The 576,716-nt window shown below is 37.1% G+C and overlaps 27 protein-coding genes, 3 long non-coding RNA genes and 2 other non-coding genes across 41 annotated transcripts; 11 read left to right on the top strand and 21 right to left on the bottom strand.

Annotated features, from left to right (window-relative positions):
- Nucleotides 1–24,751: 24,751 nt before the first annotated feature.
- Nucleotides 24,752–27,255, top strand: LOC123321749. Its single transcript, XM_044909485.1, has 2 exons — nt 24,752–24,843; nt 25,551–27,255. The coding sequence occupies exons 1-2, from the start codon at nt 24,752–24,754 to the stop codon at nt 27,253–27,255; spliced, it is 1,797 nt and encodes a 598-aa protein (XP_044765420.1).
- Nucleotides 27,256–29,486: 2,231 nt separating this feature from the next.
- On the top strand, nt 29,487–35,072 carry LOC123321748. Its single transcript, XM_044909484.1, has 3 exons — nt 29,487–30,344; nt 33,265–33,321; nt 34,993–35,072. Exons 1-3 carry the CDS (start codon nt 29,588–29,590, stop codon nt 35,070–35,072), a joined length of 894 nt encoding a protein of 297 aa, XP_044765419.1. The 5' UTR covers nt 29,487–29,587.
- Nucleotides 35,073–43,426: 8,354 nt separating this feature from the next.
- LOC123321747 lies at nt 43,427–45,386 on the bottom strand. The gene is made up of 2 exons (XM_044909483.1): nt 43,880–45,386; nt 43,427–43,452 (listed from the first exon to the last, which is right to left on the bottom strand). Exons 1-2 carry the CDS (start codon nt 45,384–45,386, stop codon nt 43,427–43,429), a joined length of 1,533 nt encoding a protein of 510 aa, XP_044765418.1.
- Nucleotides 45,387–45,528: 142 nt separating this feature from the next.
- LOC123321745 lies at nt 45,529–46,335 on the bottom strand. The gene has a single exon (XM_044909482.1). The coding sequence runs from the start codon at nt 46,333–46,335 to the stop codon at nt 45,529–45,531; it is 807 nt and encodes a 268-aa protein (XP_044765417.1).
- A 37,560-nt stretch (nt 46,336–83,895) lies between these two features.
- LOC123321742 (zinc finger MYM-type protein 1-like) lies at nt 83,896–88,059 on the top strand. Its single transcript, XM_044909478.1, has 2 exons — nt 83,896–84,020; nt 85,974–88,059. Exons 1-2 carry the CDS (start codon nt 83,896–83,898, stop codon nt 88,057–88,059), a joined length of 2,211 nt encoding a protein of 736 aa, XP_044765413.1.
- A 38,296-nt stretch (nt 88,060–126,355) lies between these two features.
- Nucleotides 126,356–131,857, top strand: LOC123321591. 2 transcript variants are annotated; one of them, XM_044909269.1, is made up of 10 exons: nt 126,356–126,387; nt 130,264–130,313; nt 130,369–130,458; nt 130,592–130,651; nt 130,712–130,771; nt 130,909–130,962; nt 131,017–131,097; nt 131,176–131,238; nt 131,299–131,355; nt 131,417–131,857. In XM_044909269.1, exons 2-10 carry the CDS (start codon nt 130,266–130,268, stop codon nt 131,855–131,857), a joined length of 954 nt encoding a protein of 317 aa, XP_044765204.1. In that variant the 5' UTR covers nt 126,356–126,387; nt 130,264–130,265. The 2 variants fall into 2 exon arrangements, with proteins under 2 accessions (XP_044765204.1, XP_044765205.1); XM_044909270.1 differs by lacking the exon at nt 130,369–130,458 and having other exon boundaries at nt 126,362–126,387; nt 130,595–130,651.
- Nucleotides 131,858–161,553: 29,696 nt separating this feature from the next.
- On the bottom strand, nt 161,554–167,730 carry LOC123321878. The gene is made up of 4 exons (XM_044909667.1): nt 167,690–167,730; nt 167,303–167,334; nt 163,933–163,998; nt 161,554–161,856 (listed from the first exon to the last, which is right to left on the bottom strand). Exons 2-4 carry the CDS (start codon nt 167,309–167,311, stop codon nt 161,569–161,571), a joined length of 363 nt encoding a protein of 120 aa, XP_044765602.1. The 5' UTR covers nt 167,312–167,334; nt 167,690–167,730; the 3' UTR covers nt 161,554–161,568.
- A 22,621-nt stretch (nt 167,731–190,351) lies between these two features.
- On the top strand, nt 190,352–433,397 carry LOC123321869. Of its 4 annotated transcripts, none has more exons than XM_044909655.1 (4): nt 190,352–190,386; nt 203,118–203,153; nt 431,656–431,805; nt 432,299–433,397. In XM_044909655.1, exon 4 carries the CDS (start codon nt 432,318–432,320, stop codon nt 433,125–433,127), a length of 810 nt encoding a protein of 269 aa, XP_044765590.1. In that variant the 5' UTR covers nt 190,352–190,386; nt 203,118–203,153; nt 431,656–431,805; nt 432,299–432,317; the 3' UTR covers nt 433,128–433,397. The 4 variants fall into 4 exon arrangements, 3 of the variants coding, with proteins under 3 accessions (XP_044765590.1, XP_044765589.1, XP_044765588.1); XM_044909654.1 differs by lacking the exon at nt 190,352–190,386 and adding an exon at nt 190,507–190,926; XM_044909653.1 differs by lacking the exons at nt 190,352–190,386; nt 203,118–203,153 and adding an exon at nt 190,509–190,926.
- LOC123321741 lies at nt 195,827–196,327 on the bottom strand. Its single transcript, XM_044909477.1, has one exon. The coding sequence runs from the start codon at nt 196,325–196,327 to the stop codon at nt 195,827–195,829; it is 501 nt and encodes a 166-aa protein (XP_044765412.1).
- LOC123321879 lies at nt 203,415–203,996 on the bottom strand. The gene is made up of 2 exons (XM_044909669.1): nt 203,865–203,996; nt 203,415–203,644 (listed from the first exon to the last, which is right to left on the bottom strand). Exons 1-2 carry the CDS (start codon nt 203,980–203,982, stop codon nt 203,415–203,417), a joined length of 348 nt encoding a protein of 115 aa, XP_044765604.1. The 5' UTR covers nt 203,983–203,996.
- LOC123321740 lies at nt 222,982–241,608 on the bottom strand. Its single transcript, XM_044909475.1, has 9 exons — nt 241,500–241,608; nt 226,696–226,890; nt 225,766–226,320; nt 225,309–225,484; nt 225,196–225,253; nt 224,252–225,063; nt 224,054–224,205; nt 223,780–223,975; nt 222,982–223,641 (listed from the first exon to the last, which is right to left on the bottom strand). The coding sequence occupies exons 1-9, from the start codon at nt 241,606–241,608 to the stop codon at nt 222,982–222,984; spliced, it is 2,913 nt and encodes a 970-aa protein (XP_044765410.1).
- LOC123321872 lies at nt 256,874–258,868 on the bottom strand. The gene is made up of 2 exons (XM_044909661.1): nt 257,351–258,868; nt 256,874–257,273 (listed from the first exon to the last, which is right to left on the bottom strand). Exons 1-2 carry the CDS (start codon nt 257,814–257,816, stop codon nt 257,119–257,121), a joined length of 621 nt encoding a protein of 206 aa, XP_044765596.1. The 5' UTR covers nt 257,817–258,868; the 3' UTR covers nt 256,874–257,118.
- On the bottom strand, nt 261,527–266,373 carry LOC123321866 (jerky protein homolog-like). The gene has a single exon (XM_044909651.1). The coding sequence runs from the start codon at nt 264,569–264,571 to the stop codon at nt 263,630–263,632; it is 942 nt and encodes a 313-aa protein (XP_044765586.1). The 5' UTR covers nt 264,572–266,373; the 3' UTR covers nt 261,527–263,629.
- LOC123321732 lies at nt 385,742–386,353 on the bottom strand. Its single transcript, XM_044909466.1, has one exon. It carries the CDS (start codon nt 386,351–386,353, stop codon nt 385,742–385,744), a length of 612 nt encoding a protein of 203 aa, XP_044765401.1.
- Nucleotides 400,045–402,127, bottom strand: LOC123321874. Its single transcript, XM_044909664.1, has 2 exons — nt 400,233–402,127; nt 400,045–400,170 (listed from the first exon to the last, which is right to left on the bottom strand). Exon 1 carries the CDS (start codon nt 401,299–401,301, stop codon nt 400,810–400,812), a length of 492 nt encoding a protein of 163 aa, XP_044765599.1. The 5' UTR covers nt 401,302–402,127; the 3' UTR covers nt 400,045–400,170; nt 400,233–400,809.
- Nucleotides 433,398–458,362: 24,965 nt separating the features above from the next.
- On the bottom strand, nt 458,363–459,562 carry LOC123321728 (jerky protein homolog-like). The gene has a single exon (XM_044909463.1). The coding sequence runs from the start codon at nt 459,560–459,562 to the stop codon at nt 458,363–458,365; it is 1,200 nt and encodes a 399-aa protein (XP_044765398.1).
- Nucleotides 459,563–490,929: 31,367 nt separating this feature from the next.
- Nucleotides 490,930–491,718, bottom strand: LOC123321726. Its single transcript, XM_044909461.1, has one exon. It carries the CDS (start codon nt 491,716–491,718, stop codon nt 490,930–490,932), a length of 789 nt encoding a protein of 262 aa, XP_044765396.1.
- Nucleotides 491,719–492,184: 466 nt separating this feature from the next.
- On the top strand, nt 492,185–492,684 carry LOC123321882. The gene is made up of 3 exons (XR_006538966.1): nt 492,185–492,219; nt 492,281–492,474; nt 492,565–492,684. It is a non-coding gene; the product is annotated as an uncharacterized LOC123321882 (long non-coding RNA).
- Nucleotides 492,685–495,306: 2,622 nt separating this feature from the next.
- Nucleotides 495,307–496,386, bottom strand: LOC123321725 (myb/SANT-like DNA-binding domain-containing protein 4). The gene is made up of 3 exons (XM_044909459.1): nt 496,132–496,386; nt 495,852–496,074; nt 495,307–495,798 (listed from the first exon to the last, which is right to left on the bottom strand). The coding sequence occupies exons 1-3, from the start codon at nt 496,143–496,145 to the stop codon at nt 495,307–495,309; spliced, it is 729 nt and encodes a 242-aa protein (XP_044765394.1). The 5' UTR covers nt 496,146–496,386.
- A 1,025-nt stretch (nt 496,387–497,411) lies between these two features.
- Trnat-ggu lies at nt 497,412–497,485 on the bottom strand. The gene has a single exon. It is a non-coding gene; the product is annotated as a tRNA-Thr (tRNA).
- Nucleotides 497,486–500,337: 2,852 nt separating this feature from the next.
- LOC123321881 lies at nt 500,338–504,595 on the top strand. 2 transcript variants are annotated; one of them, XR_006538964.1, is made up of 5 exons: nt 500,338–500,766; nt 502,712–503,220; nt 503,572–503,661; nt 503,761–503,966; nt 504,269–504,595. It is a non-coding gene; the product is annotated as an uncharacterized LOC123321881 (long non-coding RNA). The 2 variants fall into 2 exon arrangements; XR_006538965.1 differs by lacking the exon at nt 502,712–503,220 and having other exon boundaries at nt 500,360–500,766.
- Nucleotides 504,596–508,256: 3,661 nt separating this feature from the next.
- On the top strand, nt 508,257–511,339 carry LOC123321870 (putative nuclease HARBI1). 2 transcript variants are annotated; one of them, XM_044909658.1, is made up of 4 exons: nt 508,257–509,879; nt 509,975–510,169; nt 510,228–510,498; nt 510,741–511,339. In XM_044909658.1, the coding sequence occupies exons 3-4, from the start codon at nt 510,250–510,252 to the stop codon at nt 511,275–511,277; spliced, it is 786 nt and encodes a 261-aa protein (XP_044765593.1). In that variant the 5' UTR covers nt 508,257–509,879; nt 509,975–510,169; nt 510,228–510,249; the 3' UTR covers nt 511,278–511,339. The 2 variants fall into 2 exon arrangements, with proteins under 2 accessions (XP_044765593.1, XP_044765592.1); XM_044909657.1 differs by having other exon boundaries at nt 508,257–509,974; nt 510,037–510,169.
- A 6,262-nt stretch (nt 511,340–517,601) lies between these two features.
- LOC123321864 lies at nt 517,602–519,833 on the bottom strand. Of its 2 annotated transcripts, none has more exons than XM_044909648.1 (2): nt 517,866–519,833; nt 517,602–517,741 (listed from the first exon to the last, which is right to left on the bottom strand). In XM_044909648.1, the coding sequence occupies exons 1-2, from the start codon at nt 519,783–519,785 to the stop codon at nt 517,637–517,639; spliced, it is 2,025 nt and encodes a 674-aa protein (XP_044765583.1). In that variant the 5' UTR covers nt 519,786–519,833; the 3' UTR covers nt 517,602–517,636. The 2 variants fall into 2 exon arrangements, with proteins under 2 accessions (XP_044765583.1, XP_044765584.1); XM_044909649.1 differs by having other exon boundaries at nt 517,734–517,794.
- Nucleotides 519,834–524,707: 4,874 nt separating this feature from the next.
- On the bottom strand, nt 524,708–526,596 carry LOC123321865. Its single transcript, XM_044909650.1, has 3 exons — nt 525,883–526,596; nt 525,645–525,829; nt 524,708–525,579 (listed from the first exon to the last, which is right to left on the bottom strand). Exons 1-3 carry the CDS (start codon nt 526,560–526,562, stop codon nt 525,293–525,295), a joined length of 1,152 nt encoding a protein of 383 aa, XP_044765585.1. The 5' UTR covers nt 526,563–526,596; the 3' UTR covers nt 524,708–525,292.
- Nucleotides 526,597–526,753: 157 nt separating this feature from the next.
- On the bottom strand, nt 526,754–528,411 carry LOC123321867. The gene is made up of 5 exons (XM_044909652.1): nt 528,161–528,411; nt 528,006–528,100; nt 527,891–527,956; nt 527,569–527,838; nt 526,754–527,479 (listed from the first exon to the last, which is right to left on the bottom strand). Exons 1-5 carry the CDS (start codon nt 528,255–528,257, stop codon nt 527,147–527,149), a joined length of 861 nt encoding a protein of 286 aa, XP_044765587.1. The 5' UTR covers nt 528,258–528,411; the 3' UTR covers nt 526,754–527,146.
- Nucleotides 528,412–533,494: 5,083 nt separating this feature from the next.
- On the bottom strand, nt 533,495–536,366 carry LOC123321880. 2 transcript variants are annotated; one of them, XR_006538963.1, is made up of 3 exons: nt 535,895–535,971; nt 534,388–534,798; nt 533,495–534,230 (listed from the first exon to the last, which is right to left on the bottom strand). It is a non-coding gene; the product is annotated as an uncharacterized LOC123321880 (long non-coding RNA). The 2 variants fall into 2 exon arrangements; XR_006538962.1 differs by having other exon boundaries at nt 534,388–536,366.
- Nucleotides 536,367–544,042: 7,676 nt separating this feature from the next.
- LOC123321873 lies at nt 544,043–551,965 on the top strand. 2 transcript variants are annotated; one of them, XM_044909663.1, is made up of 7 exons: nt 544,043–544,137; nt 549,866–549,916; nt 549,972–550,061; nt 550,195–550,254; nt 550,315–550,374; nt 550,512–550,565; nt 550,620–550,733. In XM_044909663.1, exons 2-7 carry the CDS (start codon nt 549,896–549,898, stop codon nt 550,686–550,688), a joined length of 354 nt encoding a protein of 117 aa, XP_044765598.1. In that variant the 5' UTR covers nt 544,043–544,137; nt 549,866–549,895; the 3' UTR covers nt 550,689–550,733. The 2 variants fall into 2 exon arrangements, with proteins under 2 accessions (XP_044765598.1, XP_044765597.1); XM_044909662.1 differs by lacking the exons at nt 544,043–544,137; nt 549,866–549,916; nt 549,972–550,061; ... (2 more) ...; nt 550,512–550,565; nt 550,620–550,733 and adding exons at nt 550,794–550,840; nt 550,901–550,957; nt 551,019–551,965.
- LOC123321876 lies at nt 545,154–545,714 on the bottom strand. The gene is made up of 2 exons (XM_044909665.1): nt 545,559–545,714; nt 545,154–545,502 (listed from the first exon to the last, which is right to left on the bottom strand). Exons 1-2 carry the CDS (start codon nt 545,653–545,655, stop codon nt 545,207–545,209), a joined length of 393 nt encoding a protein of 130 aa, XP_044765600.1. The 5' UTR covers nt 545,656–545,714; the 3' UTR covers nt 545,154–545,206.
- On the bottom strand, nt 548,401–549,387 carry LOC123321724. The gene has a single exon (XM_044909458.1). The coding sequence runs from the start codon at nt 549,385–549,387 to the stop codon at nt 548,401–548,403; it is 987 nt and encodes a 328-aa protein (XP_044765393.1).
- LOC123321723 lies at nt 551,468–553,405 on the top strand. The gene has a single exon (XM_044909457.1). It carries the CDS (start codon nt 551,468–551,470, stop codon nt 553,403–553,405), a length of 1,938 nt encoding a protein of 645 aa, XP_044765392.1.
- Nucleotides 553,406–571,666: 18,261 nt separating this feature from the next.
- LOC123321722 lies at nt 571,667–572,608 on the bottom strand. The gene has a single exon (XM_044909456.1). It carries the CDS (start codon nt 572,606–572,608, stop codon nt 571,667–571,669), a length of 942 nt encoding a protein of 313 aa, XP_044765391.1.
- A 2,608-nt stretch (nt 572,609–575,216) lies between these two features.
- LOC123322452 lies at nt 575,217–575,335 on the top strand. Its single transcript, XR_006539117.1, has one exon. It is a non-coding gene; the product is annotated as a 5S ribosomal RNA (ribosomal RNA).
- The last annotated feature ends 1,381 nt before the right edge of the window (nt 575,336–576,716 follow it).

The following is a 576,716-nucleotide window of genomic DNA, read 5'->3' as shown; positions in this document are numbered from 1 at the left end:
CTATCTTTCATTACGCAGTGATGGGGTAGATAAAATATATTTTTCTTTGCGATAGGATTGTCACTATTCTCAACCTCAACTTCCTCCATGTAATCATGTTTGAGATATTCCTTCAAAAAATCTGAATATTGTTTGAATACTATTGGTTGTTTGTATAAGCGGCGTTCAAGCGAATAAAAACGGCGCAGAGCTATCGAGCGAATATCTTCCGAATCAAATGAAGGTTCGGAATTCTTGAACGGTAAATTGACAGAATAACGTCCAAAATTATCTCTTTCATGGGTCTCAGCGAAAATTTTTTCACATAACGCATTTTCAGGCGAACATATTGATTTGACTGAAGGAACTTCCTCAACCTCCCAGAATCGCCCAATCAAGTTATCGACCGATAAAGCATTATTACCCAGAGCTGCGAAAAATGTAGACACATTGGCCGTTATATGAGTATCATAAGCGTTATATTTACCCATAAGTATGTAACCGAAAATAGTGTTGATAGCTACTGGTTCATTTGCTTCTCCTATAACACGACCTTCTTTTAAAATATGTGGAAAAATATCGGCTCCTAATAGCATATCTACCGGAGCAGGTTTATGAAATGAATCGTCAGCTAGTTGGATATTATTCAGGTGAACCCAATGAGTATGATTTAATTTCGAGACCGGCATATTTGCACAAAGCTTGGGTAAAACAACCGCATCGATTGTAAAAATAGGAGATATTTTTCCAACAGGCTTTATTTTACATGTAACACCACCCTTGGATGTCATGTCAGTCATATTTCCAAGACCCTGTATCGAAAGTGAGTAACTGAAACGTGATAAACCCAACTTATTCGCACATTTTTCGGTGATATAACTTGTTTGTGAACCACTATCTAATATCACACGGACCTTTTGAAAGTTACTATAAGAATCAGAAACCTCGACTATTGCAGTTGAAAGTAAAACACCAACAGCTGAAGACATCATTCCAGAAAATGTGGAAATGTCTGGTGACTTGGAAGTACTAGGTAAAGGTTGAGTTGTTTGAGAACTGAGTTCTAGATTATCGGAAGAAGAGTAATTTTTAGTTAGATCCTTATTTACGTGTATGCTTGAATGATGTCTTTCATGACAAAAATGACAAGTTGATTTTGACCTGCATTTATGAATCGAATGCTGCGAACTTAAACAATTTGTACATAGTTTGTTTTGCTTGACAAAAAAATATCTGTCATTAGGTGTTCTGTTATGATATTCAGAGCATTTGTAAATTGTATGATCCTGTTTACAGAATGGACAGGTAATAGTTGAATTTTTTATACCCCTAGAAGCGTTTGCAAAGTATGTTGAAGACTGTTTTGGTCTCGAATGTGAGGAAAAATTTGGAACATTTTTCGAACTGGTTGATAGCGTGTTTGAGGATTTACCCACTGAGAGATCAATAGCATCAAGCGTATTACATCTTTGTTGAACAAAGGCAACCAATTTTTTGAAAGAAGGTAATTCATCGGATGCCACTGGATTCTCAAATTCAAAACGTGAAATGGTTTCTTGATCTAAATGTTTTGTGAAAAGATAGTATAACATGAAATCCCATTCCTTCACTGGAATACCCATATTTTCGAGCGCGGCGAGGTTCTCTGTGTAAGTGTCCAGTAAAATCCTCAAATTTTGAGTATTCTTTGAATTTTTTATGATAATAGCATTATCAATTTCTTGCAAATGAGCAAAGGCTATAAGTCTCTTGTTATTGTAGCGTTCTGAAAGTGATTTAAAGGCGATCGCATAATTGGCACTTGACATTGGCGTAGTCTGCACTAGAGTGAGAGGCGGACCTCGTAAAGACGAAATCAAATAATTGAATTTCTCTATGTTCGAAAGAGAGGTATTATTATGAATGAGATTTTCAAACATGTCCATGAAGGGTTTAAATGTTTTTATATCACCTGTGAACTTTGGTATTTCAATCTTGGGAAGTTTAACATTATGATTACTGGTTTGAAATATATCCCCAATCGTGCTAGCGGAAGTTGTAACACTATGTTTCACCTCGAAAAACTCCTGAAGTACTGTTTCAATATAGGAATAATTGAAATTAAATTCTTTTCTATTTGTTTCCTCTTTACTTATGTCTTCATCATTGATGGCCATAAGAGATATGAGAGTTTGATGATGAGACTTAAATTCTTCGCGGTATGTATCAAGATTCTGACACAAATTTTTGAACTGGGCGCGTTTATTTATATCAATTTTAGCCTCATCAGCAAATGCCTTGATTTCAATTATCTGATTCTCACTCATTGTTCTAAGAGCTCTAGCTTGTTTAATTTTATTTGTGTTTGCCATTTTCGAACTTATAAATTAACTCTGGAACCCCGAAACGGCACGGCACTGATCAAATCAGCTGTTTCAGGAATGAAATGCGATAAAACACAAACCTCACAAAAAATGACCAGATTTGTTGTTAGCAGATAAGGCGTGCGAATTTATGTCGCAGTTGAATGATAATGGAATCAATCAATTTGAAACGAAATTATATTGCAATGAAAACTGCAAAATTGAATTCTAATAAATATCGAATTTATGAAATAAAGAACAGGAAGAAATGCACCTCTAGTTATGCGGAGCGATCCTTGGCACGAATGGACCAATTAATGTCGCGGAAATAATGAAATTTTAGAATTATTTCGATTGTTGAGTGTGCACTTACCCTTTTTTGCGAGTGGACTGTATTTTCCAATGACGAAATAACATGCGGTGATAATCTACGTATATAGCTTTGCGGCGGTTGATTTCAAACTGTCTCCTGTCTCTCTTCTTAAACTCCACATGACACGGCGCACATGTGCAACCCTCAACAAAACCCGCGTGATTCAAAAATGAAAACAAATAAGAAAGAACAAAAGAAAAACTGAGGTGAACTTCTATCCCAGCAAAACAAGACAAAAATAAAAATGATCAAGTGGAAGAGAAAACACCGAACAATACCCCCTGGCGCCCATCTGACGCAAAAAAAAATAAAGAAACCCCTCTTTATACCGTTCATACTTCCCTCACTATAAGTTATTATTACCGGACCTCCTTGTTATTCTACTTATAATCTGTGGAATGGGAAAGGTCGATTATTCCTTTTTCAGGACTATCAGCCAAAATGTCCTGCCACTACCCAGGAAAAAGAAGAAGAAGAAGAAGAAGAAGACCCTTTTCAGGTTGTGACTCTCCGGGTCAGTGAGAGCCCCTGGAATCTGCGAAAGGGCAGGAGTCGATTCACTTCTCCTGACAGGTCAATCCTGCAGATTTTCCTGCCGCTACCCTGACTCCTATCTGATTAGGTTGGGCTCCATCTATCTGGGGGACGCCTAATCCTAGTAGACCTCCTTACCACCCTTTCTGCTTCCTCTTGATCGGTCTCCATTACATCCTCCTCATCATTGCTCTCTAATCCCTTGTCTGAATTCCGTGTATGTCTCCCATACCCCTGTGGAAACATTATCGGATGAAACCTCCGAGATTTCTCTATTTCCGAATCGGTCATACTAAAGTCCTCAAATCTTTCCTCCCTTCCTGACAAATGTTCGTCAGGGCGCTTTTTCCGAACCTTAGCGACATAAGGCTTCAGCCTGTTTACTCGAACAACTCTGCTCTCCCATCCCCCACATTTTCGTATCCTACAGGTTACCGAATCAAACACTTCCTTGATCCTGTATGGCCCTAACCATTTCTTTTCCAAGTTTTCAGATACCTCCTTGAAATATACCAAGTCTCCTACCCTAAATTCCATCATCTGATCATCCTCTGTATTGACGTCCCATGATACTCGTTCACTTGATTTCGACCCCCTGGGTCTATTTTCCTCTTGATATTCCACTTCGTTCCTATCCGCTACTATTTCAGTGAACTTCTCTTTGTACCTTTTTCCTTGTGCCCTGTTATCATCCTCATCTCTCTGTTTCTTCCTAGTATAACCGGTACTAATTTTTAAATTCTTCCGAATTGCCTTCCCAGTTCCTTCCATGCAGGCCCGGACTGGCCAGGTCCGCAGGTCCGCGATCGCGGAGGGCCCCCGGCCTGAGGGGCCCCCACTAACGTAGATAAAGGTAATAGATGAAGTAGCTTCAACAAGTGAGTTGCTCACAAAGAAGCTGTTACTTCAGGCCAAGGGGAGTAAAATGTTGAGGCATCTTAGTTAAGCCCCTTCTATTCCAGCATCACAGCATTGTAAACTGTTAAACACACAGATTTGTTTTTAATTTTAGTATTATCACTTAAATCTGTTTTTCATTATTTTTATTACAAAAATTATTTTCACCTAATTCATTCATACATTTGGTGTGGCTACAATACTGCATTTCAGAACTAGAAACAAATTACATATATGATTTTCACATAAAATGAGTGGTAAACCACGACATGTGTTTTGTGATCACAATAAGATCTTCAGGTTGTTGAGGGTAAACTGAGAAATTTGGTACCGAACGAGGAGATTTATAGACAAATACAGGTTGTTTTTACGGTAAGACTTTCACAAGCATTTTCAATGCGTTTCTTTTTAGTTCGTCAGCACTTTCCACTTCACCGTCACTGTACACTAATGTTTGCAAATGACCCCAAAGGAAGAAATCACAGGGGTTGAGATCTGGGGGAAGAAATGGATCCGACACGTTCTATCCACCTATTCGGGAACCCATTATTTAAATAATTTCGAACATTTCTTCGAAAGTGGGGTGGTGCTCCATCCAATAACAACCACATTCTCTGTCGAATATTGAGAGGAACATTTTCTAGTAATCCTGGTAGATTGTTCTGGAGAAAATGGAGAAAGTCCTCACCTGACATTCGTGGTGGTGGAAAAAATAGCCCAATAAGCATTCCACATTCCACGCAAGAGACCGATTCAGACATTCAAGGAAAACCTTTGCTGAAAATCTGTTCTTCTGATAGCGTGAGGGTTTTCTGTAGACCATACATGGGTATTGAAGAAATTGTTTACTCCATTTCTGGTGAAAGTGGCTTCGTCAGTAAATAGAATGAATGTTGTTAGATTTATTGTTAGATTTAAAAGCCACAGGCAGAATTCTTTTCTTGGAGTATGATCTTCTGGTTGGAGTGCTTGAACTTTCTGGAAATGGAATATAGGGGTACAGTTACTCTACTGTGGCTCACTCCGACGACCCTGGCTATGGATCTAGTACTTGTTGTCGGTTGTTCCTCAACTATGTCCAGAATTTGCTCCTCGATTTCTGCCATTTGCGATGTTACAGGCCTGCCAACATTTACTCCCCGGGATTAGTGCAAACTTCCAGTATCCCTACATATTTGCACCAAGTTTATGAACATCCGAGAAGTTGGGTGATTTCTTAACGGAAATCCTCTACTGTACAATCTGCACGCAGCACTGGCACTCTGTTTGGATTCACCATAAATTAAAATCATGTCAACAAGTTCATTGTTTGAGTAAACGTGAGGCATTTTTTAACTACTTTGCGACACTCCGAAAATTCACAAAAATCTTACGCTGACTCTGACGGTTTCCAGCATACTGACCTTTCGCCGGCACAAGCCAATGCATAAAGGTATGGTTTCGGTAGAGCGTCGGATGCATGCAGTGGCTGCAGAATATGACTACCCATATGCAATTACCAAGCTGCAGTCACATTCTGTAGCACTGTAGCATTGCATCCGAAGCACTACCGAAATCATACATTGAGTCCTGGTGAATATTTTATATAAATGATTTTTGGTACCATGACTTATTTTGAGGAGTTCTATTACCTTTCCAAAAAAAAGCCTCACCTTTGAGAACACCCTGTATTTAACTCTCTACTCTTAAAAATATAGGGGGGACGGGGGAAGTTTCCAGAACATCAGAACATTCAGAGCAATTTCAGGATTTTTTCGTCTGCTTAGTTGCTAATATGAAACAAACAAGCAAACCAAAAATCCTGTAAAAAAAAAAATTTCAAAAATTGTATGCGAAAGGAATAAAAAACAACTCGTTGAAATCTAGGGAAAGATGATAGTTTTCGATATCATTATGCATTTATAGAAGGTTTCCTTTGCTATATTATTTAATGACCGATCATCCGATTGGTACCTATTTTGTAATTGATCTGAACGTTCCGAAAATTACCATTAACCCTCTAGTCCGATTTTCACCAACTCTGAAATGAAATTGCTCAGAATGTTCTGGAAACTGTCACTGCCCCCTGTAGATTTTTAAAATAGAGTAAAACGCTTGTTTAAATATCTTCTCGTTCGATACCATATATTTCAGTTTACCTTTACCCACCTAGAGATGGTATTGTGATAGCGGAACGAGTGTCGTGATTTGACAACCCTTTTTTGTGTAAATCATATAATCTGTTTCAAGTTCAATTTTGGATGTATCGGCCACATCAATTCAATACTCCAATTTCATTTTTAACATCTTTGTAATTATTGACAGTTCTACAGAATGTGTTTTCTAGTGGTATCTTAAAAATAATGTGAATTTCTAATTTTAATAAAAAATAAAGTCAATAAAAGTCGAAAATCATAATATTCGCATAAATACCTAGGGTAAAAAAGCATTTTCATTGTTTTCAAGCAACTAATTCGTTTTCAAAAATTTTCCGGGTACAGCCCCGGACCCTCCGATATAGGGCCCCTTAATAGGTCTCAGCTGAGGGCCCCAAGTGGTCCCAGTCCGGGCCTGCTTCCATGTAACTCGTTTGTCCATGGCAAATATCAGTTTCCCAGTTACGCCCCTGATCTACGTCGATCATCTGCTCTACGTTATCGATTATTCCCATATTCGATTCTGCCAACTGGCATTCCTCCGTCGCGACCGTCCTTGGCACGCGTTCCCTAATCTTTGACCCCTTTTCACTTTGGTACCCAATGTTATTCCCAGCCATTTCCGTATTCCTCGTTCCATCTCCAAAATTCCTGATATTTTTATTTGGAAGTATTTTTTCCGAGTCCTGTTCCGGTCTCCTCTTGACTTTTTCATTACGAATTCCTAAGTTCTCTTGAATTCCTTCCGCAATTCCTACCGCGGAACTAGCTGGCAAGACCCAACCACCTGTTTCTGTACCGACTGTCCTATCAATTCCGTCAACGATTCCCTTGTTATTCTGTTCATTTTCCTTTTTACCCTTAGCTCCCACTTGGACACTAGCATCCTTAAATAATTTCACCTTTGGCTTTATACCCTCGAAATTTTCCGTCTGCGTACCGGACTCCTTAAACTGTGTCCTAATTTCCACATTTTTCTTTGGTTTCCTTAGCCGTTCCCCATTTGTGTCACTTTTGACACCATCTTCCGCGTACGACTTATCCTCCAGTACAGTTTTCCCTGCGTTCCTCTCAAATCCGGTTTTTCTACGAACAACTTCCCTGAAGTTTCCGTTGACTTGAATCGTTCCGGTAAATCCCTTACTATATTCATCTTCCGCACATAATTCGCTTTCTATATCCCTTTTATTCAAAAATTCGAATCTCCTACCCCACATCATGACGGACGGCTCCCCTTCGTAACTAATAAGTGCCTCATTTGCACTGAGAAAATCTCTCCCTAAAATAACTTGGACGTTCCCTAACATAGAGTCATCACACAAGATAGCCATCCAAGTTGTACCTAACTTTCCTCCCACAGGTCCCACCAAAATATTGGCCGTACCCCAGGTACGTAAACTATGACCTGTTACCTCCTCCTATTTATTCCATCTTCTGAAATTATACTCCTATTTACAAGAGTCACTGCGGCTCCCGTATCTACCAAACAACGCCTCGTCCTTCCATTTATGTTTAAGTTAATCATGTGAGGTGCATCAATTAACCCTCCGGAATTCACTTCCGGGATCACCATTACCGAACGATCCTTACTTTCCCCCTTACATACATGCCCCCCTGGCATCCCCGAATAAACCTGCCCTTTTAAAAATTTCCGGCCACTATCCCGGCAGTTGGATTTTGGCCCTCCCCGTTTAAATCTTCTTGTCTCCTCGACTGAGACCCCCTCGAAAATGGAGACGATCGCTTAGGAATAGCTCCCGTATTTCGCCCCCCTTCCCTATCTGCATTTCTTCCCATTTCCTTGTTTTCACGTTGACCCCATATTCGCTTCACCCCTTCCTCCTGGGGGTGTAGTTCTCTGTATTCTATTTTTCGTAAAATCCTCTCGTCCCTGACGATTTTGCCTTGGGCAATCCCTAGCCCAATGACCCTTTTGGCCACAACCATAACAACCTCCCTGCGTCCTTTTTCCTGATCGGTTGTTATTCCTGCACTCTCTAGCAAAATGGCCCGGTCTACCACACGAATAACATTCCGCTGTATTCTTCTTTGTTTCCGCGAATTTTTTAATATCTCCCCTTTCATCCTTCGAGTCGTGCCCCTTTTTCCCGCAATTTTGCATCCCTCCGTTGCATCTACCGCCGATACCCTCATATTTGATGTCCTTCCTTGTATCATCGTTGTTGCGGTCTCTTGTAATTTGACCAGTCCTTCCGCCTTTTCTAGATCTAAATTTTCTTCTCTTAATAAAGCTACCCCCATATCTTTCATCAAGTCTTTGCGCAATCCTGTTTTAAACTGATTTAATATCAACTCTTTATTTTTCTTTATGATTCCCGCTTGTTCGTCTAGCGATGCTCCGCCCAAATCTTCCCGGAGTAATTCCGCGCCTAAAATCCGCAGCCTAGTACAAAATGATGAAACATCTTCATCATGTCGCTGGAAACAACGACTTAAATTCCACTGATTCTCCCCTGGCAATTTTGATGGGGTAAATTTTAAAATTAGCCGCTGTTTCAATTCCGAGTATTTCAATTTATCATACGCCTCATCAGACTTAAAATATTCGTACGCCGCGCCTATCAGTTTTAATTTCAATAGAGTAAGGGTTTCTTCCTCACTCCATCCGTCCAATTTCGATCTCAACTCTAATTTGTCGAAGTACCGCTTCGCGTCTTTTCCCGAAAAACTATCAAGGGTTGTCGCAATCATCCCCAACGAATACATAAACGGAAATCTCATAACATCTTTCTCAGCCACCGCAGGGGTGGTAGCACTAGCACTAGCCGCCGGCAACATTTTTCAAAACCTTGTGAATAACCTCAATAACAATTAAATCCGAAAACTATCTTCGATCTCCGCAAAACAAGCAAAAGCAAACAATTATATCAGGTTTACGATATTTCAAAGTATGAATCAAGTATCCCTATTTCAAAAATCTCAAAATACGCTGCGCACACCCGATAGAATTAATCAAACTATAAACGCCAAATACTCTCTCTATTCAAAGTATATCAACCTTATATGGAAACGCCCTAAAAGAAAAATTATATCACCAAAAAAAAATATTATCCTGAACGCAACTGTGATCCCAAAAATAATTAACGCCCTGAAAAAAAGTTATATCACCAAAAAAAAAATATTATCCTGAACGCAACTGTGATCCCAAAAATAATTAACGCCCTGAAAAAAAAATTATATCTCAACAGCAAAAATAAAATTCAATAAACAATGTCCTGAAAAAAAAAAACCTGCAACCCTATCTTGTCCTAACCTTCCGAATTATTCTGTAAATCAAACCGATCCAAAAATTATATCCAACTGACTTAAAATTCCGAAATATTCTGACGTTTTCTTGATCAAAACATTCAACTTGAAATTACCAAAATTCAAAATTTCCCTTAATTGAAACACTTAAATTCAAATGACCGAAATTCAAAATTATTTTAGCCTCCAAATTGAAAAAAAAAACAAAAATAATTCAAATGATTTCACTCTTAAATCCGTGTTCAAATTCTAATAAAACAGCATTAAAACGTCTCAATTTTTTCTTATCTGCTTTTTCTAAATTGATTTTAAATTCGCGAGAAAAAAAAATTTGAATGAAACTAACTAATTCTCAAACCCACTTTTTGTAACAAAAATTACCGATCATTCGACTAGTCACCGATAACCACAAAAGGAATTATTATGCTCGCAAAAAAAACTTGATTGACGACTTTCCTTCTAAAATTCCGAAAACTACAAGTCCATAAATTCAATAAATCCGCGCACACAACTTTGCGTCCAAAATCCTACGTAATTGATACTCAACAACAAAAAAATTTCAAAAATTATTCACTTCAAAACCATCAAATTCCTGCAAAATCAAAAATTTCAAAACACACAGTAATATACACTTCAAAAAAAATAATTCACCTGAAAACAATAAAAGAAAAAAATTTATCTTTCACCATCAGCCAAGAATGCACCCTCAAAACAATAAAATTATCGCGATAAATTAAACTCAAATCTTCAATTCTGATCAACTACTTTATAACTTTTTCTTAACGTTTCCATCAATCAATTAATTAAATCTTCCACAAATTATTGAACACCAACGTTCTTCACGAATAAAATTTTCCAACTATCTCCCGATTAAAACTTGATAACTTATCCGAGTTTAAAATAAAATTCGAATCCACCACAACGAAGAGTAAATAACAAACTATTTCAACTCTACTCAACTTTCTCTAATATCAAGGCAGCTAGACTTGAACGAAAACAAAAATTTCTGTTCCCGACTTTACTTATCACTTTTCACAAAATAACGATTATTCTTTTGAAACAAACAAAATCGACGCCAAAATGAAACTATTCTTGGCAATAGAAATAACTCAGAGTTCCTTCATCCGAAAGTCCTCAAATTCATTGATATATAATCTCAACTAAATCCATGAATCATCCCTTAATCAACCACAAAATTCTTAACCACAATTCTATCAATACTTTTCACTTATACAATGATGCCTGTTAAATTATTGTATTTCTTTTTATCTCAACTCGCTCCAGAAACACTTAAACTTTAAAAATCAAACTTCTCAAATAAAACAATTTTGGTATTCTACCCCAGAAAAATCAACTTAAATCCCACCTAGCTGTCACCAGTGTAATAAAGCACCCCAGTATCTCGATCAGTAGAAGAGCGGCTTTCCACTGATCATGGGGTGATTATTTTTAGATGTTAAATACACAATAAGAAAGCCCTCGAAAGGGGAAAAATATGTGGATCCGGCCTGTCGCACGAAGGACAGGTCTTGAGGTTGAATATTATTTCTGGGGAGATGTTTAAATGAAACTCATGAAAAACTTCAACAAATAAATCTATTGGAAAATAAAATTAGAACTTCTCTTACAAATACGTACTCGGTCCAAAACGACCAACAAAAATCTTCAATTTCTTAAACACATGCAAATAAGCGCAAAACAATAAAACATAGTTTCATAACCAAAATCTTGGGTTAATTTTCAACTTCCCAACTTAGCGCTCAATAATAAATCAATACTTTATCAATGAATTTTAGAGGAGCTTTCAAGACTCTGGACGAATAAAAATTGGAACTTTCTACCTTTTTCTGCGACTGCTGTTTGGCTGACGCTGTCGATGAAAACTTTTCGACACCAGACTTTACCCGCACTTATCGGCGAATTCTTTACACTCAACCGAACTTCCCGCACTTTTCTGTCGCAAACGTTTTTCGCTTTAAGTTTCCCTATCTAAAAATTTCAACACAAGTTTATATCTGGTCTTACTACGAATCAAGAAAATTAACGATCACTCCTCGAATGTTACTTTACTGCCTTCCGATAAACTGACTTTAACTTCAAATTATTTCCAAATTTCTTCAACTACCTAATTCCCGATATTCCGTTTCTACTTGAACAAAATCAACAAAAACAAAGGACTGGACTTTTCTCTACAATGAACTTTTCCAAATATCTATGAGCCGACCGAGTCTCCGATTCTATTCCGTGATCTACCTAGACTTTTCTCCTACTTCGTGAAAACCTGATTATTCTAAGTCCCTATACTTTTTCCTTATTGACTGACTCTACAAAAGATTTATAACTTCTCTACTTATCCGTACCGACTCGAAGGGGGATATTTTCGATAATTTTCAGATCACGTCCCCGGACCGACTGACTAACTTTTTCCGATGTAATTTTTCCCCGGTCTTTCTCTCCCACCTATGGGTGGTACCAAAACGTCCCAAAATCGAAATCATTGGACGATCATTCTTGCTGAGTTGAAAAATCAGCGTTCCCAAGCTGGGCGGTTACAAGAAAATTTCGGCTACTTCGAATTCTGAGAACTGTTTTCCTCTCAGGGTCTCCAGACTAATAAATCTTTCTTAATCTACATGACTGACCGTTTTCACCCGTTCTGAAGTCCTTATCACCGGATATTGGAATCAATGACATAGGCCGGCGATCGCCGGTTGCTCTCCGAAAACGTACATTGTATCAATATCTGCAGAATTTCTGACTGAGTGACACTAACTCTTTCAACTCTTATCGAGTTGATTATTATTTAAATTCCCGCAACTTAATACCGTCTGATCTCAAGTGCCTCAAAGTATCGTATGTCCAACTAAAAATCGCCTCTGAAGCACGGCTGCAACAATGTATGAATGTTCCAGTGATACCTCGTTTCAATTATCCCAAATTAATTCGAGTTTCTTATTCCGATTTATTACACTGCATAATATGCTACTAGTTTGTCGAGCTCTCTTCCATACATTGGGAAAGTTCGAAGTAAGAAGGCTGATGGTTATTATGACATGGAGAGGCCTGGCAAGCGCCGAGCTACACTTTCGAAGGAGCAATGAGGGAATCTGATCATCTCCAGAAGTCAATTTATCAGGAAATTTATCCATAATCGTCTTAATTTATTCCTCACTGACAGACGGAATTATAATCGGCGGAAGTTGATCCACGCCGTAAGAATCGCTAGAAGCACTCACAGTCAAATGTCTCACATCAGAAAACTGCACCCCAAACGAATCTACAATCTCACCGGGGTCATCATACAGGCGCCCATTACTGTAAAAAACCCCAGGTAATCTAGTAGCACCTCTCCTTCGGTTCAAATATCTCCAACACGCAGAGGGGTCGGATCTTATTTGCTCCTGTACTTCATCCAGATAGCTGTCATATCCCGAGGATATCTCAGACTTGACTAAGGCTCTTAATCGCCTGAACTCATCTAAATGTTTTCTCTCACCTTCAGTACGCCATTTATGTCTGTAATAATTTTTTAGGCGGATATTACGCCTTAGGTTTTTGGAGAACCATCCTGAAAAGCTGCGTTGCGCTGATGAACTGGTCCTCTTAGGAACATGTTTATCCAAAAACTCGAACAGGTTGACATAAAAGTAATCCAAGGCTTCATTGACACATTTTAACTTTCCCATGAAACTCCAATCAAAGGAACTGATTGATGAACACAACGAAGAAAAATCAGCCCTCCTAAAATCATACCGTGTATTCCTATGCAGTGGAAAATTAATCTGGCGCTTGGGAGATTCATGTGTTAGAACTATGTGCAACGCAGGATGATATGCGTCCTCGGAAATGAAAGGGGAGTCAGAACGCATGACTGAAACCCCAACATCATCACTCGCGAGAACTAAGTCCAGCAATCTGCCATCCTTGTTGGAAATATTGCTGAACTGGCTCAGCCTCAAAATATCACAAAAGTTTCCCAGCAGAATTGACTTGGGACAACTATCAGGTCCAGAAAAGTTTGAACAATTGAAGTCGCCAACCGACAAGACGGACTCTCCGACAAATCTAATCTCCAGAAGTGTTTCAAGCTGGAAAACAGTTATATCGGGGGGGATGTAGAGTACACAACAATTAAAGGAATTGGCTCAGTACAACGGCACAAAACAACATCTATTAAGGGAACGCGATCCGTCAAAAATGATGTATCCAAAATACTGAATACCATGATGTCAGAAAATGCAACAAGTACACCGCCACCACAAGATCTACCAACTCTAGCAAATTTTCTATCACACCGTACCACCCTATAGCCGGTCGGGAACACTTCACCATCGTAAACCGAATCACTAAGCCATGACTCCGTTACACAAATGACATCATATGTAAATTCGCAAGCAGATTTGAAAAATGCCGGTAACTGCCGCAGTAATGCTGTACATGTCTCGTTCATGACATGTTCAATGTTTTATTCCTTACAGGTGTACCAGTATGTGAGACATCAGCAGCTGTCGGAAGATTGGCCCCATTTCCAAGATCAATCAGTGATGTTTCAGCCCTCTCCGGTTGGATCGGGGACATCCCAGGTGAATTGGGAACCTCCACATCCAAGAGGGACCGTTCCTGCCGACTGGATGGCTGTCCACGGGTGTTGCTACTACGCAGCTGCTCCAGTGTCTCCAAGGCCTTAGTTGTAGTCGCCTTCAGTTGTTCGATCAGTTGTAACTGTGCTTCATCGGAAGTGATAATAAAGTTCAGTCTACCCTGAATGTGTGTTAATAGTGTGAATATTCGCGAAAATTCGTTAGCTGCATTAGTGGAGTTGAAATTCTGAAGTGCTTCCACTAAATCGGTGAGTTTATTTTGGCATATATCGATATCCAGTGTGGGGTTCATTGATGTGCAAGGCTGTAGCGTTATGTCCGACTGTAACACTTGTCGTAGTAGACTCCGCTTTGTCATCACAGTGCTTGGTATTGACTGTCCTCTCAATTCTAGTTCATGAGTCAATTCATCACTGAGCAGCCTGTTCACATCCATGTTCAATGACATATACTTCAACTATTTTGCCACCCGACTCACGATCCAGTAACTCACACTCAATAAGTTCGATGCCCGGTATGAAATAATGTAAATTTAACTGGTTATAACGGTTCAGTATCACTGAGTCCGATTAAATATCACTGTCACTAAAGCCCGGATGAACAACAAACTCAATAAAATTCACTGAAGCCCGGATGAATAATGAATTCAAAAATTTACTAAAGTCCAGATGGATAATTAATTCAATAAAATCCACTGAGGCCCGGATGAATAATTAACTCAATAAAATTCACTGAAGCCCGGATGAACAATTCAATGTCTAATCGAGGAAGCACCTATTATTCTATCACTCAGTATTTATCGGTCACTTGACAGCTCACTTTTAACCTAACACTTGTTCGAAGAAATAGGTTACCTGTCAAGAAAATATTTCAGACCAAGTCCACTATCGGTTTTAACAGCCAAGAAAATTATTTCGGTTCAAGTTCACTTACAGTTTTACCTTTCTGAAGTTATTCTCGGTTCAAGCTCACCTAATCCAAAGGGAATAATTCACCAACAGTGTATCAACGGTTTCAAATAAAATAAAGTAATCAGAGAAACAACAAGTCCAATGCAGTTATAATCACAATAAAATATCAGAGTTAAGGGGGAAAGGGAAAAAAACCAAAATCAGTTTTATTATTCAAGTGAAAATCATAAGTCAATTCAATATTGTGCGGTTACCAGAAATAGCTGGTTAACTGTTCGGTTCTGTCGTAAAGGTTACCTGTGTGTGTTCTATTATAACTCAAAATAGGTTAACTCAATGCAATCAGCAAACCGGTCACCCAACTGATCAAAATTAATTATATTTCAGAAATGTAAGCCGGATAAAATATTTCTTGCAAGCCAACAACTGAATAAATTGAACCATGAAAAAAAAAAGAAGTTATTCCAAAACTGAACCCGGTTTCAAGACTCCCAACGCTCGGGCGTCAATTTTGTAACGGGTTTAGTTCGAAAAAGGGTTTAATCTCGAGCGCCAACTATTCTTTCAATAGGGAGGAATAGCAAACCCACTCAGGTACCTTTTAGTTCGGGGTTATCTAAGGTGGTAGAGATAACAAGAACTTTAAAACCGAATTTATTACAACAATCTAAACAAGAGTGAACCATACAATTATTTCCAAGTCAAGAAATATATACAGCTGATGACCCAGTTCAAAAATGAGGAAAACAGAAATGCAATAATCAACTTGTCACGGTGATCAGAAATTCAAACTCAACACCTTGAAATTAATGAATTGAACAATATTCAAATTAATCATATTCAGTCGAAATATCAGGTATTACAGAAAGAAAATAATCAATAGCGTTCACTTTGAATCCTTCTGAGACGGTAAAAGATGTACGGGGTTCATACAAAATTTACAGTTACCGGGTGTCTCAGAAAGATCCAAGTCTCTGTAATCGGTTAATTAAGCAATAGGCTTGATCCTGAGCACTTTCAGTGATTTTCAGTGTACAGGCCAATCAGAATTGAAACTATTAAATAAACGGGACGGGGTTGATGCAGGTGAAACACAATGCAACAATTTACAGAATAACGGGGCAGTTTATCGTGGTCTCTCCGTGGCAACCTTGGGTGTACACGCCAAGCATTACCAGCAGAAAAACTTCGAGACCTCTGCCGATTGGTTTCCGTCACCAGATAGCCAGGAAATCTAAACGGAACACAACAGGGTGTGACGAGGCAGATTTTGCCCCGCCACGAAAGGAAATTTCTTCACCTATACTGGTATAATAAGACCCATCAACCGAAATATTTTCGAAGAAAACCGTTTTCTGAGTCGAGAGAAGTCTTTCAACTTGTTCAGTTTTTCCTTCTCTTAAGTTGTTTCTGTCTCTTTTCTAGCCGGCTGATTGACCGGGCAATTTGAGTTCAGCCAATGGGGAAATGACTAACCGATAGTGGGGACAGTTTTCGTTTTCCCGAGGAGTGGTACTTCTTCGAGCCCTGCGCGGAAGGTCAAGAGCGAGGTCAGTGGAGATCGAGCTGCCGAGAAAAGTGCGTAAGGTGTTATTACCGTGAATTGGAAATTACGTCAAGAAGTTTGAAAGTTTAAGGCATGTCACTTGTAGCATTATTGTTCCTTTCGTAGTTCATACCTGAGGGCTATTTTCCGCTTTCTTGAGTCCGTTGGACTGGCTGAAAATAGTTACCTACCGTTTAAACTTGACCTAGTGATCGTAGACTTTGTAGAGTGCCAGTTTCCGCGTCCGTTATTCGACCGCCGTTGGGTCCCAGGAGGACTTGGTGTTCCTACCGCATTTATGGTGATTATTTGGTTAATATTGCAAATTACAGGTTGACAGCTTCTTCCGACCTGCTGTCTGACTGGCAGCCATTTTGAGGGTCACAGACAGAAAGAGAGAGAAGGAGAGAGAGGGACAGAGTGCACTGCAATTGGACTGAAACCAGCCATCGTACCACAGAAATCATAATATATATACTTACTCTAGAATGCTAATGCAGCGCTAGAAAATGCGGCGAAATAGCGAAATATTGACAGTTGTCGTTAATGCGAATGTGCACCATTAGTTTATTTCTGGACAGGATCGGCTTCAATGAAATAGTATGCAATTGTTGAAGATAAACGGGAGTTATCAATGTAAAATTTGCATTTTGGAGTCATTGATTAAAGTGCATTTAATTAATTGGTGATTTTCACTCAATCTTGGAATAGCACCTAATATGATTAGATTATCGTTGATTATAGTGGGGATCCTAGGCGACATAGAAAAAGGAAGTTTTTATGACAGGTGCTCCCATGCTGTATTTATGGAAAATGTAAAAGTACAATTGTTTGCATGCAGGAACTCGGGAGGAGGGGGGCCGGCAGCGAAACCAATAAATAATTCTGAAATTTGAGGTATTGTTTATTCTTATACAAAGACAAACAGTAAACCTACAGTACTAAATATAATTATTGGTTGTAAAATAATATCAGTTCACTCAATTTTTTTGTTTTTAATTCTCCTCGTTTTGCAATTTTGAAAAATCTTATTTTTGATTAAATTCTTACAATTAATCGAATCAACTTCATTGTGTGATTCAATTCATACGGGGAAGTATCGAATACATGGTCTTCCAAACATTTGATTATATTTCTTTGCTGAACCAAGAACAATGAAGCCTGCATAATAAAGGTCCCAGTCAACCAGAAATGTAACAGTAAGTCGCAGGGAGTACCCAAAAATATCGCATTGAAGCGCTTCTTTGAGAATTTTCATGGATGTACTCAAGATTTCACATTGTGGACATCAACGTCCGCATATTGTTAAGTTTGCGAATTCCTCAACTTTAGATCCCTAGTGGTTGCATGTAACATCATATCGAGATGTTCCGATGAAGTGAACATAGCTACTACTATGCGACTTCTCTCTGTTGATATTTTTGAAATATTGAATCTGTGATATTTTTAGAACATGAAATGATGTGTTGTGAATAAATTTCGATGAACTCTACCCAGCGCCTTCTCTAAGAAAAACTTTCAGTAACTGTCCGAAATGTTCTATTTATCAACACGTGGTCTCGAGGTTAACTCATAACCTAAATCCCGCTATGCAAAACGTGGTGTGACTATTCGTGTTTCGTGCTGTGACTGCGTGGTGTTGAGAGAATGAACAAACAAAATCTTTATGAATGAATTTTGAGAATGATTTTTTAACCGAGCTGTTCTATTATTAAATTGCGTTTTAGTTAAGTGTAACTTGACGATGATTGATTAATTAACGTGCAGTAAAAGGCGAGTATAGTTATATAACCTCTTGAAATAATGACTATATCATGATCACTTCTTGGCCCTCTTATCTTCCCCATTTTTGCACCTGCTTTGTAACGTTCAACGTTACCTGCTTTGTAACGTTCAACATACCTCATATGAATTTATGTGATTATTAAGTCATAAGTAACATTCACAACCTTCGAAATCAAACTTGGAATTTATTTGAATCATTGAGAGAACAAATTATTATTTTAGATACTGTGCTGGAAAAAATCACCTTTCACTGTTGTTAGATTTTTCATGACACACAATTTATTACTATCAATACAGCTCTGATTTTTTCTTCTTCAGCTGGACCATGCCGTTCCTGAAGTGGAATGAAGATTTATAACAGGATACCTATATGTTCTTCATTTTATATATTTGGATTTGTATGAAACATATTAATCTTGAATAAAAAGATATCAGTAATTCATATGGTTGTTCAATTTCCCTTTTGAGGATGAAAGCAGAATGCGAAATATATATGTAGGTAAGAGTAAACACAGGGTACAAATGAGACGTTCAGAGCTGAAGAGGCCCAAGCTACAATTTTTCTGAAATTGAGTTTACAAGTATATAAAATTTTGATTCATTTTTAGGCAGTTCTTACTGTTGATTCAATTCCAGAAAAATTGTAGCTTGGGTCACTTTTGCTTGAAACGCCTCGAATAAAGAGTGCAAATTGATTGCCACGATGGTAATTATCAAATTGAACATGAATATAACTTCAATAGAGGATACACTTTGGTAGTTTATTCTGTCAAAATAATCGTTCCAAAAACCTTCAAAATGAGAAGTCGCAATGTTGCTGTCTATGGTGCTTTTTTTTACACCTACTGTGTGATGTTCTGGGTAATTACCCGCGATATGCAATGTTGCGGACACTCTCCAGTAAGTACTGGTGGCCTTTTTTTAAATCAACATTGTGAAGTCGCATTTCCACAGTGGTAATTCCCAACAACTTCCCTGTGACTGAAACTGGTTGACTGGGGTGACCAAAAAATTCTTTTTAGTCGGCATTAGGTTATTGGTTATGTTCAGCAGTTGCCGAATTTTTTTTTCTGTGTACATACAAACCTGAATGACATCTTTGAATGGTTTTATAAGTCCACCTCTATCCTTCCTGTGCAATAACATGAATTGTTGGCGATCGATTGATTTATAATCCGACTCTTCCAAGAAATCGAGACATTCGGTGCATTTAATTTGTTTATAAATTGACCGTACAACATATCCGGCTATGTGAACTACTACATTTTCATTCAACAGTGACAGGGATGGTAGAATATCAACTATATACATAAATTCATCATCTTCTATGACCAGCTCATTATAATCGATTTCATATTTTTTAATAATTGCCATATCACACAGATCCAGCTCTGGGGACACATTTCGTTTCGTTTCGTTTCGTTTGAGGTAGAGGAAGTGAGCATTTTTGTATTATCTAATATATCGCAATTACCTTTTAATACCTTCAAATCAATGCTGAAGCAGAGTCTTCTGAAAGTGTAGTAGAATTGATATGCTGTAGGATTATTATTCTAACCATTCCGTCTCCTGAAAAATGGAGAGAAAAGAAGAGATAACATCAATTTCAGCACTTGGACATGAGTAAGCAAAAGGACATAAAATGTATATGGTATGAGACGTATGAAACTGAAAGAATCAAAACAACCAGAGAAAATGCATGAAATAAGACTATTCGGACATATTCAGCGAGTCAATAAACATTCTCACAGCCGGCTTGCTGGCGTTTGTCCTGCAGTAGTCCTGGAGTAGAATCCCAGATTTGCATGAAAATTTGTGAATTAGAATCATATTAAAGATTGATGTGTGTAAAATAAGAACTTTCTTACCGAACGCTACAGAAAAATAATTCTAGATGGTCTTGGCTGAACTTGTAGGTCAGCAAATATTTCAAGGGCGAATTTTCTTTCTTGACATATTCATCAAAAATTCCTGATATTGATTGTATTGTCCATCACAAGTAACCGATACTACTTTCACTCCAACTTCATGCAATTTTATCAATGCCTCTTTTGTAATGTTCGCTTTTTCAGTACCCGTCATTGAATTTATGAAAAAATATGCTATGGGTAATTTCCAGTTACCCTGTAAGGAGACCACCATTAGAACTAATGCTTCAGTGGCGCATTTGCGTGAATCATCTTTGATCCCGGTCCCATAATCTTCATACCCCCACGTTTTCATGTCTCTCAAATCGATCTGTTTTTTTATTACCATTTCATCGAGCATAAGGCTACATAAAGTGCCTTTCTTTTTCTCCTTATTTTCAGCGACAAGGACTTTCAGGGTAGAGAAGGAATTCTCGCAGAATCCAGGCTCGCAACTAACCTTGCTCAGCCATTTTCGGATGGTTGAGGGTGCTGGAAGAGCAAGATCAAAGGTATTTGTAACATATAAATAAGCGTTTGATGATAGAAATTGTAAAGTCATTGCGAATATTTTGATGTCTTCTCCGTATGAATGTTTAAATTGTTTTCCCTGCGATTTTTTCTTTTGAACATCTAAGGATCTTTTCAATAAAGAGAACGGTAGTCCAGTAGTGACCGATTTTGTCATCCACTGAAGTCCATTCTCGGAAAGTCAGTTTTTTTTCTTCACAGCCCATAACAATTGTTTTACGTTAGTAACTTTTCTTTTTTACCGTTGAACTTTCTCTTTCATTCTTTTCAATTTTTTTTTGTGCAACAGTTTTCCTAACATTAGCCTTTTCTACTTCATGAAGAAGTCCTGAAGTAATCACACTGAAAATTAATACTGTTTCAGAATTATTTAATATCGTTAAATATCAATGAAACAATCGGAACCAAATGAAACGTAATCTGATATTGGAGTTCTCCAGCTCGTCCTATAATGAACATAAACTTTTTCGCATCAAAATCATTCAGTAATATTTTAAAATTTCATCCAGATAGAATGCTATCAATACCAACCTATAGGTTTCTGGGATTCCGTTGTCCTGTCTAGCCATTTTCATTTTGCTCGTAGGACCATCGCTTATTGTTGAAATATCTTCGCGACTTCTTTCGCGACTTGCTGTTGAGGAAATGGTGCTACTAATAGGTGACCTGCAATAACATCAGTTGTATTCAATATTCCTATCAAGAAAACCACTGATTTAATCATAATTTTTTTTTGGGGTAAAAATCCAATATTACAGGTATTCTTTTTTGTGGCAAGTTATATTTGCACTCCAATTTTTATTCCACCACAACGCTTTTCAAATACTCTGATTTACACTTGAACAAATTACAATTACAACTACTAATGAATTACATGATTTTCACTGCCATGGGTTATTTTACCTAGACATGTTTTTTGCTATTACGGTAACATCCTCAGCTGGACAAAGGAAAGATAGTGGCATGTTAGTGAAATCCAGGAATTCAATTTGTAGTATGGATTTTCGTATGGCCCATATCAATGCAGTGTTAATAATTCATTGGGTCTTACCTTTCTGTAGTCTCCAAAGTGCAAAAACGGGCGTATCTAGAAGTATTACCTTTTTCTCCAATGAAATATAATTAATATATATTATATATAAATATTCAACAGGATGTTTATAATTGAATGCTTAACAATGTCACCCTCTATGCTGGGTTCATGCATATAAACTACGACCTGATACGGGAGTTCGTTCCATTGGCTGAAGGCGATAGGATGATCTGTATTAGGCCTGAACCCAACATTAGGAGCAGCATTCAATTATGAAACACCCTTTGTATTGTATTTGTATTTCTACAGTGCTTCTATCTCATCCATACCAACAATTTCCTGTGAGTAATCTTCGTTTGAATCATCTACGTTTTGCGGCATTTTTGGAAGGTACCTAGAACTATAAAAAAAACTTTGGACCTATAATATGTAGGTACACTGGAGAAGAACAATAAAATTAGGCCACATGAGAAAACGTAATGTAAGAACATCTTGCTCTGTTCAGAGAATTTCGTTCTCGTATTCAACATCCACAACCTTATAAGAAATACCTCTTTCGTAAGCGCCAAATACACCTTAGTTCTCCGAACTACTTAGTTCTTAGTCGAAAGTGGATCAAGTTTCTCGTTATAGTTCTTAGGGTCTCAGTTTTTCGGAATGCTGTATAAACTCCTCTATTCTTCAACTAGTTTTGGACTCTTCTGATACAATTTCTAATGGTAGGTTCATACAGGGTTCTTAAGAACTCATACCAAACCAAATTCATCGGCAGACGGCGATTTCGTGAACGCCAATGCGATTGTTTTTTTGTCTTAGTTCTTAGAAACTCTGTGTAACCAACCATTAGTGGAAGGTTTGGGGTTCTTATGGAGGCTACATAAATGTACCATCAATATTCATTGGGATTGTAGTAACAAACATGAATTGTTGCTAGTTAATGCTCGAGCAGCAGAAGTGGTTCACCAATACTCCTTACCTTCCTTGCTGAGTTTTATAATCCCCTTTTCGCAAATAGAGTTTGGGAACCGCATTCTTTCTCAATGTCACTCTTTTACCTTCAATACATATATCTTCTGGAGAAAAATGTTGGCTGCAAATTACATTTTTCTCACTCACAAATCCTTCGATGGGACTCCTTCCTAAAGCCCTCAACCAAGCATCACTTCTCTTTTTTGTGATGCTGAAAATGATAAGGCTTCTCGAGAGAGGTTCAACATAAGAAAATTGAAAGTAGAACTAACGGAACCGATGGTTGGTTTATAACAGAAATCATGTACCTACCAAAAATAATCAACTGCAGGAATCTTTCCTTTGTTCGTACACCACAACACTACACAGTTCATTGTCTATCAAAAGCACAACTATCCAAATCGAAAACGCCGAAAGCAGAACGTGAACACGGTAATGACAGTCGACACAAAACAAAAGATTTCTAATCTCCGCTCAAAGCCAAGACAACTCCGTCCCTGCCTGAACATCTTACAATGTCAGAAAGGAAATGCGCTGTTTCACGATCTATATTATTTTCCATGAAGCTTATTGAATCATTATTTGGATTTTCTGACAAATTACCCAAATATCACGATATCCATGTATTGTAGTCCTGAGAAATCTCGCATGAGTCTAAAAATACATTTGTTTATGGAATGAAATTTATTTATTGCTCAAGTTTATCCGACGAAAACTACGATTGACATATGAGTTAGGAGCATTCGGCAACGTTTGATTTCAAATAAACTAATGGTGCGCATTCGCATTAACGACAACTGTCAATATTTCGCCGCATTTTCTATCACTGCATTAGCATTCTAGAGTGAGTATATTGTTGCCACCCTGTACACAAGGGCCCCATTGTTAACATATTCTTGCTCAAGTCAGCATTTTCCAAAACAATATATAAGTAGCAGCATGACGCTCTCAGTTCAGTTCAGATCGTACCGTTGAGATTGATTCTTCATTCATATCGCATAGTTCAAATTAATTTTCGTATCTATTGATCTATTTCTGTATCTTGTGCCTTCCAAATAAATTAATTAAAAATAACAGTGCGTTATCCTTCGTAAAGTGACAATCTATCAATCTAATAGTGTTAACTAAAGGTTTTACGGAGCTTTACCTCAATAAAGCTGCCCTGGTGACAGCGACCCTGCTTTCTGTTAGTTTTTTTTAAAAACTAAGTTCGTTCCGAAAGGAATACAACAATATATATTACTAGCTGACCCGGCAAACGTTGTTTTGCCATATAAATAATTTCCTTTTGTATGTTGTATCATAAAAAAATAGAAATTAAAAATTTTGTCTAAAAAATAAAAAAAATTCAGGGGTGGACTACCCCTAACATTTTGGGGGATGAAAAATAGATGTTGGCCGATTCTCATAGATACCGGATAAGCACAAAAAATTTCATCAAAATCGGTCAAGCCGTTTCGGAGGAGTATGGCAACGAAAACTGTGAGACGAGAATTGTATATATTAGATGATTTCTATGATTATTCCCGGCCATAGTTCTGAGTCTTGAGATCTGCCCACTCTGGCGTTGAAGTCTCCAAGGAGAATAATTCGTTCCCGTTTTGGGATTTTACTTGATGTAGCAACGAGTGTTTCGTAGAAAGTGTCCTTTAAGTTGTCAGAGGAGTTCAAAGTGGATGCGTATACAGCAATGATGTTCACAAACGTGTTATTCGCTGCAGGAAAGCGTAGGGTCATTAAACGTTCTGGATTTTCGGTAAGTTTGGCGGCCAGGTCGTTTCTAATGGCAAAGCCTACGCCATGTTGTCTGATTTCGCCTTCCGGCAAGCCTTTCCAGAAAAAAGTATACGCTTGTTCTACCAAGCTACCTCTGGAGAGGGTACCTAACAGGCCACAGTGACTGCAAAATAGCACAGGCATCCCAGCACAGGCTGCTCTGGTATGTTTCCCTTGGCCACACCTCCAACACATACCAGGTCTTATCTCGAGATATACGTTATGGCCTATGATCTTTACAGTTCGCACCGACGGAGGTGAGTATTTGTTTTGAGTTGGTTCTAGTAGCTGTACGGACATGTTGTTCTCGGCTGGTAGGCACGGTTCTTTTTGGAATAAAACAAGGGTGAGTTCTTCAACTTTCGTACTGCATGGTTATTTGAATGTAGTATTTCAGTGTGTTAACGATTACCCTCAGTCTACCGGCACCCGGATTCGACAGACGGTACCGGTAGGGAACATGAAGCGCCAGCGGACCCTCCGGCCGCCTCTACCCTCTGGTAGCAGGGCTCACACTTTTTGTTTCAAAGTCTCTGTCCATCCTGGGGGGTTCTGAGTATGGAGCCAGTTACGTCGGGATATGGATTATCTGCCTGGCATCGGTTGCGAGTGGTGCGGTTTGTTCGGTGTTCGGTTCTAGACTCACTGCGGTGATGAACAGCCGGCCACTCCCATTGGTCGGCCGGGCGGCAGAGGGCCGGCTCGTCCACCAGTAGTCCTCTACGTACCACTTCACGGCCGGATGTAGAAAAGCCAACTCCTTGTGTCGTTCCTGGCCCGTGGCGTGGCCAGTGTTCTGTGGACTGGTCGCAGGCGCGGCATGGCCGGGCGGTGGCTACATCCATTGCCACAAGACCTAACGCCTAGAGGTCCACCGCGGCGTCATACGGTTCCCCTCCTTTTTCAGCAATGTAAGTTTCAACTTGTGTGTGTATCTTTTATCTACAACCTTAAAATCTATTAGACATAAAATCTCGTCTAACAACCTCACAGTCACTAGAGCAGACAAAAATGCAGGTCTGGTTATCCTTCCAACTTCTGTTTATAATGAAAAAACATTAAAATTCTTCGAAGACAATAACATTCACGCAAACGTAACTAACATCTTGACAAGGTACACCACTCGATTGAACAAGCTACTCAGGACGGCCTTGCCTACCCTTCAGAAGTTCACCCCTAGTTTAAACATTCATAACATTAAAGAAAAGAACCCACAGATCCCAAATCTATATAGTCTTATAAAACTTCATAAAGTAGACAAGAGCATCAGACCTATAACTTCAGCACACGGTTCACCAGCCCATAAGGTATCAAAGGTCATCAACCACATCTTGACCCATCAATTAGGCTATAAATCACCCATGTCTGTAAAAAATTCGATAGAATTAGTCAACATCATAGAATCCACCAAATTAGACTCGAACAATGAGTATATTTTAGTTTCCTTCGGCATAGTTAATCTTTACACAAACATTCCAGTCGCAGAATCCCTCTCTTTACTGAGGGAATTCCTGAATGCTTGTCAGACCCTAAGAGACTTCAATATTGATAACGAAGACATCCAAACGATAATGAACTTAATGGAACTTATTTCTAAGCAAAATTTCTTCAGCTTCAATGGCAATGTTTACACTATGACAGATGGTGTACCTATGGGTTCACCCATCAGTGGACTTCTTGCAGAGATCTTCGTAGCTTACTTGGAGTCTCTAATCATCAAACACCACTTATCACATAAAATAATTCTTTGGAGAAGGTACGTTGATGACATATTCTGTATATGGTCTGGAACCCTTGACGAATTAAACTCCTTTCTCACGTTCATCAACTCCCTATCCAGAATTAAATTCACACTAGAGATTTCCGATAACAACAATATTAACTTCTTGGACTTGAACATTACTCTGAACCCCGACAATTCGTTTAACTATAATATTTACAGAAAGCCCACACAAACTGACGTTGTGATCCCTAAGTTCTCCTACCACTCACCCCAGATCAAGAGGACAGCCTTCTACTTTCTTCTGAACCGCCTGCTTAACATTCCCCTTACTAAAACAGACTACAATAAAGAACTTGGTAACATCTACAAGATTGCCACCAACAATGGCTACCCTGTACAATTTGTGGACAACATCTTAGCCTCTATCAAAGAAAAACGCATTTACAAGAAAGTGTACCCTCATACTCCTATCAAGAAAACTTATGTGGTGGTTCCTTACTTCCATGGATTCAACTGCAAGTTAAAATCTCTACTTTCCAATCACGACCTAGCCCTCATTAACAGCTCACATAAAACTTTAGAGAGACTACTGGTTAACAATAAACCAAAGAAAAACAACGCCCAAAAAAGTGGAATTTATAAAATAAATTGCGACAACTGCCCTGCCTTCTATATTGGTATGACAACCAGAGCCGCAGGAATCAGATTTAATGAACATGTCAAGAATAGACCAGCTTCAGCGATGGGTAGCCACTTGCATGAAAATGAACATTCCGCTTCACTCGAGGGACTGACCATAATTCACGAAAGCGACGACTTCTGGAGACTAACTCTTCTAGAACAACTCGAGATTCTGAAGAACAAAAATAGTGAACACCTCCTCAACGAGATTAAAGATTTTCCTAACCCAAATTTGTTCAAACTAGTTCTCTTTCCCAACCAATGACTCTCATTTCTCGTTACCCCTGTATATCCACTCGACCATAGAACGTCAAAGTGCCATACTCAACCGTCAACTGTCAGTGAGCCTTGTAAGATCACGTTATGTACCCGTCTGTGCTGCACATTCCATTCTGAAAAATTGAGCTAACCTATACTTCTATAATATCTACATGTTTTGTCTGATTCTTGATTTCAAAGATAATCATTGTAAATTTGCATATTTCTCGACGGTGAGTGTATAAAAATGCTATATAGCATGAGACATGTTCAGATGGTTTTTTAAAATTCTTGTTCTTACTATTGTGTTCTTTCAGCTGACCTGATGATGGCCCCACGGCCGAAATCGATTGTCATAGATTATTAGTATCAATAAAACGTGTTTTACCGATCTACTTCTGATTTTGTTATTGATTTCACAACACGTTTATGGAGAATTTCATTCACAAAATTAGGAACCTATTTTTGCAATCATGAAAATTGTCATTTTTCAGTTGAGCTCATTTTTTATGTCATTCGGGCGAGAAATAAATATTTTAGTTTATATGACGTAGTTTCATTAGGGTAAAACCACATTTCCAGTGAAGAAAAAGAATCAAACATTAATTTTTCTGCCAAAAAATGGGAAATAAAAAAAAATATCCAAAATTAGGATACTTTCCTATATGTTAAAAGATACAGATACCCAGAAGTCCATAAAGAAGAAGTGAAACCCAAATTACAGACCTCTTAGATCAAAATATAATCAGACCAAGTATATTTCCCTGGTCATTTCCTATTGTTGTATCCGGAAAACAAAAATGGCGCATTGCTATAGACTATCGTACCTGGCCATTGGGGTGAAGTACCAACCAGGCGCGTCTCCAGGTGGCGGATAGGAGGGGTCCTTCTGCTAATGATTACAAATGAAGCTGAGGACTGTGGGACTATAAGTTGGCTCGTAGTCTCAAAAACACTACTGGTAGCCTTCCAAAATCCAACCGCGGACCAACTTCTCCTGCCCAGCTATAGTGTCGTGGCTAAGGGCCTGCACAGGATTAACGGCGCCAACTTTACCGGACAGTCAAGGACTGGCGGCAGTTGACAAACCATGCAAACTTGTTTGCGGGGGATCTTGCCTTAATTGGCCGGATCGAGAGGAGACAACCTCATCAAAAACCCCCTAGTTCAAGGTGGAACATCCTATGCCGAAGAACTTCCTCTTTGAGTAGCTCATTGGGTTAAGATGAGTTCCTAATAGGCGAACTCCGGACACCTGCCGCCCTCCGGTTTCAATATGGCTCACCAGGGTAAGGGAGCACTGCCCTGGCGGACATTTATTTCTTCCCTTCTCGTGGGACCGCTTATGGATACCAAAGAACAAACAAACTCACCAAAACCAGTCGAGACGGGGATCAATCCTATCTCGACGACCGAAACCTCGAAAGAGGAATGTGCAGGAATCGGGGTGAAACCTGATTCTGCCATTACAAACCCAACCCTAGGCGCGGAGGAGAAATCCGGAACCGCACAAGGGGAGGGTATCCCCGAGGCTGCAATCGCTGTAGTCGCTAAGGAGGTTGAGAAGATGAATCTTACCTCCAAACGCAGGCGAATGGCGGGAGCAGCCAAAAGGCACCTGAAACGGCTGCTGAAATCAGGTGCCGACTACAAGTCGGCACTTGCGACAGTACTCCGTGAGGGCGCCGAAAAGGCAGCAGCAAAGGAGAGGGAACCAAACCTCCCAACGCCTGCTGCCAAAACTCCGAAGAGGTTGCGCTCTGATGGCAGTACTCCTAGTGCCAGTGCGAAAAAGCACTGTCCTGGGGGAACGGTCAGCAAGGGGGTGACCTACAAGGAGATGGTGGAAGGGATCAAGGTCGGCATTGTCGACAGGGACCTTGAAGCCAATCTGTCAGCTGAGCAGCAGGACCTGCTCCAGGGCGCCATCTTGAGGCATACCCTCAGGAAGGAGGAAAAGGGAGCGGGAATCCGCTTCTTGAGCTGCACTCAAAAGCCGGGTTGGCTCATGATTAGATGCGCGGACGAGGCTACTGTCTCATGGCTTGAAAACTGCTTGTTGCAGATCAAGCCGTGGGATGGGGCCAACCTCCGCATCGTTCAGGGAACGGAGCTGCCAAAGCCCTACGTATGCGTAGCATACATCCCTGATCCTCCACTAGGAGATCGACCCTCACAGGATGAGGTGCTGACAGGTCTGAGTGTGATGAACCCAGACCTGGAAACAGAGAGCTGGGCGGTGTTACACCACCAGGTTTCAGGGCCGGGCCGGACATGGACCTTCTCTGTAGATGAGAGCTCCATGTCTAGGCTCAAAGCCCTGAACATGATGCCCTACTATGGTTTCGGGAGGGTTACCTTCCGGGCCAAAGAAAAGGGCATGGGTGCCGACAAAGAGTCGGACACCCAAACAAAGAAAGAGGAAGGAGGGGCCAATCCCTCCACCTCCGTTGGCACCTCCAAAGGTGAGCTCGCTGAGGGAGAGAGGTCAAACTCTGCTCCCTCGACGAGCAAAGCGCCGCAGGCGTCCCTTCCCACCGGGGCTCTTCCCAAGGCTGGTAAAACGGCCAGGAAGGGGCCGGCGGTGGGAAGAAAGAAGTAAGCCGCAACATCTAGTGATGGCGCGGCTCTTCAAATGCCTGCAGGCTAATGTGCAACATTCCAAGGCTGGATCCTACCTCCTTGGAAAACGAATCCTGGACGAGAGGATAGATATCGCCCTCATCCAGGAACCTTGGGTTACTTCCCGAGGCCGAATCAACGGCCTCAGTAACCTTCCTGGCAAGGTAATATCACTTGGATCTGGGGAATCACCCAGGTCCTGTATCTTTGTCAGGAACACTATTGACATTTTTGTACTTACAGGATTCTGTTCCAGAGATGTAACATCCATCCTGGTAAAACTTCCCATGGAAACGGGCACTAAAGAACTGGTCATCTGTTCTGCCTACTTCCCTGGTGATACCATGTTCCCCCCGCCAAATGAAGTGCGAAAATTAGTTGCCTTCTGCAGGGGGAAAAACCTTCAACTCCTCGTTGCTTGCGATGCCAACTCCCATCACACTACGTGGGGTAGCACGGACATCAACGAAAGAGGTGAGCATTGACTTCATTCTAGAAGAAGCGCTTTTTGTATTGAATCGGGGCTCTGTTCCAACCTTTGTTACGAAAAATCGGGCTGAGGTATTGGACATCACGCTCTGCTCGCAATACCTGAGCACTAAAATCACTGACTGGAGGGTTTCTGACACGCCCTCTGGCTCAGACCATAGAAATATTCAATTTAACATTGAATTAGGCGGTAAACCCATTCAGGAATATCGCAATCCCAGATTAACCGACTGGGATGGTTATAAACTATCCCTGCAACGGAATCTGAGATCCATCAACGTCAACGTTAACAATCATGAAGACCTAGAGAGGCTGGCCAACTCAATTGGCCAAGCTATAGTCTCGGCATATCATGAAAACTGTCCACTAAGAAAGAAATCCGACAATAGGAAAGTATCTTGGTGGAACTCGAAATTAGAGAAACTTCGTAAAGAGGTTCGGAAAAAATTTAACCGAGCAAAATCAGCAGGTGAGTGGGAAGTGTATCGTCAAATCCTCACCTTGTACAACAAGGAAGTAAGGAAGGCCAAAAGGGAGTCTTGGGAAAACTTCTGCAGCAGCATCGAAGATGCTGCAAGCGGGACAAGACTCCATAAAATTCTCTCCAGAGAGCCGTCTTTGACGCTGGGATCTGTTAAAAGATCAGATGGCACCTATACGGCCTCTGGGGCGGAGACCCTTAAGATCATGGCTGACACACACTTTCCGGATCACGTGCTGATTGATTCCGCATCTGCGGAAGAAGGTAACTTCACCAGTCGCCTCAAGCGACCCAGCAAGGAATGCTGGAAATTTGTCAACAAACTTGTCACTGCGAGCGCGGTGAGAAGGGCAGTTTTATCCTTTCTCCCATACAAAGCGCCAGGTGACGATGAAATATTTCCAGCTCTACTTCAGCACGGACTGGAATTCTTAATGTCTTACCTCATTAGGCTCTTCAGATCCAGCTTGGCATGGAATTTTATACCATCCAACTGGAGGAAGGTCAAAGTCGTTTATATTCCCAAGGCGGGAAAAACAGACTCACAGCCTAAATCATTCCGACCGATCAGTTTAATTTCGTTCGTGATGAAAACTCTTGAAAAGATACTAGACGAGAACGTCAGAGAGGTGATTCTACGGAATCATCCCCTGAGTGCTCATCAGTATGCCTACCAGAAAGGCAAATCCACAGATCTTGCCCTCAATAATCTTATCGGCAGGATCAATGAATCTCTCAACTCCAGGGAGATTGCAGTGGCTGCCTTTCTGGACATTGAGGGAGCCTTTAATGCTGCCCTTACTGAATCTCTAGTGAGGGCTGCCAAGGTTAGAGGTGTCCCTCCTACCATATCGAATTGGATCAGCACAATGCTGAGCTCCAGAAACATCATAACCACGCTTTGTGGCGAAGCACTTAGATTCAAAGCAGGCAGAGGTTGTCCGCAAGGAGGTGTACTATCACCCCTTCTCTGGTCACTTCTGGTTGATGATCTAATTGCAATTATCAGCTCGCTTGACGTATATGTTCAGGCTTACGCTGACGACATAGTTGTTTTACTGGAGGGCAATGACGATGCAACCATCTCAGATGCTCTTCAGGAAACACTAACAGTAATTCAGGGTTGGTGTGATGGGGAGCAGTTAGGGGTGAACCCCTCCAAGACCCTGATTGTCCCCTTTACCAGGAGAAGGAAATTTCAAATCTTTCCTCCAACTCTCTACGGTAAGACCATTCCACTCGTAGAGGAAGCCAAATATCTAGGCATTACCCTGGATAGGAGGCTTCTATGGAACTCCCATGTGGAAAAAGTCGTCCACAAAGCCAGGCACTCCCTATGGGCCTGCCAAAGGATCTGTGGAAGGACATGGGGGATAGCGCCGAAGCAGCTCCGCTGGCTATACGTCACGGTGATCAGACCATTGATCACCTATGGCTGTGTCGCCTGGTGGTCCTGCACTGAACGCGTTCTAACCCAAAATAAACTTACCAAACTCCAAAGAACGGCTTGCCTCATGATTTCGGGGGCATTCCGCTCTACTCCAACTTCGTCCATGGAGATGCTATTAGACCTCCCTCCCCTTCACATTTTTGTCCAGGGAGAGGCAAGACTAGCAACCCACAGGCTCCACCACCTCACCGTGAACGAGCCTGACAAACTCACTTTCGTGCCCAGTCGTCTGTCGGCCCAACTGGAGGCTGACGAGGTGATGGGCATGAGAACTGATCAAATAATCACAAGAACCAGCACCGAGGGAACATTCGTTTCTCTGATTCCAAGCAGAGACGAATGGCTCCATCACAAGGATTTCTATCTACAAGGACCTTGCTGGTTTACTGATGGCTCCAGAACCAGTCAGGGATCTGGAGCCGGAGTCTACAGCCGTAGACCGCTGACCAAACTCAGTGCTAGTCTGGGAAAGTCGGCGACAGCTTTTCAGGCAGAAATCTTCGCCATTGATCTGTGCGCAGGCCATTTACTTGACAGTGGCTGGGCGGGCAGATCGATAAAAATCCTTACGGATAGTCAAGCTGCGATCAAATCTCTCGCGGCTGACAAATGCAACTCGGCACAGGTATTTGAGTGCAGATCTAAACTCACCAAATTGGGAAGTTTAAACAGACTGCAACTGATTTGGATACCTGGACACTCTGGCTTCAGTGGCAACGATGTATCGGATGCTCTGGCCAGAGAAGGCGCGACATCAACGCTTATTGGCCCGGAACCCAGTATAGGAATTCCCAATTCCTTAATCAGGGACCGAAACAACAGCTGGATAAGGCAAAAGGTCCTGGAGCACTGGCGCAACCGTCCTGGATTGCGTCACTCGCATAGGGCTATTTCAGTGCCTCCCAGCCCATACACCAGTCGCTGGCTAGAATTTTCTAGAACTAATCTGAGATCCATAATAGCGGTTTTTACAGGACACTGCAGACTCAGAGCCCACCTCAAAAAACTCAAGATCGTCAACGACCCACTCTGCAGACTCTGCTTAGAGGAAGACGAAACAATTGAGCATATCCTCTGTGACTGCCCGGCGGCAGACAGGGTCAGACTCGGAGTTTTCGGCTCTCCGAAGATGATCCTAGAGGAACTCAAGAATCACTCCCCCTCCGACATCATCTCCTTTTTGGGTAGGATGGGACTAGAGGGAGAGATTTAGCTCCTTGAGCATGCTTGTGTGCTACAATAGACTGTTGGTCGCGGTGGCAGGTTTGGGTTAGTCCGTCCAACACACCCAGCAATCAGTAATCAGTAAATCAGTATAGACTATCGTAAACTTAACGAAAAAACAGTTGATGATAAATTTCCTATTCCAAATATTGACGAAATCTTAGATCATCTAGGCGCAAATTATTTCAGTACATTTGATCTAGCATCGGGATTCCATCAAATCGAGTTAGACGAGGAATCTATAGAAAAAACAGCTTTTGCCACAGATGAAGGACATTTCGAATTTTTAAGAATGCCCTTTGGATTGAAAAATGCCCCTTCAACTTTTCAGAGAGTAATGAATCGAATTCTGCAGCCTATTCTTGGAATAATTTGTGTTGTCTACATGGATGATATTTTGATATCTTCTAAAGATCCAGATAAACACTTAGCAGATATCCAAACAGTCTTACGATTACTTAAACAAGAAATTCTTAAAATACAGTTGGATAAGTCTCATTTTTTCAAAAGCGAAGAGATGTTTTTAGGCTTTAAGATCTCAAATAAAGGAGTGGAACCTAACCCAGAAAAAATTGATGTTATTAAAAATTTTCCAATACCAAAAACCCCAAAGGAAATCAAATCATACCTAGGCATGATAGGCTATTATCGAAAATTCATTCCAAATTTTTCTAAATTCACCAAACCATTGACTCAATGCTTGAAGAAAAATTCTAAGATCAATGTTGAAAATCAAGAATATCAAGAAGCATTCAATATCAGTAAAAATATGTTAATAAATCATCCTATACTTCAATTTCCAGATTTCAATCAACCCTTTGTTCTTACTACGGATGCATCAAAATACGCCGTTGATGCAATTTTATCACAAGGAAATCCACCTAATGATTTACCAATAGCCTTCGCGAGTAGAACTCTCAATACTGCCGAAATTGATTATTCAACTATCGAAAAAGAATTACTTTCTATAGTATGGGCAACGAAACATTTCCGACCATATTTTTTTGGTAGAAAATTCACCATCTATACATATCATCGACCTCTTACTTGGCTATTTTCACTAAAAGAAGCCTCTTCGAGATTAATGCGTTGGAGAATTAAAGTAGATGAATTCAATTTTGAGATCAAATATCGAAAAGGTGTCAATAATAACGCAGATGCTCTCTCCAGGATTAAAATCGATGAATTTAATATTACAGAAAAAGAACAACAATTGTTATCAGATTTAGAATTATTGTTGTTGCAATCAAAAATAATGTTAGGAAAACTGATGAGTATGTCATATGTCAGCGTTCTTGATTATGCGTAGAAGAGAGTTCAGTAGTACGTTAGAAAGTTAAGAGGTAGTACATAGTAGTAGAAGTAGAGAATAGAATCTAGCAGCCATTGTGAATTCAACCTGTCTGTAACTGATTCTTGTTTGAATAAAAAAAAAAACATTAAATTGTTTCCTGGCTTTATCATTGATACTTTCAAAGGCTTCCACTACAGGTTATGGGCCCAGCAACAAAGCTGTGAAAGTACGGTGATAATCGAAGTTAAAAGGAATCTTTTCTGATCGGCGTGCACGTGTTCTCTTTCGAAAGTGAAAATGGAAGTGATCACCAACAAATTGAACAATTCCAATTGGAATGTTTGGAGGTTCCAAGTCAAATTAAGGTTGATTTCGAAGGTATTATTCGAGATCACGTGTGGTGGAGAAACTCTTCCTACGGAAGATCAAGATAAAATTGCGAAATGGAAGGTGAAGGATGCCCGCGCCCAAGAAGCACTAGTTCTTCGGATGGAGGATGAAATCATCTCCCATGTTATGCAGTGTTCAACGGCCAAAGAAATGTGGGAGAAATTAGAAAACATTTTCGAAAGAAAGTCCGAGGTTAGTGTTCACCTGCTCAATGAGCAGTTCTATAACCTAAAATTCAACGATGAAACAGTGAACACATTCATCTCCAAAGTCACAAATCTGCAAGCCAAGTTGAAGCAGAATGGAGAAGACATTCCGGAAAAGATGGTTCTGACAAAAATCATCATGGCTCTTCCAGAAAAATTTCGTCATTTCCGGTCTGCATGGAAAAGTGTCAGTTTGGATTGTCAAACGTTGAACAATCTGACAGCGCGGTTGCTGATCGAGGAGGAGCGGCTGGCGAAAGAAGAAGAAAAATCCGTTGCAACTGGTGATAGTTCAACCAAAGAGGAACAAGAGTTTTCACTCTACTATTATGACGCTGCGTGTTACTTTGACCTTGAGCAGAAATGGGCGGAGTCCCTTACGTCAAATTCGAAATTTTCAAACATAACCTAGCAGACTACTACAGATTTATTATTTTCTGAATCTGAATTATCATGAACCATTCCGAGTCTTTCGCTTGACAAGAGAAGACGTGCTACAGTGCTCCTAGTGCTATAAAAGAGAAAGCGGACGAGAAAGTCGAAGTGTCACAGTGCCGTAAAAGTGAAAGCGGAGGTGAAAGTGCCCACTAACCAAGCTACGGAATATTTGATTCCGTCTGTGAAGTTTGTGTAGGTTCTATATTTGTTATCGGAATTTTAATTCGTTAAAATTCTCAAAGTTGGTGTTCATCCTAAGTGTCCAGAGGATTTTTTTTCTCGTTGGTACTGCAGAAAACATCAGGTGAGCTTATTTTTCGTATCTTTCTTTCTGATTTTTCTCATAGCGTAGAGAATTTTCGATGAGTCGTTTTGTTTTTATGCATGAGATACATTTTTCTTTTTTGTCTTGAAAAATTTTATTTCCAATTTCTTTTAGTAGCAAAGTAATTATTAATCAGATTTTAAAATGTCTGACCATTTGGACTGCGATTCCGTAATGGAAGAAGACGCGCCAGAAATCGCTAATGTCGTGTCCGAACACGATATTTTGAGAGAGGAGACGCAAGTTTGAAAGCGAGGGTGAATGAGCTAGATAGATGCGTATCTAGCTTAGTTGCTGAGATTAAAAATCTCAGGGAGAGGCTCGAGTTGCAGGAGGGAAATAAGGAAAGTCCTTACTCCAAGGCACTCAAAAAGAACATTATTTTGAAAAATGTCCAAGAAGTGAACTTACCGGTTCAAAAACAGAAGATGGAGATGGTCAAAACCCCTCAAAACAAAATTTCCCCACCCGCCAAAAGAGTGAGAAAGGATAGCTCCTCGTCCAATGAAGACTCAAACAAAAAAAGAGTCTTGGAAACCCCAGCCCAAGAGAAAACCACTCCAGTGGAGAGAAAAGAAAAAATCCCCCCAGTTACCCTGAGAGGTACGTCCGAATGGACGTCAATTTCAAACGCCTTGATGCGGAACGGTATTAAATACCAAAGAGCGACGACAGTAAAGGACGGTATAAGAATCGTCCCACAAACCGCCGATGATCATCGAAGGATGACTGAATTCCTCCACAAAATCAACAGAGAATTTTACACTCTCCAACGAGAGGAGGAAAAGAAAATTTACGCGGTAGTGAGATACCTACCGCTGGATGCAGATATCCCGACGATCCTTGACGACCTTAAGGATCAAGGGATCGTCGATGCTGAGGTCATAAGGATGACCTCAAATATAACAAAAAAGCCGATGCCCTTATTGCTGGTTAAAACCCAGAATAAGGATATCTTCGAGGTGAGAAGGCTCTACAACATGAACTGTGTTGTTGAACCTAAGAGACGGACGACCGGGCCTGGACAATGTTATCGCTGTCAGCGATATGGACATGCCCAAAGTAAGTGCACTTTTCCATGGAGGTGCGTGAAATGCTCCGGTAATCACAGCTCCAAGGAGTGTACGCTTACCAGGGAGAACGAGGAGCGAAATGCTTTTTGTGTTCTCTGTGGAGAGCAAGGACATCCAGCCAGCTACAAGGGATGTAGCGAATGGAAATTGGTCACTAAAAAGGCCAAGAGATCGCCAAGATCAAACCAAACCAGCTCGAGGCCAACACAAAATACTCCGAAGCCAGCCCAAAACTCTTCGGAAGTGAAGAAACCCCAGGAAACTGCAACCAAAGCAGTCAAAGAGACGAAGAAACCAGAGAAAAAGACGGAAAAGGCAAAAACCGTCAAAAAAGCTGAAACCAGAAAAGGAATTTCTGGAATCACTGAGGAACTGGATAAGTTCACGAAAAACCTCCTCAGCACGATGATGCAGAATCTGGAGAAAGAGATTGAGAAGAAGATGCAGCAAATTATCAAGAATATTTAATGGCTGATACGACGATAAAGAACAATCTCATAATCGTCTCTTGGAACGTCGAAGGATTGAGAGCCCGCAGACCAGAATTCGAAGAACTGATTGAAGAGAAGAGACCGGATGTCATAGCTCTATAAGAAACAAGACTTAACCCCAACGTTCGGATAGCATTTCCCAATTACGATATCTACAGAAATGATAGACCTAACAGCACAGGTGGCGTTGCTATACTGGCTAGAAGGAATATGGATCACCATTTCGACCAAATATTCAATGGTCAAGAAGTAGAAGCAATATCTATTATTGTGAATACCAATCGAGGACAAGTGAAGATTATTTCGACTTATAAATCAACGGATAAGGACATGCTGGAAGAGGATCTAAAAATGCTACTAGAAGGAAGACACCCGAAAATCATAATTGGTGATCTTAACTGCAAATCGCAGGAATGGAACAGTAGGGTGGAAAATACTAACGGGAGAAGACTGAAGATTTATGCTGAAAAACTTAATGCAGTTGTGATAGGACCTGATATACCGACCTACATACCAAGAGTAAATGGACTACCCGATGTACTGGACATTGTCGTAATGAAAGACATCACTGAAGAAATCAGCATTGATACAATAGAAGACGGAACTTCAGACCACAATCCCATAGAATTCATAGTGGGACATGGCCCAAGAAACGAAGAAGAGACACAAACCAAGGATCGCACAGACTGGGAGAAATATAAGAATTTACTTCAGGAGAAAATCACGGAAATTCCCCAAATAAACACCCGGGATGAATTAGATGAAGCAGTTGAAAAATTGGAAAATCAAATAAAAGAAGCCCATGAAGAAAGCACCAAGAGAATAAGGAAACCAATTCCGAAACATTCACATGGAGATACGCCAAGGGATATAAAGGAACTTATACGAAGAACTGATGATGGAACCACCGGAAACCGAAATCATTCCAAAACCGGCTTCACCAACAGAAATCAAAGAGATCATAATGAAACTGAAAAACCGGAAAGCACCGGGAGAAGATAGCATAACGAATTATATGTTGAAGAAATTGCCTAGAAAAGGAATAGCAGCCTTGACGAATATAACAAACGGAGTGATGAGGACCGAATACTACCCAAAGAGATGGAAAACTGCAGAAATGGTAGTTTTCAACAAGCCTGGAAAGGAACGGAAATTTCCTCAAAATTATAGACCAATCAGCCTACTATCAGCACTAGGAAAAGTCGTCGAGAGGGTTATCGCCAAAAGGCTGAATGAGGAAACAGAAATGTTGAAGATAATTCCACCCGAACAATTTGGATTTCGACGAGAACACTCGACTGAACTCCAATTACTACGGCTCATAGAATACGTCACCGAAGGAATGCAGACCAAACAGGCCACAGGATTAGTTCTGATGGATATCGAGAGAGCTTTTGATAGAGTATGGCACGAAGGCCTAATCTACAAGATGAAAAAAAGCAGGATATTCGACCAAGCTATGCAAGATTATAAGGAACTATCTGAGGAATAGAAACTTTTATGTGAAAATAGATGGAGCAACCTCTCAAACCAGACAATTGGAAGCGGGAGTGCCTCAAGGATCGGTACTTGGACCTCTGCTTTACGTAATATACGTCTATGATATCCCGAAGAATGCTAGAAATATGCTCACCTTGTACGCAGATGACGCAGGAATAGCGTTCAGACATCGACGCCCAGAGATCATACACCGGAGACTGCAGGAAGCCATAGATGAATTACTCAAATGGTGCATCAAATGGAAAATCCAAATCAATGGAAGAAAGACTCAAGCAATATTACTGCAAAAGAGAAGATTGAGGATGGAAGAAAACCTTGAAGTTGATGGAGAAGAGGTTGAATGGAAAAATGAAGCAACATACCTAGGAGTGACGCTTGACAGAGGACTTACATGGAGAAACCACATCAAATGTGCTGTTGATAAAACAAAAGCCGCAATGAGTAAACTTTATCCACTCATAGGCAGAAGAAGTCATATGAATAAGAACATCAAGTTGACGATGATTAAAACTATTGCGCGACCACAACTCACATATGGATCGGCGGCATGGGGCTTCGCAGCCAAGACCCACATCAAGAGAATACAGGGCACTGAGAATAAACTCCTTAGAATGGCGATGGACGTACCCTGGTTTGTTAGGAACAAACAAATCTACAAGGACTTGGAATGGGAACCAGTTACAGAATTTATGAAGAGAAAGGCGGAAAGGATATTCGACAAAGCCAAACAACATCCAAATGAGGAACTACGAAGATTAGTCGACTACGATCCAACGGAAGAAGCTAGAAGGTCAAGAACCTACCACCGGAGACCGAGAGATCAGTTAAGGATTTAAATGTAACCAAAGAAGAGCTATAGGCAGCATACAACTATCAACACGACTATGATCGTGTGAGAGTTCAGAAACCATAAGAGTCAACTGGTTAATAGGCATAATGCCCGGAACCTATGAAGAAGCAGTTAAGGGTTTTTAGTGGGTCTCGAGCTCAGAGAGTGAGAATCCCCACACTGTTCCCCCTCAGCAGAGGGTGTGTTCGTCTGTTTTGCAGATTTTCCCCCTGCTACACCACAAAAAAAAAATATCATGAACTATCCTCTAGAAACATTGATAATGTCAATATGATTGTCTGTTGAATTATGAAGAAAACGATAGAAACTCTTACGAATCGAAGCCATTCCAACCTTCTAATCTCACAAAAATTATGGACGCAAAAAACGCGTCATTACAAGTGAAATTTCTCACTCGAAGAATATTATATAATGCTTATTCAATGTACGTATATTAACTGAAAGTACAATAATATTCATAATTATATGATTTATATGTTTTATTTACGTACACAACACCTGTTAATCCTCCACAATTCTATTTTGATGTCTATCTGACAGCGGGTTGAAGTGGCCTATTTATCGATATTATTCATAAATGGATGACTTATTCTTTATTCTAATGAAAAAATCCTTTAACCAAAGATTATTTGCTTTCAATTTGACAATCAAAACACGAGACCAGCTGATTCTGTTCGACTGAATCTTCAATTTGATTCGCCATTCGAAATTCCTGCGATCTGATTGGCTCCCTCGCAACTAGAAGGCAAGTGGGAAATTGGAACGGGGCAAAGCATTGCGAAGGTCGCCCCACCATTGACGTAGATTCGGGAACTAAATTCGAGGAGTGAAATCTCTTGTTCCTCTTTGGTTCAACGTCGTAACGTAAACAAAGATAACCTAAAGTGTTTCGCGTGTGGAAAAGTGGGTCATTTCAAAAGTCAGTGCCGAAATGTTGAGTGTAATTACTGCAAAAAGAAGGGGCATTTAATAACAGATTGTTATTCGAGGAAGAAGAAGGAAGAACGAAGTAAAACCCGGGACAATGGGAGCAGTAAAGCAGCTGTAACACTCCTGACAGTTTCAGACGAGGTTAAATCGAAAATAAACATGGAATGGTTTATGGACAGTGGAGCATCTCAACATATGTGTAAAGATCGAAAAGTTTTCTGCAAATTTGAAGAAATTAAAGTTCCTAAGTTCGTAAAAATCGGTGATGGTTCGACTTTGCATGTAAAAGGTCAAGGTAACATATGTCTTTTGGCCTATAATGGCACAAATTTTCATTCTGTCACATTGCATGATGTTTTTTTTGTTCCTGAATTAAAAGTGAATTTGTTTTCACAAGGTAAAGCCTTAGATAAAGGTCTATCTTTAATTTCGGATGCTGAAAAGGCACGTTTTGTTGACAAGAAAGACATCACAGTAGCTATAGCAATTAGCTATAGCTACAAAAACTATTTAGAATGATGTTTAAATGGTCTACGTCTTCTGAGCATACATGCAGGTGTAAATTCAACAAACTTGAGAATAATGCATGCTATTTAGCAAAATCTAGAAACGATTTAGATTGGTGGCACAAAGCTCTAGGTCATCAAAATGGTCAAATACATAAGAAATAATAGAAATTGATTCCTCGCTAATCTCTTGGTGAAACATCGTTCTAACATAAATAAAACAATAAAAAACACTCGACTATACGTTTCACAATTTATTAAAATTATTTTCGTTGACATGCATGTTTCGTCTATATAGTTATGTCTAGGGCAAAGCTATTTTCAATTCAATGATAACGTCTATCAGCAATTAGACGGCCTACCAATGGGTTCCCCCTCATCTCCCTTATTCAGTGAAATATTCATGACAGCTCTAGAAAAGAAAATATTCTCCCCTGTGAATATTAGATCTAACATGTTTGTGTTATACTGGAGGCGATATGTGGATGATATTTTCTGTGTTTGGACTGGATCGATCTCAGAACTAAAATCATTTTTAGATTTATTAAACTCCTTTTATAGTACTGTCCAGTTCACTTTGGAAATGGAGGACGAGAATGGATGTTTGAACTTTTTAGATATTCAGGTTAAAAGAATAAATGAACATCTTGAATTCGATATATATAGAAAGCCCACCTTCTCTGATATTCTTATCCATAGCAGTAGTGCACATCCTTACAAGATCAAGATGTCTGCATTTCATACATTGGTACACAGGTTAATTTCTATTCCACTGTCTAAAGCCAACTTTGAAAAAGTGGTTCAAGTCCTGAGATTATTAGCAAAAAACAACGGCTATTCTACTGACATAATTTATTTATTTATTTATTTATTAATTCGGGACACAAACAGGACGAACCCAAAGCAGTGTCCACAATTCAGTGTTACAGAAAAAAAAAATTTTTTTATCCACATATGAACATCAAGCCCTAAATTGAACACATAAATCGATGATTAAACAGAAAATGATATTATTATACAAAAATTATACAAAACAGTGTGGTATACATAGGAATTCATCTGAGCGACCTCAACCAACCAGTACTACGACTGCAGTTGCAACGTCGAAAATAACCAACAAGAATGGACCGAAACCTAGAGGCAGAGTCAGAAAATATATCAATGTTAGTGACTTTAAACAGCTCATTAAATGTTTTCATTAATCTGTGAATTGGAGAGTTAAGAAAATAGTAAGTACTCGCAAAATCAGTAAAAAATGTATCCGTGTGTCGAGTGTTATAAGAGGGAACGACCAACCTTACATAGTTGGACAAATGAGTACAATCGATTTTGTTGTTCACCAGTTTGTAAGTGAACATTGCATCAGCTATCCTTCTGCGATGCTCAAGAGGAATAAAGTTTAATTTCCGATAAACTTCGGATGTATCATTCACAAGAGGGAAGAATCGTCTCTGGCAATGTCTCACGAACCTCCTCTGAACACCCTCCAGTCTATCTATATAAATCCCATAGCGCGGATTCCACACAACAGACCCAAAACATAAGATGCTGTTGACGTAGGCCAGGAAAAGGGTGCGAGCCACGTCGGCACTCCGGAATTCAAATGATGTTCGAAATATGAAACCAAGCATCCGATTGGCTCTTTTCGAAATATTAAAGATATGCTGATCGAAGAGCAATTTGGAGTCCAACGTGATACCCAGATCTTTCACGGAGTTGACGTTAGAAATAGGCTCACCGAAAATTCGGTATGTAACTGGCACAGAGACGGGTTTTCTGGAGAAGGTAATAGAGCAGCATTTAGATAGGTTTAGAAGAAGCTTGTTTTCCTTGCAAAAATCAGCAAATCGATTTAAATCTTCTTGAATACGCACTGTGTCGTTAGGACAGGAAATAGAATGAAACATCTTCAGATCATCGGCATAAAGAAGAACTCTGCAAAATTTAAAACATCTAATAACGTCATTAATAAAAAGCAAAAAAAGTAATGGGCCCAAGTGGGACCCCTGAGGTACACCAGATGTGATATGAACCGCTTCAGATCTGAAACCACCCAAACAAACACGCTGATGTCTATTAGTCAAGTAAGACCCAAACCACCGGAGAAGACTCCCACACACACCAAACCCAGCAAGCTTAGAAATCATTATGGAGTGGTCAATTCTATCGAAAGCCTTGCTAAAGTCGGTATAGACAGCCCCAACCGAAAGTCCAGAATCCATATTCTCCAAGATATATTCCACATATAGGGACATATTAGTCTCCACTGAGCGATTTTTCATGAAACCATGTTGTTCGGTGTTCAATATATTCTTGAAATCAAAATAAAGGAAATCCGTCACGATGCTCTCAAACAACGTACCAATCGCGCAGAGTTTAGAAATAGGTCTGTAGTTCTCTACAAGATTTTTATTCCCTGATTTGAATATAGGGGTGATACTGCTAACTTTCCATTTATAAGGGAAGCAACCATCCTTTAAAGACTTGTTGAATAAAATAAATAGAGGTTCAACAATCACATCGCAACAATTTTTCAGGAAAGAGGAAGGAATACCATCAGGGCCAGGACTCCCATTACGCATGGACGTGATCTTAGTGCGGATATCATCGCGCTCAATACTGAAATTAGATAAATGCAGAGGAACCCCTTCAGAAGGTTCATTATAGATTATAGCCGAGGAAGGAAGAAAAACTGAGGCAAAATAATCAGAGAACTTATTACAAATTTCCTGCGGGCTAGTCGAGACACCACTGGGTGTACTGACAGAATCAGGCAAACAAGGAGAACCCTTCTTATTCCCCACATATCGCCAGAAAAACTTCGGATCATCCACAATGCTACCCTCCACACTCGCCAAATACTTTTTGTAATCCTCTGAGATCAGATGCCCGGCTCTAGCCCTCAAAAGCCTGAATGTAGCGAAATCCAACGAGTTGGCATACATCTTCCACCGCTTATGAAATTTTTTCTTTTCCCTTATGGTTTTGATAGAAGCTAGGGAGTACCAAGTTGGATATTTTCTGCAGTATTTGGGATAGGAAGGGACTGAACTATCAAATATAGCATCCAAAATCTCATAGAATCTATCCACAGCAGTATCTAGATCTTGGCAAGACAACTCGCTGGTCCAATCTATGGCACCAAGAGCTTCATTTATCGCACCAAAGTCAGCACGGTTGAAATTTCGATTGCGTGAATTACCCAAACATTTCTTATGTTGAACAGGAACATTTATATTAAACTGTAAAGTATTATGACTTGGATCTTCAGGAACTAGAGGGAATTCAGAGAGTTGAAAATCGGTTATATTGAAATTGTTATTAAGAACTAAGTCAAGTGTATTGCCGGAAACATTGACAAAGCTGTTGAACTGATTCAAGCCCGAGAGGGAAATGGCGTCCACGAAGGAAGCCGAACAGGGATCTCTAGCATTACTTGGGGTACAGAAGGAATTTAGTGGGTTCATATTCCACTTTATTTCTGGCAAGTTGAAGTCGCCGCAGATAACAAAGGTATCGTTACAATTATTATTATTAACTATATCACATAGGCTACTTGTAAAGGAAGTTAACGCCACCATGTCTCTCGGTGGGATGTAGGCACATCCAATGTGAACTCTAGCTTTGCTACCCCGATCAGGAACTATAGTTACCCAAATGTCCTCAGCTTCTGAGCACCAGGAGCTCTCAGAAAAACTCGTGAGATTATTCGAGACTGCCACTAGAACACCACCCCCCCTACTCTTGGGCGACGAGCCAGACCTTCTATCTCGTCGGTAGACTTTATAGGAGTTATTTAGTACCTCAGAGTCTAAGATATTATCATCGAGCCAAGTTTCCGTTAGAAAAATTATATCATATTCACTCATAGATGAATTTCTGTTGAGTACTGACAATTTAGATTTTGTACCACGTACATTTTGATAATATACAGAAAGACCCATGAAAAGAAAACAAAAAACAGAAAGAAAATGAACTAACAAATACAAAACCGACTACAACTCAGAGGACTTATACGATCTTAGATAGATCCTCTTCACTAGAGACCCTAACGACCCTCGACCTATCATCCTTTCTAACGAAGATGAAACCATTGCGTGTCCAAGCAAACTTATAGTTTTTGCTGCGTGTGACCTCTTTGGTCTTTTTCAGAAGTTTCTTGTTTTCTGGAGTCAAGTGTTCATTAATATATAAATTATCAGAGATATTCTCAATCTTCAAGCCCTTGTTAGGTTGCAGTGACTGACGACGTTTGGTCTTAGATGCTCCGAGAAAATCATCCCGCTTCTGTTTCGATGTGAACTTAACCACGATAGGCTTTGGTCTAGAAATGTCAAATGTTGGGACTCTGTAAAAACTATCCACATCGGATGAGTTAATGGGACAACCAATAACCTCTGCAACCTTAGATATGATATGAGAAACGTTCTCATTGGCTTTCTCGGGAACACCACAGATCTCCAAGTTGTTGACTCTACTCTGTTGCTCCAATACCTCCATGCGCTCCTGTAAATCCTTCACGGTAGATTTCAGCTGCATATTTTCTCTGGTTATCCGCTCCATATCGACCATCATTCGATCAATCGCAGACATGCTGCGCTCAAACGAAGAGACGGAGTCACTACAGAAGTTGACGGATTCAAGAAGAGTTTCATATTTAGCAACAAGGGACTTCATTTCTGATTGAATATTCTGCAGCACGCTGAGCGAGTCTGGGGAGGCCTCCACAACATTATGCACAGGAAAGGCGAGCGATCGCCGCTTATGCACATCTCCCCCGCTCCAGCATCCACCGCAGTTCCAAGAAACCCCAGGCATTTGAAAGCGAGGAACGTCACCTTTAGAAAGGTTCACGCATTTGGCATGAAAAAATTTCCCGCAACCACTGCATTTTAATCCCGGGGATCTAGAAGAGATGCTTCCCGTACATGTATCGCAATCGGGCATGGCGGAAGAAGAAGAAGGGATTAAAGGATTGGGCTATATACAGGGACACAGTCTTCACTCCACAGTGGCCCGTCTGGGAGGCTTAAAAGAACGAACAAAAAGAGGCCGAGGAGAGAAAAGGGAAGACAAAAGGAAAACAGACGGATAGTGTATGTTCTCCTTTAGAATAGAATAGACAAAATACTTTATAAAAAACAACACAACAAATTATTAACTTTAGTCTATCCACCTCAATGTGATAGTGAAATCAAGAAGTATATGTACATCAACTATATTCCATCTCTCAGTAATAAACTTTGCAAAAGAATCAAACAGAATGAAATTGATGTGACTAATAAGAAAAATCTAAGATCAATGTTTTGTAGTGGTAAGGATCGTCTGAGATTTTCACAGTTATGTGGTGTATATAAGTTGTTCTGTGACGAATGTCCCGCATTTTATATAGGTCAAACCGGTCGTTCTCTGGGAATTAGAATTGATGAACACAAAAGATCAATTCTCCAAAATAAATCAACGACTGGCTTCTCCAACCATTGTATTACTTCCAACCACTTTATAGACTTTAATAAAACAAAAATTTTACACAAGGGCACTAAAGGTAAACGTATGGACCTTTTGGAATGTTTAGAAATATCTTCAGCCCTAAAACAAAACCTCCCAATCGTAAATGACCAACTTGATTTTCGCCTGTCTCCGGTTTTAACATCTGTTATCTGATAGTAATAATTTGAATAATGTGTATTTCGTGTTCCTATGTATTTCATGTTCAGTTTTGAGAATGGGATGAAACCCGAAACATGCATGTCAACGAAAATAATTTTAATAAATTGTGAAACGTATAGTCGAGTGTTTTTTATTGTTTTATTTATGACATAAGAAATATTTTAAATAAGAATCAAATTGAAATGGAACAAACCGAAACATTTTGTATTTCTTGCGTACAAGCAAAACATTGTAGAGAACCTTTTTATGCAAATGATAGTAGGGCAAAATAACTCGGGGGTATAGTACACATGGATTTGTGTGGCCCTATGAAGGAAAGGTCATTCAATGATTCTCGGTACATATTTTTGTTGAAGGACGATTTTAGTAATTGCAAGTTTGCTTATTCTTTGAAAAGTAAATATGATGTACCTGAGGTGTTGAAGAATTTTCTAGAGTTATTCAAAACCCAAACAAATAAAAGGGTAAAGATAATGCGAAGCGATACGGAACAGAATTTTTAAATTCGTCGGTAGATTCTTTGTTTAAAAGGGAGGGTATCAAACACGAATGTACTGTGCCCTATACTCCACAACAGAATAGTAGAGTTGAAAGGGAATTTAGGACAATAATTGAGTCAGTAAGGGATATGCTCGCAGACAGTAAATTACCAAAAGTTTTCTGGGCAGAAGCTGCAAACACTGCAGTCTTTTTATTAAACAGATCTGGTATGAGACCAGTTAAGGGGAAAACTCCATATGAGGTCTTTTTTAATAGATCATTCTCTTTAAAAATGATTAAGGGTTTATTTGGCCAAAAGGTATGGTCATATATTTCCCAAGAAAAGAGGAAGAAATTAGACATGAAAAGTAAATCTGGAATATTTGTAGGGTATTCTGAAAATGTTAAAGGATACAGAATCTACTATGAAGACAAAAATACAGTGGCCATTGAGAGGGAGATAGTTTTCGAGAAAATGGAAAAAGAGAAGGAAAGATCTATCTCGCTGGATATTGACAATCATGCAGATAGTATTGATAATCAAGATGGATTAGATGAGGAAACTCAAAACGTTCCACAGTCTTCAAGTCTTGAACCTGACGCTGATCATAGGTCAGAGGAAACTGATGAAGAATTACTGCAGGAAGGATCTACTAGGCAGAGAGATAAAAGGTTGCGACCTTTATCAAAACTGAAAGAGCCTCAGAACTTGGATAAAGACTTTGATATGAGTTATTTTAGTCTGGACACTGATGAGCCCACGACTTATGATCAAGCTATGAATAGCAAGTATGCAAGTTGAAAGATGAAATATGTTTTTTTAGCAAAAAGCAAAACATAACCTAAATTTTCACCCGCTTTTAGTTGTATTTAGAGAAATGGTAAGTCAAGTCGTTGTCATAGATTTCTAATTTTTCAATAATAAATAAATTCAACACTTTTCTTGGGTTTTTAATGCATTATACATGGGTTTGTTCCCAGCAGTGAACACATAATTTCTGCATCAATTTTATCAACGAGTTTTATTCATTTATTATCGGATTAAAAAGGCAAACATCTTTGAGTAGAAGCTCACATTCTCTTGTAATATTTTAATTTGAATATGAATTTTGTAGTGCAATCGTGGAGTCGAGAAGTACATCATCTACTACACTTCATGCTCTTATCTGTTAGGTTCCGTGAAAGGTAAGTATAGTTAAGGGTAATCATTAATTCTTAGCACCTATTTCTTATCACCTTGTGTCATAATCGATCAGTATGGCATCATTAAAATTTCAGTTTTCGTGTTGCATCCCAAATTGTGCTAACAAAAATTTCACGGGGTCTAAAACACACAACCACTTTTTTCGACCTCCTCCAAGTAGAATTTCAGAATGTGATAATGCAATTAAGTCAATTCATTCCAATTGTATTTTTAATAAAAATAGTAGGATATGTGAGGACCATTTCAGTATAAAAAATTTTTCTTACACATTCAAATCTAGACTTCTACCTTCAGCTCTACCGGATTTTAAAAATTTTACATTGCATTCAAATCAGGACAATTTAATTATTGAAAATGATTTTGAAGTTGGAGGTTCAAAATCATCTAGTGTTCAGAGATTAGATTTTCCAAATTTAGATAACAATAGTTTGCCGAGTACTAGTTCAACGGATTTAAATTCACCAAGTACAGTGACTGTTTCCTCTTTTGCAAAAAATAGGTCAGTCATTTAAAAAAAAATCAATATCAAGCGTAGAAATCAGTTGTCACATAGAGAAAAATATTTGTATGATATCAGTAAACGTCAAAAAGAGCAGCTGTCTTGATTGAGAAAAACAATATAAAAGTCCAAACATAAATTGAAATTAGCTGAGAAGATTAGTTATTCTAAATTTTTCTTACAACTTAAACAATCAATTGTACAGTAGTAATGGGGTTCAATTTATATCTTCTCAGTTCAGAAATGCAGGTTGAAAAAAACATGGGGAGCGTTGGACACCGGAATACAAAGTTTTTGCATCAGCTTTATATAAACGAGGTCCGCGTTCATACAGATTTTTGTCCAGATTTTTGCGATTGCCAAGTAAATCAACGTTGAATACCGTTTTAAGTTCCTCTTCTTTTGATACTGGCATCAATTAACAAATTTTTAATAAATTAGCAGTCAAATTTTCCTAATTAAAAACTCTTGATAAATTTTGTTGTTTAATGTTTGATGAAATGTCTTTATCTCACGACTTACATTATGACCATGCCTTGGGTAAAGTAGTAGGACATGTAGATTTAGGGTCAAATCTTGGACGATTCAAAGAAATCGCTAATCATGTTTTAGTTTTTATGATTTCCGGACTACATAAGTCTTGGCTTTGCAGGAAATCGGTCTTCGGGTGATTTGTACAATTTGTGATCAAGGCACTACCAACGCAGCTGCTATTAAACAGTTGATCGATGAATGCCATACTCATCTACCAGGACCTTACTTCAATGTGTTACATGATCCTCCACATTTATTGAAAAACACAAGTAATGCTTTAAAGTCTTACAATATCAAATTTGAGGAGAACAAAAGTGCTAAATGGGAGCATATTATTCAAGGTCATAAAGTAGACAGCACTAGAAGATTTAGAACAATGCACAAAATTGATTCGGAACATTTGACTCTGCAACACTCGCACTTGAAAATGAAAATCTCTGTGGCTGCTAAAACTATGTGCCGCACAGTTGCGTCAGCATTCGAGATGATGTCAACAAATCCTGATTTCCCTTCTTCGGCAGTTCATACAGCAGAATTCATAGGCGATATTGATCAACTCTTTGACTCTTTGAATTCTGTGTGTAACTCTCGATTTGGGTGTAAGGAGTTAAGGCGATGTGTCCAGTCCAGTTAGTAAATAAAATGGCAGTTTTTGCACCCTGTCACGGGATTAGAATCAAAGGCTCCCAGATGTAAGGAAGGGTGGATTACCACAATTGAAGGTATAATTATGGTGTGGGATGAATGTCGTAAGGCTGGTTTCAAATACCTGCGTACTAGAACGCTAAACCAGGATCCTGTTGAGAATCTCTTCAGTGTGATCCGACAACATGGCCGTGCAAATACGAATCCCACTCCATATCAATTTATATCAGCACTTGAAACCTGCATTTTGAATCGCCTTGTTACACCTAGGAGCCGTGGAAAAAATTGTGAAGACAAAACGTCTTACCTTTTGAGAAACAGGGTGGTAAAGTTTTCAAAAATCAATCATTTATTATCAATATCTACAATACCACTTCAAATATTTCAATGGAATTTGTCATACATGTATACTATGTATCAAGAGGTATTTTTTAATGTATCACTTTTTGCTTAATTTCCACCAGTGGCGTTCGTACGTAATTTGACCTACCTATTTTGGCAGACATTGATGGTACGCCACAGATTTTTCCTGAAACAAAAATTATTTTTGAAATTCGCAATCATTCCTTACCAAAGTTGATCACTTGACATTTTTCAATCCGATTCACGGTTAACGCTTAAAAAAATAAAAACCGTTTCTCTGCATGATCATAACAATATCCTTAATACATACATATGACAATATCACCATGCAGAGACATACGTAAATTTTATTTTTTCAGGTGGAACCCGTGAGTCGGGCTGAAAAAATTCAAGAGATGAAATTTGCTCATGTCAGTGGCGTGCCACTGACTGTCTAAATAATACCATCCTGTATCTCAATAGGTAAGACGTTTAGGACATATGTTCAAAGAAAGTTTTCTTCTTAAAATGGGCCCAAAAATCAACCCCATAAATATTGACATTCAATTAGAAAACACCCTGTATATGTTGCTCATATGCATGATGTAACTTTAGCAATATTACAAAGTCATGGTCACTTGTTTAATATATATGAGGAAATTCTTCGCTTCCTGACAGAAAATGTCTCATTTTCATTTTTCACATGTTCTGAGCATCATGAAAATGTTCAAAACATGTTGAACAAAATAATTTTAGACCTTATTTGTAATAAATATTTTAAAAATGTCAAGAAAAATTTGCGGAAAAAATATGTAACTGTAAGATCAGTTCCGAAGAAATTTCTTCATATATATATATATAGATTTTTTTTATTCATTGATGAATACATATTTATTCACAAATGTTATTTGTGATAGAAGCTTTATTTATTTTCAGCACTTGCAGTTGTACCAGTTTTTTTTATTTATTTTTGAATATATATTTATTTACAAACGTTCTGTGATAGAAATGCGATTTTTAGTTAGTATAGAATATTTTTGTTGAATGTATTTTTATTTATTTATTTGTCTTTACAACATTTTTATTTTATTCAGAAAATATTTTAATTTTGTACTATTTGAATTTTTTTTTAGGTCCGCATACATTCTAAGGCTTATAGCTAATTTTGGTGTGAAACAGAAAGAGCAATATTTTCACTTGAAATTGTTCTGTTATTCTGACCTTACATATTATATATTTCTCTCAATGAAAATATATCCAGTATTGATTCCGATTTTTCACTCTGTTTCAGGTTATGTGAATCAGATGGCTGTTGTGGAACAGCGAAGAAAACGACACAATAACGATATAAGTGGTTTATTTTTGTGTTTAACTTACAGTATTAGGGTAAGACTTGCCTACATCGATGATTTACAGTAGTAGACTTAACTCAATTGAAATTGGGTTCGAACTGACTTGATTTATAAAATCTAAAAGTTATATACTATTCTCAAATTTATTTAGGTTGAAATTACAAATAATGGAAAGGCACAGTAATTGATATTGATGATGGAGAGTAACGAGATTCGGGGATGAATCACGATAACAGGGAGTTACATATTTAATTTTGGTGATGAAAGCTTCCATAGTGTGTTGAGAGTATAAACAGGGATAATAAAACAAAAACAAAAAACACACTTCTTTCAAAGTTATACTCTTTGGCGATCGATTTCGGTTGTCAAACCATCATCAGGCCAGCTGAAAAGTATATACATGTTAGCAAATGTTAATTTGACCCCCCTTAAAATATACTGATAATGTCCGACGACGAATGTCGAAGGAAGAATAAGAGTATAGAACCTATGCTCTGTGAACTCTGTGCTCCAATGTTACCTGCTCTCTCTTCGCAGAGGCCGAACGGACTATTACTTGAACTATCTTGTCGGGCGATACGCTTTGTACCTGACCCTGTGTTAGAGCACCTCCACGTGCTAGATAACCGACCGCCATCTTACTTTGTGAATAAAAAGTATCAACCACGTGTTTTATTAATTCTAACATCAGAAGTGGGATTAAATTTCTTCTTTCGAGACAAGAAATTGAGGATCCTATTTTGTGAGTGAAAATTGTTTGTGTTTTGTGAGAATCTACAAGAATAAGAAAAAATGGACCAGCAAAATCTCAACAAAGCTCCCGAAGAAAGTGAAGCCATTTCGGTAATGCGGATAATGGAGAACCAGGCCCAACTTCAAATGAAGATGATGGAGTTGCTAGCCAACATGTTTAGTTTAAGGAACGACACCGACCACGTGGTGACCGCATAATTATCGTTAGCCCAGTTTGACCCCGACGATACATCCTTTTCAACCAAGGAGTGGATTGAGGAAGTTGATCAAATTAAATTCGTAAACAGGTACGTCTGATACTGTTGTGGGCAAGCTCTGAAAGGCCGTGCAGCCAAAATTTATCAAAATTGGAAACCGATAGTTAGAAATTGGTCAACATTTTCAAGGAACTTAGAGATAGCGTTCCCTGAGAAAGGAACTCCGGCCACGAGGCTTAAAGCTAGCATGTTGATAAGTAGTGCAAATTTTAGTTCGTTAGTAGAGTATGCTCATGCCAAGTTGAATTCGATCAGGAAAGTTTGTGAAAAGTTTCCGTGGGAAATTGTGTTGAGCTTGATAGCACATGATATCACAAATGTAGAAGTTTAGAATAGATTATTAGTGCAAGAATCTAAGAATGAAATGCAGCAGCTGAAATTGCCTTCTTCATAGGATTTCGACGCTCCATATTAGTGGATAATAGTAGAAAACTAGAAAAATGAAGCAGCTACTGAAAACAGAATCAGACAAAACCTTTCATGGGAATTGTAGGAACTGTGGAAAATTTAGGCATAGAAAGTTAGATTATTGTAAAGAAACGTTGTCTTAATTCTAATCCAGAAAATTCCAGTCTTGAATGTAATTTCTGTGATAGAAAAGAAAGATTTTATTTTGTTAAGAAAAAGAGAGAAACAAGTTCAGTTAAACTTGAGTTACCCAGTGTTCGTAACAATCAATTAGCACATTAGATTTGAATCTAGACTTGTCAGGATTGGACGAGCGATTAGTAAAGTAATGAATAAATCGAATATTGTCAAATAACAAAAATTTTCAAGCAAGTCGACTAACTTAGTCGGAACATACCTAGTGGAAATAAGATACTGGCGCTTTGTTATGTTTCAGGAAAATCAAAACCAATTGCAAAAGTTTGACAAGCGCTCTCAAGAATGTAAAATGTTCCCGTTGAGCAATCCAGGAGTATGGTATAACGCTGGCAGGTCTCGAACATCAGGTTAGGTTACCGATTGATGTTAATCAGAAAATTTCCATGAAGGTGACATCTATCGAATGAAGAAAAACTGAAGCCAACATTTATTGGACCTTTCGAAGTGCAAGCAGTCCTACCAAACGATCTATATGCCTTGAGAAGAGTAGGAGTCCAAAATAGAACCAATGAGATCTTGGCCTAAAAAAAGCAAATAGTGATGAGTGAGTGCTAGTTTCAATGATGCGCCATGATGAAGTGAAATATTCTCATGTCCATCAGATTTTATGTTCTATACTGTTCCTTATGAGATGCTTATTGTTATGTTATGATCCATTGTATTGTCTCATGATCATTTTATGTTGAATGTTTTCCAAAGCACTTGAAATTGGAAATTCCATGATAAGTTTTCGGTACTTTAAATACGAATATGTAAAATTGACAAGTAAGGCCCGGACGGGATGTCGCTAGTGCCCCTTACTCTGTGCAATTGAGAAGTAAGGTCCGGACGGGAGTCCCTAGTTGAGGCTAACCTCTGTTCAATTTCACAGTTGTGATATTGACAAGTAAGGCCTAGACGGGAGGTCGCTAGTGAGGCTAACTTCTGTGCAATTGACAAGTAAGGTCCGGACGGGAGTCCCTAGTAGAGGCTAACTTCTGTGTAATTTTACAGTATTGATATTGACAAGTAAGGCCCAGACGGGATGTCGCTAGTGAGGCTAACTCTGTGCAATTGAGAAGTAAGGTCCGGACGGGAGTCCCTAGTTGAGGCTAACCTCTGTGCAATTTCACAGTTGTGATATTGACAAGTAAGGCCTAGACGGGAGGTCGCTAGTGAGGCTAACTTCTGTGCAATTGACAAGTAAGGCCCGGACGGGAGTCCCTAGTAGAGGCTAACTTATGTGCAATGTCACAAACCTAATTTAACAGTTTATATGTTGTAAATGACAATTTTATCAACTTTTGAAATTCCAAGTGTTTTGTTGACTTGATCTGTAAACAGTAAGCGGTGGTGTTTTTTTTCTCGCTTGGCTCTTTTTTCCACCTATAATAATGCCGCAGCGCGAGCCAGCGCATCAAACAGAGCCATGTACACAAAGATTCAACTGTTTTATGTTTACAAGCACCCTTTAACAATGTTGTTTGATATTAAGATATTGTTTATGCCTAGTAAGTGAAACGAGGACGTTTCAGTGGTCAGTATGGCCGTGTTAGCAAATGTTAATTTGACCCCCCTTAAAATATACTGATAATGTCCGACGACGAATGTCGAAGGAAGAATAAGAGTATAGAACCTATGCTCTGTGAACTCTGTGCTCCAATGTTACCTGCTCTCTCTTCGCAGAGGCCGAACGGACTATTACTTGAACTATCTTGTCGGGCGATACGCTTTGTACCTGACCCTGTGTTAGAGCACCTCCACGTGCTAGATAACCGACCGCCATCTTACTTTGTGAATAAAAAGTATCAACCACGTGTTTTATTAATTCTAACATACATATGTGTTTTCTCAAAATTTCATCACATAAATTCATGTAGGCAGTGTAGTAAGAATAATGTGCAATTTTACCGTCAATGAGGTAGTCTCTTTCATAAATATCATTAGATTCTCGATAATAAACAATATGGAATAATTGATTTCACCACATACCGACCAGAAGAAATTCAACAAGAACATTTTTCCACATTGTTTATTATCGAGAATCTAATGATATTTGTGAAAGAGACTACCTCATTGACGGTAAAATTGCACATTCTTACTACAATGCCTACATGAATTTATGTGATGAAATTTTGAGAAAACACATATACTTTTCAGCTGGCCTGATGATGGTTTGACAACCGAAATCGATCGCCAAAGAGTATAACTTTGAAAGAAGTGTGTTTTTTGTTTTTGTTTTATTATCCCTGTTTACATATTTAAGTTTAATATTGGCAATCTCAGATTACAAGGTTATATCTCTAATTATTATATTGAACTATCTATTATGGGAATTGGGAACACAGGTAGTGAAGATTTGGTTAGGGCTGACTGTGAACAAGTTTTTTATGAAAAGACGCCATCCAAACACCGCTACGTGAAAGATGCGACCAGTTCAGCAGTTTCCGCAGCAAAGAGAGAGGCCACCAGGACCGACAAAAACAAGTGCTTTGATGTGATTTTACAAAATGTCCAATCGCTCGGATCATCAATGAACAGATTGCAGTTTATGGTTCAAGAAGAGGATCCTGACATTCTGGCGATTACCGAGCATTGGAAAAGTGAGGAGGAACTACAGGTTTGTAATCTAAGTGGATACAGACTAGTAACCAGTTTCTGCCGTGCAAAGGGGAAACATGGTGGTTCTGCGATTTTTAGTAAGGATGGAATTAGGGTCAATGAGAGGTCAGATTACAATTTGCTCAGTATATTGGGTGTAATTGAATGTTGTGCTGCTCAACTGTATCTTGATGGTTACAAATTATTGATCATTTGTATATATAGGCCTAACACCTGGCCACTAGCTGATGTAGAAAATTTTCTGGAGGTTTTCTCGAATATCCTCCAACAGTGCACAATGGAGAGATCATCTTTCATTATTATGGGTGACTTTAACTTGAATTTTCTCTCAGATTCATCTGATATTAGAAAATTTATGTCACTACTTAATAGTTTCAACTTAACACCATCTAATTATAAAGTGACACGTCCATGTTCAGGAACTTGCCTTGACAATGCTTTCACGTCTCTTGTTGGTCGAACCGAAGTGGTGGAGTATCATATATCTGACCACTCTGCCTTGAAGTTTTCGACTGACCTGTATATTGATAATAAACAAAAAGCCTCGACATTCACAGGGAGAACCATTAATGATCGAACTGTCAGAGCTTTCCGGAATGAGCTATCTGTGGTATCATGGGATGACATTTACCAAATGCCAGTCAATCCAAATATTCTTTGGAATACTTTTCACAGTCGATACTCTGGGGTGTTTGATCATTGTTTCCCTAAAGTGAGTATTCGTTCATGTTCCTCAAGCAAAAAATTCAAACTGTCAACTGAAAGCAGATTTCTCAAGAACCTATTGGATATACTTCATATAGTTAAATTCTCTAGACCTGAATTCTGTTCCTTGTACACAACTGTAAAAAAAAAATACGATAACTCACTTACCAAGGCTAAAAAAAAATATTATAGCGATCTCATCTCAAATTCTGACAATGTTTCCAAAACATCCTGGAATGTTATACAGTCCCTTACAAACTGTAAAAGACCTGAAAAAGTGTTTCCCAGTCATACTGATCCATCTCTCCTCTCAAATGTATTTAATAACTACTTTGCAGATATTCCATTTAATTTAACGGCTCAGATGACTCATTCCTCCTCATACAATGTCAGAAATCGACTTGATCAGTCTTTCTACATGTTTGATGTCTCACATGATGAGATTCTGTCAGTTGTCAGATCTCTTAAGGACAAGACTTCATTTGGTTATGATGAAATACCAATAAAAGTCATCAAGCTTTCTATTGACTTAATTGTTGAACCACTCTGTTTCATCATCAACAGATCCTTCAAGGAGGGTGTTTTTCCGGACCAACTGAAAGTCGCTATCGTTAAGCCAATTTTCAAGAAAGGCAATAAGGATGATCTTGGTAACTATCGACCTATCAGCATCTTGACATCCTTCTCTAAGATATTTGAAAAGATTTTGTGTAATAGGCTGGCAAAATTTTTCACTAAATTCAATGTGATATCACCCAGTCAACATGGTTTTCTAAAGAATAGAAATACTGAGACGGCTCTGTTTGAATTGATTAATGATATCACTATTTCCCTTGAGCAGGACGAAATTCCATTAGGCCTCTTTCTTGACCTCTCCAAGGCATTTGACTGTGTGAGTCATCGGAGGTTACTGGAAGTTCTTGAAGATTGTGGAATTCGAGACAATCAATTGAAACTCATGGCAAGCTTCCTATCCTCTAGAACCCAGAGAGTAGTTGTGCAGATCGATGGTCAAAGTTTTTATTCGGATCTGATACCTATCCTGCTTGGAGTGCTACAGGGGAGTATTGCGGGCCCACTACTCTTTTTGGTCTATATCAATTTCTTGCCGGGGGCGTTTCGGGGTGTGGCTGGTGTCACGGGATCCGTCAACAGTTTTCCAAGATTAGAGAACTGTCAAATATCATTAAGAAATTTTGCTGATGATATAAATTATCTGATAAAATCTCATATTATCACATCAACTATAAATGAGGCAGCTAATCTGCTCACCATTGTAAGGGAATGGTTGTGTGCTCATAATCTGGTTCTAAACATCAATAAGACACAATGTTTATTTTTCCATAGCGACAAATCCAGGCAGACTTATCCCAAGTCCATTGATATTTTGGATGGTCGAATCGAGGTACACGATCAGGTTCGATTCCTGGGAATCATTCTCGACAGGCACCTGAAATGGGGACCTCACACGGATAAGCTTGGTCAGAGACTTAACTTTGCATGCTATACTCTCTTCATGCTCAGAGGTATACTCGATTTAAGATATCTGAAATCGGTATACTATGCTAATTTCCATTCTCTTCTCTCCTATGGTATAATTTTCTGGGGTAGTTCATCATTTATGAATGAAATTTTTATTATACAGAAGAAGGCCTTGAGAACAATGTTATTCCTAGGATATAGAGACTCTTGCAGAGGCTTGTTTAGGTTAAACAATATTTTAACAGCCCATGGGTTGTATATTTTTAAATTACTAGTTTTTTTCTTTAAGCATTCTCATTATTTTGATAAGTTTAGGAATGTTAATAACACAAGGAAAATAGAAGCATTTCATGTACCTTTTCGTGCAACAACTTTGAGAGAAAGATCTGTAGAATGTATGGCAGTAAATCTATTTAATGTCCTTCCTCCCTCTTTCAGGTACATTTCTTGTATTAGAAAATTTAAGAAAACACTAAATGCTTTCATAATGAATTGTGAACCCTATAATCTTGCTGAGTTCAGGGACTACTGTAAACACAGACCTGTACTCACCTAATGTATTGTGTTGTTTTGACCGGTTCCTCTTTCATTGTAATTGTTTGGAATCAATAAAGTATCTATCTATCTATCTATCTATCTATCTATCCTGATGGATAGATTACAAGAATTAGGAATTCAACATGTAAGATAGAGTAGGTACATAACACCTCCCTCCATAAATTTAAAAGATCACCGATCTTTTAATTGAGCAATCCTGGGACTTCTTCTAAGCGGAACTTTCTCGGTTGCAATGTTTTCTTCATCATATTCAACTCTGACAGGAGATTTTGATCTACTTTTTATGTTGAATGTTAGGCAATTTGTTATCTTTTGGCAACAATTCCCTAGAGATTCCTCTTCAAAACTTTTATGGCATATGCCCAATGGTTTTTTATTTCATTGTGTTCCATATTTCTTATATAGATATTTTATCAGTTTATACACTAAGTAAACCAAAATACATTTGATGGCTGTACATACAAGGTAGCTTACAACAGTATTTTTCATAACAAAGGATAATAAAGGTTCTTCATCCAACTTTGTCGCCTCTACATTCATCTCGTCTAATTTCTGGCTTGCGATATTTAATTCGTTATAATCTAGACCGATCGATTGAATTGGTATTATGTGAAGGGTTTCATTTGGAATTTTCGGTTTATCGTTCAATTTTTCGCAACAATTTCTTAATAAATCGAAATTCGGAAAGATCGGTTCCTTGAAGATGGTTTGTTTAACTGTGATAGGATCTGATGCTATGGTTGTTGTACTAGTGTATAACTTACAACCTCCATCTAAAGTTATTATAGCAGTACCGTTGATAAACACAACAAAGGTGAGTTCGGCAAACAGTTCAGCGTTATTGAGGTTTGCTGCGGTAGCGCAAAAATCCAACTATTATTTGACGGGAGTTTATGCCATATTTCGTAGGAGGCTGGAAGTACTCGAGTGTCGCAAGAAAGATCTAACTTTCCACTTGCGCTATCGGCAGTAGGAAGCTGGGTTTCACAAATTTTCCTAGACTGAGTTAAGTAAATGGGTTCTTCAGGAATACACATAATTTCGTTTTCATCTAAGGATTTACAATGGTTTACATCGTTGAATTTAGTATATGTGTTACGAATTTCGGAAAGAGCTAGATATTTGATTGACGGTAAAATAAAAATGAAGCTTTCTTTTGAAGTATGTAGAATTGGCAGAGGAACGAGATTATATAGCGAATATCTCATGCTATTTACTAGGGGTATGGAAATTACGTAAACGATTCTATTATTTGACACATGGTATTTGATTTCGATTATGTCTAGAAATCTGTTATCGTTATCGTTGGACATAGAGTAGGGGTAGACATTAAAGTTTTTTATGTACGGGATTGTTTTTGACAATTCCGCTACTAACTGATATGGAGTCATTATTACAGGGTGTAGTACATTTGATTTAGCGAATAATATTGAATTGGTTAATGTTGAGAGCTCATGGTCTAGTTCTGTGGTTAGGAGCATAAGCAGTTCAAAATGCTCTTCAATTATTTGCTGAAGTTCGATTGAATATGATCGGTCCTGTAAGTTCTGCGTAAAATTCGTTATTTTCTCTAGATTGATATTGAAGAGATCCTTGTTAGTATTTAAATTATTGATGGTGTGATTGAAATTTGTTATAGTTGTTTTAACTATTTGTATTTGTTGTTTTAATAAATGAGCTATGTGATTCTCGTCAATATTTATATTATTTATCGCTTCATTATAAACCCTTGCATCGTCTTCGTTGAGTGGAATGTAGTTTTAAATGCTGACCCGATAATATTGAACCAAGCTCTTTTCACGCGATGTCAGCGATTTAACAATTCTTTTAAAATTTGATCTTTTCTATACAAGGATGGTATCATTTGGTTTAACAGAACTAACGAAGTTTTACAGGCGATGGATCTTAAAAATTCATTTTTTGAACATAGAGTTTGTGTTTCCCTTTGAGAGTTGCTTTTTAATTCCAATTTTTCTTCAAATGTTTTCAAGTCTATATACGTTACAAGATTCCATTTGGATTCGATGAAACGCAAATCCTTCACATGTTCATAATATATACCAGAGGACTTATGGATCTGTTGGATATGGTGCGTTTCCGTTTGGATTACGCAAAACCAAACTATTATCCAAAATGTTTGAGTCTATTAGTATGCACCTTTACCTTTCTTCTCCTTATTTGAACAGTGACATTTACTGGAGAATTTATTTCTATTATTTCATAAGGACCAGTGTATTGGTGACTTAATTTTTTAGACTTTCCTTTTTCACTTTTTTCATTTAATAATAGTACCTTTTCGCCTAGCTTGAATTCGGTATTTCTAGATTTTTTATCATAATATGTTTTACTAGTTTCTTTGGATTTGAGTATATTATTCTTTGCGATTTCTTGAGATTTCTGAAGGTTCAATTTTAATTCGTCTACATAATTTTCATAAGTGTATTTAAAGTCGACTGAATTTGTGAGACTAGTTGGAATTTGGGGTTGTTTACCGAATAGTAATTCGTGTGGTGAAAATTTTGTTGATGAATGTGTGGTTGTAATGTAGGAGAACATAGCGAAGTCAATCCAACAATCCCAGTCGGATTGATTCTCATTAATATAATGACGTAGATAATCTGCTAATGTTTGATGACTTCTTTCAAGAGCTCCGTTGCTTTGGGGGTGATAAGCTGTGCAATTTATTTGTTTTATTTTGAACAATTTTGAAACTTCGTTAAGGATGTTCGACATGAAATCTTGGCCTTGATCAGTAACAATATATTTTGGAATACCAAATTTACAAATGAAGTTTCTCACAAAGGTATCAGCGATCTTTTTCGCTTCATGATTGGCGATAGCATATGCTTGAGAATACTTTGACAGATCGTCTTGTAAGGTGAGTATGTATTTATTACCGTACTCTGTCAATGGGAGTGGACCAACAATATCTAAAAATATTTTTTCGATAGGATGAGAACTCGTTGTTGTTATTTCCATTGGCTTAATATTCTTTTTCCGCACTAATGATCTACCTCTTCAGCAAAGCATTCCCAAACACTGATGTTGTCTCCTGGGGCATGATTTATAAATCTTATATTCGGCCGATAATGGAGTATGCTGGCCCGGCTTGGTGGACTTCTTTGCGAGGCGAGGTGGATGGGTTGGAGTCTGTTCAGAGATGGTGCACCAGAATTCCCTACGGTGTTAGGAGACCTAACTACGCAACAAGGTTGAGAGTGCTCGATATGCCCACATTTGAACAACGACGTGCGAGAGGCGACTTAATATTCTCCTACAGAGCGGTCCATGGTCACTTTGGTCCGGATATTATGAATATGCTCGCGAAGGAAAAATTCAGGACTACCCAGAGGCAAATGTTTCTGTCAAACCGAGTGTTCAATGTTGATGAACTATTCTCGTTCCTTCCAGAAATTTCAAATGGAGACCAATCTCGGTTTAAGGAACTGAATAAAACAATGTGATTTCTGAGCGATTTTAAGGCCTGAGGAAGGCGAAATATAACGCCGAAACGTCGCTCTGAAATCACATTGTTTTATTCAGTTCCTTAAACCTCTCCATTCGAGTGTTCAATGTTTGGAACTCCTTGCCTGAAACCGTCGTAGAATCGTCTTCAGTAAATGGATTCAAGAACAGCTTTGACAGATAGGTGACCTCGTCGTGATGACGGTGTTTCTATAATTTTTTTTTTCGCTTTGTTTTCAAACATATGTATTAAGTTCATCTTCAGGAGTTCAATTTAAACTTAGTTTTTATGTGAGTTTATAGGTGTATTCCTCTACTCTTATTTAAATAAATAAGAATAATAATAATAATAATTTATTCCTTTGACAAGATTCACAAGTTTTTACAAAGTTTTTGATATCAGTCTTCATACCATTCCATTTAAATTTTTGTTTTATTCTATTGTACGACCTATGGAAACCTGAGTGTCCAGATGACGGGTTTGAATGATTTTCAATTAGAATTTGATCAATTCCTTATTTATTTGGTTCATATAAGATATCGTGATGGATTATGAGGTGAATGTTGGTATTTCGAAAAACGTATCTAAGCATGGATCTGAGTTTGTTCCAACTTAGTTTATCATATGCAAAAGAGTGTCATGGTAAGCTAATTTCTGTGATGTTATTTTCAACGAGATATGATTTCAAGATATTTAAAGTATTGAATATGGTTTCATATGATATTGTTTACCAATAGTTATCTTTGAAGAAGATATAAATTATTTTGTCAATTTGTACGATTTGATTGATTTAAGGTTCTTCGATTTTTAATTTATTTAAGTGAGAATATTTAGTTTCGATTTGAGATTAAAAATTTTCTTTAAATTGCAAATCCGTTGGAATGAATACACATATGGTGGATGATGAATTAGTGATTTTGTCATTTTTCTCTTCTATATTATTATTCGTTATTAAAGTTGTTTGAAATTTTAGAAGGAAACGATCTTTACCAAGGAAATGACCCTCGAGAAGACGTGGAAATTAGCAAGTTAGTTGGGAAATGTGCGGCATTGTTGATACTGATGTTGAAAGAAATGCCAGTGCGAAACTTACCCTATGTTTTTTATATTAATTACTTGTTTACTGGTATGAATTTGTTGGCTTTTCTTCGAACATTAGGCTACGGGGCAATTCGAGAAAACCGAATAGGAAAATCCTACCCTCTGATCAGAAAACAAGATCTTCAAAAAAAAAGGGGGTATAGCCAGTGTCGTAACTATAGGGTGGCAGGGATGGCGAAATGCCACGGGCTCCCAACCCAAAAGGGCCCCGGCTGCCTAAGAGGCCGCTATCTCATAAATAATTTTTCAACCACGTACTTGAGTATTGTATTTTACTTGAAAAGTATATTTTTTTCATAGTTCTGCTAAAGACCATAATACAAATTAACTCAATCGTTAAGCATTTCAACACACCCTAAACCAAAACCAATTTTAGAACGCATCCATTGGTTTTTACATTTTTTGTCGCGGTACGTTGGCAACGCGGATGGGCAACACTATGTTAGGGGAATCCCCCCTCTACTGATTGCGTATTCTTTGTGTGATTGTTTCGACAATTGGTCATTTGTATCTCTGATTTTTCGTATTTGTTGGTTGGTGGCAAAGTAAAGTTGATTTTGAAAGTTAGATATTGAAATGTCTAGTTCCAGAAAATATTTAAGTGGGAGTGATAAACGAAAGAGAAAGAGGGAGACTGAAGGAAAAATAAAAAGCTACCTAAAATTCCCCAGTACTTGAAGAATGATAACTTTAATAATGGAAACTCGAATGAACAGTGCTCCAAAAGTGAAGAATTGGACCTTACGTTACGATGCTGTTTTTGCTTTGAAAGTTCGGTTTGTTAAAGTCCAGAAAGCGCTAACGAAAACAATTCGTTAAAAAGGCAAATCAGATGAAGGCTATGAAGCTGTTTCAATCAAGAAGAAGATCGAAAACTACAATTTCATTATGTTATTGGTTTTCCATTGCAAAATTCTGCAAACTACCTATGCAGACTCTAAAGCACTTCAGTCTAAGGCCACCGATCTTTCTAATGCCTTCAAACGTTTGAAACTTTGTCTGAAAGAATTGGAAAGGTATCGACATGAATTGGTTAATTTAAAAATGGAAGCAAATAGTGTAGCAGAAAAATGGGCCATCACCACTGAATTTTCTAAAACTCGTCAGAGGAAGTTAAAGGTAAGCGCACATACAACGGCATCGGACGGACGGTAGGGATCGGAATAAATTACTTTCAATGGAACTGAATGGAGCAACGCACATATGTGCGGACGGCAGGCATCGCATCGCATCGCATCCGACGGAATTGAGGAACGAGAATTAAATTCCGACCGATGCGCGCTGTGCCGGCCGATCCCGACATATGTGCGATACCAATCGGAGATTGCCGCGGCATCTGCGTCATTTTACAAGTCTCCACATGCAGCGGCTTGTACGGGTAGTCATACGAAATACGAATTCACGGCAGAAGCATGAGTTTTCAGGAGAACTTAATACTGCGCGTACAAAATTATAATGAATTGTACAGGGTGGGCAAATTTCGATGTTTTAGCACTACAGTTTTTAAACCAGAGGAGATAGACAAAATCTGATACCCCATTCTCGTTCTCTTTTTCTAAGAAACTTACAATAGTAGTAGTGATTTTTTGCTACTTTCTTTTGTTTTCGAGTTATAAGCAAAAATTGGAAAAATGGCAATATCGAAATAAATTTATATCTCCGCTAATACTGATGGTAGAGCTCTGAAATTGAAACATTATTCAGGCACTTTTTTACGTAGAATCCAATGGCGTGCTCACCTTTTTAGCAGAATTTTTAATTACGAAGCTATGAACCAAAGTTATGTTTTTTTTAAATGTGAACACTAGTTTTCTGTGCAATTTTTTGAAAGCTTAATTTTTACTGATTTCAAAAATATATAACATCATATGGTTTGTAACAATATAAATAATAGAAAATGGTCAAAAACACTTTCTCCCGATATTTCTATGGTTTCAACTTTTGACGAGCACAGAAAAATAGAGTTTCCTATAAAAAAAGCAGTCTCCTTCCGGCAATGTCGTTCTTTCTATGCTTTTTACCAATTTTCACAAAATTTTAATCAAGATATATTTCATAAATTTTCATAATAATGAAAGAGACACTGGTAATCATACGATGCTACATTTTTCTATGCTCATCAAAAGTTGAAACCATAGAAATATTGAGAAAAAAGGTTTTCGACCATTTTCTATTATTTATATTGATACAAACCATATGATGTTATATATTTTTGAAATCAGTAAAAACTAAGCTTTCGAAAAATTGCACAGAAAACTAGTGTTCCCATTTAAAAAAACATAACTTTGGGTCATAGCTTCGTAATTAAAAATCCTGCTAAAAAAGCGAGCACGCCACTGGATTCTACGTAAAAAAGTGCCTGTATTATGTTTCAATTTCAGAGCACTATCATCAATATTTGCGGAGATATAAATTTATTTCGATATCACCATTTTTCCACTTTTTGCTTATAACTCGAAAACAAAAGAAAATGGCCAAAAATGACTACTACTATATTTAGTTTCTCAGAAAAAGAGAACGAGAATGGGGTATCAGATTTTGTGTATCTCCTCTGGTTTAAAAACTGTAGTGCTAAAACATCGAAATTTGCCCACAAGTGACAGAAATTATAGCAACCATTTTTTTGTCGTCCTTCATCAAGTGCGGAAATAAATGAACATATTCTCCAAAATCCTTCCTTTTTTACATATGTCATGTATCCACATTCGTCTACGATTCCTTCGCTTTTGAAACTCTTCTTCCTCCAGAACAAACGCTAGTTCCTCACCGCTTGAAGATATATTCGCAACTAATCTATTCCTCATTCCTCCGGCGATTCCGATGTTATATGTGCGATACCTTCATAAAAATTCCGCCGCTGCCGTGCCGTTCCTTCCATGCCGTCCGTCCGATGCCGTTGTATGTGCGCTTACCTTAAAACGCCATTTTGACGAGCTTTGTGGACATGAGCGTCTCCAAGATCCGGAATGTTTGTGCAGAGTGAGCATATTTCATCGAGTATTGGACATCAATCAACTGAAATCGCTTTTCCTTCCGATGAATGAAATAGTTACAAATTTCAGTATTTTGCAGCCTTCAACTTTACAAGTTTTAAATGACACTGATCTATTGAAAAAAGCTCTAGAATTTGTTGATATATATGAAAAAGACATATCTGATTCATTTGCCGATTCTCAGTTTTCGGTCCACTTTCAGAGACGAAATAGAAAAGTCTTCGTGTATTAGAGAACTTTCTCATTTATTAATAATAAAGAATCATTTTATGTCCTGCAGCTTTCCTGAAGTTTGCACTGCATTAATGTTGTTTCTTACAATTCCTGTGACTACATCAGCTAGTGCTAAACGTTCATTTTCAAAACTAAAATTAATAAAAACCGATTTAAGAAACTCTAGACAAGACAGGTTGCGTAGCTTGGCTATTCCGTCTATTGAAAATTCTATGGTCCGATCTTTAAACTTTGATGATGTTATTATAGACACTTTTGCGGAATAGAAAGCTCGAAGAAAAGATTTTTCTTAATAAATGTGTAATAAATATCACCTTAAAATTAAATTGTTGTTTTTATTTCCATCTAGCGAATGGAAGATGAATGTGAAGTCTCCAATCCGCATTGGTCTAGCGTGGGGACTATAGCCTATTTCCTCCCGCCTAATGGTGAGTTAATGCAAAGTTACGGAGAACTAATACCTAAGAAAGGACGAACCTAAATGGCCGATGACGTGCACGTGTTTGCCGTCTGCCATTAGATTGGTGCCTTTCTTAGGTATTAGTTCTTAGTACCTCTGCATAAACTCATCATAAGAGAGGAGGACTATGGCCAACAGTGGGACGTAGGCTGGTGATTGTGAATGAATATTAATGTATAAACCCTGGAAAATACAATTGCTATTAGTGTTGGATAATGACTTGAGTGGTGTATTTAAATTAAACTAGGTAAAACGTGACGATTTTACTCATAGGGTCCAACAAATGAATTTGCCACGGGCGACGGGCCCCAGATGGTATAGTTACGCCGCTGGGTACAGCGAACATATCATTGAAAAAAATGACGGCATTTTACTAGTACGATGGATGGACAATTCCGAGGGGTGAACCGGCCGTGAATTGTGGTGTACAAATTGTAGGAATTGTTTTGAATTGCCATGAATTGAATTGAATTGCTAGGAATTGTCATGAATTGCCGTGAATTGCCAGGAATTGTTGAGAATTGTCGTGAATAGTCAGGAATTGTTGTGAATTGTCATGAATTTTCGCCAATTGTTTGGAATTGTTATAAATTGCAAAGCATTTTTTTGAATTATTATGCATCCGCTGACATGTAATTTTTAGTTGTGCAACTTTCTAGTCTTAGAAATGAGTAGCATCTATTCATTTATATGGGCATACCTAGTATACAGGGTCATTCTCTCTTAATCCCACCCAAAATCATACGAAAAACTACAGAAGATATTTTCAGGCAGGTCATTTTTAGTGGGTTATCCGAGATGTCGTTGAAATCTGGAATATGTGAAATATACAGGTCGTTCCCGAATTGAAGCGAAAAAATTCAGGAGGTGATGGCTCGTAGAAATTAAGATCGGTCTTTCCTGTAACAAAGTTTCCTCAGCCCACCCCTTTGCGAGATATCACTCGTAAAAGTTGGTAACTAAAATTCAGTTTTTTTTTCTTTCTGAAATTCCAGAAAGAATTCTACAGGATATCCACAAAAACAGGCCAAATTTTAATTAAAAACGTCGTTAAAAACTTAAAATGGGAACCCGAATTGAATTATGATTTTTACAATAAATAAATATGTTCACGGCATGCTGACATTTATTGAATTCTGAAAAAGTACACCACCGGACAGGATTCGAACCTCTTACCAACCGAGCTACCAGAGTTCACGGCCTCCTTCTGCGTTGACGGACCTATACAGAATCCATTTGTTAGTGAGTGTCTCCTTGCGAACGTTTCAATGTTCGCAAGGGTGAGACATTGTTAGGTGGTAAGGAACAACATTCACTTTCAGTGATCATCAAGATCCTTTTTACCCATTACCCAAAGCATTGTCGACATTCAGCGACATCTGCAGGGAATCAAGAGGGCCGCTAGTTCGAATCCTGCCCGGAGGTGTACTTTTTCAGAATTCAATAATTGTCTGCATGCAGTTAACCTCTTTATTTATTATAACTCACAGTCATGAATTCCACTTCTTAATTTAAATTTCGTCTTATGATTTTTACTTCCGAAAACCATCAAAAAATTTGTCACATCAACTATATGCCTGTACCTGTAATTCATCATTTTTGAAATATTCAACCAATAATAGGTATTGTTATGGTTTCAAAATTATGATGTATGTTCAGATACATAATCCTTACCAGTTTTTTTCTGTGAGGAATTATAATTTCTGAGATTCAAAATTACATAGTTTCTATTTACTTTATTTCAATCAGGTATCTCAAGGGTAAAGAGCTGAAATGAAAGATTTAAAGAAAAATTGTTGTAATTATTCTGTGACTAATTTAAATTAGTGATATGAAAAATGATCAAGATAGGATAAAAAAAAAATTGAAGGAAAGAAACCGGGGAAACGAGAGAGTTTTTTGAGTTGATTGTTTTTGGAGAGTTGCAAGAAATGTTATGAGAAGTTATGAAAGAAAATTGTGAATTCTGAAGAAGTAAACCTGAAGCAAACTTGAAATAAAAGCACATTAAAAGTTGATTATAGGAAATTACCTTTATATAACAGAAAAACATTAAGATTTTCACCGAAGATACAACTTGTTATGGTCATCATACCGTTATTCAAGATCAAGATATCATAAACATTGAATTCAAGGAATCATCGTAAGTTTGGACATCAAGAGATAACCACATCGACGATTAACCAGGATTAACCGAAGAAACAATAACATAACCTTACTAATCAAGAGAGAATCTCGAATTGAAACAGAACCATAGATAGATGTTAGAGCATAGTGATCACAGAAATAAGGACTGCAGCATAGAATTGTGAGTTGAATGAAAATTATTTTTTAAACCCTATATAGAATATAATAAGAATTCTTTAGATAGGTTAGATAGGAATCATTGATTTAATTTTTATAATTTGTTATTTGGAGAATTAATTAATAAATTGTTAATTTTTTTTAAATCTTTCAAAATTACATACTCGGACCTACCCTGAGACAATTCAAAATTCAACAAAATTTATAATAATCAACGCGGCGCATCAATACAATTTGGCTCCGAACGTGGGCATCATTACAAAAATTGGCGACCAACGAGTTGGGCATTTTGAAAGATATTTTTTTTAATTGTTCTTAGGTTATCGTCCATTTAGTCCAAGATTCCCAATATTCTTTCATTTCATTTTTTTTAATTATCACTTTATCTGAAAATTCAACTTTCTAAATTTAAAATTCTTTAATTTATCAAAATGATGACTCGTAGTAAATCGATTATGTCTGAGAGTGAGGAAGAGGTATCTGAACAAGTACAACAAAAATCTATTGGGGATAACAATGATGAAGACCAAAATACAACTACATTGGAACAAATCATGAAATTTTTACAAGTACAAAAATCAGATTTGGCCAAAGATTTTAATTCAATTAAAACTGAAATTAGAGAATATAAGCAAGAAATACGAAATGATTTGGAACAATCGATAGAAAATGTTAAACAAAATCTAATTTTATACACCGATGAAGCAATACAGGAAGTTAGACAAGAATGTATGGATAAAATTGAGAAAGAAGCGGAAAATATCTCAATCAATTTTAGGCCTGCAATAGAAATTATGAATAAAACAGTTTGTAATAACAGAGAACAAATTAAAATACTTCATTCAGAATATCAAAATTTACAAAATTCAAGTAATACCAGTTCAATGTTGTTTCAAAATTTAGAGTTTAAGTTTGATGGTAATTACAAAAACTTGAATCCAAATTCATATTTAGAAAAATTGAAAAACATTTCTCAAAATTGGCAAGTGATTAAAAATGTAATAGATAAAACTATGATAGGAGAGGCAAATTTGTGGTGGTCCATTCAATCAGAAGAATTTGAAAATTTTGAAGAATTTGAAAAAAATTTCTTATCATTTTATTGGAGTGCTTCTATCCAATCAGAAATTAAAAAATTATTAGTAACTGGAAAATATCGTGAACATTTTAAAGATAGTTACGTTGAATATACTCTGAAAATATATCAAAATGCACGATACCTAAGTCCTAAATTAACAGAGTATGAGTTAATTCAAGCATTGGCAAATCATTACCCGGAACAAATTTGTCAACATATTATGATTACAGAGATACTTACTTTAAAGGAATTGATTAAATATCTGCAACGAGTACAAGGCATATTGAATAGTAATAATAGGACTAATCCAAATGAATATCAGAGAAATTATATATCTAATGATCCAAGCAAATACCGTCAGAATTACCAAAATGGACAATATAATCGATATAATAGACAGGAAAATCAATATAATAATAACCGTTGGAATAATAATCATAAAGCAAATCAGAATAGGTATAACAATAATGAAAGGACTAATCAAAATTCACATAATACCAATTACAATAACAATAAATTTCAGGATAGAGACAGACAATATCAGAACGATCAGACTTATAACCATACTAACAGACAAAATACATATAGACAAAATTCTAACCAATATAGAGAAAACGTAGACACGACAGAAAAACCAAAAACCGGAACATATAAAACAGATCCAGACAGAATAACACTTCAGGCTGGACAGGATTTTCAAATACATGCCTCGGACAATTAAAAACTACTTACGCTCATCCTAGAGAATTTATAACGTTAGATGATGAGACTGAACCGATAGAAAAAACCACACTTTTATATTTAAATTGTAACTGTAATAATGTAAAATTTCAAATGTTGAATGACACAGGAAGTGAGGTGAATCTGATTAATGAGACTATAATTAAAAAAATACCAAATTACCAACAATCAATAATGAAAATACCACAAATCAACATGATAGGATATACCAATAAAAAATTAGCTCAAAGTAATAGAATTATACATTTAAAAATTCAAATCGGTGACCAAAATTTCAATATAGAATTTGTGGTGGTTAAAGACATGATATACGAGGCTATTCTAGGCATTGAAACCATGCATAATTTAGAATTAGTATTTGATATATCAAACAAGAAGGTTTTCCGACATGGCAAATTATAAACAGAAATGATAGATTCAATAGATAATACAGTTGAAAATAATACCTATAATCATGATAAGAAAATAACTAATAATATTTCATTCAATGATCCTATTATGGAAGCTATTCAAGTAAAGCCCATAGAGGATACAATTATATATCAATCTCCTATAAAGAATCCACATAAAAGAATTGATTATTTTGAAGTCATAAACTTAAATGAAAATTATAATTGTGATAATTTTGCCAATGACGAAAGTAGTGATATACCAAATTATTTGAAAAATGAAGAGAGAATACCTCAGTATGATTTATCTTTAAAAGAAACCTTTACAAATTATAATAAAGAACAAGACATTAATGATTCAAATATTGAAAAGAAAGTTTCTACTTTTAATAATAGATTATGCCAAAATGAAGATAATAGATACCTTGAACGTGATAAAGAAGTGACATATATAGATAAACTGAAGATAATTATAAGACAAATGATATGCAAAGAGGAACATAAAAATTTATTATTTAATAATATATTAAAATTTCAAAATTTATTTAACAACGAAAACAGAATTGCTAAGAATTATGTGCATAAAATTGAGGTTTTTAATATACAAAATTTTAAAAGTAGAAACTATCCTATTCCATATTGCTACAGGGAGCAAGTTAAATTTGAGTTAGAAAAGCTTCAACAAAAGGGAATTATAGTTAAAAGCAAAACAAGTTATATAAATCCTATAGTTATTGTTAAAAAAAAATCAGGTGACATTAGAATTTGTTTAGACGCTAGAAATTTAAATCAATATACGAAACCCCAATATGAAACTCCCATAAATATAAATCATGTTTTTGGCAGAATAACACATGCAAAATATTTTACTAAATTAGATCTTTTACATAGTTTTTGGTTGATCCCTCTTCATAAGGAATCACAACAATATACCGGATTCATGATAGATGGACAAGTTTATCAATTCTTGGTTGTACCATTTGGACTCCAATCAGCTTGTTCTAGTTTAGTTAAAGCTCTAAATAGCATACTAGACAAATTTGATCAATTTTGTATACATTACATAGATGATATTCTTATTTTTTCTGAAACAGAAGAGGATCATGTTGAACATGTGTCTATTATTTTAGAGAATTTAGAAAGAGAGGGTTTGAAATTGAACATAGATAAAATAGAGCTCTTTGTAGATAAAATTAAATATTTAGGGTTTGAAATTAATAGAGAAGGGGTATGTATGGATGAGGATAGAATTGAAGCCATAAAAAATTTACCTAGACCCACTAATATTAAAAGTTTGAGAGGTTTTTTAGGAACCATAAATTATTACAAAAGACTAATACCAGATATATCACAACACGAAATCATGTTGTTAAATTTATTAAAGAAAAATTCACAATGGAAATGGACAGAAGAGCACGAGACTTCATTCAACGAAATTAAAAATATATTTTTCCAAAATTTGAAAATTTTTCATCCAGATTACAATTTGAAATTTATCATAAAAACTGATGCTTCAATAGACCGTTTGGCAGGAGTTTTAATACAGATACAAAACGGTGTAGAAGTTCCCATAAGTTTTATTTCTCGTATAACAAAAACATATGAAAGGGGTTATAGCATATCAGAACTTGAATTTTGTGCAATTATATTTGCAATATCAAAATTTAGATTTTATATATTAGGAAAAAAATTTACAGTTCAAACTGATCACTCAGCTTTAGTTCATATTATGAAGAATAGATTTGGTAATTCCAGAGTACATAGATGGATATTGTTATTGATGGAGTATGATTTTGATATAGAATATATTCCAGGAAAGAATAATATCATAGCTGATTTTCTAAGTAGGCAGACCCAAAATAAGAAAATAATTAAGAATTATCAGATTGGTTTAAACATTTTAATGAATGACAGGGGAATTTTTTCAAGTGAGTTAGTAAAGTTAGATCAACAAAATTTGGATTCAAAATTAAAACAAAAATCAAAATTGAAAAAGGGGTATTATGTTCAGCAATTAAAAGAAAAAGAATTATATATCATCACAAATGATTTGAGTTTTAAAATTCTAAAGGAATTACATGAAAAGTTTGGTCACATAGGTGCGAGGAAATTGTGGATTATATTCAGAGAAAACTATTTAAGTGAAAAAGATTATAAATTAGCTAAGCATGTCACAAGAATATGTCATATATGCCAACTTGCTAAAACAAAAAATTATTTCAATCAAAATGAACCAAAAAGTATAATTTCTCACCAACCTCTTCAGATAGTGTCTATGGATATTTTAAGTGACTTGGTAATTTCTAGATATGGTAATAAACATTTGTTGGTAATAGTAGACCATTTCACTAAATATGTAAAATGCTATTCGTGTAAACGTATTAATGTAAAAGTTCTTAAAAGCAAACTCATTAATTATTTTCAAATAGTGGGAAAACCTGGAAAATGCATATTAGATAATGCTACTTATTTTAGATCTAAGAAATTCATTAATTTTATGCAACACGAGAAAATTGAATTATCATTTACCAGTATAAGACATCCAAATAGTAATCCATGTGAACGATACATACAAGAGATAATTAAGTTCATGCGAATAGCATGTTACAATAAACAGAATTTATGGGAAGATGAATTAGAAAATATTGAATTTTATATCAATCATGTTCCTAACAATATTACAGAACAAAGCCCAATTAAATTAATGTATAATATAGAACCAGAAAGACCATGGAAAATTGCAGATATTATCAATTACAATAATATTCTTAGTAAGGTCAATAATCGAATATATATCAATGCCAGAAAATATATCAAAAAACAAAAATTCAAAATTAGAAAACAAATTACTTTTAAAAAAGGAGATTTAGTCATAGTAAAAGCATTAAGAAAAACTGATCGACGTAAACAACAAACAGCAAAATTGATGTTACCATTTCAAGGACCATTCGTTATTTTAAACGATAATGGTTTGAACAGTTATGAGTTGGGATATCCAGAATCTAAATTGAAGAGAGGAATTTTTCATATTTCTCAAATTTATGAGTATCAATCCTAGAAAATGATAAATCAATGTATTTGTATTTCATCTTCAAAATTATGTAGGTATGAAAGAAAACAAAAGACTGCAAATTTCCCAATTTACAATTAGGAGAATTTCCAGTATTTTGTTTTGGGGAATTTGTTATGGTTTCAAAATTATGATGTATGTTCAGATACATAATCCTTACCAGTTTTTTTCTGTGAGGAATTATAATTTCTGAGATTCAAAATTACATAGTTTCTATTTACTTTATTTCAATCAGGTATCTCAAGGGTAAAGAGCTGAAATGAAAGATTTAAAGAAAAATTGTTGTAATTATTCTGTGACTAATTTAAATTAGTGATATGAAAAATGATCAAGATAGGATAAAAAAAAAATTGAAGGAAAGAAACCGGGGAAACGAGAGAGTTTTTTGAGTTGATTGTTTTTGGAGAGTTGCAAGAAATGTTATGAGAAGTTATGAAAGAAAATTGTGAATTCTGAAGAAGTAAACCTGAAGCAAACTTGAAATAAAAGCACATTAAAAGTTGATTATAGGAAATTACCTTTATATAACAGAAAAACATTAAGATTTTCACCGAAGATACAACTTGTTATGGTCATCATACCGTTATTCAAGATCAAGATATCATAAACATTGAATTCAAGGAATCATCGTAAGTTTGGACATCAAGAGATAACCACATCGACGATTAACCAGGATTAACCGAAGAAACAATAACATAACCTTACTAATCAAGAGAGAATCTCGAATTGAAACAGAACCATAGATAGATGTTAGAGCATAGTGATCACAGAAATAAGGACTGTAGCATAGAATTGTGAGTTGAATGAAAATTATTTTTTAAACCCTATATAGAATATAATAAGAATTCTTTAGATAGGTTAGATAGGAATCATTGATTTAATTTTTATAATTTGTTATTTGGAGAATTAATTAATAAATTGTTAATTTTTTTTTAAATCTTTCAAAATTACATACTCGGACCTACCCTGAGACAATTCAAAATTCAACAAAATTTATAATAATCAACGCGGCGCATCAATACAATTTGGCTCCGAACGTGGGCATCATTACAGTATATCTAGTAGTAACTTTCAATTCTTAATTCATTCAATGAATGAATGAATGAATGAATTTATCTAATTTTCAAATAATTAAATACTGAATAATAGTAAAAGTCCTTAATTCTCATCTACAAATCTCATTTTTTTCCACTGCTTAGTAAAGTAAAAACAAAATTTCTGGTTCCACGGCCACCACGTCAACCCGATCTAATGCACTTAGATTACTATGTTTGGGGAAGGATAAAAATTATGCATACCTAATGGACATGCATCCAGTATATTGTTGTTCGTGAGTACTACTTATTTCTGCGACTAGAAAATTGCAGAACTAAAGCTTTCATGTCAGCGCATGGCCTAATAATCAAAAAAATCTTTGGAATTCATAACAATTCCACAGAACTCATAAGAATTTTCAAACAATTCGTGAATAGTTTGACAATTTATAGCAATTCACAGCAATCCACAAAATTTCCTGACAATTTACGACAATTAACAACATTTCCTGTCTATTCACGACCATTCTCAACAATTCCTGGCAGTTCACTTCTCCAGTTTCATAATGTTGTTGATTGCAAACAAGTCAATGTTTTTTCATTATATTCGCCAATCAAGCGTTGATTCTCCGATCTAGCTTCGTGAAACCGGACCTTAGTCTGAATTACTATAGTATGATGTGAAAAAACTTCGATATTGCATATTTGAGATTTACTCTGAAATATGAATTGCCATGAATTGTGTTGAATTGGTATGAATTGTTTTCAATTTTCATGAATTGTCCGTGAATTGTCAGGAATTGCCATGAATTTTCTTGAATTGTGTGAATTGTCTGAATTGTGGTGTACAACATTTTCATGACCAGTTCACCCCTCGGACAATTCCGTTGTAACAATGGCTTCAACAAATGCCGATATTCAGACAGAAGGAATAGTGAAAAGGTACTGCCAAAAAGAAAAGAAGCATGTTATGATTCCTCGTCCAGACTGCGCGGCTGCTTACAATTCGGGTTCCGCTTTCTGAGAGTCCGAGAATGGTTCTAGGACTGCGCAAAACTGTTGCGCCCTAGTATTAAATCCTCTGCGCAGTTTTAGAACCATTCTCGGACTGTCCGAAAGCCGAACCTGAATACAGCTTCTGTGAATTAGGTTAGGTTAGATAAGCTTTTAAGGTTAGAAGAACAACGTGATCGGAACGAGTTGTAGCTGTAGTCAGAGACAAGAGAAAAGAGAGACTGCCGAATAGATAGGCAACACGGTATTTTTGGAATCCCGTCGGAAATGGCGCTAGTGTTTGGTGGCCAGTTCGATGTGGATGAAAGAAATCTGTAATCTGTGACAGAAGTCAAGTCAGCTGATTTCCGTCATTCCGTCTTTGTTTTGGTTAATGCAAAAAGAAAGAGTATTCCGAGATTTTTGTTTATTCCCTGAAAAATAAATTGTTTGCTTTTGAACACATGGTAAGTTTTTGTATATATTTCTATTTCTATAATCAATTGAAATTATGTATTGCTTGATTTTACAAATTTGCGAAATGTTATTCATTTTTTGGATACCAAAATATAGAATATTTTTTCAGATCCCATGCCCAGAAGAAACAAGAAAGACTCAAATGCCTTTCAAGTCTGGATGGCTTTAAACAATAAATGCCACACAAAAGTTGTAGGGACCAGGGATTCAAGTTGATTCATGTTTTTGAGAACTAGAAGTCTCAATCTAGAGGATCCTCTGGGAAATATGTCTGCTGCTATTCGAACTGTTATTATTACATGTCATCATATAAAACTGCAATAATTTGATATTTGACCATTTCTAAATCTAACAAGAGTTATGAAAATGATGAAAATGGCATATTGTAAAACTTGCGTTCCTTTTTGTTTCATGATGACAAGCCTGTGTCCATTTCATGCCTCGATAATAATGAACTAGATACAATAGTTCCACCCTCAAATGAAAATAAAGAGGATATTTGTGTATCGCAGGCTGTGGCATATGTAGCAGGATTCCTTGTAAAAATTTGAAACAATACCATTCCTGCAGTAAATTTATGGAACTACTGTGTTCAGAAACAGTGGAAATAGAACATTTGTTTGTTGCATTCAAGAAAAATGATGATAAAAAGCCACCAACTTAAGTCTCCAGACATATGATTTTAAATCTGAGATGCATAATTTGATTGTGTTTGTTCTTCCGCCATTTGGACATATTGCATCATATAAATATAAGTGAGAATATATAAAACTCCGGTCTTCTATAGGAACTGATCTTGTAAAGGATTCAACGGATAGATTATATGGGCCAAACTATTCCAATACTACAATACTACATTTATTTTAACGTTTACGTTTCGATTCCGTTTGGTACCTTCCTCAGGACTCTACAATATAAAGAAAGGAGTGAAGATTGATGTGATAATTTTCTTTCCTTTCATTATAGTCCTGAGAAAGGCCTCAAATGGAATCGAAACGGTGTATGGAAATAGTTTGGACCATATTATTTATCCATTCAACCCTTTACAAGATCAGTTCCTTAATATAATGTATCCTGTACAATATTGTAATTACAGATGTTATTGTCAGATATTTATATTATTTATTCATTTCGGTTAATTTTCTGTATATTTTTTCTATACAAATGTAATTTTCTAATATTTGCATGAATATATATTTATTTCAGTTGATTTTCTGTTTTATTACACTATTTCATGATTCGTCTAAAAATCTATAATTACCAAGTTCGAAAAATACACTCCATCGACTCTCTCTACTCCTATCGTTCTTTTATTATTATTATTATTATTAATTCCCAAAAAGAGTAGGGGTTATACCCATAAACTCAAAAATACAAAATAAAATGGAATGCTCCAATACATAAATTAGATAACTCGCACTTATGTTCACAGTCACTTGAAAAGTCATTTGAAAAGTCAATTCTGGTTCTGAACGAGCAGATCGAGTCGATTTTTGAACGTATTCACCGAGTTGGCACCAACCACACTATGTGGAAGACGATTCCATCCATCGAAAACTCTATTGGAGAGAAACACTTGACGCTGTGTAGTCCTAAAATTCTCCTTGGCCAGTTTGAAGGCATGGCCGCGGAGTTGTGTGCTACTTCTTCTATACATGTGATCGAGATTCACGCCAAAAAGCCCATGCAATGCTCGATACGTAACAATAAGATCTCCTCTATCTCGTCGATCTCCAAAGGTTTGGAGATTCATCAGTCTCAAACGAGCGTGATAGTCTGGCCTTATCTTCCCAAAAGGAATCCTTGTGTTCCAACGCTGCACAGACTCGAGAAGAAGTTGATCGCTTTTAAGAAAAGGACACCACACTGGTCCAGCATACTCCATCAAAGGGCGCACATAGCTGCAATAAAGTGTCCTACAAGTTTCCAAGCTGCAGCCCCGAAAGGACCTCTGTATCATGTAGGTCATCTGTCTGGCTTTTGCTGTAACAGCCGCCACGTGGCGAGACCAGCTCAGATCATTAGAAACTATGACGCCCAGATCATTATAGTGGTCAACGGGGCTCAAGCGATGACCATCGACCACATACTGGTAACACGGATTATTTCTACCCAGATGTAAGACGTGGCATTTGCTGGGGTTCAGTTGCAGCAACCAACTTCGACACCACTCGTCCACAGCCCGCAGATCGTCCTGCAGAGCCCCCGCATTCGACGCATGGTTATAGATTTTGGTGTCGTCTGCAAAAAGTGCGCTTGGAGATTTCAGTAGTCGAGGTAAATCAGACGTATAAAACAAAAAGAGAATGGGACCCAGAACTGATCCCTGCGGGACACCACTGGACATGAAAATATCTTCCGATGAATAAACATCTCCCACTCTCACTCGAAATGATCTACCAGATAGGAAGGCTCTGATCCACGCAAGCAAATCGCCTCTTATGCCAAGGTGATGTAGTTTAGACAAAAGACGACGATGTGGGACCCTGTCAAAAGCCTTGGAGAAATCCAAATACAGGATATCCACAGGAATACTCCGATCCAAAGAGAGAGTCCAATCGTTCAGACAGCTCAGCAAGTTTGTCATGGTGGAACGACCAGGAACAAACCCATGTTGTTCGCGGGGTATGATATCATGTATCAACGCGAAGTGGAGAAGCTGATCAGTCACAATTCTCTCCAAGATCTTGCATACAGAGGAGGTAAGACTTATGGGTCGATAATTATTTGGCGAGAACTTATCTCCCCCCTTATAGATAGGGGTAACTGAGGCCTTCAACCAGTCCTTCGGGAGGGTGGAAGTACCCAGCGACCTCTCGAAAATGAGGGATAGGGGAAGAGCAATGGCGGAAGCACATCTTTTTAAAGTAAAAGGAGAAAGGCCATCGGGACCGGGAGAAGATGATTCCTTAAGATTCAATAGATGCTTGAGCACCAAGTCCTCATCGACGGATACAATCTCAAGTTTCGCATCTGGACCAGTCATACGGACCGTGGGCAATGGTCCGTCCGGCTCAGAACAGTAGACGCCAGCGAAAACCTCAGCTAGTGAATCCGCGGACTCCTTGGCATCTTCAGAAACTTGCTCCGCAGAATTCCTGACCAACGGGACAGAAACTTTCGAGTTCATCGTTGCTCTCATATATTTGAAAAATTTCTTTCTGTCACTGCTTGAAGCAAGTTGAGTCTCATAGGAGGCTTTAGCCTTATCAATCGCAGATGAAACGAAGTTGGAGTAAGATCTGTGGTTGCGGTAATCTGAATACGATCGACTACGGAGATATCTTTGCCACAAAGATTTTTTGCATCTGATCATTTTCAGAATATCTTGACTTATCCAAGGTTTTAGTGGGTTGAGTTTGATAGTTTTCTTTCTAGTGAACCTTGAGAGCGTAGACCTCATAATATCAATAAAGCTGTTCCACATATCATCGACATCATCACATTGGTTGAACAGTTCCCTCCAGCTGATTCCATGAAGCTCGGTGTTTTAATCGAATCTTTTCCACTAAACTCGATAAAAAGAACAATAGGAGTAGAGAGAGGCGACGGAGTGTATTTTTCGAACTTGGTAAATATTATTTCAAAAACGCGGCCTTTATTTGAATTTCCCGCGAAAATTTTTTCGGAGTAGTTTCTCCCGTAGCCAAGGGGGGAGCCACTAAACGTGTCGCCCATGAATAACACTGAATTGACTACTCTTCTCTTTCCCTTTCTCTATGGCTGTAGTCTGTAGTTATAACAGGCTAAAGAAGGTATTTTAGTAGGATTCTCGTCGATGTGTCTAGAAACAATTTAGATGAATTCGAAAATCAAATAGGTCTAAGAATTTTGAATTATATCATTGTGTAGTTGATATCCCAAAAAGTGTTGAGGAAGCTTTAGCTGATAAACAATGGAAAAGGGCCATGGGAAAGGAATACAGACATTTGACTGAAAATGAAACTTGGTTGGTTAGTCGAGATTCCAAAGAATAAGAATATAAGTGATAATAGAATAGAATAAGAATATAAGTGATAGGGCATAAATGGGTTTTCGTGAAGAAAACTGATGGTGCGTTTAAAGCAAGATTGGTTGCTTTGGGTTATCAGCAGCCAGCGTCATTTGAAGGAAATTGGTTTTCTCCATCTCTTCATAAACTTTTTAGGGTTTTCACTCCCAATCTCTGAAACAAATTCAATTAAAAATGAAATCAACGATTTGCTCCTGCGTAAATTCTTGCACTAATTTGTCAGGAGCAAATTAACTAGAAAAAATTGTTGCCTGACAATGAACTCAAAATAAATAACGTTGAAATTATAATTCTTTGTAATTAATTAGTGCAAGAATTTACGCAGGAGCAAATCGTTGATTTCATTTTTAATTGATTTTGTTTCAGAGATTGGGAGTGAAAACCCTAAAAAGTTTATGAAGAGATGCAAAATCCTCCCAAAATAAATTTCAATCGATATCTGGTTTTCTCCAGTTGTGAGTTACACTCTAATGAAAGTCTTTTTAGCAATATCATGCAAATTGAAACATTATATTCATCAGTTCGATGTAGTTACAGCGTTTTTACATGGGGAAGTTAAGAGTGAGGTCTATATGACTCGGCCTGAAGGTTTTGCGGATGGTTCCAACGAGGTGTGTCTTTTGAGGAAAGCACTCTATGGTTTGAGAGAGAGTCCGAGATGCTGGTTTTAGAGTTTTGCCAGGAAATTGTCTTTACGTATTGAGAAATGATTTAGGTAGAGTATTTTTGGCTTTGTATGTTGATGATTTGCTGGTTTCAGGAAGTTCATTAGAAATAATAGAAGAAATTAAAGATTTATTGTTTAGTCGTTTTCAAATGAAACATCCAGGTGAAGTCAAAACCTACTTAGGGATCAATATTCCTTATGATAGAGACAATCAAATGGTCAAACTAGATCAGAAACATTATATTGAACGATTGGCTACTAAGTTTGAAATTATTAATTCTAGATCTTTCAAGACACCAATGGAGCAAAATTTTAAATTGGAGTCCAAGAGTCAGGAAATACCTCGGGAAATACCTCGGGAAATACAGAGTACCGTAGTCTCACAGGGGCTTGAGTATGGGAACTGGGACTGATATTTCGTTTTCCATAAATTACTTAAGTCACTTTCAGGATTGTTCTAATGTGTCTCATTTTAAATATTCTGGCTGGCTTATGTTTTCCACACCAATAGTCTATGTTTGAACTTTTCCACAAGGAAGAAATTGTAGCATATAGTGATGATGATTGGGGTTGTGACCCAGTTGATAGGAAGTCTATGTCCGGTATCATTGTAAAACTATTTGTCTGTCCAGTTTTCTGGTCTTCTAGGAAACAGACAGTCGTAACCAGGTCTTCTTGTTTTGCAGAGTGTCATGCTCTGGCAGATACCATAGATGAAGTTAAATTTATTCGAAGCTTATTAATTGAGATGGGTCTAGGTAGTAAAAGTCCTGCAATCATTTATGAAGACAAAAGTAGTACACTCGCCCCGGGTTTCATAAAGCTTGATCTTGGAATCAACCCTTGATTGACGAAGAGACGTCAATTTGTTTTCAATCGATAATTCAGTCATGATCATTCAGAATATCATTCTCGTATCAAATTATGATGTTTATAAGTCCATTTACTAATTCTTAATTGCTACTTCTTCTATATATTCAGAAATGAAAAGGTTTCAGTGATTCCGTTTTAGGAATCGAGTGACTGTCAATCAAAGTTTTATGAAACCCGCTGTTTATTTGGCAAATAATTGCAATTTCACCAAACGTAGTAAACATTTAGATATTAGCATATGGCTGCCATACGTCCCGGTACACCGGGACATGTCCCAGTTTGAGGTATTGAGTCCCCGTGTCCCGGTTAGTTTTTCGGTTGTCCCGGTCATTAATTTGGTCGTTATCGTGATTCATATTTCCTTACATATGTTAGTTAAGAGGTAAGCACGTAATCAGCCGACGCCTCCCTGGCAGTTCAACGAAGGAGGGTCTACGCTACGTCTACACTCTACGCAATCGCACATCAATGGCATGTCGCCCACACTCCGCGTACGGCGTCGGCGCGGCGGACAATCAGTACATATCACCATTCAGTAGACAACGTACAGCGCTGCCCAGTTTTACGTAGGATTTGTGATAATCGTCAATATTTAAAAGACGTTATGCCGAAGAGAAAGTGTAGTTTTTCCGCCGAATACACTAAAGAGTAATTCATTAAAGAGTAGGTATTCATTAAGAAAGGAAGAAATATGAACAGGAAGCTTTGTGTTCAATTTTTGGACTTGATATATCCATAAGTCAAGGCGGTAAATCGAGTGTGAAAGATCATATTCAAAGCAAAAATCACAACTTCAGAATGTCAGTTGCATCAACGTCGAAAGATATATCGTTTTTTATGATCAAACAAAATTCGACAGAAGATAATCTGATATGCGCTGCTGATCTTACCCCTGCTCATAAAGTTGTGAAGCACCACCAATCGTAAGATTGTTCGACAAAATTGAATGCTATCATGTATCCGGATTCGAGCAGTGCAGTGCAACAATCAACTGCCAGAACGAAGGGTACGGCAATAGTTAAAAATATTTTAGCTCCACACTCCATTAAGCAAATCAAAACAGAAATGGAAAATATTCCGTTTTATGGACTTTCAACAGATTTCAGTTATCATGAAGCCGAAAAGATGTTTGAGGTTTGAAAACAAAATAATTAAAATTAGACACATGCCGAATGAATCGTCTGATACAACTTCACTCTTCATTAAATCTTTAGAGAATCTAAATATTCCAATACAAAATATTGCTGCTTTCAGCGCGGATAATACGAATGCTTATTTCGTAGGAAAAGATGTGCGTGGAGTGAATAATGCTTTTTTTTAATTAAAAGATATTTTGTCCAAAGACATGGAAGGCATCGGTTGTCCTGCGCACATACTTCACAATACTGCTTTCAGTGCCGCCGATATGATGTCCATTGATGTGGAGTCTATTGTTCTCAAAATTTTCAAATATTTTTCGATATTTACTGTAAGGCTAGAACGACTGAAGAATTTTTGTGAGTATGGTGAAATAACTTATAGCAATATACTCTTTCATTCTAGAAATCGATGGTTTTCACTACTTCCAGCTGTCGAACGAATTCTAAAGCTATGGGCAGTAGCGTACCGTAGGGGGGGGGGCGGTGGGGCGGTCCGCCCCATGCCCCGCACCAGCATAGACCCCCAAATGATGGGCAAAAAAAAACCAAACATATTTTTAAAAAAAATTTAAATAACTTATCAGGCCCCATGACGGCAAAGACCTCCACATTATACAAATGGTTAGTTAGTTATTGTTCCGTCAACATTCAAAATACAGTCCACTGGGCAGCTTTCACTCAAAGCTTGCGCAAGTACAATGCGCACGGACAAAAACGGTTAAGCGAGCTGAGGCGTCTGTTCATCCCGAGACAGAGGGTCCTTTTCGCTGCTAGCTCTCAAGCTGTAGACAAGTCTGAATAGTTAAATAAAGGTGCAAAAATCCTCAGTGTTCCACGTAAATTTACAGAAGCCTGTTGATCAATTCAACAAACAGTTATTTACCAAGCGTATGTGTCACGACTTCACTTTATCATCACGTTTAAGGTAGGTTTTGTTGTTATTCGACTCCGTCGTATTTATCGATTGTTTCGTTACTCTGAAAGTATATGATTGTCGGTAGTACCTATTTAAGTTAAAGATGGTGGATGAATGGAAATAAGTTGTATTTGTAGTTAACTATTAGGCCTAGTGTTTCTTTAATCTATCATTCTTGTTTGTTCTGCCTTTTAAGGCTTTTTTCCGGAAAGTCTTAAATGTAACTTAATTATTAGGCCTAGTGTTTTCTGCACCACTCTGATTTTGATTGTTCCACTTTCAAATATCTTTTTTTTAGTAAAAATCTTGTGAATTGTAAATTTCATCTTCAAATTGCCTGTTATCTGCTATTGAATTTTGAAATATTGTATGTTAAGTGTCAGTCTATTTCAATAACCATAAACAATTTTTGACGAATTTTTTCAAATAACAAAGTAGTAAAAGATAACAAAAATAGCTCGATTCTAAAAAATTATGGAATATAACCAAGGCAGAAAAATTATAAAACAAAAAGTACAATTATATCCTGTTACAAGCACTGCTATATTTCTGATTTTTAGGTTTCATTTTTTGGTATTCTTAAAATATATGCTAAAATATTATTATTTGCAGAGCCAAGCAAACTGACGATAAAATGAAACGAAACTATCCCAGTGGATGGGAAAAGAAGAAAAAACAAAATGTTAAAAAACAAGAAATTCAGCGTCTGTCAGGTTCAATTTTGAAATATACTCAAAGGACGAACAATGAAGCAGAGCTAGATGTGTCCAAATCTATAGAAAGTCCCAGTACAAGCTATGACCAACGAATTCAATACAAAGGCAATCAAGAACAAGAAGAGGAAGGAGAAGACAAAAAGAAGGAGGACTAGAAAAAGAAATTGAAGAAGAAAATGAAGACGGAGGGAATGGCGGAGACAAGGAAGAAGACACACACCCTTTGCTATGTTCCGACCCAGAGTCGGATACACCTGAAGAATCAGAGGATTTATTATTAAATTTTGATGTTGGAAATTGGCCTATTCCAGTGCCAGATGGTCTCAGGACCGAGATAATAAGACGAGGAAGTGAGAATTTCCAACACTTAGAGGGACCATTTGGAGCTGTGCAGAAGCCTGGGGAAAATCCCAAAGGTCATACACGACAGCTGAACAGTAATTGGTTTTACAAACAGCTCCCTAGTGGAGAGAAGATATTAAGAAAATGGATGGTTTATTCAACTGAAAAGAAATCATTGTTCTGCTTCTGTTGCAAGCTCTTTGATAACAATGATATACAGGCTACGACATCCAGTTTTATCACAGGGTTCAACAGTTGGTGGAAATTAAATCCTAAAGTGTCTGACCACGAAAGCTCTGAATTCCACGTAAACAATTTCGAAAAATGGAAAACTCTTGAAGCAGGACTTTTAAAAAAAAAAACTATCGATGCTGCTCACCAAGACGGTATGGAAAGAGAGAGAAAGAAATGGAGGGACATTTTACATAGGCTCTTAGACATAACACTTTTTTTGTCTAAACAGAATTTGCCGTTCAGAGGTCATAGAGAAGACATTGACTCTGATAACCGCGGCAATTTCTTAGAACTGGTGAATCTTCTGTCACATTATGACCCTGTTTTAAAGGAGCACAGCATACGGCTTCAGCAATCATTGGAAGCAGGAATGATTCCAGTATCTTACTTATCGCCTGCAGTACAAAATGAGTTTATTTCTCTCTTGGGCAACGCCGTAAAAAAAGAAATAATCTCTGAAATTAAGAAAGCAAAGTACTTTGGAATACTATTTGATAGCACGCCTGACATATCCCACACGGAACAGATGAGTCAAGTAATAAGATATGTGAAAATTGAAAACAGGAAAGTAGAGGTGAAAGAATCTTTTCTAGGTTTCATTCCACTTAGTGGTAAAAAGGCACACGATATTACAGAGGATATACTCCAATCACTTGCAAAGGATGGCTTGGATATAAAACTTTGTAGAAGCCAAGGCTATGATAATGCTACAACAATGTCAGGTGTTCATACAGGAGTACAAAAAAGGATTAAAGAACAAAATCCAAAAGCGATTGTCGTACCTTGTGCAAACCATTCCCTCAATCTATGTGGTGTTCATGCTTTTGGTAGTGTTCCTGTTTGTGTCACATTTTTTGGAACGTTGGAATGTGTGTACAATATGTTTTCTTGTTCAACACATAGATGGCAGGTACTCAAAGAAACCGTTGGAGTGACTGTTAAAAGACTTTGTGATACTAGGTGGAGTGCTCATCATGATGCAGTAAAACCCATCTTCAAAAATTTCAAAAAGTTGGTCGATGCTGTGGACAAATTGTGTGATGCTTCTGAAAATCTTGATACAAGAGGAGCAGCGGAGTTGCTGATGAAAAACATTTGCAACTTCAATTTCCTTTGCTTCTTGCACCTATGGTACCACATTTTACAAGAAGTCAACCACGCCCAAAAATACCTACAAATCCAAGGTATTAGTTTAGAAAAGTGTGTACTGGAGTTGAGAACCTTGAAATCATTTGTAGAAGAGAGTCGGGAAGAACTTGTGAATAAATCCTTAGAATATGCGACCACCACCTGTGGTGAAATGAACATTGACATCGAAAGTAGAAATCGCAAGCGAGTCAAAAAGATGATGCCAGGAGAAAATGCTCAGGATGCAGGTTTGACTCCACAGCAAGAATTGAAGCGATCTATGTTAGAGTGTATTGACAAGTTTCATGTAGAACTGGAAAAAAGACTAACATCGATGAACGATGTATATGAACAGTTTGCTGTTGTGCACTCAGAAAACTTGGTGAGATCAAATGATGAAACGATAATAACCCATATACATCAGTTCACAGCTACTCACAATGATTTAGAGGAAGACGAAATGTTGCCAGAAGTGAAGAGGCTCTGAAGGCTTCTGGCATAAAAATTGATGATGCAGCCACATGGACATCACTACAAATGCTGAAGTTCATTATTGAAATGGACTTTCGTGAATCACTGCCAAACATAACAGAGGCACTCAAACTGTTTCTTACGATTTGTGTGTCCGTGGCTTCTTGTGAGAGGAGTTTCTCAAAACTGAAATTGATCAAAAACTATCTCCGTTCCACAATGAGCCAGTCTCGTTTAGCAAGCTTGGCCATACTATCGATTGAAAATGACGTTGCAAAACATGTCAATTTTGACGAATTAATCCAACAATTTTCAGAAGTCAAGTCTCGCAAAAAAACATTTTAATATGTTCTTTGTTTTTACTATTCATTGAAATTTGTATGTCTTGTTTTCACTCGTTACTGTACAACATATAACTATGTAATTTCAGAGTAAAATATATTATGTAATTTTAAAATTAAAAATCATTATAAACATACCTATTTATGTCTGTTGTCTGCTACCTTCATTGTGCTTGATAGTAATTTATATTTGTTATCGAAACTGTTTGAGTGACAGTGAAAAGACTTATTAGTGTTACTATGTGGGGTGTTCATCACGATGCATTAAAACTAACCTTCAAAAAATTTTGAGGAAAAGTTTCATCTTTAAATATATTCTATAGGGCCCCCTCATCAAAAGCCGCCCCAGGCCCCGAACTATGTCGGTACGCCACTGGCTATGGGTGCCATTGAAAGAGTTTGTCCCAGATGATCAATAATACAGTGCATAATGAACAAATAATAAATTAATGTCATGTCGACAAACAAGACATCAAACATAAAAATAATAATAAAAAAAATCATAAACCTTTCAGAGGAGTGTTTAATGTTTGCATGGGATTTTAAACCTTCTTTGTCTTTGTCCCGGTCGATATTCCGACATTTATGGCAGCCCTATATTAGCATTCAGTATGTGTTCCAGAATATTTTTTTCCCTCTTAGTTGGCATTGAAAATAGTTCTTCAGCCACACACTAAAAATTTTGACACTAGGTGTTTTATAATAATATGCCATTTTTAATAATGTGTTCTACCAAGATATCGTAGACGTTTTTGTTCTCGGGGGCTGGAAGAGCCTGAATATTTACTGGAAGTTGTATGTTTGTCTCCAATAGTTCTTCAATCAGTTCGTGTTTTTCTCTAGTTTTGCCACAACTAAAGATCAAATGGTTTAGATCTGCGATTTCTTCGTCTTCTGCGCATAAAGGAGAGTTTGAGATTCCAATCTTATGCAAATGCTATATATATAGTCCGTGATTGATCCTCATTCTCGTAATTATGCTACTATACCTCTTATTCACATCGAACGCAAAAATGTGTGGTACTTTTTTGGGGAGGTCGGGGTGTATGAGGAAATATTTATTTTTACTATTTTAACCGATCTCTTTCCATCTGTGTTTCCATCTTTTTCGAATGCCGTGTTTGAATTCAGCTAAGATGTCCGGGTAGCAAGAAATATTTAAGATTTCTCCGCTTATGCGAGCATCTTTCGCAGAGGCATCGACTATTTCATTTCCGTCTATTCCACTATGACCCTTTACCCATACAAGAAAAATTTTCATGTTTTTATGTGACGCTTCCATGAGGTGGTTTCTAATTGGATAGATTAGTGGTCTTCTTTTGTTAATTGATCGTATATTGTTAATATTTTCGAGAACAGACTTCGAGTCAGAGAAGATAATTGCATCAATACCATTGCCATTCTCAATACACCATTTTAACGACTTTTCTAGTCAGGTTCAAGTTTGGAATGAAGAAGGCACAACCAACACCTAACGAATCCTTGCTTCCATCTGTGAAAATGATCGTTGTTATGTGGAGGTCTTGTATCAGTGATTGGACAATACCATGGTTATATACTGGAATGTCTAAATATTTGGGAAAAATTATCAACGGCTCAAAAAGAAGTAATTCGAACCGGAATGAAAATGATGGTGAGGTTTCCAACTGGTTAGGATCGTGGGAAAATTCCTGAGTATTCAAGAAGGCGGTCGTCAAGGGAGGTGAATTTTTTATACGCCAGAAAGGGTTTGCGAGGTTCTCCGTATTCAGGTGTGCAAGCCTAGTTATTAATGAAGAGTTGCATGCTCTGAGCCTGGCTATAAACTTTTCGGCGAGGTCTTAACCCCGTTTGCAACAGCCGAGAATTCTCTAGAAAAGTTACTCGAGAATTCATGCGCCGTGAATTATGTACCGTTACATACGCACTTTCGGTAGAATTCTCTGTTCAGTTGCGTACAAAATAATCTCTGCCGTTTTCTTGCGAGAATTTTGTAGAGAATTCTCGGCTGTTGCAAACGGGCTTTAGATCTAAGGGAGGTTAATTCGCTTCCGCCAATATTACATCGCATGGTGAGGATTTCATAGCTCCTATGCAGAGTCTTATGGCCTTTTATTGGACGAATCTAATAAAAGGCCATAAGACGAATCCAATAAAAGGCCATAAGACTCTGAAAATAGACCGAAGTCTATTTTCTTTAAATTTGTATTTGCTGACGACCCGTAAAATATACTCCCATAGTCTAAAATTGATCTCACATACGATTTATAAAAAAGTAGTGCTGTTTTTGGGGTCAGCGCCCCAAGATTTTTTTGTTACGCATCTCAATATATTCAGAGCCTTTTCGGTTCGTCGAATATTCAATATGACTTGTCTAGAGAATCTTAGGGTCGAGGATCATGCCAAGGTATTTGTATTGTGTGACGAAGGGAATTTGAATATCTGCTATGGTTAGGTGTGTTATCGTAGGCAGACGGTGTCTGGTAAAACACATGAACGCAGATTTTTCGTTTGACATTGAAAATCCCATTTTGAACAGCCACTCTTAGAGTATTCTCAGTACTCCCTGTAGCTCTCTCAAGCACTCTTCATAATCACTATGGGAGATATAAAAGCAAGTCGTCAGCAAATTGGAGTATTTTTATATTACTTTTGAATAAGCGATGCAAGATGGACGTGTAGATATCAAATAGTATTGGGCTGAGAAGAGACCCTTGAGGGAGTCCATTGTATACCACTCTCGGACCATGCAACTCATTTAAGTGATCTCTGATGAAAATTTCTCTGCCATTGAATATTTCTGTGATAACAAACGCAATCTTCTCCTCGATTCCCAATTCCACCATTGTTCCATACAATATCTCCAAATTAACGCTATCATATGCTCCCTTTAAAACTAAGAAGAAGCAAAGTCGTTTCTCGAGAAAGATAGCTGTATATCTGTTATGAGTTCGGATAAAGCGCTGTATGTTCTTAGACCGCGTCTGAAAGCGAATTGGTTTCTGGGCAACTTCGACTTGGATTCTAAAAAAAATTCTAGCCTCAGTTTTATCATTTTCTCGAAGGTTTTGAGGACACATGACATAAGCGAAATTGGCCTATATGAAGTTGACAATGATGGGTCTTTTCCTGCCTTTTGAATCAGGACGATAACTACTTTCTTCAAACTGTCCAGATTTGTACCTTTTGTACATTAAAAATGCCCAACAGGAGCTCTTTAGCGCAGTCTGGTAATTTGAACAGCATTTTGTAGGTGAAGCCATCGAGGCCTGGGGACGAATTATGAAAATTCTTCAATGACAAACTAAGCTCCGACATGGAGAACGGCCTATCAAGATCACATTATCTGTTCTGTGCAGTTGTACGGCAGTTACAGAAAGGTCTATTTTTTACTGAGGGCGGTGTATAATCATTCATGGTGTCAATGATCACTTTTTCAGGTATTTGAGGTTTCCGTAAAGCTTCTTTTCTGTTTATAGATTTAACGATTTTCCTGATTTCGGTTATTGGGTGATTTTTGTTCAGCTTTTCTAGGTACGTTTTCCAGTTTCGCGTTGTTTTATTTTGAAAAATCGCTTTGCCGAGGCCTCCGTATTTTTATAGGCTAAGTAGTTTGACCAATTTTAAACATTTTTATAGGTTGCCAGGGCCTCCTTCCTCTTCCGAACCATGTCTGCGCATTCTTCGTCCCACCAGATGGACTTGTTATTACCTCGTAACTTTCCCAGTCTACTCGTAAGTCATTCCACTTACACGCGTGTCTTATAGCATATTTATCAGCGCAGATAAAGTCTGAATAAGGATTGGAAAATGGTCTGAGCCCATTGTGTCTGGAAGTACTCTCCAACCTATTCCGTCAGCTATTCGTAGAGATAGAACAGTTAAGTCTATAGCGGAGGGATTTTGTCCTGGTAGGGTTATACGAGTTGGGCTTCCGTCATTGATTAATGAATAGTGGGAGGCTTATATATGGAGACAATGTTTAATTCACCGTTATTGACCTCAGCAGCACATAGTTCGATTTTAATGTTAGTGTCCGAAATTGTTAACTCCTTATATTTAAGTCCCTTCGATATGATGATGGCTACGCCCCCATATCCCTCCGGTCTGTTTTCCTTGATAACGTTGAAGCCCTTCAGGTTGTAATCAATATTATTGTTCAATCATGTTTCCGATAATATCATTATGTTAATCTCATATTTTTTTATTAAGTTTTTAATTTCCGGAGTTCTTGTGGTTAGTGATTTATTATTCCACTGAAGAATGTTCAGGTTTTTTAACGTATGTATTTTTGGTCTCATTTTTTCTGTCATTCGAATAGTATTAATGTGTTACTATCATAGTCAAAGGATCTAGCAGGAGAATTTTCATTATTCATTTGGGTATAACTTTCTGAAGAAATAATTGTTAAGAAAATTGATTCTCAAGTGAGAATTTAGCAGATGTATTTACTAAGGCATTAGGTAAAGAAAAGTTTTTCTACTTCAGACAAAGATTGTGTTTAAAATAAGATGTAACAAGTTCTTAGTTCAAAAACAAAATTGTTCAGTAAATTCTAAGAAAAATAAGAAATGGATCACGCCTTCAACAGTAAGGCAGGTAAATAATAAACGAATTAATTCAGATGCATAACATCCGCAGATAATTAAATCAACGAATGCTACGATCTAAATCGAACTAACAAACTACCATCGCTCGAAGTATTACCAGAATTTTCATTTCGTCGACAAGAGTAGATGCTGACCATGGTTTCGGTCTTATTTGACCTCGTCAGAGCAACAAAACTCAATTGTCAACGAAATGCTATGAATTGCCGGCTCCTTTTATTCCATATCAGTAGCGGGTATGGTGTATAAATACATCGTACCGACATCTGACAGAGAAACGGGAACCAACCCAATTCAAATTCCTAACTCTCAGAGCGAAGATAGCAGTATGCATCCATATGCTTTATTCCCATATTGCAGATATCGTATTTTACGATAATTAAGCAAGGGAAAAAGCGCGGAAAGGTTCGGATCATGGCAGTAACCGATCTGCCGCGGACATGGAAAAATAAGAAATGGATCACGCCTTTCAATTCTAAGTTCATTGTATCAAAACCCAGATATTGAGGGGGAGTGTTAAGATAATATTCTATGCTCTTCCAAGTTCTTACTCTGTGAATTAGGTTAGGTTAAATAAGCTTTTAAGGTTTAAAGAACAACGTGCTCGGAACGAGTTGTAGCTGTAGTCTGTAGTTATAATATTAAAATAAAGCAAGTTAAAAATCAAGAGTACAATTAATTCAAAACATGATTTCGAAATTTATAATGGTGACGAAAATTATGCAAAATTCCGTTTATCTGGTGGACCAGATTTGGGAAGCAGTGCAAATATTGTTGTGAGACTTTGCACAGTAAACACAAATGTCTCTTTGTCGGCATCGGTCTTACATAATCGGTCCAGAGTCGTTTCGTCCTCCTTATTTATGCAGTATGATATCGGTGGATTTGAAATGTAGATTCGACGCTGGGCCGACGCATGAATCTGTGCAATCCCCGACTCTCGGCGACAGTGCTACTATAATGCTCGGGTTTTTCCCTAAGCTCTTGTATCATACACCAAATTGTATGGTACCCCGTTACACTTACCTTTGCTAAAACTCATACATATGCTATATTGTTTGATAACTAAAAATGTATTGCTGACATTCAAAAGAATATATATATTATAGGAATTCCAAAACAGCTTGGATGACTGGATTCATATTTAAGGATTGGTTTTTCAAGATGTTTATTCCAGAGGTGAGTTGCCATCATTTGTTCGAAAATTGAGGATACATATGAGCTGAATTCAATTTTCTAGGTTCAAGAATTTTTGACCAAAAAAAAAACTCCCTTTCTTTGAAAGATGCTATTATAAATTTAATTATGGCATGGAATTCTTTGAAACCGGATATGATAGAGAAATGTTGGAGTAAAATCCTATCGCCATTGGAAGAAACAACAGACTTAGATGATGAGGATGACATTCCCTCATCTGTATTAAAATTGCGATGGTCTAATAAGGACATGGACCATGTGACGACCGAAATTCAAACTTTATTACGTCATGTGAATCCTGATGTTGAAATTGAAGCAGTTGATATTGATGAGTGCAAACAGTAGGTTTCGAAGGTGGTTCGATCATGGTGTGTGCTGGCATTGCTTACGACGCCCGTACAGAGTTGGTTGTCTTTGATAGAGGCAGCGTTGATGCTCACAGGTACGTTAAAGAAGTCCTTGAACAACATGTCATTCCTTTGTCGCCTATTAATAGGCGATAATTTTATTTTAATGCACGACAACGCTTTTGCACACACCTCCGCGTGGTCACCGAATACTTCGACGACGTCAATATTCGACGATTACCGAGGCCAGCTCGAAGTACAGATTCAAACCCTATAGAACATGTATGGGACAATCTAAAAAGACGAATCTGGAGTCGTGTGCCAGTTCCTACGACCATGAGTGAGCTAAAAGCTGCAGCATTTGAGGAGTGGGAAGATATTCCACAAAGAGATATTCAAAATATTATGGATGGGCTCCCGAATCAGTTACAGGAGGTTATTAGGGCTAGAGGAGGAAATACGCGATATTAATGGGATGATTCAGGGCGATTTTTTTTTAATTAATCATTTTTATTTTCTGTAAGTTGACTGAAAAACGTAATTTCTTTATTTTCTGTTTCAATTAAACTATTTTACATTTAACATAAGTCTTTTTGTTACTATAAAGGTTTACCCGATGTAATAGCATCACATAATTAATTGAATTACTATAGAATTTTGAATGAATTCGTTAAATGTAGGTGGCCGGTTAATTTTGCCCCTGAGTATATATCGTCATTTCTAGTATTGCATTTGGAGGAGCCATTATTTGAGGTATGCGTGGATGCAAAGGCCCTGAAATGTTTAAGGAACTGCCACATCCTGCTCATGAAAGTGAAAAGAAGAATAAAGAAGCTGAAGGAAACACGGTTGAGAAAAGTACACAAGGTATGTGTAAGAAACAATAGAATTTTTTTGCTTTGATAAAAATCAAGTTTAGCAAAATATTGATTCAACAAAGTTTTGCAAAATATTGATTCAAGAAAGTTTAATGGGAATTGTGAGATAATTTGTGTTTTAGGACCAGCAAGAAGAAGAAACAATAGAAGTTCTTCTCTAAGAAAACATGCTCTAGATTATTTGAATCATAAAGAAGACAAAGACAGAGCGATACGAGTTAGAGAGCTGGAGCTACAGGAGAGGCTGCTGCAACTATACGAGAGAAAACTTGCTCTGGATGAAAGGCGGTTCAAATTAGAGTCATTCGAGAGGAAGAATCTTATCGAAATGGCAAAAGAAAGAAACTCGCAAGATGTTTCAGATAGGAAGCATCACTTAAAAATTATAGAATCCCAGCAAAATTTTATAAAATCCTTAATGGAGAAACTCCAAAGGGATAAAGATGGAGACTAAATAATTGTTTGTTGATTGTACTTTCAATTAGAAGATTTAAAAGATTCAGTTGAAATAAATGAAGTGTTTAACGAATATTCACAATCCTATATATTCTTCAAGCACTAGTGGATTCACATTGAAATATTGAGCTGATACATACATGTATTGCAGTTAGTTAACAGAGTTGCCACCTCGGTTTAAGTTTTTCGAAAGATCAAAATCTTTCAGAAGGTTTTGTAGATGCTGATTAGGGAGGAAATATTAAGGATAGAAAATCATACACAGGATATATTTTTAAACTTTGTGGGGCTGGTATAGCCTGGGAAAGTAAAAAACAGAAAACAGTGGCTTTGTCACCGGTGTGAACTTAGCAGCCACTTTCCAGCAGCCACTTCAGATTTAGCGGCCGTTTGACCAGTGGCGTCGGGTACTTTTTTTTTCGCGTACTGTGCTTACTGAAATCGGTATTAGGTCTCGGAAATGAATGAATTCTTTCAAACCCAGTGTGTTTATTCATTAGAAGATGATAAATACTATTTGAAAGATTTTTTATTCCAAGAATGTTGAAGTGTCAGTACCAGCCTTGAAATGGATATTCGAAATAAAATCGAAAATAGGTCTAAAAAATGAATAAAGGGTTTGAAATTCGGTGTATGTATTTATAAACTCTCAAAGAACGATATTCCAAGAGCTTTTTCATTTGCAGGACTTGGAAGGGTGAATTTCACCCCCTCTTCTCAGAGTCCACAGAATAAATCGAAAATAGGTCTTAGAAATGAATAAAGGGTTTGAAATTCGGTGTATGTATTTATGAACCCTCAAGGAACCATATTCCAAGAGCTTTTTCATTTGCAGGACTTGGAAGGGTGAATTTCACCCCCTCTCCTCAGAGTCCACAGAATAAATCGAAAATAGGTCTTAAAAATGAATAAAGGGTTTGAAATTCGGTGTATGTATTTATAAACCCACAACGAACGATATTTCAAGAGCTTTTTCATTTGCAGGACTTGGAAGGGTGAATTTCACCCCTATTTCTAATAATAAAAAAAAAACATCGAAAATAGGTCTGAAAAATGAATAAAGGGTTTGAAATTCGGTGTATGTATTTATAAACCCTCAAGGTACCATATTCCAAGAGCTTTTTCATTTGCAGGACTTGGAAGGGTGAATTTCACCCCCTCTTCTCAGAGTCCACAGAATAAATCGAAAATAGGTCTTAAAAATGAATAAAGGGTTTGAAATTCGGTGTATGTATTTATAAACCCACAACGAACGATATTTCAAGAGCTTTTTCATTTGCAGGACTTGGAAGGGTGAATTTCACCCCCTCTCCTCAGAGTCCACAGAATAAATCGAAAATAGGTCTTAAAAATGAATAAAGGGTTTGAAATTCGGTGTATGTATTTATAAACCCTCAAGGTACCATATTCCAAGAGCTTTTTCATTTGCATTACTTGGAAGGGTGAATTTCACCCCCTCTTCTCAGAGTCCACAGAATAAATCGAAAATAGGTCTTAAAAATGAATAAAGGGTTTGAAATTCGGTGTATGTATTTATGAACCCTCAAGGAACCATATTCCAAGAGCTTTTTCATTTGCAGGACTTGGAAGGGTGAATTTCACCCCGTCTCCTCAGAGTCCACAGAATAAATCGAAAATAGGTCTTAAAAATGAATAAAGGGTTTGAAATTCGGTGTATGTATTTATAAACCCACAACGAACGATATTCCAAGAGCTTTTTCATTTGCAGGACTTGGAAGGGTGAATTTCACCCCCTCTTGTCAGAGTCCACAGAATAAATCGAAAATAGGTCTGAAAAATGAATAAAGGGTTTGAAATTCGGTGTATGTATTTATAAACCCACAACGAACGATATTCCAAGAGCTTTTTCATTTGCAGGACTTGGAAGGGTGAATTTCACCCCTATTTCTAATAATGAAAAAAACATCGAAAATAGGTCTTAAAAATGAATAAAGGGTTTGAAATTCGGTGTATGTATTTATAAACCCTCAAGGTAACATATTCCAAGAGCTTTTTCATTTGCATTACTTGGAAGGGTGAATTTCACCCCCTCTTCTCAGAGTCCACAGAATAAATCGAAAATAGGTCTTAAAAATGAATAAAGGGTTTGAAATTCGGTGTATGTATTTATGAACCCTCAAGGAACCATATTCCAAGAGCTTTTTCATTTGCAGGACTTGGAAGGGTGAATTTCACCCCCTCTCCTCAGAGTCCACACAATAAATCGAAAATAGGTCTGAAAAATGAATAAAGGGTTTGAAATTCGGTGTATGTATTTATAAACCCTCAAGGAACCATATTCCCAGAGCTTTTTTATTTGCAGGACTTGGAAGGGTGAATTTCACCCCTATTTCTAATAATGAAAAAAAACATGGAAAATAGGTCTCAAAAATGAATAAAGGCATTGAAGTTCGGTATATCTAATATTAATTATTCAGAATACTCGTTTTTTCATTATATTTCGTTGCATCGTAAAATAAATATGATTGTGTGGACGTTTCAATATCGAAAGTTTATTAAAAGAAATATACATATATTTATTTTAATGGTTTTAATGCGTTTCACAAATAAATACAAACTTATATACATAATATATAACATATTTCATATACGATCGATGATGCTCATCAATACAAAAAAAAAAGAGAGAAAAAGCTCTTGGAATATGGTACCTTGAGGGTTTATAAATACATACACCGAATTTCAAACCCTTTATTCATTTTTAAGACCTATTTTCGATGTTTTTTTCATTATTAGAAATAGGGGTGAAATTCACCCTTCCAAGTCCTGCAAATGAAAAAGCTCTTGGAATATGGTTCCTTGAGGGTTTATAAATACATACACCGAATTTCAAACCCTTTATTCATTTTTGAGACCTATTTTCAATGTTTTTTTTTATTATTAGAAATAGGGGTGAAATTCATCCTTCCAAGTCCTGCAAATGAAAAAGCTCTTGGAATATGGTTCCTTGAGGGTTCATAAATACATACACCGAATTTCAAACCCTTTATTCATTTTTCAGACCTATTTTCGATTTATTCTGTGGACTCTGACAAGAGGGGGTGAAATTCACCCTTCCAAGTCCTGCAAATGAAAAAGCTCTTGGAATATGGTACCTTGAGGGTTTAAAAATACATACACCGAATTTCAAACCCTTTATTCATTTTTGAGACCCATTTTCGATGTTTTTTTCATTATTAGAAATATTGGTGAAATTCACCCTTCCAAGTCCTGCAAATGAAAAAGCTCTTGGAATATGGTTCGTTGTGGGTTTATAAATACATACACCGAATTTCAAACCCTTTATTCATTTTTAAGACCTATTTTCGATTTATTCTGTGGACTCTGAGGAGAGGGGGTGAAATTCACCCTTCCAAGTCCTGCAAATGAAAAAGCTCTCGGAATATGGTTCCTTGAGGGTTCATAAATACATACACCGAATTTCAAACCCTTTATTCATTTTTCAGACCTATTTTCGATTTATTCTGTGGACTCTGACAAGAGGGGGTGAAATTCACCCTTCCAAGTCCTGCAAATGAAAAAGCTCTTGGAATATGGTACCTTGAGGGTTTATAAATACATACACCGAATTTCAAACCCTTTATTCATTTTTCAGACCTATTTTCGATGTTTTTTTTTATTATTAGAAATAGGGGTGAAATTCACCCTTCCAAGTCCTGCAAATGAAAAAGCTCTTGAAATATCGTTCGTTGTGGGTTTATAAATACATACACCGAATTTCAAACCCTTTATTCATTTTTAAGACCTATTTTCGATTTATTCTGTGGACTCTGAGGAGAGGGGGTGAAATTCACCCTTCCAAGTCCTGCAAATGAAAAAGCTCTCGGAATATGGTTCCTTGAGGGTTCATAAATACATACACCGAATTTCAAACCCTTTATTCATTTTTAAGACCTATTTTCGATTTATTCTGTGGACTCTGAGAAGAGGGGGTGAAATTCACCCTTCCAAGTAATGCAAATGAAAAAGCTCTTGGAATATGGTACCTTGAGGGTTTATAAATACATACACCGAATTTCAAACCCTTTATTCATTTTTAAGACCTATTTTCGATGTTTTTTTCATTATTAGAAATAGGGGTGAAATTCACCCTTCCAAGTCCTGCAAATGAAAAAGCTCTTGGAATATCGTTCGTTGTGGGTTTATAAATACATACACCGAATTTCAAACCCTTTATTCATTTTTAAGACCTATTTTCGATTTATTCTGTGGACTCTGACAAGAGGGGGTGAAATTCACCCTTCCAAGTCCTGCAAATGAAAAAGCTCTTGGAATATCGTTCGTTGTGGGTTTATAAATACATACACCGACTTTCAAACCCTTTATTCATTTTTAAGACCTATTTTCGATTTATTCTGTGGACTCTGACAAGAGGGGGTGAAATTCACCCTTCCAAGTCCTGCAAATGAAAAAGCTTTCGGAATATCGTTCGTTGTGGGTTTATAAATACATACACCGAATTTCAAACCCTTTATTCATTTTTAAGACCTATTTTCGATTTATTCTGTGGACTCTGACAAGAGGGGGTGAAATTCACCCTTCCAAGTCCTGCAAATGAAAAAGCTCTTGGAATATCGTTCGTTGTGGGTTTAGAAATACATACACCGAATTTCAAACCCTTTATTCATTTTTGAGACCCATTTTCGATGTTTTTTTCATTATTAGAAATAGGGGTGAAATTCACCCTTCCAAGTCCTGCAAATGAAAAAGCTCTTGGAATATGGTTCCTTGAGGGTTTATAAATACATACACCGAATTTTAAACCCTTTATTCATTTTTGAGACCTATTTTCAATGTTTTTTTTTTATTATTAGAAATAGGGGTGAAATTCACCCTTCCAAGTCCTGCAAATGAAAAAGCTCTTGAAATATCGTTCGTTGTGGGTTTATAAATACATACACCGAATTTCAAACCCTTTATTCATTTTTAAGACCTATTTTCGATTTATTCTGTGGACTCTGAGGAGAGGGGGTGAAATTCACCCTTCCAAGTCCTGCAAATGAAAAAGCTCTTGGAATATGGTTCCTTGAGGGTTCATAAATACATACACCGAATTTCAAACCCTTTATTCATTTTTAAGACCTATTTTCGATTTATTCTGTGGACTCTGAGAAGAGGGGGTGAAATTCACCCTTCCAAGTCCTGCAAATGAAAAAGCTCTTGGAATATGGTACCTTGAGGGTTTATAAATACATACACCGAATTTCAAACCCTTTATTCATTTTTAAGACCTATTTTCGATTTATTCTGTGGACTCTGAGGAGAGGGGGTGAAATTCACCCTTCCAAGTCCTGCAAATGAAAAAGCTCTTGGAATATCGTTCTTTGAGAGTTTATAAATACATACACCGAATTTCAAACCCTTTATTCATTTTTTAGACCTATTTTCGATTTTATTTCGAATATCCATTTTAAGGCTGGTACTGACACTTCAACATTCTTGGAATAAAAAATCTTTCAAATAGTATTTATCATCTTCTAATGAATAAACACACTGGGTTTGAAAGAATTCATTCATTTCCGAGACCTAATACCGATTTCAGTAAGCACAGTACGCGAAAAAAAAAGTACCCGACGCCACTGGTCAAACGGCCGCTAGATCTGAAGTGGCTGCTGGAAAGTGGCTGCTAAGTTCACACCGGTGGCTTTGTCAAGCACCGAGTCTGAATATATGGCTATTGCTGAAGGTTTTAAAGAAGGAATATATCTTAGAGGTTTAGTTGGAGAATTAACAGGAATTGTAACAAAAATTTCAATTTCTAATGATAGTCAGAGTGCACAGAAATTAATAAAAAATCCTGTGTTTCACAAACGTACTAAACACATTGACATTAGATACCATTTTATAAAAGATATTGTTGATAAGAAATTGTTATCTGTAGAATATTTAGATACTGATAAGATGTGTGCTGATATTTTAACCAAGTCCTTATGTAATGAAAAACATAAAAAGTTCTTTGAAGATTTGGGCTTAATGTAAAATGCATATTAATTTAACTTCTGACATAGTGGGGGTGTCAGAAATTGATGTCAAAAGTCAGATTAACCCCATCTATTGTTAGCTCTGTATAATGATGGTTTCTGATTGTTGCCGGTAGGTAGCTCTTGGGATAAAATTGTGACTGCTATATTTCACAGTTTTCTAAATAAAAGTCAGTCGACATTGGACGATTAACAAAGACGGTTGTTTTATACGCCCATCGCCATATTTCCCAACATTAGTAACTTTCAGTTTTAATTATTTATCTCATTTTCAAACAATTTAATAGTTAATAATAGTAAACGTCCGTAATTCTCATCTATACATCTCATTTTTTTCCACTGTTTACCGAAGTTAAGACAAAATTTCTGGTTCCACGGCCACCACGTCCACCGATCTAACCCTTAGATTACCATGTTTGGGGAAGGATAAAAATGTGTTTTATGCAACTGCCCGTATCGACAAAAAGGATTATATACAGCTAGTCAGTAATGCATTCAAATTAGTTTTGAAATATAAAAAATTCTTAATAAAGTTACACCTTTGCCTTTGAAGAGCAATGAATGAAATACTTCTCAGGCGCTCCAGTATACGGTTCATGCATACTTCTTATTTCTGCGACTAGAAAATTGCAGATCTGAAACTTCCATGTTAGCGCATGGCCTAATAAAAAAAAATCTTTGGAATTCATAACAATTCCACACAATTCATAAGAATTTTCAAACTTTTCGTGAATTGCTCGTTCATAGCACTTCAGGCCAATTCACAAAATTTCCTGGCAACAACCATTCTCAACAATTCCTGGCAGTTTACTTTTCCAGCATATTTACTGTTGTTGAAACCGATTGCAAACATGTCAATGTTTTTTCATTATATTCGCCAATCAAGCGTTGATTCCCTGATCTAGCTTCGTGAAACTGGACCTTAGTCTGAATAAGTCTCGGAATAAGTATAGTATGATGTGAGAAAACTTCGATATTGCATATCTGAGACTCTGAAACATGAATTGTATTGAATTGTGTTGAATTGCCATGAATTGTATTGTTGTATTGTATTGTATTGTTTTGAATTTTCATGAATTATCCGTGAATTGGCAGGAATTGCCATGAATTTTCTTGAATTGTGTGAATTGTTGGAATTGTCTGAATTGTTTTATATGGTATCATAGGAATTGCGTGAATTGTCTGAATTGTGGTGTACAACATTTTCATGACCGGTTCACCCCTCGGTTTACATTCTCAATAAAACTCTGCAAGCAGTTTCTGGAAAACAGAAAGCTGACGGCCAAAATAAACAACTCATTTTCAACATCTTTCTATCCAGAGCAAGGAACACCACAAGGATCTCCACTTTCCACAACACTATACAAATTCTATGGTTATGACATCTACCCTAAGACCACAAAGAAAAAATACATATTACAATTTGCGGACGACACAACGTTGATTGTTCACGAAAAATCTCTAGAGACTTGCATGCAAGCACTACAGCTTCTGGTAAATGACATTATCAAATGGTTCTTTAAATGGAGACTAACACCTAATCCAGCCAAATCACAACTTATAATCTTCGATCACATAATTTCTCAAGGATCCCCACATATAAAAATTAATGGTACGACTGTAACACCATCCCCATCAATAAAATACTTGGGAGTCCAAATCGATAACAGGTACAATTTCAACAGACACCCAAAATTAATTAAAAAAAGACCATATCTAGAGCGAAATATTTTGCAAAGCTAACCTATAAGAAACAGGGTATCAACATAAAAAGTGCCACAAAAATATATAAAACTATATGTCGATCCTTACTGGAATACGCCCATCCACTGTTTGCCAATTGCAAAGCCCCAGCAATTAAAAATCTGGAGGTGGCAGAAACGACAGCACTGAGGACCATCACTAGAATGAGGCACCCTAACAATGTTCTGCATAATCCCCCAAACCACCTGCTTTTCTCAGCAACAGGAATTGAGCCAATCAAGGAGAGGATCAATAGGCTAAATAAAAAATTTTATTCTAGATTGTTAGAGTTAGAAGAAGTGATCCCCCAATATCATAAAGATGTAAACATTTCAACTAGAAAACATCCAACAGAGACTCTAATAAACAAATTAAGTAATGTTTTATGTTAATATATAATTGTAAACTTTTTTTATATTTAAGTGTAAATTTATAGGCTGAAGGACTTCAGGTCGATGGCCAATTGCTTATATGCTTATATTTGCAATAAACGACTGTTACTACTACTACTTTACATTGTTTTCATTGTCATTTATGCATATTTTTTGACTTGTTTGTGTTTCATTCTTGTAATGATTTAATAAAATGAATAAATTATTGTTACTTAATTCTTCATTTCCCAATTGTTCATTCTGAAACCTTCCCTCCCATTATCATTTCTTCTGATGTAATGGATAAGTCAAGTCATCATTTCATAAAATTTCACAATTCAAGAATAGGCAACTAAATGAACTGTAACAATTGCATTTCTTAGCCAATATCACACATTCTTTAATCCACGGCTATTGATGGACCTCGAATAGACTACATCAACCCATTACAATTTCCCTCGCAATTTCCTGACTTAGCAACTCGCTTAGTTATATTACATTTGTTAGTAGAACTAGATTTAGGATGAATAGAGCATTCTTTTTGGTCATGTTGAAGTAATAAGACAGTGTAGTTACTGTATAAATATAAAAAGGATAAAATAATATGGTTTGATACCCTATCCGTACCACCAACATCATACTCTCGATCCCAACAAGTAATAGTACAATTATTAGACAGTATCGCTACACCTTTTCATCTTGTGTTAATATGCACTCAACATGTATATTATCATACCAATTCAATTGACAGGAATTTCATTCAAAGAATTGATAATGCCAGTCACAACAGTCTCTACTTCTGGAATGATAATACACATGGTCTGTAGAAGAACTGACTTTCCTGCTCTAAAAAGAATTTTCTTAATAAACATACCAAAAGGCTGCCATTTTGAAACTACAGATGAGACATTTTTCAACAAACAAGGAGAATTCCAAAACGAATCCCTGGATCTTCCAAAAATCACTACAAATGCGAATTCAACATCCCTTGCTAAGTTCCAGATTTAAATCGAAGATGTACCTCTAGACCAACCCCACAGAAACAGAAATGGGTTGTGTCTGAGGCACTCAAATACCAAATAATTTCGAAATGTGCCATCCTCAGTCCCACACTACAACACCAATTTTTTTCTAGAAGAAAAATGTAATTATTCATTTAAAACAGTATAAATGTGAAGGTGAAATCATCACCTATCTGATGCAACAATGTCACTTCCATTTTCAATTTTTATTTCATATACTTATTTTGGCATGCCATGAAGTACAAATAGTATTTGGTCATTTATCGTATAAGCCGAAATACTCACTTCAGGAACTATTTTCAGAGACAACTTCCCTGTCTCTGGTGTCTGCAATAATTCATTCCTCGTTCAAGTCCAAACAGAATCAGTAACCGAGCAATCATTTTTATGTCGAAATTTAAAAAAAAACCTTATCACTTCACATTTCACACAGAAATCATGGAATAACAGTAATAAGTAATAATTGTCTTATTTCATAATCTGAAAAAACAACCATAACTTTCAAACTAACTTCAAACAGTTCAAACTAACATAACATAACCCAAAACATTGTTGTTTGTTTTGTTGTGTAGAGACATTTAAATCTAACCTTCATTATTGGTCTATGGCTGTGTATAACCTAAACTAACCTAACTCAACCACAGTATGAAGTTCTTCTTCTTCTTTTTCGTTACTATGCATCCTATAGCTGAATATAACCAGAAATAGGGATAGCAGCCAGTGGAGTACACCTATCCTTAATTTGGCCGAAATAAGACTGTAGCAATTCGGAAAAGAAATTAGAAGTTTAAAGTTGTACTGTCCTGGCCTTGAGTTACCTTGCGCTGGTCAGTGATGCTTATAGAAATCTTTTTACTTCACATGACAGCACTTCAAAGACACCTAACTATTCTATAGCCAAAAAATTCAAAAGCAAACAACACATTTAAACCCAAGCAAGAATACGTTTTTTTCGGGTTTCATTGGAAACGACTTCCAATGTCATAGCTTTAGGGCGCAGTAGAGAGGAGGAAAAAGATCTGCGAGAAATCCTCCCCTTAGAACAGCAACAATTACACATACTTTACATGTATGTATTCACATTTACGTAGCTACAGCAAGAGATTCAACTGGCGAGAAAATATTTCATGTAAAATGCACACTTAATGGGATCATTTACATCTGCATCTACCAACTCCTTGATGCTTGATGGCCTCGATGGCCATTTGCATAGGCAATAAAAACATTTAATAATAATACTATAATTACTAGCCCTTAAATCGTAAGGCTTTGCTTGTTTATGCTAGCCGGTAACTTATTCCCTAATCCCTTAAACGGTTGTTGGCCGGTCCAAAAATATGAAAATGTTAGATTTTAAGGCTAGTTTATACTTCTTTAACTTCAACTTCCATATGCGAGTTACGGATCAGCATATACTATATTTAAAATCTAATTTTTTTTATTTTTGGACTGACCAACAACCGTTTAAAGGACTAGGGAATAAGTTACTGGCAAGCACAAACAAAGCCATACGATTTAAGGGCTAGTAACTATATTATTTTTAAATGTTTTCATTGCCTCGATGGCCATTTGCTATTTAATAACTTGGATTTTATTGGTATTCACGATCAATGCCTTAGACTGTAAATCGCTCACTGCATAACATTTTCAACTCTTGGTGACCACCTGCTTTCACTGCCTGTGATGAATCACCAGCAAACAGAACAATAATAAACCCAACTAAGTAGTCTGACAAGTCATTGATAAAAAGTAGAAAAATGAGAGGTCCCAGGACTGACCCTTGCAGGACACCCCTATCATTATGGTATACGCTGGAAGAACAACCACCATGTCTGACAAATAAACAGTGCTGTAACAGATAACTCTATTGGCCATCACAACGCAGCCCAGCCCGGCTCAGCTCAGCCCAGCTCAACCCAACATTACCCAGCCCAACCCTGCACAGCCCAACATAACCCAACTCAACCCAACTATTGATCGATAAGATGACAAACTACATAAAAATTTGTACATATTGAAGATGTGAAGATATTGGTATGAAAAGAAGATGGTCCCCGATATCATATACCTTATTTGCTACCCGCCTTTCGGCATAAGCATTTTCTATCTGCCGACCACATACCTGCACGAGTCCGATTTCAATTGGGAGGCACCAAGGTTTTGATACCTTGGCGGGGCTCCTCTCTCGCGTGCTCCCCTTGTTAGCATCCCAAAGGAATGAAGTGTTTGAAGGGTCAAAGTCGGCTTTCGGCTAGCGCAGACCTTTCTCTGACGTAATCGCCCGTTGCCCTCGTTCGAGGCGTTGGGTAGATCCACTCCAGTTTTTAAGGACATCAGCCCTGCGCTGCAACTGATGCCCGTTGAGATTTGCCTTTATGCTCTAACTGTTAACATTGTTTGAATTATCGCTATCATTAATAAATAATTAATTGTTTCAGCCCATATCTAAATTGTTTATTTTATCAGATTTCCTCAATTCTATAGTATATCCAAATCCAAGAGGCCAGCCGTAAACATTGCAGCATGCAGTGATCACGCGTCAAGAACGTGATAACGCAGAGGTGTACTAATAAATTTTATTTCGAGAGCGTTATATTTTAAAACTTTTTAAGTGTTCCAGTTCCGGTGAAAAATATGTATGCTTATCTACGAGTCTCAGTAATGAACAATTAATCTAAAGTTCCCACTTTAATACATACTATGTATATAAATGTGTAACAATATTTTTTGTAAAAATGATTAGTCCGTAGTGTCGTCAGAAGATGCAGAACTTTCTTCTAAGTTATGTTGCATATTATCATCCATGTTATGTAATAATGTGAAAACTTTTCAGGTATTTGGATATGTATATTTCGATATTCCTCTTTTACATCAAAAACACCGACGTTTCGGTCTCAAATCGGACCTTTATCAAGGATTAATGATTCTACAGGAATTGAGTCATCACAATAAAAACATATATCAATCTGTTCCACCGTATTCCTTTTAAAATGGCCATACATTCAGGTCTATTTTCTATTTTTCTTCTAAGTTGACGATGCCTGGTGTTATAATATATCATCCATAATATTATTCAATTTCCACATGTCCACCTCAAATTTTTGTTTGACATGTTCCACGCACTTTCTCCATCTTTCGGAAGTAACCCGTGAGAGAGCCTCTTGAAAAAGATTTTGGACGTCAGCCATTTTAAATGTGGTGTTTTTATCTGCCACAAAATTCTTGACATCGGCCCAAATCAATTCAATAATGTCAGAAGTTTTTTGAATTTCTTCACCGTTTTTTCCATTTTCTACTGAATAACCACTGGTATATCTATGGGAGATGATTCCCCAATAGAAGGGTCCTGTAGCGTTCCTCGAACAACTGAAGAATAGAAGAATCATCACTTGGAAGACTGGACCTGGTCTATATACCCTCCCAGTCAAAAGCAAGATTTGGCTATTATTAATTTCACTTTTTCACTTTTTTCTGAACATTTTGCTGATTCGTCAGTTATCGACAATTGAGGGTGAAATATACTAGAATCAGGGTACATGATACATGTGATTACTATCTGAAATATGTAGTTGTTTCATTGTTCTCTCATTGCCAGGCAACAATTTTTCCAACTGATTTGCTCATGACGAATTGGTGCGGAATTGAGCTAGAGGTATTTCCATCATTCAATAAATGAAATTCTCAAACTGGCCGAAACGAAATACGTCCTCAAACTTTACGATTCACACACTTATAAATTTGTAGACCAAGATTCAAGATTTCCATAATGAATTAATTGAATATAATAAATACTTTCACCATATATAAAAACATATTTTATAATATATTGAAAAACACAAATATTTTTCGAATAATTATAGTCATAACACGACGTAGAGATTAACATGACGGCCTCATTGTGAATGCTCTTATTCTCCAGAAATAAAACCTGTTTCTCACTTTCACAAATGAAATTCATTTGTAAAAATTTCGTTGTAAGATCACTGAAATATTTTTATCCCAAACTGGCCATACCATAACGGAAAACGTCCTCAAATATTACGATTTAAACACATGTAAAGAAAATATCGCATGTTTCAGCGTTTCTCTGGTATAATTTGTCCTGTTACGTGATTTGAGAGTTTTTATGTTTGAAGTTCGCGTTTTTTGACGTATTAGTGAAGATCAAATTAAATCCATAGGATTCCGTTATCGATCTAAGAAATCTGGATTGAAGGCTGGAAATGTTGTTTCTTTGATATTTGACGGCTATATCGACAATAGGTACTGCTTTGTATTTTTGTAAATTATAGTTTGGTATTCAGCAGAGAAACGTATTTGAGACTTTAATTCATCCTCACTGAATAGAAACTCATTTTAAACATATACATTTGGAGTCCATGAATATAGCGCCCAAACACTCAATTAATTGAATGAATTTTCAAGATGAGAAAAAGGTTCTGTAAATTCCGTATCTTATTCTTCAGATAATTTTATAATACAAAGAAACCATGGACTATGGGTTTGTTACGCATTGTTCCTGAAATACAGGCTGTTGAAATTCAGAACAAAAATTGGTTTTTTTCATTTGAGGTTTGGTAGGTTATGAGTACGCATTAAAACACATTTTTTCGAATTTCAAACTATTTCTAATATTTCTCAGAGGCGTCCGTACAGACTTCTTTCCGAATAAATTCGGTAAAAAAATGGTTTGCCAATGCTTTTTTTCAAATTTGAAATTATTTTCTTAATTATCCAATAATCCACAGTCAGAATGGTTTCTTGAGTTTTTCATCTGAAATAAATACTTTCTGAGATAAAAATAAAAGCAATTTCATCAAATAGCTACGAAATTCTGCAATTACTTATCTCATGTACTCCGACATTGGAGATAAATTCTGATTTTACATTTTTTTTGTATTTGAACACCCTGTATTTCAGAAACAATATCCATAGCGTCTTTGTAGCATAAAATCATCTGAGGAATAGGATCCCGAATTGACGGAACCTTATTCTGAAACACCCTGTATATTTCATTGAACTTATTAGTTCAATGATATATATTAATTAGGCCTTATCGTGAAAAAATGTTCTTTTTCTTCAAAAATAAACTTCATTTCTTACGTCCAGAAATAAAATTCCTTTGTGGAATGTATTCTACCCGAAAATGGTTCATTTATAGTATATACTTGAGTCTAAAATTTTCCTTCTGTTGTAGACCTTTGACAAGATTTTTCATTCGCCGAAGGTGTCCCCAAAAATATAGAGCAATCACTTCCCTCCTGTATTACTAGTCATTGAATTTCCAAATTTATTTCCGAAAAATCTGAACGATTTATAAGTTTTCAATGACTTTTCATGGATCAGTTATGGAAAAAATTAAAAACAGTTCTTTTCAGGAACTTTGACTTCATTTGATATACATTTCGGAAAAGAGGTGAATCTTTTTAACGTCTCTGTATAAAATACGAAAAGATCCAATGTATCTAAGTATACAGGGTAATTTTTGACCAATGACCCATCGGGCAGGTGGTAATAGGGGATCATATGAGGAGTCAGAAATGGGCACTCAAACATCCAATTTCTGAGATACTTGGTGTTTTCTTAACATCACAGTATATTCAAACCTCTATTATTTCCAAACTTTTGAATATGTTTGTCTTTAAAGCCCGTTTACAACAGTTGAAAATTCTCTAGATAATTACTAGTGAATTCATGCACCGTGAATTCTCTGCAGTTACATACGTACTTTCAGAAGAATTCACTGTTCAGTTGCATACTTTCTGCAGTTTTCTTGCCAAAATTCTCTAAAGAAGGATCGTACTCTATTAAAAACATTTTACGCCCATCTATCAAAACATAACTCTGTACGCGAAGAATTTTTTTGTCAGTTTCGTGAAGAAAAGAAAAAATGCTATAGAAATCAATGATGAATTCGAAACTAACATATTCGTGAAGACGAGAAGAAATGATTCGGCAACAATGTATTCAATCAGCACATTTTTTTTAATTGATTAGACACACTTTTCGGAAAATTCATTCATAGACGAACAATTCATATTTGAATCGAACGTCAACGTCATCAGGGAATTCCTACGGCTGTTGCTATGTGGATATATTTCATTCGTTAATTTCATCGACAGCAGCGAACGGGTTAGAATATTCTAGAATTTTCAGGAGTTGATGAGCTTGTATATCCGAAATTTGTTCAGTTCGGGGTCAGTTCATGAAAAGGGGGGTTTACTTTGTCTGTATTCAGTTAAGTACAGAAATGCTGATTTCAGAAGTTTTTTCTCACAAATATTCTACATCCTTTCCTCAATCTGGTAATACCTATTAAGTCAATAATTATCATCAAAAATTCCTGATCGCTTTAGATGGATGGATATCGCACCCTATGGATTGGATTTATATTCAATCGTTTGAAACACGTAATTAATGAAAAAAATGGCTAATTACGGTTGAGAACTTTTACACTTTTCCAACCGGTGGAGGAGAAGTAGAATATTTCGATGATTCTGCCAGTTAAAATATATCGTTGTTAACGTTATACATATACGTATGCCCCTCGTAAAGTTTGGAACCTTTATGCTTTATGTTATAGTATGATGATCATGGGGACAATATTATCTTCAGAGTAGGTATCTCAACAATAGAATGGGTGGATTCGATGAGTTTTATTGAATTATGTCCATATATTTAGTTGAATATAAAAAATTTATATCTAACGTCCATGACCTTCACATAAGATATTTATACTCATGAAAATCGTGAAGTTTGGAACCTTTTTGTTATGGTATGGTAAGTTTGGGGTCAGTAATATTCCAAGTGTTCCTCAATGATGGAAAAAAAGGTTACAACGAATTTTATCGACTCATTTGATATATTCCATCCAACATTAATTGATTTATATCGGTCGGCAGTGGCGGCCCTTCGATATTCCTATATTTATAACATATTCATACCTACTTATGAGAATCGTAATGTTTTGAAAACTTTTTGTTATGGTAGCAATGAAAATATTGTTACCTGTAAAAATACAGTATTTCAACAACAGAACGATTGGCTGCAGTAAATTTTATTGAATAATTTGATATTTCAGTTTTCCTTAATTAGACCGACGGGAGGTTTTTCGACAGGAACTTTTTAGAAACTATTAGGTATTGCAGCGGGAAGCTCTATCGAGAACCCGGTTCTTTTGCTTTCGTTTCGCTGCAGTCTTCTATGGATGAAAAATATTAATCAATCAGCATTAAATTGATATTATTATTAGAAGTTTTCTATTATTAGTGTTTATGATTTGACATATTGATACTGTGGTTTCATTGTTAAATTCATGTTTTTCAATATACTTGACAGGTCAGTTTGTATATATGAGTTATATTGTAATTTGAAGAAACGATATAACTTCTTAACTTGAATAGATTATTGTGGACTAATTGTGTGTTGATATTACAGATGTTGGTTTCTTTCCCTTTCAATCTTTTTTTATAGATGCAGCATTTGTACCATGGACTCTTTTCAGCAATGAACTACTGAAATATTCATTCAACTTGCTGCATATAATAACCAGTTTGTCGGTTCGAATATTCAAATTCTCACAAATTGAAAAGATCTAAATCAATATTTCTGCCATAGATTTCAGTCATAGTAGATAGATAAGTTGAAGTGCTGTAATCCGGTGGCGAGCATGCTATCCGGGATTTACTGTTCTTTACTCAGTAGATAAGGTACGCCCACTGACCAACTATCATCTTTTATTTTGAGTAATTCGGCGAAATGAAATATCATGTGATATTTTGAATATTCTGCGTCTAAACTTTTTGACTTGAGGGATTCAACGACAGGGGTGGTCGCAAATCGTGAAGGACGTCGAGAGCTATCTTTGGAACAACTATAGATTTCATTCATCTTTTGATAAAAGAGTTATTCCATGTTGAAAAACATATCTCCAGACGCAGTAAAGTGCGTCTCATGAAACCTAAAGTATATTTTTAGTTCACGCAAATTCCGCTTCGGGGGCGCTTCAAATGATGAAAACTGATATACAGTCAATATACGTCTTTCACACGACGCATAATGTTGCGTCCTAAATCTGGCAACTGTGTATACAAGTAAACCAAGTTGTATTTGCACGACTGAAATGATTTAGCTTCCTAGGCTCCAAGGTAATCCCGAAAGTCTGTTAGGTGAAGAATTGGATTCTGTCTCTAGAGCAATAGCAGGTCCGATTGAAGTGCCCTTATGGTGTTCTTTTGACTGATATTGTCATTATTATTTTTTCGAATGAAAAAAAATTATAACTCACGTGAATTTTATTCCACTTCAATTAGAAATCAAACGATAACACTTTCCAGAGAATAATCGGATTTATAAATTGACATGAAAGGTATCGCTTTATCCGCTTAAGCTTATGTAATCTCATTCCACTTGAGATTTAAAATTTTTTTATTCCACTGGATGAATAAACGTCAACTTCCCTGTATTTTCCTCTTCATTTCTTTTTGTTCCCGAGGGACCAGGAACCTAGCTATAGAGTCATACGGTCATACAGAGCAGTTTTTGTTGATCGGTCGTCCTGTAGGCCATCTGGCATTTGTGAATTGGTGTATTCTCCAGATTCTATGTTCTTATGTTGTTATCTACTACTTTCTTCATTGTCTTCAATAGAAACGATGTTGAATTCATTGTTCTTGAAGATTGTGGGTCCCCATTTTGTTGTGAAGGGAACTTTTGTCCTTCTCCATTTTCTGTGTATATGACTCATTCTAAGCAGCTTCTGGTTATCTTCAGAAGATGAAGACGAATCTCCTCTAGGATTTTTCTTCACACTTCTGGTGATCTATATAGATTGAAGGTGAAGGTCTATATTGCTGTATCGATTCTAGTTATGGGTTTACTACCTGTGAAGGTCGTTTTGGGAAAACTGAAAGATCGTTCCTGTTCTCCTTCGCTGAATTATCCGTCTGGCTTATTGAGCGATATTGTGGGGTTGATTACTCCTTTTGCCATCTTTCGTATTCTGTGTGCTGTGGGATTAGAAGTGACATTACCACAAAAATTAAAAAGTTCTACAAATTATGTCAACTCTTGTATATATGTAGTGTCCTTGTAATATATTACATAATAAGGACTGTCTGTCAAAGTATATATCACAGAGATGCGAGATCTGATTGAATTTAGAACAAATCATACTGTACACAGATGACTGAAACAATATATTTGTTCTGGGCGTAGTAAGGTTGAACAAGCGTACGGGTCTAGAACTTGGGCGTCCTACATGAAATCCTACTCTAGCGAGTAGATGTGCCATTCAAGGGTCCATGAAGGAACCTCAAACAAACAACGCCCTTCCTGACATCAAGCTTAACTGCACCGAATTTATTCAACAAAACAGCATGATCTTACTCGAAAAAACTTCTTTGAACAGCCTCCATTAGTCCGAGAGTTGGCAACTAAATTCGGCAAAAGTTTTGTACTGGCGCATAATTTAACATGATTTAGTATTGAGGGTGTACATAAGTCAGCACCCACTCTCAAGGTCAGGTAGTGAAACACCTAGCGGCGACGCGCTTTGATGTAGGTATATGAAATTACAACACACTCTACAAGTATTTTGTAATGATTGAAAATTGTCACTAGTTCATAGAACAGAAAACTTGAAAAAGTGGTTAGATCTCATTTTAGTGAAACGCGGTGTGTCAGTACACCACATAAGTTGCTGCCTTGACGATGTTTCAAAAGAATTGTATTGCCTGAAACTGCATTTACTGCTTAAATATCATATATTATTTGTGAATAAAATATTCAGACCACATATCAATAGAAGAGAGGCAGTCAGCAGGCACCCCAAAGTACGGATATTGTAATTTTATATAAATCAAAGAGCGTCGCCGTCAGATGTTCCACTACCTGACCTTTTAGCGTGGGTGCTGATTCATATACACCATCAAAACTAACTCATATTCAATTATGATCCATTACAAATCTTTTGCCGATTTTCGTCACCACCTCTCGGAATATATGTCATTGTGATGTGTATGGCAATCGTATATTGGGTTCCAAGCAATTCATCCAAACTCCAGTTTGCTCGTCACAAATGTATTGAACAGCAAAATCATGGTTTCCGGTTCAGAAAATATCTGCTATTACGCACGATGAATTCATACAATCTTTGCCTCGTACCAAGTAAATGATTAACATGAGGATCAAATGTAAAAGTATATAGTTCATTTTCCTGGTGTACGTGGCGACATTGTACTCAAAAATGCTCAATGGTAGTTGATTTCTGCCACACCAAATCAAGAATGAGTTCACAAGGCACGCTGCAGGAAACGCAGTCTTCAATAGTCGGCATGAGCCCATGCACGAATAGGATTAGTTAGATGCATCCTCACTTGTTCAAACTTCCGGGAGTGGATAACTGGAGTGGAAGGCCTCTAAAATTCCCTGATCGACTTTTTGTTCCAGATCGTAATGCGATAGGTTTGGCCAATTAGTTTCGAACTGTTGTAAGTTTTGCTTCAGATGGAACTTAATGGTGGATCAGTTCCTCTTCTGTTATTTTATATTCGATTATCCTATGGTCAGAGATTAATGGTTTGGTCACCATTTCCCAAGCTTAAACACTTCTTCTGGAAGCTGCGTTGACCATTGTCACGTCCAGAACCCCTGTTCTTGCCCTAGTGACAGAACCCTGTGTTGTCCCCACGTTCTTGAGATAGTTCTTCATTCTGCCAGAGTTCTGCAGGCCAGAATAATCTCCAATTCTTTCTTTGGTCTTTGGAGGTACAAATGAGAGCTTTGGTTATTTGTCTATGCCATAAACTTCTCTCAGTTGGAAGTAAAGAAATCGCATTGTGTCTCTCTATATACCCTGATAAAGTATGAATTCTGCAAGCGGACAAGATGTGCATAAGAGTTTTCGTCGATCACGGCTAGCCCTGCAAGATGTTGAGGTGGCCACTTGCATTATATTCTTCTTATACTACCTAGTATTCTAGTATCTAATATCACTCCATCTTGATGAACAAATCCTCCCGTTTACGACATCAGCTCAGCCGACTCCAGAAAAGCAGAAGATGATTTTTACAGCAAGTCATGGTCTTTCAATCTCTTGAAATATATAAAGTATATGTTTACTCATATGATATTCGAATGAAAACTTCAGTTTTGCTTGTCAATCTGGCATTCTAATATCTTTTGTTCTGCTGGCGTGATAGATTTTCCTACTAGCTTAAGATCGATTCATATGTCGGATATTAGCTTCTCCAAAGCACTCCAGCTCTTTGACTTTGATTTTATGATGAGCTACCATTCCCTTGAGTGGGTCTTGACCTCTCAATAATCTTATTCCATTTCCAACTTTTGTGTATAATGTTGGTATTGCAAACTTTGAAACCCCTGTCTTCCTGCATTCGAGGAAAGTATATCCTTTGTATCGAAGAGTTACAGTTACAGTTTGTTCGGCGCATCTGTCGAATCCCCCAAACCTGCTATCGCGACCAAAGCGGTCTATTGTGGCACACAAACAAGCTCAAAGAGCTAAACTTCTACCTCCAGTGCCATCTTCCAAGCGAACCTCGTCTGCCGATGGGCAGTCACTGAGGATATGCTCAATGGTTTCGTCCAGAATTTCATTTTCCGATCATTTGACTACCCTGAGAGAGTAGTGACTCTCCAGTTTGCCAAATTGTTCGTAGGATTAACGTAGGATAAACTAACAACTGTGCAGTTAATGCATTCCTAATTGAAGTTATCTCCAGAGCACCACTCTCTCACATTCATTTGTTATAAAAAAAAACCGCAAATGAAATATATAACGTTTTTAAAATTATTACATAATCACTAAAGCTCTTCTTGACAAAAAGACACTCAAAGAGTCTTTGAAACTTTCTGAAATACGATTCCCCAAGTGAGCAGTCCACAAACTAAGGATGATAGCCATCATAAATACAGGGTCTTTCACGAGGAACCTCATTGTATTTTCATGAAATTCAGCACTTATAAGTATTTCACGATGCTGATGAAATCTAAAATATTTTCAAGGCATGAGCACCTCCGGTTTTTCCGGAAATGACGTCAACTTCCGTTTTTCATATTAGAACACCATTTTTTTATTGCAGAAATAGATTCCTTAGAAAATTTCAAGTTATTTTGATGTAACATTTTTCAGTTTTGGTTGGAAAATTCTCTCTGAGCGGGAAAATTCGAAAAAAAAAATCGAAAATAGAGCTCCGCTGAAACAAGAATAACTTCCGAGGTTTTTGGATGGAAAATTTTCATTTTTGGGATTTTTCAAGATGTAAGATTGATGTATCCACTTTAAAAAATCGAAATCGCGATTCATGATACAGGGGGTGAAAAAATCGCTTTCAAAGTTAGGGATGACAAAATCGTGAAAAATCAATTTTATCAAATTAGAACCCCATTTTTTTATGGCAGATATTGAATCTACGTTAAAAAATAATGTGAGTGTATGCATCACTCCCTTGCCCTGAAGTGGATATTTTCTGAGTTATTCACAAAAAACTGTTTTTCGTCTTGAATTTTCAGCTATTTCTTTTCCCTTCACGCCAAAAAGATGAAATTTTCAGGAACTGTTACTCAAACCATGTTTTAGATTTTACTACCCTAATATGCGAGAGAAAAAAGTTACAGGTTCTTCCGAAATAGATGGCGAATTTTGATTCGAATTTCTATCGGAAACCTCTTTATTTCAACTAATTGGCCATCGGTTTTCTCTCCAGTGATAAATAAATAATTCCTTATGAACCATATGCAAAAACTTACCATGTTTTACATTCTTTTTTTTAATGATAGATATCATTAATTACATCTGCCAAATTCCTCTTCATTCAGTAGCATTTTGTGTTTACTATTTATTTGGTGATAATTTGTATTAAGTTATAAAATCGATCACTATGCCTAATTTTACCAATGAAGATTATTTAAATCTCATTCTACTTCATGGAGAATGTAATAAAGTTGTAGATAGAACGATTCGACTGTTCATTGAGAGGTTTCCTGACCGACCCAGACCAACGAGAGATACCATTAACAGAACCATGACAAACTTGAGAAATGTCGGATCTTTCGTTAAGAAAACTATACACAGAGAAAAAAGTGTAGTAGAAGATGAGAACAACGAAATTACAGTTCTTGCATATTTTCGTGTGAATCCTCAAAATTCTCTCAAAGATGCCGAGATTGATCTGGGATTATCTCAATCGAGTGTTTGGAGAATATTAAAAAAACATAAAATGCACCCATATAAATTCAATAGGGTACAGCATTTGAAGGAAACTGATTTCGTCAGGAGAACAGAGTTTTACGAAGCTATGATGATTTAATTTCAAGAGAATGAAAACTTTTTGGACTGTATAATTTGGACAGATGAATCTACATTCACAGAGAATGGTTCTTTCAATAGGCATAACAGTCATTATTGGGATGAAGAGAACAACCACCACTTCAGACAATGGAACTTTCAAGAGACCTGGAGTTTCAATGTTTTTTGCTCCATCAAAAACAATGCAATTCTCGATGTTCACATTTATGATGGGACTTTAACTGGTAAGATAGAACACTACACATGTTTGTATTATTTAAAGAATGTTCTCCCTTAGGAGATAGATATTCTGACATATTGACTCAAATAATTGAGCCGCTAGTAAAGAACCATAATGACTTATGGTATCAACAAGATGGCGCGCCTCCACACAATTCACTCAATGTGTCAAATATCCTCTACAGGCTATTTGAAGATCGATGGTTGGCGAACAATTGTCCACATCTTTGGCCACCACGTTCTCCCGATTTAACTCCTTTAGACTATTATGTTTGGGGTAGGATAAAAAATATTGTCTACTCAACTCCCCTGACTGATACAGAGGACTGCATAGAACGAGTCAGAAATGCGTTCAGGTTTGTTTAGATTTTTAGATTCATAGTTTTGAAACTCAATTCGGTTTTTAAACACTTTTGCAGATCTCTTTCTCCCGATGAAATAAGAAGAGCAACGCACGAAGCATTTCTGAGACGTATAAATAAATGTCTAGAAATTAACGGTCAAAACTTTGAGCATCTTCTCTAGTTATAACTGCGAGAGTTTGCCATGGTTCTCCTAATAGTAACTTGAAGTCGGTTTCAAGAAGGGGTGAAAAATCTACAGCATGGTTCAAATAACAGTTCCTGAAAGTTTCATCTTTTTGGCGTGAAGGGAAAAGAAATAGCTGAAAATTCAAGACGAAAAACAGTGTGAATAACTCAGAAAATATCAATTTTAGGGCAAGGGTGTGATGCATACACTCACATTATTTTTTAACGTAGATTCAATATCTGCCATAAAAAAATGGGGTTCTAATTTGAAAAAATTGATTTTTCACGATTTTGTCATATTTTTGAATGCAATTTCTGCGACTTTGGACTATTGTAGCGGTTTAGCCGATAAAATTTTCGTTTGTGGCGATTTGAACGTCAATTTTCTAAATAATAATTGTCCTAATCTTAAATTATTTATAGATCTACTTGAATGTTTCAATTTGCATATTTCTTCTCGAGAACCTACTAGGATCTTCACGGACATAACAGGCCACACATCCGTATCAAAGTTGGACTATATTCTGAGTAATTTGGACCTGTCCGTCTGTACCACCGAAGTATACGAAGCTTATTTGGGCGATCATCGAGCTCTTTCGCTTGAATTTCCCATTAGTCTCTCGCCGGTGGCCAAGCATGGGTCAAAGTTGGTCAGAAATTTGAGTCAATATAATCTCGACGACTTTGTGTACCGTATATCTGTAAGTGACTTTCGTGGGATGTATGGCGTTCTGGATGTGAATGGATGTTTCGGTGAATTTGCTGACGTGATTCAGACGACATTTGAGATGTGTTGTCCACTCTTCAAGTGTAATGGTTCTCCTCATCAGACCAAGAAGTGGATTACTCCAGAGATTGTGTCGGCAAAGCGCGATCTGAAGCATCTTCACTGGATGCGTACTAATATGGCCTGTCAGTCCACCTTTGACCTGTATAGGAGTGCCAAATCTTCCTACAACTCCTTACTCAGGACGGCAAAGTTAGATTACCATACTGGATTGATCGAAAAATCCGATAATAAAAACAAAACTGTGTGGTCCCTGGTTAATACTCTTACTGGCAGAGGAAATAAAGGACTTCGGCCGAAGGAGATTTTAGTGGATGGTGTTTCATATGTCGAGGCTGGGGATCTGGCCTCTGTGTTTGCAGATTATTTCTCGACGATCACCCAGCGAACGTTGAGTGTGTACTATAATAACTCTTTGTCGTCCTCATGCACTACATCTTCAATGAATAGCTCAACATTCTTCTTTCATCCTGTGCTGGAATTTGAAGTGATTGATGCAATAAAGTCTCTCAAAAATAATAAAAGCAGTGGAGTGGATTTTATTTCCGCCAGAATTTTAAAACTGATCGGGGCGCTCATTGCTCCACATTTTGCCCATATTATCAATTTTTCAATAAGTAGTGGCATATTTCCCAGCCATCTCAAGAAGGCTATTGTCATACCCATATTCAAGAAGAATGACTTGAACGAAATCGCCAACTACAGACCAATTTCCATCCTCAGTATCTTTGCCAAGGTCTTCGAGAGGATTGTGCTGGACAGGATGATGAATTTCCTCGATAAGCATCATGTACTTGACACCGCACAACATGGTTTTCGAAAGGGCCGCTCAACTGAATCCGCAGCTCTCTGCTTTGTTGAGTGCGTTTATGATTGCCTTGATAGTGGATTGTTTGTCGCGGGATTGTTTTTTGACCTGTCACGGGCATTCGACAGTCTCTCCTTCCAATTTATAATCGAAAAATGCTACAGTATGGGTTTTAGAGGAGTGTTTTTGAGATGGATTTCCAGCTATCTTGAGGGTAGAACTATGATCGTCAGAGTTGACAACGCATTTTCGGATGAACATGAAGTGAATTTGGGTGTCCCTCAGGGTTCAGTCCTGGGGCCGCTCCTATTCTTACTTTTCATAAACGATCTACCATGCAACTTAAAAAAGATGATGATCGCTGCAACATCCCGCCACGATCTTCTTCGTCTATTGAACATGATCAGAATACTACTGTTCGCCGATGACACCTCAGCATTGGTTACTGCGCGAAGCTTTGACGAGCTACAGAGGTTATGTCACCTTTTAGTCCAGTGCTTTGTTGATTGGTGTCGCTCTAATTCAATAATGATTAATGTTGCTAAAACTGAATGCGTTCATTTTGTTCTAAGATCCAGCGAACACAGATTGGTTGTACGCTATTTGGACGAGGTTATTTCATCTGCGGACCATACCAAGTTCCTGGGTGTCCACATCGATTCCAACTTAAAGTGGAGCACTCATATCGATTCTGTCTGTAGAAAACTCAATGGCTCTTACTTTGCTTTAAGTAGAGTACGGAATTCACTTCCTTTGCGGTCCGTTCTCAACATATACTACAGTTTGGTGTACAGTCACCTATCATACAACATCCTACTGTGGGGTAATTCATCGGACGTTGGCAGAGTCTTTGTTATACAGAAGAGGATCTTGCGTATGATATTTAATGTTGAGCCTAGGTCCTCCTGTAGACCGGTTTTCATTGAAAATGGCCTCCTCACCTTGGCCTCGATTTTCATTCTCAAATGTTTGATCTATACCAAAGAAAACGAAAATAAGTTCACCAAACTTTCTAGCTTTCATAGCTACAGTACAAGAAACGAAGGATTGTTGTGTGTACCAAAACATAATTCCTCTAGATTCGAATGTTCACCAATGTATCACTGTATCAAACTTTTTAATCACTTACCTAGATCATTGCGAAGTCTTAAGTTGAATGAATTCAAAAAAGCAGTTAAAGTTATTTTAGTTAGTAAATGTTATTATTCTGTTGCTGAATATTTTTCTGATTCTTGTGAGTAGTTTTCTATTTCGATTTTGTTTTTTTCTCTGACTTGTCCTATACATGTATTTGTCTGACAGGATTAATAAAGTATTATTATTATTATTATTATTATTATATATATATATATATTTTATTTATCCAGCATACTATGTTGCGTCCATACATTGTCATTGTACCATACGCTATTGCGTCCTGAACAATACTGCGTCCGTATACCGGACGCAGCATTGTTTTTCGATGTTTTCTCTGGTATTTCGCGGGATTCAACAACAGGGGTGGTTGCAAATCGTGAAGGACTTCAAGAGCTATTTTTGGGACGACTATAGATTTCATTCATAGTTCGATGAAAGAGTTATTCCATCCTAAAAAATCATTTCTCCAGACGCAGTAAGGTGCGTCCCATGAAACCTAAAGTATATTTTTAGTTCACGCAAATTCCGCTTCGGGGGCGCTTCAAATGGTGAAAACCAATATACACTCAATATACATTTTACAAACGACACATAATGTTGCGTCCTCAATCTGGCAACACTGGATACGAGTAAACATTTCCACAACTGAAATGCTTTAGCTTCCTCGGCTCCAAGGTCATTTCTACTTTCTCTCTCGGGCAATAGTTGCTCCGACTGAATTGCGATTAGTATGCTTTTCAATACGATATTGATGATACTATCTAATTCGAATAAGTTCAAAACTAAAAAGCAATCCGACATTTTCGTTTGTTTTTATTTAACCTGAATTTGTTTTCTTGAAGAGCAAACAAAGAATCATTATAAAAAATTACTTCAGAGAAAGAATAATACCAGATATTATTATAATAGATCACATTTAAATAATTCAGCTTTAATGCTCAAGGACGGTCAATTTTCCCTTACTAATGCCCTTAGGAATGGCCTTAATTCAGGTAACTGTCCTAAATTCAGGTTACTATGATATAGGAAACTCTGACGATTTGTCCAAATCAGCTAAGCCTTCGCTGTCGTGAGGCACACAAGTTTTTCCGTCCATTGATTCGCATGCTATTTTGGTCGAGTATTGTGTTTTGTGCATGTTTTTGGAAAAAATGTTCTTCCCTACGTTAGATTAGAGTGATTAGATTATAACTTTTTATAAAATGTCTCTTCACGCTGATAATTAAAAGCTCTGTGTGCCCCACGGTAATGAAGCTGATTTTGACAAATCGTTAGAGTACTCTATGGTATTACTTGACAATCAAATCCTTTATATGATATCTGCTGTTACAAAATTAAATGCTTAACTGTGAAATTCAATTTCGATGTTTGTTTGCTTATATCGGTTATGTAACATATAATTCTAATGAAACTTTGACTATAAGAATGAGAATACCTGACCATTTGTCACCTCCTGCCGAATTTCTTCGACAAATGTGAAATTCCTCATTGTAGAAGATTCACTTATATAACGATTCAGGTACCATAGATTTGAGAGTATTCCTGGGAAAAAAATATTCGCGGAGCAAACTCGCAAGAGCTGAAGGCGTGAGAATCGTTGAGGTCAAGTGCTTTTTTTGTAGTTAAAGAAAAGACCTTTTCAAAAATCTTCCGTTCGCGCCGCTGAAATATTTGTTGAATTATCAAAAAAAAAACTATAACAAATTCCTAGCTTTGAGAGGAAACGGCCACGTTATCTATTTTCAAATCATAGTGTCTTCTGTTAGACTGAGGATGTCAGAGCGTTTTTCGAGAACGGAACCGTTTGTTTCCTAGAAAATCATTTACTGCAACATACTCAGGAAACGCGAATGCAAAACGTTATCATTTCGTCTGATCCTGACAGATATTGATCATCGGAGAATAATTATTTTTTGAAACCAGCTGTGCCCGTTCGACCCGAAGGAAGAATTGACTTCTCTTTACTTTCTTTTTTCAAGATGCTAGCGGAATAGAAGCCTTTCCTGAAGAGTGGCCTTTCCACCAGTCGAAGTCCCGTAAAAGTCGGTTGTTCGCCCTTCTACCGGGCTTGGGTCTGCGGCCCCCGCAAACAAAAAAAGGTTTTTTTCCGATCTGAATCTTGAGAAAAATAAGTTCGTGTAGCTTTCTACGCGGCCAAGAAATCGCCTTAACCACCGGGAGTATAACCCCCTCCACCTAAAAATTTTCGCCTCTTCCCCTTCTCTACTACACTGCCTCAAAGATCCTAGGTGCTCAGAACTCCGAGATCCCATTCCCGTAAAAAAGGGGTGGGCAACAAAAATTTTCCTTTCCAACCTCGAGGGATCGATTCCTGTAGCTCTGTTCGCGGTCGTGAAATCGCCATCTCCTTCTCAGGGGTGAGGGTATAACACCCCTTCACCCAAAATTACTGGATAATTTAATTCTAACTGAAAGGGTTTTTTATGTCAAGTAATTGACAAAAAAAAATTAAGCAAAATCTGAATAGTGGCACCCTTCTGGGAAGGGGTGGGAATTGGAAAATTTGAGGTCATATTAAGTTGCCGCAGCCAAATTGGTGAAAAGTAACAAAACTATGCCGGCCACGAATTCTCAGTCCCAACTCTAGTGAAAAAGAGAAGTGTGTACTGATTCAGAAAACGGTGCTTATGAACATTTGATAATTTATCATTTATGACCTGTAATAAAGTTATTCTCGCACTCGGCGACTGCATTTCTACAGTTTTCTTTTTTTAATTTGCCACTATTCAGATTTTGTTTGACTTTTTTGTATAATTACTTGACATAAAAACCCTATCAGTCGGAATTAAATTATCCATAAATTTTGGGAGTTATACCTCCCTCCTGAGAGAGGAGAAGGCGATTTCACGGCCGCGAATAGAGCTTCAGTATTTTTGCCCACCCCTTTTTTTTGGGAAAGGGGATCTCGGAGTTCTGAGCACCTAGGATCTTCGAGGCAGTGTAGAACAGAAGAGGAAGAGGCAAAAATTTTTTTTCACCAAAGTGAACGATTGCATTTCTACAGCCCTTTTCCTTCTCAAGGAAATCCCTATGTTCGGAATTGAATTTACGTAATCTGTATATTGGAATAGCATTCAGTGCTATTTTGCATAATTAGATGAGGTTTTTTTACATAACGCTCATTGTTTTTCAATTCATCAATTAATGTGTTTTTTCCATCTGTTTAGGAAATTTTGATTTTAATGCTCTTCAAATCCAGCCTAAGTTTTTAAAATTTATTCACACATACACAAGTAAGATTAACAGTTTTCCACAGGACAGTAGGAAAGTAGATGATCAATTGTCCTGTGATTAACCAGAATAGAAACTCACAATGAAATGAAATATTAAACATTAGATATAGAGTGTGTTCTGTAAACAGAAGTATATTCTTCCCACCATTTTTACGGAAAATTTTCTACTGAATTGAACAATTTCTTCCAAACCCTGATACGGATGTAAGAATACATCTTTTGAATGTAGGCAATATATTTTCGATTATCAAACAATATAGAATATGTATGAGTTCAAACAAAGGTAAGTGTAACGGGGTACCATACAATTTGGAGTATGATACAAGAGCTTAGGGAAAAACCTCAGTTAAAAAACCATGTCTCCCCGTCAGTAGTGTAGTGATGACAAATTTGTTTGCAGAATAAGCTTTATACTGAAGGGCGTCTTTTCCATTGATATGAAAATTTCTTTATCTTCTTTCCATTTCGAAATAATATCTGAAACAGAGCTGAAAACGAGGAAACAGAGTGAATAATAAAGCTTTCTTCAAAACTTATTCGAAGAATTGATGACGAATGAAGAAAAAAAAATAATCATAGGTACATAACTTATTTTTCCTTTTTTTCGTGGATTATTAGGTCAATACCTTGGGACGTTTTGATATTTTTCTATATATTGCGTTGCTATGGAAATGTCATCATCTCATTAAATTCCGTTTTCTCTTAAAAATAGCCTCTTTTGATCGAACAATAACCATATACGACCTCAAGGACTACCTTGTATGGAAAGTATACAACACCAGTGACGTAGAGAATGAGTTATATGACTTGTATTAAAAATGTTTTTCATTCGAAAATTTCTTTCCGTCGAAATAATGTGCGATTCTTCAATAATCAATATACTTCTACAGCGCGGTGTGAAGTTTAAGACTTTTGAAAAAATAAAGTCATTCAACATGCTCCAAGTCTCGAATTTTAATCTTTAGACAGCGACTATCGTTGATAGGTTTCTGACAAGATGATAATATGAAGCACTAAGAGTATGAGAACTAACAATTCTTTCAGCACTCCTATTATTATGTTATGAGAACCAAAGTTCTTACATTATCTATTATTTTTTTTCTAGGAGCGCCTTAATTTATAGAAGAAAATATATACATCTTTCATGGTGTACAATGTTGCGTCCCTAACATTTATATTCGTCTGTTTTTTTGGGGAAATACCCCAAAGAATGGAAGCCAATATACATTTTTCACGGTGTTCAATGTTGCGTCCTTACGTTAATATTCGTATGTTTCCATACCGCAGGATCAGTTGATGTGTGAATTCGTGCCGTGATGTGCTGAAATTTCTGTCGGTGAGTATATCCATCTTGTTTCAACTACTTTGGAATATTAGACATTTGAAGAAAACAAACAATGAATATCTTCAATTATTAGTTGTATGATATATTTACGAATGCAAAAGTTTATGTGTTTTAATTCTGGAAACCGAATGAATCTCAAATTGTTGATCTGGCATGAACATTTCGTGAAAACTGCTCTCAGTCGGAATGGCGCCAACCAACGGTCTGGAGGTACGCTCCGTGCAAAACACAGCCGCGCAATCGTTTCATACGTTTACATAAGGGGTTTCTCTGCTCTCGTTATATTTTCCTGATTATAGCTTCATTTTGGTATTATTGGACTAAGCATCTTTGTGGACGATTTCATCGATATATCGGATAATAAAAGATAAAAGAGTCCGGAGCCCAATGAATGTTTCTATAATTGTCAATATAGCGGAAAAGTTTTGTTATTTTGATCTGATACTATTCAAAATTGGTATCTAGGGGTTTCCGGGGTAAGAATTACAAATTTTCTGTCTGAATGGAAAAATTCGAGATAGCGGCTACAATATGGCGAACTAGTTTTGTGTATATAATTCGATTAGATTCAAAATTGCTATCTTATGATAGATAGTAGCTCCAGAATGGCATGCAGACAAATTATCCTATTTTCGTCCGATATTATTGGAAATTGGTAGGTGGATGATTTTGGATTCGGAAATCATGTCATCATTGTCAAAATTCAAAGAATCAATATAATATGAATGGAAAAAAACTTGTTAGAAAAATTCGCACTCAAAGGGTTATTTTACGCTGTGAAATACTTTTTCTCTCGAATGAGATAACATAATTATAAAACAGTCCAAGATTAGGGAGTAGGGTAGAGGGGGGCAGGTTGGGACACTTTCGGCTAATCGGCTGTACAATCAAAAGTTGTGGAGTGTTAGGAAAAACAAGTATGTCAGTACATAGAGTGACATCTTGTGGACTGCCTGTGAAGGTATGTTGGTTGATCATAACTGAATTCTCATTGAAAAATACGAACGAAAATAAATTGTCATTTGTCCGAATGTACCCCACATGGGGGCAGGTGCGGACATGCCTGGGGTAGTTTCGGACGTTCAAATATATAGTATGAAATAAATAGAAATACTAGCATTTGAATAGCGTTTCAATCGGATAATGAAAGTGACGGTTACAATAATTTACTGAAAGACATCAAAATGAACTGTTTATCTCTTGGGACTCGTATTGTACTTATGGGGGATCCAAATGGAAGGAAGAATAAGTAATATGACTGACACTTCATCCTTAAATCGATTCCGATGTCGCACCTTTAATATAAATTATGCAACATAACACATAACATAATAAAACAGAACATTATGTAATATTATTTCAAATTCAAACCATAGAAGTTAATATTGAATTTCAAAAAACTCGCCAATCGGGGTGTCGCCGCAGTGGCTGTAGGTTTAGGTAATTTTGACTCAATGTCAGCTCGAGAAATGGCAGAAATGTCTTCTGCAGGAGGAAACTTGAAATAGCCTTTGGAATGCCGTAAGAACTTAACAACATATTCTCCATACTCGTCCGACAATTCTATTACTTGGCCGACGCAGTGAAACACATTTTTCTTTGTTGGGAATCGTACCAAAACAAAATCATCGAGCAATATTGGGTCATCATCTGCAACAATAACAGAAAATTACTTATAATATATAAAATACAGTTTGTGCAATTACCTATGAGTTTGTCAAAGTCGTCGTGATCTGATGTTACATCAATGTCTGTATCAGAAGAGCTTATGGTGAATTTGTTTTTTCTGGTCAAAGTTTTCATTTCTACTCCATCTGAATCAGAAGATGAGCTGTCAGTCAAACGTTTGGACTGGCTACGTGACTTCGATTTTTTCTTATTCTTGATTGCACCCTTTACAAACTTTTTGGATCCAGGAATTTCTAAGTCCAGTGGCAGTTTCCTCTTAACTCCTCCTGTGTTTGCCCTCGTTCGCCTAGCCTGTTCTAATTCTTCGACTCTCTTCTTTTCAGATGATGTCGTGTATATCCTTGATTTGCCAAGTCGAGACTTTCTATTGGTTTTCCTTTCACCTGCTTTTGGGAATGGCCTAATGTCAGAAGGTTTTACAATTTCCACGGAAATTATGTTGATAAAAGTCTTGGTGGCAGCATCGACAATTTCTTTTAAAAGCGATTGTACAATCGCCGTCACGACAGAAGCAGTATTGGCCTCTTCTACGACTCTATAATCGCCTATATTGACTGGTGAATGCTTTGTCTCTCTAGATGTAGAGGGCTGACTTGTTTCAGATGCTGAACCATCATGTTTTGTGGAATCCTTAACAGTTGCTTCTTTTTCTTGGTGATCGGACCATAAACAGCTTTATCGAGAGGTTGCATTTTATGTGTGCAGTGGGGTGGGAATGATAGCAAAACGATTCCGTTCTCACGGGCATAGTTGATGGCATCCACTGATACATGTGTTTCATGGTTGTCCATTAACAGCAAGATAGGATCTGTTGGGGTACTATTCGTATATTTTTTTATATGTTCCAATAATTTAACGAAAACTGGTGCGGTCATCCACCCTGACTTTGTTCCGTAACACATAGATCCAGGTACAGAGCCATGCAAAAAATGATCCTTCATTCTCACTCGAGGATATACAAACATAGGAGGAAGTGCAGAACCGGTTGCAGAAATAACACCGCAGAAAGTGACTAGAGTGCCTCTTTCTGCAGAGACACACTGACCCACAACTCTTTTTCCGGTTTCAGCGATCACTTTTGGAGCTTGTAACACAGTGGAAATGCCAGTCTCATCGGTATTCCAAATACGACTTGGGTGAAATTTATATTTCTTGAAGACATCGGCGTAGTTATTGAAGAAGTTGTCCACATTATGTTTACTGAATGCTGATGCTCTGCCGAAGCTCGTGTTTTCTGGCTTCCTAAGAGAGAGTCTTGGGTGCCGTTTCATGAAACATTTCATCCATTCGATTCCCGCTTGCCGATTCTCATGCCATTTTTCAGGAAATGTTTTGTTGAGTTTCACTGCATACTCATAAGCCAATTTACGAGTAGCAATATAAGTTAACCCATGCAAAATTTGGGATGACTGCTTGAGGTATTTTTCAAGTTCAAGCTCTTCAATTGGCGAAAACACTTGACGACTGGCATATTTGGATAATCCAGATTTACTATCATTCATTTCGGTCCCTGAATCGGAGTTATCGTTCATATTTCTAGCTTTCGATACTCTATCGTAGAGCGTAGATTTTTTAATGCCAAATCGAGCAGCGGCCTGCCGTAAAGACATATTTCTAGACAAAACATCTTTAACAGCAGATCTCATTGTCTCCTCGGGCACGTCTGGCACCTGCTTTTTCTTTACATAAGTTCTAACCATTCTTATTATACTTGGGGCAGTTCCGGACAGTCCGAATGTGCCCCGACCAAAGTGTCCGAATCTGCCTCCTCAGTAAAGATAACTTTATCTTCAACGTAGCCGTTATTTTCCAATGCTTCTGCCTGTTAAAATAAAGACTATGTAGCGCATAAATGATTACTTTGTCACGTGCATCTCTTAAAAAGTTAAATATTATACTCCTTAAAAGTTGAGCTCCTTAGAAATGATGTGTAAAATACTTACTTTTGATGGCACTTGAAAACAAAAACCAAATTCTTGAGAAAATCCGTCGTTTGGAAACGCGTCGTTCAGTACACTGCGTTCACACTACCACTGCTGCCAAATTGTGTAATTACAGATATCTAGAGCAACCGGGAGGCGGGAAATATGAAATGTCCGGATGTACCCCGTGTCCGAATCTGCCCCCCTCTACCCTACTGAAATTCTCTAGTTGTAATTATATGGTTTATTTTTTCAGAAATGTTCTCCTCAAGAATAAAAAAAATCATGTCAGCTGTAGTGTATGAGGTAACATGACCATTATATTATGTTTTTGATTTATTCTAATTTCATTTCACTATAGAAAGAGCAAGAGGAATCATTTAGGAATAGAATGTGCAATGTACCTTTAACGCGAACTAAGAAGAAAGAAGTCAAAAACTCATATAAACAGCATTCATTATGTTTCAAATCAATATTTTTGGATCTCTTCAATTCAAATATCGATCTCGTTCCAGTGTGTGTATCGCTTTGCTGAATAATGTGAAATCTTTACGTGTTTTTCAATGAAACTTTTTGCCATATTTCAGATTTCATTGAACATATCAAGTCCACCACCGGAAAAATGGGACTCACCAGATTTCAAGGTATTCAATATTTCATAATCTATAATAGAATTCAATAATTTAACAACTTTTTCATTCCAGACTTATATGCCAAAATCAGATACTATTGGCGAGGAAGCAAAGTTTTGTGATTCCTATGAAGTAAGTTCTAGGTACCTATTATCAAAGTCTACCTTCAACTAGATTCATCATTAATTCCATCTATTTCCGTTTATTTCTAATATAATATCGAATATCTTAAGTTGATGTATTCGTAGATATATCTTTTTTTATTTCAGTGTTCATCTGATATATCAAGTCCACCACCATCAGGAGATATTCCGGATTTTGAGGTATCAAATATGAAATTTTATAATGAATAATTCAACAATTATTGTTTGTTCTAGGTTTACACGCCAGATTCCACTGTCGATACAGATGATATAATTGATATCGAGGAGGAAAAAAAAACCGTGAATGAAAATGAGGTAGTATGACTGAAGAGTTTTTTCGAAATATGTGTCTGCCCCATAGTTAACGCTCTACAAGAAATCAAATGTTTACAGGTTAAGGATTCCAATTATGAGAAAAAGATGATGAACCTTATACCCCGGAGACGGGAGACAGAAGTGAGAGTTGAATCGCATTTTTATATTCAAAGCACAATCTAATGTCATATATTATTTCAGTTTGAATCTCCTATAGACGACTCCGACACAGATCCGACATATGACCCAAAACAAGAGGTAAAGAAAAAGGCTAACCAATCTATTACATAGTTATATGAATTATTCCATTCGTTTTCAGTCTGCACGGAAGGGAAGACGTTTCCGATCCTTGCTGACAGATTCATCTTCTGGATCTTCAAGAAACAACTCCTTCAAAACGCCATCCATTACTGAGAAACGTGTGAAGAAACCAATCATCATCCTCGAAAATATTCTTTTGAAAAGCGAAATTAAATCAAGTAGTACTACAAGTCTCGCTAAGGAAATCGATAGGCATCCCTCTACCTCCAGTAAACCTTATGAAGAAGGAAATGATGTTGATATACAATTGGAATCAAAAAACCTTAGCACTTCCATTAGCGACATCGAGCCCAGTACTTCTCACAGTACTCAAGTAAAAGAAAAAAAAATTCATATTCGAAGTATACAAGAAAACGAGATTATTGTTACTTTTGTGAAGACGAAGTACTCAATTTCGCTAGACACCTCCAAAGAAACCATTCCCATGAGACTGAAGTGATCCGCATTATGTCCCTAGACCCCAAGTGCAAAGAGAGAAGGGATCGCATAAATACATTGAGGAAACGAGGTAATTATATAAGAAATTCCCAAGGATTCTTCAAACCAGTGAGGTCGCCCGTTTTGAAAGATCGAAATTCATTACCATGTTCTAATTGCCTTGGTTTTTACTCATCCAAATTATTGTATAGGCATAGGAAAAAATGTGCTGGTGGAAGCACAGTAAGTGCACAAGCAGATGGGCAGAATAATCTGATCAATAATATTGCTGGTCGTATCGATACTCGACTGAAAAATGAAGTGTTTCCTAGGATGCAACCCGACAAAATTAGTATGGAAGCAAAAAAGGATCCACTTATTTGTGCATTCGGTGCACAGTCACAGTACCTAAAAATACATCGAGAAAAACACTTTATAAATGTTACTTCCAGGAAAATGAGAGAATTATCAAGGCTTCTCTTGGCTTTGAAGGAAAAAGAACCTAAGATAACCAGCTTATTTGATGCACTCCGACCAGAATACTTCAATTTAATTTGCGATGCAGTCAAGTCAGTAGCAAAATATGGCAGCATCAATGATTCATTTGCTTCTCCAACTTATGCGAGGAATATAGGAACTGCTCTGAAACAATGCTGTGATATAGCAATACTACACAACCTAACGAGCCAGAATTCAGTTTCATCTGCAGAAACCGAGGTGAAATTAAAAAATATGATACATCTATTCACCTCAAGTTGGAGATTCGAAATATCTAGCCAAGCTGGAACGGACCTCAATATGAAAAAATGGAACAAGATAACAATCGTTCCACTCGCTGAGGATTTGAAAATCCTCAAACAATATTTGATTTCAAAAGCTAAAACTGTTATCAGCTCGTTGAGAAGTGATCCTCATGATAAAATTGCATATAAAATTTTGTGGAAACTATTTATTGTAGAATTATTCTGCTGAATAGAAAGAGACCGGGAGAGCTACAAAGACTTCTCCTTCAAACCTATCTGAATTCCGAGGCTAAGGAGGGAACAAGCAATTATGAAGAATTTGATCCGATTGTATCGTCAACGGAAAAAGTTCTTTTGAAAAATTTTAAAAGGATTGTCATAAGAGGAAAACGAGGAGGAGGTGTTGCAGTCTTATTCAGCAAGGATGTGCAAGAGCACATCGATATCCTACTATCCGTAAGGAAAAACCTAGTGGATGTGCAAAACCCATACCTGTTCGGAAGACCTGTTCTCCTGACACCAGTTATTGGGTATAAGGTATTGCAAGGATATGCACGGGCTAGTGGAGCAAAAAACCCTTCGGCAATAACATGCACAAGACTCCGCAAATATTTGGCAACCTTATCTCAGCTCTTTTCACTGAATGAGACAGAAGTAGACCAACTGGCAACCTTTATGTGTCACACAATAGGTGTTCATAAGAACTCCTATAGACTGCCAGACGATATTCACCAGACGGCTAAAATTTCTAAACTTCTCCTCTTGCTAGAGGGCGGAAATCTTCAAGAATTCAAGGGAAAAACACTGGATGAAATCGAAATCGATCTGGAGGAAGATTTACTGGAACAAACAAACTCCAAGGAAAGCGACGATGACAAAAGCAACAGTGACGATGATATCATTCAAAATTTTTCTTATAGTGAACAGTCTCTGCCTGTTGAAAAGCCCCAGACAATTCGAACTGGAGCAATGGAAATGGTAAATGATGAAACAAAAAGACAACCTAAGAAAAGGACATTGGTGAAGTGGACATCACAGCAGAAAAAAATAGTAAAAAAATTCTTCCAGAAACACAAAATGAATAAAATTCCCCCAAAAAAGGCTGAATGTGACCTGTTGAAGAGTAAATATCCAGAAGTTTTAGAAAACAAGGACTGGTTGAAAATAGAAGTGTTCATACAAAATATTTATTCAGGGAAACAGAAGAACTGTTCTGATGAAGAGTAACATGAGATTATTAGTTATACATTCTGAACGGTCTCTGCTCGGGCGCCATTTTTTGTAACGGGGTTTTCCTCGGCGGACTCGAGCGCCAGCTATTCTTTAAGGGAGAATAGCAAACCTACCCTGGCAGCTGCTAGCCGGAGACAGGGCTCCCTGGTGTCTAGGGTGTTAGCGACGCACAATGATAAACAGAATCAACGTATACAACTTTTATTCGTCGAGTAGGGGAACACAAATAGCACTACTACTAAATTTTACAGTGATTCGAAAGACGGACAAGACGGACGGAATAGCACGGGATCCGATCTCAAGGTTAACGGACTTGTTCGCCAGCCAGAACCTGAGACGTACACTTGACGGACAGATATCGGACCTCAGCCAGGTTAGGGGATGAAAGACGGCACAGATTCACAACAGCTCACCCCTAGTTGCGCTCTTCGCCCCCTGAGTGTCCACGCCAGCGGGGTTCTTCGATAGCAACTGAAGTGAGCGTCGAAACAACGGGGAAGGAAAGAGGGTTAGCCACTCCAGAGTGCCTCCGCACCCCCTGAGTATCCAGGCCAGCGGGGTGCTTTAGCAATAGGGGTGGAACTTAACCCGGGGTAGGAAGGGATAGAGGAAGGTTTTCTGCCACTCCAAAGTGTCTCCGCGCCCCCTGAGTATCCACGCCAGCGGGGTGCTTTAACAGTAGGAATGGAGCTGAAACCGGGGTAGGAAGGGATGAAGGGAGGCTGAAGTTCCAATATAAAAGAAAATAACGGCGTGTCGTCTTACCTTTGGCTTGGCCACTTGCACTCGTCAATTTTATAATCACCTACTATGGTGAAGGAAAAAAATAAGGGAAAATAAAATATACTCTGAATCGAAAAAAAATGAAAAGCAACTCTAATTCTTTAACGGCGGACGGCACTTATTATCGTCAATTAAGCATGAGTGAAACAATCAAGGGAAAAATCGTAAGTCAACCAGGAAAATAAATCGTAAGTCAACCAGGAAAATAAATCGTAAGTGAAGTGGCCTGCGGGGGAACATCTGATTTTATACCCACAGGGGGGGTGCGGAAATCAGATGTGCCCGACAGTCGAAATTCGGTAATTTTGCGTCGATGAAAACGTCTTAATTTCGACCTATCTGTGGTAGCGAACAAAAAACTCGGTTATCTTCCAATTCAGGATGTTTTATACGGTGCGACATCGTTTTTAGGAAATAAAAACGGAATAAAAACGGTACGGTATGTTTACAATTCCGAACGATGTCGGAATCCTGAATTGGAAATTCGAAAAGATTTCTCGGAAAATTAATTCAAAATAAAATAATTTAAAAATGAAAACTAAAATAATGATTCTAAAATGAGGGGGTAGGTTCGAAAACTATCCTCTCGTTACATCTCCCCGGCTCCGGTTGAAAAATTGAATCCACGATGAAATAGGGGATTAAATTTTTCACGGTGAAATCTACTAAGTCCGGTTAACGGTTTGACTATTCACGGCAAGACGATTGAGATCGGATTTACATCAAACAAGTTCACCTAATCTACTCCAGGTGGCGTATACTCGGCGAATGCTATCCCGGTTGCTCTCACTCGATGGTCCGCGTTGACGTATGTCCGCCGGTGGTTCTGTCGAAGTTCGGTGTTCTATCAGCTAACCTCCAAAGTCCAATTGTCAAATTTCGCCGGGTGGTTCCAAATTTCGATTTCCATTTCCATCGGTGAAAGAAATGCCGGAAAATAGTGGAAACAGTGCAGGACGGAATCTTCCAAGTGAGTACCATTTCGATTTGTCATTCGTTGTGTTATTTCTGAACCATTTTAGGGTGGACTTCGCAAAGCCGGCTCCGGGCACATGTCATGGGGGTTAACAGTCATTAATATCATCGAACCAGGGTAGTTTGGAATACCAGACAGCGTCGTTGGCTCCCCCTGTGACGGTGGTGCAATTCTCCGATGGTGTTGGAGTCAGCAGCAGTTGTAGGTTGCATAAAAATGAGAGAAAAGCATTTAGTATACTGATATCCTGGAGCAGAGGGATAACAGGGTGTACGGTGGAATTTCGGAAGTACGGTCGGTAATTTTAATAAGGAGATACAAATATACTGTTCTATTTCACTTACCGTTCAGGCCAGTTTGTAATATCGGTGTAAGCGGTGTCAGCCTTCTATTGCTATTTTCTATTCGGTTATTGTATTTAACAGTGACACAGGGGTGAAATAGAGACAAACAGGACGGGTGTATCTCACTTGTTATTATCGGACCCACAATTAATACAGAAAAATTGAATTAACTGTAACGGTTACTGTTTTTCCATTGAATTAACGGAATTTTCTGTTGTAGGTGTGTGGGATACCACTTACCCACCGGATGACAGTCAGACGGTCCTGTTCGGTGGCAATAAAGCTGCACAGAACAAACAAAAACTGTACGGAACAGAATCTTCCAACACTGGCAGACCAGGTTAGATCTATCGGTTATGGTGGAATCGCGGAAATATAGGTATGTACATTTTGTCAGTTAATAAGGAGATACAAGTATAAGGCTCTATTTCACTCACCTGGGCACTTATTCAGTGAAAGCAACGGTAGTACCCCATTACTAACCTATTTACAGTGATGAATATTTTTAACGGTAATAGAGGAGTGAAATAGAGTCAGATAGAACGGATGTATCCCATTTATTATCGGTGCATGCTATATATAACGGTACGGTTGATTTTTATTTCCGTTGTTATACAGTGTACTTACTAATGAACAGACGGATGGAACGGTTTCAAATCCTTCACATGAATATTGGTGATTTTCTTACCACTGTCATCTTTCAGGTCATAAACAACGGGTGAAATTACTTTCACAACGGTATACGGACCAGAGAACTTCGGAGCCAACTTGGCTGCAAAGCTATCAACGGCGGATGACAACGGATTAGCACGGCGCAGAACTCTATCACCGACATGGAAACGAACTTCTCTTCGACGGAGGTTGTAATGGTGAGCTTGCTGCTCAAATGCACGGTACAATCTGGTATTGACAAACTCATAGGCCTCCTGAAGATGACGGATTTGTTCTGTACGGTGAGTAAGATTTACTCTACTTTCTTCTGGGCTTCTGTTTGTCTCCTTGGTGTCATCGTCTTGGGTGTTTGACGAGTAGATTGCCTTTGGGACGGTTAGTTCCCTCCCATAGTTCAGGAATGCCGGTGTGAATCCTGTAGATTCTTGTTTTGCGGTATTCAGGGCGAAAGTTAGTTCACCTAATTTCTCATCCCAAGTACGGTGGTCGGCTTCACAAAACTGACCTATCATAGTTTTCAACGTACGATTGGCTCGTTCTACGGCGTTGCACTGTGGTGTATACGGAGGGGTGAAACGGTGAGCAATGTTTAGCTCTCGGAGACTGTTTTTGAACAGTCTACTGTCATACTGTACCCCATTGTCAGATATCACCAGCTTCGGACAGCCATATCGGAGTATAACTTGTTCATACAGGGCTGAATAAACGGTTTTGGCGGTGGCTTTCCGCAACGGACGGCATTCAACCCATTTCGTGAAACGGTCCTGCATCACCACTACGTAAGAATTTCCCTTCTTAGAACGGGGAAGTGGCCCAACCACATCTGTACAGACCTCTTGGAACGGTGCATCAGTCATTCTATGTGGTTGCATTTTTCCAGGCGTCTTCTGTTGTGGTACTTTGTACCTTTGACAGGATGGGCAGTTTCTTACGTATTTTGCGACATCTCTGAACATCCCTGGCCAGTAATAATTCCGGGCTAGCCGAGAGATGGTTTTGGAGATTCCCAGGTGACCAGCTAATTCCGAATCGTGATTTTCTTTCAGGACCTCCAGTCGTTGTTCGGTGGGTACACAGAGCTTCCATGGTTGTCCGGATCCAACTTCAGTAAAGTCGGAAGAGTCCCAGAAGTGACGATACAGTTTCCCATCCTCAACGGCGAAGTCAGGGAAATCTTCTGGGTCTCTTTGTACCTCTTGGAGCTTTTTGTTGTACCAACTGCAGCGAACTTCGACGTCGGCCAGGCATACGGAATCTACAGACGGTAACGGGTTTCGGGACAGACTGTCGGCGACTTTGTTCAGGGTATTGGACTTCAAAGTCGAATTGCTGAAGGAAAACGGCCCATCGAGCAATTCTTCCGGACGGTGACTTGATGGAATTCAGCCATTTCAGACTCATGTGGTCGGAAATTACGGTGAAATGAAATCCTTCCAGGTATGGTCGCAGTTTCTCTATCAAGAAAACAATGGCGAGACATTCCTTTTCGGACACGGAGTAATTTCTCTCGGCGGTGTTCAAGGTACGGCTGACATAGGCGATCACCCTTTCCTCTCCATCAAGAACTTGGGTCAGGGCTCCTCCAAGGCCTACGTCACTGGCGTCTGTTTGCAGGACGAACGGTTGATTGAAATCCGGACAGGCCAGTATAGGTGATTCGGTCAGTTTTTGTTTCAGGAGGTCGAACGCTTTTTGTTGTTCCTCACCCCACTTCCAACGTGGTTTCTTCTTTAACAGGTGAGTTAACGGTGAAAAGACATCGGAAAAGTTCTCTATAAAACGGCGGTACCAGCTAGCAACTCCCAGAAAACGGCGCAATTCACGGTTAGTTTTCGGCGTTGGGAATGCTACGATAGAGGAAACTTTATCCGGGTCGGTACGGATTCCTTCGGAAGTAACGACATGTCCTAGGTATTTTAGAGATTTTCGCACAAAGTCACACTTTTCGGGATTGAGACGAAGATTGGCTTCTCTCAACCGCCGGAATACTTCTCTTAAGTTCTCCAGGTGCTCCTCGAAAGTTTCCCCCAGGACAACTATGTCGTCCAGGTAAGCGAACGCCTCCGGTTCTATTTCTGGGCCAATAACGGTGTCTAAGAATCTCTGGAATGTGGCTGGACTAGCGTGAAGACCAAACGGCATGACGATGAACTGGAACAATCCCCTTCCTGGAACTGTGAAGGCAGTAATCGGACGGCTTTCCTTTGCTAACGGTATCTGCCAATATCCTTGTTTCAGATCCAGTGTGGAGATGTATTTGGCCTTACGCAGTTTATCCAGAATCCCAGAAATGTACGGCAACGGGTATGCATCTTTTACAGATACTTGGTTGACGGCACGGAAGTCGATGCAAAAACGGTATTTTCCGTCTTTCTTCCTGACCAATACTACCGGTGAACTCCACGGTGACTTGGAGGGTTCAATCACTCCCTCAGCCAGCATACGGTCGACTTCCTGATTGAAGATCTCCTGCATTTTCGGGTTTAGGGGTCGGTATCGTTGTTTGATCGGTTCGGTGCCCGGTTTCAGTTTGATCTTATGTTCAATCAGGTCGGTTGTACCATATAGGTCTTCAAACTTCTTCAATTCTTCTTTCAGAAATGCCTCCAGCTCCTGTTTCTGAGACTCCGTCAACTCCAACAGGTGTTCTTCGGCGGTGTGAACTTCTGCGGTGGTTTCGACAGGAGTAATCGGTTTCGAGATCAGACGGCCTTCCAGAAAGCACTCGGCGGTACTGAGATTTACGGAAAACTTGAAGGTCGACAGAACATCCATCCCCAGAATGATGTCAACCGGTAAGTTTGGTACCAGTAAGAATTTCAAATCAGGCAGTGTGTAATCGGAAATTTGCACGGTGGTGGTGTACAGTTTCGGTGTGACGGTGGTTTGTCCGTTCGCTATTACGGCGAAACTTTTGTGCATTGTTTGTCCTGTGATTCCTTTACTTTCACACTGATCGGATACGGCCTGACTGCAGAAACTCCTGGTCGCTCCGGTATCTATCAGTGCTCGGAAGTGTTTGCCGGCTATTCTGACCTCTACTAACGGACGGTTATCATTACAGGTAGTCGGTGCCAGTGGAGTCAAGATTCCGCCTCCAATCTCCCCTTCAGTTTCCCGAACACGGACAGTCTCGTGAGAGAATGTTTTCCCTCTGGCATCGAGAACAGAAGATTTTCGGTGGCCTGCGACATTCTCGACGCATGTGGCCATATCCACCACATCGGAAACATTGTGTTTGGAAGGACACTCTCCTCCCTGATGGTGGTTCCGTCCGGTCAGCGGGGCTATTTTCGGTTGGACGGCGGGGTGGCGGTGTTGCAGGTCTGGATCGACCTTCGGACCTGTCTCCAGAAGTCGGACGGTGAGATTCCTGTCGCTGGGCTATTGACTCTCTCGACTTGGGTGGCTCTGGACGGCTTTCCCTCGGCGGAGAAAGTCGTGTCTGGTTGGCTTGTGTCGGCGATACTGATTCCCTGTGATCAGCTGTTTGGCGAACCTGCTCTCCGGCATCCATAGAAAAGCTTGCTTGGTATCGGCTCAATTGACGGGGACTGTATGTCAGATGAGGTTCCTCCACGAAACCTGGTTTGGAGGGTGGCCGGGTGTACTGGCTCATCTGCCACTGGACCAGTTCAAAAACTTTTCCCTTACGGAGGAGTTCATCATAAGTCTTGGTCTCCTGGAAGGCCAAGGCTTGCTGTAAGGGCGGGATTAACCTCTGTCGGATGAGCCGGATCTGCTCCACCTCGGATGGTTTTGCATAGGTGAGTTTCTGGAACAAGTTCTGCATCCGGGTAACATATAGAAGCAACTTTTCTTCAGGGCCCTGTGTTCGTCTTTTTATTTCTTCCAACAGATTCTCCTCGTAGTTAACTGGCAGAAATGCTTCTTTCAGTTGGTTGCTAAAATCCTCCCAGTCCTCAAAAGTACCTCTCCGGGGAATGAACCAATCCCTCGCATCCTTTCGTAGTGATTCATACACTGATTCGAAAACTCGTTCCAGGGATACCCTACGGGATTCAGCCAGTCTCTCCACTTCTTCAAGAAATCCGGTTACACTACCAGTGCCATCAAAGGAGATGTTCCATTTGTGTACCGGGACAGTTGGTACTGTTGATCGAGACTCCGGTTCCGATCTGGTAGGTGTTGTGATAATTGGCCGGTCAGAATTCATCCACGGTGCAGGTAAGTGTGGGAAAGACACCCTTCGTGTGGAATTAACCCATCTACTTTGTGTCGGACCCTCAGGTGTTGTTGTCCCACAGTCCTGTGACTGTGTGAGAGGTATCGCTGGTAATTGTTGCAGTAATGCTCTACATGTCTGCCTTGTCTCATTCATGACCCGTTCTAATGTTGGATTTCTTACAGGTGTACCGGTATGTGAGACATTAACTACAGCGGGAGGATCGACACCATCTCCTAAGTCGATAAGTTATGTCTCAACCTTTGATAACCTCTCCGGTTGGATCGGCGACATCCCAGGTGAACTGGGCACCTCCCCATCCAAAAGAGACCTCTGACCTCGGTTGGATGTCTGCGGCTGTTCACGATCACTCCTCCTACGCAGCTCCTCCAGTGTCTCCAACGCCTTTTCTGTAGTCGCCTTCATCTGTTCAATTAATTGTAACTGTGCTGTGTCTGCGGTGACAATAAAGTTCAGCCTGCCTTGAATGTGTATTAATCTGGTGTAAATTCGCGAAAATTCGTTAGCCGCATTATTATGATTGAAGTTCTGAAGGGATTCCACCAAATCGGTGAGTTTATTTTGACAGATCTCAATCTCGGAGGCGGGATTCAATGATGTTGGGGGTAGTAGAGGTTCATTAGACTGTAGCACCTGTCGTAGCAGACTCCGTTTGTTCATCACAGTTCCGGGTATCGATTGTCCCCTCAGTTGTAATTCGAATGTAAGTTCATCACTGAGTAACCGGTTCACATCCATGTTCGACATATTATTTTCAACTAAGTCCGATTCAGAACGCACCAATATTTCAGACTCGGTATGTCTTTCACAATCCGTTCAAGTTCTAAGTCCAACCCGGTAAGTTAATCGTTAGCCAACCTATTCACTTAAGTTTGAAGTGTGTATCGGTGACAAAAAAAAGTCTAAGTCCCGGTGTATCAGAAAAAAAGTCTATGTCCCGGCGCACCAAAAACAATCTAAGTCCCGATGTATCACAAAAAAAAAAAAAAAATTTTAAAAGTCCGACGTTACTAGAAAAAAAAATTTCAATCAGTCCCACTAAAGTCCGAAAATATTCGAGAAATGCCGCACACAATCGCAAGTCACTTCGTATAGTCCGAAAAATTTCCTGAAATTCGAATAGCACCAAAACGCACAGGTTAAATTCCAAAAAGTCTTCAAAGTTCAAAAGCCATAAAATAAATCACAATAATTGACTTTCAGTTTTCAGAAAAATCGGAAATAATCGGTAAGTTTCAACAGTACAGGTCAAAAGAAAATAGAAAACAGGTAGATAGGTTATCAACAGGTAATAGGTGATTCCCTATTGAACCGATAGGTAAATCACACCCATTAAATTTTACCAATTGCGACAATAATTTAATTAATTTTTCAAAGTCCGGAAATTCACTCACCTTCAATGTGAAATTAAAACAGTTCAATTCAATAAATCAGAAATATGCAATTAGAAATCGGAAATAATTTTCACTGATATAACGGCGGAATAACAGTTCAGTGTTCAAAAACTCAATACAGTAATCGGCAAAAAGAATAATCACAAATTATTTTCAACGGGGTTCAACAGTAGGAAAATTTTCAAAATATAGTCCAATTCAATTCACAGTATAACAGTTCAATCCAGAAAGGCAGGGAATAAAACACAGTTCAAGTTTATTTTTCACAGTTTTCCGTTCAAGGAATAGTTACTCACTGTTCTGAGGTTTTACTCACTGTTTCGGGAATTCACTCACTGTCCGGTTAGTGTCTCTCACCTCAGTTGTTTCCTGGTAGATTCTGAACGGTCTCTGCTCGGGCGCCATTTTTTGTAACGGGGTTTTCCTCGGCGGACTCGAGCGCCAGCTATTCTTTAAGGGAGAATAGCAAACCTACCCTGGCAGCTGCTAGCCGGAGACAGGGCTCCCTGGTGTCTAGGGTGTTAGCGACGCACAATGATAGGCAGAATCAACGTATACAACTTTTATTCGTCGAAAAGGGGAACACAAATAGCACTACTACTAAATTTTACAGTGATTCGAAAGACGGACAAGACGGACGGAATAGCACGGGATCCGATCTCAAGCGTTATACGGGGGTTAACGGACTTGTTCGCCAGCCAGAACCTGAGACGTACACTTGACGGACAGATATCGGACCTCAGCCAGGTTAGGGGATGAAAGACGGCACAGATTCACAACAGCTCACCCCTAGTTGCGCTCTTCGCCCCCTGAGTGTCCACGCCAGCGGGGTTCTTCGATAGCAACTGAAGTGAGCGTCGAAACAACGGGGAAGGAAAGAGGGTTAGCCACTCCAGAGTGCCTCCGCACCCCCTGAGTATCCAGGCCAGCGGGGTGCTTTAGCAATAGGGGTGGAACTTAACCCGGGGTAGGAAGGGATAGAGGAAGGTTTTCTGCCACTCCAAAGTGTCTCCGCGCCCCCTGAGTATCCACGCCAGCGGGGTGCTTTAACAGTAGGAGTGGAGCTGAAACCGGGGTAGGAAGGGATGAAGGGAGGCTGAAGTTCCAATATAAAAGAAAATAACGGCGTGTCGTCTTACCTTTGGCTTGGCCACTTGCACTCGTCAATTTTATAATCACCTACTATGGTGAAGGAAAAAAATAAGGGAAAATAAAATATACTCTGAATCGAAAAAAAATGAAAAGCAACTCTAATTCTTTAACGGCGGACGGCACTTATTATCGTCAATTAAGCACGAGTGAAACAATCAAGGGAAAAATCGTAAGTCAACCAGGAAAATAAATCGTAAGTCAACCAGGAAAATAAATCGTAAGTGAAGTGGCCTGCGGGGGAACATCTGATTTTATACCCACAGGGGGGGTGCGGAAATCAGATGTGCCCGACAGTCGAAATTCGGTAATTTTGCGTCGATGAAAACGTCTTAATTTCGACTTATCTGTGGTAGCGAACAAAAAACTCGGTTATCTTCCAATTCAGGATGTTTTATACGGTGCGACATCGTTTTTAGGAAATAAAAACGGAATAAAAACGGTACGGTATGTTTACAATTCCGAACGATGTCGGAATCCTGAATTGGAAATTCGAAAAGATTTCTCGGAAAATTAATTCAAAATAAAATTATTTTAAAATGAAAACTAAAATAATGATTCTAAAATGAGGGGGTAGGTTCGAAAACTACCCTCTCGTTACAAGATCTTGGCGTTGTTTTGATCAAAGTTTTACATTTGTTCCTCATGTTAATCATTTACTTGGTACGAGGCCAAGATTGTCTGAATTCATCGTGCCTAATAGCAGATATTTTCTGATCCGGAAACCATGATTTTGCTGTTCCATACATTTGTGACGAGTAAACTGGAGTTTGAATGCATTGCTTGGAACCGAATATACGATTGCCATACACATCACAATGACATATATTCCGAGAGCTGGCGACGAAAATCGGCAAAAGATTTGTAATGGATCATAATTAAATATGAGTTACTTTTGATGGTGTATATGAATCAGCACCCACGCTAAAAGGTCAGGCAGTGGAACATCTGACGGCGACGCTCTTTGATTCATATAAAATTACAATATCCGTACTTTGGGGTGACTGCTGACTGCCTCTCTTCTATTGATATGTGGTCTGAATATTTTATTCACAAATAATATATGATATTTGAGCAGTAAATGCAGTTTCAGCCAATACAATTCTTTTGAAACAACATCGTCAAGGCAGCAACTTATGTGGTGTACTGATACACCGCGTTTCACTAAAATGAGATCTGACCACTTTTTCAAGTTTTCTGTTCTATGAACTAGTGACAATTTTCAATCATTACAAAATACTTGTAGAGTGTGTTGTAATTTCATATACCTACATCAAAGCGCGTCGCCGCTAGGTGTTCCACTACCTGACCTTGAGAGTGGGTGCTGACTTATGTACACCCTCAATACTAAATCATATCAAATTATGCGCCAGTACAAAACTTTTGCCGAATTTCGTTGCCAGCTCTCGGACTAATGGAGGCTGTTCAGAGAAGTTTTTTCGAGTAAGATCAGGCTGTTTTGTTGAATAAATTCGGTGCAGTTAAGCTTGATGTCAGGAAGGGCGTTGTTTGTTTGAGGTTCCTTCATGGACCCTTGAATGGAATATCTACTCGCTAGAGTAAGATTTCATGTAGGATGCCCAAGTTCTAGACCCGTACGCTTGTTCAACCTTACTACGCTCAGAACAAATATATTGTTTCAGTCATCTGTGTACAATATGATTTGTTCTAAATTCAATCAGATCTCGCATCTCTGTGATATACACTTTGACAGACAGTCCTTATTAATTAATATATTACAAGGACACTACATATATACAAGAGTTTACATAATTTGTAGAACTTTTTAATTTTTGTGGTCATGTCACTTCTAATCCCACAGCACTCAGAATACAAAAGGTCATGGCAAAAGGAGTAATCAACCCCACAATATCGCTCAATAAGCCAGACGGATAATTCACCGAAAGAGAACAGGAACGATCTTTCAGTTTTCCCAAAATAACCTTCACAGACAGTAAACCCATAACTAGAATCGATACAGCAATATAGACCAAGAATATCGATTGAAATTTATTTTGGGAGGATTTTGCATCTCTTCACAAACCTTTTAGGGCTTTCACTCCCAATCTCTGAAACAAAATCAATTAAAAATGAAATCAACGATTTGCTCCTGCGTGAATTCTTGCACTAATTTGTCAGGAGCAAATTAACTAGTTAATTTGAAACAGGGCGGTAGAGAGCAGCGGGCTGGCCCTCTTCGGAGCCGTCTGGAGGAAGAGCCCGATGGGGTAAGCTGTGGAGCGAGCGGCGCAGCCCCCCGAGATGGCACCGCAAGACTTGTCTCGAGCTCTGTCAGAAGGGAAAGGAGAAGCATTAGCTTGGACGGTGTTCGTACACGTCCCGCAGCCTCTCCAAAACGAGATGGGAGAACACGATGGAGTGACGATGATAATATTATGTTGATGCGTGTTCATTTTGTAGCTAGGGAATTGGAACGGAATACGGACTTTACTTATAGGAATATACTTACGCAGACCTGGAATGATATAAGACCGGATAGACAATTGTATGCTTCGCTCTTGGCCAACCGAGTGAGATGGTTGTTGGAAGAGGAAAAGTTTACTCAAATTGAGCTTGAAAATATCAGAATGAGCTGTCACCCAAGAGGGGCAGTTCCTGGGTCTGATGGTGAACCACCAGTAGAGAATGTAAGCCTCAGACTAGAGGAACAGAAGAAAACCAGCAAATTGGAGGAAAAACTGGTCAGAAATTTTGTGCGATTCTCTGGTGTGGCAGCTGAAAGTAGACTTGCTGTCCCAAGATTAAAGGGATCTAGGAAAATGCTGGAGAAGGTTGAGGCTGTGAATACGATCTTGCTGAAACTGATACAGCCAGCAGACACCCTTCAGGTCATGGTCGACTATGTCTACGCCGCGGCCATTACTGTCTGCGGTGAGATGGGAGTGGAGATCAGAGGACCACGAGTACCCAAAAAAGATCAAACTCCACCATGGAAAGGACGCCTTGAGAAAAAAATACAGGAGATCCGAAAAAAAATAGGAGTGTTACAAGCTTACCTGTCCAATAGTCAACCATCAACTAGAGTCTCTAAGTTGGCCCGCCGAATAGTGTCGCACTTCGGGATCCGAACGGGAAGCGCACAGCTCAGAGACCAAATGAGTGCAGTGTCAGAAAAGCTGAAACAAAAAATAAAAATATTAGGAAACCGAGTTAAACGCTACAACGAAAGAGTAATGAGATATAAGAACAACAAATTATTCCATCAGAATCAACAGAAGTTCTTCAGAAGTCTGGAGGAAAAACCACTAGAAAGAGGAAAAGCTCCCACAAAGGAAGCAATGCATCTGTACTGGAAGGGAGTATGGGAAAGTGAAAAACAATACGACGAACAAACCGCATGGATCAGGGAAGCCGAGAAAGACACAGTTAAGTACACGAGAGAATGCTTGGAGATCACCGAGCTAGACATAAAGTCGGTGCTCCAAAAAACGAATAATTGGTCGGCCCCGGGTGTAGATGGTGTGCAGAATTATTGGTGGAAATATTTCACGTCCACCCATCGTCATTTAGCCAAACTCTTTCAGGAGGCTCTGGACAATCCGAACATAATACCCCGATTTTTCACGCTGGGAAAAACTGTGATGATCCCAAAAGGTAAATCCACAACAGATCCTAAAAATTATAGGCCGATAACTTGCCTGCCTACTGTTTATAAGATTCTGACGGGTGTTTTAACGCGTCAGCTCTGGAAACATATCAATAAAAACAAAATTCTGGCTCCTGAACAGGGTGGATGCAGAGGAAATTCGCGAGGATGTAAAGAAATTCTTACAACAGATTATGTCATCACCAAACAAGCCAAAAAGAAACAAAGGAACATCTCAGTCGCTTGGGTGGATTATAAAAAAGCGTTTGACTCGGTCCCTCACCCTTGGCTTATAAAGGTTCTGAGATTATATGGGGTTCCGGAAGAAATGATAAAGCTCTTGGAGTGCTTGATGAAATCTTGGCGAACTAATCTTACTTTTGAATCTGAAAACCAGCAACTAAAAACAGATACGATAAACATCAGAAGAGGTATCTTCCAGGGAGACACCCTTAGCCCCCTATGGTTCTGTTTGGCAATGAACTTTTTAAGCCAACTCATTAAGAAACAAAAGTACGGGTACATATTGGAGAAAGAGCGCAATGTTAAGATCAGTCACCAAATGTATATCGATGACCTCAAATTGTATGCAGCCAACGAGGAAGAAATGAAGAGGCTTCTGAAGATCGTCACCGCTTTCACGAAGACTATTGGAATGGAGATTGGAACGGACAAGTGCGCGGTAGTTCATGTAAAGCGGGGAAAAATACAGCAGGGCGACGGGCTGATGGTTATGGAAGACATAACAATACCAAGGTTGGGATCGCACGAGCACTATAAATATCTTGGAGTACAGCAGGCTCTGGACATAAAAACGACTGAAATGAAAAATATCTTTCGTGAGAGGTACTTTTCAAGATTAAGAAAAATATTACAGTCCAAACTCAACTCGAAAGCCATGTTTACTTCAATAAACATGTGGGTCCTTCCATGCCTGGCATATTCGTTCGGAATCATAAAATGGACCAACGCTGAGTTGAAAGAACTAGACATCAGAACTCGCGCACTACTTACAAAGTATGGAATTCACCACCCACATGCATCATCCTTCCGCTTATACGTCGGGAGGCAGGATGGAGGACGAGGACTACAGAACATAGAGATTGCCCACAACAACACAATTACAAACATGCGAAAGTACTTTCACGACAATAAATTACCTATAATACAGTCGATATGTCGATGTGATGAGGATATCAGTCCACTCAATCTCAACAACAGAGACGCGACAGTTCGCGGGCTGACGACGGAGTTACTCTTGGAGGAGTGGCACAGTAAAGCTCTCCATGGAAGGTATCCTGGCAGTCTACAAAAAAATAACATTAATAAGAAGGAGTCACTTACCTACCTCCGGGCCGGATACCTCTACCCAGAAACAGAGGGAAGACTCGTTGCCATTCAGGACCAGGTCGTACCAACGAGATCATATATAAAAAATATTACAATGAGGAACATACCAACTGATAAGTGTCGGAGATGCTTACAGGCAACGGAGTCAATACAGCACATCACCTCATCGTGTTCCATTCTGGCGCCTCTAGAATATATGGAGAGGCACAATGCCATGGCGAAAATATACCATCAGGCCCTAGCAGAGAAAACAGGTTTGGTAACGGAGGTGGGAGATCCGTATAAATACCGACCCAGCCCAGTCCTGGAAAATGATACGTACAAACTTTATTGGGATATGGTGTTTTCAACAGAGAGGCCAATACCGCATAATAGACCTGACCTGGTGCTGTTCAACAAGAGGGACAAAACCGCCATTATTATGGATGTCACAATACCGGCAGACGACAACATCTCTAAGGCGTTCACCGAGAAGCTCAATAAATACCAAGACCTAGCCTTCGAACTGAAAACCATGCATGCCCTAAGATCGACGACGATTCTGCCACTCATAATTTCCACCAATGGTTTGGTCGAGGAGCACCTGGAAGAAAATACGATAAGACTGGGTCTGCAAAAAACATTGATAAGTACCGCACAGAAACAAGTTATTCTTGGTACAGCAAGAATAGTGCGAAGATTCCTGACTACCTCATGAGCGCACCTTGCCCGCAGAGCGGACCGGTGTTCCCAGAGAGCCGACCCCGTAAATGGTGATATTGAAAAAAAAAAAAAAAATATATATATATATATATATTTTAAATCACCATTATTGGGTTTTTTTGTAGATCAACCGGGCCAGAGTGGCCAAGGTTATCTATGTAGCCGTAAGAAACATGCGGACTATCCTCGCTGTCCAGAGTATTACTTCCTTCTGTGCCTTACTTATCAGATCTTGATTCAGTTCCAAGAATTCTGTGTTCTCTCTCTCTCTCTCTCTATCTCTCTCTCTCTCTCTCTCTCTATATATATATATATATATATATATATATATATATATATATATATAATTCAATAGGGTTCAGTTCACAGTGGTAGGGCGGTAATCTAAGTACAGTAATATTTTGGGCCTTTGCGGTTTCATCCACGATGTATTTTTCTTTGTTCTGCCTGACTATCTTCAACAATTGCGCTTTTATGAGGTCAGGGGTGAAATCAATATTTTTCTCCCTCAACCATTGTTGGATATCACTCTTTCGGAATTGTGAATTAGGAATTTTTTCCATTTTCCTTGAATGGTAAGGAGCATTATCTAAAACTACTATAGAATTTTTCTCCAATTTAGGAAGTATACCCTCGAACCACTTTTCGAAGGACTGACCATCCATTTCTTCATGGTAGTCACCAGTTTTTTTGGATTGGAAAGTCCAGAATCCTCCAGTTAAAAAACCAGTGTCACTGCCAATATGACACACTATAATTCTTTGCCCTTTGCCTGGAAAAATATATTCACTTCATTTGAAAAAGAATATTGAAATTGTTTTCCACCAAAAAGGTACTTACATCAAGTTTCACAGAACTTTGATTGCTCGATCAACGATTTGGCATTCGATTTCCCGAAGGAAATCATTGAAACTTTCATATTTCCGAATATATTGGAGGAGTAGCAGTTGAGAATCATTAAATGGGCGTGTATAGATAAATTTATTTGGTGCAAGAATGATATTCAGAATGCTTATGATCAACTTATCGACTGAAAACTAATTGACGTTCATCCGTTAATCGATCGTTGATTCTCTGATCAAGCTTTATGAAACCGAGGGTTAAACGAGGGTTAAACTCAAAATTCAAGACCTCACCAGACGGATTTTTCAATCCAGTAGATAGTCTAGCAAGTAACGCTTGCCGAGAAGATGTAACTGTTTCATCGGTCCACACTTTGGATTTAGTATGACCGGCATTTACCCAAGTTTCATCCAAGTAGTAAATCTTCCTGTTTTCATCACGGAAGGCCCTAATTTTCGTGAGATTGTTTCTTCTCCAACATTTAATGTCGTCACGGTCCATTAAAAAACTGTTGCGTTGGCGACGTCCATATTTGAAATTAAGTTTCTTCAATATAATAGAGAAGGTACTCTTCTTAAAATTTTGCAAGTTCGAGTCTTCATTAACTATTTTTAATACTTTCTCTATAGTCGGGTGTTCGTATATAGAAAAACTCGTGAACTTTTCGCCGTATTACATTTTTATCGAAATCTGATAAGGACTCCCATTTGGTGGTCCGATTCACAGAACACACCCATCTTGACTTACTTTATGGTCCGATTTTGATTTGTTGCCGGCTGTGATAGAACACCGGATTTTATGTATTCGGAAATAATTCTCCTAACACTTCGAGATCCAATGCCAAGTCTCTCAGCAACTCGGAGTTCTACGTCCTTTAAACACATTCCTGCATTTTGAATAATCTCAATTTTATAAGTATTCAAAATCATTTCTTTTATCTCGGCACTGAAGTGTCGTTTCAGACATTTCTTTTTTGAAGGACTTAAATCAACACGCGATTCCTCAGCAGTATCAGTACTTGACATTATCTTAAATGCTTGTAACTTGAATAACTTGCTACAACTATAAACCAATTTACGAAAGAAAAAGCAATGAATGACCTCTGTAGTTCTGCACAACAATACGCATACAATCAATGAATCAAACGTAAAGCGGCCTACAGACGAGAAACCTAGTTGACAACTTGGTTGTCAACACGCCGTGTTGACAACCAAGTTGAACGTCTGTGGGCCGGTTGGTGGTTGATATTCCAAGTTGACAACTAGGTTGCTGTAAGATCAAATCGGTTTGATATTCGATGGGCGGAGTCCGATGTTGGTGACAAAATTGCAGCGTCTGTGGGGGTAATCAGCAACGCGCATGGCAACATCAGTTGGAGTTGCCGACGAGTAGAGGGAAGATCTCATCGTTTCTGAATTCAACGCACGCGTGAACGTAAAATATATACATAAAACATGAGCAATATTCCAAATATACCAGATTGGGCGGATTTTTTCGAATGTTCGAGAGATCTGCCCGAATTATGGAAAGTGAAGTCCGATGTATTTAAAGATCGGAATAAAAAAAATAGAGGGTGGGACACACTTTTGGAAGTATATAAAAAAATCGATCCAAATGCGCACATTGATAGTTTGAAGAAAAGGGTGTTCCAAGACTTTGGGGTGAAATAGCAGTAAGGAATTTCAAATCCTCAAAACTGTCCACTTGCTAAAAATCGCAGGGTAGCAGAAAGCCGTTCATTTGTAGTTATAGCCTTCCTCATAACTGTGTCCTGCTTTTCGATACATGGTCGCACTTTATTTAACAATTCATCATATGTTTTGCCATCCATTCTTAGAAAATTTTTAAAATCGTCGGGTGCACTGATACGTAATTCTTTCATTAGACTGGAATGGGTAAACTTAGCCCGATTTTGGTACCACTCTTTTGCCCAAATTATTCTCTTCTTAGAAGTGTGCTGCATTTCATCGTCGCATAACTCGTTTATTATTATATATAATAAAAGATCTTCCTCCATTTTCTGATAATTCCTCTGACTCAACCGACTAGTTCACTCGACGAGAACTTCTACTGAAATGATGTTTGCAACCTGGTCGACAACCGCTATTTCCACCCTCGTTTGGTTTACAACCTTGTTGGCAACATAGTTGTCAACTAAGTTGCTCGTCTGTGGGCCGCTTAATGCGGTTCTGCGGAGGGCTTCTTACTCCCGCCTGCAAACATATGGCGTTCCTGAAGCTTTGACCAATGAGAGGAGTACCTCAAATAAGATCACGCGTTAGTCAGTTTGTTTACGCTGGCCTCGCGGATTTGGATAGACTATAGCTTTAAATTGCCGTATCTTTGTTTTATGTTTTGTCTCGTGTCTAATCTTTGTCTAAAGCCCGGTACTTTCACCTTCGAATAAATTTTATTCAACGAATAATGACGTACCGACATTCGATCTATGACAAATAAACTCTTCTAATTAAGTTTCAATGACAGATTTATTCGATGAATAACACTATCTGAAAGTGAAAAGACTGCATTTTTACTAATCTTACGAATAAGACTTAATAAATGCGAATAAATTTATTTATTCGCACGTGAAAGTACCGGGCCTAAGTGTAGAAAACTCTAAAGGCGGCTACAGACGGTATGGCATGCCTTGGCCTTGTTTGTGGAAACGTTGGTGTATTTTCGATATTCGTCGACCGACGACCATACACACCGCATGTTAATTTATCAAGTCTTGTCGAGGCAAGTAAGAAGGCGAAGGTTGAACAAGCGTGCGTTGTAATGGATTTTTATGATTGACGTTTTGTGGATCCCAAAGAATGGGGTACTTTTTATACAAATTGAGGAACTCTATAAAGGTGTCATTGCTCCAATTTTCAGTTATTTTAGCTTAAAAAAAAACCAAAAAAATTCACAACAAGAGACATTATTAAATCCACTGCATTCTTAACCATGTAAGAGGACACGAGGTACTTCACAAAACATCAAAAATTACGAACTTCCTTAATAAGAGATACCTACAACAAACCATACAAGACAGATAAACATTGTTAAAACACCTTATAATTTGAAATATGACTCGCGTGTCGTGTGTACGGTGATCAAGTCCACTGGCGTGTATCGACAAGTCTCTTTGATGTGTGTTTAAAATACCGCCTTCTAGGCGAACCCTAGCCAGCGCCAGCGTTGGCTTTGCCATCATTCAGTCATTGCTGTATCCCGTTACCGAGAATAAACCTACAAAAAGATTGAAAAAAAAATCGGTGCTATCAATCCCTAATTTCCTAGGGCTACTTGCGACTGTGTGTCATCCTGTGACTGAAGAGACCCAGCCGCGATATACAGATCCTTCCACACTCCGGGCATGGATAGTCACCAACCAGATCTGCAGTGGTACCACGATCGATCGACAACTTATCGATGAGGCGTTGTCGGCAATCTAATTACACCCGACAGTTTTCGTGTTAACAAGATGTTCATACAGAGAATACTGATCATCTTTGGTACAAATTTTCAACTTTTCGACTTAAAAATAAAGCAGGAAAAAAGTGAAAAAACGGGATTATGGTCGAGTCGTGCGCTTGTCGTGAGCTTGTGGTACGTGGGCTGGTCGCCGCTGTATTCTTCTCGAGTCTCCATTATAACTGGTGGACCAAAGACCTCCACTTTGATCTATCTAACGCTAGTTGTTCCCAGTGATCATTGGCATCAACTGATTTTAGGGATTGATGCAGTATATCCTAAAACCGCTTATATTGGTCTTCTGGTTTCCGAGCTCCCTCTGTGAATTCGCCATACAGAGCTATTTTGGGAAGTCTTTTGTCTTGCATCCTCACAATGTGGCCGCTCCATCTAAGTCGGACTCTCGTTACTTGAGTATAAATTGTTGTGCAACTCGCGCGCTGCAAGACTTCTGCATTTGAAACTTTGTGAAACCAGCTGATGTGCATTTTTTGTCTTAGATGACGTTGTTGCGTTTGTTCAAGCTGTTTAATATGTCTCCTGTAGGTTGTCTATCTTTCGCTCTCGTAAAGAAGCGTTGTGAGGACCACTGCTTTGTAAACAGCTGTCTTGGTCTTCAGATTGAGGTCGTGTTTTTGCAATACTCTGTCCTTTAGCTTCCACAATGCCCGTGATGCCGAATTGATATTGTTGTGAAGTCAGCCGATCGGCGGAGGTTGGAAAATACGTCAGTCGACCGCGTAAACTCGGAAAAAAAATCTGAAAATCAAGTGATTTCATCGCCAATGAAAACATCTCCATATGATTTCTTACATATATGGAAATATAAAAATGACCGTCAGCTGCGTGTCTAGCGGGGGAAAGACCGTCAGTCAGAGCAAAAATGTCTGAGCGCGCTCATGCATTTATACGGCGCGCGGAATTTGCAAAATTTCAAGTGATTTTATCCCGAATGAAAACATCTCCATATGATTTCTTCTCCTCCTCAGTCCTCTCTCCTACGCGAGGAGACGGTGACGTCATGACGTTTGTTCGACTGTGATCGGCCACTCGTCTCTATTCTGAGCCCTGTGATAAGCCTCCGGAAGGGAAAGTCCTGTGAAAGTTTTTATCTGATCAGACCACCGTAAAGGAGATCTGCCCCTTGATCGTCGACCCTCGACTTTTCCTTCAATAATCAGTCTCTCCATTCCTTCTTTCTTCCTAGTGATGTGACCAAAGTACCTCAGAATATTTCTGTTAATTTTCGTGACGAGTCTTGAATTAATCTTTAATTCTTGAAGAACAGACTCATTTGTGCGTCGTGCTGTCCACAGGATTCGCAATATCCTCCTGTAGACCCACATTTCGAAGGCGTTAATCCTCTTTGCATCCGCTTTCTTGATGGTCCATGTTTCACAGGCGTATGTTGCAACGGGAAAGATTAATGCACCTGCCAGACAAAGTTTTGTGTTTTTAGTTATGTCGGTGTCCTTCCAAATTTTCACCAGTTTGACTTTTGCCGTCCTAGCCATCGCAATCCGCCGTTTAATCTCTTCTTCACATCCACCTTTATTCGATATTATTGATCCTAGTTATTTAAAAGTATTCACCACCTCGTATCCCGCTATGCTTGCGACCTCCGGTTGATTGCTTTCAGCTCGGTCGATTATCATGACTTTTGTTTTCTTAGTATTGATTTTCAATCCGTATTGTTTACTTATGGTGTCAAGTTTTCGCTTTATCTGTTCAAGTTCTTCATCAGATGCAGCTAATATCAGGGTGTCGTCTGCGTACCTTAGGTTGTTGATTCTGCGTCCTCCCACTGTTATTCCCCCACTCCAGTCTTCTAAAACCGTCCGCATAATGTATTCACTGTATATATTGAACAACAGTGGTGACACAATACATCCTTGGCTCCTTGGCTAACTCCAGCCCCCAGCCTGAACTGACTCGAGTATGCATTACTTATTCGTACCTTGGTCATGTTGTTTCCATACAAGGCTTTGACAAGCCAGATAAGATGATGTGGAACACCCATTTCTTTCATTATTCCCCACATTCTACGCCAATTTACGCAGTCAAACGCTTTGGTATAATATACGAAGCATGGGTAAACTTTCACGTTGTATTCACGCGATTTCTCGATAATTTGGCGGATATTCAAGATCTGCTCACGGGTGCCCTTTCCAGGGACGAATCCAGTCTGCTCTTCTGAGATCTGTGGTAATAGAAACACTTTCAGCCTCTCATTGATGATATTGAGGAGAGTAAATATACTCAGCATTGAGGAGTACTTTACTTGCATGCGATACGAGAGCTATTGTTCTGTAATTATTGCAGTCTGTTGGGCTGCCTTTTTTGTAGATTGGAACAAACAACAAACACAAATCTACACCAGTCCGTCGGCCAAACTCCCGTGTTCCATATTTTTTGGCAGATTGTGTGAATAATGTCAATGCCGTCTTCTCCCATGCCCTTTATTGTTTCAGCCGTTATTCGGTCTTCTCCCATAGCTTCACCAACTTTCAGCTTTCTAACCGCATCAACCACTTCGCTTCTAAGGATATTCGGTTCTTTTTCCCAAGCTGTGATTTTATCAACCGCATCAATTCTGTCATCAGGTTTGGTATTTGAGTATAGATATAGATGCTCACAGTGTCTCTTTCATGTTTCTGCTATTCCTTCCAGATTGATTATGATATTTCCTTTTTCATCATTAATGATTTGAGTTTGTGGTTTGAATTCTCTGGCTAGATATTTTACCTTGCGAAATAGTTCCCTAGGTTTTTGATGATCAGAGTGTTCTTGTACCTCACAGCATATAGCACTGATGTGTTTATTTTTATCTCTGCGGCTTAGATTTTTTATTTGTTTATTCAAATCTGCAATTCGTTGGTTTTTCTCTGCGGCGTTCATGACGCATTTTTTTAGGGCTCTCCGCTTTTCTACAAGTTCCATTGTTTCATCTGACATCCAGTGTTTCCGCCTCTGCAATTTTTCTTTGGAATTTGTTGAGTCGATAGCATTGAGAATCCACTGTTTTGCGTCAATATGAGTTTTTGCGGGGTTTCCCGTAGCTTTCGGTTTTATGCTATTCTTCAAGGCCGATTGGAACTTGGCTAGGTCTTCTGGTACAACTCTGGTTGTGCTCATTGGTTTCGTTATTCCGTGGAACTTTATTTTGAATTCAGCTCTCAGTAGTTTGTGGTCAGAACCACCTTCAGAACTTGGTCTGGTTTTGACATCTTTAACTGAAGTTTTCCATCTCTTCCTTACTAGGATGTAGTCAATTTGATTTTTATATTTTGCGCCCGGCAATGTCCATACTGAAAGTCTACTGATACTGAGCTACTTCGTCTAGCAGAAAATCTAACCAAATTTTATTCTTCGGACCTTTCCGACTCTCTTCACCAAGAAATAGTTTCATTTAGGCACAGATTCAGAGATAGAATTGATGCAGACGTTTGCGCGTATGACTTGGCTAAACTGTAATTTTTTTCATATTTATTGGGAAAACAACCGGTTTGGGTACTCGGCAATTATTGTTTGGACAATTATCAACAATCAGGAATCGTAACACCTATATTTCGAACCTCTTGTGGTCATATATTAAAAAAATAATAGGTAGATTGTATGCAGTAGATAGACGACTACTGATTAGAGGAGTTTTCAACTTCAACTAAAGACAGAATTCATAAAAATCTCTCCCTGTATTCTATACAGGGCGAGTCTTCGACTAATATAGAAATTGTAACGGAACATTCCTGTGGACGAAAAAATCACTATTTCTCTTACTCATTTGATAATAAGAAAAGAACTGTTGAAAATCCCTAAATAATGTCATTTTAAGTAGGTAATATCTACACTAACGATATTATCGAATGGAATGAATATTTGACCATTTTGGAAAAAACAGTATTATACATAAATTTCGAGTAATTTGATATCCAAAAATGAATATACCTATGAAATTCTAAAAATTGGGTACTTTGGCTGAATGCAACTCTGCTAAAAAAATACACAGATGTACAGTGTAGATATTCAGCTCGAAGGGAATTTAGTTTTTTCAGGATTGACATAGCTCATTTTGAAAACTTAAAAGGACTGATATCTTTTTATCTAGGCCGAATCGGAAGAAATGGCAAAGAAAGCAGTGTTTCTTTTAACATCAAGAATCTGCTGTTAAAATGTATTAGTCAAAGAATCGCTATGTATATAGACCCCAAAGAGCAAAATTTCAAGTTTTATATTTTATCAATTCTGCATCCAATTGGTAACTGAGAGAGGTGAGTTGTATTTTTTTACAATTAAAATATCATCATGCAATCATTTTATTCACAGGGAAATTTACCAGATAATTTCAAATTTTTATTTGAAAGAAACCATGGAAGTAGAAACGTCAAGTATTCCCCTGAGATAAGAAAATTCGCGGTAAAGTTGCAGTTCTATTCCAATAGAGCCTATTAATACGTCAGAAAGACTTTCGGAAATGTACACACGAACACATCGTACAGTGTGGTTGATGAAAAACCAGGGTATTGTTTAATCAACGGTTTGGATGCTCCGGATAGAGCTAACATAATAAAAAAGTTATTTGAAGTTTTAAAAGAAACAGGATGTATAGTTACATCATTGACATTTGATGGGACTTTGGTAAATTTGAAAATGGCAGAACAATAAGGGGCAAATTTCGATTATGGCACGGAAAATTTCAAACCATATTTCACAAATCCGATTACACAAGAAAAAATAATTATATTTTAGGACCCATGCCATATGTTGAAATTAGTGAGAAATACGATTGGCGACAAAAGAGTGTTACTCGATAATGAGTGCCAATAAAATAACGAAAAAGCCTATCTTCTACGAAAATAGGTAATAGAATGAATGTTCGCCTTGCTGCACAGACTCTCAGGGAAAATGTTTGCAACATCTTCAAATACTGCCAAAACATCAACATTGAAAACGTGGATGCAATAGCGGACTTCTGTTTTAAATTCAATCACCTCTTCGATTTATTGAACTGCAGAAATTTATTCTCGAAAAAAAATAAATTCAACATCCCTTCAAGCAGAGAATCTATAAGATTCTTGCAACACAACGCTTCGAATTTCGAAGAATGTATAAAAAATTTGATAGACAAATCAGGAACTGCAATCATAAAATCCAAAAGGTTCACAGGGTTTTTAGGATTTATAATATGCTTGAATAACATTTTTGATTTATACAATACTTATGAGGAGAGAGGTTCGAAATATTTATTAACCTTCAAATTAACACAAGACCCAATTGAAATGTTTTTTAGTGCTATTAGAAGTTTCAATATCAACCCTAATGCTTTACAATTCAAAAGTGCTTTCAAAAGACTTTCGGTAAAAAATGAAATAAAATTTTTCGCTGCCAACAATAATAACTGTATCAGTGATTACTTAGATATATTGAGGTTTCTTCAAGGAAACTCTATACCAGTGATCCCATCTGTGCTGACACGATAATTGAAATTCCTGAAAGTGATCTCGACTATATCCGGTACGATATGGTCACTGAATATTTTCACTGATTCATAAAATATTGAAAAAAGGATTGCGTGTAATATATGAAAAACATTTAACAGGTACTTCCGTTCCAAAGTGGTGCCAAATAAAAGATAGAGGAAATAAATTTCTCACACCTTCAGATGATGTCCAAAAATTATGTTTAATCACTGAGAAAAAAATCAGGCAAAACAGTAATTTGATTTTTGAAAGAAAAAATGTGAAGTTTTCCATAATAACAGCAGTGTTAAAGAACGCAAATAAAATATTCGATACAGCTGAAATGAGGAACCAATTCCATCCAATCTCAGGAAATTTTGAACAATCATTGTACTCGATTAATAATATTGGTAAATGAATATTTTATAGAGATCAGGTTTCACTATGAAGCAAAATTGAAAAATATGGAAAAGAAAGAATTTATTAGACAAAAGTTCACTAAACTTGTCAATTTCAGGAATCAAAAATGGAAAAAAACTCACATTTCTGTAAGGTAAATTCAATATTTTATTTCACAGTTAGATCGTTTCCATTCGAAGATTTAGTGTGAAAAACTCTTTCCTGGGGGGGGGGTTAATTACTCCCAGTACCCCCCTCCCCGTAAATACTCCCCTGCGCTAAATATGCTGAGTGTTCTCTAGAAAGGGTTCCCTCATTATGGTGGGAAAAAAATAAAAAACCTTAATTATTGTTATATATATTATATTATTGTTATTTTTATTTATGAAATTGAAAAATCATATAGATACACACTCAAATATTTATCTAAAAAAATTTCACTCTTCTCGCTTTTATATTCGCGAAATCTTCTATAATCTTAGTCATATCCAATCTATCCAAAATTTGGTGTTCAATTGAAATTATAGCTAAATTACTTAATCTGTGAGTATAGTGGATATTAAATAATTTTTGATAATTTTAATTTTGAAAAAGATCTTTCTCCAGATGCAACTGAAACCGGCAATGTTAGTAGTATTCTTAGTCCCGGTACTTTCACCTTCGAATAAATTTTATTCAACCAATAATGACGTACCGACATTGGATCTATGACAAATAAACTCTTCTAATTAGGTTTCAATGACAGATTTATTCGATGAATAACACTATCTGAAAGTGAAAAGACTGGATTTTTACTAATCTTACGAATAAGACTTAATAAATGCGAATAAATTTAGTTATTCGCACGTGAAAGTACCGGGCCTTAGTGATATTGTTATATTCGGAAATGTAGAAATTGAGTCATTGCCAAAAATATATTGTAACAGTGATTGTGGATCCTTCGATTGGTGTTCTGCAAAATGCGATTTTAGTGCAATAATTTCATTAAACAAATCAATACCGTCAATATCTGATTCATTAGTAGCATCATCTTTAAGCTTCAGATTCAAGTCTTGACAAAACTTCATCAAATCAACATTGGAATAGTCGAAACACGTCGCAAAATGTTGTCCACTGTTCGAATCTATTTTTCAAGGAATTGATTTTTTGATCTAGTATCCTAAAATAAAACTCTACTCGGTATTTGGTTTTTGGGTCGGATGAAACTTCATCACTGTGAGCACTTTGTATGTCCCCTCCAAAAAAAATTTCAATTTCACTGGATTTGCCGCCCCCCTGAACGTGCCGCCCTTGTGCCGGGCACGCCTTGCACACCCGCATACGGCGGGCCTGAGGAATACGGATTGTACAGGGTTGGCAAAATTGGTGATACCTGAACTACAACTTTTTCAATCCAACAAGATAGAGGAAAATGCATGGCACATTACGGTAGTCTTTTTTAGTTTTTTCGAGAAACTAATAATACCATCACATGCATTCCTCTATCTTCTTTTGTTTTCGAGTTATAGGTCAAAATTAAAATTTCAACTTTGGTCATTATCTCCGTTTCTGTTTAATAATATAATAATAATAATAATAATTTTCTTTATTTACCCAACAGGAATATCCCAATTACAGGGTAAAGAAATAAAAATTTGTACATTACAACGTGTTACAGCATTTATGAAATAATATAATCCAAAAAGAAACCAAAACAATGAGGAAAACACTCAAACTTTGAACACCACACAATTCAAGTCCCGAAGTTAACCAAACACATCCATCCCCAATCTGTCAACACTCCGACATATACTAAGCTACGATGTTGAAATGAAAACATTATATAGAGACACTTTTTTCATAGCAATCAAGTGGCGTACTATGATTTTTCCAACAGGTATATTTGCTGAGCTGAAACATAAAGATGTGTTTTTTCTCATGAAAACAGTAGTTTAAAAGGACTTAGAAGGCGATGTATGATATATTTCTCAAACGGTAAAAAATAGCGATTGCTTCTAAGTCATTTTGAACTATTGTTTTCATAAGAAAAAACACAACTTTATGTTATAGCTCAGTAAATAAACTTGTAGGAAAAAATCATAGTACGCTTCTGGGTTGCTATCAAAAAAGTGTCTCCATAATATTTTCATTTGAACATCCTAGCACAAACAGAAACGGAGATAATGACCAAAGTTGAAATCGCCAAAATTTAAATTTTGGTCTATAACTCAAAAACAAAAGAAGATAGAGGAATGCAGTTGATGGCATTATTAGTTTCTCGAAAAAATACGACATATATGGCATATTCATTTTCCTCTATCTCGTTGGGTTAAAAAGTTGTAGTTCAGGTATCAAAAATTTTGCTCAACCTTTTCAGTTGACCGTTTTCTCTTGTACAACGATACCATTAACAAAAAACAATATCGTTTCAATCCCTTTATTCAATTTTTTTTTTCAGAGGTGGAGAGGGTGCTGGGCCCGCCACGTCCATCCTTGTTTCCTCCTCAACCACCACCTCGTTTGGCCGGACGGCCTCTGCTGGAGGCGCCTCCGGTACCCCTTGCGTAGACGCCCCCGCCTCCTGCACCACCGGCGCCTTCACCGCCGCCCTCCTTCCCCGCCACCATTTGTACCTCCTGTAGGTGCCGCGGCCTCTCCCTCCATCCGTACCGCGACCCCTACTGCCTCTACCTCTTCTACCACCGCCTCCTCTTCCTCTCTGGTGCTATAAGATGAATGATGATAAATAACACACGTAAGAATAGTGCAACGTATATTTGCTACAGAAACTGTTTTTCTTTATTTTCTGAAACTTTTTAGGGTTTTCACTCTCAATTTCTGAAACAAAGTCAATGAAAAAATTGAAATAAAAACGATTTGCTCCTGCGTAAATTCTTGCACTAATTATTATCAGGATCGAATCAAATAGAAAATTGTTGCCTGAAAATGAACGGAAAAAGGGAACTTTGGAATTATAATTATATATAGTAACACGGGGTATTCTTTGTGGGAATAAGGACAAATACTTTAGAACTTTTAAAATATATTTGTCGACGTTTCGCAGATTTTCATCTGCTTCATCAGGCCTCTATAAACTAAAGCTCTATTGGAACACTCTGGAGTCTATATCAGACTCCTTCATCAGGCGAAAATCAATTTTCGAAAATCTTCTGAATTGTAGCTTTTATTCGACGTTAATTATATAAATAAATACATAGAAACAGAGACGTTGATTCATTTAATTTTGAAATTACCGGATGACAGACGGCAGTTCCCTCTTCAGTAAATTATTCCAAATAAGATCTATTCCTACCGAACAATTGGCAAGAATTTACGCAGGAGTAAATCGTTGATTTGAAATTTTTAATTGTATTTGTTCCAGAGATTGGTAGTGAAAACCCAAAACCCTAAAAAGTTTAAGAAAATGCAGAATCTTCCCAGATTGAATTTCAATCGATATCTGTTGTTCTTTAATTCGGATTTCATTATACTAGATTAGAAATGTAGGCTAGGCTAACAACATAACAACAAGTGTTAAATAATAGATTTTACGTTTAAAAAATAGTATTTGAAAAACTACTAAGGTAATTGCATCTAATAAGGGCCGGGTTTTTGGAAATCCTTATAAATCAATTTTGGGACAAGTGTCAACTTGTAAGACATCTGGATCAAATGAACTGTTTGTATTCAAATAGAAAATAGTATAAAAAAACAAGGCACCGATGGCCAGGTACTCATAAAAAAAGTTTTTTGAAATTCCTTCTTTGGTCCCTATTGGGAATTATGGCTCTGAATAAGGTCCATAATTGGAGTGCGAGATTTAGGACGTTTCATACTAGAAAAATCGTATTCTTAGGAAGCAATGACTTTAAACTACTCTTAAGTTCGTGGTTTTCGAATAATGAAACGGAAATTCATATAAATCAGTATCGTGGCCCTTATAAAGTCTTAGGAAATGTAAATATCTCATCTATTTTCTAGACATAATTGAAACGAATTGTAGTTTTATGATGATGTAAATCAATTCAAATAAGGAAAAATGGCAAATGTTTTAAATTAGTCATTTTTTCAGTCTTGGTCCTTGGACCTTATTAGGTATAACACTTTTCGAATCATAGTCTGGACCTCGGTCTGGACCTTATTAAGTGTTTGAAAATAACAATTTGGAGACGACAAAGTGGACCTTGTTCGGTACTTCGGTAGGTCCTGGGCAAATCAAATAAAATCGAAATAAAGAATCAATAATTTTGGTAACTTAATCCGTCAATCCACGCTTCAACAGTGTTTTAACACTGTTACTGCAGAATGACTGCATAATAACTGGGATTTATTACTGAAACCACGCAAAACAGAATGAAGATATTTTAAAAATTGGGCCAAGTCGAGTGACTCTGAGGCAATATACAAAGCCACTCAAAAAATGACCAGCGCGAAAGCAATGAATGTCGATGCACTTTCGTGATTGGTAACTGGGGAGGGTCCAAGCAGCATCAGTTTTATTTTAAGTATTAAGTCCGGGAAGTTCGAAAAGATGGACCTTATTTGGAACCGGCCCTTTTTAGTCGCAACCACTTTAATCGATTGTATAGAATATAGATTTGTATAATAGACTGCAAATGTCGATTCTTTATTCGTAGATGAGCAACACTTTAAAATTTATTATATTATAGTATTATATTAATACAATTTCTGTAATGTATATATTGGTAAGGGGTATGACGGGGAGATTAACGTTACAATACAATTTCTCACGAAAGAATAATAACTGACGAAACAACCAAATAATTGATCCCATACTTACGTAGATTGGTAATTCGGCGACCATCTCCATCACACGCAGGAGTCGTTTCCAGTCCGCCAATTGTCTCTGTAAAAGATAAACGTACACTATAATTTGTGTATCGCATTACATATACGATGACAATGATCGATCATGTATCGAACAATAATACCTACGAAAAAATCGAATACTATACAGGATGCCCCGGATAAGAGGGGAAAATATTTAATGAGAGATAAATAGATAGATAAATAGGTAGATAAATAGGTAGAGAACACCCGCCAGACATAAAGAAACCCCTCATAATTAGTATTTTTTCCAATTCAAACGGAAATTAAAACCAGTCTATCTCCTGAACGGAATCATCGAAGTTTGGCCGAAATTTGAAAGAAATAATCGTATTTCTTTCAAATATTCGTATATCTATCGAGGTATAGCTTCCGTAGGGCTTCTGAAAAATTGCAATGAAATATCATCCAATTTACAAGACTGTATCGCATAAATTTGTTCTATTTTATTTCGTGTCGCTAATTCGTCTCATACTTTTACTCAGTAGGTAGTAGATATATAGAAGCGGATATCTTAAACGAATCCCCAATAAATAGAACAAATTATAAATATCAATAAATTTTATCGATTACATCACTTCGTGAAACGTCGATAGCACAAAGATATTTTTGTATTACATGTTATTTCTTATAATAGCAGGTAATAACTTATTCGATTTATTCCCAATACTTTCAGAAGCCTCATTATTATTATTATATTAGTATAACGATAAGAACTGATTGAATCGTGATGAATAATCCGAACGATAGATACAGTTTGCACATTATTCGCAACTCGAACGAACAATAAGATGAGCTGTCCTCAATCAAAATCAGAAACGATTTTCTTATGGTCAATATATCAATAAGACAAAATACTCCCCTGCTAAGATAAGAAGTCGTATCTGCAAGGAAAAAAAGATTTGCAAGCTTAGATGTCGACTGGATTTTGGTATTTCAAGGCATGCTGCAACAAGTAAGCAATGTCTGAAAGTCGTAATTAGAATGATGAATTTGAAAAGAAAAAGAATAGAGAAAAAAGGCAGATGGCATATCATACCTCACAAATTACTCAAATCCTTAACTTATCTTATGCAGATACGCATTGCTGTCTTAGCAGGGCGCAGAATAAATCAAATCTTGGCCACCACCTGCTACTAATGAACGGTGACGTGGAAAATTACTCAACGAATCGTAGGTGTACATAGTACATAATAATGTATAGATGAATATTATGATATTAATTTGAAAGAGTAATCGGAGAAAATTAATAAGCCCTCCAAAGGACCCCGCACACTCACTTAGGAAAAGCGGGTCCAGTGAATTTTCCCCATTTTTATATATTATATTTATATCAACCTTAGGAACAATATATCAGATTTTTATGAAGGTCTTACATCCGGTTTGTTCTATAGGGCGTTCCAAAATTGCAGCTACGGAAAAATGAATCTTTAAATTTTGATGATAATTCTTCTAATATTCAAAATTTCATCATGATGCCTTGGATTCTGAATAACAAGATATCACAGATATCCAAACATCGCCCACCACGTTAAGTTTGGTTATACAGACTGTTTCATGAAGCTGTATAAGTAACTGAATGTAACTTTGTTAGTGACTTTGGGACCACCCTGAGTTTTTCAAAATATGACACCATGATGTATGTCCACCTATGTAGGAAGTTTCATCAATGTACAAAGAACAGTTGCAAAATTATTCAGGTTTATATTCGGATTTCATACAATTTTTCTTCAAAACTTATCTGTAGTTGAGATTGCTGTCAAGAAATATAGGTTTTCATTCATTATAATTATTATGATAGGTATTGACGGTCGGTCCAAAAGTTTTTTTATTCAGGAATGTACAGGATGGATATTATTCGGTGTCACTAATCTCCTCATTCCGCTATCTCAAAATCTGTTTATATAGAAAAACTGTATTATCATTCCAGGTTGATACCATGATGTTTAAATTCGGATTTCAACAATCTTACTTTAAAACTTATCTGTAGTTTAGATTATTGTCAATTATTTGATTTTATATGAATTCTGTAGGCTACCCTGTGACCTTTTAAAATGACGTTTTGGGTGATTGTTTGAACGGTTGGATAGCTTTCCTTCTGTTAAGTAGTTTTCAGTTATTTTTTTTAATCGTTGCGACCATTATTGGTATAAAGTTATAGAAAGTTAATATGAAAAGACAGCAATGAATGCGCGAAATAGATATGCATGTTTACTATGTGATCATAAGTTTTCATTAAATAACCTCAGACGAATAGATAAAGAAGATGATGTCGATAAAAGAAATCTGGCTGTTTTGAAGCACGAAGTATTAGAATTATATTTTTATGTAAATTGGTGATAATTATCATTTCAAGTAATGGTGTATATTGAACTAAAACCTGAAATACTTTTAAGTATTTATACACGAATGGAATTTTTCACAAAAGTCGACATACTTTTATGGTATAATATTTAAAACAATATGCATCCTTAGAGTGCTCAAAGATACAACAACCTGGAATGATAATACTGTTTTTCTATATAAACAGATTTTGAGATAGAGAAATGAGGAGATTAGTGACACCGAATAATGTCCATCCTGTACATTCCTGAATAAAAAAACTTTTGGACAGACCGTCAATACCTATCATAATAATTATAATGAATGAAAACCTATATTTCTTGACAGCAATCTCAACTGCAGATAAGTTTTGAAGAAAAATTGTATGAAATCCGAATATAAACCTGAATAATTTTGCAACTGTTCTTTGAACATTAATGAAACTTCCTACAGAGGTGGACATACATCATGGTGTCATATTTTGAAAAACTCAGGGTGGTCCCAAAGTCACTAACAAAGTTACATTCAGTTACTTATACAGCTTCATGAAACAGTCTGTATAACCAAACTTAACGTGGTGGGCGATGTTTGGATATCTGTGATATCTTGTTATTCAGAATCCAAGGCATCATGATGAAATTTTGAAAATTAGAAGAATTATCATCAAAATTTAAAGATTCATTTTTCCGTAGCTGCAATTTTGGAACGGCCTATAGAACAAACCGGATGTAAGACCTTTGTGAAAATCTGATATATTGTTCTTAAGGTTGATAGAAATATAATAGGTAAAAATGGGGAAAATTCACTGGACCCGCTTTTCCTAAGTAAGTGTGCGGGGTCCTTTCTTTGACACATACCAACACACACACTAAATGAGATATTCATTTCAAATACTTATCAAAGAAATCGATTAGTCCGTCCAGAAGATAGATTGGTTATATTATTCGTACGAATTGAGAAAAACTATTACATTAATAATACGATAATCTTATACTACTCACCCTATCCATTATCGCAGAGTCTCTTGTGTTATCTGTAAAAAAACATCCCATCCGTGAGAAAATTAATAAATTTACAAAACTTAACGTTAAAATAGATTCAATTCGATTGCATTTATATATACATTTTTGATTTACCTAAGAATGAATTATTATAAATCCTCTATCGAAATTCGGTTGCCGAATATATAAACAAAAGGTTAAACATTATCTATATAATAAATAGGTATGGCTTTTTTTCAAAGTTGAAAAATTATTCAAAATGCTATAATATCAAATGCTATCGGTATCCAGTTTGTACAAATACCACGAAAATGTCGATAATAATTGATTCAAATACACATATTTATATATTATACAATAATGATTTGAGAAAATCGATAATGTTACCTTTACCAATCGCAAATATGGTTTTTAAACGACTGATAAAGAAATATCATAAGTTAAACGTTTTTTACTTCAAAAAAACCTGGCGTATGAATATTAAATCTGCCTATATGCGCGACCAATCGAATGGTCTTTATTATAGTGATAACGCAACTCGACACCTTTCAATTCGAATGCGCATAATCATTTTATATTATTTCATCATTGAAAATCATCTATATTAATATTTATCTTCACTTAAAATATCTATCGCAATCCCATAATTGTATATTTACATATAATCTGTCGTAAAATTTCTTACGAAAAAGCATTAACGTAATAGATCTACTTTTAGACAATTATACCGTGTCTGTTTTTTGACGCATGACGCATAAAATGTGATAATCTTCTTCTTTTTCTTCTTCCTTCTATAGGCAACTCAAACGTTCTAAGGTTCTAAATTAACGCAGGACATGTACAACAAACAAACAGACGCATATTCGTGGAGGAAAACTCCTAACGTGCAGAACAATTTGTTATTCCATAATACAGAGGATTATGTTATTAAAGTTCATCCTCATCCTGTGCGACCATCATTATCAAGAAGCACTGACCACAAACATTTCATTATTGCCAATCCATCCTAACGAATATACATGAAAAATACGTTCATATTAAAACAAATTTAAGTTTGCCATCTCACAGGCATATAGCACTAGTACAGTCTGAATGAAATACGTGCACTAAATTTTCTACAAAGACGTAATTAATGCTCCCTCAAATAAAGTTTCAGGTTGTGATCTTCCCATCAGAAAAATGTGGTATATCATGATTTGTATATAAGAACAAGTCGCGGACGTTACAATTACTATACTTTCCAAGTGGAATTCAGTTGAAAACCCTATTTGTGAATGTAAGAAAACATCAGAAGAAACCGAGAATCATCTGCTTAGTCATTGTCCGATTTATAAATTTTCAGACGGTTTTAGAGCAATACATGTAGTTTCCGTTTATTTTTCGACTGAGATCGTTAATTTTAGGTCAATATATGACGTATACTCAATCTAATTTTATCATTCTACCTTTTTCTTCTTTTGTTTTCTCTCTATTTCAGATAAAAGTTTCTGAATAACATGTAAATGGTGAATCGTAATGCTCTACATCAGAGAAACATATATTATATCTAATTTCTACAACCATAAATGTTTCTATTACACAACAAAAGAACACATTCAAGAACTCAACACCCAACAAATACTTTTTGAATAGGCGCATTTTCTCTAGTAGGTTATGCTACAACAACATTAAACGCCATTTGGACAAGCATTCGGAATTCGTAAAATCAATTTTAAGCCCACGTTTCGAATTCGAAAAGCTTCGGCCTAGGGCCTAGATTCTTAGTGTTCCGATCGACTCAGACTCAATATACTCTCAATTCTTACCTCAGCAAAGATCGCTACAAATTCCAAATGCATACTCTGTAATGTTTTGAAAATCCGCAATTATTTATACCATTATTCCTTAATGATAAAAACTATCGAATGATGTTGAAACACGTACCGTTTTTGCATACATTCTACGACAATGATTTGATACGTATATAGTCTTCTTCTTCTTAGGACACTACACTCCCTACGGAGGTTGGCGATCCAAATGGCTATTGCTGTACGGGAAACCGCAGCTCTGAAGATCTCTGTCGAAGTCCGTCCGAGCCATCTACGCAGATCCCTCAACCACGAATTCTGCCTTCGACCAACAGAACGTTTATCCTCAATTTTTCCCTCGATTATGAGGCGAAGAATCTCGTATCCCTCGCCCCTCATGATATGTCCTAAATATTGTAATTTTCTTTCCTTGATGGTCAGGAGAAGTTCCTTATTCTTCCCCATTCGTTGTAGAACGTCTATGTTAGTTCTGTGCTCTGTCCAAGAAATGCGAAGCCTCCGATTGTATCAGATGGCTATATAAATATAGCCATCTGATGGCTATATTTACTATTTACTATATATTGGACTGAAGTCCAATCGGTGTATTCTCTTGTTTGAATTAGTTCTCTTCTTGGCCCTTCTCCTATTGTTAATTCGATGGGGTTGTGGTTACAGGTTCCGTCCCACAAGGTCTCTATCGAGAATTCTCTAGTGATATTTTTCATAATTGCGATATCAATTATATCTGGTAATCCATTTCCGAATGCTAGGTACGTTGGTTCTTCAGGTCCAATAACGATAGCTTCATGTTTTTCAGCCAGATCTTTCAGTTTTCTGCCATTTCTGTTTTCCATCCTGCTGTTCCATTCTGGAGATTTGCAATTAAAATCTCCGATGCAAATTTTCGGGTTTGTTCCATCTAGTAAGTTGTTGATCTCTTCTTCCAATAAGTTATTTGGGGGTCTTTTATATGCCGAAGTGACTTCGACTCTTTGTCGATTTATTTCAGCAACAATCGTCATCAATATAGGATAGATCTCTTCACAAACCTTTTAGGGCTTTCACTCCCAATCTCTGAAACAAAATCAATTAAAAATGAAATCAACGATTTGCTCCTGCGTGAATTCTTGCACTAATTTGTCAGGAGCAAATTAACTAGAAAAAATTGTTGCCTGACAATGAACTCAAAATAAATAACGTTGAAACTATAATTCTTCGTAACGTTTCGGAGTCTATATCAGACTCCTTCATCAGACGAAAAAATCTACTTTTGAAAATCTTCTGGAATTGTCGCTTTTTGTCTGACATTAATTGTCAACACACAGAAACAGAGACTGCACAGAAACGTTGATTCATTTAATTTTGAAATTACCGGATGACAGTTCCTTCTTTAATAAATTGATCCAAATATGATCTATTCCTACCGAACAATTTGCCAAATTATTATCCTGATCTAATAGAATACACGTAGACTCTTTAATTTTTCGTTTATAATGGTCTGGTTCTGTCATTAAAATTTTTGTGTTGTCCCAATCCATCATGTGGTCTCCCGTATTAGAACAAATGTGATCTGCAATTTGCGATCGATTAATTTCTCTATTTTTAATATTATTTTTATGTTCGCGTTTTCTTATTTCTAGAGGTCTGGACGTTTCACCTGTATAAGTTTTACCACAAATACAGGGTATGTTGTAAATACAATTTTTTGATTTTTGTTTTTCGTTCAAAGGTTTAGTTTTTGTTAATATAGATCTTAAATCATTTTGCGTTTTAAAAACAGTTCGTATGTTGAACTTCGAACCGATTCTTCTTATTTTTTCTGAAAGGCCATTAACATAAGGAATTACATTCAACAAATTTGGTTGTTCTTGACGGTTTGTTGGTTGTTCCTGATCATTATTACGATTTTGGTTAGTCATTTTTCTCTAAATTTAATATTGTTTTTTCAATAAAATCTTTTGGGTATTGATTATCCCTAAGAAAATGTTTAATGAAGTCAACTTCATTATTTCTAATTTCGGGTGTAGATGAAATTAAATTAGCTCTATCATAAAGTGTTTTAATGATACCTCTTTTGACACTTACTTGGTGATTGGAATAAAAATTTAAATATCTATTAGTATGTGTCTTTTTTCGGTATACGCTCGTTTCAAAATAATTCGGAAACTTTTTTATTGAAACATCTAGGAATGAAATTTTGTTATCCTGCTCTAATTCCATTGTAAATTTTATTGTAGGTTCTTTGTTGTTGATATGATCAAAAAAATTCTCTAGTTCATCTCTACCATGTTGCCAAATCACAAAAATATCGTCTACATATCGCCACCAAGTCTTTGGTTTTAGTGGGTATGTATCTATATATTTTTGTTCGAAAGATTCCATGAATATGTTACTCATTACTGGTGATAAAGGAGAACCCATAGCCATACCAAATTTTTGTTTATAGAAAACATCATCTAATTGAAAATATGTGGAATTCAGGCAAACTTCTAATATCTCCATTATATCATCAATAGTCAATTTCGAATTTTCATAAATGGTTCTATCATTAATCAATTTTGTTCTCACTATTTCAAGAGTTTTATCAATTGGAACATTTGGAAAAAGATTTACTACATCAAAACTTACTAAGATGTCTGTTGCATTTAAATTAGAATTTCTTAATTTTTCAAGAAAGTGTTGAGTATTTTTCAAAAAACTAGTTGATTTTCCTGTTAATGGGTTCAAAAATTGTAAAATATATTTAGCAAAATTTTGACAGGGGGATCCGAGTGAACTTACTATTGGTCTCAAAGGAATAAGAGGTTTATGTATTTTAGGTAGGCCGTATAAATGTGGGGGTTTGCTATAAGATGGTGTGATAAATTTCTTTTGAGCATATGTGAATTTTTTGGAATTTTTTGAAATAATTTTCTTCACTTTATTCTCTGTGAGAGAAGTTGGATCTTTTTTGATTTTGGAATATTTATCGGTATCATCAACAATTTCTAAAAGTTTTCTTTTATATTCACCTGAATCCATAATAACTGTTGCATTTCCTTTATCGGCAGGTAAAATTTTAATGTTATTATCATTTTTCAATGAAGTTATAGTTTTAATCTCAATTTTATTTAGATTTGGTTTTATTTTAAAAGGTTTATCAAGTAACAATTTATTTAGTACTCTAAATTCATTCGATTTATCAAGCGGAAGTTTTTGGGCTGTTTTTTCAATAGCTGTAATTATATCTAATGTCGGAATGTGTTTTGGAGTTATAGCAAAATTGAGTCCTTTTGATAATATCAGTTTTTCATTTTCATTCAAATTTCGTGAAGATAAGTTGATTACCGTTTTATTAATGAAGTTGTTACTGATTTTTGTATTGTTGAATTTTTGTTGGTTTTCTTCCATTAGTATATTAAATTTTTTGAAATTAGATCGTTTGCTCTTCTCATATTCATGGAAATACGAAATATTCACACAATGTAAAATATGTTCAAAGTCTTCCTTTGAAAGGTTACGGAAAATTTCTTCTTCTAACCTTAATATATTTTGTTGAAATCTTACCTTATTATATCTGAGAAAATTTATTCTTTCTCTTACCAACGCATAACCGAACCTGTTTTTAATCTTTTCCGAACCATTACTCCGAAATGGTAGCCTAATTCTCAGGAATTTTGGAATTAATCTATTATCTCTGCATCTACACATGAATGTGAGACTGTTTTCTGTGTGGGATAGAGCCTTCTGTGAAGTGTGTGTATAGTTCTCAAACGTTGTATTATCAACATTTTTTTGATCTTTTAGCGGTATATAAGTGCTAGCGAAATACTCAGAGAAAAGATTACTAATCTCCTGTCCGGTTTTACCTGTACAATTATTATATGACAGCGTATTAGGTAGAGCTTCATGTTTATTCTTGACTGAGCAGTACGTGAACAACTTGCTTGGATCATTTACAATATCAGATTCCACAGTGGTTATGTATTTGTTGAAATCAGCCGAAATTAGTCTTTTAGATTTGTTACGGAGTATTTTGAAGTTCAAATAATCATTTAAATTTTTATATATTTTCCATTTTTTATGAATTCTATTTTTCTGTCTTATTGCTTTGATCGTTTTTGCAGAATAGTACATTGGAAATTTCTTGGACTTCTTAATCTTAGGAACATGAATATTAACTAAATCGTACAATATCTCATAGAAAATATCTACATCTTCATTTACATCCTCATTGATTAACAAATCAGACCAATCAATTCCAGCGATTGAAGAATTAATCGAATCATAATCAGCCTTTTTGAAATTGAAAAAAATTCGTTCTTTTACAGTAAAAGGTTCGCTTTGATTGTTGTTGCAGAGGGGAGAGAAATGTTTACAGGAATACCAAAATTGCGCCGAAACAACCGCTGGTACGCGACCACATGTTATTTTCGTAAAACGTACGAATGACAAAGTCCCGATGCACTCTAGTGCCGACTGAAAACTACAGACCCCAAGGAACGCAAAGAGCCATTCCGCACCTTCCTGTCTCCACCACAGCTCAAGCAATGACCATAGAGTCTTGTCTCTGGCAATGACCTTTGGGAACTGGTCAATCGTGTATCCGCACACTGTTTGAAAAAAATATTTTTCGCTAAATTCCGAGTGTGAAGTTGAAATTTAACTAAATTCGCCATAAGTAGGGTGTTCTATGACGACCTATGTCAGTTTTCGAAGCATAGATTACTTTTGTAACGAATATTCTTATCCATATAAGACCACTTTTAGGACGAATTGATGATTAGAAGTGCACCACTAGGTGTCTTCGATTTTATTCGAGTTTTCTTCTATAAGAGGTCATAAAAACGATATGACCAATATTATACATCAGGATGTTCCATAACGATTTGTATAATTTTTATCATATTCTGGATCTTTTATAAAAACATTTGTTTTTTATATGTACAAGATGCTCATGAGGGCTATTCGGAATATACAAGGAATATGTAAACTCGATATTCTTCGATGATCCTTCAGTTTTTTTACATGTAAAAGTCATTTCAGCGTCAAGAATACCTCATATAGGCTGCTCTAGAGTCTAGGATGACTTGGGTCATTTTCAGATACAATAATGTTAGGTATTCATTCTCATGAATACCTAGTAGGTAATCCTCTCGGATTACCTACTATTTCTTCATCAAACATTCCGAAAATCGAAAAATGACCGATTTTGTCGAAGAACAGCCTGCATGGTTTTCATATCGTTGTTATGATCTCCTCATAGAACGAAAATTGAATACAATCAAAGAACACCCTGTATACATTCATGATAAAGGTGTGGACCCACAATAAAAATGAATTTCGGTATTCGCTCAAAAACCAACACATATTACGAAAGCAAAACCTTTCATTATTTCCTCTGTATATATCGAGAAATGATCTATGTCGTCATAGCCTGAATCGGTTCCAAGTAAATAAAACTCCGATTTTGAAGTTGGAATTTAGTAAAAAATATTACGTTTTTACCATTTTTTTCATAAGAACAATAAATCATAAATCGTTCAGTTGTTTACATATAGTGTGGAAAATGTCATCAAATCAGCTACTTAACGCTGCAAACATATACTGCGTGTGCGTGTGCCCTTTGGATGTTGCAGAGGTCTGAAAGTTCATTGTCGAAACTCTAATATGTAAATTTTCAGCACAAAATTATGATAAGTTCTCCATAAGTATCTAATAGGCCTTCGCAGTGAATCCCCCTGTATAATATTAACCTTCAGAATATGAGCATTTCCATCCGACTCACTCTGTATGTCATAAAGATAATACTCAGTGATCAAGTGAAATTAATTTATTATTATTGAATTCTCCTTGATACAATTGCTTACAGGAGTATGAAAAAGCATAAACAAATTCATTTCGTGGAAACCGAATTCTCTTCTCTCAATATTCACATCTGCGAAGAATCGGTATATCATATCGGTAGAAAAATTTGTGCATTTGAATACCTTGAGATGGCCACCCGTAAGTTAGCAAAACACTTATTGGCTTTCTCTTGTTTGAATAAAAACAGTCGTTATCTTGATATCAGAGTCTCTGTTGATATATCTGACAGAGACAAACTCTGTATCTGATTTACGACAAAATTGCGCTTGTTTTCGAGAATCCCCTCCCATCAGTATCAGCGGGAGCTTGTAGTATACATTGGTTTTCAAAGATGGCGAGTTGTGTGAAACAAAGAAAATCGTGAATAAATCAAAAATTATTAATGATAAAGAACTTATTCCAACGGAACAAATTAATGGCTCATAAAAAAAGTGAAAATTTACAACTTTTTCGCTAATTTCACGCTCCATACAAAACATTATCGAATTTCTGGAAAACAAAAAATGATGTTGAAGTAGTTTCAACAAAACAAATTGGAACAAATTCGGTACTAAATATTGGCATTGAAATTTTTTCGAAACCAGAAAGTGTTGGTGCTGAGTGTGAAGTCAGCACTAAAAGTTATGAATGGGAATAAATAAATATCTATTTGAGATATTTAGATAATTTCAACAGAACAAATTAGAACAAATTGAGTACTAAATATTGGTATTAAAATTTTTTCGAAATTTGAAAATGTTGCTGAGTGTGAAGTCAGCACTAAATCATAGAAATGCGAATTACTCAAAAACCAGACCGGTTGCGTTTTTTACTCAACAAATTAGAACAAATTGAGAACTAACTATTGAGTTTAGTTTCAGAATTTGTTCTACCAACTTCTCGCTAACTTCGCGCGGCCACCCAGAACAGACGATATAAAATATCTGGGAATAATAACACGACTCTACAAAAAAATTTTCGTTCTTTGTCTTAACGTTTATACTAGGATTTTCCGGTTAATTATGCACAAACACGAAAAGAAAATACCTTTTTTTGGTATAAAGTTTGCTTTTGTGATAGTTATAGTATTAATACTCATTCTTCATTTTTTGTTTACCCTTACAAAGTGTCACTAGTGGGCACTCGAGTCATAAACAACGATAAGGTGTTGTTTACAAGCCCAGACAAACTTCAAATGTCGTCAAGAAAGTGTAAATACGATGCTGATGCATTTTGTTTTATATGTGGTCAATTTATTATAATTCGTGACGTGAAATACGAATTAAAGACATTTCACGTTCTCTCTGAAGCCTATGAAGCATATTTTGACTTTCCTGTTTGGAATCACGAGAAGCCATGGGCTCTACATGTTGCTTGTAGTTATTGTAAATGATATTGTTGAATCAGTCTCCTAAATACAGAAGCAAACTTTTTCATGCCATAAATTTTTTTTTCGTCTAATTAGGATCTAAACTATCGAAATTTTATGCTTTGCAGTCAAAGTCAAATTTGGTGTTGACCCGTGTAATAGATCAACATCGGAAATGGGATATCCACATTGACTGTGTCGTCAAAAAAATTAGAGGGATGATTTATAAGTTTCGACATTTAAGAAGTGACTTGGACACGAAATACTTGAATACCATATACTACTCACATGTCCAATCCCAACTTTCATATGGGTTGGGGTGCGGCATACGATAATATATAATGAGGAAGCTTGAAACGGTCCAAAAATATATTCTCAAGATAATTCATAGAAAGCCACTCTGCTTCGGCAGTTATGAATTGTTTAATGTTTCGCAAGTAATGGATGCACGTCAACTTTACGTCCTACAAATCTTAAAGAGTATACATAAAAAAGATTGAAATTTTTATCTACTGGAACATAAGTATGTAACAAGAAATTATGAGAAACATCAAAGAGAAAGAATTGGACAAAGGAATTATCTGAATCTTGCGCCCAGAATAGATTCATTCATTCATTGCTGTATCCCGTTACCGGGAATAAATCTACAAAAAGAAGAAAAAAAATTGCGAACAGACTTGTAATTTCTTAGGGCTAGTTGCGACTGTGTGCCCTCCTGTGACTAAAGAGACCCAACCGTGACCATCAGATCCTTCCACACTCAGAGCGTGGATAGTCACCAACCAGATTTGGCCGCCGCTGAATCCTTCTCGAGTCTCCATTATAACTGTGTACCAAAGACCTCCACTGTGACCTGTCCAACGCTAGTTGTTCCCAGTTATGATTGGCATTAACTGATTTTAGGGATTGATGCAGTATATCCTTAAACCGCTTATACTGGCCTCCTGGTTTTCGGGCTCTCTCTGTGAATTCGCCATACAGAGCTATTTTGGGGAGTCTTGTGTCTTGCATCCTCCAACGTGGCCGCTCCATCTGAGTCGGGCCCTCGTTACTTGAGTCTCAATTGTTGTACAACTCTCGCATTGCAAGACTTCTACATTCTAAACTTTGTGGAACCATCTGATGTGCATTATTTGTCTTAGATGACGTTGTTACGTTTATTCAAGCTGTTCCCTAATAGCACACAACGTCCATGGGACGTACAATTCATGTCCATTTAACGTCGGAACGTCCATGGACTTGATTTGTATGTCCTTTGGACGTCCGTTTCCGGACAGTTTTAGGACGTCCAAGATGGATATCCATTGTTAGTCCAATTTATGTACAATGTCCGTATCGGATATCCATTGGATGACCGTGATGGACATAATACGGACTATATGACATATGTCCGTATCATATAGTTCCAAAATAGTCCCTGACCGACTCAATACAGGCAATGTCAAAAATATGTCCTTACTGGATATCCATTAGGTGTCCGTGATGAACATATTAAGGACCATATAACTTATACATATATATTACATGGTCCGTATAACGTCCATCACGTACACCTAGTGGATATCCGGTAGGGACATCTTTTGAATGTCCTCACCTGATATTCACTAGGAGTCCGTAATGGACGTAATATGGACCAAATAATATGTATGTTAGCAAATGTTAATTTGACCCCCCTTAAAATATACTGATAATGTCCGACGACGAATGTCGAAGGAAGAATAAGAGTATAGAACCTATGCTCTGTGAACTCTGTGCTCCAATGTTACCTGCTCTCTCTTTGGCACAGGCCGAATACACAATTACTTGAACTATCTTGTCGGGCGATACGCTTTGTACCTGACCCTGTGTTAGAGCACCTCCACGTGCTAGATAACCGACCGCCATCTTACTTTGTGAATAAAAAGTATCAACCACGTGTTTTATTAATTCTAACATCAGAAGTGGGATTAAATTTCTTCTTTCGAGACAAGAAATTGAGGATCCTATTTTGTGAGTGAAAATTGTTTGTGTTTTGTGAGAATCTACAAGAATAAGAAAAAATGGACCAGCAAAATCTCAACAAAGCTCCCGAAGAAAGTGAAGCCATTTCGGTAATGCGGATAATGGAGAACCAGGCCCAACTTCAAATGAAGATGATGGAGTTGCTAGCCAACATGTTTAGTTTAAGGAACGACACCGACCACGTGGTGACCGCATAATTATCGTTAGCCCAGTTTGACCCCGACGATACATCCTTTTCAACCAAGGAGTGGAGTGAGGAAGTTGATCAAATTAAATTCGTAAACAGGTACGTCTGATACTGTTGTGGGCAAGCCCTGAAAGGCCGTGCAGCCAAAATTTATCAAAATTGGAAACCGATAGTTAGAAATTGGTCAACATTTTCTAGGAATTTAGAGATAGCGTTCCCTGAGAAAGGAACTCAGGCCACGAGGCTTAAAGCTAGCATGTTGATAAGTAGTGCAAATTTTAGTTCGTTAGTAGAGTATGCTCATGCCAAGTTGAATTCGATCAGGAAACTTTGTGAAAAGTTTCCGTGGGAAATAGTGTTGAGCTTGATAGCACATGATATCACAAATGTTTAGAATAGATTATTAGTGCAAGAATCTAAGAATGAAATGCAGCAGCTGAAATTGCCTTCTTCATAGGATTCCGACGCTCCATATTAGTGGATAATAGTAGAAAACTAGAAAAATGAAGCAGCTACTGAAAACAGAATCAGACAAAACCTTTCATGGGAATTGTAAGAACTGTGGAAAATTTAGGCATAGAAAGTTAGATTATTGTAAAGAAACGTTGTTTTAATTCTAATCCAGAAAATTCCAGTCTTGAATGTAATTTCTGTGATAGAAAGGGACATACTGAAGATTTTTATTTTGTTAAGAAAAAGAGAGAAACAAGTTCAGTCAAACTCTAGTTACCCAGTGTTCGTAACAATCGATTAGCACATTAGATTAGAATCTAGACTTGTCAGGATTGGACGAGCGATTAGTAAAGTATTGAATAAATCGAATGTTGTCAAATAACAAAAATATCAAGCATGTCGACTAACTTAGTCGAAACATACCTAGTGAAAATAAGATACTGGCGCTTTGTTATGTTTCAGGAAAATCAAAACCAATTGCAAAAGTTTGATCTGTTTGTACGTGAATTATTATGAAGATTTACACAAGACAAGCGCTCTCAAGAATGTAAAATGTTCCCGTTGAGCAATCCAGGAGTATAGTATAACGCTGGCAGGTCTCGAACATCAGGTTAGGTTACCGATTGATGTTAATCAGAAAATTTCCATGAAGGTGATATCTATCGAATGAAGAAAAACTGAAGCCAACATTTATTGGACCTTTCGAAGTGCAAGCAGTCCTACCAAACGATCTATATGCCTTGAGAAGAGTAGGAGTCCAGAATAGAACCAATGAGATCTTGGCTTAAAAAAAGCAAATAGTGATGAGTGAGTGCTAGTTTCAATGATGCGCCATGATGAAGTGAAATATTCTCATGTCCATCAGATTTTATGTTCTATACTGTTCCTTATGAGATTCTTATTGTTATGTTATGATCCATTGTATTGTCTCATTTTCATTTTATGTTGAATGTTTTCCAAAGCACTTGAAATTCCATGATAAGTTTTCGGTACTTTAAATACGAATATGTGAAATTGACAAGTAAGGCCCAGACGGGATGTCGCTAGTGAGGCTAACTCTGTGCAATTGAGAAGTAAGGTCCGGACGGGAGTCCCTAGTTGAGGCTAACCTCTGTTCAATTTCACAGTTGTGATATTGACAAGTAAGGCCTAGACGGGAGGTCGCTAGTGAGGCTAACTTCTGTGCAATTGACAAGTAAGGTCCGGACGGGAGTCCCTAGTAGAGGCTAACTTCTGTGTAATTTTACAGTAGTGATATTGACAAGTAAGGCCCAGACGGGATGTCGCTAGTGAGGCTAACTCTGTGCAATTGAGAAGTAAGGTCCGGACGGGAGTCCCTAGTTGAGGCTAACCTCTGTGCAATTTCACAGTTGTGATATTGACAAGTAAGGCCTAGACGGGAGGTCACTAGTGAGGCTAACTTCTGTGCAATTGACAAGTAAGGCCCGGACGGGAGTCCCTAGTAGAGGCTAACTTATGTGCAATGTCACAAACCTAATTTAACAGTTTATATGTTGTAAATGATAATTTTATCAACTTTTGAAATTCCAAGTATTTTGTTGACTTGATCTGTAAACAGTAAGCGGTGGTGGTTTTTTTCTCGCTTGGCTCTTTTTTCCACCTATAATAATGCCGCAGCGCGAGCCAGCGCATCAAACAGAGCCATGTACACAAAGATTCAACTGTTTTATGTTTACAAGCACCCTTTAACAATGTTGTTTGATATTAAGATATTGTTTATGCCTAGTAAGTGAAACGAGGACGTTTCAGTGGTCAGTATGGCCGTGTTAGCAAATGTTAATTTGACCCCCCTTAAAATATACTGATAATGTCCGACGACGAATGTCGAAGGAAGAATAAGAGTATAGAACCTATGCTCTGTGAACTCTGTGCTCCAATGTTACCTGCTCTCTCTTTGGCACAGGCCGAATACACAATTACTTGAACTATCTTGTCGGGCGATACGCTTTGTACCTGACCCTGTGTTAGAGCACCTCCACGTGCTAGATAACCGACCGCCATCTTACTTTGTGAATAAAAAGTATCAACCACGTGTTTTATTAATTCTAACATGTATATATTACATGGTCCGTATAACGTCCATGACGGACACCTATTGGATATCCGGTAGGGACATCTTTTGAATGTCCATACCGGATATTCACTAGGAGTCCGTAATGGACGTAATATGGACCAAATAACATGTATATATTACATGGTCCGTATAACGTCCATGACGGACACCTATTGCATATCCGGTAGGGACATCTTTTGAATGTCCATACTGGATATTCACAAGGAGTCCGTAAGGGACGTAATATGGACCAAATAACATGTATAAGTTACATGGTCCGTATAACGTCCATCACGGACACCTAGTGGATATCCGGTAGGGACATCTTTTGAATGTCCTTACCGGATATTCACTAGGAGTCCGTAATATGAACCAAATAATACATACATGTATATCAATGAACACCAAAATTTAATATTATTTTTCACTAAACTCCTTCTTTTCCGCTTTGCAGTATATGAATATCTCATGGATATTATATTATGTATAACGTTATGATGAACGAAGACTAAATACTTGAGTAATTACTATTATAAAATAATCTATGTTTGAGTTTTAAGACTTTAGTTCTTATTATATGGTATTTCTGTATTGATCAACTACTATTCCATAAATCAGTTAACAATATAATGAATATGTTCCTACAAGTAGGTATATCGTATGGTCTCAGTAGCTAGGACGGTTGCAGCGAGAGCTCAGTAATACGATGTCCCCACGTATTCGTGAGTTCGAATCCGGGCCAAGTGTAAAAACTTTCTAGTAAGTATGGATGAAAATGGGAACAACGCAGAAAATACGATCTGCGTCTGAGTGTAAGACATTGGGTTCTAGGATATTAAAATTGTAATAGATAGGACAGCCAACGTCGTGGTAATTTTTTGTACCGTTGAGATAGCTAATGATGGTCCCAACGGGATATCCATTGGACGTCCGCGATGGACGTCCGAATTCGGTTCAAAGTTGTGACATTTGTACGTCCCTCGGATGTCCATAGAACGTCCATTGTACCAGAAATGGACGTCCCATGGATGTCCGTAATGTCCGAAGAGGACGTCCTATGGATGTCCATAGGACTACTTTGTGCTATTAGGGTTTAATATGTCGCCTGTAGGGCGTCCAGCTTTCGCTTCCGTAAAGAAGCGTTGGAAGGACGACTGCTTTGTAAACAGCTGTCTTGGTCTTCAGATTGAGGTCGTGATTTTGAATCACTCTGATTTTTAGCTTCCAGAATGCACGTGATGCCGAATTGATACGGTTGTGTATTTCCGTGTCTAGGCTAGCCCTAGTATTTATGAAGCTTCCCAAGTATTTGAACTGCTCGACCTGTTCTAGAGTTTCATTCTTCAGGCTGATATGTGTTTGAAGGCTTTCTGGCGAACTTACCAGGATTTTGGTTTTGTAGATATTGAGTCTAAGGCCTTAAGCTTCGTATATATATTCAGGGCCGTCGCAAGCCAAACTGGCGCCCTAGGCAAAGCTCTAAATTGGCGCACTAACGGAGAAATAAATTTTGACGAATTGCGTAAACTGAGTATGCAAAAATTGCATCTTTTCTAGAATATTCAATAAGCAATGGATACATAATCAAAAACAAAAATCAGCATACTTTCGAATTATAGTAGAAAAATCCAAAATACTTTTAGTATTGATAAAAGATGAATAATATATACAGGTTGTGTATTTGCGAAATATTGTAAGAGGTCATTCCTCTGCGAACATTAAGGGGGGATTTTCAACTAATAAACCTCTTTCTTCGAAAACTTTCAAGGTGTATGAGAAATAAAAAAAAATACTTACCTATCATTTTTTTCTCTTAAGTGTTGGAGAGTTGAAGAACTCACATTTTTGTGGGGATCTACCAATAAGAAGGCTACAATAGATATCAGAGCGACTTTACAACTGTATGCTAGATTTTTCAATTCCAGCCGTTTATGCTCAAACGTCGTACTTTATTTTTGTTACGGGAATATTGCTTTTACGGGCAAGTCATAAAACATGAATCGTTTCCTTTTTAACACATAATATCAAATTGAGAAATTTTGAAAAGATCTAGATGAAAATGGAATAGTATTTTCAAGTTTTACCCCTTTGAGAGAACACACAACAAAATTGAAAAAATATTCATAGAGAGCATTTTTATCGGTAAAACATTTCCACAAAATGCCATTCCTTCCAGGTTGTAATTCCTTTCATTTATTTGGATCCTAATTCCTGAACCCATTCAGCTATTAGCAAATGATGGAAGAAAAAACGAGAGCAGAGTTATATTGGATTAGAAACAGTTATTTATTGAAAACATTCATATTAAATTCTGAAAAATTATCGAACTATAGGTATTTTTCTTTAAACCATAGGGTTCAAGAGTATTCCCTGAGTTGTGAAGGTATTACGAATAGGAAATATTGAATATATATTATAAGCATCATTATTGAGGATTTTCTATAAATTTCTATCCTGTTACCCGGTGCCGAAACAATGTTTGAAAAATACCGAGTTATAGAGCTCTTCAAATTGATAACTTAGTTTGTAAAAGCAATGAGCATAAATATATAATTGACTTATTCCGGAAATTAACTCTAAAATTTTCCTTTCTTTTCGTAGGAATACTGAATGTTAATATGGAAATAAAATACTTTCTGAAATCTTTCACACTCCACCCCGGAATCAACATTCTGAATTCTGATTGGAAAATTGAAAACGAAAATAATGTCCGAAATGTGAAAGAAGCCGCCCCAAAAATCCAACACTAGTCGTTCTTATTTATCAAAGCGAAGCCGAAAAGTTTCATAAGTTATAACATAAATAACTCTTAAAAAGTGGTCACTACAGTGCGGAACATACAGGCTGCCAGGGATATTTATGATATGAATGCGAATGCGGCACCTTTGATGGTTTTTTATTGCCCCTGCATATTGCGTTTATCAGTGAGTCCGCGCCTAGATAAATTTCTCGGTATTCCTCTTGTTGCTCACTGAACTGCATTTATTTTCATTCGGTACATAAGTTGCTCAAAATGCCGCCCCTTAATCCTAGCGCCCTAGGCGGCCGCCTACCCTGCCTACCCCCTAGCGACGGCCCTGTATATATTTATAGGTGTCCAGTATTCTCTGGGCTATTAGCTATAAGTGCGCAGTCGTCTGCGCTATCTGTATCTTGCGCCCAGAATATATGATATATTTCCAGCAAACCTTAAAACAAACTGCTACCGCAAAAACTTTATAAAGCAAACTGAAATATGGATCCAAGAAAAAAAAAGAATGTTCTGCAGGAATTTAGAAAATCAAACTTCATATCTCTAGGCATGAGTGAACTCCAGTATTTCATTAATCGTTGACGACAATAATTGTGACGGGGCAGATTTTCGGTCCGCCACAAAAGGAAATTTCTTCACAGATTATTGCATAATAAGACCTGACCACCAAAATATTTTCGACATTGTTTTCCACCGACCAGTCCCAAATTTGTAGCGAAAAGCGTATATGTATGTCTTTTGTTTTCAGAATTCATATATTTTAGAATACTTTCCGTTCAACCGTACTTTTTCTGACTCGAGAGAGGTCTTTCAACTTGTTCAGTTTTTCCTTTTCTTCAATTGTTTCTTGTTTCTGTCTCTTTCCGAGCCAGCTGATTGACCGAACAATTTGAGTGCATCCAATGGAGAGATGAGTTACCCATAGTGGGGCAAGTTTTCCGAGGAGAGGGGTAATTCGAGGCCCTGCGCTGAAGGTCAAGGGCGAAGTAGTGGAGATATTATTTGTGTTCTGTGGTGGACTCTGGTGGAGATCGAGCTGCCGAGAATAGTGCGTAAGGTGTTATTGCCGTGAGTTGGAAATTACGTCAAGAAGTTTGAGGCAAGTGACTTGTAGCATTATTATTCCTTACGTAGTGCATACCAGAGGGCTATTTTCCGCTTTCTTTAGTCCGTTGGACTGGCTGAGAATACTTACCTACCGTTTAAACTTGACCTATTGATCGTAGACCGTGTAGAGTGCCAGCCTTCCGCGTCCGTTATTCGACCGCCGTTGGGTCCCAGGAGGACTTGGTGTTCCTACCGTATTTTTGGTGCTTATTTTGTTAATAGATTGCCGACTTCCGACCGATCAAGTTACAGGTTGACAGTTCCTTCCGACCTGCTGTCTGACTGGCAGCCATTTTGAGGACCACAGAGGGAGATAGAGAGAGAGAGAGAGAGAGAGACAAGGAGAGAGAGACAGGGTGCACTGCCATTCGACTGAGACCAGCCACTGTACCGATTTCCGCCGACAGAGGGAGTGACTTGCCAGGATTTCAAAAGTTAACCGTAATAACCGTCTATTTCCACCGTTCTCCTCTGGAGTGACGCTTTCTATGAAATTCACGGTTTCTGTGATGCCAGTGAAAAAGGATACGCGTGTGTAGTCTATTTGCGAGCGTTAGGCGCTGACAGAATTACTACGCATTTTGTGTGCGCAAAGTCTAAGATTGTTCCCTTGAAGAAAATCACGATACCTCGCCTCGAATTATGCGCTGCTGTCCTTTTAACTAAACTTATGCGCTTTGTTGTTGACGTTTTTAGTGATGTCATATCGATAAAGAAGGTAGTTTCTTGGTCTGATTCACAAATTGTTCTCCATTGGCTCAAAGGCACGCCCAATCGTTGGAAGACATTCGTTGCAAACCGCGTTTCATACATTCAATCTCATATACCGCAAACTTCCTGGGTTTACATTAATTCAGAAAATAACCCTGCTGACCTGGCATCTCGAGGTCTCTTACCATCTAAACTTTTGTCTGCTAACATTTGGTTCACGGGTCCCTCATTGTTAAGAGAACGTGAAATATCGATATTCATTCCGCATTCATCCTTCTCATATCCAGTAGAAGAACAACGAACATTGAACTTTTTAACTCTTCTGTCAGATGATGATCATGTTCTGCAAACCTTAATAAATCGGTTTTCATCCTTTGACACGTTACTAAGAGTCACTGCTTATTTGTTAAGATTCATATCGAATGTTAAAGATCGTCAACGTACAACTTATGCTCACCTCACCAATTCTGAACTGTACACCGCTCTGCTAATGTTAGTTAAATATGTTCAGCAGAAACATTTCTTTCGTGAATTTGAGAGTAAAAAATTTTCGCTGCCGCTTCGAAAATTGTACGCCTTCCTTGATTCAGAAGGAATTTTAAGAGTAGGAGGTCGAATTGAGAAAGCTCAGTTGAGACACGACGCAAAGTTTCCGATCCTACTGCCTCGCCAAAGTCGATTCACTACGCTGACTATAGCACATTATCACAAAAAATATTTGCATGCTGGACCACGAACAACCCAATATTTGATTTCTCAGAGATTTTGGATTCTTTCAAGTAAACGTGCAATCAATTCTGTGTAGTGGCGGCTCGAGCATATTTATCGTGGGTCGGCAGATATATATATATATATATATATTTTTTTTTTTATTCAAATATTTTCTATACCTATGTATTATGCAGGTTTCCACATCACCATGGGGTACTGCACTGGGTGCGTTAGTTTTTCATAGTGGAGTTTCGCCAAAATTTTTGTTTCTGTTTCAATAATCTCTTAAGATTATCCGGAAAATAAAAAATGATTGAGAAATAACTATTTTAGCCCTGCATACCACTTGAAAAATAAACATAATTTCGGAACAAATATGAAAATAAGAACCGAAAATAAATATAACAAATAAAAATACTCTAAAAATGCTCATCCATAAAATAAAATTGGAAAAACAAACAAAAGTGCATTCTAACGAAATTGAGATTTGCGAGAAATTAACATCACCTAAAGCGCAAACGATAGAATCGAGATATCCCGAACGATCACTCTTCGAGTTACCGAAGAGAGGCGTTCTAGGGTCGGCAGGGTCGCTGCCTGCCGGACCTACATGTCCTACACCGTGCGAAGTATTGAGCCAACAATATCAACTTTCATCATAGTTTTGGTCTTTATCCTTTGAAAAGGTCTTAAAAAATTTTCGGCATTTCATTAGTATTATATATTCAGCACTCACGTTTATAAAAATTAACAAATACATTAAAAATTCGTTTTAAATAACAGCGATCTCTTGTAATTTGTTATGTGAAACTGAAACTATCGGATATTGGCGGAAAAAACATTAAATAAGAGGCTTATCTAATTTTAATTGTTATCCGAATGAAATTCCAACAAAAATTATTCAAGTTTGAAGCAATTTGACTCATTGATATTGGCGCTCCTTCGATATGTTTACAATGCAGATACGGCATGCCGTACTAGAATGAACAGTACGAACGGACGGTCACTCGGTCGCTAGAGAAGGCATCTGCGGCGCTGTCTTCATAGCTCGATTGGAGATGAGCGTATTTTGTCTACGGACCGAGTAGGGATTTAATTTGAAACAGCGTATTTCAAAGAGTTCCATATTCCATTGATATCAGATATCATATGCCTAATATTTTTATGAAATTTATTGAGAGCTATGTAATGTTTGGAGAATTTCTAATACATTATTATTTTACACAAGTGAGAATTCACATTTTTGCTGCTCGTGAAATTTTGGGTCGGCACTGCCGACCCTGCCGTCCCTGACGGGCCGCCACTGATTCTGTGATTTCGAAGTGTGTCTATTGTTGGAAGATTCGACCGAAGTCATTTCAACCTCCAATGGCTCCGCTGCCAGAAACGCGAATCACTCAAGCCAAAGCTTTCCTCCATTCCGCTGTTGACTTCGGAGGTCTTTTTTTAATCACTTTGTCACGTCATCGCGGAGTCAAATCGTGCAAAGCATACATTTGTGTCTTCGTTTGTCTTGCCACAAAAGCCGTTCATGTAGAATTAGCAAGCGATCTTTCTGCAGAAATTTTTGTGGCTGCTTTGCAGCGATTTGTCGCCAGCAAGTGGCTAGACTTCACTTCTCCACCTCGCCTCGGTTCTCTTGTGTTGATCAAGGAAGATAATCTACCTCCTGGGAAGTGGAGCCTAGCTCGAATCGTAGCATTGCATCCTGGCGATGACAATGTCACTAGGGTCGCCACAGTGAAAACGATTTCAGGTTTTCTGACACGACCACTAGTGAAACTCTGCCCGTTCCCTGTTGAGTGATAATCTGTTTTTTTTTTGCTATTCCATTAAATTTTATATTAATTTAACATTGGGGATTTTCGTGCACAAGCAACAATTGCTAATATATTTTTTTTTTCTCTTATTTTGCTCTTTGGGTATTTATTTATAGTTATTTGGTATAAATTGCTCAGCAAACGAATGCCACCCATTCGTTCATTATATTTAATTTTTTTATACTTAAAACGTTGCAAACATTTTCCCGGGGCAGGATGTTTGGGAAACTAACGTTAATTTTTAAAATAAAAGTTTTTCGCGCCACATGGTATCAGGGGTCTCCCTTCCTCGACCCAAGACGGGTAACACATGCATGAGATGAACAGAAGACGCAACAGTGTAAACATCGCTCGCTAAAAAAAACCTGCCAAGAATCACTCTATGTTTTCGCTTCTAACACGCTAGTGAACACAGATTACAGAGTAGAATAGATCTGACACTCACGTTCTACGATGCAAAATACAGTTTATCCCGCCCTCAGCGCCCCCATGCGGCTGCCACCCAACTAACCGGGAGAAATGTCGGTATAACTGGAAACTGCAATCGCATGGCGGGAAATTTAAATTAGCCCATTCACTAGTATTTTAGACGTCGATAGTATAATATGGATTATTAGGGCGAATTTTAAGGAGAAATAAAACTTGTCATGAAAAATATACATATATTGATATACCCAGCACAGGAAAAAAAAATATGGAAATACATAAGCTATAATTATGGCAATGAATATATGAGCAGAGGTAAAATGTCAACAGGGTCACATATCTTCGTAAGACAATAATTATAATAAACAGTAGTAATATTAATAAAGAATGATCACGCCTAAACAGGGAGGCAATGAATAAAATAATGAGGATAAATTCAGATGCATACCACCCGACGATATGAATATCGACAAGCTGGCTAGCTCAATTCAGATCGTAACACTTGTCGATATTCATATCGTCGGGTGGTATGCATCTGAATTTATCCTCATCAGTAATAATATTGTTCATAGGAAATGAAGTTGAAATTATTATATGTTCAGAAATCTTCAACATTATCCAAAAAGGACACAATGTTTGTTGGGAGTCGGCAATAGAAATCAAAAACAGCATGCCAAAGCTTAGAATGCATGAATAATTCGGAAAAGAAAAAATTAGTTGCCCAAAGACCTATGTGGATTTTATATTTTCCTGCAGGAAAGATTTCAGAGTCTCTAAACAACAACTCCCTGTTTTATCTTCCTCACAGTTAGATCACCAGGAATGCACCGACATGAAATTATTAATAACTAAAGTTTTGAATGATGAAATAAAGTGTTCAACATTTGGGTTAGTATTCCTTACTCCATGTGCTCTAATGTACCCAAAAAAGTTTACTAAACAATCTTGATTGAAAGCCCCAGTGAGAATATATTTAAAGTGATAATCATTGAACGGTTTTTGAGTAAGGTAAAGGAATGCGTTCAATGTTGTCACTATATTCTTCAAAGTGGGCACCACAATGGATCTTTTCTTTCGAGGGCAATAAAATAAAATACTGTTGAAAATTTGTATCGCCTGCTCCCAAACAACATTGTGTTCTGTTTGAATACTAACCATCTTCTTTAAGAGTTTCGCAGTGGATGTCCAAGCTCTGGATACATTCAACGAATCAAATAACTCATCCAAGAATAGTTATAACGTCAGCAGTGTCGATAGCCTCTCTGTGAAGCTGAAGCGGATGCTTGATTTCTAAAAAGGAAAATAGTAAATTTTGGTATTATTATGTTTCAAAAAATACTTACCCCATTGAGAAATGAGCTTCATCATTGACCCCACGGAGTGGCTTAATAACTGACTACACAGTTTGACTTTCATTTCCATTAACACAATTTTTAAAGGGATTGGTTTAAGTATAAACGATTAATGTTATAATTACGTGGTTCTTTCAATCAAATATTTCTTACAAGAAAATTGATTTCCTGATAAAACTGTCGAGTTCAATAAATGGGTATTTTTAATTTACTCTCGTATAAGATCTCGTTTGTAAACAAGAATTTGCATTAAAGCATATTGACATTGACACTGTTGGCGTTCACAAATCTAATATGTCAGAATACAGTAATCTGTGGAGAATATGATATATATTTTCGTATGCAGTGCCACATAGCGACTGATTGCAGAACTAAAAACCGTATTTGGGGTGGGGGTAAGGAAGTGTCAAGCCCCTGCTAGTGAAGATAAATATTCCGCAAAGTGCCGTGCACGTGCCATTGTTCAGGAAGACAAAAAGGATTAACACCGTTGAACAGCAGACAGGTAAGATTCCTGTTGCCAGATCGTTCGTTTGCCATTTTTTCTAACTAAAATACAATACAGTCCACATTTCTCTCTTATAAACTGAGTTTCCCCAACAATTATATTATACGAAGAACGAAGGTGTCATTAGAGAACCTTACAGATTTCACCCCACTTCGAATCGGCCTGGTTGTCAAACACATAGTAAAGAAAAAGAAGAAGAAGAAAGTCACAATGCTTTGATTAAGTTAGGTCATAGAGTTCCTCTTTGGTTAGGTTATGGTTATGTTAGGTTAGTGTTTGTTGATTACGTGTTGAATGATTGATAATCATGGACTTATAAATAATTATAAGTCTATGATGACGATTGCTGTTTAGAGATTATGAAACAAGACAATGTGAAATAGTTATTCCATGATTTCTGTGTGAAATGTGAAGGGCTGAGTTGTTTTAGAATTTCGATCTAACAATGATTGCTCGGTTACGGCTTCTTGGAATTGAACGAGGAATGAATTATTGAAGACACCAGAGACAGGGAAGTCTCTGAAGACAGTTTCTGAAGTGAGTATTTCAGCTCGTATAATGAATTACCAAAAACCATTTGTTTTTCATGACATGCAAAAATAAGATGAAAACAAAATTGAGAATGGAAGTGACATCCTTACATCAGATACATTATGTTCATTATATCAGATTTATACTGCTTGAATGAAGGATGGTTTCATGGAGCCCCTGTTTAACCCTTAACCGGCGTTGCGGAGTCCCTCGGACTCTCACATGTTGAAATTATCGTGTAAACTTCGATTTAATTGGTCGAGTACATCGCGCGTCTGAGTACCTTCCTGAGGTGGGGTAACTCATCGATAGCTCAGTGGATTTCATTGCATTTTCACGAGAAGTACGTTTTCTGAGCAGCTTAGAGTCCGTCGGACTCCGTGACGCGGATAGTGTAATTTTTCAATTCAGAGACCATGGCGCAAAATACGAAGGTCGTGAAGGAAACAGATTCAAATTTGAAGTTGAAGAGAAAAACTGCCCATTTATGTGTGAACTGCAAAAAATCAATTTATCTGCAATGTAGCAAAAAAATTTGTATTCGTTGCATTGAAACTATACGTGACTCGTAATTTTTTATTTTTCTGCAGTGAGATTTGGACCATTGTCAGAATTTTTTTCTTTATCATTAGAAGTGGAAATTTTTCATTTTCCGTTATAACAGAATGTATTGAACATATTTCAATAAAAGAAGAACTTCGATTTCACTTATATCCAATGAATCAAGAGAAAATCATGATGTTCATTTTTAAGAGATATTTTTAAGTTTATTTTTTGTTTATCACATTTATTGAGTTGTTTATTAGATGTTATTCATATTCAAATATTAAATCATATTTCAATGTTTGTCTGTCATTATTTTTTCAACGAAACAGGAACCAATTCGCCATTTAGAACAGAAAAAAATCGTTTGAAAACTCTGGAGTCCCAGGGACTCCGCCACGCACGGAGTGTTAAAATTTCTGGCCACGCCGGTTAAGGGTTAAGGCTTACTTTGAATACATTCCCAGAATGAATATATTTTCTTTCTAGAGAACAATTATTGTTCTGGTATGCGACTGAGTATGGGACATTTTGAAATTATTTGTTATTTAAGTGCCTCACGAACAGCCAATTTCTGTTTTTGATGAAATGAAACTGTATCAATAGACAACATTCAGTTTTCATCCCAAAATCCAATTATGAATGTTGTATTTACCATTATTATGGGAATTTATACAACATAGCAAATTATATACAATTGAGTGGTGAACTAACAGAGCACATAATGTGTATACTATAAGCCCTCAACAAAAACAAAAATATAACATTCTTCTATCTATCCATACAATTATGTACTGTTTAATTGAAATTTAGAAATTCAGGACATTCGAGAAAATATTCTATAGGATTTTTCATGTGTGAGATTGACTCTTTAAGTCAAGAATTCCATATACATATATCAGGCATGCCCTCGACAGTAATATATTGTGTGGGAAAGCCAGTTGAGAGTATAGTGTTGAAGCCTTTAGTTAAGTAAAAATCATAATCAGTTTTGTGAACTGAAATTCTATGATCTTATTTACCTTCATCAGCTTATTGGCTATATGTACACCCTCTTGCTCTTGTAATTCATGTAATTGTTTTACATATTTCCAATTTATAATTTCTCCATTGGGATCATTGAACTGCTGCAAACTTGCAAAACTATTCCGCATGAGTTTTAGCATGTGGCATGCATCCAGTACACTATAAATTTTCTTGGTTTTATCTACTGGATGTTCAAACCATGTCTTCATCTCATGAACATTATCGAAATTGCAACCAAGTTCTTTCATCATACTGAAATTAACACTTGGACAATCACAGGTAACAGACGTTATATCAATTCCAATATCATGTGAGTGAATTGGGGATTCGTTTATTATGTTAGCCTTTTCTTTAGATGTTAGAGCAGTAACAAAGACATAAGCAACTGGCATCTTCCAATGGCCTGTATGTGAAACTACCAAAAGAACAAGAGCTTCACTTGCTATTTGCATCTCATCATTTTCTACACCAACCCCAACACTTACATAGCCCCATGTCTTTTAACCTCAAAATCAATTTGTTTGCTTATTGACATTTCATCTAATAAGAGGGAACAGATTATTTTTGTACTTGAATTCTGAACTATGGCTTCCAGAGCATCAAAAGCAGGCTATAAAAATCCTGGTTCACAATTCAGATTTTTGTACCATTTCCTTACAGTGGCTTGATGAGGAAGTGCCATAGCAAATCTTTTCCTGACTTCTTCATCTTCATAGGCTTTACCGGAGTAGAACTGGAGGGTTGCTGCAAATTCCCTCAAGACTGGAGGATAACTTTCATCGCTCACAGTATCATTCTCTACATTTTTCAAATATCTTTTCATCAATAAATGTGGCACTGAATCGAAGGATTTCTCCAAATGATGGGCAGCATTTTCAGAAATACGTTGATCTTCTTTCAAAAAGTCCATCACTTCTTTCATGTGTTGTACTTTATTTTTTAGAGACTTAATGGTTTTTCCATTTTCCCCCTTCTATATCTCTGACCAACTTTTATTTTCGCCCAAAAATTACTTCTGCGATTCGGATTATGATTAGACTAGAAGTTGGAAGAATATGAATATTTGATGGTCGGTACCTATAAATTCGATAATTCAAACAATTCGTTTGAAAAATAAAATTGTTCGATATAATTTCCCGAACTGAAACACCTAGGTGAGAAATTTTTAACAACTGACAAAATGCGATTTTCACACAAATGAGTGCTGACTATTCAAGATACATTCTCCGTACTGCCTGCAAACTACCCCTACTCGATGCTTTTCCGCTGTGAGGCGCGAAGTTTTTTCCTTATAACTTCTAAGTCGGTGTCGCTAGTGCTAGGGGTGGCTTTATCAGCATCTTCAAATTTCTGCATTTGTCGATTCACAGATTCCAAGGCTTTAGCTTCCAATATGATATCATCTAGTTTGATATTGTATCCTAGAGATAACATTTTCCCTCTCAGATCTTTCGATTTACATTTTTCAGTTATTTGATCGATTAAATGTTCTTCTATATCACTAAACTGACACTTCGATGCTTGGTGTCTCAGTCGCACCAAAAACTTATCAAATTTCTCATCATCTGCCTGCTTCATCAAACGGAATGAATATCGTTCAAATAACTTACTTTGCTTAGGTAAGAAATACTCTCGGAAATACTCATCAAGTTTTTGTAAAGCTAACTTGAAGACAGGAACTTCATCTGTTGTTGAAGCTTCTCGATATCTATTTTCGAATTTTGGAATCCTGGAAATATTAAAACACAAAACACTTTAACAATCTAACGAACCAAGCCCTCTTCGACCTACCGCGAAGCCTCGTTTTCGTTTTCTTCATCAAATAGGAATTCCTAATTCCTTAATCAGGGACCGAAACAACAGCTGGATAAGGCAAAAGGTCCTGGAGCACTGGCGCAACCGTCCTGGATTGCGTCACTCGCTTAGGGCTATTTCAGTTCCTCCCAGCCCATACACCAGTCGCTGGCTAGAATTTTCTAGAACTAATTTGAGATCCATAATAGCGGTTTTTACAGGACACTGCAGACTCAGAGCCCACCTCAAAAAACTCAAAATCGTCAACGACCCACTCTGCAGACTCTGCTTACAGGAAGACGAAACAATTGAGCATATCCTCTGTGACTGCCCGGCGGCAGACAGGGTCAGACTCGGAGTTTTCGGCTCTCCGAAGATGATCCTAGAGGAACTCAAGAATCACTCCCCCTCCGACATCATCTCCTTTTTGGGTAGGATGGGACTAGAGGGAGAGATTTAGCTCTTTGAGCATGCTTGTGTGCTACAATAGACCGTTGGTCGCGGTGGCAGGTTTGGGTTAGTCCGTCCAACACACCCAGCAATCAGTAATCAGTAACTTGAAGACATCTAGGACTTGATTGCCATCCACTGTGGGATCAATATCTGCTCCAGGTAATCTATAAAATATTTCTTGCAATGCCATGCCACCCGAGTGTAAGAGGATGGCTTTCTTTTTGGCTGGTTCTGCTATGTCCGATGCGGCAAGATAGATCTGTAGCGCTCTTTTCCATTTCTCCCATCTAGATCCTAGAGATAGTGGATCACCTTCGCATTGGAATTGCTCGATTCCCGAAAGAGTGTTCATTCTAGAAATCAGATACCAGATATTGCATTTTAGTATATTGGCGCATGAGAGTTTGGGTCTTTTGGTTCACTAGCTAACTTGGAGAAATTGTTCCAATTTTTTTTGATTAATTCAAGCTTACTTAGAACTTTTCCAATTTTATTTGGTTGACAACCTCAATTTGAGCATTGTATAAAGACCACTTATCTTTATCCAATGATTTGAGGTAACTTGGAAATTTATCCAATTTTCTTAATTTGACAAGCTTAATTTGAGCTAACTTGGAACTTCATCCGATTTCATCTCGGATTTCATTTAGCTGACAAGCTTAATTTATGTGAGGGGGTGAAATTAGTCTTATCCTCACTTATTCATTCGCTTCATTTATTGTTCGGTCAAATAATTAACTACATGTTTCGGCAATATGCCATCTTCGGGTTATAAAATTGATCCGCTGTAAGTAAGGTTGTGTGAGCATATTTGTTAAATAAAAGTTGTTATTATTTACTTACAACGTTGAAGCTTAGTCATAACAAGAAAATTAGTCCAAGTTTCAAACGAAGTTCTCACATTAATAGTTATGTCAAAGATCAGAACAGTAAAATCACATTATACAGAAACAGATTAACAGTGAAATTGACATCAATGAGAAGATTTTAGGTTAGAGAATAGGGGGGCATCGACAATTATTATAAATCATAGAATTGTACGTGAATTAGTAATTTAAAAATTTGAAAATATAAGAGGATAATGGAAACATTAACAATTTTTGAGAATTTTGAAAAGAGGTGGTACAGTGTTCGTAGACATGATTTTTACGGGTTCTTCGTATCTGCTTTGGGAATGTTTGTATATTTCTAGTTCTTCCCAAGTTTCTTGTTTAAAACCATAGTCTACCGGGTGAAGAAGTTCTACATCTGTGTTGGGGTCGAATTCATGGTTGGTGTCTTTGAGGTGTTTACCGAATATTGATTTATTATTGGACATGATCCTTTGACTCATGAGGTGTTCTTTTATTCTGGTCGCTATGTTTCTTCCGCTCCTACCTATATAGACAATGTTGCAGCTAGGTTCACCGCATTTGAGTTTGTAAACCCCAGCTTTCTCTAGAATGGGTATAGGGTCTTTATTGTATACCAGTAATTGTTGCAGGGTGTTTTGTGTTTTAAATGAGATTTTTAGGTTCTTCTGTGTTGATTTTAGAGGTTCAGTGAAAAACGTTGAATCCTTTTTATGGTTTATTACACACTTGTGGAGCATTTACATACACTCATAACGCATCAACGTTTGCATCAAGACTTACACTTACTGAGACATGTAGAAAAATTGCCGCGTCTTTTTGCTCTGACATTGACAATTAATAACGATACATTTGAACTAAAACTAACCTCTTAGAACTAACAGAATTGTTATTTTGGGTTGCATAACCAACACCCCTCCTCAATTCTGAGTTTATTGAATTACAAATTATTTATGCAAACAACATTCAATTTCTCTCTAAAATACTTAAATTTTACAGTATTCAAAGCTTTAGTAAAAATGTCAGCTTCTTGCTGATCACTTGGAATATAGTTCAGATTTATTTCATTTTTACTGACACAATCTCTAATAAAATGATGTTTCACATCAATGTGTTTAGTTCTTTTTGTTTCTAAGGTTTCAGCCATTTTGATACAAGACTGATTGTCTTCAAAAATCCTCACAGGAAATGTATTCTTATTTAAAATTTCGCTTAACAATTGTGACAAAAAGATTGATTCTGTAACACAGTTTGATAGTGCAACATATTCAGATTCAGCACTTGATAATGATACAGTTGGTTGTTTCTTGCTTTTCCAAAATACTAGATTATCATATATTTTTATACAAAATCCTGAAACACTTTTCCGATCATTCAGATCATTAGCAAAATCAGCATCGATATAAGCACTAATAATATTATCTTCACAATTAGATTTAACAAATTTTAATCCAAAATTTTGTGTGGCCTTTAAATATCTGAGAACATTCTTCAAAAATTTCCAGTGTTCTCTACCAAAATTATTTTGAAATTGACTGAAATATGTAATTGCAAAGCACAAATCTGGTCGACTACCTAACATCACATACATAAGATGACCTATCAATTGTCTATAAGGTAATTTATCAATACTTTCATTCTCAAAATCATTTTTACTCAAATTAATTTTTGGTTGTATCGGAATATCCGATAAGCTGCAATCGTTCATACAGAACTTGTTCAAAATTTTATTTATTAAATTCTTTTGATTTACAAACAAAAATTTTTCATTTTTGACAATATTCAATCCAAGAAAATTTAGTGTAGATATTTTTGACACGTTTGGACTCAAATCTCTCATTTCAAATTGTGTCATCAATCTTTGTTTCAAGTCTTTCAACTTCTCCAATGACCTTGAGAACAAAACTAAATCATCAACATGCACAATCAAAAATATATCAGCATTGTAATATAAACAAGGATCTGAATTTGACCTTTTTAAACTGATGTCTGTCAAATTACAGTGTAGTTTTTCATACCAACACTTCGGGGCTTGTCGAAGACCATATAACGCCTTTTTCAGCTTACATACCATGTCAGGGCTGTGTTGTTTTATCTTAAGTCCTTTAGGTATCTCCATGTAGACTGGTTCTTTCAAATCGCCATTTAGGAATGCCCACTTCACATCCAGTTGTCCGATATACAAATCTTGTTGAACGCATAGGGAGAACAACACCCTGAGTGTAACCATACGCGCCACTGGTGAATACATTTCGTAGCTTTGATCGCACTGCTTATAACCGCGAGCTACTAATCTTGCTTTCTTCACTAATTTTCCGTCAAGTTCTTTTTCTTTGAAAACCCATTTCGAATCGATTACACTCTGATTTCGCGTTCTCCGCACTATGTCCCACGTTTCATTTTTGATCAACGCACTCATTTCACTTTCAATGGCTTCTTCCCATCCTTTTCCTATGGACATTGCTTCATCAAATGTTTGAGGTAATTCTTCTAACAGATTTCCCGCAGATAATGCTATCATTAGGTTTTCTTCTTGATTCATGTCATAATTTTCATACCTTCTGGGTAATTTTATTTCTCTACCACTTCTTGTTTTCGCCTTTGACTTATCTTCGGTTTCATGATTTTCTTCAAGGCTGTTTTGATGATCATTGTTTATTTCACATTTAATATCTTCAGTGTAGCTGTCGTCTTGTATAGGAATATTAACTTTGTTTTCTTTACAGTGTTCGTTGAAAATAACATTTCTTGCTGTAATTATTTTATGTTTTTCTGTATCCCAAATTCTATAGCCGTTGTCTGTGTAACCCATCATGATCATTTTTCTGCTACATGCATCCAATTTTCCGTTTCTTTCTTCTTTTATAGTATGGACATAGGCATCACATCCAAATATTCTTATTTTCTCAAGATTTGGTTTTTCCCCATACCATAATTCAGCTGGTGTCTTCTTCTCTGCTATTGTAGAGGTAGCAGTTCGGTTGATTAGATAAGCTGCAGTTTTGATTGCTTCACTCCAGAATATTTTGTCTACTTCAGAATCGAATATCATGCATCTGGTTCTTTCTAGGATGGTTCGGTTGAACCTCTCGGCAATACCATTTTGTTGGGGGTTGTGTGGGACAGTATATTGTACCTTTATTCCTTTGTTTCTGCAGAACTGTTTAAAATCTTTGGATATATATTCTCCACCATTATCGCATCTTAGTCTCTCGATTTTGCAACTAAACCTAGCTTCAACCATCGATACATATGTCTTAAACTTTTCCAATACTTCACTCTTCTGTTCCATACAGTATACAATTGAAAAATGACTGAAATTATCTATGAAGGTGACAAAATACTTCTTACCATCGTGAGATGTTGGTGTTATGGGACCGCACACATCTGTAGATACTGATTCCAATATTCTCTTTGCTTTTCTCTCCTCATCAAGCTTCTTGTAAGGTAACCTTGTTTGTTTTCCTTTAAGACATATTTCACAAGTTCCTTCTGATACATATCTTGAGGAATGACCCATTCTTTTGTGCCACAAGTTATTTTGATCTTGTGCTATGTTCGCTTCTACTGTGGATTGTAGGTTTAATGTTAAAGTATATAAGTTTCCTCTCAAATTTCCTTTTGTCATTTCTGTACCATTTTTCATGATTACTGCATTTTTATTTTGAAATAATACCTGAAGGCCTTTCTCTTCCATTCTTCTAATAGAAAGTAAATTGTACATTATATTTTCGCATTCTAGGACATTCTTAATTGTAAGTTTTCTTCCTTTCTCAGTCTCTACATGCAACGTTCCTTGTCTTCTACTTATAATGGTTTCTCCTACCTTGGCTACCTATTTTACAATGTATATCTTTGACATCTGTCAGATATTTTCCTATACTGGTGTTGACCAGGTGGTTTGTCGCTCCACTGTCTATAATGAAATTGACAATATTATTTGTTTCTAATATTGTTTCTGTACCTGCAGAGGTTATGAAGCATATATCTTCTTCTTTATCTTTTTCAGTGAGGTTACAAGTATTCTGAGCTTTCCTTTTACGACATTCAGACTTCTTATGGCCCTTCGCTCCACAGAAATAGCATCGAAACTTGAATGTGTTCTTTTCTCGAGTGTCTTCGTGGTTTTTATTCACGGGCTTTTTCCAATTCTTCTTGTGTGCCATAAAAGCTTGACTTGATTCTCCTTGTCCTTGTTCCTTTTTCTGTCTTTCTTCCTCTTGTAGCAGCTTCGATTTCACAAAGTCTAATGTGACTGCGTTTTGATTCTGACAAAAATAGATATCAATCGCTGTTGTTACTGTTTGAAATGTGGTCGGCATGCTAGATAATAATTGAGTTATCATTTCAACATCACTCATGTTTCCTCCACAGTTCTTCAGGTCTGATACTGTTTTTTCGAATTCAATGATAAATTCGTTCAATGAATTTGTGCTAGTAAAATTCATATTCCTGAGCTTACTTTGTAACTGAACCTGTGTAGCTACTCCACTTTTTGCATAAGTTTTGTTCAGTGTCTGCATGATTTCCTTGGCCGTTCCCTTGCCCTTTATCATCTCCAGCACGTTGTCGTTCAAGCATTGTACGATCAAGTTTCTTGCTCGTAGGTCCTTCTTTCTCCAAGCAGAAGCAACTGTTTCGTCACCGACTGGGGGTTCCTCGGTAATTACGTTTAGTACTTCGTGATGTTCTAGCAGAAGTTTCACTCTAAATTCCCAATTTCCAAACCCGTTTCCGTCAATGGCTTCACTGTGATCGTACTTCCGGACGCCATTTTCTTCCCGCTTTATGAGATTTTCCGCACCACAGTCTAACCGTAATAAGTTCCAACTTTCTAGAATTTGTTCGTTTTCACTTTTCAAACTCCGCAATTCACTCGGTTAACTGGGCCCATAACGAGGCCCATAACCTGTTGATTTTAGAGGTTCAGTGAAAAACGTTGAATCCTTTTTATGGTTTATTACACACTTGTGGAGCATTTACATACACTCATAACGCATCAACGTTTGCATCAAGACTTACACTTACTGAGACATGTAGAAAAATTGCCGCGTCTTTTTGCTCTGACATTGACAATTAATAACGATACATTTGAACTAAAACTAACCTCTTAGAACTAACAGAATTGTTATTTTGGGTTGCATAACCAACATTCTGTTGTTTTAGAACATAAGATATTTGGTAGGAGATGTCGTCAAAAAAGGGGAGGCTAATATAATTTTCCACCTTCTCTCAAAAATTGTTAATGTTTCCATTATCCTCTTATATTTTAAATTTTTAAATTACTAATCCACATACAATTCTATGATTTATAATAATTGTCGATGCCCCCCCTATTCTCTAACCTAAAATCTTCTCATTGATGTCAATTTCACTAATTTCACCCCCTTACATTGATTGAACACCTCACAATGGACTTCCGTCGAATCAAGCTTAATTTAAGCTAACTTGGAAACTTATCCAATTTTATTCAGTTGACAAGCTCAATTTAAGCTAACTTGGAAATTTATTCAATTTCTTTGGTTAACAAGCTGATTTCGAACTAAGTTGGAAATTAATCCAATTTTATTATGTTGACAAGCACAACTTGAACTGGCTTGGAAATTTATCCAATTCCGAACCGAATTCAAATGAACTTGAAATTCAGTATTTTTTGTTTACCCACTTTTGAACTCCTTTTGTCACTTTTGAACTCCCACCTATGAACTCCTCTTGTCCTTCTTCACTTTTCACTATTCCAATAATCAAAATGTGATGTATTAAAGAAAACTCGCTAATTGTAGGAAACACTTCATTCACATAAGTTCTCTAAGGCCCGGTACTTTCACCTTCGAATAAATTTTATTCAACGAATAATGACGTACCGACATTCGATCTATGACAAATAAACTCTTCTAATTAAGTTTCAATGACAGATTTATTCGATGAATAACACTATCTGAAAGTGAAAAGACTGCATTTTTACTAATCTTACGAATAAGACTGAATAAATGCGAATAAATTTATTTATTCGCACCTGAAAGTACCGGGCCTAAATCGAATGCCACGAGTTGGAACAAATCTGCTTATGGTTTACATAACTCATATTTCAACTATATTAGTTATCGCGCTGCGTACAGTATATTTCGAATACTCTACAGAAACCATGGCTCTTTTAATGAGCACTCTGTACTTTTATATACCTAGATATAATATAACTACATATTACATTAAATGTTGACCCAATAATATTTTTTATTGAGTATTGAGTAGATTTACAAGGAGGGAAATTCAGGAGGTGAGATAAGTATGATGTTTACACGTACACGCAATATTGCAACTGGTATGAAACAGTAATATACAACGAACTTGTTATTATGTCACTCTTCAGTTTACTGAGTATGGACAATACCATTCCTATTCGGCACTTATTATTTCACATATCATAATAGCGTGAATAGTTCTTATGCACTTATTTGGTTTGATCTCTTTTCCTTGATTCATCTAAAAGTTGAAAAAACACATTCATTCTCGATGAATTTAATATTCATTAACTTTCGCCTCATATAAAATTCTTCTCAAAATTTGTACAAGAATTTGAAATAAATCATCATTCGAATTCATTCAATCATCCAATGTCAAAAATAAAAACAACCTAACCAATATCTTGACTGTCATTTTCGAACTTCAAATTCGCGCCTGCGTACAAGTGGATTCCTCCCAACGATTTGTCTTCACTTTTTGTCGTAGTCTAGAACGCGTGTTATCAATATTGGTATAATAGATATATGATATCTCCTTGGGTTATTAGATCATAGAGAGTCATAGAACACAGATCAACATATAGGTTATCTTCATAAAGCATACAATACAAATGTCAAATATGTACTACAAAAATAAATTTGCATGCTGCCCATAGACCTATTAAATGATAAAACACACCGGTTGCTGCATAAATACTTACTTTTTTATTATCTCGACATCTGCTCATCTGTACATACAATCATAGAACAGAATCATCATAGAATAACAATCAAGTGGGAACGAGAGTGGGAATAACTAATAATTATTTTGTTACCATTACAACACCACCACTTAACAAAATAATATTAATTAAGTTTGCAACATAACAACACCCATCTTATTTAAGAAATTATGATGCTTATTTTTACTCAGACTTTTTGTCGATAAATCGGCTGGCATTTCTGATGTTTCTAAATGTTGAAAATCGAGGATCGGGTGGAATCAGACAACTGTTCGAATTGCTATCTCGCCAAAGACTAAACTTTTATTCAAGTTGAAGCATGGACAACTAACAAAACAATGACAAGTGATCTTTTCACATATCGATATGTATTTGCCAAAGTGACGTAAGTCACCAAAAACGATTTTGCAGAAAAAACGTGTTTTTAATTTAACCTGGTTAAACTTATTTAAATTGTACAAAATTTTCCAGGGTGATTCTTTGATGTCCACAGTTAATTAAAAAAAAGAATTTTTTAAGTTTTTGTATAGGTTTAGTGGTTATTTGATACTTACGTTACTTTACAGGATCATAAAACTCGAAGTCTTGATGAAAAATGTAACGTAAGTACCCAGATACGTCAGTTTAGCGGCAAATTGTAGCACTTAAATTATTATGGAAAGAATTGAAAGTTATCGAAGTCTTGATCAAAAATGTAACGTAAGTACCCAGATACGTCAGCTTAGCGGCAAACTGTAGCACTTAAATTATTATGGAATGAATTAAAAGTTATCGTTTATTATAAAAAAAAACACATAAAATAACGTTACAGAAATCAACTGTTAAATTCTTACTAAGTAGTAAAAAATACATATTATTTTTTATTAAGATTCGGAGCTTTCATCCTCCTTGTCATCCTCTGCATCACTCTTTGCTAACTCATCTTGAACAGAAGACTTTGATTTCAGTTTAAAAAATTCATCGTGAAACCTGGCAGGTATGACATTGTTTTTGCAAAGTTTATCCAAATCCCTTCTTTTTAATTCGGATATTGAAAGCAGTTGCTTATAAATTCTTTCAGGTTCAGAAAAGGCCTTTTCTTGTCGTTTTCGACCTTAAACAAAGAAAAACTATAGGATAACCCGCAAATATGTATTAATTTTCTTATTTGTAGTTCATTGACAGTAGTTTGGCTTAAAAATATCTAAAAAAAGTCTGTATTTAATAAAGTCTTAATAACACGGGAATTTCCTATATACCTAAACGCAAAAGCTTATCCAGTGTAAAATTTTCTTTTGTTATTGCATTAAAATGTGTAACATGGGCCAACTTACCACCCTTATTGTAGTTCAACTCAAAACACAAATCGTATTCAGGACTTCTGTCATAGGTATATTTGACTGCGACTTCCGGTGATCCTTTTTGAAAAAAAGCTTGTCTTACACTATTCATTTTTAGCCCTGTTTTTGTAAGGACGAGCTGCTCATCCCCTAGCTTCTTTCAATTTTTGAACTCAAAGTGCTCAAGCTTTATAACTTTATATGGCCTCGGGTTAACTCTGCAATTTCCTATAATGGTGCTCCACTCTGAAGGGGCCCATATAATTCTATTTTTGATGAACCTTTCGATAACTGCGTGTATGGAATCCACAGGCATGTAGGTGTGCCCCGGTAAAAGAAATACAATTTTGATGGTTTTAATATTTTTTTGATTTTTGCCAAAATAAGTGAATCATGACCAACATTGCTCTATTTTTATTTTGTCCGGCGCAGCTGTCGCAGTACAAAATAACATGTCTAATATCTCTATCATCTAACATTTTTAGGTAATTGTAAATGATGGTGCATATTTCGTTGCACCCACGATTACCATCGGATTCACCCCACAAAAAGCAGTATCCATCTTGCGATGGCGTTTCGTATATGCTTTCATTGTAAAATGAATATTTTCTAGAGTAGTACAATAACATGTTATCCCCATGGGGAGTATTTAAGACTTTCTGTAGATCAAAGCTGGAACAAACTGAATCTGAGACTTCTTTGACTTTCTTTTGATCTTCTAAAAATAGTTCTTTACTTTCTTCCTTGTCTTTTAAATGTTTGTCGTACTCCTCTTTCGACGTAGTGTTTTCTTGATATTCTTTATCTTTTCGTACCTCACACAAAGAACACTTATCTTTTTTAGGCAAATGGAACCCAAGGTTAAAATCTTTGTTAAAAACTTTTCTAAACACTTTGAGTGAAACACATTCTTTCTTGCTTCTTCCATTTACCTCCTCATGTTTAATAAAAATCCGGTACAAGAAACTAACATTTCGCAATTCCTGTGGTAAGTATTTTCTGCTACTTTGATTTCGACAATAATGGGATGGTACAGCTGGCAACTGCTCAATAAAATCGTGTATTTTATTGATCATCTCTGAACTTGTTTTGTTGACAGGTTCGTGTTTGCCTCTATGATCACTTTTACATGTATTTTGTACAGCATGTTTCATTGCATATCGCATAACCGTTTGCGAAATATCTAGCGTCTTTAATAAAAACTGCTGGCACACTTCAAGTGTTTTATCGTCCCAATTGATAAAGTACTTATAGGAATTATGTCGTCTGCTATACTCTGCTTCTGTTTTTCTTCGCAATATGTCTACCTTTTTGACACACGACAATAACCAATTTCTTTGCTTTTCATAATTACCAAGGCCCCAATAAAAATCGTGGATGTCATGGCGTGTAATCTCAGTTGGAGGGTAGAAATTTCAATGAACCTATCCGATTCGAACGCTCAATATCCGATTTAATCTGAAAAAACAACGATTGAAGATTTGAAGTCCTCAATATACTGATAATTGAACTATGTCTCCCATTATACATCCAATTCTCATGATGCAAACTGAATCAGTCTGTACGCCACTGGCGTCAGCGTTCGGGTGTTTCCGGAGATTTGGTCTGCTATCTTTGGCCGCTGTATTCACACCGGTTATGATAAACACAATTCTCAGAAAGTTTTTGAGCACTTTGGCTGTCATTATAAGATTTTCGATCCAAACTATCAGATGCTCAGTCAGCGTCGGCATAGCCTCTTCTATCAAAATCATCTTTAACATACATCAATCCACATGATTTTAGCATGTTTTAGAATAGCAATTGTTTAACTGAAGTAAATAACAGAATATGAAATCTGAATATCCTTTTCTTTTTGAAGTTTCAAACCTACTTCCATAAGGGTTACAACCAAATTTTTACAGTTTTCCAGACCAAATCGGTACAACAATTTACTATTAATTTTTCTTGAGAAACACATATTTTATTTTTTTCTATTTTAATGTCCATTCCTAAACACTGCCTCTGTTGGCCTAAATCCTTCAATTTGAAATTCTTACTCAACTCCATTTTTAAATTTTTTACACTAGATATGCTATTCGAAAATATGAAAAAATCATCCACAAATAAAGCCACAAATATTTTATAATTCACATTTGATTTTATGAATAAACCTCGGAATAAACAATGTTCATAGAAAGACTTTTTAAAACCAAGTTTCAATAAACAATCTTCTACCCTTTTAAACCAGGTTCTTGCTGACGGTTTAAGTCCATAAAAGGTCTTTTTTAACCTTAAAACTTAAGCAGTTTCAAATTCATATAATTATATTTTTTACGATGAAAATTCCGTTTTTAGAAACACAAACTTTATTTTGGAAATTTACAACAGTGACTAGAGACTACTCTATGTAATGAGACTGATTGACTTCTGAATTAATTCTCCTCTTGCATCCTGAATGAATTGATATTTATAACATTGGGTTATCTTAAAAGAGATAAGGATGCAGGTGCACTATTGCGTAATATTAATATTGTATGGCTATATGTAGATTTAAATAGGAAACAAACAAAAGTCTAATTTAAGTTAATAAGGGTTAGGATTATGTAATTCCTCCCCACCTTGGATAAAGGTATCTCCCAAAGGAGTAGCTTTACAATTAAAATGATTATTAAAATATTTAAAAGCTAAAAATGCAATTATTGCTAAAATTATCAATATTAAAATTATTAAAAATGTATGATTATTATTTTGGAAGTTCCATCCTTCTAACTCTTCTAAATGGATATCTGGGATTTCTTCATCCTCTGTAGCATCATCTTCTCTCTTGGAGTATTTGTATATAGGTACCATCTTGGGTAAAACGATGAATTTTTCTTCACTAATAACTGCAGTTGGGGAAATTTCTTTTTGACCATTACTGACGACACAACTTGTGCGTATAATAGCGATTGGAGGAACAAAATGCCATTTTGTTTGACGAGGGCAATCTTCTTTAATTTTTGTATTTTCCACGGAGAGGATATTTCCATCTTCTAATAACTTGAGGTTTGACGTAGGAACCATTTTTCGTCTTGTACAGTTTTCGAAGTGGGTTTTCAAGATATTTTCCATACATATTGGAAGCTTGGATAATGAGTCTTGATCGCAGAGGAAATCATCTTCGACTGGATGACATTCACTTGTTGACCATTTTAATGTCTCTTCTTGTGAGAGCAAATAAGGATAGGTAAAGGGAAGGGTGAGATTGTTTTGAGGCAAATAGTAAAATTTATGTAAATCAAAACTATCTTCATAAATTGTTGGAATTGATATCAGAAATAGTAAGATCTTGTCTTTGAAAATAACTTTGGTATGACATAATTGATAGTAATCTTTGATGTGATGCATTGGAATAATAGTTACATTTTTGACTAATTCTACGAATTTTGTATACGGTAGAATAGATTCATGTAAGAGATGTAATCTGGCAAAACTAACTGCTGTCTGAATTTCATCTAATGTATTTTTAATATCTTTGATTTCAAATGTCATGAGATGCATTTGTTGAACATCCCTCAATGCTGGCACAATTTGCAGTAATTTAAGATCATCATTCAATTTTTTAAATTTATCATTGTATTTATCCTTAAGGTCATTTACTATAGTCGAGATCTGTTTTTGATTCTTCATGAGTGTCTTCTCATTTTTCTCTATGCTATTAAAATAAGTTCTATAAAGTTCTTCATCATCAGAATCTAATGTTCCAAATAGTATTTTTGAAATCTTGCCACCAATGTTAATTAATCCTCTTTTAATTCTAGTTTTTTCATTTAAAAGTTCCTCGAATGTATTAGTATTAATTTCATTAGTATGTAATAAATACTCGTAATTAGCTGTCGCTGCAAAACCCAACTGTCGATGCTTCAGTGCTTAAATTTCTACTTGATATTTAAAAATTATATCTTGTATCTTTTTTAAATCAATATGATAGATTAATTGCAAATTCTTTCTTGTAACATAAGCCCTTCCTAGCAAAATAGGCAAAATATTATTTTCTATTGGAACTATTTCAAAGGGAGTGATCAAAATTATCATTTCGCATAATATAAGAAGGAAGCTCGTTTTCAGGAGCATTATGTCTGAAACAAAACAAACTATTTTTTCTTTCGTTGTTTGAGAATTCTTTTATGATAAATATGCTCATTCTTTTTATCTTGAATACGATGTGAATCAATTTCTCGAGCATCTATTTTTTTAAATACCGGATCTAGTTTTCTGGTGATAGGATTTTTAATATAAGTAGGATTATCATTTAATGGATGCTCTTCTTCAGCGGACCTTTTCTGATTTATGTTTTCCAAACGATTAATACTTTTATGCTTTCTTTTTTCTAACTCTTTCGAAATATCATTGAGATTTTCCACATAATTTTCAACATAATCTTGTATTTGTTCATTATGAGTTTTTTCAATGGGTAATGAATAATTTAAATCGGCTTTGATTATTTGCATTGGAGTCATTTCTAGACTCGAATGATTAGAATTATTATAACTTAATAAAGCAAGAGCTAATTTATTTTGAAAAGTAGAATTTTTATCATCTATAGTACGTAATTGCTCAATTAGTGTTGAATGAAATCTTTCCACAATTGCATTAGAATTTGGATTGTAATTTGTGATATAATGAATTTCGATTTTATGTACTTTACAAAAATCTTGAACGACACTATTTTTAAATTCTAATCCACGTGATTTTAGAGGGTACACCATAATGACTAAAATACATTATTAATTTATCAATTATTTCCGTTCCTGTTTTCTGAATTAGAGGATAACATTGTCCTAATCTTGAAAATGAATCTACTATACTTAAACAATAGGTTTGACCAAATCTTATGGTATCACAATAAACATGTGTAAAGGGTTTCGATCCTATAGGGTTAGGTTTGAATTGAAGTTGTATAGGAGTTCTTTCGTATTTACTCTTCTGACATATTTCACATGAGTTAATATAATTTCGCACATCTTTATATAAGGCCAATAATATTTTCGTCTTAAACTAATTAAATTTTCGCTTACACCACGATGACTAGTTTTGGTTTCATGATATTGTTGGATTCGTAAAATTTGTTCTTCTTTATCTTCAACATCTTCAACAAATATTTTAGAAATTTTAAATTTAATAGTTTTATAATCGAATTTGTCTTGTAGGATTCTAATAAGGGATTCTTCTAATTCTTCGGATTGAAAATATATCGTGTAAGGTTTTTCAGGACGAACATATTCTTTAATAAATCATTATCAATGGAATTTATCAAAACACGAAATCTTATTTTATCTCCAAATAACTTCGTTTTGGTAACGTTATAATTTGATGCTATTTTAAATATTATTTGCAAAGGATATGCATTTAAACATCGTTCCGTATATGGTAACTCTAAAATTGGATTTTCTACGTTGCTATGGACAGTAAAATCATCATTTTCATCATCATTATCTTGATTCAAATCATTTTCAATATCATTTTCATTATTATCATCATTATTATAATTTTCATTCAAGTGAGTTCCTTCATTATCATAATTTTCATTATTAATATTCTGATTCGGATTATTAGTATTTTTATCATGAGCATTCAAGAGCTCTAAACATTCATCTAATTCCTCTTCAGTAACTTGATTAATCATTGACGCTAATTCGTCTTCATCTACTTCTTCATAAGTAGCTTCTTTAATCAATTTCATAAATTCTTCGTATTCAATACCATTAAAATCAATATTTTTATTATTTACTTCCTTTTTATTTTTACTTCGAATATTATATATCATTATGTTTATATTTGAAGACATAAAAATGAATTGTATCATTTTGAGAATTATAGACCATTCCAATTGGTCTAGACCACACGCAATTCGTGGTAACGCTAAATATTTCTCATTATTATTTTCACATAATTTCCGTAAATCTATTAACGCTTTAAAAACTGTTTCATTCTTCGGTTTTTCATAATAAAATTCTTTCGTTATTAAATAGTAAATATTTCTATTATCTCGGCTAATAAAAGCAACCTCTCCTGTTGACTTATTTCGCGATTTTAATTCATTGATTCCTTCGTATTTTTGTTTAAACTTTAAAGCAATACCTTTATTCATATGAAAATCTTTTGATACACAATGGGCTAACGCATATTTCTTAGGGGCTTTAAATAAATTACCTTCTTTTTCTTGAACATTAAAATTTTCTTCAATTTCTTTCTTATCGTAAAGTTTCAAAAATTCTTCGTAATTCAAATGATCGGTTGAATTCAAAACAATTCTACTAAGGGCATCGGCATTATTATTTGAACCTTTCTTATATTTGATGTCATAATCATATTCTTCTAATTTAATACGCCATCGCATTAAGCGTGAATTTGGTTCCTTTAAAGAAAATAACCATGTCAAAGGTTTATGATCCGTGTATATCGTAAATTTTCTTCCGTATAGATAGGGTCTAAAGTGCTTACATGACCAAACTATTGCGAGGAGTTCTTTTTCAATTGTACTATATCTCGTTTCTGCAGGGTTCAATGTTCTACTTGCATAAGCTATTGGTAGGTCATTCGGAGGATTACCTTGAGATAAAATACTTCCAATTGCAAAACCTGATGCGTCGGTACTAAGCACAAAGGGCTCATTGAAATTCGGATATCGCAATATAGGGTGATTCAATAAATTTTTTTTGCATACTTCAAAGGATTCAATATATTTCGGATCTATAACATTAATTTTTGCGTCTTTTTTCAAACATGTCGTTAATGGTTTCGTAATTTTCGCGAAATTAGGAATGAATTTTCTATATTAACCAACTAAACCAAGAAATGACTTAATTTCTTTTTGTGTTTTAGGAATAGGGAAATGCTTAACCGCTTTTAATTTATTTGGATTGGGTTTAATTCCTTCAGGGGTAATGATATGTCCTAAAAATTCAATTTAATTTTTGAAAAAGTGACATTTGTCTAATTGTATTTTCAAATTATCTTTCTGTAAAGCTTCAAGAATAGTATGAATGTCAGCTAAGTGTTGTTCGGGTGCATCAGAAAATATAATAACATCATCCATGTAAATATAGCATATTTTTCCAATATATTTTTTCAAAACGTCATTCATTAATCTTTGAAAAGATGCCGGAGCATTTTTTAAACCGAAAGGCATTCTTAGAAATTCATAGTGACCATCTTCAACAGTAAAAGCTGTTTTTTCAATTGAATCTTCATCAACTTCTATTTGATGAAATCCGGACGCTAAATCAAGCACGGTAAAATATTTTTTATTTCCTAATTTGTCTAGTATGCTTTCAATTTGAGGTAGAGGATATTTATCATCAATTGTTTTATCGTTTAATTTTCTATAATCAATTGCCATACGCCATTTTGTTTTACCTGATAAATCTTGTTTCTTTGGAACAATAGCAACTGGAAAAGACCATGGGGAAATACTCGGTCGAATAATCTTTTTATCTAACATGTCTTTAATTTGACTTTTCACTTCTTCGCGATGAATTTCAGGATATCTATAAATTTTACAATGGACAGGGACATCATCAGTCGTACGAATTTTATGTTTTACTCTGTTTGAAAAATTGAGGGGTTGACCAGGAAGTTGAAGTACTTCTTCATTTGTTTGCAGTATTTTCATTAATTGACTATTTAATTTCGGTTCTAAATGACTTAAATCAATTGGAATCTCTGTTTGATTTTGACAAACTTGTTGGTAGTAAAAAGGTATTTGACAATTATCATTAAAAATAATTTGATTTTTGAAATCTAAGTTAAGGCCGTATTTATTCAAGAAATCTACACCAATTAATGTTATAGCCGCGTCATATTGTCGACCAACACGCCAACATGGTGGATCACTTATTTATGTTAAATCCACATTTCATACTGTCCAAATAAAGCATATTCAGAAATTTTCATTGGAGCAACAATGTGAATTTTGTGCTATAAACATAAAAAATGATTCATTTAAAAATATATGCGTTATTAGTTGCTACAGGCCTCCTGGTGGTGATTTGGAGTTGTTCTCTGAGACCTTTTCATATATCCTGGATTTCTGTCTCACAGGTTCCAGAGAAATTTTTGTATGTGGTGATCTCAATATAAATTACTTTGAACCCCACAGCTACTTAGAAAATTTGCAGATTAGCTTCGACCTAAGCGTAACTTCTACTGAACCTACTAGGGTGTTCACCAACAGGCACGGAATCACGAGTTCCAGTAAGCTGGACTACATTCTTACGAATGTAAGTAGTGGCCTCATTTCCACGAAAGTCATCGATACAGACATCGGTGACCATAGGGTGATTGTTCTTTCTTTTAACTGTGAGAATTTTATCGCATCATCTGAGGCCATTCCGCTCACTTTTCGGTTGTTATCTGATGAAAATCTTGAAGATCTTTCGCTGATGGTCTCATGTTCTAACTTTGATGCAGTCTATGAGTCCCATGATGTTGACATCATGTTTGATCGTTTTTGTGATATTTTGACATCTCTGATCGACTCTGCTTGTCCGCTCAAGAGAACTCGTTCTGTTTCGAGGGGACAGCCTGATTGGATTACGGCTGAGGTCAGGCAAGCGAGTAGTAACCTAAAGAATCTTCATTGGTTGTGCCAGAATCTGAAAACTGATGAGTCCAAACAACAATATAGGAAAGCCAAAAGGCAATACACAAGTCTTTTGAAGCTCACTAAGTCCAACTATTTTGAGGGAGTTCTGGATCACTCGAACAATAAAAATAGGACCATCTGGAATTTAGTCCGAGGTGAATTGGGCACTGATCACTCCTCTCGAAAAATTGTTCTAAAAAGAAATGGTATGATCATCTCCGACCCATCAGAGGTGGCTGAGTGTTTCGGTGAGTATTTCTCCAGTATCAGTGTTATCAGCCTCAGCGAGCACTATGGTAACAACAGGTCCACATCCTGTACGACACAGGTTCTATCAGATAACACCTTTTTTTCTTTCCAGTTTTGCCCGATGATGCTGTGAGCGTCATCAGAAACTTAAAGAACAAAGTTAGTTGCGCAAGAGATATAATTTCAATGAGAGCCTTAAAGGCGATAGCTCCTCAGATCTCTGAGCATCTTGCCCACCTCGTCAATGCTTCAATAACATCCGGAAGGTTTCCTTCTGTTCTTAAGACGGAGGTTATCCCTATTTATAAAAAGAAAAATGCAATTGACGATGTAGCTAATTATCGTCCGATATCTACACTCAGGGGCAAAATTAACCGGCCACCTACATTATACGAATTCATTCGAAATTCTATGGTAATTCAATTAATTATGTGATATTTTTACATCGGGCAAACCTTTATAGTAAAAAAAAGACTGATGTTGAATGTAAAATAGTTTAATTGAAACATAAAATAAAGAAATATCGTTTTGCAGTCAACTTACAGAAAATAAAAATGATAAATTAAAAGAAAAAATCGCTCTGAATCATCGCATTACTATCGCGTATTTCCTCCTCTAGCCCTAATAACCTCCTGTAACCGATTCGGGAGCCCATCCATAATATTTTGAATATCCCTTTGTGGAATATTTTCCCACTCCTCAAAGGCTGCAGCTTTTAGCTCACTCATGGTCGTAGGAACTGGCACACGACTCCAGATCCGTCTTTTTAGATTGTCCCATACATGTTCTATAGGGTTTAAACCTGGACTTCGAGCTGTCCACGGTAATCGTCGAATATTGACGTCGTCCAAGTATTCGGTGACCACTCTGGAGGTGTGTGCACGAGCGTTGTCGTGCATTAAAATAAAATTATCGCCTATTAATGGCGCAAAAGGAATGACATGTTGTTCAAGGACTTCTGTCACGTACCTGTGAGCATCAACGCTGCCTCTATCAGAGACGACCAACTCTGTACGGGCGTCGTAAGCAATGCCACCTCACACCATGATCGACCCACCTTCGAAACCTACTGTTTGCACCAAACAGCCTTCAGCAAACCTCTCACCACGGCGTCTATACACTCGCTGACGTCCATCAGGATGTCGTAAAGCAATTCTCGATTCATTCGTGAAGAGAACAGCTTTCCATTGTTCGGAAGTCCAATTTATGTGTTCTCGGGCAAATTCAAGTCTCGCTCTTCTATGAACTGTGGTCAGTTCTGGGACTCGAGCTGGTCTATATGCTCTGAAATCCCTCTCCGCCAACCTTCTTCTTATTGTTCGAAGACTCACACTAATATTCCGTACCTCAAACAAGCGGTTACGAGCCTCAGACGCTGTTGTGAACCGATTTCGCATAACGTTCGAGATGTAACGATCATCTCTCTCTGATGTACACCTTCTACGACCCTGTCCTGGCCTTCTTGTGTACAAAGCAGTATCTCTGTAACGCCGAATAGCATCTTGTATCGTGGTTCTTGGATATCCAAGCAGTCTTCCAATCATACGCTGGCTGAACCCAGCGTCTTCAAGTGCTACAGCCTTAGCTGCTCCGGCTGCGTCCAATGGCATTTTTTTAGGGTGGAGAAAATAACGGCTTCCCAACACCTCGGTTTTATTGGAAAAAATTTTATCACAACGCTTTAAAACAAATTTATCCTGTACATTAACGTTGCGACGAGAATGTCAACTTCCGACTGAACTCATTATTGTTGAATAAAAAGGAAAGAAGTTAACAAAACATATGTATGATTGTTTTATTGGTTGTCGATTTCCCCCACTCATCACATTGCGCCAAGTTGTCGAAGAAAAACTTATGGAAAACAAACCATATGCGATTCGAGATGGGTGGCCGGTTAATTTTGCCTCTGAGTGTATATTGAGCTCTTTGGCGAAGGTGATGGAGAGGCTAGTGTATGAAAGGATGATGAATTACCTCAATAAGTTCTCAACAATAACAAGTTGCCAGCATGGATTTCGAGTTGGTAGGTCAACTGAGACCGCGGCATGTCAACTGGTAGACTATGTACATGGCTGCCTGGATAGTGGACTTTTTGTGGCAGGGTTGTTTTTCGACGAATCTCGGGCGTTCGATTGTCTGAATTTTGAATTCATCTTGGAAAAACTATACCATCTAGGATTCAGGGGAATTTTTCTCGAATGGGTTAAAAGTTATCTTGCGGATAGAAAAATGTTTGTCTACAGTAATCAAAAAAGTTCTAAAGATTATCCTATTCAAGTGGGTGTACCACAGGGATCTGTGTTGGGGCCACTTTTGTTTATTTTATTTGTAAATGATTTACCGGACTCTATTAAAATATACTTCATCATCCTGTTTGATTTTAGAATCTTGTTGTTTGCGGACGACACGTCCTTCTTGATAACAGCATCAAGCTTACGGGAACTAAAGAGTAGATGCGAAATGTTGGTAGAGTATTTTTCGGACTGGTGCCGGAAAAATTCTCTGATACTGAACGTTGATAAGACAAATCTAGTTCACTTTCAGATACGCGAATCTGTTGAAAAGTTGGTTCTTGATCTTCCTCTGGGAAGATTAGAATCTTCTGAGTGTGTGAAGTTTTTGGGCCTGAAGGTTGACAAAAATTTAAATTGGCAGAGTCATACCGAGTCTGTCTGCAAAAAGCTCAGCAGTGCCTTTTTTGCACTGAAACGTTTAAAAAATATATTTCCGCCAGGTGTGTTGATTAGTATTTATTACTCAATGGCATTCTCACATATGAATTACAACGTCATTCTATGGGGATGGTCAGCAGGCGGTAGGGAGGTTTTTATTGCTCAGAAGAGAATAATTCGACTGATCTTCGGTCTCAAACCCCAGGAGTCCTGCAAGCCAATGTTTTTGGAACATAGAATAATGAGCTTTCCATGTATTTATATCTTAAGATCTTTATTACATATTCACAACAATACTCAGTCTCTCATGAAATGCTCTCAATATCATGAATATAATACAAGGCATAAGAACACTATCTCAATCCCTGTGCATAGAACATCAAAATTTGAGAATTCACCTATGTATAGTGGAATTAAACTTTATAACAATCTGCCAAATTGGCTAAAAAATTTAGAATATTATAGATTTAAGAGGGAACTCAAGGAGCTTCTGCTGGAGAAATGTTTCTACAGCAAAAGTGAATTTTTGAGCTCTGTTATTGAATGAAATATATTGTTTTTCTTTTCTTTTGGTTGTAAAATGACTTGTCCTATACATGAACCATGTCTCAAGGGATTAAATAAAATTATTATTATTATTATTATTATTATTATTAAACCATCATAATTTTTATGAAATTTATACAAAATAAAAGGATGAAAATCATCTGTTCTGAATTCTGAAAATAATGGTAGTAAAACTTTTTCATCAGAAGTTTGCTTTCTAAAACAAGCAGTTAATGTAGTCGATTCTTTGAAAATATTCTTAGGGAAATTATTGTATGCAAATTTTGGATCTATTAAACAAACTGAACATCCGCTATCAATTAATAATTTACACTTTGGATTTGAAAACTCAATATAAGGTAATTGATTAGAATGATCTAATGAATTATTTAAGCCAATGGCTCTTCTTGAGGCGTTTCGTGAAAATTTTCATTACTAGGATAACGAACAGGATCTTTAGAAGTAGATTGTACATGCGTTAATTCTTCAAACGTAAAATTAGGTTTCGGATTCTCATTTACAAATCTTCTTTGAGGATTTATATCATATTGTGAAGAATAATTTGGACGTTTTTGAGGATAATTTCTGCTTTGAATAGACATTCTTTCTGGAGGACTATTATTTCGATAATTAGGATTTGGTTTAAAAACATTTTGATTATCATTTTTATTATATCGATTTCCAAATACTTGCTGATTTGTCGGATAATTATATTTTACTGGACGTTGATTGAAGTGTATCGGTTGCGAAGGAAATTGCGCATTTCTTTGATTATTTTGATTAAAATGATTAAAATTAGGACGATTGTAATTATTTGCTGGGCGATTAAAATGTGTAAAATTCATTTTTCGATTATTTTGGTTAAAATTATTAGAAAAGTTATTCTTATGAATCTGTTGAGGCTTATTCCGTCTGCTTCTATCGAGTAATTCGTATTGTTCTAAATTAGAAATATAATCTTTCACAGCATTTACAGTATCATCAAAGCTATAGTCATTATGCATAATTAAATGCGTTCTTAATTCGGAGGGTGAATTTGAAATTAACACTGATTTGCAAATTTTTAGAATATTCGTTTTATACAGTAATTTTTCTGGATCAGTCATTGGATCTGCATCAATTCGATAATCAATTCGTATTTTCAAGGCAATTATGCGTTCTATAAAATTCAATAAATCTTCATGTGGCTTTTTATTTAAAAATTGTAACTGGTGGATTAATACGTCTAGGTTGATAAGATCTCCAAATTTAGTATAGAGAAATTGTTTGAGAAGTTCCCAATTATTCGGAATATCGGAAGTTAATACTTCAGCACGAGCTCTATCAATTAATTTCGATTTTACAACAGCAAAGCAATAATTTTTAACAATTTGGTTCTCATTAGCGAACATCATTAAATAATCTTCAGCATTTTGAATAAACGAATGCAACTCATTTTCTATACCTGAAAATTGAGGTAATAGCATGCCAAATTTTTCTGCAATAGACAAATCTATTCTTTCCGTAGCCATTTTAAATTTATTTACTTTTTTATTCTTTTTGAAGGAAAAATGCTTAATTGAAGTAATCTTGAGATTTCGTTATTTTAAATAATTATTCAATATTAAAAAATTCACGTTATTATCGGGTTTTTTTTGAAAGAAACCTAGAAAAAACTCTTCGTAATCGGTTTTAATAATGAAAAACCTAGGAAAAACTTTGATAATCGGTTTTTTTAGAAGAAACCTAGAAAAAACTTTGGTACCGGTTTTACGCTCAAAACTGGGAAAAAGAATGATAACTTTGGGCCAGGTTATTAGACTGGGGGAAAAAATTCAGGACTTGCTCACCACGTTGTATTCCTTAAAGTTGTCTTTTGAAGCCGTCGAAGGGCGCTACTCGATCAATCGGACTCCTACGGTGTTTCACCTTGTTCTTTGGTTGTGCTGGACAGTTGATACTGACAATTCGTGGACGCTCTGGATTCTCGGCTTCTCAGGCACAATTCCAGGTTTTCTGCTTTTCACACAAATTGGCACAATCCCAGACCTCGTCGCCAATTATATTTTTTACGATGAAAATTCCGTTTTTAAGTCCATAAAAGGTCTTTTTTAACCTTAAAACTTAAGCAGTTTCAAATTCACATAATTATATTTTTTACGATGAAAATTCCGTTTTTAAAAACACAAACTTTATTTTGGAAATTTACAGCAGTGACTAGAGACTACTCTATGTAATGAGACTGATTGACTTCTGAATTAATTCTCCTCTTGCATCCTGAATGAATTGATATTTATAACATTGGGTTATCTTAAAAGAGATAAGGATGCAGGTGCACTATTGCGTAATATTAATATTGTATAGCTATATGTAGATTCAAATAGGAAACAAACAAAAGTCTAATTTAAATTAATAAGGGTTAGGATTATGTAATTATATGGAAAAATCTGAGGCAAATCCATATATACAATTTCATCTATAGTATATAAATCCAAGAGGCCAGCGGTAAACATTGCAGCATGAAGTGATCACGCGTCAAGAACGTGATAACGCAGAGGTGTACTAATAAATTCAATTCCGAGAGCGTTATATTTTAAAACTTTTTGAGTGTTCCAGTTCCGGTGAAAAATGTGTATGCTTATCTACGAGTCTCAGTAATGAACAATTAATCTAAAGTTCCCACTTTAATAAATACTATGTATATAAATGTGTAACAATATTTTTTTTGTAAAAGTGACTACCCCGTAGTGTCGTCAGAAGATGCAGAACTTTCCTCTAAGTTGACGATGACTGGTGTTATATCATCCATAATATTATCCAGTTTCCACATGTCTACCTCAACTTTTTGTTTGACATGTTTCACGCACTTTCTCCATCTTTCGGAAGTAACCCGTGAGAGAGCCTCTTGAAAAAGATTTTGGACGTCAGCCATTTTAAATGTGGTGTTTTTATCTGCCACAAAATTCTTGACATCGGCCCAAATCAATTCAATAGGGTTCAGTTCGCAGTGGTAGGGCGGTAATCTAAGTACAGTAATATTTTGGGCCTTTGCGGTTTCATCCACAATGTATTTTTCAAAGTTTTCTTTGTTCTGCCTGACTATCTGCAACTATTGCGCTTTTATGAGGTCAGGGGTGAAATCAATATTTTTCTCCCTCAACCATTGTTGGATATCACTCTTTCTGAATTGTGCATTAGGAATTTTTTCCATTTTCCTTGAATGGTAAGGAGCATTATCTAAAACTACTATAGAATTTTCCTCCAATTTAGGAACTATACCCTCGACCACTTTTCGAAGGACTGACCATCCATTTCTTCATGGTAGTCACCAGTTTTTTTGGATTGGAAAGTCCAGAGTCCTCCAGTTAAAAAACCAGTGTCACTGCCAATATGACACACTATAATTCTTTGCCCTTTGCCTGGAAAAATATATTCACTTTTCATTTGAAAAAGAATGTTGAAATTGTTTTCCACCAAAAAGGTACTTACATCAAGTTTCACAAAACTTTGATTGCTCGATCAACGATTTGGCATTCGATTTCCCGAAGGAAATCATTGAAACTTTCATATTTCCGAATATATTGGAGGAGTAGCAGTTGAGAATCATCAAATGGGTGTGTATAGATAATTATTTGGTGAAAGAATGATATTCAGAATGCTTATGACCAACTTATCGACTGAAATTTAATTGACGTTCATCCGTCACTCGATCGTTGATTCTCTGATCAAGCTTTATGAAACCAAAGGGTTAAACTCAAAATTCAAGACCTTCCCAGACGGATTTTTAATCCAGTAGATAATCCAGCAAGTAACGCTTGCCGAGAAGATGTAACTGTTTCATCGGTCCACACTTTGGATTTAGTATGACCGGTATTTACCCAAGTTTCATCCAAGCAGTAAATCTTCCTGTTTTCATCACGGAAGGTCCTAATTTTCGTGAGATAGTTTCTTCTCCAACATTTAATGTCGTCACGGTTCATTAAAAAACTGTTGCGTTGGCGACGTCCATATTTGAAATTAAGTTTTTTCAATATTATAGAGAAGGTACTCTTCTTAAAATTTGGCAAGTTCGAGTCTTCATTAACTATTTTTAATACTTTCTCTATAGTCGGGTGTTCATTTCTGAAGAAAAACTCGTGAACTTTTCGCCGTATTACATTTTTATCGAAATCTGATAAGGACTCCCATTTGGTGGTCCGATTTTGATTTGTTGCCGGCTGTGATAGAACACCGGAATTTATGTATTCGGAAATAATTCTCCTAACACTTCGAGCTCCAATGCCAAGTCTCTCAGCAACTCGGAGTTCTACGTCCTTTAAACACATTCCTGCATTTTGAATAATCTCAATTTTATAAGTATTCAAAATCATATCTTTTATCTCGGCACTGAAGTGTCGTTTCAGACGTCTCTTTTTTGGAGGACTTAAGTCAACACGCGATTCCTCAGCAGTATCAGTACTTGACATTATCTTAAATGCTTGTAACTTGAATAACTTGCTACAACTATAAACCAATTTACGAAAGAAAAAGCAATGAATGATCTCTGCAGTTCTGCACAACAATTCGCATACAATCAATGAATCAAACGTAATGCGGTACTGCATTACTCCCACCTGCAAACATGGCGTTCCTGAAGCTTTGACCAATAAGAGGAGTACCTTAAATAAGATCACGCGTTAGTCAGTTTGTTTACGCTGGCCTCTCGGATTTGGATAGACTATAGATAACCATTCAAAAATGCGGTATCTACATCTAAATGGGTTACATCAAGATAAAGTTTCACACTAACAGCAAACAACAGTTTCAAAGTTGAATATTTCAGAACAGGAGAAAAAGTTTCCTTATTGTCAATGCCCTCCCTTTGCGTAAAGCCCTTGGCCACTAGTCTCGCCCGATATCGCACTGTATTGTCATTGTTTAACTTCTTTTTATGCACCCACTTACACTGCACTATCTTCCCCTCACTTGGTTTGTCGACCACCTCCCAGGCTTCATTTTGATGAAATGACTGCAGTTCCTCCACCATTGCTTTGCACCAGTTATCTCGTTCTGAACCTTTCATTACATCTTCGTAGGTAAGACTGCTCTCATTTTCAAGTACTTCCCTTTTCTCTGGCAAAAGTTGCTATACCCAAATCTTTCTGGCGGCTTTCTGCTACGCTTCTCTCTCTCAGACAGATCGTTCACCTCATCTAGAATGGAATCACCATCACTCGATTCTTCAGAGCTTGTAGCATTTATGCTATCATCTGGAACCGTCTGGAACACAAGTGGGATCATCTATTAAGTCTGTACTTACAATTGAATCATCGGTAGGGGTAATTTCTTTTTCTTCCACCACTGCATGTATTATATCTGTGTTTTTTCCTTTCTCCATAACAACAATATCTCTGCTGGTAACGATTCTTCTTGTTTTTGGATTGTATAGTCTGTAGCCTTCAGTGTTTTCTAGATATCCGACCAAGATGTGCTCTTCAGCTTTTCTGTCCCATTTTGTCTCGCATTTTGTTCTTCTAGCCTTGGGCACATGAACCATAGTTGGACTTCCGAATATCCGAATGTGACTGAGATCTGGCTTTCTGCCATTCCATAGCTCATAAGGTGTTTTATGTAATCCTGAAGCCAATGATCTGTTTCGTAAGTAGACTGCAGTATTGGCTGCTTCAGCCCAAAAAATCTTTTCCATATTAGCCTCAAACAAAAGTCACCTAGCTCTCCCCACCACAGTTCTGTTGAGCCTTTCACATAAACCAGTTTGTTCAGGGGTATGAGGGTTTGTGGTTTGATGCACAATACCATTTTTCTTCAGAAAATGTTCAAATTCTGAGGAACAAAATTCTCCACCATTATTCGTTCTCAATACTTTCAGAGTTTTCTGTCTGTCTGTGTTTCAACTAGAGCTTTAAACTCTTTGAAATACTTGAAGACTTGATTTTTGGCCTTAAGAAAGTAAACAAATGCCATTCTGCTGTAATCATAGACAAAAAGCAGAAAATATTTTGCTAATCCAATTGAGATCTGTTTCATAGGTCCACACAAATCAGCATGAACAAGTTCTAAAACATTTTCACACCTGTTGTTCCTTGATGCGGGAAAGGCAATCTTGACTGCTTCCCTTCACAGCATATGATGCATTTAGATATATCGACTTCAGCTCTATCAGGAAAAGAGATTCCCTCCAACACGCCATTCTTCATACGATTTAAGTCCCTACTATTTATGTGACCCATTCTTCAATGCCATATCTCAGCAGTTTCATCTGCTACAGAACTTGTAAACAAACATTCAGAGTTCTTGAGATTCATCTTGTACATTCCATTCACCAAATTTGCTTTTCCTATCTGTTGCGAACGCAAGATTGGAATAATAATCTTCACTCGTTAAGGAAGAACAGTGAGCTACCTTGTTACTGGTTACGCAAGATTGCGGAGTCTAGAAATGTAACTTGGTAGAGATCGTATTGCAAGGATAATGAAAGACGGTTAATTTAACTCGTAACAATTATATTTACAATCAAACAAACCAATGAGCAATTATTTCCAGCATTATTTGAGCAAAAACATCAGTGTTTCTAGAAACTGGGTTTTTTCACGTTCCTAGCTCGGAACCGCTGTATGAGTAAATGGAATTTTCTGACCTTATATCCTTTAGCCTTAGATTTATTGCAGGTTGCAGGCAATTCAAAGTATACTTCAATCGTCTGCTTGAGACCTTCGGGTGGAACCTAGTTGTCCTCTTTTTGATCGATATGAGTGTCCTGTGTTTTGGGAACCTCAACTCTGCTTAAACTATCTGTTTAGATACTCGGCCAAACTCAGTTGTACTGGTGATTCAGTCGGACACGGTTCACTGATTACTTTTCACTAGTAAGGATAAAATATGATGATAAGCGAAACACACTGCTTATCACGGTTTTGAGGACTTTTTAACGAGACAACGAGAGAAGAACAAAACTAAATGAGAGGGAATGCCAACAAAACTGCACCCCTGTGGTGCTTGGGTCGAACGCCTTTGTTTCTTGAGTAATTCTCGGCTAATGTGGCGTGGGTACCGCGGTTCATCCCTTGGAAGAGCGTGTAGGGAAGTTTTGCGTCACATGTGTGACAACCAATGATCTTTGCGGATTCAGCTCATTACCATATATGGGCATATTTGGGAAGCAGGTTCCCGGAAAAACTTCCAGCACTCTGGCCAATGGCCATTTTAAAGGTGGGGTTTCCTCGTCCTTCAGAAGGACTAAGGAGCCTATTTGCAATTCTGGAACAGGATGAAACCACTTTGGGCGATTCTGCAGTCTGTTGAGGTAATCAACTCTCCATCTATTCCAGAAGGTTTGGGTCACTTTGCTAATTCTCTGCCAACGTGTCAGTCGATTTTCTTTGATCTTTGTTACGTCCCTTTCTGAAGGGGCAGTCAAGCTCGCTCCAATCAGAAAATGTCCAGGTGTTAATATTTGAACATCATTGGAATCGTTTGATAAGGGACAGAGAGGACGTGAATTCAGAATAGACTCTATCTGAACTAACACCGTGTAAAATTCCTCGAACGTAAAGTGTGCTTCACCAATCAATCTTTTTAGGTGATGCTTTGTGCTTTTAACTGCTGCTTCCCAGACACCACCCCAATGAGGACTTCTGGGGGGTATGAACTTAAATTCTATCTCATTTTGAGATGCAAATTCTTTTATGGATTCTTGTAATTTGCCGTTTTTAAATACCTAGAAAAGATCATATAACTGATTTCTTGCTCCGACAAAACTCGTACCATTATCGCTGTATATGGTAGAAGGATTTCCTCTTCGGGCAATGAATCTTTTCAAAGTCATGATGAATTGCTCAGCAGACAAATTTGTTACCATTTCTAAGTGAACAGCCTTTGTGCTCATACATACAAAGACCGCTATGTATGCCTTAACTAGTGGTGCCTTTCTCAAGTTCGAAGATTTGATGACAAATGGACCACCATAATCCACTCCAACTCGACTGAAACAGCGTGATTCTAATACTCTGTCTCTTGGTAAGTCTGCCATCAACTGATGAGTAGGCTGTGCTCTAAAACGATAACACAAGATACAATTCCTTGAGATCCTTTTTACCTCTCGGAGACCATCGAGTGGCCAGAATCTCAACCTGAAGTTTGACAAAACATTCTGAGCACCTGCATGACCTAGAGATTCATGCTTCTGTTTAAGCATGAGAGACACTACATAGTTGCGAGGAGGTAACAACATAGGATGCTTCTGATCATAAGGAATTTCTGCATTTTCAAGTCTTCCACCAACCTGTAGAATTTCGTGTTCATCAAGAAAGATATTCAGTTTAGCTAACTTTATCACGTAGAGGTTTCTGGTTCTTTGAATCCTGGATTTCCTTGTGGAAATGAATGTGCTGGAGCACCTTCACCACAAGTTTGAGAGCTGCATTCAGCTCATGTACTTGAAGAGAGCCATACCATTTGTCATCACTCCTGACGTTATGATGAAAACGAAGACAATAAGCTATCACTCTTTGTAGCCTTGAGAAGGAAGAGTACTTGTTAAACCAGGAGTCCCAATAATTGTTTTGATACGACATGATGGAAGACACGAGAACCAATTTTCTTTCTTCCGGAACTTCCATTACCGGAACCTCTATTTCTGACATATCTGAATATTTCCAAGCTGAGTCCGAAAGAAACTCTGGGCCATTCCACCAGAGCTGCATGTGGAGGAGGTCCGATTTAAGAACACCTCGAGAAGGAAGATCAGCAGGATTATTCTCTGATCGAACATGGCACCAAGTGAAATTTTTAGTCAGTTCCTGAATTTGTGCCACTCTGTTGGCGACAAAGATATTCCGAGAAGAGTGAGATTTTATCCAATTAAGAGCTATTTCAGACCAGAGAACCACAGAGTCGACATGAAATCGAGTTTTGAATATGTTCAACAGTTTGTCTGTCAACTGTGCAAGAAGGAGCATCGCACACAGCTCCAGTCTGGGTAAGGTGACAGTTTTGAGAGGGGCTACTCTGGACTTAGAAGAAATCAGGAAACACGAGACCGTGTTATCTATATATACTGTCCGAATATAGACACAAGCTGCATAAGCCCTCAAGCTGGCATCTGCGAATCCATGAAACTCTATTAGTTTCACAGTTTTGCCTAGGAAGAAATACCTGGGAATATTCAAATTTTTCAATAAATTGAAGTCATTATCTTGAAGAAGAGACTGGTCGATGACAGGAGTGTCCCAGTCTATTTAGCTGCTCCAGATTCTCTGTATAAGAAGCTTACCTCTGACTATTAGAGGCGACAGAAACCCAAGAGGATCATAGCACTGCGAGGGATTAAACTGGAATAGAAATACCAAACGAGTCAGCATCTGGTTTCCATTTCAGACCCAATACCTTGCTAGAAACATTTTCCAAGTTGAAATCTCTTTCTGTTGTAACTTCTTCAGAGAATTTGTTCAAAAACTGTCTAGAATTCGAACACCACTTGTGCAATTTGAAGCCATGAGAAGTAAGAAGAGAATTGAGTTGGAAATATAGATGATCCAATTCCGTAATATCGTCTGTTCGCCCTAGAACATCATCGACATAAGTTTGGTATTTGAGGACTTCAGCAGCCATGGGAAATCTTGAAGCATTTTGAATGGAGGCCTCCTTCAATACTCTAGTGGCAAGAAACGAAGCACAGTTTGTGCCATAAGTCACAGTAGAGAATTCTATACACTTCAATTCTTCCTGTGGCTTGTCACGCCAAAGAATATTCAGAAGAAACCTTTGAGTAGGATTAACTTGAATTTGCCTAACATTTTTATAATATCCGATGTGAGAACAAATTTGTAAGACCTAAACCTACACAGGATATCGAAGAGATCTGGTTGTACTTGATAACCAGTTAGAAGTATATCGTTCAGGGAAATACCAGAAGAGCTTTTACAAGAACCATCAAAGACGACCCGCACTTTTGTGGACACACTATCTTCCTTGAAGACAGCATGGTGGGGAAGAAGATATTTAGGCTGTGATAATTCATTTGTCAGGGAGAGGGGGACGACCTTACCATGCCCGAGGGAAACATATTCATTAACGAATTTTTTGTACTCTGCATAATACAAAAGATCTCGGATGAACCTTTTTTCTAGGTTGTCAAACCTTCTTCGTGCGATAGCGAAAGAATCACCTAACTTGAGGTTCTCGCTCTGAGATTTTAATGGTAGGTTAACTTGAAACCTGCCATCCTTCAAAACCTTTGTTGTTTGTAAGAACAAACTTCCAGCTGCTTCATCATATGGAGAGAGGGATTCTGCCTTGGCGACTTCTTCCAGTTTCCAAAACCTAGAGACTTGTTGTTCCAATTCATCCTCCGCTGCTGTCTGAATCAGTAGGGAAATTCTGGGATGCACATTCTCTGCTGGAAGAGTTAGGCTCAGAAATGAGTGCTGCTGCATTTTTCCTTTTTGGTGGGTGGGAAAAAAACCTCCAATCACCCATCCCAAATGTGTGTTGATAAGAGAAGGAAGATTCCTCCCCAAAGGAATGATACCTTGAGACAAAATCTTCTAATACACATCTGCACCTATGAGTATATCGATGTCAGATGGTTGGGTAGACGTAGGATCTGCCAGTGGCAACTCACTGGGGATATTCCACTGAGAAACATTTACCTTGAACTGTGGGAGTTGACATGTTATTGTCGGAAGAAGTGCGCAGGTTGCTCTAAACTTCTGGTGTGAATGAACATTAGAAAAGAAGGTAAGATCAATCATTTTGGTTGAATGAATATTACTCAACCCAATTCCGGAAACTATGGTAGAGTGGTTGTAAGGCACATAACCTAATTTCTCGATTAAACCTTCAGTAACAAAGGAATTTTGGGACCCGTTATCCAGAATGGCCTTGGCCTTGATTTTATGACCTTGCGAGTTGTATAAGGAAACACAAGCAGTGGCCAGAAGGACGTGATTGTTTCTTGTAGAAACACCTGAAAATGAATGAGAATCCTGAGAACTACTGCTGCCTTGCTGCAAGGCTCTTTATTGACCTTTAGGTTGAGATCCAGATGCGAACTGGGACAGAGGTCCAGCACCTGCATTGTGTCGAGATGGACTTGTTGCTTCGACATAACGCTCTGTTGGAGAGGTATTTTGGGAGTTCGTAGACAGTGGGCCCTGACTGGGGTGAAGAAGAGAGTGATGTTTTTTTTGAACACACGGTGCAACATCTTTTAGAACTACATTGCGAAATTTGATGACCCTTACCAAGACAGTTGAAGCAGAGTTGTTTGGAGTTAACGAACTGCCTCCTTTCAGAAAGAGGTATACCTTTGAACTTATTACAAGCATAAATTCTGTGAAAATGGTCATTACAAAATGAACAAGGCGGTGAATTTGAAGTAACTTGACTGTTTGAAACATGAAGAGACGTTTTCATTTGAGATTTCGGATTTTTATAAACTGGTATTGTCTCAGTGCTACTTAAATTTTCAAAAACTAAATCTTTTCTCAATGAATTCAAAAAACTGATTCAATGACGGGAGTTGGTCCATATCCCTTTCAGATTCGAATGCTCTTCGTGTATTTAAATCAATCTTTTTGCCCAACACATAGATCAAAAAGAATTCTAATAGTTCTGAGTCCGAATATCCTAGGTTATGTAAAGAATCCCAGGTTTTTTTACAATTTGTGACAAATTCTCTTAAATTCGAAGCATTACATTTGGTCATGGGTGTTGTTTCCAACAATGAATTAAAATGAGCATTGATAACAGTTGATTTATTTTCGTACCTTTTTTTCAGAATTTCTAAAGCAATCTTAAAATTCGCATGAGTTACCGCTAATCCCTCAATAAGCTTGAGTGGCTCATCTCGCAATGACATTCTTAAATAAACAAATCTTTGAATTTCAGAAAGGGAAGAATTATCAACAATTAAAGTTTCGAACAACTGCAAAAACGAAGTCCATTCAGAAGCATCGCCCTTAAACGGTTTTATATTAATTTGGGGTAAATTTACATTACAATGACCCCGAGGGAGAGATTTTAAATTTCCTTGAGGAGTAGATTTACTGATTAGGCTAGACATTTTTTCGATTTGAAGTTCAATTTTTCCAGCAATATTGTGGAATTTTGTTGCTATCTCTACACGATTTTCGTCATCGAAATTTTCAGAATCTGGTAGGAGTTCAATTGCATTTTGAACACCTTCATAATTATCAAAAGCAGACTCTAATGATTCAAGATATCGCTTAAAAACCTTGGGATTCAATTCTGTCTGTAAATTTTGTTCAACCCAATTGCTAACCCTAGTTATTTTAGACTTGAATATGGTACGTTTGGATTTCAAATTGTTATAAGATATATCTTCCATTTTCGATGAAGATAAGAACATAGAATTACATGCAATCAAATACAAAAAAGCAGTTAGAAGAAAGACACGAAAGAGGTAATCACCTAGAAATCACAATTTGTAATCTTGCAAATTCTTCCTAAGTCACAATTCTAGATCCGGCCCGAAGGACCATTTGTTGCGAACGCAATATTAGAATAATAATCTTCACTCGCTTAGAGAAGAACAGTGAGCTACCTTGTCACTGGTTACGCAGAATTGCGGAGTCTAGAAATGTAACTTGGTAGAGATCGTATTGCAAGGATAATGAAAGACGGTTAATTTAACTCGTAACAATTATATTTACAGTCAAACCAACTATTGAGCAATTATTTACATTATTTGAGCAAAAACATCAGTGTTTCTAGAAACTGGGTTTTTTCACGTTCCTAGCTCGGAACCGCTGTATGAGTAAATGGAATTTTCTGACCTTATATCCTTTAGCCTTTTAGATTTATTGCAGGTTGTAGACAGTTCAAAGTATACTTCAATCGTCTGCTTGAGACCTTCGGGTGGAACCTAGTTGTCCTCTTTTTGATCGATATGAGTGTCCTGTGTTTTGGGAACCTCAACTCTGCTTAAACTATCTGTTTAGATACTCGGCCAAACTCAGTTGTACTGGTGATTCAGTCGGACACGGTTCACTGATTACTTTTCAGATTTTCCGAAAGTTCCATTCATGAATACTGCACTGAATGCGTTGCTTTCACGTTTAATCTGTGTATTAATGTTGTTCGGACACTTGTTCATATAATGACCAAGCTGTTTACATTTGTAACATCTAATTTTTTTGACATTGACAGAACTTGAAGGTGGCGGAAATGACATTTTCATCTTTGGGACATGCGCAGGATAACCAGTCTTCTTGTTAGGTCGCTGTTGCCAACCTCCTGACAAAAATGCACTATTTCTTCCAGGTCTGCTAACTTCCGAGCTCATATCCAATAATTTTGATTTGATGGCGTCTGTCCTGAATGTTCTATGGCCATTATCATCGGCGCAAATTTCTCGGTCAAACCTGCTAATAACAACGAACCAATCCATTCTTCTGTGATTTGAAAACCGGTACCTTTGAGTTTCTGTGCAGCGTCGACCATTTGTGTAACATATGCCTGGAAGATTGTGAATCAATGGGGATTCACAATCTTCAAGGCGTATTGAAATTAGCTGACGAAGTAGACTGATGCCTCGTGTGAAACCGGAATCATCATAAAGGGCTTTCAAACGATTCCACACACCTCGCACTGTTTGCTCATTCTTGATATGCACATAAAACGATGAATCAATCGTCATGATCGACTTAGCTTTCGCTTTTTTTCACTGTCAGAATCTTCCGATGGAACAGCTGAAACAGTTGGATCAGATGGAGTCGTCTGAACAGGTGACTCCAATTTATGAATGTCTGCTCCTTCTAACATCAAGAAATTTTCGGCTGCAAACGCCCACCCATCATGGTTTTCACGTCCTTTCAGTTTAGGCACGTTAACGATGTAACTTCCGGCCATATTGAAAAAGTACGCGCACTGTCAACGTGGTAACTGATTGAAAGTCACGAAAGTACGACCAAATATAGTCTAAAAACGAATATTCAAAGCTTTTGAACAGTTTTTATGAATTTTCAATTCACTGTACGAGAAAACTAGAATATATTCGAAAAATTTGAGACTGGGCCCATAACCTAATAAAACACACCGGTTGCTGCATAAAGACTTACTTTTTTATTATCTCGACATCTGCTCATCTCTACATACAATCATAGAACAAAATCATCATAAAATAGCAATCAAGTGGAGATAACTAATAATTATTTTGTTACCATCACAACATTAAGGTTCCAATGAGTTTCAATAGCCACGAGTTGCCAGATTCTTTATATCAATTTCCTTCAATTTGTCCTCAGGACTTCTGCATATTTCTGCAGTGGTGTGTAACGTCACTTGGGAGTACCAACCCAGCATTAGTAAGGGCCAATGTCGTTAAAAAATATTCATCAATGATTATTTTATATTCCATAAACTTTGCTAAGACCAAAAAAACTTCTGATTTCTGAAGTAGGTAGAGGTTACGTACTTAACAAAAAAAAATAAAACTTAATAAACTTTTTAATAATAAACAGATAAAAAATAAAAAAAAATTACCTATTGATTTTATAGGCAGAACAAAAAAAACTTACAACATGTATAACAAATATCTAGGAATATAAACTTTTTGATTTAATCAAATTTAGATGTTTTTCGGTGACAGACATTTTTGCTGAATTTGTACCTGTATCCTGAAAATGGCTACACAATACACAGAGAAAATTCAGTGTGTTTTCTTGAAGTCTGTTCCGTTTTTTTGTTTTCACGTCATTCATTATTGAAAACACTCTTTCAGCTCCTGCATTCGAATATGGCAGCGAAAGTACGAATATTGCCAAAGTGGCAATATTGAAAAAACAAACTTTCGTCTTTGAAATCTTTGGTTTCCTTAATTTTTTGCCAAAATGTAGAAACAGGCAACTCCAACAATTCAACTTTCTCTTCATCACTGAAGTGAAATTGAATATTTCGCCACTCTGCTTCAATTTCAATTTCTTTGTTGTCTATAATTGGCTTAAACTTTGCAATTACCGCCAAAAGTTGTTGGCATTCCTCAGGCCGTTCTAATGCCAAAGCAATCTTTGGTATTATAAACACTAATTGATTAAAAAAATTATTTTGCATTGGTAAACGGTTCTGCATTTCTCTGCAACAAACTGATAAAATTCTAAACATTTTAATCTGATTTTCTCCTGCACATTTTGTTCTAAATTTGAAATACATTTTTCACGTCAGGCCCTAAATAAACCTTCCATGTATCGACAAAAACTGGGGAGATTACAATTAACATTAATTTCAGTTTGATTCATTTTGATGAAATTGTTACAAAATTTGAAAAAAATACGTCTGCTTTCCACTGCTTATTGATGTATACGGACTGTTTTGGACTGAAAGAGCGCATTAAAAGAATTGAGAAAATTCAAAACATATTTTAGGAATAATAGGTATGCCTTTTTCTCGCTACAATTCAAAGCATCTAGTATAATTTGAGTTTGTTTTTAGAATTAGCATGTCTGATGATTTCCTGTTTTCCAGCTCTAAGTGAAAGTATAACATTACACAACTGACACTTGAATTTTGTGTCTTCATTTCGTACTTCAGTGAGCCACCCTGTAAAATCAAACCAATTCGAAATATAAACTCATTTCGGTTTTATTAATGCTTAACCTTTGAATTCTTCCTCATTTTTCTAATTTGAATGAAAATTTCTCTTGAAAACTTTTTGTTTTTCGTCTTCACTTAACTTGTCACGATATTTTCTTTTTTGTCGGTGTATTGTTTTTCACACCACCAGAACTAGAAGAAGCTTTCGACGAATTGTCCACTATTATGGAGAATCTTAAAATATGATACAAAATACATAATTAATATTTGTTGCGCCAAAGTCACTCATTTAATTAATAAATATGCATAAATATTTTACCCTTGAGAATCTTTTTCACTTGAACTTATAAATATATAAATATAAATAAATCTCAAAATCTGTAAACTTTTCGTAATGGCGTAATACTTTCAATAAAGCTATTAAAATTCTGTTACCGGGATCGGGACTTCCCAAATCCGGCCAATCCTCCAATCCCCAGTTCCATAGAGTGAAAAAGTCATAGAGTTGGAGAAATAAACAGAACTTTATTTGTCCATGATCTGGTCGACTATTCTGATTTATTCGGATTTGGGTTATTTGGGTTGCAGTCAAAAAAAACACAAACAGTGTACTCTTCTTTCTTTAGCTCGAGCTTTCGGACTATTTCAGTCCTTTATCAGGAGCAGCTATAATTAAAAAAAAAACATATCAATGAAAAGAATATCACATTGTTTTAGAGCACTTAATATTCGAGGTTATCTTGAAATAGGTTGTTGTAATCATACATACAGGAAACGTAAATAAAACCTAGAAACCCAAATAACCCAAATCTTCATATTCATCAAAAGGTTGAAAAATTACAACATTACAATCGGAATACTATGTAATTCTTCAACTGAGGATAATTTTTAGAAAGCATTTATATTTTGTCCCAATGGAAAAGCTCGCATTTTGGGCATTCATCGATTGTCGTTTAATAATTTAACACATTCAATTTGATCAATCGAATCAAATAACAGATTTTTAAATATATGGCTTCTTTCGTGGTCCAAAAATTGCTGGAAATTTCAATAATTCCATCAATTCAGAATAATTCATCAAAAACCTACCAATATTTATTTTATTTTATTTTATTGCGGAGCGAACCCCCTTTAACACAAAATGTAGTAACAAAATTCTTGGCACCATATACATATATAAATATGTGTATAAAAATAAATATTCATCTTTGACAACTTGTACAAAATTCAACAATATTAATGGTATCTATTAACAAGCTGTTTTAAGTTTTTTCTTGAACATACCCAGAAATGTATTGTTATCAATTCCTGAAGGAATAACAAGTTTATTCCATTCGCGCCGCAAACGTGGTACAGATGAATAATAAATAAAATTTCTATGTGCAGTGTCTTCCTTAACCACTCTAAGGCGCTGGTCTCCCCGAACACCCGCTGCCCGTGACCGACGACGTACGCGGACCCGCCGCCGTCAACGTGTGAATGCTATATTTGGAAAACTACGGGCACGGTCTCCCTGAAACGTCGCGTGCGACGTTCAGTCGCGGCTGGCGAAGGTCACACGTCGCACGCGACGGTTGGATTGATTCAATAGCATAGTGACGGGTGGACGTCAGAGGGAAAAATGAGTTTTTTTAATAAGAAAAAGTACGAAATGCTGATTCAGTTAATAGAATGTTATCTTGCACTATACATGCCTCACATTGTGACTATAAAAGTAATGTACTCAAGCATAATGTTTTTTAGAGGGTGAAATAGGCCGTGGGCATCTAATGGTTGGAGGTTTTGTGATTTCATGTTCAATTAAACTTAATGTTTTTGCGAATTGTTCTTGGGAAAGCCGAGAAAATTCATTAAATTTTGTATCATTGCACTTAATACAGTTATACAAACCGTAAAAAGTGCCTTCCTTTTTCCTGTTCTGGAACATTGTATCCGTTTTTTGCCTCTTTGTTGACAAAGCCAATAGTTCATCGTCTTCTTCCCCAAAAATCAAACAAGTAAGTAATTCTACTCGAATTCTACATTCATCTTGAAACACACTCTTATACATAGTAGCCTAGTGTTGCAGCGCGCATGTAGAATGCGAAAGGCATTTCAGAGAGACCATGCGCCCGTTGTCAGCGACCGCCAGCGTTCCCGTATAGCTACATTCACAATCAATTCACGGGCCGAAGTGCACTTCGGCACGGAAGCTTAGCAGATGGCGTTCTCTGTTACCATTCACAATGAAATTCAAGACAAAATTACTTGCAAGTTGCAAACTACCACTTCGGAAAGGAATTTCGTGCCGGCTATGGATGATGCTGATGCTTATGTTTTGATCAGTTACATTTTTGATTCATTTGAGTATTTGGTTCCAAGATGATTGCGAATGGTAAATTTCGTGCCGAAGTGCACTTCGGCCCGCGAATTGATTGTGAATGCAGCTTATGACGTTAGCCGCACGTCGTCGGTAGCGGGCAGCGGGTGAGGGAGACCAGCGCCTAAACGAACGCACATCACGTTGATTAAACATAGCTGAAATCATGACACAATTTACTAGATTGCCAGTGGCGTAACTATACCATCTGGGGCCAGTGGCAAATTCTTTTGATGGGGCCCTTCGAGTAAAATCGTCACGTTTTACTCAGATTAATTTAAACAAACCACTCAAGCAATTATCCAACACTAATAGCAAATTTATTTTCCAGAGTTTATACATTTACATTCATTCACAATCACCAGCTACGTCCTACTGTTGGGCATAGGCCTCTTATGGTGAAGAGGTACTAAGAACTAATACCTAAGAAAGGGACCAATCTAATGGGTAGATGGCAAACACGTGCACGTCATCTGCCAATTAGGTTGGTTCCTTTCTTAGGTAACAGTTCTCAGTAACTTTGCATAAAATCACCATAAGGGGGGAGGAAATGGGCTATAGTCCCCACGCTAGACCAATGCGGATTGAAGACTTCACATTCATCTTCTATTTGCTAGATTTTCGGTGAAGGAAATAATTATAACAACTCAATATGATGCTTATCGAGAAAAAATCTTTTCTTCGAACTTTCTGTTCCTCAAAAGTGTCTATAACATCATCAAAGTTTAAAAATCGGGCCATAGAATTTTCAATAGACAGAATAGTTACATAACCTGTCTTGTGAAAATGATCATTCTGCACTAGCTGCAGTCACAGGAATTATAAGAAACACCATCAATGCAGTGCAAACTTCAGGAAAGCTGCAGTACATAAAAAGATTTCTCATTATTAATAAATCAGCAAGTTCTCTAACACACGAAGACTTTTCTATTTCGTCTCTGAAAGTGGACCGACAACTGAGAAAAATTTCCCTGGCAAATGAATCAGATATCTCTTTTTCATATATATCAACAATCTAGAGCTTTTTTTAAAAGATTAGTGTCATTTGAAACTCATAAAGTTGAAGGCTGCAAAATACTGAAATTTGAAACAATTTCTTTCATCGGAAGGAAATGCGATTTCAGTTGATTAATAATGATGTCCAATACTCGATAAAATATGTTCACTCTGAACCAGCGTGACCAGGTTGGCGTGAGCAATATCTACTGAACTTGATATAGAAATCTACCAAAAATCTACCAACCTCATTTTGAAAACTACGAAAAATCTACTGTTGAAGTTTCAGAAGAGATTTTGTAGATGGCGCTCCTTTCCACTATCAAATAGTTCCTAAAAGGAACTCTATTATCGAATATAGAGCTCTGTATAGAGTATTCTATTAGGTTTGACTTCATTAATCATTGATGTGTCAACATTTAAATAGGGATTTCTAGTACGAGATTGAGAATGAAAGATTTGTATTGAGAATTTTGATTATAAACATGAAAAAATAAAAGAACAGGAGAAAATTTTAGCAAAATGGTATTTTTATTGATGAACAACTGACAACCATAAAACTATATCACAGTATCACAGTTGTTTTATTACAAAAAAGGAACTCTCTCAATGAAAAATAACTAACTAAAAATAAAAATCACAATAAACATTCGAATGAATATAAAAAATAAACTAGAAAACAAGAAACATAATACATTTTATTCAGTATCAGCCAAATCATCCTTCGAAATATTTTTGTACAGAATGCTATCTGCCATTGAGTCTAGCATACTGTTAGTTGGTTGAAAAACACAACAACCACCGACTTCTTTCAAGCCTTCTTTAGCATGCAATATTGATGCTATATTTTTATTTAGGAATCTGTTTCGGTCCTTGGTTTTAATCCGATTAATGGCTGAAAAATTTTTTTCGCATTTAGCATTCGAAAAGGGCAGGCACCATGATTTTTTCGCAAAAGCAGAAATATTTGGATATTTTGGCTGCTGTTGGATATTCATTATGCTACCAACACCTACCCAAAAATTTTCCACATTAATCATTGCTGTCTCATTATTAGAATTCGATAATAAATTAATTACTTCTGAATCTAATTTCAACAATCTAAATTCATTGTCAATGGACTGTGCATAATGTTGAGAAATTAAATTGGGAAACCTCTCGAATAATGAACAGAGATAAATGGAACTCATAGTAACAAGCTACCTGTGGATCTAAAAAAGATGAGGTTTTGAATATGTCATTTGTAGGTAATCTTGATTTCAATTGTCTACAAAGTTCAATTAGAAATAATTGACATTTGTTCAAAAAATCTTTTTCTATTTCCACAGATATCCTGCCATTATCTCTCAAATCATTGAGATGTTTTGCAACATTTATTCCCAAATATATTCTCTCAACTGGAAGCATAAACAAATTATTTTTAGGGTCAATTTCGACAATGGACACTGTGTTAATATAATCCGCTTTCATGTAACACCCTAATATTGATTTAAATAGATCGGTCATATCTCTATGAATTCTATGGACTACTGGATAATCTCCTTGAAATATTGAATTAAATTTATCTGTCATAGGTAATATAAAATCTGAAAAATAAAAATATAATTTCAAAATCAATTTCAAGGATCCATTATGCCGTTTGTCTTCTAAATATTGACCCTGAAAAAATAATTTCAAAGCAGACCATTGCTCCAATATTTATCTTAACACAACTATATAAGCCAACGAATGTCATAATGTCTCAAAATTTTATGTTTTTCTAGGTCCATGAAATTTTGAAATTCTGCGAACTCTCTTTGCCTTTTTGAACTCTGTGAGAAATAATTATAAACATCCCTAACCATCTGGTCAATGCTTCTGGGAAACAATTTACAAGCATAACTCACAGACAAGGCAATTGAATGGCGAACACACAACATAAAAATACAACTAGCCTTATGGGCATGAATTTTACTCACAATGCCAGCTTTTTCACCAAACATAACATTGGTGGTGTCGGCAGCAAATCCAATCATATTTTTAAAACATATGTTTCTAGCAGCAAGTGCAGAATGCAGGGCATCAAATAAATTCTGCGCCGACTCACCCTGTACATCAATAGAACAGAGGAATCTTGTTTGGACCGACTGATGCTCCTCCGAAAAATATTTAATCGCAATAGCAAGAACCTTTGTGGTGGTTATATCAGTACTCTCATCAATAATTATTGAGTATACATTACTCGATTTCACATCTTCCAACATAAGTTTTTCAAAATGATGGCCAATAACGTTGAACGAAACCGCTGCAGATTTTGTTCTTTTGCAAGCAAAATTTTTGGCTATCTCGGAATCGTGGAATGCCTCTTTTACAACGTCAGTTAGATGATCCATCACCCGAAACGGAAGATTATGCTCAAGAAGAAAAGCTACCATTTTTATTTCCGCTTTTTTTGTCTCTTGCGAAATAGTTGACTTTTTGAAGAATGTATTTATCTGAAAAAAAATTGAAACTTTTGTACATGCGATTTTTATCGACTGATCCTCACCCCGCATCACAAGGATTATGTTGAAATATTAAATATTTTTATAGAACCTACCTTTGAAGGTCCGCTAGAAACACTTATGTTCTTGAGGTGTTTTTTCGTCAGGGAATGTTCCTTAATGGAGGCCAATCTAGGAAGCAAGCTACAATAGCACGACTTGCAAAAAGCCGTTTCTTCATTTGAGTTTCCTTTTTTTTTACACAGCCAGGATGAAAATATTGGGTTCTGTTCCCATTCAGATCTATAGGCCTGTTCATATTTTCTTTTCATTTTAATTATTTCAAATAGCGCAATCGAAACGAAATGACTACTGCGTAATGGCCGTAATGCGAAATACGAATGCGGTGAACCGGGTGAACGGTCTTCAAAGTTGAAACGCTTACGTGACTAGAAACAGGTTGCCTATGGATGGATACTCAAACAGTATCCGTGGCTAGAAACTAGAAAACACAAAGGGCACAAAGGCTACAACACAAACACAAATTACAGAGATTACAGGGACTACAGAGAATTCGCAGTTCGGGGAAGTACTCGAACGCAATACTGATTTCAGTGCCCTCTATGAGAAGAACTCTACAATTTACTGGTCGATTTCAAAAACCAGAATATACCAGCAGATTTCTGCCTACCAAAAATACCTAGAAATCTACTAAAAAAGTAGTTTTCTACTGAATCTGGTGACACTGCTCTGAACAAACATTCCGGATCTTGGAGACGCTCATCTTCGCAAAGCTCATCAAAATGGCGTTTTACCTTCACTTTAGAAAATTCAGGGGTGATGAACCATGTTTCTGCCACACTATTTGCTTCAATTTTTAAATTTTCAAATTCAATTTCCAATTCTCCTAGACAAATTTTCAAACGTTTTTTTAAGGCATTAGAAAGATTGGTGTCCCACACCAAGTGCTTTAGAGGCTGCATCGGTAGTTTGTAGAATTATGCAATGGAAAACCAATAACATAATAAAATTGCAGTTTTCGATCTTCTTCTTGAGTGAAACAGCTTTATTTCTTCAATCTGATTTTGCAGTTTAACAGAAGTGTTTTCGTTAGCGCTTTCTGGACTTCAACAAACCGAACTTTCAAAGCAAAAACAGCATCATAACTGAAGGTCCAATTCTTCACTTTTGGAGCACTGTTCACTCGAGTTTCCATTATTAAAGTCATCATTCTTCAAGTACTGGCTAATTTTAGGTAGCTTTTCATTTTTTTTCTTCAGTTTCCCTCTTTCTCTTTCGTTTTTCACACCCACTTAAATATTTTCGGGAACTAGACATTTTAATATCTAACTTTCACCATCAACTTTACTTTGCCACAAACCAACAAATACGAAAAATCAGAGATACAAATAACCAATTGTCGAAACAATCACACAATGAATACGCAATCAAAAGAGCCCTCAAGCACAGAACACAACTTACTTACTTACTTACTTACTTACTTACTTACTTAATGCGCTCAAGGCCCTCATAGAAAAAAAAGGGGATTTCCTTAAGTGTTCCTCATCCGCGTTGCCAACGTACCGCGACAAAAAATGTAGAAACCAATGGATGCGTTCTAAAATTGATCAGCATGCTTTGGTTTAGGATGTGTTGAAATGCTTAACGATTGAGTTGAAATTGTATTATGGTCTTTAGTTGTCTCACTTAGCAGAACTATGAAAAAAATATACTTTTCAAGTAGAATAAAATACTCAGGTACAAGGTTAAAAAATTATTTATGAGCTCGCTACCTCCTAGGCCGCCGGGGCCCTTTTGGGTCGGGGGCCCGGCATTTGGCCAACCCTGCTACTCTATAGTTACGCCACTGTAGATTGCTTTCAACTTTTCTTACAAAATATAGATCTCGATAAATGTGCAAAGACTTTATAGACTCTAATTTAAGAGATCTATCAAACTCAGTATAAACATGCTCAAAAACACTAAAACATGACCCATTTTATAAGCCAAATACCTAAAGAATTTATGCTGGACAGATTTCAGAATGGTGAGGTGAATATCTTTAGTTGGTGACCAAATAATCGAGTCACATAATAAAATAGGCCTAATCAGAGATTTATAGAGATGAACAATGGAGGCATGGGATTTGAATTCCTTAGTGGACCTCCTAACAAAGCCCAGCAATTGAATGTCAAATTCAAAGTTACTTTGAAATATAACTCCTGGTCAACAATTTTGGAGTATTGGAATGAGAGTCTTTTTAGTTTTTCTTCTCACAAAAGATAGAACATAACCTTTAGAGCAATTTAATTTTAACTGGTTCACACAAGACCATTCGTGTATGATTTCAAGATCTCTTTGTAGACAAACTTGGTCATAAAAGGACCCAACCTCGGTAAAAATCTTTATGTCATCAGCAGAAATCAAAACAGTAGCAAACTTTAAATTATCAACAACATCATTAATAAATAATATAAATAGAAGAGGGCCAAGGTGAGAGCCTTGAGGAACTCCAGAGGTAGCAGTGAAGGGTTCTGAAGAATTCCCTTTAATTCTGACAATAATTCACGACTAGATATGTAGGAGAGTTGTGTTGTGTTTTATATTATATGGTAAGGTTAGGTTGCTGACTATTCAGTATAATATGTGTAACATAGTATTGGGATAGTAGTCAGGATAAAAGAAAATTCGTTATTCCTTTCTCTCGAGCTTTCTAGACTTTAATTGTCCCTTCATCAGGAGTTGCTAAAATGACAAACTGTAAGTATGCTACAAATCATGCTAGATAAACCGACTCACGAATTTAAGAATAATCCTCATAGATCTCAAAAATAAAACTGGAAACAAAGCACAGTACAAATTTTCCTGCGGAACACATCAAAACGATCGACAGCCATCAGTTGTCACAAAATGGTGTAGCAAACTGTCACTGTCTAAACTGACATGAATTTTTTTCCTTTTTCTTTATTGCAACCAAAGATTATAGTGTTAGGAAGATAGAACACCACTATGTGAGATAACTGTTCTACTTTTAAAATTCCATCTTGTAGGAAGAGATCTAGGTATTTTTCTTTTCACTATTCTATCTAGGAGGGCAACGCGTTGACAATAATTGGAGAAAAATGCTGGAATTTCACTCAGATTTCCAAAGAATAAACGTGCATCATCATTTTGAGAAGGTGCTTGGCTCATTATCGAATTCAATTGATGGGCATAGCAATGTACGAAATGGGCTACAGGATATTTTTCTTTAATCCTAGCCTGAACACCACTCTCTTTTCCAGACATTACAGCTGCGTCATCATAAGACTGCGCGATTAATTTATTAGGGTTCTTAGCCACTAAAGGTTCAAGTGTTTTCAAAATGAGGTGGCTAAGAACACTCTGGCTCTTCCAGTGTCGGAAGAATTCTATCTTTTTTCTACTTTTCACTCCTGTATCGCTGGTTGCAGTTAATCGGAGGGTTCACCGACACAAAGGATCAGGATATGCCCACAAGGATATGTCAACATCACAAATATACACCCAGACGAACAGGTATACAGAAAGTGAGCGTAATTATAATTTTATAGCTTGATCCTACATCTCGCCAAAAAGTTATATAGTAGTACCGATATATCCTAATGTTTACGAACCACCCTGTATACGGAATTTTTAAAAGACTCTGTTTCTTTCACGCATTGATGTATTCAAATAGTTGTCTCAAATTTCCCCAATTCATTCAAACAGTTTATAAACTGAGCGATATGAGTGATACGGTTTATGTATATAACAAAAAGTTTCAAATTATAATTAATCGAATACAACTGAACCCATAAAAATTCTGTTGGATCGTTGTATTTTTGGAGTGAAAATAAACCCAACTTCACCACTTTCAGGTTTTATTTTGTATTTTTAGTCCACAGAAATCAGTCAACAGTTATGGATGATTATGTGGGATATTTATCCCACATCTATTGCATTTTCCCCTGAAATATGACCTGTGACCGGTTTCAAGATTTTTTCTACTATCACTATAACTGCTCTTAATACTAGAATTGTTCTTATTACTAAGATTACTAGTCTTAACGTTTAAGATTTCTGAGTCCCTACCTTTAACAATATTAATTATACCCCATTCAGAAATTAATTGTTTTTTCACATTCAGAGTAGTAAATTTCTTATCGTCTAATGCACAACAGGATTTAACTGTTACTTCGTACTCACTCGGCAGGTGTCCAATCATATGGTATGCTATTTCGTCATCCGGCACCTCCTTACCTGCATTCTTCAGATCTAACCCTGCATTCTCCACTCGGCTCAGGAACACACCCATAGACTCTCCGGGTTCCAATCGCAAGCTGAGGAATGTTTGTCGCAGTTGGGCAATTCTTGCTCTTGAGGCTGGCTCGTGGGTGCTTCTTAAAACATCCTATACCTCTTTCGCACTCTTGCAATTTTGTACTAGACCTTTCTGCTCCTCCTCCAAACCCAGCACTATTGTGGCGAAGGCTCGTTGTTGGTCTTTCCTATACTGATTTAGCTCCTTGAAAGTCGCCTTTTCATCAGGGGGCGTCTCAGCATCCTCTTGGTCGGGAGATACAAAACCCCAAAGACCCCTTTCTGCCAATAGCATCTGCATGTTGAAGCGCCATTGTTTGAAGTTATCATCTGATAATTTCTTGAAAGATAGCACGGACGGTTCCATCTCAGGTTTTATTTATTTATTATTTATTTATTAAAACCCACCCATAAACCCAATTTCACCACTTTCAGGTTTTATTTCGTATTTTTAGTCCACAGAAATCAGTCAACAGTTATGGATGATTATGATATTATATGTTAAAAGCAAGTACAAAAGCATTCATCACCATTTCTACAAAAAATTTTCTAACCTCACTACTATCTTCTGTGAAGGGGGAAGATGTCAGGATCACAGAATACATTCTTTTTCTTATAATGCAAATCTCAACAAATTCAATGTGTGAAAAGATATGAAAGAGAATTCGAAATTCGATTTTGATATTCTAAAAGTTTTCTTCGATATTATAAAATCCACTTCAGAATATGTCGAATGAGGCCAAAAATCTGAAAATCTTCTCCGGGAAGCACTCGAATCATTCGCCAGATTTGAAAGAATTAGAACTAGATATTAGATTTCTGATAGTGAACGATAGACGGAAGTTTTTGCTTTGTTTGCTTTTATAGGTCTTGAAACAAGTACAAAAATCCATGAATAAATTTTAAATAATATTATAATTATACTTCCAAAAGCAAATAATTGTAAAGAATTACTCGGTAGATAAACTAGAATATGCGTTATAATCATTGGATTTAAATATTCCGCTTTTAAAAACTGTTATCAACGACGAGACCACGAGACTCTCGAACGAGACTCGAGACGAGACGAGACTAGAAGCCAACGAGACGAGACTCGACGTGCCTTATCGGCGAGACGAGACGAGACTGTAGTAAAGTCTCGTCTCGTTGGTCTCGTGGGCATCACTAAAAAAGTGTATAAAATTGGCTTTTCAATCAATCCGGTACCTCAAATAAACCGCAAAACATCTCAATCCCAACGTATTCCTATCCATCTCCTACAATCACCGACTGAATGATCGTTCGTGTGCGTTGATCACCGATTTTATTGGCAGACTGTCGTCCATGTGCGCTGACCTCCTACGAAATAGTCGTTCAGCGACTATCGGTCGTGTGCGATAGACCTATAGGTTCCAATAGCAAGTATATGGTTCACACAGTCGAACACTTCTGGGGATTGTCGTTCAATACTTGGACCGCCAGCACTAATATTGTCGCAGTGAACTCTAAAAGAAAAGTTCACTGTATTGTCGGCTTATAAACCGAACGCATTTGACATATTTATTGTTGGCGAGAATTCCGAATGAGTGCGGGATTTGGTTTGCTTTACTCTAGTGAAATTATCTCAACATCCTCTTTCTCGAATAAGTGAAGTAAATTTGACTCTGTTCGGTAATTGAAAAATAATTTCTTCATAAATCAACATTACTTTTCTCATAAAGAATTAACTCAATCTTACCTCTTTCCGGTCGGCATGTTGTGTGTAGTTGGTTCAATGAATTCCAATTTACTTGTTTCATTTTCACATTCTGATATAGTAAGTGTAGATAAGGAATTTGCCTGATCAGGATTGTTCCCTCGCTTGTTCCCATCAGAAGTATAACTTGAATCCAGCATTTCCCTAGAAAATTCAGGACGAGTAATAAACATCACACGTTTTATTTTTATTCCACCTTGGATAGAGCCACACATTCCGAAAAAACGTTGTGAATTGTTGAAGGAGAAAAGATTTCATTTCAATAATAGAGATCATAATAACTTACCTACTGCTCTTGTTCATTGGGGCAGCTTTCTGTCACACACACACTGGGAAGTTAAGTCTTCTAATAAGGGTATTGCAACACTTATGCGGTAATACTATTCGGGGTTATTAGTTTTTGGATAAGCGCGATGTACTGATGTCAACCGTGGAAGCTTGATCTCTTTATTGACATCGGCCAATAAATCCTTCGCTTTTGTAAATGAATTTGAAAATTCTTTTTCAATATTGGATCGAATATTTTGAAAGTGCGATATTACGTTCTCGATATGGTCGACAGCTGTTATTAAGTCACAAAGAGGTGACTGCAGGACTTTGCATACTGTTAATGTTGCTGCGAATACCTTCGCCAAAAAACAGAGTGATACCACGAATTCGCTTGCAAGAGCATATCTCAGAAAAGAAGAAGCTTTGGTTGAGGTCTCCATATCCGGGTCTGTGCCGAATTGTTCTAAAATCTCAATAATAGATTTAAAAATTTGTTTGAATTTTAACAAGCCGTTGTAATTTTTCACCCACCGCGTTTCACACATTGGTGTTAATTTCTGCCATGTTGAATCAGGAAAGTTGGCCCAATACTTGCCTGAAGGAAGCTTGTTCGCTTTGGAGATGCTTTCAAAAAACTTCCGATTGCTTTCACAGTTCCTATACAATTTCTTATAGCAGGTACACTACATGAATCACAAAGAGCCAAGTGTAACGAATGAGAGCTGCAATGGACAAACAGAGCTCGGGGATATGATTTCCGTATTATTGTTTGAACGCCATTAAAAGCACCTTTCATCGCAGCTGCACTATCGTATCCCTGTCCCACCATATTGTTGCAGTCAATGTCAAGGTTTTTCAGGGACGCTATGATCGTGTCAGCCAATGGTTGTGCAGTTGTATTATCGAACTTCACAAATCCGAGAAAATCTTCTTTCACCACATAACAAGTTTCCACCTTTTTTGTGTATCTAACACATAGCGAAAGTTATTCGTGTCCCGAAATATCAGCAGTTTCTTCTTCTAAAACGGAGAACACCTTCGCTTCATTTAAATAGTTCACAATTTCATTCTGAATTATTTCCCCCCAAATTGATATCAGATCATTTTGGACCTTAGCGCTCATATATGTCGCGTTCAGAGCAATATTTTCGCCGTGTTTGAGCAATTTTGTATCACCACATTTCATCCTCATTCTTAAGATGGCTCTGAAATTGTCGTCATTTGTGACTGGCTCCTCTTCAGTTAAAGCCAACGGCTCTTGGCAGGTAAGTTCCAGTGGGCTTCCTCAGACTCCATAAAGCCTTATACCTCTTCATAAAAGAAGAGAACCAATCTTTTCCAGCAGACTGACGCAAAATGGAAAATAGATGCGGTATGTGGTTGCGCTTAGCAAGTTGAAACGCCATAGATCGGACATTTCTTCTCGTCAGACCTCTTCATAAGAGAAGAGAACCTATTTTTTCCAGCAGACTCACGCAACATGGAGAATGGATGCGGTATGTGGTTGCGCTTAGCAAGTTGAAACGCCATAGATCGGATATCTCGTCTCGTCAGACCAAAAAATTTCTGATCCATCAGGAGTAAATACCGCACCAGTTCCTCTTCTAATTCAGGTGTTAAAACTGGTTTTTCACCCAACTTAGTGTTACTAACAGCTGCTGGGTACCTTCAGTATTACAAAGGCGAAATAGTGTCGACCTTGAAACATTAAACGCTTTTGCTGCGGCCAAGTATCCCATGTTCCGGTTCCTTACTGATTCGATGGCTTTTGTCATTTCAATTTGATTCTATTGTTTTCGTTTTTTCGACACCGAAACATTAATCATTTCTGTAAAGGAAAATAATCACTTCCTCAAAATCACGTTGGTAATATGGAATAGCAATAATGCGGCAAATATGGAATATTCCATATTATCCGCTTTCCGAAATGAAAGCTAAACTAATGCTGTAGTGGCAATTACAGAAATTATGGATTCAAATCTGCAATATTTCTATTACCTTATGCCTAAACAAACTTACCAAGGTCTCAAGCAAATTTATTTTCGCAATGGGTGGTAGCAAAATATTTTCTACTGAGTCGATGCGCAAACTCGGATCACATCGAAATCATAACCTCGCATATTTCAGCGTTCATAGCGTTGAGTGCCACACACATTCCACATATATGAGGACTTCTCTAATAGCGTCATTATTTATGAGATGGCGCTTCTTGTTTAAAAAATATTTGATTTTCCATATTACCCGACTATTCCCCATATGCCGATTTTACTCCACACTTTTTTAAATGTAACACCCCATATTTGACCTCAAAAATAGAATGGCAAGCTCAAGTAATGATGAGTTCCTTCAGATCACTTTATAGCTCAGAAGCACCCTTTACGAGATAGGTTATGGCGAAAAATCGAAAATATGGAGTTTTTTTTAATAGCAATTGAAGGGTACAGGGAAAAAACCATCGATGTCAATTTTCCTTAGAGCTGAGAAAAACGCGTTTTGAACTTCAAAATCCGTTCATATTATTTGGAATATGACAAATTATATACTATTGTTCTCGAAATTAACATTATTAATATTATTATACATAAACTGAGTGCATTATATGAAATGACTTAGCGATTTTTCTTTCGTATATTGATCGACATCGTTAGTTCTTTCTCTGTGCGGTAAATCTTCGGAAGCGATTTAACTTATGACTGAGCTAGTTTCATGCTTGTTTCAATATACCATAATATATTACTTTTCATTCTGAATTGAATGGTGTGTCCAACTCATTTTCGGACAAAAATTGACATGAATGGTTTTTTCCCTGTACTCTTCAATTGATGAAGAAACTAGTTACGCCAGTGATACAGGCAGATTTTTTTCGAGTAGACAAGTTGGCTACTCCTACATATAATAGAAAATTTTAACTCTGGAATATACAGAGTGATCATAATTAATTCTCAAACATCAACTACAAATAATCGTCGAAAACTTTCTTATTTCAAATGGCACACCCGGTATTTCTATATCTAGTTGAACGTAAAAATTAATTTCGAAACTATCTTCATAAAAAATTTTCTAAATCTAAACCTGATAGTTTCTGAGCAATTTTCGATTTTTAATTCAAAACATTTCCAGTCAAATACAGAGTGATGCATTCAAAAAAGTTCAAGTTTGGTGTATATCTTTGTTTTCGAAGACCCTGTATATATGACAATAATTTTAAATTGTGCATTTGAACACCCTACACGCACCATACGAAGAGATTTTCAAAATATCTTTATTTACTCCTTCAAAATGAGCGCCGGGACTGGGGTGGGCCACCCGGTATATTTATTGATGGAATATTTCAAGAAACCATCATTATATCAAAGTGCAATGATTTGATTGAAAGAAGAATGAAAGAAATTAGTCTCTCAAAATAATTCACCGTCGAGTATTTTCAGAGGAAACACTTCCGCCCTCCTTGCAACAGCACGCGACCGTGAAGGTTCTCGTTTACAGCCCGTTTGCAACAGCCGAGAGTTCTCTGGAGAATTCTCTACAAAATTCTCGCAAGAAAACGGCAGAGATTATTTTGTGTGCAACTGCACAGAGAATTCTACCGAAAGTGCGTATGTAACGGTAAATAATTCACGGCGCATGAATTTTCTAGTAAATTCTCTAGAGAATTCTCGGCTGTTGCTTACTATAGAGGTAAAGGAACCTCCTTGGTTAGACCAGCCCGGCCGTCAACGGACCACGCCATAGGACGGAACGCGAATTTTCGTTCCAACGCGCACTTGTCGGTAAAATTTCTGTAACTGCCCGAAGGAGATGGTGCAAAGTGGTTTTAGGAACCAACATTAAAAATATGTTCTTTCATGACTTTCACACACAAATGTATTTTTATTTCATATATAAAGTTTTCACTTCGGACTACCTAGTTGTGCCATAGCTTTCTTGCAGTTAATTTGTACTTCTTGATTTGAGTAAGTTTTATTACTCAGATCATAAAGCTCTCTGAATTCGCTTACAAGCGGAATGAGCCTGTGTTCATTCATTCTGAATACTGAGAATATGACGTATTTTTCGTGGATACGCAACGAACTTACGGCGAAAGAATTCCGCCGAAAGGGCGTTGTCGTCCGTTGCCGATAAGTGAGCGCTGTTTCCTGAACTAACAAGGTACGCATAAATTTGCGTTCCATTCCGGCGTGATGCGAATATTCTTCGATATTCCTCATTCCATTGCATCTGAGAAACAAATTCCACGTCCGACCGAGCGTCCGACCTATTTGGGTTTTCTTTGTCGTAACTGGTTTGAAAATGAAATAAATTCTTCGAAAACAACAAAAAACAACCGGAGAGAAAATATAATCGAAATCGACTCCTATCGTAGGTCGAAGGTTCACAAATCTCAATTATTGAGTTTGCAAACAGTCCATCCAAGTCCACGCTAGTGCGACAAACAAGAACTAATAGCTCTCCCGAAGAGATAACCCCATATCTCTGAGTATATTCGGAATAATATTGATCACAGTTGGATTATTTTCAACCTTTTTTCATCGAGATTTGTATCTCTGTCAATTTCGGTGGATGTCCAAATTTTTCAGATACTGGGAGATAAATCTGGTGATCAGGAGGGCCACTTGATCGGACCATTTATATGAATGATACGCTGTTTAGAGAAATTCAGTCACTTTTCGTGCATTATCCTGTTGAGACCAAATGTCATCGAAATCAATCGGAAGTTGACGAACAGTTGAAATAACCAAAAAGCTCTACATATTTGGCAACGTCTGGGGCACATCGATAAAAAATTTATTATACGTACCCAAATATTTCGATGATGTAATCGAAAAAAATCTCCTGATTTGCTTGTACTGCATAGCAACAGTAACTGTTTCTTCTAGAAATATTTCGAGCTGTTCCTCAGTCATGTCAACCTATCAACCGATTGATCGATTTGAACAAAGTTCATCTGTTTCAATAGGTGCCCTAACGTGTATTTCTCTATTCAGGCGGCTTTTATTAATGGATTTTGGTAGTTAATTAATATTTTTGCATTTTTGACAGATTTTTCACACATATACATATATATTAATGAAATTTTGAAATAATTTTAGAAAAAGTGGATTTGGAAGGAATTGGCCTATCATCAGATAAACGAGTTTTTATCGATTGAATTGACTGACCCCGGAAATACCATTCAAGTATTGAAATTTACTCATCAACATTCACCATTTTGAATTCGGGGAAATTATTTTATTTTCTACCGGTTTCTTTTCAACATGTTGCTTTGAGGAGGCCGAGCTAGCAGCCCGCTGACTGGAAGTTGTCGATGACGTATCGCGTGATGTTACAAGGAGAATTTTTCTAACGAACATTTTCAATTTTGTCTGATATCATTTCATTGCAATTTATTTTTACAACTCCTTTCCTAACACGCATCAACGCTGATTGAATGATGTCTCAAATCAATGGGTTTGGAACGCTTATGATAAACTGGACTACCATTTAACTTGCCAGCAACCTGATTGTAATTATGAATGGTTGTACAATAATAATAATAATAATAATAATAATAATAATAATAATAATAATAATAACTACTGAATATCTCGCTGTACCTAAAGGTTGAAACGACTCGTTATGAAGAGTACATTCTTCCTACCAAGTTTCATCGCGATCTGTTGGAAAACGAGCGAGATATAGGGTGATCACTGTCACAGCAAACGGTCGATAACTCCGAAACCGCTGAATATCCAGCTGTACCTAAGGGTCTCAAAGATGCGTCTTCCGTAGTAGAATCGACACAGCAAATTTCATCGATATCGGCCGAAGGGTGAGGGAGAAAAAGGGAAAACCTTGAAATCACAAAATCGTCAATAACTCTGGAACCGTTGGGAATCCAGCTGTACCTAAGGGTTCAAAAGAACCGTCTTGACGCGAGGAACATCCTCACCAAGTTATCATAATAAGCAAAATATTGACAAAACCTTGTAAAAACAAAAAATCTCCATAACTTCTACAATTTTCAAGATACAGAATAATTATGTTACCTTTCTAGGAGACATCTCGACATCTCGACGATCCTGATGGATTCAAGGCATAAAAAATTCAAGACCAAAAAAGTCCTCCACCGCCACTTTCAAGATCCACCCTGTATATTTTATGGTCGCAATCGATTCTGTGACCCTCAAAGATCATACCTACCAAATTTCATCGAAATCCGACCCCCCCATCCCTTAGAAGTATGCACACCCCTATTTATTAAGGCATTCCACCCCTACTACAATACTCCTTACTGCGTCCGACCTGTTTTTAAGCAATTCTACAATTGTTCAAATCACTATTCCCCATATATTAACCCACCCAGGGCCCCTTCTGCCCCCCTTCCCCGTTAGAGTGTTGATACTACTAAAAAATTCGAATTGCCATTACTCATAAGCTATTCCTAATATTATCGTATTAATAGGTTCTAAAAATTCGCAATTGTAAATAGCATACTTTCACCAAGTTTGATCCAGATCGGCCCGGTAATAAGCGAGCTAGAGGGTCTTTTTTACCAAGTCCAAAAGGTCAATAACTCCGGAACTGCTGAAGCTATTTCCATACATGAGGTGTCGAAATACTCCTTTTTCAAAGAAGATTCTACTCACCAAATTTGATGAAATTCGGCTCGGTAGGAACCGAGATATAGGGTGTCCCTTGAAAACTGAAGATCATCAATAACTCCGAAACTACTGAATATCTCGGTGTATCTAGGGGTTCAGATGACTCGCTATAAAAAATACATTCTTCGTACCAAATTTCGTCGCGATCGGTTAGATAATAAGCGAGATATAGGGTGATCATTGTCAGATCAAAAGGTCCATAACTCCTAAACCGCTGAATAGCTGTACCTAAGGGTCTCAAAGATGCGACGTAGAATCGACACAGCAAATTTCATCGATATCGACCGAAGAATAAGGGAGAAAATGGGGAAACCTTGAAAACACAAAAACGTCTATAAATCCGAAGCCGTTGGGAATCCGGCTGTACGGTAAGGGTTCAAAAGAACCGTCTTGACGGTCCTCACCGAGTTTCATAGCGATAGGACAAATAATGAGCAAGATATTAACAAAACCTTGTAAAAACAAAAAATCTCCATAACTTCTACAGTTTTCAAGATACAGAATAATTATGTTACTCTCTCTAGGAGACATCTCGACGATCCTGATCGATTCATGGCATAAAAAATTTAAAACCAAAAAAGTCCTCCACCGCCACTCTCAAGATCCACCCTGTTATATTTTATGGCCGCAATCGATTCTATGACCCCCAAAGATCATACGTATCAAATTCCATCAAAATCGGATCACCCCATCCCTTCGAAGTATGCACACCCCTGGTTATTAAGGCATTACACCCCTACTACAATAAACCTGAATGCATCTAACCCGTTTTCTATTAATGTTAGATCTCTATACATCACTATTCCCCATATATTAACCCACCCAGGGCCCCTTCTGCCCCCCATCCCCGTTAGAGTGTTGATACTACTAAAAAAGTAGAACTGCTATATCTCGTAATCTATTCATAATATTATCGTACTTATAGGTTCGAAAAATTCGCAATTGTAAATAGCATACTTTCACCAAGTTTGATCGAGATCTGCTCAGTAATAAGCGAAATAGAGGGTGTTGTTTACCAAGTCCAAAAGGTCAATAACTCTGGAACCGCTGAAGATATCCCCATAAATAAGGTGTCAAACTACTCCTTTTTGAAAGGAGGTTCTACGTACCAAGTTTGATAAAAATCGAGATATAGGGTGTCCCTTGAAAACTCGAAATCATCAATAACTCTGCAACTACTAAATATCTCGCTGTACCTAAGGGTTCAAAAGACTCGTTATCGAAAATACATTCTTCGTATTAAGTTTCATCGCGATCGGTTGAAAAACAAGCGAGATACAGGGTGATCATTGTCAGAGCAAAAGGTCCATAACTCCGAAACCGCTGAATATCCAGCTGTACCAATTTTTCCTGCCTGTAGCTTTGGTCCAAAGTTGTAAAGTAAAAGGTTTTCGGAGAGGGAACCTAAAAAAATGAAAAACATGAGGCATAATTCCTAATTATTTACTGCTTCTCTCCTTTTGTGGATTCTCACTTCTGTAAAACTGTTCAGGATGGATTGGTTTATGTGATACCAACACTTCACAGAAAAAATATTATATTATATTTATGTCCCCTGCATTTTGGCATCCGTTTCCAACACAATACTGGACCATTGTTGTTATGAAATTCTTCTTATTCAAAATGTTTTTTGTTACTGCAAAAACCACTTTTATCACTCTGGGAAACACAAAGACTCAAAAAACACTCACCAAAAAACTATATTTAAGCTTTGAAAAAGCACAAGAAATTCTGTTCAACAGCTAACTTGACTTGATATATAGACATTTTTCGAGTTTCTTAGGAATGTAAATCGGAAGTATAAGGCTTCTAAACAATTTTTCACCCTGATTTTTACTAAAATACTGACAAAAAGACATCAAACAATGTAATTTAAAATTTATCTACGAAAATGACATTTAAATTTAGGTTATCATAGTGTAAACAAAAACACGCTAGAGAGAGAAAGGTTGCTCTACATCTTCCCTCTCTCTCGGTCACACTTTTCGACGAATTTTGCTACCTACGAAGCCATTCCAGTTCCCATAGAGTTCAATGTTTCCATGCCACCCGAAATGTCAGTCATTGCTGTCATATTCAAATTATTTAAATGCTTATCTTACTACTTTCGTGTTTCTCCGCTAACTCCGTCCTTCTAAACGATTACAATGCCTTTTCCCATATTTCATATTAAAAGACACACTATTTCCAATAATTAGTTCATTACTGAATTGATAAATGTAATGTTCACTTCCTACGAATTTTCCACTTTTTTTCATTTCGTTCGATTCTTTCAATACTACTCGAGTACGACCCTGTTCAAAATCGAGGGTGTTATGATTTTGTAATTGAAGAGTAGTGGACTGTATGAAAAGATAATTGAGTTGGAGATGGTATAAAAACATTTATTGAGTATCGTTCACAATCATAAAATGAATATGTCACCTGCATGAAGCTAATACAGTAAAAGCAACTAATATTAACCACATCTATAAACTCAGAGAGACAATATCCAACTAAAAACAAGAGATGGTCCAGAGCAGTTCAAATGAGAAGTCACTTGATGTCAGACTTAGACGTTGAGGAGTTCAATAAATTCAATATCAACACAATTGTTACAAAGTGATAGGGCAATCAATTGAAAATTGATTGCGAGAGCCTCCTTATTCTATCAGAAAACGCGAAGGTTAGAATACTGAATTTTAAAGAGAAGACGCGAGAGTACAGAGAAATAGGCCCGAGGTGAAACTGCAATGTCTAAGTCTGATCATCAACGAGAAATCGATACATTCAATTTGAGTTGATCAATAATGTTAATGTAAGTATGAGCAGAACAAGAGTCGCACAAATTAAATGAGAAGCACAGAATTAATGAATTTGAGAAGCGCTAGAATATTAAAAATAATATGAAAAGGGCAATAAATTCTAATTAAATGAGAAGTTCAATAATAATTGATTAAATGAAAAGGACAATCATAATTAATCTGAAAAGAACATAGTATAATTCATATACAATGAGATTATCTTGAAGAGTGCAAAAATTTATCATTGAATTCAACATTTACAGAGACGAACTGCTTACAAGTAAGCACGATTAGAACGTTCATCAGAAAAATAGAAGAAACAATTGATAAATTAAGAGAAGTCATGAGAGTACTGAGTTGAATAAATCTCTAATCGTAGATTTTGAGATGTGCTGAAGGCTGAGAAAACTAACATGTATGTTGAGTCCGATGAATGAATATAGAAAAGAACCAACGAGAGTACATATTATAAAGAGTAGACCATACCAAATGAGTAGACATGAATGTTCGAGCAGACTTTCCAGGGTGGAGCCTAGGTCGAGGTGTATCGAGCATTATCACTGATCGCTTAACGAAACTTGAGGTGTTCACATCCTATTCTGAATAAAACAGCTACATCCAGGGTCCACCCTGGAGAATATGAGGATTCATTCATCTGAAACTCAACAACAGTAATTAGTCATAAGTACTTCGAGGTGATCAGAAGAGTTGTCATAAAATGATTAAACTGATTCTAATAATAAAGACTATTATGAGTAGACAATGAATCAGTTATCATTTTTATTGAGATGGACTTGAGAAGTTTCAATCCTGGTGCTACATACCCATTTTCATGTGAGAAGATCTAGAGAAGTCTGAAAATCTATATAAATTATGAAATATAATAAAATATATATTTCTGAGCCGGCAATGGTTCGAGTTGTCTTGAGTGGACGTTTCAGTTGAGCGGTGCTAGCAAGGATTATGAATCTATTTCAAATCGGGGTACCATACGTGGCCACCGGAGCTGGTCAGGAGCGTCGACTAGAGAGAGGTCGGAGGGGGGCTTCGCTCAATTTTCAACAGACCCTGTTCTTTTCCACGAACGGACAGTTTTTCTCTTTCCACGCATCATTTCCCCTTCCTACACACAATTTTTTCCATAGCAACAACCGCAATAATGCGACAAAAAACAAAAGACCATCTGTTCATCAATTTTTAACCAATCAGAGAGCAGTACGCCACATTGCGATAAAAATTAGCTGACCTGATTTTCATTCTCTGAATAATCTTCCTGTGATTTAGTGGTTTTTCGATAGTTTTCCATACGAACTTCATTAGAATTTTCCTACGAACTTTATTAGAAGATTTCATTTTTATTTCGTTTTTTAGTGCCTATTTTCGAACTTCGTTTTTTTTTTTGCTTATTAGAACTGTGTTTGTGTTTTTCGTTATCTTCGCGAATTATAGTTTTCATTTTTTATTTTTTTAAACAAACTGTGAGAGTGCACACAATGGCCAGACGGCTGGATATACAAAAGGTATACAAGACGCAGTTTATGAACAACTTCGAAACTTCCCACCGCCACAGATTAGAGCATATCAAGAACAATCTGCAACTTCGAATTGAGTTCGTAGCTAATTTCGACGGTTTCGAAGAGGCTATGGCAGCCTTAGAGCCAACGTCTCCGTACCTCTCTCTAATTCGGGACACCTTCACCGTACAGCGGCGCGAGGAACGAGCCGAAAGCCTCTGTTGTTTAGCTACCTTCGATGGCGACTGGAAGCAGCACATCAACTCCACGGCCGTCGCCTATCTCAAAGAGGTGATAGATGCGAGGCAGTCCTGGAAGGAGGATCCTTCCCGCGATGCCGCCCGTCGAATGTACGACGCGGAGCTAAAACTTAAATACTTCAACGACGGGACGACAAGACTATTATACTACAACCGACTTAAATCACTTGTGTGTTCCAGTAGCCTCATCGACGACGACGACGACGACGAGGACGACGACATGGAAGGTGCACAGCAACGAGGCTTACTGAGATACGCAGTGATGGACTACGACCCAGACCACGTACTGACTAGAACCTTCACCTTCCAGACCATGAAACTATACCACACGAACATACCAGTACCATGGTTCCGCGAACACATACAGACGTACTTGACGGCCGCGGACAGGTACGACGTTATAACGAGACCGCACATTGTACTGATGAAGGCAATAGCCCACTTGTCTTTCAGGAAATACGGACCGAACCTGACCTCATGGACGAGACTAAACACCAAAGACTTTGGATCGACGCACGTACGTCACCTTCATGGAAGAGGCAGACGAGAATACGGACGCCGATGGCGAATCATCGGGACGCTAGACCCCAGACAAGTAGTTGTAGCCATAGAGACGCCAACCCATAACGGGTTCGCCCTCTTGATGGCTGCAACTACGGCCAACACACGCTACAAACGTGACGAACTGGTACGATACGTATACGAGAACGTGAATTACTTTCCCGCGTACCCGTCAGTAAATCCCTAAGGGGTATGTACGAGTGGTACCGGGTTAAGTTGACGGACGACAGCTGCTCAACGACCGACGACGAGGACGACGACGACGAGCAGCATGACGACCATGACGAAGACGTGGACGATGACGGTGACAACAACCACAGCGACGACAGCGACAACAGCGACGACAACGACAATAGACAACAGAAACAAGACACCGCACCGACGCCGACGGACCTAGCGGAGCCGAGTACATCGACGGGACGGCGTCGTCGACCAACCCTGCCAAGGTTGGTCATCACAAGACCATCCTGCATGGGCCCACCATCCCCAGCCCTTCCCCATACCCCTCCGACTCCCGCCGAACACCTGCGGGAGCCGAAGAGATGGCAGTATTCCTCCTCCCAGGACTGCGCCATCGTCCGGCATGCCGTCGCCAACGTGGGTAACGTAAGCAACAGGAGTTTCTGGCGCACGGCTGTGGAGAAGGTGCCCGAATTGAGAGGACGGAAACCGTTCGGGGTACGGAGCCGTTTGCTCACGCTGATGAAATCGTCAGAGATTAACAACTACGCTACCCAATTCGAAGTTGCAGCATTGTGGATAGAGCTGAGAAACCAAATGAAGTAAATTAAAAAAAAAAAACAACGTTGAAAATGTTCTTTGGTTCATACATTTCCATTAATTTTTTCAACACATTTTCCCTCCAAATCTCACAGCAGCATCATTCACATCGGCACTTTCCCCACAAATGATTTTTTCGAATATGGCGTGACGTTTTTTAAATTTGTCTAGACATCCAGTGCTGGCACTCTTATTTCGGGATGTCCAATACACACTGCACTGGCAATATCCTCGTACACACATTTTCATACGTTTCGCTGCCGATGGTTTTCCATCTTCGAAAGCTTTGGAAATGACGCACAATGTTTCACACTAGCGTAACAGTTAGAGCGAAACTAAACAATCTGGCTGGCTAGCCTAGCCAAGGGTGCATTTACAACTGTTTCAGAACAAACTCTCCCCTCGGCAACTTGGAGACAACGAAAATCACTAGCCCTTATATTATTTCTTAGTCCTAGCCGAGAGCATCCAATGGCAAATTTATTGGTGAGAAGAGCTTTCATCATCCTATTGATCTTATCTTTTGGATGGGCTCCTCCAATAGAATGTAGATATTGTATCTAAAAAATATTCAAATAATGAGGTGTAATAATGCTCCTGCATAAGTTGAATGAATAAGTTTTCTTCACTTATATTAACAATAAGACTTCACTTATTTTTCACATTGATATGTTTATTTGAGAATGTTAGAATCAACTTACATATACTTCCTTATTTTCCTCTGACCCTAAATAGGAGTCAATTTTTCGAACATCTTCCAGCGAATCACAAGGAAGATTCTCCTCAAAAAACTTCCAATTATTTTAAGGTTACCTACTTATTTCCATATTTTTGAATTTTTCTTGAAAGTACTCAATCTGTAGCATGACATTTGACATCATTGCCAATAGTTTATCTATAAAAATGATGTTAGAATCTCATGAATAGGTGCATAATAACTCTTTTCTTGCCAATTTTCATTTCAATGTTCCCCTTGTCTAATTCTACAATGGAAAGAAAAAAGCATATTAATCATATGACAAAATAAAACCCAATTAGCAAGCTGCTCAAGAATATGAATACCTGATGAAGGTGTATGTGATTCACTCGTGACAGAATATTCTGAACTCTGAAACACTAAAAAAAAAAAAACACATCAACAGATAATAAATTCGGACATAATAACTTTCTTCATTCTATGAAAAAGAAATTACCTTCTGAGATGACATCTTCTCCTTTTGCAAAAGGTGTTACCACTATAAATAAACATAGGTTATTCAATGTTCTGCATAGCATATTTTGAGTCAAGTTATTACCTGAGTTGATGTCAACATCTAGGTTCAGTGCTTCGGATAATTCCTCACATGGCTGCTCCCATATGATTTCAGCCTGCTCAATATCCAATTTGGGTGGAGGCGAAATACTGTCTACAAACGTCAAGAAAAACTCAAGTGAGTCAACTGAATCCTCTTGAAACATTGACTTATACCCACCTTCTCTATCATCTGTAGATGGGCTAGTGGAAGGCTGGCGAAATTTTTTCTTTCTTTTGCCTCTTCCTTTCTCCTCATCATTAGATGTATATTCCGCATCTCCTGCTTTCCTGATAGCAGTCTCTAGTGAATCTGAAAAATGTGTATGTTTGTATGAGGCAGTGATCATGAGATACATCATAGCCATTATAATATAACAGATACATTATTTACCATATATTCCATCCACTACGATTTTATGGGCACACCAGTGTTTGCCAGTAGCAGTTTTCCTCTTTATTAGATGCGTTACATTTTTGGGGTTGTTAGGTGGCCACAAACATTCTGTCTGTGATGCATTCAGCCAGCTCATTTGGACATGACTGATTACGCCATCCTCAATAAATTTTACCACCGCATAAGACATAGTAATGAATCTGGAAATTATACAGACAGATAATTCCCTACATATAAGCCATACATAATGAGATACCTAGCTTCTGAGCAAGTGGAATGGGCCAAATTAAAGAAAACTAATTTAAGTTTCATCAATGTTTATCATGTTGCTAATGATTCCCTTTACTCATTTTAATTAGAAAATAATTTTATTAATATCCAGATTTACTCATATTTTTAAGAAAACTTCTATTAGACAATGGGTCTTTATCAATGAATTAAATATAGCGCTGGGATTTGGAATATCCTTATTTTGACGATTTTGTTATCTTTTATAGTTTTGGCGAAATTTTAATAAGAATTAAGTGTCAATATTTGTAATACAAATTATAAATGCAGCAATTTCATTATAATAATGCTATCTTCGGAGCTCAGAAATTGTAAGCATTTACTGAAAATTTCGTCTTTCACCAACTCAACATTAATAGGCCCACTTAAATCCTTCAAACTCACTGAAAATATTACAACTGCGGAAGATTCACACGGTATGGAAAATAAATTCGTGTGTTTGGTGAAATATCTGCACGTCATCATTATTTTGTTATTTTCAACCCAAATATGTATTCTCAATAATACTTATTCTGTCATTTTTTAAAACAAAGTAGTTATTGGGTTTTTCAGAAGAAATTATAAAAGATTCAAACTCTACCTCTTTCACAACCGAGCCTGAGATATGAATTTATGGAAAAAAATTTTTTTTTGGTTGCTACCTCAGTCTTGTTCCTCCTTTAATCTATTTACAATTTGATGAAGTGGCTTTTCAGAGGTTTTTGCTTGATATGATACATATAAATTTGAATGCACTGAAATTTTGAATTGGGCCGAATTTTCTTACTTCATCACACAGATGTATCAGACAGTGAACATTATAACTAAGATGCTGATCGCCATAAAAAGAATATTTTTCCACAAAATATTTCAGATTCTTCTCAGCATAAGGAACTAAATGTGACAGCTGTTTTCATGATTATATGGGAAGAGATACACTCAGAGCTAGAAAATGTTGGTATTTAGCTCGTGGCATGCAATCCTTCAAAATTACTATTCCTGTATATAGCAAAAATAGCCTCAAATCAGTTGCTTTCCACCTTTCCACGAGAGAATTCTTTCGGAATATAAGCTTTCAATTCTTTGTTACGAATTTCAGCTTCTTCAAGTTTTGCTCTAGTGGGTCTCACATCCATTTTGCCCTGCACCCAAAATTTAATAAGACGTTTAGTTATTCCCAAGTAAACTAAGTGCATAGGGTCTAATGGTATTCGAGCAATCATATCTATGTCGAGTTCTTGGAGGATGGAATTCATTTTGTGATGCTCTGGCTGTAATTTTTGTCTGAATGACAAATTTGTTCTAAATTTGACATTTAATTCAGGAAACACAACTCTATTTTCTATAAAATCGCCCTCAGTTTCACACTTTGGACAGCCAAAATATCCTGTATGACTTTTAATGCCGCAAATAGAAGCTCTAGCCGGGGCATCACATATGAATGCATGAACTCTAACAGGCACTAAACCACCATTATATTCTAAACCCCGGCTCATTAAAATTTTCATTTCTTCAACAAAAGGTCTCAAGAAAATATACGGGTCTAATGGTTGACTAGTTCCGTTATGAATTCCAACAGGAAATGGGACTGAATAAAAACTGTCATGAATTGAAGCTAATATTGGCCAAAACTGTCCATTCGTACTTTTGGAAATCGGAAGTCCATCTGTATTGAAATCCAATAAAAGGGCAGTTTTTTATGTGATTTTTTAAAAGTGATAAGACCTTGCCGAATTCCTATATGACAATACTGCCCTCCGTTAATATTATCTTTATTTGAATTAGTATTCCTCTGTGTTTTCATCAAAGTTCTGGCATCGAGAGGTAGGTTTCCAATATTATGTTCAACTAAAACTTTCAAAATGTCACTTATAGCTGACTGTGATAGATTGTGTTTACTGAAGCAAGAACGAAGTGATTCTGATAAACTTTTGTCTTCTGTATTTGGAGAATTAGAAGTACAAGTATAATTACTATTATAATGACTGTTACTACTATTATAATGGGGATGATGAGAAAAACTATGAGAAGAACTTTCAATTTGAACGGAACTGAAACCTACTTCTTGGCTAATGCCTGGCTCGGAAACATCGTCAATGTGTGAAGCCTGTGGAGCGTTTGTTGAACTAGAAGAAGCTGAAAGAGTAGCACAAAGACTATCAGCCTGATTCTCTCGACTGTCTTCGAATAAACTATGTACATTTGTAACTACCAATCTACGTCTTTGTCGTCTAGACAATTCCGATAATAACTGACGCCTTTTGGTTTGATTGTTTATGAGAAATACCAAAAACTTGAATACTCACAAAATTTCAGTTATTCCTGTTATTTTTCTCTTACAGTTTTGTTCCTTCGCCAACTGCAAAATCACCAGAATCAGGTTAATTGTTACAAACTATAGATTTCATTTTTACCTGATCAGTTTCTTCAACTTTTAAATGACACAGTGCACAAATAATTTTCTCTCACGTTTCCGTTAGCGTCCAAAATGCAGGTGATGCTCAACACCACAGAACGCTTATATACAAGAAGTGAAATGTCCTTAGTAATCCGAGGCAACACCAAATGTCATTTATATGCCGCCATATTTGGTTGTGGACGTAGATATATGAATGGCAGGAATTTTGAATTTACAGGCGCACTATACCTATATACCTACTTTTCGTTGTTTTCACCTTCATTGTAAATTTACAGCTTCTATCATTAATAATGAAAACATATTTGGAATTCATGAAAGGAGCTGTGACTTTACATCATTCTATCCTGTGCATCGCCTCGCCATGAGTGAGAGTGCAACTACCTACTGGTGCATTGAACTATTCAATTGTTAACCACGAGAGATTTTAGAGTTCAATGGATTCAGGAAAGGAATCTTGAAATTTTTTATTGATGCAGAACCTTATAACGTCAACGAGTTCATAGTGTCATGTAATACTTGGCTCCCACGAGGATATTGAGGGGACTTTTTTTGATGTGGTTTTCCTCTTTATTGACCTGTTTTCTTCTTTGTTGTACTTTTACGTTGAATTATCAAAATAAATTCACTATTATTATTATTATTTAGAAATAATCTTATCATCAGTATAATTGAAGCGGTTTTGCCACCTTTCACATTATTAGGTTCGATTATTTCCAAACCTTTGAGAGGAATATTTTTTAACGGAAAGCGAGCAGTTATTTGCTTACATGCTTCGATGTAAAAATCGAGACATCTGCATTTGAACAAATTGACCTGACCGGGGGTTGAATCCGACTTATCAAGTAATGTATTAAACGCTGCATTTCCGTAGTATATATCATCGATATTCATGAAATTCCTAGGATTTTCAAAATCTACATTTTCGATTACCGTACTTGTTAAATATTCCCGCTTCAAAAAAAAAAAAAAAATCGAAAACAGTTCTCAACGTAGTTGTTATTTTTCCCTATAAAATATCTATTTTCGGGTGTTCGGCCTGCATTTCTTTATTCAAATTATTGAATAATGGAAGAACGAAGTCCAAGAACTCCAAAAATAATAATGTAGTTCATAGATCATCATATGATCGTTCATAGACACTTGGTCTATGAAAAATAACTTGAGGGCAGAAAATTGTTCTACTACCCTTTTCACTGCGGCGTGTACTGACAACCAACTAGTCTGAGAAGGGTGGAGTATTTTATGTAGTTTCAAGTCACAAGAAACTTGGAAGCTCTGAAACTCTGGAACTCTTTTTGGACTCGATGAAAAATAATTGTATATGTCTCTTATTAGGTCTTCAATAAATCTTGCCATTTTTGTACATGCATATGATGCACAAAGATGAAAAGAATGATAGGTGCATTTCAGAATAAAAGTATTCTGAATTTCATTTTGTAGCATTGTTGCTACAAAGTTATGGCGCCCCATCATTACATTTGTCCCATCTGATGCAAAACCTATTAAATTCTTCTTATAGGGAATATCAGAGCTGGTAAAAAAATTAATGATGTGCTCAAATGAGGAGACTGCATTAGTGGCTTCCAATAGAATGAGAACCAAAAAACAATCTCTAATGCTTTTTTCTTCTCATATCGCACGACTAAGCACAAATGTTTAGTTGTGCTTAGATCAGTTGACTCATCTATAATGAATGGAAACTTAATTTTTCGCAGATCTTCACATAAAATAGCAAAACTAGGTTTACGTAATACATTATCTACGATTGCGTGTGTTTTCGTTGTGGAATATTTCAGTTCTTTTGCAATTCTGGAGAAACGGCCTGGATCAGATGTTTCCTAATGGTAAACGGAAGATTATATTCAGCCAGAAATGAAGCTAATCTTATTTCTCCCGAAATTGTGAAAGGTATGTAGGGGAAGGTGAGGTATGACGGGGACCTTAAGACATTTCTTGAATAAAACCCTTCTTTATAATTGCAAAATGTAGCAACTTTTATTAAGAAAATAATCAGTCTTTCTTTTTTCAATAACAATCAGTCAAAACAAAAACAAAATTATTCTTCTCATTTAAATATCTAATTTAAAAAATAACAAAATCTCTCCGTCTTACCCCAACTATAGGGCAAGACGGGGTACCCCCTTGGGTAAGATGGGGTACAGAATATTCAACAGTCTTCATCTTTTCATAATGGGCAGATGTGGACAACTTCATCATCGTTGTCTTCCACTTCTGCACAGCCACAATGCGCCCAATTAGAACAAACCTGGCAAGTGATCCATCCTTCGATAGACTCGGAATACAAGCCGTGGCAGTATAGACATGGTGTATCTTCTTCTTCTGATGTCTGAGCTTCTTCTTCAGCTTGCTTAGTTTTTCGAGATCTCTTATTTCATTTTTTCATTTTCTTTTCGCTTGAGACATCAGGTTTCGGTTTGCTACTGTTTTGTTTTTCCTCTTATTCTGTTTTATATGGAGAAGCAGTGATAATAGCTGCTTTTCCTCTTCTCCGAACTTGCCTCGTTTTTTTTCGGCCATTCGTGGAAATGGCATTAACAGTTTTTGGCTAACCAGATGGAATACTGCATTATCCAAAGAATTATTTACTGAGGCTTGTTGTACTACATATGAGGTCGTAGCAGTTGGATGAGGTGGAGTGTTTTCTGAAGAATTTATGGTGGTGTAGGTGGCCGTTTGAGTATCAGTGACGAAGTTATTGTTGGTAGAACTGTCAGTGTTCGTTGTGAGATTGCTGCTATGTATAGTGTTGGAGTTGTATCAGCTTCGGGTTCCTTTTCAGCGTTCAATTCGATTTCGGTAGCCTCTGCAGCAATGAAATCATCTTCGGTAAAAATATGTGGATTGTAAGGCGAGATCCCACATGCTTTGAATGCATTAATTGCAGTTAGCATTGTTGCTGCCCGGATAAACGCTTGCCCGAAGAAGTCAGCCACTTGAAATTGCGAAACTACTTTCCCAGGATTAGATCTTAACCATGCTGTTAGAGCCTGATCATAAAATATACTCAAAGGCCACATAAAACCAACATCTGCGGGCTGTAGTTTGTGAGTGGTGTGTGGTGGGAAGCATATTATCGGCTAACCGTATTTACGTGCTTCATCGATTAACTGCAGATTTTGGGTATGAGTAGCGCGGCCATCTAAAATCAGCATAACTGGGTTGGTTTTAGAAGCGTTGGTGAGTATTACAAACTTCTGAAAGCATTTCAAGAAAATTTCTGCAGTAATCCACCCAGAATCTGAACATTCAGCCCATGAGTTCGGTGGAGCTCCATTGAGAAGTTCGGGCTTCATACGTTTTCTGGGATATATGAACATTGGAGGAAGGTATGACCCTGCAGCGTTGAAACAAATTTCAATCGTTATAGTCGTGCCTCGTTCGGCCGATGTCAGAGCACCTACTTGCTTTTTACCCGTCGCTGCGATCACTTTGGACCGTGATTTTGGCACCACCCAAACACCTGTCTCGTCACAGTTATATATCCTGTCTGGAGTAAAACGGTTTTCGTCAAGTGTTTTTCCTAGCCGTTCGAAAAATGTTTCGACACTATTAAATCCAGCAGCACGAGCCGCTGAAGTATTTTCAGGCTTTCGTAAACTCAAATGAGGATGACGGTTTAGAAATCCACGCAGCCAGTCCTTACCAGCTTTTTCCTTGAGTTCATTAAATTTGTGTTGTCTGTTACGAACTGCTAACTCATAGGCTAACTTCTGGAATTCGGATGTTGACAAACCAAACAATCTTCCTTCCATTTCCTTCAAATAGTCAACAAGTATTTGTTCTCCTTCTTCAGAAAACACTGTTGTAATTGGACCTAAGGGAACCTTGACATTCTGAAAACTATTTTCTCTTTTTCTTGCTTGGTTAACTTTACGCTCGAGTGTTGTTTGAGGAACATTATAAGCCTTACTGGCCGATTTGTAACCCTTTTTTCCATCCAATACTTCTTGAATGGCTAATTTCATTTGTGCTTCACTCCACTTTCCTCTATTAGTTTTTCTTTCATAATTTCGGACCATAATCTATAAGAAATAATCAAATTAACCCAACTTATAATTATAATTTTGAATGAAATCTAGATCCAAAAAGAATAGCAAAGGAGCGGGTAAGATGGGGTCCCAACCCCGTCTTGCCCCGAAGTAGGTACCCCATCTTTCCCAAACTGGACAGGTGTATTGTATTTTGTAAACCAAAGCAAACCGGGACGAATTAATGATTTAAGAATGGTAAAATAAACAAACATTAATAAAAGAATATATCACGCACCTTGTATAACATATATTATGAACAGTCACGCACTTCATACAAGTCAATAATCAGATAAAACCACGTAAATTTAGAAAAAACATACTTACCAAGTGGATCCCTGCACTTCTACGCCTAAATTTTACTAACACCAACTAATACTGATGAATACCGTCAGATGGCGTTAAAATAAATTTTCTAGTGGCACTGCATTATCTATTTTGGTAGGGTCCCCATCTTACCTCGCTACCCCGTCTTACCCCACCTTTCCCTAATTAATAATAAGGGCGTTTCTACTTTTCAAAAATGCTTGCTTGTATTCATTAAAAGATGATGAAACATTCTTAACTTGTTTAACTTGTATTTCTGGAATTGGATTTTTTGCCACTACAAACGAGGATATCTGCGGTTGTGATTTCTAACTATTGGATGATGCCAAGTGTCCTTGAGAAGAACAGTGCTTCCTCAAAGCGCCTTTCCCTAACGCGATATCAATATCATTCTTACATATTTTGCAATACGCGCTGTTTATTCCTTTTCGGCTTACTTGCAACCAGCCTGGAAATTCCTCTTCCCATTCTTTCTTGTAAAATTGTTGGTAGTTTCTTCTTTTTGCACTTGGCGCACTTGTACTCGGTTCTTCATCGGACGACATTGTGATTTTAGATGTAAACTGTTTTCACTAACTAAAAACTCTGATACTCTTCTACTTCAAGACGTTCAAAAATAATGAGAAAATACTATTAGAAGAAAAATTTAACTGTAAAAGATAGTGAGGTTGTAAGGCTCACTTCTTTGGGTTTGACTATACACAGTAGTGAATTAAGTAAGAAGAAACTGAAGGATGGTTTATTTCATGTTCGTAAATCTATTTATATTGGATCTAATATTTCTTAATTCGTAACTACCTAATTACTCAATGATATTTAGCGATCACGAAGTGCAGCCGATGACCTTGGTATCTGTGCCAAATCCTCAAAAAGTAATGCAATTAAGCTAAAGTGCCGCATTGCAGTTGTATTTGTTCGCCCAAAATATGAAATATTGAAGCCTGTCTGATAATCTTTTCATGAATATCAGACATTATCCCGGGCGACGGATTCGCTGTACTCGCTATCGGGATCCCCTGGTTCATCTGAGTTGGACCTTAGTGGGTGAAGAGTCCAGTCATCATTGGTTGCATCATGTGGAGCAGTATCCTGCGAATTGTTTACCTGTTTACACCATTTATTCCATGTGTATAGCCCTGCCGTAATTATGGCTGCTGTAATAACTATTGTCACGCTTATTGTGGTCATGTACCCATAGTTTTTTCGCCACCTGTAGTTAGACAAGCCATCTTTCTCCTATTCCGCTTCTTTCCCTAGGTTAGATAGAACTTGAATGTTCATTCCTTCATCTAACATTGGTAATGGGATGCTGCACAAGATGGATGTGGTATTTGCTACCAGTTTACTTCCTTTTCTCTACAGAAAGCAGCAGCCATCCTATATCCTTCAAAATTGTACTCTTTAAGTTCTTCTATTGATTTCCAATGCTCAGATACACAGAGATAGTCAACACAGTGTTTCGCCAATATTTCTTCCACCGTCAGAAATGAGGTTCCAATACACTGAACATTCTGATGAAAGATATTTACATCTTTCAGTATTGGCTTTGACTTACTTCTTTTAGGATATTTGGAGGTCTGCCCAACTCCCTCCGAAAAAAATTCCCGAAGAAAAAGTTTCTCGGCCTCTAGTTGATTGTTATTGCGGAATTTCTTCTCCAATTGCAGAAATCGTCCGACAGCTTTCTTTCTTGATTCTCCAAGGTGATTCGCATCATTTTTGAATGGTAACCATATTTCGTATCTTCCACTCGGAATGCGTGTATGGGTGCTTTTCTAGAATTTCTCGCTGTATTCCATATCGTCCGGTGAGTTGGGGGTGGACTGGATCTCCTCTATTTCCCAGAATTTGGCCAGTTTTTCATCAATATCATGATCGATGTTGGCTATTAATCCCAAAGTTTCTGGTTGTTGAGCTGATAATGGAAATCCCAAAGTGGTTTTTTGTAGAATCAGACCCGTTGTCGATTTCTTGAGACCAAGTTTGGATCTGCAAGCATCAGGTTGTTCCATTCATCTGGTATGTGTACGTTGATGTTGGTGCTGGGTATATTTCTTCTTAGTTTGTGCATAACCAGCAATTCTGCGTTGTGTGCATGGGATATTGAGAATCTTGGTTTGAGCTGCGTGAAAATTCCATTTCGAGGTTCCTGCCGCCGCAATTCCTAGGCCATTTATTTCCACATTATGTTTGTATCGAGACAGTCAAAGAAGTTGGTCTTTTTTTTTGGTGTAGCAGGGGGAAAATCTGCAAAACAGACAAACACACCCTCTCCTGAGGGGGGGAATTTTCACTCTCTGAGCTCGAGACCCACTAAAAACCCTTAACTGCTTCTTCATAGGTTCCGGGCATTTTGCCTATTAACCAGTTGACTCTTATGGTTTCTGGACTCTCACACGATCATAGTCGTGTTGATAATTGTATGCTGCCTATAGCTAGAAGTTGGTCTGATTCCGTGATGCACGATTTATGAGATCCCGGATCGATAAGTGCTTTCAAGATTTTTTGTTGGCCATCATTGTTTCGTACTTCCACATAGGCAGTTGCAAGCATGGCTACTTTTTCTTTATGGTTAATTTGATTGGATCTTCCAAGGTGGCCAGATATTGGTTGAGTGGTCTTTCCAACAGTTTCGCTGTTTGTTTGGCCATCATTGGTTCGTACTTCCACATAGGCAGTTGCAAGCATGGCTACTTTTTCTTGATGGTTAATTTGATTGGATCTTCCAAGGTGGCCAGATATTGGTTGAGTGGTCTTTCCAACAGTTTCGCTGTTTGTTTGTGTAGGATTAGTTTTGGGAACTGCTGCGTCGTTGTGAAGGAGCATATTGTGACTGCGATCACATTTTGGACATCTCATTCGTTTTTTGCACTCCTTGTTCAGAGGTTTTTCTTGCATACGAATGACCAGCGTTCATTGACATCCATAGCTAAGAATTGTTTACAGGACCCGATGTGGTGTTCTTCAGAGCAGATTGGACTTTGGCTATTAGAAATTCTCTCTTTGTTTGGTGAATTTTCGACATTGAATGAAATTACTTGGAGTTCTGCTCCGTAATGATTTATCCGAATGCCTCCATATACTGGCCATGGTCCAACTCTGGGACATTCGGCAGAGTTTGAACTTTCGAGTTTAAATAATTCTTTTCCACTTGATTGACTTTGGGATTTTGAGTATAATTATTTCGATTCTGTCTCTTTCTACAGTTTTCATAAACGTGTCCAGGTATAATATTTTACAATACGTACAAAAAATTCTCATGAATTTTGGGTGTAATTGATTAGGATTATGATTGGAATTTGCATTATGAGTATTATTGGAGGTTCCTGGCTGAGAATTGTTGTTGTTACGATAAGAGTTTCGACTTGATTGATGGTTGGAATTATTAGACCTTGGTTTTTTGCGACAATTTTGTGTGTTATGGTTTTTCATTTTACAGTAAGAACAGTAAAGTCCGGTTGAATTATTCGATTTATTTTTTGTATAATTAAGAATTTTTTTCTTGAAGGGCTATATTATAAGCTTCATTCAAATTGTCGATGTCTCGAGCTCTTAACATTTGAGATATTTCCGGTTTGCAATGAATAATAAATCTTCTCAATGCTGTTCTTTGAATTGATTTCTTAATCGCGGTGAATTCGTCTCGTTCGGCAGATAAATATTCAGCTTGGATACATTTTCACTTTTTTCGACTCTTTTGAAGAATTCAGTAATTCCCTCATTCGAATATTGACGAAGTGTTTCTAGTTCTTCATGGCTTTGTGCGACATGCTTTGTTTGACTATAGTACGTTTTCAATTTGGTTTTTAGGGTTGTCCAATCACTTATTTCATCAATATCGATTTCATTTATGACATTCGTGGATAATTGTGATACTACGAATAGAAAAAGGCTTGGAATTTGATGTGATTGAGCTAAAGAAAATGCTGAATTTACATTTGTTATGAAAGTGTGAGTTCCGTCCGGTCGCCATTGAATGTTTTTATGTATTTGAATAGAACAGTTAATGGTAATTCTTCAAATGGTTCGTCGTCACTTAGATTATCATTCGCGGTGCCTGGTTTTTCTTTGAGTGACATTTGTGCAGTTTTCATATACTTTACAATGTTTGAACAATTTGACTCGCTTTTGGTTGCGGTGTTTGGGTGGGGCCTTCCGTCGAGGTGCTCCTCTGACTTTGCGTCCGGAAGTTGTGGTTGATTGGTGTTGATCCCTCTGTCAACGGCTTTGGCTCTGGCTCTAGGTTACCCTTGGATTGTTTCTTTGGTGATCCCTTTCTGGCGATCTCTTGTTAAATTGTGGTGGTCCTTTTTTCTGGTGACCCCTTGTTGCGTTGAGGTGATCCCCATCCGGCGATCCCTTGTTGTCCCTTTGTGGGCTGATTATTTTTTGTCCCTCTTGGGGTTGTTTTATTTTGTTGTCCCTCTTGGGGTGGTGTTGTTTTGTTGTCCCTCTTGGGGTTGTTTGGTACCTCTGGGTTCTCAACTTTCTTTCTGGTGTATATATAGATATATTCAGACCACAGAACTGGTCCATTCTGGATACTGGGGGAAATCTGAAAACTGATATTGATGAAATATTGGAAACATGGAGGATTTACTGTGCAGATCTGTACAAGAGCAAGCAGACCCCACCAGAGAATTCATGGCCATGTAGCTATCCCAGAGAACCAGCGATACTACTATCTGAAGTACAAGAGGCCATTCGATCATTGAAGAAAAATAAATCCCCAGGAATCGATACCCTACCAGGTGAACTCTTTCAGATGTTGGGCGAAAAGGGTGTACGAATATTCCACTCAATCTGTACGGCTATATGGAGCACGGGAAAATGGCCAACCGACTGGTGTACGTCAATATACGTTCCATTACACAAAAAAGGATCAACTTCTAAGTGCGAGAACTACCGAACACTGTCACTTATATCTCACGCCAGCAAAGTCCTTTTAAAAATCTTGAAAACAAGACTGAAAGCATATTTGGACTGCCAAATACCCCAAGAGCAGGCAGGTTTTGTAAAAGGAAAAGGTACTAGGGAACAAATACTGAATATCAGACAACTGATCGAAAAATCAAGAGAATACCAAGTACCCATGATAATATGCTTCGTCGATTATCAAAAGGCGTTCGACTGTGTGAACTGGGCCAAACTTTGGACAATCCTGGTACATATGGGAGCCCCTGTTCATCTGGTATCCCTCATTAAAAATCTCTATGAATCAAATGAGGCAACTGTCCGTTTGAGCCAGAAGTTCTCGAAACGGTTTAGAACGGAACGAGGAGTCAGACAGGGTTGTGTTCTATCGCCAGATCTTTTCAATATATATGGTGAATTTGTGATGAGAAGGTCCTTGGATGGTTGGTCTGGGGGCATAACGATTGCCGGGAAAAAAATAACCAACTTAAGATTTGCGGACGATACCACCCTCATAGCGGCGACGGAAGAAGAGATGGTGGAACTTCTCAGACGGGTGGAATGTGAGAGCAACAATGTCGGTTTGAAAATAAATAAAATGAAGGCTAAAATAATGATAGTCGATAGATTCAACACGTTACGGTTGACAGGCCTTCTGAGCCAATATGACTTGGTAGACAGTTTCAACTACTTGGGCTCTTCCATAACCAGTGATGGAAACTGCGAAGCGGAAGTACGAAGGCGCATAATCATGGCAAAGAGCGCAATGACCCGGTTGAATAAAATATGGAGGGACCGCTCAATTTCTAAGAGTGTGAAGGTGAGACTTGTTAGAGCTCTTGTCTTCTCTGTCTTCCTGTATGGTGCTGAAACCTGGACTCTGCGGTCCTCTGAACGTCAGAAAATTGACGCGTTTGAATTGTGGTGTTGGAGGCGAATGCTGCGAATACCTTGGACAGCTCATCGGACTAATGTTTTTGTCTTGAGTGAGTTGAAGATAAGAACCAGACTATCGTCCATCTGCTTGCAGCGCATTCTTCAGTTTTTCGGTCATATAGCCCGCCGAGATGGAGACAACCTGGAAAAACTTATTGTGTCGGGAAATGTTCCGGGTAAGAGAGCGAGAGGTAGATCACCGACTAGATGGACCGACCAAGTTCAACAAAGTACGGCCCGCCCATTCTGTCAGGCTCTTCGAGATGCAGAGGATCGAGCAAGGTGGAAACAACTAACCCAGCGTATAGGAGGGAATCACGATCATCAGCAATGATGGAACGACTAGAGAGAGAGATAGATATATTTTCTCAACTCGTCAACACGTTTTAAAAAAAAATAAGGAAGAACTTTTACAAGCGATTCATTCAAAGTCTTTACAATGAATCTTATCTACTAACTCTGTCTTATTCTTACACCTTACATCCTTAAATAGACAAATTATGCCTGATCAGCAGTTGGCGGTCAGTGCTTCTTCATTTACAGGATGTGCCGGATCGGCTTACATATTATCTCCCCCTTTTGTTGAACTGAGTTCATTCTGAATGTTTGAACTTTGTTAATCCACAATTTTACGAAATTTCATTATGAAAATTTTATACATTACAAGAACAATTATGAGTAAACACATCATCAGGAAAATAAAATAGAGGGTTGAAATGTGGTTGGGATGCAAATTCCATTCGTATAATTTTAAGTATGAAAAATGCGTGACATTCAAAGGGTCTAAAGTTAAATCTTTAATCTGTGAAATATGCAAGTTATCAAGTTGAAATTCATGGTAAAAATGATCGGTTTTGGAGGATTGAAAAGTTTTAAAACCATTAGAAATTATACAATCACTTTTTATTAGGAGAATTTTCTTTGGTTCATGTTCATATGTTAAATGGCCTGAACAGTTTTCTTTTAAAAAATCATTGAAGAGGGATAAATATTGTCCATTTGGTAGGGCTTCTAAGTCTTTGAAAATTGGGGTACGTTTCCTCTTACAAATGTCACGTTTTTCACGCACAAATGCACTCATACACGAAGGTGGTTTCACTAGTTTATCTCGTGAACAAAGCATCCATTTTTCCACTTTCTGGCATTCTTCATACAGGGACCATATGATTTCTTTTCGTTGTAGGAGCAAATATTTAGGTTGATCTATCAGGTGGGTATTTAGGAAGGGAACAAATTTCAACTCAAAAGAATTATGAGGGATGGAATAAATTCCATCCTTTGGTAAACCAAAGGTACTTTTATAACAAATATAATCTGTGATTCCTCTACTTTCACTGACGTGAAAAACACTGAGTAAATATCTTTCAAGTAGACTAGATGTTTTAATAAATCATTATTTTGAATATAATTTCTGAAGTAATTGAGAGGTAAAATAGACTCGTGCAGCAAATGAAGTCTAGCAAAACTGACGGCTGTATTTATTTCTGAAAGCATTTTAGATATTTTAATTTGTTCAAATTGTAGAAGTACGATTTTATCGAGAACCTGCTGTATTTTCAGGAATTTATCTACTTGATTTATCATGATATTGATTTGATTGTGAAATCTATCAGATATTGAATTAATTATTGTTATAATTCTATTATGATTTATTTTGATGGTTACTACATTATCTTGTAATGTTCGAAAATATTCTTGATAAAGATTTTCATCTTCATCATCTAAAGTGCCAAAAAGAAACTTGGAAATTTTTCCTTCTATATTAACAAGGCCTCTTTTATTCCTTGATGGGATTAATTCATGCAAGATATGCTTATTTGCAAAAGACTGATTTAATGTCAACTCATATAAGTATTGCGTCGCAGTATCCCTTGTTTCATTTTTATTAATTATGTCATTTAAAATTTCTTCGTGTTTGTTCAGAATTGAATCAATTTGGGAAAGGTTATAATGATACATGAGGATATGATCATTTTCTACAATATATGTTTTGGGACCACTGAAGGTGATTATATTATTCCTTATTTCTTTTGTTTTCATGGAAAATGTGGTTGTGAGAGAAATTAAGATGAAGGTAGACCATCCTGAAGCAGACGATAATTACTTCTTTCTTTGTTTGATTTTACCCTTATGGTAAATGTGACCTTTATTTGCTTCTTTAATAAGAATATTGTCTAAAATTTTGATCTTGGCCTCTTTGAATCTTGGTTTTAATTTCGCATCTGCCGGTAATTTGAGAAACGCTTTTCGATCTTCGTCTAAACTAACATCCTCAGCTCTATTTTCGTTTACTTTCTGCCTTCTATTATCATTTTTCTTGTTGTTATTTGCTGGAACTTTCTTTAATTTCTTTAAGATTTTGATTATATCGATCGATATAAAAACCACCCCATATCCCGAGAAAAGGTCTTTGAGCACAAAGAGCTTTCACAGAATAGAGGAAAATATAAGAAATATCGGAAGAAGGTAATGGGCGCCAGTGACTCATCGAATCACAAGATATACCAAAGGCAAATACTATTGTCGACCACAAATGATTGCGACTGCATCTTGAAAGACGCATGAGGATCTGAAAACTTCAGAGTAAATTAGAACCCTTCTTACAAAAGGTATATGCAAAGCATAATGATGCACTGCAAAAAGGTTATATTACTCCGAACAAATGTGAGCGCATTTAAGAGAAAAGTTCTGAATGAATCAGAAATTCCAAACTGCCGCAGAAGATAAGATAAAAGATAAATGCTTGCAGCTCAGAGGGAAGATACGGTAAAGATAAGGCAAGAAGATAAGGTACAGTGAAGTGACCTCTAGCGCTCATATTTCGATCTTTCGCTCATTTGGTGAGCAAAAGTATTAGATAGGTAAGTAATAAGTATTAAAGTTTGGTATCAGGAAGCTTGAGGTGCTACGATATTCAAAATAAAACCAAAGAATTAGTCGGATCCACCGTCTAGTGAATCGTCAATACAGTCGTCAGCTTGGCTCAGATCTGGCTTAATATCCTTGATATGAAAGTCTCCCAGGTCTTTTCCTTGCAGGTCGACCAAATTGTAAACTAGAGAGGATATCACCTTGTTTACAATGCAAGGCACATATTTTGGGGCAAGCTTCGCCGAAAAGTTTTTGGAGGCATCAGAAAGTGCAAAATTCTTCCTCCACACTTTATCTCCAACCATCAAACGTAGGTCACGCCGTCTAAGGTTATACCTTCGCGCATTGATGTCGTAAGAATGCCTTAACCTTTGTCGAATCTCATCATGAAGTTCAGGTACTCGATGAAGTAAATCGGGATCTACGACCTTATCTCCTATAGAAACAACATTGTCTGCATTTTCTGAAATCAGACCATAAAAAGAACCGTCAGTTGCGACATTTCTCAGAAAAACTACAAATGAAGGGCTATATTTTAAATTTACGTTTTCTTTCCTTTTTCCAGGAGCTGTGCTCTTTCAAGAGGAGGATGGCCTAGAACATCCTGTTGCTTATTTTAGTAAGGTTTTGAACAAAAGCCAACGTAATTATTCGACGACAGAGAAGGAACTTCTAGCGATTGTGTTATCTATCGAAAAGTTCCGACCATATATTGAAGGTACCGAATTCACCATTATTACCGACCATTCCTCTCTAGTGTGGCTTAACTCTATGAAGAATCCAAATCCACGTATTTCCAGGTGGATAATGAAGCTGTCTTCTTATCGATATAAGATTGTTCATCGTAGTGGGTCGCTAAATACCGTTGCGGATTCACTTTCTCGTATACCTGCTGATAACGTTCAGATCTCGTTGTTGAATTTGTCCGAACTTAAATTGGATAAATGGTATCGAAATTTGCTGATGAAGGTCAGAAACAATCCAGATCTTTATCCTGAATTCAAAATAAATAATGGTGTTTTATATAAACATATTTGAAGCCGGAAAGGCTACAAAATTTTGGCGCCCAACGTGGGGCACTTAAAAATTATTTGTGAGATAATAATAAGTTTTCCTTTGAGTTTTTGAATGGGAGTAACTTTGTTCTGACGGCACATCACAGTCTTTTCGGTCGGTCCTTTGGTAATTTTGATTCTATTTGCGGTCATACCGAATTTTCGTTTTCTTTCCTTTTTCCATTCAATTGATATATAGTCAAGGTGATATATATATATATTAGACTGATTCATAAAAATCGACTTTCTTTGTTTTCGGGAAACACACCCCTTATTTTCTTCAGGGCACTGAAAAAATGACGTCTGTGAAAATATTAGTCAAAAATCTTATTATTTAGAGGTCGCTCATCGAGGATTTCTATTTTCCCTACTAATAGCAGGGGAAAAAAATTTATTTCTAGTTAAAAAATTCCAGTTCGCAAACCAATAGACGGATTCCATTGAGCGATATATTTTTATGTAGGGAGTTAGGTGCTCTACAAAAACTGTCTCATATAATTTTTCCATACAACGGCTTTTCGAAAAGTTATTAGAGCTTGAAATTAAATTATTGTCGAAGTAGCTCTTTTTACTCGGATATCGGGGAGAAATTATTGGAATTTACTTTGAAAATCAGGAAATCGTTCTCGAAAGTTACAATTGATATGATTTTATTTAGATTTAAATCATTTATGACATCCCCAAATTGTCAACCTCAACAATTGTTAGGGAGTTAGTGTTTCATACTCTTTAGAATCAAATTATTTAGCATCTCTTTTTTCTCATTCACTTGGGTCAGAAAGAATGATTGGTTTTATGCCCTCTTTCAGATTAGTGTTTGATCCTGAACTCGGTACTTGTCTTCAGTTTCATCCATAATACAATTTTGTGTATTCATTATTTTTGCAAACTCAAAAGGGCCGCATTCACAAAATTCTCGCTATATGATTTCATTGGAGAAGACATTATGTAGTGAAAGTAACATATAGATGATATAATCTTTCTATTGTTAATTATTGGTTTAATTGAAGAATGCAATAACTACTAACAGAAGAATGAAGAATAAACAGTTACAGTTTCTTTTACAATTGATAAACGAACATCGTCATCGTGTTCCGGATTGCAACAAAAAAAATTGAAATTATCTATTTAGAACATATTATGTATTATAGATACCAACACCAATATTATTTTTCACAACCGAATAAATGCTTCCTATATGCGACTTATTTCTAATATCATTAAACCTACCAATCCCACAAATATCGAGACATTTGTTGAAAAATTGATAGTTCACTACCTATTTTGTGACAGCGGCTATTTGGGATTTAGAAAAAGAATGAATACACAAAATTGTATTATGACTGAAACTGAAGACAAGTACTGGGTTTAAGAACAAACACTAATCTGAAAGAGGGCACAAAACCAATCATTCTTTCTGACCCAAGTGAATGAGAAATGATAGATGCTGAATAATTGGATTCTGAAGAGTATAAATGTCTAACTTTCTAACAATTGTTGAGGTTGACTATTTTAGGATGTCATAAATTCTTGGAATCTACATAGAATCATATCAATTGTATCTTTCCAGAACTATATTCTGATTTTCAAAGTAAATTCCAATAATTTCTCCCCAATATCCGAGTAAAAACAGCTACTTCGACAAAAATTTCATTTCAAGCTCTAATAACTTTTCGAAAAGCCGTTTTATGGAAAAATTATATGAGACAGTTTTTGTAGAGCACCTAAGTCCCTACATAAAAATATATCGCTCAATGAAATCCGTCCATTGGTTTGCGAACTCGAATTTTTTAACTAGAAATGCATTTTTTTTCCCTGCTATTAGTAGGGAAAATAAAAATCCTCGATGAGCGACCTCTAAATAATAAGATTTTTGACTTATATTTTCACAGACGTCATCTTTTAGTGCCCTGAAGGTAATAAGGGGTGTGTTTCTCGAAAAAACAGAAAGTCGATTTTTTTGAATCAGTCTAATATATATATATATAAAGTTTTTATTTTATTCGGATTTTCTTATATTTATGCATTATGACAATCAATCCGAATTTTCTTAAGCAAAATGAATTGGCATATGAAATCGCAATTCGAGGAATAGAGGTTCCATCCTTGGTGGATGAGAAGCGCAAGGTTTTGAGGGGTTTATTAGCCCAAGAAGTTTCTGATCGAAGTTTCGTACATGTAAATGATCCTTTTTCCTTTGAAGAGAATCTTGAAGGTATCAAGGAAACTTTTGCAGATTTAAATGATCTCTGTGCTAAGTTCGGTCCTTCTTCCTCCCGACTTGATCACAGACGCATACTATCGCGACTTACTCACTTGACGGGTAGAATTCAAAGATTATCGACGGATAAAGACGAAGAATCAGCCATTAGGCAAGAATTCTATAAGGAGGTGTTAATTTTGGAGGCTGATATAGCCGAAAAAACCTCTCCAAGCGAGCCGGATGCTCCTTGTACTTCTACTCCCGTAAAGCCCAACTGTCCGCAAGCCCAAAATACGGTTTTTTCTTCTACAAGCAGCGGGCCACATTCGAAATCCATTCCTGTTTACAAATGGGGTCTTAAGAAATTTTCGGGTAAAGAACCACTTATCCCATTTTTGGAGTTGATAGAGTCTCTAAAAAGTTCTAGGGGTTGTACCGACTCAGATTTGTTCGCATCGGCAAGCGATTTATTTGAGCATGATGCTTGGACTTGGTGGCACAGCAACCATCTGAAAGATCGATTTAAAAATTGGGAAGAGTTGGTGTCTGCTCTTAAATCTACTTTCTTACACACTAATTATGACTCGGTTTTATTGAATGGGATCAAGTCTCGTAAGCAGACATCCCGAGAGTCTGTTGCACTCTTTATATCTTCCATGGAAGCTCAATTCTATAGGCTTACCAAATGTCCTTCGGAAACAGAAATGGTCGAAATAATCAGAAACAATTTGCTTCCTGACTACGTTAAAGCTCTTGTTTTACAGGATGTTGATTCTGTTTCCCAGTTAACATCTCTTTGCAAGAGAATCGAAGATACTCTCTGCATGAATGTGTCTAGACAACTTAGTGAATTACAGGTTTCTGAGGTTCGATTCGTGGTTAAATGTTGGAACTGCGATGAGGACGGACATCGATATTTTGAATGTAGCAAGCCAAAATCCCGATTTTGCTTTGGATGTGGCCAGAAAAACGTGGTCAAATCAAATTGTTCATTTTGTTCGAAAAACGTGAACAAGACCGTCAATCCCGCAGGTATTGGAGGTTCTTCAGGTCAAAATCCTGCTCCAAAAACAAAAGGAAAGTCCCATCCGAAGAGAAAATAAACTTCTTCGATGAAGAAGATTGGAAATCTTGGCTCAAGGTTGTAGAGGATTTCTATGCATCTAATGTAACTACCTTAAATGCCAACGTATCTAGACATTCATTCTGCGAATCTAGCCTGACAGGTGATATGAAGTCGGAGGTCACAACAGAGATCTATCCACTTCTGGAACGTCGTCAAAATGACAATAGACCCTATCTGACTGTTTTTGTGGGAGATGAACCCATTTCTTCTCTTTTAGACAGCGGTAGCAATGTCACTATTCTAGGTTCACCCTGTATGCACCTTCTTCGAAAGCTCAATTTAAGTCTCAACTATGACATTTCGGTAAATCTGACAACTGCCGACGGAAATCTCCAAAATACATTAGGGTATATCGATCTTCCAATTTCCTTGCAGAATGTAAATAGGGTTCTGAAGGTACTCGTTGTTCCTTCGATCACTCATGGATTAATTTTAGGTATGGATTTTATAAGAGTTTTCAACTTAACTCTCGATTTTCGCGATTTTTCCTTTAAAAATACCAATTTTAACGTGGACCAATCAGTTGCAGCAGTTCGAGCGCTCGTTGGATCTGATACCTTAACTGATCCACAAAAATTTGAGTTGGAATATGCTGTTGATCTCTTCAAGGAGATTGCTCCATCTGGTAGGTTGGGGAGAACGCATCTTTATAAACATAATATCGATACTGGAAATGCTAAACCCATCATACAGAGACAATATCCGTTATCGCCAGCAATGCAGGCTATTCTAAATAAGGAGATTGATCAAATGTTGGAACTCGGTATTATAAAACCAATTTCTGGGTGTAGCCCATGGTTATCACCTTTATGGTTGGTTCCAAAAAAGGACGGAACTCATAGGGTTGTTTTCGATGCTAGAAAGTTGAATTCGGTCACTCTCGCCGACAGCTACCCCATGCCATCTGTTGATTCTATTTTGAGTAAGGTACGTGATGCTTCTTATTTATCTTCAATCGATTTAAAACATGCATTTTTTCAAATACCTCTGGACGAGGAATCAAAGATTAAGACAACATTTGCGGTCCCGGGCAGAGGACTGTTCTGCTTTAATGTCTTGCCCTTTGGATTGAATAACGCTGGAAAAGCGATGGTGAGATTGATGGACGTTGTGATCGGTCCTTCACTGGAGCCATACGTATTTTATTACATCGATGATATTATAGTATGCACTCCGACGTTTGAATTGCATTTGGCAGTTTTGAGGAAACTTTTCCATCGTTTGAAAGAAGCAAATTTGACCATTAATTTCGAGAAATGTTGTTTTTGTCGACCTTCCCTGAATTTCTTAGGTTTTGTCGTGGATGCAAATGGCTTAAGAACAGATCCATCTAAGGTTCAAGTTATTTTAGACTATCCGGTTCCTAAAAATACCACGCAAATAAGGCGTTTGATCGGTTTGATAGGATATTATCGAAGATTTCTAAAAGATTTTGCTTCGGTTTGTAGTCCAATTTCTGACCTATTGAAGGGTAGAAAGAAAGGACAACCCATCGTATGGACAGATCAAGCTAATGACGCATTTCTGCAAATAAAATCGATGCTAACTTCAGCCCCCATACTGGCTAGTCCAGACTTTTCTAGACCTTTTAGTGTTGCATGTGATGCAAGTGATAATGGCGTAGGAGCTGTGCTCTTTCAAGAGGAGGATGGCCTAGAACATCCTGTCGCTTATTTTAGTAAAGTTTTGAACAAAAGCCAACGTAATTATTCGACGACAGAGAAGGAACTTCTAGCGATTGTGTTATCTATCGAAAAGTTCCGACCATATATTGAAGGTACCGAATTCACCATTATTACCGACCATTCCTCTCTAGTGTGGCTTAACTCTATGAAGAATCCAAATCCACGTATTTCCAGGTGGATAATGAAGCTGTCTTCTTATCGATATAAGATTGTTCATCGTAGTGGGTCGCTAAATACCGTTGCGGATTCACTTTCTCGTATACCTGCTGATAACGTTCAGATCTCGTTGTTGAATTTGTCCGAACTTAAATTGGATAAATGGTATCGAAATTTGCTGATGAAGGTCAGAAACAATCCAGATCTTTATCCTGAATTCAAAATAAATAATGGTGTTTTATATAAACATATTTGAAGCCGGAAAGGCTACAAGGGATTGAGCAGACGGCAACTAGCTGTATAAGATAAAATACTTATTGTATTTTTTCTGGCTCAATATATATATATATAAGTAAAGTTTTAAAGATACAAAGAAATTTTTTGGTGTAAACTATATCTATCTAACTGAGATAAGGGGAAGTTGAGGGCTCTATGAACGTAGCAACGCAATGCTGCCATCTTATGGCTTCTGGGGTGGCACGATTGTGCTGGTATTATGTGATCCGTTTGTGTCTTTTTTCTATATATCTCGAAAGTCAAGGAGCTATCTTCGGTCTTCGGATCTGGACTTTGAGAAACCCTGTTCGTTTTGATCAGCAGCAACGACTGCCCAATTTTAAAGGTTCACCTGACTATTCAGTTAGATTAAGTATTATACATGTAATATTCCCATAATCCTTGTATATATATTATGTATCTATATTTTTTTTTGTATATCTAGTACAGTTTAAGACATAAGTCAGGTAAACTGAATGTATTTTGTATCTGTTCAGGCTAAGTCGTCAGATGTCCGATTCTCAGTTTGGGAGGGGGTGTTAACGTAAGCAGTGCTGGCCCAGTGTGGCAGGCTGCTACGAAAAGTATGGCAACCTCGCTATCGGACAACTGTGCACCTCTTGCGCAGGGGTTACTTAGCGCACTGTTGATGGTGGTAGGTCAGTTCTGTTTGTGACAAAGAACAGATAAGTTACTTACTAAGCTGTCAATAGTATATTCTATTATTTAGTATATTCCACTATTTCTATCAGTATAATTTCCCTGTGTTCAATTGACATATCAATTTTATTGTGACTGAGCAAATATACGAAGAACGAAGGTGTTATTATTTTAGAACACTACAAATTGATGCATTTGATTGAAACAATGGAATGAAATATGGCCTATAGACTAGAATGGGAATTCTCCTTCAGACAAAAAAGTATTTTTTATTAAATATCTCAATACTTCCCATTTCAAATGAACAATTTTAACCTTTTCTACTACTCTGTAATCTGTGCGGTGTTCTGTGATTGTCCCTGTTTGAAAAAAAATAAATATCAATCGCATGTGCATTTTTACTGATAAGTTTTTTTTCCTTTTAATCTTCATGAAGAAAACGACATCGAGGGCTTGGTTTTAACAAAGTAAAGTAAGTTGTTGTGGGAGGCTCTCACACACACCGGCTTAAGCGAGCATCTTCTGAACATGTTGAAAGAACTATATAGTGGAAATGTGGCCTATGTCAGGGATGGAGAACAGATGTCTAGACCGATAAAGGTAACAAAAGGGCTTCGCCAGGGATGCAGTTTGTCGCCCATTTTATTCAATTTGTATCTGGAAGTAGTTTTGCGGGAATGGAAAAGGAGCTGTATCGGGATGGGCATACCAGTAAATGAAACTTACCTCATCACACTTAACTTCGCAGATGACCAAGTAGTGTTGGCACAAGACTCGTACGACCTGGAATTTATGTTGAGAAGACTGTATAAAGAATATCAAAAATTGGGGCTACAAGTAAGTTTACAGAAAACTGAATACCTAGCGGTTAATACTGACGCACAGTTTGAAGTGCTTCTCACTGAAGAAATAACAATCAACCAAGTAAAAGAGTTCAAATATCTTGGAGTTATTGTAGATCAGAGTGGAATAGGAGAGAAGGAAATAAAGAACAGAATCCAGAAAAGCAGGAGAATTATTGGATGTCTCAATTCGTTATGGTGGGATAAGAACATCTCTAAACGCGTCAAAAAGAGAATTGGCGAAACAATGGTGGAATCTGTTCTCTGTTATGGAAGTGAAGTGTGGACACTCAATGCTGAAATGAGGCGTAGGGTGCTGGCGGTAGAAATGGATTATATAAGACGTGGAGCCAGAATATCTAAGCTACAGCATATTCCCAATGATGTCATCCGAAGACAAATGAATGCCGAAAAAACAATTGTGGAAAGGATCGAAGAACGAAGTCTACGCTGGTTTGGACATCTTATGAGAATGCCTGAAGAGAGATGACCTAAGACACTTTTCAACTGGAAACCACCAGGGAAGAGAAAACGAGGAAGGCCGAGAAGATCATGGCATGAGGGCGTCAGGAAAGCTATGGAGGAACGAGGCCTAGATGAGGGAATCACACAGGACAGAAACGCTTGGAGGAAGGGATTGAGCAGACGGCAACTAGCTGTATAAGATAAAATACTTATTGTATTTTTTCTGGCTCAATATACCGGGTGTCCCAGAGCTTTTAGGCCAGCAGATATCTCAGTTACCTGCGGAAAAAAAAAAATTGAAAAAAATACTTGTCGTAGGAGACCATACGCTCTTTCATGCAGCATAGCAAAATCCACCCCCTGACAAACAACCCCTGAGAAACAACCCCTAACTTTTGTTTTTCAAATGGCACCCCCATGTTTGTTTGGCTTCAACTGACAGCTCTTTTTAATTCTCAATCAATGATATATCATAATATGTAGTTGTAAAGATAGTCACTCGATAAAATTGAATTCGTTAGTGGGTACTGTTAATTGGACTGATCGAATTAGTCCACATTGTAGAGACAAGTGGTGGACCTGTGCGATGGCCTGCACGTTCTCCAGATCTCACGCCACTGGACTTTTTCCTATGGGGATATTTGAAACGAGTTGTCTTCGAAACTCCACCAACAAATATTGAAGATTTAACCCAGAAAATTTCAGAGGCTTGTAATACCGTTACTCCGGAAATGATTCGAGCTTCCTGTACTCGCGCGCTGATTCGGCGACTTGAAGCATGTGTGGCAAGTGCTGGCCAACATTTTGAACATTTTCTTTAGTATAATGTTGCAGTAACAATACAGCTGAGCGTATAAATTCGTATTTCATTTGTATTTTTATTTTCCATAATTCTGCATGCCATTCTAGCTACCATGATACATAATTGAATGAGAAATGAAAAAAACTGTAAGTTGAAGCACAACAAACATGGGGGTGCCATTTGAAAAACAAAAGTTAGGGGTGGTTTCTCGGGGGTTGTTTGTCAGGGGGTGGATTTTGCTATGCTGCATGAAAGAGCGTATGGTCTCCTACGACAAGTATTTTTTTCAATTTTTTTTTTCCGCAGGTAACTGAGATATTTGCAGGCCTAAAAGCTCTGGGACACCCGGTATATATATATATATATATATATATATATATATATATATATAAGTAAAGTTTTAAAGATACAAAGAAATTTTTTGGTGTAAACTATATCTATCTAACTGAGATAAGGGGAAGTTGAGGGCTCTATGAACGTAGCAACGCAATGCTGCCATCTTATGGCTTCTGGGGTGGCACGATTGTGCTGGTATTATGTGATCCGTTTGTGTCTTTTTTCTATATATCTCGAAAGTCAAGGAGCTATCTTCGGTCTTCGGATCTGGACTTTGAGAAACCCTGTTCGTTTTGATCAGCAGCAACGACTGCCCAATTTTAAAGGTTCACCTGACTATTCAGTTAGATTAAGTATTATACATGTAATATTCCCATAATCCTTGTATATATATTATGTATCTATATTTTTTTTTTGTATATCTAGTACAGTTTAAGACATAAGTCAGGTAAACTGAATGTATTTTGTATCTGTTCAGGCTAAGTCGTCAGATGTCCGATTCTCAGTTTGGGAGGGGGTGTTAACGTAAGCAGTGCTGGCCCAGTGTGGCAGGCTGCTACGAAAAGTATGGCAACCTCGCTATCGGACAACTGTGCACCTCTTGCGCAGGGGTTACTTAGCGCACTGTTGATGGTGGTAGGTCAGTTCTGTTTGTGACAAAGAACAGATAAGTTACTTACTAAGCTGTCAATAGTATATTCTATTATTTAGTATATTCCACTATTTCTATCAGTATAATTTCCCTGTGTTCAATTGACATATCAATTTTATTGTGACTGAGCAAATATACGAAGAACGAAGGTGTTATTATTTTAGAACATTACAAATTGATGCATTTGATTGAAACAATGGAATGAAATATGGCCTATAGACTAGAATGGGAATTCTCCTTCAGACAAAAAAGTATTTTTTATTAAATATCTCAATACTTCCCATTTCAAATGAACAATTTTAACCTTTTCTACTACTCTGTAATCTGTGCGGTGTTCTGTGATTGTCCCTGTTTGAAAAAAAATAAATATCAATCGCATGTGCATTTTTACTGATAAGTTTTTTTTCCTTTTAATCTTCTTGAAGAAAACGACATCGAGGGCTTGGTTTCAACAAAGTAAAGTAAGTTGTTGTGGGAGGCTCTCACACACACCGGCTTAAGCGAGCATCTTCTGAACATGTTGAAAGAACTATATAGTGGAAATGTGGCCTATGTCAGGGATGGAGAACAGATGTCTAGACCGATAAAGGTAACAAAAGGGCTTCGCCAGGGATGCAGTTTGTCGCCCATTTTATTCAATTTGTATCTGGAAGTAGTTTTGCGGGAATGGAAAAGGAGCTGTATCGGGATGGGCATACCAGTAAATGAAACTTACCTCATCACACTTAACTTCGCAGATGACCAAGTAGTGTTGGCACAAGACTCGTACGACCTGGAATTTATGTTGAGAAGACTGTATAAAGAATATCAAAAATGGGGGCTACAAGTAAGTTTACAGAAAACTGAATACCTAGCGGTTAATACTGACGCACAGTTTGAAGTGCTTCTCACTGAAGAAATAACAATCAACCAAGTAAAAGAGTTCAAATATCTTGGAGTTATTGTAGATCAGAGTGGAATAGGAGAGAAGGAAATAAAGAACAGAATCCAGAAAAGCAGGAGAATTATTGGATGTCTCAATTCGTTATGGTGGGATAAGAACATCTCTAAACGCGTCAAAAAGAGAATTGGCGAAACAATGGTGGAATCTGTTCTCTGTTATGGAAGTGAAGTGTGGACACTCAATGCTGAAATGAGGCGTAGGGTGCTGGCGGTAGAAATGGATTATATAAGACGTGGAGCCAGAATATCTAAGCTACAGCATATTTCCAATGATGTCATCCGAAGACAAATGAATGCCGAAAAAACAATTGTGGAAAGGATCGAAGAACGAAGTCTACGCTGGTTTGGACATCTTATGAGAATGCCTGAAGAGAGATGACCTAAGACACTTTTCAACTGGAAACCACCAGGGAAGAGAAAACGAGGAAGGCCGAGAAGATCATGGCATGAGGGCGTCAGGAAAGCTATGGAGGAACGAGGCCTAGATGAGGGAATCACACAGGACAGAAACGCTTGGAGGAAGGGTGTAGCGTACTACATGTCAATTGTGCCCCCTGTATATATATTCCTTATATCTGCGAAGGCAATTGAATAAAACTTGTCCGTCGAAGACATATGTGCGATATTGATAAGCGCATCGGTTAACTGAGTGTACCTACGTTTTTCCTTTTTTCCTTTGTCTACCTTCAATCAGTGCAAATAATTGAAATATTTGTCTAGAAATCATCTCGATTTTCAGTTATTTCACTATTGTTACATAAAATAATCAGATTATCGTGTTCGGAAAACCCTCATGAAGGGGTAAGTAATTTCATTTTCGCTTGGCTATCTTTAGGTTGATTGTTTATTCGTTCTTTATTGAATAAGTTTTCGACGATAACATTTTTCTTATTTCAGTGTTAAATGTACATATAAAATTCAGAGCATCTGCCGATTATTTGATTTATTTTAGGTTTCTAATGCTTTGCATGTAGAAATCTTATTCATTCTGCACCATTTATTTCAGGAAACTTTTTATAAAATCTGTCTGTTTCTGGATTAATTCACGTATGACTGCACATAGATTTTCTTTTTGGTTAATTGATTGAGATAATGTTCAATATTTTATATTCATTGAGTTTGCAAGTGTTTATAAATTTTTTTGTAAAATTTTTTTATATAATGTAAACAATTACTTATATTGAATCGCTTGATCCAGAGACAGAGAGAAAGTCATGATAACCTTGACTGTTCTTTGATTTGTATTGTCTTTCACAGTTTTTCTTGGGAGATAATTTTTCCTGGAAGATAATTTTTCTGGGAGACCAATTCCTTATCGACTCCCTCAAAACTATCGAAACTTTTGGATTCCTTGGAATATAATTTTGGAAAGAAGAGGATTTTCCATCGTGAACTATTGACTGCAGATATTTACCATCAGTAGTCTTTGAAATACTCCACTATAGCTAGATGCGGGAGGCATCACTACCACCCTGATATTAATGTTCACCACCTTGAGACTATCTACAGGGAGGTCACAATAACTAGAGAGTTTTTCACCAGCCATTCTATCCATCAGCGACTGTACACAGGGTGTACAAAATTGTTAGGAAGTTTTCGCCGACATTTCCAACGTCGAGAAAATATACAGGGAAGTCCATTATTTTTATCATTGTCTCCGATATCGAAATTATTTACTTTTTCTTGGTCATTTATCAGATATTTGGTGCCAGATTATCTGTAAATATTGCAAATATTGTAAATAAACGCTTGTATATAATTGAGGATTGTGATTTGCCTATCTGAATTTTTTTTGTTGCTTCTATTCTCAAACTTAATTTTTGGGAATCCACTCCCACTCTCCCGACTGAGCTCGGACATTTAAACATATTTGAAGCCGGAAAGGCTACAAAATTTTGGCGCCCAACGTGGGGCACGAACCCACGACCCTGAGATTAAGAGTCTCATGCTCATGCAAAGGCAGAATATGCCTTTCTGGCGGTCAAATTTATGTTTGAATCTATCGAAGAAAAATACTTTGAATCTTACTCTAGTCCCTATTCACTAGAGGATTTTAATAACGCAAAATATATATCTAGAACACATATTTTTACGGTCTTGATGGGTCAGTGTTTGTTTTCTTCGAAACTTTCATTGCTTTACTATATGCCTATCCGAGAATTGACGCTTAATCAGCGCATCTCTAATGATGCCTATATTAAACTGACCAAACTTAAAAAGCTAATACATAACTACCCAAACGAGAACACATTCTACCGCAAACTCATATCAACTAAATGGAGGAATAGACACTATCTGGAGAGAAAATTTAAATTAGTTTGGGGTTTAAATAACTATGATGGAACAGTCGAACAATGTTGCTGCGATCTTCACGCGTAGGAGTATCGCTATTCAGTATGATTTGGCGAAAAAAGTTGCAGCCGCTCTCCAGAAAGACATATACGTCTTCGACGTTGCTGGTTTCTTCGACCATGCAACGCCCAAGATTGTCGATGGTATTAGGTACGTCGAGTCTAGTGGCAGGTGCGCGGTGCTTTCCGGCGCCGCACAGTTCGCCTTCAAAACGGCCAACACCTATCGGCAGTACTCTAATGGTGAACTGCGGGGCGACAGCGTGGGACTATTTGTCCAACATCTTTAGGTTGTTCGTTGCTGTCCTTAGGTGCACCTTGGACTGCACACTTATATTCGTGCGTTTATTGCTCGTGCCATTCGTCGCGGGTGCAGACGCACTTGACTTTTATTTTCAAAATTGTTCATTTGTAGATTTTCATATTCAATTTCATGATTAGTTATCCGGGTTTCTTTGCAGTTCTTCCCGGCTTTGTTTCTTCGAACTGTATTTTGCCCGAATTTCCCATGCTGTTCCATTGGTCAGCTAAGGTTTGTCGGGCATTTAATTTTCTTTTCTTTCTTTCAAAATAAAATAAATTAGTATAAAACCAAAAAAAAAAAAACCACCCCATATCCCGAGAAAAGGTCTTTGAGCACAAAGAGCTTTCACAGAATAGAGGAAAATATAAGAAATATCGGAAGAAGGTAATGGGCGCCAGTGACTCATCGAATCACAAGATATACCAAAGGCAAATACTATTGTCGACCACAAATGATTGCGACTGCATCTTGAAAGACGCATGAGGATCTGAAAACTTCAGAGTAAATTAGAACCCTTCTTACAAAAGGTATATGCAAAGCATAATGATGCACTGCAAAAAGGTTATATTACTCCGAACAAATGTGAGCGCATTTAAGAGAAAAGTTCTGAATGAATCAGAAATTCCAAACTGCCGCAGAAGATAAGATAAAAGATAAATGCTTGCAGCTCAGAGGGAAGATACGGTAAAGATAAGGCAAGAAGATAAGGTACAGTGAAGTGACCTCTAGCGCTCATATTTCGATCTTTCGCTCATTTGGTGATCAAAAGTATTAGATAGGTAAGTAATAAGTATTAAAGTTTGGTATCAGGAAGCTTGAGGTGCTACGATATTCAAAATAAAACCAAAGAATTAGTCGGATCCACCGTCTAGTGAATCGTCAATACAGTCGTCAGCTTGGCTCAGATCTGGCTTAATATCCTTGATATGAAAGTCTCCCAGGTCTTTTCCTTGCAGGTCGACCAAATTGTAAACTAGAGAGGATATCACCTTGTTTACAATGCAAGGCACATATTTTGGGGCAAGCTTCGCCGAAAAGTTTTTGGAGGCATCAGAAAGTGCAAAATTCTTCCTCCACACTTTATCTCCAACCATCAAACGTAGGTCACGCCGTCTAAGGTTATACCTTCGCGCATTGATGTCGTAAGAATGCCTTAACCTTTGTCGAATCTCATCATGAAGTTCAGGTACTCGATGAAGTAAATCGGGATCTACGACCTTATCTCCTATAGAAACAACATTGTCTGCATTTTCTGAAATCAGACCATAAAAAGAACCGTCAGTTGCGACATTTCTCAGAAAAACTACAAATGAAGGGCTATATTTTAAATTTACGTTTTCTTTCCTTTTTCCAGGAGCTGTGCTCTTTCAAGAGGAGGATGGCCTAGAACATCCTGTCGCTTATTTTAGTAAGGTTTTGAACAAAAGCCAACGTAATTATTCGACGACAGAGAAGGGACTTCTAGCGATTGTGTTATCTATCGAAAAGTTCCGACCATATATTGAAGGTACCGAATTCACCATTATTACCGACCATTCCTCTCTAGTGTGGCTTAACTCTATGAAGAATCCAAATCCACGTATTTCCAGGTGGATAATGAAGCTGTCTTCTTATCGATATAAGATTGTTCATCGTAGTGGGTCGCTAAATACCGTTGCGGATTCACTTTCTCGTATACCTGCTGATAACGTTCAGATCTCGTTGTTGAATTTGTCCGAACTTAAATTGGATAAATGGTATCGAAATTTGCTGATGAAGGTCAGAAACAATCCAGATCTTTATCCTGAATTCAAAATAAATAATGGTGTTTTATATAAACATATTTGAAGCCGGAAAGGCTACAAAATTTTGGCGCCCAACGTGGGGCACTTAAAAATTATTTGTGAGATAATAATAAGTTTTCCTTTGAGTTTTTGAATGGGAGTAACTTTGTTCTGACGGCACATCACAGTCTTTTCGGTCGGTCCTTTGGTAATTTTGATTCTATTTGCGGTCATACCGAATTTTCGTTTTCTTTCCTTTTTCCATTCAATTGATATATAGTCAAGGTGATATATATATATATATATATATATATATAAAGTTTTTATTTTATTCGGATTTTCTTATATTTATGCATTATGACAATCAATCCGAATTTTCTTAAGCAAAATGAATTGGCATATGAAATCGCAATTCGAGGAATAGAGGTTCCATCCTTGGTGGATGAGAAGCGCAAGGTTTTGAGGGGTTTATTAGCCCAAGAAGTTTCTGATCGAAGTTTCGTACATGTAAATGATCCTTTTTCCTTTGAAGAGAATCTTGAAGGTATCAAGGAAACTTTTGCAGATTTAAATGATCTCTGTGCTAAGTTCGGTCCTTCTTCCTCCCGACTTGATCACAGACGCATACTATCGCGACTTACTCACTTGACGGGCAGAATTCAAAGATTATCGACGGATAAAGACGAAGAATCAGCCATTAGGCAAGAATTCTATAAGGAGGTGTTAATTTTGGAGGCTGATATAGCCGAAAAAACCTCTCCAAGCGAGCCGGATGCTCCTTGTACTTCTACTCCCGTAAAGCCCAACTGTCCGCAAGCCCAAAATACGGTTTTTTCTTCTACAAGCAGCGGGCCACATTCGAAATCCATTCCTGTTTACAAATGGGGTCTTAAGAAATTTTCGGGTAAAGAACCACTTATCCCATTTTTGGAGTTGATAGAGTCTCTAAAAAGTTCTAGGGGTTGTACCGACTCAGATTTGTTCGCATCGGCAAGCGATTTATTTGAGCATGATGCTTGGACTTGGTGGCACAGCAACCATCTGAAAGATCGATTTAAAAATTGGGAAGAGTTGGTGTCTGCTCTTAAATCTACTTTCTTACACACTAATTATGACTCGGTTTTATTGAATGGGATCAAGTCTCGTAAGCAGACATCCCGAGAGTCTGTTGCACTCTTTATATCTTCCATGGAAGCTCAATTCTATAGGCTTACCAAATGTCCTTCGGAAACAGAAATGGTCGAAATAATCAGAAACAATTTGCTTCCTGACTACGTTAAAGCTCTTGTTTTACAGGATGTTGATTCTGTTTCCCAGTTAACATCTCTTTGCAAGAGAATCGAAGATACTCTCTGCATGAATGTGTCTAGACAACTTAGTGAATTACAGGTTTCTGAGGTTCGATTCGTGGTTAAATGTTGGAACTGCGATGAGGACGGACATCGATATTTTGAATGTAGCAAGCCAAAATCCCGATTTTGCTTTGGATGTGGCCAGAAAAACGTGGTCAAATCAAATTGTTCATTTTGTTCAAAAAACGTGAACAAGACCGTCAATCCCGCAGGTATTGGAGGTTCTTCAGGTCAAAATCCTGCTCCAAAAACAAAAGGAAAGTCCCATCCGAAGAGAAAATAAACTTCTTCGATGAAGAAGATTGGAAATCTTGGCTCAAGGTTGTAGAGGATTTCTATGCATCTAATGTAACTACCTTAAATGCCAACGTATCTAGACATTCATTCTGCGAATCTAGCCTGACAGGTGATATGAAGTCGGAGGTCACAACAGAGATCTATCCACTTCTGGAACGTCGTCAAAATGACAATAGACCCTATCTGACTGTTTTTGTGGGAGATGAACCCATTTCTTCTCTTTTAGACAGCGGTAGCAATGTCACTATTCTAGGTTCACCCTGTATGCACCTTCTTCGAAAGCTCAATTTAAGTCTCAACTATGACATTTCGGTAAATCTGACAACTGCCGACGGAAATCTCCAAAATACATTAGGGTATATCGATCTTCCAATTTCCTTGCAGAATGTAAATAGGGTTCTGAAGGTACTCGTTGTTCCTTCGATCACTCATGGATTAATTTTAGGTATGGATTTTATAAGAGTTTTCAACTTAACTCTCGATTTTCGCGATTTTTCCTTTAAAAATACCAATTTTAACGTGGACCAATCAGTTGCAGCAGTTCGAGCGCTCGTTGGATCTGATACCTTAACTGATCCACAAAAATTTGAGTTGGAATATGCTGTTGATCTCTTCAAGGAGATTGCTCCATCTGGTAGGTTGGGGAGAACGCATCTTTATAAACATAATATCGATACTGGAAATGCTAAACCCATCATACAGAGACAATATCCGTTATCGCCAGCAATGCAGGCTATTCTAAATAAGGAGATTGATCAAATGTTGGAACTCGGTATTATAAAACCAATTTCTGGGTGTAGCCCATGGTTATCACCTTTATGGTTGGTTCCAAAAAAGGACGGAACTCATAGGGTTGTTTTCGATGCTAGAAAGTTGAATTCGGTCACTCTCGCCGACAGCTACCCCATGCCATCTGTTGATTCTATTTTGAGTAAGGTACGTGATGCTTCTTATTTATCTTCAATCGATTTAAAACATGCATTTTTTCAAATACCTCTGGACGAGGAATCAAAGATTAAGACAACATTTGCGGTCCCGGGCAGAGGACTGTTCTGCTTTAATGTCTTGCCCTTTGGATTGAATAACGCTGGAAAAGCGATGGTGAGATTGATGGACGTTGTGATCGGTCCTTCACTGGAGCCATACGTATTTTATTACATCGATGATATTATAGTATGCACTCCGACGTTTGAATTGCATTTGGCAGTTTTGAGGAAACTTTTCCATCGTTTGAAAGAAGCAAATTTGACCATTAATTTCGAGAAATGTTGTTTTTGTCGACCTTCCCTGAATTTCTTAGGTTTTGTCGTGGATGCAAATGGCTTAAGAACAGATCCATCTAAGGTTCAAGTTATTTTAGACTATCCGGTTCCTAAAAATACCACGCAAATAAGGCGTTTGATCGGTTTGATAGGATATTATCGAAGATTTCTAAAAGATTTTGCTTCGGTTTGTAGTCCAATTTCTGACCTATTGAAGGGTAGAAAGAAAGGACAACCCATCGTATGGACAGATCAAGCTAATGACGCATTTCTGCAAATAAAATCGATGCTAACTTCAGCCCCCATACTGGCTAGTCCAGACTTTTCTAGACCTTTTAGTGTTGCATGTGATGCAAGTGATAATGGCGTAGGAGCTGTGCTCTTTCAAGAGGAGGATGGCCTAGAACATCCTGTCGCTTATTTTAGTAAAGTTTTGAACAAAAGCCAACGTAATTATTCGACGACAGAGAAGGAACTTCTAGCGATTGTGTTATCTATCGAAAAGTTCCGACCATATATTGAAGGTACCGAATTCACCATTATTACCGACCATTCCTCTCTAGTGTGGCTTAACTCTATGAAGAATCCAAATCCACGTATTTCCAGGTGGATAATGAAGCTGTCTTCTTATCGATATAAGATTGTTCATCGTAGTGGGTCGCTAAATACCGTTGCGGATTCACTTTCTCGTATACCTGCTGATAACGTTCAGATCTCGTTGTTGAATTTGTCCGAACTTAAATTGGATAAATGGTATCGAAATTTGCTGATGAAGGTCAGAAACAATCCAGATCTTTATCCTGAATTCAAAATAAATAATGGTGTTTTATATAAACATATTTGAAGCCGGAAAGGCTACAAGGGATTGAGCAGACGGCAACTAGCTGTATAAGATAAAATACTTATTGTATTTTTTCTGGCTCAATATATATATATATAAGTAAAGTTTTAAAGATACAAAGAAATTTTTTGGTGTAAACTATATCTATCTAACTGAGATAAGGGGAAGTTGAGGGCTCTATGAACGTAGCAACGCAATGCTGCCATCTTATGGCTTCTGGGGTGGCACGATTGTGCTGGTATTATGTGATCCGTTTGTGTCTTTTTTCTATATATCTCGAAAGTCAAGGAGCTATCTTCGGTCTTCGGATCTGGACTTTGAGAAACCCTGTTCGTTTTGATCAGCAGCAACGACTGCCCAATTTTAAAGGTTCACCTGACTATTCAGTTAGATTAAGTATTATACATGTAATATTCCCATAATCCTTGTATATATATTATGTATCTATATTTTTTTTTGTATATCTAGTACAGTTTAAGACATAAGTCAGGTAAACTGAATGTATTTTGTATCTGTTCAGGCTAAGTCGTCAGATGTCCGATTCTCAGTTTGGGAGGGGGTGTTAACGTAAGCAGTGCTGGCCCAGTGTGGCAGGCTGCTACGAAAAGTATGGCAACCTCGCTATCGGACAACTGTGCACCTCTTGCGCAGGGGTTACTTAGCGCACTGTTGATGGTGGTAGGTCAGTTCTGTTTGTGACAAAGAACAGATAAGTTACTTACTAAGCTGTCAATAGTATATTCTATTATTTAGTATATTCCACTATTTCTATCAGTATAATTTCCCTGTGTTCAATTGACATATCAATTTTATTGTGACTGAGCAAATATACGAAGAACGAAGGTGTTATTATTTTAGAACACTACAAATTGATGCATTTGATTGAAACAATGGAATGAAATATGGCCTATAGACTAGAATGGGAATTCTCCTTCAGACAAAAAAGTATTTTTTATTAAATATCTCAATACTTCCCATTTCAAATGAACAATTTTAACCTTTTCTACTACTCTGTAATCTGTGCGGTGTTCTGTGATTGTCCCTGTTTGAAAAAAAATAAATATCAATCGCATGTGCATTTTTACTGATAAGTTTTTTTTCCTTTTAATCTTCATGAAGAAAACGACATCGAGGGCTTGGTTTTAACAAAGTAAAGTAAGTTGTTGTGGGAGGCTCTCACACACACCGGCTTAAGCGAGCATCTTCTGAACATGTTGAAAGAACTATATAGTGGAAATGTGGCCTATGTCAGGGATGGAGAACAGATGTCTAGACCGATAAAGGTAACAAAAGGGCTTCGCCAGGGATGCAGTTTGTCGCCCATTTTATTCAATTTGTATCTGGAAGTAGTTTTGCGGGAATGGAAAAGGAGCTGTATCGGGATGGGCATACCAGTAAATGAAACTTACCTCATCACACTTAACTTCGCAGATGACCAAGTAGTGTTGGCACAAGACTCGTACGACCTGGAATTTATGTTGAGAAGACTGTATAAAGAATATCAAAAATTGGGGCTACAAGTAAGTTTACAGAAAACTGAATACCTAGCGGTTAATACTGACGCACAGTTTGAAGTGCTTCTCACTGAAGAAATAACAATCAACCAAGTAAAAGAGTTCAAATATCTTGGAGTTATTGTAGATCAGAGTGGAATAGGAGAGAAGGAAATAAAGAACAGAATCCAGAAAAGCAGGAGAATTATTGGATGTCTCAATTCGTTATGGTGGGATAAGAACATCTCTAAACGCGTCAAAAAGAGAATTGGCGAAACAATGGTGGAATCTGTTCTCTGTTATGGAAGTGAAGTGTGGACACTCAATGCTGAAATGAGGCGTAGGGTGCTGGCGGTAGAAATGGATTATATAAGACGTGGAGCCAGAATATCTAAGCTACAGCATATTCCCAATGATGTCATCCGAAGACAAATGAATGCCGAAAAAACAATTGTGGAAAGGATCGAAGAACGAAGTCTACGCTGGTTTGGACATCTTATGAGAATGCCTGAAGAGAGATGACCTAAGACACTTTTCAACTGGAAACCACCAGGGAAGAGAAAACGAGGAAGGCCGAGAAGATCATGGCATGAGGGCGTCAGGAAAGCTATGGAGGAACGAGGCCTAGATGAGGGAATCACACAGGACAGAAACGCTTGGAGGAAGGGTGTAGCGTACTACATGTCAATTGTGCCCCCTGTATATATATTCCTTATATCTGCGAAGGCAATTGAATAAAACTTGTCCGTCGAAGACATATGTGCGATATTGATAAGCGCATCGGTTAACTGAGTGTACCTACGTTTTTCCTTTTTTCCTTTGTCTACCTTCAATCAGTGCAAATAATTGAAATATTTGTCTAGAAATCATCTCGATTTTCAGTTATTTCACTATTGTTACATAAAATAATCAGATTATCGTGTTCGGAAAACCCTCATGAAGGGGTAAGTAATTTCATTTTCGCTTGGCTATCTTTAGGTTGATTGTTTATTCGTTCTTTATTGAATAAGTTTTCGACGATAACATTTTTCTTATTTCAGTGTTAAATGTACATATAAAATTCAGAGCATCTGCCGATTATTTGATTTATTTTAGGTTTCTAATGCTTTGCATGTAGAAATCTTATTCATTCTGCACCATTTATTTCAGGAAACTTTTTATAAAATCTGTCTGTTTCTGGATTAATTCACGTATGACTGCACATAGATTTTCTTTTTGGTTAATTGATTGAGATAATGTTCAATATTTTATATTCATTGAGTTTGCAAGTGTTTATAAATTTTTTTGTAAAATTTTTTTATATAATGTAAACAATTACTTATATTGAATCGCTTGATCCAGAGACAGAGAGAAAGTCATGATAACCTTGACTGTTCTTTGATTTGTATTGTCTTTCACAGTTTTTCTTGGGAGATAATTTTTCCTGGAAGATAATTTTTCTGGGAGACCAATTCCTTATCGACTCCCTCAAAACTATCGAAACTTTTGGATTCCTTGGAATATAATTTTGGAAAGAAGAGGATTTTCCATCGTGAACTATTGACTGCAGATATTTACCATCAGTAGTCTTTGAAATACTCCACTATAGCTAGATGCGGGAGGCATCACTACCACCCTGATATTAATGTTCACCACCTTGAGACTATCTACAGGGAGGTCACAATAACTAGAGAGTTTTTCACCAGCCATTCTATCCATCAGCGACTGTACACAGGGTGTACAAAATTGTTAGGAAGTTTTCGCCGACATTTCCAACGTCGAGAAAATATACAGGGAAGTCCATTATTTTTATCATTGTCTCCGATATCGAAATTATTTACTTTTTCTTGGTCATTTATCAGATATTTGGTGCCAGATTATCTGTAAATATTGCAAATATTGTAAATAAACGCTTGTATATAATTGAGGATTGTGATTTGCCTATCTGAATTTTTTTTGTTGCTTCTATTCTCAAACTTAATTTTTGGGAATCCACTCCCACTCTCCCGACTGAGCTCGGACATTTAAACATATTTGAAGCCGGAAAGGCTACAAAATTTTGGCGCCCAACGTGGGGCACGAACCCACGACCCTGAGATTAAGAGTCTCATGCTCATGCAAAGGCAGAATATGCCTTTCTGGCGGTCAAATTTATGTTTGAATCTATCGAAGAAAAATACTTTGAATCTTACTCTAGTCCCTATTCACTAGAGGATTTTAATAACGCAAAATATATATCTAGAACACATATTTTTACGGTCTTGATGGGTCAGTGTTTGTTTTCTTCGAAACTTTCATTGCTTTACTATATGCCTATCCGAGAATTGACGCTTAATCAGCGCATCTCTAATGATGCCTATATTAAACTGACCAAACTTAAAAAGCTAATACATAACTACCCAAACGAGAACACATTCTACCGCAAACTCATATCAACTAAATGGAGGAATAGACACTATCTGGAGAGAAAATTTAAATTAGTTTGGGGTTTAAATAACTATGATGGAACAGTCGAACAATGTTGCTGCGATCTTCACGCGTAGGAGTATCGCTATTCAGTATGATTTGGCGAAAAAAGTTGCAGCCGCTCTCCAGAAAGACATATACGTCTTCGACGTTGCTGGTTTCTTCGACCATGCAACGCCCAAGATTGTCGATGGTATTAGGTACGTCGAGTCTAGTGGCAGGTGCGCGGTGCTTTCCGGCGCCGCACAGTTCGCCTTCAAAACGGCCAACACCTATCGGCAGTACTCTAATGGTGAACTGCGGGGCGACAGCGTGGGACTATTTGTCCAACATCTTTAGGTTGTTCGTTGCTGTCCTTAGGTGCACCTTGGACTGCACACTTATATTCGTGCGTTTATTGCTCGTGCCATTCGTCGCGGGTGCAGACGCACTTGACTTTTATTTTCAAAATTGTTCATTTGTAGATTTTCATATTCAATTTCATGATTAGTTATCCGGGTTTCTTTGCAGTTCTTCCCGGCTTTGTTTCTTCGAACTGTATTTTGCCCGAATTTCCCATGCTGTTCCATTGGTCAGCTAAGGTTTGTCGGGCATTTAATTTTCTTTTCTTTCTTTCAAAATAAAATAAATTAGTATAAAACCAAAAAAAAAAAACCACCCCATATCCCGAGAAAAGGTCTTTGAGCACAAAGAGCTTTCACAGAATAGAGGAAAATATAAGAAATATCGGAAGAAGGTAATGGGCGCCAGTGACTCATCGAATCACAAGATATACCAAAGGCAAATACTATTGTCGACCACAAATGATTGCGACTGCATCTTGAAAGACGCATGAGGATCTGAAAACTTCAGAGTAAATTAGAACCCTTCTTACAAAAGGTATATGCAAAGCATAATGATGCACTGCAAAAAGGTTATATTACTCCGAACAAATGTGAGCGCATTTAAGAGAAAAGTTCTGAATGAATCAGAAATTCCAAACTGCCGCAGAAGATAAGATAAAAGATAAATGCTTGCAGCTCAGAGGGAAGATACGGTAAAGATAAGGCAAGAAGATAAGGTACAGTGAAGTGACCTCTAGCGCTCATATTTCGATCTTTCGCTCATTTGGTGATCAAAAGTATTAGATAGGTAAGTAATAAGTATTAAAGTTTGGTATCAGGAAGCTTGAGGTGCTACGATATTCAAAATAAAACCAAAGAATTAGTCGGATCCACCGTCTAGTGAATCGTCAATACAGTCGTCAGCTTGGCTCAGATCTGGCTTAATATCCTTGATATGAAAGTCTCCCAGGTCTTTTCCTTGCAGGTCGACCAAATTGTAAACTAGAGAGGATATCACCTTGTTTACAATGCAAGGCACATATTTTGGGGCAAGCTTCGCCGAAAAGTTTTTGGAGGCATCAGAAAGTGCAAAATTCTTCCTCCACACTTTATCTCCAACCATCAAACGTAGGTCACGCCGTCTAAGGTTATACCTTCGCGCATTGATGTCGTAAGAATGCCTTAACCTTTGTCGAATCTCATCATGAAGTTCAGGTACTCGATGAAGTAAATCGGGATCTACGACCTTATCTCCTATAGAAACAACATTGTCTGCATTTTCTGAAATCAGACCATAAAAAGAACCGTCAGTTGCGACATTTCTCAGAAAAACTACAAATGAAGGGCTATATTTTAAATTTACGTTTTCTTTCCTTTTTCCAGGAGCTGTGCTCTTTCAAGAGGAGGATGGCCTAGAACTATATATATATATATATATATATATATATATATATATATATATATATATATATATATATATATATATATATATATATATATATAAAGTTTTTATTTTATTCGGATTTTCTTATATTTATGCATTATGACAATCAATCCGAATTTTCTTAAGCAAAATGAATTGGCATATGAAATCGCAATTCGAGGAATAGAGGTTCCATCCTTGGTGGATGAGAAGCGCAAGGTTTTGAGGGGTTTATTAGCCCAAGAAGTTTCTGATCGAAGTTTCGTACATGTAAATGATCCTTTTTCCTTTGAAGAGAATCTTGAAGGTATCAAGGAAACTTTTGCAGATTTAAATGATCTCTGTGCTAAGTTCGGTCCTTCTTCCTCCCGACTTGATCACAGACGCATACTATCGCGACTTACTCACTTGACGGGTAGAATTCAAAGATTATCGACGGATAAAGACGAAGAATCAGCCATTAGGCAAGAATTCTATAAGGAGGTGTTAATTTTGGAGGCTGATATAGCCGAAAAAACCTCTCCAAGCGAGCCGGATGCTCCTTGTACTTCTACTCCCGTAAAGCCCAACTGTCCGCAAGCCCAAAATACGGTTTTTTCTTCTACAAGCAGCGGGCCACATTCGAAATCCATTCCTGTTTACAAATGGGGTCTTAAGAAATTTTCGGGTAAAGAACCACTTATCCCATTTTTGGAGTTGATAGAGTCTCTAAAAAGTTCTAGGGGTTGTACCGACTCAGATTTGTTCGCATCGGCAAGCGATTTATTTGAGCATGATGCTTGGACTTGGTGGCACAGCAACCATCTGAAAGATCGATTTAAAAATTGGGAAGAGTTGGTGTCTGCTCTTAAATCTACTTTCTTACACACTAATTATGACTCGGTTTTATTGAATGGGATCAAGTCTCGTAAGCAGACATCCCGAGAGTCTGTTGCACTCTTTATATCTTCCATGGAAGCTCAATTCTATAGGCTTACCAAATGTCCTTCGGAAACAGAAATGGTCGAAATAATCAGAAACAATTTGCTTCCTGACTACGTTAAAGCTCTTGTTTTACAGGATGTTGATTCTGTTTCCCAGTTAACATCTCTTTGCAAGAGAATCGAAGATACTCTCTGCATGAATGTGTCTAGACAACTTAGTGAATTACAGGTTTCTGAGGTTCGATTCGTGGTTAAATGTTGGAACTGCGATGAGGACGGACATCGATATTTTGAATGTAGCAAGCCAAAATCCCGATTTTGCTTTGGATGTGGCCAGAAAAACGTGGTCAAATCAAATTGTTCATTTTGTTCAAAAAACGTGAACAAGACCGTCAATCCCGCAGGTATTGGAGGTTCTTCAGGTCAAAATCCTGCTCCAAAAACAAAAGGAAAGTCCCATCCGAAGAGAAAATAAACTTCTTCGATGAAGAAGATTGGAAATCTTGGCTCAAGGTTGTAGAGGATTTCTATGCATCTAATGTAACTACCTTAAATGCCAACGTATCTAGACATTCATTCTGCGAATCTAGCCTGACAGGTGATATGAAGTCGGAGGTCACAACAGAGATCTATCCACTTCTGGAACGTCGTCAAAATGACAATAGACCCTATCTGACTGTTTTTGTGGGAGATGAACCCATTTCTTCTCTTTTAGACAGCGGTAGCAATGTCACTATTCTAGGTTCACCCTGTATGCACCTTCTTCGAAAGCTCAATTTAAGTCTCAACTATGACATTTCGGTAAATCTGACAACTGCCGACGGAAATCTCCAAAATACATTAGGGTATATCGATCTTCCAATTTCCTTGCAGAATGTAAATAGGGTTCTGAAGGTACTCGTTGTTCCTTCGATCACTCATGGATTAATTTTAGGTATGGATTTTATAAGAGTTTTCAACTTAACTCTCGATTTTCGCGATTTTTCCTTTAAAAATACCAATTTTAACGTGGACCAATCAGTTGCAGCAGTTCGAGCGCTCGTTGGATCTGATACCTTAACTGATCCACAAAAATTTGAGTTGGAATATGCTGTTGATCTCTTCAAGGAGATTGCTCCATCTGGTAGGTTGGGGAGAACGCATCTTTATAAACATAATATCGATACTGGAAATGCTAAACCCATCATACAGAGACAATATCCGTTATCGCCAGCAATGCAGGCTATTCTAAATAAGGAGATTGATCAAATGTTGGAACTCGGTATTATAAAACCAATTTCTGGGTGTAGCCCATGGTTATCACCTTTATGGTTGGTTCCAAAAAAGGACGGAACTCATAGGGTTGTTTTCGATGCTAGAAAGTTGAATTCGGTCACTCTCGCCGACAGCTACCCCATGCCATCTGTTGATTCTATTTTGAGTAAGGTACGTGATGCTTCTTATTTATCTTCAATCGATTTAAAACATGCATTTTTTCAAATACCTCTGGACGAGGAATCAAAGATTAAGACAACATTTGCGGTCCCGGGCAGAGGACTGTTCTGCTTTAATGTCTTGCCCTTTGGATTGAATAACGCTGGAAAAGCGATGGTGAGATTGATGGACGTTGTGATCGGTCCTTCACTGGAGCCATACGTATTTTATTACATCGATGATATTATAGTATGCACTCCGACGTTTGAATTGCATTTGGCAGTTTTGAGGAAACTTTTCCATCGTTTGAAAGAAGCAAATTTGACCATTAATTTCGAGAAATGTTGTTTTTGTCGACCTTCCCTGAATTTCTTAGGTTTTGTCGTGGATGCAAATGGCTTAAGAACAGATCCATCTAAGGTTCAAGTTATTTTAGACTATCCGGTTCCTAAAAATACCACGCAAATAAGGCGTTTGATCGGTTTGATAGGATATTATCGAAGATTTCTAAAAGATTTTGCTTCGGTTTGTAGTCCAATTTCTGACCTATTGAAGGGTAGAAAGAAAGGACAACCCATCGTATGGACAGATCAAGCTAATGACGCATTTCTGCAAATAAAATCGATGCTAACTTCAGCCCCCATACTGGCTAGTCCAGACTTTTCTAGACCTTTTAGTGTTGCATGTGATGCAAGTGATAATGGCGTAGGAGCTGTGCTCTTTCAAGAGGAGGATGGCCTAGAACATCCTGTCGCTTATTTTAGTAAAGTTTTGAACAAAAGCCAACGTAATTATTCGACGACAGAGAAGGAACTTCTAGCGATTGTGTTATCTATCGAAAAGTTCCGACCATATATTGAAGGTACCGAATTCACCATTATTACCGACCATTCCTCTCTAGTGTGGCTTAACTCTATGAAGAATCCAAATCCACGTATTTCCAGGTGGATAATGAAGCTGTCTTCTTATCGATATAAGATTGTTCATCGTAGTGGGTCGCTAAATACCGTTGCGGATTCACTTTCTCGTATACCTGCTGATAACGTTCAGATCTCGTTGTTGAATTTGTCCGAACTTAAATTGGATAAATGGTATCGAAATTTGCTGATGAAGGTCAGAAACAATCCAGATCTTTATCCTGAATTCAAAATAAATAATGGTGTTTTATATAAACATATTTGAAGCCGGAAAGGCTACAAGGGATTGAGCAGACGGCAACTAGCTGTATAAGATAAAATACTTATTGTATTTTTTCTGGCTCAATATATATATATATAAGTAAAGTTTTAAAGATACAAAGAAATTTTTTGGTGTAAACTATATCTATCTAACTGAGATAAGGGGAAGTTGAGGGCTCTATGAACGTAGCAACGCAATGCTGCCATCTTATGGCTTCTGGGGTGGCACGATTGTGCTGGTATTATGTGATCCGTTTGTGTCTTTTTTCTATATATCTCGAAAGTCAAGGAGCTATCTTCGGTCTTCGGATCTGGACTTTGAGAAACCCTGTTCGTTTTGATCAGCAGCAACGACTGCCCAATTTTAAAGGTTCACCTGACTATTCAGTTAGATTAAGTATTATACATGTAATATTCCCATAATCCTTGTATATATATTATGTATCTATATTTTTTTTTGTATATCTAGTACAGTTTAAGACATAAGTCAGGTAAACTGAATGTATTTTGTATCTGTTCAGGCTAAGTCGTCAGATGTCCGATTCTCAGTTTGGGAGGGGGTGTTAACGTAAGCAGTGCTGGCCCAGTGTGGCAGGCTGCTACGAAAAGTATGGCAACCTCGCTATCGGACAACTGTGCACCTCTTGCGCAGGGGTTACTTAGCGCACTGTTGATGGTGGTAGGTCAGTTCTGTTTGTGACAAAGAACAGATAAGTTACTTACTAAGCTGTCAATAGTATATTCTATTATTTAGTATATTCCACTATTTCTATCAGTATAATTTCCCTGTGTTCAATTGACATATCAATTTTATTGTGACTGAGCAAATATACGAAGAACGAAGGTGTTATTATTTTAGAACACTACAAATTGATGCATTTGATTGAAACAATGGAATGAAATATGGCCTATAGACTAGAATGGGAATTCTCCTTCAGACAAAAAAGTATTTTTTATTAAATATCTCAATACTTCCCATTTCAAATGAACAATTTTAACCTTTTCTACTACTCTGTAATCTGTGCGGTGTTCTGTGATTGTCCCTGTTTGAAAAAAAATAAATATCAATCGCATGTGCATTTTTACTGATAAGTTTTTTTTCCTTTTAATCTTCATGAAGAAAACGACATCGAGGGCTTGGTTTTAACAAAGTAAAGTAAGTTGTTGTGGGAGGCTCTCACACACACCGGCTTAAGCGAGCATCTTCTGAACATGTTGAAAGAACTATATAGTGGAAATGTGGCCTATGTCAGGGATGGAGAACAGATGTCTAGACCGATAAAGGTAACAAAAGGGCTTCGCCAGGGATGCAGTTTGTCGCCCATTTTATTCAATTTGTATCTGGAAGTAGTTTTGCGGGAATGGAAAAGGAGCTGTATCGGGATGGGCATACCAGTAAATGAAACTTACCTCATCACACTTAACTTCGCAGATGACCAAGTAGTGTTGGCACAAGACTCGTACGACCTGGAATTTATGTTGAGAAGACTGTATAAAGAATATCAAAAATTGGGGCTACAAGTAAGTTTACAGAAAACTGAATACCTAGCGGTTAATACTGACGCACAGTTTGAAGTGCTTCTCACTGAAGAAATAACAATCAACCAAGTAAAAGAGTTCAAATATCTTGGAGTTATTGTAGATCAGAGTGGAATAGGAGAGAAGGAAATAAAGAACAGAATCCAGAAAAGCAGGAGAATTATTGGATGTCTCAATTCGTTATGGTGGGATAAGAACATCTCTAAACGCGTCAAAAAGAGAATTGGCGAAACAATGGTGGAATCTGTTCTCTGTTATGGAAGTGAAGTGTGGACACTCAATGCTGAAATGAGGCGTAGGGTGCTGGCGGTAGAAATGGATTATATAAGACGTGGAGCCAGAATATCTAAGCTACAGCATATTCCCAATGATGTCATCCGAAGACAAATGAATGCCGAAAAAACAATTGTGGAAAGGATCGAAGAACGAAGTCTACGCTGGTTTGGACATCTTATGAGAATGCCTGAAGAGAGATGACCTAAGACACTTTTCAACTGGAAACCACCAGGGAAGAGAAAACGAGGAAGGCCGAGAAGATCATGGCATGAGGGCGTCAGGAAAGCTATGGAGGAACGAGGCCTAGATGAGGGAATCACACAGGACAGAAACGCTTGGAGGAAGGGATTGAGCAGACGGCAACTAGCTGTATAAGATAAAATACTTATTGTATTTTTTCTGGCTCAATATACCGGGTGTCCCAGAGCTTTTAGGCCAGCAGATATCTCAGTTACCTGCGGAAAAAAAAAAATTGAAAAAAATACTTGTCGTAGGAGACCATACGCTCTTTCATGCAGCATAGCAAAATCCACCCCCTGAGAAACAACCCCTAACTTTTGTTTTTCAAATGGCACCCCCATGTTTGTTTGGCTTCAACTGACAGCTCTTTTTAATTCTCAATCAATGATATATCATAATATGTAGTTGTAAAGATAGTCACTCGATAAAATTGAATTCGTTAGTGGGTACTGTTAATTGGACTGATCGAATTAGTCCACATTGTAGAGACAAGTGGTGGACCTGTGCGATGGCCTGCACGTTCTCCAGATCTCACGCCACTGGACTTTTTCCTATGGGGATATTTGAAACGAGTTGTCTTCGAAACTCCACCAACAAATATTGAAGATTTAACCCAGAAAATTTCAGAGGCTTGTAATACCGTTACTCCGGAAATGATTCGAGCTTCCTGTACTCGCGCGCTGATTCGGCGACTTGAAGCATGTGTGGCAAGTGCTGGCCAACATTTTGAACATTTTCTTTAGTATAATGTTGCAGTAACAATACAGCTGAGCGTATAAATTCGTATTTCATTTGTATTTTTATTTTCCATAATTCTGCATGCCATTCTAGCTACCATGATACATAATTGAATGAGAAATGAAAAAAACTGTAAGTTGAAGCACAACAAACATGGGGGTGCCATTTGAAAAACAAAAGTTAGGGGTGGTTTCTCGGGGGTTGTTTGTCAGGGGGTGGATTTTGCTATGCTGCATGAAAGAGCGTATGGTCTCCTACGACAAGTATTTTTTTCAATTTTTTTTTTCCGCAGGTAACTGAGATATTTGCAGGCCTAAAAGCTCTGGGACACCCGGTATATATATATATATATATATATATATATATATATATATATATATATATATATACCGGGTGTCCCAGAGCTTTTAGGCCTGCAAATATCTCAGTTACCTGCGGAAAAAAAAAATTGAAAAAAATACTTGTCGTAGGAGACCATACGCTCTTTCATGCAGCATAGCAAAATCCACCCCCTGACAAACAACCCCCGAGAAACCACCCCTAACTTTTGTTTTTCAAATGGCACCCCCATGTTTGTTGTGCTTCAACTTACAGTTTTATATACTTATATATATATATAAGTAAAGTTTTAAAGATACAAAGAAATTTTTTGGTGTAAACTATATCTATCTAACTGAGATAAGGGGAAGTTGAGGGCTCTATGAACGTAGCAACGCAATGCTGCCATCTTATGGCTTCTGGGGTGGCACGATTGTGCTGGTATTATGTGATCCGTTTGTGTCTTTTTTCTATATATCTCGAAAGTCAAGGAGCTATCTTCGGTCTTCGGATCTGGACTTTGAGAAACCCTGTTCGTTTTGATCAGCAGCAACGACTGCCCAATTTTAAAGGTTCACCTGACTATTCAGTTAGATTAAGTATTATACATGTAATATTCCCATAATCCTTGTATATATATTATGTATCTATATTTTTTTTTTGTATATCTAGTACAGTTTAAGACATAAGTCAGGTAAACTGAATGTATTTTGTATCTGTTCAGGCTAAGTCGTCAGATGTCCGATTCTCAGTTTGGGAGGGGGTGTTAACGTAAGCAGTGCTGGCCCAGTGTGGCAGGCTGCTACGAAAAGTATGGCAACCTCGCTATCGGACAACTGTGCACCTCTTGCGCAGGGGTTACTTAGCGCACTGTTGATGGTGGTAGGTCAGTTCTGTTTGTGACAAAGAACAGATAAGTTACTTACTAAGCTGTCAATAGTATATTCTATTATTTAGTATATTCCACTATTTCTATCAGTATAATTTCCCTGTGTTCAATTGACATATCAATTTTATTGTGACTGAGCAAATATACGAAGAACGAAGGTGTTATTATTTTAGAACATTACAAATTGATGCATTTGATTGAAACAATGGAATGAAATATGGCCTATAGACTAGAATGGGAATTCTCCTTCAGACAAAAAAGTATTTTTTATTAAATATCTCAATACTTCCCATTTCAAATGAACAATTTTAACCTTTTCTACTACTCTGTAATCTGTGCGGTGTTCTGTGATTGTCCCTGTTTGAAAAAAAATAAATATCAATCGCATGTGCATTTTTACTGATAAGTTTTTTTTCCTTTTAATCTTCTTGAAGAAAACGACATCGAGGGCTTGGTTTCAACAAAGTAAAGTAAGTTGTTGTGGGAGGCTCTCACACACACCGGCTTAAGCGAGCATCTTCTGAACATGTTGAAAGAACTATATAGTGGAAATGTGGCCTATGTCAGGGATGGAGAACAGATGTCTAGACCGATAAAGGTAACAAAAGGGCTTCGCCAGGGATGCAGTTTGTCGCCCATTTTATTCAATTTGTATCTGGAAGTAGTTTTGCGGGAATGGAAAAGGAGCTGTATCGGGATGGGCATACCAGTAAATGAAACTTACCTCATCACACTTAACTTCGCAGATGACCAAGTAGTGTTGGCACAAGACTCGTACGACCTGGAATTTATGTTGAGAAGACTGTATAAAGAATATCAAAAATGGGGGCTACAAGTAAGTTTACAGAAAACTGAATACCTAGCGGTTAATACTGACGCACAGTTTGAAGTGCTTCTCACTGAAGAAATAACAATCAACCAAGTAAAAGAGTTCAAATATCTTGGAGTTATTGTAGATCAGAGTGGAATAGGAGAGAAGGAAATAAAGAACAGAATCCAGAAAAGCAGGAGAATTATTGGATGTCTCAATTCGTTATGGTGGGATAAGAACATCTCTAAACGCGTCAAAAAGAGAATTGGCGAAACAATGGTGGAATCTGTTCTCTGTTATGGAAGTGAAGTGTGGACACTCAATGCTGAAATGAGGCGTAGGGTGCTGGCGGTAGAAATGGATTATATAAGACGTGGAGCCAGAATATCTAAGCTACAGCATATTCCCAATGATGTCATCCGAAGACAAATGAATGCCGAAAAAACAATTGTGGAAAGGATCGAAGAACGAAGTCTACGCTGGTTTGGACATCTTATGAGAATGCCTGAAGAGAGATGACCTAAGACACTTTTCAACTGGAAACCACCAGGGAAGAGAAAACGAGGAAGGCCGAGAAGATCATGGCATGAGGGCGTCAGGAAAGCTATGGAGGAACGAGGCCTAGATGAGGGAATCACACAGGACAGAAACGCTTGGAGGAAGGGTGTAGCGTACTACATGTCAATTGTGCCCCCTGTATATATATTCCTTATATCTGCGAAGGCAATTGAATAAAACTTGTCCGTCGAAGACATATGTGCGATATTGATAAGCGCATCGGTTAACTGAGTGTACCTACGTTTTTCCTTTTTTCCTTTGTCTACCTTCAATCAGTGCAAATAATTGAAATATTTGTCTAGAAATCATCTCGATTTTCAGTTATTTCACTATTGTTACATAAAATAATCAGATTATCGTGTTCGGAAAACCCTCATGAAGGGGTAAGTAATTTCATTTTCGCTTGGCTATCTTTAGGTTGATTGTTTATTCGTTCTTTATTGAATAAGTTTTCGACGATAACATTTTTCTTATTTCAGTGTTAAATGTACATATAAAATTCAGAGCATCTGCCGATTATTTGATTTATTTTAGGTTTCTAATGCTTTGCATGTAGAAATCTTATTCATTCTGCACCATTTATTTCAGGAAACTTTTTATAAAATCTGTCTGTTTCTGGATTAATTCACGTATGACTGCACATAGATTTTCTTTTTGGTTAATTGATTGAGATAATGTTCAATATTTTATATTCATTGAGTTTGCAAGTGTTTATAAATTTTTTTGTAAAATTTTTTTATATAATGTAAACAATTACTTATATTGAATCGCTTGATCCAGAGACAGAGAGAAAGTCATGATAACCTTGACTGTTCTTTGATTTGTATTGTCTTTCACAGTTTTTCTTGGGAGATAATTTTTCCTGGAAGATAATTTTTCTGGGAGACCAATTCCTTATCGACTCCCTCAAAACTATCGAAACTTTTGGATTCCTTGGAATATAATTTTGGAAAGAAGAGGATTTTCCATCGTGAACTATTGACTGCAGATATTTACCATCAGTAGTCTTTGAAATACTCCACTATAGCTAGATGCGGGAGGCATCACTACCACCCTGATATTAATGTTCACCACCTTGAGACTATCTACAGGGAGGTCACAATAACTAGAGAGTTTTTCACCAGCCATTCTATCCATCAGCGACTGTACACAGGGTGTACAAAATTGTTAGGAAGTTTTCGCCGACATTTCCAACGTCGAGAAAATATACAGGGAAGTCCATTATTTTTATCATTGTCTCCGATATCGAAATTATTTACTTTTTCTTGGTCATTTATCAGATATTTGGTGCCAGATTATCTGTAAATATTGCAAATATTGTAAATAAACGCTTGTATATAATTGAGGATTGTGATTTGCCTATCTGAATTTTTTTTGTTGCTTCTATTCTCAAACTTAATTTTTGGGAATCCACTCCCACTCTCCCGACTGAGCTCGGACATTTAAACATATTTGAAGCCGGAAAGGCTACAAAATTTTGGCGCCCAACGTGGGGCACGAACCCACGACCCTGAGATTAAGAGTCTCATGCTCATGCAAAGGCAGAATATGCCTTTCTGGCGGTCAAATTTATGTTTGAATCTATCGAAGAAAAATACTTTGAATCTTACTCTAGTCCCTATTCACTAGAGGATTTTAATAACGCAAAATATATATCTAGAACACATATTTTTACGGTCTTGATGGGTCAGTGTTTGTTTTCTTCGAAACTTTCATTGCTTTACTATATGCCTATCCGAGAATTGACGCTTAATCAGCGCATCTCTAATGATGCCTATATTAAACTGACCAAACTTAAAAAGCTAATACATAACTACCCAAACGAGAACACATTCTACCGCAAACTCATATCAACTAAATGGAGGAATAGACACTATCTGGAGAGAAAATTTAAATTAGTTTGGGGTTTAAATAACTATGATGGAACAGTCGAACAATGTTGCTGCGATCTTCACGCGTAGGAGTATCGCTATTCAGTATGATTTGGCGAAAAAAGTTGCAGCCGCTCTCCAGAAAGACATATACGTCTTCGACGTTGCTGGTTTCTTCGACCATGCAACGCCCAAGATTGTCGATGGTATTAGGTACGTCGAGTCTAGTGGCAGGTGCGCGGTGCTTTCCGGCGCCGCACAGTTCGCCTTCAAAACGGCCAACACCTATCGGCAGTACTCTAATGGTGAACTGCGGGGCGACAGCGTGGGACTATTTGTCCAACATCTTTAGGTTGTTCGTTGCTGTCCTTAGGTGCACCTTGGACTGCACACTTATATTCGTGCGTTTATTGCTCGTGCCATTCGTCGCGGGTGCAGACGCACTTGACTTTTATTTTCAAAATTGTTCATTTGTAGATTTTCATATTCAATTTCATGATTAGTTATCCGGGTTTCTTTGCAGTTCTTCCCGGCTTTGTTTCTTCGAACTGTATTTTGCCCGAATTTCCCATGCTGTTCCATTGGTCAGCTAAGGTTTGTCGGGCATTTAATTTTCTTTTCTTTCTTTCAAAATAAAATAAATTAGTATAAAACCAAAAAAAAAAAACCACCCCATATCCCGAGAAAAGGTCTTTGAGCACAAAGAGCTTTCACAGAATAGAGGAAAATATAAGAAATATCGGAAGAAGGTAATGGGCGCCAGTGACTCATCGAATCACAAGATATACCAAAGGCAAATACTATTGTCGACCACAAATGATTGCGACTGCATCTTGAAAGACGCATGAGGATCTGAAAACTTCAGAGTAAATTAGAACCCTTCTTACAAAAGGTATATGCAAAGCATAATGATGCACTGCAAAAAGGTTATATTACTCCGAACAAATGTGAGCGCATTTAAGAGAAAAGTTCTGAATGAATCAGAAATTCCAAACTGCCGCAGAAGATAAGATAAAAGATAAATGCTTGCAGCTCAGAGGGAAGATACGGTAAAGATAAGGCAAGAAGATAAGGTACAGTGAAGTGACCTCTAGCGCTCATATTTCGATCTTTCGCTCATTTGGTGATCAAAAGTATTAGATAGGTAAGTAATAAGTATTAAAGTTTGGTATCAGGAAGCTTGAGGTGCTACGATATTCAAAATAAAACCAAAGAATTAGTCGGATCCACCGTCTAGTGAATCGTCAATACAGTCGTCAGCTTGGCTCAGATCTGGCTTAATATCCTTGATATGAAAGTCTCCCAGGTCTTTTCCTTGCAGGTCGACCAAATTGTAAACTAGAGAGGATATCACCTTGTTTACAATGCAAGGCACATATTTTGGGGCAAGCTTCGCCGAAAAGTTTTTGGAGGCATCAGAAAGTGCAAAATTCTTCCTCCACACTTTATCTCCAACCATCAAACGTAGGTCACGCCGTCTAAGGTTATACCTTCGCGCATTGATGTCGTAAGAATGCCTTAACCTTTGTCGAATCTCATCATGAAGTTCAGGTACTCGATGAAGTAAATCGGGATCTACGACCTTATCTCCTATAGAAACAACATTGTCTGCATTTTCTGAAATCAGACCATAAAAAGAACCGTCAGTTGCGACATTTCTCAGAAAAACTACAAATGAAGGGCTATATTTTAAATTTACGTTTTCTTTCCTTTTTCCAGGAGCTGTGCTCTTTCAAGAGGAGGATGGCCTAGAACTATATATATATATATATATATATATATATATATATATATATATATATATGGAAAAGTTTAAGGGGTATGGGGATTGATTAGTATATATATATATATATATATATATATATATATATATATATATATATATATAAAGTTTTTATTTTATTCGGATTTTCTTATATTTATGCATTATGACAATCAATCCGAATTTTCTTAAGCAAAATGAATTGGCATATGAAATCGCAATTCGAGGAATAGAGGTTCCATCCTTGGTGGATGAGAAGCGCAAGGTTTTGAGGGGTTTATTAGCCCAAGAAGTTTCTGATCGAAGTTTCGTACATGTAAATGATCCTTTTTCCTTTGAAGAGAATCTTGAAGGTATCAAGGAAACTTTTGCAGATTTAAATGATCTCTGTGCTAAGTTCGGTCCTTCTTCCTCCCGACTTGATCACAGACGCATACTATCGCGACTTACTCACTTGACGGGTAGAATTCAAAGATTATCGACGGATAAAGACGAAGAATCAGCCATTAGGCAAGAATTCTATAAGGAGGTGTTAATTTTGGAGGCTGATATAGCCGAAAAAACCTCTCCAAGCGAGCCGGATGCTCCTTGTACTTCTACTCCCGTAAAGCCCAACTGTCCGCAAGCCCAAAATACGGTTTTTTCTTCTACAAGCAGCGGGCCACATTCGAAATCCATTCCTGTTTACAAATGGGGTCTTAAGAAATTTTCGGGTAAAGAACCACTTATCCCATTTTTGGAGTTGATAGAGTCTCTAAAAAGTTCTAGGGGTTGTACCGACTCAGATTTGTTCGCATCGGCAAGCGATTTATTTGAGCATGATGCTTGGACTTGGTGGCACAGCAACCATCTGAAAGATCGATTTAAAAATTGGGAAGAGTTGGTGTCTGCTCTTAAATCTACTTTCTTACACACTAATTATGACTCGGTTTTATTGAATGGGATCAAGTCTCGTAAGCAGACATCCCGAGAGTCTGTTGCACTCTTTATATCTTCCATGGAAGCTCAATTCTATAGGCTTACCAAATGTCCTTCGGAAACAGAAATGGTCGAAATAATCAGAAACAATTTGCTTCCTGACTACGTTAAAGCTCTTGTTTTACAGGATGTTGATTCTGTTTCCCAGTTAACATCTCTTTGCAAGAGAATCGAAGATACTCTCTGCATGAATGTGTCTAGACAACTTAGTGAATTACAGGTTTCTGAGGTTCGATTCGTGGTTAAATGTTGGAACTGCGATGAGGACGGACATCGATATTTTGAATGTAGCAAGCCAAAATCCCGATTTTGCTTTGGATGTGGCCAGAAAAACGTGGTCAAATCAAATTGTTCATTTTGTTCAAAAAACGTGAACAAGACCGTCAATCCCGCAGGTATTGGAGGTTCTTCAGGTCAAAATCCTGCTCCAAAAACAAAAGGAAAGTCCCATCCGAAGAGAAAATAAACTTCTTCGATGAAGAAGATTGGAAATCTTGGCTCAAGGTTGTAGAGGATTTCTATGCATCTAATGTAACTACCTTAAATGCCAACGTATCTAGACATTCATTCTGCGAATCTAGCCTGACAGGTGATATGAAGTCGGAGGTCACAACAGAGATCTATCCACTTCTGGAACGTCGTCAAAATGACAATAGACCCTATCTGACTGTTTTTGTGGGAGATGAACCCATTTCTTCTCTTTTAGACAGCGGTAGCAATGTCACTATTCTAGGTTCACCCTGTATGCACCTTCTTCGAAAGCTCAATTTAAGTCTCAACTATGACATTTCGGTAAATCTGACAACTGCCGACGGAAATCTCCAAAATACATTAGGGTATATCGATCTTCCAATTTCCTTGCAGAATGTAAATAGGGTTCTGAAGGTACTCGTTGTTCCTTCGATCACTCATGGATTAATTTTAGGTATGGATTTTATAAGAGTTTTCAACTTAACTCTCGATTTTCGCGATTTTTCCTTTAAAAATACCAATTTTAACGTGGACCAATCAGTTGCAGCAGTTCGAGCGCTCGTTGGATCTGATACCTTAACTGATCCACAAAAATTTGAGTTGGAATATGCTGTTGATCTCTTCAAGGAGATTGCTCCATCTGGTAGGTTGGGGAGAACGCATCTTTATAAACATAATATCGATACTGGAAATGCTAAACCCATCATACAGAGACAATATCCGTTATCGCCAGCAATGCAGGCTATTCTAAATAAGGAGATTGATCAAATGTTGGAACTCGGTATTATAAAACCAATTTCTGGGTGTAGCCCATGGTTATCACCTTTATGGTTGGTTCCAAAAAAGGACGGAACTCATAGGGTTGTTTTCGATGCTAGAAAGTTGAATTCGGTCACTCTCGCCGACAGCTACCCCATGCCATCTGTTGATTCTATTTTGAGTAAGGTACGTGATGCTTCTTATTTATCTTCAATCGATTTAAAACATGCATTTTTTCAAATACCTCTGGACGAGGAATCAAAGATTAAGACAACATTTGCGGTCCCGGGCAGAGGACTGTTCTGCTTTAATGTCTTGCCCTTTGGATTGAATAACGCTGGAAAAGCGATGGTGAGATTGATGGACGTTGTGATCGGTCCTTCACTGGAGCCATACGTATTTTATTACATCGATGATATTATAGTATGCACTCCGACGTTTGAATTGCATTTGGCAGTTTTGAGGAAACTTTTCCATCGTTTGAAAGAAGCAAATTTGACCATTAATTTCGAGAAATGTTGTTTTTGTCGACCTTCCCTGAATTTCTTAGGTTTTGTCGTGGATGCAAATGGCTTAAGAACAGATCCATCTAAGGTTCAAGTTATTTTAGACTATCCGGTTCCTAAAAATACCACGCAAATAAGGCGTTTGATCGGTTTGATAGGATATTATCGAAGATTTCTAAAAGATTTTGCTTCGGTTTGTAGTCCAATTTCTGACCTATTGAAGGGTAGAAAGAAAGGACAACCCATCGTATGGACAGATCAAGCTAATGACGCATTTCTGCAAATAAAATCGATGCTAACTTCAGCCCCCATACTGGCTAGTCCAGACTTTTCTAGACCTTTTAGTGTTGCATGTGATGCAAGTGATAATGGCGTAGGAGCTGTGCTCTTTCAAGAGGAGGATGGCCTAGAACATCCTGTCGCTTATTTTAGTAAAGTTTTGAACAAAAGCCAACGTAATTATTCGACGACAGAGAAGGAACTTCTAGCGATTGTGTTATCTATCGAAAAGTTCCGACCATATATTGAAGGTACCGAATTCACCATTATTACCGACCATTCCTCTCTAGTGTGGCTTAACTCTATGAAGAATCCAAATCCACGTATTTCCAGGTGGATAATGAAGCTGTCTTCTTATCGATATAAGATTGTTCATCGTAGTGGGTCGCTAAATACCGTTGCGGATTCACTTTCTCGTATACCTGCTGATAACGTTCAGATCTCGTTGTTGAATTTGTCCGAACTTAAATTGGATAAATGGTATCGAAATTTGCTGATGAAGGTCAGAAACAATCCAGATCTTTATCCTGAATTCAAAATAAATAATGGTGTTTTATATAAACATATTTGAAGCCGGAAAGGCTACAAGGGATTGAGCAGACGGCAACTAGCTGTATAAGATAAAATACTTATTGTATTTTTTCTGGCTCAATATATATATATATAAGTAAAGTTTTAAAGATACAAAGAAATTTTTTGGTGTAAACTATATCTATCTAACTGAGATAAGGGGAAGTTGAGGGCTCTATGAACGTAGCAACGCAATGCTGCCATCTTATGGCTTCTGGGGTGGCACGATTGTGCTGGTATTATGTGATCCGTTTGTGTCTTTTTTCTATATATCTCGAAAGTCAAGGAGCTATCTTCGGTCTTCGGATCTGGACTTTGAGAAACCCTGTTCGTTTTGATCAGCAGCAACGACTGCCCAATTTTAAAGGTTCACCTGACTATTCAGTTAGATTAAGTATTATACATGTAATATTCCCATAATCCTTGTATATATATTATGTATCTATATTTTTTTTTGTATATCTAGTACAGTTTAAGACATAAGTCAGGTAAACTGAATGTATTTTGTATCTGTTCAGGCTAAGTCGTCAGATGTCCGATTCTCAGTTTGGGAGGGGGTGTTAACGTAAGCAGTGCTGGCCCAGTGTGGCAGGCTGCTACGAAAAGTATGGCAACCTCGCTATCGGACAACTGTGCACCTCTTGCGCAGGGGTTACTTAGCGCACTGTTGATGGTGGTAGGTCAGTTCTGTTTGTGACAAAGAACAGATAAGTTACTTACTAAGCTGTCAATAGTATATTCTATTATTTAGTATATTCCACTATTTCTATCAGTATAATTTCCCTGTGTTCAATTGACATATCAATTTTATTGTGACTGAGCAAATATACGAAGAACGAAGGTGTTATTATTTTAGAACACTACAAATTGATGCATTTGATTGAAACAATGGAATGAAATATGGCCTATAGACTAGAATGGGAATTCTCCTTCAGACAAAAAAGTATTTTTTATTAAATATCTCAATACTTCCCATTTCAAATGAACAATTTTAACCTTTTCTACTACTCTGTAATCTGTGCGGTGTTCTGTGATTGTCCCTGTTTGAAAAAAAATAAATATCAATCGCATGAGCATTTTTACTGATAAGTTTTTTTTCCTTTTAATCTTCATGAAGAAAACGACATCGAGGGCTTGGTTTTAACAAAGTAAAGTAAGTTGTTGTGGGAGGCTCTCACACACACCGGCTTAAGCGAGCATCTTCTGAACATGTTGAAAGAACTATATAGTGGAAATGTGGCCTATGTCAGGGATGGAGAACAGATGTCTAGACCGATAAAGGTAACAAAAGGGCTTCGCCAGGGATGCAGTTTGTCGCCCATTTTATTCAATTTGTATCTGGAAGTAGTTTTGCGGGAATGGAAAAGGAGCTGTATCGGGATGGGCATACCAGTAAATGAAACTTACCTCATCACACTTAACTTCGCAGATGACCAAGTAGTGTTGGCACAAGACTCGTACGACCTGGAATTTATGTTGAGAAGACTGTATAAAGAATATCAAAAATTGGGGCTACAAGTAAGTTTACAGAAAACTGAATACCTAGCGGTTAATACTGACGCACAGTTTGAAGTGCTTCTCACTGAAGAAATAACAATCAACCAAGTAAAAGAGTTCAAATATCTTGGAGTTATTGTAGATCAGAGTGGAATAGGAGAGAAGGAAATAAAGAACAGAATCCAGAAAAGCAGGAGAATTATTGGATGTCTCAATTCGTTATGGTGGGATAAGAACATCTCTAAACGCGTCAAAAAGAGAATTGGCGAAACAATGGTGGAATCTGTTCTCTGTTATGGAAGTGAAGTGTGGACACTCAATGCTGAAATGAGGCGTAGGGTGCTGGCGGTAGAAATGGATTATATAAGACGTGGAGCCAGAATATCTAAGCTACAGCATATTCCCAATGATGTCATCCGAAGACAAATGAATGCCGAAAAAACAATTGTGGAAAGGATCGAAGAACGAAGTCTACGCTGGTTTGGACATCTTATGAGAATGCCTGAAGAGAGATGACCTAAGACACTTTTCAACTGGAAACCACCAGGGAAGAGAAAACGAGGAAGGCCGAGAAGATCATGGCATGAGGGCGTCAGGAAAGCTATGGAGGAACGAGGCCTAGATGAGGGAATCACACAGGACAGAAACGCTTGGAGGAAGGGTGTAGCGTACTACATGTCAATTGTGCCCCCTGTATATATATTCCTTATATCTGCGAAGGCAATTGAATAAAACTTGTCCGTCGAAGACATATGTGCGATATTGATAAGCGCATCGGTTAACTGAGTGTACCTACGTTTTTCCTTTTTTCCTTTGTCTACCTTCAATCAGTGCAAATAATTGAAATATTTGTCTAGAAATCATCTCGATTTTCAGTTATTTCACTATTGTTACATAAAATAATCAGATTATCGTGTTCGGAAAACCCTCATGAAGGGGTAAGTAATTTCATTTTCGCTTGGCTATCTTTAGGTTGATTGTTTATTCGTTCTTTATTGAATAAGTTTTCGACGATAACATTTTTCTTATTTCAGTGTTAAATGTACATATAAAATTCAGAGCATCTGCCGATTATTTGATTTATTTTAGGTTTCTAATGCTTTGCATGTAGAAATCTTATTCATTCTGCACCATTTATTTCAGGAAACTTTTTATAAAATCTGTCTGTTTCTGGATTAATTCACGTATGACTGCACATAGATTTTCTTTTTGGTTAATTGATTGAGATAATGTTCAATATTTTATATTCATTGAGTTTGCAAGTGTTTATAAATTTTTTTGTAAAATTTTTTTATATAATGTAAACAATTACTTATATTGAATCGCTTGATCCAGAGACAGAGAGAAAGTCATGATAACCTTGACTGTTCTTTGATTTGTATTGTCTTTCACAGTTTTTCTTGGGAGATAATTTTTCCTGGAAGATAATTTTTCTGGGAGACCAATTCCTTATCGACTCCCTCAAAACTATCGAAACTTTTGGATTCCTTGGAATATAATTTTGGAAAGAAGAGGATTTTCCATCGTGAACTATTGACTGCAGATATTTACCATCAGTAGTCTTTGAAATACTCCACTATAGCTAGATGCGGGAGGCATCACTACCACCCTGATATTAATGTTCACCACCTTGAGACTATCTACAGGGAGGTCACAATAACTAGAGAGTTTTTCACCAGCCATTCTATCCATCAGCGACTGTACACAGGGTGTACAAAATTGTTAGGAAGTTTTCGCCGACATTTCCAACGTCGAGAAAATATACAGGGAAGTCCATTATTTTTATCATTGTCTCCGATATCGAAATTATTTACTTTTTCTTGGTCATTTATCAGATATTTGGTGCCAGATTATCTGTAAATATTGCAAATATTGTAAATAAACGCTTGTATATAATTGAGGATTGTGATTTGCCTATCTGAATTTTTTTTGTTGCTTCTATTCTCAAACTTAATTTTTGGGAATCCACTCCCACTCTCCCGACTGAGCTCGGACATTTAAACATATTTGAAGCCGGAAAGGCTACAAAATTTTGGCGCCCAACGTGGGGCACGAACCCACGACCCTGAGATTAAGAGTCTCATGCTCATGCAAAGGCAGAATATGCCTTTCTGGCGGTCAAATTTATGTTTGAATCTATCGAAGAAAAATACTTTGAATCTTACTCTAGTCCCTATTCACTAGAGGATTTTAATAACGCAAAATATATATCTAGAACACATATTTTTACGGTCTTGATGGGTCAGTGTTTGTTTTCTTCGAAACTTTCATTGCTTTACTATATGCCTATCCGAGAATTGACGCTTAATCAGCGCATCTCTAATGATGCCTATATTAAACTGACCAAACTTAAAAAGCTAATACATAACTACCCAAACGAGAACACATTCTACCGCAAACTCATATCAACTAAATGGAGGAATAGACACTATCTGGAGAGAAAATTTAAATTAGTTTGGGGTTTAAATAACTATGATGGAACAGTCGAACAATGTTGCTGCGATCTTCACGCGTAGGAGTATCGCTATTCAGTATGATTTGGCGAAAAAAGTTGCAGCCGCTCTCCAGAAAGACATATACGTCTTCGACGTTGCTGGTTTCTTCGACCATGCAACGCCCAAGATTGTCGATGGTATTAGGTACGTCGAGTCTAGTGGCAGGTGCGCGGTGCTTTCCGGCGCCGCACAGTTCGCCTTCAAAACGGCCAACACCTATCGGCAGTACTCTAATGGTGAACTGCGGGGCGACAGCGTGGGACTATTTGTCCAACATCTTTAGGTTGTTCGTTGCTGTCCTTAGGTGCACCTTGGACTGCACACTTATATTCGTGCGTTTATTGCTCGTGCCATTCGTCGCGGGTGCAGACGCACTTGACTTTTATTTTCAAAATTGTTCATTTGTAGATTTTCATATTCAATTTCATGATTAGTTATCCGGGTTTCTTTGCAGTTCTTCCCGGCTTTGTTTCTTCGAACTGTATTTTGCCCGAATTTCCCATGCTGTTCCATTGGTCAGCTAAGGTTTGTCGGGCATTTAATTTTCTTTTCTTTCTTTCAAAATAAAATAAATTAGTATAAAACCAAAAAAAAAAAAACCACCCCATATCCCGAGAAAAGGTCTTTGAGCACAAAGAGCTTTCACAGAATAGAGGAAAATATAAGAAATATCGGAAGAAGGTAATGGGCGCCAGTGACTCATCGAATCACAAGATATACCAAAGGCAAATACTATTGTCGACCACAAATGATTGCGACTGCATCTTGAAAGACGCATGAGGATCTGAAAACTTCAGAGTAAATTAGAACCCTTCTTACAAAAGGTATATGCAAAGCATAATGATGCACTGCAAAAAGGTTATATTACTCCGAACAAATGTGAGCGCATTTAAGAGAAAAGTTCTGAATGAATCAGAAATTCCAAACTGCCGCAGAAGATAAGATAAAAGATAAATGCTTGCAGCTCAGAGGGAAGATACGGTAAAGATAAGGCAAGAAGATAAGGTACAGTGAAGTGACCTCTAGCGCTCATATTTCGATCTTTCGCTCATTTGGTGATCAAAAGTATTAGATAGGTAAGTAATAAGTATTAAAGTTTGGTATCAGGAAGCTTGAGGTGCTACGATATTCAAAATAAAACCAAAGAATTAGTCGGATCCACCGTCTAGTGAATCGTCAATACAGTCGTCAGCTTGGCTCAGATCTGGCTTAATATCCTTGATATGAAAGTCTCCCAGGTCTTTTCCTTGCAGGTCGACCAAATTGTAAACTAGAGAGGATATCACCTTGTTTACAATGCAAGGCACATATTTTGGGGCAAGCTTCGCCGAAAAGTTTTTGGAGGCATCAGAAAGTGCAAAATTCTTCCTCCACACTTTATCTCCAACCATCAAACGTAGGTCACGCCGTCTAAGGTTATACCTTCGCGCATTGATGTCGTAAGAATGCCTTAACCTTTGTCGAATCTCATCATGAAGTTCAGGTACTCGATGAAGTAAATCGGGATCTACGACCTTATCTCCTATAGAAACAACATTGTCTGCATTTTCTGAAATCAGACCATAAAAAGAACCGTCAGTTGCGACATTTCTCAGAAAAACTACAAATGAAGGGCTATATTTTAAATTTACGTTTTCTTTCCTTTTTCCAGGAGCTGTGCTCTTTCAAGAGGAGGATGGCCTAGAACATCCTGTCGCTTATTTTAGTAAGGTTTTGAACAAAAGCCAACGTAATTATTCGACGACAGAGAAGGAACTTCTAGCGATTGTGTTATCTATCGAAAAGTTCCGACCATATATTGAAGGTACCGAATTCACCATTATTACCGACCATTCCTCTCTAGTGTGGCTTAACTCTATGAAGAATCCAAATCCACGTATTTCCAGGTGGATAATGAAGCTGTCTTCTTATCGATATAAGATTGTTCATCGTAGTGGGTCGCTAAATACCGTTGCGGATTCACTTTCTCGTATACCTGCTGATAACGTTCAGATCTCGTTGTTGAATTTGTCCGAACTTAAATTGGATAAATGGTATCGAAATTTGCTGATGAAGGTCAGAAACAATCCAGATCTTTATCCTGAATTCAAAATAAATAATGGTGTTTTATATAAACATATTTGAAGCCGGAAAGGCTACAAAATTTTGGCGCCCAACGTGGGGCACTTAAAAATTATTTGTGAGATAATAATAAGTTTTCCTTTGAGTTTTTGAATGGGAGTAACTTTGTTCTGACGGCACATCACAGTCTTTTCGGTCGGTCCTTTGGTAATTTTGATTCTATTTGCGGTCATACCGAATTTTCGTTTTCTTTCCTTTTTCCATTCAATTAATATATAGTCAAGGTGATATATATATATATATATAAAGTTTTTATTTTATTCGGATTTTCTTATATTTATGCATTATGACAATCAATCCGAATTTTCTTAAGCAAAATGAATTGGCATATGAAATCGCAATTCGAGGAATAGAGGTTCCATCCTTGGTGGATGAGAAGCGCAAGGTTTTGAGGGGTTTATTAGCCCAAGAAGTTTCTGATCGAAGTTTCGTACATGTAAATGATCCTTTTTCCCTTGAAGAGAATCTTGAAGGTATCAAGGAAACTTTTGCAGATTTAAATGATCTCTGTGCTAAGTTCGGTCCTTCTTCCTCCCGACTTGATCACAGACGCATACTATCGCGACTTACTCACTTGACGGGTAGAATTCAAAGATTATCGACGGATAAAGACGAAGAATCAGCCATTAGGCAAGAATTCTATAAGGAGGTGTTAATTTTGGAGGCTGATATAGCCGAAAAAACCTCTCCAAGCGAGCCGGATGCTCCTTGTACTTCTACTCCCGTAAAGCCCAACTGTCCGCAAGCCCAAAATACGGTTTTTTCTTCTACAAGCAGCGGGCCACATTCGAAATCCATTCCTGTTTACAAATGGGGTCTTAAGAAATTTTCGGGTAAAGAACCACTTATCCCATTTTTGGAGTTGATAGAGTCTCTAAAAAGTTCTAGGGGTTGTACCGACTCAGATTTGTTCGCATCGGCAAGCGATTTATTTGAGCATGATGCTTGGACTTGGTGGCACAGCAACCATCTGAAAGATCGATTTAAAAATTGGGAAGAGTTGGTGTCTGCTCTTAAATCTACTTTCTTACACACTAATTATGACTCGGTTTTATTGAATGGGATCAAGTCTCGTAAGCAGACATCCCGAGAGTCTGTTGCACTCTTTATATCTTCCATGGAAGCTCAATTCTATAGGCTTACCAAATGTCCTTCGGAAACAGAAATGGTCGAAATAATCAGAAACAATTTGCTTCCTGACTACGTTAAAGCTCTTGTTTTACAGGATGTTGATTCTGTTTCCCAGTTAACATCTCTTTGCAAGAGAATCGAAGATACTCTCTGCATGAATGTGTCTAGACAACTTAGTGAATTACAGGTTTCTGAGGTTCGATTCGTGGTTAAATGTTGGAACTGCGATGAGGACGGACATCGATATTTTGAATGTAGCAAGCCAAAATCCCGATTTTGCTTTGGATGTGGCCAGAAAAACGTGGTCAAATCAAATTGTTCATTTTGTTCAAAAAACGTGAACAAGACCGTCAATCCCGCAGGTATTGGAGGTTCTTCAGGTCAAAATCCTGCTCCAAAAACAAAAGGAAAGTCCCATCCGAAGAGAAAATAAACTTCTTCGATGAAGAAGATTGGAAATCTTGGCTCAAGGTTGTAGAGGATTTCTATGCATCTAATGTAACTACCTTAAATGCCAACGTATCTAGACATTCATTCTGCGAATCTAGCCTGACAGGTGATATGAAGTCGGAGGTCACAACAGAGATCTATCCACTTCTGGAACGTCGTCAAAATGACAATAGACCCTATCTGACTGTTTTTGTGGGAGATGAACCCATTTCTTCTCTTTTAGACAGCGGTAGCAATGTCACTATTCTAGGTTCACCCTGTATGCACCTTCTTCGAAAGCTCAATTTAAGTCTCAACTATGACATTTCGGTAAATCTGACAACTGCCGACGGAAATCTCCAAAATACATTAGGGTATATCGATCTTCCAATTTCCTTGCAGAATGTAAATAGGGTTCTGAAGGTACTCGTTGTTCCTTCGATCACTCATGGATTAATTTTAGGTATGGATTTTATAAGAGTTTTCAACTTAACTCTCGATTTTCGCGATTTTTCCTTTAAAAATACCAATTTTAACGTGGACCAATCAGTTGCAGCAGTTCGAGCGCTCGTTGGATCTGATACCTTAACTGATCCACAAAAATTTGAGTTGGAATATGCTGTTGATCTCTTCAAGGAGATTGCTCCATCTGGTAGGTTGGGGAGAACGCATCTTTATAAACATAATATCGATACTGGAAATGCTAAACCCATCATACAGAGACAATATCCGTTATCGCCAGCAATGCAGGCTATTCTAAATAAGGAGATTGATCAAATGTTGGAACTCGGTATTATAAAACCAATTTCTGGGTGTAGCCCATGGTTATCACCTTTATGGTTGGTTCCAAAAAAGGACGGAACTCATAGGGTTGTTTTCGATGCTAGAAAGTTGAATTCGGTCACTCTCGCCGACAGCTACCCCATGCCATCTGTTGATTCTATTTTGAGTAAGGTACGTGATGCTTCTTATTTATCTTCAATCGATTTAAAACATGCATTTTTTCAAACACCTCTGGACGAGGAATCAAAGATTAAGACAACATTTGCGGTCCCGGGCAGAGGACTGTTCTGCTTTAATGTCTTGCCCTTTGGATTGAATAACGCTGGAAAAGCGATGGTGAGATTGATGGACGTTGTGATCGGTCCTTCACTGGAGCCATACGTATTTTATTACATCGATGATATTATAGTATGCACTCCGACGTTTGAATTGCATTTGGCAGTTTTGAGGAAACTTTTCCATCGTTTGAAAGAAGCAAATTTGACCATTAATTTCGAGAAATGTTGTTTTTGTCGACCTTCCCTGAATTTCTTAGGTTTTGTCGTGGATGCAAATGGCTTAAGAACAGATCCATCTAAGGTTCAAGTTATTTTAGACTATCCGGTTCCTAAAAATACCACGCAAATAAGGCGTTTGATCGGTTTGATAGGATATTATCGAAGATTTCTAAAAGATTTTGCTTCGGTTTGTAGTCCAATTTCTGACCTATTGAAGGGTAGAAAGAAAGGACAACCCATCGTATGGACAGATCAAGCTAATGACGCATTTCTGCAAATAAAATCGATGCTAACTTCAGCCCCCATACTGGCTAGTCCAGACTTTTCTAGACCTTTTAGTGTTGCATGTGATGCAAGTGATAATGGCGTAGGAGCTGTGCTCTTTCAAGAGGAGGATGGCCTAGAACATCCTGTCGCTTATTTTAGTAAAGTTTTGAACAAAAGCCAACGTAATTATTCGACGACAGAGAAGGAACTTCTAGCGATTGTGTTATCTATCGAAAAGTTCCGACCATATATTGAAGGTACCGAATTCACCATTATTACCGACCATTCCTCTCTAGTGTGGCTTAACTCTATGAAGAATCCAAATCCACGTATTTCCAGGTGGATAATGAAGCTGTCTTCTTATCGATATAAGATTGTTCATCGTAGTGGGTCGCTAAATACCGTTGCGGATTCACTTTCTCGTATACCTGCTGATAACGTTCAGATCTCGTTGTTGAATTTGTCCGAACTTAAATTGGATAAATGGTATCGAAATTTGCTGATGAAGGTCAGAAACAATCCAGATCTTTATCCTGAATTCAAAATAAATAATGGTGTTTTATATAAACATATTTGAAGCCGGAAAGGCTACAAGGGATTGAGCAGACGGCAACTAGCTGTATAAGATAAAATACTTATTGTATTTTTTCTGGCTCAATATATATATATATATAAGTAAAGTTTTAAAGATACAAAGAAATTTTTTGGTGTAAACTATATCTATCTAACTGAGATAAGGGGAAGTTGAGGGCTCTATGAACGTAGCAACGCAATGCTGCCATCTTATGGCTTCTGGGGTGGCACGATTGTGCTGGTATTATGTGATCCGTTTGTGTCTTTTTTCTATATATCTAGAAAGTCAAGGAGCTATCTTCGGTCTTCGGATCTGGACTTTGAGAAACCCTGTTCGTTTTGATCAGCAGCAACGACTGCCCAATTTTAAAGGTTCACCTGACTATTCAGTTAGATTAAGTATTATACATGTAATATTCCCATAATCCTTGTATATATATTATGTATCTATATTTTTTTTTGTATATCTAGTATAGTTTAAGACATAAGTCAGGTAAACTGAATGTATTTTGTATCTGTTCAGGCTAAGTCGTCAGATGTCCGATTCTCAGTTTGGGAGGGGGTGTTAACGTAAGCAGTGCTGGCCCAGTGTGGCAGGCTGCTACGAAAAGTATGGCAACCTCGCTATCGGACAACTGTGCACCTCTTGCGCAGGGGTTACTTAGCGCACTGTTGATGGTGGTAGGTCAGTTCTGTTTGTGACAAAGAACAGATAAGTTACTTACTAAGCTGTCAATAGTATATTCTATTATTTAGTATATTCCACTATTTCTATCAGTATAATTTCCCTGTGTTCAATTGACATATCAATTTTATTGTGACTGAGCAAATATACGAAGAACGAAGGTGTTATTATTTTAGAACATTACAAATTGATGCATTTGATTGAAACAATGGAATGAATTATGGCCTATAGACTAGAATGGGAATTCTCCTTCAGACAAAAAAGTATTTTTTATTAAATATCTCAATACTTCCCATTTCAAATGAACAATTTTAACCTTTTCTACTACTCTGTAATCTGTGCGGTGTTCTGTGATTGTCCCTGTTTGAAAAAAAATAAATATCAATCGCATGTGCATTTTTACTGATAAGTTTTTTTTCCTTTTAATCTTCATGAAGAAAACGAAAACGAGGGCTTGGTTTTAACAAAGTAAAGTAAGTTGTTGTGGGAGGCTCTCACACACACCGGCTTAAGCGAGCATCTTCTGAACATGTTGAAAGAACTATATAGTGGAAATGTGGCCTATGTCAGGGATGGAGAACAGATGTCTAGACCGATAAAGGTAACAAAAGGGCTTCGCCAGGGATGCAGTTTGTCGCCCATTTTATTCAATTTGTATCTGGAAGTAGTTTTGCGGGAATGGAAAAGGAGCTGTATCGGGATGGGCATACCAGTAAATGAAACTTACCTCATCACACTTAACTTCGCAGATGACCAAGTAGTGTTGGCACAAGACTCGTACGACCTGGAATTTATGTTGAGAAGACTGTATAAAGAATATCAAAAATGGGGGCTACAAGTAAGTTTACAGAAAACTGAATACCTGGCGGTTAATACTGACGCACAGTTTGAAGTGCTTCTCACTGAAGAAATAACAATCAACCAAGTAAAAGAGTTCAAATATCTTGGAGTTATTGTAGATCAGAGTGGAATAGGAGAGAAGGAAATAAAGAACAGAATCCAGAAAAGCAGGAGAATTATTGGATGTCTCAATTCGTTATGGTGGGATAAGAACATCTCTAAACGCGTCAAAAAGAGAATTGGCGAAACAATGGTGGAATCTGTTCTCTGTTATGGAAGTGAAGTGTGGACACTCAATGCTGAAATGAGGCGTAGGGTGCTGGCGGTAGAAATGGATTATATAAGACGTGGAGCCAGAATATCTAAGCTACAGCATATTCCCAATGATGTCATCCGAAGACAAATGAATGCCGAAAAAACAATTGTGGAAAGGATCGAAGAACGAAGTCTACGCTGGTTTGGACATCTTATAAGAATGCCTGAAGAGAGATGGCCTAAGACACTTTTCAACTGGAAACCACCAGGAAAGAGAAAACGAGGAAGGCCGAGAAGATCATGGCATGAGGGCGTCAGGAAAGCTATGGAGGAACGAGGCCTAGATGAGGGAATCACACAGGACAGAAACGCTTGGAGGAAGGGATTGAGCAGACGGCAACTAGCTGTATAAGATAAAATACTTATTGTATTTTTTCTGGCTCAATATATATATATATATATATATAAGTAAAGTTTTAAAGATACAAAGAAATTTTTTGGTGTAAACTATATCTATCTAACTGAGATAAGGGGAAGTTGAGGGCTCTATGAACGTAGCAACGCAATGCTGCCATCTTATGGCTTCTGGGGTGGCACGATTGTGCTGGTATTATGTGATCCGTTTGTGTCTTTTTTCTATATATCTCGAAAGTCAAGGAGCTATCTTCGGTCTTCGGATCTGGACTTTGAGAAACCCTGTTCGTTTTGATCAGCAGCAACGACTGCCCAATTTTAAAGGTTCACCTGATTATTCAGTTAGATTAAGTATTATACATGTGATATTCCCATAATCCTTGTATATATATTATGTATCTATATTTTTTTTGTATATCTAGTATAGTTTAAGACATAAGTCAGGTAAACTGAATGTATTTTGTATCTGTTCAGGCTAAGTCGTCAGATGTCCGATTCTCAGTTTGGGAGGGGGTGTTAACGTAAGCAGTGCTGGCCCAGTGTGGCAGCCTATGTACATATCCCAAAAGCAGATGGACGAAAATTTGATAAAAAGTCAGAAAAAATGGTTTTAGTGGGTTATGGCGAAACAGTTAAAGGCTATAGATTGTACAACGAAAACAATAACAAAGTTATCACCAGTAGGTATGTTATGATAATGGAAAGTACCGTTAAAAAAAAAAGAAGTACAGGTTAGTCTAGACCTAGAAAATGATCCTGAAAATGTTATAGAAGAATCAACAAATTCAGTGGGGGAAATTGAAAATCAAGAAGAAACTGATGAAAAACCTATCTCTGGTAGTATAGACGATGCAGCAGAAACAAGTGAAAATGAACCTAGAAGAACAGGAAGATAACACAAACCAAAGAAATTTGAGGACTATGTGACCTTCATGTGCAGTGATGTTAGTGCGGGTAGTGAAGTCATTTCCGATTCTGTGAGTGTTAGTGAAGCTTTATCAAGACCTGATCAAGAGAAATGGAAAGAAGCAATGAAAGAAGAGATGGAAGCTTTTCGAGAAAATTCTGCATGGGAGCTGGTAGAGAACACACAACAGGGTACTTTAGTTGATAATAAATGGGTTTTTGAAAGAAAAATTGATAATGACGGAAAATTTTGTTAAAGAGCTAGATTGGTTGCTAGAGGTTTTAATCAAAAAGAGGGAGTTGATTATGAAGATACTTTTTCTCCTGTAGTTCGGCACTCAACTTTGAGATTATTGATAGTTTTTTCTGTTAAGTATAATTTAAGTACCATACATTTGGGTGTGAAACAGCATTTCTTAATGGTTTTCTAGACAAAAATGTATTCATGAAACAACCAGAAGGATTTATCGTGCAGGGATGTGAATACAAAGTTTGTAAATTAAATAAAGCCATCGAATGATCTATATGCAATATCTGAAGCGATGAATCCCCATCAACTGTTTGTCTTTCAGATGTTGACTGCAATATCCTCCAATAAGATCAAAATCCAACTGAATACCAACAGTTATGAAACCAGAAGGGGGACCACGAACTACTGGGTGCCGAAAGCAAGGAAGAGAATTGGCCAGAGATGTTACACTTACCTCGCCCCGCGCATTTACAACGAGACTCCAAGAGAAATAAGAGAGATCCGGAGTGCAAAGAAAAGAAAATATAAGATCAAAGCGTGGATTTATGAAATGAGGAGACAATATTTCAATTTGTTAATCAATCCTGAGTAAACGAGAGATAGGGGTATGCAAGTGTTGTTGTGCTACTCTTTGTTTTGTATATTTGTGTGGAAATGCGAATGTTTTGCTTTGTATCATGGAAATTTGTCCAACATATTGGCTGCTGTAAATTGTTTATTTTTGTTTTTGATTATATATCGCGTACAGGCGCAAGCCTCTGCGATTAATGTTTATGTCAAATTTATGTCAAATATATGGGTTGAAACAATCATCCCGAGCATGGAACACAAGAATAAATGATTTTTTGTTAAATATAGGTTATGTTAGATTAAATTATGAGCCTTGTTTATATATAAAAAAGGAAAATGAGAAGTTAACCTATATAGCATTATATGTAGATGATTTTTTTATTTTTTCAAATAGTGGGGATGAGGTTGAAAGAGTTGAAAAAAAATTGGGTTCCAGTTTTGACATTGAAGATTTAGGTGAAGCAAAAAATTGTTTAGGTATGGAAATTATCCGAGACTAAGAAAAAGGCATAATAAAATTAAGTCAAAAGAATTATATTGATACAGTTTTGAAAAAGTTTAATATGTCTGAATGTAAAACTGTAAAAACTCCTATAGAGGTAAATTCTAAGTTTGAAGATGAAAATTTAGGATTAAGTGATAATCCAAATTTTCCTTACCAAAATTTAATTGGTAGTTTGATGTATCTTGTAGTTTTGACTAGACCAGATTTGTGTTATACGGTTAGTTATCTAGTTAGTTAATAACTGCTATAATGAAACTCATTGTAAAATGGCGAAAAGAGTACTTAAATACCTACCTCAAAGGTACTAGGGACTATTGTTTAAGTTTTTCGAAAGATCAGAATCTCTTGGAAGGTTTTGTAGATGCTGATTGGGGAGGAAATATTAAGGATAGAAAATCATACACAGGATATATAACTTTGTGGGGCTGGTATAGCCTGGGAAAGTAAAAAACAAAAAACAGTGGCTTTGTCAAGCACTGAGTCTGAATATATGGCTATTGCTGAAGGTGTTGAAGAAGGAATATATCTTAGAGGTTTAGTTGGAGAATTAACAGGAATTGTAACAAAAGTTTCAATTTTTAATGATAGTCAGAGTGCACAGAAATCAATAAAAAATCCTCTATTTCACGACGTACCAAACACATTGACATTAGATATCATTTTATAAGAGATAATGTTGATAACAAATTGTTATCTGTAGAATATTCAGATACTGATAAGATGTGTGCTGATATTTTAACCAAGTCCTTATGTAATGAAAAACATAAAAAGTTCGTTGAAGATTTGGGCTTAATGTAAAATGCATATTAATTTAACTTCTGAAATAGTGGGGGTGTTAGAAATTGATGTCAAAAGTCAGATTAACCCCATATCTATTGTTAGCTCTGTATAATGATGGTTTCTGATTGTTGCCGGTAGGTGGCTCTTGGGATAAAATTGTGACTGCTATATTTCACAGTTTTCTGAAGTCAGTCGACATTGGACGATTAACAAAGACGGTTGTTTTATTCTGAACGCTCATCGCCATATTTCCCAACAGAAAGTTCCAATTTTTGTTTGTCCAGAGTCCTGAACGCTCCTCTGAAGTTCATTTGATTTTTGATCATATTTTTATTGTTGTTGTGCAATTGAGAAAAGAGAATTTTAACCCAAGATTTTGTTGACGAAATTTCAATGATTATTGCTTTGCGCACTTCGCATGCGTGAAAGAAATTGAGATTTTATTTTGGTCGTTATCGACCAAATACGTGCTTGTATTCAAATTTCCGCAATAGAATTATTCGTTTAATTTAAACAGAGTTTCATTTAAATTTTCTCCCCAGAAAATATAGAAAAACATCAAAGACCTGTCCTTCGCGCGACGGGCCGAATCCACCATTTTTGCCTTTAAATGGGCCTTCAATTTTGTGTAGTTAACATCTCGAAAATAATCACCCCTGTTCAGTGGAAAGCCGCTCTTCCATTGATTCCAGATAAGGGGTGTTTTATATCAATTGAACCCACCCCATCTTCACTGAGTGAGCCGTGGATACCCTCGCTTGGCAGCCCGGGTATTTCTTGCGTTTTGGTGTGACGAAAGGTCACAAATTGGCGCCCAACGTGGGGCCTACAGTCAATAACTTCGTGACTTGTCGTGGTGATTATTTTAGTTTTGTTGCTTCTTCTTCTTTCAGATACAGTTCTTCCGCGATGTGAGGTTAGGTATAGTAATTTTGTTTCGGTCATATTCGTTGTTGAGTATCGATTTAAGTATGGAGGGCCGTATGGATGTAGGTCGTCTTGATAAAGATGAGTTAGGGTATGAGTTGGCAATTAGAGGCGTAGACGATGTTACTACGGTTTTCGAGATGAGGAAAAGTCTTAGGGGCTATTTAAGGTAAGAACGATCTGGAATTGAAACCAAATACCCTCCGTATCCATTCAAATTCGCCGATGACTCGGGAGTAATCGGAGGTACGATATCGGTTCTTCAAAGAGGGGTATCAGAATTTTCGGGTGATGAGAGGATTTCAGCTTTTCATAAGTTGTCTTCTCGTTTGGTGCATTTATTTAAACGGGCTGAACGTTCTCAAGCACTCTCGGAAACAAATTCTCAGGTCGGGATATTTGGGGATATTGGGCTAGAATCGGAGTTACGTGCGCGCGCGAGAAAATATCGAAGATTTTCGTAGCAGGCACAGACCCCTCTGGAGTTGAGCACTTTGATGGCCTCGGTTGATGTATCGGATTCAGCTTCGGAATCTGGGTCGGATGTTGATATATGTAGGTAGTGATATCGCTCACCAATCCACGGCTCCGGTTGCCGTCCATAATTGTAGGGCCCCTTCTGTATCGGTGGCTAAGTGGAGTATCACTAAATTCAGTGGGAATAATGATAGGTGCTCTCTGAGCTCCTTCCTAGAAAATGTGGAGGAATTATGCATTTCACGGAACGTTACTAAAGAGCAGTTGTTTTCGTCTAGCGATCTTTTTGAAGGTAAGGCTCTTATCTGGTTCAGATCGGTTCGGGCCACCGTATCAACCTGGTCTCAATTAGTGGAGGAATTACGGAAACAGTTTCACCCCCAATTATAAAGAAAAACTTTTTGATGAAATTAAGCGCCGAACTCAGGGTCCTGACGAGAACATAGGTTTGTACCTTGCCATGATGGATAACCTGTTCAAGCGCCTCACTGTCCCTGTTAATGACGATGTCCGACTGAAGATGCTTCTCCGTAATCTTTCCCTTGCTATCAGAGTCAGATAGGTTAGACCAACATAACCTCAATTTCGCAACTTCTGGATATCGGAAGACAGCTGGAGGCTCGCAAGGAGTGTATCGAATCTTATGTGCCCCCTCCACGAAATAAAAGCTCTTTGGTAGAGCCAGATCTAGCTTACGTGTATGCCGAAACCCCCTCCTCCTCTTCTCCTCAGGTGAATGCAGTTCTGACCTGTTGGAATTGCCGGCAACCTGGTCATGCCTCTAGGGAGTGCCGCTCGGCGAGGAAAAGTATTGTTTCCTCTGTGGTCGTCCAGATTTAACCGTTCGGGGTGTAAGCCGTCGGAAAACTGATGGGGAAAACCTCTCATGGCAGTAGGTGTGTCTTCCCTCAATCGACTGCCGGTGTTCGTTTGCCTAGATGTCAGGAAGCCATCTTAGATTATGTGTTGGCGCATGCGCATAATGATGAACGTCCATATTTGTCTGTTTCGGTTCTTGATGTTGATTCCTCAATTATAGGAGGTCCTGGATGAGATATATTGAAAAAGTTGAAGCTTAAGATTGATTCTGATAATGTTGCTTCTTGTTGGGTCGCTAATGGTCAAAGTTATTCAAGTATTGGTTCGGTTGATCTACCAATTAAGCTTGAGAATCGGGTTAAGATGATTTCAGCCTTGGTGGTTCCAGATTTGCCGCACACCTTGATTTTGGGCATTGATTTCTGGAGGAAGTTTGGTATCGTACCGGATCTTCATGGAGGGAACTGGGTCTTCCGGCGTGATGCTGATGTGTATGTGGGTGCAATTGCCTCGGAGGAGCATCTGACTCCCGACCAGACCAGAATTCTGAATGAGGTTGTGCAGGAGGCTTTCAGGGACATGGGTGACGAGTTGGGGTGTACTAACTTGGTGGAGCATGAGATAAAAACTTCTTGTCGTCCCATCAAACAGAGGTATTATCCAGTTAGTCCGGTGTTGCAGGGTCATATTGATGCTGAGTTGTATAAATTGCTCGAGCAAGGTACTGTCGAGCCCTCGACCAACCCCTGCTCATCTCTTCTCGTGAAAAAGAAGAATGGCTCGTACCGGTTCTGCGTAGATTACCGGAAACTAAACGCGGTTACGGAAAAAGATGCGTATCCCCTCCCCTATATAAATGCCACTCTGGATCGACTTCGCAATGCCAAGTTCCTATCGTCAATGAACATCAAGTCGGCATATTTTCAGGTGCCCCTGGAGGAATCTTCTCGCCCTCTGAGTGCCTTAACGGTTCCCAATAGAGGTCTGTTCCACTTCCTTCGCTTGCCTATGGGATTATCTAATAGTCCAGCCACCTTCCAGCGTTTGGTTGACAGACCAAAGAGTCCTTAGTCCCGATCTGGAGCTTTATGTATTCGTCTATTTGGACGACATCATTATCATCACTGATACCTTTGAGAAGCATGTTGAGGTATTTAAGGAGGTCTTCAAGCGCCTGAAGGCTGCCAATTTAACGGTTTCTAAGAAGAAGTGTCATTTCTGCTGACCGGAACTCTTATATTTGGGATATGTGGTGGATTCTACAGGGTTAACCCAGATGTTACTACCGTCCTCTTAAAAGGCATTAGATTTACAGGTCGATTGAGTGAGCCTCGTATATTTTTTAATAGATGTCGCTTTAAATATCTATTCGTGAACATCGGATAAGGCCACCTGTCAGCTGATTCCATCTGAGCTATAGATTTGTGAATGTTTACTAGTGTTTTTGAACTCTATTTTCATATACTGTGATCATGTATGATTGGAGGTGAGTTTATTTACCAATATGAATAAGTTAAGTCATATTGAATATGATATTATGATACTATAAGGACATAATTACGCCATACTACCAAATATAAAACGTCATAGGTTATTATAGTGCATGCAAACTGTGCAAAATGACGCTGTCCTTTTTAAAGGACGGTAGTAATATATACTACTGCACGCTACTGCAAACTTGTAATAACTGTTTTACCATTTTCAGAAGACCTTTGAAACTACACGAGCTACTTGAAGAATTAGAAAATCCAGACAAAATACCTGTTCCTCCGGAAGGAATCATACCCCTGAAAATGCAAATGGTGACCTTACCGATTGTGACTCTGGGGACGAAGAACTCACTGGCCTAAATAATCTTCCAGGGAGCCAATTGAGGAACGACGTGGAAGTAATGCTTTCACAGGACTCTGAAGCTAAGGACAATGAATATGATTCTGATGAGGACATACCATTGGCTCAACTTTATCCTGGGGCAGCTCTGCTTTCCATTGGTGATAGATTTGGTGAACACCAAAAAAAAATTTTGTCTTGGATTCAAGAAGATATTACCCCACAACCAAACTCATGGGAAAAATTTATTGGTCCTTTTCAAGAGCAATCATTTGAACTTTTCTTCGACTCTGAGGTGGTTGACCTGCTAGTGACCTTCTCCAACAGATATGCTCTCAAGAAAAATGTTGACGGTGATGTCTAGAGAAATGAAATGTTTTTTGGGTTTTTTTTTTTTTTTTTGGTGTAGCAGGGGGAAAATCTGCAAACAGACGAACACACCCTCTCCTGAGGGGGAACAGTGTGGGGATTCTCACTCTCCGAGCTCGAGACCCACTAAAAACCCTTAACTGCTTCTTCATAGGTTCCGGGCATTTTGCCTATTAACCAGTTGACTCTTATGGTTTCTGGACTCTCACACGATCATAGTCGTGTTGATATTTGTATGCTGCCTATAGCTTTTATAGGTTAAGCTCTTCTTCGGTTACATTTAAATCCTTACCTGATCTCTGGGTCTTCGGTAGTAGGTTCTTGACCTTCTAGCTTCTTCCGTTGGATCGTAGTCGACTAATCTTCGTAGTTCCTCATTTGGATGTTGTTTGGCTTTGTCGAATATCCTTTCCGCCTTTCTCTTCATAAATTCTGTAACTGGTTTCCATTCCAAGTCCTTGTAGATTTGTTTGTTCCTAACAAACCAGGGTACGTCCATCGCCATTCTGAGGAGTTTATTCTCAGTGGCCTGTATTTTCTTGATGTGGGTCTTGGCTGCGAAGCCCCATGCCGCCGATCCATATGTGAGTTGTGGTCGCGCAATTGTTTTAATCATCGTCAACTTGATGTTCTTATTCATATGACTTCTTCTGCCTATGAGTGGATAAAGTTTACTCATTGCGGCTTTTGTTTTATCAACTGCACATTTGATGTGGTTTTTCCATGTAAGTCCTCTGTCAAGCGTCACTCCTAGGTATGTTGCTTCATTTTTCCATTCAACCTCTTCTCCATCAACTTCAAGGTTTTCTTCCATCCTCAATCTTCTCTTCTGCAGTAATATTGCTTGAGTCTTTCTTCCATTTATTTGGATTTTCCATTTGATGCACCATTTGAGTAATTCATCTATGGCTTCCTGCAGTCTCCGGTGTATGATCTCTGGGCGTCGATGTCTGAACGCTATTCCTGTGTCATCTGCGTACAATGTGAGCATATTTCTAGCATTCTTCGGGATATCATAGACGTATATTACATAAAGCAGAGGTCCAAGTACCGATCCTTGAGGCACTCCCGCTTCCAATTGTCTGATTTGAGAGGTTGCTCCATCTATTTTCACATAAAAGTTTCTATTCCTCAGATAGTTCCTTATAATCTTGCATAGCTTGGTCGAATATCCTGCTTTTTTCATCTTGTAGATTAGGCCTTCGTGCCATACTCTATCAAAAGCTCTCTCGATATCCATCAGAACTAATCCTGTGGCCTGTTTGGTCTGCATTCCTTCGGTGACGTATTCTATGAGCCGTAGTAATTGGAGTTCAGTCGAGTGTTCTCGTCGAAATCCAAATTGTTCGGGTGGAATTATCTTCAACATTTCTGTTTCCTCATTCAGCCTTTTGGCGATAACCCTCTCGACGACTTTTCCTAGTGCTGATAATAGGCTGATTGGTCTATAATTTTGAGGAAATTTCCGTTCCTTTCCAGGCTTGTTGAAAACTATCATTTCTGCAGTTTTCCATCTCTTTGGGTAGTATTCGGTCCTCATCACTCCGTTTGTTATATTCGTCAAGGCTGCTATTCCTTTTCTAGGCAATTTCTTCAACATATAATTCGTTATCCTATCTTCTCCTGGTGCTTTCCGGTTTTTCAGTTTCATTATTATCTCTTTGATTTCTGTTGGTGAAGCCGGTTCTGGAATGATTTCGGTTTCCGGTGGTTCCATCATCAGTTCTTCGTTTGCCTCCACTTCTTCTTCTAGATCTTCATTGTCATCATCATTTCTGTAATTTATTCTGGCTTCTCTCTCAATTGAGTCGGCAAGTGCTTCGGCTTTTTCAAGTCTCGTATATACCATTCCGTTTGCCCCATGCAGTGGAGGTATAACTGTCCGTTCTCGTCGTAAGCGTTTTTGCATTTTCCAAGCCGATTGATCTATTGTATTCAGTTCCCTTAATCTCTGGTGCCATCTGTTATTACGCAGTTCTGTTAAAGCATTTTTCAATATCTGACTATGCTTATTCAGTTTCTTCTTGTCTTCTTCTCTTTTTGTTGTTCTGTAGATTTTCCTGAGTCTTCTGTTCTTTTTTATAAGTTCCTTTATATCCCTTGGCGTATCTCCATGTGAATGTTTCGGAATTGGTTTCCTTATTCTCTTGGTGCTTTCTTCATAGGCTTCTTTTATTTGATTTTCCAATTTTTCAACTGCTTCATCTAATTCATCCCGGGTGTTTATTTGGGGAATTTCCGTGATTTTCTCCTGAAGTAAATTCTTATATTTCTCCCAGTCTGTGCGATCCTTGGTTTGTGTCTCTTCTTCGTTTCTTGGGCCATGTCCCACTATGAATTCTATGGGATTGTGGTCTGAAGTTCCGTCTTCTATTGTATCAATGCTGATTTCTTCAGTGATGTCTTTCATTACGACAATGTCCTGTACATCGGGTAGTTCATTTACTCTTGGTATGTAGGTCGGTATATCAGGTCCTATCACAACTGCATTAAGTTTTTCAGCATAAATCTTCAGTCTTCTCCCATTGGTATTTTCCACCCTACTGTTCCATTCCTGCGATTTGCAGTTAAGATCACCAATTATGATTTTCGGGTGTCCTACTAGTAGCATTTTTAGATCCTCTTCCAGCATGTCCTTATCCGGTGATTTATAAGTCGAAATAATCTTCACTTGTCCTCGATTGATATTCACAATAATCGATATTGCTTCTACTTCTTGACCATTGAATATTTGGTCGAAATGGTGATCCATATTCCTTCTAGCCAGTATAGCAACGCCACCTGTGCTGTTAGGTCTATCATTACTGTAGATATCGTAATTGGGAAATGCTATCCGAACGTTGGGGTTAAGTCTTGTTTCTTGGAGAGCTATGACATCCGGTCTCTTCTCTTCAATCAGTTCTTCGAATTCTGGTCTGCGGGCTCTCAATCCTTCGACGTTCCAAGAGACGATTATGAGATTGTTCTTTATCGTCGTATCAGCCATTAAATATTCTTAATAATTTGCTGCATCTTCTTTTCAATCTCTTTCTCCAGATTCTGCATCATCGTGCTGAGGAGGTTTTTCGTGAACTTATCCAGTTCCTCAGTGATTCCAGAAATTCCTTTTCTGGTTTCGGCTTTTTTGACGGTTTTTGCCTTTTCCGTCTTTTTCTCTGGTTTCTTCGTCTCTTTGACTGCTTTGGTTGCAGTTTCCTGGGGTTTCTTCACTTCCGAAGAGTTTTGGGATGGCCTCGGTGTATTTTGTGTTGGCCTCGAGCTAGTCTGGTTCGATCTTGGCGATCTCTTGGTCTTTTTAGTGACCAATTTCCATTCGCTACATCCCTTGTAGCTGGCTGGATGTCCTTGCTCTCCGCAGAGAACACAAGAGGCATTTCGCTCCTCGTTCTCCCTGGTAAGCGTACACTCCTTGGAGCTGTGATTACCGGAGCATTTCACGCACCTCCATGGAAAAGTGCACTTACTTTGGGCATGTCCATATCGCTGACAGCGGTAACATTGTCCAGGCCCAATCGTCCTTCTCTTAGGTTCAACAACACAGTTCATGTTGTAGAGCCTTTTCACCTCGAAGATATCCTTATTCTGGGTTTTAACCAGCAATAAGGGCATCGGCTGTTTTGTTTTATTTGAGGTCATCCTTATGACCTCAGCATCGACGATCCCTTGATCCTTGAGGTCGTCAAGGATCGTCGGGATATCTGCATCCAGCGGTAGGTATCTCACTACCGCGTATATTTTCTTTTCTTCCTCCCGTTGAAGAGTGTAAAACTCCCTGTTTATTTTATGAAGGAAGTCCGTCATCCTTCTATGATCATCGGCGCTTTGTGGGACGATTCTTATACCGTCCTTTACTGTCGTCGCTCTTTGGTATTTAATACCGTTTCGCATTAACGCGTTCGAAATTGAAGTCCATTCGGACGTACCTCTCAGGGTCACAGGGGGGATTTTTTCTTTTCTCTCCACTGGAGTGGTTTTCTCTTGGTCTGGGGTTTCCAAGACTCTTTTCTTGTTTGTATCTTCATTTGATGAGGAGCTATCCTTTCTCACTCTTTTGGCGGGTGGGGAAATTTTGGTTTGAGGGGTTTTGACCACCTCCATCTTCTGTTTTTGAACCGGTAAGTTCACTTCTTGGACATTTTTCAAAATAATGTTCTTCTTGAGTGCTTTGGAGTAACTTTCCTTATTTCCCTCCTGCAACTCGAGCCTCTCCCTGAGATTTTTAATCTCAGCAACTAAGCTAGATACGCATCTATCTAACTCATTCACCCTCGCTTTCAAACTTGCGTTCTCCTCTCTCAAAATATCGTGTTCGGACACGACATTAGCGATTTCTGGCGCGTCTTCTTCCATTACGGAATCGCAGTCCGAATGGTCAGACATTTTAGAATCTAATTAATAATTACTTTGCTACTCAAAGAAATTGGAAATAAAATTTTTCAAGACAAAAGAAAAATGGCTAAGTTATATATTTTCTATACTATGAGAAAAATAAATCGACTCACCAGTGATATCCGTGGAACCAGCGATCTTGGAGGTGATCTGGACTCTACACTGAACACACTGAATTTGAACGAATTTCCGCTCTATAACGCATACACTTATAGAACTTACAAAAAACTTCGGAAGTTTCGTAGACGGAATCGAAAATTCCGTAGCTTCGCTAGTGTCAACTTTCACTTCGACTTTCTCTTTTACAACACGAGAGATGACGTATCGCACTGCATCGCTAGTGTACACTTTCACTTCGACTTTCTCTTTTACAACACGAGAGATGACGTATCGCACTGGTATCATTCAACACATCTACCTGCTTCAACGTCTCGAGGTGAACTCGTTTTTTGGGTGTGTTGATTCTGAGCGGTTATGATATCCCTAGACGATACTAAGCTCCGCCCTTTATTTAGTCTTCTGAACAGAAGGTTTTTGGACTTCGCACCCTTGGAGCAACAACACAGCATCGACATGGTGCCATATTTTGGAAGGCACTCTTGTAAGCAATTCATAAGAGGCAAACCAATTCGATGGGGTCATAAGTTTTGGGTTGGTGCGTCACGTTTCGGATATATAGTATGGTTTTCGCCATATCAGGGCGCATCAACGACTCTACCTAATAGATATAAGGAACTTGGCTTAGGATCGAGCATAATCCTCCAATATGCAGATGTTCTCAGCTCCAAATGGCCAGATATTCACTTTGAACTCTTTTTTGATAATTTTTTCACTTCGATTCATTTATTACACGAACTAAAAAAAAAGAGGTATAAATGCTACTGGAACTATCCGAGGAAATCGCACATTGAAATGCCCAATTTCTAGTTCCTCTAGTTCCAATTTCACATCAGTTTTACCTCTGGGATATGTATAAGATAAAAAACATGTGAATATTGAAACACATACAAGGGCGGTGTAGACAGGGGTGACCAGAATTTAAGTCTATATAGAGTCTCGATCAGAGGAAAAAAGTGGTATTTCTCCCTATTTGCACAATGTTTGGATATGGCAATTCAAAATGCGTGGCAATTACATCGTAATCAGGGAGGAAAATTGGACCAGTTGGAATTCAGAAGAGAGGTTGCTACAAATATCTTGGAATCAAATCAGAAAGATATCAAAAGAGGACCATCAAGAAGAAATTCGCATGAAAATGCTCACTCAAGGTTCGATAACATGAACCATCTTATAATATATCAAGAAAAGCAACTCAGATGTGGAGAATGTCATAAAAAGGTTCAATTTCGATGTGAGAAATGTAATACCACTCCATCCAAAGTTTTGTTTCAAAAAATACCATACCCATTAGTTTTAGTTAGTTTCAATTATTTTAACTACTGTTAAAGTAAAGGTTATGCTACAGAATTAGAAAAATATTATCAAGTGCAGTAGTTTATGTTACTACCGTCCTTTTAAAAGAACACCTCATAATCCTGACATATTCATAGCAAATCCAATAATCAGTATTTTTTTTGTCATATTGAACGACAAAAACCTTATATTTAGGGAAAAAAGTCAAAAATGCCATGAAAAAAGTTTCAGTAACATCTGGGTTAAGAATCGATCCAGCTAAGGTCCAAGCCATCTTGAACATACTGGTGCCCACAAGTGTCTAGGAGGTTCGACGTCTGCTGGGACTAGCTTCATGGTACCGACGATTCGTACCAAATTTTGCGGATCTAATTGCTCCTCTGACGGAGTTATTAAGGGTAGACCTTTCAAGTGGAGTGCCCAATGTGATGAGGCTCTGAATAACTTGAAGGAACGGTTGATTGGTGCCCCTGTGTTGTCTTGATTTCTCGAAGCCATTCACTATACAGTGTGATGCTTCAGGTTATGGAATAGGTGCAGTCCTTACTCAACAACAAGAGGATGGAGAAAAGGTGATATGTTATCTTTCTAGGTCTTTAGCTCGGTTAGAGCGCAACTATACCACCACGGAATGTGAATGTCTATGGGCGATTGAAAAGCTGCGACCGTATATTGAAGGCACCCATTTCACAGTGATCACCGATCATGCATCTTTGCTCTGGGTGGACCGATTGGAGTCACCTCCTGGTCGACTAGCCCGTTGGGCGATCCGGCTCCAACAATATGATTATACCATTATTCATCGAAAAGGTAAATATAACATCGTACCTGACGTTTTGTCTAGGTCGGTACCCGTACTCGATACCATCGACACTACCTTGGGTTGTTCCTCGGATCCGTGCAACAGGAAGCTTTTGGAAGGGATAGTCAAGACCCCGCACCGTTTCCCTTCATGGCAGTTGATCCAGGGTAAACTCTTCAAAAATGTTACCCCCGCATTCTCGAATTGGCATCTCCTTCTGACTACTGGAGAGAAGTTGTTCCGCGACCTCATCGGAAAGCCTTAATTGGAAAGGTTCACGAATCTCTTTTGCATGTTGGCGTGTATAAGACCTATCATAAGTTGGCCGAGCGCTATTATCGGCCCAAAATGCGATCCGACGTAGCCTCGTTCATCCGTCGATGTATCACTTGTCATGCCATCAAACCGGAGCAGCGAAAACCTCCTTGTTTCATGTTCTCTAAACAGGTATCAATCCATCGACCATTCGAACTTATGTCTGCCGATCTGGTTGGACCTTTGCCTCGAACTCGCTCAGGTAAACAATATATTTTTGTCATCGCTGATTGTTTCAGTAAGTTCCCTCTACTGTTCCCGTTGCGTTTCGCTACCGCGTCGGCGATTGTGAAGATATTGGATACCCACGTTTTTCCTATTTTTAGGTGTCCAAATTCCATCATTTCGGATTATGGCGTGCAGTTTCGTTCCAAGGAAGTTACTAATTTTCTAAAATCTTATAATGTTAACATTCAGTATACGGCCTTATATCATCCTCAAGCGAATCCGGTCGAGAGAATTAATAGGGTTATTAAAACTATGTTGGGGTCATATCTTTCAGAAGATCAGAGAGGTTGGGATAGACAGTTGAGCCAGGTTGGTTTGGCCATTCGTTCCTCAAAGCATGAAGTAACCGGTCATTCCCCAAATATGATTGTTTTCGGAAGAGAAATTTCATTAAAGGGTGAAAACGCCTGCCCTGACCGGATTCAGTTCGACAGATCAGCTTTGACTAAGGAGCGCGAACAAGCCTTCGCGAGGCTGTACGCGGATGTCCAGAAAAAGATGTCGCAAGCGTACGAAGCCAATAGCCGCACATACAATCTTCGACGACGGGATGTTCAGTATACGGTTAACCAATTGGTGTGGAGGAGGAATCAGGTGTTGTCCGATGCGGTGAAGTATTTTTCAGCTAAGTTGGCACCGAAGTATGTTGGGCCTTTCTTGGTCTCGAAGCGGATCTCCCCTTGGACCTATGAATTGCAGGGTGAGGATGGTAAATACCAGGGTGTTTGGCATGTTAAGGATTTGAAATCTCACCCACCGGACCAACAAGCAACTGGACACCTGTCAGACTAGTCTCGTTATTTTCCGGACTTGGGGCAGAGGATAGCTGTCCCTTGCTTATGCATAAACTGACTAGGGTGGTCACAACCCCTATCCAGTGGTTGGAATACTAATTATCATCTACAGTACATTCCAGACCACGGCAGTAATCTAGCTGTTATGGTTGATGTGACCTATATTTTGGCCCGATGATGACAGGGGCAGAGGATAGCTGACCCTTGCTTATGCATAAATTGACGAGGGTGGTCACTACCCCTATCCAGTGGCGGGAATTCTCCTCATCATCGTTGGTACATTCCAAGCCACGGCAGTACCATCGCTATTGTATTTTCCTTCACTGGCCCTCAGGTAGATCGTTTGTCGAGGTGGGGAGATTTTTAGATTGAGTGTGACCATGAGCCTTTGTGTTTTCGATTTTGACGTTTCGGTTCCGATTTTGACGTTCCTTGATATTTTCCTTTATCGATATAGATTTTGATGTGGATTTGGTCTACCTTCGCTGCTGGCGGATTCGCAACGTTCTATGTTGTCTGAGGTGACTTTTCCTTCTGATTTTGATTGCTAATAATTCGACGTTCCTTGATATTTCCGTTTATCGATACCGATTTTGATGCGTATTTGGTCTACCTTCGCTACTGGCGGTTCGCAACGTATCTATGTTGCTTGAGGTGACCTATCCCAATTTTGATTGCTAATTTCTTTTCCGGATTATGACGTGTCCTGGTTGACACTTACCTTCCCGATTTTGAGTACATCGCTTTTTTTTTTGGATTGTCCGTTTTGGGTTTGCCTTCGCTTCGGCGGATTTGCGACGTGTGTTGCCTGAGGCGACCCTTCTTACCGATTTTGAAACGATAACTGCCGTAAGACTCCCGACGAGTTATTACTCTCAGCGGGTCGTGCATGGAGCTGTGCTCTTTGCCCACGAAGACCCCTGATTTAACGCTAACTTCCCGATTTTGACTAAAGATTTTTTTTTGTATTACCGTAGGACTCCCGACGAGTCAAGACTTGCGGTTGGTCGTGCACTGAGCCGTTGCTCTTTGCCCACGAGGACCACCGTTCTGCCGATTTTGACTATCTTTCCCGATTTTGTCGTTTTCCCGATTGTGACACCCGATTGTGACATCACTTCCTAAGGTTGTGGTGGGAGTCGTTGAGGTTGCGACTTTGAGAATAAATGAAGTCTTCCAGGTCCAGCGCCTTTTCCGTGGTCTTCGACTCGGGCTGCGGAAAAGTTCTTGAAAAAAAGTATTACACAAAAATTTCGGCCCTTTCTTAGTTTTCTTTTTAGTTGAGCCGGTACGAATTGAATTTGCAGGTTATGTTGATTATTATGATGGGCTCAGGGGCTGTGTATCTAAGATGCACAGTACGGGGATCGCCAAACCCGAGGTACCCGAGGACCTGGTAGCTCGCTACCTTGCACACACCGACAAACGCCAATATAATGTAGGGGATCTAGCTTCATTGACATTTTGCAAATAATTTTTGCATAGTTTACATAAATTTTCTAAGGTGGCACAGCAATCACTGTGGAAATTCATCTCAAACAAAATTTACACTTATAAAGGAAGTTTTTGACGGCATGCAGAAATTGAATTCTGAAGAAAGTACCTCCCAGAGGAGGATTCGAACCTGCGACCCTCTGATTGCCGAGTCCTGCTCTGGGAGGTACTTGTTTCAGAATTCAATTCTTGTCTTCATGCCGTCAAAAACTTCCCCTATATTTAATTTTCAAACACTAAAAACTATCATCAAAATTTACACTGATCGCTAGATGATCCTCTTTCTTCTACACATAACACATCAAACTCATTAGGTCTTCAATATTTGCACTCTTCTTTCTGTGTTCAGCTTAAGGAGTATCAGAACATCATTATCTTGAAAGCATTCGCACTTACTTTATATACGAATAGAAACTACCGTATTGAGAATGTTCGGAATAATTGATTTCCTTCAAAAAGTCCCAAGCAGCTGGTATTTTTAGAGTGACATTATACCATGATAGTTCAAAAACTACAGCGAGAAAACGTATTTTCAGAATCAGGAAAAGGATGTGAATTCTAAGAAAGACAGTGTTAACCGACCAATCGATCAGTGCAAGATTTAAGCGACAAATTCTCAACTATTCAACTAGACCGATAGACTTTTTTCCAACCTTCGCGACGGAGAGATAATAATGCTTCAAAATGAAATAATTTCTTCGAAATCCAACATTATGTAGAAGTAAATATTCAAGTTTTATTTTGATGGTCACTCAATTCGAGAGACGATAAATTCATTAATTTTTTCATCAGGAGATAGGCGTGCATCTTCCAGTACTTCTTAAATTATTGCAAAAATTGGGAACTGCGGATGTGTACGAATATCTGTCGAAAACAAAAAAATGTCGATGAACAACCAAAATCAATGAGTGAAATTTGTTTGAGCTTCGTTATCGACTCGTCCAGTTAGAACTAGGTACTCAAATATCAGTTTAGTCACAGTCGTCTTTATCTTATTTAGTTTAAGAAGGCTGTGGTTTAGTAGGTGATTTTCAATAAACATATAGTTCGACATAAGCCCTTAAGGGACTTCAGTGAAAATCGTCTAAAAAGAGAAATTGTGTTGCCCTTGAAACATGCGAATCTCGTTAGAGTAAATGCAATTGCTGAACATGTTGACATAAATGCTAAAACTGTATGGAATATTTTGAAAAGCTACAGTTACCATTGTTCCAAAGTAAAAACGAATATTCAATTTTTTCCGGAGACAACGTAAGACTGATGGAACTTCGTGAAACGACGATGTAAGGCCAGGAACAAAATAGTTTCTTTCTGAAAAATGCCTTACTAATGAACCATCGTTTTCCCGCGATAGAAATCGCAATCCATCAGCAGTTTCATATTGGTCTCGGAAAAACAATTCTAAGTATCCCTGTGTCTACTCGATATACACAATATACCGACAGGGATTTAAAGGAATCGGTGGAAACCTGAGCGCTGACCAATATCTGAGGCTTTTGCAAAATCAAATTATTCCGATAGTTTGGCAATTTCCAATTAATTTTGATGACTGTTGGTTTCAACAGGATGGTTGACCAAGCCATAATGTACGTGAAGTGGCACAATTTCTCTGAAAAAAAAGATCAGCTCATTCATCTTCCATGAGTTTTTTGGATATTAAATGCTAATGGACACGAAGACGACCAAGCTACAAATGAATTGAGAGTGAAGATAATCCAAATGTATGCCAATATTATAATACCCTATCTACTCAAAGATGAAAGATTGGCTACTTTTAGGCAGAGGTTGCACTATTTGAACTCTGGTCAAGGCGATAAGTTGTTTCTATTTTTTCTTTTTTATATTCATATAATTAATTTATTTTCGACCCAGTTATGGCGAAAAGGATCAAAAGTAATCATTATCAGATCGGAAATTATTGGCTTCAATGTTTTTCTGTAAGGTTTATGTTTCTTATTAATGGATATTCATTAATATTCATTCTGGTAAAAAAGTAGGTTACGCCAAAAATATCCTGCATGAACATGCCCACAATTTTTAACTCATGGTGAATTTCAACATAGAGCATACAGAATAACTATATATGCCACCAATAAATAATAAATTGCAATGGAAGAAGCAATGTCCTAGATTTTCTTCACTAATAAGTGCGCCTTCCGTAGTATAACCTTCAAATTGGGGCATGTTGGTCTAGTCGAATACTAATATAATCGCATCATTATATATAGTATACGTATTGCACTGATCGATAGGCCGATTAGCGCTCCCTTTCCAATGCATTGTATATCGTATTATTTCAAGATCATTTGCCATACCTGTATATATAAGTGACCACAATCTGGTATTGTATTTGAACCGAATGTTTGTTTGTATTTCCACAGTGACAAATCGAAGTTGTTTGCACAACCTTTTATTTAACCGTTTGTCTGCATATTGTAGGCTATATCTCTCATTCCGCGAGACCACGATTATTATCATGTATGCGAATAATTTTATCAAATAGGGAGGGCTGTGTGCCGAAGGTTTTTATCCATTTGAGATCGATTATGATCAGACCTCCAGCTTGTACGCCTTTTCTGAATATTGCGTACGTCACTTTATTTTGTTCGAATGATTTGGCACCAGGTACATGAAATTTCTCGAAATATTTTCGACTTATTGTATACATTTTAGGTAATACACACGGTCACGCACATTTTCCACCCACCGTTCCCAGCGAGCACAAAAACATGTCAGAGATGTTGAAAGTAAGAGATTTCGAGACATTGAACATCCACTGCGATGTTCTGTTAATACATGAATAGAACTTTTATAGAACAGCCGATGTCCGCCGCACGCGGCTATTATAAGGATGTTCCTGGGATGTCTCAAAAGGAACTTCTCTGAAGTTTTTTTGATAGCCTTTTCATGGACACAAAAGAACATTTCCAAAACGTTATGCGCACATTAAATCGCTGTAAATAAAACATTTCCAAAGCGTTTTGTGCACATCAAATCGCTGTATGTAAGACATTTTATGAACTTCTTTTGTGAAGCCTTTTTCATTTATTCGAACGTTTAAAGACGCTACAGTCTATTTTAAATGAACTACTTAGTTTTCAAATGAAATAAAAAATATTATATACATGCATGAAAATATTTCATTATCACAATTGAACAGGTACAAAAGAAAGGTATATCACATTCAACATAAAAAAAATGAGAAACTTATAATTATCAAATGTATGAAAAAGGAAAATAAACAAAAAAAGAAATATCACATAATAAAAAGAAAAAACAAACAGATTATAAAAATAATAATAATAATAATGACTGCCCTTTATTAATGGCCATCAATTAAAGTCCTTCAGCCTTCACAGATTATAATATAATGAAAAAAAATATATGAAAAAAAAAACAACATATGTTGTTGTTTAATATTCAACATAACAGAAAACAAACAGATCATAATATATAAAGAAATATTTACAGAAAATAAACAAACAAAGAACAACATTATATGTAATGAAGAGACAAAACAAACTGGAAAGAATTATTTTCCTTTTTTTTGTCATCCCTCTCTCTCCTCTGCCTACTGTGCCTGAACCATTCTTTGGTGTAGAATTCAAAATCCTTCCTCGTTATTGAAGATTTTTTATGGACCACATCTGAAAAATAAAGATAACTCAAATAAAATGTCAGACAATATATTATGATTACTATATGATTCTTTTCTATTAAAATAACAGAAAATGGCTGCATGAAAAGATCTGGAAGATTTGAGTTGCATATCGCTCCTGAACTGGTTGATTGGTACTGGTATTCAAAGATGGAACAACATTCAAGAAGTTTTGAAAAACAAGAACTTATGTGGTTGTTACACTTTTTCGGGGTCAATTTGCATATTGAACATATTTACTGAAGAAGAGATGTTCTCTATGGGGAGATTAGGACTTCGTTGACCTATTAAATTTCAGCCATTAGACAAGAAAAATCAATGAGCTGGATATATGACAATTTTTCCTATTGTTACTTACCGAACATGAATTCCATGATTTTCAAATTACAGATAGAGTAATACGACTTCTGGCCTGTCCAAGAACAGATCTCACCCAAACTATTGGTGAATATAGATTTGAGACATCTACAGGTGTGGTCTCTCTCATCATTCCCTCCAATCTTTTGGAGAAACTTAACCTGAAATATAAATAAAATTATTATTCATCATAGCTCATTTTCATAGAATATTTCTTACAAACTGTGAGCGGTGGGTGTGAACATAAGACTCCAGACTCTCCAAGGAGTCCAAGGAATCACAGGGGAGATCAAAATCGCACACCATCTCGACCTCATTTGTCTCAACAGTCTGTTTTTCCTTCACCAGCATTTGTTTTATTTCTTCTAAAGAAATGGAATGCTTAACTTGAGTCCTAATTATGGAATCAAGGAGAGATCTCAGATCTATATCACCAAGGTCTGTCTTTTCTGAAAATGCATAAACTTCAATGAAGAAATAACTGCCCTACTCCTTATCATAAAGATTATTGTAAAGATGAGGGGGATCAATCAGATGTATACTAACTTCTGTTGGTTCATAACTTTAATTAAACTATGATATACAACTGTTCTTACGTCCAACTCTTAGCGACTATCATACGGCTGTGTCTCATTGTAATAAATAGGAATATTGACGAGATATATATGCTTATAGAATATTGGGCTAGGAAATTCTTTCTCAGGCTCTCAACGTCCAAGATAATTGAAAATAAAGGTTTTGATGACAAGCGTATGAATGATAATTTTCCACTCGGAAGATAAGTGTCGAAGAAGTAGAGTTTAATTAATTTGATTGTTGATGTGCAATTGAAAAAAAGAGAATTTTCAATCCAAGATTTTGTTGATGAAATTTTAATGATTATTGCATTGCGCACTTTGCGTGTGTGAAAGAAATTGAGATTTTATTGTGGTCGTTATCGACCAAATACGTGCTTGTATTCAAATATCTGCAATAGATTTAATCGTTAAATTCAACAGATTTTCATTTAAATATTCTCCCCAGAAAATATAGAAAAACATCAAAGACCTGTCCTTCGCGCGACGGGCCGAATCCACCATTTTTGCCCTTAAAGGGGCCTTCAATTTTGTGTAGTTAACATCTTAAACAATAATCACCCCTGTTCAGTGGAAAGCCGCTCTTCCATTGATTCCAGATAAGGGGTGTTTTATTTCACTGGTGACAGCGGTGGGATGATGTTAGTTGATTTTTCTGGGGTGGAATACTAAATTTTTTTTTTCTTTGAGAAGTTTGGAATTTAAAGTTTTGGTTGTTTCTGGAGCGTGTTAATCCAAAGCTATATTTTGTTAGGCGTCATTGTAGAAGTGAAAAGTATTGGGAGAATTGTGTTTTAAGAATTTTTGCGGATGATTAAGGGTTTTCGAGAGAATATATGATGTGTTGATTATATCAATGAATTTGAGGACTTTCAGATGAAGGAACTGTGAGTTATTTTATTGCCAAGGGTAATTTTAGTTTTCGTCGGTTTTAGTTCATTTTAAGGGGAATTAAGTGAAAAGTGAAAGGTACGGTTGCCAACAGGATTTTTTTTTTTCTCTCTTTAAAGTTTAGCTGCGGAGATATTAGGGAAAGTTGAGTAGAGTTGGAAAAAGTTATTTACTCTTCAGTGAGTTGGATAAGAATTTTATTTGAAAATCGGAGGTATTTATCAAGTTTTCAATCGGGCTATAATTCAAAATTTTATTTGCGAAAAGCATTGGTGTTCAATAATTTTGAAAGATTTGATTGATGGAAACCTTAAGAAGATTTAATAGTAGTTGATTAATATTGAAGATTGAAATTTAATTTTTTTTTGCAAGAATTTTATTGTTTGAGGGTGCATTCTTGGCTGATGGTGAAAGATATTTTTTGTGTTTGTTATTTTCAGGATATTTGTTTATTACTGTGTGTTATTGAAATTTTGAATTTGTAGTCGTTTGATGGTTTTGAAGTGAATATTTCGAAAAAAATTTTTTTTTTTGTTGTTGATTATCAAAAACGTAGTATTTAGAGCGTAGAGTTGATTGATCGGTTATTTTAGTAACAGAAAGCGGAATCGCAAATTAGTTTGTTTTGTCAAAAATCTTTTGCGAAATTATGATCAATTTAGTTAACGCGTATATGGAAAATTAAGAATTTTTTTGTGATTGTTTTGTCAGAAGTTGAACACGGAATTAAGAGTGTAATCCTTTCAATTAAATATTTTCATTTTTCCAATTTGGACGTTAGAATACTTTGGAATTTCGGTCATTTTAATTTAATTGTTTAAAATCAAGTGAACGTCAGGATAATTTGGAATTTTAAGTCAGTTTGATTTAATTTTTCTAATTGATTTGATTTACAGAATAATTCGGAATTTAGGACAAAATAGGGTTGCAGGATTTTTTTTTCAGGAATTGTTTATTGAATATTATTTTCTGTTGAGATATAATTTTTTTTTTCAGGGCGCTATTAATTTTTCGAGATATTAGTTACGGTCAGGATATTTTTTTTGTGATATTATATTTTTTTTTTCCAGGACGTTTCCATTGAAGGTTTTTCTTGAATAGTGAGATTATTTGGTGTGTAGAGTTTGACTTATTCTATCGTTTGTGCGCAGCATATTTTTATTTCGAAAAAGGGAAACTTGATTTTCAGTATCTTTGCGGAATTTAAAGATAGTTTTCAGATTTACTTGTTTTTGAGGTTATTTGGTAAGTGTCGAAAATGTTGCCGGCGGCAACTGCTAGTAACACCACCCCTACTGTGGCGGCAAAAAGTTCTGTGCAACCCCCTTTCATGTATTCGTTGGGGATGATCGCGACCACTCTTGATGGGTTCTCCGGTAAAGATGTGAATAGATATTTTGATAAATTAGAATTACGCGCAAAATTAGATGATTGGAGTGAGGAAGATACTCTCATCTTACTAAAACTTAAGCTTGTGGGTGATGCCTACAATTTTTTCAAATCGGATCCTACCTTCAATTCTTTAACTTATACCGATTTAAAAAATAGATTCATACAAAAATTCACTTCAGATAGATTGCCGGGCGAATACCAATGGAACTTGAGTCGTTGTTTTCAAAGACAGGACGAGGATGTGTCCTCGTTTTGTACTAGATTGCGCACAATAGGGGCTAATTTGTTGATCGAGGATCTGGCCGGAGCAAAGGAAGAGGAGGAGCCTGGAATACGGAAGAAAAATAAGGATTTAATTTTAAATCAATTCAAAATTGGTCTGAGAAAGGATGTCATGAAAGAAACCGGAATTTTATTGTTGAAGGAAAAGGATTTGGATTTGAAAAAGGCCGAAGAATTAGTGCGGTTGCAGGAAACAACCAATAGGATGTTGCAGGGGAGGTTAACAAATATGAGGATATCAACAGTTGACACTGGAACGGTGTGTCAATTGTGCGAAAAGGAGGGACATTCGGCGAAGGAATGTAGAAGTACCTGGCGAAGTCAGGGAAAATCAGTGAAAAATATTGGAAGGAAGTGCTTTTCTTGCGGCCAAATGGGACATTTTGCGAGGGAATGCCGGAATAGCAGGAAAATGGAACAACGGACACAAGGATCGTGTTATAACTGCAACCAGCAGGGACATTGGGCAAGGGAATGCACCAAGGAAAATTCATTTAAACGAAAAGAACAGAGGCAGAATTTCGGAAATGGGACATGCAGGAGAGAGGAAGTAAATACACCTGGTGGGCGACGTATGGACGGGGATAGGGATACAAGGTATTTCAGCAATAGCGAAACACTTGAATTATCAGGAATTAACATTTCTACCGGCGCGATTCCGAAGCAATCGCGATCGCCGTCTAGTTTTCGATTGGAAAATTCAAAGGAGGATGGGCAAAATCCAGTTTTACAGGTCGACGGACATGTAAAGAAACTGAATCAGGTCGAGGAAAATATACGGAAGGGTATTAACAATATTAGAATAGTGGTACCAGGTATATATGGTCGAACGTCAGGGGATATACCTAATGTTGTAAAGCTGAGGGTAAATGGTATTCTTAGTTATTGTATGGTAGATACGGGGGCCGCAGTGACGCTGATAGGAAAGGGGCTGGTATCGAAGGAGGATATAGACTGTGAAGAAATGGACAGTTATCATTTGACGAGTATAACAGGGCAACTTCTGAGAACATGGGGTGTGGCCGAGGTGGCCATAGGACCCGAAAATGGATTATGGGGGACGGCCTGGAGGGCCGTGGTGTGTGATAATTCCACATTAGGGGATGTTCAGGTGATTTTGGGAAGAGATTTTATGCATGCTAACCAGGTGCATATCGATTATGTTCATGGCCCTTTCATAACAATCAGAGGACAAATTTTCAAGTTATTATCGAGAGAGATGATTGATAACTTAGAGAATCCGCACCTAGCAGGGGTAGGTCACATGGGTGGTGATGGATCGGCGAACCTAGAGTCGTTGGTAGAAATTCCGATAAGGGAAGGGGATAGCGCGGTTAAGAAGGAAATTAAGGAGAATAGCGTCGAAAGGGAAATCGCTATGGAACAGCGCGAAGAACAGATTTCGAAGGCTAAAGTAGGAGTTGTGAATCACAGTACACAAACGAGTTTCATGATAGGAGCTGTTGAAGAAATTCGAAAGAAATCAGAAAATAGTAATCGTGATACTAGGAAGAAACCGAGAGATGATAACAAGAAACAGGGAAAAGGGGACACACAAAGGTTTAATGAAATAAGCAGTTCAAGTATATACAGGAATGAAGAGGGGTATCAAGGTGAGAATAGACCCAGGGGGTCGAAGTCGACTAAACGGGTGTCATGGGACATCGATGCAGAGGAATGTCGGATGGCAAAATTTGAGTTAAGGGACCTGGTATACTTAAAAGAGGTATCTGAAAAATTGGGTAAAAACTGGTTAGGGCCGTACAGGATAATTGAAGTCTTTGATTCGGTAACCTGTAGGATACGAAAATGTGGAGGTTGGGAGGAACGAATTGTCGATGTAAATAGGCTGAAACCTTATGTCGCTAAGGTTCGGCAAAAGTGCTCCGAAGGAGATCTGCTAGGAAGGGACGAAAGATTTAGGGACATCTGTGAGACAGATGCGGAAATGGGGAAAACTAAGAGGTTTCATCCTATTTTGGTACCACAGGGGTATCAGACACATAATTCAGACATGGAATTAGAGAGCAGTGATGAAGACAGGGGAGAACCAGAAAGGATTGCAAGGAGGTCTACCCGGATAAGGCGTCCCACTAATATGTGGAGTAACCTAATTGGATAGGAGTCAGATTACAGGTATAGGGTAGCGACAGGAAAATATGTAAGATTGACCTGTCAGGAGAGTTGAATCGACTCCTGCCCTTTCGCAGATTGGAGGGGCTCTCACTGACCCGGAGAGCCACAACCTGAATAGGGTCCGTTTTTTTGGGTAGTGGCAGGACATTTTGGCTGATAGTCCTGAAAAAGGAATAATCGACCTTTCCCAGTCCACAGATTATAGGTAGAATAACAAGTAGGTCCGGTAATAATGAGTCATAGTGAGGGAGCTATGACCGGTATAAAAAAGGGTTTCTTAAATTTTTTTTTTTTTTTGCGTCAGATGGGCGCTAGGTAATCTCCGGAGAAACCCTAAGTCATTATATAGAAGTGAGTTTATTTTCATTCAGATTGAAATCATTTAGGTAGCGGTCTTTGCTTTATTTCAAGAATGGTAGTTTTGGGAGAAATGTAAAATAGACAGACGTATTTTGAGTTAAGCTGGACCTAAAGTCATTATGAGGGGATAGATTTCATAGAAGCAATGTACTATGTGTTTCTGTTAGGAGATTCATGTTGGAAGTTAAATTAACGATGAGGGGGTAATTTTGATTTGCTTACTAATGATATTCAGTAATAATGAAGTACATATATCGGAAAGAGATTAATTATCTGATAGAAATAATCCTGTTCGGAAAAGGATTATGAAGAAGCGTTGTGGTCACCCTTCAATGTGAGCACAACTTTTTGCATGCCATTTAAGATAAGATTTGAATTTTGTAAATATCTATGATAAGTCTTTTATGATGATTGTTTTTACCATGATTGTATTGCATGCTCATGGGAGATTGTTGTTGAGATTCGTTGTTGTATGATTTTTGCATGTGTTTTTCGTTGTTGTTATTTCTTGTGATTAGTCGATAGGTTGGTTTTGGTCAATCAATTATCCAAACCAAGGAATCTTTGAAGACAATCCAGGGCAGGTTTTCAACTAGAAGGAAGGTGAATCATCAGGTCATCATCAGTGGAATAACCTCTGAATGGTGGTTGACCTTAGTTACCAGGTGGCGACGACGATAGTGAACCAAAGTGCGGCTAATAGATCGGAAATTACGGCAATTTCATTCGCAATGTTGAGAAACTTTAAGAACTCGAAAAAGGTTTGCGCCTATCAACTAGAAAGTTCGGAAATTTTTCGTAAGAATGGGACTGACATTCAATTTAATATATGGACTTGTGCCTACAAGGATACTCTGAACTGATCTAGTGCGGAAAATGGAACGATGCTGAGATGGTAATTGTCATTATCAGAACGACGATGGGTCAGCTTAGAAGGAAGGTTCTTCGAGAGATGCGAGTAGAAGGTATCCAGAAGAGACTTCGATAAGGGACGACGGGGCATCAACTGTCCACCATATACCTTGAAGATCAAGAAGCAATGGAATAAGCTTAGTGTACTGCGAATAATCCAATACATCACTCAGTAGAGAGTTTTACCAAGGGCGAGTAAGTGCGAGCAAATCCAACTTCGAAAGCACGATGCCAAAAACGTTGAAGAAGAACCATCTCCAGGGTTACGTCCATTTTACCCATATTGTTACCACACTGAATTGAAAGACATAGCCGGTAAACGATGTGCTAAGTAATGTGCCGCGTCAAGAATTTCGAACTGAGCAGAAGAGTGTATGCCCAGATGATCATACGAAACGGACACTAGCACGGGTTGAACACTGGCGTTTCGTGTAAAGAATCTTTTTCCACATGAGGTAACTTTTGGTTTTACCACCTGAAGAGTTATTCCATATGATTTCAAGGATATCTGTGGTTGTATGAGAATGATCGCGATAGTGAATTTGAAATCCGATAAGTGAACCTAAAAAACTCCATGCTGGAGAAGTGAAGTGACAGACGAAATTTATCCTTGATCACTGAACCTTGAATTTTGCTGCTTTGAATTTCCATGTTTTTGAATCTCAATGATACTGATGTTTGATTGATTTTGTTTAAGTTAAGTAGATAAGGTATTTCCGTAGTTGTAAGGAAAATTTTATTACTATTATTTTATAATAATGTTTCAGTTTTTTTTGCTTGTGAATTACGCTTAAATGCTTGGCACATTTAGTATAGGATGTTTGAGCTTTTTGGTTCGGAGACGATGGACTAGTGGACCAGTGAAAGTCATGATAGGAATAGGGAAAAGTTATGGCATCCAATGCCAAAACTTTTTTTAAGGGGGGAGTATTGTAATAAATAGGAATATTGACGAGATATATATGCTTATAGAATATTGGGCTAGGAAATTCTTTCTCAGGCTCTCAACGTCCAAGATAATTGAAAATAAAGGTTTTGATGACAAGCGTATGAATGATAATTTTCCACTCGGAAGATAAGTGTCGAAGAAGTAGAGTTTCATGTCGGACATGAGGCCAATTTTAAGTTAAAAGGAAAACGGTTTAGTTTAGATAATAACTCGCCCATAAGAGCTTATATATCAATTCAATATTCGAAGATAATTGATTCGGCGTTGTAGGAATTAGCAGGCTCTTGAGTTTTAACCGGCTAATTCAATTAGTTCAGAAAAATGCAAGGTTAGCGCGTCGTGGAATAATCGGGGAAACACCCACGAGAGGTGGAGAGGAAATTTGGGTTTTTGGTCTAAGAAGGGGAATGATAAAAAGGAACCAAAAAAAGGAAGGGAGTTAGTGGGAAGTTAGTTGTTAGTCGAAGAAAATATACGTCGGGAAGACGGAAGTAGAATCCGGGATTCTAATAGGGTAGATTTGGAAGTCCGAGAGTAGATTCGGCAGTTCGAGAAATTTAGAAGTATTTTTTCGGAGTTAGGTCTCAAAAAGGGAGACGGGTACAAGCTATTCGGGGAATAGTGTAAGATAATTAGTACCGTGGTTAAAGTCAGTTCAGGGCGTAACATTGTTTTTATTTGTGGTATAGGTCGGATATAGGATTTTTCAATATTTCGGATAGAGTCGAAACGAAGAGCGTTAATCGTTGACGACGGTAAAGTGCGGGAAGTGCGGTTGAGTGTAATTGAGAATTCGCCGTTCTGTGCGAGGAAAGTCTGGTGATCGAAAGGTTCACCAGCAACCCCAGGCGAACGACGGTCGCTGGTCGCAGAAAAAGGTAGAAGGTTCCAATTTTTGTTTGTCCAGAGTCCTGAAAGCTCCTCTAAAAATTCATCTGATTTTTGATCATATTCTTATTGTTGAATTTTTAATCCAAGATTTTGTTGATGAAATTTTAATGATTATTGCTTTGCGCACTTTGCATGTGTGAAAGTAGTTGAGATTTTATTTTGGTCGTCATCGACCAAATACATGCTTGTAAAGAAGTATTCAAATTTCTGCAATAGATTTATTTGTTAAATTTCACCAGAGTTTCATTTAAATTTTCTCTCCAGAAAATATAGAAAAACATCAAAGTCCTGTCCTTCGCGCGACGGGCCGAATCCACCATTTTTTTGCCTTTAAAGGGGCCTTCAATTTTTGTGTAGTTAACATCTTTAAAAATAATCATCCCTGTTCAGTGGAAAGCCGCTCTTCCATTGATTCCAGATAAGGGGTGTTTTATTTCATCATGACGACTGACTCTCAACTTCTGGAACTTTCCTTCTTCGGTTCTTTTTGGGCTTGGCGTTGGGTACGCTCTCGTGCACACGCGCACTTCACTTCTTTCACATACGCATGAACACTATTGAATGTAAATGTACAATTAAATCTAGTACTCAACACGCCTCCTTACATTTATATTCAAACAATAATCTTATTCTAAATTTAACAAATTTCTGAAATATTCAAATTTATCCTTACATAAAGCTTTCGTAGACATATCTGCAATATTTCTATTCGAATCTACTTTTACAACGTCAATAACATCATTTTTTATATAATCGTGAACATAGTGACAATACACTTCAATGTGTATGGAATTTTTCGTCAAATTTCCATGTTTTGCTATGCCTACTGCACCTAAATTATCTTCATAAAGTTTTATTGGATTTTTAATTTCAACATCAAATATTATTTCGCTTACAGCGTCTGATAAAGCTACATATTCTGCAAAAGTTGAAGCTTTAGTTACAGATTTTTGTTTTCTTGATTTCCAATACACTATATTACCAAACAATCTTATTACATAACCTGTTGTGGATTTTCTATCTAAATGATCACCTGCCCAGCTACACCTGGTCTAGTAGATGAGCTTATATACAAAAGGGCTCCAATTAGATTTCTATAATTCAGATCTGTCTCACAAAATTTGGCTTTATCTACTTTTAAGTTTATTTCCATTGGTGTATTATATAAATTACTGTTTACTAATTCATATTCCGATTTCAACCACATCGACATGTCTAGCTAATACAATCTTATTTATCAATTAAAACTCTATATCCGACATCACTATAACCTATCAAAATTCTAACTTTAGATCTTTTGTTCCGGTATTCTAACAAAAACTTTACTTCCGTATAAACGTAAATTTGTCACATCTGGTTTTTTACCAAAAAATATCTCGTACGGGGTTTTTATTTCTTCAGTATTCGCTAACGTCCGATTTTTCAAATAAGTCGCTGTACACACTATTTCCGGCCAATACATTTTATCCACTTTAGCTTCAGCAAGTAAACACCGTGATATGTTCATAATCGTTCGATTAAACCGTTTCGGAGTTCCATTTAACTCATGAACATACGCCGGACAGTTGTTAATCACAAAACCTTTTTCTTTAGAAAAGTTGAAAATTTTACTATTTAAATATTCTTTACCATTGTCACATCTCAAGAATTTAACTTTTTTACCTGTTAAATTTTCCGTTTCATTCACATATTGAACAAGACAATCAAATACTTCCGTCTTATTTTTCATTATATAAACTTTAGCCAACTTACTGTAATCATCCATAAACGATATGAAATATTTCTCTCCCCTAAAACCTGTCGTTTTAAATGGTCCACAAACATCTGTATGTACTATCTCTAACAATTCTTTCGCTTTTTTTCTCTTATTTTCAAATGGAATATTATGCATTTTATTTTCTATTCAAGTGCGACATTTCATGAAATCTTCTTCTAAATTTTCCGGTATTCCAATCAATAACTGTTCTTTAAGGCCCGGTACTTTCACGTGCGAATAACTAAATTTATTCGCATTTATTAAGTCTTATTCGTAAGATTAGTAAAAATGCAGTCTTTTCACTTTCAGATAGTGTTATTCATCGAATAAATCTGTCATTGAAACTTAATTATATGGAGAGTAGAGAGAAGGAGAACGATCGACGTACTAAAAATGTGTCCTCGAAAACGGGAAACGTAGGATAGGTGTCGCTGCGATTGCAGCGGGTGTCAATAAGGGGTGGGGATGCAAGCGTCAATTTAAAATGAACAGCATTCATTTTATTTTAGGTTATGTGTCATCGTGGTTTTTCTGATGATTTTTCAAATACCTTTCTTCAAATCTATATTAAATATGAGTTCTCTGAATTATATGCAATAAAATACAAGTCGAAATCAATGAATTTCAAAAGAAATCACTGATCAAAAAAATTGTACCTACTTTTGTTTATCATGGTTTATTGAAAGCAGCTATGTTAGTTGGTTTACCGTAATCTTCAAAATTATATAAATCTGTAGTGAGGAGTAGTACACATCAAGACAACAAAAGGTAGCAATCTCAAATTTATCACTTGAATATTAGAGTAGATTCTGTTTTCAATACTCAGCTGAGAACCGATATAAACCATATATTATGTTATGCCAACAAAATTCTTCAAGAATATTCACTTCTGAACCATGTAGTTTTATTGGTTAGATATTCTTATTCAGAAGAGTCAACTTCTCACGAGGGATGACAATTTCATCGATTTCGTTTATAATGAATCCATCATCTTTTCGATATCTTCATCGCAAAAGTGCTCTTGACACACAAAATGATTTGGAGTCGATTTTTGAGGTAAGGTTTTTTTCCAATTTTCTCTCAAAAGTGCTCTCGGAAATTTTATCTCTTCTCCTTTCCTTTCCGATGCCAAAACACTCTAACACTAGCGCACGCTTCAACATTTCACCATGGTCATATTTATGTTGTTCTCTTATCGAAAATCGAAAATAATAATATTCCTATCATCCGTCACCAAGGAAACAGTTCGCTCAGCTAACTACAATTTGTTTGAATCAAAATTTCGCACTCTCGTGATAGCCAGCGCGCCTGTTGGCAAAAGCATGAACTACACCCTATTGGTACATATTTTAGTGGACAAAAAATCTGTGGTCTCGAAGCAGCGATCGTTCTCCTTCTCTCTACTCTCCATACTTGATTAGAAGAGTTTATTTGTCATAGATCGAATGTCGGTACGTCATTATTCGTTGAATAAAATTTATTCGAAGGTGAAAGTACCGGGCCTTAATAAAGTATACAAGTATTTAAAATTTAAATGCCTTAACAATCTATGCCACTTTTCTTTCTGACTCATGCCTTGGTTATTTTTATTTGCAATATTCACCGATGATTTTCTATTATATTTCAATTTACTTTTCATTACATATAGACCATCCTTTCTCAAAGCTATAGCTACTATTTTTCCGTTTTTGATCATAATTTTTGTCATATTACCTTTGTTATAAATGAAACTCAGTATTTGAAATACAACTCTATTGAGATATCGATTGAAATTTATTTTGGGAGGATTTTGCATCTCTTCATAAACTTTTTAGGGTTTTCACTCCCAATCTCTGAAACAAAATCAATTAAAAATGAAATCAACGATTTGCTCCTGCGTAAATTCTTGCACTAATTTGTCAGGAGCAAATTAACTAGAAAAAATTGTTGCCTGACAATGAACTCAAAATAAAAAACGTTGAAATTATAATTCTTCGTGACGTTTCGGAGTCTATATCAGACTCCTTCATCAGACGAAAAAATCTACTTTTTAAAAATCTTCTGAATTGTCGCTTTTTGTCTGACATTAATTGTCAACACACAGAAACAGAGACTGCACAGAAACGTTGATTCATTTAATTTTGAAATTACCGGATGACAGTTCCTTCTTTAGTATATTGATCCAAATATGATCTATTCCTACCGAACAATTTGCCAAATTATTATCTTGATCTAATAGAATACACGTAGACTCTTTAATTTTTCGTTTAAAATGGTCTGGTTCTGTCATTAGAATTTTAGTGTTGTCCCAATCCATCATGTGGTCTCCCGTATTAGAACAAATGTGATCTGCGATTTGTGATCGATTAATTTCTCTATTTTTAATATTATTTTTATGTTCGCGTTTTCTTATTTCTAGAGGTCTGGATGTTTCACCTGTATAAGTTTTACCACAAATACAGGGTATGTTGTAAATACAATTTTTTGATTTTTGTTTTTCGTTCAAAGGTTTAGTTTTTGTTAATATAGATCTTAAATCATTTTGCGTTTTAAAAACAGTTCGTATGTTGAACTTCGAACCGATTCTTCTTATTTTTTCTGAAAGGCCATTAACATAAGGAATTACATTCAACAAATTTGGTTGTTCTTGACGGTTTGTTGGTTGTATAGATAATTCAATTTAGTTTCTATAGGTATCTTAGCACTTTTACATTCCAACATATTAAATTTAATCAACAATGAAGCAATGTAACGCTCTTGACTCACGAATATAGAATCTCTATGAAAAATAATTTGCATACCCAAAATATTTTTGACTTTACCTAAATTCTTTATTTCGAATTTACTATTGAGTTTATCAATCAAAAAATCTACTTCTTGTCTGTTGTTTGAAAATATGAAAAAATCATCAACATACATTGCTACATAAGTAATTTCATTTTCAACTCTCTTTATAAATAGACAAGGCTCAAATTTCGATTGTTTATAATCAAGACCTTTTAATTCTAAAACAATTCTTCTGTTCTAAGCTCTGGAAGACTGTTTGAGTCCATATATTGCCTTTTTTAACATTAAAATTTTATCTCTATTATGATCCATACCAATAGGTTGCTTCATAAAAACTTTTTCAGTTAAATTTCCATTCAAAAAAGCGGTTTTAACGTCTAAATGAACTATATCTAGATCTAGCTTTACAGATAGAGCTAATAACAGTCTTGAGTTGGAATGTCTCACAACAGGTGAGAACGTTTCTTGATAGTCTATACCCGGTTTTTGAGCAAAACCTCGAGCCACCAAACGCGCGAGTTATATTTATTAAGGCAGGAAAAACGTTTTCAAAAAAGCTATATTTCATACAATACGTATATACAGTGAAAGTTATGTCAATTTATAACCTCGGTACACTTTCTTAGTTTAAGGAAAATGAGACGATGCTGAGATTGCACTTCCTGCGATCTTCCAACGAAGTTCATCGTTCTCGGATATATAACTCCTTCATCCTCAGAAAGGTGTCTACGTAGTGAAGAATGGAACTGCTCTAGCTTGGGATTCTTCCCATCCTTTTGGTACATTTAGCAGGAAGTTTCCCTTCAATGTGCTGACGTCGATTCTTCTGCATACTGTGCGAATTTTCATCCCCGTTGGAGCTAACATGACGAATCTTCCATTACCAATCTGCTGGACAACGTTCTTGCTAGTTTCCACAGGGTGATTTTGGCAGGAACCAGTGGATTTTTGGAGTTGCAGTAGCTGGAACAGGCAATCTTCTACTTCTGACCCATTATTGAGTTTGTCGTTTTCGCGGCAATATAGTGGGTGTAAATCAATACAAGGCGAAGAGGCGTATTGATACCATTTTTCATTGCTTGTCAGATAGGTATTTTTGGGAATAATAATAGTGTTGTTTATAGTTGGGATTGAAAATAAATGGTAATGAGAAAAAGGTTCGGGGTGTACAATAGGAAAATGAAGAACGAAAACAATTCTGAATTCAACAAAATATGCATCTACTTTTATCAATTCATAAAATCTGTGATATTCTCTCTCGTCGACGAATATCAGATTACTTGAATCATATAATATAAAGATTTGGTTCATGAGATTTTTAATCTGAATATACATATAAAAATTATCACTTAATTGATAAAATTTTCCTGAAATTCCTTTAAGTTGGGAAGCAATTGTTTTTTGATTATTTCTGAGGACAGAAATAGTTTTATTGAAATTTTCGATTACTTCACCGGTGAGGGTGACAAAGAGGAAGGCAGAGTGACCAGAGGCCAAGTAAGGTCAGGAAGGTTAAAATCCCCTGCTATCACACAGTTACCGTGCTCCGAAAGCTGAGACAAATGAGCAACCAGAACAGAATCACAGGCACAGGGACGGGGGCGGTAGATACAACCAATAGTTAAGGAGAAATCATTGATTTTTATATCAATGAAAATATTATCAATGCCAGGGGAATGAACATGAGAAGCTTGAACACTGAAAGAGTTGACGATTTCCTGCCTAACATATATGCACACCCCACCGTAGCCAATAGTAGTGGAGCTGTCACTTCTGTACAGCTGATAACTCGGTATATTTACAACTGAATCTAATATGTTGGGATGAAGCCATGATTCAGACAGTAAAATAAAAGATGGACTATGAAGATGTGCAAATGTAAGAACTTCACTGTATTTAGAACATAGGGACTGAACATTGGAATATACGACTGTCCACTCAGAGAGCTGACCTATCAGTTTTTCGAGACCTTTGCAACATCCCCTCTGACAATAGCTGGTACCCTTGATGTATTTAATAGTCAATTTTCTTTCCCCAGCCTACTCCCTAGACTTCAAACGATCACGGAGATCCTTTAGTTCACTGATCTGCTGGGGTGTTTTATCGTCAACCAGAATGATGTTCTTGTATTTTGGTATATTAAGTAGGTTTTTTTTTTTACGTAATAGGGAGCTGACTATATCAGGACTAGTGAACGTTACTTTGATCATACGGGGTTGGTTTGATCGAGATTTTCCAAGCCGAGTAGCCTTAACAGCAATAGTATAATCAACGGGTTCTATAGTCTTCAGCACATCAATGGCAATGTTTAAATCTTCGTCTGGGCTTTCTGGTTCTGGTACATTCTTCAGAATCACATTGAAAGAGCGCCTAAAGCGATCAAGGATTTCGGCCGACACAACCTGGCCCTCAGGTTCGACTTCATGTCGTCCGCCATGGCTGTGATCTTGCTCATAAGAAGTGAAAAATGTTCTATAGTTATAGGCTGTTCAATGCCAGTGGAAGACTGGGAACCGCTACGTAATGAACGCTTACGTGCATCACAACTGGGACAATACTATTTCGATTACGACTCTCTGAGAAAATCTACCTCCTTGGTGGAAAGATTTGCGCATTGGGGGTGTACACATTTTCGACATCCACAACATTGAAGTTGACCGTCATCAGCGACCGACTTCAAGCACACTGGACAGTTACCCGGCATAGTTTTTTTTCCTTTCTATTACCTATACTCATCTAACTATTTCAAAGATATATTTGTTGGGATTGGAAGTAAGGTGAACTCTTCACTCTCGTGAACCTTTACGAGAGACTTTCACAGAAAGGGAGGGCCACGGAAAAAGAGGAAGATGAGGACACAGAAAGAAATAATGAGAAGGATCTTACAAATATGGAATCGACCTTAATGAAAACGAGTAAATTATACGCAGCGTCTTTGTCCAGTAGATGCAAATAATCTAACAACAAGCAGGGCTGCGTTAGCTGCGGAGAGCAGACTGGGCTGAAAGTTGAAATGTTCGGCGTTAGAAAAGGGTGGGGAAGCGCGTATGAAATATCAACTCGAATCGTCGGCGCAATTCAAACGCTTGTAACGGAGAAATATGCGATTTTCACCTCTAGGAGAATAAACAATGGAAAAGTAGTAGAAAATTGTAGTCCAAATCTCGAGAAAAACTCCGAAAAAATGAAAATTTTCTTACGTGTAGACCACAAACTGGTACTCTTAGAGGCTTAAGACACAGATTCCACAAGAATTTACTTCATTACTAAGAAAAAACTTAAAATCAATCTGATAACTCGGAATGTACGTGCACCATCAACTTTCATAGAATCAATGTAGGCGTATCTAATTTTTGGATCAGGAGATGAAACAAAACAAAGTCCCAATGAGCAACTGGTAGTCCTAAATTATTTCGCAGATTCAGTTCGAATTTTTGGGACGTTATAAATCTGCTTCCAACAGTGTTGGCCAAAAGTCGTTTGTTTTGGTATCTTTCTGATGAAACTTTGGTTTGCAGTAGAATCAGAGTTATTAAGGTTGTGATGTTTTACAATTTGATTCACCGATGCTTCAAGAAACACTTTATATTTTTAGAAGTTTATTTCAACGACAGATAAACCGTACACCGTAATACATTCATCCATAACTGTCTTCTGTCGACCATAGACATATATGACTTATACTACATCTGACAGACAACATCCATAGAACATATTATAAGTGTTTAGAGTTTTTAGATTGGTCTCAACAATCTTTCTCAATCCAAAAACTCAAATATCCATACTTAAGTTTACAATATCAAACCCAGACTATTCCTATGTTTAGTGAATAAAACAGTTCCGAGGTTTTTTGTTAAAATGTCAGCAACTTGTTCATTAGTACAAATATACTCAACAGATACAATATTCTTACCAATAATATCTTTGATAAAGTTATATTTAACATCAAAATGTTTGAGTTTTTTGTGATCAAACCTTTTTGTTAACTTGATACAGGACTGGTTATCCTCATATATGATAAAGGTTTTTTTTGAGTAACCAAAATCAACTAATAAATTTGACAACCATCTCCCTTCTTTAATTGCTTCGGCAAGAGATATATATTCCGCTTCTGTAGACGAGGTGGAAACTGTTGTTTGTTTTCTAGTGGTCCAACAGACTGTGGAACCAAAAATCTTGAAGAAATATCCGGATGTTGATTTCCGATCGACTTCATCGCCAGCCCAATCAGCATCACAAAATCCTATGAGCTTTGTCTCATCATTTTTTGGGAAATGATATGTTGCATTAATAGTCCCCTTCAGATATCTCAATATTCTCTTCAAATATTTCCATAATTGCTCAGAGGGATTGCTTTGGTATCTGCTACAAAGATTTACAGATATGCTCAGGTCGGGTCTAGTTCCCAGCATCAAATACATTAGGCAGCCAATTAATTCTCTTACAGGTTTATTGCTGACTTCTTCCAAATCTTTGTTTAGTTCAAATTTTAAATTTCCTGTTTCTAGTGGTGTTTTGACTGCTTTGCACTCATTCATGTGAAATTTCAGCAGCATATTGTTTATGTAGTTCTTTTGACTGAGATAAATTCCATCTTCATTGCTTTCAAATTCAATTCCAAGAAAAGTTTTCAAAAATCCTAGATCCTGCATTTCGAATTCCTGTTTCAGCATCTCAATTTCTTCTTCTTTATTTCCTGCGATAAGAATGTCATCAACATACAATAATAGATAAATCAGGTAGGAATCAGTGATCTTCAAATACAGGCATGGATCATTTTTCGACTTCATAAATTTTTCCTTTTTAATGAATTCATCAAATTTTTTATTCCCGCAATATGGTGCCTGCTTGAGTCCATAAAGTGCTTTGTTGAGCTTACATACCCTTCCATCATCTTCATACCCTTCTGGAATCCTCATGTAGATTTCCTCCTCTAGCGTTCCATGAAGAAAGGCAGATTTGACATCCATTCGTTGAATGATTAGATTTTCATGGTTAGCTACAGCTAACAGTGCCCTGACAGTAGTCAGCCGGGCTACTGGTGCATAAGTTTCTTCATAATCAAATCCTTGTTTTTGCATAAATCCCTTAGCAACAAGTCTAGCTTTATATTTGACTCCATTTTTGTTACAGGATTTGATACGAAATACCCATTTGCAGTCTATCAATTTTGCATAATCTGGCTTATCGATCAATGTCCATGTTTTATTCTTTTCTAGTACTTTCTTTTCCTCCTCAATAGCTTTCCTCCAAAAATCATAATTTGATGAATTTCGTGCACTTTCTAGGTTTTCTGGAATGTTATCAACATATGCCGTTGCATGTAGAGCTAAATGCTGCAAGTCTTCTCCCGTAATAAAATCATTATAGTAGTTTGGTCTTTTAGTTCTCCTTCTATTGTTTCTAAACTCTTCATTGGTGTTTCTTTCATCATCTTGAACTTCTTCCCCATATCACCTTCAGTCTCAGTGTAACTATGAATTGATTCTTTTTCATCTATAATATCTAGAGCAGAAGTACCATCTACAGCAGTAGCATTCAACTTCAAATCTGTGATATTTTTGTATTCATCAAAAACAACATTTCGAACAACAGATACTTTTTGCTTAATAGGATCCCAAACTCTATAGCCATTACCTGCATAGCCTATCATTATGTTTATTTCACTTCTTGAATCAAGCTTCGATATCTGTTTTTCTTTAGGTATATGACAATAAACTAAACTTCCAAATATCTTTAGATTTTCTACATTTGGTTTCCTATTATAAAATAGTTCAGCTGGTGTCTTACCCTTTATTACTGCAGTGGGACTTCTATTCAACAGGTAAGTTGAGCAAAGTATTGCTTCACCCCACATTGTTTTGGGTAGCTTCGACTGCAGAAGAATCGCTCTTCCTTTTTCCAACAATGTCCTATTTAATCGTTCTGCTGATCCGTTCATTTCAGGATTGTAAGGGACAGAGTGTCTTATTTCAATACCTTTCATTCTGCAAAAATTATTTAATTGATTTGAACAATATTCACTACCATTATCACATTGAATTGAACCAATCCTGTAACCAGTTTCATTAGTAACTAATGCTTCATATTCCTTAAAACATTCAAAGAGTTCACTCTTATTTTTTATAAGATATACAATACTGAAGTGTGTATAGTCATCAAGAAATGTAACAAAATAATTTTTATCATCATAGGTACCAGGAGATATTGGACCACATATATCACTATGAACAATTTCAAGTGGTCTTTTAGAATATTTCTTATTCGCTCTATTAAATGGTAACCTGGTTTGTTTAGATTGTATGCATATTGAAAACATTTCAAAATTTTTTTCATCAAAGACTTCATCAATACCTTCAACTATATTATTCTTTTTCATGATTTTCAAATTTCGATTTTCAATATGACCTAACCGACAGTGCCATAGATTAAAATTCTTTGAGCTAGAACTAACTTGAGCTTGTACACTATTCAGAGATATAAATTCAATTACAGATTATTCTCCTTCTTACCACTAGCAAGTAATTTATTTGCTTCGAAGATACTAACAGAACTATGCTCGAATACAACTCTAAGTCCGACAGTTTCTAGCTTTTGAACAGATAATAAATTTTGTCTGAGATTTTCAACATAAAGTACATTTTTTATTTCAGCTTTACAATTTATCCCTTCATTTAAATTTACTCTAATAGTACCTACTTCAGTAGCCTTTATATTTTCATTATTTTTGGCAACAGCTATATTAACTTTATCTTTTAGTTCTTCAAAATGACAAAAATAGTTTACATTATTCACCATGTGATCAGTTGCACCTGAATCGACTACAAATTTTATCAAATTACCTTCTTTTTGCGTGCACTTGATCTTGTTTACTGAAGCTGCGAAGGTGATTCGGCTTTCGTCGGCTGTGGCTTCATTTGCTCCCTTTCGACCATACCAGCATTCCTTTCTGATATGACCAATCTTTCCGCAGTTGTGGCACTTTAGTCCTCTTCTCTGTTCCTGGTTTCTGCTCGTAAGTCTCTTCTGGTAGTCCTTGTTGTGAGAACCTCTAGTCCACTTTTTGTTTCCATAAAACGCAGAAGTTCCTGGTATACTTTCTGGTGCAGAGGTGTTTTTCTTCTTCATTTCATAGTCGAGAAGTTTTCCTTTTACAAATTCCAATGTAAGCTTTTGTGGCTCTAGTGTTTCCAAGGCAGTTACAATATTGTCGTAAGATTCGGGTAGAGTAAGCAGAAGATGGCAAACTATATCTACTTCCTCTAATTTGGCCCCAACAGATTTGATTTGCCTGATTATTGATTCAAATTTTATGAAATGTTCTTCTAGACTTTCTGTTTTGAGTTTCAGGCTTAATAATTTCCTTCGTAGATAGAGTTGATTAGCAATACCTTTTCTTTGGAAGACTTTTTCCAACGATGTCCACATTTCAAATGAGGTTTGTTTGTCTTTTATATATTCAAGATGCGCGTTTGCAACGCATTGTACAATTATTGACTTGCACTTTTTGTCGAGTTTTTGTTGGTCCTCAGTGGGCGTCAGAATGTGATCTTTGATGCAACTTGCAACTTCATTCTGATCCAAAACTGTCTCCATCCTGAATTTCCAGTGATCGTAGTCCCTTCCTTCGAACTGGTGAATTCCATATTTTCCATTGTGAAATTGGCCATTTCGACAACGTGGTAATTTTAATTCCAACCTCAACTTCTCTGAATTGTGGGTTCTGGGCCCAAAACCTGATGAAACTTTGGTTTGCAGTAGAATCAGAGTTATTAAGGTTGTGATGTTTTACAATTTGATTCACCGATGCTTCAAAGAAACACTTTATATTTTTAGAAGTTTATTTCAACGACAGATACACCGTACACCGTAATACATTCATCCATAACTGTCTTCTGTCGACCATAGACATATATGACTTATACTACATCTGACAGACAACATCCATAGAACATATTATAAGTGTTTAGAGTTTTTAGATTGGTCTCAACACTTTCCTTCAAGGTTCGAAATGCAGTTTGATAATTTTGTGAGGTCAGCGGAAACCCTTTTATTAGATTAAGGGCCTGACAAGAGAGTGAACTTAAAAGATATTGAAATTTTTCACTCATACTAGAATTTTCGTGAACCAGACTTTTAAATAAATCATAAAATGTTGGCCAATTTTTATAATCACCTTCGAAATTTGGTAAAGTAATCTTTGTCAATTTGACATTAGGCGTCTTGACAATATCATGAGATGCTTCAGGTTTTACTGCAGGAAATAAGTTTACATATATGGTCTTGATTGTGAAATAATTATCCAAGAATGCAGTTCTGAGTGTTTTTTCTGCCTCATAATCAGGATTTCCAGTAGTAGACAACAGAACGATAATTTGAAAAATTTTGAAATAAATCGATAAAATCAAACTTACTTCAGGAAAACCCATTTAAGCAAATGATAATAATACTTCGTGCAGAAATATAAATTATTACCAGTCAATATTAAAAAACTAGGCATAGGTATTTGACTGTCAAGTTTCAGAGTATTAGTGGAATTTTTATATACCTTGTCTTCCAGGGTTTTCAGGGCTGTATGCTTTTACAGGTTTTGGGGCTCGGCACCCCTTTCCCCTTTGCTTTCCTTCTTCATCTGGAGAGCAGCTCAGGGCCTTCATTTTCGCTTCACTCAGTGTGTCTGAATTGATGAAAATGTAAATTCAAAATTCAGATAATGCAAACGCAACTCACCACAAACACATTCAACTTCCACAGGATATGTTGGCCAATTGTCAGAGCTGGTCTGTTTTTGGTTATATATATTTTACTGTTATTAGGTGGCCATCTACTTTCCTTGCGATCTGCAGAGAGCCAGCCTATCGGAACCTCTGAGACCACCACATCGCCATTATTCGATTCCCTAATGAATCTTACAACGGCGTAACTCATTTTTCTAAAAACTGAATATAATCATCAGAATTGTGAGAATTCAATTCATTCATATATATATATATATTTATTTAATATATTTTATGAGTGTATACCTAATTATGTATTAATCCTCAAAAAAGGCTGTACGAACTGGGGTGATATCACAAAATAATAACTTAAAAATAGGTATAGGTAAAAGGAATGAAATGAATTTCAAAATTTATTTCTCATTCGAGTGAATCAATGGAAATGAAACAAATTTATCACTTCATGGTATCAAAACAATTTTACATAAAATATCAACTTCAGAAAATTTTACTATCTCATTGCTTTTTTCAACAACATGTATACCAAGACTGCGAGAATCTAATGGTAATGTGAACAAACCCTCACCTACTTGTTGAAGTTTCTGTCCCTCTAGAAGATATTTTTCTTGATTGAGATTTATGTCATATATCGAAACAAATTCTTTACTTTTCAATAAACAACAGTTATCGGGCATGGCATTAGATAAAATTAAATTCTTAAAGTTCAATAATTTTTTGTTCCTATGGGGAACAATAAATGGAATTTTTCGAACTTTCTCATGATGAGTAGTCTGGTCTGAGAGTTCATGTAATCGTTTTGCGATTTGTTGCAATGGTTTTCCTGATGAAAGACATAATTTTTTCTTCAAAGAATACATGAAATTTTCGAATTTGAAGGCACTATACTTATCCAACCACCCAAATCTTTTGACATCATCACATAGGTGAAGAAGGTTATATGTAAGATACTCTTCACCATATAAATTTCCATAATTTCGAACAAATATTTTCAGAAGATTGCCAGCATAGTCATTTAAATCATAACATAAATAAGGAGTGGCAAGTATTCTGATATAGCACAAAATAAATGTAAGAAATGATTGTACAATTCAATACAATGACGGCTCGTTAGGGTATGCAGGGTCGGCCGGGCTCCCTAGTATAACGTACGACAACTTATTTCGATCAACATGACTCCCCAGTCGCCCTGAATTATATTATGAATTATATTATGAATTATATAACGTGCGTTCAAAAAAATTCGTCGTCAAGTAGGCTATAAAATTTTGAAGGCTGATGTTCGGTATATCGACGTTCAAAATTCCATAGCCTACTTGACAACGAATTTTTTTGAACGCACATTATTACTTTATTTCGAAGTTCTCTTTCCTTATGCCTTATTTCCTCGGCCAGCCGCGTCAGCCTAGCGAAACGCTTCCAGTTATGGTACCGTACAGCACCTACGTCGCACGCAGTTATCATCGAGTTGAACTGTACAATACATCGTATTACGTCTCTCCTAGATACATACATGGTCGGCCAGCACGGGTTGGGCCTACTTTGCTATGGTTTGGGCTTTTAGTTTTCATATTTCTAGATTTCCTCATTGTCTATTGACTTTTTTGCAAGATATTATATTATCAAATGAATAGCTAATAATTGAATATTATGTCTATATTAGAAAAGAGCGTATTCGTACCGTTTAAGGTAGTTTAGTGATTTTTTGACCATAAAAATTCTTGATTCCTAGTGAATTCATGGTGATTTTTTGTTTATTAAATGAATAGTTGATTTTTGAAAAAGGGTAATCGTACCGTATAAGAGTAGTTTAGTGATTTTTTGACCATAAAAATTCGTAATTCCTAGTGAATTTATAAGGGCATGGTGATTTCGAAGCTTCTTGAATACGCGTAGATCGGCCGGCCGAGCCTCGGAGTGGGGATATAAGAATCCCATCGGCATCGCTGTTCCCATATTGAATTGAATTAGGTCAGTGTCGTAGAATAAGAGAAAGGGGTGCACGTAGGTGTTTATCAGTTTTCTTCGATTCATTTCGTAAATTTTGATAATCTGAATGGATTCTAAATTCCTTGGATTGTTGAATAATTGGAGTGGTAGCGAATCGAAACAAACTTTGCATCCTGTCGCAAAATCATATAACAGTAGAAGGAGGAATGGTGAAATAAAGAAAGGAAAAATTAGCACATTTTCACTCAAAATCAGAATTGTAGATGTGTTTCAGTGAACGTAAAATTTTGATTCGTATTGACGTTGATGTTTTGTGTTGTAATTAATTTGTTATCGGTATTTACAGAAAGACCCCGAAGAAGAATAAAACTCTTATTCAAAAGCTTGGCAAAAACAAAGAAGTGTAGTACATTCTTTCTCCAAAAACAAGCCTAAACTTTTATACACTGCGGTTGTATAAAGAAAATCAGATTATATCTGCAGGGTGGGACATAAGTCTGGAATAAAATTAATGTTTCTTCAATATTGATCAACCACTCAAAATGAAGACGCTGAAACCCACCAATTGCTTTTCAATTAACTTCTTCTTCTATCTATTAATAATTTCTTAACCAATAACTTAACATCAAGATGCTGAAAAACATGCCAATTGAGTTCTGATTGCACTTATTTTTGGGAATATTCAATTTTGAATATTCCGCGTTTTCATTTCCAGTTATTGGTTGAAAAAATAGATATTAATTTTATTCCAGGATATTCCCTGTATATCCTGGGTCGGACCTTATGGGCACGAGCTGTCACTGATTCAATTGTAACATAGTCAACATTGTAAATAGTTAGTCATTAAGAATTATATTAAATCTGGCAACAGTGCATTGATATAATACTTAGAAATATGTTTGTTATATTTCATTCAATGGAGAGACATAAACGAGAAAGCAACAATAAATATAAAAACTGCCTAATCTGTCACATGTTGAAAAACCTGAAGAAATATCGCTCGACGACAACGTTACATGGTGTCAGGTGTAAAACACGATAAAATGGAGGGTTTGAGAACTCCAACTACAATGGATTTTTCTGGAAACATTTCAAAGAATTGGTCCACGTGGATACAAACATTTAACCTGTACATGAAAGCATCAGGAAAAGACAAAGAAGAGGATGAAAGTGTAAAAATAGCGATACTTTTGCATTTAATTGGCGACGAGGGTATTGCAGTCTATAATACGTTCAAGCTAAAAAGTTCAGCGAAATTAACAGATGTTATAGACAAATTCAAGAAATATTGTGAACCTAAAAAGAATTTGATTTACGAGAGATACAAATTCTTAAGCTGGAATCAAAAAGAAGGACAATCCTTAACGCAATATATATTAGAATTGAAAACCAGGGTAGCAACGTGCGAATATGAAAAGGACATGGAAATAGTGAGAGACAAGCTGATAATGGGTATGTGTGACAACCATCTTCGGGAAAAATTGCTACAAATTGAAGATTTGACCATGGCAAAAGCAGAAGAAATTTGCCAAATTTTCGAGACCAGTCGCAAGCAGACAACGGAAATGGGCAGTAAAGGAATGGAAACGGCAGTGGATGCAATCCAGGAGTATTCACGGAAGAATCGAGGAAACTTTAAGCGGAATAAGATAAGTAGCTCAAATTTCAATAAAAAGAATAAGGTCCATTTCACTTGTAAAAGATGCAATTTGAATCATGAAAAAAATGAATGTCCAGCATATGTTAAACTATGTAGTTTTTGCAAAAAAATGAATCACTTTGAAATTTGTTGTATGAAAAAGAAGTTCCTTAAATTCAAAAAAAGAGAGGTTAATGAAATAAATGAAGAATTTATAGATTCCGATTCTAGTGATAATTTTTCGCTTGAAACTGTAAATATAATAGATACAGAAAATGAAATAGTTGAAAAAAATATTTCTGAATTAAATATTATGAAAGAAATAACTGAAAATGTTAAGATTAATGATGAAATTGTGTGTTTTAAGGTCGACACTGGAGCTCAATGTAATATTCTGCCTGCCAACGTTTTTCAAAGTGTGATAAAGAACAAGAAAAATGGTTCAGGTCAAATCAACAAAAATCAGAAGGTGAATTTGGTTGCTTACGGTGGAAGCAAGCTGGATGTCAAAGGATCCATACAGATTAACTGTAATATTCGGAATAAGGTATACAATTTGAAATTTTTAATTGTTGAAGAGCAGGGTAAACCAATTTTAGGTTTAGAAAGTAGCATGAAATGCAATTTAATTAAAGTTGTTGAATCAGTTGAGGTCGGATTTTCTGAGCAATTAAACGCAATTTTCACAGAATATAAGTCTGTTTTCGAGGGCATTGGAACATTCCCAGGAAAACCACATAGGTTAGTCTTGAATCACAATAGCGTACCTATTGCACATGCCGCTCGCAGAATCCCTAAGAGTCCCTTTCCAGAATTTGTAAAATCTCTAGAAAATCTGGAGAAATATGGTGTAATAGCTAAGCAATCAGGGCCCACTGATTGGGTTAATAATATCGTCGTTACAGAAAAAAATAAAAAGATACGAATTTGTTTGGATCCATCAGACCTTTATAAATGCTTGAAACGTGAACAATTTCAAATCCCATCTCCTGAAGAAATACTCGGTGACCTAGCCGGTCTAAAATATTTCACCATAGCAGATCTCAAGGATTCTTTTTATCAAATTAAACTTGATATGGAATCATTGAGACTATGTACATTTGCCACACCATTGGGTCGATATAAATTTTTGCGATTACCTTTCGGAATTCATACATCAGCGGAGATATTTCAACGAAAAAATTCAGAAATTTTCGGTGATATTTTAGGCAACAAAATATATATTGATGATTTGATAATAGCAGGTTCGACTGAAGAAGAGCATGACAGAATTTTGAAAAAAGTTTTGGATAGAGCAAAAAATTGTGGTATTACGTTCAACAAAAATAAATTTCAATATAAAAAAACACAAATCAAACTATTGGGTTATATTGTTTCGGAAAATGGTATAGAAGTTGACCCTAATAGAGTTGACGCGATAGTTAAATTAAAAGATCGTATGGTGGAATATCTGTCAAAATTTATTCCAAATTTATCTCAAATTACCAGTCCACTCAGAGAATTAACTTGCGATAATGTCATATGGCACTGGGATAGGCCACAATCGGATGCTTTAAAATACTTGAGAAAGCTATTGACTTCAGCACCAATTTTACGTCATTATGATATAAAGAAACCTATCGTGATTCAAAGTGATGCCTCAATTGAAGGGTTTGGAGCGTGTTTGCTGCAAGAAAATGGGGTGGTCGCGTTTGCTTCGAGAACATTGACAGATGCTGAAAAAAGATATGCAACAATTGAAAGGGAATTATCTGCTATAGTATTTGCAGTCGAAAGATTCAATTATTATTGCTACGGAAGAACAGTGGGAATACAAACCGACCATAAACCACTAGTGAATATATTCAAAAAAGATATCAATAAAGTATCTAGCAGGCTACAAAGTTTACTTTTCAGATTGTTCAAATATAACCTCAATGTTACGTATTTACCAGGCAATCAAATGCTGATAGCAGACATGCTATCTAGGGCTGCTGTGAAAATGAAAAATTCTGATAAAATTGAAGATATTCTTGTTCATAGTAATGTGATAAAAGATTTACCTATGTCGGACGAAAACAAAGAAGAAATTGAGAAATATATCACACAGGATGAAAATTTGATTAAACTGAAAGCATTCACTGAAAAAGGATGGCCTAAGCGTGTAAATAAATTGTCTGAAGAGGTACAGAAATTTTCTCAAATTAAAGAGGAAATCTTTGTAGCTGACAATTTTATATTTTTTGGTGATCGATCAATAATACCAGCGCAATTAAGACTGAAATTTTTGAAAATTTTACATAAGGGTCATATGGGAATTAATAAATGTAGAACTAGAGCTCAGGAATGCATCTACTGGCCTGGGATTTCTAGGGATATAGCAACCTTTATTTCAAAATGCAGTGTGTGTAATAGGTTCAGAAATAATACATAATTCCAAATTGCCAATTTCACAACATTCTATAACTAATCGCCCATGGGAAAAATTAGCAAGTGACATTTTAACGTTTAAAAATAATGATTATCTAGTAATTATAGATTATTATAGTCGTTGGATCGAATTGGAAAAATTAAAATCTAAAAATATAAGTCAGATCATAAAAATTTTCAACAAGGTGTTCTCTTTGCATGGATATCCAGACATAATTGTTACTGACAACGTTCCCTTCAATTCATACGAGTTAAAGAACTATTTGAATGAAAGGAATATCAAACTTATTAACTCAAGTCCGAATTATCCAAGAAGCAATGGTTTAGCAGAAAAAGCTGTGAGTATTGCTAAAAATATGCTCAGAAAGTGTGACTTGGAAAATGGCGATATCAACTCATACTTGCTCAATTATAGAAATACATCTAGTCCTGATTTTGGTTTATCACCTGCTCAATTATTACTCAGTCGTCGTCTAAAAGATGACATACCTGTCATGGATCACTTGCTTCAGCCTGTAGCGATAAATAAGAAATTTGTTCGTGAGAAATTTGAAAATAGAAGGTTGAGACAGAAAAATTATTATAACAGACATGTGAAAAACTTGGCAGAAGGAAAAGTAGGTGATAGGGTGTTGTTTAAATATAAAAATGTTTGGAAAGAAGGGAAGATTGTTAATTTATGTGAGGGACCACGATCTTATCATGTCATAGATATTGAGAATAGAATTTTCAGAAGAACTAGACAACATATCATTTTGCTTAATAATAGTTGTTCCAAATTTCATAATGATAAAACAAATGGAGTGGTAGCACACGATTTTGTACGCCTCCTTGTGATCGCCGATTATACGCAAATAAATTGAGTTATTCTATTGGAAATTACATCAACGGAAAGCTTCGAAATTAGACGATCCGGTTAGATATCAATCAAATCGCAATGTTCAGAACACAAATTGTATTTGATTGAAACAATTGCAGAAATTACATAAAAGTGTGAACCAGCGACCAACATATGTTGTAAAACTGCCTTCTTATCATTCTACCTGAAAATTCCGAAACGAAAGGATATCATACACGCAAACTGCAACGAGATGTCCAGTTCCTGTGGTACCTGCCACGATAATTTTATCGTCAACACTAAGCTGATCAAATGCGACTTCTGTAAATCAGAATATCATCCACAATGTACAAGAATAAAAGATTCTCTTTACAAAGCAATCATTGAGTCCAAAAATGTCTACTTCTTTTGCGACGACTGTGTTGAAAGAATTACGACAAAGCTGCTCCCTGAAAATGACAACAGCTCAGAAATTGAAGAAAGTACTTCACCATCTAATCAAGAAATGAAAGATCATACAGAAACCATTGTGGCAACAATACAAAAAACCTTTATTGATCTAAAAGCTGAGGTAACATCACTGAAAGAATCCAACATCGATCTGGTCCGCCTTCTATCTTCGAGAGATTTTCATGAAACCAACAAAAAAAGGCTTCATGATGAACCAAATGCGAAATCCAGTGTATTGAAGAAAAAGACTAATGAGATTTCAGAAAAAGCAAAAGAAAAAACAGTGAAGAAGACAAACTCTACAGAAAAAAACAAGAATAAAACATCGTTGGAAGAATTACACTCATCTATAGATACCCAACAGATAGAAGAGGAACCATTTACAGTTGTAATTAACTCTAAAAAGAGGAGGAGCAACTTAGTGAGGGGCACTGGAAATCCCAACAGCTTACTTAAACCAGCTCCAAAAGGACGAAACTGGATATGGATTGGCGGTTTGCAATCTGATACAACAGCTGAAAATATCAAATCATATGCAGAGGAGCAATGGCCTAATAAGGATATCTTATGCTTTGACTTAAAGTCCAAAACGCCCAAGAAGTCCTTCAAATTCGGTAGTACCGATCTGTCACTTGAGGAGCTTCTTCAACCTGGGGCATGGCCTGATGGAGTAAGGGTGAGATTATTTCGAAACGTTCAATCCATCTAAAACTAATCATTCAGTTTCTGACACCCTCCAACCACCAATAATAGCACATAAACCTACAGCCTTAACTGGCTATTACCAAAATGTCAGAGGATTACGCACCAAGTTGAACGAGCTGTCACTTGCAGTATCTAATACTGACTATGATGTAATCTTTTTAACCGAAACGTGGCTGTCCTCAGATTTTGGTGATGTTGAACTAGGCATGAACAACTATAATATCTATAGAAAGGACCGAGACAGTAACACAAGCACTAAAAAAATTGGAGGTGGTGTCTTGGTGGCCGTTAAATCAAATCTTATATCTCATTCAATTCCGATCGATTCTAATCTCGAACAAATTCTTGTGAAGATGAAAGTGAATTCTGAATCTTTTATTTTATCTAATGTTTATTTTCCGCCCGGCAGTAACGATACACAATACGAATACTACTTGAATGAACTCGAAACATTGGTTGATAAATATGATAGTATAAATCTGATATTCTGTGGAGACTTCAACATATCAGGCGAATGTTGGGATACATCTGATACAAACAGTTTTTATATGACGAGGCCGCAATTTCTTGTAAGTAATACAGCAGCACTTCTCAGTCTAAACCAAATAAATACAACAAGGAACATAAATAACGCGTTATTAGATCTGATATTTGTTTCATACGATAACATCCATGCTACAAAATCACCCGATGAACTGATTAGATGCGATCCTCACCATCCTGCCTTAAACTTCGATATCAAATTAACAAGCGAAATCGAAATTAACGAAAATCTTCCTGCCCTTTTCTATTACGATTTCAAGACGGCAAATTTTGACTGCATTATTGAAAGCTTAGCTAACGTAGAATGGAACACGATTATCTCCGATGAAATAGAGAAAAGTACAAATTTGTTCTATAATGTTATATTCGAGATCGTTAATAAGTATGTACCGAGAAGGATGAAAACTCAAAATACGTACCCACATTGGTTTTCGTCAAATTTAAAAAAACTAATCTCCCTCAAAAAAGCAACTCACAGGGAATTCAAACTCAATCAACGGAAAGAAGACTATAACGAATTTGTTAGAATCAGAAGAGAATGCAAAAAAGAATCTGAAACTTGTTATAAGGACTATATAAAATCAGTACAATATGACAAATACGTCCACCTAAATAATTGTGTACTTTCTGTCGAAGAAGTTCTCAACTGCCTTTGTTCACTTCCGGAAAAAAATGACGGAGGTCCAGATGAGATTCCTTCCATATTTCTGAAGCGATGTCGAGCGGAATTAGCATCTCCATTGTGTGACTTCTTCAACCTATCTCTGCGCTCGGGACGATTTCCTACTCAATGGAAACTTAATTTTATAATCCCGAAATTCAAGTCCGGTGATAAAAACAACGTAAAGAATTATAGGCCAATTTGCAAATCCTCATACCTACCAAAATTGCTCGACACCCTGCTAGTAAACAAAATTTCACCATGCTTCAAGCATATATTCATAGAGGAGCAACATGGATTCATTCCGAAAAGATCAGTCACGACCAATCTTCTGACATATTCGAATACTATACTAGAATCCATGAAGAATGTTTTTTTTTTTTTTTTTTTTTTTTATAGCAGGGGGAATCTGCGACCGTGAAAAACACGGGGCTCTATCTCTCGCCCAGAGGAACCCATTTCTAGGGAACACTGTGGGGTTACTCACTCTCCTGAGTTCGCGACCCACTAAACCTAACCTGCTTTTTGTTGGTTCCGGGCATTTGCCTATAAACCATTTATCCCTTAATCGGTTGATTTCTTCTTGCACATTGTCGTGCTAGGGTTTTCATGTTCGTCCATTTCGGATATCTCTTCTTAGTATAGTTTTAATAAGTTGTCGTACTCATTTTAATCTCTCCTCAATTGATCTCTCGGTCTCCTTTTGTAAATTCTCATTCTTCTTCTGTCTTCCTCCGGATCGTAGTCCACTAGTCTCCTGAGTTCTTCGTTTGGATGTTCCTTCGCTGTTTCGAATAACTTTTCAGCTTTCCTCTTCATAAATTCGGTGATGGTTTCCCACTTCAAATCTCGATATATCTGTTTGTTCCTGACAAACCAAGGCGCATCTATGGCACATCGTAGTAGCTTGTTTTCTGTTGCCTGAATTCTTTGTATATGGCTCTTTGCCGCGAATCCCCAAGCACCTGATCCATAAGTCAGTTGCGGTCTAGCAACGGCTTTGATTATTTTCAATTTTGTCTCATTTGACATGTGGCTCTTTCTACCTATCAGCGGGTAGAGCATATTCATCGCTGCCTTGGTTTTGTCAACGGCTTGTTTGATATGGCTTCTCCATTTTAGACCTTTGTCTAGGGTGATACCTAAATACTTTGCTTCGTTTTTCCATTCGATTTCTTCTCCATCTACCTCTAGATTTGTTGTAGTTCTTAGTCTCTTCTTCTGCAGTAATATCGCTTGGCTCTTTTGTCCGTTGAGTTTTATTTTCCATTTAATACACCAGTCATTTATTTCATCTATAGCTTCTTGTAACATTCCTTCTATAATTTCTGGCTTGGGATGTCGCATTGCGATTCCTGTGTCGTCGGCATATAGTGTCAGCATAGTCCTTGGAGATTTTGGTATATCGTGAATATATATGTTATACAGTAACGGCCCAAGTACTGACCCTTGAGGCACCCCTGCTTCCATATATCTGGTTGTGGAGTTTTCTCCTTCCACTTTCACGTAGAATCTTCTGTTCCTCAAATAATTCCTAATCAACTTGCACAGTTTCATTGAATATCCAGCATATCTCATTTTGTGAATCAATCCTTCATGCCATACTCTGTCGAATGCTCTGGCGACATCTAGTAGTACAAGACCGGTTGCTTGTTTATTTTGGAATCCTTCTGTTATGTATTCTGTGAGTCTCAGTAATTGCTGTTCAGTTGAGTGGTCTCTTCTGAATCCGAATTGCTCTGCTGGAATGAGATTCAGATTTTCAGTTTCTTCTGTAAGCCTCCTAGCGATTACCCTTTCTACTACTTTTCCTAGGGCGGACAATAAACTTATCGGCCTGTAGTTTTGGGGGAATTTCTTGTCTTTGCCTGGTTTGTTGAATACTATGACTTCTGCAGTTTTCCACTTTTCCGGATAGTGTTCAGTCCTCATTATACCGTTTGCAATATTTGTGAGAGCAGCTATACCTTTTCTAGGTAATTTCTTCAACATAGCATTCGTTATTTTATCACTTCCAGGAGCTTTTCTATTTTTCAAGCTTCTGATTATCTCTTTTATTTCAAATGGAGAAGTTGGTTTTTCTATTTTGTCGTCTACTGGTGGTTCGTCCATTTCTTCTTCGTTGTTCTCTACAAGATCTTCCAGCTCGTCATTATCGTCATCAGGTCTGTAATTTATTCTCGATTCTCTTTCTATCGAGTCCGCCAGTGCTTCTGCTTTATCGATATTCGTATATGCCATTCCTCTTTCTCCGTGGAGAGGTGGTATTTTAGTCTTTTCTCTTCTCAGACATTTTTGCATTTTCCATGCAGAATGATCGATAGTATTTAGTTCTTGAACTCTTTTGTTCCATCTATTTGTTCTCATGTCCTTCAGGGCATTGAAGAATGGAAAACAAATCGACTCTATATATACAGATTTCAAAAAGGCATTCGATTCAGTTGCTCATTGGTTGCTTATTCGTAAACTCAAAGCATTAGGGATCGACTCCCCGTTATTAGATTGGTTGGCTGATCGAATAAAAAACATTGAACTAAAAGTGCTTATATCAGGTACATGTTCAGCGGAATTCATTATGGAATCTGGCATACTTCAGGGTTCACCTATTTCAGGCTTCTTATTTCTGCTTTTCATCAATGATATAGAGAAAGCAATCAAGTTCAGTTCGTTTCTACTTTTCGCAGATGACTTCAAACTTTTTCGGCAAATAACATCATTAGACGATTGTGAATTGTTGCAGCTGGATTTGAATGCTATCATAGAGTGGAGTTCGACAAATGATATGGAATTCAACATAGAAAAATGTCAAGTGGTGAGATTCAATAGATTAAAATCACCACATCTGTTTGAATACAAAATGGACCAGATTACTTTGAGAGAATCCTCTACGGTTAGAGATCTTGGGGTTTATTTTGATTCTAAAATGAACTTCATTCATCAAATACAATACGTAACGAACAGAGCGTTCAAAATGCTCGGATTCATAAAAATAACTATGAAACATTTCAACAATTTAGATGCTTTAAAGACAGTTTACTGCTGCAACGTCAGGAGTATTCTAGAATACTCCACCACCGTCTGGTCGCCGGCTTATACCGTACATAAAAAGAATATAGAACGGGTTCAGAGAAAATTTCTGAAATGGATAACCTTCAAGCTGGATCTCCCGTTGTAACGGAGAATTATGAAATTGTCCAAAAGAAACTGAATTTAAGATCACTTGAAATGAGACGAGAAAACTTTGACATAATGTTTGTGTACAAACTCCTGAACAATTTTGTCGATAGTGAATACCTATTGCATCGAATAGGACTAAATTGTAAGCCAGCACCATTGAGATCCAGAGAAACGTTTCACGTGAGGTTCAATCCTACCAACTACACAATGAACGGCCCAGTCGATAGAGCACTACGTACAACGAATGGTTGTGACTTTGACATATTCTCTGCATCAATCTTTGCACTAAAGCGATATTTCGAATCTCAAGATTTGATTAATAGATGAGAACTCCTTCACTGGAGTTCTAAGAAATTTATGTTTATTTTTGATATCATGCTTTGAATTATGTTTTTTCTCATTATAATGTAAAATGGCATGTCCATATGAACAAATAAATAAATAAACAAAAATGAAGGTACAAGGATAATCACAGATCCTGAAAATCTTGTAGATATTAATAGGGCTAGATTCAGTCTGAATATGTGTAAAAATAAGCACGATTACGATTTGAGAGAGAGAAAAAAAATCAACTATAAAGGGTAGTATTTCTTTATTAACATTTACTTACATAATAGATGAATTAGGTATAAGTTAGGTAGACTGGAATTAGATAGTTAAGTATAATGTTAGTTATAGAATAGGCTAAATAGAATTAGGTTATTATATGGTAAAGAAAAAAAATAAAAAATAATAAGTAATTAAGGTATGACTTTAGCTTAAGGGGAAAGATGTAACATAGTCAACATTGTAAATAGTTAGTCATTAAGAATTATATTAAATCTGGCAACAGTGCATTGATATAATACTTAGAAATATGTTTGTTATATTTCATTCAATGTAGAGACATAAACGAGAAAGCAAAAATAAATATAAAAACTGCCTAATCTGTCACATGTTAAAAAACCTGAAGAAATATCGCTCGACGACAACGTTACACAATATCTAATTTATTTTTGAAAATTATGGGACCAACATAAAGAAGAAATAACCTGAATTCTGTAGCTTTAAATCTTTCAAGTAGGTAGAGGAAGAAATGCCACAGATGGCACAGATTAGAACAAATAAAGATTTCCAATAGCCTTTGAAGACCTCTAAAGGTGAACTATGCGATGTCTAAATGAGATATCCACATGTTAACATTATTTGTAACTCGCCAGTACCTCTCAGTAGGTAGAGGAAGAAATGCCACAGATGGCACAGATCAGAACATATAAAGATTTCCAATAGCCTTTGAAGACCTCTTTGGGAAGTGCATGTTACGTTTCAAAAAAACATCCTCATGCCAACATTTTCGAAACATCCCAGGGAAGTTTGTGCTCGCTGGATAGGAACAGATGGAAACAAAAAAGGGATACAAGGAACGAACTCACAGCTTTTTTTGTTGTTGTTGAAGTTTTTCTGGTTTTCCTTCGATGGAAATCTCTTCTCAAATTTGGGATATGTACGTTCTGCTCAGACGATGTCTGGTTGGAAACTCCACTCCAATGGTTGGAAAAGTCAATGATCGATTGGGCTTCGGTATCGAAAATTTGGTATTTTCGTCTCGATGAAAATTGATCGATTCCTGGTGAATAGATCCTGGCTCGCTTGGACCAAATTATTATGTTGGAAATTTGATTTTCATTTCAGAAGACTGTATCTGTGAATATCTTCGATAAGAGAATGCGCTCTGAATTGCTGCGTTGCCGCCTCTTGGGGGATTTCCTAACAACTCTTCAATATCCTTAACTATTCCCGGCCAAAACATTATTCTACGAGCTCTTGCTTTAGTTTTCTCAATACCTAAGTGAGCTACATGTAATTTATTCATCATGAGTTTACGCAATGCTTCTGGAACTATAATTTTATCATTTAAATACAATACATTATTTATTTCATATATTTCTGACTGAGATTTAAAATAAGTAGCTAATTCGCTATCTAATATCTGTTTATTTTTTTCTAAACTATATTATTAACCTACTCAGTAGGTTCTTCAACTTTCTCGATAATATCACGGTGTATCAAATTCTTTAATGTTCTTTTTAAAACTGGTTTTACTGTATCAGGCACTCTTCTACAAGCACTGACAAATGGAATATAATTCTCCTTTAATTTTATATTCAAATGGTATTTTGCCTGTTCCATCAAAAATTTCCTCATTATTAATAACAATATTATCCTTACTTATTAATCTAATATTTACCGAATCAACTCTTTTAATTAAGTTATGTTTTACACATGCATTCAGGCCGAGAATTGGTACAGTAGCGAGAACCAAGGGCAATTTCGGGTTGTAATGGGTCAAAACCGTATCTGAATTCATTTCATTTTTAATATGCTTGAAAGAATTTTCGTATTCTTTACTCCACTTCCAAGGTGTTTCCTTATGTTATAACTGATTCAATGGAAATGTCACTGAACTAAAATTTTAAAAAAATCGACTATAATAATTCACTAAGCCTAAGAACGAACGCAATTCGTCTTTATTCGTTGCTCTTTTAATGTTCTGTATGGCTTCAACTTTCTTTCTAGACTTTCCTATACCTAACCTAGTTATAGTATTACCGCAATACTCAATCTTGTCAACCATAAAAACGCTTTTATCGAAATTTATGCGTATATTGTATTCATCAAATCTTTTAAATATTTCTTTTAATCTGTCTAAATGTGATTTAAAGATTCTCTGAAATTCATCCTACTGGATATAATCACGGGGGGAAGGGGGTCTTATTCCAGTTTGTTTGGACTCAATTTTAATGTTTCGGCCCATGGCCATCATCAGAACACAATCTAAAAAATTCAACGATCAGTACATGTTAAAATAAATGTTAAGATGGAAAAATGAATTACTAACAGTTTATCAAGGAAACCGGTGTGCTGTCAAGGAAGGCTTCTATTATGGAAAAATGAGTACGTTGTGGGTAGTTTTTCAAGACTGGGTCAAAAGTTATCATACGTAAATTTAGTTAGGAATACCCTCACAATGACAAACACACACCGAACCTAGAAAAACAAAAGGATGTAAAATGAGGAGTAACTCACAGTGAGTCCTAATTCATATTAAAAACAGTTCTTCATAAAAGCCATCCTGTGGGATGGTTAACATTCACATTTACTGTTGAAAGCATCTGGGGCAGTAACCCTTAAGTCATCAAAGAATATTGCTACCCCCTCGATGCCTTTCAAAATGGTTTCTATAGTTTTCTGCCAAATGGCAGGTGCTGACGCAACCCCATACATTAAACGAGTAGGCTTTAAAAGGCCTCTTTTTGTATTCAGAGTAAGCAATTCCCTATCATCAGGGTGAATTTCTAAATGTATGTATGCTTGAGTAATATCAATTTTGGAAAATTTTTCCAAAGGATAATCATCAACTACTAAATTTGGGTTGCGGGTAGGTTTGTAATCCCCACAAATTCTTATATTCCCATTGGATTTGACTACAGGTACAATTGCACTTGCCCATTCACTACTATCTACAGGCTCTAAAATCCCCTGATCAATCAGAGAATCTACATAATTCCTCATTTACTGTTTCCTGTAAAGAAAAGGGTACCGATCTACTTTTTGCAAATTTTGGGTTAACTCCCTCTTTTAGTCTTAGACGTGCATTAATATTTCTAATTTTTCCAACTCTATTTTGAAATATCGGACTGTATTCCTTTAATAACTTTTCTAAATTGGAATCTGAATTATTGCTATCATTGTAAGTAACAGAATTTATGTTAAACAAATTCGCAAGATTCAACTCTAATGTCCTAAGTCATTCTCTACCGAATAACGGGTTACTATTTGTCTTTACTATGTATAATTTCAATAAATGTAGTTTGTTTTTATATGTAACCTGAACTTCAATGTAACCTAGCACGATTAAACTACTTCCTCCATAAGTAACTAATGTAATATCACAAGGTTTAAGTGTAAGGTAAGTGTACATCGAAATCAACCTTGCTCATTATAGAAACAGCTGCTTCGCTGTCTAATTCAAATTCAATTCTCCTATCTTCAACTTTTATTGTGCAGTAAAATTTCTTACGTAGGGAAGAACTATCGTTTGTAGCAACCTGAATTATAATTCGCAAATATCCTCTCTCGGATCCTCCGAAGCTCCAATATTATTCTGGTTTGAATCTGAAACTTCATTACATTCGTTAGATTTCTTAAATTTGAAACAAACTTTTCGTAAATGTCCTTTGTTTTTGCAAAAATGATAGAATGAATTAACGAATTTGCATGTATTTGCCAGATGATCTGTATCTCCACAACGATAACATCTTCTCCTCCTTGTAGAAGATCCATCAGTTTGTGATATCTTCTGTTTTCCATTCGTGTTGCTTTTGTTCTTTCTAAAGACAACCTTATTGACTTCTGCATTCCCATTCATAGCGTTCATCTGCAGTTCTGTGGCTTCGAATGCCTTGGCAATTTCTCGAACTTCGTCCAACTTGATTTCACCCTTTTCCAGAAATTTCCTTCTCAGTTCGGATGATGAACACTTCTCGATTACCTGGTCTCTAATTTGATCGTCTAAATCGATGTAATTGCAGTTTTTTCCTTGTTCCTTCAATTTTGTGATGAATTGCTCCATGGACTCACCCTGTACTTGTTTAATACTGCGAAATATGTATCTTTCGTAGACTGTATTAGTTTTTGGACTAAAGTAGCTGTCCATAGCGATCATTGCCACATCGTATTGGTTTTTCGAAGTAGTGTCTTCGGAAGCCGGTAGTGTGAAATATATGTCTTGTACTTCTGGCCCAGCACAATGCAAGAGTAGGTTTTTCTTCCTAATATCGTGTGTAATACCTTTTGCACAAATGAATATCTCGAAACTCCTTCTCCATTTTTTCCATTTTACGCCTAACTACGCCATTTCCTCGTTACAGTTGAAGTGAGTTATTTGTAAAGCTTCCATCTGAGTTTATATCCTTGATCTCGTCGCCACTGTAGTATTCTTGTAACTGTATTGGGTCCGGAATAAACTAATTACGATGCAGTGTATGTATTTTGAATAATTTATTCAATAAACTATACACTCTTTTTATAACACAAAACATATATTTCACGATTTCTTCCCTCGCTGATTTTCTCGTAAAAAATGAAAGACCATCGAACAAATTCGTCGTGTAGGTCGCTACATAGTTTTGTTCTCCATTGCAAGCTGACACTGAAGTTCTTGTTTGATTGCATCAATTTTGGCCATTGGTATGGGTTCACTTCTCAAAATTACGCGGTACTGTTATTGTGACAGTGAATATCAAAAATGATATTTAGCATTGTGATTTTGAAGGATGTCCTCGTTTGACTAGAACTATACGATTCCCTTCTTCGACTCGAAGGCTGGTAACGCTCATGAAGACTATAAGTTGGTCAAATTTTTCAGACTCAACATGGTGGCACGGAGTTGGCGAAAAAAGTTTTCGGGTATGCTGAGGGTTCAGTGATTTAGAAGATTTCTCAATTTTTTTTGTGTACCTGATACTTTTTCTATCATTGAATTTTTCTACGAATCAGAACTTAATCTATGTTTTCTCTGGTGGATCGAGGTGGAATGTTATTTTGTATATGTGTGAGTGGTTCAAGTTCCGCAAAAATCTTCTGGTTCATTCATGCATGGAAATTGTGTCATATACACCAACCTATCTGGCTCTCCCTACTGTTATCGGAAAATTTCAGTAACTGATAATCCCATCTCTGCTTCAGCTTCTGCGTCCGGATCAGTCATCCGGCGTTCTTCCGTTTCGTAGGAAGTCCTGCCATCATCCTTCATACTCGACGGTATTTCTACTTTGAGGCGATGGCTGCGTTCTTTTCCACAAAAAAAATCACCTATCATCCATTTTTCTTCCTCACTGTATTCGTCAGCCTTATACAACTGGTATCCGAAATCACTCGAATATGTGGGATTCCCATCTTCCATGGCCTTCCTGGGGCGTGCTCCTCGATTTGAGGGGGCCCAAAGAAATTCCATGGGCCATGGGATTAATATCGTATCCGTCATGGTAATATTTTTGTTTCGTGTATATGCTCCTGTCTATGAAATCCATTTCTCTTGGCAGTAAAGAGCTGCGAAATATTAGGTTAGTCACGGAACGATTTAACATAAAAATTGACCTGTTCATCAAGCATTTTTCTGCAGAATAGTTAGAACAGTAGATTGACCGCAAAATGTTTTTTAGTACCTACATACATAACCTGTGTCATTACGTAATAACGGGTGAAGTTCAAAGACAGATGTTACATCTTCATTTATTTTTTTTCTCTACGTTTCGGCTGCGGATGCCAGCCTTCTTCAAGAACATATAATACTTTGGACATTGATGACACACAAAAAAAAACATGAAACAGGAAAAATAATGTACATACCGAAATGTTGAAGATGTCTCAAATATACTGACGAACAATACTGGCATGTAATTCTCTTTCAATAATAAAATCAACTCTATTAGGTCGTTTTTTCTTTCAATTACGTCTCGAAATTATAATACGCACGAGTTTTTTTTTATGTAGCAAGGTCAAAGGACGCTGATTTTGTTCTATGTTATTAGTTTGTTTGTATGTCTGTGGTAATTCTTCTTGTTTGCGATGTGGTGTCTTTATAGTGAATCAAGATAATGCGTAAATGTTACTTAATTTATCTATGTCCGATTTAAAATTCATACTGTTATTGATGTTTTTCTTTGCATGAAACATTTCTAGGAAGAGCCTCATGTTATAATTATTCACATGTTCGAGTATTGTAACCTCGTCAAATTTCATCATGATCATCTTCTCTGCAGTGTTGTGCTAATGCACAACCCCCCTCATTTAGCCTGATTTCGCTTTTGTGTTGCGTCATTCTTTTCCGTATTTGTTGTTTAGTCTGTCCAATGTAAGACAGGTGGCATTGCGAGCAAGGAACTTGGTATACAACACAGGATTTTCTATCAATGTTAAATTGGTCTTTTAATGGTGAAAAAATTTTACTGATCTTGAAATCATTTTTTATTGCTATTTTTAATCTTTCATCTCTAAAAAGTTTCACAATTGATTGGGTAATGTAAGGTATGAGCGGAAAGGATGCATATAGTTTTCTTTAGTTTGATTGGTATTTTCTTGTGGTTGTTCATTCTGGGTGTCTCTACCCTGCGCCGTTCTAACAATTTCTCTAGTGTCCTCCGGCATATCATTCTGGAGGACACTATCATTCCTATCATTGGACTGTTGTACTGGGAAGCTGTAAATTAGTTATTAGTTAGGTGTTCAGGGTTACCGTTATTTAGTAGGATTTTCTAAAAAATTTTTAAATTATTTTTTCTGGAAGATGGGTGTGACAGTTTATGGATGCGATGATTAGATAAATAGTTAATGTATCTACCTGAGTTTGCTTGCTTCGTGTACCAATTTGTGATGATTTTGTTATCAGGAGTTCTTATTATTTGTGTGTCAAGGAAGGGTACTGTTATTTTCTTATTCAATGGTGAATTTAATATGTTCGTCGAAGCTGTTGAGACGTTCTAAAGTTGATTCTATCATATCTTCAGGGATACCACAAATAATGTCATCTACATATTTCTTAATGAATGAAAAACTGAATGGAAGGGCTAAAATGTTGTCTAATATGTAGTCCATTACTATTCGTGCAATAATGGCACTGTGTTCTGTTCCCATTGGGATCCAAAAGTCTGTAAGAAATATTCACTGTCAAACACGAAATAGTTGGAAGAAAACAATAATCTCGACATAATGAAGAAATCTTCAACCAACCTGTGTCTTAAGATATAAGAAGTGGTACAAAACTAGTACTCATGTTTTAGCTTGTTTCGAAAACCGAAACCTCATTATTTCGAAAACATGTCTCCAGCCCCCCCAATTTCAAACCCTCCTAAGACCCCTTAATCTTAGGGTACGAAACTTTTTCTTGGCGGTACACTGCGGTACAAAACTAGTACAAAACTTTGAAATAAAAAAAAAAATTGCATTTTCAAAAGTGAGGGTTGAGCATGTCTACAGTACCCCCAAACAGAAAACTGTATTTTCTTCATTTTAATTAGGGTACAAAACTTTTTCTCAACGGTACATTTCGGTACAAAACTAGTAGTCATGTTTTAGCCTGTTTCGAAAACAGAAATCTCATTATTTCGAAAACATGTCTCCAGCCCCCCCAATTTCAAACCCTCCTAAGACCCCTTAATCTTGAGGTACAAAACTTTTTCTTGACGGTACATTTCGGTACAAAACTAGTACAAAACTTTGAAATACAAAAAAATTGCAATTTCAAAAGTGGAGGGGGAGCATGTCTACGGCCCCCCCAAACTGAAAACCGTATTTTCGTCACTTCAATTAGGGGTACAAAACTTTTTTTCAACGGTACATTTCGGTACAAAACTAGTACAAAACTTGAGCGTCAAAAAAAGTGAAATATTCAAATTTGGGGGGGGCTGGAGACATAGACCTGGGCGGCATCCTTGGGAAGGATCCTCCTTCCAGGACTGTCTGGCAGATATCACTTCCTGTAGATAGGCGACAGCCGTTGAATCTACGTGCTGCCGCCAGTCGTCATCGAAGGTAGCCAAAGAACAGCGGCCTTCGCCTTCTTCCTCTCGCTGTTGTAGTACGGTGAAGGTGTCCCGAATTAGAGAAAGGTACGGAGACGTTTGCTCCAAAGCTGATATAGCCTCTTCGAAGCCGTCGAAATTGGCTACGAACTCAATTCGAAGTTGCAGATTTTTCTTCTTCCTCTTCTGGTACCATGACCGTTAAACGATCCTTGGTTATCATTATGTGCTATCATGTTGACAACTTTTGCTTCATTGACAGCTGCTCGGAAAAGTTGGACTGCAGATTTGCCGTACCATTGCCTCAAATTCTTCAACCACGATGTTCTCCTTCTTCCTGGACCACGCCTGACCAGGATTTTTCTTTCCATAATGAGATGTAAGATTCCGTACTTCTCTGGGTGCCTTATGATTTGCCCAAAGTATTCCAATTTGGGTCGTTTGATGGTTTTAACTTCTTCTAACTCATTTGCTATGCGATCGAGAACTATGTTGTTACTTATCCTATTGTTTTTAATGTGGTCTAATCTGTGGCGGTGAGAAGTTTCGAAATTGTTCATGAACTCTGTCTTTCTTATCACGTGATTACCGCACGTGCGAAACTCCCCAAATACCGTATAGATGGCGATGTTGGACTTTCTCAAAGCCCTCAATTTATGTATGGTATGTGAGGTCGTACGACTGGACGTAAGTTATTTCCCGAAATATGTCATCGAACGGCTCTTGGCACGTGATATACCCTCCGTGAATGGTGTTGTGGACGCGGTATATCACGTGCTCTTTGCCACCCTCCTTCGTTCACGTGCGGTTGGGATATGGAGAATAGCGTTTTTTTTTGTGGTTGGGGACCGACCCAAAATGTATTTAGCTGGATCAGCAGAATCGATGCTCTGTTCTCCTCCGATATTATATAGTGCCTAGGATATTCTCTATGGTGGAGGGTTCGGCTATCATACCGTGTTTGCAACGGTAGTACAGGTACGCGACGTCGTAATTTTGGAAATTTTTGTCGGTACCGTACCAGCGTTGCAAACCTTGCTCCCTCACGTTGGCGGCGTGCCCCCGTTTATCCATCATGAAACTATCCACTTTGCGCTATACTGCGGATGCGTCTTCGGCAAACAGTTTCACGCTTTGCGTGCCGTGGCAGGAGCTACCTTGCGGGATGCCGTGCGCAACTGTTTTGCTGTCATCCCGCAAGTTGTCCAGTCCGGCTCGCCAAACGGTTCTGATAAAGTATTCTTTTAGTCCCACGGGAATAAATCTTTCCTCGTTGAGCGCCAGCACGAAGTTGTTATATATGCCGTACCCTCCGAGGTGAAATTCTCGGTGGTACCTAAATCCGTACCGTTTCTTCAGCACACCGAGAATTTTTGAATTGTAAGACGGCTTCGTCGTTCTGTCGAACTCAATGCGCATCGTGTCCGCGATATGGAATGCCGTTAAGGATCTGAAACCAAGAACAACATTTTCATCGATTGCGATGTGTTCTACATTATGAAGTTTAATATCTCGGTATAAATAACAAATACTGAATGTGAGCAACTGACGAGAATTGCAAGGCCACTCGTTGTTAATATTATAAAAGAAAACGAAAATAATAACAGTGAAGGAGAGATCGAAATAAAATTCGGAAATTCAGGAACGACTACGATAATATGTCATTTGATATTTGTTGTGGTAACTCTTGAGTGGTAAGAAAAAATGGACTGTATTTCAAAGAAAAAAAAAGAAAATTAAAAGAAGGTACACTAGAAGACTCACTACAGGATTTTCTTCCACACACCTGAGAGCTCTCGTTTGGTGGAATTTTTTTCAGCAGGCTGAAGCTTCTTGGTCTTCTTTCACTACACTTCTTCGACAAAATAAGGCGAAGATGATAGCAAGAAATGAGCGTTCCACTGCGTATAATAGTTTAGAAAAAGCAATTATTACAGAAAAATAGCGTTTATGCGTTTTATCGACGAATCTATGCAGTTTTCGAACTAACTGACTAAAATCACACACAGATGTCCAGATGACGTCTTGCGTATGCTGTTCAACTGGTGATCTTCAGAGTGTACATTGGTGTGTTCATAATAATTTGAATCAAATTTAATAACAAAATATTACAGCAACATTTCCTGCCCCCAAAAATTGCCATAGCATTTTTTCATAATAATAAAAAAAATTAATTTAATTCATCCAAGTTGTGCAAAACATGGTGCAGAAGAATCTATATAACATACGCCGATACATATACACATATTATATGTACACGATTATAAGGACAGAAAAACAAATTCTATATAATATTTAGAGGGCTAGGAATCATCACACACAGGCAAGTGGCAACTGGCAACTCGCGCAATACCGTCACTACCCAGGAATAGGGTAGTTATACGACCAAGACGCCATTGATCAGGAGGCACATTATCCGTCTTAATCAAAACTAGCTGGCCAATGGCAGCAGGCGTAGAAATATCGCACCATTTAACCCGTTGTTGCAATGAACGAGGAGGAACGAGTATCTACTCGTTCCTCCAGCTAGCCCAAAAATGTTGATGAAGGTTTTGAAGAAGTTGCCAACGCGATAACCGATTTAGAGGTCGATCAGTGAGATCTGGTATAGGTATAGCAGTAAGCGGTTCCAGGGTTAGGAAATGACCTGGAGTAAGACAATTCAAATCATCAGGATCTGAACTTGTGGCGCATAAGGGCCTAGAATTCAAAACAGATTAGATTAACGCGAGTAGAGTATAGAATTCCTCATACGTCAGTATTTGCGCTCTAATTACTCTAAAAAAATGGGATTTTACCGATTTCACCGCAGCCCCAAATAGACCTTCGAAGTGACTTCCTGACGGTGGATTGAAATGAAATTTTATAACCTCTTTTTCAGCAGCGGTTTTCATTAAATTTATCAATTCGCGATTGGCCCCAACGAAATTAGTACCATTATCACAGTAAAGGTCAGTACAACGACCTCTTCGTGCGATAAATCTCTGAAGAGCGGCTAAAAAAGACTCATAGGAAAGATCACTACCTTATTATTATTACAGAAATTATTGACTCTAATATTTCCAATACCTGATGCTTCTAAATAAATACCATTTTTAGCAGATGCAATTCTTTTAGGAATTTTCAATTCCACATATTCATCAAAAACATTTTTATCATTGATTAAGTGATCTGAACTACCTGAATCAACACACCAATTTATAAATGAATAAACAGTATTCACTGAACAATTCTCACCTGTCATAAAAACTACTTCATCTTTTTCGCATGTGTGTGCTTGGCTCTGTCTTTGTTTGTCCCATCCTTGTTTCTTGAACCTTTCCCTCGAATCGGATTGTTGTGGATGTCCATAACCATAACCATTGCTCTGCCCATGGTATGTACTTCTCTGCAGACCTTGACCATAATTATTGTATTGTTGTCTTTTTCCTCTAGAAGGGGGTCCTTTTTTCATTGCTCGACATTGATACTTCTTATGACCAGGTTTTCCACAATTAAAGCATGAAAATGCACAATTCAGGTATTTGTCGTCTTGATCTCCAGATTTCTTTCTTTTTTCTTCTTCACCAAGTAGTCTGTTTTTCACGAAAGTTATTTCCAGTGTTTACATGGTTTCTATTGCTGAAACAACATTGTCGTAACTCTTAGGCATCGATATTAAAATAAAATTGATTTTTTCTTCATCAGTCAACTTGTTTCCTGATTCTTCTAACTGAGAAAAACATTCCTCTAGTTTAACCAAAAACATATTCAATGATTCATGTTCATTGTTTTTCATTTGGTTTAATTTTCTTCTTATAAATAATCGGCTTTTCACTCCTTTATTCTTGAAGCTATTTTCTAAATTGTTGAACATATTGAAGGCTGTCTTTTGTGTTTTAAGGTATTCCAAGTGACTGTCTGCTACCTCTGCAATAATGATGGCTTGAGCTCTTCCTTCATCTTCGTCGTTTTCGGTAATGTTCGCAAAATCTTCTTCTTCGATAGCTTTTATTACTCCATTTTCCCTTAAGATGCTTCTTATTCTGAACTCCCAGGCCAAAAAATTGTCCCCAGAGAAGGGTATCAAGTTGAATTTCTCACGTGCGTTCATCCTTTTTAATCTTGGTTACCTTCAATAAATCAGCAAACGCTCTGGGCCCATAACCCTATTAAATTTACTTTGCAGCAGTGTGCTGATGTTATTTTATGAATAATATTCTTCTTTAAACAATAACTGTATTCTGTTTCAATGCAACCATCTTAGGTACAATCATTTTTCATTACTTACTAATCATAGATAGTTACTAACTTAAAAAAACATTCTAACCATAGAGGAAAGATTGACACTTCAACAAAAACACCTAACGGACTTTCGACATTAAGATTAAGCTGTGATAAAACTAATGAATCATTGGATATCCACTTTCTCAAAATAAAATTCGCTGTTGCTTAATGATTATAAAGAATTTTCATAGCGGTAGACAACTCTTGGAGAGAATTTGACCCTGTTAAAAGATCATCAACATGAAAATCGTTCAAAATGATTTCAGAAATAGGTTCTGGTATATTTTAATCCAGTGATAATTGCCTGGGACAGTTTATTGCTAAATAAGGAGCACTTGTAGTGCCATACGTGATAGTATTTAGTTGATATATATCGATTGGATCATGTTCAGAAGAATTCCTCCATAACACACATTGTAGTGGGCGATGACATGGATTCATTAATATTTGTCTATACGTTTTGGAAATGTCTGCAGAAACAACATAAGTGAAAATTCTGAATCTGCATAGTATGTGAAAATGTCATTCTGTAATTTGGGTCCACAAAATTGTAAGTCATTTAATGACCAGCCACTATCTGTTTGACAGGAGCCGTCGAAAACGACCCTCAAATTGGTAGTCAAACTGTCTGCTTTGATCACCCCGTGGTGAGGTCAAATAAATTTACAGTTAGAATTAGGATTAATTTTGGCCATATGTCCAAGGTCAATATATTCTTGCATGAATTGTTTATATTGACAATATAAGTTATTATTCGATCTGAATTTTCGCTCCAAATCTTTTGAGAGTCTTTTCATAAGAGTTTCCCAACAAAGTTTCTGTATATTTCAGAGGATACTCAACAACGAACTGACCTGAAGAGTCCCTATAAGTTTGATTGACGAATTGTTTGTCACATTCAATGTCATCATTAGAAAATGGCGTGTAATTAGGAATATTTTCAACTTCCCAAAATTTATTCAATTGTTCATCCTCAAATACAATTCTTGTTAAATTACAAACCGTTGTTGAAATAGATCTTGGGATATTTCCAGATATAATCCAACCCAATTGGGTATTGTGTAATACAGGCATATTTTTTCTTAATTGAATTTTACCTTGTATAAGCAAATCCCAAAAGACATTTGCTCCCAGAATAGCATCAATTTCCGATGAAACATTAAAAGAAGGGTCAGCTGAAGGCAGATTAGTAGGAATGTTTAAGTCAACTGTACTGAAGCCAACTGATGGTGTATCATCAGAAATATGAGGAACAACGTAAAAACATAATGAAATTTTGAAATTATTATAACAAGAATATATCGTCGTATTACATTTTTTATTCAAGTGCGATGTTACCTGATTTATTCCTACGATAGACATGTTTGTTGAAATGAGTGAGATATTCAGACTATCACAGAACTTTTCAGTGATTAGATTTGTTTGTGCTCCTGAATCTAGAAGAGCCCTACAATAAACAAAGGCACACCCGATGCATTTCTCACCTTGAATACTACTGCGGAAAGTTAAACTTGGGAATCGATTATTGAAGTATTGAATTGTTTATTCAAAATATTAAGTGTAGAAGGACGTGCTTCAATTTCAGGATTAGTGCACTGAACATGATTATTCTTATTTTGATCGGTATCCAAATGAATTAAAGTATTATGTTTGAAATTACATTTCTTACAAGGACTCAGGGTACAATCACTGTGAGAATGTCCTGGACGTAGACAATTCTTGCACAGGTTCAATTCTTCGACTTTAGATTTTCGCTCTAGTACATTCAATTTCAGTCAACACAAGTATACATTAGATGATTTTGTTTTTTACAAAACTTACACTGCTTTTTCGATTGTGAATTCACGAGAAAATGTTTTTTGATATTATTGCGATTGTGACTGTATTGATTATGATTATTCTTGAACTTTGACTGGGAAATAGGAGAATTCGTGTTTTGATCCGCAATTTCACCCAATGTATCTATCTTCAACTCCGAAAAATCGAAAAATTCATTTAATGTGGGTAGTTCTTTAGCAGTTTTATACTCTTTCCAGCCTCTGTAAGTGGATTTATCCAATTTTTCAGAAATTAATTGAATAAGCAATAATTCACATAAAACAACTTTGGATATTTTCATTCCCTCTATGGCTGAAATATTCTCTGAAACTGAATCAAGTAAATCCCGCAAGTGTTTTGATGATTCTTTGACTAGTGGTTCCAATTGCAATAGACCTTTGATATGTTTATTAATTAAAATTTTCTTATTATCGAAACGGTCACATAGAGATTTTCAAGCAAGATCATAATAATCCCCCACTAGTTCAACTTGATCGATTATTCGTTTAGCGTAACCATCTACACTTAGAATTGTGTCTTAGAATTTGAAATTTCTGAATATTCGGTATGTTATTTTGATGAACTACAGATAAATAAGTAGACTTATATATAATCCCCTTCGAAAGTTTCAATTTTTATTTTTGGTAAAGAAATATTATTCAAGGAATTATGAAAATCAGCATTGTTAGATGGATCAACTTGATTCACTCCAATTGCACTTAAATTATCTCTCGAATACTGTATAAGAATTCCAATATATGTACTTATCATAGGTATCCGGTATCCTCAAAGTCATCTCTGTAACTGTAATGATCGTCCAACTGATCGTCAGCACATTTCTCTTCTAACATTCCCTGAATATGTTGAAATGAATCGTAAACCTCTAGGTAATTTTTGAGTTTTTCTTCAATTTCGGCGACTCCAGGTTTATTTTCTGCTAAAACATCAACACATTTACCTAAATTAGCTAAGCGATGTTTCAATGAACCTCGTTTTCTCTCAAGATTAGCCATTTTTATATCTCGATTCAGATTCCCAGCGAGCACAAAAACATCTCAGAGATGTTAAAAGTAAGAGATTTCGAGACATTAAACATCCACTGCGATGTTCTGTTAATACATGAATAGAACTTTTATAGAACAGCCAATGTCCGCCGCACGCGGCTATTATAAGGATATCCCTGGGATGTCTCAAAAGGAACTTCTTTGAAGTTTTTTTGATAGCCTTTTCATGGACACAAAAGAACATTTCCAAAACGTTATGCGCACATTAAATCGCTGCAAATAAATCATTTCCAAAGCGTTTTGTGCACATTAAATCGCTGTTTTAGGACATTTTATGAACTTCTTTTGTGAAGCCTTTTTTCATTTATTTGAACGTTTAAAAACGCTACAGTCTATTTTAAATGAACTACTTAGTTTTCAAATGAAATAAAAAATACTATATATATGCATGAAAATATTTCATTATCACAATTGAACAGGTACAAAAAAAGGTATATCACATTAAACATAAGAAATGAAAAACTTATAATTATTAAATGTATGAAAAAAAAAAATGAAAATAAAAAGAAATATCAAATAATAAAAAGAAAAAACAAACAGATTATAAAAATAATGATAATAACGACTGCCCTTTATTAATGGCCATCAACCAAAGTCCTTCAGCCTTCACAGATTATAATATAATGAAAAAAAAAATAAATGAAAAAAAAATAAATGAAAAAAAAACAACATATGTTGTTGTTTAATTTTCAACATAACAAAAAACAGATTATAGTATATCAAGAAATATTTACAGAAAATAAACAAAAAGAGAACAACATTAAATATAATAAAAAGAGATGACAAAAACAAACAGAAAAGAATTATTTTCTTTTATTTTCATCCCTCTCTCTCCTCTGCCTACTGTGCCTGAACCATTTTTTGGTGTAGAATTCAAAATCCTTCCTCGTTATTGGAGATTTTTTATGGACCACATCTAAAAAATAAAGATAACTCAAATAAAATGTCACACAATATCTAATATATAAAATTCTCGTGTCATAGTTTTCGTTACCATACTCCTCCGAAACGGCTTGACCGATTTTGATGAAATTTTTTGTGCTTATCCGGTATCTATGAGAATCGGCCATTATCTATTTTTCATCCCCCTAAATGTTAGGGGTAGTCCACCCCTAAATTTTTTTTTGTATTTTTTAAACAAAATTTTTAATTTCTATTTTTTTATGATACAACATACAAAAATCCATACAATCCTCAATTTTCACCCTTTTACGATCAACCCTTATTTTTTAATAGCCATATTAGTAATTTAATCATTAGGAAATTATTTATATGGCAAAACAACGTTTGCCGGGTCAGCTATCTATGAGAATCGGCCAACATCTATTTTTCATCCCCCTAAATGTTAGGGGTAGTCCATCCCTAAATTTTTTTTTTGTATTTTTTAGACAAAATTTTTAATTTCTATTTTTTTATGATACAACATACAAAAATACATACAATCCTCAATTTTCAGCCTTCTACGATCAACCCTTATTTTTTAATAGCCATTTTAGTAATTTAATCATTAGGAAATTATTTATATGGCAAAACAACGTTTGCCGGGTCAGCTATCTATGAGAATCGGCCAACATCTATAATTCATCCCCCTAAATGTTAGGGGTAGTCCACCCCTAAATTTTTTTTTTTATTTTTTAGAAAAAATTTTTAATTTCTATTTTTTATGATACAACATGGAAATTATTTATATGGCAAAACAACGTTTGCCGGGTCAGCTAGTATTATGGTAAATATATGATTACTTTCTATTAAAATAACAGAAAATGGCTGCATGAAAAGATCTGGAAGATTCGAGTTGCATATCGCTCCTGAACAGGTTGATTGGTACTAGTATTCAAAGATGGAACAACATTCAAGAAGTTTTCAAAAACAAGGAATTATGTGGTTGTTACACTTTTTCGGGGTCAATTTGCATATTGAACATATTTACTGAAGAAGAGATGTTCCCTATGGGGAGATTAGGACTTCGTTGACCTTTTAAATTTCAGCCATTAGACAAGAAAAATCAATGAGCTGGATATATGACAATTTTTCCTATTGTTACTTACCGAAGATGAATTCCATGATTTTCAAATTACAGACAGGGTAATTCGACTTCTGGCCTGTCCAAGAACAGATTCCACCCAAATTATTGGTGAATATAGATTTGAGACATCTACAGGTGTGGTCTCTCCCATAGACTTATAAATAACATGGACTCCGCATGTGAGAGAGAAGTCGGTTGGTTGAATAAGATGGAGAGTTTGTGGGCAAGCTGTCAAAAGGTTTATGCGAAAATTTTCTTCAATAAATTTTCATCAAGCTTCCGAGAAGACACACAGAAATTCCATAGCATTCCTTCGAAATCAATTATGTCAAAAAATATGTGAGTTTTAGTCAAAAATAGATGTAATGAGAATAATAATCAACGTATCAACACCTTGTGGGCAAAGTCTGCGAAAATTGTAAAAATTTTCCATAATAAATGTTCAACAAGCTTCCGAGAAGGCAAACAGGAATTCCTTAACATTCCTTCGAAATGGAAAATATAAAAATTATGTGAGTTTCATTCAAGAATAAATATAATGTGAATAATACTCAACGTATGAAAACCTTGTGGGCAACGTCTGCGTTAATATCCATCATATGATTTTGACATTGCCCACACGGAATCAGTTCATGTCTTTCTTGTTCGATCAAAACGCATAAGCCCTTCTCTCTCTAATGCATACAACCCCTCGATCTACTGAAAAGTCACGTGACAGTGAGTCCATGTATTATAAGTCTATGGTCTCTCCCATCATTCCCTCCAATCTTTTGAAGGAACTTAACCCCTGAAATATAAATAAAATTTTTATTTATTATACATAGCTCATTTTCATAGAATATTTCTTACAAACTGTGAGCGATGGGTGTGTACGTAAGACTCCAGACTCTCCAAGGAGTCCAAGGAATCACAGGGGAGATCAAAATCGAACATCATCTCGACCTCATTTGTCTCAACACTTTGTTTTTCCTTCGCCAGCATTTGTTTTATTTCTAAAGAAATGGAATGCTCAACTTGAGTGTTAATTATGGAATCAAGGAGAGATCTCAGATCTATATCACCAAGGTCTTTCTTTTCTGAAAATGCATAAACTTCAATGAAGAAATAACTGAAGAAATATTCACTGTCAAACACGAAATAGTTGGAAGAAAACAATAATCTCAACATAATGAAGAAATCTTCAACCAACCTGTAACATAAGATATAAGAAATGGCTTTTGTTATTTCAGGGAGAATCCTGGAAATCTTTAGATACAGGATCCCAACTGAATGATTCATTAAAATATAAAGCCTTGGATTCAACAAAACACTTTTAATTAAGAAAATTTCAAACTTCCTCTAGAATGATTATGATCAACTTAGACAAAAATTAGAATCTAGGTAGTATTCTGTGAGGATAGTACATTTTCTAACGTTGTAACTTCTGTCAGTAGTTATTCGAGAAGAATAAGTTCGAGAAATTAACTTTAATGTCTCGCCATCGACGGTCGTAATCCCGTCTGCGTCTTCCGTAAATGTGTCTTACGTGCGTCGATCCAAAGTCTTTCGTATTCAGTCGCGTCCATGAAGTTAGGTTGGGTCCGTATTTTCTGAAGAACAAGTGGGCTATTGCCTTCATCAGCACAATGTGCAGTCTCGTTATTGTGTAGTACTTGTCCGCGGCCGTCAAGTACGTCTGTATGTTTGAGTGGTAGAATTTCATAGCTTGGAAGGTGAATGTTCTAGTGAGTACGTGGTCTGGGTCGTAGTCCATCACTGCGTATCTCAGTAAGCCTCGTTGATGTTCACCTTCGTCGTCGTTGTCGTCATCGTCGGGGACGAGGCTACAGGAACACATCAGTGATTTCAGTGTGTTGTACTCTAGCAGTCTTGTCGTCCCGTCGTTAAAGTATTTCAGTTTTAGCTCGGCGTCGTACATTCGAGGGGCGGCATCCTTGGGAAGGATCCTCCTTCCAGGACTGTCTCGCAGATATCACTTCCTGTAGATAGGCGACGGCCGTTGAATCTACGTGCTGCCGCCAGTCGTCATCGAAGGTAGCCAAAGAACAGCGGCCTTCGCCTTCTTCCTCTCGCTGTTGTAGTACGGTGAAGGTGTCCCGAATTAGAGAAAGGTACGGAGACGTTTGCTCCAAAGCTGATATAGCCTCTTCGAAGCCGTCGAAATTGGCTACGAACTCAATTCGAAGTTGCAGATTTTTCTTCTTCCTCTTCTGGTACCATGCCCGTTTAACGATCGTTGGTCATCATTATGTGCTGTCATGTTGACAACTTTTGCTTTATTGACAGCTGCTCGGAAAAGTTGGACTGCAGATTTGCCGTACCATTGCCTCAAATTCTTCAACCACGATGTTCTCCTTCTTCCTGGACCACGCCTGACCAGGATTTTTCCTTCCATAATGAGATGTAAGATTGCGTATTTCTCTTGGTGCCTTATGATTTGACGAAAGTATTCCAATTTGCGTCGTTTGATGGTTTTAACTTCTTCTAACTCATTGGCTATGCGATCGAGAACTATGTTGTTACTTATCCTATTGTTTTTAATGTGGTCTAAAATGTAGCGGTGGGAAGTTTCTAAATTGTTCATGAACTCTGTCTTTCTTATCACGTGATTACCGCACTTGCGAAACTCCCCAAATACCGTATGGATGGCGATTTTGGACTTTCTCAAAGCCCTCAATTTATGTATGGTATGTGAGGTCGTACGACTGGACGTAAGTAATTTCCCGAAATATGTCATCGAACGGCTCTTGGCACGTGATATACCCTCCGTGAATGGTGTTGTGGACGCGGTATATCACGTGCTCTTTGCCACCCTCCTTCGTTCACGTGTGGTTGGGATATGGAGGAATAGCGAATAGCGAGAAGTTTTGAATTGTAAGACGGCTTCGTCGTTCTGTCGAACTCAATGCGCATCGTGTCCGCGATATGGAATGCCGTTAAGGATCTGAAACCAAGAACAACATTTTCATCGATTGCGATTGGGAAGTGTTCTACATTATGCAGTTTAATATCTCGGTATAAATAACAAATACTGAATGTGAGCAACTGATGAGAATTGCAAGGCCACTCGATGTTATTACTATAAAAGAAAACGAAAATAATAACAGTGAAGGAGAGATCGAAATAAAATTTGGAAATTCTGGAACGACTACCCCAGTAAACAATTTTATATTTACCAAATGTTTCCAAAACATTGCATTGAAACATGAAATATTTCAAAGTAAAGCTCTGAACTATATACGACACATGTATGAGATTCTTAATGTCCGCCGATTTTTACGTTTCATAGACGTACCAACGATTTCCATGGAAATGTATCGGTTGTAACTTTTCTGTGCACTATATTCTACTTCAAACAACAAAATATTATGAAATAAAAACACCTGATAACAAATTCAAAGAAACTTATATTTTTATAATCAAATGCAAGTACAATAATTTTTCTAGTATAATCATTCATTTCAATTCTGCCTGATGCTTCTTCCTAATGTACCGGAGGTTTGCCTGCCGTAACCAGCTGCTGACAACACCCTCAAATTCCTTATCTGTTGTTTGATAGCCTCTTATAGCTGCATCCGAAAAATATAAAATTTTACAGTAAAAGTCGATCAGGTTGAATAATTCGGTACTTTCATGTCTTTGTTTTATATATTTGCCTGCTATACAAATTCTAAGTCCTCATATCTTTCCTGAAAAGAAATATAATATCGGGTGTCCCAAGGTGAGTGACCTATTAGATTATTATGGAAACTATTGATGGTAAAGATTTCAAATCTTGTGGATCGATATTTGTTCATGCAAGGTCATTTTTAAAATAATTTACCATCTTCAGTGTTGCCCGATGTATGACAATTTGGCAACAACTTTGTTATTTTAAATGGGACATCCGGTATTTCTATTTTTTTTTGATACTCCATAAAATATTAAATCTATTCACTCTTACTTTTTCATACCTATCTTTAACCTTTATTGAGTTATTAATTATTTTTCGAAATTTTAGATCAAATTGGCGTGTTACGAAAATGACTTTATGTCGCTCAATATTTGAGATTTAAGTCAATTTCTGTTGATATGAAATATTTCCATGCAGTGTATCTATAACTGAAATTCGAATAATTACCTTTTAATGTTTTCAGCCATTGCATTTGCCCGATGGCGAAGTTCCCTTTCCTACCTAGCAGGGAAAATTTTCTTGCCAGCTTGTCAGAGAGAATTTTTTTCAGACCTCGCAAAATATTCTCCTTCTCATTATTGCCCCCCGATAATCTAAAGAATGATTGCTAAAAAAATAAATGAATAAAATATTGTGTAAGAACTCATCTATGTTGTTCTTGCATAAAACTGTTCTCCATAAGTTTTTTATCGTATTTCAAAAGTTCTTTGAATTTTTTAAATTGCTCAGTTGGAACAGATGAATCAATATTTTGATATTGAATAGATCTTTGTGGGAGGTTTTGCTGTGGGAGATAATTTAGAATTCTCTCAAGTAGGACTCGGTTCTCTGTAACCTGTTTCAAGACTTTCCCTAGAGTTTCTAAAAAAGCGCTGCCTTAATATATTTTCTACAGAATAAATGTATAATTCATAAAATATCTACATACCAGAGTTTGCTGTGTCTGTGCCGCAATCAACGGAATCTGTAAAAAGCAATAGATGTAAAAAATCCATTCATCAAGAAAATAATATATATGATCTGCGTGTCCATCAATAAAATTTCCATCGTAAAGATGATTTTCGAAATGATCTGAAATGGATAAACTAATATTATGCATCGTTTGACTGATCAGCACTTGTAATAAATGCTCTACTTTTTTATTCAAAATGTTTGTGGTTTTATGGAAAAAACTGAAGAATTTTTCACCCTCTTTACAAACATCAATAATAAATTGGCTGGCCCTAATCAATTTTCCATAAGTTTTTCTTTTCTGTAGAAGCGAGACATCTACATCGTTTCTCAAAAGATCAAGGCATTTTCGGCATGAAATAAATTTCTCAAGTATTCGGACAACATACCCAGAAATATATCCCACAATATCTTCTGCATAGGGAGTGAGATTCCATGCTGTTGAGGTAGCAAATTCAAATTTCTCTATATCCATAAACACACTTTTCATTACTGAATCATACTGATCATCATTTTCAATATTGTTTGCATGTTCAGATGATAGAATGCTAACTGCAGATCCACATGTCAAGATACTGATGGATTCCAGATTGATTGCATTTCCTGTGTCAGTAGCAGATATTTGAGAGTGGACAATCAACCGTTTGTAAGCTGCCTCAAACTGCCTTGCAGTGGGGTTATTATTATATCCACCTTTACTTCTAATGCATCCAAAAAACAGCTCTAAATGGTCTTGCGAAAGTTTGTATGTCAGAAGATATTTGAGCATTTTCTCTTCAATAATGTATTTCTTGTACATTTGCTCTAAACTTTCGATAGAAATCAAGAAACCTAAAAACCAGTTTTTCTTCCACTTCTTGTGATAGGAACCCCATTCAATGTCAAACCAAGAATATATCTTTTCATCATGCTCATTTAATCTGAGAAGGCTTCAGCTGTACTTAACATGAATGGCTTTTTAAAGAAATATTTTGCACAAGTATTTCTTGAGTTAAAAATGTCAAATAAGTTATTAAATTTCGAAATAAAGTCAGAAGTGGCTTCCGATCCCTGAAATTCAGGACACTTAAGATCATCTCTCAAGAAATCTATAGCATCACTTACACTTTTGCTAAGTGTCTGAATTGCTAATCGTACCTTCATTTTTTCTCTCATCCATTGTAAATGCCTATGTCTTAATTTCGTAGCAGCATGCGGGCCTTCAATATCTTGCTTATCTACTAAATTGGAAACATAACTCCATTTCACCTCCAGATTTTCAGTATTTCGTAAGCCACTTTGGGACGCGAAACAATTCCTCACCAGCTTAATCATGTGGCAGGCATCAGGATTAATGAATATTTCATGCTGACTAAAAGGGCACTCAAATTTGGTTTGCAAATTTGATGGATCACTGAAATCTGCTCCCAATATTTCAGCCATTGAAAAGTTTGAAGGAGCACCATCAAAAGTTAACGAAATTACTTGAATTCCACTTTCATGTAGAAAACCCAGACATTTTTTCACCAACTCAGCTTTTTCTGTCGCCACCAACCCATTTACCAAGAAATATCCCACAGGAACTTTCCACGAACCATTCAAACACACTAGCATAAAGACTAATGCTTCTCGAGCTTCAGGTAGAATGTCAGAATCTAAGTTGGTACCAACATCCACATATCCCGTGAATTTAGAACCTGTCCATTCAACTTGACGTCTGATAGACATTTCATCCATAACAAGATTGCATAATAACGGATAGGAAACTTCTTTTTGTCTTAGAGACAAGGCAGTTAATGCTTCATTTGTGAATCCTGGACTGCCATCCACAGATCTGTACCACTTTGAGATAGTTTCTAAATGAGGTAGGCTGTTGTTGAAGGTTTTTCTAACAAAATTGTACCCTTTTGGTGAATAGAAGGCCAAAGTTAATGCAAAGGCTCTCAATGTTGGATTATATTTTTGGCTACGCTTTCCTTTCAACATTCTTTGGAATAAATCACTTGCAGCTCCAGGATTGACAGATGCCTGAAAAAATAAGATTCTTCAATCTGGGTGCTTCATAATATTTATGCACTTGTAACAATGAACTAAAAGGAAACATACAGATATAGTTACTTCGGCAGATTCTGATATAAGCGATTTTTCTCTCAAATGGTCTAGCAATGTTTTCATGGAGGTTATATTATGCTTCATCCTTCGAACAGACTGTTGTAATATGCGAATCTTTTTATTTTGGCTCTGTACTCTCTTCCTTATAATATTCATATTCCTTTTCCTTTTCTCAGGTGTAGAAAAATCACTGGTATGTATTTCTCCCACATAAGCCCTCTTTCTCAAATGAAACAGTATAATTAGTCATGAACTTATAGGAACAGTTAATAAAATATATTGTTGGGCAGAGCGTTTGAATAAAATATTCACCTTCCCCTTCTAATTTGAGATGAAGTTGGTTTCTCGGTAGAGCTGGAAGGCATTAAATCGAACTTTTCAACTGGTTGTTCCAGTTTTACAACAGGAGATTCAATATTATCTACACTGAAAACAAAAATTACACAAAATATGGTTAGTCTGCAATGTAACAATAAATACAAGTTTTACCTTCTCTTCGGAGAACAAGCAATAGCATCTATATTCTGATAAATTTCTTCATCGAGGGATGGAAGTTGATCTCTGTAAACATAATTTTTTCAATATTCATTCTCATACAGTAAATTATAACTGCATAAATACCTTTTAGCACTTGTGGGAGTTTCATTCACAGTGGAACTGGAGCTGCAAAAGTTTCAATTCAATGAAATTATACTAAATAATTTCTATATTTACCAATGATTACTGATACCTTAGATAAAAGGAAGACTTTTGTCTAAGACTGATACGTATTTCTCAATTTAATTCAGTTATACAACTCTGATCATTCGTAACATTAGGCATTATTATAGCTGTTATCCGTAAAATGATTTTCAGAGATTTTCCTCACGAATATCCCAATTTAACTGGTTGAATTAAAATAAAAACCTAGGAAGTTCATAGAAACTTACCTTGAAGACGTAAGTCCAAAGAATTGTTTCATTGGAATAGGATTGGCATCATTTTTAAGATATTTGGTACCATTCACCCGAAAACCAAAATCTTTGGGTTCAGAATGTTCTGAACATAAGAACATATTCTGTGGCAAGTTTCTTGTATCATCTAAGCCCAAAATTGAAAGCCATATATTCTTTCTCTCAATATCAGAAGGAAATCTGAAAGAAAATTATAAGGAGATTGTTCAATCTACGCCAATGATATGCAAAATAAAACTAACCTCTGAAAACTCAAATTGGGGTTGTATGAGTCCAAATTACCACATGCATGACACTTACGAACCATTTTATAAATGTTTTTTTATCAAAATATTCAGAAAAAACTAGGAAAAATACTTTTTCGACACTAAACTCACGTAGACCTCGGACGATATCGCGTCGGCAACGATGTATCAACTATCAAATGTCAAATCGGGGCAGATCACTTTGATTGGCCCAGAGATCTCTAGATCGGCCGCGAAACAATTAATGAATGAAACTAGGAAAACCAATGTTGTCACGTGGAGCAGAGATGAATGTTAAACAACCGTTGAATTTGGAAGTAACTAGGAATTCTGTTGTTTCAGACGTGAAAGTAAGGACGGAAAGACTGGGAATAGGTTAGGTACTTGCTTTTATATGATTTTACCCAAGTTTTCTGTGGATGTAGGTTTTAAGAGGGGATGAATTCTAACGAAAGAAGCAATGTTGTGGACACAGTTTTGATTGAATAATATACAGTTTTTTGTTAAATTTAAAATTCGTAGCATTTCATTGCATGAATACTCAATTCGTATGTTTACAAAATCAATAGTAGGAGAAAAATAGTACTCTTAACTGCTACTTTAGAAATATTCGATACTAATAAATCTGAAATCTCCGGAAACGTGACAACGTCGTACAGATTTTGGCGTAATTCCCAATCCGTAGTAATACAATCGCCCAGTTCAGTTCTGCACATTTGAATGTTGGCTTCAGTATTTGTCATTGCATGCTGCGTCTCCTCTTTCTCTTGTCTAAGACAAGAACTCAAATAACTCATAAGTCATTAATTATTAATCCCTTCAGATATACAGGGTGGGCAAAATTCGTTGTCTACTGAGGGGATCTCGAGAATTATTATTATTATTATTATTTATTTAAATAAGAGTAGAGGAATACACCTATAAACTCACATAAAAACTAAGTTTAAATTGAACTCCTGAAGATGAACTTAACATATGATTGAAAACAAAGAGAAAAAAAAAAAAAAAATTATAGAAACACCGTCATCTCGACGAGGTCACCCATCTGTCAAAGCTGTTCTTGAATCCATTCACTGAAGACGATTCTACGACGGTTTCAGGCAAGGAGTTCCAAACATTGAACACTCGGTTTGACAGAAACATTTGCCTCTGGGTAGTCCTGAATTTTTCCTTCGCGAGCTTAAATCCATGGCCCCGTAGATTGTTCGTGTTCATACGGTACATATTCATAATATCCGGACCAAAGTGACCATGGACCGCTCTGTAGGAGAATATTAAGTCGCCTCTCGCACGTCGTTGTTCAAATGTGGGCATATCGAGCACTCTCAACCTTGTTGCGTAGTCAGGTCTCCTAACACCGTAGGGAATTCTGGTGCACCATCTCTGAACAGACTCCAACCCATCCACCTCGCCTCGCAAAGAAGTCCACCAAGCCGGACCAGCATACTCCATTATCGGTCGAATATAAGATTTATAAATCATGCCCCAGGAGACAACATCAGTGTTTGGGAATGCCTTGCTGAAGAGGTAGATCATCTGTCTGGCCTTTGTTGATACTGACGCGATGTGGTCCGACCAGCTCAAATCTTCCGCTATAGTCACACCGAGATCCAAGTGGCGAGTCACTGTGCCAAGTCTTACCCCATCGATGTAATAGGGGGCCCGAGGGTTGTTCTTTGCTATGTGCATAACACAGCATTTGCTCAAATTCAGGGGCATCATCCACCTCTGGCACCAACTGCTTAGATTATCGAGATCCTGCTGAATTAACCGTGAATTGATTGAGCGATTGAAAATCTTCGTGTCATCAGCGAAAAGTGCACATTTAGATCTAATTGATGCAGGTAAATCGGCTGTATATAAAATAAAAAGAAGTGGGCCCAGAACCGAGCCCTGTGGGACACCACTCTTAACAGTTTTCGCGGACGTAGACAGATCACCACCAACTCGTACACGAAATGACCTATCCGACAAAAAAGATCGGAACCACTCCAGTAGTCTCCCCCGGATCCCCATGTGTTCCAACTTATGCAGAAGACGCCGATGAGGGACTCTGTCAAAGGCCTTCGCGAAGTCGAGATACACCACATCCATTGGAATGCCCATGTCAAGTGCCCTACTCCAGTCATCAATACAAGTGAGCAAGTTAGTGAGTGTTGACCTCCGGGGCAGAAAACCATGTTGCTCCTTGGGGATCAAGTTATTTTGTGATGCAAACTCAAGTACCTGGTCGCTAATTATTTTCTCCAGTACTTTGGAAACTGTCGACAGGAGGCTTATTGGGCGGTAATTGCAAGCTGACAGTTTGTCCCCACCCTTGAAGATAGGTGTTATCAAAGCAGATGACCAAGGCTTGGGAATACTGGATGTCGATAGAGATCTTCTAAATATAATGCACAAAGGCTCGGATAAGGCTTGTGCGCAACGTCGAAGTATCGATGTGGATATCCCATCAGGACCAGGTGACGAACCTTCCCTACAATTAGAAAGATATCTTTCCACCATGTTTCTAGTGATGGTTATGTCATCTAAGCAAGATGTTGTTCTGGCGGTATGCATCGAGGGGACAGCGCCCTGAGGTTCATCCACAAATGCCAATGAGAAATGACTCGCTAGAATATCAGCCGATTCGGCCGGTGACGCACTTACAACTCCAGATGAATTTTTCACAATAGGGACACTGATTTTTGCGTTCATGTGGGATCGAACGTACTTAAAAAACTTCTTTCTGTTACTTTTCATCGTCAGATTTCTCTCGTAATCAGATCTCGTCTTCTGGATTGTAGAGGACAAAAAGTTGGAGAATGACCGATGATCGTCATGGCTTCGAGCTGATCTATCTCTCAAATACCGCTGCCACAAGGATTTTTTGCGCCGTAACATCCCCAGCAGATGACTGTTTATCCAGGGTCTTGAGGGAATCTGCTTGATATGTATGTCCTCCGAGCAAGCCGATAACGACTCGTCAAGGATTCTTGAAAAGGTTGACCACATCCTATCAATGTCATCGGATCCGGGCAAGAGATCATTCCAACTGTATGATAGCAGTTTTTCGGAGAATCTCTGGTAGTTGGTTTTCCTTGAAGTTCTAATATGTTTGGGAGCGGTGGGTGAGCAAACAAGCTGAAGCTCCGTTGATAACACTGCGTGATCGGACTTACCGAACGGCGGTGGATGAGATATCTCCGAAGTAAGGTTAACGTCGGAAACGATTAGCAGGTCCAGAAGTGAAGGCACCTGGCCAGAGCGAAATCTAGTAGGCTTGCTAACTAACTGATGCAGACCCGAGTTGAGGAGAAAGTTAGCATAGGGAAAGGAAGGCGATGATTCAGCCGGTAAGTGCAGCAAAGGCCAATTGAGATCTGGGCAATTAAAGTCGCCAGCAATTAAGATGTTCTTCTGGGATGCAGAAGACATGGATAGAAATTCGACTAAGTCGGCATCGGCAGCACATGGGCGAGGACGATAGATACAGCCGACCATAATTGAGAAGTGATTATTAGTTATTTGTAGAAAAAGGTTGTCGATACCACGCCAATCCTTATGCGTCACATCAATCCTGAAGTTGTCAGTAATATCGTTTCGGACATATATACAAACTCCTCTGTATCCCACTGATTCAGTATTGTCGTCTCTGTAAAGCGTATATGAAGGTAAAGAAAAGATACTGTCGTCTATTGAAGGCTGAAGCCAGGATTCCGAAATGAGTACTAAAAATGGTTTATTGAGTTGAACATACAATAATAATTCATGGAATTTCGCAGAAAGGGATTGAATATTTGTGTAAATGATGGGCCATATTGTGAGAGTGTTTAGTTTTTTGAGGTGCCGCGCACTGCCTGGGTCTTTACTATCTTCGGAACACCCTGTACATATTTGATGGTTATATCCTTCTCCCCAGAACTTTGTCTCATTTTGAGCTCGTCTCTGAGTGCATTCAACTCGTCAACTTGCCTTTTAGTTCTGTCCTCCTGGACCCTAATGTGCCGAAACTGAGGATGGCCCGATAGAGAATTTCTATTTTTCAACAATGCGTAGACTTTGTCGGGGTCGGAAAGAACAACTCTAGTCCAACGTGGTCTGGATTTGTCTTTCGAAGGTAGGCGCACTATTTTAGTAATAAATTTACTAGATGAATTGCTGATGCAGTCCAAAATCTGTGATACCGTCTCCAGGTCATGGGAATCGCTGCCACCTTCTGGCACATTAGTTATGATAATGTTGTGCGATTTCTTGACCCTCTCTAGAATTTCTGGCACAGCTTCTGTGTAGGGGCGATTATCCAGCCCGGAGCTGGCAACACTTGCAGTGATTGAGCAGATTTCGGCCTTCAAATGTGATTGAGTGCGTTGAAGGTCAGATATTTCGTCTTTGCAGGACTGAATATCGATCTGTTGGTTTGAAATTATTTTGGAGTGCTCCTCAATCTTGGTAGTGCAAGCCACAAGTGTATTCAATAAGTCGTCGTGCCGTTTTTCCATTCGTTCGATTGAACTTGTTAGATTACTGAGCTTTTCCAAAATTATATTGAACTGTTGTGTGTTCATGGAAGAGCTCAAAGAGTTGTCAGCAGTGGTCTGCGAGCTAGCAGATGGGGATTGTGGACGTGCAGTATTACTAGCACTTCTGAGCGAGCGCTCCCTCGAGTTGCACGAAGGACATACCCACTTTTCATTTCTTTCCCTCAGAGATTCAACCTCGCGCTCCGTGTAATTAGTGCATTCGGGGTGATAATATTTACCGCATTTAGCGCACGAGAGCTGGGAGCGATTGGAGGCAATCGCCTTAGAACAAGCTGGACAGCATCGTGGCATTTCAATGGTTGGGAAGAACAATTACAACCTTTCACTTTCCTGGGCCCGTAGGAAAGACTTGGACACAGGGGTGGAAGGCCTCGGATAACAGAAGGAAATAGGAAGGGGGTGAATAAAAGGATCCTTTACGCAGATTCTCAACTGCGTAAATTTAATATCCTGTCCAAACGAGAGCGCTACACACCGCTCCGGTACTAGTTTGATACTAATGATATGATAATTAATAACAGAAGTCAGAACGTATTATCCCCGTTGGTAGCCTAATCGAGGTGGGAGCGATATGCGCGGGCGGTGTTTATTATGCAGATGAATGGCGCAGATAATAAGTAAACAATCAAATAATTCGGAGAATACTCCAAAAGATCAGGAATTTGTGAAAACGATAATGTTTCAAACCAAAACTTACGAAAGTTTTATCTTCTGGGAAAGAATCACAGTTCACAGACGTGAAACAATGCGAAATATCGGAATAAAGAACAGAGCAATCGACAGTACGTGTTCACTCCAGGAGCTCTCGAAACGAATTCGACTAGAAGAAAACGGACGACACATTCTCGAGCTCTTTTTTCTTGACTTATCCAAAACTGAAAACAGATCCAGCCTAACGTTCATGGGTTTTGAGTTATGAACGAAAATTGAGAAATGGTCATTTTTAATGAAGCTGAATAACTCGCTTATTTGAACTCGTATTCGAAATCTGTTGTTACATTCTACAGGCACTTTTTAATGAGGAATTCGAATATGATATCAATAATTTTTTTGATCTGTTCATTTTCGAGATACGACAGGGATTTCTGATTTTTCAAATGTAAACTATAGTTGAAAGTTCTTTCATCTTGTTGCAATTTGTCGCTATTCACATGAATATAACTTAAGAAAAAATATTCAATACTTTTTCCAGCTTTTCGATTCACTGTTGAATTTTCAGTAGGCTGGCGTAACCATAGCGACCGTTGAAAATGCATTATGGTTCGTGAACTCCACATAATCCCATGTGAACTCAACCTTCTGCAATAGGAATCACAGACTGACGAATAATTATTTCTTTTTTATATCGATATCGAGATCGATATCCTTTTAAAGAGAGTAAAAGACTTTCGTCTGATTATTAAAAAAGAAAATTTAGTAAATTATCGTTTTTCTATTTATGAAAGAAACATTAAGAGTCAGTAATATTATAAATAAAATACGATAGCTATCTATAATTATAATTTTTGAAGAAGTAAGATGATGAAAAACAGGTACTTCTGTTAACGGTAGTGTTCGAATTGTGAACCATCGTAAGATAAGCATGCCAAACATCGCGAGAACAAACGATGGCAAATTCATCGAAATCATCGAAATATTTATTCAGCAATCCCTGATTTCAATCAAAGAGGCTAAGGTCCACAAAATAGAATGCATATTCAACAGTTACTATGGTCACCCAGCCTTCTTATAATTCAATAGAGAATCGAAAAGCAGGAAAAAGGTTTTAATTTTTTTCTCGTGTAACATTGATGTGAATAGCAACATATGATACATTTTTGAAATCAGAAAAAAAATTGCAGCAAGAACTTTCAACTATTGTTTACATTTGAAAAATCATAAATCCCTTTCGTATCTCGAAAATGACTGGATCGAAAAATTTCCTAATATCATATTTGACTTCCTCATAAAAAAGTGCCTGTAGAATGTAACAACGGATTTCGAATACGAGTTCAAATAAGCGAGTTATTCATCTTCATTGAAAATGACAATTTCTCAATTTTCGTTCATAACTCAAAATCTATGACCGTTAGGCTGGATCTGTTTTCAGATTTGGAATAGTAAGGAAAAAAGAGCTCGAGAATGTGTCATCCGTTTTCTTCTAGCTGCTATAGTTCTCGAGATCCCTTCAGTAGACAACGAATTTTGCCCACCCTGTACACTTATGTATGGGACAAGTCGGAAACTGTTGATTTTTGGTTATCAATAATTATTGCTCATACAACAGCTAGTACTGTGGTACTAACACCTCCTGCAAGGCTCGAGTCTAATTTGGAAACACCCTGTACATAAAGTATATATATATATACTTTATGTACAGGGTGTTTCCAAATTATATATATATATATATATATATATATATATATATATATATATATATATATATATAATGACAATGTATGGACGCAACATAGTATGCTGGATAAATATATATATATATATATATATATATATATATATATATATATATATATATATATATATATATATATATATATATATATATATATATATATATATATATATATATATATATATATATATATATATATATATATATATATATATATATATATATATATATATATTTATCCAGCATACTATGTTGCGTCCATACATTGTCATTATATATATATATATATATATATATATATATATATATATATATATATATATATATATATATATATATATATATTTATCCAGCATTCAACACCAGCTTCAACACCAAAAATGAAAAAGTCACAGGTGATATACAGTGTGCCATGCCGAGATTGTGACAAACAATACATAGGTCAGACTTCACAAAGACTTCAAGACCGATTAAACGCACATAAATACACAAAAAACGCGAGCACAGCACTGAATAAGCATAAGAAAACACAAAAACACGACTTTAATTACGAGGACACCAAAATTTTAGCAATCGAACCTCAACAGAATAAAAGAGAAATTTTGGAAATGATTCATATTCAAATGACAGACGAGAACACAGTGAATGACAGATTAGACACTAAAAATCTGAGCCGTATTTATATGCCATTGTTGAAACGATCACCAAATTGAAGAATAAGAACTGACAATCAATGAAGAACGGACTGAATTCTAGATCTATGACATAAAGATGACAGCACCCACTTGACAACATCCAAACAACAAGGAAAACAAATTATTGTGATGTCTTTTTAAATTATATTTACACTGAAGAAGGCGGATGCGCCGAAACGTTTGTAAACATTAAAGAAAATTTCAACTTCAACCTAGATACCCAATGAATAAGTCCTTTACATATATATATATATATATATATATATATATATATATATATATATATATATATATATATATATATATATATATATATATATATATATATATATATATATATATATATAGATTTAAATTAAGGGTGTTTCGACTATTTTTCAGGGCAAAATTCCAATGAGAGTCAAATTATATTAAAGCTCTATATTTCGTCAACTATCGTTGACTTCTTCAGGAGCAACTGGAAAATACAAAGATCTCATAACAAAAGTTCAAATTCTCTTAGGCTAAAACTTACAATACCATGACAATAAATATGGTAGCTTCAGAAAAAACAAGACCATGTAGAGGGTAATCAAAAAAGTACGTCAATTTCAGTTGAATTATTCAGGAAAAAATTGGTTTTACAAATGACAGATTTCAGAAAATTCTATAAATTGGCATGGACAAACAAATGTGCCATGATGTTCACAGAAGGGCAAAAAAAATTGAGAAAATCTTTTCTTATTTTATACAATTTGGATTAGAAATGTCTCTTATTTATAAGTACCTGCAAGTAAGGTTACAAATTAGGAGATATTAGGAGAATACCTATTTTTTTTATCACAGGTCAGTAAGAAACTATAGATGTTACTAAGATTATTCGTATCCGTTTTCTTATTCATCGTTGAATTTTTATTTTCATTTATATAACACATTTCTAAAAAAGTTCTTTTTTGGTATTCTTGTTCGTGATCTAAGACTTGTATATTATCGTAATCTACAGCATGTCCTGTGTTATTAATATGTGAAGCTAAAGCACATCTTTCAGGTCTCAGAACAGAATCACTTTTGTGTAACGCCATTCTCCTATCAAGACCTTGTGATGTTTGTCCTATATAAAATAGAGGGCAGTGTTTGCAATTTATCTTATAAATAACATTTTTTATTTTTGAAATATTCAATTTATCCTTTGTGCTTTTATAAAGGGACCTAGCAACAACCATGTTATATCTACTGATTTTTATGTTGATAAATTTCTTAAAAAGCTTCGTTAATTCGAATGTGACTACCTTAATGTAGGGCAGTTTTGCAAAACAGACTCGGTTTTCTTCATTATTCACTTCATTTAAAGCTTCGGTTGGTTCTGGTAGTCTTGGAGCATTGTATATTAATTTTTTAAGAAATATGTTTGAATATCCATTATCCCTCATCAGCCTAAATAGCCTTCTCAGTGCCGCTTGTCTTAGAGTATGATGCGTGATATCCTCTATTCTTCTTTTTAATCCCAAAAATATATTTGTTTTTATTTTGATATCATGGTAAGAATCTATATTTATATATCTCCCAGAACTACTGGGTTTTCTGTACCAATCTAAAATAATCCTGTTATCCTCAGTCCTATATAACTTCGTGTCTAGAAAAGGTACAGATTTGTTATTCTCCCTTTCTATTGTAAATTTAATGTGATCATCGAAACTGTTGAAAACGATTAGTATCTCCTCTTCTCTATCTTCAGGTATAGATAAAATAAGATCATCAACATACTGATATATAAATGATGGAGTAAAAGAAAGTCTCTCTAAAGATGATTTAATAAGCGTTGACATCACCATATATATATATATATATATATATATATATATATATATATATATATATATATATATATATATATATATATATATATATATATATATATATATATATATATATATATATATATATATATATATATATATATATATATTTTTTTTTTAATCACCGCGACCTACGCGGGCAGAAACTTCGTGCACACCGGGCTCAAAGGCCAAGATGTGCATTGCTGCTAAGGACCTTGGAGAAATTTCCTGACAATTCTCGCCGTGCTCAAGATGATCTGCTTCTGCGAGCTAGATATCACATGCTGGCCCAGGCAAAGTCTCCGAGTATTTTCAGGTAAGTGCCTTTCTATCAACCCATTCACCGAGATAATCAGCGGTAGCACACTCACAGATTTCAGGTTGTACATATATATATATATATATATATATTCGTAAATACGATGCAAGATACAATCACATTTGAAGTCATGTATGAGTTTTTCTCTTTACTTATCCCATCCTTTTCGGGACTCGGGAATGTTGGTAATCCGGCAAGTACTAAAATTTATAAAAATGTATTTTAGTCAAGTAGTTTGTATTTCATATTTGTGAATATTGATTTGAAATAATTGGAAACATCAATTGAATAATCCTGCAGCTAGATTATTTGATATCAGTATTTATAATAAAAATGTAAACTATTTGCATGAGTTAAAATAGAATAAAAATCTCAATTCAGATGTGTGAATAATAAGAGGAAGCATTATTTTCCAGTGGAAATAGATGGTGACAAATTTTGAAGACATTGCACTAATGAAAAAAATTATTCTCTATAAAACCATACCCCTCTCAATTTCATCAATTTCAGAACCACTTGTGGATTCTGGTTCATACACGGTTTGGAGCTTTGATTTCCTCTTCCTCCTTTTGTCTCTTCCCTTTTCTGCCTCTGTTTCGCTGTCATCCGCCTTCCTCCTGGCTTTTTTGTAATCATCTACGAATAAAATCAGTAGAGCTTATATGCCCAAAAAGATTCATCCCCCCTATTTCTACTTTCCAGTAATATATAAAATGGTTGCTGGATATTGCTTCCACTTCCCATTATTCTTATCCGGCACTGCCCGTTTGCAAATTAAATTGCTGACATTTTTGGTGGAAGGCCACCAACATAATCCATTTTCCATCCATGAGAATGGCACTTCTGAAATGACCCCCTCATCATCATTTTCCTCCATAAATTTCACCACTGTGTAGGCCATTCTTAGAATCTATAAAGAAAACACGCAGAAGAAAATTGCGGAACACGGTTCAAAATTAAGCAAAAATCAAATAAAAACTAATATGGCCTTTTCCAGAATTTGAACCTTTCAAAAATAGATCCAGCTTTTACATAGAAAAAATGAATTGTAGGAATAGCACAAAAAAAGAAAATATATCAGGCTGTCCCATTCAAAGTATGAATGATAGGAATAATAGCACTCTGTTTGGTGTCTAAGGGCAGCATAAGACATTTGGCCTTGACAGATGAAATAGGAACATCATTTAAAACCGATATTGCCGTATGATCTATTTTAAAGATGTTCACTGAATGATGGACTTGTGGTTTCTCGAACAATGGCACAGTGATATCCAATACATGACCACTCAACATGATTTCATTCACACGGTTTAGGTACATTGAGTTTATCATTATAATATTCGAGTTTTTCATCATACAAATATTGTTTGGCCGCTCGCAATTTAGGAATAACTCATCAGACACTTGCACAGATACAAGTTCAGAATTTGAATATTTTAATACAGGATACAAAAACTTTCTGGTTTTTCTTTAGCTTGGCTTTCAAGAACTCTATCAACTTTTCGACTCAGAGGTCGATTTGCTGTTTTTGTTTTGAATTTTATTTTTCCTAAATAATTTTCAAACGAAAAAGCACTGAAATCATCTAAAGGGCCATGGATTTTAACATCATCACAAATAATATGAATCAAATTATGAACTTTATAAGTTAAATGTTCTGCACCATACAAAATACTGAAGTTTGAAACAAAATATTCAAGAAGAGATTGTGCATAATTTAAAAAGCTAAAATGAAGGTTTCTACTAGTCAAAATACGAATTGCCACATGCAGACTTAAAAAATGAATATATTTTGCGTGAGACAAATTATTTCTCATAACTATAGGTCCTGTATACAATAAAAAAGTTCTAAATTCTGTTCCTTTCCATCTATCAAGTTCACTAAGACTTCGAAGTTTCCTAAAAAACTCACTGGAAATAAAGGGGGGGAAAAAATTACCATTTCAGAAACATTACTTTGTTGAACTGGGTTCATTCTGCATGATTTGTTACCTTTAGTCCAGAGTTGGAGAAGTTTTTTCGCAACACCAAGGCAGATCAAATGAAGGTAATCATGGGAGAACTGTGCAAGGACTTTTCTAAACCAAAGTGGAAATAAGAACCTGGACTGATAGATATTATATCTTTATCCCTAGGGATATGTAGTAAAGATCGAGCATCAGTCGGTAGATCATCATGACCATAGGAAATCAACAATCGAAGAAGTTTATTCAAGTGGATCCTACTTATGGAGGAATTGAGAGCCCAATTCTGCAATGCATCTTTGAAAGGGGGTTTCTGAACATTTACTGTTTCTTGTTGAAAACTTTCATTTGATTGAATACTAGGTAAAATATTATCAGTGCTTGATGTCCAATGAGAACAACCAGGAGTGAGGGTGATCATTTTGAAAATGAGAAGATTTTCATGATACACTTGTATCAGGATTTCCAGAAAATTTAGAGGAATTAGGAACTGAATCATTTCCAGTATCAACAATAACCGAACTAGCGTTGAAATTTTTATTTGAAGTTGTTGAAGGAGGACAATTGGGTACTGATAACGGGGGATCATTTTCAAATCCTTCGAAACTTCGAAGAAAGGAAGTTATTCTTCGTTGATGCGTTTTAGATATAGTCGAGAATTTTTTGCGATATTTTGGCATAGTTTCAATTTCAATTTGAACAAACTAGCAAAAAATAATCTGAAGTTAGTAAAAAAACAGAACAAAATTAGTGGTAGTGATTTCAGATATCAAAAAATCTTTGTGTAGAAATGATTGAAAACAACTTTATAGCACTAACTACTGTATTAGAAGCGCGAGTACTCGTCTCGTGTGGGGAATAAGGGGTTATATGATTATGCCCGTTTCCGTTCTTTGGTTCTTTCAGGAATTGGCGCGAATATAAGCGATCGATAAAAACCGTCGTTTCAGCGTTTCAGGAATTGCCGGGGAAACACTTGAACATAGAGATATGTAATAATAAAATAATTTTTCAACACGTTCTTCATAATATTTAGTTTGAAGTTTGAAGTCACAATCTTTTTTTCAATAAATAAGTGTGTCTACCACACACATCGAATTAATTTTCTCAATTTCAAATGAAAATGTTACGTATTCGTAGGGGACTTACCCAAATTGTTCGAACGGTGTATTAGGAAATATAAGCAGGTATTTTATAAAACAACCAAGATGTCAGCTGAAATGCTGTACTAACTTCTTCATTTTGTTGCAAAACGAATAATAATATTGAAAGTTTGTCCTTTCACCTATATACCCTCGATAGAGTAGCTATATCACCTACATGAAACATTGATGTATCTGGGATAGAGCACAGCTTCATAGTCATACTCCCTTCTTGATCTAAAATTGGTACATCACAAATATAGAACAAGTTTCTAGATATGTTACGTGAATACCACAGAGCCGGCATATGGCGTTTACAGAATATTCACATATTCTGAATACAGCGCGGGCACATCCTAAATCGCGGATCGGTTAAGTAATGGTTATGAAAAAATACTACATAACAAAGTTCCTTATAAGGTCTCCGTAGAAAATATAACAGATATGTTACTGGTCAACTGGGGATGAATGAGGCGTGTGATCCTGGGTCAATCAGGGCTCTTAAAGTGATTTTTTCATCGTTTTTGTTGGTGGATCTGATGAGGGCGGTTGCTAGCACTGAGGTCTTTGATTCTCGGAGGTTGATCGTAGCGGGTCCCAAATGTGAATTGACCCTTTCTTGAGTTGGGTTGGAAGGATGCCTTTTTGTAACATCATTTCGCTTTTCTCAATGGAGCGTTGTATGATGGCAACCGTTGTATTTTTGGCATCTGAAATGACAGTGACAGATTTGTTTGAAGTGGTGACTCAGGCACTTTGTGTGCTTCTCTTTCAGCTACGCTAAGATTTTTGAATTTTTCGCATCTGTAGATCTCGTGGGGATTATTGCATATGCTGCACTTTGTTGTTCTCTTTAGGTGACTGTTTATCTTCTGGTGTTCATCGTACTTTCTTTCTTTTTTTTTTTTAATTTGTTCTGACGACTTCAAGTGTTTAGAAACGTTTAGCTAGGAAGCTGATGAGGTCATCCAGGTGCTGAATATATCGTGGCTTGTTCACACTTTGCTCGTAGAGATTTGCACTCCAGTTTTCTTAGCATGAGATATGCAATTATGTCTTCCCATTTGTTTATATTCATGTTTCTTCTTCTGTACTTTCCCTGATAGTGTCGTGTAATTTTTTCATGTCTCCTGCTGATTCAGAATCAGATTGGTGAAATCAAGAAGATTGTTCATGTTGCATGGTATTGGTATTCAAAATAATTCGTAAGGCTTTTCAACTAACTTTATTAATCGACTCCATCCTAATCTAAAATCACAATTTCGAATGTCTATTCTCATTTTCTCTTTCACTTCTTCACACATTTCAGTTTATTTGAATCAATTGAACATACCATTTTCAATTGATTCATTTGTCTTAGTTCTATCACTGTCTCTATCATCACTTTTCAGTTTATTTGAATCAATTGAACATACCATTTTCAATTGATTCGTGCTTTTGTATTCTTTACCACAGCTCAATCTATGGGAATAATCGAACATATTATCATTTACAATTGATTCATTCTTCACATTTTCCTGTCTATAAATAACCTCATAATGACTATCAGTATTTTGAGGGATGATATCCTCATCAACTTCAAGATATGGTTCTTTATACAGTTTTATCTGTGAACTGTTGCGTCTAAAGATTTTACCATTATCTGCCCTAATAATGAATGAGCGAGGTGTACTCCCCATCTTGACAATGAAACCTTTTATCCAACTATTATCTTTACGAAAGATAATTCGATTACCTTCTTCTAAATCAGGTTTTATTCTACTGCTACGATTATAAAATTTTGTATAGTTACTAACTTTCTTTTGAAATTGTTTTTCTACTTGAGCATTCAATTGAGGTTTTAACAATTTTTCAGCAATGGGCAATTTGGTTCGAGAAATTCGACTTTGCAATAGTTGTGATGGAGAAAATTTCAAATCTTGTACAGGTGCATTTCGATATTCTAGAAGACCTATATAAATATCAGTATGATCCCGAGACTTCTTGAGAATATTTTTACAAATATGCACCGCTTTCCGCTTTTTCAGCTAGTCCATGTCCTCTTGGATAATGAGGGCTCGAAGTAACTATTGCAAAATTGAACTCAGATGCAAACTTTCTACATTCATATGAACCGAATGGTACCTTATCACTTATTACTATTTTAGGTATGCCAAATCTTGAGAATATCTGCAACCATGCATTAATAATTTCTTTAGAAGACTTATTTTTCGAAGTAATCAATTCAATCCATTTATTATTAAAACTAAATAATTTTTTGCATTGTATTCCAAAATATCACATGAAACCTCATTAGAAGGAATATTTGGCAAATCAGTTTTGATCATCGGTTCTTTACAAAGTCTAGACTGATTGAGTTGACAGATCTCACATTTACTAATATAATTTTCAATATGTAAGTCCATATTTGGCCAATACAATAATTGTTTAGCCCTGAATTTGGATTTCTGTATGCCCAAATGAGATTCATGTAGAAGTTCTAACATCTGTGTTCTTAAATTGCTTGGAACTATGATACGATCATTCATATACAAAATACCATCATCCAATGTGATATCATTTCGAAATTGATAATAAAATTTGATTTCATCCTTGACTTTTGTTTTATGTGAAGGCCAACCATTTTTACAAGCATCGATTAAATGTTTCAATACTGCATCTTCTCTAGTTTCTTTTTGGAACTCTTTAATTTTCTCATCACTGACATTAATAGTATGAATAACTTCACTCAAAGTTTTTTCTTCATCACCCTTGTTTTCGAGAAAATGTCTAGATAAATAATAATCAGATAGATACATATATTTTCCCGGAACATATTCCAATTTTATATTATAATTTAGTAATTTTAATCTCATTCTCTGTAACTTTGCAGAGGGTATCTTATGAATTTCTTTTGACATTATAGATAAAAGTGGCTTGTGATCAGTTTTAATTTTGATATCACTAGAATAAATGTAATTATGAAATTTATTGCAAGCGAAAACCAAGCCTAATAATTCCTTTTCTATCATTGAATACTGTTTTTCTGTGTCTGAGAAACTTCTAGAAGCAAATGCTACTGGTTTATTTTCTTGTATCAAACAACATCCCAATCCGTTTTGACTACTGTGGCTTTCGATGACGATTTCTTTTGATTCATCAAATGTTTGTAAGATTGGGGCCTCCAAAATACTTTTTTTAATTTTTTCAAATGTTTTAGTGTGCTCATCTGTCCACACAAATATTACATCCTTTTTAATCAACTGACGTAGAGGAGCTGTCAATTCGGACTAATTAATAATGTAGCTTCTCATGTAATTGATAAAACCAAGAACCTTCATCAGTTCCTTTTTACTACTAGGAATTTCCAATTTTTCCAAGGCTTTTAATCTGTCCGTATCTATTGCTCTTCCTTTTTCTGAAAAAATATGACCCAAATATTTAACTTCTTTTAACCTATACTGAAATTTTGATGGATTGAATTTTACATTGACTTCATTAGCACGCTCTAATACCCTCCGTAAATTCCTCAAGTGTTTCACCCATAACCAACAGATCGTCTACATATATAAAAACTCCCGGTAAATCTCCAAAATTTTGATGAGTGTATCGCATAAAAACTTCGGGTGCAACAGATAGGCCATATGCTAATCTTTTAAAACAATATATTTGCTCTGAAGGGGTTGCAAAGCAAGTCAATAATTTACTTGAGTCATCTAGCTCAACATTCCAAAATCCCGAACTGAAATCCAATACCGAAAAATACTTCATTCCACATAATTTTTCCGAAATATCTTCTAAAGTAGGCATTACATAAGGCTCTCTAATCAAATATTTATTTAATTCCAAGGGACTCAGACATATTCTCAAATTGCCTTGTTTCTTTTCAATAATAACTATATTATTCAACCATTCAACAGGCTGATTCACTTTTTCAATAATATCTAATTTTTCTAATTCTTCCAAAGTTTCTGAAAATTGTTTTCTTAATTTCAAAGGAATTCTTCGTGGAGGATTCATAACAGCTTTATAATCATTTTTTAATTTCATCTTATATGGAACTCTGTATTTTCCGATACCTCTGAACGAACTACTATGTTTCTCTAGAAAAACTTCTCGGCTAATACCACTAACATTATTTTCAATACATTCTACTTTTTCAATCAAATTCATTGTAACACAGGTTTCATTACCAAGTATTGGAATATAATTTTCATTTAAGATCAAGAACGGAAATACACCTCTCTCACCCTTATGTTCGCAGACTAAATCAATTATTCCTAGAGGTTTGATTCTCTGACCTCCATAAGCTTCCAATATTATTGAGGTAGGCTTTAACTTCTTACAAGACTCATCCGTTTTCTTATAAATATTCAACGGTATAATATTGCTGTCTGAACCACTATCTAACTTGAAGTCGACAAGAATACCACCAACTCTAATTCTCTCTGTCCAGCTTTTCCTAGATATAAAACTAATATTAGAAATAGTATTCACATAGAATGAAATTATGGTGCGTAGGTTGTTTTCTACCGTTGAGGGTTCGCGACGTCGTAATATTGTAAATTTTTGTCGGTACTGTACCACCGTTGCAAACCTTGCTCCCTCACGGCCCATTTGGCGACGTGCCCCCGTTTATCCATCACGAAGCTATCGACTTTGCGCCATACATATTATTTGTGTTCTGTGGCCATACTGCGGATGCGTCTTTGGCAAACAGTTTCACGCTTCGCGTGCCGTCGCAGTAGCTACTTTGTGGGATGCCGTGCGTAACTATTTTGCTGTCATCCCGTAAGGTGTCCAGTCCGGCTCGCAAAACGGTTCTGATGAAGTATTCTTTTAGTCCCACGGGAATTGATCTTTCCTCGTTGAGCGACAGCACGAATGTGCTATGCCGGACCCACCGAGGATAAATTCTCGGTGGTACTTAAATCCGTACCGTTCCTTCAGCACACCGAGAATTTTTGAAACACGGCTTGGTTGTTCTGTCAGTCTTTATACGCATGGTGTCGGCTATATTGAATGCCATTAAGGATCTGAAACCGAGAACAACATTTTCATCGATTGCGATTGAGAAGTGTTCTACATTATGCAGTTTAATATCTCGGTATAAATAACAATACAAATACTGAAGGTGAGGAATTAATGAGAATTGCAAGTCTACTCGATGTTATTATTATGGAATAAACAAAAAGAACAGTAAGGGAGATATCGAAATATAATTTGGAAATTGAGGAACGACTACGATAATATGGCATTTGATATTTTTAACCGTAATGTACGTTGTAATAATAGAATTAAAAAGAGGCGCATTTTTTGGATAGCTATGTGGGAGAAAGTTGAAAAAGCAGTAATTTGGGTTCAATGATATGTGTATACAGTTATGTTATTATTGCATATTATGAATATATCTAGTACTTACTCGCTTAGTACCAGGTAGGAATCGACGTCCGAGTGGTAGCGGCTGTCTTGCAGTTCTTGTATCGTCAATTGTCTTGCCATTTGTTTTTAGAACATTTCACTTTTAACATGAATTAAACAATCACGAATGAAAAAAAAGGAGTTCTGTCACTGAGAAAAATGGAAGTAAAGTTCAAAAATAACAAACAAAAAAGTTCTGGGTTGGAAAATTAAAGAGAAAGTTCAAAAATAACGAAAAAACGCACAAGAATACGAAATACAAATAAATGTTCTTATAACGTTCACAGTAAAGGTATACAAAGAAAATTAATCAGGAAATTATTAGAAACTGTCCTCAACAGCACACAGAGGAATGACTGTTAATAGGGAATATTATTCAGGGTATGAACATCTGTTCAGATAATTGTTACCGCAATGTGGCGTACTGCTCTCTAATTGGTTAAAAATTAATGATCAGATTGTCTTTTGTTTTTTGTCGCGTTGCGGTTGTAGCTTTGGAAAAAATTGGGTGGGGGAAAAATGATGCGCGGAGAAATCATCCGTTCGTGGAAAAGTACAGGGTGGTACTTGTGTATTATTGAAAAAATAAAACGAAATGAAAAAAAAAAAATGGGAATTTTATAGTAAGTGAAGTGTGTCTTTCAATGTTCTTCGAGAAGGGTATTGAAAGATATTTTATAATTAATATTAGCGGAAAAGGCATCGCATCCGTCTATAAGGACGGAGTCAGAAAAACACGAAAGTAGTAAGATAAGCATTACATTGCATTTAAATGATTTGAGTATGACAGCGATGAGTGACATCTCGGGTGGCATGGAATAGCTACAGTTGCCACAGCCTCCTACATAACTTCTCTATAGCCGGTGCTCTGGAGTCGTTGAGAGCCTTTCATTGTTGTGGAATTCAAGTTGGTACTTGCTATGATAATGCACCTAGACCTGATGACATCAAGGCTGAATCCCTGGGCAACAAAATATCATGTGGAAAATAGAATAGCTTTACCCAGAAGGTAATAAAGATTCATGCTCCCTTTTTTACCAAAAAGTTCCCTCAATTCCGATCCACATAATATTATGTGGCCCAGGAAGTCAGCCTTGATGTCATCGGGTCCAGGTGCATTATCATAGCAAGTACCAACTTGAATTCCACGACAATGAAAGGCTCTTAGCGATTCCAGAGCACCGGCTATAGAGAGGTTGTGTAGAAGGCTGTAGCATCTGTTGCTTTTCCATGCCACCCGAGATGTCACACATTGCTGTCAGATTCAAATTATTCAAATGCAATCGTACGATTTTCGTGTTCTTCTGACTCCGTCCTTATAGATGGATGCGATGCCTTTTTCCCTATTATATTATGAAATATCTTTCAATACCCTTCTCGAAGTACATTGAAAGACACAATCTTTGTAATATTTAGTAAATTACATTATTGATGAATAAATGTTCACTTACTATGAAATTCCCAGTTTTTTTTCATTTCGTTTGATTTTTCCAATAATACTCAAGTACCACCCTGTACTTTTCCACGAACGGACGATTTTTCTCTTTCCACGCATCATTTCCCCCCCAACCAATTTTTTTCATAGCAACAACTGCAACGTGACAAAAAACAGAAGACAATCTGATCATCAATGTTTCAACCAATCAGAAAGCAGTAAGCCACATTGCGGTAACAATCAGCTGACCAGATTTTCATTCTTTGAATAATATTCCTTATTCCTAGTCGTTCCTGTGGAGTGATGTTTATAATATTTTTCCAAGTAATTTTCCTGTGAACGTTATTAAAAAACATTTATTTTTATTTCATGTTGAAGTGCGTTTTTTAGTTATTAAACTTTCTCTGTTATTTTCCTTACCAGAATTCTTTTGTTTTGTTATTTTTGAACTTTCTTCTCATTTTCTACGAAGGAGAACCCTTTTTTTATTTGTTTTTAAACATAACTTTTATCTGTGAAAGTGAACAGTGCGTAGGAAAAATGGCAAGACCACTTAACATGCAAGAATTTCAAGACGTCCGCTACCGATCGGACGTCGATGCCTACCTGGTGCTAAGCGAATAAGTACTTAATATATTCATAATATGCAATAATAACATAAATGTATACATATATCGTTGAACCCAAATTACTGCTTTTTCAACTTTCTTCCACATAGCTATCAAAAAAAGGCATCATAATCAAAGTAATCTTTCTAATTCTATTATTACAACGTACATTAAGTTTAAAAATATTAAATGACATATTGTCGAAGTCGTTCCTCAATTTCCAAATTATATTTCGATCTCTCCTTCACTGTTATTCATTTTGTTTTCTTTTATAATGATAACATCGAGTGAACTTTCAATTCCCATTAGTTGCTCACATTCATTATTTGTTATTTATACCGATATATTAAACTGCATAATGTAGAATACTTTTCAATCGAGATCGATGAAAACGTTGTTCTCGGTTTCAGATCCTTAACGGCATTCCATATCCTTAACGGCATTCCATATCGCGGACACGATGCGCATTAAGTTCGACAGAAAGACGAAGCCATATTACAATTCAAAAATTCTCGGTGTGCTGAAGGAACGGTGCGGATTTAGGTACCACCGAGAATTTCACCTCGGTGGGTCCGGCATATATAACACCTTCGTGCTGGCGCTCAACGAGGAAAGATCTATTCCCGTGGGAGTGAAAAATACTTTATCAGAACCGTTTTGCGAGCCGGACTGGACACCTTGCGGGATGACAGCAAAACAGTTACGCACGGCATCCCGCAAGGTAGCTCCTGCGACGGCACGCAAAGCGTGAAACTGTTTGCCGAAGACGCATCAGCAATATGGCGCAAAGTGGATAGCTTCGTGATGCATAAACGGGGGCACGCCGCCAACGTGAGGGAGCAAGGTTTGCAACGGTGGTACAGTACCGACAAAAATTTACAATATTGCGACGTCGCGTACATGTACTACCGTCGCAAACACGGCGTGATAGCCGAACCCTCAACGGTAGAAAACAACCTACACACCATAATTTCCGACGAGAACAGAGCATCGATTCTGCTGATCCACCAACATTTTGGATTGGTTCTCAACCATCCAAAAAATCCGCTATTGCGCTTTCAATTTTATTCGAGAAGGGTATTGAAAGATATTTCATAATATATTAAGGGAAAAGGCATCGCATCCGTCTATAAGGACGGAGTCAGAAGAACACGAAAGTAATAAGATAGGCATTACATTGCATTTAAATGATTTGAGTATGACAGCAATGAGTGACATCTCGGGTGGCATGGAAAAGTTACAGATGCTACAGCCTTCTACATAACCTCTCTATATCCGGTGCTCTGGAATCGCTAAGAGCCTTTTATTGTTGTGGGATTCAAGTTGGTACTTGCTATGATAATGCACCTGGACCCGATGACATCAAGGCTGGGCCACATTTTAAGTTCAACAATCATTATAGTAACATCATAAATAAGGCTTATAAAATACTCGGATTTGTTATACGGAACAGTAGAGAATTCAATGTTGAAACTACTATTAAACTCTACACAACCCTTGTGAGACCTCATCTTGAATATGCCGCCAATGTCTGGTCGCCAACTTACTATATCCATAGCAATGAGATTGAAAAAGTGCAGAAGCGATTCCTGCGATATATCCATGTTAAAAAAAATGGAAGTTATCCATTTATGATTTCCTATCGGTCTATGTTGTTAGATTTTCACCTCTGCTCTCTTGATGTCCGGAGGAGGACTCAAGCTGTGATATTTATACATAATATTGTAAATAATTTGAAGTATTGTGATTGTCATCTTATTAACTTCATCAAGTTTAGAGTGCCAAAGATTAATCTGAGGATGTTATCTTGTGACCTGTTTTGTGTTGACAGAAGGAGTCCATCACCTATCACTCACCTGCTGGGCGTTTGCAATGCGGTGTTGTCAGAGGGTATAATTCGCGATTTTTTTAACACTAGCAGGAAAGAAATTAAGCTCAATTTGCTGCTGCATCAGAAGGAAAACCCAATTTAATGTGATATTAAATATAATATTAAATATTGATATACTTTATACATCTGCTTTTGTTGTCTTTCATTTGTTCAAATGTTTCTTGTTGTTATATTGTTAAATCTTATATTTCTAGATTGTGAATTCAGCGAAATGTTGAAAACCTTTGCATGTAATTACCTTCGGTGTATGTAAAGTGAAGATGAATAAATAAATAAATAATATTATCTGGAAAATAGAATACCTTCACCTAGGCGGGAATAAAGATTCATGCTTCCTGTCTTCCACCAATTCACTCAATTCCGATCCGCATCATATTGAAGGTGAACTTCTTTTTGAGCAAGAACATGTGGAAGTTGTGACTATGTTGTGTTCCTCCTATTTTTTATCGATTCGGTAGGACGTAATCGTGCCTAGTTGATTTTTAATGAAATTGAATATTTGCTTATTGTCTCTGTACCTTTTCTGGTACTCTTTTTGTTCTAGAGAAAATATTGACGATTTTGAGGTCATTTTTCAGTGATCTTAATGAATTTGTTCCACTCAAAAAGATGCCAAAAATATAGGGCTGTTCCAATAAAAAAAATGTCATGTTTTATTAAACATTGAAAATTCGTATTTAATAATAAAAGGTGAAAATTATACAAAATATTCTCCAGGTCGAAAGCATTAAATATTGATTGAAAAAATTGTCTTTTATGGCGCCGAAAAGTAATTGTAATTTTTCTTGAGAATTTTGGTATTCTTCAGTTATGCTCGTTGGAGACTTTTTGCTCCTATAAAAACTACAGTGAAGATTTAGTATATAAGAGAGACATTTTCAAGACATATTATAATTTCGAAGTTGTATCTATGTTGTTCGTGTGACAAGAATTGATAGTGCTTTGCCAAAGTTGTGTGTGGACTTGTGTCTGATATTCATAAAAAGATTATCAGGCAGGCTTCAATATTTCAAATTCAAGGCGAACACATACATACAACTTCAATGCGGCACTTTTGCTGAATTGCATTACTTTGTGAGGATTTGGCCCAGATACGACGGTCATCGGCTGCACTTTCTGATCGCTACATATTATTGATTAATTGGGTAGTTACGAAATATTAGATCCAATATAAATAGATGTAAGAACATTCTTCAGTTTCTTCTTATTCGATTCACTACTGTGAATAGTCAAACCCAAAGAAGGGAGCCTTACAACCTCAGTATCTTGTCCATGTTCCTTCGAGTCAAAGAAGAAATCCAGCAACGTGAACAGTTGGCGAAGAATCAGAGCTTCAACCACTCCAGACGAGGCATAGAAAATCCACGGAACAAAGGAAGATCCAGCTAGACGACAAAGGAGTAGATAGAACGATAGATAGATAGATAGTATATATATTTCCAAATAACAATATACATAGTAAAAAGTGAAATGGAAAGAATGTCAAAGAAATATCATGAGTATTAGGTCTTTGAGGATACCTATTTATAATTTTTACAGTAGTCATAGAATTCATTCATATTATATGGTTCGCATGTGAACAGAAACTGAAGTATTTCTTTCTTGAAACGGGTTCTCTCGTTGATATGGCTAAACTCTCTAGGTAGTGCATTATGGAGTTTCATACACATATATCTGACGCTATTTTGTGTCAGAGCTAAGGTATGCCTTGGGTAGAGGTATGGGTACATCCTTCTGGTGCTCTTAGCATTTCTGTATTGAATGAAATAATGTTAGTGTTCTGTAACAAACATCAAGCTTTTGAAGATATATAATCCCCAGACTGTTAACAGGCCATTGTGTCGAAAGGCTCTCCTGCAGCTCTGTCTATTTCCAAACCCTATCATTGTCCTCAAGGCTAGCTTTTGGGTCACGAAAATACTCTGAACATTAGCACTATTTCCCCAAAAAAAGATGACATATGATAATAAGGAATAAAAGTTAGCATAATATACAGTCTTCAAGACATTTAAGTCTAAAAAGTTTCTTAGTACCTTCAGTGAGTAAACCGCCGTAGCTAATCGTTTGTTCAGGCCAGTTATATGTTCGTTTCATCTTAATTCTGAAGTGAGCCATATGCCCAAAAATTTCGTTGTGGTTGTAATTTCGTCTTTATTCAGGAGCCTTGTTACAGAAATATCGGAGCTCGACTGGACAGTATGAAAGTGGACCAGTTCTGTCTTTCCAACATTCAGGAGCAAGTTGTTGTCAGCACACCACATTTCCACGTTCTTAACTGTATTTTCTAATGAAAATACATCAATTCAAGAAAAGAAACACCTCGGTAAGTGTTTGATTCTTTATTGAACAAATAATAGTCACATTTTATATACATAAGATATATGTAATATACGTAAGATCCAACATCTATATAGGTAAAGCAATAATTTGAATCACACATGGCAAACAAAACGGTCGAAAAATAGTTTTTGTAGTTGTAATACATGGAACCACTATTCGGTGGTTGCTTAAGCCTTATGTGCTTGCCATCAATGGCACCGATGCACTTAGGGAATTTTACATTTCTTTCAAATCCTTGTGCGATTTCTTGCTACTTCTCAGAACATAGTTTTGGTATTGTTTTTTCAAGTAAACAGATCCAAATAGCTTTACAGACATCTTTAATAATAGTGCTGGCAGTAGATCTTCCCACTCGGAAATTATAGTGTAGATCTGTTAAGGAACATCCGGTAGCAAGATATCTAAAACAAAAATACAAAAAAATATACTTTTTTCACATATCAACAATCAGATGAATTCATAATTGATTCCTACAGGGGAGTTGCTGCATAAAAAATGGAAGAATATACGAGACAGATACTGCAGAGATCTTTTGAATCAACGAGGAAAGTCTGGAGATGGTGCCAAAAAAAAGCACCTTATGTATACTCGAAGCAATTGAGGTTTCTTAAAGACACAGTTACACCAAAAGAAACCACTGATACTTTAAAAGAATTGAACATTGAATCAGGGGGTAGTACAGTAGTCGAAGAGCGCACCACTCCGTCAACTGCAACACCCACCTCTACGAAACGATTGATAGGAAAAAAAAGATCTAATCTCATAGAAGAAAAACTACTATGCTCTCTGAAAACCTATGAGAAAAGGATGAGTTCTGATTGCCATGATAATGACGACAACAGACAGTTTTTGCTATCTTTGGTACCTACTCTTGCTTCTCTCCCAAAATTATCAAATACTAAATGCAGAATAGAAATTCTGCAAGTTATGAGTAAATACGAATCTTGCGCTGCACAACAAACTCATCAACAGCCAGGTTACATTCCGCATCATATTCAACAACAACCATGTTACATTCCACAAATCCAACAACACCCAAGTTACAATTCACAACAGTTTCAGCAGCAGCAAGGGTACACTCCATATACTCATCAAAACCAAATGTTTCAAAATCAACAACAACCTATTCATTCTGCGGATCTACAACGAATTAATCACAAGCGATCTCTGGCAGAACAGCAAGAACAAAGTTGGAATCCGGAAGCGAGTAATGCGGCAGCGGACACAGTTCAATCTTATCTCAGCATTTCTCTGGAGATGATGATTCTCAATTCAGCATTTTTCAGTTTATTACCTCGCATCTGAAATAATTTTTTTCCATGTTCTCAAATGTTTGTTTACATTCCAAATCTCCTTGAAATTTTGTATACATTTACATTTCTCAAGCAAAAAGAGATTTGTAAATTTCCTTTATTTTTTTAAACTTTGTATTGACCTCATTGTAACTTTGAAATTGAAATGAATATTCATAAATCAAGATAGAAAGTATTCGCTTCACCTTTTCCAATTAGAGTATCAATTTTCGCCATATGTAGAATCTGTGTTCTCCACAAAAATATTTCGTGAAAAAGAGAGATATAGCACAAGAACTACATACCTGACAGTGATAACTAATTTTTCTTCTGGGGAAATGCATGTTCTCATACGGGTATTTGTTTTAGTTCTGTTATTTTTTATAGTGTTGGGCAATTCATCGAACGAACTAATTGACATTCTCATATAATTGAAAAATTTTTCATCATCCTTCCTTAATTCAAAAAACGAATTTGTGAATTGTCCTTTCGATTTTCTCTTCTCTACGATTGCATGTACCCACATTCTCCTCTTTTGCTTCTTCTCTTTTTCCATAGTAAATATAACGTGGCAATTTGAACGATTCAATGTTTCATATTCAATAATCACAATTACAAAAAAACTGTTTTCAACCAACTTACTTCCTACTCAGATCACACTTCGGTAGAGACTGTGTTGCCTTCCAAAACAGTAGTGTGTGGTTTGAAGAAACGGCAGAAACCGCTGTGAGTCAGAGCCCTTACGATAACCAACAAGATCGTTCGGAAAACCGACTGAAATGGATGAGCTCACAGGCGTGCACGCGCTACACTCGCTGCAGATCCCATTTCAGGCGGATCGCGCGTACAGCTCGTAGTCGCTTGAATAAACCCGCTCGAAGTCGCCTGCAGTGGACAACGCTATATTGAAATATGATATTTGGGATCTGTAGCGGCTTGCCGCACGTTAACGCTCTTTTCGCGTAAGTGCTTCCAGTGACACCCGGTCTCGATTTCTGAGTCCAGATCAGTTATCCGGCGTTCTTCCGTTTCGTAGGAAGTCCTGCCATCATCTTTCATACTCGGCGGTATTTCTACTTCAAGGCGATGTCTGCGTTCTTCTCCACAAAAAATCACCATTTTTCTTCCTCACTTTATTCGTCAGCCTTATACAACCGGTATCAGAAATAGAATATGTGGGATTCCCATCTTCCATGGCCTTCCTGAGGCGTGCTCCTTGATTTGAGGGGACCCCAAGAAATTCCAGGGCCATGGGATTAATATGAATTCCAAGTAACCCATGCACTGGCTGTGCAGCATTTCCCATTTCTCTTGGCAGTAGAGTGCTGCGAAATATTAGGTTAGTCACGAAACTATTTAATCACTGCGTGATTTAAAATAAAAATTGACCTGTTCAAGCATTTTAATGAAGAATAGTTAGAACAGAAGATTGACCTCAAAATGTTTATTAGTACCTACATACATAACCTGTGTCATAAGATATAAAAAAGGCGTTTGTTATTTCAGATAGAATCTCGAAAATCCTTAGATGCATCTTAATGATTTATTAAAATATAAAGCCTTGGATATAATAAAACAGTTTCATTAAATTCAAGGCTTTATATTTTTTCTCATAAGACTTATTTTAATTCAAATGAAAATGAAGTATTTCAGAAAGATTGAAATAATATCTACCTATGTTGAGAATAACAGTTCTATTTCAATACCGTCTGTCGAAGGTACAAGAAATTTTTATTAAAACCTCGATTCAAAACGAAGCTATGAAAATATGTAGAGGTATTTCTAAAATCTAACAATTGGACATATTCTGGTAATTGTATCCTCATTGAAGGATCATTAGGCGTTTTCGGAAACTTACTCAGGGTTACTAACTCGATCCATTGAGGTCACGTGACGGATCTTCTCGGATCACTGACCCGGTTCTAGTATAGTATAGTATAGTTAGTGTGCCCCATAACAGAGCTGTTTTCATCGCGCCCTTTACAGCTCGCCTTCCAGATCCAGAGATCTGATTAAATCCAATATCTGGGATTCAACGAGGATAATTCCAAACTCCTACAAGTTTCTCGTCCAAAGCACACTTTCCTTTGGCTTGCAATGGCAAAGCATTCCGTAACCAGGTGAATAGGAGTTTCCTCCTCCTCCCCACAGAATCTACACGCGTCAGTGTCCGACAAACTACTGTGGTCTTGGTTGGGTTAACGTTCAGCCCCACAGACAAGCACCATTGCTCAATAATTCTAAGGCCCTTCTGCATTAGGTCGCAGAGAATGCCTTCGAATTTTCCTCTAATTATCAGGACTATGTCACCAGCATAGCCTACACATTCGAAGCCGAGCTCCGCTAGCCTGTGTAGAAGTTCATCTACTACTAGACTCCATAAGAGGGGAGATATTACCCCTCCCTGAGGTGTTCCACTAGTAGCTTTGACAAAGACGGTTTCATCGCCCATCGATGTCTCAGCTATTCTCGTCGTTAACACCTCATACATCCACTTTAAAATGGTATCATTCACTCCTCGCCTCTTAAGTGCATCTCTGACAGACACGTGTGTTGTGTTGTCAAAGGCCCCAGATACATCCAGGAAGGCACACATGGCGATTTCTTTGTTGTTCAGAGTTCTCTGGATGACTTCAGTCAACTGATACAGGGCGGTTTCCGTTGAACGTCCCGCCCTGTAAGCATGCTGACAATTGTGAAGTGGTATTTTCTCCAGATACTCCGTTCTTATGTAGTTATCCACTACTTTCTCCATCGTTTTTAAAAGGAACGATGTTAAGCAAATGGGTCTAAAGGATCGAGGGTCAGTCCCGTCCTTTTTCCCTACTTTTGGAATGAAGGTAACTCTTGCCCTTCTCCATCTTCTAGGTATTTGACCCAATGCCAAGCTGCTCCTTGTGATATTTAATAGATGAGGGAGGATCTCCTCCACTCCTTTCTGCAGGAGTATCGGAAACACCCCATCCACTCCTGGGGATTTATACAGCTGAAAGGTGCTTATGGCCCATTCAAGTCGTTGACTTGTGAATATTTTCTTAGCAATGTCCCAGTCCTCCTTGCGGGAGTTCTTGTTGTACTTCGTTGCTGTTTCGGTATTATCTATTGGTTCACTACCTGGGAAGTGTGTTTTGAGAAGAAGACTGGCTCGTTCCTTTTCTCCTTCAGTGTAAGAACCATATGGCTTCTTAAGCGACATAATGGGGTTAGTTCCCCCTTTTGCCATGACCTTCTGAAGTCTGGCTGCTGTGGGAGTGGAAGTGATATTTTCACAAAAGGTTTGCAAATTAAGTCTTTTGGCCTTCCTGATCTCCTTGTTGTACTGAGTGAGTTTCTCAGTATACCCTTGCCAGTTACTGTCTCGTTTGGCTCTGTTGAAGAGCCGACGGACTTCCTTTCGAAGGTTTGACAGGTTGTCATTCCACCAAGGAGCTTCTTTACTTGATCGAGACTTGGTCAATGGGCAGCTAGAGTGAAATGCCTCCATCATTGCCTCACTTACCTGCTCTACATGTTGCTCAAAATCGTAATGACGGTGTTTTTCCCGCCCTATTCCGATTTGTTCTAAATTATTCTTCAGATTGCTTCTGTAAAGGAACCAATCTGTTTTTCTGGGATTCCGAATCAAGGGGGGCGAGGTTATATCTCCCTCCACCTTGAACTCGATAATTCTATGATCAGAGAGTGAAGGTTCGTTCATCACTCTCCAGGAAGTGACATTTTTCCTGGCAGCGACATTAACAATTGTCACGTCCAGGGCCTCTTCTCTCGCTCTCGTGACAAAAGTTGATGTAGTCCCCACATTTAATGTCTCGAGATTGTTAGCTGAGAGATATTCAAGCAAGCACTCACCTCTAGCGTTGTTGTTCGTGCTTCCCCAAATGGTGTTATGTGCGTTGGCATCACATCCAATTATAATTGGCAACTTCCTGCTGTTGCAGTATCGTACTAGCCGCTGTACTTCCTCTGGCGGTGTAATTGGCCCATCTCTAGCGAAGTATGCAGATGCTATGACAATGTCCCGGTCAATGCCCCCAATGTTGAGGTGTACCATGATTGGAATCAGGTCCCGAGACATGTATTCTGAAACACAAATATACTTAATGTTGCTTCTTATGAGCACACAGGCACGTGGAGATACCTGCCTCTGGTCATAAATCAGTTTTGAGTCTTTGCATGCCAATCCTGAGATTTGGCCTTCTTTGTTGATCCAGGGTTCCTGGATCAGAGCAATGCCTAATTACAACCTCGCAAATAACCTTGCAACCACTGCTGAACAACCCTTCGCGTGATGCAGGTTCACTTGCAATACTTTCGAGAAGATGCAATGGTTGTTTTGGGGTGAGGGACGTTGGTTACCCCGTCCCTTTACATCCCCTCCTCCATCTTCTCCTGTTCCTCCTTCGATTCCTTTCGGAATCCGAGAAGGCACTCACGGACAGCTGACAGCTACGCCCAGCTGCCAGGGCGGCAGAGGGAATCTCCGCCGCCATAGGCGCCCCGGCAGAGCCAACAGCTTGCCCTAGACTTGAGTCTGCCCCTTCTCCCTGCACCTCGGGTTCCCGGGATGTGGAGGGCATCTCCACATCCACCGAACCCTCCACAGGGACATCCTTACTCTTTAACCCTGAGACTGGGATGCGCCCAAACTGGAAGTTTAGGCAACATCCCCCTGCCTTCAGGGTTTCTTCTGTTTGGGGATCAATCCCAATCGTGAGGACTGTTCCCTTGCCCTCCTTCCTGGAGTTCAGAATTCTCCATGCCCCAGTATTGAGGTTGGAGTTCTGAACTTCCACGAGTCTGAGGATCTTCTCAGGCTCCATTTCTTGGCTTCTTGGAAAGAATACCGTAATGTTGGTAGGCTTGGTGATGTCGTCTCCCCTTAGCACCACCAACTCGGGTCCCTTCCAAGATTTCAGCTGCGGAACTGATTTTATGATCCATTCCGCAGATCCCTGGGATCCACAATCGACCAGCATCATTCCATTCCTGAAATGAACGCCAGTAAAGTGGATCCCCCTTTCCTGGCTCTGGCACATCTCCTCCACCAGGATATCTTTCAGGGAGGAAAGTTGCTCTGTCTCCAGGGTAGCCTTAGGGTAGTCCTTGTGCAAGATTCCAACCCTGGAGGTTTTCTCAGCTTTGACAGCTGCTGCATAGCCAGTGACTTGCCCGGTCTTAGCTACAGCTGTCTTCTGCCTCTTTGGTAGAGGCCGCGTCGGAGGTGCTATAAGCTCCGGACCTCTTTTATTCTGTTTGCCCGTAGGTGTAACCCTCGGGGTTGGGTGCGAAAAAGCTTGCTTTCTAGCCTCCTCAAGTGCAAGGCCCTGATGGAGGTGTCGCAGGTAGCTTCGCACCCCTGCACCACTGAGTCCTCTCCTCAGTGGGTCATCTCTGCCACCCGGTTCTCCCAACTTGGGCAACTCAAATGGCAGCCGATTTTTATTTGGTCTTTTGACCTTCCCCTTTTCAAGGTGCCCGGATGAGGAGGTGGAGGGTTTCTCCACCTCTTTTCCAGTGGTTTTTTGTTTTTCCTTTTTTCCATCCATAATAGGTCCCACGAGAAGCTAGGGTCAGAACGGTCCACCTCTGCAGAGCCCCGCTTGCAAAGGTAAGGGGTTAATACAATGGAGTTCCCCCCGGTGCTCCAAGGTTGAAACCAGTTGGGACTAGTCTTCTATCTAGCCACGCATCCTTCGGCCTGGTTCCCCGTCTTGGATTTAGAATTTTTGATGATGTTGTTTCCTCTTGGTCCAGGTGTTTAAGCCAAGACCCCCCCCCACTCCATTGGCCCGCGAGACATGACCACAGACAGCCAAGAAGCGTTGGTGTAACAGGATGGTCCCGAGGTTAGCTCGAGATCCCATCTGGCATCGTATTCCTGGTGCAATCCCTTGGCCACGACACTACAGCCGGGACAGGAGAAGTTGGTCCGCGGCAAGGTATTTAAAAGGCTGCCAGTTGAGGTTTTAAGCACAACGAGCCGATTTTATTTCCCTGCTGGCCTCCTCCTCATATGAAATCATCGTTAGAGGCCGTCCTCCTATCCGCCACCTGGAGACGCGCCGGGCTGGTGCTTCACCCCTCACACTATACGAGCATACACACTCGTACACTCGCACGTGCACCCGGTTCTAAGTTCACGAACTTATCAGGTTAGAATTTGGAAGTGTAAGAATAAGAATAACATAACCAAACATTTTCACAGTGTGTCTGCATAGGCAGATCATTTCTGTTCCCAGTTAATTCCTCCAGCTTATTCTCTAGCTTTGCTCGAATTGTTTGTGATATCTTATAATTTTTGGCGTGCCCTTCAAGTGATCAATTTATATTAGTGTTCTGTAGTGATCAATATCAAAATTATGAGCAAAAGGAAAATTGCAGCTATAGTGGCATTAGCCTTTGATTCATTTTTTGATGATGATGATGAAGTGGAGGAGGAAATAACATGTGTTATGTTATCTTCGAGGATGATTGAGAAGCCTGTAGCTAAGCGCAGAAGGATCTGCATTCAAAATTATGAAGAAGTTGTTCTACATTATTCTCCATCAGGTAGAATGATTGCATTATTCTTCTATATATTATTATATATAATTATTTTCCCGAAAGTATCTCAAATTTGTATTTATTATAGAATTCCAAGGTCATTTTCGATTAGAAAGGAGGACAGTTCAGGATATTCTGGAAAAAATTGGGGAAAAAGTATATAGGGCAACTTCACTAGGTGGTAGACCATCCTGTCCCCAAAAACAGCTACTCCTAACAATATGGATGCTAGCTAATCAAGAAGTCTATAGATGAGTTTTTTTTATTTTCATTAGGAGATATTGAATCAGCCATCTATGGATTCGAGTAGATTTGTCTCTAAAGTGGTATTAAATAGTATTAATTCACATGAATTAACTTGATAGTTTTATTTGGTTAGGAATCATGTTTATTGCTACAATAAGAATATTTTGATATTGCTAATATAACAGTATTGGTCCATACATTTTCGCAGGTCAGTAGCAGATATATTCAATGTTTCATTGAGTACAGCCTGGGAATATTTCCAAAGAGTTGTAAATGTGCTGGTGGAAGTATCTTCAATATACATCAAATGGCCTGAATCATATGAAAATATAACTAGAAAATTCAAAAAGAGAGGAGGAATTGATGGTGTGATAGGGGCAATAGATGGAACCCATATTTCTATTACAACTCCTTCGTACATGTCGAATAAGTACTTGAATAGGAAACAATACCATTCTATTGTTTTACAAGGTGTTTGTGATGCCTCATACATATTCACAGACTGTTTTGCAGGTAATTTTAGAATATATTTACGTTTTCTTAATCGCTTCTTCAAAATCATTGTATGTATATAGTCACACATAATCCAATTCAATCACAAAAATTTTGTTCCAGGATGTCCAGGAAGTATGCATGATGCTCGTGTATATAGGATGTCTCCATTATTCACACAAATAATGCCGAATATAACTGGAGATTACCATTTATTGGGTGATTCAGCATACCCTAATGCCACCAATCTCATAACACTATATAGAGATAATGGGCATTTAACGCGACAACAGAGGCACTTTAATTATCTACATTCAGCAACTCGTGTTCATATTGAACAGTCGTTCGAATTTTAAAATTTGTTAATATTTATAAAACTGAAACAATTCCAAATATTATAATTGCGTGTTGTGTTTTACACAATATATGCATGCAAAACAAAGATAAGGATATAGATATTAATCTTGATGAGTTAGATAGTGGACAAATAATTGATGAGATTGTTCCAGAAGACTCTGCATCATATAACAAGAGAGATACAATCTGTAGACAAATAGCCACATAAATTTTTTCAAGCCACTATTTTGTTTCCATATCACTTACAACCTAGAAACCCTCTGCGCCTTAAATTATGTAGTCAATGGAAAAAATTAAAACTCATTCATAAAAAAAAATTTGAAAATATGAAATATCACAAAACTGCAACTCTAAAAATATGTAAAACTGATGAATCAAATATCACGTATCACAAAACTGAAAAACTAATAAAACAGAAAAATCACAAAACTGAAAATCTTACTCTAAAAATTTTTAAAACTAATAAAATAAAAAAATATTCAACATTTCAAATATGAAATAACATTTTATCACATAAATATAAGAAATAAAAATACATAAACAAAACAATGGCAAATTTTAAATGAGTAGAATTATTTTTCTACCAATTTTTCTAAAATTTTGAGAAGAGGGTCCTGCTTTTCCATTTTTTCCTCGTGCCGTTTTTGGCAGTCTTCTCTAAATTTTGCGAACCATTCAGTTTCCTCTGCAGAAGACCTCTTCCTTTTCACTCCACGACTATTGGTCTGTAGGTAAAAACAGAAAAGTCATTTAATTTGATCCACAATTACTTCCACATAATTCATATTTTTCAAATATTTTGTTATAAAATGTTGAAAAACTGAAATACCTCTATATGTTGTGGAGTTGGAATTCTGGATATATTTTCTTCTACATCTACAGCATGGGCAGTAGATGTAGAAGGTCCATCCAGGTTGCTGCAGGTCGAGATTGGATGCACATCTGGATCCTTACAAAAAATGGCATCCATTTCTTTATAGAATGGCCAGGATAATGTGCCTCTTCCTGATTTACTGTTATTATCAGATATTTTTTTATAGGTTTTCTTCAAATTTTTAAATTTATTCTCGCACTGCTCAGGTGTGACTTTATATCCAGGCATTTGGTTTATTTCATCGGAAATGGTTTTCCACACTTTTTTGTTTCTAGTTTTTTTATCTTGGAATTTCAATTTATTGTCGTCATACAGCTGAATTAGTAGACGTACCTGAGGTGTGCTCCAGTGTATTTTGTCAGATTCTGAAATTATTTTCATTACATTAATTTGATTAATAAATTGATAACTGTATTTTGCGGGATAAGGACAAACTCTCAAAAGATCCTAAAGTATATTCAGCAACGTTTCGCAAACTCTCGTTTGCTTCATCAGGCCTAAAAACATTATAAAAATGTCATACAAAACACTTACAGTAAAGTATAAATAAATACCTCTATACTATAAATAAGACATACAGATGTAAAAATTTTAAAAACCGACGGCATCAACTGTATATTCCACGTCAAATCACAAAAAAACAGCTTAAAATACTAAAAGTATGGCTAAAATTCATTTGGAAAATTCCAGAATATTTACATCCAAAATAAATCATAGGAAAACATAACCTGAAAACACAACAGAACAAACCAATACAGTAAAACAATATCAAGGTTGTCAAACACAGAATTATCTTCATTTTCTTTCAATGAAATACCGTACATTAATTAGTTTCCACCAAGCTCGCACAGCACTATAAATGCACATATTTTGTCAAGACAGAATTGTAAAGTTTGCTTAAATGTTCAGTATCAGATCTAAAATTAACAGTGTTGTTAATGTTAATATGTATCATTTCTAAGATGTTCCTTTTTCTAAAATGTTGTTCATTGTCTAATATTTTTACATTCGAAAAATCGAACCTGTGATCGTCTTTGAAAAAATGTGAACACAAGGCTGTCCTTTCTCTATTTTTCACATCTCTGACATCGTATGCATGTTGTTTAATCCTATTTTGTAAATACTGTCTCGTCTGTCCTATATACATTTTATCACAATCCAAACATGGAATCCCATATATCACTCCTGATCTATGATCTTTATTTATTGGATCTTTTATTTTGCTGTATAACGACCCAACTGTTTTCATGTTGTAAAACACTAGCTCACTATTTTCCGTTTTAAGGGTTCTTTTGATTTTTTGGGACAGTTCTGGGACATACGGAAATTTGAAGTAAGCTTTACTCATTGTGGTTGTATTGACAGTTTTGTCATTGTTTCGTTTACGTAGAAGTTCTGAAACAATTCTATCAACGAAAGGTTTGGGGTATTTGTTATCTCGTAATATGTGTTTCACTTTTTTTATGTTTAGGTCATGATACACGGGGCTGCTCAAGTTGATTGCTCTGTGAAGTAAGTTGTTAATAGCACTGATCTTATAGCTGGTAGCATGGTTTGATAAATAGTTAAGTATGATACCTGAGCTGGTGGGTTTAGTATACCAATTCGTTATGATTTTTTGTTCTTCCGTACGGTGTAAGCAGACGTCCAAAAAGGGTAAAGAACCTCCAGTTTCAACTTCAAACGTGAACTGTATCTTGTCATGGTAGCTATTGAAAATTTTTACCGTTTCATCAATCATGTCAAATGGTAAAGCCATGACAGAGTCATCAACATAGAACTTGACAAAAGGCACAGGAAAGGGTAGTTGGGACACAACTGTTATCACCAAGTCATTCATTACAAATTTTCCAAAAATGGGACTCGCAATGCCACCCATAGTTGTTCCCTCAATTTGTAGGTACGTTTCTCCATTGAACATAAAATAACTGGATTCAAACAGAAAGTCAACCAACATCAGGAAAGTTTTTCTATCCAGGCATGTATAGGCTGATATTGTCTGCCAATTCTTTTTAATGATCTGTACAGTGAGGGCATGTGTGATATTAGTGAACAAAGAAGTGACGTCCAATGAAACCAAGACGTATCCGTCAGGTAAGACAACATTTTTCGAAAATTCAACAAACTCAAAAGAGCTATTCACTTGGTGTTGAAATGTAGTTGCTACATCACTTAACGTGTTGTGTATGAATGTTGCAATATTTGATGAGGGAGAATTAATTCCACTGACTATCGGCCTCATGTGTAGACCTTCCTTGTGTGTTTTCCGCAGACAGTATAGTCGGGGAGGAACCGAGTTGTGTTTTTTTAACTTTTTCTTTTCAAACTCAGAGATGAATGAGTTTTCAAATAAAGAGTCTACAAGAGCATTTGCTCTTTTTTGAAACGAAGATGTGGGATCTTTTTTGAGTAATTTATATGTGTTCACATCACTCAGCATTCCCTTAACATGGTTAACGTAGTCCTCACGATACATGATCACTATTGATCCACCCTTGTCCGATTTGTTCACTATGATGTCATTGTTATCTTTAAGAAACCGTTTCGTTATATTAAAATTCCTCACCATCTTATCATGGACATCTACCCTTCCATTGACTCTGTGTAAGTGGTTAGTAAGAAGGTTAACAAAATCTGCTCTTAAAGTATCTCTAAAAGTTTCATTCACTTCGCGAGAGGATATGTAATATTCAACATCTGCTATAATTCTGGGGACAGGTATTTCTTTCTTCAAAAAAGGAACATTGAACTTCGGGCCGAACTGTAAAAGTTCTTCCACCTTTGGGGGTAAGGAGACATTGGTGTAATTATATATGCGTTTTGAGCTACTATCTGCAGTTGAAACCACAGGTGTATGTTCCCTGGTCAGCGACTGTAGCTTGGAAATATTAGCCTGTTTGATCCTATTGAATAAAGCATTGAAACAGCTACTTATTATATGATTCAGTTTTACGAAGTGGCTCACTGTTAACTGTCGTTCCAAAATTTCAATCACCTTCTTCCCCTCATGTTCATAATTCTTTATTTTCCATATAGTTGTCTCAATCTCCAAATTCAATATGCTCCTCCTAAACTTTCTCATCATAATATCAACTTTCTTCCTGATCGGACCACCTTCGAATTGTAAGGTATATATAGACTTGAGACTATTAATGATGTGTCTAGGGTAGATGTTTAGCATCCTACACTGGAGCAGGAAAACTCTTCTGTTATAAAGGGATGCCAACTTTTTGTTGATCTTCTTGAAGTGTTTCGCGTGTTGGTACAAAGCCGTGCCGTACGTTTGGTGTAGTGTATCATAAAAACCCATTTCTCCCACTGTATGTATAGAATGCAAATATTAGTGTCCACCACAATAATTAATAAATTGATAACTGTATTTTGCGGGATAAGGACAAACTCTCAAAAGATCCTAAAGTATATTCAGCAACGTTTCGCAAACTCTCGTTTGCTTCATCAGGCCTAAAAACATTATAAAAATGTCATACAAAACACTTACAGTAAAGTATAAATAAATACCTCTATACTATAAATAAGACATACAGATGTAAAAATTTTAAAAACCGACGGCATCAACTGTATATTCCACGTCAAATCACAAAAAAACAGCTTAAAATACTAAAAGTATGGCTAAAATTCATTTGGAAAATTCCAGAATATTTACATCCAAAATAAATCATAGGAAAACATAACCTGAAAACACAACAGAACAAACCAATACAGTAAAACAATATCAAGGTTGTCAAACACAGAATTATCTTCATTTTCTTTCAATGAAATACCGTACATTAATTAGTTTCCACCAAGCTCGCACAGCACTATAAATGCACATATTTTGTCAAGACAGAATTGTAAAGTTTGCTTAAATGTTCAGTATCAGATCTAAAATTAACAGTGTTGTTAATGTTAATATGTATCATTTCTAAGATGTTCCTTTTTCTAAAATGTTGTTCATTGTCTAATATTTTTACATTCGAAAAATCGAACCTGTGATCGTCTTTGAAAAAATGTGAACACAAGGCTGTCCTTTCTCTATTTTTCACATCTCTGACATCGTATGCATGTTGTTTAATCCTATTTTGTAAATACTGTCTCGTCTGTCCTATATACATTTTATCACAATCCAAACATGGAATCCCATATATCACTCCTGATCTATGATCTTTATTTATTGGATCTTTTATTTTGCTGTATAACGACCCAACTGTTTTCATGTTGTAAAACACTAGCTCACTATTTTCCGTTTTAAGGGTTCTTTTGATTTTTTGGGACAGTTCTGGGACATACGGAAATTTGAAGTAAGCTTTACTCATTGTGGTTGTATTGACAGTTTTGTCATTGTTTCGTTTACGTAGAAGTTCTGAAACAATTCTATCAACGAAAGGTTTGGGGTATTTGTTATCTCGTAATATGTGTTTCACTTTTTTTATGTTTAGGTCATGATACACGGGGCTGCTCAAGTTGATTGCTCTGTGAAGTAAGTTGTTAATAGCACTGATCTTATAGCTGGTAGCATGGTTTGATAAATAGTTAAGTATGATACCTGAGCTGGTGGGTTTAGTATACCAATTCGTTATGATTTTTTGTTCTTCCGTACGGTGTAAGCAGACGTCCAAAAAGGGTAAAGAACCTCCAGTTTCAACTTCAAACGTGAACTGTATCTTGTCATGGTAGCTATTGAAAATTTTTACCGTTTCATCAATCATGTCAAATGGTAAAGCCATGACAGAGTCATCAACATAGAACTTGACAAAAGGCACAGGAAAGGGTAGTTGGGACACAACTGTTATCACCAAGTCATTCATTACAAATTTTCCAAAAATGGGACTCGCAATGCCACCCATAGTTGTTCCCTCAATTTGTAGGTACGTTTCTCCATTGAACATAAAATAACTGGATTCAAACAGAAAGTCAACCAACATCAGGAAAGTTTTTCTATCCAGGCATGTATAGGCTGATATTGTCTGCCAATTCTTTTTAATGATCTGTACAGTGAGGGCATGTGTGATATTAGTGAACAAAGAAGTGACGTCCAATGAAACCAAGACGTATCCGTCAGGTAAGACAACATTTTTCGAAAATTCAACAAACTCAAAAGAGCTATTCACTTGGTGTTGAAATGTAGTTGCTACATCACTTAACGTGTTGTGTATGAATGTTGCAATATTTGATGAGGGAGAATTAATTCCACTGACTATCGGCCTCATGTGTAGACCTTCCTTGTGTGTTTTCCGCAGACAGTATAGTCGGGGAGGAACCGAGTTGTGTTTTTTTAACTTTTTCTTTTCAAACTCAGAGATGAATGAGTTTTCAAATAAAGAGTCTACAAGAGCATTTGCTCTTTTTTGAAACGAAGATGTGGGATCTTTTTTGAGTAATTTATATGTGTTCACATCACTCAGCATTCCCTTAACATGGTTAACGTAGTCCTCACGATACATGATCACTATTGATCCACCCTTGTCCGATTTGTTCACTATGATGTCATTGTTATCTTTAAGAAACCGTTTCGTTATATTAAAATTCCTCACCATCTTATCATGGACATCTACCCTTCCATTGACTCTGTGTAAGTGGTTAGTAAGAAGGTTAACAAAATCTGCTCTTAAAGTATCTCTAAAAGTTTCATTCACTTCGCGAGAGGATATGTAATATTCAACATCTGCTATAATTCTGGGGACAGGTATTTCTTTCTTCAAAAAAGGAACATTGAACTTCGGGCCGAACTGTAAAAGTTCTTCCACCTTTGGGGGTAAGGAGACATTGGTGTAATTATATATGCGTTTTGAGCTACTATCTGCAGTTGAAACCACAGGTGTATGTTCCCTGGTCAGCGACTGTAGCTTGGAAATATTAGCCTGTTTGATCCTATTGAATAAAGCATTGAAACAGCTACTTATTATATGATTCAGTTTTACGAAGTGGCTCACTGTTAACTGTCGTTCCAAAATTTCAATCACCTTCTTCCCCTCATGTTCATAATTCTTTATTTTCCATATAGTTGTCTCAATCTCCAAATTCAATATGCTCCTCCTAAACTTTCTCATCATAATATCAACTTTCTTCCTGATCGGACCACCTTCGAATTGTAAGGTATATATAGACTTGAGACTATTAATGATGTGTCTAGGGTAGATGTTTAGCATCCTACACTGGAGCAGGAAAACTCTTCTGTTATAAAGGGATGCCAACTTTTTGTTGATCTTCTTGAAGTGTTTCGCGTGTTGGTACAAAGCCGTGCCGTACGTTTGGTGTAGTGTATCATAAAAACCCATTTCTCCCACTGTATGTATAGAATGCAAATATTAGTGTCCACCACAATAATTAATAAATTGATAACTGTATTTTGCGGGATAAGGACAAACTCTCAAAAGATCCTAAAGTATATTCAGCAACGTTTCGCAAACTCTCGTTTGCTTCATCAGGCCTAAAAACATTATAAAAATGTCATACAAAACACTTACAGTAAAGTATAAATAAATACCTCTATACTATAAATAAGACATACAGATGTAAAAATTTTAAAAACCGACGGCATCAACTGTATATTCCACGTCAAATCACAAAAAAACAGCTTAAAATACTAAAAGTATGGCTAAAATTCATTTGGAAAATTCCAGAATATTTACATCCAAAATAAATCATAGGAAAACATAACCTGAAAACACAACAGAACAAACCAATACAGTAAAACAATATCAAGGTTGTCAAACACAGAATTATCTTCATTTTCTTTCAATGAAATACCGTACATTAATTAGTTTCCACCAAGCTCGCACAGCACTATAAATGCACATATTTTGTCAAGACAGAATTGTAAAGTTTGCTTAAATGTTCAGTATCAGATCTAAAATTAACAGTGTTGTTAATGTTAATATGTATCATTTCTAAGATGTTCCTTTTTCTAAAATGTTGTTCATTGTCTAATATTTTTACATTCGAAAAATCGAACCTGTGATCGTCTTTGAAAAAATGTGAACACAAGGCTGTCCTTTCTCTATTTTTCACATCTCTGACATCGTATGCATGTTGTTTAATCCTATTTTGTAAATACTGTCTCGTCTGTCCTATATACATTTTATCACAATCCAAACATGGAATCCCATATATCACTCCTGATCTATGATCTTTATTTATTGGATCTTTTATTTTGCTGTATAACGACCCAACTGTTTTCATGTTGTAAAACACTAGCTCACTATTTTCCGTTTTAAGGGTTCTTTTGATTTTTTGGGACAGTTCTGGGACATACGGAAATTTGAAGTAAGCTTTACTCATTGTGGTTGTATTGACAGTTTTGTCATTGTTTCGTTTACGTAGAAGTTCTGAAACAATTCTATCAACGAAAGGTTTGGGGTATTTGTTATCTCGTAATATGTGTTTCACTTTTTTTATGTTTAGGTCATGATACACGGGGCTGCTCAAGTTGATTGCTCTGTGAAGTAAGTTGTTAATAGCACTGATCTTATAGCTGGTAGCATGGTTTGATAAATAGTTAAGTATGATACCTGAGCTGGTGGGTTTAGTATACCAATTCGTTATGATTTTTTGTTCTTCCGTACGGTGTAAGCAGACGTCCAAAAAGGGTAAAGAACCTCCAGTTTCAACTTCAAACGTGAACTGTATCTTGTCATGGTAGCTATTGAAAATTTTTACCGTTTCATCAATCATGTCAAATGGTAAAGCCATGACAGAGTCATCAACATAGAACTTGACAAAAGGCACAGGAAAGGGTAGTTGGGACACAACTGTTATCACCAAGTCATTCATTACAAATTTTCCAAAAATGGGACTCGCAATGCCACCCATAGTTGTTCCCTCAATTTGTAGGTACGTTTCTCCATTGAACATAAAATAACTGGATTCAAACAGAAAGTCAACCAACATCAGGAAAGTTTTTCTATCCAGGCATGTATAGGCTGATATTGTCTGCCAATTCTTTTTAATGATCTGTACAGTGAGGGCATGTGTGATATTAGTGAACAAAGAAGTGACGTCCAATGAAACCAAGACGTATCCGTCAGGTAAGACAACATTTTTCGAAAATTCAACAAACTCAAAAGAGCTATTCACTTGGTGTTGAAATGTAGTTGCTACATCACTTAACGTGTTGTGTATGAATGTTGCAATATTTGATGAGGGAGAATTAATTCCACTGACTATCGGCCTCATGTGTAGACCTTCCTTGTGTGTTTTCCGCAGACAGTATAGTCGGGGAGGAACCGAGTTGTGTTTTTTTAACTTTTTCTTTTCAAACTCAGAGATGAATGAGTTTTCAAATAAAGAGTCTACAAGAGCATTTGCTCTTTTTTGAAACGAAGATGTGGGATCTTTTTTGAGTAATTTATATGTGTTCACATCACTCAGCATTCCCTTAACATGGTTAACGTAGTCCTCACGATACATGATCACTATTGATCCACCCTTGTCCGATTTGTTCACTATGATGTCATTGTTATCTTTAAGAAACCGTTTCGTTATATTAAAATTCCTCACCATCTTATTATGGACATCTACCCTTCCATTGACTCTGTGTAAGTGGTTAGTAAGAAGGTTAACAAAATCTGCTCTTAAAGTATCTCTAAAAGTTTCATTCACTTCGCGAGAGGATATGTAATATTCAACATCTGCTATAATTCTGGGGACAGGTATTTCTTTCTTCAAAAAAGGAACATTGAACTTCGGGCCGAACTGTAAAAGTTCTTCCACCTTTGGGGGTAAGGAGACATTGGTGTAATTATATATGCGTTTTGAGCTACTATCTGCAGTTGAAACCACAGGTGTATGTTCCCTGGTCAGCGACTGTAGCTTGGAAATATTAGCCTGTTTGATCCTGTTGAATAAAGCATTGAAACAGCTACTTATTATATGATTCAGTTTTACGAAGTGGCTCACTGTTAACTGTCGTTCCAAAATTTCAATCACCTTCTTCCCCTCATGTTCATAATTCTTTATTTTCCATATAGTTGTCTCAATCTCCAAATTCAATATGCTCCTCCTAAACTTTCTCATCATAATATCAACTTTCTTCCTGATCGGACCACCTTCGAATTGTAAGGTATATATAGACTTGAGACTATTAATGATGTGTCTAGGGTAGATGTTTAGCATCCTACACTGGAGCAGGAAAACTCTTCTGTTATAAAGGGATGCCAACTTTTTGTTGATCTTCTTGAAGTGTTTCGCGTGTTGGTACAAAGCCGTGCCGTACGTTTGGTGTAGTGTATCATAAAAACCCATTTCTCCCACTGTATGTATAGAATGCAAATATTAGTGTCCACCACAATAATTAATAAATTGATAACTGTATTTTGCGGGATAAGGACAAACTCTCAAAAGATCCTAAAGTATATTCAGCAACGTTTCGCAAACTCTCGTTTGCTTCATCAGGCCTAAAAACATTATAAAAATGTCATACAAAACACTTACAGTAAAGTATAAATAAATACCTCTATACTATAAATAAGACATACAGATGTAAAAATTTTAAAAACCGACGGCATCAACTGTATATTCCACGTCAAATCACAAAAAAACAGCTTAAAATACTAAAAGTATGGCTAAAATTCATTTGGAAAATTCCAGAATATTTACATCCAAAATAAATCATAGGAAAACATAACCTGAAAACACAACAGAACAAACCAATACAGTAAAACAATATCAAGGTTGTCAAACACAGAATTATCTTCATTTTCTTTCAATGAAATACCGTACATTAATTAGTTTCCACCAAGCTCGCACAGCACTATAAATGCACATATTTTGTCAAGACAGAATTGTAAAGTTTGCTTAAATGTTCAGTATCAGATCTAAAATTAACAGTGTTGTTAATGTTAATATGTATCATTTCTAAGATGTTCCTTTTTCTAAAATGTTGTTCATTGTCTAATATTTTTACATTCGAAAAATCGAACCTGTGATCGTCTTTGAAAAAATGTGAACACAAGGCTGTCCTTTCTCTATTTTTCACATCTCTGACATCGTATGCATGTTGTTTAATCCTATTTTGTAAATACTGTCTCGTCTGTCCTATATACATTTTATCACAATCCAAACATGGAATCCCATATATCACTCCTGATCTATGATCTTTATTTATTGGATCTTTTATTTTGCTGTATAACGACCCAACTGTTTTCATGTTGTAAAACACTAGCTCACTATTTTCCGTTTTAAGGGTTCTTTTGATTTTTTGGGACAGTTCTGGGACATACGGAAATTTGAAGTAAGCTTTACTCATTGTGGTTGTATTGACAGTTTTGTCATTGTTTCGTTTACGTAGAAGTTCTGAAACAATTCTATCAACGAAAGGTTTGGGGTATTTGTTATCTCGTAATATGTGTTTCACTTTTTTTATGTTTAGGTCATGATACACGGGGCTGCTCAAGTTGATTGCTCTGTGAAGTAAGTTGTTAATAGCACTGATCTTATAGCTGGTAGCATGGTTTGATAAATAGTTAAGTATGATACCTGAGCTGGTGGGTTTAGTATACCAATTCGTTATGATTTTTTGTTCTTCCGTACGGTGTAAGCAGACGTCCAAAAAGGGTAAAGAACCTCCAGTTTCAACTTCAAACGTGAACTGTATCTTGTCATGGTAGCTATTGAAAATTTTTACCGTTTCATCAATCATGTCAAATGGTAAAGCCATGACAGAGTCATCAACATAGAACTTGACAAAAGGCACAGGAAAGGGTAGTTGGGACACAACTGTTATCACCAAGTCATTCATTACAAATTTTCCAAAAATGGGACTCGCAATGCCACCCATAGTTGTTCCCTCAATTTGTAGGTACGTTTCTCCATTGAACATAAAATAACTGGATTCAAACAGAAAGTCAACCAACATCAGGAAAGTTTTTCTATCCAGGCATGTATAGGCTGATATTGTCTGCCAATTCTTTTTAATGATCTGTACAGTGAGGGCATGTGTGATATTAGTGAACAAAGAAGTGACGTCCAATGAAACCAAGACGTATCCGTCAGGTAAGACAACATTTTTCGAAAATTCAACAAACTCAAAAGAGCTATTCACTTGGTGTTGAAATGTAGTTGCTACATCACTTAACGTGTTGTGTATGAATGTTGCAATATTTGATGAGGGAGAATTAATTCCACTGACTATCGGCCTCATGTGTAGACCTTCCTTGTGTGTTTTCCGCAGACAGTATAGTCGGGGGGAAAATTAATTTGATTAATGCAACATAAATATTGAATGATAGTTACCATTAGTTTTGTCATTCAGACTAGTCGATGCCATATCATCTACCTCATCATCGATTGGATTCTGGCTCATTGAATCATTCATCGTAAAATGATTATTCTGAGAAAAATCTGAATGATGGAATAGAAATAAGTGCATAATTAATAATTTCGAAATTAAATATGTACCTACATACATCGCAACTCCCGGTGTATATTATAATATAAATTAGACATACCTTCGATGCATTCCAAACTATAATTGTTATTGTCACTGACAACGTGAACTGAAATGATATATCTTCTCTCAAAAAGTACTCAATACATATTGTAAAAATTATATTATATATTATACATATGTATATATTTAATATATCATTAAAAATTATCAAGTTTATTTTACCTGGCGATTGGTGAATTTCTATTATATGTCGTCGAACATTCGACTCTTGTCTAATAAAACCACAAATTTCGCACTGAGCTAAATTCTCTTCTCTTTCCATGATTATTTATTATAGAATATATATTTTAATTTTTAGAATAAATGGCTTCTTCCCGCGTTTCTACATACACAACTGCAGTGCGCATGCGGTGACTAGCGATTCGAATGACCCTGCTTTTGTGTAGGGTTACGGTAAAACAACCCGAGTTAGTGATCGAGTTAGCAGTACCGTACTTTCCGAACACGGGTTGGATGTTCGGATTAGGTAAACGAACGCAAGGGTTAGGGATCGAATGAACCCGAGTAAGTTTCCGAAAACGCCTATTGTAACTTTCATCTGGAAGGCTGTGATCCTATTCTAACTAGTGACTGAACTCGAAGAATTTTTTTAATTCCAAAAAATAAAAATATGCTGCAGACAATTTGAAAAAACTTACCTTTCTCTTCGATATCGTCCACCACCCAACCATAATACTCATCGCCAAATCTTCATCGGCGACACCTTCCGTTTTGCTAGCAAACCACAAAGTTGGACGCTTCTCCACTGCTTTAATCAATTTCGCAATAAAGCTCATTTTCACACAAAATCTGTATGACCCCAAAACTTCTCTACACACTTTGAAAGTTATCATTATCTTTTTTAGGTTTAACGGTGTGGGATTCGCAAGGGTCGGTTTCAATTTGTACATAAATAAGAACTACGGGGTTTTTGACCTCGGAGATATTTAATGATTGGTGAATTTTCTAACGGTAATTTAACGGTCGGTTAGCGCAGCCATCATGTCACACCTTGAGACATGATGGCTGCGAATATGGCCTACGAAACGGTAGCTTTGTTTTGGGGCTAATCGGTTTTAACCTTTTCCGATTTTTAACGGTCGTGGGTTAAGGCGAGTGGTATGCGGAGAAGTTTGCTCCAATGCCGCCATCGCCATTATGGTCTCGTAAATCTTCTTATCTTGCCTTTTAGGAGAAATTAAAAACCAATTATAAGTTTCCCGTACAAGAAACTCGATATTTCTGGGCACACTATTCACCGAGGCATGTTAAACTGCAAGTTGTAAGGAATGAAATATGCAACGAATTAACACCAAATTTTTCAAACTATGTTCCCTCCATATTCCCTCTTGAGTATTTCAAAAACACCATTATTTACACCGACCATCACGGAGGCATTATCTGTGCCGATTCCAACCATGTTAGCGATTGGGATTTTGAAATCTTTCAAAGAATTTACAAGGACAGCCACCAAAATTTTTTCATCTGCACCTTCTAATGAGGCGAGCTTTAGAAACGCTGACGTAATATTTTGGTTCGTAATACTGTAATATCTTATTACCATTCCTAGCGTTTGATACATCTGTCGATTCATTAATAAGCACACTAAATTTTTGTTCACCTATATCTTCTACCAATGATTTTGTGAAATAAGGAGCACTTTCGTTATAATATTAGTACATTTTGTACAATGCAATTACACGTTTTTAGCGCCCTCATCACTGGAAAACACAGTTTTACGCAAATCACTTAGATGGTCAACAGCTAAAATGGAGCAATGCTCGGCTATAAATAAGGATAGGGCACCTTCTGCTCTGCTTGATATTCTTACAGTTGATTTCGGAATTATTTTCACCGGTAAGATGGTCTGCGTTATTTTCAAATTCAATTTTTGTTTGTGTTTATTCGTTTCTGAATGTTTTTTTATATCGCTCAATTTAGCATAAATTTCAGTCACACATAATTGACATATTGCCTTATATGGATCTCCAATCACTGGTTTCAGCCATCCTTTGAATTTAGATTCCGCTTTCCACGCTTCTCTATACTTTTGAAGATATTGTTTCTTTTTTGAGAGGTAAATCCATTGTTTGAGTAACAATAAATGAATTTAAACAATTTGTGATCACTGATCAATGAACTGGCAAACGGGTGAGATTTTTAGAAGTTGTGAAATGGCCAACAAAGACTGCTCGATACTCGATCACACCCTCACGATACGCATTCACTGCAAAGAACATCATGAAATCCGGGGGTTCCTCGGTCGGTGGCGAACTCAGTGCAATAAAAATAACACTTGGTTTATTTCTCTGATTCAGATCCTTCCAAGGAATATAACGTGCCCCTTGTATAGAGTTTGCATGATGGGAGATGGGTCATGAATATAACCATTATTTTTACTGCCCTCGTCGGCAAAATTCACAGAAAAGTACCATAAAGGAGTAAAGGACAGTTCGATTGTTTATCTAACAGCTGGTAGAACGAAATCCAAGTATCCTCTTTTGTGGATTTCCCAATATTTTATGATCTATTACTATTACGATATTTTGCACTCTACGTTGAAATTTCGAGAGAAAAGTATTCATCCACAAGATTTGGATTATGTTCGGCATGTATAAAAATATGAAAGGTTATCATAGTGGACCCAAATTTTCCAAAAAAAGGCCAATATCACGGCATGACTTGAAATACGAGTATGTAGTATATTGGTACTAATATGATATACTGACTTTCACCCCTACCGATTACGAAATTCTAGACCACTGTCTCTGAATTTGTAACCGTTACATGTACAGTTTAATTTTTACTTATTGCTGATTGAACTTCAATCTTGACGCCTGATAACATAAACTCCCTGCTATTCACCTTATTCTTATATAATAATGAATAATGAATGGCTTTATAGCCATTTACTGCGACCTATCCTAAATAGACATCATACGTACCCATTCATCATTGCCTCGAACGCGAACCGTTCTGATTTAAACTCCAAAAGTCGTTAGATAAGTAGTTACATTGATTTTGTCGTTGAAAAAAGTAATTTCTAGCGAAAATGTCGCTAAATTGGCCACACTGGGTCTCGGTCAGCAGAGAGCCAGGCGACAGAAGTCTGCGTTAAACAGGAAAATAGGCTACTGTGGTCTTTCCGTGTCAACCGTGGGTGTACACGCCAAGCATTACCAGACTTCGAGACTTCCGTCGATTGGTATTGGTTCACCAGAGAGCCAGGCGACAGAAGTGTGCGTTAAACACGGGGATCAACAATAAGGATTAACACAATTAATAATGAAAATGGACTAGTAGGAAATCTAACGTGTCGCCATCAATCCAAAGAGTAGTAGAAAGACCGGTTTCTGGCCAGACTAATTCAGAATTTTCATTTGAAAACATTTTTGGAGTACCTCGTAAAGTATCTGAAAATAAATTCAGAAATATAGGGACAATATCTCCATTAGATCTTTATCTAGATTATTAGATGACCTTTACTTATTTTCAAAAAATTTTCTCAAATGATTCTGTAGGATTTTATGACACTCTAGTTTCAGATAAAATATTGGTAAATAGAAATACTTATTTTATTAGATTACTCAACTTGAGAGAGCAAAATATAAAGTTATATACTCTTCCACTTCCACTGACTGCCGTCGTTTAAATAAAGCTGAATGGCGAATGTCGTCGATCTTTATTATAGTCCGGGAGGTGGTGTCACTTTTTCATTAGTGATTTATCTGCAACTCAAATGTGATTAATTAGAAAGTTGCACTATTACTGTACTCGAAATTGAAAGTCAGTCAGCGCGACCATGGTGGGCGTGGGCGTGGAAGGCGGTGGAACTCGCCGGAAAAATCTCAAAAAAAAAGTGATTGATCTCCACGTGAAACTTTGTAATAATGTGAATTATTCGTTATTATGGGTGAAAATGGGCGTCAGTCACTTTCCCGATGGTGGAAACATCGTCAGTCAGGCGGTTGAAGTGGTCGGAAAAATCTGAAAATTGACAAGTGACCCATCTTCACTTGAAATTTTGAAAAACGATTATTTTTAATCAAATTGGACGTAAAAATGGACGTCAGTCACTTTTATAGTGGTGGATTCTGCGTCAGTCAGGCTTCCAAAGTCAAGGGCAGCTTCCTTTGGCGCGCTGCACCTTATGCAGTTCAAATGACGCATATTCCACCGGCATCGTACTGGCTGACGATTATTTATCGAGTGTACATAACAATTACTTGTTTATACAAGGTGTTTCATCATCATCATCAAACATATATGGTGGGTAAATGACACCGGGAGAATCACTTTTGCCTTATGCCTTATGACCCCGTTTTCGACGCATAAGCGAGAAATAAGGTGTTCAATGTCGTATTTGAGCAATATTCTATTGAGTGTGCTAAGTTATGTATAAACCACAAAGTAACGGTTTCTGGTCACATCGGAGTATTTTTGATTGCGCAATTCAGAAAAGATGAAGAAATCCGAAAAAAAAATTCAAAATGGCGGAAAACCTTCGATGTTCGTGATTTTTTTTTCTAAATTGAATTTCATTTTCTGAATGAACACAATTTTCGAACAATTTCCTTGTAGTTTCCTACAATCAGGAAACATTTCAACAATTTCGAGTTTTCATTTCTTAGAAACGCGTCATGAGGCTTATACAGTAGAACTCCAATTATCCGAATTAATGGGGACCAGGACCCATTCGGATAATCAAATATTCGGATAATCGGATTTTTAAAAAAAAAATTGCCATTGGAGAGAATAAAAGCTACGTTTTGATATTGCACAATTTTTTTATTGAATTGAATGAAAGAAACATGAAATTTTCACATGTTTTAAATATAAATAAAATGTACTTATGTACAAGTTTAGAAATAAAAATCATTGTTTTTTAAACATCTCCGTCAATGTAAGCTGTTTTGCGGTCTTCAACCGTTTTCGGGCAGCCAGGTCACGCATTCGCTTGACGGTGAGCAATTGCAAGTGGTCACACTCGGGCTGACGCTCCATCCACTTCAGAGCAGTCTCGAGGTCGGCAAATGCTTCACTAGCTGATGGTCCAGCGTCTACTTCAACATCAGCAGAAAGTTCTTCTTCCACTTTCACTTCAACATCTTCTCTCACACTTACAACAATTTCATCGTCATTGAGAATTTGAAAACCAGGGTCAGACGTGTCACAAGCCATCCACTCTCCTACATCTTCAGCACTTACTTCTGTACAACCAGGAATTTTTACAATCATTTTTCTTATTTCCTCTAGTGACAACGCATCTTCATCATCATCATCCTCTCCATATTCTTGTTTCTCATTTTCTTCAGATTCTTTTTTTTTTGTTCTTCTCAGACGGTAGGCCTTTCAGTTTATTCCACGCACGTTTTAGCGTCACTGCCGTAACCAAACTCCAAGCTTCCGCTACCATGTAACAGCAGTCCTTTAAATTTATTTTGCTATGATTTTCCAAAACCAATTCTTCATCTTCAGCACCTTCGATCAGCAGTTTTCTCAGCAGTTGCCTTCTGTAATGGCGCTTCATTGTTTCAATAACAGACTGGTCCATGGATTGCAGCAAACTTGTAACATTGGGAGGCAAAAACGTCGTTTTAAACTGCCCATTCTCTCTTTCCAACAGTTCTGCTGTAGGATGAGTGGGTGCGTTATCAACAATTAAAAGCACCTTACTGCCTTCTTTTCCCACCGATTTTTGGTGCTTTTTCACTTCAGGAATAAACGCTTCATCATACCATTCGGTAAACAAAGCTGCAGTCATCCAGGCCTTGGGTTGACTTTTGTAAAAGAGTGGACGTTTTTTTACGTTTTTAAATGCTCTTGGATTTCTTGATTTTCCTATCAAAAGAAAAGGCAGTTTAAGATTTCCAGTGGAGTTGGCACAGTTAAGCACTGTAACACGTTCTTTACTGACCTTATGTCCAGGGGCACTAGATTCCCTTTTAGAAGCCAAAGTGGTTTTTGGTAATGCTTTCCAAACAAGGCCAGTTTCATCGGCATTATAGACAAACTCCGGATCATAGGATTCTGATGCAGTTTTAAATTTTTCAATAAAATTTTCAGCAGCTGCAGAGTCTGCTGAAAGCTTCTCACCAGCCAAATCTAACTCGCGTACACCATGCCTGAATTTAAAATTCCTTAGCCAGCCGTTACTAGCCTTAAAAGATGAATAACCAAACTTTTCTGCTAGGATTTTGGCTTTTTCACAAAGGATTGGACCTGAAATCGGATTTCCCATAGAACGTTGCTGCAAAAACCATTTAAACACGGCATCTTCCAAATTTTTGTTGGTTGCTGTCTTCATTGTTTTCCTGGAGGAACTTCCATCTTCATTTTCAAGCACCGAAACAAAGTTTAAAAGTGTTGACTTACTGTTTTTAATGTCAGAAATTGTTGCTTGTCCAACACCATAAATCTCAGACAACTTCTTACCCGTTACACCTTTATCGAGTTGCTCTATAATTTTCAGTTTGTCCGATAGCACAACACGTTTTCTTTTCGAAGCCATGGTATAACAACAATACAGTATTGTACACTCACAAACAAAAGTAAGCCGTAGCGAAAGAGTACATAGCGTCCTCGAGCAGGGTCAATAGCACACTGGCTAATCAAAACAAACAATGACAGGTGCGCCGTGACTGCAATGCGCCGGAACTTGTCTTAACTTGCCGTTGTGCCTACACACGCGGGGGGAAGTCAGTGTAGGCACAACGGCAAGTTAAGACAAGTCAAGTCAAGACTTGACGCGTATTTGTGATTCGGATAATCGGCGATTCGGATAGTCGGAGTTCGGATAATTGGAGTTCTACTGTATTCAAACTTCGGTCACGTGATTCATGTCGTCCGTTTTTCAGGTAGTTTCGTATTCTTCCCTTCCCTTGTAAATTCATCCTCAATTGTCTTGTTTATATCCACCTGAACATCGGAAAATACAGGAAATTCTCTTATTTTCATGGGTACGAAACATGACACACTGATACCGTAGCCTTCCCCAGGCATCATACAGTTAAATATGAGTCCCCACCGAGTTATATAGGTATCAAATTATATCTCTTCCTAAACTTTTTAGGGTTTTCACTCCCAATCTCTGAAACAAAATCAATTAAAAATGAAATCAACGATTTGCTCCTGCGTAAATTCTTGCACTAATTTGTCAGGAGCAAATCAACTAGAAAAAATTGTTGCCTGACAATGAACTCAAAATAAATAACGTTGAAATTATAATTCTTCGTAACGTTTCGGAGTCTATATCAGACTCCTTCATCAGACGAAAAAATCTACTTTTGAAAATCTTCTGGAATTGTCGCTTTTTGTCTGACATTAATTGTCAACACACAGAAACAGAGACTGCACAGAAACGTTGATTCATTTAATTTTGAAATTACCGGATGACAGTTCCTTCTTTAATAAATTGGTCCAAATATGATCTATTCCTACCGAACAATTTGCCAAATTATTATCCTGATCTAATAGAATACACGTAGATTCTTTAATTTTTCGGGAGACCACATGATGGATTGGGACAACACTAAAATTTTAATGACAGAACCAGACCATTCAAAATTAAATGAATCAACGTTTCTGTGCAGTCTCTGTTTCTGTGTGTTGACAATTAATGTCAGACAAAAAGCGACAATTCCAGAAGATTTTCAAAAGTAGATTTTTTCGTCTGATGAAGGAGTCTGATATAGACTCCGAAACGTTACGAAGAATTATAATTTCAACGTTATTTATTTTGAGTTCATTGTCAGGCAACAATTTTTTCTAGTTAATTTGCTCCTGACAAATTAGTGCAAGAATTTACGCAGGAGCAAATCGTTGATTTCATTTTTAATTGATTTTGTTTCAGAGATTGGGAGTGAAAACCCTAAAAAGTTTATGAAGAGATGCAAAATCCTCCCAAAATAAATTTCAATCGATATCAAATTATATACCCACTTGCCCAGTCGCTTGAAATCAATGAGTGGAAAATCTTTCAAGAGAGAAGTTAAGTTCCTTTTAACTAAAAGGTGTTACTATAGTGTGGAGGAGTTCCTCGAGGACTTCATTTGTTGAATTTGTCATTTTTTTTCTCTTGTATTTGTCATAATATATGACTTGTCCTATACATTTCTAAAGGGTCCAAAAGGATCAATAAATTTAATTTATTTATTTATATGATGAAACACCCTGTATGAACAAGTAATTGTTATGTACACTCGATAAATTATCGTCAGCCGGCACGATGCCGGTGGAATATGCGTCATTCGAACTGCATAAGGTGCAGCGCGCCAAAGGAAGCTGGTCACTGCCATTGACTTTGGAAGCCTGACTGACGCAGACTATCCACCACTATAAACGTGACTGACGTCCATTTTTACGTTCAATTTGATTAAAATAATCATTTTTCAAAATTTCAAGTGAGGATGGGTCACTTTTCAATTTTCAGATTTTTCCGACCACTTCAACCGCCTGACTGACGATGTTTCCACCATCGGGAAAGTGACTGACGCCCATTTTCACTCATAATAATGAATAATTCACATTATTACAAAGTTTCACGTGGAGATCATCATCATCATCATCATCATCATCATTTGTTTATTTGTCTCAAATTTTTTTTACAATAACAGGTTGACAGTATTATAAACAGACAAAAAGGAACACACAACGATTTAGAAACCGATGCACAGAAAACCTGTGTTGTGTGGCCCATGGGTAATGAATATACAGAATATAAACAAAAAATTCACTTATTGAACAAAATACACATCCTTGTTTAAAATTTACTAAGGAAGAGATCAAACTCTTCAGAAAACCGCAAGCATGCTGACTCATAATGCAAAACAGCACCAAAAACGCAACAAAAAAAAAAAAAAAATTATATGAAACGGAACGCGCGTCAAGTAGGGGGTAAAAATGGCCTTTATTAAGCCCATACGAGGGCACGCAAACACAAACACCAAGTACTCTCCAATCCAACCAGTCATTTCAACAGTTCACCGAGTGCTTCTCTGTTTCTCCAGACACATTACCTCAACCTCTCTCCTGAACCTCCCGATGGAAAATTGTTTAATCCTATCAGGCAGCTCATTCCACATACGAGGAGCGACTACCTGGAAGGATCTGTGAAAAACTTCCGTTCTGTGCTGGGGGGTAACGAAACTACCGAAATTTCTTGTGGCATATTGATGTGAACGATTTATGAACAATTGCCTCAAGTAGGAAGGCTCGCCCGTCCTGAGAACACGTCGAACGAAAATCAACATGTGCAACGTCCTTCTATTAGCCATATTGAGCAATGAGTGCTCATTCAAGTGAGGTGTTATGTGTTCTCTGTAAGGTATCATAAATGAAAACCTCATACAGGAATTCTGCAATTTTTGTATGGACTTAGCTGCACTCCGACTCAACAAATCTCCATAGACTACATCTGCATAATCAAAAAGTGATAATACCAAAGAATTACACAGATAATATTTAGTTCGACTGGACAAAGATGTTTTGAACCGATATAATTTTTTCAACCTACCATAAGCCATCCTCAACTTATTCTTGACATGTACCCGGAATGACAAATCAGAATCTAAGTAAACTCCCAAATTTCTAGCCTCAGTAGCAATCGGCAAAAATGAACCTGCCAACTGTGGCCTGAAGTTATCGCGCACTGCAGTTCCCCGGGCTCCACCTGGTCCAAAAATCATGACGCATGACTTAGAGACATTCAATTTCAGATTATGATCCACGGCAAACTGACTAACTCTCTGCAAATCTTCATTGAACTTCCTCTCACAATCCAGCAAATCGCATTGAAGGGGAGCGCATAATTGGGAATAATAAACGAATTAATTCAGATGCATAACATCCGCAGATAATTAAATCAACGAATGTTACGATCTGAATCGAACTAACAAACTACCATCGCTCGAAGTATTACCAGAATATTCATTTCGCCGACAAGAGTAGATGCTGACCATGGTTTCGGTCTTATTTGACCTCGTCAGAGCAACAAAACTCAATTGTCAACGAAATGCTATGAATTGCCGGCTCCTTTTATTCCATATCAGTAGCGGGTATGGTGTATAAATACATCGTACCGACATCTGACAGAGAAACGGGAACCAACCCAATTCAATTTCCTAACTCTCAGAGCGAAGATAGCAGTATGCATCCATATGCTTTTATTCCCATATTGCAGATATCGTATATTACGATAATTAAGCAAGGGAAAAAGCGCGGAAAGGTTCGAATCATGGCAGTAACCGATCTGCCGCGGACATGGAAAAATAAGAAATGGATCACGCCTTCAACAGTAAGGCAGGTGAATAATATGTAATGTTATGCATCTGAATTAATTCGTTTATTATTCACCTGCCTTACTGTTGAAGGCGTGATCCATTTCTTATTTTTCCATGTCCGCGGCAGATCGGTTACTGCCATGATTCGAACCTTTCCGCGCTTTTTCCCTTGCTTAATTATCGTAATATACGATATCTGCAATATGGGAATAAAAGCATATGGATGCATACTGCTATCTTCGCTCTGAGAGTTAGGAAATTGAATTGGGTTGGTTCCCGTTTCTCTGTCAGATGTCGGTACGATGTATTTATACACCATACCCGCTACTGATATGGAATAAAAGGAGCCGGCAATTCATAGCATTTCGTTGACAATTGAGTTTTGTTGCTCTGACGAGGTCAAATAAGACCGAAACCATGGTCAGCATCTACTCTTGTCGGCGAAATGAATATTCTGGTAATACTTCGAGCGATGGTAGTTTGTTAGTTCGATTCAGATCGTAACATTCGTTGATTTAATTATCTGCGGATGTTATGCATCTGAATTAATTCGTTTATTATTCACCTGCCTTACTGTTGAAGGCGTGATCCATTTCTTATTTTTCCATGTCCGCGGCAGATCGGTTACTGCCATGATTCGAACCTTTCCGCGCTTTTTCCCTTGCTTAATTATCGTAATATACGATATCTGCAATATGGGAATAAAAGCATATGGATGCATACTGCTATCTTCGCTCTGAGAGTTAGGAAATTGAATTGGGTTGGTTCCCGTTTCTCTGTCAGATGTCGGTACGATGTATTTATACACCATACCCGCTACTGATATGGAATAAAAGGAGCCGGCAATTCATAGCATTTCGTTGACAATTGAGTTTTGTTGCTCTGACGAGGTCAAATAAGACCGAAACCATGGTCAGCATCTACTCTTGTCGGCGAAATGAATATTCTGGTAATACTTCGAGCGATGGTAGTTTGTTAGTTCGATTCAGATCGTAACATTCGTTGATTTAATTATCTGCGGATGTTATGCATCTGAATTAATTCGTTTATTATTCACCTGCCTTACTGTTGAAGGCGTGATCCATTTCTTATAATTGGGAATCGTCAGCATACTGTCGCAATAAAGCACATAAGACAGCCTCGCTCATATCCGCCACATAAATCAAGAAAAGAAGGGGACCCAAGACAGACCCCTGAGGAACACCCCGCTCACAAGAAACAAAATCAGACCTCCCGGCGATTCCACCAGACCTCAACATCACGCAATGCAACCTTCCGGTGAGATAAGATCTAAAAAATTCAACAGAACTCCGTGAGAAGCCGAAATACTTTAGTTTAGCTAACAACATCCCGGGCCTGTTCCGATATTGCTGTTAGTACTGGCCCGCAATCGAATAACAATAGAACTCGAACGACTGGGCCAATAGGCATCGTTTCTGAAATACTGACAGTACTATTCAGGAATATCGGAACAGACGGTCCATGATCCAGCATGTCAAACGCCTTACTAAAATCAAGAAGAGCCAAACAACTACCCTGCCCCTTTTCTATGTTCAACCTTATCTTGTCAATAATATCAATTAAACAAGTTGAGGTGCTGCAACCCCTCCTGAACCCCGACTGACAATCCGGTATAATATTGTTGTTGTCACAGAATGCAATAATTTCGTTATGAATATGTTTCTCCAATATTTTGGACACTACTGGTAAGATACTAATAGGTCTTAAATTATCTAAGCTATTACATTTGCTGGTTTTAGGTATCGGTTTAATAATTGATTTCTTCCAGATGCTAGGAAAATAATGTTCCAAAATACATGAGTTTATAATATTCAGAAGAGGTCCCTTACAGAAAGGCAGGCATAATCTTAGATCTTTAATTGAAAGTTCGTCCTCACCCACAGCACCAGAGCCAATAGTATCAACTATGTCGAGAAGGATAGCCTCATCCATCAACTTAAACTCCAACTCACCCGTGACGGATGGATGCCTATTCTTGTTGTAAAAATTAATTTTGCTATGAGAAACGGTACTTGGAGTACTGTAAGCACTCGAAAAGTGTTTATTTATTTCATCGGCAGTAGCAAGGTCCGACGGAATGGCGGAACACGTATTTGATGTCAAATTAAGTTTTTTCATGTGATTCCAAAAATTTTTTCCCGTCGAATTAGAAACTCCATTGAAATATGCTGCCTTCTCACGGCTAATAGCATGCTTGGTATAATTTCTTAATCGCCTATAATAATTTAACTTAGCTTCAGTTCGGAACTTTAAGTAATCACGGTGGGCCCTATCACGAATCCTTATCATATGTTTGATATTTGACGTCAGCCAGGGCATGAAAGGTCTGTCAAAAACCTGTTTCTTTAATTTGGGGGCATGTGTATTCAGCAAAATATGTATATTATCGTAAAAGATATTTAATTTCACATCGATATTTCTTTCATAGTAGATTCGATCCCATCTCAAACCCACAGCGTCTCTTTCAAAATCTTCATGAACAATACCATCATAACTTCTGTATTCGACAAACTTTCTAACATTCACGTGTCTAGTAGGTATCTGGAATCTTACATAAGTTAAGCAGTGATTAGACAAGCACTCGGAAATAGGCAACGATGCATGATCAAGGACAGGTAACATTTTATCAGATATCATAAGATCTATGAGACTTGATGAGCCACTACTTGTGTGATGAGTAGGTTCAGCAATATGCTGTACAAGATCGAAAACATTCAGAATACCAAGAAGTTTGTCCGAATGTCCAGTCCCTGCCAAAATATCAACATTGAAATCTCCAGCCAAAACAATATGGTCATAACAGGGGACAACCGCAGTCAACAAATCCTCGAAAGAATCTAGAAAACTATTTAAAACTCCTGAAGGTGGCCTGTATAAACTAATGACGAGTAATTTTTTACTCCCTATGTTAACATTGAGACTTATGAACTCAGCACCTTCAAATTCAACATCAACACTTACAACTCTGCAATTAAATCGTTTACTGACATATATTCCAACTCCGCCCCCTCTGCCATCTCTATCCTTATGCAAAAAGTTATATCCAGAAATATCGAATTGATTAGACTCATTCTGTGGGGAAAGCCAAGTTTCAGTTACACAGAGAATATCAAAATTGTGGTGACCGACATATCCAACCAACTCATCGAACCCAGTATTCAGAGATCGGACGTTTAAATGTCCAATAAAAAGAGCACCGGCGCTCGCGTGCGCAACACCACTATCCACCGCCATCAAAATTAAAAACCCCCAAACACGACGCGCAACTATATATAATGAAAAAAAAGGCCAGCATGTTCACAACAAACAAAAAACAAAAAAAGAAATCAAATCGAATACATAGATACAAATATATCATATCAATTATTAATACAATCAATGTCGAAGTTATCTCTAATCGGGCCCCGAGGTATATTAATTTTAATGAAAAATAATAAAATATCAAATCAGGCGATGAAAGCTCAACATTAAACAGGCAAATTTACCTTACGAACACAAAAACTAACCACGACCCTGCCATATAAGATATCAAAGCATCTTTATTTTGGTGCGTATATACAATACAATATAAACAATCCCCGCATTCAAATAAACCTCATAATTGGAAATCAACAATAAATAAGCAGGTACCCAATTTAAAAAAGTTATCATGTAATACAATCTGTAGACTCGAATAACATGCAACAATAAACTCCCATGGTCGAAAGAAAATTATAGAAATATAAACAGATCCTGTACTCCAATTAATCACATAATTGTGTAACATTTTATAAGGAGGCAATGATAAAGAAAGAACATTATCCCACATAACAAACCGAGAATTCAAATAACATACAATAATGAACACAAATATTTGCATTTAATTCACCGACTGTACCCTCAGAATATCATTCAGGTCGATCTCCGATCTAATAGGAACCTTATCATTTCCACTCAACACAAAAATCACTCCATTTTTAGTCCAGGCTGAGTCTTTAAAATGAACTCTCACTGTTTTGAACAAGTTAGCACTTTGTGCTGTTAAAAGTTCCGTTATAATTATCCTCTTTCCTTTGAAATGTTTCTTATTATAAAATACAAGATCACGAATCCATCTCTGACAAAAGGATACTACTACCGGTCGCGGCTTCGCCTTGTTTACATCATTGCGTCCCATACGGTGGCAACTGTTTATATTATTTTTATCAAAGGGAATTCCCATTTTTTGAATCAAACTCACAATATTTGTTTGTAGATCACCACCTTCGTCAACACCATGAATAAGAAGACTATTGCGATTTATATAATTTTTGGATATCTCGATTGCATGATTCAAACTGTTGACATCCTTTTCAATCTGAATTAACTCATTTACAACTCGCTCCTCGAATTCACGGAATCTTTCATTGAGCGATACTAAATTGCCACCCTCTTCGTTAGCAGATGAAGTCTCAGCCTTCTCCTTCAGGTTCTTTTTGAAACTCTTCAGCTCCATTTTGAAATTGGCAGCCATTTCCTCAATTCGCTCATTGAGTCTTTTGATCTCAAGAGACTGTTTTTCAGAGGAGACGTCTTCACTTTTTGTCCTGCCCATGACGAATGGAACACTTGTAAACACTTTGTTAATATTTTCAATAATTATCGACTAATTTTTCAGCAGGAATTTGAAGATAACTGGGACCCGACCTTACAACGAACTATACAGTTCGCAGCGCCATCAACGAGATCAATTACTTTTTTTTGAGATTTTTCCGGCGAATTTCACCGCCTCCCACGCCCACGCCCACCGCTATTGGACTGACTGACGAGCGGACCTCATCTGTACATATTCATTTTAAATATTCATCCTAAAAAATTCGTGTGAAGATCGATCACTAGTTCAAAAGTGACGCCACCTCCCGGACTATTAGGGTGAGCAAACGACTCCGTACATCGAGGGCTTTTCTTTCCTTCAATTCGGGCACCTCCTCCACAGCTACCTGACAAAAGCTGCGGTTGCTTATTACGGTACCTACGTTGGCGACGGCGTAACGAGCTATGACGCGGTCCTCGAAGGAAAAATTGTCACCTCTTCGGTGTCCGCAGTTGTTCGGCGGGAATGGGAGGCGTTTGTGATAGAATAGAATATAATAGAATTTATTTATCTCTGAGTATTCAAGAATATAAGAAATAATGTCAAAAAAATATCAAATATGAAACATCAAATTGCCATGTGTTTGTTCACCCCACAATAATCTAAAAATTCTTTTACAGTATATGGTTCACATTCAATTACAAACCGAAACAACTTCCTAAAAAAAAAAATTCCATACTCTATATTATGAAATTTCACAGGCTAGGAATTGAACAGCCTGATACACATGTAGCTTCCATTATTATGAGTCAGTGCTAAACTATGTATTTATTTATTTATTTATTTATTTATTTATTTATTTATCAATTTAGGATACAAACAGGATGAATCCCACATCAGTACCCACAAATGCATCACATGAAACCTTAAGTAAACAAAACGGTGTTCAGAATACAAGTCCAAAAAAAAAACAAAAACAACATAATTTTCAGTATAAACAGTTAAACAGTTTTAAAGATATTCTTATTCTAACTCAGTTTAATAATATTTCGTGATGTTCTTCTAAATCTAAACAAACTCATTGCAAACACATCAAAGCTTCCACAGTACGTATTAAACTCAATACACATTCTAATTAAAGGTGAATTTCTACCGAGATTTGTACTATAAGGTGGTATTGCAAGGAGCTGCCTATTTCTAGTATTTCTTGGAGGGACATGATATAAGACCATTGATATCAATTCAGAGGAATCATAGAAACCATTCAATATTTTGAAAAGAAAAATTAAATCATTATTAAGTCTATTTATTTCCAATAATCGTATATTATATTTAATTCGGAGCTCCCCCATTCCCTCGTTCACGTAAACTTTTGTGATTTTATAATTTAGAAATCTGATAAATTTATTTTGAAGTCTCTCGAGCCTGATTTTATGTATATTATATTGTGGGCTCCAAAAAACACTGGCAAAGTTCAGCCTACTATAAATAAGTGAATAAAAAATCGATTTTATGGCCGACTCATCATTAAAATTTTTACATGTCCTGCAGAGAAAACCGAGTAATTTGCTACAGGAATCAATTAAATAATCTATATGTAGATTGAAAGACATCTTTGAGTCAAATATCACGCCTAAGTCTCTCACTCTAGTCTCACGGTTAAGTATAAAGTCGTTCAAATGATAATCGAAGTGCAAAGGTTCAGTGCTTCGAGAGAATGAAATACACATACACTTTCTAATATTGAGCTCCAACATATTGGTCCGACAATAGTCAGTGAATTCATCGAGATCTTGTTGAATTCTTATGCAGTCAAGGATTGTCGCAACCCTCATAAATACCTTCAAATCGTCCGCATATAAAAGAATATGACAAAATTTAAAGCAGGATTTCAAATCGTTTATGAAAAGGATAAACAATAATGGGCCAAGATTAGAGCCCTGGGGAACTCCAGATGTTACCACGAATGGCGCGGATTTATAACCGCTAACCGTAACCAACTGAGACCTGTTATATAGATATGAAGAAAACCATCTCAGAAGATCCCCATGAATACCGATCCTGGCAAGTTTAGTCATCAAAAGGTTATGATCAATTCTGTCAAACGCTTTGGTGAAATCCGTGTATATCGAATCAACCTGGGTTCGTTCGTCCAATGCCGAAGCAACAAACTGTGAGTATACGACCAGATTCGTTTCGATTGAGCGTTTTGAGAAAAAGCCATGCTGACAATCAATAATTGAGGCTTTCAAAACACCGAACAATGCATCGTGAACCATACTCTCAAAAACCTTGCAAAAAATTGACAACTTACTAATACCGCGATAGTTATCGACTAAACTTCTACTGCCAGAGTTCTTATAAATTGGAACCAACAATCCAATCTTCCAGATGTCCGGAAAAGTGCCGGACTCAACGGAATTATTGAATAAAATTGAAAGTGGATAACATAGAGAGGGGCCACAGTTTTTAACGAAACTAGAAGGATATCCGTCAAATCCCGCACCCTTATGTACATTTATAGAATTAATCTTCTCTAGTACATTACCTGCTGTAAAAGAAATTGGGTATATACAGAGTGTTTCATGAGTCGTTGGCCATAGCCCAATGGTGAATGCAGGTCATCCGGGCCTTTCAGAAAACTTGCTTATTTTGTATCCTAAGGCTATTAGTTTTGGAGATACGGGGTGATTCATGAATATTGATCTAAATTTGCGATAGCCGTAACTCTGGAATGCAAGGTCCGATTTCGATCAAATTTTATGGGTTTGTTCACTTTAGAATGTTCTGTCAAACGGCTCATGAAATATCAATATTTTCAGGGCAGTACTCAGAATATAATGATTTTTCATTCAAGGCTCAAAATCTATATTTTTTACATTCCTCACAGAAATGTATTATTGACATGAAGAACTACATAATTTATTCAAAGGAATTCAATTTCAACTTTGCATGGCACACTTGTCATAAGGGAGTAGAAACAGGACAAATTAATATTTTATATCATGTTTTCGAAATGCGGTCCTGTTTTTATTCCTTTGGTGATAATATTTATTGTCCTTTGCCGAGATTCTGAATTATTTTAAATTCTGTACAATTTTTCTTCATTTTAAACCCTCAGCACATACTGAGTGTTCGTAAAAAAGTGTTTAAAAGTATGCAAAGTCGAGCTGTGAATTCCTTTGAAATTACTTATTGAATTTAGATACAAATAATGTGAACCCTCTTGGAAAATGTAATCCTTAAGTGTATTTGCTTCATAACACACATAACTATCAAAATTATTCTTCCGAAAAACCTTAATCTTTTTATTTCCTTTCATAAAACAACAATGGAGGAACCGGACGAATTCATGTTTTATGTCATTTATTCGAAATGCGGTCCTGTTTTTATTCCTTTGGTGATATTATTCATTGTTTTCTCTAGAGATTTTAAATTTTTCATTTCAAACCCTCAGTTTCTACTGAGTGTGCGTGAAAGAGTGACTAACACTTCTGACTTTACGGGAGCTTTTGCGGCAGAGGATAGAAGAAGCCTGTGCAGAATTTAAACAAAATCCCGATATGATAAGAAGGGCAATAAATACTCTGATTTTGATTGCTAGAAAATGCGTCGAAATGGAAGAACTCCATTTCGAACATCTCTTATGATAGTACATTTTAATTGTTGAAGAATAAATTTCAATACTTTGAAACGTAATTTCACATTATTGAGATTTCAAAGAAATTGAAAACGAAAACTTACACTGCGCGAACGTCAACTGTTCGCCGGAGAACAATGGAAGGTGTGGGTTCCTTTTTTTTTAACAGATTCTAAACAAATTTACTTATTCAACTGAAATGATAAGAGTATTAAGAGGGCGCCAATTAGTTTGAGTTAAATTAAAATCGTCCCATTTGTGACAAACTAATAAATTCACAAATGAATTTAGTGAAGAAATAATAAATAGGTACGATGACTGGTGAATAAAATCCTCACACTTAAAATATTCTCATTTATTTTTCATGATGTTCTGCACAGCATCGGTTGGTACTCACTTTGAAGAATATAATGGTGTATTTCGGAGGTGTTGACTCGGGGATGGCGTTGTATTTGACTTCTTCAATAATGGATGCAATATTCGCTGGGACGGAATGAAATTTCAGAATCTTCTCTCGGCGTTTAAAAAACCCTGAGATGAAATTTACACAACTTCAGTAAAGATTCGAAATTACGTCTTAAAATTCACCTTTTAGAAAGGGTTTTCAAAGCACAAAGATTAATTGAAATAGCGGAAAATGGTTATACTCGTACAAATCCTCTCAAAAGTTTGCGAATATATCTTACCTTATAACTATGTAACATCTAGCATACGAATTAATATTATAAACCAAGAATTCCAGTCGCGATAAGTTTTTCTACGATTTTTTCTATAATGCGCGGCCAACACCAAGTCAACATCTCCGTCACATATCAGGAAGGAAACTGTAATAAATGTCCACAAATCAAAGTTGATTTACATTTCTTACTACAGATGGTACATTTACCACCAAACACAACGCTGGAGGTATTTCAAAAGTATTTCAAAAGTTTCTGTTATTATAATCATCATTTTTTTTAAATGTTACACCACCTCTCTTCGAATAAAAAAAAATTGTCATTTTTCTCTTTGAAATACAATTTTTTTTAGAGTTAACAATGAGAATGATTTGAAGCATGCACCTGTCATTTCTATGACGACTTTTTGAAACAATTATATTTTAAAATATTCACTCATGTCTCCAGACACGGGCTATCATTAACCAAACCGTAAATAAACTAAATAATCTTTACGTACCTATACTTTTATGACTAATCCTATTGAACTAATTCTATTCGACTCTACTCTTATTTTAACTTACCTATCGTAACCTATCCTAATTATATCTATTTGTAGTAGGTTTCCAATTTGTAACTGTAACATTATATCTTTGTAAGAGGGACAGAAAACCCTGAACATCCCTGCAATCTGAATGAATATTAAGATTGAAATCACCTGTTATAAAATATTCCGTCTTTTCACGGCAAGCAATTTCTAAAATTTTCTCGAGCTTTTGGAGAAAAGTATCTACATCAGCTTGAGGAGCAGTATTAGGTCTATAGATACACACAACTAGCAGCATTGAGTTACATGAAGTGAATTGAGATGAAGAAATTTCAATACAGTTTTTTATACTCAATGATTTGATATCATATCTTTCAGAGCATTTGAAAGAGTCTTTACAAAATAGTGCACTACCACCATGCTTCCCTTTATCACGACAGAAAGCAGATACCAAACTATATCCAGGAATGTGACACATCTCCAGTTCCTCTTGGCATTTCCAGTGTTCTGTGATTGCAACATTGTCTGCAGAGTGTTCTGCCAGAAGAAGATTTAGTTTATTGAGTGCATTGCCTAGTGATTGTACATTTTGTGTCATCAGGCAGATGTCACAAGATTTTATAGTTTCCACATGCTGACCACTACCCTCTGCCGTTTCAAGCTCATCATGCTATACACCTTGTTTGTCTATTTTACCTGGCCAGAAATCCTCTCCTGGGAGAAAAAATTTCTGAAGTTGAATTCTCGTAAAGCAATCCCTTCAGGCCAGAAATCAGCATTAAATATCTTGTCAAATGTTTCATCTGAATCCGCACCTATGCTAAATGCCGAATTTGCACCCTTCGTTGTCAGCTTCTTTATTTGAATTTGTTCGGTGATACCCATTGTGGAGAGGTATTGCTCGATATCTCCCTCAGTGACTTCTCCCATCACCTTGCCAACATATAACCATTTCCGCCTTCTGACACCACGGATATTGACTACATGTTGTTCATTGCTAGGTTTATTTTTTCCAGTGCATATTATGCTTCGCGTGTTCCTCTGTTGTTTATTATTCTTGTACTTGACCTGCTTAGAAATAGTCTGTTTCTCATTCACAACCGGATCAGGAAATTCTCTTTCATTACTTTGCAATGTTGCATTTTGGGCGCAAACATCACTCCATTTCAAATTAATCTTGGTGTTGTTAGCTGACGTTGATAGAAGTGACAATGACTGTTGGGCTTGTTTGACAGCAGCAGAGACCATAGAGGAGGAGATCTTGTCATTGCTCCTTCCTTCATTGGAAAGTCCCAGTCTATGTACGGTGTTATCATTATCATTGTTTTTATGTTTTTTATTCATGTTATCGGAAATTATATCACTTTTTTCCATTTTTGTTTTATCTTCAAGATCTTTTAACCTCAGTTTCAATAATCTATTATTTTCAATCAATAGCTCATTATTTTCCTGACTTTCTTTCAAAAGTTGTTTTAGGTAATGTACTTCAAGACTAACCTGGTTTTGATTCACAGCTGATATATCATTCAGGCTTGTGTGTTCCGCCTGGTCACCTTGGGCCTCTTCACAGCAAGTTATTCTTGCATCATTCAAAACCTTAATTTGGGGAAAGTTTCTTTCCAAACATGATGAATGAAATATGTTGCCACATCTCACGCACACAAATTGCGACGAAATTTTATTTTTACAGCACTTAAAACGATTTTTTGAGGGAACATTCGACTGTTCGTCTTCATCGCCCGCCATCTTGAAACTTTCATAAGTGAGGTCTAAATTTTTCTAGGCAAAATAATAGAGCTAACAGTTCTCGTTCGGTTACAGAATAATTCCGTTCGGCGCGGGAAAGAGAACAACTTGCGTAAGCTATAACTTTTTCGCCGGTATCATGGTGTTGTGTCAGCAAAGCACCAAAGCCAGTAGCGGACGATCGAAGTCAGGTGAAGTTAGTATTGGTGAAGCAACTTAAGCCTCCTTGATCTTAAGAAATGCCTCGTCGGCTTGTGGGGTCCATACAATCGCCTGACGTTTTTTTCTACGCTTTATCAAGTCATTAATTGGAGATATTAAGGTCAAAAAATCAGGTCTATCAAGTTAGCCCGGAAGTTGTGGCATTTCGAAGAGAAAAATTTTTCAATGAAAATGGTAGCAAAGTGCTGGCGAATGCTGAAGAAATCACTGAAAAATCTCATATATTATAGATTAGGAAAAATCCAACTTATATGTAGCCCAGGAAAGTCAGCATTTTCCATCGATATTTTGAAAAAACGCAATGCTAGCGAAGTGCTGTCGAGTGCTTAAGAAAAAACTGAAAAATCTGATATAGGTTTGGAAAAATTGGAAATTGAATTTTCTAACTTCCGACAATTTGCAACATTGATCTGATCCCTTTTCATCTGTCCATTCCATGCATAGTAAAAAATCATTGATCGTATATGCTATTTCTCTCGACATCCTCCTACATTTATGGCAAAATATTTTTCTCTTCGAAAGAGAAGTTTGAACACTTTTTTCGATATCATCCTTACCACTGACTGGTACAGAAGCAGTACGAATTATTTCTTCATAGTTACAGCCATTACAGAAAACCCTAGCAGCTTTACACCAAGGTAAAAAATTGGTTTTCATTAAATTCGTTAGCAGCTCTGTAAGGGTTGTGACACACGATATTACCTTCAAATTATTAGGTAAACTTTGTTCTTCTTGAACTGCTTTCATAAGTTTACATCTTAAGTCATAAACTTGAGCAGTCATTTTTCCAGACAATAGAAATTATGTAGTTTTCAGCAATTTCCTCACCTTCAGACCAGTTCTGGATTGTTGATCTGAATTTAGGTGAATCAAAAAATGCACTACTTAAAATTTGTAGAAGAGAATCTATGGCACATGTATTTGTGATGACATATTTCGATCCATTTATTTTTATTTGTTTCAAATCACTTGCATTAGCGTTTCTCAAATGGGCAATTGATATAATTTGAATTTTTTCTGCAAAATAGATTAAAGCCCACTCCTTCTGCGGTTCTAAATATGATTTTCTAGGGCGTTTTTTCTTAACAATACCCTCGCCTCCCCAATTTTCAATAGATAAGTCCTCTGCTATAGCTAATTTGTCACAATTTTCCGATGGCTCTGAAGATATTTCAACATTAGTTGGACCTGTTGAAACTTTGGAACTAGCAAGACGCATTACTCCTTCGATGCTGTCGACATGCCTTTTAATCATGTCGTCTACCCTTATGAGTAATTGAAAATTATAAAAAATTCGGTTTTTTATATTATGGAAATTACTTTTTACGCTGGCACTGGAACAGGCTGTTCCACTTTTTTTCAAGATAGGTGTCATCACTGCTGTCCAAAGCGGCAATAAGTTGTGAAACTTTGGTTTTCAGAATTGAAATAAGGATGACCACATGACCGCAAAAAAGACAGACTGACTTTCTATTCGTTATTGTGGTTGAAATAATATCCTGTGTCATCGAAGTACACTGGAAATGATTAACCTCCGGAGCAGATGAGGTAGTTGGTTGATCGTTCAAAACACCAGGACTTTGCTCTTCGTCATTCAACACTGTAGTTCGTTGATCGCCAATCCTAGCACTTTGTTCTTCCTAAAAAAAATCCGATTGAAACAAGGTTTTTTGAATAATTCAAGATTCACATATATTTCTTCTTTATGACTTACATCACTATTATTGGAGGAGTACTACTTTGTTCATCGAGATTTGAAGGCAGCCTTGGAATCTGTAAAATATAACAAATATTGCATCACAAACAAATGTTTATTCTTCACATTTGCCGAAAATGATAAAAATGAACATGCAGAAGGTTAAATATCCTGAATGTGCATTTTAACTTTTTTTTTCATTATTTATAGTTAATTCGGAAATTCAATTTTTGACCTGTGTTACGTATACCCTCATAAATATTAATTTATAAATATATGATATTTATAAATATCAGAATGTTCATTATTTGCTCAAACTATGATCAGCAGCAAATTCAATATATTTTTGATTTAAATATGACATTCCTCCAAACAAGACAGAAGAAAAGAAAAAACAATCGCCCATATTCATGTCAGCCTAATGATTTCATTGTCTCTTTCAAAACATCTGCCTAAGTCGAGTTCCAGAATCGCATTTTTTCCATCTTTTCCATCTGTTACGTCAATACCGTCCAATCAGAGCGTAGATCTACGTCTATCTACGAATCAGAGCAAAGTCTGCTCGCTCTCTTTCCTCCGAGATGTAATTCTGGAACTCGACTCTAGATGATTAATTCTACCTTCCTGAACGATATAATACCTCCGAATTTAGTAGAAAATATTAAGGAGACCTTTTTTATATGCAGAAAATATAACCTTATATATTTTTGAGTTGAAGAAAAAAATTTACTTACGGTGAGAGTTTTACAAAAATCCTGAAATTCTTCGTTATCTTTTGCTATACTATCGCATAGTGATCGGTTACGTCTGAACGAATAATAAATGCCTTAGTCCTATCTTTAGTGGGATATCGACGTCCAAGAAAAAAATGGTCCAAACAAGTATCGCTAGAAGGTCTAGTCACATTATTTATGTAGGAACCATAGCCGAAAGAACTGAATAAGTTCTTATACTCCTCCACAATTTCATCGCTTGATAAAAGGTTAACGTTCATATCACCTACAACAACATTGTTGTCCCATTTTCGCGATTTTTCAATATAATGTGATAAGTCCATATTAAATTCCTTTTTGGTGATAAATTCCCGTTACCTTGACTTTCTTTCCCATCATTTTTAATTCTATTTTCAAAACTTCTATTCCTCCAACAGATACTATTTTCTGGCTGTACTGTAGATCACTTCGTACATATACAATAACACCGTTATTTCTGTTATAAGAACCACCATTTTATAGACATGTGTATCCCCTGATTTTCAAAAGATCCAGATCTGGAATTGTGAACGTTTCCGTTAAGACTATCACATGAAAGTCTTCGGGATAAGTTCTCAGCAGTAATCTGAATTCATCGAAATTTTTCTCCATGCTTCTGATATTGTTATGTATTATCTTGAACTTCCCAGTTAGATAATAATTTTTCAAATCACCCAATTGATCTATATATTTAGCCCGGTATGTCTCCACCTCTAAATCCCTCAAATATTGATCCATATGAAAGAAAAGTAACAATTCCAAACTATAATGAAGTAAACAAAATCAACCAATCAAATTCAGAATACAAAACACAGAAAATAAAAACTCAGCTAATCTTTTCAGCCACCTCTCTTTACTTTACCTCCTGGGTTGACTTCATTCTGTTCTTTTCTGACACTTCCTGAAGACTGCGATCTAGTTCTTCCCATCTCCTCCCAGTCTTTTGCCTTATGTAGCACCTGATTGATTGATGAAATCTCCTTGTTGAGTCTTGAATCCTCTACTATTGACAAGTGTTCGTGCTCAGCTAACATTTATTTGTACCTAGCTACAGGGGCAGGACTATCTTGTGCACTTGTCACCAACTCAGTATTTTCACAAGACCGGGTATTTGAGCCTCTTTTCCGATCTTTCTCGGACAACTGGATTCTTGAGTTGTTCGACTGAGTACCTCTCACCGTTAACGAATATGTACCTCGACCTAATATACGCCTTGTAATTGTTGGCTTTAGCTCTATTCAGTTCTTTTCTTAGGAGTCTGAAATCATCACGGTCCTCCTCACAAAGATCTTAGTTTATGTAAATTTGAGAACCCTTCAACTTACGTCGGTTGTTGAGCAGCTCAGAAAGATATGAATTCTCTCTTTACCACTTGTTGCGGTAGAAAAAATGGACTGTATATCAAAAGAAAATTAAATTATGGAAAAAACTGAAATCAAGGTACACTAGAAGACTCAGACTCACCACAGGATCCTCCTCACACACCTGAGAGCTCTCTTTGGTGGGTTTTCTCCAGCAGACTGAATCCTCTTGTGGTCTTCCTTCACAACGCTTCTTCGACCAAAACAAGGCGAAGATGATGAAAAGTGAATAAACGTTCCACAGCGTAAATTATTTTAGAAAGAAGGCGAGTATTAGCGAAAATATAGTTTAGCGTTTTTCGAATCTAGGGATATATATCGAACTGAACTCGATCACACACAATGTGTCCAGATGAAGTCTTTTAGATGCCGTTCAACTGGCGATCTTCTGGTCAATCTAATGTACATAAGTTCATAATAATTTAACTCAAAACTAAAAGCTAAATATTACGGCAACATTTCCTGCCCCCCAAAAAATGCCATAGCATCTTTTCATAATAAAAAAAATAACAATTTAATCAATTGAGAAATGGTGCAAACTCTTGTGCTGAATTATCGAGAGAAGAATATACATAAAAAATTATCTGATACGTAAACTTATTTTAAAGAAGCAATATGATAAAAAAAAAACAAAAATTTGATCTAATACATATTTATTAGAGAGCTAGGACCCATCGCACACCGGAAAGGGGCAAAGTTTTACTAATGGACGCGTGAAGGTCCCGTCTTGTGTTTTAACTCGAGCAACCCGCGCAATACCGTCACTACCCGGGAAGAGTGTAGTTATACGACCAAGACGCCATTGATTAGGGGGCACCTTATCCGTCTTAATTATAACCAGTTGACCAATGAGAGCAGGAGTAGAAATATCGCACCATTTAACCCTTTGTTGCAATGAGTAAAGATACTCGTTCCGCCATCTAGCCCAAAAATGTTGATGAAGGTTTTGCGAAAGTTGCCAACGAGATAACCGATTTAGAGGTTGATCAGTGAGATCTGGTATAGGTATAGCAGTAAGCGGTTCCAGGGTTAGGAAATGACCTGGAGTAAGACAGTTTAAATAGTCAGGATCAGAACTTGTGGCGCATAAGGGCCTTGAATTTAAAACAGATTCGATTAGGGTGAGTAGCGTATAGAATTCCTCAAACGTCAGTATTTGCGATACAATTACTCTATAGAAATGGGATTTTACCGATTTTACCGCAGCCTCAAATAGACCTCCGAAATGACTTCCTTACGGTGGGTTGAAATGAAATCTGATAACCTCCTTTTCAGCAGCGATTTTCATCAACTTTATCAATTCGCGATTGGCTCCAACGAAATTAGTGCCATTATCACAATAAAGATCTGTGCAACGACCTCTTCGTGCGATAAATCTCTGAAGAGCAGCTAAAAAAGACTCATAGGAGAGGTCATTGGCCAGTTCCAAATGAACGGCCTTCGTTGAGTGACAGACAAAAAGACAAATATAAGCTTTTGAAGTTTTTTGTCCTCGATATTTTCTCATTGGCGCAATTGTAAATGGACCAGCGTAATCACATCTACAATGTAGAAACGCTTTTATAGTGGAAAACCTTGATTTAGGTAGATTTCCCATAGGGGGTTGATAAGCGACTGGCTTCACTCTAAAACACCTAACACACTTAGACAAAACCGAATTTATTGCACGTCGGGGGAATAATATCCAAAATTGTTGAAGTAGTAAGAAATGGAGCTGACGCGGACCAACATGAAAGTACTTTTCATGATAATGTTTAATAAGATGGCTGGTCAATAAACTACTTCTTGGTAAAAGTATCGGGTGTTTAGCATGATAATTTATATCCGCATGTTTTAAACGACCACCTACCCGTAGAAGGTCATCGAAATCCTTGAAGACACTCAGTTTTCTCAGGGGTTTTGAAAACTTCTTCCCCGAAATCTCAGCGTCAAAGGCTACCTGTTGCGTATATTTAGCTAGAATTATCAATGAAGAGTGAAGCTCTTGCACAGTCAAAGACCCATAGCGTTTCTCTAGTGGATGACAGACATTATGAACGAACCGCAAAACATACGCACAAATTCGCAATACATTCGAAAAACTAGAATATGCTTTCAAAAGGTGTTCACAAACATTGTCAACTTGCGGTGTAGTAAACAAAGAAAGGTTTCTTTCTTCGCGAGTAACATCCTCTGAAAGGAAAACTTCCGAAGGTTCTTCAGATAAAGAATCCTGGCTGGTCGAGTTCCACAATAATTTCGGACCCTTCAACCAAAATTCATTGTTCACGATTTCTGAGGAAAAAAGACCGCGGCTACCGAGATCGGCGAGGTTTTGATCGGAATTAACATAACTCCAATGCACATATGGAATTTTGTCTTGTATATAGGCGACCCTATTGGCCACAAAATTCTTCCATCGATGAGAAGGTGAACGAAGCCATGCTAAAACTACATTCGAATCACTCCAGGCATAAACATTCGAAAAGGTGAATTTATCAGACAAAAGCTTAAGTACAAATGTTATCAACTTGGCTAACAAAACCGCTCCGCACAGTTCCAATCGCGGTATACAAATTTTCTTCAGTGGGGCTACTTTACTTTTAGATATAACAAGGCTAGTGGTCGTTTTCCCCTCGATAGATATTTTCTTGAGGTACAAGACGGCGCAATATCCTTTCTCCGAACTGTCAAAAGCCGTGAAGTTCCAATTTTAAAAAATCTGGTGAGAAAATTTGTCTATCGATTTTAAATCTAGAAAGACATTCTAGCTGGGATCTGAAGCGTTTCCAGACGCGCAAAATTTCATCTGGAGGTTCATCGTCCCATGTGAGACCGATCATCCAAAATCTCTGAATTAGGTATTTCACCAAAAACGTTACCGGCGCTGAAAACCCTAAAGGATCATAAATCCGAGCTAATTGAGAAAGCAGTTGTCGCTTGGTACAAGTTTCTTCAGTCTGAGGAACGACAGAAAACGAGAATTTGTCTTCACGTGGGTCCCACAATTATCCTAAGATTTTAAAAGCAGTTAAATTATCTTCTGAATTAAAATCGAGCGGGTCTAGGCTACGCATAGAGGCTGGAAGAGCCTCCAACAACGCAGGATCGTTACTTGACCACTTTCTCAAGTGAAAACCCCCCTTTTCGAACGAATCAATCAATTGATTTTGAAGAATCTTGGCTTCCTCAAGCGAAGAGGCACCGGTGTCAAAATCGTCAATGTACGTGTCTTCTTTCAAAACCTTTTTCGCTAAAGGAAATTCTTTTCCTTCGTCCTGTGCCAATTGTTTCAGACAACGCAGCGCCAAAAAAGGAGCAGATGAAACTCCATATGTGACTGTTTTCAAGCGATATACTTTCAAAGGCTCGTCAGTCGAAAATCTCCAAAAAATTCTTTGATAATCTAGCATATCGTAATCTACCAAAATCATTCTATACATCTGTTTTATATCCGAAAATAACACGCAAGAATGAAGGCGAAACTTCAACAGAATTGAAACTATATCAGCTTGCAGTTTTGGACCTGTCAAAAGAGTATCATTGAGAGAGAATCCCGAAGGAGCTTTTGCGCTCGCATTGAATACTACTCGCAATTTGGTGTGAACACTGGAAGGCTTTAAGACACAATGATGGATAAGATAATACGGATTCGCGCTCACTGAATCTTCAGGTACAAGCTCCATATTCTTCTTCTTCTTATTGCGCCGTCTCCCTCCGAAGGTTGGCGATCCAAGTGGCAATTGTTGTCTTGGAAACGGCAGCTCGAAAGATTTCAGCCGATGTGTGACCAAACCATCTTCTGAGGTCCTTCAGCCAAGAATTCTGGCGCCTTCCCACAGATCTTTTCCCTTGTATCTTCCCCTCTATTATAAGGCGAAGTAACTCATACCTTCCACCTCTCAATATATGTCCCAAATATCGCATTTTTCTCTCTTTTATGGTGTTGAGTAGTTCTTTATGTTTGTTCATGCGTAGAAGTACTTCGACATTGGTAATTTTCTGCGTCCATGAAATTCGCAGCATCCTACGGTGAATATACATTTCGAAGGCCTCTACCTTTTTCTCCGTTTGTGCGTCCATTGTCCAGCTCTCGCATCCATACAGCAACACTGAGAAGACATAACATCTGACCATCCGAGTTCTTAGTGCTAGACTGAGGTCAGATCTTGTGAAAAATGTCTTCATATTAATGAAGGTCTTCCTCGCTTGTTCAATCCTCGAATGTATTTCGCTTTTAGGGTTGCACTGGTTGTTAATATTGGCTCCCAAATATTTGATGGATGATACCTGTTCAATTGTCTGCCCCTTTACGCATAGATGTACATTTGGTGTAGATAGTGTTTTTGAGAAGATGAGAACTTTGGTTTTGGATATATTGAGGTTTAGGCCATATGCTTCGCTGCGACTTACGACGGAATCTATTAATTTTTGTAGCTCTTGCATGCTGTTTGCTATTATTACGGTGTCATCAGCGTATCTTATGTTGTTAATTATTGTTCCGTTAACTTTTATTCCAGCCTCAGCTTCTTCCAGTGCTTCTCTGAATATAGACTCCGAGTACAGGTTAAAGAGTATTGGTGACAAGACGCAGCCTTGACGGACTCCTCGTCTGATTTGTATATCCTCCGATGTCATTTGATCTATTTCGACTGTTGCTGTCTGATGCCAATAGAGTTCAGAAACCACGTGTAGGTCCTGTTTGTCGATCCCCGTTTCTCTTAGGATTTGCATCATTTTCTCATGACTAACGCAGTCGAATGCCTTTCGATAGTCTAAATAATAAATGTAAATGTCGATGTGTATGCATGTTTTATACATGCATACACATCGACATTTACATTTACATTCAAAGAGAAAAGAGCCTCTCGCGTTCCCATTCCATTTCGAAATCCAAATTGGGTGTTATCCATTTGGTACTCACACTTTTTATATATTCGTGCATGGATGACTCTGAGAAAGGTTTTAAGAACGTGAGACATCAGACTTATTATTGTGTAATCATCGCAATGTGTGGAGTTTGGTTTTTTCGGTAGTGGTACAAATGTTGATCTCAGCCAATCTGATGGTATTTTTCCTGAATTATATATTTCGTTGAACAATGCTGTTAACAGATCTAGGGTTTTGCCCTCATTCTCTGCGATCAGTTTGAGTACCTCAGCATTGATTTTATCAGGTGTGACGAGGCAGATTTTACCCCGCCACGAAAAGGAAATTTCTCTACCGATACTTTCTTAATAGGACCTGACAATCGAAGTATTTCGGAAGAAAACCGTTAAATTATCATCGGGGGGATTAACCGATTGATTTCATGTCATTGTTTTCCACCGACCAGTCCCATATTTGTAGCGGAGACCGAATATATCTTGTTTTCAGAATTCATATATTTTAGAATTCTTTCCGTTGAACCGTACTTTTTCTGACTCGAAAAACGTCTTTCAACTTGTTCCGTTTTTCCTTCTCTTCAATTGTTTCTGCCTCTCTCCGAGCCCGTTGATTTACCGAACAATTTGAGTTTATCCAATGGGGGACTGAATTACCCATGGTGGGGACAATTTTCCGGGGTACCTACGTCTTCGAGTTCCGTCGCTGAAGGTCAAGATCAGTATGAATCGTTGTTGAGAGTTGAACGAGTGAGGTGATTGTCAAGTGAAAACCGTACTTACGAGACACAAAGGAATTTCTAAGGCAAGTGATATTTGAAATTATTACCGCTTCATTGCACCTTTATGGAATAATATTCTCTCTAGACTTGTGCTTGGCTGAAAACCGTGAGCTAACCATTTCCTGCTGTATATAGCTTTCCGTTACCGTAGGGTAGCATTTGGGTCCCAGGAGGACGTTGGGCCCCCCTGATTTTTCCGATTCCTGAATATTTGACCGTTTCATCCCGATTTCCAACCGTTTGAATTATAGTTATAGGTTAGATTCGCCGAGCATAGAGTTGGGATTCCCTAACCGTCAAATACCCTCACCGCCGGACTCTGTGGCCGCTGTTTGACAGCCAGCCAGCTTGAGGTCACCGAGAGAGAGAGAGAGAGACCGAAGGACAAACCACCGAGACAGAGATAGAGGGCGTACCCCGGTGAACTGGTGTTTTTAAATTTTGACCTGACTGAATTCCGTTTATTATTTTTAAAACCGTTCATACTTTTCATTCAATTGTGTCTTGCCTTAGTTGAAATATTTTTCCGAAACCGTGCATGTTTCTTTGCACTTAGTTTAATTGAGACTTGACTTACTTCCGTATATTTCCGAAACCGTCCATTTTCCTGAAGTGAAAGTTTGCCAGCCGTCCTGCGCCGACCAGACACAGCCGTTGAAGTCCACGATTTAGTGTACCTGTCTATTTTCTTTTGTGTACAGTTTATTTTAATAGAAATAAATAGTTGAATATTTATTTTGTTGCCAATTATTTTGCCAGTGAGAGTCTATTTATTAAATCAGTTTCATCTAAGAGTTCAGTTAGAAGAGGTAAGTACTCTTTCTGACGCCTAAAGACCGTTGAAAAGCAGACACTTAGAAGACGCTACCGCCTTAGTCTTCATCGATACCCTTCTCCACTGATCCTCAAGTCTACCCGGGCTCTCCAATTCTTTGGGGATTCTGTGAGAGACGTGGGGTTTGACTGATTGCCCCACTGGCGCCCGAGCAACCGTAAGGAGCGGCCAGAGTACGAAAAGTCTATCACATCTGGCGCCCGAGCAGGGACTTCTGCTGTTCTGTGAGTAGTTCCTGTTACCGTAACCGTACCGTTTTCTTTAAATACTCTTCACTTGCAAATTGGTAACCGTTCTTTGTTTCTGGCATATATCCGTATAGTACATATTGTAAATCTTTATTCTGAGTTTCTGTTACCGTGAAAATGGATGTCAACCGACTGAAAAGTGACGAACTTACGTGGGAGTTAGAGGCAAGAGGCTGCACCGTGGGACACACCGTTCAGGAGAAAAGAGCTCAACTGAGAAGGGCTATCCATTCCGACATACCGTTCATTCCAAGAGATGAAATTGACCAGGCACAGGAAATTGGGGTTTGTGGTGCCAAGTTGTTCGACTTGATGGGAGAGATATGTGAGTTCGATTTTAATAATAGAGACAATGAGTTGCAGCGCATTAGGAGCCGGCTACTGCACGTTCAAGGCCGACTGAGAAGTCTATCTCCGGAAGCTGTCAGTCTGCTTCACAAGAAAACCGAGCTGGAGCACTCTCTGAAGATGGCTATGCGATTGCTGGAGAATACTCACTGGTTAGGTGGTATTCCAGAGAACCTGTCAGCCGGCACATCGTCGCTGATTGACCAGGAATTACCGGACTGCGCATCTAGACTTGGTCCAGGTCTGATTCCGTGCTCGACCACCGTTGGAGAAGCAGATTTGTTGAACTTGGGAGAAGATTGTGACATATCCCGACCGACCACTCATGATGACCGGCTGCAGCAAAACCGACAAGAAGTTTGCAGATTATTAACCGAACAAATTGAACGTACTTTTTTGCAGAAACAGCCTTCATACCACCGACCGCCCGCCGACATCCTACCATTTACCGTTGAACAAGCACTGCCAACCGATCGAACCAGTGAGGAAAACAGACCGCTAATAACATCCCCTGAGTCAAGGCGATTAGCGAGGGAGTTTGCCGAATCAACCAGGAGAGTTTCATTTGCCTCATCTCCTACCGATACCGCTGGGATGAGAGAAGTAAGAAGCGAAGTGCCGACGACCAAGGAAGCCGAACTGACGACCGAATACCCGCCGATGAAACCGCCGAAAACCACCGACCATTCCACCGTTCCTACCGTTCCTGTGTGGAAATGGAACGTGACGTTCGATGGGTCAACCAGTGTGACCTCATTCCTGGAGGAGGCTGAGTATCTTGCCGAGGCTAGAAAGGTGAGCCACGAACAGTTATTCGAGTCAATATACGAGCTGTTACGTAGGGATGCAAGAGACTGGTACATTCCCCGGAGAGGCACCTTCACCGACTGGACCGATTTCAAGGAACAACTCCGAGAGGCCTTTCTTCCTCCCGACTACGAGGACATCCTTTTGGAGGAAATCAAGAAACGCACTCAAGGAACCGATGAGCGACTCTTGTTGTATGTAACTCGAATGCAAAATCTGTTTCAGAAGCTGACCGTAAAGCGACCGACCGAGGAAGAACAGGTGAATATCATCCGACGACGTTTACTGCCAGAACTGCAAACCGCCCTGGCCTTCCAACCGACTTCAACCATAGATGAACTGCTTCGAAAAGGAAAAGTGTTCGAATTGGTCAAATGGCAAACTGCTAACTATGCTTTGCCACCGATCCAAAAGAGTCTCATCAACGAACCGCATCTTACCTTCCGAAATCCCTCACCGAACGTCCAACCGATCGGAATGCACCTCAGCACACTGTCCGAACCGTCCGATAAACCGAAACTTGTACAAAACTCTACAGCACGTCAGAGACAAGATGAACCGAAGAATACCGTCCGACCGCCAACCGAAACCCAGTGCTGGAGATGTGGTGGTAAGGGCCATCTACGAGTACAGTGTACATCGAAACCGATACTTTTCTGCTCTCGATGTGGTAAGAAGGGTATAATGTCCAAAGATTGTCAGTGTCCGTTACCGAGAACCCCGGTTATTCCGAAGAAAATCCTTTCTGATAACCGTCCTATAACTAATGTTCTTATAGGAGACAAGGAGTTCCGGGCACTATTGGACACCGGATCAACCAGGTCCTTCATCAGCAGTGAAGTGGCTGCTCACTGCAAGGCCGCTGGAATAACACCGAATTATGTTAGAGACGTTACCACCACCGTCGCTAAAGGAAGTTCTATCCCGATTAAGGAAATGTACACAGCACAGGTTCAGGTTGGATCCGAAAATATTGAGGCTACGTGGTTGTTAGTTTCAGATTTACCGATCAGTGTAGTACTGGGAATGGATGTACTGAGAGCACACGACTTCTCCATCAATCTCCAAACCGCCGAATGCTTTTTGAATGGCAGGTCCCTAAAGGACAAGCCCATGACGCAGGAAGAGCAGAATCAGTTACCGTCTCCGTTACCGTTACCATCACCGTTACCATCACCGTTACCGTTACCGTCACCGTTACCGCTACCGTTACCGACCGAAGGAACCATATGCCTTACCGAGGACAATGTAAGTTGTTCATGGTACAGGAGGAAATTGGCAGATGTAAAATCGAATCCTATAGCGTTTCCCGACTACAGGATTGTGTCAGGAAAATTATACCGCCATTTTTGCGATTCCGATGATTTTACAGAGCCTGAATTGGGAAATCCCTGGAAGTTATGTGTTCCGGAAGATGACCGAAGAGAAGTCCTTCTCGAAAACCACGACCGACCGACCGCTGGACACTTGGGAATAGCAGAAACCAAATTTCGCATAGCCCGCAGCTACTATTGGCCAGGAATGTTCCGAGAAATTGCCCAATATGTCCGAAAATGTAGCAAGTGTCACCGATACAAGGTTTCACAGCAGAAACCGGCAAGGAATCATTCCTATGTGGTGGAAGAACCTTGTAAAAAGGACAGATTCTCCAAACGGATGGAATTTAGGCCCATGAGAACAACTGTCCAAAGAGGTGTGTACCAGACTTCCAAGGAAGATGAAGTGAATTCCCCGAAGCAGGAGTCAACCGAAGACCCCAGAGCATTTTTGAACTTTGATAGGGAAATGCGTTCACCGAACGCCAAATTTTCTACCGAGATTTCTATCAAGGAGGGAGAGAATCACACCGAACCGGATACCGAACCGCAAGTTGCTTACCATGTAAATAACCGTAACCGATTTACCGAAGCTAAATTTGTCCGAACTAGATTAACACGAGCCTTCGTCCAGCAAAGTCACTATAACCTACGTCGTAAGGACTGGCGTCATAGGATTGGAGACCAAGTGTACCGAAGAGGGCATTCCTTATCTTCTGCAGTAGAAGGAGTTGCCGCCAAGTTGGCTCCGAAATACTCCGGACCGTATACCGTTGTAGGCATAGTCTCTCCTGTGGTGTATGACATCAAGGATGGCAGTGGTAAGGTTGTCAGACACATCCACATAAAGGACCTGAAATCCCCTGGGATTGAAAGGTATATGCCGTTAAGAATCTGACCGAATAATTTTCCAATTTGAAAATCCGAGAAGGCTAAGTCTTCTTACCGACATGGTGGATACGCCAACCGACGGTTTTTTTTTAATTACCGTTTGAGTTCATCAGGTCATGAAATGACGCCGAGTTCAATAACCCCGCAGCTTTCACAGGCTGAAACCGACATTTAGAAATATCGCAACGATACCCAGGGGGGTTAAAAAAAAAAAATTAAACTTCATTTTATTTTTTTTTTGCCGACGAAGGAGGGGGATGTGACGAGGCAGATTTTACCCCGCCACGAAAAGGAAATTTCTCTACCGATACTTTCTTAATAGGACCTGACAATCGAAGTATTTCGGAAGAAAACCGTTAAATTATCATAGGGGGGATTAACCGATTGATTTCATGTCATTGTTTTCCACCGACCAGTCCCATATTTGTAGCGGAGACCGAATATATCTTGTTTTCAGAATTCATATATTTTAGAATTCTTTCCGTTGAACCGTACTTTTTCTGACTCGAAAAACGTCTTTCAACTTGTTCCGTTTTTCCTTCTCTTCAATTGTTTCTGCCTCTCTCCGAGCCCGTTGATTTACCGAACAATTTGAGTTTATCCAATGGGGGGGGGGACTGAATTACCCATGGTGGGGACAATTTTCCGGGGTACCTACTTCTTCGAGTTCCGTCGCTGAAGGTCAAGATCAGTATGAATCGTTGTTGAGAGTTGAACGAGTGAGGTGATTGTCAAGTGAAAACCGTACTTACGAGACACAAAGGAATTTCTAAGGCAAGTGATATTTGAAATTATTACCGCTTCATTGCACCTTTATGGAATAATATTCTCTCTAGACTTGTGCTTGGCTGAAAACCGTGAGCTAACCATTTCCTGCTGTATATAGCTTTCCGTTACCGTAGGGTAGCATTTGGGTCCCAGGAGGACGTTGGGCCCCCCTGATTTTTCCGATTCCTGAATATTTGACCGTTTCATCCCGATTTCCAACCGTTTGAATTATAGTTATAGGTTAGATTCGCCGAGCATAGAGTTGGGATTCCATAACCGTCAAATACCCTCACCGCCGGACTCTGTGGCCGCTGTTTGACAGCCAGCCAGCTTGAGGTCACCGAGAGAGAGAGAGAGAGACCGAAGGACAAACCACCGAGACAGAGATAGAGGGCGTACCCCGGTGAACTGGTGTTTTTAAATTTTGACCTGACTGAATTCCGTTTATTATTTTTAAAACCGTTCATACTTTTCATTCAATTGTGTCTTGCCTTAGTTGAAATATTTTTCCGAAACCGTGCATGTTTCTTTGCACTTAGTTTAATTGAGACTTGACTTACTTCCGTATATTTCCGAAACCGTCCATTTTCCTGAAGTGAAAGTTTGCCAGCCGTCCTGCGCCGACCAGACACAGCCGTTGAAGTCCACGATTTAGTGTACCTGTCTATTTTCTTTTGTGTACAGTTTATTTTAATAGAAATAAATAGTTGAATATTTATTTTGTTGCCAATTATTTTGCCAGTGAGAGTCTATTTATTAAATCAGTTTCATCTAAGAGTTTAGTTAGAAGAGGTAAGTACTCTTTCTGACGCCTAAAGACCGTTGAAAAGCAGACACTTAGAAGACGCTACCGCCTTAGTCTTCATCGATACCCTTCTCCACTGATACTCAAGTCTACCCGGGCTCTCCAATTCTTTGGGGATTCTGTGAGAGACGTGGGGTTTGACTGATTGCCCCACTGGCGCCCGAGCAACCGTAAGGAGCGGCCAGAGTACGAAAAGTCTATCACACAGGGCCGGTTGCTTTTCCCTCTTTTTGAGCTTTTATTGCGTGTATGACCTCCTGTTTAGATATTATGGGACCTTTTTCATTTATTTCCTTATTTATGGATGGTGAAGCATTTGGTCTATCATCGTCGAAGAGTTTTTGGATGTATTTTTTCCATCTAACAAGTTTCTCCTCTGTCCCTACTATCAGTTCGTTATCTTCACCTCTTAAGTTTGTTTCCTGTCTTTTTCGCCGCTTGCCCGTCATCCCTTTTATTTTCTTGTGGACGGTGAAGTAGTCATATCTTTCCTGGAGTTGTTCAATTTCCTGGCATTTTGCTGACATCCATTTTTCCTTGGCCTCTCTGCACTTCCTTCTGATGATTTTATTGTATTTTTTGTATTCAGTTGGATTGGTTCCATATGGCCACAGTCTAAATATTCACGCATAAACGCAGTGTATTCTCGATAAAGACGAGGATTCCTTATGAGTCGGCGTTCTAATGACAAAAATTTTTTAGAAGCTAGTTCTTCCATATCGCTATAATATAAGCTGGGTGGATCATTTGCAAAAGGTAAAGACTATATATTTGCCGGAAACGTCGCGTTTATGTGTGTCGACGAATATTTTCTCACATAAATCATCAGCTGAAGAACTAACACTTACCGATGGGACCGATTCAATTTCCCAAAAACCCTTTAAAATATTTGGGAGTGAGTCATCAATAGCTTGACAATCTATATTACAAAAAAAAGAAGATGTTACATTTCTTGAAAGATCAGTTGCACCTCCGATAAGAATGAATCCAAATATGGTATCGAAAGCGTCGATACCATTAGAACCAGAAATATGAGTGCCCAGCAGAATTTTAGCAAACATATCAACTCCAAACAAAATATCAATGTTTCCAGGTCTATTAAAAGAAGGATCGGCTAACTTTAAATTCTTAAACTCATTAGTAATTACAGCGGGTATGGTGGAATTGGGCAATTTTTCTGTTATTTGGGTGATAACAAATGCGTTAGTGTGCAATATTGGAGTTTCCTGACCTACTGGTCTTATTGTAATAGCAACTAAACCTTTACTAGTGCAAGATTTCGAAGAGTTCAAACCCGTTACTTCGAAAAAGACATTTTCAGGTCTCAAACCCAATCGAGAAGCAGCATGCTTAGTTATGAAAGAGGTCATACTGGCTGAATCAATTAAACATCTTAATTTGTGAAAAGTACCGTTTGAACCTGAAACTTCCACCAAAGCAGTGGCCAAAACAGCATATGACGTTCTGTCCGAATTAAGAACACCAGCACTCGACAAATTAACAACAGATTTATGGTGGTATTCTCCTTTCATCTGTAAGCCAATCTGTAACTTTTTACGAGCTTACAGGAAGAATGCGATTCTGGACTTTCTTTCGGTGATCTGTAGCTTACAGAAACCGTAAATATTTACGAGGACTCAAGAGGTGGTCGGAAGCCTATCGAATGATATATTGTGAGGTTATGTCGAATGGTTTGTTTATTTTCTGGTGAACAACATTTTGAAATAGATTCATAATGAATGATAATAATAATATCGCTTTGTTTATTGGGTTGTTATTAGAAGAAAACCATAACAGGTGAGTATTATTCGACAATAATATATATGATCTGAAAATCATTGTTGTTTTTAATAGGAACTTTATGAGAATTGAAAGGAGAAGGTTGCGTGATCAAATGAATCCTTTCGAAATGCCGGATGCTCAGTTTATAAAAATGTTTAGACTGAAGAAGCAGTGCACCATAAACTTAATAAATGCTTTACAGCAAATTTTTACTCACAAAAAATGCAAATGCTATTGCATTACCCAAAAAAGTAATTCAGCCTTTTCAAGTAATTGTTTGAATGGAATTGATCTGAGGTTTATACATTTTAGGTGTTGATTACTCTCAACTTTTTGGCCACAGGGTCTTTCCAGAATTCTGTAGGTTCCAATACCTGGTTATCAGCAAGTCAACCTTCAGTAAGTAGAGCGGTAAATGAAATTTGTTCTACAATTGCTGAGTATTTATTACCCACTTGGGTTCAGTTTCCTACTACCGAGGAGTCAATTAGACTGGTCAAACAGGGGTAAGAAAACAGTTTCACACTCTATAGTAATTCACAAATATTTTATATTGGCAAACTAGCATTATAATAATGTTATCTGTCTCTTTGTAGATTCTTCTTAAAATATGGGTTCAGAGGTGTTTTAGGAGCAGTAGATGGAACTCATGTGGAAATTCTTGCACCTCCTGAAAATGACATTAATCACCCCCCATACGTTTATATGTACCGGAAAGGAAAACATTCCATCAATGTTATGCGAGTAACTTTTCTAACATTTTTTAATTATGCTACATCATTCCTGTAATTACTGTATTCATAACAGATTTTTCAGATTTCAGATGTTGATTGCAGAATATTAGCCGTTAATGCCCGTTTTCTGGCTCTGTCCATGATTCTGCTGTTTGGCAAATGAGCTCAATAAGGAACCACTTACAGCTACAGCATGAAGCAGGTCATACAAATATGCTTTTAATTGGTAGGTCCAATATCATATTATATATTGTAGAGCAATAGGTGATACCTATTTCTGAATTTTTTTTAAGGTGATAGTGGCTACCCAGCGAGCACAAACATCCCTGGGATGTTTTGGGATGTTTCGAAAATGTTGGCATGAGGATGTTTCTTTGAAACGTAATATGCACTTCCCAAAGAGGTCTCCAAAGGCTATTGGAAATCTTTATTTGTTCTGATCTGTGCCATCTGTGGCATTTCTTCGTCTACCTACTGAGAGGTACTGTCGTGTTGAAAATAATGTAAACGTGTGGATATCTTCTCTTGGCGTCGCATAGTTTGTCTTGGGAGGTTTATTCCAAATAAACAATATACAATTCACCTATTTCATTTTGCCGCCATTTCCACTTTCTTCGTAGTTTGGACCGTGGACTGTTCGGAGTTGAAAGTTGATTGGTGATTTGTATAATATTAACTACTTCTGTGTTGGTTTTGATTGTGAATTTAGGATCGATCTCTTCATAGTAACCAAATACAATTAATAAGTAAGTATTACATGAATTAAATTTATAGTAAAATGCCCAGAAACATACATATAACCTCAAAAGAATCCACGCTGCGTGGTTAATATTATTTGTGTATTTGGGACTAGGTATAAGAGATCATTGTATTTTGGTTGAAATAATCGAATGGTATATGGAGGGTTATTATAATTATTCAAGAAATAATTTTAAAAGGTTTGAAGCCATATCATCGAGGATTTCAACATATTTCGATAATCTATCTCTGCCGTTGATAATTCCCAGAATATTTTGTAAGATTACTCTTACGACGATGATAATAATCATTCATCACTTGTGAATCACAAAATAATTCAAATTGTCCCAGAAAAGTTCTTGTTTTGAAAACTCCTTCAAATTGTTCCATCTTTAAATACCAGTACAAATAATTAAATAAATAAAATCGTTTCGCAAATCAACCTGGTCAGGAGCTATATACAACTCAAATCTTCCAGATCCTTTCATGCAGCTATTTTCTCTGTTATTTTAATTGGAAAAAATCATCTTAACCTTCATATATTTTGTGAATTAATTGTTTTTATTTTGTAGATGTGATCCATAAAAAATTCCAAATCACTAGGAAAATATTCGAACTCTATGCCAAAGATTGGTTTAGGCATATTAGGCAGAGGAGGAGGGACGATAAAATGAAAGAAAATACATTTTTCATAAATTTTTTTTCATTTTCCCTTTCGGTACATCTAATATTATAATCAGTTTGTTTTCTATTATTTCTGTTTTTTTTTGTTAAATGTGATATTTCTTTTTGGTTATTTATGTTTGTTTTATTGAATGTGATATATTTTTTTGGTTATTCTCCCTTTATGTAGTATAATATTTATCAATTGTTTTTTGTTGTTCAATTTTTTATGTGAAATGTGATTTACTTTCCTTTTGTACCTGTTGAAGTATCATTGAAATATTTTTATTCTTATATAGTATTCTGTATTTCATTTAAAATAGAATGTGGTATCCTCAAACATTCAAATGAAAGAAAAAAGGCCTCACAAAAGAATTTCGTATAAAGTCTTACAAACAGCGATTTCGTGTGCGCAAAGCGCTTTAGAAATGTTTTATTGTGTACATGAAAAGGCTATCAAAAAAACTTCTGAGTAGTTCTTTTTGTGACATCCCAGGGACATCCATATAATAGCCGCCTGTGGCGGACATTGGCTGTTCTATATAAGTTCTATTCATGTATAAACAGAACATCGCAGTGGATGTTCAATGTCTCGAAATCTCTTACTTTTAACATCTCTGAGATGTTTTTGTGCTCGCTGGGTATCCTCTTGAGCCATGGCTCTTTACTCCGATTGCTATTCCAAGAAACAGTCAGGAGGAAATTTTCAATAGAAAGTTGAGTTCCCTACGGAACACTATTGAGAGAACAAACGGAATTTTAAAAGGAAGATTTAGATGCATTTCCAGATTAAGAACTGTAATGTATCATCCAACTCAGGCTGCAAAAGTTATATACTCATGTTGTGTTTTACACAACATTTGTAGAGCAGCCAATATGATAGATGAGGATATTGAAATGAGAGATGAGAATGATGGTATGCATCAAAAACTGAGGGGAGGATATTAATTTTAATAGTTTCAGATCTTGTTGGTGGTGGCAATGTTGATGTTAGCATACACCAGAGGGGGATCGAAGCCAGAAACCATTACATAAGGAATATGTAAAATATAAATAAAACCAAATTGAAAAAATCATTTGTACTTTATTTATCACTTAACCTCAGTCATAAGTTATAACAAAAATAATAATCTCTTCTAAATATTCATCTAATAGATATCACAAAATTTATAAATAAAGGTAAAAAAAGGTTTAAATTAATTTTTACATTTTGAAATCGGGATGTGAATACTGAAATGATTTTATCTTGAATTCCAGTTTTTTTCTCTGCAGATCACAATATTCTTTAGAAAAGTTCTGTATAGCTTCGACTAGATTTTTTTGGTTTTTCGTGTTTTCATCAGTCACGGTTACTAATTTTTCAGCTAATAACGATAGTGGTTTCTCTTTGGTTTTTTTAATCACAGTATTTTTTTTCCTCTCTTCCACCTTCTCTTTTTCCTGCTCATCTAATGTTACTGTTTCCTCATTTAATACTTCAATTAAAATTGGCTGCACTTGATCATTATTTACATTTATACCCTCGTACCTCGTAACATCAGCACCTTCAACTGTTACCCGACCCCAAACATCTAAAGCTCTCTCCTCTATTTCAGACAATATGGTTTTGATCATTGGACCACCACCAGTTTTTGTCCGGTGGGATTCTATTTTTCTTTTTTTTGCTTTCAGTGAATATTTCCAATCAGTGAATCTCTGAAATATAATCCAAATTGTTATTCTCTCCACTTCATTTAAGAAAAAATTACCTTTTTCCATTCATCTACAGTCAAAATTGGACCATCACCTGCAGAATTCAGCTCTAGAGCCAGCTGATCCCATTTATCCTGCAAATAAGTTGGTCCCAAGGTAGGATTAATTGTATTGCTTCGGAGAACATAATCGTTCTCCATCGCTTGTAGATAAATTTCCATCTGCTCACGACTAGTATTTTTGGTGCGTTTTCTTTTAGTGCCTATTGAAATATCAACGCTGAAATCTTGAAATAGCAATGAGTATCACATAATGATTAATCACGAATAAACTTACCATGGACTAGACATTTTTTCTTACCTATTTTTGATTAACAAAGAGACGAAACAACTGGTACTCAACAATAACATTCAAATATTCGAATTGAAATCATAGACTTAAAACATATGGGTTCTATGATCAAAACTTACGATTGCAGGTTATATTTATCGATAAGTAGTTCAAAAGTAACACTGTAACTGAGATAGTTACAGGAACAATTCCAGAATAGCAATATTTACGAATCTGTAAGTCGGCCACTTACAGATCGATCGTACGCTACAAAATCGTAGCTTACAGATGAAAAGCAGAATACCACCATTAGCTTCTGAATTAGATACACTACTAGAAGTAGCAGGGGATACATCATTTTCGGCTTTCACATCCTCTTTCTGCTTAAAATGTAATAACGAATGATGTTTTAATGAGCAATGACGACAAGTAGATTTGGACTTACAAGTATAATACGAATGTCATGTAAGCTAGATAAACAATTGAAGCATAAGTGAAGTTTCTTGGCGAGATTATAGCGCTCAAACGGTTTCATATTAAGAAATGAAGAACACTTGAAGATAGAATGACTGGCTTGACAAATAACGCATTCAGAATGGGAGTTCTTCGACGTGCTAGCTGCGTTTTCAACAAAAAAATTCTTCATTTTATTTGTCTTTGAGGATTTTTTATCGCCAATATGAGAGTTTACATTGCTAACAAATGGTTTCACATCACATATCATCTCCAAAGCTATACATTCGCGTTCTAAAAATGACGTGAGATCGCTATACTTCGGAACCTCTGAAGAACCGTAAGCATGTTCGAATCGCGAAACTATTTCGTCGTCCAAACGATCAAACAGTATCATAAGTAAAATAAAGTCCCATTCATCCGTTGGAAAATTCAAGTTTTGTAATGCGCATATATTTTCTTGAAAAGTATCTAATAAATTCCTCAATGCATTTGGAACTCTAGATTTAATCTTCCCGGTACCCTTAATGCGACGCCAATGACATTTTGCCAGCCAACGCTTATTATTGTAACGCTGAAATAAGATATCATACGCAGATTGATAATTATTACCACTCAATTCATAGTGTAGAATTAATTTAAGCGGTTGTCCCTCAAGGGATGAAACTAAATAATTAAATTTTTCATCATTGCTCAAAGCGTCATTATCGTGCACCAGCGAATTAAATAATCCAATGAACGTTGAAAATTGAGAAGTGGAGTTAATGTCTGAAAATTAAATACAATGAATATGTTAACGGCGTGCAGACAATTATTGAATTCTGAAAAAGTTCACCTCCGGGCAGGATTCGAACCCGCGCCCCCTTGATTACCGGTCAAGTGCTCTACCCAACTAAGCCACCAGAGGTCACGGTTTCCATCTGCGTTGACGGACCTATACTGAATCAGAATCCATATGTTAGTATGTTAGTACGTGTCTCCTTGTGAACGTTTTATTGTTCGCAAGGGTTGGAGATTGTTAGGAGGTGGTAAGGGAACAACATTCATTTTCAGTGATCATCAAGATCCTTTTTACCCATTACCCATGGCATCGTCGACATTTAGCGACATCTGTAGGGAGCGGATGCGGATTCTCCGACCACTGAACACGGGTTCGAATCCTGCCCGGAGGTGTACTTTTTCAGAATTCAATAATTGTCTGCACGCCGTTAACATATTCATTGAAAATTGAGTTACATCGCCTGGAAATCGCTTCAATTCTAATTTCGGTAACCTGATATGCGCACTAACTTTCGGTGTAAACCCAACATCTTCGACACTTTTCGAATTATCGGCCGTTAAAACTTCATAAATAGACTTGATCTCATAATAAGAAGAAAAGAAATCGTCTCTAACTGATTCTTCCCCACTCAAATCCGCATCTTCCTCCTGAAGCAAAGTATCAACAATTGCTTTATGCTCATTAACAAATTCATTTCGTATTCTCTCAATGTCAGAAAACCTAGCTTTGAACAATTTGAGAAGACTACCATCCAATTCAGTCTTTTTTGCAAAATTGAATAGTGACTGCATATCACCGATTGCCGTAGCACGATATGCCCTAGCTCGTTTTATTTTCGACATAGTCTCAGAATTGCAAACACCAGAATTCCGAAACACTAAAACGCGAAAGATCGTCCGTTACAGAACGCGCTTTCAATACGCCTACAATGTATTGAAAAGTTGAACATATGTTCAAAAAAAATTATCGGAGCTGACAAAAAACCAGTCGACGATAAGAAATATAATTCCGAAATAATGAATGAAACGAAATAATGAATTTCTCAGATATTCTTCAGCACAAATTTGCAAAATTTCATGAGAAAAGTAAAATTAAATCTCTAATACAAACCAAAAGATCCAAAAATCTGGCGTTACCGAATGACCAAAAAATGTGGCGGTAACTCTTTAAATGTTGAGAAAAAATGGACTGTATGTCAAAAGAAAATTGAATTATGGAAAAAACTGAAATCAAGGTACACTAGAAGACTCAGACTCACCACAGGATCCTCCTCACACACCTGAGAGCTCTCTTTGGTGGGTTTTCTCCAGCAGACTGAATCCTCTTGTGGTCTTCCTTCACAACACTTCTTCGAACAAAACAAGGCGAAGATGATGAAAAGTGAATGAACGTTCCACAGCGTAAAATATTTTAGAAAGAAGGCGAGTATTAGCGAAAATATAGTTTAGCGTTTTTCGAATCTAGGGATATATATCGAACTGAACTCGATCACACACAATGTGTCCAGATGAAGTCTTTTAGATGCCGTTCAACTGGCGATCTTCTGGTCAATCTAGTGTACATAAGTTCATAATAATTTAACTCAAAACTAAAAGCTAAATATTACGGCAACACCACTGGTTTGTCCTTTCCTAGTCTATAAATGTTGTTGATCTCGATTTCGCTCAAATTAATATCCAGACGGGTGTTGAGTTGAGAAATAACAGAGTGCAGTAGATCGGAGTCATCAAACTGCAATCCCGAAATTAAAACGTTGTTCTTTAAAGCATTTCTTTTGATATCGAGAACTTCAGTCTCCAATCTGTTGACCCTTTCCTCACATAACTCCAATCGTAATCCTGTGGTCAATCCAACCTGCCTAATTTCTTCTCTTACTTTTGCCAATTCCTCTTTTAGAGCAGTGGTCTGGCTGGAAAATTTACTCCTTAAAAACCTCGATAAATCCTCACTAACTGATATCATTCACTTGATATGTCTTGTAGGGTATGATGTGCTTTACACTTTCAGTTTTCAGTTGACAACGTCAGCAGATGTGATCGCGATAAATATGAGAATCGAAACAGCATTTACATAAACCAATCAAAACCCGTTAATCGATTGTGAAAAACAGTTAGCCAATGAAAATTCCAGAAAACAAATTCACAATGTTAATCTTTCACTTTTTATTGGATTTGGGCGTAATCCAAGATAGTTCTAAAATTCGTGGACGCTTATCATTCGAACTTAGGACATTATGGAGTGTACAAAACCTGGACTTTTATGCGCACTGAAGTGTGGGTTACAGATTTCTACCGTCAGATAAAAAAATATATAAAATGCTACGATCTTTGTCAACGAACAAAAACTTCTATTTTATCGTGTCCCCCTCAAAGTAACATCATTCCGACAAATCGAAACGACATGGTTGCTGTAGATCTATTCGGTCCTTTAATAAGATCTAGAGGAGGTGCACAATATTTATTTGTATTACTGAATCTTTTCACTAGGTATGTTGTGTTAATGCCTATAAAAAAGGCTACAACACGTTCACTTGTATCGAAGATGGTTAAAGGTTACCTCCCTTTGTATGGACCTGTGAATCGTATATTGTGTGACCGAGGAACTCAGTTTACCTCGAAAATTTGGCGAAATACTTTTAAAAATGAAAATATACAAGGTATATAAACCTCTGTTTATCACCCTCAGGCAAATCCTTCTGATCGAGTGATGAAGGAGTTGGGAAGGTTGTTCCGGACTTATTGCTCCCAGCAAAACACTCGTTGGGCATCTGAAGTTCCTAAAATTCAAGAACTTTCAAATGAAGTAGTCCACGAGCCTACAGGATACTCACCAAGTGAACTCCGGATTGGTGGACCTAGGCTAAAGCTATTACCTGATGAGCTCGTCCCACAGGAAGGTAGGATCGAGCTAACTTTTGATACAAAGCTCAGACTTGCGTCTGTGTGTCTTTCTAAGAAAGCTGTCAAGAGGGCTCTTCGTCATCCTGGGAAGAGATTCACTACTTACAATGTAGGAGATCTCGTTCTCCTCAAGGCTAACAACACGTTCCTCTTAAAAAGCTTATGCTGTTCCAACTTATGCTGCTGAAAATTAGTTTTTTCCTAATTTATCCTTGCACAAGATGTACAAAAGCACCCTGTACTGTGAATGTATGATGGGTTGTCTGAAAACCAGGCGCTCCATTTTGATTAAAATCCGAAACTCGATGGAACCTTATCGTTTGTCCATGTGTGGTGTTCTTTTCTTTGTTCACTTGATTCATTTCATCATTTACGAATCGGCATCTTCTCGAGGTGAGGAATCTTAACTATTGAAGCTATTTAATCGAGCCTTTTAACGAGTTCATTTGATTAACTTGTTGTTATAACGGTGAGAATACCACTCTTGAGCTTGGTCGACGTTTTCAGGTGAGATTGATAACTTTGTAATGTGAATTTTGTATCTTTAGGTGATAAACGTTTTCGGATTCAATAAATTGAGAATTTTTGTCAGTAACTATCTTCTCTGAATCCTACACCAATTACTCGGAAACCCCCGTCCCAGCACAAACTGATTGAAGTGGCTTGAAGCAACAACAAAATAATTGACATATTATTGTTTTTTGTCGTGTTTTTAATATTTAGCAGGAACTCAAAAATTAGGTTTTTTTTGTTATTTTGGGGATATCTAACTTTCTACAATTGAATCTTCATTTGGAATCAGGAATCGTTCTATACGAAGTTGGTTATTACTTTATTTTTTATTGAATATGTATTCTGTTTTACTTGAACATCTTTTCAGTCAATAAAATGATCTTTTTCGCAAAATCATGTATCATCAGTATTTTCCTAACAACTTTTATTTTTTAGTTATGAAGCAAACATAATTATATTACATATATTGGATCTCGAAAACAAGCTAGAATTCAAGTTTTTCTGAAAATTTTCATGTTGCCTTTGAATACGATTCTGAAATTTCTTGCAGATTTTCATTAGATCGTGAAACAAACCATTATAAAATATTTCGAAACCTGAGGTTGTTTTTGAAAATAATTGAATACAATTATATATACATACATATTTTTGAAAAGCTCCCATCATGCCTAATGAATAATGAATAAATATATTGAATTGATGTGGCCGGTTAATTCATAATTGAACTTAAACAGATTATACGATATTCAAAAACTGAGTTTGCAACCACACAATAGCATCTGAAGGTGCTATTTGTGATAGAGAAACACGTGTCGTGGTTTGAAAACTCATTTTGTGAAAATCGTATAATCTGTTTTAAGTTCTAATGAATATAGAAAATAATATACGGGCTGTTCCATAAAAAAAACATATATACATATTTGCTTCATAACTTAGAAACAAAACTATTAGTGAAAAACGAACTTGGTCACTGGATACTACGATTCTAACAGAAAAAGTTTCAAATTCTTCGATAAGTTTCAAGATAACTGAGATAGGAGGGGTGCATGAAAACTGATACTTTTCATAAATCAAGACCTATCAGAATTCTGCTTGGGCGACTTTTAATTCCCTAAAGAAGTAGAACACTAGAAGAGATAAGGTAGCTACTCCCCCCCCCAAAGTAACGGTTAAATAATGGGTGATTTGAAATAAATTTCAACAAAACAACTATAAAAGAGATGTCTGATATTGATTTACAAATGTTAAAATCATAGTGTATCTATCGATCTGATTTGAATTAATACTTATAGCGAATTGCTTTGATGAAATAAAACTAATGATGAACTAGGTCTTATGGAATTATTTCTGAATACTCGGAGCGGAAGGAATATTCTCTTCTTTAGCAGCTTTCATGAAACTCCTTTGTTGCTTCTATGTTTGAAACAACACTTGAAGCAACTAAACGACCAGACTCAGAACGTTCAGAGATGTCCACAGTTGCCGGTGAGGTAAATTGATCAGACAATAAGTGAATGATGATTTATTAATTACAATCCATGTTCATATACTAAATCGAACCATACCAATAAAAATAAAATTTCCATATTTGGTCACAAATGGATTCGCGAAGTCCCCGGTTGTTGCATAGTGTTCCTTCCAGTCAGCAGACTTCGGTAGTGCCGTGATCCACTTCGATTGTTCATCAATTTTCCATCTGAAATGAATATCGGAAAGAATAATTTGAAATAATGTTCGAATTTCGAACACCTTGATAGTGAATTCCATTTGTAATACTGTGGCGCACTTTGTACATATTTTAACCTCCAGTGCAAGAATCTCAAAAAAACCTCATTGACTACGTACTAGAACCCTGGAATTCGCTCTTGAAATCAATCTATATGTCTTGACTTGACTCATGATTTTTTTTTATCAGAAAGCTTTCGCTTTATTATTTCAGTTATTTGTCTTATTTCCTCTTCTGGTCGAAGCTTTTTGTTCGCTAAAATGAATACTTGGACAGTGGTGAAATTTCTGAGTGACCACTCAGTAGAAGCTGTTCCTACGAAATGGATTTCATAGGACTACTGTTTATGGCCAAATTACACTAAAGAAAAATTTATTGTTCAAAGCAATAAGGATCTGTGAACCGGCTGTACCATCATGGGAGCGTCACAAAATAAGTACTATCAGGAATGCAACCTATGGCAATGAACATAAATTGCATTGGCTTGTTATGTATAATAATTTTCTAGGTGATTACACCATTGCTAGAAAAAAATGTCGAAGAGCAGAGGTGACATCTGATCTTAATCCAGAAAATGAAAAAAGAAAAACCAATGAGGCTGATGTCCTTTTCAACGGACTCAGATTCAGATGATAGTACAGTCTCTTTGAGTGACAAGGATTCATCTCTACCAGAATATCCTGAAATAAATTTGAAAAGGACAGCTGCAGAGTCAATTAATAGTAAATGAAAGAATTTTTTTCTTATGTATATACTTTGATTGAATATTATATAGTGATGTATTCGTATATAAAATCACTCTCCTCAAAGGAGAATTTAAATTTCTGATTTTACCTGTACTGAAGATGCCAGTATCAGAGTTGCGATTTCCCACCCGTGCGTGAAATAAATCCACCGTTTTTGGATCACCGGATATATAGGATGCCTAAATGTTTCGCAATACGATGCTCCTTACTATCAAATGAAAGAAAGAGATTGGGGTCCATCTAACATTGGAAGACTCTATTGCTATAAATTAATGTATAATATGATTGCCAGTCGTCTACTAAAATATTGCAAAATATTTCTTTCAGTTGAATTAGAAGAAAACAACATATCTTTCCCACTCAAGCAATTTGGTTGTTAATGTTGCCCGAACCATCGGTATGATCCATCTACATCAGGTAACTATCACAGATTAACTTGAAAATTTCATTAGTCTATGGTAAATAGTCTTCAATTCTCATTCGTTTATTCATCTAATAGTTAATTGAAAATTACAGGACTCATCCGGCAAATATTGAAAAAACTGTCACTGCTTGAGATGGCAGTCAGTGAACTGAAATGTAAGGTGGAAATGATGGGACAACCGGAAAAAATTGAATCCGATGAAGACATATGGGGGGAATTCTATTTACCTTAAATAAGTAACGAGAAATTGTCGGAATTCGAGATTTTTCTCAAGGTAGAAGATGATATGAAAAAACCCGTAAGTCTTACATTTTTTCATTCTATGTGTTTTCAAAAAAAAAATCTGTAATATTATTCTAAAGACACGAACCAGAGAATGTCTTGTTATGTGAAGGCGTTGAGCTTCTTTTGATATTTAGGTAAATATATTACTAGTTTCTTTCACAAGGCCTCAAGACCAACCAATTTTCTAACAACTAATGTGCTATTTCAATTTCATCATATTTGTGGTTACATTCATGAAATGAATACATTAACTAATCTATTTGAGTTTGGTTCGGGAGGATCTGTATTGTTTTCTTGTACATGTCCTTTTTTTAGGTTAAAAAACTCTCCAAAGTGGGCGGTGATACCCCCTATGAATTTTGTAGAAGGGCAATGGCTACATTATTGTCAAATGAATTATCTAGTGAATACAGCTGGATAGGCCTGAAGAAGGTTTTTTCAGAAACATTGGCTGCAGATCTTTTGATGAGTAAGTGTAGTAATATACATATTATGTTGTAGCAATAAATTGGGTAGGAGATATTTGTCTTAGTTAAGGATGACACACCTCAACACTAACTTTTTCCATGGCGAGAGACTCCTCTCTGTGGACTTCTGGCAGTTTGTCAGCGTATCTCAGAGTTTGAGTTTCTCCAAATACAAGCGGACGAACAATAGGCATTGGTCCATTGTGGCCTCAATTCATCCCGTTTTGGCACCACACATAGCAGATGTTAATCTTGTGGGTTGTGGGTATTTCAATATGAAGATTGCATTTCATTTCAATGAAATGTGACAGGCCATTATAGAGAAAGAGTACTTAATGGCCATCGACCTGTGGTCCTTCAGCGCAGGCCATCATATATTTTTCGAATCCACCGATATTTTGTGGAAAAAAATTTTTCTTTTATTCAAATTTACTGAGGTTTTCGAATAATAACTCAGAATAATTTTAATAAGGGGTGATAATGCAATAATCTAGAATCACTTTATGAGCTGAAATCGCTAACCCTAATCACAAATTGGCCCTGTGATTGAAAAAAATAGTTCGAAAATCGGCAATTTCAGGTATTTTTATTAAATTCTAATTATTTTGGAAACGGCATATTTATGCTGAACTAATGTTGGTGTCATCTGATAGTATTTGGTCTACACCAAACGTGGTGTGACGTTTCGGGACATCCCTATACAGGGAATCAAAACTCTATATACATAGAGTTTTGATTCGAATTTTCTTCCATCAGAAAATATTTGGTCTGTCGATTCTCTAGTGTTCTTAGCATTGGTTAGATTTATTTCACCTATCTAAGGTACAGAATATAGAAAATTCAAAATTTCCTATATTTTTTCTTTCAGGATCTGCTCAGCTGAATGGAAACCAAAGATTCCTCTCTTAAAGAAATACAGGATGGAATAAAAAAAGTTTTGAGGAGGGCCAAAGAAAGATATGTGGCAAAGGAAAGGAAGAGCCAAATTTAATATTATATCGAATTTTCTGTTTTTTGTTTTAGTTTTTGTTGCTTTTTTTCGTTTTCGTGGACATCCGGGTTCAGGTCAAAATGATTATATTATCTTGTCCTTCGGACGTCCATAGGACGTCGTGATATCCCGTTACTGTCCAAAAAGTATATCTATCGGACGTCTGCGGTGGACATCCGAGTTCAGTTCGAAATTGTGACATCCCTCGGATATCCATTAGACGTCATGATCCAATTATGGTCCCAAGAGGATATCTATTGTATTTCTGCGGTGGACGTCCGAATTCAGTGACATTATTAAGTCCCTTGGACGTCCATAGGACGTCGTGATATCCAGTTACTGTCCCAAGGGGATATCCATCGGACGTCTGTGGTGGACGTCCGAATTCAGTTCTAAGTTGTGACATTTGTGTATCCCTCGGATGTCCCTATATGTACCAGAAGTGGACGTCCTATGGATGTCCGTAATATCCGAAGAAGACGTTCTATGGACGTCTGTAGGGCTACTTTGTGCTATTAGGGATAATACTCTATAATCATTTACCACAGAGAGTGAGGGCACTGAATAGATGAGCGTATGGGAAAATGGTGAAAGAAATGTTTGTAAAGAAAGCTTACTATAGTGTGGAGGAGTATATGATTGACAGGAACTTATTGTAGATCTTAAATCTGATTTTTGAATCGTATATATTGTAGTTTTCTTTTTTTTCCATGGACTTGTCCTATACACTTTCATTTCATTTTATTTCATTTCATTCTATTCCATTCCAATTCATTTCATTTATTCAACATTTTCAATGAAATGCAGTATCAATCTAACCTGTTTTGGTGGCCCACGATATCTTTGACACCTGCATTGGATGAGAGAGTATTTCTATAATATTTCATCTCAATGTATGAAACTAAGTCGGCCATTTTGTGGGTTACACCATTTATAACTCAAGATTGGATGAACTGTTTGTTATGAAAGCTGATTTTTTGGATTCTTCTACGGCCGGGTTAACATAGAATACATTGAACCTCTGAAATATTTCATGAAATAAAAAAAAAAGTGAATATTTTTCCTCCCCTTTTTTTCTACTATGATGGTTGACGAAGAATAATCTGAAAACAAAAAAGAAAGAAAAAAACGAGAAGGGTAGGTATTAAATTTTATATTTCTCATTAAATAATTTTTGAAATTTGTAACCCATGTCAAAAAAGAATCAGTCACCGAATGAATGCCTTCGAAACCACCCTGAAAATTATATATTCTACAACTCTTCACCAAGTGGTCTATAGTTTCTTCTTCTGCGCCACACTCACATCTTGGACTATCAACAGCAGCAGCGACCATGGCCAGTCCTCAGTCGATTTAGTGTACACCAAATTTTTCTAGGAAGATCAAAGCTAAGAACTTTTTTTGAAGGATCAGTAATCAAATCTTTATAAAAGATATTACACGAATTCCATTCCAATTGCCAAAATTCTTTATGGCTATAAGTCGAATACAGAAAATCATTAGTCCATAAAAACTTACGAGATTTCAATTTGGCACTTCTAGAATCTGGTAAATATGATAAAATTGGAAATAAATTTGGGAAGGAATGGAATTTATTCCAAGACTTCGAGACTGCCACCTGTCGGCGAATATGAGGTTGTACGATGTTTGACAGAACGGGCAACCAATGCGGAGGTGTAGATTTGATAGTCCCAGTAACAATCCTCATAGAATCATTGAGTACGGTATCGATTTTATTGACGTGGGCACTGTTGAACCAAACAGAGCAACAGTACTCAGCAGCAGAAAAAACTAGAGCCAAAGCTGCCCTACGGAGTGTGATGGCATCAGCACCCCATGAAGAACCAGAAGTCTTGGGTTAAAGTATTTTCTATTACTTCGAAATCAGAATGGCGAAAAGCAAGAGCAATATTATCGGCGTAAATAAATTTTTCGGAAGACGTATCGGGGATATAACATAAAGATAAATTGAAAAGAAGGGAGATAATACCGATCCTTGTGGAAGTCCATTATGTAAAATTTTGAAATTACTGCTTTTATCATTAACAAAAACACGAAGTCTTCGATCAGATAATATATTTCCTATCAAACGAACCATTTGACCACATTTTAAGTGACTGTGAAGTTTAAAAATTAAACCATCTTTCTACACCGTATCGTACGCCGATGATAGATCTACAAATGCTGTTCCTGTTTTCTTCTTATTATTCAAACCCGATTCAATAAAAGTAGTCAGGCTCAGTACCTGATCAGAACAATTTCTATTCTTTCTATTCTATTCTTGTAAAGAAAAGCGTTATAATCGTGAAGCTTTTCTTAAATATTATATTCGTGTTAGCTGGAATGGCCGAACTGACACTTTAAAATAAATTTTGAAGTTTTTCGAAGCGTCATAATAAATAGTTTCAGAAGATTGAATTGGAGGCTTTAAATGTTGTTTTATAATGACTACAGACTCAATTGCGTTTCTCTGAAACAATAGAGGGAATCTTTATTAACAATATCAAAACTCACAATATAACAAACCTGAAACAATAGAGGGAAACAACATTTAAAGCCTCTAATTCAATCTTCTGAAACTATTTATTATGACGCTTCGAAAAACTTCAAAATTTATTTTAAAGTGTCAGTTCGGCCATTCCAGGTAACACGAATATAATATTTAAGAAAAGCTTCACGATTATAACGCTTACTTTAAAATAAATTTTAAAGTTTTTCGAAGCGTCATAATAAATAGTTTCAGAAGATTGAATTAGAGGCTTTAAATGTTGTTTCCCTCTTTTGTTTCAGGTTTGTTATATTGTCAGTTTTGATATTGTCAATAAAGATTCCCTCTATTGTTTCAGAGAAACGCAATTGAGTCTCTAGTCATTATATTCTTTCAAAAAATGAGTAAAATTCATATTAGACACAATATCATTCCATTCCTCTTTACGACCGACATTAATAGATTTTAATAATGCATCTGATTTCTGTTCTGTTGAGTATCGTTGATATTCCTCATACAAACTTTCTGTTTCCCTTGACTAACCAGGGATATAATTTTTTTCGAAAGCCTCTAGGAACAAATTTTTTTCGCAGCAGCTTTAATAACACACATAAATCTAAAGTAATTTTTATAAGAAGGACGAAACCATCTTATATCAGTATCAACTTTTTCCTTAAATTCATCCCAGCGAGCTTTCTGGAAGTTCCACCTTGGCTTAGGTAAGGATGCATATGTGTGAAGAATATTACCTTAACAGAGTAAAATTGGTGTATGTTGGCTGTGTGGGAAATTATTTAAAGCTTTACGGTTTACAGAAAGCGGTCTGGAATTTACATCAGAGGAAACTATACATAAATCTGGATTATATCCTCTGTTCCATCTGGCCGAATGAAAAGTAGGCCTATCTTTTGCATCGAAAATTAGATGAAGGTCGTTATTTTCAATCCACTCAGTTAGAGCTGTCCCATTGTAATCATTAACTGCATAATGTGATGACAATTAAAATCTCCACAATAAATTGAAGGATGAGGAAAAATAACATCGAAATTTCGGGGCGAAAGAGTATTGAGGGGTTTGTAAATATTGATTATAGAAATGTTATTAATTTTGAAGGCAATGAAAAAAACTCCGTCAATATCACATTTTCGAATTAAATTAATATTACCAATTAAAAATTCTCAACGTAACAAGTCAGACCATAAATGGGACTCAAAAGATAATCAATTAATACATAACCTGCTAAAAGGCCTATTTCTTGGAGTTGTTCTTGGTTCGCACATAGATAATACGAGAATAGTATGTCAATGTTCAACTACAGTCTTCAATTCGAATTTTCAGCGTTGTCCTTTGTATGTTTATTATATTTATTTTGAATTTGCAAAAATAAAGTGGTTTATACATACAGTGATCAGTGGTAATTCGTTATTGAAACTATTCATCATTCATTTAATTCCATTGTTATTTTGATTAGTAACGATTTGTGTTATTCTCCAGTGTTATTTACAATGCCACGTGCCAGAAGATCTATATACCGTCTGTTCCGATATTCCTGATAGTACTGGCTAGTGCATTGCAATATCGGAGCACTTGACACTCTTGACAGTGACAGTTACTGATGATTTTCGGAACGAATAAGTTACTGGTCAGCAACGGCTGTTCTCCGAGAACAGTTCATTTGGTGCATTTAGTTTGTCTATACTTTGGTGTAACCAAAAAAATGATTCTCTGTAATCTTTGGGTGTAACATAACCTATCAAAGGGGAAGTTGTTGTTGTTTGTCACATATTACAGAGTAGTGTTGTTTGTTGCCGAAATTTTCTTGGTTTGCTGAATGCTCTAACGATGGCTGAGAATACGATTATAGAAGAAATTTTGACCGACAGTGATTCTGATTCAGAAAATACAGATAGCTCAAGTTCCACGAGCTCTAGTGTATCACTGCAGGATGAGATGAATTTAAATATAATTTTAGAGCACAAGGTTCGTGGTCCCATTGACAAAATACCCAGAATAGAGGGCTACATTAAAAATGTAATTGGACATTATACACCGGAGATTTTTAAACAACATTTCAGGTAAGTTTACGAGTTCAGGGAATTCAGTCCTTAATGAAGTAATACTTGCGGGGTGTCCCCAGAGACATATCAGTATTTGGTAGATTGTTTGAGGGAGACAGTAAGACATCCAGATGGTCCAGGAAGATATCAAACTCCCTTAGAACATCAGGTACTATTTGCCCTGTGGTTTTTTGCTACACCAGACTGCTATAGGTAGGTGAATTCATACTATTATTAGAATTCTGTGTTGATTGATCAATTTCATCTGTAGGTCTGTATGTGAAAAATTTAATATGGGTAAAGCTACTGGTTTCCGCATAATAAGAAGGGTAGTGAAGGGTTTATGCGAACTGGCTCCAAATTTTATAAATTGGCCTACCAACAGGAATGATGCAGCAATTATTTGGAATGGATTCAGGGAAAAAGGACCTATTCCAAAAGTTGTTGGAACAATAGATGGTTGCCATATTAATATTACCAAGCCATCTGAAGATGGAAATTCCTTCATTAATAGGCATCACAATTTCTCAATTCAATTACAGGTAAACATGATTATAAATTATCACAAACCTATTCTGTGTAAGGTCTCATTACTCAGAGCATTCACAACGGTAGGTTTTCTTACTCAAAGTATGCTATCTGAGCATACTCTTACTTTACTCTCGGACTAAGTTTGTGAAAGTAACCTTATGGCCTTTGAAACACAACAAGCCTAAATGACAAAGTGAATGCACTGTTGATAGTCTTTGATTTTATAATCTACTTTTCATATATTTCATTTTAGGCAGTTTGTGATCATGAGTGCAAGTTTACTCATGTATATATTGGAAACTGTGGCTCTGTCCACGACCAGAGAGTTTTGAGATTGTCAGGGATATCTGAATACTTCAATAATCCAAAAACATACTTCCCAGAAGGTTGCCATTTGGTTGGTGATAGTGCTTATACCCTCCATAAGTACTTGATGGTACCTTACAGAAATAATGGGCATTTAACTGAACAGCAAATTCATTTCAAGAGGAGCTTATCATCAGCCCGTGTTACTATAGAAAGGGCGTGTGGTTCGCTGAAGAACAGATTCAGGAGAATTTTAAATTGCTGTCCTTTAAAAGAAACGCAGTTTATCCCACAATATATATTGGCCTGTTGTGTCTTACACAACATTTGTTTAATGAACAACGATTTGATTGAAGTAGAGTCCATTAACAAAGGCAATGTTTCTACTGATACCCTAAATAGAAGATCCAATGAGTATTTGTTAGCAGGTGGTCAAGATAAGAGGAATAGAATCACTATAGATATTTGGCCAGGAGAAGCGTGAAAGTGTTTATTAGGATTTTGAATATGAACACGTTATTTTGATTAATGAAAAAATAAATGAGTTTCTAAATCAGTTGTTTATTTGTCATTCATATCACAACCCATGTATAGCTTTTCAGCATGTTAATAACATCATAGAAATTAATTCCTAGCTTCTCATGCTTCCTCCAATAATCTGGACTATAGTTGAAGCAACTAGTCAACAAGAAATTAAAGGCTACAAGCAAAATTAACATGTTTAATGAAATAACAAAAAAAGTGTAGGCAGTCTTGAAATGAATATGCCAGTCTTTAAAAATAATAAATATGTACAAACAAAAGAATATTTATAAAAAAAATAGGCAGTTTTAAAATAAGTATGCCACAGCCTTCAAATGTAGAAAATATAATAATAATAATAATAATAAAGGTCTTTATTCAATTTCATGAATTAGAAATAATCAATCAAATACAATATGAGGTAAAAAGAAATTGAAAAGGCGAGATCCAGTACGCTTCATCCAGCGCTCTGTTCGATCTAACCCCTCGATTCATTGCTTCCAGTTGAGGAAAAAAAGTGTAACAACATATAGCTCATAACAATTATTAAGAATAAAAGCAAGTAGTGAAACCACCCAAACGTAAAAAAAAACAATTTTAAGTGAAACGATTCCTACACACATCAATCCGTGAAAACAGCGTTTTGTTGAACCAAAAGCTTGCTGAGTACCAAGGCTCGTAGACGACTCAGATTACTAACCGCCCTGACTTCAGTAGATAAATTATTGACGCACCGCGTAACATAGTATGAATAACATCTACGAAATGATTGTGTTCTAAATATAGGCGGTGTAAGGGTTCCTTTAAAACGTATATTCAAGTTGTGAACATCAGAGCGGAAAGTAATCTTATTGTAGAGGTACGGGAGAGTTCGGCCAATTAATATCTTCATGAACAATAATGTAGCATGAAGACATCGTCTGTTCTCCATATTGAGCCAGTTGACAAAACGTAGAGTATGGCTAATTCTGTCAAATTTTCGTATTCCGAATATGAGACGCAGACAGGAGTTCTGGAGTTTTTGTATCCTCTGCTTGTCAGAGAAGCTCAAACAGGGACCATAAACACTGTCAGCAAAATTAAGGTGAGAAAGAACCAGGGACTCACCTAGCAGAATTCTAATATTTTGGGTCAAAGTTGACCTATTTCTATAAATAACTCTCAAGTTATCATATGCCTTTTGCAAACAAGCAGACACATGGTCCGTAAATCGCATATCTACATCAATCCAGACTCCCAAATCTTTAGCCTTGTCGCATAAATTGACGATATCTGAACCAACCATTATCGAATAACCCTCATCCAAAAATCTGATCCTGTCACCTTTTCTCCCAAACAACATGGCAACGGTCTTATTCACATTGAGCTGCAGGCAGTGCGGATGAGACAATTCCCTGATAACATTTAATTCGTAGTTCAGAGCTGAAATTGCCTGAGAAGATTCATTTAAAAAGAAGGATATATACAGCTGAGTATCATCGGCATAATTATGAATGAAACAAAATTGAATGAACTTTTCAAACTGTGAAATGTAGATAAGGAACAATATCGGTCCAAGAATCGACCCCTGTGGTACACCCCTCTGAATTTTGAGAGGAAATGATAAATTGATATTGTAAGAAACTACTTGATAACGTTCAGCGAGATAAGAAACAAGAAGGAGAACCGAAGCATCACAAAATCCAACATGTGCCAATATTGCTGCTAACAGTTTGTGATCGAGACTGTCAAATGCCTTAGAGGAGTCTAAAAGTGCGAGAATAGTGAGTTTACCCTTATCAGTTGCCCTAATTATGTCATCGGTGAAGTTCAGCAAAGTCGTGGTACAGCTGTGATTTTTTCGAAAACCAGACTGGGTGGGAGCAATAATCTTATTAGAATTCAAATGTGACCAGAGTTGTTTGCACATGATCTTCTCTAAAATTTTGGACAATGTTGGCAAAATGCTTATAGGTCGTAAATTGTTCAAGTTCCTTGGATTAGACACCTTTGGCACAGGTAGAACAACTGCTCTTTTCCACTGGCTGGGAAAGACGGATTTTTTCAGACAATAATTCAGGATAGTACAACAGACTCTCACCCTCGGGGGTAGTCATTGAGGGAGAGCATATAGTGGTGGAGAACGAATTCGTAAAGAGATGCATTAAAAAGTTAAAAAATGGACGATCTCCTGGCCCGGAAGGAATACCGGCAGAGCTTATAAAAAACGGTTCAGAGAAGTTATTCGAAGCACTTACATGGTGTATAAATCAGTATTTGAATGGTGCTGAGATACCCAAGGAATGGAAGAACGCATACATTACATCTATTCACAAAAAAGGAAATAAATTGGATTGTGCAAACTATAGGGGCATAGCCGTAACTAGCACGCTGTGTCGCCTATATGGAAGAATTATTAGGGATCTCATTGAGACCGAATATGAGGCGCTGGAGGAGGAAGAGCAATCAGGCTTTAGAGCTGGAAGATCCTGTGATGACAACATATTTTGCCTTAAACAAGTAATAGAGAAGAAATCGGCAATGAATCAGGAAACCCACCTTATGTTCATTGATCTACACAAAGCATATGACACCGTTCCAATAAATAAACTATGGAAAGTATTGCAAGAAACAAATTTAAACCATACACTTATTGAAGCTTTAAAAAACATGTACAATGGAACAACATCACAAATAAAAGTGGGGAATAAATTATCAGAGAAGTTTGCTGTCAATAAAGGACTGCGTCAGGGTTGTTGCGTGTCGCCTACTTCATTCAAGATTTATATTGCCAAAGCCCTAAATCAATGGAAGCGTAAGTGCAAAGGCATGGGAATTGATCTTGGGGAGATATGCCTATATACTCTACAATTTGCAGATGATCAGGTCATCATAGCCAACGATAAAGATGACATAGAGTATATGGTCAGAAAATTACAAGAAGAGTACCAACGATGGGGCTTAGAAATTAATATCCAGAAGACGAAATACCTTCCTATAGGAACTAACCTTTCGAATGTCCAACTAGAAAATGACGAGGCAATTGAAGCATGTGACGAATATTCCTATCTAGGAGTTATTTTCGATACTACAGGAAAAGACGATAACGAAATAAAGAAGAGAATAACTCAGGCTAGAAAAACGATAGGATGCCTCAATGGAATATTTTGGTCTCAAAAAATAGGTAAACAACGAAAATACAACATATATGAAACAATCATCAAAAGCGGACTTTTGTATGGAGCCGAGACTTGGCGAATAACAGAGAGGAACAGAAGGAAACTTGAAGCGGTGGAGATGGATGTATTCAGAAGATCTTTAGGAATATCTCGTAGAGACAGAGTTAGGAATGAAGAGGTTAAACTGCGAATGGGAATAGAAGGATCGTTAACAACGGAGATTGAGAGAAGCCAGCTGATATGGTACGGGCACGTCCAGAGAATGCCGAACACAAGACTACCTAAGAGAGTGATGGAGTGGATACCGATGGGACGAAGGAAAAGGGGGAGACCAAGAAAGACATGGAAAGAGGGTGTATCGAGGGCTATGAGCGAGAGAAGCCTTACAGAAGATCAATGCAGTGACCGAAGGACGTGGAAATTGGGCATCGGACAACGTCGCAAGACGTTTTAAAACCGAATTATATATATATATATATAATTCAGGATATGAGATATGTGGAAGTATATGAGGTACACACAAGTGGAGGGTAAGTATATTTATGCCATCATTACCAACAGCTTTACTCTTGATTGATTTGATGGATTCCAAAACTTCAATCTCATCAACAGTACGGAATCTGAATAAGCAAGAAGCAGAACAGTTATCTCGGTCAGCATAAAAAGACAATAGATCGTCATCGGGGGACAAGTCAGGAACAGAGTTAATGAAATGTTCATTAATACGGTCAACATCGGCAAGAGTGTGATGGGCTTTTTCTCTCACCCTGGACGCTCCTTACCTTTGCTCGGGCGCCAGTGGGGCAATCAGTGGAACCCCACGTCTCTCACAGAATCTCCAAAAATTAGAGAGCCCGGGTAGACTTGAATGATCAGTGGAGAAGGGTAGCAGTGAAAACTAGGGTGGTAGCGTCTTCTTTGTCTCTGCTTTCTGACGGTTTTTAATCGTTCAAAAAGAGTACCTACCTCTTCTGACGAAAATCTAGTTCTAACTGATTTAGGGAACTGTCTCTCACTGACAAAAATAACTGGCAACAAAATAAATGTTTAGTCCTTTATTCCTACTGGATTAAATTATATACAGAAATGTACAAGTCTCAACAAATATTGATGTCAACCGGCGTCCTGGTCAGTGTGGGGGCGGCTGATGAAACACGGTCTCTCCAGGAGAATACGGTTGAAATAGACGGTAAATATGGTTAAATTTTGTACGGTCACTCCAGAGGAGTACGATAAAATAAACGGTAATTACGGTCTGTTGAGATCCTGGCAAGTCACTCCTTCTGTCGGCGGAAATCGGTACAGTGGCTGGTCTCAGTCGAATGGCAGTGCACCCTGTCTCTCTCTCCTTGTCTCTCTCTCTCTCTCTCTCTCTATCTCCCTCTGTGGTCCTCAAAATGGCTGCCAGTCAGACAGCAGGTCGGAAGGAACTGTCAACCTGTAACTTGATCGGTCGGAAGTCGGCAATCTATTAACAAAATAAGCACCAAAAATACGGTAGGAACACCAAGTCCTCCTGGGACCCAACGGCGGTCGGATAACGGACGCGGAAGCCGGCACTATACTCAGTCTACGATCACTAGATCAAGTTCAAACGGTTAGTAAGTATTCTCAGCCAGTCCAACAGACTAAAGAAAGCGGAAAATAGCCCTCAGGTATGCACCACGTAAGAAACAATAATACTACAAGTGACTTGCCTTAAAGTTTCAAAGTTCTTGACGTAATTTCCAACTCACGGTAATAACACCTTACGCACTTTCCTCGGCAGCTCGATCTCCACTGACTTCGCTCTTGACCTTCCGCGCAGAGCTCGAAGAAGTACCACTCCTCGGGAAAACTGCCCCACTATCGGTCAATCAGCCGGCTCGGAAAGAAACAGAAACAACTGAAGAGAAGGAAAAACTGAACAAGTTGAAAGACCGCTCTCGACACAGAAAATGTACGGTTGAACGGAAATAATTATAAAATATATGAATTCTGAAAACAAAAGACATATACGGTTTCCGCTACAAATATGGGACTGGTCGGTGGAAAACAATGACATAATATCAATCGGTAAAGACCCCCTATGATAACATAACGGTTTTCTTCGAAAATATTTCGGTTGATGGGTCTTATTATACAAGTATAGGTGAAGAAATTTCGTTTTCGTGGCGGGGCAAAATCTGCCTCGTCACATCCCCCTCCTTCGTCGGCAAGAAAAATAAAACGAAGTTTTATTTTTCTTTCAACCTCCCTAGGTATCGTTGCGGTATCTCTAAATGTCGGTCTCAGCCTTTGAAAGCTGCGGGGTTATTGACCTCGGCGTCATTTCATGACCTGATGAATTCGAACGGTAATTTAAAAACATTCGGTTGGCGCATCCACCATTTCGGTAAGAAGACTTTTAGCCTTCTCGGATTTTCAAATTGGAAAATTATTCGGTCAGGTTCTTAACGGTATATACCTTTCCATCCGAGGGGATTTCAGGTCCTTTATGTGGATGTGTCTGACAACCTTACCACTGCCATCCTTGATGTCATACACCACAGGAGAGACTACGTCTACAACGGTATACGGTCCGGAGTATTTCGGAGCAAATCTGGCGGCAACTCCCTCTACTGCTAAAGACAAGGGATGCTCTCTTCGGTACACTTGGTCTCCAATCCTATGACGCCAGTCCTTACTACGTAGGTTATAGTGACTTTGCTGGACGAAGGCTCGTGTTAATCTAGTTCGGACAAATTTAAAAGTTTCGGTAAATCGGTTACGGTTATTTACATGGTAAGCAACTTGCGGTTCGGTATCCGGTTTGGTGTGATCTTTTCCCTCCTTGTTAGCAATCTCGGTAGAAAATTTGGCGTTCGGTGAACGCATTTCCCTATCAAAGTTCAAGAATGCTCTGGGGTCTCCGGTCGACTCCTGTTTTGGGAATTCACTCCATCTTCCTTGGAAGCCTGGTACACACCTCTTTGGACAGTTGTTCTCATGGGCCTAAATTCCATACTTTTGGAGAATCTGTCATTTTCACAGGGTTCTTCCACCACATAGGAATGATTCCTTGCCGGTTTCTGCTGTGGAACCTTGTATCGGTGACACTTGCTACATTTTCGGACATACTGGGCAATTTCTCGGAACATTCCTGGCCAATAGTAGCTGCGGGCTATGCGAAATTTCGTTTCTGCTATTCCCAAGTGTCCAGCGGTCGGTCGGTCGTGGTTTTCGAGAAGGACTTCTCTTCGGTCATCTTTCGGAACACATAACTTCCAGGGATTTCCCAATTCTGGCTCTGTAAAATCATCGGAATCGCAAAAATGGCGGTATAATTTTCCTGACACAATCCTGTAGTCGGAAAACGCTATAGGATTCGATTTTACCTCTGCCAATTTCGTCCTGTACCATGAGCAACTTACATTGTCCTCGGTCAGGCATATGGTTCCTTCGGTCGGTAACGGTAACGGTAACGGATTCTGATTCTGCTTTTCCTGCGTCATGGGCTTGTCCTTTAGAGACCTGCCATTCAGAAAGCATTCGGCGGTTTGGAGATTGATGGAGAAGTCGTGTGCTCTCAGTACATCCATTCCCAGTACTACACTGATCGGTAAATCTGAAACTAACAACCACGTAGCCTCAATATTTTCGGCTCCAACCTGAACCTGTGCTGTGTACACTTCCTCAATCGGGATAGAACTTCCGTTAGCGACAGTGGTGGTAACGTCCCTAACATAATTCGGATTTATTCTAGCGGCCTTGCAGTGAGCAGCCACTTCACTGCTGATGAAGGACCTGGTTGATCCGGTGTCCAATAGTGCCTGGAACTCCTTGTCTCCTATAAGAACAGTAATTATAGGACGGTTATCAGAAAAGGTTTTCTTCGGAATAACAGGGGATGGAGTTGATTGGAACTGACGGATCCCCGGCTTTGGGGAGTTCCTCGGTAACGGACACTGACAATCTCTGGACATTACACCCTTCTTACCACATCGAGAGCAGAAAAGTATCGGTTTCGATTTACACTGTACTCGTAGATGGCCCTTACCACCACATCTCCAGCACTGGGTTTCGGTTGGCGGTCGGACGGTATTCTTCGGTTCATCTTGTCTCTGACGTGCTGTAGAGTTTTGGACAAGTTTCGGTTTATCGGACGGTTCGGACAGTGTGCTGAGGTGCATTCCGATCGATTGGACGTTCGGTGAGGGATTTCGGAAAGTAAGATGCTGTTCGTTGATGAGACCTTTTTGTATCGGTGGCGAAGTATAGTTAGCAGCTTGCCATTTGACCAATTCGAAAGTTTTTCCTTTTCGGAGCAGTTCATCTATCGTGGAAGTCGGTTGGAAGGCCAGGGCGGTTTGTAATTCTGGCAGTAAACGTCGTCTGATGATATTCACCTGCTCTTCCTCGGTCGGTCGCTTTACGGTCAGTTTCTGAAACAGATTTTGCATTCGAGTTACATACAACAAGAGTCGTTCATCGGTTCCTTGAGTGCGTTTCTTGATCTCCTCTAGTAGAATCTCCTCGTAATCAGGGGGAAGAAAGGCCTCTCGGAGTTGGTCTTTGAAATCTGTCCAGTCGCTGAATGTGCCTCTTCGAGGGATGTACCAATCTCTCGCATCTTTACGTAGCAACTCGTAGATGTACTCAAACAACTGTTCATGGCTCACCTTTCTAGCCTCGGCAAGATACTCAGCCTCTTCCAGGAACGAGGTCACACTGGTCGACCCATCAAATGTCAGGCTCCATTTCCATACAGGAATAGTAGGAACGGAAAAATTGGTAGTTTTCGGCGGTTTCGTCGACGGATCTTCGGTCGTCAGTTCGATTTCCTTGGCCGTTGAGACTTCGCTACCTACTTCTCTCACCCCAGCGGTTACGGTAGGAGATGACGCAAAGGAAACTCTCCTTGTTGATTCGGCAAACTCCCTCGATAATCGCCTGGACTCAGGGGATGTTATCAACGGTCTGTGGTCATCATCGGTTTGGACAGTTGGTAGAGATTGTTCAACGGTAAATGGGAGGTTATCGGCGGGCGGTCGGTTGTATGAGGGTCGACTCTGCAAAAAAGTACGTTCTATTTGTTGACTTATTACCCTACAAACTTCTTGGCGGTCTTGCTGCAGCCTATTATTCTGAGTGGTCGGTCGGGATATGTCACCTTCTTCTCCCAAGTTCAACAAGTCTGCATCTCCAACGGTTGTTGAACACGGAATCAAACCTGGACCAAGTCTAGATGCGAACTCCGGTAATTCCTTGTCAATCAGCAACGGTGTGCCGGCTGACAGGTTCCCTGGAATACCACCTAACCAGTGAGTATTCTCCAGCAATCTCATAGCCATCTTCAGAGAGTGTTCCAGCTCGGTTTTCTTGTGAAGCAGACTGACAGCTTCCGGAGATAGACTTCTCAGTCGGCCTTGAACGTGCAGTAGCCGGCTCCTAATGCGCTGCAACTCATTGTCTCTATTATTAAAATCGAACTCACATATCTCTCCCATCAAGTCGAACAACTTGGCACCACAAACACCAATTTCCTGTGCCTGGTCAATTTCATCTCTTGGAATGCACGGTATGTCGGAGTGGATGGCCCTTCTCAGTTGAGCTCTTTTCTCCTGAACGGTGTGTCCCACGGTGCAGCCTCTGGCCTCTAACTCCCACGTAAGTTCGTCGCTTTTCAGTCGGTTGACATCCATTTTTACGGCACCAGAAACTCAGAAGAAATATTTACAATATGTACTGTATGGGTATATACAAGAAATAAAGAACGGTTACCAATTTGCCAGTGTAGAGTATTTTGGTTCGAAAAGAAAAAAAAAAATTCAGAAACGGTACGGACGGTTACGGTAACAGGAACTACTCACAGAACAGCAGAAGTCCCTGCTCGGGCGCCAGATGTGATGGGCTTTTTCTCTCACCCTGGACGCTCCTTACCTTTGCTCGGGCGCCAGTGGGGCAATCAGTGGAACCCCACGTCTCTCACAGAATCTCCAAAAATTAGAGAGCCCGGGTAGACTTGAATGATCAGTGGAGAAGGGTAGCAGTGAAAACTAGGGTGGTAGCGTCTTCTTTGTCTCTGCTTTCTGACGGTTTTTAATCGTTCAAAAAGAGTACCTACCTCTTCTGACGAAAATCTAGTTCTAACTGATTTAGGGAACTGTCTCTCACTGACAAAAATAACTGGCAACAAAATAAATGTTTAGTCCTTTATTCCTACTGGATTAAATTATATACAGAAATGTACAAGTCTCAACAAATATTGATGTCAACCGGCGTCCTGGTCAGTGTGGGGGCGGCTGATGAAACACGGTCTCTCCAGGAGAATACGGTTGAAATAGACGGTAAATATGGTTAAATTTTGTACGGTCACTCCAGAGGAGTACGATAAAATAAACGGTAATTACGGTCTGTTGAGATCCTGGCAAGTCACTCCTTCTGTCGGCGGAAATCGGTACAGTGGCTGGTCTCAGTCGAATGGCAGTGCACCCTGTCTCTCTCTCCTTGTCTCTCTCTCTCTCTCTCTCTATCTCCCTCTGTGGTCCTCAAAATGGCTGCCAGTCAGACAGCAGGTCGGAAGGAACTGTCAACCTGTAACTTGATCGGTCGGAAGTCGGCAATCTATTAACAAAATAAGCACCAAAAATACGGTAGGAACACCAAGTCCTCCTGGGACCCAACGGCGGTCGGATAACGGACGCGGAAGCCGGCACTATACTCAGTCTACGATCACTAGATCAAGTTCAAACGGTTAGTAAGTATTCTCAGCCAGTCCAACAGACTAAAGAAAGCGGAAAATAGCCCTCAGGTATGCACCACGTAAGAAACAATAATACTACAAGTGACTTGCCTTAAAGTTTCAAAGTTCTTGACGTAATTTCCAACTCACGGTAATAACACCTTACGCACTTTCCTCGGCAGCTCGATCTCCACTGACTTCGCTCTTGACCTTCCGCGCAGAGCTCGAAGAAGTACCACTCCTCGGGAAAACTGCCCCACTATCGGTCAATCAGCCGGCTCGGAAAGAAACAGAAACAACTGAAGAGAAGGAAAAACTGAACAAGTTGAAAGACCGCTCTCGACACAGAAAATGTACGGTTGAACGGAAATAATTATAAAATATATGAATTCTGAAAACAAAAGACATATACGGTTTCCGCTACAAATATGGGACTGGTCGGTGGAAAACAATGACATAATATCAATCGGTAAAGACCCCCTATGATAACATAACGGTTTTCTTCGAAAATATTTCGGTTGATGGGTCTTATTATACAAGTATAGGTGAAGAAATTTCGTTTTCGTGGCGGGGCAAAATCTGCCTCGTCACAAGAGAAGCGCTGAGCACTTTATTTTTTTGCTGAACAATACCCATTTTCTTCAGATGTGTCCAAGTAGTTTTGGGATTTCCGCTGTAATTAATGTACTTGCTATAATAAGCCTTTTTTTCTTTTTTGACAGCCGCAGTGATAATATTTCTCAGCTGTTTGTACATATTCCAGTCGGAAATCTCTCCCGATCTCTTAAATTTAGATAGTAACTGGTTTCTGGTCTTGATCATATCCCGCAAAGTATCGGTTAGCCAAGGTGAATAATTTTTAGAAATTTTTAATGTTTTAAAAAAGATTTTGAAAAATTTTAAAATCTTAAAACTTAAGGTATTTTTAATGTAGATGCCGACTCCTCCCCCGCGACTTCCTCTGTCAGTACGTACAAAATTGAAACCATCTATAGCAAGAAGGTCGTCTGAAATTAGATCAGTCAACCAGGTTTCAGTTAAGCCGAAAATATCGAAATCATTAGATATAAGGAGATCTTTAACATCATCAAAATGAGGAAACAGAGAGCGTACATTTGAATGAGCGATACTCAGCAGAGCCCTTCCTTCGTGATTCATAACTTACACAAATAAAAGCATCTCCTACGAGAAAAAAAAAAGGAATCACCGGATAATGAAAACAGGAATTGAAACTCCTAGGTTATTAATCAGAAATGCAAGAATTCTAACATTACATATATCAATTACGTTTCAGGCGAAAGAGCGAATCTAATTATGAGCAGAAATATGATTATGTATATAGATTTAGCAACAAAAGAAAAGTCTGAATAAAATTGAACAAGAACCTTATAGTAAGACGAAATAGAACAGCAGATTCACTACAAAAAAAAAATGCAAAAATCCAATAATTCAAGAGCAGCTCCGCACCACGGAAAATTTATCATCGAATTAAATCCTAATTATTTCAATTGTTTTAGATCATTTTCAGACATAATCTTTCTCACTTTATTCTTATATGAGAGGAAAATGTTACCTCTAGAAGTCCAGCAAGGGGAAGTATTAAATTTAGCACGCACTTTCCTGAACAAAATAAGCTTACTTGGAACAAGTCTCTCACCAACCACAACACCAGAACCCTTGAGATTTCGTTTATGTTTGTAAACAATGTCAAGTTTCCATCGATGGATGAATTGAATTGTGACAGGAAGGGATTTCCCTGGTTGACTATTTTTTTTACCAGCGCGATAACAAACATGCAGGTCGTCTGCTGATATCTGATCGGAGGTGGCGCGAAAATATCATCAGTAAAATCCGAGAGACTAATTTTACTTAAAAAAAAAAAATATATATATATATATATATATATATACACATATTTGTATTTACACGAGATCCGTTATACATGAAGGCCTACCCGAGATCCAGCAGAAAAAACACAGATATCTCAAAAAAAATCATTGCACCATCATCGAAAAAATAAATTAACATTGGGGGAACGACGAGGGGTAGGCTTAATTTTGTTTTTATATATATATGAAGTTTGTTGTACAGAACCGGATCCGATGATATGTTCCCAATAAGTCGAGAACCGAGGTTGTATATATTTACATTTTGCGTTAAGGCCGGGATCCAGCGGCGTTGCACGATCTGTATGGATTCCTGGTAACAAGGATTCGAAATTTGCTGACGAAGATTTGTTATGTGATAACGGTATTAGCAGCTGTGATTTGCCGTACCAGATAAAACTCAATGTCAATATTGAATCATTATGTTATTTTTCAATGAATAATAAACGTCTGAGTTGAATTCAAAAATGACAAACACCATAGGCTCCTAAATGTGGCTTATTCAATGCTTTTCGTATTTAAATTCAAATTCATCTGGCATAAAGATATTCATTTTTTTTTTTTGATGAATTGAAATGTTAACAACCTCATTTTTAAAAGGGAATCTATGAATATTATGTGAGCATATCATGTTCAAACGACTGCATCAATTTGGATAATCCTTTTTTGTTGTTCGTTATTGTCAGGACGAGGTTTATCTAAAGGGATATTTCAGAAAAAGTCCGCTTTCCTTTTTTCTTGAACACATCGAGCAATCATAGAGTAAATTAATAATAATAGTGTCTTCATTGAGGAAAAATGCACCAGGGATGACGTCTAGCATGAGCTACTCCACTCAACCCCTGACATGAGGATTTTGACAATTGCCAGAACTAATTCTCGAACACATATTTGTCAACGTTTCACGGAATTGAGTGATAAGGAAAAAAAATTCCGTGAAGAAGAAATCGAGGATGGGTTGTCAAACCTTTTTCATTCACCACTCGTGTGAAGCAGGGAAGGGAAGCTAGTATTCAATAAAAGCTGTCCAAGTGTGTATTCAAATACAGAATGAAAGTCGAAGATGAACCTCCTCATATTCGATCTTTTCAAATCTGTACATGATCGTTCGAAGTCGAAATCAGTCAATCTGCAATCTTTCATTCGAAAAACGATGCGACATTTTGGATTCATATGGTTCTAATCTCGAATCTCGGTTCTAATTATTGTCCAACTTGAAGTACCTACTATGTAGGGTGTAGACTAGAGATTTCACGATTTCAGCTTGACTTTTTCAAAAATTATTGTTCATATAAAACGAATTGCTATTTAATTGTTCATTTCCAAAGGGAAAATGATCAGAAAGATTCAAATTATTCTGTTTCTATATTTGTTAGAATTCCTGAAGTCGGAAAAAAAAATATTTAAACCCTGATTGAAACTTTTTTATCAAAATATTTGCAGATTGGTTTCCAAGTTAAGTATTGGTTTTTGAGATAATTTGCGTTTATTAGGTATCTACAGAATAATAAGGAATAAGTAATTAACAAAAATTCATTCACAAAACTTTTTATTGCCAATAGATTCACAGTATTACAAATTAAACCTGAAATTAATTGAAAAAAATAACAAACATAAATAAAATACAAAATCTAACTTTCTGATGGAAAAACTTGACAGAAGGCAAATGAAATACATATTCATCTTGCAGAAATGGAATTTTTTTACAATATTCGATTCAACTCAACTTGAATGATCAAATATCAAAAATGCCAGAAAAAAATTAATATTGCTACTTTGTTTACAGCAATCACGTCCAAATTCGAAAGTAGTACAAAGAAAAAACATGCTCAAAGTGAAATTATTAAAAATTCAACAAAATTTGAAATTATATTCACAACAAATCAATGAGTGAGAGTTTTCAAAACAAATCGAAATGAATTTTCGAAACATATTCTCATTAATTCCAGAATTATATAATTAAAACTGAATGTATAGTCCATTCAAGTACGACTTACATCTCGGGTGGCTATGGAAGGTGATACCCCAAGTTAAGCTGCGTCTGGACTATGTCCATAGTCTGGACTTTCAAAGCCTACTCGGATGTCATTCTTGAATGGACATACGAAATGGAATTCAGAATTAAATTGGGTTTCAAACATGGTAGGTACAGTAGGAAGATGAAGGTAGTCATAGGAAGAGAAAGCGATAGAAAAGAAAAGATGTAAAAAAACTTCGATAGTTACCTGTTTCAAGTCAACCTATAAGTATTATACACGAAAGTCTTAATCTGAACCCAATTCTTACTTTCAAATTTATCCAAATTTTTTTCCCTGAATTCTAAGCACTCTCCCTTTCTTGGTGGAATTTTGTTCTTTATGTGTTTTTTGAAGTACTGAAGCATTATATCCTTTTGAGTTTTATTCCATGCTCCTCGAACAGATTTTCTTTCATCATTTTTGGATTCTCTTACCACAATATTACTATGGAATATGACTTTCGATTCATTTGAATTTTCTGGAATCTCTTCTCTAGAATCTGTTAAAAAAAGTTAACAATTGACCTAATTATCAATAATACTGAAAGAAATTTCTTATTTTTACCATGAGAAGGCTCTGGTGAAGATTCATGACGATTTGTTGGAACCTTTTCGTCTTCCCTCCAATTTACTAATTCAAAATCTATTTCATCTATTGTCTTTCCCTGCTCTTCCGTACTTATACCCTTTTCCATGGTCATCAAAAGTAATTTAGCCACTTTCGATGTTTGAAATAATTCTTGGGGTAACCTAAAATCAAATTTACTTATATCAAACGAAAAAAAATACCTTTTCAAACTAACCTATAAAATTCTTCATGTGTTTTTTTAGTATGACCCATAAATTTCGCAATTTGTTCCATTTCGACTTCACTCAAATTCAAAATTTGCAGAACTGTAGCAATTTGTTTCCTGAGTCGGGAAGATGTGAGAGTCTCTGGATTTTCGGCACCGCATGATTGAGCATACTTCCTTAAGGTACTCGGTCCATCGATCCATTTTGATTGACTTCCGGCCAATGCGAATAAATAGGGATTTTCCTTTGGTACTATGGTTGTTTCTTTTCGGACTTGTAGTAAAATGTCGATATAATATTGAATTTTCTTTGGGAAAAGTAGCGGAACAGCACGGCTTCCTTTTCCAATAGTTACTATTCTTTTGAAGAATTTTGTCATTTCTTTTTCAGACTCTGTTAAAATATCCAAACAGTCATTATATTCAAAATCTTTATTATATGTATCAACTTTGGTGTATTGAACATCCCCCACTCTCTTGCGATTAATAGAAATAGTGAGTACCAATACTGCTTCCGATAGACGTTTGAAAGCTGCCAGATTACTTTTATCAGATTGTAGGTCATTTTTAGCTTGTTCGGCAATTTCGTAGCAATACTTATTGAATAAAATGAGATCTTTGGTGAGAGGGAGTCTCTGCATATTTGTTGAGTGTTTTTCAGTTAAATCTTTAAGGGCTAAGCTACCCATTTCAAATTTCCAATTGGATTCCACTAAACTTTTGAAATTTCTTATATCTTTCAATGTTTTATCCTGGTCATGAGTTTTAATCAATGGACTTTTCATAAGAACCATGGATTCGGCTGTCGAACAAACTTGTACTAATATTGTTCTGAAATGTAAGGCGAGTGAAGGTGCTTTAAAATTTTTAGTAGTCTCATTATATCCAGCTATTGTTCTCGCAGCTGAAACTAATTTATGGAAATGTTCAGGTTTCAGAGCTTCTAAAATGGAATTGAGTTCGAAAACATCTTTCAATTGAATCAAAAGTCGTCCTAATTCTCGTAATTTATTACTCACTAGATGTTTTATATGAGGTCTTTTATGCTGATTCAAATAATTCTCAGCATATTGACAAGCAATAGGATCTTTCATGCCTTCTAAAGCAATTCTATCGGCATGCATACTGCCAAAAACTTCTTTTTTCAAACGTAATCTATCCAAATATTTCTTCTTCGATTCATCAAATGCAAGCATCATTAATCCTTCATTGCAATATCTTACTCCATTATTAATTCTCTCGCCCCGCATCCCACAAATTTTAATATGTCTTCTTAAAGATATCTTTTTATATAATCCTTTACAGAATTTACAGGGAAAAAATTTAGATTGCCGGCTGTCATCGTTGAGGGTCTCTGTACAGCCCTTATAGTATTTTCCTTCAAAAGACTGAAGTTTCCATCTTTTCTCAAGGAACTAATCAATTTTTTTCTATTCGGATGATTTTTGGGAAATTTCAAAATTTGTTTTACACTTTCCTCTTCGGAGTGGTTCCGAAAAATATGTCTAGAAAAATTTGTCACATCGTTATTACAGATTATACATCGATCCCTTTTATCCCATACACGACTTTTTCTTCTACTCATTTCAATTGAATATTCACCATTCTGTAATATCAATTTTCAAAAATCCACTAAATACGAGAAGTACAATATACAACATAATATGACTTATTGTCACTGACTACGTAACTCACCAATATCGAAACTGGGGTTCTCTTTTTTTCACGACTCGGGCCACAAAATTCCTCATTTGAATATTTTTCGATATCTCCTATGTCTCCTTCGCTTTCAGTTTGTACACGGCTCTGTTCCATATTATCCTCAATATTCAAATTTTCATTGTCTGAACTAGATTCTGATGATTTCCTAGATGATTTCGTAAATGACTGAAGTGATTTTCTTGTATCTGAAGAATAAATTGATGATGATTTTGAAGAAGTTAAGGAAGATGATTCCAAAGGAGACTGAAAAAAATTTTCTTGGAAAAAATTAAAGTAGGGATATTGAATTATCTACCATAACAGCGTCACATTCTTTTTCTTGTGGTTCTTCTTTTCTTTCCGTGGACATCTCGGTGGAAACCTATAATATTATGTGAAATTTCATTATTTTACATTCAATAATAACTCACCTCATTTTTTTTCCCAACGTTCTTGGCATTTCTCCACAATCTGAAATTATACCAGGGATCTTCGGTGTCATCCTTGAAATCATATTTTTTTGTCACTGAAAATAATGAAAGTTAGAAAAACTCTTGAGAAGGATTTTATTACGTAATTGAGATACCTGTTGATTCATCAGTCTCAAATTTTGGTGCTCCAGCTAATTCCATAATTTTCTGACATCGAGTTAATCTGAAGAATTTTCGATTTTTGGAGGACATTGTTAAAACGTAGAAATTCTCCTATTTCTTCTTCTTACACCTATGCTCAATCTGAAAAATAGCTTAAATATTACAGTTTAAATGAAAGGCAAGTGTGAATTATTTTTCCATATTTCAACAGGTGAAATAAAACAGAAATTGCTCAGAATATAGAGAATGCAGAGATATAGATAGACAAACTGTGTGTACTGTGTGTTTTTGTGTATGTGAAAGAGAAAGAGGGAGAGACAGAGAGAGAAAGAAATTAATACAAGACATAGTGCAATTAGAAAAATCATATTCAATAGGGTGGAAAACAACATATGAGTATAACTAATTCTGAGTTCAATCTAAAAAAGCACTTTTCACTTTTCTATCCACAACATCAGATTCGTTATTCACTCGATGATTACAGCGATCAATTTCATATTCATTGGGGTACAAGAAATGTCCATCTCTTCAATCCAAATTTGGCTGAGTAGAATCTCTTCGGTAAGACTTATTCGAGTTGGTTTTAGAGCAAAATCGATCGTTTTGACCTGATGTTTCAATTTTTTGTGTCATGTCTACCAATTTTTATCGAAATCTGAAATAAAATATGCACCAGCTCTTTTGATTCTGTGGAAGTATATTATATGAAATAATAGAGTAAATGACTATCAGCCTTATTTTATTCAACAAAAAGCGGCTGTTTGTTTAGAACATTTTTTCAATATAAATAATGATGAAATACCATAAATTACTTAAAATTTTTTTATTTCTCAACATATTTTCCAAAACCATCAACAGCTAAAGAAGAGGTTTCGATAAAAACTTTTATTAAGTCTGGGTGAATCGCAGTCGCAATGCACCTGGGGTTACCTACATTCCATCAATCAGATGGAACAATGGATAGCAGAATTGAAATGAATCTAAATACTGCTACCGAAAAAGATGCAAATAATGTCAAATACTTAATTCGTTCTAGGTATTGAAGATGAGGTGCATTCAAGAGCGAAAAACTGATCCCTTAATTTTTCTAAAAGTTCATTTAAATAAAATGCGGCTATATGTAAATAGGATTGAAATTCGGTGTTTTTTTATAGGTACAATATTTGATTGTAGAATTTCAATTCAATTCTGAATTTTTTATGAAAAGAGGTTTTTAAGGGTATCGAATGATGTGGAAATTGAAAACCAATATTCGGAAAAACTGATATTTCGTAGCCTACTACTACTATACATTAAGTATAAAAATAGAAATGAAAACAAACTCACCTTCCTCAGTTTCTTCAATGTGTCTTCCGACACCACAGACCAGTTCTCACAAACACAAACGATCGACGAATATCTGTAAGTTGAGATCGCTGATCGCATGAGAGTTCCATACATATAACCCAATATTGCTATATCGGCAATATCAATAAAAACAAAGATTTTGATTCTGTCCATCCAGCTCTCTGGTTTTCTTAAGTGGAATTAAGTTTAAACTCGAATCTACTGATGAAATTAATTCCGATAAAAACATTCATTACAGTGTTTCGAACTGTTTGTGAAAAATGGTCACTGATTGAAGGCCTTCACATTACCAAGAATAATCCGAGAATGAAACAAGAAAACACAGAAGGTCTAAAGCTTATCCAAATACCTCTTATTATCGAAATATATAATATGAGAAAACACTATTCATTTCCATGCAGTTTTTTCAGAAATAACGTTGTCCTTGTTTCATCACAGTACAAGTTCTCATCACCCTATTGACCTAACCAACCATCTTCCCTAGTCCTATATGTCAAAATGGTAAGGCCACCCTTATGAGATATCTCTGGACACTCCCGATGAAACTCAGAACGTCGTCACCGTTTTTGCTTAACGAAGTCTTGCATTTGGCTTAGCCACCGTTGATATTCAACTTTCAAATTCGGGTTGGTTTTTTCGGCTACAACTTCGTCTTTGTTGCATATCAGTGATGTAATCTAGCTTCTTATTTGTTTGAGAAGTTGAACATACCTGCTTGCAGTCTGTTTTTTAAATAGGACTTTTTGCGAACCCATTTTTATAAAATTCATTGTAGAAAATATTTGATTCATTATTTTTTATCTTTTATTTCGATTGACAATCAATCTTTTTAAAATTCTGCATTTTTAGTGTTTACTACAATAACATTATCGAAGTGTCTGGAAATGAATTAGCAGTTTTTAAAGAAAAACATTGCTTTTTTTCTCAAAAACTTTCACGATCCAAAACCAATTCGAGAAAAACATCTCTTCATTGTTCGCTAGTTACAGATACGACTAATGAACAATTCACCGACCTGCAAATTGATATTTCCCGCGAAATCAAATCTTTCAGTTTCATCTACATATGCAAGTTTTCCTTCTGAAGAGTACATTCCAAATATACACGATACTTTCATTCTCCAAGTTTATTATTGATTTAATATTTACAGATATTTATATGACCGAGCTATCTCCTCTTATTTTTCACATTCATGATGTAAAAGAATATTAGAATGACTTGCATTTTGAACTTAAAAAATATCATCAATATGAACCTACATTTCGCCTTTTACAGAGTAACCTGACCACACTTTTCCGGTGAAGTGAAATGTCCATTTCAATATTCGCTCTAGCCTGATGAGCGATCGAAGGTAGTAGTACGTTACTATGTACTACCTATGTAGCGAGCTCCTGGCAAAGTTAGTTAATAAAGTTACAAGAGAAAAGCGCTGAGATTGAAATTGATAATATATCGGACTGGAGGATTGTTGTATTGTATTTCACATAATTTGTGAAAAAATTCGTTCAATTACCATAATGGCACTCACTCGTGATCAAACAGACGAGTTGAAATCCATAGTAAAATTCACAATAAAACGGTTTTCGTTGGAACCAGAGTTCATACAAACGAATGTCGTTGATCTATCAGATGGAATTTCGCAGGAAGTAAACAAGAAGTTACTTGAATTCAAACGTAAACTATATCTGATGTAGTATATCATATGGAAAGGAACAATGAATCTGATATGAATGAGCACGAGCATAAATAATGAATTACTCATTAAAAATGGGAAAATTCTGCGAAAAATCCTTCCACATGAACAGGAGCAAGGAAGCAGCTATGTTTGTGTAGGTATTCAATTTGCAAAAAAGAGCAAACGAAACAATAAGCAATATAAGCAATCGTAAATAACGATGACCTATTTAAAAAAAAATGGTTTACCATCATTCACAATCTAGTGATTTTCATACATTTCCGAGAGTTGGTTTTCAATAAGAACGTTCAAACTAGTTAGGTACTCATTTATTTCTTATACACAGACTACAATCATTTAATGTATCATTACTATCGAAAGAGTGGAATATTCACCACCCAAGAATTACAGAACTCCATACCAGATCGTATTGCCAAATAATATAGTTGTGTCAATTCATAATTGACACATGAAATGCCAAGTATCAACAAAATAACAATTACATACAGAACTAACTTGAGATTTGTTTTTTTATAATTTTGAAATCAAGGAAAAAAAACTATTTACTACATTTCCCAGTTTCTCTTGTGTAGCCTCTTGTGTGGCACCTAGAACTTCTTCTTCTTCTTCTAGGAACCTTCGTACAGAAGCAGTTTACGAGGTATTCAACTTCAATAGTACTTCCTGAAGTACTGGGAATGATTCTAACCGAAGACAAATCCCAACCTTGTGGGACGAGTTTTCTGAATTGCTGTTTTAAATAAACCATTGCTGGACATCCAGTTTCATAGGTTCCTGTATTTTCAGTAAATACACCAATCCACCTATGGGGATTTCTTCCTAATCTTACTTCTGGCCTTACGCCAATGAATGTGTATCCTGGAGGTGTCGAATCCTTTATGATGTCGGCTGCCTTCTGTTCATCCTGAGGTGTGACATTTTCTGTGCAAGGTAGAATGTTCAACATATTGACTGAAGGTGCAACAAGGAATATACCAAAGATATAAGGAAAGATCATCTGCAACAATTAAAGAAAATAATTTTTGGCAAAAATAATTAAAGTTTCTGTTGGAATATAGATGAATAGCTCTGAGTTTTCAATCTCTTCATTCCTTTTAATTTAACAGCACACTAAATGGAAGAAATAATTTCAACTTACATTGTCTCTTGGATAAGGCACTATATATTGAAATATGTAATTACTTTTTCTGAGAGAGCAAAGGGTAAGAACTGCAAGAACATTCCCGATTCATGCGTATTTATTTACTCTGAAATTATCCCCACTTTCATACAATACCTTGTTTAAAAAATAATTCAAGCTACAATGGGCTCAAATTACTTAGTTATCTTTTATTTTCTTCGATTTGTTTGAATCATAATAAAATGATGTCTCATCACGAGTTGTATATATACATACATATTAAAGAACGTACTTCAACTGTCGGTTATTTTTCATCAGATGAATAATATAATTATCTCCTGCAAAAAATCAGGAACGTTGTGAAATAGTTTGCAATTTGAAATGATGTTTGATTTTAGACGTTTGATGAATTGAGAAATCGGTTCAGAAGGCATACTGAAGGGAAATACACCGAAGTCACATTTTACACGAATTCATGGAGAATTCTGATAGATACCTCGACATAACAGCTTTGAAAATCACTCAAAAACATTGAATAAAATCCTTCTGTGAATTATAAAATAGCAATTTCATTGTTATTACTATTAACCTCAGAGAATTTTGATATGTCTTGATTTTACGATTCGTTCATAAGAGCAGAAAAAATAAGATTTCTTCGTGATTTTTCCTTTTTTGTGAGCCTCGAACACACAATGTGAATGGCATCCTAGAACGGATATGAAAAGAAATTAACAATTTTTTTGGGTTACGAACAATAGGTCGGTTGAATTAACTTTATTTTCTTTGTCAATTTCTTGGATAATGATGATGGTTTAGAAAATAAATGCATACTTTTGCATACTTTTCATCAACATGTTGGAACTTCAACTTCCGGCAAATTATCGAGATAAATCATTTCACAAAATAAGAACGTACCTACCTTCTCAATTGATCCAAAACTGAGAATTCGGAATTCTGCAAAATATAGAAGAACATGCGAGAATCAATTCGAATAAAAGTTCCCTCTCTCGAATTGAGCATTATCGAAGATATATTGGTTTGTTATAAACGTAGAGTCAAATAGCCAATCAGATGAACTATTTATTAAAAAAATGCTTTACCATAATTTGAAATCTAGTGATTTTCATTCATTTCCGATAGTGGGTTTTTAATGAAAAACGTTCAGACTAATTACTCATTTATTTCTTATCCACAGACTACAATCATTTCAAATATCATTACAATCAAAAAAATTCAATATTCACCACACAAAAATTACAGAACTTCATACCAGATCATATAGCCCAATAAAATAGTTGTGTCATTTCCTTGATAATTATCATATATTTTATTGTATATCTATTATTTTTGCATATAAGCAACATAATAACAATGAGACTATTGTCGAAAAACATACAGAACTAACTTCAGATTTTGTGTTATAATTTTGAACTCAAATGAAAAATAATTATTCACTAAATTTCCCAGTTTCTCCTGTGTAGCTTCTTGTGTGGTACCTAGAACTTCTTTTTCTTCTAGGAACTTTCGTACAGAAGCAGTTTACGAGGTATTCAACTTCAATAGTACTTCCTGAAGTACTGGGAATGATTCTAACCGAAGACAAATCCGAACCTTGTGGGACGAGTTTTCTGAATTGCTGTTTTAAATAAACCATTGCTGGACATCCAGTTTCATAGGCTCCTGTATTTTCAGTAAATACACCAATCCACCTATGAGGATTTCTTCCTAACCTTACTTCTGGTCTTACGCCAATAAATGTGTATCCTGGAGGTGTCGAATTCTTTATGATATCGGCTGCCTTTCGTTCATCCTGAGGTGTGACGTTTTCCGTACAGGGAAAAAGATTCATCATCTTCACTAACGATGAAAAAAATCAGGCAATGATATTTGAAATGATTATCTGCAACAATGGAAGAAAATTCGTAAAATAAATAAACTTTTCAATTGGAAATAAGATGATTAGCTCTTCTGAGTTCAAGCCTTCTATTATTAGTAACTTGAATTTCACAGTACACTAATTCACATTAGTTGTAATAAGAAAATTAATTTTAACTTACACTTTGTCGTGGATAAGGCAGTATAAACAAGGGCTTCTTCTGCGATAGCAGAAGTGTAGGAACTGCAGTTACATTCCCGCATCATGCAATTTATTCAATTTGGAATTAACCCCACTTGTCACACAACTACATTTTTTATAAATAATTGAAGCTAAAATGGACTCTAATGACTTAGATATCTTCTATTTTCTTCGAATTGCGTGGTTTATCATGATATTATTCATGTCTCATAACGAATTGTATACATATTGAATTACCTACTTCAGCTGTCGATTATATTCATCAGATGAATCATACTATTATCATCTGAAAAATCGGAAATGTTACGGTGAAGTAAATTATTGGAATTTGAATTGATGTTGCTCAACAAAAATCCATCGAAGTCACATTCCCAACGAATTCATAACTACCCTGAAAATAAGTCACTAGTCACTCAAATTCACTGACGAACATCCTCCTGTAAATTATACAACAGTAATTTCATCGTTATTTCTACTATGAGCCCAGAGAGTAATATTCATATGTCTTAACGTCACCATTTGAAAAAATAGAAATTTCATTAGGATGAAAAAAACTGGAGTTCTTCGTTGTTCATACTTCTTTGATCTTCAAAGTCACAAACACACAATGTGAAGAAAAATAATCAATTTTTTGGGTTACCAAAAAGAAAGATTTTTTATTTGTCAATATCTTGGATATGTAAGAAGTTTGACATCAAACAGGCTATCGAGATAATCAATTCGAATACATATTCAATTAATTCAGAGTTTTCCTAATCAGTCACCGGTTCATGTTCCTAATTTGAAAATAAATAAATAAACTAATATGAAAAATCGCCTGAGGCACAAGTCATGATGAAGGAAATGGAAAAACATTTTTTAAAATGATATGTGACGATTATTCGCTCTAACTCTCTTCTTTGAATGAAATCGTTATCTCATTGTCTCCGTGTAGCACTCTGGTTCCGAACTGACTTTGCTCCGTTCTGATTTATTCAATAATAAGTATATCGTTATCTATTTCAAGAGGAGAAAGAATTGCCATTCATTCCAGCGAAAAATGGATTTCCATCCACACTAAAAAATATAGGTTAGCTTTCATTTAGTGCTCTCAATTATGATTTCATCATAATTAATACAAATTGAGTACAGAGAATTGATCAAAAAGACATAGGTACGCTTTTTTCCAGGTGAATTCGGATCACAATCTCTATAGCATATTATCTATATCCTCACAACATCTATCGAGATATCGAATTTTGAGATCAACATTATGATAAATTATGTCAGAAAAGTTTCGATCACTCTTTCCAAAAAAAAAAAAATATATATATATATATATATATTAGATATTTTGCGAATTTATATAACAGGTAGATCGGTTAAGTACTATTAAAATTAGTTTGTTAGTTTCCAAAAACGTCAGACGTGGAATGAGCTCTGAAAAGGGGCAAATATGCTCTGGAACTTTGATATTACAAACCAGATTGAATATGGAATGACATTACCTATTTGATTATCCACCAAGTATTCATAATATGTCTATCATCAAGAATTTCACTTCCACAAATGGATTACAGACGTTTATCGAAGCAATTTCCTTTTAATATTTTACGTTCTTATCAACATTGACAGATTATTCCTACTTGCTCAGAATGTTTTCACGAATATATTTAACAGTAGCTGCAATGAAAATATTGAAAATTCAGTATCTACTATTCCTGCTATGACATGCTGAAAATTCAAAAGCATAAAATACATTATTTTTGAGAAGTTATCATGTTTATCAGACAAAAATACTTCCTGAATGAATTGTTGATTATGAATTCTATTTGACGTAATTAAATGATATTTCACGTTCATTGAATTCAAACCAAATTCAATCAACTAGAGATTCTTTAAAAATGTTTACATTTGTATTTCGTGAAGACGATAAGAATATTTATAAATAATCGAAGCTCACTGCACGGAGCGCGTTGTTTGGACGTTGCCAGATTGATGGTATTGATTCCTTGAGAATTCGACTCGACATACAGATAGCGATGTTGGAGACGCCTATCAGTGGACCGAGGAACTAAAACTATATAAAAAGTAGATAAATGGCGACCGAGCGAGTTCCGACCGAAATTTCGGAAAATGAGTGAAATATTCTAATTTCACACTCAGCTAGCCATATACACGCGAAAAAAGTAGAGATCCGAAAATGGATCTCACACTGCCAAACGGATCTCAGTCTACTTATAAAACTTCATAAACGGATCTCTTTCTGGTCGGAGTATATATATATATTTACATCTCCGAACATTATGGCTTCAGACCATAGACCAACCATTATGGCGTCACCTAGAAAGAGACGACCTATGTCGGTTTTGATTCGTGTATATTCAACCAAAACGACCAATCATACTCCCTGTCTACGAAGAATAGCGTACGATGAAAAATGAATATACGAATTTTCAACATCTGGCGTATGTTATGGCTTCAGTATAAGTTCATAACATTGTGGCGTCAAATATACGCTTTTTGTACAAGAAGATAACATTACGGACTCATGTAAATGGCGTTCAATTCCCTCACAGCGTTGCCAGAGAGATTGCTATTCCGACAATTATGAGGTAGATTTTACAGCTTCGTTTCCAGTTCGAATTGAATATTCACGTGTCTAGTTGAGTTCGTTATCCATCTGGTCAGGATCGCGATTTTATCCATTATAAAAATGGACCAGAAAGAATCCTCGAGTACTTCAGTTTAAAAATCTATAGTTACTGGAATATAGAATCGAATTTTTGAACTTTTCATACTTTGTTATCCAAAATAATTAATTTTGTGGAAACTACTCGACCTGAAATATTCAACTGATATTTTTTCGAAAGCCGCTGCTGATCATTTCATGAAAAAATTAGTTTGCATTATACAACTATTCTGGAGTGTAAATGGAAAGAGCTGCTAGATAAATGATTTCGATAAAAAGCAAACAAAATCTGAGTTTAAATTCAGTTCTGAGTTAGTAGGAATATTTTCGGTATGAGATAAGCATATTTCTGCTGATTTATTTTCTTAAGAGTTCATTTTCACAGTTTTCGTGTCGTATGTATGAATGTACCGGATATGAAAAACACTGTATGTAAAAACTCGAAAGTGCGTTTTTATGAAGATTCAAGATTGAAGAGATTTCTTTGTGGATATTCATGAAGTGTGCTTTTTATTTGTGCTCGATATACTAACGGCCGTTTTCAATAAACGTATATCCATTTTTTCAGCTACCGAAGATAGACAATACATCTGATTTCGTTTCTATGATCTATCTGTAGATATTTTTTAGCATGGTTACCAATGGTTACTAATCGTCAGTAAGTGAAACGATGGATAAATAGTTTTATCGAAAACGGCCGTTAGTTTCCTACAACTAGTATACGATAGTTCAATCAGAGGAAAGACCCATCTCATGGAATTTGACTGTTTCGTCTGAAAGATTTAGTGGAAAATACCTTTACTTAGCACGCTCAGAGAAAATACTGACAAAATTTTATACAGTTTTGTTTTTCAATTATAGATTTTGATATATCGCAACAGCTATCTCGTTTCGATAGTGAGTGAGTTCTATCTTTGGTTCCTTGTTTTTCAGTATTATGAGTTGAATATTGAAATGTATTATTTAGAATACTTACTGAGGGAGAGATCTAGCTCCATGAGCTTGCCTGTGTGCTACAATAGACCGCTTGGTCGCAGTAGCAGGTTTGGGTTTATCCGTCCAACACAACCAGCAATCAGTAATCAGTACTGTGTTAATTTATTTAATTTTGAACCACTGGTGCCGATATCGCTGCTGTTTGTTGTTTATTTTCATATGCGTTCGATACAGTTCTCTCTAAAAATTTCACACTTTCTTTATTGCAGTTCGCTTATGTATAACTTAAATTTCGATCTCTTGATGAACCCACATTTTTGTTTATGAAGATTTAGTGGCTAGTAGGTACTGCTGATGACAGTTTTTTTCCAATTTTTACTCTATTCAACTGTCTACCAAGTGAGATGTGAGAAATACTCGAATTGTATATGAAAATGAATCGAAACAATTATAACCTCTCGTTGTCAACCAAATCACATTAGGTTATTTCAGTGAGAATTCAATATACCGAAACGTATCTGATCAATTTTTTCATTGTGATGGCAATATAATATACCTATGCAAGCTTCAACCCATGATTCCAGAAATTCATGCACCGTGTGAATATTTTTATCTGCACAAGAAAATTTACTATTTTTCAATTTTGCGTGCCATGTTTACTATGCTGTCACGATTCAAACTACTGTTGACTTAATACTCAAAATTTGTGTAATGAATATTAACACAACAAGAAGTATCGGAAATTTGTTTTAACTGCAGGGACATCTGTCCCTGGAGAAACAATGTTAACTAAAACAACGAGAATATGCTCAGTCAACAGTCCGATAAGGAAATATACTGAATAATAAGAAAGAAGTTTCAATGAGTAAACTGAATTCTGAAAGTCGAATGGGAAAACTGTACCTAACCATGAATAGTTATTCATATTCTCAACCTGCGATATCAACATCAACTGCTTATTCCCTGCTTTTCTTGGAACAGTGAGAAGATTCTCATGAAATCAGCAGTATTCATTCCCGAGATATATGAGCATTTGTTGGAGGTCTCTTTTTTTCTCTTTAGAAATTTCACACTGAAAATTTATTTTTGATAGATCAGAATGTCAGGGAAGGTTTGCTAGGCTGGCGTTTTTCTTTGAATCATCTGTTTTAACTGTTTTATTAACAAACGATTATCGATATCTCCAAATGCTTGTGCGGTTGGTAGGTATTATATGTGGTTTCTTCTTCTTATTCGGATCCATGTTGCTTTTGTGATTTGAAGTTTGATTGTATCTAAAGAGTTTTGCGAGGGCTGCAAATTCAACGAAATCAAATTCTGGCATAGCTTCCACCATGAAGGGGTTGTTTATTCAATTTTGGACGGTTTTTGTTAAAAATGATAGTCATAATAAAGTAAGCACTATAAATACAGGGTGTCCCAGATGTCGACGGCAAGCTGTAACTGGGAGATCGATTCATCGACCATCTGACTCTTCTTGAAAAAATACTTGAATAGTGGACGATTTGATTCTTTGCAAAAAAAAGTTTCCAAGACATTTTTCTTAGTTATTTGAAAATAATTCTTGTGTGCCCAAGGCTTTCTTTGGGGCTTATTGTAGTTTGAGTTGAACAGAAAGAAGTATTTTTATGTGGGAGCGAGACTGAGAATGATGCAATTAAATTAGACTCGAGTACGCGCGCGAGTACAAATGTTTGCTGTCCCGGAATCATCAACCCAGAGTAGCTTTTGTGGAACAACAGCATCAGGAAAATCTGTGATTCGCAGAGAAAAATTTATAGACAGATGAGTCCACATTAGAAAAATATGGCTACCTGAGCACGCATAACTTGCACGAGTGGCAGTTTGAAAGTATCTTGATAAGGTATACTCTAGCGATTGGTTACCATCTCGTTCACCAGATTCAAATCTGCAAGATTTATCTTATTGGGAGCGGAGAAAGTAAAGGTTTATTTAGCCAATCGAAAATATCTGAGTTACTGCACAGATAAATGGAGGCAGCTGAATTTGTTAACAATGGAAGAAACAAACGTTTGATAATACGATCTTATAGAGGAGTTTATACCACGAGAATTCCTCGCCATCCGTATAAGGCGTAAAGGGGGAAAGACTACCAGAATGTGGGGTCTTTCCAGAACATTTGAAAGATCAGTAGAAGTTACGAATATTACAATAGTTTCCACTTTCGTCGAAAAGACGAACGTCTTTTTTCAATTTCACCAGGATACGAATTGCAGCCAAGGGCGAGACTTTTGCCAAATTTTTTTCATGTGGAATTTCATAGAAGAGATAATTCCACATCGGAAAGTTAATAACATGAATGAATATTTGTTCTTCAATAAAAAAAAATTTTTTTCCGTTCGACGAATAAAAAAATTTCTGAATTTTCTAGGTGTCGAACTGATTGAATTGAATTAAAATGAATACCCCATATAAATTAGCTGTTTCTGACGTGAGATATTCATTTTTTCTTTTTGAACTGACCACTAGAACGGTGTAGACCCCTCTTAAGGAGATATCAAACTTGCATTGCGGCTGAGGAAAACAATTCGAACATCTGTTATAAACCTTATTATCAAAATGAAACATATTAAATGAATTTTATAATAGTGTCATCATCGGTCTCGCTCCCACATCGTGAAGTGATTCTTCCTACCTCAGTCAAACACCAATCAACCTTTAAGAAGCCTGTTTTTTTGCAGAATATAAAATTTTTCACCATTTAGAGAATAATAATTTAGAAAATCTCATACCGTTTTTGATTTGCCAAACTGCACAGTATGTATTTTATTTTTAGTGTCATTTTCTTCCATGCTGGACGAGCTGACTCTAAATTTAAGGCCATAGAAAAATCATTATTCAGTATTACTCAACACGAAAAAAAGTAAGAGAATTGAAGACTCTCATCAGGAGTGAAAAAACGCCACAAGTATTCCAATATGACAGAATTTTCCATTACTCTAAAAGCCTTCATTGTTATCAGTTATCATCAATAATATCAATATTGATCAAACTTACTATTTTTCATCAAATTAAGTGAAGAGATGTTGAAAACGGTTGACCAAGTTTTCCATATACGCTAAAAACCCTAGCTTTACCTACTATTTTTCATTACCAAATAATAATACTGATATAGAGTAAGATTAAGATTGAATATCGAATTATAATAAGGGCTTTTAGAGAATATTGATACAATCTTAACTGAAATTCGACTGTAAAAATTTTCAAATCGTTGACTTTTGATGTAATTTAGCAGATAATCGAGTTTGTGACGATATCTCAACGTTTATTCTCATGAGCTGTAAATAAAGACTTCCTAAGGTTCAGAATATGTTAGTTTTTATACTGACTCAAAATTTTCATGAACAAACACTATGTATAACCTACTTTCGTTCTGTTATCCTTGACTTCATATTATTGTTTAAATAATAAACTGAATCTTCATTTGGGATGTTTTTCAATATTAACCCACAAAATGATAATACTTTTGCAGTATGCTGATAGACTACTATGCTAATAAATAATTTCATATCATTCGAGGTCGGGATCAAATGTGGGAAAATTATTATGTAGTTGTGTTTTACTAAAACCAACTAGGTATTTGTTATATTAAACACATTTCATTGCAACATTTCTTAGGAATATCTTCCTGAGCTCTATGTCGTTGGTAAAATTCCTTTACTTCGAAGGTCTTGTTACTAACTTCGACTACATTTGAACTGCAAGTTCATTATGAAATGAAAAGAACAGGTTTTTTGTTTTTTATGGAGAGTTGTTTTTTCCATCAGATTAAAATTTTTTATATGAAGCGAAAAACAATTTTGGAAATAAGATTGCAATTCAAGCATTTCATTGTTTTTCAGTTTATGTAAAGAAATTCCTGATTTTCTTCGAATCATCAGAACACCTAGAAAAATTTCTGGAAGCCATTATATTTTGGCCTGTCACATGGTTTCGGCTTGAGATAGCATTTGGGCTGAATTAAAATATCAGTTATTCTTCAGTATTCAACTAGAATATGCGTTTGACTGATAAAAAATTGAACCACGAATTTTCATCACTGATTAGAATATTAACATCCATATATGACGTTTTCCTTCATAGAAGGTTTGAAAGACCACAAGTTGAGTACCTAACTCTGACGCGCAATAAGAATTCTGCATCCCCAAGAGATATTCGAAATTCAACCGCTGGATGAGAATTCTCTCTATTCACTATCGATAAAAACGGGAAGGAGATGTTGCCACATCTCTGAGTCCATAAAGTACAAGGTGTAGTTTACAATATACAGGACATGTATATTACAGTCATGCCCCTGGTAGCAATGTCTCTGTGGCGGCGTAGTTGTACCCATGGTAGAAGAATTCTTCATCTCACCATGGTGGTACCAAGGGTGGCCAAACGATGGCATCACTGCGCACGACGGTTGCGATCACAGGGTAGCATATACGTCTATTGCGGTGCAGCATAAGCCAAACGATGGCGCCACCGGCGACGCACAACTCTATACCCTCGACGTAACCGGCGTTTATAGCAGGCACAAACTACGCTGCTTCGGCGATTGTCGTAGGTAGCTGCTAGGGTTCATTAACCTACCTGATGAGTCCGACCCTAGCAGTGGGACGAAACAATCACCCCAAGAGCACGCATTTCTTCAAATAGCGTGAACTCACCCCAGCAAACATCCGCCAAATCTCAAACTAAAATATACAATATTTACCATTCTCCGATCATTAGAGCTTCACGAGAAGAAATTTTCATTTCGTCATAGTGATGTCATCTTTACAATTTAAGCAGATATCTGTATTCAAGGTTCTTCCACATCACTCAGTGCTTCGAATCACGTAAACCAGAGTCAAATCGGTAGCTTCATTGAGCGGAAAACGTGAATTACATTATGGCTTCACATATACTGAAGTCATAATTCGCCTGAAGCCACAATGAATGGTCCTTGCATGTTACATGAAGCCATAATGATAGGAGGATATTTCTTCCAAACCCTGATACGGATGTAAGAATACATCTTTTGAATGTAGGCAATATATTTTCGATTATCAAACAATATAGAATATGTATGAGTTCAAACAAAGGTAAGTGTAAGGGGGTACCATACAATTTGGAGTATGATACAAGAGCTTAGGGAAAAACCTCAGTTAAAAAACCATGTCTCCCCGTCAGTAGTGTAGTGATGACAAATTTGTTTGCAGAATAAGCTTTATACTGAAGGGCGTCTTTTCCATTGATATGAAAATTTCTTTATCTTCTTTCCATTTCGAAATAATATCTGAAACAGAGCTGAAAACGAGGAAACAGAGTGAATAATAAAGCTTTCTTCAAAACTTATTCGAAGAATTGATGACGAATGAAGAAAAAAAAAATAATCATAGGTACATAACTTATTCTTCCTTTGGACCTTGGGACGTTTTGATATTTTTCTATATATTGCGTTGCTATGGAAATGTCATCATCTCATTAAATTCCGTTTTCTCTTAAAAATAGCCTCTTTTGATCGAACAATAACCATATACGACCTCAAGGACTACCTTGTATGGAAAGTATACAACACCAGTGACGTAGAGAATGAGATATATGACTTGTATTAAAAATGTTTTTCATTCGAAAATTTCTTTCCGTCGAAATAATGTGCGATTCTTCAATAATCAATATACTTCTACAGCGCGGTGTGAAGTTTAAGACTTTTGAAAAAATAAAGTCATTCAACATGCTGCAAGTCTCGAATTTTAATCTTTAGACAGCGACTATCTGTTGATAGGTTTCTGACAAGATGATAATATGAAGCACTAAGAGTATGAGAACTAACAATTCTTTCAGCACTCCTATTATTATGTTATGAGAACTAAAGTTCTTACATTATCTATCATTTTTTTTCTAGGAGCGCCTTAATTTATAGAAGAAAATATATACATCTTTCATGGTGTACAATGTTGCGTCCATAACATTTATATTCGTCTGTTTTTTGGGGAAATACCCCAAAGAATGGAAGCCAATATAGATTTTTCACGGTGTTCAATGTTGCGTCCTTACGTTTATATTCGTATGTTTCCATACCGCAGGATCAGTTGATGTGTGAATTCGTGCCGTGATGTGCTGAAATTTCTGTCGGTGAGTATATCCATCTTGTTTCAACTACTTTGGAATATTAGACATTTGAAGAAGACAAACAATGAATATCTTCAATTATTAGTTGTATGATATATTTACGAATGCAAAAGTTTATGTGTTTTAATTCTGGAAACCGAATGAATCTCAAATTGTTGATCTGGCATGAACATTTCGTGAAAACTGCTCTCAGTCGGAATGGCGCCAACCAACGGTCTGGAGGTACGCTCCGTGCAAAACACAGCCGCGCAATCGTTCCATACATTTACATAAGGGGTTTCTCTGCTCTCGTTATATTTTCCTGATTATAGCTTCATTTTGGTATTATTGGACTAAGCATCTTTGTGGACGATTTCATCGGATAATAAAAGATAAAAGAGTCCGGAGCCCAATGAATGTTTCTATAATTGTCAATATAGCGGAAAAGTTTTGTTATTTTGATCTGATACTATTCAAAATTGGTATCTAGGGGTTTCCGGGGTAAGAATTACAAATTTTCTGTCTGAATGGAAAAATTCGAGATAGCGGCTACAATATGGCGAACTAGTTTTGTGTATATAATTCGATTAGATTCAAAATTGCTATCTTATGATAGATAGTAGCTCCAGAATGGCATGCAGACAAATTATCCTATTTTTGTCCGATATTATTGGAAATTGGTAGGTGGATGATTTTGGATTCGGAAATCATGTCATCATTGTCAAAATTCAAAGAATCAATATAATATGAATGGAAAAAAACTTGTTAGAAAAATTCGCACTCAAAGGGTTATTTTACGCTGTGAAATACTTTTCGGACGTTCAAATATATAGTTTGAAATAAATAGAAATACTAGCATTTGAATAGCGTTTCAATCGGATAATGAAAGTGACGGTTACAATAATTTACTCAAAGACATCAAAATGAACTGTTTATCTCTTGGGACTCGTATTGTACTTATGGGGGATCCAAATGGAAGGGAGAATAAGTAATATGACTGACACTTTATCCTTAAATCGATTCCGATGTCGCACCTTTAATATAAATTATGCAACATAACACATAACATAATAAAACAGAACATTATGTAATATTATTTCAAATTCAAACCATAGAAGTTAATATTGAACTTCAAAAAACTCGCCAATCGGGGTGTCGCCGCAGTGGCTGTAGGTTTAGGTAATTTTGACTCAATGTCAGCTCGAGAAATGGCAGAAATGTCTTCTGCAGGAGGAAACTTGAAATAGCCTTTGGAATGCCGTAAGAACTTAACAACATATTCTCCATACTCGTCCGACAATTCTATTACTTGGCCGACGCAGTGAAACACATTTTTCTTTGTTGGGAATCGTACCAAAACAAAATCATCGAGCAATATTTGGTCATCATCTGCAATAATAACAGAAAATTACTTATAATATATAAAATACAGTTTGTGCAATTACCTATGAGATTGTCAAAGTCGTCGTGATCTGATGTTACATCAATGTCTGTATCAGAAGAGCTTATGGTGAATTTGTTTTTTCTGGTCAAAGTTTTCATTTCTACTCCATCTGAATCAGAAGATGAGCTGTCAGTCAAACGTTTGGACTGGCTACGTGACTTCGATTTTTTCTTATTCTTGATTGCACCCTTCACAAACTTTTTGGATCCAGGAATTTCTAAGTCCAGTGGCAGTTTCCTCTTAACTCCTCCTGTGTTTGCCCTCGTTCGCCTAGCCTGTTCTAATTCTTCGACTCTCTTCTTTTCAGATGATGTCGTGTATATCCTTGATTTGCCAAGTCGAGACTTTCTATTGGTTTTCCTTTCACCTGCTTTTGGGAATGGCCTAATGTCAGAAGGTTTTACAATTTCCACGGAAATTATGTTGATAAAAGTCTTGGTAGCAGCATCGACAATTTCTTTTAAAAGCGATTGTACAATCGCCGTCACGACAGAAGCAGTATTGGCCTCTTCTACGACTCTATAATCGCCTATATTGACTGGTGAATGCTTTGTCTCTCTAGATGTAGAGGGCTGACTTGTTTCAGATGCTGAACCATCATGTTTTGTGGAATCCTTAACAGTTGCTTCTTTTTCTTGGTGATCAGGCATTTGTCGGTCTGTCACAAATGCTCCAGAATAGTCTTCTTCAGTAAAGATGAGCCGATTTATGGGCCACAACCCAGTACTTACGAAACTGCTTATGATATTTTTAGGCGTGAAAGTTTGCAAGAACGGTTCAGTTGTTAATCTGGCAATTTCATAAATTGTTATCGGCTTTCCTGAATTGCTTAGTATATAATCATTGAAAGATGTTTTCAGTTTTTGCTTGAACGTACCATAAACAGCTTTATCGAGAGGTTGTATTTTATGTGTGCAGTGGGGTGGGAATGATAGCAAAACGATTCCGTTCTCACGGGCATAGTTGATGGCATCCACTGATACATGTGTTTCATGGTTGTCCATTAACAGCGAGATAGGATCTGTTGGGGTACTATTCGTATATTTTTTCATATGTTTCAATAATTTAACGAAAACTGGTGCGGTCATCCACCCTGACTTTGTTCCGTAACCTATAGATCCAGGTACAGAGCCATGCAAAAAATGATCCTTCATTCTCACTCGAGGATATACAAACATAGGAGGAAGTGCAGAACCGGTTGCAGAAATAACACCGCAGAAAGTGACTAGAGTGCCTCTTTCTGCAGAGACACACTGACCCACAACTCTTTTTCCGGACATGCCTGGGGTAGTTTCGGACGTTCAAATATATAGTATGAAATAAATAGAAATACTAGCATTTGAATAGCGTTTCAATCGGATAATGGAAGTGACGGTTACAATAATTTACTCAAAGACATCAAAATGAACTGTTTATCTCTTGGGACTCGTATTGTACTTATGGGGGATCCAAATGGAAGGGAGAATAAGTAATATGACTGACACTTCATCCTTAAATCGATTCCGATGTCGCACCTTTAATATAAATTATGCAACATAACACATAACATAATAAAACAGAACATTATGTAATATTATTTCAAATTCAAACCATAGAAGTTAATATTGAACTTCAAAAAACTCGCTAATCGGGGTGTCGCCGCAGTGGCTGTAGGTTTAGGTAATTTTGACTCAATGTCAGCTCGAGAAATGGCAGAAATGTCTTCTGCAGGAGGAAACTTGAAATAGCCTTTGGAATGCCGTAAGAACTTAACAACATATTCTCCATACTCGTCCGACAATTCTATTACTTGGCCGACGCAGTGAAACACATTTTTCTTTGTTGGGAATCGTACCAAAACAAAATCATCGAGCAATATTTGGTCATCATCTGCAACAATAACAGAAAATTACTTATAATATATAAAATACAGTTTGTGCAATTACCTATGAGATTGTCAAAGTCGTCGTGATCTGATGTTACATCAATGTCTGTATCAGAAGAGCTTATGGTGAATTTGTTTTTTCTGGTCAAAGTTTTCATTTCTACTCCATCTGAATCAGAAGATGAGCTGTCAGTCAAACGTTTGGACTGGCTACGTGACTTCGATTTTTTCTTATTCTTGATTGCACCCTTCACAAACTTTTTGGATCCAGGAATTTCTAAGTCCAGTGGCAGTTTCCTCTTAACTCCTCCTGTGTTTGCCCTCGTTCGCCTAGCCTGTTCTAATTCTTCGACTCTCTTCTTTTCAGATGATGTCGTGTATATCCTTGATTTGCCAAGTCGAGACTTTCTATTGGTTTTCCTTTCACCTGCTTTTGGGAATGGCCTAATGTCAGAAGGTTTTACAATTTCCACGGAAATTATGTTGATAAAAGTCTTGGTAGCAGCATCGACAATTTCTTTTAAAAGCGATTGTACAATCGCCGTCACGACAGAAGCAGTATTGGCCTCTTCTACGACTCTATAATCGCCTATATTGACTGGTGAATGCTTTGTCTCTCTAGATGTAGAGGGCTGACTTGTTTCAGATGCTGAACCATCATGTTTTGTGGAATCCTTAACAGTTGCTTCTTTTTCTTGGTGATCAGGCATTTGTCGGTCTGTCACAAATGCTCCAGAATAGTCTTCTTCAGTAAAGATGAGCCGATTTATGGGCCACAACCCAGTACTTACGAAACTGCTTATGATATTTTTAGGCGTGAAAGTTTGCAAGAACGGTTCAGTTGTTAATCTGGCAATTTCATAAATTGTTATCGGCTTTCCTGAATTGCTTAGTATATAATCATTGAAAGATGTTTTCAGTTTTTGCTTGAACGGACCATAAACAGCTTTATCGAGAGGTTGTATTTTATGTGTGCAGTTTATGATAGCAAAACGATTCCGTTCTCACGGGCATAGTTGATGGCATCCACTGATACATGTGTTTCATGCTTGTCCATTAACAGCAAGATAGGATCTGTTGGGGTACTATTCGTATATTTTTTTATATGTTCCAATAATTTAACGAAAACTGGTGCGGTCATCCACCCTGACTTTGTTCCGTAACCTATAGATCCAGGTACAGAGCCATGCAAAAAATGATCCTTCATTCTCACTCGAGGATATACAAACATAGGAGGAAGTGCAGAACCGGTTGCAGAAATAACACCGCAGAAAGTGACTAGAGTGCCTCTTTCTGCAGAGACACACTGACCCACAACTCTTTTTCCGGTTTCAGCGATCACTTTTGGAGCTTGTAACACAGTGGAAATGCCAGTCTCATCGGTATTCCAAATACGACTTGGGTGAAATTTATATTTCTTGAAGACATCGGCGTAGTTATTGAAGAAGTTGTCCACATTATGTTTATTGAATGCTGATGCTCTGCCGAAGCTCGTGTTTTCTGGCTTCCTAAGAGAGAGTCTTGGGTGCCGTTTCATGAAACATTTCATCCATTCGATTCCCGCTTGCCGATTCTCATGCCATTTTTCAGGAAATGTTTTGTTAAGTTTCACTGCATACTCATAAGCCAATTTACGAGTAGCAATATAAGTTAACCCATGCAAAATTTGGGATGACTGCTTGAGGTATTTTTCAAGTTCAAGCTCTTCAATTGGCGAAAACACTTGACGACTGGCATATTTGGATAATCCAGATTTACTATCATTCATTTCGGTCCCTGAATCGGAGTTATCGTTCATATTTCTAGCTTTCGATACTCTATCGTAGAGCGTAGATTTTTTAATGCCAAATCGAGCAGCGGCCTGCCGTAAAGACATATTTCTAGACAAAACATCTTTAACAGCAGATCTCATTGTCTCCTCGGGCACGTCTGGCACCTGCTTTTTCTTTACATAAGTTCTAACCATTCTTATTATACTTGGGGCAGTTCCGGACAGTCCGAATGTGCCCCGACCAAAGTGTCCGAATCTGCCTCCTCAGTAAAGATAACTTTATCTTCAACGTAGCCGTTATTTTCCAATGCTTCTGCCTGTTAAAATAAAGACTATGTAGCGCATAAATGATTACTTTGTCACGTGCATCTCTTAAAAAGTTAAATATTATACTCCTTAAAAGTTGAGCTCCTTAGAAATGATGTGTAAAATACTTACTTTTGATGGCACTTGAAAACAAAAACCAAATTCTTGAGAAAATCCGTCGTTTGGAAACGCGTCGTTCAGTACACTGCGTTCACACTACCACTGCTGCCAAATTGTGTAATTACAGATATCTAGAGCAACCGGGAGGCGGGAAATATGAAATGTCCGGATGTACCCCGTGTCCGAATCTGCCCCCCTCTACCCTACTGAAATTCTCTAGTTGTAATTATATGGTTTATTTTTTCAGAAATGTTCTCCTCAAGAATAAAAAAAAATCATGTCAGCTGTAGTGTATGAGGTAACATGACCATTATATTATGTTTTTGATTTATTCTAATTTCATTTCACTATAGAAAGAGCAAGAGGAATCATTTAGGAATAGAATGTGCAATGTACCTTTAACGCGAACTAAGAAGAAAGAAGTCAAAAACTCATATAAACAGCATTAATTATGTTTCAAATCAATATTTTTGGATCTCTTCAATTCAAATATCGATCTCGTTCCAGTGTGTGTATCGCTTTGCTGAATAATGTGAAATCTTTACGTGTTTTTCAATGAAACTTTTTGCCATATTTCAGATTTCATTGAACATATCAAGTCCACCACCGGAAAAATGGGACTCACCAGATTTCAAGGTATTCAATATTTCATAATCTATAATAGAATTCAATAATTTAACAACTTTTTCATTCCAGACTTATATGCCAAAATCAGATACTATTGGCGAGGAAGCAAAGTTTTGTGATTCCTATGAAGTAAGTTCTAGGTACCTATTATCAAAGTCTACCTTCAACTAGATTCATCATTAATTCCATCTATTTCCATTTATTTCTAATATAATATCGAATATCTTAAGTTGATGTATTCGTAGATATATCTTTTTTTATTTCAGTGTTCATCTGATATATCAAGTCCACCACCATCAGGAGATATTCCGGATTTTGAGGTATCAAATATGAAATTTTATAATGAATAATTCAACAATTATTGTTTGTTCTAGGTTTACACGCCAGATTCCACTGTCGATACAGATGATATAATTGATATCGAGGAGGAAAAAAAACCGTGAATGAAAATGAGGTAGTATGACTGAAGAGTTTTTTCGAAATATGTGTCTGCCCCATAGTTAACGCTCTACAAGAAATAAAATGTTTACAGGTTAAGGATTCCAATTATGAGAAAAAGATGATGAACCTTATACCCCGGAGACGGGAGACAGAAGTGAGAGTTGAATCGCATTTTTATATTCAAAGCACAATCTAATGTCATATATTATTTCAGTTTGAATCTCCTATAGACGACTCCGACACAGATCCGACATATGACCCAAAACAAGAGGTAAAGAAAAAGGCTAACCAATCTATTACATAGTTATATGAATTATTCCATTCGTTTTCAGTCTGCACGGAAAGGAAGACGTTTCCGATCCTTGCTGATAGATTCATCTTCTGGATCTTCAAGAAACAACTCCTTCAAAACGCCATCCATTACTGAGAAACGTGTGAAGAAACCAATCATCATCCTCGAAAATATTCTTTTGAAAAGCGAAATTAAATCAAGTAGTACTACAAGTCTCGCTAAGGAAATCGATAGGCATCCCTCTACCTCCAGTAAACCTTATGAAGAAGGAAATGATGTTGATATACAATTGGAATCAAAAAACCTTAGCACTTCCATTAGCGACATCGAGCCCAGTACTTCTCACAGTACTCAAGTAAAAGAAAAAAAAATTCATATTCGAAGTATACAAGAAAACGAGATTATTGTTACTTTTGTGGAGACGAAGTACTCAATTTCGCTAGACACCTCCAAAGAAACCATTCCCATGAAACTGAAGTGATCCGCATTATGTCCCTAGACCCCAAGTGCAAAGAGAGAAGGGATCGCATAAATACATTGAGGAAACGAGGTAATTATATAAGAAATTCCCAAGGATTCTTCAAACCAGTGAGGTCGCCCGTTTTGAAAGATCGAAATTCATTACCATGTTCTAATTGCCTTGGTTTTTACTCATCCAAATTATTGTATAGGCATAGGAAAAAATGTGCTGGTGGAAGCACAGTAAGTGCACAAGCAGATGGGCAGAATAATCTGATCAATAATATTGCTGGTCGTATCGATACTCGACTGAAAAATGAAGTGTTTCCTAGGATGCAACCCGACAAAATTAGTATGGAAGCAAAAAAGGATCCACTTATTTGTGCATTCGGTGCACAGTCACAGTACCTAAAAATACATCGAGAAAAACACTTTATAAATGTTACTTCCAGGAAAATGAGAGAATTATCAAGGCTTCTCTTGGCTTTGAAGGAAAAAGAACCTAAGATAACCAGCTTATTTGATGCACTCCGACCAGAATACAATTTAATTTGCGATGCAGTCAAGTCAGTAGCAAAATATGGCAGCATCAATGATTCATTTGCTTCTCCAACTTATGCGAGGAATATAGGAACTGCTCTGAAACAATGCTGTGATATAGCAATACTACACAACCTAACGAGCCAGAATTCAGTTTCATCTGCAGAAACCGAGGTGAAATTAAAAAATATGATACATCTATTCACCTCAAGTTGGAGATTCGAAATATCTAGCCAAGCTGGAACGGACTTCAATATGAAAAAATGGAACAAGATAACAATCGTTCCACTCGCTGAGGATTTGAAAATCCTCAAACAATATTTGATTTCAAAAGCTAAAACTGTTATCAGCTCGTTGAGAAGTGATCCTCATGATAAAATTGCATATAAAATTTTGTTGGAAACTATTTATTGTAGAATTATTCTGCTGAATAGAAAGAGACCGGGAGAGCTACAAAGACTTCTCCTTCAAACCTATCTGAATTCCGAGGCTAAGGAGGGAACAAGCAATTATGAAGAATTTGATCCGATTGTATCGTCAACGGAAAAAGTTCTTTTGAAAAATTTTAAAAGGATTGTCATAAGAGGAAAACGAGGAGGAGGTGTTGCAGTCTTATTCAGCAAGGATGTGCAAGAGCACATCGATATCCTACTATCCGTAAGGAAAAACCTAGTGGATGTGCGAAACCCATACCTGTTCGGAAGACCTGTTCTCCCGACACCAGTTATTGGGTATAAGGTATTGCAAGGGTATGCACGGGCTAGTGGAGCAAAAAACCCTTCGGCAATAACATGCACAAGACTCCGCAAATATTTGGCAACCTTATCTCAGCTCTTTTCACTGAATGAGACAGAAGTAGACCAACTGGTAACCTTTATGGGTCACACAATAGGTGTTCATAAGAACTCCTATAGACTGCCAGACGATATTCACCAGACGGCTAAAATTTCTAAACTTCTCCTCTTGCTAGAGGGCGGAAATCTTCAAGAATTCAAGGGAAAAACACTGGATGAAATCGGAATCGATCTGGAGGAAGATTTACTGGAACAAACAAACTCCAAGGAAAGCGACGATGACAAAAGCAACAGTGACGATGATATCATTCAAAATTTTTCTTATAGTGAACAGTCTCTGCCTGTTGAAAAGCCCCAGACAATTCGAACTGGAGCAATGGAAATGGTAAATGATGAAACAAAAAGACAACCTAAGAAAAGGACATTGGTGAAGTGGACATCACAGCAGAAAAAAATAGTAAAAAAATTCTTCCAGAAACACATAATGAATAAAATTCCCCCAAAAAAGGCTGAATGTGACCTGTTGAAGAGTAAATATCCAGAAGTTTTAGAAAACAAGGACTGGTTGAAAATAAAAGTGTTCATACAAAATATTTATTCAGGGAAACAGAAGAACTGTTCTGATGAAGAGTAACATGAGATTATTAGTTATACATTCGTAAACATTTGTATCCAAAGATTTTAGTCCTTTTTTTCCTATTTGTCTATGTAGGCATAGTATTTTATGACTGAATTGTTGTTTCCTGAAATATTTTACGTTCCGTTTTTACAGAGAATGAATTTTATTTATTTATTTCATATGTATATGTTCTTTACACTTTCTGGAGTTGTATTGAAATTCATGACTTTTGTAGTTCTAGACCGAAAGAAAATTTTTCTGAACCATTGTATTGTTCTGACGAATAAAAATTAGATATAAATTTCAAGCCCTATTTATTTCAAGTACCAGAATCAAGTTCAAAAATTTTTGCAAGAATGATTTATTTAATTTAAAATAAATTCAGCAGCAAATGAAGTGGGACACCTTAAAAATTTCCTAAGTTGACCAGCTTCAACTTCGCTATTACTTTACAGATTTTGGATTTTTAGCCAGACGTGGAAATTTATATCTTTCTTCTGGTCGTCACTGGCACAGGGCTGCTATTCTCGAGCATTCCCAATATATGCGATCGTGCGCATCGAAAAATGTTGTGAAAGTTTTTATCATCAAATAGCAGAGTTGCCCAGAGATTCACCAAGCATGGTACTTAGTCCTCATGAAAGCACACAATGCTCTGGTAAAACTCTAGGCAACTCTGCTATTTGTTGTTAAAATCATTCACAACGTTTTTCGATGCGCACGATTGCATATAGTGCGAATGCTCGAGAATAGCAGCCCAGTATGTTTTTTCTTCATTGCCTACTTGTTGTACAGGGATGAATGTAAGGAAACAAAAAAATTCCTCTTGTTGACGAATAATTTGTAAAAAGTGGGGGGAATTACAGAGTCTTTTTTGATGTTGGGTGGATCATTAGGTCAATAACTCGGGACATTTTTGCCATTTTTCCGATATATTGCGTTGCTATAGAAATATGACCTTTTCATGAAAGTCTGGTTTCTTCTTGAAATTTCAGCTTCAACTTTCACGTTTCTTCACCGATGTTGGATTTTTCGCTAGAGGTGTGAAGCTCTATCCTTTGTCTACATGTAACTGAAACAGGCTTTGTTTCCTTAATTACTTCTCGTTGTACATGGTGTGAATATAAAAAAGAAAAAATTTTTGTTTCTGCGCAAAGAATTTTATGATATGGGGGCTTTTTCTGAGTTTTTTTTTTAATTTCGGTGGATTGTTGCGTCAACACCTCGGGACGTTTTTGCTGTTTTTTCGATAAATTTCGTTGCTATAGAAATATCACCATCTCATTGAATTCTGTTTTTTTCTTGAGGAGGGGGTATTAACTGCCTCAATACCTTTGTGATGAGAGTATGCTTGATGCAGTGACTTGCAGAAGGGGATATATGACTTGTAGTAAAAATGAAACCTCGATTTTATTTGGAAAATTCGTTCACTATTTTGTGGAGCGTTACAGCGCATAAGATGCTACAATTGTACTCTTTATCATACTATGTACCGATCTATTATTGAAGAATCGCACATTATTCTGACGCACAACAGAAATGTTGAAAAAAAATTTAAAATAAAATCGAGGTTTCATTTTCACTACAAGTCATTTCTGGACGTCACTGGTCTTTTATACTTTCTTTACAAGGTAGTCCTTGATGTCGTATATGCTTATGGTTCGATCAAATAAGGCTATTTTCAGGAGAAAAACGGAATTTAATGATATGGTGATATTTCCATAGCGACACATAAAAAAAAACTCTACAAAAGTCCCATTAGTCAATATTCTTGGTAACAAGAAACACAGTTTTGTTTCCAAAAAAATTTTTTTTTTTATATTCACACCCCGTACAACGGAGAGATTGGGAAAAAAGCCTATGTCAGTTACGTCTAGATGAAGGATAGTACTTCAGACCGCTAGCAAAAATACAACTTCGGTGGAGAAACGTGAAAGTTTCAGCTGAAATTTCAAGAAAAAAACAAACTTTCATGAAATGCTGTTATTTCCAGAGCAAGCAAAATAAGAAAAAAAAGGCAAAAACATCCGGAGGTATTGACCTAATAATCCACCAAACATCAAAAAAGACTCTGTAATTCCCCCACTATTTTCAAATTTTTCGCCGAAAAAGAAAATTTTTTGTTGCCCACATTTGCCCACATTCACACCCTGTACAACAAAAGTACGCAATGAAGAAAAAATACCCTGTGCCGGTCACGCCCAGGAAAAGAACAGAGATTTCCACCTCTGGCTAAAAATCCATCGGCGAAGTATTAGCGAAGTTACAGCTGGTCAAACTTAGGCAATTTCTAGGTGCCCCTCTTCATTTGCTGCTTATTTCAGGAAAAATTTCTGATGTACTCAAGTTTGCCAATTAAGTGAATATCCACTGTTCGCATTCATACTGAATTAGCTAAATCGATCACTATTTCCAGTTTTATTAGAAGTAAACTAAGGATCTCGGTTAAATATTTGGAATTTGATGATGAATTGTATCTGATCAGAATTTCAGAATTCACAGTTCCTTATTATTAATTTCGATTTTCTCAGCACATCGTAAACCAAAATTTCATTCGGAGTTTGCTTATGAAAAAGAAATATCCCCGCCACTTCGAAAGTATTTGATAAATTCAATCCGGATAATAAATTGGGAAATAATTTGGGAAGTATATTTGTCCATGAAAAAGATTGCCCTCAAAAATATAGAGGTGATAAGAAATATGAGAACCAATGTTAGAATACAATCACGTGACAGAGTGAATAATTCTACTGTATGAGATTCATGAACATATATGGCAACTGCGCTGAACGCCATAACATGCTAATGATGAAAAAATTTATACAATTCGGACGCAGCATAGTGCTGCATTTGAAAGCAAAATATACACTGGACGCACTAATGGTAGGACCATGAAAGGACGCAATAATGTGCGTATATCAACTTCTTTAATAATGAAGATATTTGAGATCTGAAACGACCAAACTACATAATTTTTTGCGTAGATTAATATACTTCGATCAGATTCCACCTAAGTAGCGTATTTCTGGGAGACGCAATAAGGTTGCTTTTTGAAAGGACGCAATAAAGTATGCCAGATGTAAATATATAATATATATATATGTAAAGGACTTATTCATTGGGTATCTAGGTCATAAAGAACTAGGTAAAAATGAATTCAAGTATATATATATATATATATATATATATATATATATATATATATATATATATATATATATATATATATATAATATAACTATATAAAAAACGGGGAAGAAATTCAAAAAATCTTCTGACAGTAGAAGATCTAATACATCTCAACGAAGCCGTAATGCTACTAGGCTTCGGAATATTTCGAGTCAATCCTCTGTAGAAGATCAAGAAAGAGCACGGAGGCAGGGCCCTGTAAGTATGGCACCACTTCGTGAGTCACGAACACCAGAGCAAAGAGAGGCAGTATGTCGAACTACTCAGATGGATATCAGACAGCTTCGAGCTAATCGTAATTGAACAAGAAGGAACCCAAATATAAATTTGAAAGGAATAGCTTCTCCGAACATCCCTGACCAGTAATAATTCCGGGCTAGCCGAGAGATCCTTTTGGAGATTCCCAGGTGACCAGCTAATTCAGAATCGTGGTTTTCTTTCAGGACTTCCAGTCGTTGTTAGGTGGGTATACAGAGCTTCCATGGTTGTCCGGATCCAACTTCAGTAAAGTCAGAAGAGTCCCAGAAGTGACGATACAGCTTCCCATCCTCAACGGCGTAGTCAGAGAAATCTTATGGGTCTCTTTGTACCTCCTGGAGCTTCTTGTTGTACCAACTGCAGCGAAGTTCGACGTCGGCCAGGCATACGGAATCCACAGACGGCAACGGGTTTCGGGACAGACAGTCGGCGACTTTGTTCAGGGCACCTTTCCGGTATTGTTCTTCAAAGTCAAATTGCTGAAAGGAAACGGCCCATCGAGCAATTCTTCCGGACGGTGACTTTATGGAATTCAGCCATTTCAAAATCATGTGGTCGGAAATTACGGTGAAATGAAATCCTTCAGGTATGGTCGCAGTTTCTCTATCGAGAAAACGATGGCGAGGCATTCCTTTTCAGATACGGAGTAATTTCTTTCGGCGCTGTTCAAGGTACGGCTGACATAGGCGATCACCCTTTCCTCTCCATCAAGAACTTTGGTAAGGGCTCCTCCAAGGCCTACGTCACTGACGTCTGTTTGCAGGACGAACGGTTGATTGAAATCCGGACAGGCCAGTATCGGTGATTCGGTCAGTTTTTGTTTCAGGAGGTCGAACGCTTTATGTTGTTCCTCACCCCACTTCCCACGTGGTTTCTTCTTCAACAGCTCAGTCAACGGTGAAACGACATCGGAAAAGTTCTCTTAAAAACGGCAGTACCAGCTAGCAACTCCCAGAAAACGGCGCAATTCACGGATGGTTTTCGGCGCTGGGAATGCTACTATAGAAGAAACTTTGTTCGGGTCAGTACGGATTCCTTCGGAGGTGACGACATGTCCTAGGTATTTTAGAGATTTTCGCACAAAGTCATACTTGTCGGGTTTGAGACGAAGATTGGCTTCTCTCAACCGCCGGAATACTTCTCTTAATTTCTCCAGGTATTCCTCGAAAGTTTCCCCCAAGACAACTATATCGTCCAGGTAAGCGAACGCCTCCGGTTCCATTTCTGGGCCCATGACGGTGTCTAAGAATCTCTGGAATGTGGCCAGACTAGCGTGAAGATCAAACGGCATGACGGTGAACTGGAACAGTCCCGTTTCCGGAACTGTGAAGGCAGTAATGGACGGCTCTTATTTGCTAACGGTATCCTTGTTTCAGATCCAGTGTGGAGATGTACTTGGCCTTACGCAGTTTATCCAGAAACCCAGAAATGTACGGCAACGGGTATGCATCTTTCACAGACACTCGGTTGACAGCACGGAAGTCGATGCAAAAACGGTATTTTCCGTCTTTCTCCCTGACCAATACCACCGGTGAACTCCATGATGACTTGGAGGGTTCAATCACTCCCTCAGCCAGCATACGATCCACTTCCTGATTGAAGATCTGCATTTTCGGGTTCAGGGGTCGGTATCGTTGTTTGATCGGTTCGGTGCCCGGTTTCAGTTTGATCTTGTGTTCAATCAGGTCGGTTGTACCATATAGGTCTTCAAACTTCTTTAATTCCTCTTTCAGAAATGCCTCTAGCTCCTGAGACTCTGTCAGTTCCAATAAGTGTTCTTCGGCGGTGGTTCCGTCGGGAGTCATCGGTTTCGAGATCAGTCGGCCTTCCAGGAAGCACTCGGCAGTACTAAAATTCACGGAAAACTTGAATGTCGACAGAACATCCATTCCCAGAATAATGTCTACCGGTATGTTTGGTACCAGTAAGAATTTCAAATCAGGCAGTGTGTAATCGTACATTTGCACGGTGGTGGTGTACAGCTTCGGTGTGACGGTGGTTTCTGCGAAACTGTTGTGCATTGTTTGTCCTGTGATTCCTTACTTTGACACTGGTGACGGACGGTTATCATTACAGGTAGTCGGTGCCAGTGGAGTCAAGATTCCGGGAGATGTGGTCGACTCCGCCTCCAATCTCCCCTTCAGTTTCTCGAACACGGAAGTCTCGTGAGAGAATATTCTCTTTCTGGCATCGAGAACGGAAAATTTCCGGAGGCCTGCGACATTCTCAGCGCATGTGGTCATATCCTCCACACCGGAAACACTGTGTCTGGAAGGACACTCTCCTCCCTGATGATGGTTCGGTCCGGTCAGCGTGGCTATTTTCGGCTTGAAGGCGAGGTGGCGGTGTCGAAGGTCTGGATCGACCTTCGGACCTCTCCAGAAGTCGGACGGTGTGATTCCTGTTGCTGGATTATTGACTCTCTGGATCTGGGAAATCAGATGTGCCCCGACTGTCGAAATTCGGTGAAATTTGCGTCATGAAGACGTCTTAATTTCGACTTATCTGTGCTAGCGAACAAAAAACACTGTTATCTTCCAATTCAGGATGTTTTTTCACGATGCGACATCGTTTTTCAGAACTGAAAACGGAATGGTAACGGTGCGGAATGTTTACAATTTCGAACGATGTCGGAAGCCTGAATTGGAAACTGAAAATATTTCTCTCCAAAATTACTTCAAAATAAAATTACTCAAAAATGAAAACTAAACGATTATTTTAAAATGAGGGTATATTTTTGTCAGAAAAATATACGTTCATTACACATTGGAAAGCATGCCTTCCTTCAATAATGAGGAACATGTTGGTTCATCAGGTATATCCACATTCAGAGCGTCAGCTATTATATTCATTCCTATAAATATCAATTTAGTTCATATGGTTACATGTTATCTTCGATGCTATAATTGAATGTGTGAATCCCTCATCAAATAAAATTCTAATTTTATTTTATGTATTTTTTCAATCAGTTCTAGCTGATGAGGTAGAACCTAACTCTGATGAGGAACATGCTGCTATATCAAGTACTTCCACATTCCCATCATCAGGTATTATATTCATTTCTTTAAAATATTAATTTAGTTTATATGGTTCCATGTTTTCTTCAATTCAATCAAATGTATGATTCTCTTATAAACTACAACTAAAATGATCTTTTAATTAGTCCCAGCTAATGAGGGAGAAGCAGGTGCATCAATTTCCTTATCAGGTATGGTTTTCGCTTTCAATAGAAATCTTAAAACTTTTAATTATTTCGTATGTCAGAGTTGTCTAATAAGTCAGAACGCTTGTTTTAATTTGTGATCATTATTACATATCAAGTATTGAGGTGTGCCAGAAAAATTTTTCTATTATAAATAAATGAAAAAATCATTTGTCTATTTTCAGATCTCAATGATCCGAGTACTTCGGCATTGCCACAGACTCCAATGTGTAGGAGATCCCGTTCATTTAGAAATATCGACAGTTTCAGTCTTTCAAATTCTACACCAAGAAAGAAGAAATTGGTCGATATAATACGGAGAAAGGAGGATCAACTGCGGAAGGTGAAGGCTTTGTGCAGAAAAAGGAGTGCTGCTGTCAGCGATATCTTTGACCTATCAAATTAAAGGGTTGTCAAAAATATTTTCAAGGATGTGCCATCACTGACAGCCAATTTCATGATGTCGCAAATTAGGAACTATGCGGTGAGAAGTGTTCAAAGAAGAAGATGGACCCTTGAGGACAAAATCCTCTCCTCAAGAGGAGTCTACGTTGCTACAATCTCCTCCGCAAATTTGCATCCCTACCAAGCAATAATATTATTCTGAATTTGGTGAAGAAGGTTACTTTCAAAGTTAGTATTAACCAAAATATTTTTGACCAAATTTATCGAAATCTCCCCAAGGTGAAGAAAGAAGCTGTGTCCTTCTTTTTGTCGAGATGGACATTAAAGAAGCTGTCCAGTACGATAGTGGGGAAGATAAAATTCTTGAAGCAGATTGACGCCATAAGGCGATGTAAGATAACTACATAATTCGGACCGGCAGAAATATACACCTTCAGAATACCTCGGAGAACGTGCCGACATCGATGATGAGCATCGAATTATTTAATACTTCGATGCCGCTGATGGCTTTTGACGAAATGTTCTCTGCTCCATTCAGTCGGCATCGTTTGGTTGGGTTATGAGGCACTAACGAGCTCAAACAAGAGCGAAACCGGTCTGTCGCTACTCACCATCGATGTCGGCACGTTCTCCGAGGTATACTGAAAGTGTACATTTCTGCCAGTCCGAATTATGTAGTTATAAAATTCTTGGTTTTGAAGATTTTGAAGGACCCAACTTGAGTAGAAGGCATGCCACCAAAGCATTGGTATTTATGCTGGTAGGGTTGGGCGAAAATTGGAAGCAACCAGTGGCCTTTTTTTTCAGCCACAGGGGTTGTAATGCTGCAGAGTTGAAAGATTGTTTCATAAGAGTCCTCTCTGCAGCAAAGCACATGGCCAAGATTGATATGGGTCCCAGCAATGTGAGGTGCGTGAAAGAACTTGGTAATACCATGGAGACACCTTTTTTCTTTTTTGAAGAAAAAAAAGTTTTTTGCATGTTCGACCCACCACATTTATCAAAATGCACATATTCTCTATTTCGTAAGCATAATGTCCAGATTTCGTTTAAAATTGGTGAAACCATAGTAACCAAAATAGCGAAATTTGAACATGTGGTTATAGCTTACGAAATAGACAAATGAAAAAATATGGTGCTCAGAAGTCTTTGCAAAATCAAGGAGATTTACTTGAAACCCATATTGCAGTATGCAATGAAAGTGAATGTAGCTGCAAAAGTACTGCGTCATACAGTTGCAGCTCACGTATTCACTTTGGTCAGTGGAGGTAATATATATTTCATCAACCTAACTTGACTCTAATAATCTTTTCTGGAAATGGACATGCTGTTCGACAGCTTCAATGGGAAAGCGGCTGCAGGTTATTTTGGAAAGGAGCTGAGGGGACCTTTGAAGCTAGGCTCCCCTCACTTAAATTTTTAAAAGGGGGATATAAGAAGGTGCAAAATTGGCAGTTCATGAGGTATACAAAAAATGGCAGCATCCGAAAATCTATGCTACCTATACTTTTGGCTCATTGGAGCCAACCTGTTTGGGAAGGTAGCATAGATTGCTATAAATTCGATTCAAATGATCTGGCAATACATAAGGAACAATGGTTCCATTTCCCTGAAGACCAGATCTTTGAATCAAGATCCATTGGAGAACCTGTTTGGGCAAATAAGGTATGGTTGCGGATCCAATGACAATCCTACAGTGCAGCAATTCATTGGAACCCTGAAAACACAACTCCTCAATGGTTTGGTTAATCGCAAAGCTTTCAGGGGAGAAATTGTGAGGATGACGAAAATACACTTTTGTGCAATTTAAAATCATTCCTCAATATTTCCCTTGAGAGGAAGAAGAGGGAAGTTCCAGAAGATGCTTCTTTGACCGATCAAATACCTCAGTTCCAGACGTCACCTGAGGAACTGTTGGTTGATATATCGAGAAAAGTTTCTTCTGGAAACCCTGGTGTTTTTTCGGTTACATATGTGGCAGGAGCTATTCTGAAGGCCCTCAAAAAACACATATGCTGTGCCTTATGCGATAATATGATCATTTAATCCAGTTCAGAAACTCAAAATTTATTCATAGTGAATAAAGAATGGTCAGATGAAAGATCAGTCTTAATGTACCCAAGTGAAAGGTACACTGTTGCTGAAGGATGTAGAATTACCAGGTTGGAGGAATTTTTAAATGACTCCCCATCCCATCCTAAAGTTACAGTAACCGCACTAGGGGTACTTAGATCTTACATAAATTTTGAGGATCTAGGATATCCTGATCATAAAAATCGCATAAGGGACATCACGACTGCTGCAATATGTAGGATTGCCATTCCGTGATGGTGCAAAAGGAAGTGCGAAGAAGTGAAGTCAGATGCCAAAAAAAAGGCCTATGAAAAAAATTAAGAAATTGCTTCATTCCTGATTATATCAATTTTTTTTTACTTCTCTTCGTACAGCTTTTTCATCATTCACGCATTTCGATCGCCATTCTTGTCTATCTTCATTACCTTCATGGTTCAAATTTTCATGGTTTTCAAACATTTCAGAGTTGAATGAATTTTATATGTTCTAATCTTCAATTTCTATGTACCAATTGTAATAAATCCTTCGATTCACCAGCTATATGTGTGTTTATGTCAATAAACATATTCTGCTGTAATATGTAGGATTGGCATTTCTTGGAAGTGCAAAAGCAAGAGCGAAGAAGTGAAGTCAGATGCAAAAAAAAGGCATATGAAAAAATAAATGAAGAAATTGCTTCATTCCTGATTTAATTATTTTTTTTACTTCTCTTCGACCAGCTTTTGCATCATAACCCATTTCGATCACCATTCTTGTCTATCCTCATTACCTTCATGGCTCTAATTTTCATGAATAATAATAATAACTGAACTTTATTGCTTACAAGCAAAGGGCAATCGACCTGAGGTTCTTCAGCCCGTTTTATACACATCAAGAGTAGTAGCAAAACAAAAAATTCTTCTTGGTCATATTGTTGCAATGCAAGTATACGCGGTTGAGGTGGATACTTCCTGGCTGCGTGCGCTATATGTTCCCGATGGAAGAGAGGTAATATGTCCTGTGACTCTTTAAGTCGAATGTAGAATCTATGGTTTAGTTTTGTGAAGCGTTCTACAATTGGTTGGACTCCGGTAATTTGATAAAGTGATTCGTTGGATAGGTTATGTAGTTTATTTCGTGGATGTCTAATTCTGGTAATTTCGGCGATTCCCAAATTCTAGATAGCTGGTTGTCTACAGTTTAAAAAGATTGGGTGCGCATATTCTAGCAACCGTCTACATATTGTCTTATATATTTTGACTGCGTTTTTTCTGCTGATTCCTTTATTTCCGATTGTAAGACTGGTAAACATTTTTGCTCTTGCAATAGTCTTTTTTTTTATTGTTTTGGTGTATTTATTGAAGTAGGTACTTTAATTCCGCTGCTGGTGTTTTGGTAGTTCCTTTCCCAGTAAACACAGGACATCCATTGGACATCCATGAGAGGTCCATTATTGTTAGACATGGACATGGAAACCCTTTGAACATCCATTTCACATATATTTATGGACGTACTGTAGATATCCAATAATGGACATCCATTGTACATTCATTCATGGACGTAATGTGGATATCCGATAATGGAGATCCATTGTACATCCATTCATGGACGTACTTTGGATAACCAGTAATGGATATCCATTGTGCTTGTACACTCATTCATGGACATACTATGGATATAATGTTAATTGAAATATTTTGTTAAATGAAATGGATATCCATATCTTGCCGAATATCAATTATCACCAAAATCGAAGCTTAGCTTCTTCCGTCATTGAACTCAAGAAATTTTCTTATGTTTTGAACGAACAGAAAATACTCAATTTCGAGAATATTTCGTATTCTTGCTTATGTTCTGCATGTCCTTATTCATCACGTGGAATTGCATTCTATATCAAGTATCAAACCCTCATACTCAATGATGGAAAATAAATATGGTTATATCTACCCTGATAAGCTTTGGTAGATCTATGGTTGGCAATACTAGCTGTCGGCGGATGCAGTAATTTGACAGTATGTCAAATTGTCAATTCTCATCCATAATTGTTGAAGACTGAGGAAGAGTAACGTATTAAGTTTTTATCATTCATCAAGGTGCATAAACATTTCTTGTTAAGTGTGTTTTTGTAATTCAATCACCTGGTAAAAAAGTAGCTTCGAAGAGCCAAGGAAAGGAGTAAGGACGAGAAGAAAAAAATGACTTTTTAGATTATACTTTTGGTAACGAGGAGTGGGATATTTTAGTTCAAGTTTTCAATTTTATATACTTTGTTTGCATTATATGTTTTTTCATATGAATCGAATTTTATTTCCTGGGTTCATTCAATGTGTCTATATAGACCATATTAGTTAGGTTAGGAGGGAAATTTGAAACGCGATCCATCCGTGGATCTCGTCATTGAATTCCCCATGCATTTCTTATGGGCCTGCATACTTATCGCCTTTTTTTGGATATTTTAGCTGATTTCTTAAGATTTATTTCTATTGAAATACGTTCTATGAACCCTCCTTAACAATCTAAAAAAAGAATTTACCAATAAAACACGTCGGCAAATTCCATGAAAGTATGTCTTAGCTTCATCCCGTGTCTGATTGGTGGAAGCGAATTGCGGCGGCAAATTTAAAAATGTTAACAAACAAGATTTCGAGTCAAAGACGATACGAAGTGTAAGTTTAAGATTTTTGAGAATCAAAAAAAAAAATAGAAAAAATGCATTGCTTTGCTCCTGGTTGCAATCATAGGCACCCAAGTGATTGCAAATTCTTTCTAATGCCTAAAAATAAAAGAGATTTTAAAATGTGGGAAAAATATTTGGCATGGTATGTAACATTCATTCAGGAGATGGGGTATGAATATTGTATATTATTTTGAACCTGAATTTTCAGCCGAATTGACAGAAAACCGAATAAAAATATTAGGGTGTGCAGTTGCCATTTTAAACATGGTCTCAAAGAAAATGGACCTACGATATTTGAGCACAACAAAAGTGAACAAATTGATTTCAAATGTGATGAAATCCTTGAAAATGAAAGAAAGATACTGAATTCACCGCCCCCAACTACCAGCACGGGTAGTAGCAATATTGAGTTGAATACAACTGAAACTTCCTCTTAGATGGAATATGAAACTAGAGAAGAACGTACCCCAATGTATCATAAAGTCAAAGAATCTTTTTCATATCATCAAATTAAACAGAGGGATGATCTAATACAACTTTATACTGGGTTACCAAACCAAAAAGCTTTCCAAGCTTTATTAGAAACTTTCCAGTTTCAATATTATTTGGGCTGGAAAGTCACAGGAATATTGCCAGAAAATCAACTATTAATAACATTAATGAAATTGAGACTGAATTTACCCCATCTAGACCATAGCACTAGATTTAACACAAGCCCGACTACAATTTCTAATATTTTTTTTACTTGGGTGCTTCTAATACATAGGACAATTGATTGTAATATTATGTCAAAAATCCCATCAAAACAAAAAGTGCAGCCATCTTTACCTGAATCTTTTTCATCATTTACTAATTGTAGGCTTGTGATTGACTGCACAGAAATAAAAATTGCAGTTAAAAACGAAATGAGATTGAAGCAGGAAACTTATAGTCACTATAAACATGCGAATACATACAAAGTACTTGTGGGAGGAACTCCCAATGGAGTTATTTCTTTTGTAAGTAACATGTTTCCTGGTTCAACATCAGATAAGAAAATTTTTCTTCTACGTAAATTGAATGACTTGTTAGAACCAGGCGACATGTTACTTGCAGACAAGGGGTTTCTAATACATGATGTAGTGAAACCAGGGGTGACGGTCAACATACCCCCATTCTTGATGACGCAACAATTCAGTGCAAATGAATGCATAAAAACCCCCGAAATTGCCAGGGCAAGAATTGTTGTTGAGAGTGAATGCGAGGATAAAAAATTTTCGGATATTGCACACTATTCCAGGATCTTTAAAAAAATTTTCCTCTGCAATTTTTCAAACGGTATGTGTCCTGGTTATCTACAAAACCCCCTTTTAAAAAATATTGAAGAGATGAATGACTAAATTAGTTTGAGCCATTCATCTCTCTGTTGAGTCGATTCCGTTATTCATCATTTATTTTGATGTGAGTTTCTTGCTTTCGTTTTTCTCATTTTTTTTTGTGACTGAAATTTTAATGTCGGTTTGATGAAGAATTTCTTATTCAATATTCTCTTTTTAATTTAATAATTTTTTTCCCTTTTATGCCCTAAACAGGAATGAAACATTGCTTTTTGTTCAGTTTTAATGTGATAAATCATCTGTGATATACTAGTCTCACCAGTTGTTTACAGATTACAGTATTTTCGTATTTTTTCTGTATTTTTTTTCAAGTATTTGCAATATATATTTTGTTTTTTCCAAGAGGTTAATATTTTCTTGAATATTTTATATTTTAATAAATAAATCAAATGATACCAAAAAATTTAGTTTATTAATTGCAAGATTGCTCCAATTAATCACTTGTTAGTGATGTTATATACTCGATGTACTCATTCAAATAAAAATGCTTCAGAATATCAATATTCTTCCCCCAGTCTATATCCTTCACAATTTTCTTAACTGTAGTGTCGACAGTTGTCCATATTATCAGGTAGCAGTAGTCTCTATTTGTAATGTGGAGCTGTCCTTGAATTTGGTGATAATAATTATGTTCTTTGTTTACAATGAATTCTCCATCATGAAAGAACATAATATCACTATTTTTCAAATTGTCACGTAAACTACTATTGCGAAGTGAATATGGACATTTCACCTCAATTACCCCATCACAGTATATGAGTCCATCAGGCGTAGCTCCTAAAAATTCACATGTGTGCAGCCATAAACCTGTTTTTATTGTTTTCTTGCCATTTAATTGATCTCATTTTGTCGGTCCCACTGAATTTGTTTCACAAATTCTAAATCATGTTATAATGGGCATGTATCAACACACAAGCCATGTGGTGGCACATAAATTGTCCTCTAGGGCATGAGCACGAACAATGATCAATTTCGTAATTGAACTTGAAGAACACCTGTGGAAAAATATTTTAAGTACTTATTTATAAATTTCAAAGCAATATATAATTACCTCAACATCGTAACTTTTATTCTTCATGCTGGACTTCACTTTTGCCTTGATAATTCGTAATCCGGGATCGAAATTGCACGTCTCCAGATGACCAGATGAGAGACTGTTCTCGCCGCGTTGAATGCATTTCATATCATCCTTAAAGTATTCATTAGGCCGTATTTATAAAGAAGAGCATTTGCTTTTACTTGTAGAAATTAACGCATTTTCTTTACATTCTATTCATAAACAAAAAGAAAGAAAAGGTTCGAACTTGAAGAAAAAGGTGTTGCTCTAGATTAAAAAGTTTCCCTTTTTTCGTATTTATAAACAGTAGCATTTGCTACAGAATTGAAGGATTTGCTTCGCAAAATATGCATCTAGTCCGGGGTGGATTTTTATCATTTACTTCTTTCATTTATTGATATTTAAAGGTGTTTCAGTTGGGGAGTAAGCTTGAGTGAGTGAGCGCATAATTTTTCAATTGGAATTTCCCATGGCGGATTTAGTGCATGTACGCGCTCGAAAAGTGTACAAAGAGAGACGTACTCCACGTGAAAGCGATTTTCGAACCCTTTTTCGGTTTGAAGAAATAAACGTGCAGTGGTTAGCCGACTACTTCATTGGCGAGAATCGGGAAACCAGGGGAGGGGCGCTTTCGCCTGTACAAAAAATGAAAGTGTTCTTACGGTACATGGCCAATCCGGGTTTCCAGAGCGGTATAGCTGAGCTGAGGAACTGGGATGTACACAGCCTACAGTTTCCAGAATTGTCGATACAACTCTTCGTCTCATTGTAGATAAGGCGGCTGACTGGATTAAGTTCCCATCGACCGAAAATGAAGTAATAGAAGCCAAAGTGAAATGGGCAGCGAAAAAAAAATTTCCGACTGCAATAGGAGTTATCGACTGCACGCATGTTGAAATTGAAAAGCCGCGTTTATTTGGGGATGAATATGTTAACCGGAAAAATTATGCTAGTATTAATGTTCAGGGCATATGTGATCAAAATTTCGTTTTCATAAATATCGATGCACGGTGGCCCGGCTCCGTTCATAACAGTCGAATTTGGAAAAATTCTTCAGTTCATGAAATTATGCGGCGGACGCATAATTAATAGGCTGTGACTAGAGTCCCGACTCGGGACTCGTGTCCAGTCCCGAGTGACGTCATTGAATTCGGGACTGATATTCGGTCCCGAATTCAACGATGAACTGCACTGGTGCTTTTATTTATTTTATTTATTTATTTAATGCTTACAAGGAATACAAACAGGCTTAGCCCACAGAACAGTATTCACCTATTAAAAACTACAAATACATCGCTTCAAACTATCACAAGTAAAAGGAACAATACAGTTGTTTTTGCTTTATGAAAGAGTATTCCTGAGACTTCGCTTCAGATTTTTAAGTGTTATATTGAAGATGTCCAATTCAATGCAAATGTTATTATATGCAGTGATCATCCTAAAAATTGGAGCATTCTGTGCACTGTTCGTCCGCCGAAAAGGAGCATAAAATTTGTCTCTATTTCTCAATCTAATATCAGGGACTCTGAACGGAATTGACTGCAATACATCCGGTACACGAAATATACCATTGACAATTTTATACAGAATAGTAATGTCAGCCATTTGTCGACGATTTCTTAAGTCCATTATACCAAATTTCTCCCGGATATGTGAGTACTCATGATTACTATAGACGATATTATTCTTGAAGGCTAGGAATCTGAGAAATCTGTTTTGTATTCTCTCAATTCTCTCTATATAGCATTTGTATTGAGGATTCCAAATTGTTGATGCGAAATTCAGTCGACTATAAATATACGAGTAATATAACACCAAAAATGTTTTATTATTTTTAAAAGTTCTACAGTGCCGAAGAACGTATCCGAGCAACCTATTGACATCCCGTAGAATATTTTCGACATGCTGATCGAATAAGAGCTTTCTGTCAAACGTTACCCCTAAATCCTTAATATGGTCTACCTCCGAAAGAGAATAATCCGCCATGGTGTATTGATGCTCTATAAGTTGTACATTTCTACTAAAAATAACCTTGTGGCATTTGTTATAATTACAGAAAAATGCAATTTCTGAAACATTTTCCTATAGTGTTTAAATATATAATAAAAAAGAGTGGTCCCAGGTGAGAACCCTGGGGCACCCCTGAAGTATTACAAAATGTGGCAGATCGAACGCCATTTATTGTCACAAATTGAGACCTCCTACTTATATAAGAGGAAATCCATCTTAAAAGATCCCCGCATATACCCACTTCAGCGAGCCTCCGAAGCAATTTCGCATGAATTATTTTATCAAAGGCCTTCTTAAAGTCCGTACAAATAACATCAACCTGAGTTTGATGGTCCATGGTTCTCTGAAGATACTCAGTAAATGTTAAAAGATTAGTTTCGATGGTCTTTCCTTTTTGAAAACCATGTTGTTGATCGATTATCATATTCTTAGTATGATTATAAATATATTTATAAACCAACGACTCAAAAATTTTTGGGATAATGGATATTATGCTTATTGGCCTATAGTTTTTAATTTCATTAATCGGGCCGCTTTTATGACCTGGAGTCTTGGAGATTGTGCACAACTTTTCAGCAATATTGGAGGAATACCGTCAGGTCCAGTGCCTTTAGAGACATCAACAGATCTTAATGCACCCATTACTTCGTCCAATTCGAAAACCACACACGTCAGGTAATCACTACTATATAAATTTTTTATTTTTATAAATTTATTTATTTTTTAATAACTACCCTGATCTTCCGCAGTTTCATAAACCCCATGAAAAAATTTAGCAAAGAGCTCAGCTATGTCCCCCGAGTTATTGCCTCTTTCACGCCCGAGATTCATCTCGACAGGAAAACGAGAATTTTTATTCTTACGAGCAACATGCCTAAAAAATTTTTTTGGACAAATAGTAACCTCATCCTCTATCCTTTCCAAATAATACTTGTGATCCAAAAATATAAGTTTTTTACATAGTGATCTCAAGTTTCTGAAATGACGAAAATCATCCAAGTTCTGATATTTCTTCCACTTTTTATGAATTCTTTGTTTTGTTTTGATTAGTTTAATAGTTTTCATGGAGAAAAAAAGAGGAAATTTTTTATTTCTTTTTGTCTGAGGAACACTCTCTCTTACAATATCGTTCACAATTTGATAAAAAATATCCACCCTGAGATTCACATCACCCCGGAGAACATCAACCCAATCTACCGCTTCAAACCTTTCATTTATCAAATCGTAGTTGGCTTTCTTAAAGTTGAACGTGAATAAGTTCGCTCTGTTTTCTAAATAATGTGTAGTTTTAACATTAAAAGTAAATTCTAGCGAGGGATGGTATTCATCCTCCCTTACAAATGGGTTTTCATTTTTCATCAAATGACCAACACTATTTTCAGTACACAAAACAAGATCAAGCAGTTTCCCATTTTTATTTAATACATTATTGAATTGAACTAGTTCCATGAAACAAAATGTATCAACTATACGGGAAGAATATACATCAACATTAGTTGCAACCAATATATTGTCTCTGTCATTCTGACTTACCCATCTGACGGAAGGGCAGTTGAAATCACCACACATCAACAAAATATTATCCTTGATGGTCAATTTATTCAATTCAAGTTTGGAGAGAAATGAAGCAGTAGCAAGTTCATCGCCCGGTGGTAGATAGACACAGCACAAATACATCCTTATGTTATTTAACCTAACCTTAACCCATACATCCTCCGCTTCACTATTAAAGTTCACCAGCACTTCAGGTCTTAGACTATTTCTGACCGCAATGAATACTCCGCCACCCTCCTTCTTGAAAGAAGATGCAGAGCTACGATCTCTGCGGAAGATTGAGTATTGGCTCTCATCAATTAATTCGGAGTTAACCACGGTATCATTTAGCCATGATTCCGTTATAAAAATTATATCATGAAAATTAGATATGACATTCAGTTTGAAAGTACACAATTTAGTTCGTAATCCACGAACATTTTGATAGGCAATACTTAGAGACATAGTGATCCGTGTACTTCAGATATTTCATGTTAGCTTACATTTGTTAGGAAAGCTATTTTGTTATCATCTTCAAATCAGATTCACTCATTATGTGTAAGATCTTTGAGGTGTCATCTTTTCGTGCGAGTATGTTTCCATTCTGAACCCAGACATATTTAAAATTGTTGTTATGAGCCGCTTCTCTAGCACTTTTATAAAGTATTTTATTTACTGTTGTGAGATGTTCGTTGATGAAGCATCTTGGGGAAACATTATCAATTTTGAACCCTTGTTTACCTCCCTGTTCAGTACGTTTCAATTTAACAGCTGCTAAGAAGTTTTGCTTCTCAATTTTTGATCTAAATTTGACAACGATGTTCTTGGGTTTATTTGTTAACTTGGTTGGTACTCTAGTTATGAAGTCTAGTCCTTCAGGCCGCACTTCGTGATTCATATAAGAGCTAATCTTAGTCATTATCTCAAACAAGTTCTCATTTTTTTTCTCAGGGACATCCATTATTTCTATGTTATTCTCTCTCGAGTGTTGCTCTAACTTGTTCATACGATGATTCAGGTCGGAGATTTCCTTTTTCATTGATTCATTTTCCTTCTTTAACTGATTAGTAAGTTTAATCGTGTCATCCAATTTCGACAATTTCTTCTCGAAGTCGGTGATCTTGCCCGAGCAGAATTCCACAGATGTACGTAGTTCGCGTACATTCCTATTCAAGTCTGCAATTATCTTCGTTAGATTCTCGATACCCGCGACTTCAGTGCGACCGCCGTCGATGTCCTCCCCATCTGATTCGACAGGTAAATCTGTTATATCCCTCATTGATCGGCATTTGACGCACAACCAGTTTCCACCGGGAAGATTGTTTATTAAAGACAGATGGTTTTTCGTCACATCAGAGCATCGATTGTTCGCATGGAAAAACTGCTTGCATGCACCGCCACATTGCAGACCTGGCGACTTTCCAGTGAGAGAATTAGTACACTTTCCACAAATTTTCATTGTAGGAGACGAGTATAAGAGTTTTTCCAACAAAAATACGAGTATCCACAGAACTTGTATCGAATTATATGGAAGTTGAAATTTGTTATTCAATATTTCCACGATATATTCACTTCTTTGAAGAGCACAACAACGAGACGTCCGTCATGTGTTGCGTACAATCAATGAATTCGAATTTGAAATTATTAAGCAGTGAAAGAAGAAGCGAAAATCATGAGCCTATACCCAGTCAAATAGAAACAATGATTTATATTTCAATCGGGCATTTAGATATGAGTTGCTATAAAGATAAATATGTTGTTAAAGTATATTTTATTTTCAAATCATCACATTTATAAAGAGGAAAAAGAGCAATCTTGAAATGAAACATCTAAGATGAACATTTTAAAATGTTCCTACCTTTACCTTTTTGGCTAAATTTTCATACACTTCAAATAAAAATACATTTTATTGAGGTGCCGCAGCATTGTATCGTTATTTCGTATAAAATATCACACATTTAACAAATATATTTTTCAGGTTCCTTTCTCGATCACATTTTTTTTTGTCTAGAATGGCCGTAAGGTAGAGGTTCACTTCTGAATCAAAAATTGTCTGGCAATTCCTCTGGATCAATTTACACTAAGTTAGAATTGCATACTTCGATGCTCCTTCCATTCTCATATTCCAAGATAGTATTTTCTCCTGTCTTTGCAATCTTGATTTTAAAAAGCCCACACTATTTTTTGATAAGCAATCACTACTTGAATTTTGTCGCAACTATTCACAACTAATATTATACGATTCGCGAACATAACCTCAAAACTCTTTCACAATGTTATGGACAAGGATCCCGAGTAAGGACAAGAGACTTGTTTGGTAATTCAGTCATTTGATTTCGTCCGTCGGGGCTGGACACGGATCCCGAGTCGGGACTCTAGTCACAGCCTAATTAATAACCTGCAACCTTGCAACTTGTCGGCAACATCTAGGTGAAGTGCGTCGTACCCGTAAATTGCGCGTCTCTATACCTTTTCCTCTTTTCGTGAGGATTTGCTTGCGAAGAAAAGGAAAAGATTATGAATACAAAGTAAAGCAAAACCTTTTCCTTCTACCTTCTCCTTGGGACCTCTACCTTTTACTTCTACCTTTACCTTTGAAGGAAATACTTCATTTTTATAAATACGGCCTATTGTTAGCAGATAGCTTAACGATTCTCGAGGTCAGGATTGATTGGTATTAACTAACACAAATCACAATAACAAACAATATCACAAAATGAGGTATGCAGACAATAAATTCAAGACTAAGACTCAACTAACTTATTCTTAGCTCGGAGTAAACTAAAAGGACAAACAACATGAAACTTCAAACTTATATAACCTCTAAAGGGATTCGAGCTCCGGCTTCCGACTGAGTGCTACTCTCTAGTAATTCCGGCGTTTTCTTTCCAAAAATTCAAATCATCCTTCTGTGTTGGTGTCTCTAATCCTTGGTGAGTGTCTGTTACTTCCTGTCTGATAGGAATGTTCAATTAGTTTAAGTTAAGTTAACTCATTTGAATTTAGTTAGCACAGCACAGCACGCTCTATACCTCACTCTATCGTGTCTACTGTGAGCCCCGGGGATCATCCCCGGGTGTCTCGGCACTCATCCCCTGGAGGATCAAAGGCTTTGTGTGATATTGACAAAAGCAAAATAGGAGATTTTAATTTACTTAGAAAAGAATTTGTGGTGATAAAAGCGATTCGACACAGGAAACATTCTTGTAATTAGAACAGATCTCCCGATGAATAAACATATTCCTTCGTTTCCACAAGTGTTTTAATGTTTCCCGTAAACACATACACCTCAAATTGAAACTGTTGAGAGAAACAGCCTTTGAGGGTGGAGATGATGAACTTGCTTCACAAGCAGAAAGACTTTCTCAACAATTGGAGAACAATAATAAAAAAAATTACAGATTGTCCTGTAAGTATAAAATATAGACAAAGGCCCCTACTGTGTAATTATTGAGTCTGTACAGGAGAACATAGGTAACTTAAACCCCATGAACGTAGGTAAACTCTTACATCAAACTTACTACAGAGCTAATGCAGAGATAAAGAATATTTCTCGTAAAGGTCGAAAAATAGTCGGTGTTTCTTCCTTAACATATGAGCAAGCCAATTGGTTTGTTGAAAAACATACGTTTCCGAAAGACCAATACAATAGAGTCATGCAGAAGGCGGTACTGCTCGGAACGGCGAGAACTGTACGCAAGTACATGGGGAATGCAGATGAACACCGTCTGCTCCGACAGGAAGTGAGGGTGGAGCAGAAATCCAACCGACAGCAGAGAGCCGAGGAGCGACCCGGATCCAACCACCACCACGAGCCCGAAAACCTGGAAAGGGCTCCAACAGAGCTTAATCCTTTTAATATCTGAGATATCTGGGATAAGTGAATTTTCCTCTGGAGAGGAGTGTGAAAGCCGCAAGGCTTAAGTCATGATATATACGAATACGATACATACGTAATATTATACGAAACCAGCTTATCTTCGTGTTGTTATTTTTTTAAAAGCCTTCCTTCATGATTTCACAGATTGCAATAATCCTTTACATATAAGATGCACACAAACTACACCGTTTACGGCCATACCACGCTGACAATGCCAGTTCTCGTCAGAACACTGAAGCCAAGCAGCGTCGGGCGCGGTTAGTACTTGGATGGGTGACCGCTTGGGAACACCGCGTGCTGTAAGCTTTTTTTTTTTCTTTCCGCACTCGGTCACGTTGAAAATGTTACAATTAAAAATGTTCAAACATTTCTCCATTAACCGTTCACATCATAAGATTATATGAATGTATATAAATATGCAATTTTATGAAGTAACATGATTTTCTTATTTTTCAAAAACTATTGAAGGAATGTTCGGAAAACTTCCTACGAAGTAGTATCTCACCTAATTTAACCCAAATCGACGATAAAAACTATAGGTCACGCTTCATATAAGAAACTTGTTCGGACTCTGAGAATTCCACATATAGTAAAATGTGAGGTTCGGAGACATGATTTTCTTATTTCTCAAAAATTAGCAGAGGTATGAACGGAAAATTTCCTAGGAAGTAGTGTCTCATCTAATTCAACCCAAATCGACAATAAAAACTATAGGTCACGCTACATATAAGAAAATTGTTCGGACTCTGAGAATTCCACATATAGTAAAATGTGAGGTTCGGAGACATGATTTTCTTATTTCTCAAAAATTAGCAGAGGTATGAACGGAAAACTTACTAGGAAGTAGTATCGTACCTAATTAAACACAAATCGACGATAAAAACCATAGGTCACGCTTCATATAAGAAACTTGTTCGGACTCTGAAAATTCCACATATAGAGAAATGTGAGGTTCGGAGACATGATTTTCTTATTTTTCAAAAATTAGCAAAGGTATGAACGGAAAACTTACTAGGAAGTAGTATCGTGCCTAATCAAACACAAATCGACGATAAAAACCATAGGTCACGCTTCATATAAGAAACTTGTTCGGACTCTGAAAATTCCACATATAGTGAAATGTGAGGTTCGGAGACATGATTTTCTCATTTTTCAAAAACTATTGAAGAGATATTCGGAAAACTTCCTACGAAGTAATATCTCACCTGATTCAACCCAAATCGACGATAAAAACCATAAGTCACGCTTCATATAAGAAACTTGTTCGGACTCTGAAAATTCCACATATAGTAAAATGTGAAGTTCGAGCGTCATGATTTTCTTATTTCTCAAAAATTAGCAAAGGTATGAACGGAAAACTTACTAGGAAGTAGTATCGTGCCTAATCAAACACAAATCGACGATAAAAACCATAGGTCACGCTTCATATAAGAAACTTGTTCGGACTCTGAAAATTCCACATATAGTGAAATGTGAGGTTCGGAGACATGATTTTCTCATTTTTCAAAAACTATTGAAGAGATATTCGGAAAACTTCCTACGAAGTAATATCTCACCTGATTCAACCCAAATCGACGATAAAAACCATGGGTGACGCTTCATATAAGAAACTTGTTCGGACTCTGAAAATTCCACATATAGTAAAATGTGAAGTTCGAGCGTCATGATTTTCTTATTTCTCAAAAAT

This window comes from Coccinella septempunctata, chromosome X (genome assembly GCF_907165205.1).
Source record: "Coccinella septempunctata chromosome X, icCocSept1.1, whole genome shotgun sequence".
Classification (NCBI taxonomy): domain Eukaryota; kingdom Metazoa; phylum Arthropoda; class Insecta; order Coleoptera; family Coccinellidae; genus Coccinella; species Coccinella septempunctata.
The sequence above is the reverse complement of the archived record's forward strand: the minus strand, read 5'-3'. Positions and strand labels throughout refer to the sequence as shown.

What these genes read in the sequence shown, in the direction of transcription:
- LOC123321749 (XM_044909485.1), top strand. Translation starts at nt 24,752, where the DNA reads ATGTTTCCCTTGGCCACACCTCCAACACATACCAGGTCTTATCTCGAG. An exon ending in TACAGTTCGCACCGACGGAG is followed by an intron (nt 24,844 to 25,550) that starts GTGAGTATTTGT and finishes AAAATCTATTAG; the next exon opens with ACATAAAATCTCGTCTAACA.
- LOC123321748 (XM_044909484.1), top strand. Translation starts at nt 29,588, where the DNA reads ATGGTTTCGGGAGGGTTACCTTCCGGGCCAAAGAAAAGGGCATGGGTG. An exon ending in CACGGACATCAACGAAAGAG is followed by an intron (nt 30,345 to 33,264) that starts GTGAGCATTGAC and finishes CGGTTTTTACAG; the next exon opens with GACACTGCAGACTCAGAGCC. An exon ending in GATCGTCAACGACCCACTCT is followed by an intron (nt 33,322 to 34,992) that starts GCAGACTCTGCT and finishes ATACTTTCAAAG; the next exon opens with GCTTCCACTACAGGTTATGG.
- LOC123321747 (XM_044909483.1), bottom strand. Translation starts at nt 45,386, where the DNA reads ATGAGTGAATATGATATAATTTTTCTAACGGAAACTTGGCTCGATGAT. An exon ending in TTCTAAACTCTGCGCGATTG is followed by an intron (nt 43,453 to 43,879) that starts GTACGTTGTTTG and finishes TAAATTTTGCAG; the next exon opens with AGTTCTTCTTTATGCCGATG.
- LOC123321745 (XM_044909482.1), bottom strand. Translation starts at nt 46,335, where the DNA reads ATGCCTGGGGTTTCTTGGAACTGCGGTGGATGCTGGAGCGGGGGAGAT.
- LOC123321742 (XM_044909478.1), top strand. Translation starts at nt 83,896, where the DNA reads ATGTCAGTTGCATCAACGTCGAAAGATATATCGTTTTTTATGATCAAA. An exon ending in GTTGTGAAGCACCACCAATC is followed by an intron (nt 84,021 to 85,973) that starts GTAAGATTGTTC and finishes TTCAATACAAAG; the next exon opens with GCAATCAAGAACAAGAAGAG.
- LOC123321591 (XM_044909269.1), top strand. Translation starts at nt 130,266, where the DNA reads ATGTTCTCCTCAAGAATAAAAAAAATCATGTCAGCTGTAGTGTATGAG. An exon ending in AGTTTTGTGATTCCTATGAA is followed by an intron (nt 130,772 to 130,908) that starts GTAAGTTCTAGG and finishes TTTTTATTTCAG; the next exon opens with TGTTCATCTGATATATCAAG. An exon ending in CCCGGAGACGGGAGACAGAA is followed by an intron (nt 131,239 to 131,298) that starts GTGAGAGTTGAA and finishes ATATTATTTCAG; the next exon opens with TTTGAATCTCCTATAGACGA.
- LOC123321878 (XM_044909667.1), bottom strand. An exon ending in TCGCCGAATTACCAATCTAC is followed by an intron (nt 161,857 to 163,932) that starts GTAAGTATGGGA and finishes TTCATCTTATAG; the next exon opens with CACCAGAGAGGAAGAGGAGG.
- LOC123321741 (XM_044909477.1), bottom strand. Translation starts at nt 196,327, where the DNA reads ATGCTCCACAAGTGTGTAATAAACCATAAAAAGGATTCAACGTTTTTC.
- LOC123321879 (XM_044909669.1), bottom strand. Translation starts at nt 203,982, where the DNA reads ATGAATAGTGTAAGACAAGCTTTTTTTCAAAAAGGATCACCGGAAGTC. An exon ending in GTTGAACTACAATAAGGGTG is followed by an intron (nt 203,645 to 203,864) that starts GTAAGTTGGCCC and finishes TCTTTGTTTAAG; the next exon opens with GTCGAAAACGACAAGAAAAG.
- LOC123321740 (XM_044909475.1), bottom strand. Translation starts at nt 241,608, where the DNA reads ATGGGTGTGTTCCTGAGCCGAGTGGAGAATGCAGGGTTAGATCTGAAG. An exon ending in AGTTTCCGGAATTGGGTTGA is followed by an intron (nt 226,321 to 226,695) that starts GTAATATTCATT and finishes TAACTCTTCCAG; the next exon opens with CAGAGAATGTGCATCCCAGA. An exon ending in AGGCTGTTCACTTAGAAATG is followed by an intron (nt 223,642 to 223,779) that starts GTAACAAATTTG and finishes GATCTTTTCTAG; the next exon opens with GTATTTAAAAACGGCAAATT.
- LOC123321872 (XM_044909661.1), bottom strand. Translation starts at nt 257,816, where the DNA reads ATGGCTATGATGTATCTCATGATCACTGCCTCATACAAACATACACAT. An exon ending in AGAAGATGTCATCTCAGAAG is followed by an intron (nt 257,274 to 257,350) that starts GTAATTTCTTTT and finishes TTTTTTTTTTAG; the next exon opens with TGTTTCAGAGTTCAGAATAT.
- LOC123321866 (XM_044909651.1), bottom strand. Translation starts at nt 264,571, where the DNA reads ATGGTCCGAAATTATGAAAGAAAAACTAATAGAGGAAAGTGGAGTGAA.
- LOC123321732 (XM_044909466.1), bottom strand. Translation starts at nt 386,353, where the DNA reads ATGATCGCTATGGACAGCTACTTTAGTCCAAAAACTAATACAGTCTAC.
- LOC123321874 (XM_044909664.1), bottom strand. Translation starts at nt 401,301, where the DNA reads ATGTACGACGCCGAGCTAAAACTGAAATACTTTAACGACGGGACGACA.
- LOC123321869 (XM_044909655.1), top strand. Translation starts at nt 432,318, where the DNA reads ATGGAAGAATATACGAGACAGATACTGCAGAGATCTTTTGAATCAACG.
- LOC123321728 (XM_044909463.1), bottom strand. Translation starts at nt 459,562, where the DNA reads ATGGCTTCGAAAAGAAAACGTGTTGTGCTATCGGACAAACTGAAAATT.
- LOC123321726 (XM_044909461.1), bottom strand. Translation starts at nt 491,718, where the DNA reads ATGAAAGGAGAATACCACCATAAATCTGTTGTTAATTTGTCGAGTGCT.
- LOC123321725 (XM_044909459.1), bottom strand. An exon ending in CTGTAGATGAATGGAAAAAG is followed by an intron (nt 495,799 to 495,851) that starts GTAATTTTTTCT and finishes ATTATATTTCAG; the next exon opens with AGATTCACTGATTGGAAATA.
- LOC123321870 (XM_044909658.1), top strand. Translation starts at nt 510,250, where the DNA reads ATGGGTAAAGCTACTGGTTTCCGCATAATAAGAAGGGTAGTGAAGGGT. An exon ending in ATTTCTCAATTCAATTACAG is followed by an intron (nt 510,499 to 510,740) that starts GTAAACATGATT and finishes ATTTCATTTTAG; the next exon opens with GCAGTTTGTGATCATGAGTG.
- LOC123321864 (XM_044909648.1), bottom strand. Translation starts at nt 519,785, where the DNA reads ATGGCTATGAGATTGCTGGAGAATACTCACTGGTTAGGTGGTATTCCA. An exon ending in TATGCCTGACCGAGGACAAT is followed by an intron (nt 517,742 to 517,865) that starts GTAAGTTGCTCA and finishes ATGATTTTACAG; the next exon opens with AGCCAGAATTGGGAAATCCC.
- LOC123321865 (XM_044909650.1), bottom strand. Translation starts at nt 526,562, where the DNA reads ATGGGTAGCTTAGCCCTTAAAGATTTAACTGAAAAACACTCAACAAAT. An exon ending in ACACATGAAGAATTTTATAG is followed by an intron (nt 525,830 to 525,882) that starts GTTAGTTTGAAA and finishes ATTTGATTTTAG; the next exon opens with GTTACCCCAAGAATTATTTC. An exon ending in TTCACCAGAGCCTTCTCATG is followed by an intron (nt 525,580 to 525,644) that starts GTAAAAATAAGA and finishes TTTTTTTAACAG; the next exon opens with ATTCTAGAGAAGAGATTCCA.
- LOC123321867 (XM_044909652.1), bottom strand. Translation starts at nt 528,257, where the DNA reads ATGTCCTCCAAAAATCGAAAATTCTTCAGATTAACTCGATGTCAGAAA. An exon ending in TGAGACTGATGAATCAACAG is followed by an intron (nt 528,101 to 528,160) that starts GTATCTCAATTA and finishes CATTATTTTCAG; the next exon opens with TGACAAAAAAATATGATTTC. An exon ending in ACGTTGGGAAAAAAAATGAG is followed by an intron (nt 527,957 to 528,005) that starts GTGAGTTATTAT and finishes ATAATATTATAG; the next exon opens with GTTTCCACCGAGATGTCCAC.
- LOC123321876 (XM_044909665.1), bottom strand. Translation starts at nt 545,655, where the DNA reads ATGAAAACTTTGACCAGAAAAAACAAATTCACCATAAGCTCTTCTGAT. An exon ending in CGACTTTGACAATCTCATAG is followed by an intron (nt 545,503 to 545,558) that starts GTAATTGCACAA and finishes TTATTATTGCAG; the next exon opens with ATGATGACCAAATATTGCTC.
- LOC123321724 (XM_044909458.1), bottom strand. Translation starts at nt 549,387, where the DNA reads ATGGTTAGAACTTATGTAAAGAAAAAGCAGGTGCCAGACGTGCCCGAG.
- LOC123321873 (XM_044909662.1), top strand. Translation starts at nt 550,805, where the DNA reads ATGATGAACCTTATACCCCGGAGACGGGAGACAGAA. An exon ending in CCCGGAGACGGGAGACAGAA is followed by an intron (nt 550,841 to 550,900) that starts GTGAGAGTTGAA and finishes ATATTATTTCAG; the next exon opens with TTTGAATCTCCTATAGACGA. An exon ending in CATATGACCCAAAACAAGAG is followed by an intron (nt 550,958 to 551,018) that starts GTAAAGAAAAAG and finishes ATTCGTTTTCAG; the next exon opens with TCTGCACGGAAAGGAAGACG.
- LOC123321723 (XM_044909457.1), top strand. Translation starts at nt 551,468, where the DNA reads ATGTCCCTAGACCCCAAGTGCAAAGAGAGAAGGGATCGCATAAATACA.
- LOC123321722 (XM_044909456.1), bottom strand. Translation starts at nt 572,608, where the DNA reads ATGAAAATTTGTGGAAAGTGTACTAATTCTCTCACTGGAAAGTCGCCA.